We start from the raw sequence: 576,716 nt of genomic DNA on the forward strand, positions 1-576,716 counted from the left end.
GTGCAACTCAGGCTGTGGACCTTCCGTTTAGCCAACACTGCACTCCATTGTAGTTGCGGCACAGTGCACCCTCTATCAAACTCTAAATCTAGCCCTCTCTCATCCCACTACATTGTGCCAGAGAGACAATGACATGTTACACACTGAATTCTATGGAGAAAAAGCCACCACACTGAACCTCATACTGAGAACACTAACCCACCAAAAAATTCTACAATCACCAATGAATCACACTATACTGCATCTCAAGGACACCAATCCACCACAGTGACAATAACAAATTACACCACATTGCATCTTGGACACCCCAACCCACGACATTCTCCCCTAAAGGGCCTAATTCACAACCCTACACTTCCTGTATATACTATACAATACGCTTCCTATTTGCCTGAAGTTAGTTTAACTACGGCTAGCTCAGAGCTGGCTTCAGCTCAACAGGTCCAAGACTACAGTTATTCTATTTGGTGCCTGTTCAATGTTCAATAGGCAGTTAATATCAACACAATACCAAATTTACTTGGCTATACCTTGAAGTGGCTACTAAAGTGATAAAACTGGGGAGTTAATTTTGAAATACACAATTTCCATGACTTAATGTACACTATGCTTCGAACAACAAAATGTTTTATCCTTCATGTCTAAAAACTCTTACATGTTGAATTTTAGAGCAATTGTCAACATTATGCTGGTTTATGCAAATGATTTTGTTTTGCAGTCACCACTTTGCAAATGTTAATTAAATACCTGAAATTCCTGAATATAGCAGTTATCAGAAGCAGATACATATTCTCCTGGCTTCCCATCTTGCCCAGGTACCCTGGGTTAAGTTTATATAATGAACAATATATAATGGACATAAATTAAACATTTTGCAATATTCTTGTGCCAATCTATATTCAAAGTAAAATTATCAATTGCCTCTGCTGCTTCAATAGCACAAGATAATTGTTCCCCACTGTTGCCTTTCCATCTACGTTCTATGGAGGTTGGGAAGTTTATAGCTTAGGGAGCCTGCGCTAGACCTCCCGCCTGTTGATTTGCATTCAAGAGTCTCCTTCAGGAGTCTCCATTATAATTTTCTAATCAATACGTAAGACTTAAGGCACATTTCCTAATTGGTATTTGATCCAAGGAGGACCTCTCTGTAATATCAATATCCAGTTGTAGCTTTAGACATTTAGTGGCAAATTACGATGTAGCTACGGAGCCGCATCATAATGTGTCCCTCAGTTTACTTTCTGACTGCTTAGTTAGGATATAGGCAATCGGAAAGTAAACTGTCCGGTCATTCCGGCTGACTTTTGACGTGCTTGGAGAGCCCGTCGGGCAGGTGGAATCCAGCCAGTAATCTCAAGGGAGGGCATTTCCACCCTTGATATTACAATGCACGGTTTCTAACATGGCTCCATGCCGGCCTATCCGGCATGGAATCATGTTGCATTCCGTAAATTTTGGAAATTCTAACTAAACACCTCTCCTGCATCCTACAGATAGCAACCCACCTCACTGCAAGCTAGCATGATTGCGGGCCTTAAGCTAAGAGTCGAGATATTTAATACTAATGTGAAAGTTGTTTCTCTGCATGTTTTTCTCCTCTGCAGGTGCAGACCAAAGGCATTCAGTTAATGAAAAGTATATTGTATTTCAAGGATAGTGAGGTGAGGAAGACCTGGCAAGGTCAAATAATTGTAATAAAGAACAAAGGGAGTGTTACCAGTTGGTGCTATCAGACGAAGGGAGGAATCCAAGGATGCCTTGTAAGCAGAGACTGGAATATGGGAGTAGCAATGAAGGCCCAAGGTTCTTTCTTGAGAAGTGAAAAAGTATTATGATGTGCATGAGGTCATATTTCTTGAATGTTCTTTGTGCATTTTAAATAGTGAACCCATCTTGGGGTTGGTCAGATTCCCTTTAGACCTGGAGAGGTACAGACATCTCGGGTTATCTGTGATTGTGAGGTTTCCCTATCCTTAGCTTAGTGTAGGGTTTAGTATATGTTGTGAATCTTTCCCAAGTATGGAGAGAAGAAACAAAACCAGTTGTCTAGTCAGAAATTCTTTTCCTTATGTTTTGCATTGCTGCCACTAAAATTCTTATATGCTCCTTTCTGTTGAGGACCAATATTGTATGTCGCTTTGGTCTTCCTTTGTAAGCCTGTACTTTTATAGTATGTTTGATTTATATTAGTCTGGCTTTGAGTTTGTAGTAAACCTTTTAATTTCAAGCTACTGACTCAGACTTTTATTCTGTGGTCCTAATGATCAAACTGTATCTTAAGATTCAAAATGATTGACCAGCGTTAAATTGGAAGACCCAGAGCGTTCTCAGGACACAACCGCTACACTGCACTGACCTAATGCCTTATCTAAACATACCCCTTTACAGCCTTCAGACACTGCAGAAACTATCACATTGTATTACATTTTATGAAGATTAACTAAACAAACTGCACAGCTTCTAAGAATATTAATGAAATTCCCTGCACAACATCCTAAGGATGGTAATCACCATAATGCACCACATTTTAAGACACTAATCCACTACTGTACACCCAGTGAGCAATAACAACCTGCACATGATTCTTGGGACAATAACCAATTACACATTACTGTTTCCGAAGAGCACTAACCAGCCCCTCTGAACTGCTTTCTGTAGGGGCACTTACTAGCCACATGACACTCTATACTAAGGACAGCAAATTGGTCAGTTTCCTGGGAATTCAAGCCCTTCCCTGTGCACTGCATCCTATGGATACTAGCTCATTCATTTATAGTGAATCTGAGGGACTCACACACACTATGGTGCATCATAGGGACAGAAAACCAGAGCACTGCAGTTGGGGAACACTGGCGCACTACTTATCCTCTACATTATTCCACCTCATAACACTGCATCTTAGGTACACCCAGGAATCTTTTCAAGTGGCAGTTTGGTGCATATTGCCATGATCAGGCCATTAAAAAGTACTAATGCGGGGTGTGGCTTGGTGCTGATGGGAATGGCTGCCTCTCTGTAGAGATCCGCAGCGGGCTGGGAGAGTCGAGCCCCTTCTGACCGGACGTTTCCATCCGGCTCCACTCTACTTAGCCTTAGGCGGGCATGAAGTCACCCGCTTCTGTTTGCAGCTGCTGAAATCTTTCCTGGCACTAGTGGTGAGCAGTATTTTTCTTTCTTTTTAGGGTTGGCGCATTTCCTCACAGGACTCATGCCCGCCATTTTGTTTTTTACTGAAGTAATGATTTCCCTCTACTAAGCGGGAGGGATGATTTTTCCACTCATTATTTTCAATGTCTTCTGCTCACAAGTGGAGGAGTGTGGCTCAATGGTTAGAGCGGCAGACCCTGATGCAGAGGTCTAGCCCGGGACCAGGGTTCAATTCCCGCCTCGGTGGGTCTTGGGCTCAATTTCCTCGGACCTGTTAATTCTCGCCTCAGTGCCTATTCTAATCATGGGTCCCACGCTGCAACTCTGGGCAATAGCTTGCTTAGCCTCCACACCGGCCCGAACAGCGCTAAGGATGCCTGGCTTCACCCTGGGGGTGCCCAGGAGTGGACACTTCACAGGGAAAGCCAGGAGGGGTTCCACAGCGGTATGAGAATCAGCGCCAGGAAGCCAAATAGGCGACACCGGAAGGTGACCGTATGGTGACAGTGCGCTCTATAAGTACCATGACATTTACATTTACAACAATGTTCTTTATCACACCTGAAGCTAATCATTAAAAATGACTGCCAGAATTTTCATCTAGTGGATTCCTGTATCAATTTTTTCCTCAAAGGCATTTCTGTTCCTGTTTGGGAGCCCCTAAGGTCCTACTTCCTTACATTTTTGCTGCATCTGTGTTACTTCTAATAATTTTCCTTTGAACATCATTTTGTTGAAGAAGAAGAAGGAACATTATTTACTTTATAATCTGATTTTTCAAGGCACATCTCTCTAGTATATAGAGCTTGTTACTTCTTTAGCTCCTCTGTGTATGGGGAGAACAAAATCTGTCCGTCGTGCTGGTAAAACCTCTGGTGCCCCTCTATCAGTGGTGGATTATAATGTATCAAAGCATTTCCTAAAGAGAGGAGGTCGGGGACTATGAGATGGATGAGAGGTCCAGTGCCCGGGATCCTTGGTTTATGTCACAAACAAAAATTAGGTTTACTGTACCTAAAGAGAAAGAGGAGATATCGACAGGTTGTGCAGGACTCGGGGATATGCACCGTGGCATTCAGCAGGACTGTTTCATGTTTTACTGTCTCCTTCCGAAGACAACAAGGATGCTACATTATGCAAAAAGTATAGCCCTGATTTCCTTAATTAATTTAGATTATAAGATATTTGCAAAAAATTGTACTCTACACATAGATGCTACCTTACCTCATCTAATTCGGAAAGAACAGTGTGGTTTCATTAAAGGTCAGCATCTTTCTGACAACACTAGATTATTTTTTAATGTTCTTAGTAAGTCTAAATCATATAAATCTCCTTTATCAGCAATATATTTGGATGCGGAAATGGCTTTTGATCAAGTCAGTTGGCCTTTTATTTTTTCCACACTTTCCTGGTTTGGTTTTAGTTCTAAATTCATTAGTTATGTCTCTTTGCTGTATTCTACTTCTAAATTTTCTATTTCAGCTAATGGTCTTATGTCTCCACTTTTTCCCTCTTTATAGAGGTGTTCGAAAAGGTTGCCCTCTTTCTCCTGTATTATTTATTCTGCTTTAGGACCTTTTTTTATTAAAATGTGTTCCAATATAGATATTACGGGTTTTGTTTATGGTGATAACCAGCTCAAACTTTCTGTCTACCCTGATGATATTTTACTTTTTATTTCTCATCCACAAACATCTTTTTCAGCTTTTCTTTTAAACGTGAAAAATGTTGCAATTGTTTCAGGATATAAGTTAAATGCTGATAAATGTGAAATTCTTTCCTTAAATAGACTATGTTTTCATGCAGATTTGGTTCCTCTTCTTTTCGCTGGAAATTGGAAAAAATTAAATATCTTGGACTGTGTTTACTGATTCCATTAAAGATACTGTCTCTTTAAATAGTAGAGCATTACTTACTGCATTAAATACATGTTGCTCTCGCTGGAATCCTTTATTTTGTTGTCTTGCTGAGGTCGCTTGGACACTATAAAAATGATGTTAGTTCATATAATATTATTTTATCTCTCAAATATGCTGATGAATATTCCCCACTCTCACTATAAAAGAATTACCTCCATCCCATCTAAATTGTTATGTTACAGCAAAAAACTTCAGATGTCTCTTCAAAAAACGAGAGACTTAAACATTCAGGGGGGTTAACTTTCCGGATTTCCATACATATCATTTAGATTTTTTTCCTTAAACAAACTTCCATTCTATTACAAGAGGAAGATTCTTTACAATCTCCCTTATGGATTGATCTTGAAAAACTTTCTTTCATCCTTTGTCACCTATGGAAGTTTTGTCTTTTACGTGCAGGCCTTCATCCTTAGCTCTTACAATTTTTTAAAATATATGAAAAATATTTTAACCTATTTTTATCTCTTATAGAACTCCTAAATAATTGTTTTTACAATCATCAATTTGGCATAATATTCTTGTCAAGTTGAATAATAAAACCATTTTTTGGAAAGATTGGTATGCTAAAGTCTTCAAATGGATTTACGAGTTTTCCAGAACAATGTTTGTATCCCTTTTTTAGTAGCTCAGTCTCGCTTTTCCTTGCCACTATCATATCAAACCAAATACATATTCTTAATTTCTGTAATTCAATCCTCATATTATAATCTTCTTCATATTTCTAATTCTTCGCCTCCAATATCCAGTCTGAATAAACTTTTGTATACATCCCCTTCCGCATCTCGATTATATAAACATTTGACCGCTCTCCCGGATGGTAGGGATACAACAGAGGTGAAGTGTTTTTGGAAAACTGACTTGCAAACTGCCTTTTCAATTTTGATTTGGAACAAAATTTGAAATAAAATAAGGGAATCTTCTGGAGCAGCTAACATTACCCAAACCTTAATTTTTATGTACAATAACCTCTTAATCACTCCTGCTGCACTGCATAGGATAAGCCCAGCTATCCCATTTACATGTTGGTCATGCTCCGTTGCTCCAGCAGATCTTAAACATATCCTATTTGAATGCCCTCATGTTGATCAATTTTGGTTACAAACTTGGAAACAGATCAAAACTATTTTTCACACATACATTTCGTTCAATTCTATTAATATGCTTTTAGGAAGCGTTTCAGAGGATTGGGACACTCAGTCTAAATCTGTTAGTATAATTGATTTACTTCTTGCGGTTGCCTTTCAACAAATTATAAAATCATGCAAAGATGCTTCGAAAGCATCTTTTCAGGCATGGTGGTATGAAGTCTGTTATAATGGCGGACTAAACAGAGCATATGTTTACCAAATTACTCTTGCTATTAAAAGAGATCTCTTATGGTTACCCAAAACACCTTTTTTGAACTGCTCTGATCGAAGATCATATTTCTCTAATCCTCAGATTGAAGTCCCTAAACCTTCATGAATTTTTTTTATCTTATTGTTATTGCCAAAAATTGTTGTTGCCTCTGATTATTCATAGGTTTTTACATTAAGGTTCTGTAATTATTAACTTTTTCACGATGGTATATGAGTATTTAATCCTTTTTTTTCTTTTTCCCCCTTTCTTGTCTTCTATATATTTAAATATTTATTTTTCTATGCATAATGACTATCTTTTGTATTATTTTCTATAGTCAATGCAGTTTTGTCTCAATAAATTATATTTTTTTATACTTAAGAAAAGCATTAATGCATGAATAGAGCAAACACACTTTGTGAATTCTTTTATTTTTTTAAGTAGAGATAAGAACATTTAACCTAGCATCAGATGTGAGACACCAGAGCAATGAACTTTTCATTTCTGGTGCAAATACAATAGTAAATATTTTGCACTTCAAAAAGTGAATTCTCCACCTTTTAAATGTGGGCACTCGGGCATTTTACAGACGATGTGAACAGAATGCTGCCTCTTGTTAATGACTAACAAGCTTGATTGTGTTAGACTGTGCTAATAATAGTCTCCGCACTTCCTTCCTGACAAACCTGATAAACATGTCTTAGAACTGGCGAAAGCCGAACAAACTTTTAAGAATTAATTTTGCTTTCTTTTAAAAATATGTGATCCCTGTAACAAAAAGAGCAAGAGATCTAAGTTTTTCTTAGTAGTCTATTACAAGCACCGCCAAATGTTTGGGAAAGGTAATACCAAGGTTGTCTCCTTTTTATTCCACTTTACGCCACTTTCTTCACCTTCCACTTCATCAATATTTATCTCAGGTTTGCAGGGTCTTTTTCACAAGCACTTTCTTTCTTTTATACTTCCTTAATAGCTTTCTCCTCCTCCTTTCTTTCTTGTTTTTGCTCAACGTCTGATGCTGAAAATGACGTCCCAATTCCCAAAAATGAGATCCAATGCCGCGCACCTGCAACGACCTACATAAATTAAGTAGTCTCTTAAATTGCCTCCTTGGCACCTGTTGAAATTTGAGAACAGGTGTTGCTTGCACTGCAGCATTGTTGAATAGCTGGAAAAGACTTAAAGTAAGAAGTGGATACATTTTAATGACACCAGCATAATTTACAAAATGTTGGTAATTTCATTTAATGAAATTGACTTTAAATTACGAAGATTAAGCCATTACGTGATGTTGCACAATGGGACACATGTTCAGGGAGAAATTGCAATGCTAGTGTTTTGAGTGTGAGCGTCACTTCATTTACCATGGACATTTAACAAACATTTCAGGTGGGTTTTTTACCCAAGTGTCTTGTTCAGGTGAAGATTGAGCGTGAAACTACTAATCCGAAGGGAGTGGCAGTTTTTTTAATGAGAATGGCAGTTCCTTTAATGCAGGTAGGCAACACACGTTTCATGTAGATTTTCACCCAGGCAGACTGTTTAGGTAATTTGTGAGTGCAAAAGTACAAATCTGATTGCAAACGTCAGAGTCTGAAATGGGAGCTACGAGAAATTTAATTTTTTAGTTGAATTTTTACCTGAACAGATCGTTTAGGTAATTTCTGAGTGTGAGATCCATTCACAAAATTATGCAGTAATTTTTCATAACTACACTACAGCAAATTATGCAAGATAAGTTCACCTCTATTCACAACTAGCATTGGCAAAGCCAAAAGGCTCCATCTTTAAAAAGCCAAGCATTTGGTTTTGACAATGCACGTTTGCATTAGCAAGAAAATGCATGCGTAACAATGCATGCAAATGCATCTTCAGAAATCTTAGAATGGGTTCCTCCCAGCAAAGGAAACGCATTCCAAGATGGCTGCCTTCCATCATATTATGGCATAACGATGCATAAGCAGAGATGTGTCATGAGCCATGCATGTCTATGCATCATAACGTGTCTATTCGCAACTGCTTATGAATCATGATGCAGCAGCCATTTTGATCCATTTTTTTATATACCAGAAATCCATCTGGGAGCGGTACTTTAAAAAAAATTTATTACAGAAGTGTGAAAGTGCATTTTGACTAAGGACTCAGAGCTGCTCAGCAGTTTCTGTATACTTAAAAAAAAGTATTAAGCAAAAGAATACAAAGTTCCCCAAGGACAACTAAAGAGGTATGTGTGTGTAAATATGGAATTGGAGCAGAAGCAGGGAACGGGGTGTTCCCTTGTTGGAACTAGAAGACCTCACACACCCTGGAACCTAGGTGTCATGCTTCATCATTGGTCTCCTGCTCCTCGTCAGACTGGCGCTGCAATGTCCGACGGGCGCCGTAGGCGCTCTTTGTTGGAGATCTTTTGTTCCAGCCAATGGTTTGAGTGCGTGTAAGGGGTCTGGTGAAGGTGTAGTTGTGAGGGAATAGTGAGATTAAAAGAAGGTGAGCCAGTCCACAAGGGACTTTATTCACATGGCTGACTCCCTTTGTTAAAATGGTGGGAGGGGAGGAAGGAACCGTGAGGTGCACAGTGGGCTAACTCAACCCTCTGAATAGGTCGACATGTTTCTTGCCTAACTGGCAATTCTTCAGGACCTCGGGTGCTAGGTACTACACAGTGAGAGAAATATATACAATAATATTAAAATAAATGAGATAGATACAACCTCACTGGGTCAATCAGGGAGCAGGCCAAGTGGTCCTGCTCTAGAGGGGAGACCTAAAAGAAATGTGTAGAAGTAAGCCAGGTGCATTGACAGTGGCATTATCTCAACAGTAGTAGGTCACCACAGTACTCCATAGAACACACATACACATAACATTGAGACAAGAATATGTCCAGGATTATACATAGTGGGCGATTAAAAGTAGTATGTCCACAGCTAAAGCATTAGTAGTGTAATAGTGAATCAAAACATTTTTATCTTTTCACATGATTGAATGAAGAGGTAGTCACAAAGTAACAGATGATTGGACTAGCGCTTACCCTAAGAGTAACCCTAAAGGGCCCCGCAGTCTGTTCCCGTGGGGCTGCTCGTTAAGGTGAGGTACAGGCACACAGACAGTGTACTGAGTGTAAAGTATGGCATGTAAAGGGGACAAGAAAAGAGGCCAAAGTATTAAGAGGACCAAAGGCGAGGCTGATAGGGAATGAACAAGCCTCTGAATAATAGGCCCAGAGCGGCTCATTGTTGTTCCCGCCTCCACGTCGCAGGCAACTGCAAGTTGTTGATATGTCTCAGAGAGAACCCCATTTAGATGGTGTGCATTCCCTATCAGCCTCAAGCGCTAGTCCAATCATCCGTTACTTTGTGACTACCTCTTCATTCAATCATGTGAAAAGATAAAAATGTTTTGATTCACTATTACACTACTAATGCTTTAGCTGTGGATGTACTACTTTTAATCGCCCACAATGTATAATCCTGGACATATTCTTGTCTCAATGTTATGTGTATGTGTGTTCTATGGAGTACTGTGGTGACCTACTACTGTTGAGATAATGCCACTGTCAATGCACCTGGCTTACTTCTACACATTTCTTTTAGGTCTCCCCTCTAGAGCAGGACCACTTGGCCTGCTCCCTGATTGACCCAGTGAGGTTGTATCTATCTCATTTATTTTAATATTATTGTATATATTTCTCTCACTGTGTAGTACCTAGCACCCGAGGTCCTGAAGAATTGCCAGTTAGGCAAGAAACATGTCGACCTATTCAGAGGGTTGAGTTAGCCCACTGTGCACCTCACGGTTCCTTCCTCCCCTCCCACCATTTTAACTAAGGGAGTCAGCCACGTGAATAAAGTCCCTTGTGGACTGGCTCACCTTCTTTTAATCTCACTATTCCCTCACGACTACACCTTCACCAGACCCCTTACACGCACTCATTGGCTGGAACAAAAGATCTCCAACAAAGAGCGCCTACGGCGCCCGTCGGACATTGCAGCGCCAGTCTGACGAGGAGCAGGAGACCAATGATGAAGCATGACACCTAGGTTCCTGGGTGTGTGAGGTCTTCAAGTTCCAACAAGGGAACACCCCGTTCCCTGCTTCTGCTCCAATTCCATATTTACACACACATACCTCTTTAGTTGTCCTTGGGGAACTTTGTATTCTTTTGCTTAATAATTGACTGGACAAGTACACTGGACCCCGTTAAACATTGTCCACATTTGGTTCCTATTTTTTGTACTGAAGTACTTAAAAAAAGCCAACAAAAATGGATGCTGTGATAGAGCAGGCATGGGTAGGTAGAAGTAAACTGAGCTATTCAACAAGTGCAACTGGGAGCACAACAGATGTTTTATATATATTTTTTAAATTAATCAAGAAGTAATAAAACAATAGAACACAAGACTGTTAGGGCACAGAAAGCAATGTTTGGAGGGGGTCAGTAAGGAAGATGCAGCACACTGGATCAAGCAAGAAAGATCCATGTGAGCTAGACCAGTAAAGCATGTGCACTTCCATGGAGTGCTGAAAATAAATACAAAATATAGAGGCTTATAATATTAGTGATGAAGCAAGGTTTCATACGTAAAGAGACTTGCTCGGATTTAATCCTCTCGAAGTTATATGTAACCTAATAATCAACATGTTCTGTATTACTAATAATTGTACCACACAACATTTATAGTATCTAGGGTGACCTAATATTGCCGGCGTAAACGTGGGAACTCTTCTGCGCATGCGTCTGCCACATCCACGTGGTGTGACGTATCTATGCTTTGGTGGGAATTTCTTGCAGCTGCGCACTAGTATTAAAGATGGCCGCTTCATGTCTCACATACTAAAGCACCTGCTCCTGCTTTAACTAAACTTTGTTCGTTCGGCTCAACTATTAATGCTATAGTTAAAATAAAGTAAAGAAAATAGAGTAGAGATTAGTGGTATACAGTGCATTCATTTATTTTCACATTCTAATGTGTCTCTCTTTGACTTTATTATTAGCTCGTATTTAGGCCTGAAAGATGATCCTAAACTCCATTTTGGAAAGGCTGCGTCTGCGCACTGAAACTCATAAATCCTTGAAAACGCTGACATTGACAAGCAGCCAAGTCCTGACTTACGTGTAATATTCCTGGGAAGATGACCGCCTGACCTCTCAAAAGGAAGAAAATATGAACTGATAGAATACATTGTATACAATATTGAAACATGTATTGCTGGGTGGAACAAAAGTACCTGGGAAAGTAAAATTGTGGGTGGGAACATTGATCTAAATTATTGAATGGAAATGATCTCATTCTGCTATGGTGTGATGACCTCTCCTCGCCTTTTTGACCAATCAAATCAAGGGAATATAAGAATTTGCAACACTGGGGGGTGGTACATTGCCCTAGAAATGGTATAACTAAGGTAGGCTTAGCCAATTAGATGGTCCGACTTGTCACAGACCCAACGTATGCTGAAGGAGATCGAGAGCAGAGGTGCTAGTCGAGCACTCTGTCAGAAGAATCGGGAATTGCTGAGGGAGAAGAGTCGATGACCCAGTCGGGGTCCAAGTCTTAGCCGCAGAGAGAGAGGGGTGTGACACTGGCGTTGCACTTAGCTGAGGTCCTGTCCTGAACTGCACCTGTCCTGTCCTAATCTGCACCTGTCCTGGTCTGTTGGCATCAGATTTATCGGGAGCCCTGTTTCTTTGCCCAGCCCGAGGCCAGGGTTGGTCTTCACACCATTCTAGGTAAATATAATCTGTGTGGTATGTCATTGTATTGTTTCCCTTTCTCACTCTTCCCAGGTATCAATGCCTAAAAGAAATCTAGTAATATTTCTACACATCATTGCATTAGTTATTATTTTCCTAATTGAAAAGGCTTTAACTGCTCTTGCATGGACTCTGGCTTTCAAGGCTTTGCATAGATAGAGTGTTTTAATCTTTCCCAAGTCTGTGATTATTTATGAAGGTAAATGGTATTATCTACCTATTATGCTAACTCCCTTTTCGATCACTTATGACTTTAAATACAGGTGACAAGGATTGGTAAGTCAACGTGTACAGGTTTAAGTCCTAAAGTGAATAAAAATCCTGATAGGCAGTAAAATAAAGCAGGATTACCCGTGCCAGGTGAGTATGGCAATTGAGCAGGTAACTTCACGCGCCATCAGTATTTCTTTGGTAGCAGAGTCGTGGTTAGGGTTTAGTTAAGATAGGTAGTTAGTTGTGCATTGATTATTGATTTTGGATTGATTTCATGTATTAACCAAAACCTCTTCATATTGTTAAGTATTTTATGGAAGCCCCGGGGATATGGAATAGCGGGTGGTAAATGGAAGCCACACTGCAGTGAGGTTACTTTCCGGATGAAGTAAGTGCCTTAAGTTAGGTAGAACTTGAAGCACTAAATAGGGATTTCTAGTATAAAAGTGTGAATAAGTGACAGCAAAAGAGTTCGCTGAAACTTTGGCCTTACATCACATTGAAAGGGTAAGCCTGAAGGAGTAACAGCTTCTAAAATGCTTGTGTGAAGAGTACGTGGAAGAGATTTACTCGTAGTGAGTGTAGGGTAAACGGAAAGGATTTACTCGCAGTAAAAGAAATTGTCTTTCCTTTGAATTTAGTCAATCAGGCACAGTAGCAATTGTTTTATGTTGTTAATTAATGGATTTTTGTATTCAAAAGTGAAAAAAAAATAAAGTTTTTGTATTACAGTGCAAAGGAGGGAGTCAGTCGCGGTGCTGCGCTGACATCACAGGGAGCCGCGCTGGTATTGATTAAGACAGCGGGTGTGTAGCTGAGGTAAATTTGTAAAGGAGGGGTGAGTGCAGGAGCGTGAGAATGCATCTCACAGGAAAAGCTGCACAACTATTGGTTAAATTTATTTGAAATCTAATTGTTGATTGATTATTGAAAATAAGAGACACGCTGGTATTGGAAAAGCATTTAAGTAAACAATTGAGTATAACTGAAAATTAAATGTATCGGTTCAAATTATATGTGGCATTTAGATCCAGCAGTTATAGGAAATCGACCCAATAGGAGGTACTTAGGGTTTGCACAAGAACAGTACATAAGAGGAAGACCTTGTATCATGTACGGAGAAAAGAGAAAAATCTTGTTTTTCCAGAAAATAAAGAATTATTTCAAAAAAGATAAAGCCATTAAGACAAGAGAAGGGATTATTATTCCACCACTAAATACACCCACGTCATACATGATGATAGAAAGGGGCTACCACACCTGTGTGTGGTTAGAAAACGGGATAGAGTACACTAAGGAAGACGATATATTGGCATTTCCAGAAAATGGTACCTTTAATGGTGGGATTTTGTACAATTTAAGAACTCGCATGAATGAATTAGATCCCAGACCTAGACTAACACAGTACTAAGCATTAGAAGAATGGGAAACTGAAGCTTTTGAGCGAGATAGACCCAGAAGTGACAGAAATTGGAGTAAATTCTATCCCAGATTTCCCCAAGAGATAAGCAAATGAAATAGTTAAAATAAAGTAAAGAGAATAGAGTAGAGATAAGTGGTATACAGTGCATTCATTTATTTTCACATTCTAATGTGTCTCTCTTTGACTTTATTATTAGCTCGTATTTAGGACTGAAAAATGATCCTAAACTCCATTTTGGAAAGGCTGCGTCTGCGCACTGAAACTCATAAATCCTTGAAAACGCTGACGTTGACAAGCAGCCAAGTCCTGACTTACGTGTAATATTCCTGGGAAGATGACCGCCTAACCTCTCAAAAGGAAGAAAATATGAACTGATAGAATACATTGTATACAATATTGAAACCTGTATTGCTGGGTGGAGAAAAAGTACCTGGGAAAGTAAAATTGTGGGTGGGAACATTGATCTAAATTATTGAATGGAAATGATCTCATTCTGCTATGGTGTGATGACCTCTCCTCACCTTTTTGACCAATCAAATCAAGGGAATATAAGAATTTGCAACACTGGGGGGTGGTACATTTCCCTAGAAATGGTATAACTAAGGTAGGCTTAGCCAATTAGATTGTCCGACTTGTCACAAACTTGTCACTGACCCAACGTATGCTGAAGGAGATCGAGAGCAGAGGTGCTAGTCGAGCACTCTGTCAGAAGAATCGGGAATTGCTGAGGGAGAAGAGTCGATGACCCAGTCGGGGTCCAAGTCTTAGCCGCAGAGAGAGTGGGGTGTGACACTGGCGTTGCACTTAGCTGAGGTCCTGTCCTGAACTGCACCTGTCCTGTCCTAATCTGCACCTGTCCTGTCCTGTTGGCATCAGATTTATCGGGAGCCCTGTTTCTTTGCCCGGCCCGAGGCCAGGGTTGGTCTTCACACCATTCTAGGTAAATATAATCTGTGTGGTATGTCATTGTATTGTTTCCCTTTCTCACTCTTCCCAGGTATCAATGCCTAAAAGAAATCTAGTAATATTTCTACACATCATTGCATTAGTTAATATTTTCCTAATTGAAAAGGCTTTAACTGCTCTTGCATGGACTCTGGCTTTCAAGGCTTTGCATAGATAGAGTGTTTTAATCTTTCCCAAGTCTGTGATTATTCATGAAGGTAAATGGTATTATCTACCTATTATGCTAACTCCCTTTTCGATCACTTAGGACTTTAAATACAGGTGACAAGGATTGGTAAGTCAACGTGTACAGGTTTAAGTCCTAAAGTGAATAAAAATCCTGATAGGCAGTAAAGTAAAGCAGGATTACCCGTTCAAAGTGTGTATGTTTATGGGCCCAGGTGAGTATGGCAATTGAGCAGGTAACTTCACGCGCCATCAGTATTTCTTTGGTAGCAGAGTAGTGGTTAGGGTTTAGTTAAGATAGGTAGTTAGTTGTGCATTGATTATTGATTTTGTATTGATTTCATGTATTAACCAAAACCTCTTCATATTGTTAAGTGTTTTATGGAAGCCCTGGGGATATGAAATAGTGGGTGGTAAATGGAAGCCACACTGCAGTGAGGTTACTTTCCGGATGAAGTAAGTACGTTAAGTTAGGTAGAACTTGAAGCACTAAATAGGGATTTCTAGTATAAAAGTGTGAATAAGTGACAGCAAAAGAGTTCGCTGAAACTTTGGCCTTACATCACATTGAAAGGGTAAGCCTGAAGGAGTAACAGCTTCTAAAATGCTTGTGTGAAGAGTAAGTGGAAGAGATTTACTCGTAGTGAGTGTAGGGTAAACGGAAGGGATTTACTCGCAGTAAAAGAAATTGTCTTTCCTTTGAATTTAGTCAATCATGCACAGTAGCAATTGTTTTATGTTGCTAATTAATGGATTTTTGTATTAAAAAGTGAAAAAATAAAGTTTTCGTATTACAGTGCAAAGGAGGGAGTCAGTCGCGGTGCTGTGCTGACCTCACAGGGAGCCGCGCTGGTATTGGTTAAGACAGCGGGTGTGTAGCTGAGGTAAATTTGTAAAGGAGGGGTAAGTGCAGGAGCGTGAGAACACATCTCACAGGAAAAGCTGCACAACTATTGGTTGAATTTATTTGAAATCTAATTGTTGATTGATTATTGAAAATAAGAGACACGCTGGTATTGGAAAAGCATTTAAGTAAACAATTGAGTATAACTGAAAATCAAATGTATCGGTTCAAATTATATGTGGCATTTAGATCCAGCAGTTAGAGGAAATCGACCAAATAGGAGGTACTTAGGGTTTGCACAAGAACAGTACATAAGAGGAAGACCTTGTATCATGTACGGAGAAAAGAGAAAAATTTTGTTTTTTCAGAAAATAAAGAATTATTTCAAAAAAGATAAAGCCATTAAGATAAGAGAAGGGATTATTATTCCACCACCAAATACACCCACATCATACATCATGATAGAAAGGGGCTACCACACCTGTGTGTGGTTAGAAAACGGGATAGAGTACACTAAGGAAGACGATATATTGGCATTTCCAGAAAATGGTACCTTTAATGGTGGGATTTTGTACAATTTAAGAACTCGCATGAATGAATTAGATCCCAGACCTAGACTAACACAGTACTAAGCATTAGAAGAATGGGAAACTGAAGCTTTTGAGCGAGATAGACCCAGAAGTGACAGAAATTGGAATAAATTCTATCCCAGATTTCCCCGAGAGATAAGCAAATGAAAAAATGGAGACAATCCATGCTAGTGGAGGGATTATATCCTGTATTGACCTTAGAAGAGCCATCAGGAAGTAAAAGTACATAGAAAACGAAAAATGTAATGACTAGTGGAGTTTCAGAAGATGATTACCTTGAGAATGTGTTAATGAAAAATCTGCCACCTTATCATGAAGAAACAAATAGAATTAACCCTAGTGCCCCGTTCTTGAAACCACCTTTGATTCCGCAGATTGTACATGAAACCTCATTAGAAAAAGTATTACAGGAAAAAGAAAGAGAAGCAATAAATAAATAGAGAAGTGAGTTAATTCAGAAAATCACCCAACTGACTGTAAGTACCGAAGCCCTAATGATACCAGTAACTATAGGCCCTGTTGTTCCCTTGTATGGAGATAAACAGCCCTGTCCCAAAACTCCCGTTCTGACAACACCTGTAGTGCAACCAAGGAAGGAAAATTTTATAATAGATGACCAGGCAAGTGAGTGTGAGTCAGTGATTTCCCTGATGGATTTACCTATAAGAGAACCTGTGGGTGGTTCAAACAGGAAAAGCACTGCTCCGGGCTCTAGAGCAGTACAGATGGAAACCTCCACGGGAACGAGAAGTGCCACTGTAGTGACCCCAGAAGAAATAGAAAGGTGGTACCGAGAAGTAAAAAAGTCGAAATCACAGCCAAAAGTATTGGACATTTTTAAATTAAGAGTTGAATTAGAAGAAATGATTGCTGAAAATATGCGATTAGAAAGGTTAAATACATTCAGTGTAGAAGAGTTGTTATTCATATGCAGGAGTATTACTCGAAATACAAAAACATTTCATGAGAAATTAATGAATTTGGCTGCTGACATGGGAATTGACATAGATAAATCTAAAGTGTTACAGAAACCTTACCAAGCTGAATATTCTGACAAAAATTTAGAAAACATGAATGCGTCAGGATGAAAATTACAAATAAAATACCAATAATTATTGTCGTTGCTGCAAAAATGGACTTAGACTTAGACAGATGGAAAGGTAGATGGATAAAGAAAAAGGAGGAAGCGCAGACAAATTGAACTGCATCAGAGTATTTAATGAAAGAACCAGAGAAGGTGGAAAGGTTGTACCCAATGAGAAAAGTGCCAGGAGGAGGGTATGTACATGTCCCATGGCCCCAACAGGATATTTTATCATTCACAAATGACTTCACAAAGCTTCGAGAGAAACCTGTAGAATGGTACAGGCAAGTTGAAAGATTTGTAGAGGTTTCAAAGGCATTTTAAAAGATTTAGATTTTTTTTTTACATTATTGTTCCAGAATGTAAAATTACAGTAGATTGGCCCAATGACGAGTACCCTAGGGACCCAAAGACAGGAGCCCCGTCAGATGATGTCATGAAAAATTACCATCAAGTAATACCTTATTTGAAAGGAAAGGTACCCCCAAAAGAGACAGATTGGATGAGAACAGACAGAACTTACCAAAATAAGGATGAATCAGTGCATGCATATTATGAATGCCTTTTACAGGTATTCAAACAGTACAGTGGGTTAGAAAACATTGATACCAAAGACATGACACATTTTATTCATCATTTTGTGTCAGGTTTGAGACTAGAAATTTCGCAAATGTTTAAAGATCATCAAATCTGCTGGCAGGCAAAGCCTGTTGACGAAATTTTCAAGTATGCAAAATATTGTGGGAACGAAATTGACAATAGACGAAGGAACTTCAAAGAAAAGGTAATGTGGGCGCAGCTAAAATTAGCAGAGCAACAGGAACTTCAGTTGAGTCAGCAGAAAAAGAATCAAGGGAAAGGAGAAGATCAAGGAGACCGAAATGGGGGTAGACCAAGGGGAAGAATGAACAGGGAAGAGGCCAAGAAAAAGTTTCCCTGCTACGGGTGCGGAAAATTGGGGCATTGGAAGAACGAGTGTAAGGCTGTACAAAGTAATAATGTCCAAAATGAAAATTTAAATCCACAGACGCAGTATGAGGTGACAGGAAAACAGCAGCAACAGGTAATACAAACTCAGTTACCCCTTGCCAGATTTCGGGAGTCAAGTTACATACAGTGTGGATACCACAAATTGGGAGGGAAGTGGCAAGAAAAACATGGTGACACCACAATTTATTTTGCAAGACACATTTTTTGAAGAAGATAGTTATTGACGGTGCCTGAGAGGGGAAAGAGGAATGCGTACTTGGTCAGGTCCATACATTGAGGAAAAAGTTGAGGGAGATGATGTTTCTTTTTTGTTGGACACAGGTGCTACCCGTTCTACTGTGAGAACAGCAGACGTTCCAAACCTACCCCTCTCAGGAGAAGCTATCCAAGTAGTGGGCTTTTCTAATAAACAAATTAGGACCCCTGTTACAGAACCCATGGAAGTACAAAATGGAAACTTTAAAGAAATGCATAAGTTTGTTGTATGTGACTCAAGTTCACTAAACGTATTAGGTAGGGACTTGTTGTGCAAAAGGAACTGCACAATCTTTTGCACCCCTACTGGTGTTGAAATTCAGACCCCAGACGAGGATGGAATCTATAAATTAATGTTAGCTAAACAGAAAGCTGAAATTAAAAAGATTACCATAAAAGATTGACCAGAAGAGCTGCAGAATACCGTAAATCTTGATGTGTGGGATTTTAAGGGAAAAAAAGTAGGATTAATGGCAAATGTTAACCCGATAAAAGTGACAGTGAAAGAAGGTGCAGTCTATCCGAATAGTTGACAGTACAAAATGAGCCCAGAAATAAAAGCAGGTGTTGCAGCAGAAATAGAGTGTTTGGTTAAGCAAGGCATTCTAAAAGAAATAATGAGCAGTCCATGTAATTCACCTATAACTGGCATAAAGAAACCCTGCGCAAAATATAGGGTCATGCAAGACGTTCGTACAATTAATAACATTGTTGTCCCATGTTGTCCAGTTGTGCCAAATCCTGCAGTGATTCTGTATCAGATACGATGGGGAGCAGGATGGTTTACTGTAATTGATTTATGCCATGCGTTTTCTCCATTCCATTGCATCCAGACAGTACATTTTTATTCTCGTTCAAGTTTGACAAACATGTCTATGTCTGGAATCGTGTTCCTCAAGGGTACACTGAAAGTCCATCGATTTTTAATCAAATTCTGAAAAAATTTCTTGAATCTTTGGTGCTGCCCGGACAGTCTGTTCTGGTGCAGTATATCGACGACCTATTAGTCGCGTCCAAAATACGAGATGACTGCATTGTTGACACAACTGCATTACTGAATCATTTGGCTGAAGGAGGAAATAAAGTGTCACATGAAAAGCTACAATTTTGCACCACATCGGTGAAATATCCTGGGGCACCAGATAGTGAGAGGTGTCGGAAGAGTAACTTCAGAAAGAATTAAAATAATTAGAAACATGAATCTGCCTCAAACACAAAAGGAAATTATAATGTTTTAGGTTACTGCAGACAGTGGATTGTGGAATTTGCGGTCCTAGCTAAGCCATTGATACAAATGACAAAGAAAAGAGCGAGAGACCCAGTAGAATGAGATTAAGAGAGCATGACTGCTTTTCTAAAATTACGAAGCTGCTTATGTTCAGCTCCAGCATTAGGGATGCCTGATTATTCAAAATAATTTGCATTGTTCTGCGATGCACAAGACAATTGTGCACTTTCAGTTCTGACCCAAACTCATGGTCTAATGCGATGTCCTGTGGCATATTTTTCAGCTACACTGGATCCCGTGGCATCTGCTTTGCCGGTATGCCTGAAAGCGGTAGCCGCAACCTGCATGAGTTTAGAACAAAGTGAGTCTATCATAATGGGACATCCTGTAACCATGTATGTTCCACATGCAGTTGTGAAATTATTGACAAGAACATGCACTCAGTACCTGACACCTAGTCGGCTGACTAAGTACAAATTAGTCATTCTAGGTGCAGAAAATGTAACAATTGCCAGATGTACTTTCCTGAACCCAGCAACACTATTACCTAATTCACATTTTGAAGAGATAAGGGAAAAAGTCGAACATGATTGTGTCGACCTAACAGAATACTGTACTAAACCACACTCAGACATACAGGAAGAGCCATTAAAGGATTCAGAGTATGAGCTATTTGTAGATGGCTCATGCATGCAACATGAGGAAGGAGGATTGAGTGCTGCTTATGCTGTGTGCACATTGGGTGGTATAGTCGAAGCAGCCTATTTACCCGGAGTCAAGTCTGCACAAGTAGCTGAATTGATCGCTTTAATAAAAGCTTGCAAAATTGGGAAAAATTGGAAAGTGACCATATATACTGATAGTCATTATGGTTATGGGGTTGTGCATGACTTTGGCCAACTTTGGATGCAAAGGGAGTTCATGACCTCTTCAGGTACTCCTATTACAAATGGTCATTTTGTGAAGAATTGCTTGAAGCAATTAAATTGCCAAAAGAAGTGGCTGTGGCCAAGTGTGCTGCTCACCAATCTGGAAATGACAAAGTGACAGCAGGTAACCGTTATGCTCACCAGGTAGCCCAACATTGTACCAAATTCCAAATGGCAGTAAACAAGACCCATGGTCTGATGAGAAGTCCTGTGGCATATTTTTCTTCTACTCTGGATCCAGTGGCAGCTGCATTGCCAGGATGTCTGAAAGCAGTAGCAGCAACTTGCATGAGTCTTGAGCAAAGTGAGTCCATTATTATGGGACATCCAGTAACCGTATATGTCCCACATGCAGTTGTGATTTTGTTGACCAGAACTAAAACTCAGTACCTAACTCCTAGTCGGCTGACTAAGTATGAACAAATTCTTGTAGGTGCAGAAAACATGACTATTGCTAGGTGTAATATTCTGAACCCAGGAACGGTATTGCCTGATGCACAGTTTGCAGAAGTAAAAAATGAAGTTGAACATAATTTTATTGATCTTACAGAATACTGTACTAAACCTCACCAAGATATAAGAGAGGAGCCATTAATAAACTCAGAACATGAGCTATTTGTAGATGGTTCATGCATGCGACATGAGGAAGGAGTTTTGAGTGCTGCTTATGCTGTGTGTACTTCATGGGGTCCCGTTGAAGCATCCTATTAGCCTGGAGTCAAATCTGCACAAGTAGCTCAATTAATTGCATTGACAAAGGCTTGCAAAATTGGAAAACATTTAAAAGTGACCATTTATAATGATAGCCAGAATGGCTATGGAGTGGTGCATGATTTTGCCCAACTCTGGATGCAGAGGGAGTTTCTGACTTCATCAGGCACTCCTGTTAAAAATGGAAATTATGTGAGAGATTTGCTGAAAGCAATCCAATTACCAGAAACAGTGGATGTGGTCAAGTGTGCTGCTCACCAATCTGGCAATGACAGAGTGACAGCATGTAACCGATATGCTGACCAATTAGTTCAATATTATGCAAAAAAAAAATGTCAATACACAAGAAAATTGAAACAAATGGAAACAGCTGCCAACTTATGTTGCTTGAAGGTGTAAGAACGTGGGAGGAAGTGAGAGACTTACAAAATCAAGCAGAACAAAAAGAAAAGGAAGAGTGGGAGAAAATAGGTTGTCAGAGAAGGGCTGAAGATGGCGTTATTGTTTACTTGGATGGGATACCTGTATTACCAGACTGTATGCTTGCTCCTATGGCTAGGATGTATCACGGGGAAACATGCAATGATAAGGTTGTTCAGACAAACTTGGTTCAATGCGAAGTTCAGAAATGTAGCAGAGAGTCTTTGCCAACGGTGCTTAATTTGTCAACAAATGAATCCTGGTAGGAAAACTATAGTTTGCCCCCCCAGGAAGATTGGAAAGGCAGAAGGCCTGTTTATGAGACTACAAATTGATTTCATTCAACTACCTCCTTGTTGAGGATTGAAATATGTCCTTGTCATTGTCTGCCTATTTTCACAATGGGTGGAAGCCTACCCCACCCGGAGGAATGATAGCTTAACTGTAGCCAAGCTCCTATTGAGAGAGCTCATTCCTCGTTTTGGTTTTCCAGTAACAATTGATTCAGACTGAGGGTCTCATTTTAATAACAAAATAATTTGTCTAATCTGTGAAGCATTCCAAATTACCGCCCAGAGGCTTCTGGAGTGGTAGAACAACTGAACGGCACAATCAAGTCAAGATTGGGAAAGATGTTTGAATCTACCCGATTGGAGTGGCCTGATGCTTTACTTCTTGTTCTGATGGGACTCAGAAGCATTCCACACAAGAACACAGGCTTGAGTCCCCATGAGATACTCATGGGAAGAGCAATGAGGCAAGCGTGGTTACCAGGACACAAGCTGATAAATAAAACTGATGATTTAGTACTAGAGTACTGCAAAGAACTGGCTGATCAAGTGCATTCTATCTCTCACCAGTTTGGGGAAGACGCTGTGGCCTGACAATCAACTCCAGCACATGACCAGGTGACTGGGTAGTGATAAAGGAACACACCCGAGAATCTTGCCTAGTACCACGGTGGGGAGAGCCACACCAAGTAATATTGGTTACCACCACAGCTGTAAAGTGCAAGGGAATTCCAAACTGAATCCACGCCAGTCACACTAAAAGAGTGACAGAACCTGATGAAGGAGAAGCTGAAGGTTGTACAGCTGAAGGGTTCGAAGAAATAGATCCTGAAGTAGCTGATGAGGAACAACAGAGCACCAGTCAGGATGAATGGATTCTAGTAGTCGACATACCTGAAGAGATTGTAAGAACCAGAAGTCAAACCTATCTAGATAGACAGGGTGATAGTGAGAACAAGACAGGAATAGAAGAACACACTCAGATTATAGAAATCAAAGCCAACAGTATCTCTGAGGAGGATCAGATAGGGAAAGATCAATGTACTCAGATATCTGAAACACCCACCAGTACTCCTGAGTATGAGGAGGGACAGACAGGTATTAGAGCAAAAGTTCAGGCGGAAGACAAATCAAGAGATTAAAAGACCTGAGCAGGACCAGATGGGTGTAGAAAATCGTGTTCAGGAAGAAGGCGTCGAATAACGTCAAAGTCAAAATCAAATTCAGCAAACTCCTGAACAAGGTCAGATTAATCTAGAAGAACGCATCCAGGCAGAACTGACAACAATAAGCCCTGGACAAGGTCAGATAGAGAGGAATTCAGAAGACAGCCAAGAACAAATTGTGCTGCAACTGAATAAAAATAAAAGAGCATCTGAAGAAAATCAAAGCACAGTGCCAGCTAAAAAACTCAGAAAGGGAGAAAAGTGGCCTGGGTTTATCAAAAGACTAAAGTTTTGCCTTCAAATAATAAATGAAGAACCAGAACAAGTAAATGAAATAACAAGCCAAGCTGGACCATCCACAGAAAAACCAAAAAGGAGGAGTCCACGAATGAAAAGACTGAATAATAAATTCAAAGGCCCTGAATGGACCTATGTCATCCTTGAAGACTTTGAAAACTTAGAAATAAGTGATGAAACTGATGACAAATTAATTGCTGATCAGATTGATGATGAAGTGAGACCAACCTGAAGGAAAGTCACAGGTTATAGTCTATCTAAAGCTACAAAGAGGGGTTAAAGGTCCTTAGTCAGAAGTGGATGATTATAATGTTGTTGGAAAACCGAAAAGAAATTGTATAAGAACATGCTGTAGAATATGCACATGTAGTATATTGATGGTACTCATAGCATGGCTAGGACTGACAGTAGCTATACCATATATAATGAGTGAAGATAGACAAAATGACACTAGCACACATGGAAAAGTGGATAAAATTAAACCAAAAAGTATATAATTAGAAACACCAGAAGAGGTAGAACTACATTATAGTAGAGCTAAAAACAAAACAGATCTAAATGTATTTTCTAATTTGCTAGTACACTATGTAGAAGCTTTGGAAGTCAGTGATTGTTATGTGTGCATGAAATTGCCCACATCAGTAGCAGAAGGGGTTACCTATCATCATTTACCCCTGACATATGGTATCTCATGTAGTATTTTAGCTAGTCTATTTACAGAACTGGAAAGTTGCAGTATTATTATTCTAATTTTGATGTAGTTTTTTTCTGAAGTTCCCCTACGTAGAAATATGAACCCTGTCCTTAGTACTAGAGACTCAACACATTTTATGGGCGAATATTTTCTAACAATGAAAGCAATATATATAGCAGAAGCGCACAAAGACAATTTAACATGTAAGCTACATTGAAAAAGAGAAAGTATTTTTAAATCTAGTAGAAACAAGGAGACAGGATTTCCATAGAAAAGCCGCTGGATCGAAACGTAAGATGCCTAATTGGGCTGAAAGTAATGCATTTACCGCAAATGTCATGACTCATGCTGCTATGTTACTGGACTTCGAAAAGAAAGGGAAAATCTGTCTCCATAGAGAGAAAACTGACTATTATAATAATATATTCATTGGTTCCAGTGAATGTGAACACAATTTTAAAGTAATTGGAAGTTGGGGTTTTAAAGACGGAACTGAACCAGTATTTTCTGGAATGTATTATATTTGTGAGAACAAGGCGTATATTAAACTGCCTGATCACTGGTACGGGAGTTGCTATTTCGGAATAGTATTCCCAAAGGTATATCATGTAAAAAGAATCACTGGAAGCAATGGAGAAAATAAGGGACTAACACGAAATAAAAGAGCTAGTTTTGCTTTAATTGCAGGTGATATATTTAGTGCATTGATACCTTCAGTGGGAGTGGTTCTGAATACACAAAGAATTTGAAAATTGTCAACAGTAGTGGATCGCTTATCGACTGACCCTGCTGAAGGATTTTTGATGATCAATACCGAATTTGTCACGGTAAGGTCAATGATTTTACAAAATCGACTTGCTCTTGATATATTATTGGCAAAAGAGGGCGGAGTCTGCAGAATGCTGAAAATGCAACATTGTTGCATGTACATTCCAGATGAAAGTGTTGAAATTGGGAACTGTGCTGGAAATATTACACATTTGAAAGAAGAATTGAAACTACTGGAGGTTGATAGTGCATGGAAGAGGCTGATTAATGGTCTGTCTTCTGTAGTTAGTTGGTTTTCTAACGTAGGGAAAAGTATTGTAGGTAGAATACTGGTCCCAATAATGGGAATAGCCCTACTGATTTTAGGAATAATGATTTGGTGCAAGTGCTGCAGAAACAAAAAGTCATATACAGTAAACAAGAAAGGAAAGAATAGGGATTTTGAAGAAATTGAGCTTGAAGAATTGAATGGGAATTTTTATAAGAAAATGAAAAATTTCCAAATGACTAATGAAAAGAGACCCAATAGAATAATTGAAGAAATAGAATTGGGAAAATGTTAAAGTTGGCATCTGGTTCTGTAATTAGTAATGGTATAGAATACCATCAAAGAGGGGATTGATGGAGCAAGGTTTCATACGTAAAGAGACTTGCTCAGATTCAATCATCTTGAAATAATATTTAACCTATTAATCAACATGTTTTGTATTACTAATAATTCTACCACACAACATTTATAGTATCAAGGGGAAGTTCGCCAATGTGCTTTTTACTGACAGTAACATCGAGTGACCTAATATTGCCGCCGTAAACGCGGGAACTCTTCTGCGCTTGCGTCTTCCACATCCACATGGTGTGACGTATCTATGCTTTGGTGAGAATTTCTTGCACCTGCGCACTAGTATTAAAGATGGGCGCTTCAAGTCTCACATACTAAAGCACATGCTGCTGCTTTAAATAAACTCTGTTCGTTCTGCTTTACTCTTATTGCTATAGTTAAAATAAAGTAATGGGAATAGAGTAGAGATAAGTGGTATACAGTGCATTAATTTATTTTCACATTCTAATGTGTATCTCTTTGACTTTATTATTAGCTTGTATTTGGGCCTGAAAGATGATCCCAAACTCCATTCTGGAAAGGCTGCGTCTGCACACTGAAACTCATAAATCCTTGAAGACGCTGACATTGACAAGCAGCCAAGTCCTGACTTACTTGTAATATTCCTGGGAAGGTGACCGCCTGTCCTCTCAAAAAGGAAGAAAATATGAACTGACAGAATACATTGTATACGATATTGAAACATTTATTGCTGGGTGGAATAAATGTATATGGGAAAGTAAATTTATGGGCGGGAACATTTATCTAAATTATTTAATGGAAATGATCTCATACTGGTATGGTGTGGTGACCTCTCCTCGCCTTTTTGTCCAATCAAATCAAGGGATTATATGAATTTGCAACACTGGGGGTTGGTACATTCCCCTTGAAGTGGTATAACTAAGGTAGGCTTAGCCAGTTAGATTGTCCGACTTGTCACAGACCTGTCACTGACTCAATGTATGCTGAAGGACATCGAGAGCAGAGGTGCTAGTCGAGCACTCTGTCAGAAGAATCTGGAATTGCTGAGGGAGAAGAATCGATGAACCAGTCTGGGTCCAAGTGTTAGCCACAGAGAGAGAGGAGTGTGACACTGTCATTGCACTTAGCTGAGGTCCTGTCCTGAACTGCACCAGTCCTGTCATAATCTGTACCTGTCCTGTCCTGTTGGCATCAGATTTGTGAGGAGCCCTGTTTCTTTGCCCAGCCCGTGGCCAGGGTTGGTCTTCACACCATTCTAGGTAAGTATAATGTGTGTGGTATGTCATTGTATTGATTCCCTTTCTCAACCTTCCCAGGTATCAATGTCTAAAAGAAATGTAGTAATATTTCTATACATCATTGCATTAGTTATTATTTTCCAAATTGAAAAGGCTTTAACTGCTCTTGTATGGACTGTGATATTCAGGATTTTGCATAGATAAAGTGTTTTAAACTTTCCCGAGTCTGTGATTATTTACGAAGGTAAATGTAACTATCTACCTATTATGCTAGTTCCCTTTTCCATCCCATAGGACTTTAAAATCAGGTGACAAGGATTGGTAAATCAATGTGTACAGGTATAAGTCCTAAAGTGAATAAAAATCCTGATAGGAAGTAAAGTAAAGTAGGATTACCTGTTCAAAGTGTGTATGTTATGGGCCCAGGTGAGTATGGTAATTGAGCAGGCAACTCTGCGCGCCATCAGTATTTCTTTTGTAGCAGAAAAGTGGTTAGGGTTTAGTTAAGATAGTGAAGGGACCGCCACCGCCAGCCGTGCAGTGGCGGGCCCTCCGCCATCTGGCAGCAATGTTCCCTGCACCAGATTATGATGGGATTACGATATGCCTTTCGGCCTGTCTTTTTGGGGCGGACATCTCACCGCAAAAGGACAGACGGAAAGGGATTCGGGGGCCCGTAGTTGGACCCCTTGTTGTGGGGGGGTGTTGCTGCACTTGGGGGTACCCATGGTGCCTGCCAGGCAGTACAGAGAAATGGAGTGCATGGCATTTTAACATTGAGTACGGTGCTGCAGCCAGCAGCACCGTCCGCAATGTTAAAGGCCCTGGATGTTCCCGCCAGTGTAGCGCGGGCATCCGAATTGCAGTGGTGGGACCGCTGCATGCCCGCCCGCCATCGTAATGAGCCTCATAGTTCCCTGAATGCAAGCAATGTCAGCACTGCAAGAGCACAAAAAAAAACAATCAGAACAGGGGTTAGCTACACATTTAATCTTAAGGTACAGGGCGACCATTAGCACCACACAATAAAAGTCTGAGTCAATACCTTGAAGTCAGAAGATTTATTACATACTAATTAAACAAATTAACTAATAAAACCTAATTTAAACATGATAGCAAGGGAAGCAGAAGTGACTTCATCCATGACTGCATCCCCTTCCCTCAAAGGAAACATTGCAATTGATACCACAAGATATAAGCCCACAGTCTTTGACTGATAAACTCACAGGGACACTCACCATCTAAGAATAAGTTTCAATTTATCGAATAACTTCAAAATCTCACAAGAAGCCAGAAGTGACAGGCATAGGAGCTGCAGTGGCATAGTTCATAAACAAACATGCCCAATATGCCAGGCTATTGTTTATTTGCCAGGTCTTAGGAATGGAGAAAGGCACATGACATCTTCTGCGACTCTGTATCTGAGTGTTCGGGTTTGATAGGATGCTCATCCGAAGGTCAAACATTCTTAGGGAATAAGGATCACTGTGATATTTATAGGGGTATCAAACCCAACCTTTCTTCAGTCTAAATATTGTCTCTGTGTTCCAGCTATTTAGAGTAATTTCCCTTCACGATGCCTTGAGAATTCGTACCAAAGAGGCATGACTGGCATATGGACTTCTACATGAGGTAGGAGACTTTGAATTGTGCATGAAAATACCGTGGCAACCATTTCAAATTATTTAGCTCCGGTTTAATAAGGTCACTCACCAACCCGACTGCACAATGCTACATTGTCCACATAAAGGCCAGGCACAAATAGTATATTAATGCCAGGACTGAGCTCCCACATTCAAGCCTGAATAGCAAAAGAAACTGGGAAACGGATCGAAAAGCCTGAGGATAGATATGATATACATCTACATGTACTATCTGTTACAGCAAGGTTTTTGGCGTGGATGGTCAGGCATCTATGTATCAAGCACGCTCCACTAGGTATTTCCTAACAAGAAAGTATCAGTTGGAAGTTCTAATATCTTCCTAGCACTCATGAGGAACTCAGACATAGCAGAGTTACTCTTTAAAAATTGATTGGTCCATACCACAAACTTCAAGAGACAATGGCAAAGATGTATGCTTTCATTGAAAGTTGCATAGCATCACTATGTTGATGAATAGGAACACTTTGTGCAATCAGATCTCCCACCGGGACAAGATTAGGCCCAGGGAAAATGTATATTACATCAGTGGCTTTTTTGAAAATTTCGTATTTGCTGTGCCACAAAAAATTCCCATAAATGACTCAATAATTACAGTGAACGTTCTTAAATAATGTGAATGGCTAAACAGCATCAAGCTGTTGCTTTTGTGTTTTTCACACTATTATTTTACTATGAAATACATCCACATTTCAAAATATGAAAAGAGGATGCATTTCCTGCTTAAATATATACCTAATTGACAGATTAGAAAGGGGACGCTGTGCAGTTTAGCCGCTGGGGACTATCTTGACCACAAGTCTCTGTTTCCTGAGTCCTCCCAGGAGGGAGGAGCTCTACCTGCTGTCCGCGCTCAAAAGCGCCTGTCATCAACGCGGCACGGGACGCTGTGCAGTTTAGCTGCTGGGGACTACCTTGACCACAAGTCTCTGTTTCCTGAGTCCTCCCAGGAGGGAGGAGCTCTACCTGCTGTCCGCACTCAAAAGCGCCTGTCACCACCGTGGCGTGGGACGCTGTGCAGTTTAACCGCTGGGGACTACCTCGACCACAAGTGTCTGTTTCCTGAGTCCTCACAGGAGGGAGAAGCTCTACCTGCTGTCTGTGCTCGAAAGCGCCTGTCGCCACCGCGGCGTGGGACGCGCCCGGGCCAAGGGCGGGCCTGTCTTTGCCCGTCATCGCCAGGGAGAGGCAGGACTACCCCCTAAAGTCGATTGTAGACCCGGGCTGTTAATAAGGTACTCTTACGCTTATCAGGACAACCTGGGCTAGTCATCTGTGAGTCCTTCTATGGCCAGGTCACCACCAGTAACTGAGTTTTGTCCTGTGGGGTAGATTGTGTTTAATGAAAGTCTGTGCATACATTTGGTTGGGAACAAACCTTTCCCCACTGTGTCCAAATTGATATTATAATCTCTAGTAACTATTTGTTATTTGCCATATATCTTAGTCAGGCATGGGCAAAAGGAAGGTGATAGAGGCTACTGGGGGAGGAGTAGTGGGGAAGCGCAAGTAAATCAAAAGAACGTCCAAACATTCTATGCCCATGAACAGCAATTGTGTTATGACACGTATTGAGAGTATTATTAGTGATTGCGAGGAGATTTTATCTAATCCATTGGGCACTAAGCATGGTTTACTGGGAGCACACTCGGTTGGGCCCTCTGACATGTCTGAGGCAACAAAATCTATCCCAGTAATGTTTAAGAAACAGACACACAAAAAATCCTTACCCCAAACCCAGGTGCGGGAGACCCCGATAGAGCACACTGTTATACCATCATTGATAATGCTCCCAAACAACTCCAACACGGTTGACTCTAATGAGGGATTTGTGATTGAGTGTAACAACCAATTTGCCCCGCTTATGGCCACAGCTGAGCCAATTCGGCTTATCGAACCTACAACACAAAAAGATCTTATAGGTGCAAATGAGGCTTCCAATATGGAGGCCGTGGATAATGGTTGTAGTTGCTTACACACATGTCACCCTTTAGATAGCTTAAAAACACACATCAGCTTGCTCATGGAACTTGCTAGCTCCTTGAAGAAACAGGTTGTGAGGCTAACAGATACACTCCAAACAACAGTGCACAATGTAGATCGAGAATCCCTAAGACCAGTACAACCAAGACGACTCACTGATAGTGTACCACCATTGACTCCATTTGGAGGCATGCGCTCAATGAACGTTTCATCCACAGAAACAAAATCCAATGCCAATAAAATGTCACAGTCTAACACCGGTAGATCACATTATGAAAACCGATTGAAACCCAAATTGGCTGGCCCAAGTGAGAATAGTTATCACAGCTTCGCTCACACCCTAGTACATCAAGGAATCAAGGCATGCTGTTATCTAAGGATCAGGGTCTTTCAACCTCATATCCGAGTCGCTTCGCCACAGCTCAAGTTTTCCTAATTAATGTTCTCAAAATAATATCAAAATATTCACGTGAAAATGAGCAGGATCTGATAAACAAAAGTATCCACTGGTTACGGTATGTGTCAAGATGCCAAGATATTCCACAGGAGTCGATGCTGAATCCCAACGCCCCACCCCCTCAGTAGTCGCCCGATAATAAATATCGTGGCAACCCCTAAAGCAGGGGGGAAAGGGGAGGTGGAAGAAAAAGAGAGACAGCCTTTGAGGTTGATGTTAATACTTCTGTCGGTTCCGCTGGGCTCTTGAGCTAACGCCCTGCAGGGAAAAAACACAATGTACAACACCAAAACTATTTGCTTTCAATATTTCTTACTTGAAGCTAAAGATGAACTCTTACCCTGAAACCTTTAGGCTATTGCTGCTCTCTCTTGGGAATTTTGAAGTTTAAGCATTCAAGAATCTGTTGTGCTGCATTAAACATAATACAATTAGTAATTTCCCTATTATATTCACATTAACTAACTCTATGTGAAAATTTAGGTTCCTAGCGTACCTGTCACAGATTCGGTAACTCATATATTTCTCCAACTGTTTGCAACCCGAAATACATTTCCAAAATTATAACGTGGCCTCAGCGTTTGATGTGAGCCCTAACTATGAGTAAACTATTCACAGCTTTTTATTAGGAGTCTAAATGAGGTTCTGGGATTATCAGGATTAAATGACGTGGAAAATAAATTGCCAGAGCTTGGAAGCGAGATGCCAGTACACCCCTTTTAGGTCAGGAGCAAGAATTCACAGATATCACTGGCCGCACTTGAAATGAGTCTCAAAAGTAGCAAACGCTACTGAATTTTTTCAGTCACAAATTGAAAACAAATCGGCCACGGGTTGCTGTCATACTACGGAGCTTGGAGCTTTTATGTTAGCAGCTTATCAAGGTTTGCGCATACGCTCATTACCAAAACTATAATATTATTGAAATTACGGCCCTGGTTACCAGTGTGAAACATTTTAAAGCCCGAGATGCATATTTTCATCTTTGTCCTGGTACAATAATTTGAAACTGGACACGTTACAAAACATTACCTTCTTGACTCTTGATGAGATTTACCTTGAAGCCCGTGACGCTGTTTTCATCTTTTGCTCTGATACGGGAACCTTGATACTGGAACTTCTTGCTGCTGGATTTTGACTAGTGTTCGTGTCCATAATATTGCGCCGTATCAGGACTAATCCAGATCTTTGCCCTGACGAAGCTCCCAAGGTTGGGGAGCGAAACGCGTTGGCTGTCTTAAGAATGAAAAAATAAAGAAAAACACAATTTTTTGATACAACGTGGCTCTGTCTTACTTCACATCTGGTGCTGCCTCCATTCTCTTCTCAAAGTCTTCATCTGGTTTTCCAGTGGGACCAAACCACAGCGGGTCCTGGAGGTTGTCAGCACAGAAAAATTGAACACTCTGAGGGACATTGAAATATAGAGGTGCTGGTTGCTTGATCAGCTGTGGAATACTCTTTTTTGGACAAATTGAAAACAAAAAGTGTCTCTTACTGGAATCCCACGATGCGCATGCGGTAGGAAAATACTTGCAGAAACTCTGGTAGAACTGTAGCGTCGATGAAGAACACAGGAAACAAGCTGGTACTCGCTGGGAAGTCACAGTTGAAGTGCGCAGTTTGTAATTTGCACGCGCACCACATTCAGCTGTCAACCGCGAGTCAACAAACACTAGAGCGGCAACCTTTGAGTTTACCGCGGAGCAAGACTCTCTCCATTTTCTGACCAAAAGCGCGTAACTTCATTAAACACAGTCTTAGGAACAAAGCTGACACCACATGATGTCTTTTCCAGCGTAGGTATTTGAACGATGTTTTCTTTAGGAGCATTTTCTTGGGTTGTTGCTCATGTGTTCGAACTGCTGCCAGAGAGGTTGTGACAGTACCTCCCTCCAAACAGGGTTCCCCCAATTTGGGTTTCATTGGATATGCCTTGTGAAAATTCTTGATCAGTCTTCAGGCATGTACATTTGTGGACGGTTGCCATGATCTTTCTTCTGGGCCAAAACCTTTCTATTCCACCAAATAATATAGCTTCTTTCTTACAACTTTTGAGTCTAGAATCCTGCTGACTTCAAATTCTTCGCCTGACTCCACATGAATGGGTGAAGGAGTTTCCTTGAGTCTGGCATTCTCAGGATTCTTTTTTAGAAGTGATACATGGAAAGTTGAGTGGACCTTTAAAGATTTAGGAAGTTTCAGTTTTACTACCACAGGATTTATGAGTTTTGATACCTGGAAGGGCCCTATGAATCTGGGCTGGAACTTTCTATTGCCTTTTAATCTTAAATGTTTGGTAGACAACCATACTTGATCACCCACTACAAAGCTTGATCCTACTCTCCTTTTTTTATCAGCCTGTTTTTTGTACGACTCTTTAGCTTTAAGCAAATTCTTTTGAGCCTTATTGTAGGATACCCTTAATTCGGTCATGGTTTTAATGATTGAAGGTACTGTTTCCTCAGATCTACCCACAACTAAATTTGGATGTCTACCTGAATTGAGATAAAAGGGCGAGTACCCAGTGGAATCATGTACAGCATTATTATAAGCAAATTCTGCTGTCCACAGCAATTCAGAACAGTTGCCCTCCTGTTCCAACAGATAGAGTCTGAGATATTGTTCAAATTCTTGGTTAATTCTCTCTGTTTGGCCATCAGTTTCAGGATGGAAACTGGTTGGATATCGTGTGTCAACTCCTAGATTGTGCATGAATTGTTTCCCAAATTTTGATATGAATTGTGACCCTCTGTCTGAAATAATGACCTTAGGAATTCCATGAACACGAACTATGTGTTGATTAAATATCTGCACTAACTGAGGGGCTGTGGGTATGGACTTTAGTGGAATGAAGTGTCCCATTTTAGAAAACGAGTCAACCAACACTAATATGACTGTGTTACCCAAACTGGCAGGAAGATCAACTATTAGGTCTAATGTCACTGTGTGCCAGGGATATGGTGCATTAGGCAGGGGTTACAGCAATCCCTGAGGGGCTCTTCGACTTGGTTTCCCCTTAATGCACAATTCACAGGTCGAAACATACTGTCCTATTTGAGCCGCCATGCCAGGCCACCAAAAATACCTCTTGATCAACTCGGTAGTTTTCTTAACTCCTCTACGACCAGCTAGACGATCATCATGACAACTTCTCATTGCCTTTTCTTGCATCTCTTTACTAGGGAGGTACAGTTTACCCTCATAATAGGGTAGGCCATCTTTAACAGTTTTCTTATCATCAGAATCTGCCCAACCTTTCAATTCCTCGGAGTGATTTTTCTGGATGTTGTCAGAAAATTCCTGTAGATGGATAGTTCCTACGATTTTACTCAAGGGAATAATTGGTTCCGGAAGTGAAGTTTTGGTTTCCTCAGAAGAATTCATTCTGGAAAGAGCGTCAGCCTTACCATTTTTTGCACCTGGTTTGTAAGTGATCACAAAATCAAACTCAGAGAAATACAGGGACCACCTTAGCTGTCGTGGAGTGAGCGTTTTTGCCGATTTTAAGAATTGTAGATTTCTATGGTCGGTGAACACAGTTACGCAATGTTTAGCTCCTAATAGATAATGACGCCAATCCTGGAATGCCTCCTTGATTGCCAACAATTCTTTGTCTGCTATGGAGTAATTACATTCAGGCCCTGATAGCTTCCTGGATCGATAGGCTACTGGGTGGAGTTGTCCTGTGTGCTTATCTCTCTGAGATAAAATTCCTCCGGTGGCAAAGTCTGAGGCATCAGTTTCCACATAGAATTCTTTCTCTGGATCTGGGTGCATCAAAACTGGGGCGGTCACAAAAGCCTTTTTTAAAGTCTGAAAGGCCATCTCTGCTTCATTGGACCATTCAAATTTCTTCCCTTTTTTCAACAGCTGGGTTATGGGCGAGACCTTGTCGTAGAAATTAGGTATAAATCTACGATAAAAATTAGCGAATCCGATGAAGCTTTGTATTTCTTTCACGTTTTTAGGGGAAGCACAATCTTGGATCACTTGAACCTTTGAATTGTCCATCTCCACTCCATCAGCTGGAAATTCCACTCGTTCCGCATGAAATGAGCATTTCTCAAGCTTTACAAACAGATGATTCTCTAATAATTTTTTCAAAACGGCTCTCACATGATTAACATGTTTCTCAATGCTGTCTGAGAAAATCAAGATGTCATCAATATATACAACTGCCACTCGATCCAGAAATTCTCGTAGGACATCGTTGACCAAATGCTGAAAGGCAGCGGGAGCATTGCTCAACCCGTAAGGCATCACCAGATATTCGAACAGCCCATATTTGGTCCGAAAAGCTGTCTTCCATTCGTCACCTTCGGCGACTCTCACCAGATGATACGCTCCACGTAAATCGAGTTTGGTATAGATTTTAGCCCCTTTCACTTGATCCAAAAGCTGAGAAATAAGTGAAAGTGGGTATCTATTCTTTACTGTGACTTGGTTCAGGGCTCTGTAATAGATGTAAGTTCGAAGAGTCCCATCCTTTTTCGGCCGAAAGAACAAAGGTGAGGACACTGGCGATTGGGACGGCCTGATAAATCCAATTTTTAAATATTCATCCAAATATTCTTTTAGATATAGGTTCTCATCTTCTGTTAATGCATAGATACGACTGCACGGTAGTATCGCCCCCGGTTCAAGTTAAATTTTGCAGTCATATTCTCTGTGAGGTGGTAATCTCTCGGCATTCTTTTTATCAAAGACATCAGCGAGATCATGATATTCCTTTGGTATTGATTGCGTTTCCACCACGCCAATACTAGAAGTGAGAAGAGCAAGGGTGGTAGCTGGGCATTCCTCAACCTTGCATTTATCCCTGACAAAACAGTTGGATTGACAATGTTCTGAGTTAATCTTCACGGTTCTCCGCTCCCAATCAATAGTTGGATTGTGCTCAGACAACCATGGTAATCCCAGTATTAGTTGAAATTGCGGGGCATCAATAAGTTTAAATCTTATAAATTCCCGATGCCCCTGTAACCCCGTCAACTCCAAGGTCTCAGTTTCTTCTACAATGGGACCAGAGGTGAGATTAGAACCATCAACCGCCTTTACCACTTCAGGATGCTTCTTCTTGATAGCGTTGATACCTATTTCTTTTGCATACTTCAAGTCACAGAAATTCCCTGTAGCACCAGAGTCAATCATTACAGAGACTTCTTTAATCTGGTGCAGACCAAATTTTACAGAGAAAGAGACAGTAAGATGTGGAGCCGACGACTGTAACGTGTTTACCAATTGCTGATGTTCTAGAGTTGACTCGTTGCAAGATCCCACCAGGGCAACTCCCTCTACTGATGGGATTTGTCTTTTAACCCTTGATTGATTTTTGGTTTTTTAGGGCACTCTTTCACAAAGTGCCCAGAGGCCCCACAATATAGAAATAAATTATTATTTCGCCGCTTCTCTTTCTCATCCTTGGACAGTGGTCCTCTTATCGATCCTATTTGCATAGGCTCTTCACCAATATTAGCATCCGTTTTGCTGCCTTCAGTTTTTATGCGATCTAAACGGGGAACAAAAGATTTAAACTCTTTTCTCTTCTCAGATCGTCTTTCAAAGAGTTGATGGTCAATCTGCAGCACTAAATCAATTAATTCTGAAATCTCTTGAGGTCTCTTTGGAATCTGTGCTAGAGCATCTTTTAAATCGTCCTTGAGACCGCGATAAAATATAGCTGCACGCTTCTCATTAGGCCAGTCTGTCTCCACAATCAATCTGTTAAATTGAGCGATATAAGCTATTAGATCGCGGTTCCCTTGTTTTATATCCAACAGTTCGTTGTCTGTAGCTTGGTTGGCGGTTCTTCTGTCAAAGATTCTTAAAAACTCCTTTTTAAAAAGCTCAAAATTGTACAAGGCTGGGTCATTACGAGTGATCAATGGCATGGACCAGGCTGCGGCGTCACCACTCAAATACGACAGCATGAAAGCGACTTTAACTTGGTCTTCCTTAAACACCACTGACCTGCACAAAAAATGTAGGGAACATTGGGTAAGAAAAATTTGGGCCTCGTTAGGGTCCCCACAGAACCTCTCGGGATTTGCCAAGGGAACTACGGGCGCCACAGAATGTATCACCTGCATGGCCGCTTCCGCAGCTGAACTGCTAATAGGGTTTAATCTAGGCAGAGGAGTAGACTCTGCCAAAAACTTTTCCATTTGCAATTTTACTTGCTGTGTTTCTTGCTGGGAACGTTTTATTTGATCTCTAAGAGCTCTGTTCTCCTCAGCTGATTGAGACAGCTGGTTCTGTAATCCCTCTAAGATCCCTGCCAAAGACTTTAAATCCAACCCCTCAGCCATATCGACTCAGGTGGAGAAAATGGCACTTCAATCTGTCAAGATGCCAAGATATTCCACAGGAGTCGATGCTGAATCCCAACGCCCCACCACCTCAGTAGTCGCCCGATAATAAATATCGTGGCAACCCCTAAAGCAGGGGGGAAAGGGGAATGGGAAGAAAAAGAGAGACAGCCTTTGAGGTTGATGTTAATACTTCTGTCGGTTCCGCTGGGCTCTTGAGCTGACGCCCTGCAGGGAAAAAACACAATGTACAACACCAAAACTATTTGCTTTCAATATTTCTTACTTGAAGCTAAAGATGAACTCTTACCCTGAAACCTTTAGGCTATTGCTGCTCTCTCTTGGGAATTTTGAAGTTTAAGCATTCAAGAATCTGTTGTGCTGCATTAAACATAATACAATTAGTAATTTCCCTGTTATATTCACATTAACTAACTCTATGTGAAAATTTAGGTTCCTAGCGTACCTGTCACAGATTCTGTAACTCATATAATTCTCCAACTGTTTGCAACCCGAAATACATTTCCAAAATTATAACGTGGCCTCAGCGTTTGATGTGAGCCCTAACTATGAGTAAACTATTCACAGCTTTTTATTAGGAGTCTAAATGAGGTTCTGGGATTATCAGGATTAAATGACGTGGAAAATAAATTGCCAGAGCTTGGAAGTGAGATGCCAGTACACCCCTTTTAGGTCAGGAGCAAGAATTCACAGATATCACTGGCCGCACTTGAAATGAGTCTCAAAAGTAGCAAACGCTACTGAATTTTTTCAGTCACGAATTGAAAACAAAAAGTGTCTCTTACTGGAATCCCACGTTGCGCATGCGATAGGAAAATACTTGCAGAAACTCTGGTAGAACTGTAGCGTCGACGAAGAACACAGGAAACAAGCTGTTACTCGCTGGGAAGTCACAGTTGAAGTGCGCAGTTTGTCATTTGCACGCACACCACATTCAGCTGTGAACCGCGAGTCAACAAACACTAGAGCGGCAACCTTTGAGTTTACCGCGGAGCAAGACTCTCTCCATTTTATGACCAAAAGCGCGTAACTTCATTAAACACAGTCTTAGGAACAAAGCTGACACCACATGATGTCTTTTCCAGCGTAGGTATTTGAACGATGTTTTTATTAGGAGGATTTTCTTGGGTTGTTGCTCATGTGTTCGAACTGCTGCCAGAGAGGTCGTGACAGTATGTGAGGAACTATAGATCAGTTAGAAGAGAGGACATATATTCTGCGACAAAATATGTGATACATGGCTCAAGCACCGATTATGTGAGTCTTGGGCTTCACACCACTGCTCTTGTAGATAACTTAGTATATTTTGACCTTAGAACATCTCATTTGGCCTCTTCTAATTTGAGAATAAATTATATCCCCCCTCTACCTCAAAGTAGAACTGATATACAGTCTAAACTCCCCACAAACAAAGAGGGCTCTATCCTGGATAGGGTAGATGGATGCCTAAAGAATGGTCCTATAACTTTGCAGTATGAAGCTGTGCTTGATACATGGGGGGAACACAATGACCACCAAAATGTGCACGTCACTTCCATAGAGGATTATAGTACTATCACCAATCCCAGTATTACTAAACAGACGTTTTCTCTAGCTTCCTGGAATATAGCTGGATTGAAATGTAAGATAGCATCAGCCGACTGGTCAACATTCATTGCGAACCAGGATATCTGGACTTTTCAGGAAACCTGGACAACAGCCCCGACCTTTAGCCCTGCATATTTAAACTTTTTCAAACTAGCCAATGCCGGCCAAAAGGGAAGGTGGGCTTACTACATGGGTTAGGCAACATCCAGGCTACAGGGTCGAGGAGATCTACATTGATACTCCCGACGTTCTGGCCATTTTTATACACCCCAACCAAGGCTTTGGTTTGTTAATTGTTAATATTTATGCCAGAGGGATGGCTGGAGGATAAACTCTCCAACACAGTTTCCCTGTTAGATACCTTTTTAGATGAACAGAGATGAGACAACTCTGTAAAATGCACGGGCCCCTGAAAAAAGGATAAAACCCTAACTTTGGCACCGGGCTCAGTGCTGATTTACTGTAGAAGGGCGTAAAAACTCTAGACACACAAAAACATAATACACATTATAACAAATGACATAGAAAAATATTTTGTTTTTATTGATTTTCTTTTTGTTTCTTTTTATAGATAGAAAAAATATATAAATATAAATAAATTCAATTCATAGATGATTGACTTCAAAGCATAAATAAATATACATTACAAAACAATTTACACAGATTGGAACCACATATTGATGAACATTTAAGTGTAACCTGGAAGAAGTATGTGTTCAATACAAATAGAATACACCAACTTATATGTAATAGATAATCAAACAGTGTATTATTTTCATCATAATCTGTATTGTTATTACACAACTTGACAATGGATTAAGGCTGTATATGCTGGCACTGGTAATGATTTGTAGAATACCAACGTGTTTCGGCAGATACCTTCTTCAGGATTTTCTTACCAGTGGTTACTAAAGTAAAAAATATATAAACAACCATTGTGATCCAGAGATTAAACACACTATTTAAATCTACTCTTTATATACAGCCATTAAAAACATGACAGATAATCCTGGAAAACCGGTCTGAGAAGACTGAAATTGAACAATACTCTGAAATACCAAGGTTAAGTGAATAACAATACACTCTCTCTTACCCAAGTGACATAGTGTTGTTCATTCTTCTATAATCAATTCAATGAAAAGTGAATAAGAAAAGGGTTAAAAACTTACATAAATCATGCAAGTGTTGCCTAAAGAGTAATCCTTGACCATTATAGCTGGACTTACTAAACGTAATTGTGCTGACAAGAAGGGATCTAACCAATCTATCTTGGGGTTCAAAAAGCTAATTAAGATCTACATTACAAGATTACAGTATAGATGTAGTTTACCTGTGCTGAATTCTTCAATGATATTGACAGAAACCGCCCTTCATCATTTGAGGTAGGAAGCTATAATTGGCAGCACTGCTCAGCACTAAACCAAAAAACAGGGGGAAAAAGTTTTTTTGTGTATACTTGAGTACCTTGTTATTCTACCATAGTATTCTAAGTCTGTCTGGTCCATACTATGTATAGTTGTCCATATATCTACATAAATTAGTCTATTAGGTACCTTCATTTAAGCGAGCACATATCTTCAACTTTAAAATAGTGTCCAAGATGCATTGGTAGGCACGACGAATTTGTCCTGTCTGAAAACACAAATTATAAATTATAAGATTACACTGTTTGCTAAAGACCGGTTGCTCTACAGTCTAAGGTTCCTGATACTTCTATTTGATGTTACTTACCTTTTATCTTCTATTTTATCCCTTTGTGCCTCTGACTCTGTTTCCTAGCTATTTCTATTGGTCGGAGGTCTGTTGAATATATATGTGTTCTGAAACAATAATGGGTTAACAATTAGCCCACTGATCTCTAATTTATCTTCACACCTATTCAATCACCATCTGTATACAAGTTTGCATATACTGACCTAAAAATCAGAGCAACATATCAGAAGTGGCGTGTTCCTATTTTCATAGTCCCCCAACAGGATAATGCAGGGCGATAAAGTCCTAGGATCCTACACAAAAAGAGGAAAACACGGGGAAGACCAAATTATTCTATGCAGGACCCAAAATGTCTGTGATTCATCGAACATTTAATACGGTTCAATATTACCTTAAGATTACATAAACGTCACTTATCTGCGATCCTAAATGCTCCAAGGAGGATGTTAGCCAGAATTGGAGCCTAAACGGGACCCTAAGTTTGTGGAAGTACAACTATAGATAGTCTATGGAGAATGATACTCAACTAAAGTCATATGTCGAGTGATTGAACATAACTCCTAATCAGTCTGTCCTTAACTTACGAAGGCTAAATTCCAACTTGCGCCTTCCCAGAACTGCCCAAGTTTATAGCAATTTATAGATTTAAACAAGGATATCTAGGTGGGCCATGTAGTTAGCAAAGAATATAAAAGGGCTAAGGCAAGTAAATTAAAACGGTATGCTGCTATGCGTCACTGCCGTGTATTAAAAAACTAACTGATCATGTTTATTATGAACCCAAAAGGTTACCACACGATTCATCTCTACTTTATATCAAGCAAGCAAGAACGTCTAAATGGGCTGTATCATTACCAAAAGATGAAACAAACTGGTTCAACTGAATAAAAAGATAGAAAAAAATCTGTGCAATACTATGCGGGTCTGCCATATATTGCAAGACTAACTACTCGTGTTTAAAAATCAATGTGATTACTACACGATTTTACAACAATCTGTTACCAATCTATAGACAGTGTTTACTATTTTGTCATGCCGCCTGTAGTTTAAACTCCATGATTGAATACTAATACATAGCACTTGATATGCTTAGCGGCTGTAGTTAGACGCTAAAGTCTTTCTATGTTATAGCGCGGCAGTGCAAACTTACCGATATGCCGGTGTCATCATATGTCCCTGCCTCCGACCAGCTGCCTGACAAATGAGATGTGTAGCTTTTACTTCCGGCTTAAATATACTAACGCGACCTACGCCTCTAGTAACCTGACGGCATTACTATGCACAGCACAATATTGAGGAATTCTGTTAGCCTGTTCGTCATGATAGACTGTCTGTTATTCTAAAGGACTTTAAGAGTTGTTCGGTATATAAAGACACACCGGGCCTCTTTGTATATTCGCTTTTACAATTATTTACCCTAATACACCTATGTGGATCCTCCCTCGCGCAAGAGGATTTGCACAGTCTATCTAAACCTGGTATAAGATAAACCTCTTATTGTGTCCCCATGATGTCGATATTGCGCCAGACGAAAAGTCAATTAGTCAAGTGAGTTGCCTATAGATAATACCCCAATTCTGAAGTACTACAAATATATACTTTTAATGATTGAGACAGTTTCTCCATAGTTCAATTTAGTGAAACTCTCCAGCACAGTTTCCCTGTTGGAAACCTTGTTTTTTTAGCATTAGGTACTCAACAAGGACAAGAAATTTCTCTCAAGATGAATCTTGATGTATGTAAGATCCTGTCAATTAATGCTAATGGTATGTTGAACAAACAAAAGTATGGGGCTCTCTTGAAGTGGGTAATCTCACTGAATCCTCAAGTGGTCTACTTTCAAGAGGCACATCTGAAAACGAACGACCCTAATTTGTTTATTCCGAGATATTTTAGTCAAGGTGTTTTTTCATCTGCAGGGGTTGCCCAGAGAGGGGTAGCAATTTATTTCTCTAGGAATCTACCCTGGGAGTTTATCCAGATCAAAAGGGACTCCAAAGGGAGGTGGCTTTGGGTTTCAGTTAAACTTCATGGGAAAGCTCTAAATTTTGTGAACTATTACGGCCCTATTCTTGATGATGTTTCTGCTCTGAAAGAAATTCATGAGGCTTTAAGAGGTGTCCCAGGACAGATTATTTGTGGAGGGGATTTTAATGTTATCCAAGATCTGAAAAGGGACACTTCAAATAAAAATAAAACACAGTTGAAGCCCAGAACTAAAGGCTCTCTCGAAGCATTCGTATGTGAATACCAACTACGGCATCCTTGGCGCTCCAGGGATGTAGAGAGGGAGCTGTTTACATATCCAGAATAGATTTTTTCTTGATATCAAGATCTCTGCAGATCTCAAAAAATCAGATTGGATGCAATCCTTTTTCCGATCATGGCAGAATCGAATTAGAACTTGTTTTGGGAGGGGTCGATAGGGAGCGCCCAAGATGGCAGCTGGATCGTACTTTGCTTCAAGATCAAACCTGGGTATCAGGATTTAGATCATGGATTGTGGAATATTTTGAAATAAATGAAGATTCAGCTGAACCCTTTCTCAGTCTGGGGCGCTTTTAAAGCAGCAGCACGGGGCAAGATAATTGCTTTCACAAGCGCCCAGGCGAAGGAGAGGAAGCTAAAAATAGCTAAATTACAATCTGCTGTCGAGGAGCAGTATGTATTACAGCTTCAGTTTCAGCCAAATCAATTGGAACAAGCAAAAGCATGTTTAAGGGATTTTTTTGTTCTCGAAGAAATAAATAGTTCGAAAACTTTCCAGCAGAAAATTTACGAAGACAGTCAGTTGGTTGGGAAATTACTTGCCAACTCTGCAAGAAAAAAACAGGAATCTTCACATATAGTGAAAATTCAGGACCCTCTGAGTGGGATTGAAGAGGTAGAAAGTGAGAAGATCTCCGGGATTTTCCTGGACCACTTTAAGAGAATCTATTCCACTAACTATCAGGTAGAGGAAGAAAGGATTCACAAGTATTTCGCGAATATAGAGATTCCTAAAATCTCAGAACTTCGGAAGACTCAAATAGGTAGTGAATTAACTGTTTCTGAAATTCGTAAAAGCGTCAAGGCAACTGCTGGGGCCAAGGCCTGTGGCCAGGACGGGTACCCTATTGAATTTTATAAGGTATTTCTTGCAGAATTAGAACAACCCCTAAAAAAATTATTTTATCATATTAAGTTAGGTGGCCACGTTCCTGGGGTTTTCAAAGAATCAACAATTATATGCTTTATAAAAAAAGATAAAAATAAGGATGATGTAAATTCATACAGGCCAATCAGCCTTTTGAACTCAGACTACAAAATTTTCATGAAGATATGGGCAGAAAGATTTGTTCTGGCAGCCCAGGAAGTAATCCATCATGATCAGACTGGGTTTATTGCAGGACGCTATATGGCCACAAATACGGAATATCTAATTCAGGCATTGGACTATCTGAATGCCAATTTGGTGCCATCTTGCATTTTAATGGTCGATACCAAAAAGGCATTCGACTTGGTGAATTGGGAAGCCCTTTTCTATTCTCTCGGCCAATTTGGATTCCCGGCGCAAATAGTTAAGATGCTACATAATATATATACTGGAGCATCTGCTCAGGTAATAATTAATGCGAAACAGGCCGGGAGGATTAATGTAACCAGGGGCACTAGGCAGGGCTGTCCCCTATCTCCCTTGCTTTTTACCTTTTTTATTGAGCCCTTGGTGGCAAGGATTAGGGATAATGCAGCTATTTTGCCCCCTATCATCGGCATGTCTAAACTAAAATTATTTGCCGACGACATTATCCTTTATCTAGCTCACGAAAAGAAGGTAGTTGAGAATTTATTGAAAGAGTTTAAAGCTTATGAAAAGATCGGGGGATATAAGATAAATGCTAAAAAAAACTGAAGTCCTTGCTTTAAATACAGATATAGGGTTTCTCCCTAGTTTCTTGCAAGTCCAAGCTGCAAGAAGAGACCCAATAAGATATCAGGGTATTTTTGTAACTGCAGAGTATGATAGGCTTTTTGACCTGAACTACATCAGAATGAAAAATAAAATCAAGCACCTGTTAGATAAATGGTTTTTGCTCCCATTGTCAGTGATTGGTAGGGTGTCAATGGTTAAAATGTCAGTTCTGCCTTTACTTATATTTTTGTTTACTAATGTACCGATAAAAATTAATTTGTATTTTTTTAAAGAATTAGAAACAATGTTAAGAGGATTTATCGGGGGCAATAAAACTCCTAGAATTAAGCTCCCGGCGGTACAACTCTCAATAGATCAGGGAGGGTTAGCGTTACCCCACCTAAAAACATATTACGAAGCTGCTTTTTTTTATATAGTGGCAGGTCTTTTGAGGGTTTATCAGACAAGAGATACATTTTTTTTGGAGAAAATGGTACAAGAAGCAGGTTCCCAAATCCCAATTTTTTTAAAGACCGCAAAGCTTCCTAAAAAATCGAGGTATAAGACGTTGAAAGAATATACAACGCGCTTGCTGCTGCTTTTTAAAAAACATGGTTCTGATGGTTCCCAGTATCTAAGTTTGTCCGAATGTAGTAAAATAGGCCTTCCATTAAGTTTGTCTAAGATTAAAAAATGGGAATTGTGTGGGTTTCGGGAGTTGAGAGACTTGCTAGTCCAAAATAGGGTTATTAGCTGGCAAGAGGTGATAACTAGACCGAACATTCTAAGGCGACCGTCTTTTTTTGAATATCTACAGGTTATTTATTTAATTAAAAAGGATGTAAGTGGCCTGTTGAATGCCCCTAATAACTTACTAAATACCCTTTACGGAAGGAAGAGCAGCGGGATAGGGCAGTGGTATAAATTGCTCCACTGCTCGGGTCAATCCCCACTGATCGATAAACATTTGAATAAAGTAAGTCTCTCGACCCAGTGCTTTTTCTCCTTGAAAGATTGGGAGGCTCTCTGTTTACTGGGAAACAAATCTTTGCGCGCTGCCAACTATAAAAGGATGGCCTTCTTGTCCCGTTGGCTAGCTTATTATACGCCTGAGGCTATGGAAAGAATGTTTCCTGGAACAGAAAATAATTGTTTTAGATGCCTAGCACATGGTCAGGGAGGATGGTATCATATCTTTTTTGCCTGCCCGATGTTGGAGTCTTTCTGGAAAGAGATATTTGCGGAAATTGAATTGGCTATTGGAAAATCATTTTCGCCTATGGTAGAAGCGGCCTTGTTTGGCATAAGCAAGGATAGGAGTAGGTTTAACAAATCTGAAGAGGTATTTATATTTATATCATGTGCGGTCGCTCGCTCTTTAATACTACAAAATTGGAAATCAAGGGAAATTCCATCACTGATAAAATGGTTCAACAAGATGAGGAGAACCTGTCTCTTTGAAAAAGCATACGCGGGAAGAGTAGGTTCTATTAGGAGGTTTGAAAGGAATTGGAAGTATTTTGGGGATTTGGAACAATTAAAGGAGGGATGAGCTGAAAAAGAAGGATGGAGATAAGGAAAGGGTTTATACATTCGACTGCACTAGCACTTTTCTAGATTTCACTTTATTATAGCTTTTTGCACTTGCAGTAGCACTTTATTGCAGGTTTTTGCACTTTTTTGCAGTGTCACTTTATAGATTGCGGATTTTGCACAGACCCTTCTTGATACAATTGTTGTTTGTACTCCCTTTCTGTGCTTGATGAATTTCTTCGCCTCTTCCGAATCTTTGTGTCCCATGTCTGATATATATATATATTTCTTTTTTTTTTCTCAAGCCTTTTTAACTATTGAAATGATTATTGAAAATGAAAAATGAAAAGATGTTCTGTACCATTGATTATCCATTGCTATGTTCAATAAAAATTTGTATTAAAAAAAAATATATATATATACTTTTAATGATTGAGACAGTTTCTCCATAGTTCAATTTAGTGAAACTCTCCAGCACAGTTTCCCTGTTGGAGACCTTTTTAGATGAACAGAGAAGAGACTACAACATGGTGATAATGGGTGATTTCAACTGTACCTTCGAGCCCCTAACACACGAAGAAGGTGGTAATGGTAATGAAGAGGATGTACAGTGGGGCATTCCATCCTTAACCATCCAGCCAATAAAGAAATGGACCGCGGCGGTCCTCCAAATGAATAGCCTGTGTTTTGAGAAGGAATTAAAGTCAGTAAATGGCAGGTGTTTAGCTGATTGCTGTGGATCACCTACATACTGCAATGTTATAATAAGTAGTCGGATTGACTATATTCTTATCAACATGGAGATGTGGTCATGTGTTATAGATATGGAGGTCTCAAAAAGAAGTGAAAGTGATCAAGATCCACGTTTGCTAAAATTACAGGTTCCGGGGATAGGTTTACAGCCTCAGATAATTGAAAAGGTGATAGCAGATGTCTTCCTTGATAATAATATGAGAAGGGTGAAGTGGGCAACAATATTAGAGAATGATAAATCCCTAGAGCACATGGAGAATTCAATAGAGCACACTCTGAAGACTCTTTCTGCTTTCGAAACTCAGGCTGATATTAATGCAGCGATTACGAAGGTGCATGAAGAACTATTTATAGAGCTCAAGAGTTTTTTATCAAGGCACACAAACCCAGTAACACAGTCATTGCAAAACCTGGAAAAAATAAAACTTGCCAGGGTAAACTTCAAGAAAATACAACAGAGAGCCAAGAAGGAGTTTGATGAAAAACTATGAGAGGAACTCCTGCACGCAAGTAGAGAAAAAAGGATGCAGAATTTTTGGCAAACAGTAAAATGGGATAGTGGGGAGCATAAACAAGTCCCTGTCAATTATGTGGCACCAGATCAGTGGATTTCACATTATCAAGCCCAATTTGCTGCTGCAACTGATAGTACGAGTCAATGTCCAATTCTAAGATCTGATAAAATTGTAACCTTTGATTTAGGGGAGGTAGAAAGAGCTCTAGACGCAATACCCAAAGGTCGAGCAGCAGGCCTGGATTGTATCCCGGCCGACTTGTTTCGGCATGACAGAGATAACTGGCTAAAATATATTTATATTCTTGCTAATGCAATTGCCAGTGGGGCTGCAATCCCAGAATCATGGCGTGGGGTGGAAATTTTGCAATATATAAAAAGGGGGATCGCACATGCCCGGGTAAATATAGGCCTATAAGTCTAATCGACTCCTTTCAGAAGATTATGGCCATGCTTGTGTTGAGTAGGATCCAATCATGGGAAGGTGAAAACAATGTTTTATCCCCACTTCAGGCTTGTTTTCGCCAAAAAGTGAGCACAATAGATCAGGTCTATAGGTTTATGATGGTGTACTGGCGCACAGCAGTGATTGGGGGGGGAACCTTTTTGTGGCTTTTATAGATCTCAAATCCACGTTTGACTTGGTGCCGCGCAACAAACTATGGGAAGTACTTAAAGTTGAAATTTTTGCATTGATCATCAAGCTTCATGAGTCTAACTTTGCGCAGGTATGCTGGTGGTCGCAGGGCAAGGTCACAGACAGGTTTAAGGTATCAAAAAGGGTTTGGCAGGGATGCGATTTGGCCCCTACATTCTTTTCCTTGTTCATTAATAGGGTTGTACATTACTTCTCGTCACATCCAACAGATGCCCCCTCTCTCGCGGGTGTGAAAATACAGCTACTGATGTTTGCGGATGACACCCTTATCCTATCTAAGACACAAGTTGGGTTGCAGTGTGCTCTGAATAGATTTGAGATCTTCTGTAGGGACCATGAGCTGGTGGTCAATGTTGATAAAACTAAATTTAGGACATTTCACAAACACAAAATGGTACAAGGGAGAGTATTCATGAATAACATTCAGTTGGAACAAACAGATGTGTTTATTTACCTGGGGTGACCCTGGCCAATAAAGTTAAGTTGGAAACCTCAGATAGATCTAATGACTCTTAAGCATGTCCAACTAGCAGGGGCCCTATTGAAAGAACATAGACTGTCCCAAACGAAGCCATTAAGCCCAGCACTAACAATTTATAATGCAAAGGTTTGGGCCTCTATCCTATATGGAGCGGAGTTATGGGGCTTCGAAAATGTTTCCTCTCTAAATGTAGAGCAGAATACGTTTTTGGGGACTCTAACAGGCCTCCCCAATCTTCCCCCCTCAAACCCCTGTATCAAGACCTAGGTTGTTGCTCCCTTGAGGACATAGCCCGATTCAGGCCACTAGCATACTGGAGAAGGATCTGGACCACTCCGGAGCTGGTTTATTATGCTGATGCTCTGAAAGATGTAAGAGGAGCAGATACTTCAAACAGTATTACATGATTACTAAAAATTAAGTGCACCCTGGTAGAAATGGGGTATAGACATCTGTGGGAGAATACCAAAAGAAATGTATTTCCATCTAAAAAAATTATTTAAGGAAGCCTTTTGGGCGTTGGTAAAAACAAGGTCCATGTTATGCACCAATAACTCTTCACTTTCCGGTGTTTTTATGGAACATAAACAAGATACTAAGCTTAAGAGTTATTGAGACTTTATACTAAAACCCATAGACAGAAAATTGTACCACCAATTTAGGGTTGGGTCTCTTCAGTTAAAATCATTTATGCAAAAATGGCGAAGTCCGTCGTCCACCAGATGCGATTCCTGTTTAAAGCAGGATGAAACAGTTCTCCACATCCTGTTCGTATGTCCAGCCTACAAGCGCCACAGGAATGAATGGCTCAGGCCCATTTGCATTGATATGGGCACAAGATCAAGTATTGTTGCATATTGTATACTGAAAACCAATACACATGAACCCATAACAGTGGCAACAGCAAAATTCCTGAGCTTGATGTGGGGAATAAGAGCTAAGTGCCTGGAGAAATAAAGGAACATCAAGAGGCTCTTCAGGAGCCAGACGGGTGGTTGAGCCCACATAATTGCTCGCCCACTAGGGTTTAGTGTTCATTAGCATTTGTAGATAGCTCTAAGATGGTTTGAATTAACACCATCAATGCTACAGGATTTCCCCCTAGGTGCTGGCTCTCTTTTTTTCCCATTGTTCATAACGAGCTCAGCTCGTCAGGAGCACACGAGCAGTGTACTGCATGACGAGCTGAGCTCGTCATGAGCATGGAAGGGGTTAAGAGGTGTTTTTATGACCAAGCACATATGAGATAGTTAGATCATGAGATGTGAAATTGATCATTGTATTTTATAGTTTTATTGTTTTTAATACTAACTTATTCAATAATCTCTTATGGATTTTTTCCTTTATGAGTCACAGTCTTTATGAAATCGATGTATTTTTGCATGAATCTTTTAATTGTTGTGTTGTTATTATATGTGTCTTTAATGATTGTATGAATCGAAATAAAGACTAAATTGATTGACAGATTTGCATATTACATAATTACCTGTAATTTCACCTAATTTTTCTGAAATACCTTGTAATTATGCGAAAACAAAAAAAACCTGGAATTTTCCTACTAAACAAAGAACAGTTTAAGAAATGTAAGCAAAGTTATTCCTCACAGCTGTGACCTTAAAAGCATTGGGAGAGTTGCCGACCAGTCCAAAACCCAATATTTCAATGACGATTTGACAGATGCAAATACAGTGCCAGCCCCCCGTACCTGCACCCCACACACTAAGGGGTCCATTAGGATGTCGGACGGTGGCACCACCGCGGTGCTGGCGGGGCGGAAAAACGCCTTTTTCCGCCCGCGAACAGCGGAACTCACGCCCGCCATATTAGTATAGTAAAACATAGCTCATTTCCGGTCCGCCACGGAGCGACGCGCACCACCATCAAAGTGCGCCCGCCACCGCAGCGGTGGGAGCCAATCGAGACTCACCGCCATGCGGAATGACGTCCGCACCGCTCCACAAATTAGGATGGCCCAAACAGGCAGACGCACCACAGCGGAGACACCGGATAACCAGAGCCGGTGGAAAGTCGATAGCGGAGCGTGATCGCCTACACCCGGCCATGAACGCCATGGACCCAGCCCTCCACATGCATCCGGTCATGTACCTGCTACTGCACTACCATCAACAAGGCCGCCGCGGACGACGACGCAGGTACGCAAAAACACCAATACAACACATAAAACACAGCCCGACACAGGGTCCAAGTCCACCACAGACACCCTGCTGGGGGTCACAACACATCGACAAGGGCACCCCTATATTACCCACCTGCCAACAAGTCACCCCTCTGCATCCGGGACACACATCAACCGTGAACTAGCAGCAACATCCCGCTCCCAGTCACGTCACCGCCGCGGTCAACACATGCGCACAATGCAGAAGTCAGGGCCAGTCCAAGGCATGGGCAGGGCACTGATACCACAGGGACACGTCACCCCCAACTACACATCAACACACACCATCAAGTCACATGCCATGTGCCCATCCTGTACACCCCCATGCACATCAACAAGTACAGGTACAAGCAAGCACAATACACACCATGCACCACACAACAGACAACCAGGGAGACAGCCACTGCAGGAGTAGCACACTACACCAGTGCCACACACACTCAAGGCTGACAATACTTCCCAGCACATACACACAACCTTGGTGTAACCACAAACAGAACACACACACAGGGTAGCCTGAACAGATGCCTGCCCAAAACTACACACAAACACTACAGGATGGGGGATGCACATCAGGCAATGCCAAGCACACAGACACACAACACTGTATGCACAATAGGCAGTGTGTGCACAACAAGCGCAACAGATACACACAGACATGACTGGCACAACCACAACACACAGCACAAAGCAGCACAGCACAACAACAACAACACACCCAGGAAGTGAAGCTACACCACAGCCAACACACAGACACCCAACACAACAACAACAGGATGCACTACTCTGGGATACAACAGCACACCCAGCAATACCAGAGCACTGGGCAGCACACACAGCTCAAGTGCACAAGGACAAGCAACACTGATGAATACCACAAGAACATCACACATAAAACAATGGACGCATGTCCAGAGTGGAACAGCACACTTGGCCCAAAAACTCCACCACAAGGCACAGTCTCACAAATGAAGGGATGGGGAGGCACATACACATGGAAACAAAGGGGAGAGCAGGCATCAAAATCAACTGATTTGCCTGGCAGTATCAGACATGTGAGGTGTGTCCAATACACAAATAGGGTGAATGCAGACCCACAATGTCTACGCACAAGTGGCACACATAGGGGATGGCATCACACCACACACCATGCCTTACAGGAGGAGAAAAGGCACCATGTACCTGCAGGGCTAGAGAAAGTCACACACAATGCCAGTGATGACCAGCAGGGTCACACAGTCCACACAAACACACACAACACACATGGATGATCAAACAAACACAACACTGATGTGCAAGTCACACACTTTGCACACACATAAGTGACAAATACAACAAGGAGGAGTCACACAGAACTGCATGGACACACCAACACACTGCACAGTGTACAACAGACAACTCACACAAAAGCATCAAATCAGGTACACAGGGCAGGACAATCAAAACCCCAGGCACACAACTCCTGGCTGACACATGTGTGTCTAACACAATCCAGGGGCACACACACATACACAACTACAAAATCACACCCTTCACACTGCACACCTCCTCACCACCCAAGAGCATACATCACATGTATGCCAGGGGACCAGGACTACGGGTCAACACAGGATGTCCATACACATACACAGCTGGGCATATATACAGGAATAACACACATACATCATGACAGTGCGCAGCCAGCATGCCATCACATCCTGTGCTGGCAGTGTACCCCAAACTGACATGGCAACCACGTAGCCAACAACACAAAACCACTCAAAACATAACAGCCTGACAGCTAAACGATCCAACACAGGTAACACAAGTATCAGTGTCAGAATGGACTGAAGCCCCTGTCACCCCTGTCAATAAATGTGATGCGGACAAAGAGCTTTGCAATGTCGAAGTGATACATAGAGCATGGGGCCTAGTCAACTAAATGCACACTCAAAAAGAACTTTAATCAGCAAGGACACCGACAAAAGACACAACAGGAGTAACTGTATTTATTCACATATTGCACAGATGTGAAAGTATAACAACTGTACATAACATCAAGGTACAAAAAGCAGATCAAAAGCAAGATATCCTGCACAGGCAAAGTACAAACAGGAAGGCCAGTGTCCATGGCACAGGTGAGACTCCAACACAACAGAGCAACAGGGTCAGTGTCCAGGGCACAGGTGAGAGTACAACACAGCAGAGCAACAGGGTCAGTGTTCATGGCACAGGTGAGAGTACAACACAGCAGAGCAACAGGGCCAGTGTCCATGGCACAGGGGAGACTCCAACACAGCAGAGCAACATGGCCAGTGTCAATGGCACAGGGGAGACTCCAACACAGCAGAGCAAAAGGGTCAGTGTCCATGGCACAGGTGAGACCACAACACAGCAGAGCAACAGGGCCAGTGTCCAGGGCAGGTGGCCCAGCAAGTACATGAGATGCTGCATAGGGGAGACTCCAACACAGCAGAGCAACAGGGTCAGTGTCCATGGCACAGGTCAGAGGACAACACAGCAAAGCAACAGGGCCAGTGTACAGGGCAGGTGGCCCATCAAGTACATGAGTGGCTGCACAGGGGAGACTCCAACACAGCAGAGCAACAGGGCCAGTGTCCAGGGCACAGGTGAGAGTAAAACACAGCAGAGCAACAGGGCCAGTGTCCAGGACACAGGTGAGAGTACAACACAGCAGAGCAAGAGGGTCAATGTCCATGGCACAGGTGAGAGTACAATACATGCAGAGCAACAAGGCCAGTGTCCAGGGCACAGGTGAGAGTACAACACAGCAGAGCAACAGGGCCAGTTCCCAGGGCAGGTGGCCCGGCAAGTACATGAGAGGCTGCACAGGCAAGGCCAGAACAGCACTGAACGACAAGGCCAGTGGGCAGGGACAAGTGCAGAGTCAGGGCATGAGAAGCTGCACAGTGAGTGTGTAGGACTGTACCATTTCATGGCCAGCAACACAACCAGGTGGCAAACGATGGTCAGGACTAGCACACCTCTATGAGAGACAGGTGTATGAGGGAGATTAACACTCACATCTGGATGTCAGGTTGACTTGGAGCTGGCTGTGTTTCGGCTCAGCAGCAACACCTGACTGGGGAGACAGAGAAGCAGGTGATGTAGGGCTATCATTCGTCTGGCAAGCTGGAGGGCTGTTTGGACCAGGTGGTATAGTGGGAGGTGGAGTCATGCAGACCTGGGCACAGTGTGGGTGGGAAAGGTTGGAGGGGTGCCATTCCACTTTTTGGGAATACGAAATGGCTTCCCTGCTTGCCAGGTGTTCCACTTACAGTGTCCTTCTTTGCTTGTCTGCTAGGTGTCCCACTTACAGTGTCCTCCTTTGCTTGTCTGCTAGGTCTCAAGTTCAAGTTCAAGTTCAGGAATTTATATAGCGCACTACTCACCCAGAGGGTCTCAAGGCGCTTGGGGGGGGGGAATGTTAATTATCGAATAACCAGGTTTTAAGTTCTTTTCTGAAGGAGATGTGGTTCTGTGTAAGGCGGAGGTGAGTGGGGAGTGAGTTCCAGGTCTTGGCCGCCAAGTAGGAGAAGGATCTACCTCCCATTGTGGATCTTTGGATACGCGGGACTGCGGCGAGGCCTTGATTGGAGGATCTTAGTTGGCGGGTGGGTGTGTAGAAGGAAAGTCGAGTGTTGAGGCATTCGGGCCCTAGTTTGTAGAGGACCTTGTGTGCGTGGGTGAGGAGACGGAATGTTATTCTCTTGTTGACGGGAAGCCAGTGGAGGTCTTTCAGGTGGCCGGTAATGTGATCTTGGTGAGGGATGTCCAAAATAAGTCTCGCTGATGCGTTTTGGATGCGTTGGAGTTTTTTCTGTAGTTTGGCTGTAATTCCGGCGTAGAGGGTGTTTCCGTAGTCTAGTCGACTCGTAACCAGTGCGTGGGTGACAGTCTTTCTTGTTTCGGCGGGGATCCAATGGAAGATTTTTTTGAGCATACGAAGTACGTTGAAGCAGGAGGATGAGACGGCGTTGACTTGTTTGGTCATCGAGAGTGAGGAGTCTAGGATGAAACCAAGGTTACGTGCGTGGTCTGTGGGTATGGGTGCTGAGCCCAGATCCGAAGGCCACCATGAGTCGTCCCAGGCAGATGGGGATGAACCTAGGATGAGCACTTCCGTTTTGTCTGAGTTAAGTTTTAGGCGGCTGTTTTTCATCCATACGGCTACTTCTTTCATGCCTTCGTGAAGATTCTTTTTGGCGGTGTTGGGGTCTTTGGTGAGGGAAAGGATCAGCTGGGTGTCGTCAGCGTAGGAGATGATGTTGAGGTTGTGTTGACGTGCGATGGAAGCGAGTGGACTCATGTAAACGTTGAAGAGGGTGGGGCTGAGTGATGAACCTTGTGGTACACCACAAATGACTTTGGTGGCTTCTGATTTGAACGGGGGAAATCGGACTCTCTGAGTTCTCCCAGCTAGGAACGAGATGATCCAGTCTAAGGCTTTTTCTTTTATGCCGATGTTGCTGAGGCGTTGTATGAGGGTGCTGTGACAGACAGTGTCGAAGGCGGCGGAGAGGTCGAGTAGAATGAGGGCCACTGTTTCTCCGTTGTCCAGTAGTGTTCGGATGTCGTCTGTTGCTGCGATGAGGGCGGTTTCGGTGCTGTGTTTGGCTCGAAAGCCGGACTGTGAGGGATCGAGGGAGTTGTTGGATTCGAGTCAGGCGGCGAGCTGGCTATTGACGGCTTTCTCAATGACTTTGGCCGGGAATGGGAGGAGGGATATGGGGCGGTAGTTTTTAAGTTCAGAGGGGTCTGCAGTGGGTTTCTTCAGGAGGGCGCTGACTTCGGCATGTTTCCAGCTTTCTGGGAAGGTAGCGGAGTTGAAGGAGCAGTTGATGACATCACGGAGATGGGGTGCGATGATGGAGTCAGCTTTGTTGAAGATGTGGTGGGGGCATGGGTCTGTTGGCGAGCCAGAATGCATGGAGTTCATTAGGCGGATGGTGTCTTCAGTGGTGATTGGGTTCCAGGCGCTGAGGTTGTTAGAGGGTGGTTTGGGTTCTGAGGGGGGTGGAGAGGATTGTTCGTTGGAGCTGTTTTCGAAGCTGTTATGTATGTCTGCAATTTTGTTGTAGAAGAAGGAGGATAGCGAGTCGCAGAGGTCTTGGGAGGGAGTGATGTCGTTTGAGGCTGCGGTGGGGTTGGTGAATTCTTTGACGATGTTGAATAGTTCCTTGCTGTTATGGGCGTTGTTGTCGAGTCGATTCTTGAATGCTGATTTCTTGGTGGATCGAATCAGCTGGTGGTGTTTGTGGGGGGCTGCCTTGAAGGTGGTCATGTTGTCGGTGGTTGGGTTTTTTCTCCAGGTTTTCTCGAGAGTACGGCATAGCTTCTTGGATTTCTTAAGGTCATCGTTGAACCAGGGGGCCTTTTTGCTGTCTTGTTTGGTGTGATGGTTTTTCAAGGGTGCTAATTCGTCAGCGCTGTGGGTGATCCATTGTTTGAATTTGATGGCCGCTTGGTTTGGGTCCGAAGAGAGGGCGGGTGGGTTTAGGTTGAGCGATGTGAGGAGTTGGTCGGTGGTGACTTTGTTCCATTTTCTTCGTGGAATAGGTTGTGGGGGGTTGTGGGTCGAGGTGGTTTTGTAGCTGAAGTGAACACAACTGTGGTCTGTCCAATGGAGAGCTGTGGTATGATCAAAGGAGATGTGTTTGCTGGAGGTGAAGATTGGGTCGAGCGTATGTCCGGCTACATGGGTGGGGGTGTCAACAAGTTGTTTGAGGCCGAGATTGGCCAGGTTGTCAAGAAGGGTGGTGGTGTTGTTGTCGTTTTTCTTTTCCAGGTGGAAGTTGAGGTCTCCCAGTAGAATGTAGTTCTCGGAGGCGAGGGCATGTGGAGTGATGAAGTCGGTGATGGATTCGCTGAATTGATTACGGGTTCCTGGAGGCCTGTAGATGAGGGTGCCTCTGAGTGTGGTCCTAGGGTCGGTGTGGATCTGGAAGTGAAGGTGTTCGGCGGTTGTAAGGATATCATCGGTGCTGGTCGTGATTTTGATGGTGTTCTTATGGACGATGGCGATGCCTCCTCCTGTTTGGATGGTGCGGTCTTTTCGGATGATCTTGTAGTTGTCCGGGATGGCTATGGCGATGTCGGGTGTTGATGATGCGTTCATCCAGGTTTCAGTGAGGAAGGCGACGTCCGGTGATGTAGTGTCCAGTAGATCCCAGAGTTCAGAGGCGTGTCTGTGTACCGAGCGGGTGTTTAGCAGGATGCACTTCAGGTGGTTAGAGTCGGAGCTGTTTTTGGGGTTGGTGGATGTGGTATGGGTCTTGATGCTGGTAAATATGCAGGAGTGGCAGGTGAAGGGACCGTGGGTACGTCCCGGGGCAGCTTCGTAGCATTGCGTTGTGCGTCCGGGGTTAAGGGCTAGAAGGGTGGCGGCGTCATACGTTATGCGGGTGGAGTGGGGTTTGCGTGGACCAGGGGGTCTGGCGCTGGGCGCGGTCCAGGCGCGGACGGGCGTAGACGGGCTTACCTTTGGTGCACCTTCGGCGCGCATGGGGCGCGATCGCTGCGCGTGACCGCTGCGCGCGTAGGCATCTGTCATATGTGGATGGTAGAGGGGGAGGGGCGAGGGCGGGGCAGCTGGGAGGCGGGAGCGGGGTCGAGGGCCGGTCTGGGAGGCACAACAAACAAACAAACAACAAGATGGCTGCAAGCCACGAGAGGGAACAGGACGAGATTGGGCATGAACTAGCAGGCAATCTACTGGGCAGCACAATCACAGCAAAATAATAGGCACAATATAAAGTAAATGACGGTCTGTTCAACAAGCGCTGCGGCGATTCAGTGCGCTCAGTTCTAGTGAATTGCAAAGCGAGTGTCACAGCAAAATAATAAGGCACAATACACAGTAAATGGCGGTCTGTTTAACAAGCGCTGCGGCGATTCAGTGCGCTCGGTTCTAGTAATAAGCGTTGCTATGGCAGTGCAGGGTAGGCGCTACGATACCACGTGTGGGGGGGAGCAGGGAGCAGCGAGGGAGCGACCGCTTCAGAGAGCCTCCGGACGGTCACAGCGCTGAAGCTGCGGAGGTAGAGCCTACACTCTCTGTGGGAGGGCGGGGCAGCTGGGAGGCGGGAGCGGGGTCGAGGGCCGGTCTGGGAGGCACAACAAACAAACAAACAACAAGATGGCTGCAAGCCACGAGAGGGAACAGGACGAGATTGGGCACGAACTAGCAGGCAATCTACTGGGCAGCACAATCACAGCAAAATAATAGGCACAATATAAAGTAAATGACGGTCTGTTCAACAAGCGCTGCGGCGATTCAGTGCGCTCAGTTCTAGTGAATTGCAAAGCGAGTGTCACAGCAAAATAATAAGGCACAATACACAGTAAATGGCGGTCTGTTTAACAAGCGCTGCGGCGATTCAGTGCGCTCGGTTCTAGTAATAAGCGTTGCTATGGCAGTGCAGGGTAGGCGCTACGATACCACGTGTGGGGGGGAGCAGGGAGCAGCGAGGGAGCGACCGCTTCAGAGAGCCTCCGGACGGTCACCACTTACAGTGCCCTCCTTTGCTTGTCTGTTAGGTGTCCCACTTACAGTGCCCTCCTTTGCATGTCTGCTAGGTGTCCCACTTACAGTGCCCTCCTTTGCGTGTCTGCTAGGTGTCCCACTTACAGTGTCCTCCTTTGCTTGTCTGCTAGGTGTCCCACTTACAGTGCCTCCTTTGCTTGTCTGTTAGGTGTCCCACTTACAGTGCCCTCCTTTGCGTGTCTGCTAGGTGTCCCACTTACAGTGCCCTCCTTTGTTTGTCTGCTAGGTGTCCCTCTTACAGTGCCCTCCTTTGCCTCTTTGCCTGGGGTGGCACCTACAGTGCCCTCCTCCACCTGCTTCACTGGGCTTGGAATTGGAGTTGATGTGGTGGGGTAACTGGGCCTGCGCCCTTCCTAGGTGTACCCTTTCTATGCAACACCTCCTCAGTGGACACAGACACTGCTCGCCTAGCTCTACGTGAAGTTTTAGGGACAGGAGAGTCCTTTGCTGGAGATGCTTCAGAGGTTTGTGAGGCTGATGTCTGCCTCATTGCTTTTTCAGCCTTGCTCTTCCCTGACGGGCTCTTGTCTATGCATTCTGGGCTGGCAGTGCTCTTCTGGGGGGATTTCAGGGCTGATGCTTTCAAACACACACAGGAGCAGACTGACGCCTAGTCCCAACTCCCCACTCAAGACTCATCCGCAAGGAACTAGATTCTCAGTTGCAGGTAAGTACCAAGGGGGGAAAGGGGAATGAGATAAAAGAAAAGACTGCCCTTTAGTCTTCTTGGTTCACTGTCTCTCTCGTCTTTATCTTCTTCTTAAGAGCTGTAACAAATGTACATCAGTTACCTTATACTTTTATTCTTACAGTAATATACATTTTCTACTTAACAACTGTATTATCTCTTACCAGGAACCTTATTAGGGCTTGCCTCTCTTCTGTTATGTTGACTGACGTTTTTTCTTTTAGCGTCTAGGTTCGCTAGAAGTTCAATTCTATTTATCTTGAAGAGGAAAATGACGTGGTAAGTTTTCTTCTCTATATCTACTATGTTCTTATATTATCATGTATGTATCTCTCCTTACTTACTATTTTGATCTCCTGCTTCCTCTTATAAATCTCTCTTGGTATTTTCAATTAAGTATTATTATGACTGGCTTGTGATTCTTGGCACCGATAACTCTGTGGCTACCTTATTAGCAATAACTCAAGTCACAACAATAATTTCTGTCTGCATCCGAAACATCTAAATTCTCATCTCTCAACTGGCCAATAAACTAAGGAGGTATGCTAACTCAGCCAAGTTATGCTTCTATCTAATATCAAACATAACATAATCTCTGAACTCAAGGTATTAGTTAAATTCACCTATGTCAACTGCAGATACTCGAAACTCTCTCTCTCTAGTAAAAAAAAAAACTGTCAACACCGTAGTTTCTTGCAAAATGTAGTTTTTTCACTGAGACGCTTCTCTTGGGACATGCGCATTCAGTATTTTAGCCGACTAAATTTATTCGCACTGCGCAGACTCATTCATAACTGCTTTTCCTCGGGACCTGCGCACTAACAAATACCTCAGGTAACATGCGCTAAGACCCAAACACTAACCTGTGGAGTACTTCCCTAAACCCGACCCGACGTTGAAGTCACGACGACTTAGACGGAGGCCCTAGCTGACTAAACACGACGTTCCAGAAGTAGGTCTTCTCCATGGAATCTGCTCGGTGAACTGCGCCGAGAAATGTTAACGCGCGCACTTCACCTGTGTTCAGAGAACGAGGGCTGAAGACTAGACCGCTAAACAGCGGGTGTGCTGGCGGCCATCTTAGATGTCCAATGTCGCCAGCACACTTGCCAACTCCAGGCATGATGGGCCCTGGGATAGTGAAACCGGGAAGAAGAGGCTGATATCAGAGCCACAATAGGGCTTACGAGGAGGAAACCTCCCGTGAGCCCAGACAGGGGATGGTGTCTGTGGGCGGGACCGCTTGGCTTGAGTCTGCTTTGTGCTCCTTGTGCTGCATCCTCTCTGTGATGTATGTGGACCGTGGTCATTGTCCTCTGATGTGGCCACTGACTAGGGGGTGGACAAAGGCACCTGAACAGGAATTTGAGGATGTGCTTGTTGAAGGGCAGACGTCACTGCGGCTGACAAACCCTGGACTGTACGGTGGAGCCCACCCACACCAGAGTGTATGCCCTTCATGTAGGCAACCACCTGCCCCATTGTTTTGTCATGGTCGCTGAAGGCATTGAGAAGGACGGGCTGGCCCACACAAAGCTGGCGCAGGAGCTCTACACACTCAGCATTGAGGGCAGCAGGGGGGACAGGTGCAGGCTCAGCGGTGCCAGGTGTGAGTGTAACACGTCCCCTCTTACAGACACGTGCAGCACCAGAGGAAGTGGATTGGAGGCTGGGCACTGGCTGTTGAGTGGCAGATGATGTAGCAGACTCTCCATCCCCTGTGCCTGACAACATGGATACATCACCACTCGCATCAGATGATGAAGTACTCTGTGTCTCTGCCATGGATTCCTCCTGCATACTCCTGTCCCCTTCAGATGGTCTGGTGAGCTCTGTGTCACTGGCCTCCCATGCAGCTGTAGTGCTACTCTCCCCTCCACTGGTTTCCGGCTCCGGTTCCTCCGTGCACACTGGCGATTCTGCATGTGAGACAGATGCAGAGTTGTATAAATGACTTCATCAGGACAAAGCTAATTAAACCATGCATACAGGGGATGCACAAATCAACATGCTGACCACCACACCCTGCATAAACATTGCAGCAACACACTACATACACTACAACAGTGCATGCAACACTGACTACCTGCCATGACTGAGCCATGTTCAGGCCACACAGCACAACACCTTGCCGATGGATGAAGTGTACCACACACAACTTCACATGCCCACAACTATCATGCCCCAAAACTCAGTGACATTGACATGCTTCCAGGGAACCTGATGGGAGAACACACACACCTATTAGGACATGACAGTCCACAATGCCAAGAAGGCCATACTAAGCAACATGTGCTACTCAGGAGCACCTTGTAGTCAGACGTGTGACCCTCAACAATCATGGTGCATGAAACGTAGGAATACATGAACTCACACTCAGATAGTGGACCCTTCTGTTCACCCCCTAATACATTTCCACACTATCACAATGCAGAATGACCATGTGTATCCCAACACACCTGGCTATGATAAAGCACAGCATGGATGATCAACCTTTTCATGAGCTGTTAGGCACAATGCCTGACACTAGCACACATCCCTGCAGCCACTCACATGACACATCACTGCACTACACCGCAAACATTAAATGGCTCACCGCTGCAACTGGCTCTGAACACATGCATTGGCTCCCCGGCAAAGTCACCCTCACCAAATACTCACCCCTGCCTTGCTGCCCATGCTCCTTCAGATGTGCATCCAACTCCGGATTAGTCACTGCCAATATGCGGTACATCAGTGGTGGTAAGTTTCGCCGTGCCAGACGCCCAGTGCGTGGTAGCAGCCCCAAGGTCATCTCGGCCATGTTTTTTGCCAGCCGGCTGATGTCGTCCCACCTCTTGTGGCCGTGGGTGTGTCGTCTATTGGATACCCCCAGAGCCCGTACCTTGGCAGCAATGGCCCTCCACACGGTCTTATGCTGGTGTATCTTGAGCTGCAGGTATGGGAGAAATGTAGGGTAAGGTACCAGTTGCACAGTGTCATGTTCCCACATCTATCACTACAGTAGCATTATGCAGAGTCTTGACCTATTGGAATCCCACAAATACCCAAACTGGGGGACACCGCACAAGGGCACTCTGCATGGGCCAAATAGTCATCATAGCATGCAAACATGAGGGCGTAATGGCTACATGCCAAACACACACACACATGCAGGATGACTGCAATGAAAGCCCTCTGTGTATCGCACACATCACCAGTCCCATGCATGTATGAGCTCCCCTGCCCAACAGCACACTCAATGATAACTTACCACTACATTGGGGCCACCATACTGATTCGGGTACTATGCCAGCACCTCGTCCACTAGCACCTCCAACACCTCGCTTGTGAATGGGCTGGCACGGATCTTCTCTGTTATTACCATCCCTGTGGACATGTGACACCTGTGGTTGAAGTGAGTGTTGATGAGTCCCAGGCGGCAGGCACTTCAGGCAGCAGCAGGAGACGGTCCCAGACAGCAGCAGGAGTGGGTCCCAGGCAGCAGCTGGAGAGGGTCCCAGGCAGCAGGCACTTCAGGCAGCAGCAGGAGAGGGTCCAAGGCAGCAGCAGGGGAGGGTCCCAGGCAGCAGCAGGAGAGGGTCCCCGGCAGCAAGCACTTCAGGCAGCAGCAGGAGAGGGTCCCAGGCAGCAGGCTCTGTGAGCAGTGGAAATGTTGGGCTCACTCCCACAGATTTATAGCCCCATGGGCTCGTTTGTGAGGTGCCAAGCTGCAATTATTGGTTGTCCACGTCTGCCTCATTCAAAAACATCCAATGACCGGCTCCGCGGTGGCGGATCACGCCTTCCGCGATTTTCAAACCTGCATCATGCCACCGCAATCGTCACTCCCATTGGCTGTAGGCTATCCCCCATGGCGGTGATGCACCACAGGGGCCCGGGGTGCGCTACCGCAATGGTGCATCTTTCAAACCCATCCAATGACCGGCTCGGCGGTGGCGGAGCACGCCTTCGGCGATTTTCAAATCTGCACTATGCCACCACAATCATCACTCCCATTGGCTGTAGGCTATGTCCCATGGCGGTGATGCACCGCCGTGGACAGGCGGTAGCAGCCATATGTGTGGCGCAGCATGCCCAATGCCAGCAACCAATGTCAATAGCTACCGCACTTGTGGACGGGATGGTGCTGGTGTCACATTGCCGTGGACAGGCGGTATTAACCGCCATATGTGTGGCACAGCATGCCCACCGCCAGCAACCCATGCCAATGCCTACTGCACTTGTGGACGGGGGTGGTGCTGGCGTCACACTGCCGTGGACAGGCGCTATCAACCACCATATGTGTGGCGCAGCATGCCCACCACCAGCAACCCATACCTCCATGCCAATGTCTTCCGCATTTGTGATGCGCCGCCGCAGACAGGCGGTAGTAGCCATATGTGTGGCGCAGCATGCCCAACGCCAGCAACCCATGCTAATAGCTACCGCACTTGTGGACGGGGGTGGTGCTGGTGTCACACCACCATGGACAGGCGGTATTAACCGCCATATGTGTGGCACAGCATGCCCACCGCCAGCAACCCATGCCAATGTCTACTACACTTGTGGACGGGGGGGTGCAGGCGTCACACCGCCGTGGACAGGCGGTATCAACCGCCATATGTGTGGTGCAGCATGCCCTTTGCCAGCAACCCATGCCGATGTCTACCGCACTTGTGGACGGGGGTGGTGCTGGCGTCACACTGCCGTGGACAGGCACTATCAACCGCCATATGTGTGGCGCAGCATGCCCACTGCCAGCAACCCATACCTCAATGCCAATGTCTACCGCACTTGTGGACCAGGGTGGTGCTGGCGTCACACCACCGTGGACAGGCGGTAGCTAGACACCAGCACCACCCCGTCCACAAGTGCGATAGACATTGGCTTGGAGGTATGGGTTGCTGGCGGTGGGCATGCTGCGCCACACATATGGCGGTTGATACCGCCTGTCCACGGCGGTGTGATGCCAGCCCCACCCCCGTCCACAAGTGCAGTAGCTATTGGCATGGGTTGCTGGCGGTGGGCATGCTGCGCCACACATATGGCGGTTGATACCGCCTGTCCACGGTGGTGTGACGCCAGCACCACCCCCGTCCACAAGTGCGGTAGACATTGGCATGGAGGTATGGGTTGCTGGCGGTGGGCATGTTGCGCCACACATATGGCGGTTGATACCGCCTGTCCACGGCGGGGTGACGCCAGCACCACCCCCGTCCACAAGTGTGGTAGCTATTGGCATGGGTTGTTGGCGGTGGTCATGCTGCGCCACACATATGGCGGTTGATACCGCCTGTTCACGGTGGTGTGACGCCAGCACCATCCCCGTCCACAAGTGCGGTAGCTATTGGCATGGGTTGCTGGCGTTGGGCATGCTGCACAACACATATGGCGGTTGATACCGCCATATGTGTGGCGCAGCATGCCCACCGCCAGCAACCCATGCCAATAGCTACCGCACTTGTGGACGGGGGTGCCCGTCCACAAGTGCGGTAGCTATTGGCATGGGTTGCTGGCGGTGGGCATGCTGCGCCGCACATATGGTGGTTGATACCGCCATATGTGTGGCGCAGCATGCCCACCGCCAGCAACCCATGCCAATAGCTACCGCACTTGTGGACGGGGTGGTGCTGGTGTCACACCGCCGCAGACAGGCGGTAGTTTGCGCAAATTTAGTCACATGCAATGGGAATTTGAACCGTGCATCAGTACACAGCAGCAACAGTTTTAATGGCACATCATTGTACACACAATTGCATCTCTTGGTATCAGGCACAGGTGGTTGCATGCTATGTGTGATGCACATTGCTCTTTGTTCCTGCATTGTCACTGATGCATTTGATGGTAGATGATGACTGACAGTGTTAAGCTGGTCTTAATTATGTGTAACCAAGCACTGTGCTGTGGGTCTCTGCTGACCTTGGCAAGGCTTGTCTTACTGTATGGTGTTGTTCCATACTTGTGCTACCATATCAGCCCATGCACACAAGTTTGACATCTACTGTGATCATTGTGCTCTTGATGTGCGCCAGCTTCACATGATGCATTGAGGTGTGACAGGTAAAGCAGATGTGTGTGAGGCATTCATGGTCATCTCACACACTTTTGTGGATGTTACTGGATGAGTTGTGCACATGTGGAATGTCCAGTTCAGGAACTGTGCTATTTACATTGATATTCTGTTATGTCTGTGGGACATGTTTTAGGTAAATGGATTGGTGTGTCCCCAATTTATACACATGTAACCTTGTGTGTCACGCATCTCACATGGAATTTATAATGTTTTGCGTAACATGATCCATGGTATATGCCAGGTCAACTTCTTGATGGTTGTCATTGACATGTGTCCATGTACATCACACCTAGGAGGAGGCCAAATCTCATACGCCACCTGACAGTGCTGGGAGACATGGGGATGTTGCGATAATCCGAAAATTCCGCCTCGACAGGGCGAGCCTCAAGACCCTTTGTGACCAGTTGGAGCCGCACCTGCTGCCTCGTCGCCACTACCCAACTGCCTTCACACCCACATACAAGGTGATGGCAGCCCTCTACTTTTTTGCTACTGGTTCCTTCCAGGAGACTGTGGCCGCCACTGCAGGGATGTCCCAACCCATGTTCAGCATGGTGCTGAGGGATGTTCTTGCAGCCATGATGTTATATAAAGATCAAAACATACATTTCCCCAGGGATGAAGGGTGACTTCTATGCCCTTGGGCACATACCACATGTTGTAGGTGCCATTGATTGCACCCATGTAGGTCTGGTGGGGCCACACGCCACTGAGCATATTGTTAGGAATCGGAAACATTATCATTCTATAAATGTGCAGGTGGTGTGCCTTTCGGACATGACGATTTTGCATGTGTGTGTACAATTCCCCGGCTCTGCACATGATTCCTACGTCATGAGGAACAGCATGTTGCCCCTTATGATGGCTAACCTGCATCCCGATCGTGCTTGCATTGTGGGTAAGTATGCCCTGTGATATGGCGTGAGGTGTGTTTGTGACCTGCTGAACTCAGCCTGTGCGACATTGCAATGTGCGTTTTTAATTCCTAGGTGATTCAGCATATCCCAGTCGACCCTGGCTGCTGAGTCCAGTGCGAAATCCCAGGACCCCGGCTGACGTCAGGTACAATGAGGCACATGGCAGGACCCGACGTGTCATTGAGTGGAATTTTGGGCTACTCAAGTCAAGATTCCTCTGCTTTGACTGGACTGAAGGAGCACTGGCATACTCGCCTGGGAATGTTTGCAAGATCGTTGTGGCATGCTGTATGCTGCACAATGCAAGAGTAGACACCACATGGATGTGGTGACCCAGTCCAACAGACAAGTGCCATTGCCAAGGAAATGTGGGGAAAGACAGTCCAAACAGTCAATGCAGTGGGGAAGAGGGTTGCCATCAGTGTTGGCTCCATGACTGGCGTGTGGCAGGTGCTTTGCCTATGGAGACTCCCAGGCTCTTCTTTGGACGCCCCCTTGATCTTTTTGGTGGTGGGGGGCCTGCTGACTGGCCAGCGGTGTCAGAGGACTCACCCCGCTCTGTTGGCGCAGGGGAGGATGGTGCACTGTCATCCTGCGGCACTACAGGAGGGGCAGAGGTGTTGGTTGGAACACAGGCCTGTCCCTTTGCAACGCCACTTGCTGGGCCATGAGGTCCACCATTCGACCTATACGTCTGTTGATGGACCTCATCAGCAGGATGAGCTCACTTAAAAGTTCGTCCGACCGGCCACTTTGTCCCTGGACCTGTTCATATGCACCGATGACTCGGTGAAGTGGTCCAGGGATGGTGTGCCAACCTTCTGATGTCTGGAGGGACCCTGGCCCTCCCACCTGCCCTGCTGCTACGGACCTGTTGCCTAACCACGGTGGCTCCTCGCACACTCTCCCTGCCCTCCACAGTTGGTGGTGTGTCCTGGTCGTCCCCTTGGACAGGGAGGGTGCTGGTGGTGGTGGTGGTGGTGGAGGTGGCCGAGGTGGCAGCGGTGGAGGCACAGGCTATGACTGTGGGAGGATGGGGTCCTGGGCCCGGTTGGGCCTTGGCACACCAGATGGGCCGGACTCAAGATCATCATCCAAACTGTTCTGGGAGTCTACATCCGAGAGTCCATGTACCGGGGATGAAGACTGGCTCTGCTGGTTGATGTTGTCCGCAGCAGCAAGATCTTCATCACCTGTGGATTATATGGAAAATGGTCAATGTTGGGCGATGTGCAGGGATTCTGTTTGCTGCATGTCATCTGCTGTCTGTACACTACACAATTGAGACAACTTTTGTATTCTTGTTACAGGCAATACTGGCTGTTATTATATGATGTATGCCAACATCATGAACTCATACATGTCTTGTGTCAATGCATTGCATGCAATGGTGCCGTGTGTAGTGTGGTAGGTGTCCCAGACAGAAACAGCTAGAGCTGTGAGGATGGCTACGTACCTGTGAGTCTGTTTGATAAACAGTACAATGGCTGACACATGCTCCAGGGTGGGGGAGGCCTCCATGCTGCTGAAATGTGGGACAGGGGGCATGCTGGAAGTAGTGATACAGTCCTCCCACCCCCAAGCAGTCATCCAATACAAGATGGCTACCTACCTGTGAGTCTGTTTGATAAACAGTGCAATGGCTGACACATGTTCCAGGGTGGGGGAGGCCTCCATGCTGCTGGAGTGTGGGACAGGGGGCATGCTGGGAGTAGTGATACAGTCCTCCCACCCCCAAGCAGTCCTCCAATACAAGATGGCTACCTACCTGTGAGTCTGTTTGATAAACAGTGCAATGGCTGACACATGCTCCAGGATGGGGGAGGCCTTCATGCTGCTGGAGTGTGGGACAGGGGGCATGCAGGGAGTAGTGATACAGTCCTCCCACCCCCAAGCAGTCCTCCAATACTAGATGGCTACCTACCTGTTAGGTGAGGGTGAATAGTGCAATGGCTGACACATGCTCCAGGGTGGGGGAGGCCTCCATGCTGCTGGAGTGTGGGACAGGGGGCATGCTGGGAGTAGTGATACAGTCCAACCACCCCCAAGCAGTCCTCCAATACAAGGTGACTACCTAGCTGTGAGTCTGTTTGATAAACAGTGCAATGGCTGTCACATGCTCTAGGGTGGGGGAGGCCTCCATGCTGCTGGAGTGTGGGAGAGGGGGCATGCTGGGAGTAGTGATACAGTCCTCCCACCCCAAGCAGTCGTCCAATACAAGATGGCGACCTCCCTGTGAGTCTGTTTGATGAACAGTGCAATCGCTGACACATGCTCCAGGGTGGGGAGGCCTCCATGCTGCTGGAGTGTGGGGCAGGGGCATGCTGGGAGTAGTGATATAGTCCTCCCACCCCCAAACAGTCCTCCAATACAGGATGGCTACCTACCTGTGAGTCTGTTTGATAAACAGTGCAATGGCTTACACATGCTCCAGGGTGGGGGAGGCCTCCATGCAACTGGAGTGTGGGACTGGGGGCATGCTGGGAGTAGTGATACAGTCCTCCCAGCCCCAAGCAGTCCTCCAATACAAGATGGTTACCTACCTGTTAAGTGAGGGTGAACAGTGCAATGGCTGACACATGCTCCAGCATGGGGGAGGCCTCCATGCTGCTGGAGTGTGGGACGGGGGCCAGCTGGGAGTAGTGATTCAGTTCAACCACCCTCAAGCAGTCTTCCAATACAAGATGGCTACCTACCTGTGAGTCTGTTTGATAAACAGTGCAATGGCTGACACATGCTCCAGGGTGGGGGAGGCCTCCATCCTGCTGGAGTGTGGGACAGGGGGCATGCTGGGAGTAGTGATACAGTTCTCCCACCTCCAAGCAGTCCTCCAATACAAGATGGCTACCTACCTGTGAGTCTGTTTGATAAACAGTGCAATGGCTGACACATGTTCCAGGGTGGGGGAGGCCTCCATGCTGCTGGAGTGTGGGACAGGTGCCATGCTGGGAGTAGTGATACAGTACTCCCACCCCCAAGTAGTCCTGCAATACAAGATGGCTACCTACCTGTGAGTCTGTTTGATAAACAGTGCAATGGCTGACACATGTTCCAGGGTGGGGGAGGCCTCCATGCTGCTGGAGTGTGGGACAGGGGGCATGCTGGGAGTAGTGATACAGTCCTCCCACCCCCAAGCAGTTCCCAATACAAGATGGCTACCTACCTGTTAGGTGAGGGTGAACAGTGCAATGTCTGACACATGCTCCAAGGTGGGGGAGGCCTCCATGCTGCTGGAGTGTGGGACAGGGGGCATGCTGGGAGTAGTGATACAGTCCAACCACCCCCAAGCAGTCCTCCAATACAAGATGACTACCTACCTGTGAGTCTGTTTGATAAACAGTGCAATGGCTGACACATACTCCAGGGTGGAGGAGTCCTCCATGCTGCTGGAGTGTGGGAGAGGGGGCATGCTGGGAGTAGTGATACAGTCCTCCCACCCCCAAGCAGTCCTCCAATACAAGATGGCTACCTATCTGTGAGTCTGTTTGATGAACAGTGCAATCGCTGACACATGCTCCAGGGTGGGGAGGCCTCCATTCTGCTGGAGTGTAGGACAGGGGGCATGCTGGGAGTAGTGATACAGTCCTCCAACCCCAAGCAGTCCTCAAATACAAGATGGCTACCTACCTGTGAGTCTGTTTGATAAACAGTGCAATGGCTGACACATGCTCCAGGGTGGGGGAGGCCTCCACGCAACTGGAGTGTGGGACAGGGGGCATGCTTGGAGTAGTGATACAGTCCTCCCACCCCCAAGCAGTCCTCCAATACAAGATGGTTACCTACCTGTTAAGTGAGGGTGAACATTGCAATAGCTGACACATGCTCCAGGGTGGGGGAGGCCTCCATGCTGCTGGAGTGTGGGACAGGGGGCATGCTGGGAGTAGTGATACAATTCAACCACCCCCAAGCAGTCCTCCAATACAAGATGGCTACCTACCTGTGAGTCTGTTTGATAAACAGTGCAATGGCTGACACATGCTCCAGGGCGGGGGAGGCCTCCATGCTGCTGGAGTGTGGGACAGGGGACATGCTAGGAGTAGTGATACAGTTCTCCAACCCCCAAGCAGTCATCCAATACAAAATGGCTACCTACCTGTGATTCTGTTTGATAAACAGTGCAATGGCTGACACATGCTCCTGGGTGGGAGAGGCCTCCATGCTGCTGGAGTGTGGGACAGGTGCCATGCTGGGAGTAGTGATACAGAACTCCCACCCCCAAGTAGTCCTCCAATACAATATGGCTACCTACCTGTTAGGTGAGGGTGAACAGTGCAATGACTGACACATGCTCCAGGGTGGGGGAGGCCTCCATGCTGCTGGAGTGTGGGAGAGGGGGCATGTTGGGAGTAGTGATACAGTCCTCCCACCCCCAAGCAGTCCTCCAATACAAGATGGCTACCTACCTGTGAGTCTGTTTGATAAACAGTGCAATCGCTGACACATGCTCCAGGGTGGGAGAGGCCTCCATGCTGCTGGAGTGTGGGAGAAGGGGCATGCTGGGAGTAGTGATACAGTTCTCCATCCCCCAAGCAGTCCTCCAATACAAGATGGCTACCTACCTGTGAGTCTGTTTGATAAACAGTGCAATGGCTGACACATGCTCCAGGGTGGGGGGGCCTCCATGCAACTGGAGTGTGGGACAGGGGACATGCTGGGAGTAGTGATACGGTCCTTCCACCCCCAAGTAGTCCTCCAATACAAGATGGTTACCTACCTGTTAAGTGAGGGTGAACATTGCAATGGCTGACACATGCTCCAGGGTGGGGGAGGCCTCCATGCTGCTGGAGTGTGGGACAGGGGGCATGCTGGGAGTAATGATACAGTCCAACCACCCCCAAGCACTCCTCCAATACTAGATGGCTACCTACCTGTGAGTCTGTTTGATATACAGTGCAATGGCTGACACATGCTTCAGGGTGGGGGAGGCCTCCATGCTGCTGGAGTGTGGGACAGGGGGCATGCTGCGAGTAGTGATACAGTCCTCCCACCCCCAAGCAGTCCTCCAGTACAAGATGGCTACCTACCTGTGAGTCTGTTTGATAAACAGTGCAATGGCTGACACATGCTCCAGGGTGGGGGAGGCCTCCATGCTGCTGGAGTGTGGGAGAGGGGGCATGCTGGGAGTAGTGTTACAGTCCTCCCCCCCCCAAGCAGTCCTCCAATACAAGATGGCTACCTACCTGTGAGTCTGTTTGATGAACAGTGCAATCGCTGACACATGCTCCAGGGTGGGGAGGCCTCCATGCTGCTGGAGTGTGGGATAGGGGGCATGCTGGGAGTAGTGATACAGTCCTCCCACCCCCAAGCAGTACTCCAATACAAGATGGCTACCTACCTGTTAGGTGAGGGTGAACAGTGCAATGGCTGACCAATGCTTCAGGGTGGGGGAGGCTCCATGCTGCTGGAGTGTGGGACAGGGGGCATGCTGGGAGTAATGATACAGTCCAACCACCCCCAAGCACTCCTCCAATACTAGATGGCTACCTACCTGTGAGTCTGTTTGATATACAGTGCAATGGCTGACACATGCTCCAGGGTGGGGGAGGCCTCCATGCTGCTGGAGTGTGGGACAGGGGGCATGCTGGGAGTAGTGATACAGTCCTCCCACCCCCAAGCAGTCCTCCAGTACAAGATGTCTACCTACCTGTGAGTCTGTTTGATAAACAGTGCAATGGCTGACACATGCTCCAGGGTGGGGGAGGCCTCCATGCTGCTGGAGTGTGGGAGAGGGGGCATGCTGGGAGTAGTGATACAGTCCTCCCACCCCCAAGCAGTCCTCCAATACATGATGGCTACCTACCTGTGAGTCTGTTTGATGAACAGTGCAATCGCTGACACATGCTCCAGGGTGGGGAGGCCTCCATGCTGCTGGAGTGTGGGATAGGGGGCATGCTGGGAGTAGTGATACAGTCCTCCCACCCCCAAGCAGTACTCCAATACAAGATGGCTACCTACCTGTTAGGTGAGGGTGAACAGTGCAATGGCTGACCGATGCTTCAGGGTGGGGGAGGCCTCCATGCTGCTGGAGTGTGGGACAGGGGACATGCTGGGAGTAGTGATACAGTCCTCCCACCCCCAAGCAGTCCTCCAATACAAGATGGCTACCTACCTGTGAGTCTGTTTGATAAACAGTGCAATGGCTGACATGCTCCAGGGTGGGGGAGGCCTCCATGCTGCTGGAGTGTGGGACAGGGGGCATGCTGGGAGTAGTGATACAGTCCTCCCACCCCCAAGCAGTCCTCCAATACAGGATGGCTACCTACCTGTGAGTCTGTTTGATAAACAGTGCAATGGCTTACACATGCTTCAGGGTGGGGGAGGCCTCCATGCTGCTGGAGTGTGGGACAGTGGGCATACTGGGAGTAGTGATACAGTCCTCCCACCCCCAAGCAGTCCTCCAATACAAGATGGCTACCTACCTGTTAGTTGAGGATGAACAATGCAATGGCTGACACATGGTCCAGGGTGGGGGAGGCCTCCATGCTGCTGGAGTGTGGGACAGGCGGCATGCTGGGAGTAGTGATACAGTCCGCCCACCCCGAAGCAGCCCTCCAATACAAGATGGATAACTACCTGTGAGTCTGTTTGATAAACAGTGCAATGGCTGGCACATGCTCCAAGGTAGGGGAGGCCTCCATGCTGCTGGATTGTGAATAAGGGGCATGCTGGGAGTGGTAGTGCTGTCCTCCCTCCCCCAAACAGGCCTCACAGTGAAGATGGCTGGCTACCTGTTAGGTGAGGCTGAACAGTGCAATGGTGTTTGGGTTGTGAAAGGAAGTACTTATCAGTGTGTTGGTTGGCATTTGTTTCTACTTACCAGCCTCCGTTCCCCCGGATACTCCGGTGAGACTCTCAGGTTGCAGTATGGCAAGCACCCTCTCCTCCCATGGTGTGAATGTTTTCTGTGGGATGGGAGGGCCACTGCCAGTAACGTTCGCCAGCTCCCAGTTCTGATCCTCTTCTCCTTGACAACCCTCTTGAGATCATGCCACCGCTTCATGATCTCCTTCTTGGATCGCGGGGTGGTCCGTACTGCATTGACCCTTTGGACTATCCTTTCCCACATTTGTGTCCTTGTGGCTAATGGTGTCTGTTGGACCAGGCTACCAAACAGTTGTGGTTCCACTCTCACTATCTCATTGACCATGACTGTCAACTCACCCTCTGTGAATTTTGGCATTTTCTCTGCTGCCATGGTGGTTGGTGTTTGCAGTGTTTGTGGGTGCAGGGGTCTGTGTGGTGGGTGTGGTGTTGGGGTGTGAGATGTGTTGTGTGCTGGGGAGTTTTTGGTGCTGGTGTGATGGTGGTAGTGGTGATGTGTGTGTGCTGTGTTATTTTGCCTCTCCTCTCAGATCTGGGGAATGCCCTTCTCTTCTGGAGTGTTGCAAAGAATTGTGGTCAGTGAAGGACCTGTATTTATACTCAGCTATGTGGGTGTGTCCAATTGGGCCTTTGCTGTGAGGTGTATTGTGGGTGTTGTCCTGGGAGAAGGTTTTTTTTTTTTTTACATTGATATGTGTTTTGCGTAATTTGCGGGGCATGGCTACTTTGATTTGTGCTCAGTTAGGCATTGTTGCGGTGTTTTAGCTTTGTCCGCCATGTTTATCATGTACCGTCCGTGGCGGTGGCTATGCTGCAGCTCTTCCGCTGTCTCTCCCATTCACTGCAGTGTGCAACTGTGGCGGTCAGAAACAGCAGTTCGTACCGCGGGACCATCGGGGAAATACTAATTTCCTGTGCGGTGTCTCCGCTATGCTTGCGACGGGATGTAGCTTTTCCCGTGCTTTTCTGACCGCAGCGGTCAGTTTTTAGACGTCACCGCACGCGTCTAGAGATACCTTGTACCAAGCACCTGCTTGCACCAACCTTGATGTAATACTTACGAACATTGTCCTGAATCGTATGAACTGCATATACCAGAATGCAAAGGGGCGACCCGGCTAAGAGGTCAGGAGTGTGCTCCCTCCCTGTTTCCTGTTTTAGGGCTCACGTGAGCCTCCATAGCTGACGAGCTATAGGCGAAGCACCTCCGCGCCCAAGAGGCAACGAAGCCTGGATTGTTTGGCAGCCTCTTAGCCACCCTGAACTGATCTCTACTGATGAAGGATACTATCCTGAAACACGAGCCATGTCTCGTGTCTAGAGATACCTTGCACCAAGCACCTGCTTGCACCAACCTTGGTGTAATACTTACGAATATTGTCCTGAATCGTATGAACTGCATATACCAGAATACGAAGGGGCGACCCACTGAGAGGTCAGGAGTGTGCTCCCTCCCTGTTTCCTGTTTCAGGGCTCCCGTGAGCCTCCATAGCTGATGAGCTGTAGGCGAAGCACCTCCGCGCCCGAGAGGCAACGAAGCCTGGATTGTTTAGCAGCCTCTTAGCCACCCCGAACTGATCTCTACTGATGAAGGATATTATCCTGAAACACGAGCCAGGTATCATGTCTAGAGATACTTTGTACCAAGCACCTGCTTGCACCAACCTTGGTGTAATACTTACGAACATTGTCCTGAATCGTATGAACTGCATATACCAGAATGCGAAGGGGTGACCAGGCTGAGAGGTCAGGAGTGTGCTCCCTCCCTGTTTCCTGTTTTAGGGCTCCCGTGAGCCTCCATAGGTGACGAGCTATAGGCGAAGCACCTCCGCGCCCGAGAGGCAACGAAGTCTGGATTGTTTGGCAGCCTCTTAGCCACCCCGAACTGATCTCTACTGATGAAGGATACTATCCTGAAACACGAGCCATGTCTTGTGTCTAGAGATACCTTGTACCAAGCACCTGCTTGCACCAACCTTGGTGTAATACTTACGAACATTGTCCTGAATCGTATGAACTGCATATACCAGAATGCGAAGGGGCGACCCGGCTGAGAGGTCAGGAGTGTGCTCCCTCGCTGTTTCCTGTTTTAGGGCTCCCGTGAGCCTCCATAGCTGACGAGCTATAGGCGAAGCACCTCCGCGCCTGAGAGGCAACGAAGCCTGGATTGTTTGGCAGCCTCTTAGCCACCCCAAACTGATCTCTACTGATGAAGGATACTATCCTGAAACACGAGCCATGGCTCGTGTCTAGAGATACCTTGTACCAAGCACCTGCTTGCACCAACCTTGGTGTAATACTTACGAACATTGTCCTGAATCGTATGAACTGCATATACCAGAATGCGAAGGGGAGACCCGGCTGAGAGGTCAGGAGTGCGCTCCCTCCCTGTTTCCTGTTTTAGGGCTCCTGTGTGCCTCCATAGCTGACGAGCTATAGGCGAAGCACCTCGGCGCCCAAGAGGCAACGAAGCCTGGATTGTTTGGCAGCCTCTTAGCCACCCCGAACTGATCTCTACTGATGAAGGATACTATCCTGAAACACCATGTCTCGTGTCTAGAGATACCTTGTACCAAGCACCTGCTTGCACCAACCTTGGTGTAATACTTACGAACATTGTCCTGAATCGTATGAACTGCATATACCAGAATGCAAAAGGGCTACCCGGCTGAGAGGTCCCTCCCTGTTTCCGGTTGATCCTAATTTGACCGCTGGTTTATCCGCGGTCCCGGCGGATGGTTGTTTTCCGCCTTCAAGGCGGTCGGGGTGATTTTCCGCCCGCTATCCTAATGACCCCCTAAATACCTGCAGTTTCACTCTATTAGCAGTACGAACCAGGACACAATTATATTTTATTTTATTTGGAGTATATATAAAACGTGAACGAGCCCCAAGTAGAAGCAGCATGTTTTGTATAACAACAGGAAATAAGACATCAGGTATGATGACAGGTACTGAGGACAGTACATGTCTGAATGTATACTGTAAGACAAAATATGGTAAATAACATTGCTGCAAAAACGTCCCTGTAACAAAATAGGCAGAAAACCGGCCCTGGCAAAGAGCTTGGCGGCACCCCCCCTCCCACCCCCCACCACCCCTACAGGGGAGGGGGGCAGCACTTTGCCAGGGCTGGTTTTGGTTCCCAGTCCGGCCCTGCTGACATCCTCCTCCTGCTTCGATGGCACAACCCCCTTGCATCAAACATTTGTGCCGCCATTTTCCACAGATCCACAAGTATGTTGCTGAAAAGTAGAATACCTACTACAATCATCAGTCTACTCATCAGAACACTTTGATATCAACGTAAAGAACCATGTCGACAAAATAGTAATCTAATGATGGGCACACATGAAGCGTTGGAAGATAATATAATTCCTATGGCAACCACAACAAATTTTGCTTCAGGGATGGTTGTAAATTACAGGAAGAGAGTAAGCATGTCCAGACAAGAATAATCAGAAGATGAGACATTTTTACGAGGTATGAAACAAAAATTGGGAGACATTCGTAATCAAGGGTAAATATCCAAATGTTTGCAGGTGAAACCATTGTGTACAAGAAGTGCAAAACTAAAATGTTAAATTCCAAAGTCAAATAGCATAAATCATCGCAGAGCGTGTCACATAAGAGAACATGTACAATATCTATTAACAAATTAATCAATAAAGAACAGATTTACGTTCTTAAAGTAAAAAAGAAGTAAAAAAGAGAGTAGGGAGAAACCATATATCAGATGAACAAAACAGAAAAAGTTTTTAGAAAAATATCACAAAACTATTATAAATACAAAATTAATAAAAAGCACGCTCAGAAAAATACTTGCTGATATACAAACAATACATCACACAAACCAGACAGGTGGCGGACATACCATATGTTACAATGAAGAAACAACATATACAAAAATTATGTGTCCTCTGGAAATTATTGGCCACATAAGCGTCGACGGCGTTTCGACCACTGTTGCATGACGCGGTCATCATCAGGACGAAAGTGTTTGCTGAACGTCAAAAGTTCTGCAAATGAGAATGCATATGCCACAAATTGCATTGGGTTTTGAACTCCCTCGAAGGAAAAGACTCAGTTAAGGAGAGAAGAGGAATAACAAAAAGAAAAAAGAACAAGGAAAGAACTTAAAGTGAAAGAAATTGGAATTGGTTTAAAAATAAACCCAAAGATTTAAAAAAGGAAAAATCTCTTTCACACATCCAGTGAGCCAAATAGAATAGCCACCACCAATCACAGGTCTCTAAAAAAATCATATTTCACCTGTTATAAAAATTCTTCCACGAGCATTCACACTACGTTATTGAGCTCGCAGGGAATTTGTATCCAAAATATACTGTAAGAGAAAACTCAAGTGAGAAACCAATCTGATATTCTCCATAATGTTCAGCCGTCTGCAAGCCAAATGCGATATCCACTTTCTTAAAAAGAGGTAATCATTACCAAGGTACAAGGCTTCAACATGTATGCTTGTTATTTATGCAATTAAGGAGGGATGGAATGAATGAATCATCAAAAATTTGCGTCACCCAGCAATAAGCTTAAAAAGCAATAAGAAAATGCTGCATCCGTACACCACAACATCAACAACGTTTTTTCAAATGCACCTAGAAACTTTATTTAAGTTACAGGTAATGAACCTGTATTGAACTAACAAAGGTCTCATCCATTGGGAGCCCTGTGTCTCGATATTAAAAATACCATACACATAGAACTAGCCACTTATTTTAACCGTAAAACAATTTGGAAAAAAGGGGGGCCGACCTCTGTTACCTCCTCACAGCCATTGTATTAAATAGCTGCGTCCGCGTGCGAGTGCCCATGCAGCTCAATTAGTGGCATCCAAGTGCTCAAGCAAGCCTTTAAACTCTAAAGACTCGCGTTTCAAAAATGTTAAGTAAACTCACGCTTAAAAAATTCCATGACACATAGAACTGGCCACTTATTTAGGCCGAAAAACTATTTCGAAAAATGAGCCTCTGCTACCGCATTGCAGCCGTTGTGTTAAATGGCTGCATCCTCATGCAAGAGCCTATACAGCTCAATTAGTGTCATACAAGCGCTCAAGCAAGCATTTAGACTATAAGCACTCGTGTTTCAGAAATATTAAGTAAAATCACGTTTAGAAGATTCAATGAGTGCCTATTTCACATCCAGCACCAATACATTATCGGTAACATTAAACTAAAAAGCTGAAAGACAGCTCGTAGTAAAGGCCGCTATTCACACATGCGCTTGCTGCATACCGAAATTGTTAAATTGCAAGCAGCGTGATTGTACTGAATTGAATGGAGAAGCACACCTATATTTGTTAATCTTAGATACCACTATCTTGGTTATAAGTATTCTTATTTATTTACAAGCGTGCTGCTGAGGTGGCACGTTTGTTCGCACTCCGTGCCTCACAATGTACTACCTAACTTGAGTGGACTAGCCACACTACCTCTGCGCACTGTTGCTCTGAGTGAGCTGTTCACAACTATTTTAACTGCTAAATTATTAAAAATGTTTTTGCAAACTATTCAATCTTGAACATAAAACACAGACAGACAGTTTGTTTTAAGAGCTAGGTTTCAGTCCAGGTCAAGATGGCGGAACGTGACATTGGCGAAGTCCGTTCTTTATTTTTGTTGCGGAAGTAATCGCGGATTGTGCGCAATGGAGGCTGAAATAGCTGGGAATGTTTCCAAGAGTTTTTGTGACGAACAGCACGGTAGTCAGAAGGAGAAAAAGTGAGCACGGGTGTGGCGTCCATAAGGTAACACGCATAAACATGGGCAGAGTAAAGCTCAGGGGTTCAAAGGAGATCGTGCAGTTAACACAATGTGTTCCGTTGTTTAGGAGTTGGAAGCTTTGTCGTTTTGAAAGTAGAGGCTCACAGACTGGGATATAGCCGAAATCGATTTAAAGACCGAGGTAAGACGCGGTCTGGTCAGGACTAGTGTTAAAACGTTTGTAATAGAGTGGGGACTTTAGTTTTGATTTTGTTCGTACTTTTGATAGGTGGAGTTCTGTTTGGAGAGTGAGTACATTTAAGTATTGCTTCTCACTGCTTGAGGTGAGGTGGTGGAATTTGCACTTTTTTGCTTGCATTTTTTTGCTTGAATTTTCATTTAAATTTACTAAAGTACACTTTCGTATTGCCTGCTACTATCAGAATGTTGTAAATATAATGGTTTACTTATGTTATGTATATATTCAGTTCTAGGCCCCTGAGGAAGAGTCTGTCTAGACTCGAAATGCATCGGGCTTCGTCAGCATGTCATATTTTCATGAAATGGAAAATTGTTTATAAACTGTATGAAACAAATTGAAATGCACAACTGCTTTCCCTTGAGTTGATGATTACAATCAAAATAAAAATTATGTTTGAAATGTACAATACTTGTTTTATGTTCAAGATTGAATAGTTTGCAAAAACATTTTTAATAACATGATTTAGCAGTTAAAATAGTTGTGAACAGCTCACTCCGAGCAACAGTGCGCAGAGGTTGTGTGGCTAGTCCACTCAAGTTAGGTAAAGCAGCGTGCTTGTACCTATGCTAAGGGCATTTAGTAAAAAAACACTAGTACTGTTTAAAACGCCACATAGAGCCTTACTGTTCAGTCAATATTGCCCCGTTGAATTCAAGAGAGTAACCCGGCCTTCCTCTTCCTCCCATAAATACCCATTTATACATTAAACAAAACCAATGAGGGACTATCAACTCCGGGCAAAGCCCGGGCGCCATTTTGGAATAGTCAACGGTACAGACTGCGCTGCACCTCTATCCATTACTGACCACAATGTTCAAGTGCAACTTGTGCGCCATGTTAGAGCAGGTAATCCTCTACTCGCGTGCGAATGGGCCATTAGTTAAGGTTTGAATAAGTCGAAAAGGAAGATTTTCGGAAACGAAAAGAGAAAGAAAGGGATAGCGTTTTCCCACAAGGTAGTCCAATAACAAGTGATATTACAAAAAAGAGGTAGACCATAAGGCACTAAGAATTCATTCACAGATTCTTATACAATATTCAAAGCATACGTATATGGTTACAAAAATTAAACATATGCAACAAAATATGTATCAATTCAGACAGAAAAAATATATATATTGTGCAATCATATACACAAAGAATTATGCATCAAGCAATATTTTCAAAATAGGCAATTAAGTTCATAGTGAAGGAATGTTTACAGTAATTAACTTCTTTATCATATGAGCACATTGTTATTACCAGTGTTTTAACCATAGGTTATGGAATGACACTCTTCCATTGAATTTAAACCATAGTTAATTCTATTGCATCGAAGCATCCAGCGGCATTCGGCTTTATTCAAAATACTGGCAATACTGCCACCTTTAGCAGGGATATGCACCACCTCAATAACCTGCCAGCGCATTTGTGAAGAGGCATGTTTGTGTTCCAAATAATGGGTCACAGGTGGGGCATTTTCAGTTTCGCAACGAATACGACTCTTATGTTGTGCCAAGCGTGTCTTAATTTTTTGAGTCGTCTGACCCACATAAATAAGTTGACATGGGCACCAAATCGCTTATACAACATTTTGTGTGTTGCAATTAGAGTAATCTCTTAAATCATGGACAATACTGCCGTGTACAAATTGTTTCGTGTTTAAACTTGAATCACACATGAGGCAGCCGCCACATTTGTAGTGTCCAAGCAATTTGTTCAGACCCCAAAGTGTTGTTAAACTGGGGGTCTCTGCTCTAGGTAAAGCGACCCTAACCAGATGGTCTTGAAGGTTTTTTCCTCTTTTATAGGAAAATAGAGGTTGTTCCTGTGTAATGCCTGTTGCCACTACCAGTGGCCAATGTTTTCTAATAATCCCTGAGATTTTATTACTCTGTGTTCCAAATGTGGTTACACATGGAATTCGATTGGTTTGCTTTCTGTTCTTAGGAGTTAATAAAAACTCACAATGGTTGTACCATGCTCTCTTCATGGATCTTTTGATTGTCTCAGTTTCGCTGACAAAATTTCAGCCTCGTGGAAATAATTTTCTTTAAAAAAAAAAATCTGCGTATACGCAGAAACTGCCCAAAGGGCAAGCCATCCCGCAGCCCTCTGGGATGGTTACTTGAATATTCCAAAAGTGTATTCCGAGCTGTCAATTTTGTAAACAATTTGGTGGATAACTTCCCATCATGTGGGAAGATAGTCAAATCCAGGAAGTCAACATGGGAGTTACTGTAATTAGAAGGAAACTTCAAATCAGGGGAACACGAATTGAGCCAGCATAAAAACAAATCAGACTATGTGCCAGTCCAAATGAAAAAAATATCGTCAATGTAACGTCGCCAATGACGTATATGCTCAAAGTAAGGATTATTAACGGAGTCATAAATAAACCTCTGTTCAAAATTATCAACAAACAATATAGCAAAATTGGGGGCATATGAAGCCCCCATAGAAGTACCTTTTACCTGTAAATAATAATGTCCGTCAAACTCAAAATAGTTACGTGTCAAAGAAATAGTCAAAAGTTCAACAATAAAGTCAGTCGGGACTGGCACAGGCGCCGGCCGAGTATCCAAAATGGTTCAAATAGCTTCAATGTCCTCTAGTTGTGGACTGTTGGTGTATAAAGATTCCAAATCCAAACACACCAACAATTCTGAGGCCGGACAAAATTGCATCACTTCCAGCTGAGAGATAATGTCTCCACTATCACGCACATAACTGCGGGTACAAGTGGCAAAATCTTTAATGAAGATGTCAATATATTTGCAAAGTGTTCCAGGATCGACCCACAACCAGAGACTATGGGTCGGCCTGGAGGATTGTCAAGGTCCTTATGCACTTTGGGAAGCGTATACAGGACAGGAGTCCTTGGAGATTTACAATTGAGATAAGAAAATTCCTTTTCGCTTAAGTAACCAGCAGATTTTGCAATAGATGTCACAGTTGTGATTAGTTTTTGAATTTCTGGAAGGGGATTAGTTCTCAGCATCAAGTAATGGTTAGCATTATGTAATTGTCGTTTTACTTCAGTTTTGTAGTTGTCCATAGATTGTACCACTATCCCCCCACCCTTATCCGCAGGTTTTATAATTACTTCTTGATTTTGCTTAAGGTTCTGCAGAGCCTTCCGCTCAGTAAGGGAGATATTATAGCGGATATATTCAAAATCTTTGTGTAAAACTGAGACTTCTTTTAGGACCAAAGATTCAAATGCCAGTAATTCAATAGGCATCCTACTCGTAGGTGGATTAAACACGGAAGGTGGACGGAGTCCAGAGAGATTCAGACTTGTAGACATGGTGTTATTCTGAAAGAAAGCTTTCAGACGCAACTTACGGAAAAATTGTAATAATTCCAACGGTATCTCAAACAGACATGTTTTCTCAGTCGGTACATTAAAGCTCTATGTGGCGTTTTACTAGTGGTTTTTTACTAAATGCCCTTAGCATAGGTACAATCACGCTGCTTGCAATTTAATAATTTTGGTATGCAGCAAACGCATGTGTGAATAGCAGTCTTTACTACGAGTCGTCTTTCAGCTTTTTAGTTAAATGTTACCGCTAATGTATTGGTGCTGGATGTGAAATAGGCACTTAAGGAATCTTCTAAACGTGATTTTACTTAATATTTCTGAAACACAAGTGTTTATAGTCTAAATGCTTGCCCGAGCGCTTGTACGCCACTAATTGAGCTGTATAGGCTCTCGCACGCGGATGCAGCCATTTAACACAACGGCTGCAATGCGGTAGCTGAGGCTCATTTTTCGAAATAGTTTTTCGGCCTAAATAAGTGGCCAGTTCTATGTGTCATGGAATGTTTTAAGCATGAGTTTACTTAACATTTTTGTAACGCGAGTCTTTAGAGTTTAAAGGCTTGCTTGAGGGCTTGGATGCCACTAATTGAACTGCATTGGCACTCGCACGCTGACGCAGCTGTTTAATACAATGGCTGTGACGCGGTAACAGAGGTCCCCCCCTTTTTTCCAAATTGTTTTACGGTTAAAATAAGTGGCTAGTTCTAGGTGTATGGTATTTTTAATATCGAGACACGGGGCTCCCAAAGGATGAGACCTCTGTTTGTTCAATACAGGTTCATTACCTGTAACTGAAATAAAGTTTCTAGGTGCATTTAAAAAAATGTTGTTGATGTTGTGGTGTACTGATGCAGCATGTTCTTATTGCTTTTTAAGCTTATTGCTGGGTGACGCAAATTGTTGATGATTCATTCATCCGATTCCTCCTTAATCGCATTAATAAAAAGCATACATGTTGAAGCCTTGTACCTTGGGAATGGTTACCTCATTTTAAGTAAGTGGATATCGCATTTGGCTTGCAGACAGCTTAACATTATGGAGAATATCAGATTGGTTTCTCACTTGAGTTTTCTCTTACAGTATATTTTGGATACAAATTCCCTGCAAGCTCAATACCGTAGTGTGAATGCTCGTGGAAGAATTTTTAATAGAGGTGAATTATGATTTTTTAGAGACCTGTGATTGGTCGTGTCTATTCTATTTGTCTCACTGGATGTGTGAAAGGGATTTTCCCTTTTTTAAATCTTTGGGTTAATTTTTAAACCAATTCCAATTTGTTTCACTTTGAGTTCTTTCCTTGTTCTTTTTTTCTTTTTCTTATTCCTCTTCTCTCTTTAACTGAGTCTTTTCCTTCGAGGGAGTTCAAAACCCAATGCAATTTGTGACATATGCTTTCTCATTTGCAGAACTTTTGACGCTCAGCGAACACGTTCGTCCTGATGATGACTGCGTAATGCAACAGTGGTCGAAACGCCGCCGACGCTTATGTGGCCAATAATTTCCATAGGACACATAATTTTTGTATATGTTGTTTCTTCATTGTAACATATTGTATGTCCGCCACCTGTCTGGTTTGTGTGATGTATTGTTTGTATACTAGCAAGTATTTTTCTGAGCGTGCTTTTTCTTAATTTTGTATTTATAATAATTTTGTGATATTTTTCTAAACACTTTTTCTGTTTTGTTCATCTGATATATGGTTTCTCCCTACTCTCTTTTTTCCTTCTTTTTTTCTTTATGAACGTAAATCTGTTTTTTATTGATTAATTTGTGAGTAGATGTTGCAAGTTAATTGTCTCCTGAACTGTTGTTAGGAATATACACTGACTGCCCCTGGTTCAGGTTGGTTGGGCTGCCCCTGTGGTTGTTCATGACATAACAGAACACAGCACTAACACCAGCTCACAGGCTCGGAAAATATCTACAATTCTCTCAGAGCTAACTGAAGGATCCAACTGTTAGAAATTGTGTCTCTAGTTGGCGGAGTTTGCACCTGACCAAGCAGGGACCACACTCCTAGTCAGGGTAAGTTAGATACACACTTTAAATTAACCTGTGCTCACCCTCTGGTAGCTTGACACAGAGCAGGAAGGATTAATTTAAGAGCCAATGTGCAAAGTATTTGTGCAACACACACATACAGTAGCACAATGAAAACACCACAAAAAGACTTCACCTAGGTTTAGAGTGATAGGGAATATGTATCTAATTACATTAAGACAGAAATGACAAAATTCCAATCAGTCAAGGTCAAGATATACATTTTTAAGGAATAAATGCAAATATAGTGCTTAGAAGACACTAGCAATCAAAAGGTTACTTAAGGTGGCGAGGGGCTACTTCAAATAGAAAAAACATATCATAACTGCATCCTCGTCGAGTCACACCCAGTATCATCATCACGCCACACAGGCTGTGGGATCACTGTGGTCACATAGCCTCTTTAATGTCAATCCGTCGATTGCGTCAAGCACAGTGGTGATGATGCGTCAGTTTTGTAGCCTAACAGGTATCAAACCCACTTTTGAGGCCCAGGACTGGAGGGGGCACGTCAGGCAAGGGTAGGACTCACAGATGGGACAGTCCAGAAGCAACAGCAGGATTGCAGGAACTCTTTGGTGTTCCTGAGATTTTAGAAAGCAGGAGGTAAGACAGCCAGCAAACCCTTGGAGTCACTCTGGGTTTTCAGCTGACATGAGCCCAATCCATGTCCTCAGCAAGGCAGAGATCAGCAGCTAACAGGGCAGCTCAGTAAAGCAGAGAAGCAGTTCCTCAGAACAGCCAGTCAAAGCAAAGTGGCAAACCTTACAGCACAGAACTCTTTACTCCAGCAGAATTCTTCCCTGGTTAAGTAGTGTACTGATTTGGTACGGTTAGAGCCACAATACTTATACCCAAAAGTGCCTTTGGTGTAGGCGGTGACTTTAAACAACTCTCTGAAGCGGTCTAGGATCCCTTTCAACCCAGGTTTGTCTGCCAGGCTGTCTGTGGGAGGTCAATCAGTACTTTGTGAGCGGTCATGATAACACAAATTGAAGTTTAAGTGTCAGCCCCCCCTCCCATTCCTCCCTGCCCAGTAATACTCATCAGAACGCAGATGAATGCAGATGAGTGCTCTGAATGCTCAGAAGGCAGATGAGCCTCGCCTTCCTGTGTTTATGGATGTCTAGAGGAAATGCTCAAAGTACAGCTGTCACCTAGCCCAGACATGTATTGAAGATAGGCTGCGGACACTCATAGCAAAGTTTAGACCAGAGAAATGTCAACTTTCTAAAAGTGGAAATTTTTAAAATAGCAATGTCAAATTCAATTTTACCACTAAAGAGGATTTATCATTACCATCCCAAAGATATGAAACATGATTTATTTAGCTAATCCTTTCTAATCAGGAATTACTGCTTAAAAGAGTTTTAAAGAAATCCCACTGCTAGCCTATGAGAGGAGTATGCCTCAAACTAGTGAAAAACAAATGTAGCTGTTTGTCACTACCAGGACATGTAAAATGTAAAAGTACATGTCATACCTTATACTTACACAGAAACCTACATTTAGAGCTACCTAGGGCCTACCAAAGAGGTGACCTAGGTGTAATAAAAGGGAAGTTTAAGGCTTGACAAGTAGTTGTAAATGCCAACAAGAAGTGGTATAAACTGCACATACAGGATTTACAATGGAAGGCCTGAGACACCTTTGAAAGTCTAGTTGTGTGGGTGGCACAATCAGTGCTGCAGGCCCACTAGTAGCATTTAGATTACAGGCCCTGGGTATATGGTATACCATTTTACAAGGGACTTATAAATAAACAAAATATTCCAATGAGGCATGTACCTATATCACCATGTTTAGGAGAGAGACACATGCATTTTAGCACTGGTTAGCAATGGTAGAGTCCTAAGGCAAACAAAATGATACAGCTAAACGTGGAAGTAAGCAGGCAAAAAGTTGAGGGAAGACCCCCCTAAGGATGACAGCTCTAACACCAACCATTCTTTAACGTTCAGGATTCCAAAAAGAAACACTGCCTATTGGGTGACCTTCAACATGCCTGAATTATAATCTATCATGCTTATTATATAATTGACCAGCCTTTCAGCATAATTGAATGACTCACCCTTCATGGACCTCAGCGCAGCCTTTGATAGAGTTAATCGCAATAAGCTGGGGTCGATGATGGCTCAGATGTGTGTAGAACCTGCATTAGTTCACTTTTCGCACAATTTGCACAAGGATCTTTCGGTATCTGTTAGATATGGCGAACATGGGGAATGCACATCTCACTTTAAATTGAAGCATGGCGTTTGCCAGGGTTGCATACTAGTGCACTATTTCTTTATTTTTTTCTATCTATCGACTGGATTCAGTTTTGGCGGGATTCCCCCTGGATGTCCCTAAAGTTGGAGTTTGACCAATCCCTGCTCTGATTTATGCAAATGATACTGTTTTAATTGCAAGGACACCTTTTTAGATCTTTTTATTGATTTTATGAATAGCCTTGACTTGTCCACCAATTTCTCCAAATCGCATGTGATGAAGTTCAGCCGACCTGAGATTAATCCATGAAATATGTAGTAGAGGGTCTCCATATTAGCCAGGTTGATAAGTTTTAATATTTGGGTGTTTAATTGGACTCTTACCTTAACTGGCATTCATTGATACATTATAATGTAATGCTTTCAACAGGGCTATGTATAGCATAGGAGACTTCTCTCGTCATTTAGGGCACACCCACAAAACAACAGTTTTGGATATTTTTAAGGCCAAATGCCTCCCGATAGTCAGCTTTGGTTGTGGTAGTTGGGGGTATGGGCCTTTTGCCCAAATTCAAATAGCTGCAAAAAAATTCCTCAGGAGGCTCTTAGAAATTCAACAAAGTACATATTCTGAGATTTTTCATGAAGAGTTGGGCATGGGTCATGTTATAAAGTATGTTCGTCTTTGCCTTTTTTTGCTTTGGCTCTCGGTTTGGACGAAGGACTGATTGTCAAAATTGCATGAATCTGGACAGCTCCTTTCAAATCCTTTGGATGTCCTATGTTTTTTCCAATATTAAAACTTTAGGGAGACGTGACCTTTATACAGATCCAAGTTATGTTGTAAAAACTAAGCATATATGGGTTAAGCAGGTGTTTAGAGCTAAGACGGCATCAGAACGAGAGGCAATAACATAGAATAAGCATTCAGTATGCCATGTGATATTGGTGAAAACTGAGTGGCTTGGAGGCTTATCTTACTTTAGACATGTCCAGCTTCCATTGAAGAATATTGACTCTTTAGATTCAATTTATTTCTGCGGCTTTTGCCGTCTAATCGTGGTTGCTATAAAGATTCCATGTTGTCCTTATGTGAATGTGGCAATGTCTCTATTAGTGACACTTTGCATATAGTTATGATTTGCCCAAGATATAATAATTTGCGCTATAAATTTATGCATCCACTTTTGCTACCCATGAATTTTAATCAAGTGAGACCAGTGTAATTGTTTTTACAGTTTTTAACTAGCCCTACAGTATGTCATTTTTTATTAAGTTATCTCTGTTTTAAAGCACGTTAAAATTAAATTTGTGTTGATGTTCTCATGTATGTAATGCATCACATTGTATTGGACTTTTACAATTGTATTTTTATAAAGTATATATTGATTGATTGGACTCTGCTCTGGCATTGGTGCTAAAAAACTTGGTTTGTGATGACATAGACCTCTTGACTGCCACTTTAGAACAATGAGGTCCAGCCCGAACTGCCAAGCCATGTCTTCCCTGCACCAGAAACAAGCATTCTTGCTCACTTGGCCACTGGATTCAAGATAGCCTGCTGATGAGGATTATGAATCCGAAACCGGTCCCAGGATGCTTGTTTCCGGTCCAGGGAAGACATGGCTTGGCAGTTCGGCTGGACTGTTCCCATATTGCCATGTCTGAACTGGGGTGGCTGAGTGAGCTAAAGAATGGTGATGGATTAAACCCAGATTAAACCCAGATCAGTTGACTGGGGGTGAGTGTTTGATTTGCTCAAACGCTCCGTCCATCATCCCCCTTTTGTATCGCTGTAAACTTAACACAAATATTATGTGTTAACATAACAACTTTTGCGAATCAAAGGGTAGTTAATGAAATGACTTATCTAGGGATCAAACTGCGGGCCTGCCTATATGGATACACATCATGTGATGCTGTGAAACAGTACAACATGGCATGTGAATAACATACATTTACTACAATCATCACAGGCATGAGCATGTTCATTATCTTTGGAATGGAGTGACAGTCAGAATTCACATCAAAAGTACTGCTCTGACTCCGGATTGGGGGTTTGAGAGACACGCAAGTATGTTCAGGGAGTCAACCTTAGCAAAAGCTGAGGCAGCACCCTGTTTGGCTATAGCCCCTGTGGCTCCCTATGTCACAGTGGAATTCAAACATGTATCTGACATAAGCGCTGACATCCCATCAGCATCCTTTAAATTCTAAAACGGTAACTTCTGCTAGTTGGGTCATGAACTTTTCTCCATCCAAGATGGCACTGGTACATTCAACAGTGCACTTCCAGGTTGAGGCAAGCAGGAGTTTTTGAACAACTTTTGCCCACTTGCAAATTGTCGAGCAATTTTGTGTTTTGGTGGGCTTCCTTGCTCTATGCACTGGATTTTACTCTGATTCCTCTCTGAAAAGCACCATTTTTTATCTTTTGACACTCCTCCTGAGTTTCCAAATGCCATATAGGGGCACCGACATCCTGAAGGTCATCCAAAGACCTTTGTTACTCTGTCTTTCTTGTTGTATATAGATTTAGATACCCAAGTACTGAGCACTGTAGACTCTAGACAAGCAGTGAAACTGACTGCTGGATCTACCTTAGTACCTTGATCATGACAGAATGGTTGTTTGTATATTGGTATCTGAAAAAAAGGGCAGGACCACATAGTAGCCATGTACAGCTCCTGGCACTTGTATAAGAACACCCTAAAGAGAGTACAATACACGTGTTGGAATTTTGAGTATGTATCTAGGAAACTTTGGACTCATGATTTGTAGATGTGTAATGAAATAAAAACAGCCATCGCTGACATTTTAAATTAATGAATTTGCTCAATGATTTTTTCTATTTTGACACCATAATCAAAATCTTAACATCAATATCATAAATATTGACTTCCACCTACAGTCCATCATGCGGAATGCTGCAAGGGTTTACCTTCCATTTTAGTGTATTCTACAGGAGACTATGTACATGTAGATGTTGTCAGTACAACAACCACATTTTTTGTACTATTTACCTATTTATAATATATGCATAGTGCAATTAAGACCCTTAAGGGTATCAGAGCGCTTTACAATGTTGAAGGTGACACATATAAAAATAACATCATCATCAAGGATGGGACATGGAATGGGTGAATCCCCTGAAGTGAACACCTAAGGTCCCAGACATGCAACAACCTAAAAGATAAGTACAAAGTCTGAGAAAAATAAGGATGCAAGCGATTATAGGGTAAATCTTGTTCAATGTGTTCATTAGTACCCTTTTGACATCTTTCTTGAATGACATAGTTTATTTATTTATTTTGGAGATTTTATAAAGCGCTAACATGACCCTTGCGGGTATCAGAGCGCTTTACATGGGTCGAAAGTAGGAAGTAAAAATAACACAGGATTACATACTTAAATGTTATAATACAAACATCAGTTTAGGGCCATATGTACAATGTTTCATGAGAATTTCCTTAAAAGTAAGGATTTAACTTCTTTTTTATCAGAGGTAAAAGAAGGATTATGTCTGGTTTCCGGGGGCAGTGCATTCCAAATCTTAGGAGCGATTCTAGAGAAGGCACATTGTATGTTTTCTTTTTGGCAAAGCGTTGTGGTTTCAGAAGAAGATTGCTGGTACTTCTGGAGGATCTATTGCAACTGGAGAGCACCAATTTCTGGGCCAAGTAGCTCGGAGTATATTGATGTAGGGCTGTGTGAGTTATGCAGCCGATTTTTTTGTTGAATTCTGGCTTCAAAAGGTAGCCAGTTAAGAGCTCTAAGGTAGGGGGTATTATGACAATTTCTTTTTGAGCCCATGATGAGCGAAGCCGTTGAGTTGGGAGAGGCTCTTAGAGGGGCCGTTGATGTTCTTGGAAGACCGCAAAGTGTTGCACTCCCATAGTCTAGTCTTGGGATTACTAATGCTTGAACTGCCAGTTTGAAGTAATTTGCGGGAACAAATAGTTTTAATTTTCTCAAGCTGTTCATCTGAATGTTTGCACCTTTTGTTGCAGCACTAATATGTTTCTGCATGTTTAGATTTCTGTCAAGTGTTAATCCCAGCAATTTTGCTGAGTCAACAATATAAGGTTGGCAGTTGAGTGCTGTTAGTTGTTTAAGCCATTCTTCGATGTTGGTAGTTTGGTTGGGAGGAGCTATTAGGAGGGATTCAGTCTTGAGGGTGTTTAATTTCAAGTGGTTGTCTGTCAGTCTAGTCTGGGTTTTTTTAAGAGTTGCATTGAGAGTTATGATATTGTCCAGCGAGGTGATCTATAAGTATAGTTGTGTATCGCCAACATACATATAATAGAGGATGTTGAAATGAGAATTTTGGTGACTGGTTCCATGAAAAGGGTGAAAAGTGTGGGCGAGAGGGATGAACCCTGCGGTACTCCTAAAGTGACTGGGATGGCCATAGACAAGGATTAATTGATCTTGAATCTTTGAGATCTATTTTGGAGGAAAGAGGTGAATCAATTTAGAACTGATCCTGATAGGCCCATTCTATATTTCAGAAAGTCCAGAAGATTGTCATGTTTGACAGTGTCGAATGCTGAAGAGAGATCAAGAAGGATTAGCAGACAGGCTTCGTTTTGATCAAGGATTTTTAGTGCTTCTTCCATTATGTGAGTCATGGCCTATTCAGTACTCTGCCCAGCGCGAAAGCTGGATTGGTATTGGTTGAGCAGGTTGAAATGGTCAATGTGGTTTCCCAGCTGACTGTGTAGACTTCTTTCTAGGAGTTTGGCCAGAGTTGGGATATTAGAGATCGAGCTGTAGTTAATTAGGTCTATATGTTCTGCTGTTGGTTTCTTTAGGATGGGTGAATCCTGCCCAGATCTAAGGCTTTCAGGAATGATTCCTTGAAACAGAGAGGTATTGATAATCCTGGTCCATAGAGGCATAAGCAGCAGTATGAACTCTTTTAGGTAGTTGGCAGGAAGAGGATTGGTGAAGTGGTAGAGGGGTTGAGTGACATGAGTACTTTTAATGTTGCATCTTTTGTGTAAAGATTGAAGGAAGACCATTCTGCATTATTTTAGAGGGCAAACTTTGGAGTGAGTGGGCTGGGGGATGTTTGAGAGAGAGTTGGGGTACTATTGGAAGTGCCATTGAGAGTTACTAGGGCCTTAAGTAGGTCTGTTTTTATGTTTTGTCTTTTAGTAAAGAATGAGGCAAAATCTTCACAGCTTGGGTTGAGTGCTAGGACCAAAGTGTGGGAGGTAAGGTAAGCCTTTAGATTGTGCTTTAATTAGTTCAAATAGTTTTTTGAGTCTATTTTTGGCTTGGTCTAATTGGTTCCTAAAAAAGATTGCTTTAGATCTTCTGATATTTCTGTAATAGGAGTTTCTAGTAGCTCTTAGCAGCTTAAGGTGGTCAGGGGATGGAGATGATCTACATTGGTGCTCAATTAGTCTTAGGGAGCATCTGTCCTTATTGAGTCTGCCATCATAACATGGTTTGGAACCTTTTGTGGATACTCTCTTCAACTGTAGTGTGGCAACAGTGTCTATTACTGTGGTCATAGAGGTAAAGTAGTGGTTTGTCAGTGCTTGGACATCTGATAGGGGGCAGCAAGAGGCTGGCATTAGAGAATAAAAGTAGGTTTGTCCTGGAACTTTTTAGGTTTATTTTCAATATTTTGGTTTTTGTGGGTTGGGCTGAAAGTATTTTTACTGATTCTTTAATGAAGAATGTGATGCAATGGTGGTCGGACCAATCACAGCGGAGGATGTTGTTCAGTTGAATGGAGTTGGCATTGGAAATGACCATGTCTAGGATGGAGCCCTTGTCATGTGTGGGGCTGTTGCAGATTTGTGTGAGGTCTAGGTCTGTGAGGAAGTCTTTGAGGCTATTGACTATGGGGTCATTGGGGTCATTCCAGTGAAGACTGAGATCTCCGAGGAATATTTGGGCACTCTGTAGTTCAGTGTTTGTAGTCCATGAATTGTTCAACGAAGATGAGATTGTCGCCTAGTTGAGAGCTTAATTCTAATTACAGGGGGTAGTGCATTCCAGATTCTCAGGGCAATACTAGAGAAGGCTTTATGGGTTATACAGGCAATTATCAAATGAGGCCTTGCCTCATGTGGAAGCCAGTTTAGAGATTTAAGATTAGGAATGATGTGAATATTTCTTTTCGATCCAGTATTGAGTCTACCAGCAGAGTTAGGAGAGGCTCTAAGTGCTGTCAACTTAGCTCTGGGTAGACCGGAAAGGGTTCCACTCCCATAGTCCAACCTGGGAATCACTAGGGCTTGAACAGCTGACTTGAAGTCATCCGGGGGTAGAAAAGGCCTTATTTTTCTTAAGATGTTCATGTGAAAATTTGATTCCTTGGTGGCAGAGCTGATGTGCTCCTGTATGCTCAGATTCTTGCCCAGCGTTATTCCTAGAGATCTTGTTGACTCTATAAAGTGTAGTACGCAGTTCAGCACCGTTAGTTGTTGTATCCAATCTGTGATGTCCTATGAATGATTAGGTCGTTTTTAGAGTGCTTAGTTTGAGGTGGTTACCAGTCAACCAGTTTAATGATTTTTGTAAGGCTGAGTTTAGAGAATTTGGTTAGAGGTTCCATAAATAAGTTAAAGAGGTTGGGTGAGGTCCAAGACCCCTTGAGGGACCCCTAAAGTGACCTGCTTGGGGTTGGATAGGGACATATTGACCGTGATTATTTGAGTTCTGGTTCTGTTGTAGAGAAAAGAGGCAAAACAGTAAAGAGCTGACCCCTTTAGTCCCATCCTATGTTTGAGTAGGTCTAGGAGGTTTTCATTTTTGAAAGTATCGAAGGCTGATAAGAGGTCAAGGAGGATAAGAAGAAGGCAGGATTCATTCTAATCCAACATTCTTAACCACATCGCTGCTAGAGCAATTCCCCTGCTGTGCTGGACAGCAATAAAAACGGGTGTGGTCATGACGAGCTCAGCTCGTCATGAGCACAGGAGCACTGTACTGCATGATGAGCTGAGGTGAGCATGGAAGGGGTTAAGGCATCATCAACTATGTGTGTGAGCGTTGATTCAGTGCTGTGGCCATAGTGGAAGCCAGATTAGAATTTATCTAAGAGATTGAATTCATCTATGTTATTGCACAGTTGTATATGTACACAGTTTTCAAGGAGCTGTGCTGTGCAAGAATGGGCGGAAGTTGTTTACGTCTGAGAGGTCCACCATTGTTTATTTTTTTAAAAGGGCGTTACCTGCCCAGTTTTAAGGCAATCATGGATTGATCCTTAAAGTAGTGAGGCATAAACTATGTTAGTCCAGAGAGGGAGTAAGGACGTTTTGATCTCTCTAAAGACTTGACATTGGTAAAGGGTCGCTAAAGTGGTTTGAGGGTTTTAGTGCTGTAGTATTTTAAGAATGGTGCATTCCTCAAAGGATTTGATGGGTTCCACAAAGCATTGTTTTTTGGCATTTGAGCTGAGAGACATTCTGCATCAGCAGTCTGGTGTGCTACAATTAGGAGTGAAAGGAAGGTGCTCCGTAGCTGGCCGCAGGTCATTTTGTATCTTGCTTGTCTTCCCATGAAGAAGGAAGCAAAATCCTCACAATTGGCTGTGGATTAGATCCTGTGTGGGACGTGTTGGGTTGCTTATTGCACTGTAGCTTGACCAGTTCAAACTGTTTATTGGACAATTTCTAGCTTTATCTAATTGGCTTCTAAACAACTTCCATTTCAAGGTTCTGATACGTTTGTTCTAGGTGTTCCTCATGCATTTTAGGATTTTAAGGTTTTCGAGGGACGGTGAGGATCTCCATGCTCGCTTAGCTAATCTAAGCTTATGACTTTCTGCATTAAGACTGCCTTTTGACCAAGGTTTGGAGTCTTTGGTGGATATTCTTTTTAGCTGAAAGGGTGCTATTGAGTCCAACATGTTTATCATGAGTTGTTGTAGTAGTTTATGAGGTCATAGACATCTGCCATATCCAAGGGAGGAGTCAAGATATTATTGCTGAGGGATGTCAGATCGTTCCAGCTAATACTCTGTATGCTTCTGTTCCATTGTGTGGGTTTCTTTAGTTGAGCCTTTCTTGTCTTTACTCTTTCTGTGATGAGGAAAATGATGTGGTGATGATCTGTCCAGTCACAAGGGATGATAGTTTCAATTTGGATGATATTACTCTAGGCAATTATCAGGTCCAAGGTCGCAACCAAGTTATGTGTAGGACTGTGGCAGAATTGAGCCAGGTTCAGATTCTCTAGGAAGTATTTAAGGCCGTTGACTTCTGGGTCATTAGGGTAATTCCAGTGGAGGATGAAATCTCAGTGGAAGATGTGGGTGCCATGTTGCCATGCGTTGCTTGAGATGGTTTCCATAATTTGTTTTATAAATAGGATGTTATCATCTGGTGGTTGGTAGGTTGTGTGCAATTTGCATACTGGACTGTTGTTGCTCAAAATGTCAATCCAAAGTATTCCCATGAGAATATGTACATCTTAAGTGACTGTTTTATTTTGAAATTGTTTCTGTGTATGCAAGCGATTTCTCTGCCAGGTTTAATTGTTTTTTCTAATCTACTGTTGTTGTGATTAGGTGGCACTAGTAGGTCCAGAGTAGTAGTGGAGGCATCATATAGCCAAGTTTCAGTCAGGATTAGTATGTCTATGACGTGTGTAAAGAGGATTTCCACAATGTCCCCAGCATGTTTCACTGCTGATCTCCAAGCATGCATTTCAGGTGTGGTTTGGTGTCAGCAAAAGATGACTGAGTGATGGGCTCTTGTTTACGGCTCTGTGTGGGTTAGTAGGAACTGTTTGGATTTGGGCCGCATCACTACTGTTTATGGAGTAAGTACAGTTATATGAGAACAGTAGGGAGTGAATGTCCTTATTGGAAAGGGGATCCTTCAGTCTAAGGGGCCAAGAATAGGCATTGGGGTAGGGTATTGTTTGCCATCTCAGGTGGGAATCCGAGACAGTATATATCCCATTGTCTGTAGGGTGTGATTTATGTCTCGTGTTGTAATTAATATCTAGGGTGTGGTTGAGTCTATTCCTCTTAAATGTTATGTTGTTTCCCTGTTGTGTTGCTTATAAGGCTTTATAGATCTGACTTAAGCAGTTGTAGGTTGTGTGCCATAACGTTAAGTCTCGCTTCTAGAGATGTGTGAGAACAGGTGGGTGAGGATTGCATCCATAGGCTATGAGGGGGGTGCTCATGCCTATGTTGTTAGAGTGCATCTGGCCTGGGAGAATCAGATGTGGGGAGTTGAAGTGGAGAGCAGGTGAGCTGGTTAGGTTGGAGGGCTTGGGTCTTCTGGTGTATTATATTGTTCACGATAGGGTTTTCAGGCATGGCAGAGGCAATCAATTGGCCTACTTGTGGTGCCCTGAGCGCACTTGAAGTATCCACAAGTGTGTGTTCAGATGACATGGGGTTAATTGTAGTGAGGTTGTTGTTTTCATGGTTGTGAGTCTCTGCGATCGCTCCTCTAGATGTGTTATAAGGGCTTCTTCTATATTGTTGATTCATGAATGAAGTCTCAGGTTTCCCATGTGCAGATGAAGTGTTGAAGTTGCATGAGTTTTACACCCTGGGGAAACTGTGGGTGAAAGGGGGACTTGGTCTGGCTAGTACATGAGGGACAGTATTGGTTTATTCTGAGGGACATCTGAAGAGACAAGACAGCTTTGGTCGGTTGCCTGATCATTATTAGTTACAGGGTTATTGGTGATGAGAAAGGTTTAATCAAAAAATGTTTAGGTGGCGATCTGACGCTTGTATGAGGATAATCACATTAGTGTATAAATTGATGGTGGCATCAGCTCTGTAAGCTTGAGAGACCAAGAACCAAGAGAGCAAGGCTTTTCTCCATTGTGCTCTTCTTTTCGTGTAAAATATAAGATCGCTAATTATAGCACCTTTTTGGTGCAGACATAAGGACCCAAAATCAGCATTTCTGGTTGAGATTTGAGAAATCTGTGTTTTTGTGTTTTGGATGAGTTTTTAGATAGATTAGGAGGATGTATAAGTTTAAAGGCACTGAAGCCTGTCTGTTCCAAAAATACTGTCAGGAGCTCTGGTGGGTTACTCTCCATGTCTAAGTGACCAAATTGAGAAACCACTTAATGGACAGGGTCAATTGTAATCGAGTTCTAAATGTCAGTGTAGTGTTCAGCTTTTCTTGTGCCTAAGTCGCGTCCACCTGGTTTCGGGTTGATGATGGTTCTGCTGCATAATAGTCTCAGCCACCAAAGGTGTCCTGAATATTGGGTTAACAATGGTCCTGAAGGGTGAAAACCACCATCGCCCCAGGCAGCAGGAAAAGCAGATAAAAGCTAATCAAATATTATGATGTGTGTAATGGGGGGAAGGATAAAGAAGTACTGTCCAATTTCTCCTAGGAGCTCAGGCCCTCGGGAAATGCATCTAGATGTTCAACAGAAAGATATGGGGCCTCATTTATGAAAAGTGACGCATCGCTGCGTGAAAACAGCGATGCGTCACTTTTCACTGCGCTCTCCCTGCGACATGATTGATGCGTCATATTTATAAAATGACGCATCATGGCGCAAGGAGTTACAGATACGTCAGTATTTCTGACGTATCTGTAGGTGCAAAAGTGACGCATTGGTGGAGTGTGTCACAAAAGTGACGCAACTCCAGCAATGCTTCCTTTCACATGGGGAAAGCCCCATGTGAAAGGGCTTGCGTCAGTCTTACGCCTGCTGTGAGGCAGGCGCAAGATTTTGACGCAACAGCATCCTAAAAGTGACGCAGTGAAATCTCATAGATTTCACTGCGTCACTATTACGAGGCTTTTTGCGGGTCAACGCCCCCTCTGCATACATTATACCTGTCGCAGGTATAATGTAGCGCAGGGGTTTACAAAGTGGCGCATCTGCTTAGATGCGTCACTTTGTAAATAGTGCGCATCAGGAGGCATGTTTTACGCCGCCGATGTGTCACAAAAAGTGACGCATCGGAAGCGCAAAACTCACGCAAGGCCTCATAAATGAGGCCCATGGTATGTGTAATGGGGATGTGGAAAATATCGTTTTTGCAGATCACAAATTTGAACAGGAAGAACTTTCTACTTTGTATCACGTTTAGCAAAAAATGTGGTTGCCATGTCATCCTCTAGAATGGGCATGTATGCATAAGTTCAAGATACTGTCTGGTTCTGTATCATCCATGAGATTTTCTTTCTATGTTATATTTGACATTGATATGGACACATGCATATTGCCTGAATGTTGACTATACACAAAGCAGATGTACAATAACAGTGACTTTGTTTACAAAACAATTGTGTCCCAGTTCCTTACATGAATTAAGTTGAAGATTCACTGACAATGAAATAGAGGTCATGTAGGATGCTAATGTGAGAGTGGATACCAAGCTTCTTGGTTTAGAGTTACAGATCGCCAGCCTCCATGAACACTGTTGAGGACTCAATTTGCAGGCAGAGTGATTATTAATTTCACATTCATTGAGACACAGGATGTAATTGGAAATTAATGTTTCTTCTAATAGGATCAGCTTGCCAGTGGACTCTGCAAGTGTTCAATTTTGTGGCAGAATATTCCTTGAGTAGAAGAAATGAGGGAACAACAGCTGTGAAAGCCAGACTTGTGTCAGAGGAGGATGGAAGAGGTAGCTTGGATTTACCTTTTCTCTGTATGATTGCAGGGTTAGCCTGGACAATGATGATGCCACAGAATAGAAATATGCAGTCATGTCCACCACAGCCTCTAACCATTATAAGATAGTGAGCATCAGCATCTCACTCTCCAACATATCAATTTATTGCACTTCCTTTGAGCTCAGCATTTGTTACTAAAACAGCATTTGTGTACTCTGCAGTTCCCTGTTATCTACAAAAAACCCTACTTGGAGGACCAGTAGTTACCGCTACTCCAAGCACACTTTGGCAATAGATTAATTTCCCACCTCAGACACTTGTAACATGCCAGGCTGACATATTGATACTTGCCCATGGTCTTGTGGGGTTGCTGCCATGTATTAAGGTACAGCGTACCTGGATTTATCAGCTGTGGTAAGTATTGTGATGTTGGTAATGGCAGCTACCTCTACACTGATCACACGTCTATGCAAATAACTATATCTATGTTTCTTGTTTTCTTGTTGGCAACATGATGCCCTCTATGGCTGACTAGAGGCACAGCTAGGTCCACCCTGTTTTGTACTTATGCTTTTTCAGATTGTCAAATAGACATATATGTGCAATGAAAATAATGATATGGCTATCAGTCATGGTCTCTGTACTAGGATATGTATAGCATAGTGAAGATAATGGGCAACTTCAGAACTCTAGATGCATGCTTTCTGAAGAATTTTTATATTTTGTCAGAGTGTTGCTTAGACACTGATGTGCAGGATCACAGTTCTGGAGGGGGTGAAGCATTCTTGTATATTTAAAGGTGTCAGTAACTTCATAGTGTTGTAGCGGTCAGTAAGCATGCAATTATTTGTATTTGGCTACAATGGACAACCCATTACAGCCACAGAAATGTGATACATCATTACCATATGTACCACATTTCTAATTTTGCAGCTCACTAAACACCCATTGGTTGTCCTTTATTCTTTGTGATATGCACTACTCACATCATGTGTAATACACTTTACGCACATATGCATATGTTAGTATTTCTATGATCTGACGCAGACAATAGTCATTTACAAGGGCCATGCCAAAGAGTCAGATCTTACATGAAATACTGAAATATTTAAGTTGCGAAAGCAAAGTTACGAACATGTTGACTGTAGGAAAGTAGGATCTACTTCTATGGTTACCCCCACTTTTTGCCTGGTGCTAAGCTGTATTTGGCTAGTCTGGGTGGAATCCTACTAAGCAGGACCCCAGTATATCTGCCTTTGCCATAAATTGTTGCTTTGAGTACTTAGGTACCTTCCAGATTGTGTACTGGGGTACCCTTATCAGTGCGTAGTATATGGTACTAAGGTACCCAGGGCATAGGTACCCCAGGGGTCTCTCTTGGGCGGAAGCATGCATTATGCCATCGATGGGAGACCATGCAAAATGGATCCACAAGCCTGCCATTGCAGCCTGTGTAAGCTGGTGCGCGCAACACTTACGTAAGAAATAGGTTTCCTATATCTAAAGGTCACTGCACTTAAAACCTATAAGTCACCCCTATATTAGGCCTTTGAAATCCTGAAGGCAGGGTGTTTGGTTCTAAGTGAGAGGGTGCCCCCGCATGAGCAGGACACCCCTGCAGCCTACGGAATCCATTCTCCTGGGTTGTCAGTGAAGTACCCATATACAATATAGTGTGGTACTGAAAATTCTGGACTTGTGGTACTGAAAATTCTGGACTCGTGTAATAAACTTTGTCGTAGCATGACGATTTTGGTATCAAAAGACCGAGAATGGCTAGTACACTATGTACAAGCATTTTCGTCATATTCCAGTAATGATTTCACCTCGAAATCGTCATTTTCGTCCTGGTACCCTTGGCTTCCATTTTGTGAACGCCAGCCATTTTGTGGATTGCCCTTACAGTAGGCCCTCACTGTGGCAGAACAAGTATTTAAGGACATAACCTTAGCATGGGTTTGTGCTGACTCCTGCATGACCTGGCGAAAGCTGACTCCCTTGCCCGAGGCTGACCTCTTTGAGCCAGTTCCTTGTTAGGCAGCTGGTCAGATAGAGATCAAAGAGCAGGACATTGCAATGTTTATTATACACGCACACACCCCTTTATCTTGCTCCTATCTGTTTCTGTTCCTTCTTTATGGTCTATTTATGATGTGGGATGCGGGCCTTTTCATTATGGGTCTTGTCCAGCTTGTCTAAAGAAGAATGTTTATTATGGGTTTGTTTGATGATTAATTTTGGGCTGGACAAGCTGAAAAGTGGGTTTGTCATCATACAGTGCTTTGTGTGCACGTCCTGGGAGTGACCAACAATAATGTACTTCAAAGAGAAAATGTGTGCCTAGGGCATAATAAATGGTATAAAAGGTCTGTGCTGAGACCATTCAGCAGACTGCCTCATTCAATTGCTAAGGCAGTTGTGTGACGTAGCCTCACTTAATTGTTTTTAATAAAGATGTCTTTTTCATATTTTCAGAGTCTTGTGCCAAGTTCTTGTTATATTAGTAAGTATTCCCTGAGCAAAATTACCAAGTTCTTCAGTTGGCGCCCTAACGCGGGGATCATCAGAGAAGTGACTTTCTGTGGGAGTGATTGTGCCAGAAGACTGAAATAAACTGAGGAGGACAGAACAAGATTCTACTAAGAAGGTACTCTGTGCACGGGGATTCTAGAGATTCTTTGATTCTGCGGCTCAGTATATTTCTGACCTTCCTGATTTTTGATCCTCCACATGATGTCACTCCTGACTGATAACCTTTTTGGCGTGAGTATTCTTAAAAAGACCATTAGGTCATGTAGCACTTGACAGTTAGAATCTGGATAATATTTTGATTAGTAAAAGTAAGAGTTAAGTATAAGTGGGTCGCTCCCAGTCCTTTGTTCTTTGATTATTTGATTTTGATTGGTTCTTAGTTTGATTTGTCCTTAGTTTTATTTGAATATTGCAATTTTCAAAAACCGAGGGGCTTGTATATTTACGAGTGTATCGATAGAGATAGCCCCTTGAAGTTTGAAGCTAGATTAGTGAGCTATAAGATGCCTGATCTTAGCGAATTTGGAGATTTGTGTTGGCCAACTTTGTATACGTTTGGATTAGCCGGCTTTCCCCTAAAGGGGATATCTAAATAGGCTTAGATTTAAAAAACATATTTCTTCCTTTGTGATTTTGTATCCCCAGGGAATTTAAATATGACATAATACAAAACAAGGATCCTTTTTTCTGCGCAGTTTTATGAATGGAGATATGCAGCACAATTTTTGGTGTTCTGCCAGCCAAAGCTAGTGAATTAAGTGTATTGTGACTTCCTGCACATACAGCAGTCTGTTTGGCTGTGTTTTTGCAGTCTTTTGGAATACTATTGAGACGTGTTTCTTGTAAATATGACTTAGCTAGCATTTACAAATGGCTTTGTTTTCGTCCAAAGTGTCGATTTGTGGGTTCAATGTGTGTCTCAATGTCTATGTGGTTTTCTCATTAGTGTAACTTCAGTAATAGCTTACAGCGCTGTATTGTGTGTCCTGAGTGTTTGAATACTTTCTCTTTATGTCTGCAATGAGATCTCAATGTGTGTTTGTGGGTTACTTGATGTTTTCAGTCTGTTAAGTAAAATGTCAGATTATTTAATATTAAGTAGAAATTAAATAACACTCCAGCAATTTACTATGTCACATGCTAAAATCGCTATGTGTTGCTATTTAATTTACAGACAAGCAAAAACGCATATGTGCAAACTGTTAAATGCTTAAAATAGATAAGTTAAAATTCACATTCACTAGGAATATGAAGGCCTCAAAAATAATTGTGTCTTTTGTAGCAAAACGAATTTGTAGGTTTTTTTTTAACTTACATGCATTGTGTACATGTAAAAGGCAAACACTTTAAAAAAAAAGTGAATTTTTTCTTGCTAGATTTAAATGCATCTTTTTGCACGCGCATTTTAAAAAAACTTGAAATGTCTGTTTTCAGTAAGACTGAAAGCGTGCCCAGGTTTCAGTTTCAGCCCTGTGCAGGGCGTTTCCTGCCGTTAAGGCAGCAGATGTTGTTTTTCAAAGGCCATGAATAATATTGGAATGTTTATTTAGCCCAGGACTTAGCCGTTAGTTAATCACAGTTGGATCTTTTTCATTTCAGAATAGTGTTTTAGAGGGTTTCAAAAATAAGGTTCATCACTTTGTATCACTGGAAGACATTCCAAATACAGTTTTCCTCTCTTAAACATCTTTTTCAAAGTATATTTTTGGTACTGTTGAAAATACTGATTGCCCTTTAAACATGGCGCGAAAAATGTCATGTTTTAAGTTAGGCTTTTTGTGCGTAGGCGCATAAATGAATGCATCTAAAAATGATAGGAAGGGGATGCAGCTTACCTTTATATGTGGAGTTATCATAAAAACAGATAATTGGTTTCATTGAACGAAAAATTAATCATTATGGAAAAATTATTTGAAAAAAAAATAAGTGCTTTTTAAATTCGTTTTTTGATATTTATAAGGCTTAATACTCATACTATGACCTCCCAGTATTAAAATTTGATTTAAGTTATGTGTTACGGTGTAATTAGGTCATTTGCATGTTGCTTTTCACTTGGCGCAGGCGTAAAAAGCTCATTTTTCCAAGGATTTACATGAGATATGACTAATGTCTAATATCTGTAACGTGTAAAGAACATCCTGAGGATGATTAATATGTAAAACAATTATAGGATATTTATTTTTAAGTGCCCCAAAGATAAAAGTCAAAATTGAGTTAAATGGTTTTTTTTTAACACAGATTCTTGTAATTTACCATAGCTTGAAAATGTCTCTGGCTTCAGTAAATGCATACATTTGTGCATAATACAAACTTGTGGCTTGTTATTGAGGTTGTTTTTCATAGCTCGGTGAGCCAATGTGCCCGGTGCAGAACTTTGTGTTTAATATCAGGATTGAAGGTTCTAACTTTAGTGGGGCCCATTTAGACGTTAGGTGTTTAAAATGAGTACCATTGTATAGGGTGGTAGCAAGCATCTGTTCTAAAAACTGGTATGTGTGACCCCTCACAGTAAATGTAGTAGGCCTCCAGTCTCTGTCATGTTGGCATTGTGACCTTTTAAATTCGAGCCTTGTCTCTGTGAAATGCAGAATAACATTGCGAAACAGGCCTCTGAAAGGTGGAATTTCTGGTTTAAAGTTAAAGACTTAATTCCAAAGGGAAATATAAAAAAGGTTTCTTGAAAGGTTTCTTTAAAAGTCCCAACATCATGACATTTGTATTTCTGCTCTAAAAAATAATGTCTGCTAGTCGTTTTTATTTTGACAGAAAACGAAGTGTTGCATTACATCTTAGACAAAAAAAAGGATGCAGCCTTTTACTAAAATTTTGAAGCCTACATGAATAAGAAAGAACGATTTGCCAATTAAGACGTTTTTTTTATCATGGAGATTGTGGCACAAGGCTAATTTTAGGTGTCAGAGAAAGGATTTTACCTTTGGGAAAGTCAAAAGGGCTTCATGTTGCAAGGTGACTGACAAGATGGTAACAGTTAAGTAATGGAAATTTATTTTTGTGTTTCTTAATGTGTATCATGTTTTGTCTTCTGATTAAAAGTTATAATTGAAATTCGCTTGTTGTCAGAAATGTCACTCTTGTGTGTTGTGTATGTTTTTTTGTTGCTTCTGCCTACAGACCATTCATGGATTGTTCTGGGTGATTTAAAGCAGACAAGACACGTGAGTTTGGTTGGTTAGACGAAGATGTGTTTTTGCGTAACTACTTTGGAAAGAAATGTTCATGTTGTTGTTATGTTTGTGTATTTTGTTCTATCATGAATTGTTCTTCCCCGTTCTGTGTGTCCGAAAGTTGTATTTGACAGCAGATACCCACTATTGGTGATCTACTGTCAAACAGGAGGGTATCCTTACGCGGTATTATGCGTCACCGCTCATTTGTATATGCTATCGTCTTACAGCGAGTATATCTGATGGCTTGACGTCCGTTTTGTGCGTTTTTGCATGTTTTATGTTGTATGTTGCCGCTTAAGAAATTATTACAAATTCACCCGTGTTGTTGTGAGGGACATGTATGACGATATGTGTCGCTGTCAACAGTTGGGTAAAATTTTCGCTGATACTAAAATTCACAGATATGATTTCTTTACATATTGTGAACCAGACAGACAACACTTCACCAGTGTATGTCAAATTTGGCTATAAGTATTGAAGAAAAATAAACAGCAAATTTTGTCATTTGTAGTCACGATACTGCCCTTTTCTGTAAGGAACAGGCAGCCCTAAAATTATATATCCTGATTGGACGTAAGGATAAATTATAAATTTGTGACTCTTGTCCATGGTGACCTAATTTCTATATCACATTAGTCACTTTTATTCTGCTTCCTAAGTGGCCTTCCTATGGCTCTGGACCATAAAAGAAACCAGGTTTCATTTTTTGTCACATGCCTGACTATCACCCAAGCACATCAGGCCTAGTTATTGGGGATTTTAGCTGTGTCCTATTCTCTTTTCCATATTCCTTTCACCAGTCAACTTTTATTTATTATTAGTGTGTTCAGGTTCGCACTTTCAGATTGCAGTAATGTACCATGGACCCCCATTTTATGTATAATTCCCTGTTGCATAACTAGACTGGTTTCTAAGAATTTTCTTTAGGCCTATTCTGATGTTTTTCCAGTCTAACTGTTAGGACTGTTAGGACTGATTAACTGACTCAAATACTATAGTAAGATAAGCTTTCCACCTCAATACGTTTTTTTAATATGACAAATTCAATGCCTATTCTAATTTGGTTTTTAGTTCCTTTTTCTGCTGCTTTAATTTTAATGGACCAGATGTATTTTAAATAATGGAAATACCAGGACTCTCTAGTTCTTGTCTTTTGTTCCCACATCTTGATCATTAGCTTTTGCATTGCATAGTCCCACCTGATGCACAATTATTATGATAACATGTATGTGATCCCGCTTTTGAGATGTTCTAGATGAGGAATTTAGGAACACTATGTGTATCATTGAGATAAAATGTGTTTGCCCCTTTAGACGTGCCACTATGTGTGAGGACATCCATTCAGATAGAATTCCCATGTCGCTATGATGATGCTCTCACACGGAAACCCAATTGAAGAGACTAGAGGCACTGTTTTGCCTATTGCCTTTGTTTTTGTATTGCCTTTGAATGACAGTGTATTCAATGCAGATTTGTCCCATGGCTGTGGCCACCCCTTTGAAGATCGCAGGCCACCTGTTTGCAGTCCTCTTGTTGTACAGTGAAATGTTTAAAGCATCGAACTTGCTTCATCAGAAGGCGTTCAACATCAGAAAAGAAGAAGGAGCTGGTTTTGTCACAGTCCCTTGAGATTTCAGTACAAAAGAGCGCCTGTTATGTGCTGGTTAACCTCTGACAGTGTGCAGTCCCTTGAGATTTCAGTGCAAAAGAGCGCCTGTTATGTGCTGGTTAACCTCTGACAGTGTGCAGTCCCTTGAGCCCCTTGGCCTGAGTTTTGGCCACGCACCCCTTTTTTCCTTGTTTCAACGGAAGTGCAGTGCACCGGAGGATCCAAGAGTGGCAAAAGGCACTCCATTCTGGTGCCCATGAAAGAGCGGCCTGAGCGTCCTCTGACACTGAATGATGAGTGTTGGAGTCTGAGAATGGTCCCGGGTCTGCACGAGAAGAGCACAATATCTGTAATGTCTGCCGCAGAGGAGAGATACGGTGCACTGCCTTGAGACATTGAGACTTTTTGAATGAGCTATGAGTGTTTGCCAGGAGGGCACTCCAACAGATACTGAGCATCAGAGCATGGGAGGCCTGAATCCAAAGGCCCATGCAACAACGGGAGCAGACTTGATTGGACAATAGAAGCCTGCCAGAGAGGCTTTTTGAAAAGACTCTGGGCATAGTTGGTTTCACAAGAGGTTTCCGTGTGATTGTATGACTAAGTGTTAGGAGAATGATTTTATTGTTCAACTGGCATTATTTTTAAGTAGATTCTGTTTAGTAAAAGCAGAATAAAGTCAATTTCCTGTGGAAGAGTATCCCCTTTTCACCTCAGAGCATTAATGAGGGTCACCATTGTTTCACTTGAACATATAATAAATTACAGAAAATGCATATGTTACTAGATAATTTTAGGATTTACCTTTTGCTTAGGGTTTTGAAAAATTATGATTTCATTTGTAATAGCGGTCACTACTTTGTCTATATGTTCTTAATGACGTGTTTTCTAGTGTTTTTTAAACATGGCATTGTCTTTTATGGGTGGGATTGTTTTTGCTGCCCAATTCACATCTGTACCCACCTCCCAACCTATGTCTCTTCCTACTTCTACTTCTTTGCATTCTTTCCAGATTTTACCTGAACATGGACTAGTTAGGAGGTCAGAGTTTACTGATAATTCCTTTTGAACAGTTTCTGCATCGACACCAGTTAGTAGTGAACATCACTAATTGTTGGTCCTGCCATATATGGCCTTTGTGCTACTGCGTGTGTAAGGAGACCTGTCCCGAGAGAGTCACTAAGTAATAGGATTATGCTTCAGCAACATCTTGATGATTTGATAAATATAGATCTGGACTCAGACTAGCGTGATTATAGGTTATTGCCTATGTAAGGGCAAAAGGAGCGTCTGTGGTACTGAAAAATTCTGGACTTGTGGTACTGAAAATTCTGGACTCGTGTAATAAACTTTGTCGTAGCATGACAATTTTGGTATCAAAAGACCGAGAATGGCTAGTACACTATGTACAAGCATTTTCGTCATTTTCCAGTAACGATTTTACCTCGAAATCGTCATTTTCGTCCTGGTACCCTTGGCTTCCATTTTGTGAACGGCAGCCATTTTGTGGATTGCCCTTACAGTAGGCCCTCACTGTGGCAGAACAAGTATTTAAGGACATAACCTTAGCATGGGTTTGTGCTGACTCCTGCATGACCTGGCGAAAGCTGACTCCCTTGCCCGAGGCTGACCTCGTTGAGCCAGTTCCTTGTTAGGCAGCTGGTCAGATAGAGGTCAAAGAGCAGGACATTGCAATGTTTATTATACACGCACACACCCCTTTATCTTGCTCCTAACTGTTTCTGTTCCTTCTTTATGGTCTATTTATGATGTGGGCTGCGGGCCTTTTCATTATGGGTCTTGTCCAGCTTGTCTAAAGATGAATGTTTATTATGGGTTTGTTTGATGATTAATTTTGAGCTGGACAAGCTGAAAAGTGGGTTTGTCATCATACAGTGCTTTGTGTGCACGTCCTGGGAGTGACCAACAATAATGTACTTCAAAGAGAAAATGTGTGCCTAGGGCATAATAAATGGTATAAAAGGTCTGTGCTGAGACCATTCAGCAGACTGCCTCATTCAATTGCTAAGGCAGTTGGGTGACGTAGCCTCACTTAATTGTTTTTAATAAAGATGTCTTTTTCATATTTTCAGAGTCTTGTGCCAAGTTCTTGTTATATTAGTAAGTATTCCCTGAGCGAAAATTACCAAGTTCTTCAATAGAGGGGCACCGCATAATTACGTAATGAACATATCAAAAACGGCTGCAACGAATCCTATCATGTTTGGTATCAAACATGTTGGAATCGTACCCCCACACCGTAAACAGTGTGAGAGGTATGATTCCAAGCAGAGAGGTATGATTCCAAGCACTCGAAGAGCCCTCTGTTAGGCTCTCAGTGTTTCCGATACCAGCCTTTTAGACCCGGACAGCAAAACATGGTTGCTGCCGACCAGAGAAACATTTCTGCCCTCCTGTTGCTGAGCTAAGCTCTAGCAGAGGAAGATGGAATAATAAGATTTAGTGTATTGGGACTGGGTGGGTGCTCTTGCCAGCACAAGTAAGTCTGATTGAGGGGCACACTTGGTGTCCCTGTTCATAGCCCAGTTCAAACCAGTTCTGGGAGCCGTTGGCTCCTGCTCTGTTGCAAAACTGGACAAAGGACATGAGAGTAACCTCCCCCTCATCCAGACCCTCCCCTGGGAGGGAACCCTGAATCTCCCCAACCCTTTCCCTAGGGTACTTAAGGGCTTACCTGGGTGTAGGTCCCTGGATTCATCGTGGGATAAGATTCAGAGCAGACACCGTCTGGGCACTCTGGACTTCGCAGGACTTGGTTTGGGCCTGACTGCTTCTCTCTTGCAGTCTGCTGCATCGTCTGTGCCTGTGGATCACACAGGAACCTTCCAAGGCCTGTGAAGCATCAAAGACACCTGTATAAATCTCCCTTGGAGTGAAGGAGTCACTCCCCTCCATTTGCAGGCACTGCAACAAAGTCAATCAGTCTGTATATCCTGAGGTCCTCTGGACTCTCTGGGATCTGCAACATAGGTGGTGGTTTTCCACAGCTCCTGAGGCCTGCCCTGTCCCCTCACCAACTTTGAGGCCAGTATCCCTTATGGAGGTTGCAATAACTGGACCCATGTGCACTGCATCCAACTTGCAGTTGCAAAGGCTTCTTGGGTTCTTTGCAAGAAGATCTTTGGGCTCCAAATAGCCCCAACCTCCAGTGATCAGAATCTTCAGCCACACCGCATTGTGTGCATCGTGGCCTGTATCTTTTGATGAGCTGCTTGAGGTCCTCTCACGACACTAGTTCCTCTGGCCTGTGGGTCCACTTGAAGGTCTTTCTTTTGGGCTCCTTTGCTTGCTCAGGCCTGCCCTGAATGGCCTGCTGTTGGTGAGTCCCCAGTACCTTGCTGGTCCAGATGTTGTTCCTTAATTCCTGCATTGCTTGCATTTGCCAAGGCTTGTTGGTGATCTCGCCGGACACCGACCCCTCAGCACTTCACATCCTTCAAGGAACAGCCTGTGTGCAGCTCTTGATCCTCCTAAGCATCGCTTGGTCCTCACAGTTGCAGAGTCAAGGTCATAGTCACCCATCCTGCAACATCCGACATCGGAGGGCCTTCGTCTTCCAACTTTCCTGGTCACCCATGAGTGACATAGATTCTGTCCCCTCTCCTTGCAGGTACCTCTCATCAAGAATCCATCCTTGGATTCCACCGGACACTTCTTCCTTCTTCCACAGCGGCACTTTCCTGAAGTCCTCCATTTGGCTCGACGGCGGTTTCCGACACCACCTCACACGTATGCACCTGGCTTCCCTGGTGTAGGTAATGTGGGTACTACGCTATCCACGGGTGGGGTGGCTCTCAAATGTTCTGTCTTCCACAGGGTTTCTTCAGGGTCCTCTGGGAAGGGTCCTTAATCTTTAAAATTCCAACCACGACTTGCACATAGAGTTGTACAGAGCATGCGGTCGTGTTCCACACTGCACACGCTCTCCGTCGGGTCTCTTTCTACTAACCTTGGGAAGGGTCCTTTGGGCCCCAGAACTTCTACCTCCTCTCGACACTGCCTTGAATTGAGTTGTGGTTCTTATACCACTTTCCTAGTATATGATTTGGTCCCCCCCCTGGGGCCACTGTGAGTTTCGTGCTATTTACTGTGTTTCTCTGCTACAGTATTGTGTGAATTGTGTTTATCTCTGTGTTGGAGATATTGTAACGTACTAGAGAGCATTATATAAAAAATGCATATTTTTATAAATACTAGGTGTGGTTCTTTTTCACTTAATCTGTACTATAAGATTGCATTCTGGTAAAATAAGCCGCTTTACGCTCCTTCTGAACTAAGCCTGAATGCTGCTCTACTCAGCTACCACTTAGAGAGCTTTCTAAGGTCATCTAAGACCTCTTAAATCCCCATAGTTTTGTTTAGACTGGTGCAAGGTACCCATTTACATAAGTGGACATCATATACCAGGCCAGCTTCGCACATTGCCTCTTTAACAGGTGCCACATGACAGGCATGTGAGCGCATCTGTTGGACACACCAAATTTAAATTAACTAAATGTTGCTATGGCGAGGCTGTAAAATGTACATAATATGCTTGCCTGACAATTTAGGGGTTGCATATTCGTACTGCATTTGAAAACTGTGTATTGACTGGAATTTACATGAAAAATAGAGCATGTCACACAATGATATGCTTGCAAGAGATTTTATTCATTTCTTTGTGTCCATCCACTCCAACAGCCTTTTATTTACATCAGTTATATGATGCTTATGGTGGATGACATAGGCCATGATGACTAGGTGCTAGTGGATGGCATTGATCATGATGTCTAGCTGCTAGCCAAGGTGGAGAGTCCCTGAAAACAGGCCGTCATGTTCGCCCATTGTTAGTATGGAGGACATGGAGTCATGCCAGACAGAAAGACATTGCGTACGCAAATGGCAGAAATCACACAGTGGATCACACCCATAATTTGGTGATATCCTCTGAAATGTCCATCCATGTAAAAAGAGAGGTGAGCTAAGCATGTATGATATTCACGTCACTGTTGGAGTGTTTGAAGGTGGGATGAGATATGCCGTGAGATATGCCTGTAAGATAAATATTTTCTTTCTGGGGTGGTGGTTGTGATTTTGTTGTCAAGCATGGGGTGCGTTGGTCATAGTAAACATTTGAGGTGTCGACCTACTGATCATTATTATCCAATCCACCATCACTGCCAACTGTATTTACCATCCTCCTGATGCCTGTGACCTTGTCCTTCAAAGACATCAAAATGAGGTGCCCTCTATTTAATTGTGCTCTAGAGCGCTACAACTCGGATGCTCTGGCTCTTAAACTCATGCTAGTAGCGGCAAGGAAGTGAGTGCCTTTCACAGTTCTGTGCAACATGGACTGTTCATTGGTTGGTTGAAATTATTTGTGGGTGATGCAGCAGATACCGTTCATTCTTGATGCTATGCAAGTGTGTGTCATGGCAGAAAATTCTAATGCAGATGCCAGTAACCGTGTAGTGGTTTTTCCACTCATATGTTGTCTGGTCTGACAGGGCTTTCATCAAGCCACGGTGGAGGGAATTTTAATATACAGGACATATGCTCCACAATAAAAGTTGGGATGGAGGCTGATGATGGCAGATTTGCTGCTTGTTGGTAAGTTGGCCATCGTGAATATCCTTCAAATGAGGGACACATTGATGTGTCTCCTAAAAGATTGGAGTCACACCTGGCAAAGGGCCCAATTTAGCATTTGGTGGATGGAATATTCATTTGTAAACATGACATATAGTCCGTCCAGCTTATTACAAGTGTCTTAGGATATAATCAGTGCCACTGAAACTATGCAGCAGGGAAAAGCCATATTATGCAGGAGCATTGACTAAATTATGCCGCAAAAAAAGTCACATGATGTGGCAAAATGTGGCACATTTTGTGATAGTATTGCTTCATATTTCTTAAGGTTTACACATGCTATCACTACCTATGGAAAGGTTTTACAAATTCCACACCCAAATATTGCAATGAGCAGCAGAAAGTTGATACTCAACCTTTACTAAGCGCATTCCAAAACATGTCACATGCATTTTTAGTAACTTTTGATCGGTTTGAGCTAGAAATATTTTTTTTGTTAAAATCTGCGGATTATGCAGGAGATGATGGATTATGTGGCACATTGATATTTATACAGAAAATGTTGCTTCACCTGCGTCACCTAGGATACCACCCACACCTCTCCAATCCGCCACTCAACTCCAAAATCATTATACTGCTTGTTGGAACAACCAGGTTTTCAGTTGTTTCCTAAAAGCCAGTATATTCATGGCTTGCCTGAGCGAGAGAGGCAGCTTGTTCCAGAATCTAGTCACTTGCACTTGGAATGAACGTCCGCCCCGTCGAACTCTACGACACTTTGGAATGACAATTAGGTGTTTGTGTGCTGACCTAAGGGGTCTGCCAGGTACGTAATATGAAACTCTTCTGCGGATGTAATGCATCCCCATGCCATGCAGAGCTTTGAATGCCAGGACCAGTGCTTTGCTATTTTACAAAAAATGTATATTTATGTTTTATTCTCTTACAAATAAATAACAATTGTTGCCATATATATTATTAACCCACAGCCACATGTCAGAAGCCTTTTTGAGTTTTCAAAAGGGGTGATTCACAGAATTGTCCATTTATAAACGCAAAAAGGCATTTTGACATGCACCGAACGCAAATAGTTATTCGGTAACCTGTTACAGAATCGCAATTTGGGTATGCAATATGGTATTAGGAAGGGGGCGTGTTGACGGCGTCCATGCCTAATACCAAATCACAGTGGTATGTTTGAATGTTTTGAGACGGAAATGTTGTCACAAAACATTCACATTTTTCCACTAAATTCAATTTAGTGGTAACCCATTAGCAAATTGGAAGGGGTCCCCTTCCCCTTAGTGAATATTTGTAAAAGCATTTTTTAAGAGCAGGCAATGGTCCCGTAACACTGCCTACTTCCTAATCTTACATTTTTTTATTTAAATGATTCATTTTTGTTTTTGAAATGCAGCCCGTTTTCATTTAAGGAAAATGGGCTGCTTTAAAAAAATTTAAAAAAGCAAGATTGCTTTATTTCAAGGAAATCATTGACATGGTGGCCCCAGCAGGCCACCATTCCTGTGATTTTAGCGATTACCAATGTATTGGAAACTGAGAATTAGCTCATTAATTTTCATGAGGTAGGCCTATTTGAGACCCACTGGAAATCGCACATGAAACTCAAAAGAGTTTCATACATTTGAAATAGCGATTTCCTAATTGAGATTCGCAGGAAATCGCAATTAGGAACTTACTATTTCAAATTTTCATACTTGTGGCCCTTAGATGCAAGTTTGAATTAAAGGGTGGACCCATAATATTCCTAATCATATCTAACTAACTAGTTTAATCTCTGCCTATGTTATATTTATTTGATTTACAGCATAGTTTTGTTTAGAAAATGTATGCAGAGCCATGTGCAGAACCACATGCCTTTGTGCCATAGAGACTAAAGTTAAAGATTTGGGGCCAGGTGTAGGTGAGGGACATTTACCGACTCATAAATACCGAATTTTACCGATTCGGTATTTATGAATCGGTAAATATGAAGGAGGGAGATGTAGCTAATTTTTAAATTAGAAATACCGAATCGGTAACATTTGGTAATACCGAATCGGTATTTCCTATTGATTCCTATGGGCTGTGAAGCCCATAGGAATCAATGGGAAATACCGAATCGGTATTTACCGAATCGGTAAATACCGAATATTGCAAGGGTGCAGGGGGTGTCACTTTGACACCCTCTAGCACCCGAAGTAAAGGCATGTGTGACATGTGGCACACATACATGCCCTAAGGGCATGTCTGTGTGTCACATTGCACAGTGTGCATGCACAGATGTGCATGCACACCTGGATTCGGTATTTTACCACACAATAGGATTGTGTGGTAAAATACCAACTCTTCAGGGCCTGTGACACTCTCAGGAGTGTCACCTACATTTGAATTTACCGAATCGGTAAAATTACCGATTCTGTAAAATAATGGCCCCTACATCTGAAAACCCAAATACCTGTTTATCAGGATCCCTCTAGCAACTGGTCAATGTATATTGGACCACCCCAATTATCACCAGAATCTTTTATAACTTTTTCTTACCTGGTAGTCTATGGATCAAAGAGGGTTTTGCCAAAGCTCGGCTCGCGTTTCTATTATACTGATTTCAGGAGGCACCTAGAAGCTGGTACACTTGTATCCTTAGTTCCACTGGTACAAAACTATGAAAGGTTGTTTATCTTTAAAGAGTAGATCCACAGCTACCTCAATAGTAAGCTGATGTAGAGAGTGGAAAAATCATGACAAATGAGCAAAAATTACTTAAAGGACTAAGAGGCCCACATTAACTACTGTCATGCACTAAAATTAATTGTACTCACAAAAGCCACATGAGCATGCAGCAAGGCCTGCACTGTATGTAACATCACATCAATATTTAGCAAAAGCTATGCCACACAAGTCAACATAGCAGTAACACAGCAAAGAGCCAGCTCTGTTGGTGGAATTCTCACTGACTCAATATGTCAAGCAATGATCTACAATTCTAGCAGAGGTGCTCATTACACCATTGTAGTAGTACCATTGGCCCTCTTCCAAATTCAGAATGAAGGTCCAAGTCATTTAAAAATGCTTTGACTGGACATTGAGTTTATTGCTTATAATCACTTTCTTTTGTTTTAACATATTTGAGGTCCAAACACTCTACCACCTCCTGGAGCAAAATGTAATTCCACACTCTTGCTTCCTCTCAAGAGACAAGCATACAAAAAAGAAAGATGATTATCCAATAGCATTAAAGTCCTACCTGAGACCTGTGACACCAGTGGCAAATGATAATACAAGGCATTAAGTGGCCTTAAGGGGTTTCTGCAGCATACTCACTGCGTTTCTTTCTCGCTGCACTTGCTAGCAAAATTGATTTTACTGTGTGTCAGAAATTAATGTGGAATCGAATTTTAACATAGCTTTTATTTTGTCATTTTGGTCGAAATTGCAAAATTGTAAAAGTTACCTGTGAGGCTGCTCTGCTTTGTTGAGCCAGAACTCTCACTAAATCGATAGCAGGAACTTTACAGGTGCGGGTGGCAGCAATTTCCGGGTTCTCCAACTTGCCTTCTAGAGCCGCCATCTTGGGAAAGGGCGCGCTCTAGTCTTTAGGGCTGTTGAACTATTTGAAAATGCGCGCAGCGCGCTGCCATGCGCCTTAAGGTGTTTCTGCAGGACACTCACTGCGTTTCTTTCGGAGTCTCTCTGCACTTGTCATTTTGGTCGAAATTGCAACACTGTAAAATTTACCTGTGAGGATTCTCTGCTTTGTTAAGCCAGAACTCTCTCTCTAAATCGATAGCAGCAATTTCCGGGTTCTCCAACTTGCCTTCTAGAGCCGCCATCTTGGGAAAGGGCGCACTTTAGTCTTTAGGGCTGTTGAACTGTTTAAAAATGGACAAGCGCATGCATGCAGCGGACGTGCCTAAGGCAAGCACGTCTGCGCCCGTCCGCGTCCCGGTTGCAGCCAGCGCCAGCCATGCTGCCGGTTGGGGGGATGGCCGCAAGGGTAGGTTGAGCTACACGGGTAGTACCTTGTGAAGTATTGATATTTATAGCTGTCTCTGTATAGGTAACTGGGATGTTTTGGCTAGTCGGGACAAGGTATGTCTGACTTGTGGGTTAAGGCTGACTTCAGACATCATTACTTCAGCTCATATCAACACCCTCTCCCATGAGTTCATGAGGGTTCCCTCCATCACAGCTGCTCTGATTAACGTTAGATCCCTCAGGAAACACCACTCAAAGTCTTGGATCTCCTCGATGTCAGTTCTCCCTATCTTTTGTTCATCACGGAGTCCTGTCTGGATGCCTTGTCTGACCCCATTCTCACTCTTGCTACACCTGTGGGTTATAAGATCATTAGAACGGATCGCCCAGAAGGTAGGAGTGTGGGTTTAGCCATCTTTTACAAAGATAAGAGGGAGCTGCCGAGGGAGGATGTCACTGCATGGGGGGCCTGTGAAGTCCTGGATTTCAGTATTCGATTTTCGGATCACTTCACGTTGGGGGGCTCACTTATTTATAGTCCCCCAGGACAGGCGGGTTCATTCCTGCTGGCGTGTAGAGAGGCTATTACATCTAGAGCACAACGATTCTCCAATTATTCTATGCTGGGTGACCTAAACATCCATTTCAATCAGGCTCAAGCTACAGACACGTCAGACTTTTTGAAAACTTTGCAATTAGCACAACTAATCCAGCAGGTCGGGCTCCCTACTCATCTGGCTGCGCACATTTTGGATCCAATCTGCACCAACTTCCCCATTGTGATCAGGAACCCGTGTCAGGTCTCCTGGTCCGATCACTTTCTGAGATATTTTTCTTGGGAGGTGCGTGCTGCTAAGCCTCCAGTGTGCTCTATCCGTAAACCAACCTTTGGGAAAATTGCCCCTGGTGCTTTTATTCATACTTTGGAATCATCTAGACCCACTCTCTCAGGTGACCTGGAGAGCCGACTAGATGAGTTCACCAGCTGGGTTTCAAAGGCTGTCAGTTCTCTTGCCCCATTGAGTTCAATGAGGCCTGCCAGGGGTTCTCCTTCTAAACCCTGGTACAACTTAGCACTTTGAGAACTGAAACATGAATGCAAGATTCTGGAGCGAGCATGGCGCCACAGTGACTACTGCCTGGCTGCCAAGCTGAAGCTCAGAGCCAAGCAAAAAATCTATTATGAGGCCATAGCTCAGGCAAAGAGGAAATTCTTCACGGTACGCATTGACCCTGCAAAAAACAATGCTAAAGACATTTTTTCGATAGTACAGAGCTGTACGTCGCCCTTAGCCCAGGGGAGGCCATCTCCTTCTTCAGTCGCCTGGTGCGAGATTCTGTCTACGTTTATTTGGGACAAAATCCACACGATTCAGACAGCTTTCTTACCAGGTGCTAACGAGACCGAGGCTCTGCCCCCAACTCTTCTGTTGGACATTATACATGGCCTGAATGCCTTTATTCCACTCACTTAAAATCCTCAAGAGTCTAAAGTCGGGCTCTCCATCTGACCCTTGTCCGGTCAGGCTGCTAGCAGCAGCTGCAGAGACTATTAATGCAGAGGTTAATAGTATTGTCAGTCTGTCCCTCGGTACAGCTAACGTCCCTGTGTCCTGGAAACAGGCCAAGATCCTACCACTCCCAAAAAAGCCATCTCTAGACACGCGCAGACCAGGTAATTACAGGCCTATCTCTCTTCTACCTGGTCTGGCCAAGGTGTGTGAGAAGGTTGTCACCAAACAACTTACGAAGTTTGTCGAAAGAGAGGGTCTGCTGCATCCCGCTCAGTCCGGGTTCCGTGCAGTTCATAGCACGGAATCTGTGCTGGTGGAGGTTGTGAAGGCCATTCTGGAGTGTTTGGACGCCAGCGGGAGGGCTGCATTGATTCTGCTTGACCTCTCGGCTGTGTTCGATATGGTCCCCCATTCTTCTTCTTTCACGTCTGGCCAGGATAGGTGCGGCGGGTCGGCCTGGAATTGGCTCAGGTCCTTTTCTTGACGGTCGGGCCCAGCAGATCTGGCTGCCTCCGTCGGCCTCCCTCCATCAGGCTGTTACAACAGGAGTCCCTCAGGGGTCCTCTCTCAGTCCCCTTCTTTTTATTATCTACGTGAGCCCCCCTGGTTTATTTGGCTGAGATCTTGTGAGCTAAGGTGAAGGCTTACGCCGATGATACGCAGTTACTCTTCACATGGGACAAGGATGATAATTCGGTCACTGTAGTCCATCATTGTCTCGATTCCATTTTTAGGTGGCTCTCGGGAGCGCAGTTAAAATGCAATGAGGAGAAATCAGAGATTTTGCTGTTTGGCAAATTCCCTCCTATGTTTAGGGAAACTCTGTGGCCTCCGGACTTCCCCGTGCCATCCTCTGACGGGAAGCCGGAAAAGAACTTGGGCGTCTGGTTTGACGAGAGTCTTTCCTTTTCCGTCCACATCTCGAAGCTGGCTGGTACTTGCTCTGGCCTTCTCAAGACTTTGAGAAAATTCTTTCCTCTCTTGCCTCAAGCAGCAAGTGAAACGTTTACTCACGCCCTTATCCTGTCTCGGCTGGACAATGCCAATGCACTTTACATTTGTATCCCTGGCTACCTGATTAAAAAGTTGCAGGTTGTCCAGAACTCGGCAGCCAGACTTTTGCTGGGCTTCTCCTCCAGACATAGCATGCAACACCATCTGCGCTCACTGCATTGGCTTCCCATAGCAGAGCGGGTTAAGTTCAAATCGCTGGTCCTAGCTTCATGGCATTGGTCCATCCTATTTGCAAAAGCGTTTGTATTCTACATGCCCTCAAGACTGTTGCGATCGGCATCTCTTCGATTAGCAACGGTTCCCCGAGGAATTTCAGAGGATGGGTGGCAGGTCTGTGACTTGGAGGCCGTCAGTAGCGTGGAATGCCCTTCCCCTGGCTCTCCACACGATTGAAGACCTGGCTCCTTTTAAGAAAAATCTCAAAACGTATCTTTTCAACTGCTAGTTTTCTGCTCCCCTTAAGTCGGCGCACAGGGACACTCATAAGTAGCCGTGCACGGTACAAGTACAATTAACATAACATAACATATAGGAATTGATTAAACTTTCCTGCTCATTACCTCTCGTGCAACGCACATGAACATCTTTTGGGAGAATCCAGGAGTCGCAGCTCCAACCTTTAACTTGCTCTCTGCCACTCCTGGCACTTCCTTTGCGACCTCTGGCCTTGGAGGAGCCAAAACATTTGTCAAGGTGTAGTAGGGAGCAATTTATAGAGAAGCTGCGACCTCTACCTACTCCCAAATGACACCCATGGCAACGCAGCGCAGCAACTTTAGGTGTTGCGCTGCATAGTGTGAACATTTTGTTAATCTGGGCCCAAGACTGTATGGCCCAGATTAACAAACATTTTGCATTTTGATTATTGTCACAAAGGTGACACAAACCTGTGCAAAATGTATTTTTTTTATTTACTTTCCAGCGCAAACTTGTTTATCCCTGGAAAGTTGCCCTAAAGTAACGCAAATCAGCACAAAGTGCTGCTTTCATTACTCTGCGTTAGAAATTGGATCTCTGGTTGGCTAAGGCTTGCGCCAAAGCCAGGCAAAGACCACCACTCTAGTCAGAGCAAGGAAGTTACACGCCAAGGATAACCCCTGCTCACCCCCTTGGTAGCTTGGCATGAGCAGTCAGGCTTATCCCGGAGGTCATGTGTAAAGCATTTGTGCACGCACACAGCCACAACATCCCAGGCACACTATAAAAGGAACTCCACACAAGGTTATATCAAAAATAGCCTTTGTATTCTCAAAACACACTGGAATAGTAAACACATAATATACATGGTGCCATCTGGCACTGGGTCATATCTACTAGGGATTATTTACACCTGACAGGGCCCAATGGGCCACTGTCAGAACCATCACAAAGTGAACTTAGTAAAAGTAATACAGGTCCTAAAAGTACAACCAGTAACCACTGCTAATCATTGTACTTAGCATTAGCCTGTAACATAAACTACATTATGCACAGTATCACATCAGGCGCAAATTACATTCTGCGCCAAGCTCACCAGCATAAACACATTATGCAATCATCTCACAAGTCTAAACGCAATAGACCATAACCTCCTAAGTATAACTCACATTAGGAAATAATCACACAGTGGAACATAATCTCACTAGCATTAACCATAATATGCAAAACAACCTCATAATCATAAAAACACAGATAGAGTTATCAAACAGGGTGCATAAAACATAGTACATACATTACATTTCCAAGCACCCTATAAATCACATCAGGGCCTGGCGCCCTATCAACCTAACAGTCCCCCTGGAAAACTGGCAATCTCAGAAAGGGGCTCAAATGCCCTGTGCCCAGAATGTCAGAACTGCTGCCAGCAGCTGAATCCAATTGCGTCATTGCGCATCTCACTCCTACCGTAAAAGACATGTCCCCCCAAAAAGCCCAGTGGTGCCCATAAGGCCTGGCACCACTATGCCTTCTGGAACAATTTGCCAACACTGCAGCTGCCCGCGCTGTTGTGGCGCAGCTGTGAGTAGAGAAAGGGGCTCTGGCACCACGGTGCCTTCTGAGCCTCGCTGGGGCTCTCAACAAATATGCCCCCCCAAAGACGTTGCACCTGCCCTCTAGCTAAACGGGGCAGCTGTTGAAAAATGGCCAGAAATTCCCCCAAACACTGTGGTCCTCAGGGGCCCTCTCAGGGGCCCGAAACTATTGTGTCCTCGTTGGAGCGCGCTGGCTCCTAAAACAAGATATACCCGACGAAGGAACCACACAGGCTCTAAAACAACACAGGCCCACGAGGTGCAGCTGCCCTCTGTGACCGGAGCAGCTGGGAGAAATGCGGCTATGGGGCCTGGGCACCTCTGTGCCCTCATGTTGGAGCGCACAAGCTCTACAACAACCCATGCCCATATTGGAGCGGCCCACTGTCAAGCGGGGCCACTCAGCAGATCAGCATGTCTCTTCTCTTGCCTCCCTTAGAGCCCTCACTCACCGGGCTTCACTGGCGCCGATCGAGGTCTCCGTCCTCCTCGTTGGGACTTCACATGAAGCCTGTGAGGCTCTGGACGTCTGGGGGAACACTCCGTTTCTCCTCTTCGTGGCGCAGTCACGCCCCGGGCTCAGTCTCCTACACAGGAGCCTCGCCAGGATTCTCTCCGTGTTTCAATGTCCAGCAAGGGTTGGGCTCCCGCCTGGATTCTTTGGTTCCTTCACCAGGGCCATCCTGCGGCGGCATTTATGAATGGCATTTCTCCACCAGTCACCATAAATCTTAGGTATTAATTCTCTCACAACTTCTTGAAGGGACAGGCTTCTTTGTTCATTGACTCCAGCACCGAGATGCCTTTGGGGTGATTGTTGCGCTTTATAATGCCACATTCGTAAATTCAGTCATTCATGGCTGTTCTTGAATGGCAAATCTAGTAGGGGTTGGTGGAATTCACAGAATTGGATTCAGCGTAGTCACGTGGAATTACATCAAAATGCAGCCAGATTCCGCAATGGCCAGACTAAGCATTTGGCACTATTTTCTTAGTACAAAATGCACTCTAACGTCCAAAAATGAATGTGAGGATGCATATTGTCTAACAAAATAGCACAACCAAATACCAGTCGGTGCCCTTGCATGCTCTGCAGTGATTAAAGAATTTAATCACTGCAGAATATGCTAGGGCTCCGAGTGGTGTGCAGTGGATTATAACTTTAGAATCCACTGTATCATTTTTAATTCCGCCGGCAGAGTGGCAGAAGTTTAATTTATCAATAATTTAGCATTACAGAGTAACACAGAATTACTAAAATTCCTCTGGTTCTGGTGACAGAATTGAAGATTTTGCCCAGACCGAAAGACTACTTACCCCAGAGAAAAGGAGCAGGTAGACGGAGTTCTCAGGCTAAGCTAGTGCTCCACTGTGAGTCAGTGATCCAACACCTAGAAATCTTAGAGAAGTATTAAAAATTTGCTAACATTCGTGCCAAGAATTTTCAATTCTATTAAGGACAGGAGTCGAGGATTATGCTTTCTCAATTTCTTTACTGAAAAACACAGCAGCCAATCAGTACGCAGTAAAGAAATAACAAACTACATTACCCATAAACCCTGGGTAACCATAGAGTATGTGAGAGTATATATAGGGTCATAGAGGTGAACACTTCCTCTTTTTTTGTCCATAGTCAATTAGCAAAAGATCAAACGGAAAATCCTAACAATCCATCAATGGCGTCCCCCGGAGAGGTCAGCATCCGGCTGAAGAGGGGAAGGAACCTCCCAGAGCCACAGGAACAACAACAGACCAACCATGACAAGGAAGTCGCGGCACACTTCATTTAAGGTCGGAGCCTGGAAGAAGTGAAAACAGAAGCCGTAAAAACTGTTCCCCAAAGAGTTGAACACAGAATTCAGGATAGGGTGGGAAACATTTCATAAACAGTAAACAGTATGGTACAGCATAAATGCAGTAAGCATAATATAAATACAATAGATGAAAAAGGGTGGGATAATCCTCGCCTCCTGTCCGTAATAGAATTGAAAATTCTTGGCACGAATGTTAGCAAATTTTTAATTCTATGGCAGGACGGAGGCTCCGATTATGCTTGTTTATAGCTTAGCCACCACTACAGATGCAACATCTACAATTGGTTTAAAATAAAATGTTTTGAAAACAGACTCAGATGGCCAATCCGCAGCCTTCATGATATCATGAAGACTAGCACCCATGGAAAAAGCCTTGGAAGCCATAGCTCCTCTTGCAGAATGGGCCCCAAAGAGGGAGATATCAATGCCCGCTTCCTGCATGAGCCAACGTAACCAACGTGCCAACGTAGCTGGAGAAACAGGCTTGAAAGGCTTTTGTAAAGCGATAAGCAATTGACCTTGTGAATCAGAGCGAAAAGGTGCAGTGCTTATCTCATAATCCTTTAGACATTGGACTACACACAACTGAGGGTTGTGAGGAAAGCAAGTATAAGAAACCGCAGCTGTATTACATTTTGTTCGCATTGAAATGACAAAAGAGACACCCTCAGGCGAGAAGGTACGACCAGCAAGATCCAAAGCCCGCACATCAGACACTCTTTTACAAGAGACCAAACACAGGAGCATAGTTAGCTTAGCTGAGAGTTTTTTGCGGGATAAGAGATTATTGGAAGGCCAATCAGACAGAAAACGCAAAACAATAGAAACATCCTAAAGGGCAACATACTTGGGGCAAGGAGGTTTTACCATCCGGATTCCCCGCAACAATTTCGAGATTAAGGGATGTTCTCCCGCTGGTTTACCATCCACAGGAATGTGACCTGCAGAAATCGCAGAACGAAAGTTATTAACTGTTCTGTAAGCTAGCCCAGAAGATGCCATAGAAGCCAAAAAGTTAATGATCAAAGTGAGATCCGCTGATACGGGATCCACCGACCGCTGTGAGCACCAATCACACCAACGCTTCCAACTTGATTTATAGCGCTTATGTGTGTTGGGGGCCCAAGCCTCATTGATGAATCTTGTAGCGTCTCCCGATAAGCCTTGGATTTTCCAGCGTTCCCCGAAATTCTCCACGCTACTAGCAGGAGCTGGCCCAATATTACGAGAGGATGAGGGTTCCGTAGAGGGTCCAGCAACAGGTTCCATACATGTGGATGGAGGAGCGGCGTCGAGCAACTCATCTCCAGAAGAACTGGAAACCACGCTTGAGCCCTCCAAAGAGGGGTTATTAGAATGAGCTCCGAAGAGAATAGACGGGCCCGGGCTAGAACTCGGGAAATCATGAGGAACGGTGGAAATGCATAGCATAGCAGAGGAGGCCAGACCTGTAGAAATGCATCCGTGGCTAGAGCTTCCGGATCTGGCCTCCAACTGTAGAACTGGGGAACCTGGGTGTTGAGACGGGAGGCAACGAGGTCCAGATGACAAATCCCCCAAAATTGGGACAACCTGCGAAATACCCGAGGATGAAGCCTCCAATCGCTGTAATCTCGCAGATGGCGAGAGTTCCAGTCCGCAATCAGATTGCGAGAGCCCGGTAGGTATTCGGCAATAACAGTGATCTTGCGGTCCAAGCAAAGGTGCCAGAAATCCTTCGCAATTTCTGAGAGTAGTCTGGATCTGGTACCCCCCAGTTTGTTCACATAACGAACTGCCGAGACTTGTCCATTCTGAGAAGAATGCAACAATTCGTCTGGATAGGAGAGAGACATCGAATCGTGAAAGAGCCCGCCAGGAGCTCCAGGCAAATGATGTGGAGAGACAATTCCTCCGGAGCCCAACGACCCCCTGTTGACACTGAACTGCAGCGGGCTCCCCAACCCCAGAGGCTGGCATCTGACTCTATCACAACATCGGGAGTCCTCCCGAAGAGCGCACGGCGGTTCCAGGATTCCATGTGGCCCAGCCACCACATCATCTCTGTCCGGGCTTCCTCTGAAAGAGGGACGTGATCTGAGTACCGAAGACCCTTCTGGATATGACGGATTTTGAGGCGCTGAAGCGCACGATAATGTAATGGACCCGGAAATATCGCTTGGATGGAGGATGAAAGAAGACCCACAATCCGAGCCACTGAGCGCAAAGAGACTGTCTCTTGAGCAAGAAGTAACCTCAAGTCCCTCTTGATGGATCTGATCTTCTGACCTGGCAGAAGTAACTGACATGAGATTGAATCTATTTGAAAGCCCAGAAAATCCATAGTTTGAGATAGAGAAAAATTTGACTTTAGGGGATTCACTAGAAAACCCAAAGACTGTAGAAGATCCACTGACCATTGCAAATGTGATTGAAGAAGAACAGGACACTGAGCCAAGAGGAGAATATCGTCTAGGTAGACAATTAACCGAACTCCGCGTGATCTCAAAGATTCCATCACAGGACGAAGGAGCTTCGTGAAGCACCACGGAGCGGAAGAATGGCCGAAAGGAAGGACCTTGTACTCGTACCAACTGCCCATCCATTGGAACTGAAGGTAGCGACGATGAGGAGCATAAACTGGAACTGAGAGATAGGCATCCTTTAGATCCAGTCGAACCATCCAATCTGCCTCCTGAAGAAGGTCTCTGAGAAGATGGATGCCCTCCATATTGAAATGACGATAGACAACGCCACCGTCGAAGTCTTTTAAGTTGAGCACTAAACGAGACCCTGCCCCATTTTTCTCCACGAGAAAAACATTGCTTACGAAGCCCTGGGGATGAGGAGACGTCGGAACGATGGCCCCTTTGGCCAACAGGGAAGAGATTTCTGTGGAGATAACCTCCTGATCTTGTCGGGATAAAACAAGAGGGCGTGGCCGGAGATGTTGGTGAGGGCGAGAGTAAAATTCTATCTTGTACCCTTGCACCGTCTCCAGCACCCAGGCATCGTTTGAGATCAAACGCCAATTGTGCAGAAAAAACTGAATTCTTCCCCCCAAAATCACATTGGAAGCGAGAATCAAGCTCACCTGATGCGAAAGAATCTGGACCTCCTCCTTGGTTACCGTTGTAACTGCCTTTGCCATACTGCCCTCGGCCTTTTCTTGAAGGGTAGAACGAAGATTTGTTGGAGGAGTAGCCTTGACCTCCTCTGTGGGACTTATTCCCCCGTTGAGCGGGCTGGTCTGACCCACGGCCGGACGAACGTCCCCTTCGTCCGGCCCTGCCGAAAACCGGGCGGAAGGCCCGTCTCATGTTCACTTGAGCTTTATCGAGCCCGCTGAAGGTTGAAAAAACTTTGTAAGTTCTTTGAGAAAAGGAGCTCCGAAGAGCAAACCTTGAGCCTGGGGGCCAGATTCCGAAGTTGCTAAATCAGTGAGGCGTGGATCAAGCTTCATCAAGATGGAGCGACGGCGCTCCGCCGACAAGGCACAATTAGCATTACCCAGAAAACAGACAGCCCGCTGGGACCAACCAATTAACTCATCTGGGTCCATCAGAATGCCAGACTCCTTTGCCCTGTAACCCAAGTCCAGTACCTTTGTGAGTGGGCCCAACAAATCAAGAAGTTTGTCCTGGCACGAACGCCACGACCTATCCAAACCCTTAGTAGGGTCCTTAGAATACTTGCGCATGTATGTGACCATGGTAGGGTCTACATCAGGCGTGGAAGCTAGCTTGTCTGTAAGGTCAGGGCGAGGGCATTCCGAGCGCAAACGAGCTCGCACATCCTTTTCAAAAGGGGTACGGATGTGGGACTGGACATATTCCGCCACCTCGGGCGATGGCAACCAAGCAGAGGAATTGGGATGAATTATGTCTGCAGGATTAAATGTCAATACCTTAGGTGAAGATGGCGCATCTACAAAGCGCTCCTTCCGAGATTTCTTGGAAGGGGGAGGCTTAGCAGGCTCAGAGGACGTCGTAGAAGAAGAAGATGACCCATCATCTGAGTCGGACTGTGGGTCCGAACGGGTAGGTACGGCACGTTTCCTCGAGGAAGGAGCAGAGAGGGTTTTGGCCAATTTAGCAAATTTGGATTTGTGAGGGTTCTTTGGCGATTTTTTGCTACGTCCAGGGGAAGAAGGCACCCAACCTTATTGGGCTGCATAATCAGAAAGATGCCTTTTCAGTGGCGCAATTGCCTGAAACAATGCCTGGCCCATATAGTCATCAAGGGACGTAGAAGGCTCATCCTCCTCATAATAATCCTCACCTTCCTCATCATAATAATCCGCCATGGTGACAAGACCACCAAATAATGCCCACAGGAAGGTAAAGAGACAAGTTTTTTAGAAACTTATACGTGGCCAAGCCAAATTGGGGAAGTGGTACCCCTAGTGCAAGTCAAACGCAGGAAAACCTGACCAAAAAATTCGATAAATAGTGGAGGGAGGACTCGCACAGAACAACAACAAGATTCTCCCACTCTAGGCAAAGCCTATGCAAAATTTTGTACAACCCTCAGGTAATTGAAGAGGGCGTCTAGGAGCTCAAGCGGCAGCACTGACAGGGCTGGCTTCGATAGAAAAGCTGATATTTCCTCCGTCTGAGGCAAGCTGACGGCTGAGGAAGAAAGACACGCCTTCGTCGGGCGTGTAAACAAAACTTTCGTGCATGCGCAAAAGCCGCTGCCGAATAGGGAGAGACGCGCGAGGAAGCGCGTCTCAGCCAGCTCCAACTCCCGCTCCACACCGGCAAAGACAACGCGGAACACGCGTTGAAACAATACATGAGGTGACCCACGCTCCAGTAAGCGCACAATGGCAAATGAGGTCAGCGACCTCGAACAAACACGCCGAGCGCGAGAGAAGAGCGCACACAGCGTGAAAACAGATACAAGTCAGAGACAAGTAAGCGTTAGAAATATCAAGTAGCACAATGCATAAACAGTAAGGTAATAAGAAAAAGGCACTTAACTGGCTGCGAAGCAGCTAAGAAAGAGGAAGTGTTCACCTCTATGACCCTATATATACTCTCACATACTCTATGGTTACCCAGGGTTTATGGGTAATGTAGTTTGTTATTTCTTTACTGCGTACTGATTGGCTGCTGTGTTTTTCAGTAAAGAAATTGAGAAAGCATAATCGGAGCCTCCATCCTCCCAAAGAATTAACAGTCACTACAGATTCAAGATGGTAGTTCTGAAGGCGTTTGATAGGTATTTTGTTAATGAATTATCAGGCAGTGAGTTGATGGAAGAAAAACAAGCATAGTTTCTAAATGAGATCTGGACCAGTGAAAAGTTGTGGTTGGATACTGGCTTTCATTTGCTTGGGGTGAAAATAAATTAATATAACTGAGTTCCGCTTGTTACTGCAGTCTTGCAATTCTGAAGCACTATTCACATCAGGTGCTACTTTGACATAATTCATTGGTACTCAATTCACTGACCTCAGAAGGATTAAATGCAGATTTAGGCACATTATGATTTGAAATGTAAACTGCAAATTACACAAACTTTCAGCAGTCAGCTATCATTCCACTGAACTTTATTTCCTGTCAGCGTTTTCAGCGTTTTAATGTGCACGTGTGTGAAGTACATGCAAGTTGAATTCTACTGCTTCAAGCTCTCCCTTACTGGATGGCTAGTGGGTGCTAGCAGAGCTATTTCACGGGATGAAATCCCTGATTAGGAGGAGTTGCATGGATCTAATGGTGTGAAAGGCTATGAAATAATAGGTGTGCTTACTTCACACCAGTTCTGTAAGGGAAGTTTTGGAGGGAGGTCGGAACCAGGCTCTGCTGACCAAACTAAAAAAAAACAGGTGAGGAGTAACTTTGAAGCGTTCTTATGTCCAGACAGATTTACTAAGTCAAGTACCATTATATTTTGTGTTAAATACCTAAAATCGCTGTGAACCCCTCAGCCTATATTTATTTGTAACACGTTATTGGACAAACAATTTGATTAAATTGGGCGGCCATTTTGGTTTCATGGGGTGTACTGAAAGCTCATATCTCACGTTGTTCTTGTTGCAATTTCGCTCTGGAGTCCGGAACAAGGTACATATATGAGGATTCAGGGCACCCTCACATTCTCTTCTAAACATGGGAGTGTGCCTGATATTTTTGTATACATGCAGGTTAATTTGTTGTTTTCCATGGTTGTTGGCAGGAGAAGGGGCATGGGATGGAGTGGATATGTTTCCATGTATTGTGCGTATTTCAGCCCTTGGTTCTAATAAAAAAAACGGAAGGAAAAAAAACTAGGCAAACTCCCAACCCGGACTTTCTGCAATTGATATACGTGTCCAATAAAATATAGATTGCAAATGTGTCCAACCCTAAGCAAACCAAGTGTCTCAGCACTGTCTGAAGCTCAGTGTGTTGTAGTTACAACTGTATTTATCTTTCCAGCTGTGAGGACACGCTTGATGTTTTCCAGCCCTTTCCGAACAAGGGCGAAGCTCAGCACACATAGGCAGGACTGCTACACGGAACAATTCACAGAAGGATGAGGTGAACCAGGGTGTTCAGAGCCAGAGGAGTCAACACGCCTGATCACATGGCTTTTTCACAGGTTTGTTTGCTGTCAAACATTTCACGCCGTAATAAACGTTGTGCTTTTTAAACATTCTTTCTGTATGCCTATCTGGTAATGTTTGTAGGGTCTCACAGCTTTTCTGTCAAGTGTTCACTGAACTAACAGAACATATTCTATATATTTACTGTTCTGTTGTAAACTTTGAAGGACTGCATTATATTCATAATCAAGGCTGAAGATTGAGTCACACCAAACAGGAAAAGCAAGGTACAGTTATTAATGAAGTTCTTTCCAGGGAATTGCATTTTGATACCATTTGCATAAATCTGCTGTGAGTTGTTTGGTTTGCACTTGATTGTGACGCCATTTTGTTTTTGACCAGCGATGATGTGATGCACTTGCTCTTCGTCTGAGTTAGCGTGAAGTATAACATCTTTTTTTACAAACTTATTTATTTAAAACATAACTCTTTTGTGGGTCATTATGTTTGTGTAGAGTGTCATTGTGATATTGTTCGTTGATTCGCAAAAAAAATACATTGTCATTTATTAACTCCAAGGGATATTTATTGTGACCGCATGAAGCTGGCGTTCACGTTTATTGGCATTACATCAGGCAATTGTTGGACTCTGTTACTTTATATTATACTATGCTATGTTATGTTATAATACGTTTTGTTCTGATGATTTGTATAGCTCACTAATCACGTAAGAGCGAATCCAGGCTGGACTCCTTTCTTACACAGTTGGGTTTCAGGTGACCTATATCGACAGTAGAATATCTTGTTTAGTCAAGGCACAGATTGCTGTACACTGAAAAGAACTACAGAGGGTAGCTCCAATTCTTGAATATAATATTTTTAACAGCATCATTTGTTAATATTCCAAATTCTTCATTGTGTTTTAGGGATATTGTGTATTTTTTAACATCATACATTTTGGTTGTATTCTTCTGAGCATTAATAGTAAAAACATATTTCCTTTGAGAATGTGTGACATTTGCACACATTCCTTTTCACACGTTTATGCAAAAGTTCTGAAAAAATATGCAAAATGATGTCTATCATTTAGAGCTATATTTTAGTATCAAATGTATCCTCCCATTATATTTTTTGTTGCAAGTACACATTTTGTGAGAAAAAAAATAGCAGGAAAAACTGAAGTGGTGCGAGAAGTCATTATTCCTGTGAGCTCGCTGTAAAACTTTACCACAAACATTGTTTAGTTATGAGATATGGCGTAATGGTTTAAATTTGGGAATTTCAAGTAACAAGCGTAACACGAAATTCCCCAAATTACTTGAATTGTCCTAGAGTAATTTAACTTTCTCCTGGGCCTAATTGCTGTGCTTTTTTTTTAAACAAAGAGTGAAAGATATTGATTTCTATTTCCAAATCACAAACATATCTCTTGAAACCAGCATAACATATTGTTTTGTGTAATACCATTAATCAAGCATTCAGTGCTGCATACCATCTTGCTTAATCACTTGTTCATATAATTATTGTGACAGCAAAGTGAATTAAGTTTAGTGAATTATATCTAAAAGATGCATGACAAAACACATTATGCAATACTTACCTGTGATTTTGAGAGCTTTATATGAATTTCAACACTGTATCGGCATCCTCAAAAAGCTTTCCAAAGGCACTCTACAGGATATTGAAACAGAACACCTGAAATCATTGACAAATTAGGATTGTTGGAAGAGGGGGTCTTTATCGCTTACTGCTGTCACCAAATGCTGGAGGCGAGCGTTTCCGACCCCTCACTCCAACGTTAGGCTAGGTATGGACACTGTCTGAGAGTGCCCTGCTCACCCCCTTAGTAGCTTGGCATGAGCAGCCAGGCTTATCTCCAAGGCACGATTGTTCATCATGTGCACCCAGGCTCACAGCAACCCCAAGATGTCACCACAAATAGACTCCACACGAGTTTTGATAAAATTAGTAGATCAGATCAGCTTTATTCGATTTTAGTTTTAAAAATCATAAAAGCATCAACAATACTTGCATAAAAAAAAAATCATAACATTTCATGGACATCGTAAAAGATCATTACAAAAATGATAAAACAAGATTAAATAAGTATAACGAATCAGCTAATGGATATACAAGGGTTTCAAAATCAATGAAGCAACTCTAAAATAATATACTTAACAGTTGCATCCTACCCTATCAGTTTGGCTCTAACTTATAGGTGGCCTTTGAAAATACAATTTGTAGACAAAAGTTCAAAACCCTTACGGCCTAGGAAATTGGTTCTAAGTAATATGTGGAGAAGTCGGGTAAAAATCATACAAGTCCCATATGCGGATAGTCCTATGTCTTGCTTTGGGGGGGCAAAAACGTAAATAAGGAACAACGTTTCTGTTTTTGAATTTAATTAATACCAAATCCCCAGGAATGTTTTTGGGCAGCGTGCCTATCCATCCCACCCTCCTGACACTCAGGATGCCACCATCTAACTCGGATGGCAAGGGTCTATTATGTTGTAGCCAGAAAATGACCTTATTTAATAGGTCCTGCTGGGATTCATGTTTTCCCTGGGTGAGGGGAGGGACACCAGAGAGGACAGACACATATGGGGCGGCTTCAGGGGGTAGGTTGATTCGTGGAGTGGGTCTAGCCACTTGATGAGTTTTTGATAAAATTAGTACAATCTTTATATAAGCAATTATACAATACAACACACAATACAAAATGAACATATAAGAATGGGTAGTATTCTTTCCTGTGGGTTAGTAGGTTCTAATCCCAACCACCACTTCTAACCAACAGTTAAGCTCACTTCTAACTGTTTCTAACAGGTTAAGCCAGTCGTATTGTTGGAATCACACACGTTGCAAAAGGAAACAAATACTGTAATTCGTAACAACATTCTCTTATGCTGTGCAACAGAGAAACAATGCCATACGTAGCACCACAGTCAGGTACTTGGCGAAAAAAGGAATACTGCAATGCGTATCACCACCAGCATGCCCTGTACCAGGAGAAAACAAGCAATGCGTCACGCTACAATCCTGTACGGTGCAATGAAGAAATAATACACTGCGTCACGTTATACTCAGATACTGTGCACTGAGAAAATAATGCAATACACCACGTTTCAATCGGGTAATATGCAAGAGAAAAATAACGCAGTGCGTAGCGCACCAAGCATGTAGTTCGTCAGGCACAAATGAGGTCAGGCGTCATATGACAGTTCGATATTTTGTTAGCAGCAATAACGCAAAGTGTAATACAGCAGTTTTATGTGCTCTGTTACCAGTGCTCCCATTATGGATCAAATGATGACACAAAAGTACTGCTTCCCACTCCGCCCCAGCGCTACCCCTCCTTGGGTCATCACGGGCCGGGATCCGAGCCGAAGCAACGTCTCGCTCAGGGGCCTGAAACGGGAGGACGAGAGAGTGTCCATCCAGGCCCGCACCCCACCCCAGGTGTTGATCCACGTTACCTGGGGGGGCGCAACCCCACTCTCCTCCCCGACATCAGCGACTTGGGCCTTGATCCAGAACTCCGTCACGTGGTGCAGCGCACTCGGGCTGGTGGCTCAGCTCTTCTGTAGCTTCCGGTCCGGTCCGCTGCGGTTGAGTCAGAGGGCCCATTGGCTTGGCTCTCCTTCCAGCAGTCTCAGTCCACACCGAGATCTGCCCTCAGCACTGTGGAGACTTGACTTCCAATTTAGTGCACCCCCTACTCAGGCACCCCTCACCAGCACCTCAGGTTGCACTTGGACATGCACACCGCACGTCCCAGACTTACCTCTTCTATGGTGCTTACGACGATACGGCACTCTTCACCAATGCTCCCCTATCCCTTCAACACACACCCTGCTCATTCGAGTCTCTCCTCTTCTCCCGGTGCACACGATGTCCAGGCGCTCTTCACCAATGCCCTGGCTGCACCACAACACACACTCCGTGCGCCTGAGTCTCACCTCTTCTCCTGGTGCACACGATGTCCAGGCGCTCCTCACCATTGCCTTTGCTGCAACACGACACACATCCAGCACGTCCGAGACTCACTTCTTCTTTTAATGCCTATGTGGCCCAAGCGCTCCTCACCAACACCCGGGCTGCATCACGACACGCACCCAGTGCGTCTGAGACTCACTTCTGTTGATGCACACGATGTCCAGGTGCTCCTCACCAACGTCCTGGCTGCACCACGACAGGCACCCAGCGCTTCCGAGTCTCACTTCTTCCTTTGCTGCATACAAGGTCCAGGCACTCTTCACCAACACCCGGGCTGCACCACGACACGCACACTGCACATTCGAGCCTCAGCTTGTTTCTCCATGAACACCACGACCAGGCGCTCCTCACCAACGTTTTGGCCTGCACTACAACACGCGTACCGCGCGTCCGAGTTGTAGCTTATTCCTGCGTGTCCATGATCACAAAGCACAACTTCTGAGGGTCTCAAGCTGCAACAGCACGCTCACACCGCGTTGCATGGGACTTCTCCAGAAACTCTTATGATCCTGTATTTCCAAACAGGGAGCCAACTCACCCGGGCCTTCGGGGTTACTAGACACAGCACAAAGCACAGTCTTCTTCCAGGAGGGGGACCCAGCACCTCCAAGCACAGTCCCAACAGCCTCTCCCTTAGTTAGAACAGCAAACTGCAGACCAGCCCCAGATCATGAAGCAAGGATTGGTCTGTCACAGCAGTCTCTTCAGTTGCTCCTTCTTTAGAAGAGCTTCATCTGGACCACAGAATGGGTCCAAGCCTTTACAGTCTCAATCTATATCTGTTTCATTCCCACTTTCAGGGGTTTCAACTCTCCTAGTTATACCACTCAATGTCTTTGAAGTTCGTATGTGCTCAGGGGTCCCTGACCCCTCCCTATATCAGTTCTGGGTGTCTCTCTCCCAGTGTCACCTCTCTCCCTTCGATACTGGGGGTCTGGATCCTTTATCACACAGCAGGAGATGGGTCAATTGGTTTATAGCACCAGCCCAGGCCTTTTCACCTCCCAGGCTTCCCCTCCCCCTACTCTCCAGATGCAGGGCAGACTGGTGCCTTCTCAACCCCTCTCTGGGACAATACCTCCCCCAGCTCCTCTCACCTTTCAGTTCCCGGACAGACAAACCACATTTCAGAGACCACAGAAATGCTCAGAGCACAAAACTCATCCACTTTCTGAAAGAGTGGTTTATGAACACACAGTGACAAAACCACCTTCACTGAAAGATGTGTCATGACACTGTGAGTTCATACATACTAAACTTCACCTCTCCATTATAAACTGAAAGGAAACTAGGCTAACAAACACAACACCCAGCCTTCCCCTTTCTTTCATATGGGCAGGAAATAGAGAGTTTTTCACTGTCAGAACATTGCACACACCTCAGTATATGTTCTGCCTTTTACCTACACTGCACCCTGCCCAAGGGTTACCTGGGACCTACCACAGGAGTGCCCAATGTGTATGTAGAAGAGAAAGTCAGGCATGACAAGTAGTTGCACTTGTCAGGACAACATGCTAACTTTGCATTCTGCGTGCAGGCCCTACACTGAATGCCTGAGTTCCCTTCTCTATGCGCCCTTGCATTATTAGCCCTTGCCCACAAAGTGCACATCACTAGGGACTTTTGCTAGTAAGGCAAACATACCAATCATGGCCAACCAATCACCATTGCAATTTAAACAGGGAACTCTGGTACTTTGTCACTGGTCAGCAGTGGCAGAGTACCCCCAGCATACAAAAGCAAAGGTGGTGGAGGCAAACGAGTCAGGGGTAATCACACCAAGATATGCCAGGTCTAACAAGGATATTCTCAGAGATCTCTCCTTAAGGACATTGGTTGTGCTTAAAAGCTTTGTTTTAAGTCTCATTGTACCTAATAAAATATACGATTTCAATTTAGCTTGTGCTGGAGTTTATTGATATTTTGACTCTGAGTAGAATTTTTTAGTAAGTAATACCTTCGGACCACTATGGTCAAATTTACAAGTTTGAAGACAATACAGATTTAGGTCTGAAAATATTGTTATACCATATGCAGTATTATACTGGATTTTATGCTGTATGAATGCGGCTGTATTTTCTGAGGAAAATGTCACTAGGTAAAACCTGGCAAAACGTATTTTTGAAAAATGATACAGATTTTCTTAGGTGTGGAAATAGGTGCCCTAATACTGATTTTCAGGGTAATTCCCCATTCCATAGGGGAAACTCTGAATTCTGATTCCAGGAATACTGATCGCTGTGATATTTCTGGATATGGAATTATTTCATCAGTATTCCCTCTAAACCTGTACTGGTGACTGTGTCTAAATTTGTAGCATTAATATATTTTAGTACTTGACATTCAGGTCATCTGATGCTCCCACAACTTCAATCAATCATTGTTGGAGTCATTTTGGAATTTGAATCCAGACATTGTTTGGCAAATGCAGAAACTGCTATCCTATAATTGATTTTCCCCACACCGCTGTACATGCCCAAGACCAGAAGGTGATCCTAATAGTGGTGTAGTGGCTGATTCAGATACAGTGCCACTAAGCTGTATTAGTTTCCAGGACAGGAAAACCCGTAAAACACTTGCAATTCATACCAATCATTTACTTGTCCCATGTCCTCTGGCTACTCTGAATGCCTAAAAGGGATCAAAACCAGACCCTCCAATTGCCAAGTGACCCTAAAAAACAATGGAGGAAAACAATAAGCCATGTATACACCTCAGCTACAAATACAGCAATAAAAAGTGAGAGCTGGAAGTCTGCCTGTCAACAGAACCAATCAGCATTCATTGGGCTACCTTTGCTAAACTTTTTTTAAGCGAGGTTTTAGTCAACCTTTCCATCTAGAGGTCAAAAGAGGGAAAGGTGAATTGTTGTTGCATAAGCAACTACCCAAGTGGTGATTCCCATTTTTCCATTTCATGAATAATATACCTACACAGAGCGCTTCCAATTTAAAGTAAATGTGAAAAAAACCTCATAGAGGGACAATATATTAGCTACTTCAGGCTCATTCTGAGAGGCCCAATGTCTTTGTCAAATGAATTTTATTGTGTTCAATCACAAATGCAGTACATATGAACATTTGGAGTGTGCACGACGTATAAGAATTGACTAATGTTACAAAAACAAATAAAACTAATCATGCACAGTATAACGATGTCTCAAACACAGAGAAGGTGATGAGAGTATACGTGCAATAAGTCTAACCGCTGGCAATAGCTCGAGGTAGCATTCCAACCCATCATTATTTTGCCCACCATGCCACCTCAAGTTAGGCCCAGCCATATTCAAATCAGTCTTGACCCTGCTCCAATAAGAGCAGTTCAGCCCAAACTGCCAAGCCAGGTCCTCACTGAACCGGAGCACAAGCAACCCATTACCAGTTTTCCCTGATTGGGGCTCTTCAGTCAGGTGCAGCTTGGTTCCAGAGGCACAGAGAGCAAGGGTCCCAGCTCTGAGTATACCATTGTCCACTTATGGTGGTACATCAAACAGACAGAAGGTGATGGGAGGATGTTTGAAATAAGTCTAACCACTAGCAGTAATAATGATGAACATAGAGACAGATGTTTGTAAATGGTAATGTAGGTAGACAATGGGCAGAGTTTTCTAGATTTACGGCAATGTAATTTCAGCAATATCTACAGTTACAATGAATGAATATAGTATTAGGTAATGGGTAACAACAGAGCCAGGTGATGACCACTTTTTTGCTTCTTGAGTAAGGAGCACATTGAGGACTGTTTAGAATTGTTGGACTGAGACACATGCTTGGTTTACTTGTTAAATTGAATTCTAGTTCTGGGATTCTACACAATGAAATTATCTGAATCTAGATACAGGGCATGGTGAGTGACTTTGGTGATGTGACAAGGAAGGATTTGGTTGATTGATTGTTGTTTATGAGTAGGAATGTAGTAGGTAATGGATTTGCAAGTGTATTCATCTGGTTCTTAATAGCCTGGAGTTTTTAGTAGGCCCTCTTTTTGATAGAAAACAAGCTTCCAAAATGGCAAAAAGCAGAGGTAGGTGTGTGCTTTGGGAGGCAGTGAACTGACCTGGTTACCTTTATGGAGTGGGAGGATGGAATATTGTGGGAGGCGCCACCCGGGCGGTGAGAACTCGAAAGGCCGCGGACTCGCGCTGGACAGACAGAGCGCGCGAATGACTGCCACAGTTCCTTCTCTAGCTGAGCCCTATTATAGCGCGACAACCTGTGGTGGAGAGTGCATATCTCTAAAGCGCACTTGCTGCGATCATCACGCCAAGCTGCCCTGGACCGATTTTGGGTGACCAGAGTACAAGGAGCTGAGTAAATAATTGTGTACACAAAAGCCATTGAGTCACTACCGCTGGATGTGCAGCGATGATCACTAGAGGCGCACTGTAGCCAGAGAAAAACCGAGTGAGTCTCGTGAAAGTGCTCCGAGGGACAAGATGGCGGGCGAATTTGCGATGAGCGCCCATCACTGACGAGCCGACAGCGGCGCTAGCAGATGAGCGCTGGGAGGCCTGGCCGTGCTCGGCGCCACAGTTAATTCATTTGGAGATGTGGTGTGGTGACAGCGGGAATGCTGACCGAGCTGCCGATCGCACTGAAGTAGAGATGTGAGGGCAGATCCTTAGAAGAATGCTGGGGTCTCAAGAAGATGCCTCTCCCTGCTGCGGACCGGTAAGCCAGATCTGACTCCAGAGGGTGGATGCGCTGGATCCCAATATAGCCATATTGCTAGAAATGTGGCATTTTCTGAATGGTGTCCATTTAAGCAGGGTCAACCCTGGTCATTTGGTGCCTGCCTGATCCTAAGATGGCCGCCGTCAGGGACAACTAACAGGTGGAGCTGCTCCCTGACGAATCCCTGAGCAATACAACAGGCAATCAACTGAGCAGATAACAAGAAGAACCCTGAAAGGCTCAGTAATTGGACAAGCTCTATCCTGAACAGACCCCTTAAAGACATACAGACCCTGGCACTGCTCATCATGCCGATCCTATGCTTAGTTTGCACCCCTTTTCATCCGTATTATAGAAAATTAGAGGAACCCTCGGAATTTGTATATCAAGGACTCACCCCACCCTGCCTGTCCTCAAGACGGTCGCCCCAGTCATTGACTCCATGAACCCTCCATCGACAGGTGAGACCCAGCCTTTTTGACTGACGCCTGGTGGAGCTTCCTCGCGAGCTAATTACGACAGAAACAATTGCAATAAGAAGCGCTTAAGAAGCAAGACAACGTCTAAAATGACGGCCGCAACAAACCTTCCTGCATCTCTCCTGACCTTATCTCCCTCCTCCCCCTACCCGCTACCCCCCTCCGCTCTGCGCTTCTCCACTTTCATGCTACCAACCTTTGCCCTCACCTGTCCTGGGCCTTAGTCCCCACCCTGTTTATCTGTGAATTTTCCAACATCAATTGAGATCTAGATATTTTGTCCGATGCCCGATGGAGCTACCTGGTTTAGCTATAGGGGAGATAGGCCGGGGATTCCCTCCTTGGACGTCACCTACCCAGTCGGTCTTTAGACAAACTTCCTTTTGTCTCTCCTGTCGTCTCTTCCCGCATCCTCCCCTATTTATGTCTTTCCTTCTCTTCTCTCTCAATGTACTGAAACTGAACTATTTTGTCTGATGCCCGTTGGAGCTACCTGGTTTATCTATAGGGGAGATGGGCCGTGGATTCCCTCCTTGGTCGTCACCTACCCAGTCGGTCTTTAGACAGACTTCCTTTCGTCTCTCCTTGTTGTCTCCTCCCTTATTCTCCCTTTCTCACCTCCCCTGCCCCCTCCACTACTTTTGTCTCTCCTTTCTCTCCTCTCCCAATGTATTGCCTATATTTTGATGTATTATGTAATTGTTGACCTTTTTCTGTTACATTGTTGATTCTCTTGTAAAGCGCTCTGATACTTTCGGGTCTAGCCAGCGCCATATAAAACTCTTTAAATAAATAAATAAATAAATAAAAAAACAATAATCTAGATTAATGAGTAATCGTAAGTTGATCAGTGTTCATGCTGTATAGAAAGGAATGAAGGGGTGAATCCCTCATATATTTAGAACGTGGCAAGGTGCTGCATTGGCTGTGATGGTGAAAAATGGTCATTGAATTTCTGCGTCCAAAACCTGTTACATTATAACTTTCGGTTTAACTGTAATGCTATCAGGAGTGAACCAAGGAAAAGGTTAACATAATAGGTAGTAGGGGTTCTTACTGTTGCTGAGACAAAGAGGTTGCAAAAAGAACAATTGATGGACAGGATGCAGAACAATGTCATACATTGACTCCAGTACAGAGATCTGGGTATAAATCCATTGTTTTTTTGCTCGCCATGCCAATCCAGTTTGGACCCAGCCATATGCAAATCAGTCTTGACCCTGCGCCCAATGGGAACAGTCCAGCCCGAACTGCCAGGTCAGGTCCTCCCAGGACAGCAAAAAAGCATCCTTAGACCGGTTTCAGGCTTTCAGCCCTCATCAGCCAGTATAGCTTGACTTCAGTGACATGGAGAGTATGGGACCAACGTCTGGGCATACCCGGCCCACTAGGGGTGACTAATGCAAAAAGAACAATTGATGGACAGAATGCAGAACAATGTCATACACTCACTCCAGTACAGAGATCTGGGCCTAAATCCATTGTTTTTCTGCTCAATATGCCATTTCAGTTTGGACCCAGCCATATGCAAATCAGTCATGACCCTACGCCCAATAGGAACAGCCCAGCCCAAACTGCCAGGCCAGGTCCTCCCTGGACTTGAAACAAGCATCCTAGGTCTGGTTTCAGGTTTTCAGCCTCATCAGCCAGGATAGCTTGACTCCAGTGGCATGGATGGACAGCACGGGACTCATATCTGGTCATACCCGTCCCACAGTTGATGGACAGAATGCAGAACAATGTCATACATTCACCCCAGTACAGAGATCTGGGCCTAAATCCATAGTTTTAACCCAGATCTCTTGACTGGGGAAGAATGTATGATTTATTCAGCATTCGGTCCTTCATTTGTTTGCGTCACACTTTTCACCCTAAGTGGGATAGGTATGCCCAGACGTGGCGCCCTTGCTTACTGTGCCACTGGATTCAAGCTAGACTGGCTGATGAAGGGTAATACCTAGAAACCGGTCCCAGGTTTATTGTTTCCGGTCGAGGGAGGACCTGGCTTGGCAGTTCGGTCTGCACTGTTCCCAAGAGGTACAGGGTCAAGACTGATTCGCCTATGGCTGGGTCTAAACTGGGGTGGCATGGTGAGCAACAGAACGACGGATTTGACCCAGATCTTTTGACTGGGGGTGAATGTATGGTTTTATCAGCATTCTGTCCATCATTTGTTTGCGTAGCATTTTTCACCCTAAGTGGGATGGGTATGCCCAAATGTGGGTCCCTTGCTCACTGCGCCACTGGATTCAAGCTAGCCTGTCTGAAGAAGGGTAATACCAAGAAAATGGTCCCAGAATGCTAGTTTATGGTCCAGCGAGGACCTGGCTTTGCAGTTCAGTTTGGACTGTTCCCATGATTCACAGGTCAAGACTGATTTGCATATGGCTGGGTCTAAACTCGGGTGGCATGGTGAGCAAAAGAACAATGGATTTAACCCAGATCTCTTGACTGGGGGTGAATGTATGATTTTTTCAGCATTCAGTCCATCATTTGTTTGTGTAGCACTTTTCACCCTAAGTGGGATGGGTATGCCCAGACATGGGTTCCTTGCTCAAAGTGCCACTGGATTCAAGCTAGCCTGGCTGATGAAGGATTAAACCCAGAAACCAGTCCCAGGATGCCTGTTTCCGGTCCAGGGAGGACCTGCCTTGGCAATTCAGTCTGGACTGTTCCCATGAAGCACGAGGTCAATGCTGATTTGCATAAGGCTGGCTCTAAACTGGGGTGGCATGGTAAGCAAAAGAACAATGGATTTAACCCAGATCTCCTGACTGGGTGTGAATGTATGATTTATTCAGCATTCTGTCCATCATTTGTTTACGTAGCACTATTCACCATAAGTGGGATGGATATGCCCAGATGTGGGTCCCTTGCTCCCTGTGCCACTGGATTTAAGCTAGCCTGGCTACAGAAGGGTAATACCCAAAAACCGGTCCCAAGATGCTTCTTTCCGGTCCAGGGAGGACCTGGCTTGGCAGTTTGGTCTGGACAGTTCCTATGAGCAGGGTCGGACTGGCTACCGGTTGTTTTGGCATGCTGCCGAGCAGGGGGCTGATGTCACTGCTGTTGCTAATTTTGTTGATGGAGACCTGCGTGTGCTTTGACATAAACAAAGCAAAACGAATTTTGTTCAGTACACGCAGGTCCCCATCAAAGAAATCAGCCCCCAGCTCGGCAGCATGCCAAAACGCCCGGTAGCCAGACTGGCCCTGCCCATGAGGCACAGGGTCAAGACTGATTTGCATATGGCTGGGTCTAAACTGGGGTGGCTTGGTGAGCAAAAGAACAATGGATTTAACCCAGATATCTTGACTGGGTGTGAATGTATGATTTATTCAGCATTCCGTCCATCATTTGTTTGCGTAGCACTATTCACCCTAAGTGGGATGGCTATGACCAGATGTGGGTCCCTTGCTCACTTATAATGGAAGGGAGTTAGCCCTTCATGCAATCTCTTGTAGAGTAGCCTTCAAGATAAAGGACTGGTTGGGAGTTGAATTAAAGATGATTTGAGCAGAACATATACCTATGTGCTTAGCTTAGTGAGGTTTCCAACCTCCACAGATTTGCCACATAAGGAGCACAGACTGAATTGCCAGCATATACAAGCAAAGCTGCAGAGAATGCAAAGCCTGCAAATTCTTCTTGAAGCTCTGAATGTCTGAAGAGACAGGATTGAGGGTGTTCTATGGGCTTTTCATTGTCCCCCTGAGAAACAATGTATACCCAAATAAAAAACAGACAAATGTGCTTTAATAGTTTCTGATCTAAGCCAATTGTTTTCTTTAGTGTTTAATATTGCTTACAGCAATGATCCTACACCTATTAGCATTGATGACAGATTTTACTCTCTCTGTAGAATGCCTTAATACCCATTCAAAGGTGCCAAATATTATTTTCAGTCCGGGACAAGGAACATAATTGTACACAGAGAATTAGTGGGATCAGAAATCCAACCATTAGGGGAACAAACACTCATAGAGGTTTTAATTTAGGAGTTAATTTGTCAATACTAATATTAATAAGGTGCGCCCCTAATGGAAGCCAAACGTTACCCCTTTACCTATTTGGCTGTCTACTGTCCCTGCTCCGTCCTACACCATTAGACTTTACTCATGATCTTCACAAAGAAGAACTTATCTCATTCACACTAGTAGAATGCCGAGATCAAATATTGCTTGAAGCAGTTTTCATCTTTCCGCCTTATCAAAGGCATTCTTAAGTCGCAAAATGTCAGCCTTAATAAATTAGGTTATTGGTTGAGGGAGGTGGAAGCCTCAATCGCTGTCAGGGTGAACCACAAAACTCAGTAAATTAACCTGTGCTTATCTCTATGGTAGATTGGCACCAAAACAGGCAGGCTTAACTTAGAGTCAGTGTGTAAAGTATTTATGCAGCACACAAACAATAATAAAGTGAAAAGACAACACAAGAAAAGTCCCAAACCAATTTAAAACAATGGAGTAAAATTAAAAAAATAAGACGATGCCAGAACAACAAAAATCCAATCTGTAGAACCAGACATATTCAATTTTAGAATTGTTGTTGAAAACAGCACCTAAAAGCACAAAGCGCCACTTAATGGTCATCTGCTCATGCTAGACTGGGGAAAGTCAAAGGTTAAGGCCTACTGGGAAGGAGGGAGGGTCGGATAAAGGGACTAAGTTAGTCCCGCTGAAAGTTACCTTTAAAGTCTTGCACCAAGAGTTCTGTTTGTGGTAGAGGAGGCCTCATGGAGGAGGCTGAGCATCACAGATGGCTATCACTGTAGTGGCAAGAGCCCGTAAAGTGTTGTGGATGTTGATTGATCGAGATTTGCATTGGGGTCTTCACATGCTGTTACTGCTGTAGCTCAAAGGGCAGGTCTTTCATTTCCGGTCATCACTGATGATTGCTGTTGGTGCCAAGAGCAAGCCTCACCTGAACTTCACGCTGGTAGTTGCAATGGGTGGCAGAGCCTTAATGCAAAAAGACCCATTTGCATTCATGAGGAGACCAAACTTTTCATCTTTCCTTTAGGTGAAGTACACTCTGATACCATCCAAAAGGCCAGAAACTGGGGAAACACATCTGAGAGATAAGGAACTCACTCCAGCAGAGGCCGACTTGGATAGGCAGATCCAGTTACAGGTCCAAGCAGGTCTAGTTGCAACATATTAGATGGGTAGTTGCAGGATGCCTCTAAAGCTTGTAGTGTCCCTGTAGTTCACACAGTAGGTCACACAACTGACCTTCTGAGTAACTTTAGTTAACTTGGGATGAAGGCAAATAGGTCCAGTCTCTCTTCTCAGACGGCAAGGCAGTCCTTTAAGCTTCATGGTAGTCCACAGGCAGCAAGGCAGTCCTTTTTCTGTAAATTCTACAGGTTCCAGGACTGTTCTTAAGAGTGGCTCTGGAGGTCCAATATTTATACTTGGTTCCAGCCTTTGTGTCTGGGGACTCCCTGTCCCATCCCAACATCTGGTTCTGGAGAGTTCTTCTTTTTCTGATGCTAAGTCTCCAAACTGTCTGGGGGAGACAAAGGGCAGGGCCGGTATGCTGTTATGTTCCTTTGTGTGTGTGCAGGAGGCAATCCCCTTTGAAGTGTAAGGGGAGCAGAAAACAGTCCCTCCACTGTCATCTTGCCAGGAAGCCTGATCCTGTCCACATCTAAGTCTCATTTGTGTAATTGTCTGGAGCAAAACAAATATCCCAACAGAAGAGCCACCCACAGTCATGTGACTCAGGACACTGGTAGAAGGCACTGTTGGTCTAGATAAAAAAATTGCCAACTTTCTAAAAGTGGCCTTTTCAGCATTCTTACTTAAAAACTGATGTTACCATTAAAGGGGGTTGTAAATTGCAATTCATTTATAGTGTAAATAGCATATCTCTATCTGCTTCCAATCTAAAGTTAGCACTTATTACATTGAATCAGGTAGCCCAGTGTTAGTTATCAATGAAGAACAAATTCGGGAGTTTTTCACTGCTAGAAGAGGTCAAAATTAAGTACATACTTCTTAAATACAATGCACCTTGCACCATAAGCCTTTTATGCGTACCATAGGGGTGATGTATACATAGTAAAAAGAAAGGTTTAGGCCTGGGAAATGGTTAGAAATTGCACTGCAGCCTGCAGTGGCAGGCCTGAGACATGTTTTGCAGTGCTATTTCAGAGGGTACAATAAGTGTAGCCCTGGGTATATGTAGTACCATTTTCTAAGGACTTATATGTATATTAAATACACCATTCAGGTAGATGCCAATTGAACCATATTTTAGGAAAAGAACATAATCATTTTACTACTGGTTAGCAAGGAAAAGGTTGAAGAGTCCTAATGCTGCAAAGATGGGTTCAGCAACAGAAAGCACATAAAAACTGGGGTTAACCCTGCAAAAAAGGCCACCTCCACCACTAGCTAATGAAGGGCCTTCTTCAAGTGATCAAAATTCATCATCAGCATATAAAGTCTGAAAGCTTGAGCCATCTATGGTGCTAGGACCTTTTAGAAAGCCCAACTGAAAATCACTCAAGACCTAATGTATGGATAGACAATATTATATTCTTGCCAAGAACAGCTTATGAAAAATGTATCGAGTGTTTAAAAGGAAAATTGGACAACAGTGCTATAGAACATTTCCTTCTTGTGTACAGCATACTTTCCAAAGAAGAGAATATGTCTTGTAAAAGAAACAACAATGAGCAACCACACCAAATGTTTCTACAAATTCAGGTCACCTGCATCGAAGTCCAAGGATCGAGTCTTGCTCCCCATTGCAGTGAAGATTGGCAATGAGGACATCATCCTTTGTTTATAGTTCAGCCTTGTGTAGGAGTGCCAACTCAGAAGCTTATCCAATCCTAACATCTAATGGAAGATTTGAGAAGCTAGAAGAATGCATGCAAACACTTTACAGAAACCAGGGCATTCAGGGTAGGACCCAAAGTTCTGCTTTTCTATGCCACTAAGTTCCAAAAGTGAAAGCCAGTATGATTGTTACGGGCTGCATGAAGATGATCTCAGTTAGATGGATCAAAGTCTTTAATTTCCAATTAATAAGCTTTTTTCTCAGGCCTAGCAGCTATTTGATTGTTTAGGAATTTTTCTTGACCCTGCCCATAAACACAGATTTTGAACATTAGAATTCCCAATCATACCAGAGGGTCATGTCCTTGGTATTGACAGTTAACATTTGCTTGACCTCACTTAAAGTGGCTCCCCCATGCCCTATCATAGCAAGGCTCCTTTTCATTCTTAAAAAAAAACTTTATTTCTATATTTTGCAACAAAAACACATCATATAAGACGTAGGAGTTACATCTCAGCATCACAGAGATCATAAGCAATGGTAGGCAAACAGGTGTTCAGACAGATATAGACAGCGGTGCAGATTCACTATAAATATGCAAATTGACTAGTGAGGTACATTAAACAATACAGTTGGGCCTCATTTTATTATTAGATTGTGGGAAATAACCTGGTGTGATTACAGGAGGTTAGTTCCCCCCTACTTGATATCTGCAGCACATGCAGCTCCAGCCCACTCTTGTGTAGGGGTGGAGCAGGGGGTCTCTACGAGTAACCCAAGGAGCCAGTAAAGCTGAGCTAGGGCCCAGGTGAAGGTGGGGTGGTGTTATTGAGGTTTGTGAGTCCGGGCTCGTGAGTTGTAGGGGTCAGTGGCACGTTGCGTGCAGCTGCCCATATGACAAACGGATCCCAGATATCCTTGGGTCTAGACGCCGTGGGCACTAACTCCCAATATGCCGCCAGCATCTCCTGGCAGTAAGAGAAATCCTGTATCCACCTGTTTACGTTATGCGCGCCTTGTGTTGCCCAGTGTATCGCAATGTGCCGCTTGGCCAGGAGGAGCATCATGGCCGTCAGGCAGTCCGTGCCTGGAGGCGCCTCCTACACGTGACCCATGAAAGCTGTGAGGGGAGTGCGGCTAAGTTAAAATTCTGTCACTTCTTAAATATTATCAAAACCCTTGTACCAGAATTGTGAGATGGGCCGGCATGTCCATGCTAAATGGAGTAAGGAGGCCTGCAGTGTAGAGCATCTCCAACATATGTCATCAGGTCTCAGCCCCATTTTGTGTAGTTGTATGAGCGTGCGATACAGCCTATGTATGTATTTGAAGTGAATGAGTCTTAGCTTATAGTTGGGTGAGAGACGTCGGAGCTGGGCGCAGCAATAGGCCCATAGTTTCTCAGTAGGGGGTGGGGTTAATTCTCTGCTCCATTGTTCCAATGCTGAGGGTGTTGTGACTGGTAAGGTGTGCTGTGTCGCGTTGTATATAAGGGTAATGAGTTTCTTAGGTGACGGCTGAGTTAAGATGTTTTCTAGCTCTTTCAGTTGTGCCGGCACACATGGGAAGGTGGAGTGAAGTCGGCTGCAATAAGCTCTAAGTTGGTAATATAAGAAGAGTTCCAGAACTGTACGGATTATCCAGGAATTTGTTGTCTGGGTAGAGGTCATTAAACATGTCTAGTTCCATCTGACAGGCGCAATGAATAGAGCTAGTGTCTTGCATAACAAGAATGCAGGAGTGGTGTGCGAGCTGTATCGATGGAGCATATAGTAATGGCAGCTTTGTGCGGCATCGAAGACCCTCCCAAGCCCAACGCAACATCTCTACTATGTTGATTTCTTCCCTCGGTCTTTTGTATGTAGAATAAAGTGCTGCTGGTAATGGGACAGGGAGGCAAAGTCTTTTTCGATTGCAACATGAGGCTGGAATGGAGTGCTGTGTGACCAGAAGTGTAGGTACTATCCCTTTGCGCTTAGCACATAGAGCTCAATGTCCGGTGCTCCAAGACCCCCCTGTTCGAGCGGTAGTGTCAGCACCACCCATGCAATGCGAGGCTGTTTCCCAGCCCAAGTGTGATTTATAAGGAGAGAGCGCAGTTGTCAGAAAAAGGCTTGTGTAAGTATGAGGAGTATATTAACAAACAAATACAGGAGTTTGGGCAACATGATCATTCTGCCAGCCAGGGACACCGGCATCTTAGCCCAGATGGCTATTTTGGTCTTGAGCCAAGTGATAAACCTGCCATAGTTCAGGTGCCATATTTCTTGTAGGTCCCTACTGAGCCATATTCCCAGATACATTACTGCACCATCTGCCCAGGTCAAGGGGAAGTCCAGTGCAAGCGTTATAGGGGCTAGCGTTAGGGCAAGGAGCGTTAATTTGGCCCAGTTTACCTTTATGCGCGACATGTCACCGAACAGTAGCATCTCCCGCAGCATCGGGTTAAGGTTTGATTCCGGGTCCCGTATATAGATTGTGATGTCATCGGCATACATCGATATTATCAGGCCCCTGTTCGAAAACCCCAGTCCCCTAGCTGTGTGATGTTGTCTCAGCGGAGCTGCTAGAGGCTCCATCGCTATTGCGAATAGCAGGGGCAAAAGAGGACACCCCTGCCTAATGCCACGGGACACAGGGAACGGTCTGATATTAGATTGTTTACCTTGAGTCTGGCTGTAGGGCGCGAGTAAAGTAGTTGGATAGGTTTGTGCTTAAGCCAATTCTAGGTAGTATGGTAAAGAGAAACAGGCATTCCAGGGAATCAAACACTTTGGTAGAGTCCAGAAAAGCCACCAAGGCAGGTAGTTCTGGGTCAATTTTGTGGACGGCTGAGAAGAAAGTTAGCAAAATATGTGAGGTAGAGCGCCCAGGTATAAACCTTGATTGGTCCGGTCTGGCCACAGTCGGGAGAAGCAGCTGGAATCTGTCTGCAAGCAGTTTAGCAAGTATATTTGTGTCAATGTTTATCAGTGATAAAGGACGGTAAGCGTAACACATATTGGCTTGTTTGTCCGGTTTTAGAATTCTAATTATCCAAGCCTCACGCATTGTAGGAGGGAGGGAGCCGTTTTCAAGTGATTCCCGATAAACTTCTAAAAAGTGAGGGGCCAGGTCTTCTTTGTAAGTTTTATAGAAGGAGGGTGTCAGCCCATCAAGACCAGGAGCTTTGTCACCAGGCAAACCTCTGATCTCCCGAATAATGTCTTCTACTGAGAAGGGTTCATCAAGGTATTCGCGGTGAGCATCACTCAACCAAAAAAGCTCGAAGGAGTCCAGGTACTCCTGTAGTTCAGGGTTCGAAGCAGAGTGCGTGGCAGTGTAGAGAGTTGTAAAAAAATCCTACTTTCTTCCTAGAATAGCGGACTGTTCCTGAATTGGGTTGGAGTCTGCATCTAGCAGTTCAGCTATGCATGAGGAAGCATATTGCGGTTTAAGTGAGCACGCTAGGGCCCTACCCGAGGGTCCCCCTCCCCGTATCTGCGGGCGCTGGCAATATTGCCCAGGATCACGAACCGCCTCCGCTTCATACTCATATAGCTTTTTCCAGATAGTGGCTAAATGTGCAGGGATATCGTTGTGATAGTATATAGTATTCTTTTTGGTGTATCTCTTCTTCCAGTTTCTCCAAGGTGGACCTGATAGATTGTAAGACCCCAGACTGTTTAGCTTTACAAGTTCCTTTTATGAAAACTTTAAAGGCTTCCCAAAGTGTGGAGGGTGAGTCTACTGATTTTATTTTAGTAGCAAAGTACTACTGGAGTACTTCGCGTACCTCTTCTCTAAAATCCGTGTCCGGTAAGGCGTGCAGTCGTAGATGCCAGCTACAAGCATGTGGTAGTGACAGCGGTATAGTCCAGGTGAACAACACCGGGCGTGATTGGACAGGGGGCATGGTAAGTGTTTGATGGCAGTAGTCCAAGTGGCTGCATTCTTAGATAATAACCAGTAGTCTAGTCTGGGTCATGCACCGTTTAAGGCGGTAATGCAGGTGCCTTCTCTGGCATGTAGGTGCCAGGAGCGGCAGACATCTATGAAATCGTGTTTACCTTAATTATTGTAGTGAGTATGCTGTTTGCTTTCGGGTGCGGTTCTCGGGTGCTTCCTACCCTATCTACAGAGTCTTGCAAAAAGAAGTTGAAGTCTCCCCCCCATATAATCAACTCTTCTCCCAATAATATAATTTTAGACCAGATAGTCTAAATTAGGGCTGGGTTGTTAGTTTTGGGGCCATATACAGCAGCCAGGGTTACGGGTGTAGTGTGCAAGGTGCCTTTCAGTAAGACGTAACGTCCTTCAGGGTCCATATTCAAGCTATTAGTGGTCCAGCCAATGTTGCGTCTTATCAGGATTGCTCTCCCCCTCGCATAGTTTGAATATACAGTTGAGTGCACCTACCCCCAGTATCTCTTATGGAGTTTGGGGTCGTTGGCACTTTGGAGATGTGTTTCTTGCAGGAAACATATGTCAATCTTATGCCTGATCAAGTAGGCTTGACCCAGCCTGGCCTTTCAATGGTCATTAAGGCCGCGTATGTTCCATGCGGTGCATGCAGCTGTCATCCTTGAGTATTGTCAATAATGAGGCTGACGTGTCTCAAACACCTCAACTTGCGTGTGTCTGCAGGTTTGCATGTGGTATATGTGCAAGAGTGCAATGTGCGATGTAAACAACTGTTAGGCTCATATTTGTGCATGATGGAACATATGTAGCCGATGTCCTAGTGATGAGATCCAAATTACCATTTAACTTGTAAAACCCTGTGTCCATCCCCCTTCCACACCAACCCCTCAAACATCAACACACCACAACAATCCCGCAAATGAAACTGCGGGGGCATGAGTCACCGGCGAACTACTCTGCTAATGAGGCAGGGTGGCTGGGCTGATCTGTAGGCTCAGGGAGCATATGCAGGATAGTCAGGTGAGCCATAGATGCGGGTGTGTAAAAGAACAGTGCCTAAGAGCGATGTATATTACTAATCACAGGATCAGTTCGGGCAGGGTGGCGCATTGAATTGCAGCATGGTACCAGTTTGGCATCAGTCATTGTCGCTAAGTCCTGCTTCTTTTTTGGCGGTTAGTGATGGGCGAGGTGAGTGTTGCCCAGAGGAAATATGTTTGGCGTATTTAAGGGCGTATTTGGCATCGGTGAAGAAGTGGGCCTGGCCATCGTATGAGATTGGCTGGATAGAGCATTGCGTATAGAATATCGGCACGCTGCAAGAGGCATTTAGTAGGGAGGAATTCTTTGCATGCTGCCTGAACCAAGGGGGTAAAATTAGGAAAGATGGAAATATTATTGCCCTAGTGATTGATGGGGCCATGGTCTCTAGCTGCTTTTAAGACGAGTCCCTGTCTCGTTATTTCAAGAGACGCTCTATTGAGGGCCTGGGCATACTGCCAACTGGTGGTCTAGGACCCAATTTTCTGTGTGCACGTTCAACCACGAAAACGGAAACAGTTCATGCAGCAGAGATTCGATGTACGGCTCCATTTTGGGTATGGCTGTGGTTTCCAGTATTCCAGCTATCCGAAGGTTGTTGTACCTAGAGCGCGCTTCCAAGTCCTTGTTCTTCACTTGGATTATGGACAGGACTTTTTCCATGTTGAGAAAAGTGTTTCTTGGACTCAACTTGGATTCATGAGCTTCTGTCGCATGTTTTTCTAACATGTCTAATTTGGTGTAGTGCGAATCTACTTGATGCTTCACTGAGTCGAAACTGCAGGTGAGCCCGTTTAGCTTAGTATCAAGAGATTTTAGATTTGTGAGCATTTCTAACATGATTGTGTGTAAGTCTTCCTCTTGTGGGTCTCCGCTAGGCTGAGATTCAAGTTCAAGCTCAGAGATAGAGTTCACAGTGTGGGTGTGACGCTTATTCTCAAATGTGAGTTTGGGTTGTTTTTCCCCATGTTGTATGCCGGCATTGATGTGTACGACTATGAACCTTGTCCTAACGCCGTGAGGTGCCTCTATTAAGCAGGGCCCCAAGTGGGCAAACACCAGTGCCAGGCTATTAGTCAGCATGTGATACGGTGGCATTCAGGCCCCAGCCTCAGCGGGGATCGTGAGTGCTCAGGAACCTGTTGCACCGCACATGCAGCGCCCAGACCCAACACCTGCCTCCACCCCCTCCAGTGTCCAGCAGTAGCCCCAGGTACACAGGGCTCACAGCCCAGCGTGCAACGCGCAGTGCCCTCAGCTTTCAGGGAAGGACACCAGCCCAGAGCCCCAATGTAGCTAAAGGACCGGCCCTCATACACACAGGCTTAATAGGTACTCACTTTTGGCCAGGGAGGTCTCTTGCCAAGCGTCTGAGATGATCTCTGGTAATGACACCACTCCTCAGTGATCCGCCTCACCGCCATGCAGGTACGGAGGTCAGGTCCAGTATCCGGTGAATAAGCTGCAGCACCTCACTCCTTAGGCATACACAGCTTCTGTCAGGATGCACTTTGCCGGCCAGCAGGGCCCCCCCAGGCAGGCCTCAGACGCATTCCCAGTCGCCTGGGTCTGCAGCAGCAGCACAGAGCAGCGCCCCCAGCCAGAATCTCTGCCTCAGCATCTCAGGTCGTTGTGACCTCTCCTCAGGATGTTTGGTGCAGATAACTGCTCAGATTTATCAGAGCCGGCACAGGCAGCACAGCACGATGATGTCGCGGACGCAGCTGCAGATCCTCCGCAGTCCCGTTAGGGCCACCGCTATTGAGCCACGTGGCACCCCCTCCCCGACAACCTTGGCGCACCACTCCTGGCCACGTCCTTCTCCTTTCAGGCCAGTCGATGCACGCCTCAGCTCATAGTAGGAGCATGGATCTTTGGGCACAAGCAAGGACTAACTATATGATGAATCGATCATTGTTGCCGGTAATGCGCATTTTGAATCCAAGGCTCATATGATGGACCAGTGCTCAATTTCCCAAGTAAGTAACTAAACACGGTCTCATAACCCCAAGTAAGTAACTAAACACGGTCTCATAACCCAGTGTCTTATGCACTTTTCTAGCAGGTATGTCAAGGAAAAATTTCTATTTCCATTCGGTGAAGTAACAAAACATAATAGTCCCCTGTTCCAATTTGCTTATCAAATTATAAGGATTTTGCATGTATCAATAAGACACCATAAGAAAAATTACAGTGGTTATATTCCACTTTAGTGTGGTTTTTCAATTGCACATTGAAATCCTACACTTTGATTGTAATTGGTCTTTTTTATGAACTAAGAAAATGCGGTGAAGAAATAAATACTGGTAACCTTTACAAATCCTTCCTCTTCTTCCTTATGGTTCCACGATGATGTATATCATACAGGTAGAACCAAGTATTGAACAAATGCATCTTGGGAGCATAACAATTCATTGGCTGGTATAACATATTCTACTTTTCACTCTTAAAATTTATAGAAATTAGATTATCAACCGACAGATGAGCAATTGTCCATAGATTTGGTGGCAGGTTCAAAGTAGAAGGAGTATTTATACTTATCGACAGGATCCATGGATAAGGGGCCATATGTGCTAAGATGCACTTGAAAACGAGGATGCTCACTATGCAAACCAGTTCGTAATTTGAAAAGTGACCTAAGAGATCGCAGTGCAAATTGCACATTCAAAGGAGGTTGCAAAACAAACTGCCTAATGATTATTATTTAGGAGAGTCACAATTTCACCCCTCTGAAAATGGCTGTGAATGGATAGATTGTGGACTGTAATGGGCAGAAGACCATCTTCCATTTACTTGCGCTCCAAAAGGGACTTAAAAAAAAAAGTAGTGCCATTTAAATGGAAATAAGATGCTTTCAACAAAATGTTTCCTATTTTGGAAAGCATTGGCAGAAGTTGCTCCCTCTCTAATCGGACTGATATGATCAGTGTCCACCACATTTGAGGTTTTGGTGACATTTTCAAATTGCAATTGCAGTAGTAAACTATTGAGACATGCCACTCGGAATTTCAGTTTAGGGAAAGGCCATGTCCTGGTTCCTTACAACGTGATTATTTGTAACGATTAGCAAAACCCCTTTGGCAAGTCATAAATGAAGTACAATACATGGCTGTACACTATTTTGCAACCATCTATGATTATGTACATTACAGCATTTTCAACTACAAACTGGTTGAGCACATAGGGCGAAGGTTTTATGGAAGGTAATTATGTGAAAATTGCATAGAAAACTGTGGAAGCCTAGATCTCCCATTTTAGAACACACCCCCACAATATGGGAGTTATTAATTGAAAGAGGATTTTGAGGGAGTTCCTAAATGTAAGTTTCATCTTGGTCTGGTGACTTTTATTCAGGATATTAGTAGTTGATGGATGCCGATAGGTCTCCCCTACTCTAACATTTCTGTCACTGGGTGTGAAGGGGAGGCCTAATGTGTGTCAAAAATGTATGAAATAGTAAACATTGATCTCACAAAGGAACCGTGGGGCAACAATGATGCCTTTGGATAAACTCCCTAGAGTGTGATGGATGACATTAACTATAGTAAGGTAAGCTAACTCTTAATTCTTTAATTGAACACACATATTAGTAGAAGGACAATTTCTTATTTTCAGGTTAGGTATCCTCTATTACCCTGTGTGACTCAGTGTCTGGCACTCCTTGGAGCGGTTGAAAGATTCTTATAGGATGCTAAGGCCCTTGAATGAGAAAAAGGGATAGGCAATTTAGGCTCAAATGTAGTCATAATTATATCAACTGGTTGCAATAATATACCTGGCACACATTCCTCTACGTAGTCAATATAGAGCACAGTGCACCCTCAATTGTATCTGTACAAGATTTGAGGGAAGAAGTTTCCCCTGCCAATTCTTGGCAGGCACAGAGTTGTGTATCAGATGGTTCTAGCTTGCCAGTTGAGAAACTCCCTCTGTCTTCCCCTCTCTGGGGCAACTGCCCCAGAACCACATATGTGATGCTGAGGTTGATAGTGAATCCATGGACGGAATTGCTCAAGTTAATAGTAGGACCTGAATCCTTTGCCAACTTCATATTGGAGACACTTGATCAAAACACACATGAGACTAAACTGCAACAAAGGAAAGTGTGGTTTGTGCTTTACTATGCTGGCTTATTTCAGCTGTCTTGGCAGTAAATGTCAGAGATTTTTGTGGGACTGCCTCATCTAGCAAGTTCCATTTTAACGTTGACAAGACACTTTTTGAGGGATTTAGCTCCAAAATGTAACATTGATCATTAAAAGGTCCACTTCGCAAAGTAACCTATTATCTAAGACATATTATTAATGTTTTTGACAGTGGCCAACTTTGACACCACCAGGGAGGACAGCAAAACTTTGGCTTTGTGTTGAGTCATTATTGTTTCTAAAATGGTCACAAATGTATTAAGTGTGCTTACAAAGGAAAAAATGGTAAAAAAGCCCACAAACCAGAATGACATGTTAAAATGGTAAATAACTCATGAACATGAGCTCTGGAACTGCCAGGCCTACTTTGGACTCTGATGGTAAAGTTGGGCAGAGCCTATTGAGCATCTGCACTAGGCATGGTTATAACTCCTTTATGAAGAAAGCTCTGACTCTGGTTGGAATCAAGAGCAGACTCAAATGGGCTGTGACTGTCCTCAAGGCATCCTGGCCCGAAAGCTTTGCCACATGCAGGCATCAGAGAAAGAGGAAGTTATTGAATGGTTCACCTGCAGATCACCATTAAAACGTGTTTGTGCCCAATAGCCTGTCTATGAGAATGTAACGCATAAATCATATGTGGGATTGTCTCTAGAGACACAAGGTAGATAATTAATCCTCCCAATGTTTCTCTTTTGTCTATGCATTTCTTAAACATTTTCATACAAAGCTGAATACTTCTGTGATTTTTTGGTTTTAATTCTCTTATATAGCCATTCAAGAGCTAATTCCCAATGACAATGAAGCTGCAGTTATAATTAATTTAGACTTTCAAGGATGGAGTAATGTCCATCGGGATGGGGGAATAGATTACATCTGCCATTCCTATGGTAATCCAGCCATTAAATTTAGAGATGCCCTCCAGCCCAGGGGTCGGTTAAGTGACACAATGGGGCATATTACCAACCAATAGAGATAATTTTTGTCTCTAACTTGTTTAGAAACAAAAATTATCGCCGCATATCGGCGATTTTTATCGCAGATAAACCTTGCTATTAGCAAGGTTTATCGCAAAGGCGATAAAAAACGGCCGCAATGCATGAATATCGCTGAAAAGTCAGCGATATTCATGCATTATCGAGCAAATGCTCTTAGCCATGTTATCCACCTCCCATTGGTTAACATGGCTAAGAACTGCTCAGGGCAGGTGTTAGCTTTTGGAGATATTCGCGCTTAGCGCGAATATCTCCAAAAGTTGGTAATAGGAGATAGCGATGTTAGCGACTGTTTCCAGTCGCTAACATCTTGGCACGCCCACTTTGCATGTCATTAGTGATAAATATCACTGACATGCAAAGCGGGGCCCAAGATGGTCGCTATCTCCTATTAGCTGTCGCTAACTGGTGTTAGCGACAGCTTGGTAATAGGGAGATAATTTTATCTCCGCTTTCTTGGCTTTTAAAGCCAAAAAAGCGGAGATAAACCCCCTTGATAATATGCCCCAATATTTCTCGAAACGATAATATCGTAAATGTAATATCGAGAACAAAAAAATCAACTCCATTTACATAACTAAAAAATCACTAATATGGAGCACACAAATATTGTTAAAAAAATATTGCTTTTTACATATATCAATAACAAAAATATCGTAACCACAAATATCATTACTATAAATAAACATATCCAATTTCAAACGTGTTGAGTACCACAATATTGACTACAAATGTATTGTCAACATAACTAATAAATGCAATATAAAAACACCAAAAAGCCAGTTTTCACATAAACCAATCCATTCAAATAAACCTGAAACTTACAATAAACATCTTTAATTAATTTAAAATATGGCATCACCCAAAAATAAAACATTCACCCATAAAAATAGTATGCCTATAAAATGTACGATAAATGCATCTAAAATATTATTTACTGAAAATATTTAAATACAAATTACAATGTAAAATATATCAAAACAAATAAATTCATAGCTAAATACAATTATATATAGTATTGCTAGAAGAAAACCTAAAGTAACGTTTACCAAACAAACATCAAACTGATCAAAAAAATTGAAATGCCACTAAACCAACTAACAAAATCACGCTATAAAAAAACTTAAACCAAATATATACTAAAAATACTCAAACAACTAAACAAACACTGTAAAAAGGCACTCTAATTAAAGTAAATAATTACTCAAACAACGACAAACACTGCAAGAGGGAACTGGCGGATTTTCACTACAAAAGCTTATACATCCACATATACAGCTTTACAACTACATATTCAAGTATGTAATACTTATATTGAAACTAAAACTTAAAAATGATCCTAAATTTTGAAAATGATTAGTTAACATGTAAATAGTAACACAGCCTTTAATTTATAGCATTTTAGACAGACTAACTGAAATAAAGAAATACAACTTGCAGCCCAACAAACTGCTAGAAAACCTCATCGACAACAACACACCAAAAATATAAAATATAGTAAGTATCTATAATTAATAAATTAGAAACTCGCACAAACAGTGACCAAAACAGACATAACTCCTAAAATCTTGACAAACACGAACAAAATGTCAAATTAAATTAATCTAACTTTATTTCCACTTTCAAAAGAAAATGAGCATCTGCTCCACATTTAAACAAGCTGAAAGGAAAAGCTGCAAAACCATGTAAAACACCTCAAAAAACATACAAGTAAGTCAAAAGAAAGAAAAGCAACTGCATTTATACATATACAAATAACGAACATGCAAAATGAAAATTTAATATATATTTATATAATCAAACTGCTTAAAGATATAATGACAGATGGTGCAAAATGAATCACTGCACAAAATGGAAAACAGTTATTAAGTCAATGGGCAACACCTATAGCCAAGAAAGTGCATGGACAGAAACTATAAACTAAAAATGTACTATTATTCTAATGTATGCTATGGAAGTGCAACGTCAAAATAACTATTCTAGTTAATGTAAAAGATCATAACTACCTCCCAAAAGTTACAGAGATAGAAGTTAGAGAAATTTTACAATAGATAGGAGAGGCAAGTACTAGTTCTCAGGAACCCAGAGCCCAAATCCTTAACAACATACTACCCAAAGTCCCTGAAAATATAACAGGCCAACTACCATCTATCGCCACTTTAAAAAATCTAATTACACATGCTAAAAAAACACCAATGATACCCCACCTGCTTCTAGAAGATGCAAGGTCCTAGACATACCAGAGCATTTAACAATAACAAATAAAGATTAACCCTTCCTCCTACATGGGCATAAAGATCAAAATAATGAAAAACTAATCCTAATCTTCTCCACTGCAAACAACTTAATGAACCTTACCTAGTGTAAAACCTGAACGATGGATGCGACATTGAAAATGTGTCCCAAAACATTCACTCAAATATACACCATGCATGGTGAATTTCAAAACACTTATATCCGTTTCATATATGACCTACTCTCTAATAAAGAATACAGTGCACTCCTTGAACTCCTAAACTATATAAAACAACAAACAAATAACAACTATCCCAAAAAATAATCATAGACATCGAACAAGCTATGATTCAAACAATCCTAAAAATATATCCCCACACAGCCATATAAGGCTTTTATTATCACTTTAATCAAGTATATGCGACACCTCCAAAAATCTATACTAAAGGGCTGATTCCGAGATCGGCGGTCCAACCGATGGACTGCTGCTGCGTCGTTCAGGTGAATGTTGCCAAGCCTACAGTATCCTGACATCCATATTTTTACACTACCAGTGGGCTGGCAGTATGCCGTTGGCAGTGGAACTGCAGCAGCATGCTTTGGCTCATAAAGAGAGTGTGAAGCACATGCTGTTGCACTGCAACACCACATACACTTCGGGTGCACTGTGTACCATGCACCATGGTGTGTATGGCACACAGTGCATGCACAGCAGTGCAAGCATGTTGTGCCCACATGCACAGTCCCCACTTTATGAAATTACCCTGGGGCCTTGTTTGTGGCCCCTTCAATGTCTTTCCGTTGATCTTCTCTTAGTGGGGTCCCGCCATGAAACAGAGGAAAGGCAAGTTGTAATTGCGATGGCGGTGCCTGCATTGGCACTGCCTCTAGAGGCCGGCGCTGTTCTGACTGCTGTGGGATCCAAGATTCTGGCAGTTGCAGTGGTTTTCTGGGGGTCTGACCACCCTACCCGTAATCCAGGGAGTCGGACCGCCAACAAATGTACAGCGGTCTCAACACCGCCATACCCATAATCAGACTCTCAGTGTAGAATACTTAACTAACAGCCACTTCGCCTTTGAGGTCAAAAAAATTACAGCAGTAGCCTACGTCCCTGTCAGAGAGGTAGTCAATCACTATAATATTCTAATAGAAATCCCTTCCTATCAACAAAATGTTTGTTTTTTTTACAAATTTTTAAACATACAGAACAATTTCATTTGAAAAAATTATTGAATTTCACTGAAAATGTTAAATATAAACAAATCTAATATATATAAATAAAAATGTAAATGTTTATTTCTTCAAAATTGCAAATCCTCGAAAGTTCTTCACCGATTGCTTTGAAATGTTGACACAACGTTGGATTCGTATAGGGGGGTGTTTTTATATACACAACTTTGGATTCCAATACGTGCGTGTCGAATACGGGCGTGTTTTTAATCGAAAGCCCGAACAGACACATAAAAATGTCAATGTTCCTTTGTTCAAAATCTTAAATCTCCGAAAGTTCTTCACCGATTGATTTTAAATGTTGACACAACCCTGGATTCGATTAATCGTGTGTTTATATACACACAACATGGGATTAGAATATGCGTGTGTCCAATACATGCATGTTTTTAATCGGAAAGCCGAACAGATCCTATCGATTTGGTTACTGCGCAAAAACTACAAGGAACGCATAGAGACAATAGTCTACATATATTCGGATGGACAGTTGGTGTCAGTATGGCAGACCGGTAAGTGGGTGGAGGGAGGAGTTGGTTCACTTTGCAACATTAGCGCGTGTTTATATATACACAGCGTTGGATTCGAATACGCGCGTGTCCAATACGCGCGTGTTTTTAATCGAAAGGCCGAACAGACCCTATCGATTTGGTTGCTGAGCAACAATTACAAGGGACGTATAGAGACAATAGTCTACACATATTAGGATGGACAGTTGGTGTCAGGATGGCAGACCGGGAAGTGGGTGGAGGGAGGGGGGATGAGTTGGTCCACTTCGTAAAATTAAAAAAGGACGCATAGAGACAATAGTCTACATATATTAGGATGAACATTTGGTGTCAGGATGGCAGACGGGGAAGTGGGTGGGGGGAGCGGGGAGGAGTTGGTTCACTTTGCAACATTAGCGCGTATTTATATATACACAACGTGACAATAGTCACATAAACATATTGTGTGCACACAAGCATTGTGAAATTAAACATATTAGAAACGTACGCTTACTCTTTTCTTTGTCTTCCATTTAACCAGACTGAGCCACAGCAACGCATGGCAGGGTACAGCTAGTATTGTATAAAATTGCCTACATTATTTTTACTAATTTAAAATATTTAATATTTTATTTAAAAAAACATTTTAAAATACCGTATTTCACAGTAATTTGTTTTACAAAAAAATTGAATACAAAATAATTTTAAATTAATGAAACAATTTATATAACAAAATTAAGTAACTTAGAATGAAAAATTAGAATACCAATTTGTTTTTAAAATCTCCTCACCCTAATCCCCATTAAGCCAATATCTTGCCACTAAAAAAATCTATGCTTAAAAAACATTAAAACAATTAAAAATGTAAATGATTTAATAAACAAAACAACATCCTAAAATTAAAACATTAAAAATATGTAAACACATAGCATAAAAAATATATTACATATATTTTACTCTAAAAAACGATATTATGTCCAACGACATTTACTATACCAATATTTAATACAACACTTAAAACAATATTGTTGACATCAATATCCCTGTCTGCAATATATATGAAATCTCGATATTCTTTACATGATATTTATGCAATACGATATTTTTTCTCCAATATTTTGTCCAAATTCACAGTGGTCATCTCTGTACCTTGTAAGAAATTGCTATCACAGTGATTTTCATCAAGGTACACAAAAGTTAGTGGGTAGTTGCCATGTGCTTTGACGGACATTTATCAAACTTTTAAACTTGTTGGCCTGGGGTCATTACTGTTTTTTTCTGCAGCCCACTGCCAGGTTTAACTGGCTGGGAGGTCAGAAAAAGGGCATTGCACCATCCACCTAAAATAAGGCTGGCATTGTAATGCTCTCCCTCCGACTGTCAGTGGAAGCTTTACATTGTTGTAGTCCATAGCGTCTTCGTCAACGGAAAACTTACCGTTTGGCGGTCTCTCAATGAGTTGCTGGAACAAGAGTTTGGCAGACAGGGTACTCTGTTAGTCACTACAGTCTTTTTTTGTAATATTCTTTATTACAAATTTTCTTAAATACATATCACAGTCCAGAAAGGTTACATTTCCCTGTCATCCCAGCTCCTCCACATTTGATCCAATCGTCAGATATGTTACCTCTTTTAAAAGGTATACCATAGGTGAAAAATAAAAATAAAAAAAGAAGAAAGATGAGAAAAAAAAGAAGGAAAATAGGTACAACAAAGAGAGAAAAAAGACAGAGAAAAAAACCTAGGCACATAAATAGCCCTATGTATGCAGGATCAAATTCAAGGCTTTACAATTTCCCCCCTTGCTTATGATCAAACACACTCTCCAATCCCCCTGCTCTCTTAGTCCTGAGGACACCCTCCTGCCCTAATTCAGTAAATCCCTACTCTTCAAACCTTTTGATCCACCGGCTGATTGAATCCCAAATTTCCAAGCCCCTTTTCTGAGCGCTATGTCCCCTCCGTTCATATGCCTCTATTGTTGCCCAGATGGTAGTTCAGGGTCCAGCCAGTATGTGGCCAAACAGAGTCTTAGCAGAGTCATAGTAATAAATAAGAATGTCAGGGCACGCCATAAGACTTCCAGATTGCTCACCCCTAAGACCATTACCTGGGAAGATAGAACTACGCGGAATTCCAACAGTGCTTCCAGCAGCTTACCAACATCTCTTTTCAGAATACCGAGCTTTGGGCAATTCGCAAGCATGTGAGCAAGATCAGCAGCAAAGCAGCCACATCGGGAACACGGTATACCAACAGATACACCCCACTTAAAGATCTTAACTGGGTTGATATAGAGGTTAAACCAGGTTTTATAACACTGCATCTGTAAATTGGCAGCAATAAATGATGTCTGAGCTAAAGATAGAGAGTCTTCGCATTCCCCAGTCTCAACTTGCAAAAGTTCTGACCAGCAAGCCATATGCTTAGTGAGATTATCCACCATTTCTTTATTTAATAATTTATATAGAGTAGCTAATGAAGGTGGAGATTGCAGCACTATGTCAACTAGTGCCACCCGAGAGAAACCAGACCTTCCTCCTGACCTTTCAACTAAAGAATCTCTTACATGTAAATACAGCCCTGGTGGAGTGGGCGCTCCTCTGAACACTCGTTGTGGGGGGAAGAATACTCGTTTTGGGGGGAGAATCACCCCTACCTGCTCACTCCTGCTCACTGCTCCCCACAGGACATTTTGGGATTCTCGGTGTTTCCCCCCGCTGCCGCTGAACTACAGGATAGCGGCCGCCGTGGGGTGGGGAAACTACATCCCCCAGACTCCTCTGCTGCTACTTCCGCGCCCGGAGGGGATAGAAAATGGAGGACAGCCCTCGTGTCGCCGGCTCGCGCGCAGGATAAGCCCGGGCAAAGGGCGGGCCCTCTGTGGCCCTCAGAGGCCTGAGGAGGATGGGATGGGCCACGCCCCTTGCCCCTCCAAGAGGAGGTAAATCTACCGAATGACTTTTATGTACTGGACAGTAGTATTTGCTTAATAAACTCTCAATAATTTGATCACATCCAAGCCATACCATGACCCGCAATGGGGTTGCCACTAAAATAGCCCTTTGGTCGGATTCTCGCCCCAGGATGCAAGACAAGCACATAAATAGTGCATTCTTATCTACGCGTACAAATGTTGATAAAAATATTTCTATCCAGCTCATAGACAGCACAACTAGTAACCAATCCCATTCACATATAACCAGTGCAGCGTGTAGCCTCTCACTGTTGGAGGAATTAAATAGTCTGTATAAGACCAGGTATGCCCCAGTAGGATTACCCTCCCCGATAAATAACATTATCCCGTTAGCTCCTAATGAGAGTGTGCTGGAACCTTTTTCCATTTTCACTAAAGCCAATACCCAAAGTATAGTACCCGTTCGGGCTACATCTGCCAAAAGGAAGCATGACGGGGATAAATATAATGGGAGCCAATCTAAATTACAAAAACTACAAAATGGGTCCCAAAGTCCCACTTTGCCCCCTATCAATTACCCCCCAACTCCAGAGGCGGATGAAAAATTAGACGACCTAGCACCCTCTTCCCAGATGGCTTTATTGTCCATGATCGAACAACTGATCAAATCTATTATACACCCCCTGATTGGCAAGATTAACACCTTGGGGGATAGATTGACAGAGATTGAGGAAACAATCAAACTTAATTTGTTACCTCCTACCCATGCTACAACATCTAATCATCCCTTGTCAACTGCTCGTCCTAATGTGCCTAAACTAACCACACAAAACAAAGTTGCCCAAACCCAAGAACTAGTTCCCACCTCTTTGCCCTCAAATATTTCTAAAGCCCCTCTTAAACCCACTACAGCACACAATATTGTTCCCAGAGTAGAGCGCAACAGGGTTTCTCGAATTCAACTACCTCCAGAGGCCGCTCCATTCGTGTGCGTCCTCTCGGGAGTCCCGCAACTCAAACAGGGAAAATCAGAGAGACAACATGACTTGTTAAATAAGGTCAAGTTTTGGCTATCAAAAAATAGACCCCTGCCCCATGATCTTGACGGCAGGATTATGAGTGTGAGGAGAGTGGGCTGGCTAGGTCCCCTCCCAAAAGACATCACTGGTGACTTGGTACTAATAAGATTTAGGAGTAGACAAATTGTTCCATACCTCCAAACTTGTCCACCCAAAGAAGGTGATGGCCCCATATCTACCTGGGATCTACACGATTTCTACCCAAATACCTCATATATCTCTGCTCCCAGACTAACGGTTGAGGATAATACCAGGCTGGGTAGAGGAGTTTGCTTACCGTACTGCTGTAGTATCCCTGTGCTTAGCAGATTTGATTTACCGCATAATAGTCTTAAGCACTGCAACCCCTATCGGCTTTCATTCTGATGTGATGGAAGACCTGTTAATACGCGTCCTGTAAAGTATGTTGTTACCAAGATAGTTATATTCACAGGGATGCAAATGTTTTTAATTTTTAATCCGTAGATAATTTGTGCCTTCATATGTATGTTCTATTTAATCATGATTGTATTTTAACTTTATGCTTTTATGATTTTAAACAAAAATCGAATAAAGCAACTTGAGTATCAAATACTTAAAGAATTGGGTATTCCCGATCCCGGACTTATCCTTAATTGTATTGAATGATAAAATCCCTACTTCGTCTACAAGGCCCCCAATATTCCTCAACCCCATCTGGTCCCAATATTTCATATATCCCTCTTTAAAGATGTCTGGGAGTAAATCATTGTCATACATAGGGGTGTAACTATTCACCCGGCCTAGTTCAAGTTGTTTCTGGACAGTTGTCCATACCTTAAATGCACCCATCAAGATTTTGAATCTGACCCTTTTAAAATAGCTAAATTCTATATGGCGCAGAAGACATCCTATAGCTTCCATATCCAGTACTAATTCATAAATAGAAATTGCGGGCTCCCCCTCTAAACCAACTCTGTCCCTTGTTAATAGATCTGCCATCTGTTACAGCATTGATGGCCAATAGTACAATTGAAAGTTGGGAACGACCCACCCACCTCGGCCTCTCGGAAGAGTCAACATTTTCAAAGCCCTCTGGGGGTGTTGACCAGCCCATAACAATCGAGACATCATCTGGTTTAAAGATTTAAACTAAAAATGTTCTACCTCTAAAGGGATGGCCTTAAAAAAATACAACTTTTAGGAAGAAATATCATTTTGATTGCATTGCTTCTCCCAATCAATGTAAGCTTCAAGTTGCTTATTCAAGCAAAGTCGGCTTTAAACTTCCGCAGTAATGGGCCCAGGTTTATATGTACAATTTTCTCCACATCCGCCGTGATATCTACCCCAAGGTACATTGCATTCAAAGCTTCCCGATAGTCGTTGAGCTGCGCCGTACTATTCATCACAATTTGGGTTTTACTTTGGTTGAGTTGATACTCTGAGATATGCCCAAAGCAGGTGGCTTCCCTTTCAATTTCCACAAGGTCATCCGCAGGGTTGGGAGAGGTGATCGCAAGGTCGTCAGCATATGTTAAAATCTTCATATCCTTGCCCTTATTATGCATAGATAATATCCCATTATTCCTCTTGATCTTCCTGATTAAACGGTCAATGCACAGGGCAACCAACAAGGGAGAGCAAGGGCATCCTTGTCGTGTTCCCTGATGGATCGTGATTGGGTCGGACATACCTCCCATTGATACAACCTTAGTGACTGGATTATGATACACCGTCTGGATAACCTTAATAAAGCCCCTTCCCAAGCCATTCCTATCTGGTATAGCCCATAAAAAAGGCCAGGAGACCCTATTGAAGGCTTTCTCTGCATCCAGCAGAATTAACGTCATAGGGTCTCTGGCATTCTTTGAGGCATTAAATAATGCAATCTTCCGCCGGATATGGTCGGCCATACTGCGACCGGGGATGAAGCCGTGCTGAACGGGCGAGACCAATCTCTTAATCACCCTTCCCAGTCGGCTGGCTAGAATTTTGGTGTCGATCTTAATATCGCTCTTGATCAACGTAATTGAACAATAGGATCCCAGCTCATTGATGGGTTTAGCGTTCTTTGGAAATACCACTATATTGTCTAACCTCCATGAGTCAGGGGCCAAGCCCCCCGATTGAGGGCTAAAAAATAGCTCCTTCATAAACTCATACAGCCAGGGGGAATTTTTTAAATATAATTCTCCTGGGATTGAGTCAGTTCCAACTGATTTCCCTGACGGGAATGATTTAATTGCCCCCTTTACTTCATTTTCAGCGCCTAGAAGCTCTTTCTCCTCCGAAGATAACAGGCTGGCCCATTAGATATTCCTCTAGTTCTTTGTCCTCATAGAGGGTGTCCTCCATGCAATGTTCCCTCTATTTTTTTTCCTCTGTGTGCGGCAATTTAGGGTCTCTGTGCGCTGCAGCCATAGCTATGTGCGCCAGAAACCAGACCGCGCGTGTGTGCAGCGCCAAATATCCCCCAAACTTTTGTTAAAAAAACTGAAAATACCGGGCTTTTACACACACACGGCGCCACATTAAGGGTCTTAAGGCAGATTTGCAATTTGGATACACAGAGGCTTATGCTTGTTTAAATCTGCTGAGTAACGTTAACCATGGTTATAGAATGAGGCTATGTCATCTAGAAGTGCGTTCATACTTTGGTTTTCTTTCGAGGCAGCTATCATTTTGCCCGGCTGTTGCTCAGCTGCTTTTATACGTCGGTGTGGTTATGTCTTTCTGGGTCCCTTGATTTCTGGCCGTGCACCGGCGCTGAAATGTTGCTCATGCACATTCGGTATAGCTGCGGTTTCTCTCCTTTGAAACAACAGCTGTCGCCACAGCAGGGATGAGAAATCCCAGCCTGTGGTTGGCTAGGGCGGTGGGTGGCGCATGAAGTGAAGGCCGAGAGAGAGGAGTTACAGTGTCACTGGTCCGAGCACAAGGAGCTGGTGTTGGTGGATATCTATGGTCTGCCAGCTGCTGTGAGGCATACTGTGGGAGGGGTGGCACCATGCCACCAGAGCTCAGCTACTACCGACAACGGCACAGTTCCTCTTCGTCCCACCTTCACCCTCCACCCTGGTTCTCTTTTTGGTACTTATTCCCTAATCGGCCTGCCTCCGCCCTGTCTTCTGTCTCATTGTCACCTGTCCCACAGTTCTCTCTGATGCCCAACCTCTTCTGGTGTGCTAATAATAATAGCAGGAACAATAATGTGCTTTTGTATGGCCCTTTATATACCACGCCTCATTTATAAGGACTGGAATAGCAAGCAATATTATGCAATCATATAAACTCCAAATGGACTTGGAAGAGGGCAGTGAGCATTTTATTAACTTCCGGGTGATGCATGGCTACATTGTTCCAGGCCCTCCGTGCCCCATCATCACAGCTATTCCAAGATATCAGCATACTCTTTCTTTCACATAAAGAAAACTCTGACATTCTAAAAGTATTACTTCTTGTATGTGTGCAAATTTCTGAATATTAAAACAGATATTATATACAGTATTTTATATCGGAGAGATCCCCCTGGGGCCACATTCTGAAACATTTTCAGGCCCACAGGAGTACAGGGGCCGCATTGACTCCCGCAAGACTCCAGCAGGATGGGAAAAACATTATAAAACAAGAATTTGCATTGCAATAGGTCACACATTTACGACGAGTTTGAGCTACTGGTATTGTAAATGACAATGCCTTTTATTATGTGCTGACTTTAAAAAAGTAAATAAAAGGCATTGTCATTTTACAATGCTCATAGCTGAAACTCTCGGATATACGAGACCTATTGCATTGCAAATGCTTTATTAATCTGCTTGACCCACACAAAATAAAGGACTCACGAGCCACAATTTGGAGGGAGAAGTCAGCAAGGAGACACCAGAGCCCTCTTTCGCCCTGTAACAAAGTGCCTAGTCCTGGAGCAAGTACGGGGGGAGAAGAGACCGAACTATAGAGAGTGGGGCAAACCTACAAATGGAATGGAGCATGGTTTTCCGTCTTGTCCTCAAAGTTAATTTCTTGATGTCGCTCGCTGTCACCAACTATTCTTCAGAATCTCTATATTCCTTTGAAGGACATGTCAATTCCTATCCTCTCGATTCTCTTGATCCTTCACTTTTTATCTAATTTCTTCCTCAGGCCTTCATACTACTCCTAATATTTTCGAATCTCTTCCTTTCTATTTCTCATCTCTGTCTTCTTAACACGTTTCTCATTACATCTCGTCTCTATATGTATCCCTCTCTCATGTTTACACTTGTGCCTTTATTCCCCACTCCTCTCTCTTGCAGTCTTAATGTTTGGCTATCCCTCCGTCCATGAGCTCTAATGTAACTTCAGGGCTTTTAATCAGATACATTTTCCTCATAGTCACACGCATTTCCACTTTATAAATCTATTAATGTACTGATGCTCATGGACTGTATGGAGCACACATGCATGTTTAGCTGATGCCTCGCATTTTCATTTATATAACCCAATCCTGGAGGCATTATCCAACCATATGACCATCTGCAACATCTGCATTATAAGACACAAGGGATTGCAAAAGCACTTGTGCCTTCCTTCGCTGCCTTCGATTTGGGGTACTTGCGGCCTGTGGACCCAGACTTCCTTGGGCAAGAGCAAGCGAGCAGAGCACCGCCGAGGGCCACCAGCAACGACCCTGCCCAGCCAATGAAGATTGCAGATCCAAACTCATATTTGGTGTTGACCGGGGTGAAGGAGTTGTAGTCCTGCACAATCGTGTTGCCGTACCATGAACATGCAACCAGAGCAGCCAGACCTCCCAGCAGGAAGACGATGCCCCCGGTCATGGCGATGCGTGCCTTCTTCACCTTATCGTCTTCACCACACTTGGTACATTTCATGCTCACAGCGGACACCACAATGAAACCACCATCAGCGCTCGCGTGGCCTGTAGAGAACCGGACAGCGCCAGGATGCTGTCTTACACCTTGCACTGCATCTGGCCCGTGCTCTGGATGGCGCAGCTCATCCACAGCCCCTGGTTGACGGCGATGGTCGTGATGATGCTGTCCCCGGTGTAGGAGCTCATCTGCCACTGGGGCAGGATGGTGGGCACGATCAGCCCAATCCAGCCCAGCTGCGCCAGTACGAAGCCCATCATCTGCAGTCCCGAGTTCGCCATGATTGATCCTGGCCTCTGCAGCACCTCCCCTCCAGTCCTGTCAAGTATCACGCATCAGGCGTGACGCTAACGCATTTCAGTGTGGTGTTACCGCATGACCGCACTGAAATGCATTGTCACGCATTTTTTGCCACTCTGCTGACAGCACTGAAACAGCGCCTCTGACACCTCTGTGCCATGCGCCCGGCCCGGCTGCAGCAGACTTCACTTGCCAGGCTTGGACTGTAACACTAAAGAGTTAACAGATTGTGCGCTCACTCGTGCCCTGCTACAATGTTACAATCTGCCCGGCAGCTCTGTGGCACCGCGGGGTAGATAATGTAACCTCACGCCCTGGAACAGGAAACGAGGCGGGGCCCGGGTTGGGTTAAGACTAGACTGGACTTGATTTTGTAAGGGGCTGGCTATGCAGTAGGTGCCAAATTCAATCATGGCGTGGCCCGCAGCATCGCGCTGCCTGCTGCAGCTCACAAGGCATGCATGGGCCAAATTCAGCGTGCTGTCAGCTCCTCAGAACGGATCAACTAATAATTGCCATAGCCAGCCAAGGAAGACAGAGAGGAGTGAGTGACACAGGGTGCAGAGGCTGCCTGGACAGCCTTTCACTGGACGGCCCCGCCGAACTGCCCTATAGCCCTGATACGTACCACGGTCGTCGCCGGTAATGCTAATTTTGCCTATACAGTACTGGATTATAAACACCCAGGAGGAGCTGAAGGAGATCAAAATCTGCAGCGGCCTGGGGGAGCAGCTGAGTGCCCAGCTGGCTGAGGTAGATCATAAATGGGTGTCTGCATCATGTCCACGGCCGCTCACTTTTCTTCAGGCATTTGCCAGTTGTCTGGTGCTCATTGGATGCTGGGCAGGAGGTGTGTATTCAAGCTGGTGTGCTAATAAGAAAGATAACACGGGCATCTGGGTATTGCAAGGTGTCCTGCTAATTGCACAGTGTGTGATATGGCTTCTGTCTCAGTGATCGCGGCGTGGCTATGGCTACCTGTGAGTGGGGGAACTCACTGTCCATCCTTAAAAACACTGGAGGCGGGCTGGAGCCACCGGGAGGTAAACTCCTATTCCAGTGGCCCACAGTGGTTCATGCCCTGATCTTGCCAGTGCCTGCCGCCTCCTGGCTGGCCTTGGCAGAGTCTGTATCGCTGCCGCCAATGGCAATGGAGAGGCATAACCACCGCAATCGGACTCCCATCTGCAGCTGAAATATGTTAAATTTACCAGCCTGTGTCTCGCACCGCGCGATCAGGTGCTAGCTGGTAGTAATGCTCAGAAGGTGTAATAGGTGGCCAGACCGGCGCCGTGTGAGGTATCTAACTGCATGTTTCATGTTGTAGGGCCTCTCTGACATCGGTTCCCTCTTGGGCCGGGTCACTCACGTGATGTCAGAGAGAGGCCCAGACCCTATGTTTTCCTGATTTTATGGGAAGGAGGGGCCCACGACAAAGGCTGGCAATCTGTGTTTGGCAAAGGCTGGTAGCAAAAGCCTCCAAACAACGTACAACCGAAAAAACCAGCTCCTAGGCTAATGTACAGAGTCTTGATTTAATATATTGCAAATGAGGTTTCTGATATTGGTATGACTCCAAGTGTATGACTTGGACATGAGTAGCACGCAGTCTGTGTAAGTAGGCGCTTGGGTACCCCACATTGGGGGCTGAGGGGGACTAAGTGCTATACAAATACTACAGTGCAATGCGAAATCCCATATGCAAATAGCATAATTATTTTTAGAATTTAACATCTTCTGATTGCATGCTCTCAAAAGGCCTCCTCTGTATTCCTAAAACTATGCATCCCTATAGCTTTTACCGAGGGGCAGCGGTAGTACTAGTACGTCACGTCCTGCTGGCTGACACTGCCAGAGCGGGTAGTTTGGTTGCGAGGAACTTAGGCCATCCAGAATCATGCTGCAGCTCGGTCTAAAATGCTACTGTTTCCACATGACCAGCCATGCCGCCGGTGCTCTGCTCTATTTATGATCAGTGGCATTCAATTATAATTTCCGAGCCGGCCGAGGACAGCCAGCAACCTGGACCAAAGTCTAAGAACAGGGCAGATTTCCGCGGCCTGAGTACACAGCTGCATTGTTGCAGTGTGACTCGCTGACAGGCCAATCTGACTAAAGATCCGTAAGTAGACCATGTTTTACCAGTTGCCAGCCCTGAGTTTTTGTCATTGTTAACACAAATGTAGTGAGAGGTCAGGGTCTGGAATCTGAGGTCCTCGTGCTGGTGCTGGGTCCCTTACCATTATATTTGCCTGCAGTGTTTGCCCGGATCCAACAGCAACTCCAGAGCTGAGCCGGAGGTCACTGTCAGAAGCGCCTGTAGCTCAGTGTCAGGCTGCCTGCAGCAGCTGACGTGATCTGGTGCCTGCTGCTGGGCAGGTAGGGGCACCGCTCACCTATTGGGGTCCGCCACCTAGCTCGGGGTAATGATTTTTATTGGGATTGAGGCTCCTAAACTAGTCTTTACATAATGAAATACAGCCTGTTATCTGTGCGTGCCTCAGCCTCACTCTCCGTTGTAATTTCTAATATTTTAATGTTTCCCTTGTTTTCATTGCTTGATTTTCCTCACGATAAATTGTCACTCATAGTCCTTGAAATAGCACTCATAATTGCCCTGAAATTATGAAACTGTCACACATGGCAATCTTAAACCTTGGCAGCTATGCCCCTCTCGCTCCGGCCTCTCTTCCCCTGCTCGGATCCCCCGCCCTCTTCCTCTCCGAGCCTCTGTCCGACAGGCGCCTCCTCCCTTTCTCTTCAGCATCTGTATTCATATTAATTGCAGCGCATACGGGCTGCAATTAATATGAATACTACCTCAATGGCCCTCAATCAGGCCCGCATCTGTGCACTGTTCAGAAAAGAAAATCACAGTGTCAAACACCGCGTGTGCCAGTGGCGTCACCAGGCGCTTTACAAATGCGAAAAAAACAAAAAAAAACCAAATAAAGCACACGTCGTGTTTGAAACTCAGTTTTTCTTTTCTTAACAGTGCACCGCTGCGGGGCTGATTGAGGGCCATTGAGGTAGTATTCATATTAATTGCAGCCCGTGTGCGCTGCAATTAATATGAATACTAACTCAATGGCCCACAATCAGCCCCGCAGCGGTGCACAGGCAGGAAAGGAATAGAGCAAGTGCCAGGGCCATTTGCACTTGAACGCGAACAGAAAATGATGGGTTTTCGCGCCGCTCGCATGTTAAAAGCGGCGGCGCGAACAGTCTCAGAATGTGCGCGCTAAGTAATGGGCACTGCGCGCTTGGGGGTCCCTTCAATGCGCGCGAGCGCAGGCGCGCAGGTTATTGGGAACAGTGCCTCCATGTATAACTACTGGTAAAACCTGTGAAATGAGGAGCGCAAAGCCTTTGGTTCAGAGATTAGGCCAACAATAGGATCCCTAATTTCTGAGATAACCCCCTGAACAATCCTCTCCCTTGTTGTGCGTCAAGCTAGTAACTGTCCCAGCCTTTCATTGTTTTCATATACTTTTCTGCACCGGGCCATATATTTCCCAGCTGATTTTTTAGCCGAGAGATCAGTTATCGCTGATTTCCCCACTGCGACTCTTGATTTCGCTTTATCGAGGTCTCCTCCTGCTACAATTGTCTCAATCAGTTGATTTTCTCCTCAGCGAATTCCTCATACAAATCTTGTATAAGTATATTCTCCTTCCTCTGAGCTGCCCAGCCATATCTAGATGTCTCCACCCTTATCCCAGCTTTGAGGGTATCCCAAACTATATCGAGCCAGGCACTCCCTTTGTTCTCCGCTATAAAGCTAGGAATCCAGATCTTCATATGTTGGATATATCCTTCATCACAAATTAATGCCCTATCAAAGGACCAACGTGCCATCGAGGGGGATTAGCTTGTATAGCTACTTCCTAACCAGTGGATTGTGATCAGACATGACTCTAGGATATTTGTATATATGACAGATCTGTGCTATTACGGGGGAGATGTAAAAATAATCAAGCCTAGCATGAACTTGATGTGGGGCAGAGAATAAAGTATAGCCAGGGTCTCCTGGTTTTTGTGTAGCCCATACATCCGATAACAAATGCAACGCACATAAATGTGTTAAAGATTTAAAGACCTGGAGTTTGCAGGCTTGGTATGATATTTCCCCTAGCTTGCCCCCTTGAGATTTTATATTTATATTAAAATATCCACAAAATATTAGGGAGAGTGGCCACCCAACTAGCTTGGTGTTCAGCCACTCAAACCGAGCCGAATAATCCAGTATTGAGTCATACCCCAAGCACAAAGTGAACAAGCAATTATTCATACAGCATTAGTTAATAACCCATCTACTCTTTTTGTCTGAGCTTGACTGTGGGATCCTGGCTCTCCCCTTACGAACCATAATGGCCACCCCCGTGTTCGTGTCCCATGTGATGTGCTGTCAACTGGTTGATAGCCGGCCAGCCCTGCAACCTCCTGCCTGCTTGCCTCAACGTGTATCTCCTGGAGGCACACAATATCGGCCTTCAAATATTGGCTATCCTCATTAACTCTGGCTGTTTTCTGGCGGTTATTTGAACCGCAGATATTAATAGAGGCTATCCTTACCTTACCCATTCACCCAAGTGCTCAATTCCATTGTACCCATTCCCCACATTCAACATTGCCTTCACCCATAGAGAATTTTTTGGATCAAACCCACCCTTCCCATCCCCACCCCCCTTAACTGGGCAAAAGAGGTCCAAAGACCCTTACGATGCCTCCTTCATCCTGCTGTCACCCTTTGACGCCCCTCCCTTTCTACTTGAAAAGAAGAAAAATAGAAAACTTAAATGAAAATCGGAACCACGGGGAATTGGTAGAGATAGTGCAGCTTCCTACTAAACCTTAGTTCAGGGGAACTTTAGATTCTTTCTGTCCCAATCTCTATTTCCCCCCACCCAATATTTCCTGCAGATACTATTGAGCCTGGATTTCTGAGGAGAACACCCTGGGAGTCCCCTTATAGATACTCTTAAGGCGAGCACAGCTCATTAAATATGCTTCACATCCTAGTTTCTGGAAAGGAGTGATCAATTGTCAGAGCCGCCACCTTCTCTCCACTGTTGTATGGGAGAAGTCCAGCCAAACAAAGAAGGTATGTCCCTCAGCTGAGTGCCTAGTTTCGGGTCTGGCCTCATGAAAAAGTGCCTGCCTCGAAAGGAAGTTGCCAAAAAAAATCAGAAAGGCCCTGGGTTTCTCAGTTTGAAAACTCTGAACTTTTTTTACTTTAATATAAGTGGAAATTGGTGCACTCTCTGCACTTCTGAGTCCCAGTCCCAATGTGCCAGTTCCAGAAAGGCCCCCTTCAGCAGCCGTAAGACGAACCCTCAAATGTCTTTCCCTCCCACGTTTTCTGCTATGCCTAGCAGCCTTAGGTTGTTCCGTCTATGGCGGTTCTCAAAATCCTCCATCTTCCACATGACGTACGTCATTCTGGCCTCATGCGCGGTTGCTTGTTGTCCCATAGTCTCGGCCCCTGCCTCGAGTACCACTATCCGTTCTTCTGGCGCTGTAGTGGGTTCTGCGATCTCAGTGCATGCCTTATTCACTTTCCTTATGGCTTCTTTCAGTTTCTTCGTTGCCAAATGAGCCCTTTTATGTTCTTGCCACACTTCTACCTGCAACTGCTTAAGGGTAGAGTAAATCAGTCCCATTGAGGGGGAGGATTCGATGACAGCATTGGTTTCTGGGAATAACTTAACCGCTTCAAACTGAATCCCATCTTCTCCCAGCTCTTTAGCCTCTGGCCATAAGTGAGTAGCTGAGCAATCCCACTTCATCTGGCTAGATCTGCTATAGTCCGATTCCGAGCCCTTTACTTCAAGACTTCTCCCCCCAATGTTCTTCCTCTTTTTCAAAACAGATGCACAATTCTGCGTAGGTGGTTCAACCATGGAGCTGTCCCTGTCCCCTTCAGAATTATCCAGATCAGTGTTGCATATTTCTCTACCATTAGTAGTTTCTGAATCATCGGTGAGGGAGTAAAGCATATTCCCTTCCAGAGTTCCAAATGTTTTTGGATATATCGGTGCATTACTAAAATCCATTGAACCTTGTATTCCCCATATCTAGGTTCTCCCCATACCTCCCCGAAATCAGTTGCTCTGGCCGAAACTCATCTGCCCCCCTTTCAGCCCAGTCATCCTGCGGCAAACTCAAAGCATTTGTCTCGCTGTTAGCCCGCTTTGCATGCACTTCTGACTGTGTCTCTATACTCATGCTTTGCAGCAGAGTGTGGTCGCCAGTACAAGATTATTCTTTCTGCAGTTTGGCATTTGTCCCTTCTCTGTCAGTTGATTTCTTGGTGCCCTCTGGTCAGCATCCGGAAAACATCCCAGGGACCGTCGAGTGCTTTGGCTTTACCACTGTCTACCCGAGATGCTGCTCTCTAACTTTCAGTTTAGCGCTTATCTCCTCCTCCTTCATGCCACCCGTAGAGGGAGCAGCCTTCACTCTTACTGACAGCATTTTATGGTCAGGAAGCGGACCACATGATTCCCCGGCTGCTCCAGCTTCAATCCATTATTTGGGAAGTTTGGGTTGCTTGGGAGGCATACTGTGCTTTTGTACGTAGCACCCCCACTCATGCGACCACCGAGGAGTTCGGGAATGATGCGGGCCAGCAGGTACGTAATTTGCTGCATTCCAATAGAGACCCATCTCGTAGTGCAGACACAGAGTGCACCAATTCTGTTTTCTTGACTCATTCATGTAGTTTCCTTAAATCATATTTTAGCCTGAAGGGAGAGAGAGTGTCACCCAGAGCAGTCACACAGCCGCCATCTTGCCTCATAACAAAACAAAATGAAAAAACTTGAGTGAGTGTTAGTCACTCCAGTCTTGTTGCCATTTTGATTTTGCCTTTTCCCTAAACTTATTTTTTCCTGTTTTGTTTCTTTTGTTGTTTCCTCTCTTTTGAATGATCCTCAGGCATTCCTTTGTCCTTGTTTTACTTTGTTTAGTAATAGTTTTTCTTTATAGCATCAGCAATGCAAGCTGTCTTGCTCCTGCAAGAATACTGTCTCTGAACGTTTGACTTTCGATATTTTTAAGTGTTGTAGGTGTCTGATCATCTACTAGTGAGTGTGGTCAATTTCTGTGGGTTGACCCTTAAGTTCCTTTAGAGGAAAGACTCGATGAACAGTTAAACCAAGAGCCTTCATTGTTTATTTTCACAGTTTAGTGGAATTAGGAAAGAACACTCTGTTTATGAGAGTTTGATTTTAATCATCAGATCTGTGTAGGGAAACTAATAATAGGCGAGTAATAAAAAAATATATTGGAAATGTTCAAACATGTGGGACCAGTTTTTCTCCTCGAACAGCTAAAGGTAAAACTATTTCTGGGCAGTAAAACATAATATAATCATAATCCTTATGTTCAACTTCTTGGTGGCTATGGCACAGAGTAGAGGGTAATGTGCAACATATTTATGTAGTGCCAAAAGAGTCATTATGTCCAAATGTCAAACAATAAAAATCCCAATTCAAGTTAGAAAAATAGACTAAAATATATACAAAATGGCACCAAAGAGACAAAAATCCAATAAGGGGATTAGGAGATATGAGTCTTTAAAGATTTGAGGAAAACTAGTGCCAAAAAGCACCAAGCGCCAATTTTAGTCAATAGTTGCGGTAGACTGGGACCTAGTCACAATTTGAGGTCAACGGCAATGGAGCATGGATCGGATACCCCAACCACGTTCATTCTGGTCAAAGTTTTTGCCTTTTGACTATGGGCCTGATTTAGATTTTTACAGATGGGTTACTCTGTCATGAAAGTGACGGATATTCCTTCAGCCGACATATAAATGCCATAGGATATTATGGGATTTATGTTTCAGTCAGCGGGATATCCAACACTCATGTGACAAAATAACTCATCCACCAAAATTGAAATCAGGCCAATTCATTTTTTAAGTCCCAATGAACCCCAGGAGTTCACTTCAAGGGTCCCCAGAATATCATGGGAGGCACTTAGATACTCACAGAGTGACGACTTTGGCTACAAGGCGGGAGCGGTTCATATGCAGAACAAATAATACATGGACTGAAAGACCCATGTTCACACAGATATAGCTGATTTTGGAACAGTACATTAAGAAGCCATTCAACAAGCGACCTGACCTTGTTGGTGGAACTAAGATTAAGAGCCCTGAAAAAGACCTTTGAGGTCGAGGTCAACACGCGTTGGCTACAGTCGTTTTCATGAAGAATTTGGTCAATACAGAACTAAAGAAACTGAAACCTGCTGAATTGATGTGCTTCTCTGTACTTTGTTTGAACTTGTGAAAAATATCAAATATTACACATGTTGGAGCGCTGAATCATTGTTGATGTCACTCAGAGTGTCAATCAGAGACCAACAGTGGGGTTCAGTCCAGGTCCTGTATCCACTGGTCTGCTAGGTACTTCCACTAAAAAGCAACTTGACACCTGTTGTATCCCTTAAGCCAAACAAGACGTCTGCCAACTGATCCATGGAGTCCACTTCTTTATCCTGGGTACAAGATGTTGTAGGTTTTTAGGGCTCCTCTCAGGTTACAGACAGCATGTCTGGCCCACTTCTTATGTTCCGTAGGTGCAATTAGTATTTCTGAAGTGGGTGCCTGGAGATGTCACATTTATGCCTGGAAACAGCTAAGTAGGTGGGGCGACTCCTGTGCATTCCCTAATGTCAGAGTCCAGCATAAAGAATAGCTCTTAAAAAAGGTCAGGGGAGCTTCTACTATTCCCACACTTCCATAGTCACTTTTATGGCACCAATGTCCAGAAATGTGCAGTAAACATTTAATCATGGTCACAGATTGTTAATTATTAATAAGAACATTTTCATTATCATGGGGTGCCGCTCGCAGCCGTTTGGAGGTGATTATAGTTTCCCGAGTGGAAGAGGAGAAAGGCTTTTCTGTGACCAGCGAGGATTTCAACCGGGCGTATGCCATTGGGGATTGACTGACTTTGCCATTCACTGCCCATAGGGTGCGGGACTGCGAGTCCCAGCAGGCGGAGCGTGAACACCACCAGGCGCACCTGGGACTCTTCCCGCCCCCCTCCCCCCTGCAGCTGATAACGGCTCGTGGCCCCCGCTATGCGGGAGCCGCTCGCAGCCATTTGGAGGTGATTATAGTTTCCCGAGTGGAAAAGGAGAAAGACTTTTCTGTGACCAGCGAGGATTTCAACCGGGCGTATGCCATTGGGGATTGACTGACTTTGCCATTCACTGCCCAGAGGGTGCGGGACTGCGAGTCCCAGCAGGCGGAGCGTGAACACCACCAGGCGCACCTGGGACTCTTCCCGCCCCCCTCCCCCCTGCAGCTGATAACGGCTCGTGGCCCCCGCTATGCGGGAGCCGCTCGCAGCCATTTGGAGGTGATTATAGTTTCCCGAGTGGAAAAGGAGAAAGACTTTTCTGTGACCAGCGAGGATTTCAACCGGGCGTATGCCATTGGGGATTGACTGACTTTGCCATTCACTGCCCAGAGGGTGCGGGACTGCGAGTCCCAGCAGGCGGAGCGCGAACACCACCAGGCGCACCTGCGACTCTTCCCGCCCCCCTCCCCCTGCAGCTGATAACGGCTCGCGGCCCCCGCTACGCGGGAGCCGCTCGCAGCCGTTTGGAGGTGATTATAGTTTCCCGAGTGGAAGAGGAGAAAGGCTTTTCTGTGACCAGCGAGGATTTCAACCGTTCGTATGCCATCGGGGATTGACTGACTTTGCCATTCACTGCCCAGAGGGTGCGGGACTGCGAGTCCCAGCAGGCGGAGTGCGAACACCACCAGGCGCACCTGCGACTCTTCCCGCCCCCCTACCTCCTGCATATAGGAGTGCCTCTAGCCGCGCACGCGGGACGCGCGCGGGACAGAGCACGGGGCGAAGCCCGGGCAAAGGGCGGGCTGTTTGAGGCCGTTTGAGACCGGTCGGGACCAGGTCGGGCCACCCACCTTTCAGCCGTCTCCCTGGTATATACTGATTCCAACTTTGACTAACGATGAAAACGATGGAAACAAGGAGTAAAAGCACGCAGGCGGCAACTGGAGCTGCTAAAGGTACTCTGGATAATTACTTTGTAAAAGCTGGGTCATTATTGATCGATGAAATCACAATCCTGGAGAGGCGTATTTCCCAAGAAATTGACTGGGTGAGAAGATCCTCTATGGGCCCCTTGGCACAGGCCAAGAGCCCAACCAATAGACCTAACTGTACTGAGCATATTGAATCTAGCAACGGGGTAACTAGTGCCAGCGAGCACTTAGTGAATTTAGATTTGACCAACTCCAGCTCGCACACTAGCGCGAAGGATCAAAGCGACTTTAACGATCTGAGTCTATTAAATCTCCCATTGGTCCAACCCCACCCTGCCCTATTCCCCAATCCTGACCACATTTCAGATATGGTCACTTCTAATGACAGAGTCACATTGCAGGGGACAAGGGAAGGAGCAGTCCCCAAAGTGAAAAGTGGGGCACATAAAAGAGGCGGGAGGAAGGCAAAAACCCCAAAGTCCAATCCTACTTTGAAGGCCAACAGCTATGGACTAAGCACAGTGGGGAACTCGCCTATTGATGGAGCTGAGGCTATACTAACAGTGATTCAGCCTGTAGCGACATTGGAACACACCAGCAACAATTCCCTTGAGACTTCTGGCGAAGACATTACCCTAGCCGATATAGGATCACTTTTGAGAACCCTATTAAGTCCTCTAGAATCAGGGTTACTTAAGATGGAAGCCAGGCTAGTGAATATAGAGAAATTCACGGCCCAAATAGCCGACAACCTCAAAATAGAGAGCAAAATAGATAACAAGGGCGGCAGAGGGGGGGCAGAGACAAAGAACAAGAGGGGCGCCCCAGCTAATACTAAGGTGGGTAATAGTGCAGTATCCTTAGTAGACCAGGACAAACCAACCGCCTCTCAAGTTATAACCACGCAGCCCGGGACTAACACTGCTATTTCCAACCAGCCACAAGCACTCCCTCCCCAAACTATGCCCAAATAGCCTAAGGTTAACACTCCTGCCCTTAGCCATCCTCCAAAAGTAGTAGCACCAACAGATGAGACACTTGGAAATACCAAAAAGCCAAGAGTAGTGAACTTGTCGCCGGAGGCAAGTCCGTATACAGTAATCCTAGCCGGGGTGCCAGAGCTAAAAACCACTCTGATCGAATCTACCGCCTCTCTTAAGAACAAGGTGATGGATTGGTTATCAATGTATAGACCTCTACTGCAAGGTATAACAAGCGACGTCCTTATGGTAAGAAGGGTCCCGTGGGTGGGTAGTTCAAGAAAAACCATCAAAGGAGACTGTGTCCTGATTAGTTTTAGAGATCCCATGACCGTCTCCCACATTTGTGGATGGTTCCATGATGATCAAGGGACCAATATTCAGCCCCTACCCCTCTCCCTCTTCTACCCGCGGCTGACACACGCATATGAGGAGGATGGATGGGGTAGCCTTCCTGAGAGGGCAGGAGGGAGAGGAGACTTTCACTACCCAAGTCGTCACCAACCAGTGTATTATACACCAAACACTGAAGAGGAAGGCTGGGAAATTTGTCACAGGAGGGGAGGTGGCTGGAGGGTTAGAGAGATAGGTGATTATCGCCGTCCCAGACTTCAACATCCTACATATTTTCCCTTGTCTAATAGGTATAGCCATTTGGACATGGTAGATTAACAGTCCAGGTATAACGTCAGTGGGCACAATTCGTACCCCAGGGAGGGTGTGGAGGCAGATTTCATATCCCCTGGACCCACAATGGATCTAATGGTAGAGTCTGGGCAGCCTGATGTTCCATTACACAGCAAAGAGAAAATCCAAACCACTGTGGACTTTCCCCTTATAAACACGGAGCCAGGGGAACCTTTGGGAGATTTGACTCCCGAGGCAAGACCCCCGGACAATGTAATTGACATCGTTCCCTCCCCAATAGTGGCCGCGAGTCCAAGGCCTCCATCCCTGAAGATAATTTCGTGGAATGTGGCTGGCTTGGGCAACAAGCTGGATCTACAGGAATGGACTGTCTTTGTGGATTCCGGGGATGTTTGCATGTTTCAGGAAACCTGGGCGAGGGAAGAATACTCTCATCGGGGTTTCCTGGCATTTTCCATTCCCGCGAAGTGGGGGGGGGTAGGGGCCGTCCCTCTGGAGGCCTTTCAACGTAGGTGGCGACCCATTTGGGTTGCCAGGCGGTACGTCTTCCACTGGCTTCTGAGGACATATTAGTGGTTCTGCTTGAATGGCCAAACTCTTCCAGACTTGCTGTGATAAATGTATATTCAAGGCCGGTAAATCTAACACGTGAATCACCTACTATTGAGGAATTATCAGCTTTCCTCAGTGAAATTCCCAAGGGCACCCCATTTCTGGTTGGTGGGGACCTGAATTCACACTTTGAACCCCTAGCAGGCGGCAGATCTTTTTACCGAAGGTCAAAGCAGAGGGGGCGGGGCACATCGCAAATCATGGTATAACGCTGCATGCCGCAAGGCGAAGGGAGATCTCCCCTCATGCATTTGGGAGGGTAAAAGCAGATTGGAGATACAGGCCAGAAGACGGGAATACAAGAAATTGGTCACCCAGGCCAAGGTTGAATGGGAGCAGGACAAGTGGGAGGAACTTTCTAGTTCTCTAGCCACTAGGGACTACTGCAAGTTCTGGCGAATTGTTAATGCGGGATCCGAGCATTTAGTATCGGCAGTAGAACCGAATATTGCACCAGGGGTATGGCAGGAGCACTTTCAGTCCCTCTATACTTCGGAAGTAGGGGCCTCATGCAATCCATCGCCAACTACAGTTAGCCATTCTAAGGGCGACCTGTTCACAGAAAAGGAGGTGCAAGCCGCTATTGCGGGACTGTCATCAGGCAAGGCTCCTCGGTTGGACGGCCTCCCAGGTGACCTGTTTAAACAAGAGCCTGATGTATGGAATCCCTACTTGCTGACAATATTTAATGCTGTTTTGTTGGGCATGGAGGTCCCCAGTACTTGGATGGGGGCAGAGGTAGTTCCTATATTTAAGAAGGGCTCGCCTCTGCTCCCAGCTAACTACAGGCCCATCAGCCTAATAGACGTGTCCCAGAAGCTTTTTGGTAGGCTTATATTAGATCGTCTTCAGATCTGGCTAGAGGAAACTGCTATCCTGAGTCCATACCAGGCGGGATTTAGAAGGGGAGTGTCCACAACCGATCAGATTTTCCGCCTAAACCTCATCTATTGGAGGACCGCACTAATCGAAGGGGGTAGCCTGTACACGGTTTTCGTGGACTTTCGAGCCGCCTTCGATTTAGTGCCAAGATCCAGATCATGGAGCGCGCTCGCTGAGATGGGGGTTCCAGCCGAAATTCTTGCGATTCTAATGAGATTGCACCGGAATAATTTTGCACGTGTCAGGTGTGGCAGAAATGGTAAATTAACGGAAAGATTCCCCGCTGACAGAGGGGTGAGACAGGGCTGTGTGCTTGCAACAACCCTGTTCTGCCTCTTTGTCAACGGGGTAATCGCCCGCCTGAACAGGATTGATGACACAGATGCTCCCAAATTGAATGGCAGCAGGGTGCCCGCCATTATGTTTGGGGACGACACCCTGCTGCTGTCTAAAACCCCCATGGAAATTCAGCGGATACTTGACGGTTTTCTAATATTCTGCACGGAGAGGGGCCTAGAGATCAATGCCCTTAAAACAAAATATATGATCCTAAATCCCACCCCGTCGACACGTCCTAATCCCTTGCTTGGTTCATCGCGATTAGAGAGGGTCGCCACATTTAAATATTTAGGAGTAACCTTAAATGAGAACATGACATGGGGGACACACCAGATCAAGGCAAACATGAAATTGGTGCAGATCGTGGGTGGCATTTCAAGGATGATGATCAAATCAACATATCGTCCACTTGGTACTGTCATCCAGATCTATAAATCTCAGGCACGGGGGGCTGTCACCTACGGGGCTGAATTGTGGGGTCACACTTCTGCCCAAAACATGATGATAACGGAAAATAAATTCATCAGACAATTGGTTGCTCTTCCATCAAGCACGCCGCTACTCCCTCTGAGACTAGATCTGGGGGTTATACCAATCGTAGAAGAATTGGGACTTAAACCTTTAACATTCTGGCGAAGATTATGGAGCAGCCAAGAACTTATTAACTATAGGACTGAGCTCGAGGAGTTTTTAACCCTACCAAAAGCCACCCACATTCCTTGGCTAAACTACATAAAAAGGTCATGTGAGAGTCTGGGCCTCTCAGAACTGTGAACTGACCCAGCAAATGCATCTGGCAGGATACCGCGCAAAGTTCTGTCAAAAGCTTACTAGGACCTAAAGCTCACTATTGCTTTGGACAGCAAGCGCGAGGGTTCCCTGACGAACTTATTTACTCAAAGCAAAGACTTCTATTTCCTGGAACGTGTATTGGATGGTATGACCCCTGTGCTAACTAGGAAGTTATTTCTCCAGTGGAGATATGGCACATTACTTTTTAGGTCTTTCACTAGCTCTTGGTCATCGCCACCAACCACTGAGCAATGCCCGGCATGTGCACATTCTCAAGAAAATGATCTACATGTGGTTTTATTCTGCAAAGCCTATCAAAGCTTTAGAAAACATTGGCTCGTCCCCCTTCTCAAAGACTTGGGTTTCAGACAGTTCTTCCCTGTGTATAGAATTCTAAAGACTGATGTGTCACCTCCAATTGTCTTTGCACTGGCAAAATATCTCAAAGCAATGTGGTTCATTCGCACCCGCATCTTGAAGGCGGAGGCGGACTCATAATAATTTTATCTTACTAATGATTTTTAGTTTCCTGTTGATGAATTGGTTTTACACATTGCCAGTCGAATTTTTATAATTAATGCTTTTATTGATTTTCACAAAGTATAATGACTGTGCTTATCTGTATATCTTTGATGATCTAACAGATCGAAATAAAGATTGAATTGTAATAAGAACATTTTCATTATTATGATAAAAAAACAGACGCAACTATTGAGTGGGAAACCTCCTCTGAAGGACGAGAGTAAGTGCTGCTAAGCATACATTCTTGCCCCATCAAACCCTCTGAGAACAGAAATTCTCGGATGAGTAAAAATCTCTGAGGCCATATTTATGCTGCATCTATGAACACTGTGCCTGTTAGACTTGCGATACTTCACACTGAGCATCTGACTGGGCAGCATTGGCTCTTCTGCCCTGCTCCTGTGGGAATCATCGAACCTCCTGCAACACTCGTCTATATATGCAATGCTCCCGGATGTGATCATATTTTCATACTTTGAGATTGCGCACTTTTGAGATAAGCACTGCCATGAATGAACACTAAGGGCCCAATGGACCAAGAAATATCTAGAATGTAGTTTAACATAGCATGTTAATATAATACCTCTTTTAGGTGTGAATTGCATGTGTCATTTGAAGACATTGGTTATTACCTTATTACAGAGGCCGTAAGACAAACCCTGAGGTAAAGGCTGGCCCTAGTTACAGTTTGTTTGGCAATAAGATTATGAAAACTCCTAGCTCCTAAGCCTTTTTGAGGTAAGGAAGGCACTCATCTGAGATCTGAGTAAGTGGTTCTCCAAGAGAATGGACTTATATTTCCCTCATTTGTTCTCAAGATAACTCAAGAAACACTTGAAATTCAGAGCCCAGACTCCCTTAATGTATGATGAAAATGTAAGTGACACTTGGAAAGGATCCAGGTGACTTCCATTCCATACATAATACAACATAAATAACTTCCACTGGCAATTTTCTGCAACCTATAGCTCAAGGACTAGAGCTTGATCTGAGCCCCTTTTCTACAGCTTGTCAGGTAAACAAGCAGCTTATCTCTCTCGTTTTACCTTAACATTTTAATTAATTGTGTTACCTAGAGCCCCCCCACCCCGGGCTCTACTCATCCCCGAAACATTGATATACCGGTGGAGCTTGTCTGGGCTTGACAGTCAGTTGGGTCCATGCTGCCCTTGCAATCCTAGTAAAAGACAACCGGGTTGTCAAGGGAAAATCATCGAATCTAACAGCTAAGCAAAGGGGTAAAAGGTCTTGTGGCAATTCTACTTCTTTTTAGTTTTTACAGTTTGCTGCATTCAGGCCCAAAATGCCATGAGTGAGGCTTTTTTAAGATGGGCGAATTCTTCAGTCTCACTAAATTAGACCGCTGTGGTCTGGGTGTGGGAGTTTGAAGTGTACTCTGTTAATCCTTATGTCCTGTGTCTTTCCACTCTAACACTAAAACCCAGTTTGAGCCAGGCATTGTACCCACAACAAACCAGAGACAAAAGTCTGGTAGGACAAAAGCAGGGGTTTTCAGCAACGAGACAGGGAATCTACAAGAATTGTCTTGGCATCCTGTTTAGACCCTTGCAAGTATACTCCAAGTATTACATGTGGCTCAAAAGACCTATCAAGAAGGATTTGACACCTTAGTGACACAGAGTAGGCTCACATTCACCACCCTGCATATTCTGTGGAGTTCAGACAAGCCATTTCTACCCATTCACTGTAAGGACATGTTAACTTTAAATTTCTACATGTCCTACTTTTACATACCATGCAAAATGCCATGTGGGCTACCAGGTCTGAATAGAGGTGATAGTATGTTTGAAAGTATGGTTTTTACTTTCAGGGAGCAGCCGTACATGTGAAGGCTCTGAGATATGGGAGTCTCAGGGAACAGTGATCACAACATTCAGCAGGTGGGGGGAATATTGTGCCTTGTGCCATTGCTGAGGGCTCATGTGTCAAAGTGGAGAATAGGATAAAATCAGGACCTCAAAAAGAAAAGAAATAGAAAGAAGCTTTAAGCAATCCTAGTCTGGGCTGAAGTGTGCAGGGAATCCAAATGTGTCCCAATTCCAACTCATAAATAAGCATAAAGCATCTGGTTACATTGCCTATCACAGAAGGTTGGGGACACCTATGTCCTTCACCATGGCAAATGAGAACCCCTATCACAGCTGATGATCAAGAAAGGCGTTTCGCTCACCCCAAAGTACTAAGGAGCCAATCTTCAATACCCTTTCTTTTCACAGCTACTACTCTGCAAATACAGGGGCATATTATCAAGAATGGGCGTTACATTATCGCCGCTTTTATCGGCAGGAAACTGCCGATAAAGCGGCGATAATGGGCTTGATAATATGCTCTATGAATTCCAATCGAAGCCCATGTTAGATGTCTTTACATCTAACATGGGCTTCGATTGGAATTCATAGAGCATATTATCAAGGCCATTATCGCCGCTTTATCGGCGGTTTCCTGCCAATAAAAGCGGCGATAATGTAAGGCCCTTTCTTGATAATATGCCCCACAATCTCTTATTGGAAATGTACTGATGAGGACACACCAGAGGGTATAGATCGGGGGGCTATCAACAATGCAGCAGGTGTATTGGCACCAGGACCTTTGGAGAGGAGAAGCTACTTCATCCCAATTAATAAGTGTTTTTTTAACTAAAAAACAAGTAGAGGAGTTCCCAAATTATTTGCTTGCATTAGTGCCCACAGCTGCCTCTTCATGTCACTGCTGCAGTTGGTTTATTGTGGGTGAAAGGAAATGTTCTTTTTTAAGTAGACTTCCCACCAATCAGAGTCAGAAATAATTGATGCTGGCTGATGGAGAAAACACTGTGAGGCAGAGTTCAGTGTTTCCCACAAAGAGGCTCATACCTATCCTTCATAGTATCCTTCATAGTTAGTTGTGAGACAAAGGAGACACCGAGCCAACACCACAGAGAGCTGCAATAGTGTTCAAGATTTTGATACACTGTTTATTCCAAGGTTACTTTCCATAACTGACTAAACCTGTGAGCCATAATTCACTTATATATGAATGAGCACTCCAGAAAACAGTTTGTTGCCAAGGTTGTAAGGAACGGCCTGGCTATCTCAAAAGGGAACTACCACATACACCCCCGGCATAGTGTGAGTCACTAACAGTTTTTCTTCATTGTCCAGGCCCTTAGCTTATGCACAGAGATGAATGTCTACCTTATTACTACTCCCCAGTTGAAGCCGCAGCTTGCTATATGTCTTGAGCTCATAAAATAGTCTAGCCAGCTAAGTGGGGGTCTAATGCTTGAGTTCGCTGTTAACATAAACATTATTTTTCAGGAACCATGTTCACTTGTTCTTTACCAATAGCCACCTGTGGTTCTTTATAACGATTGTTTAGTTTAGACTTAAGCCCTCACGGTTTTCCACACAGACCAGGCACATCTAAAGAAGACACTTTTAGTGTGTGTAGTATACATTTGCTTCTGCAAAGAGCACTACTGCTGTACTTCACATAGAACTAACACTGTATCCAAGCTCCATTATTCTCATTTTTACTACTGCTGTGCAAGGTGGCAGGAGGTTTCTCAGTTTCATTCTTAGTTCTCTGAATCACTGCTAGTCCAGAACTGCCACACAAGATGGTTGTATGCCACACAGAATGATTGTCTGTCTGAGAATTCATCACTTACTTCTTTGTATTTGTGACTTCCTGCAAGTGTCAGTCTTGACAGTGGCAGCCATACATTCTCCAGTATTTATGTTTTAAGTCAGCAAACTCTGGGTCCTGTGGCTTCTGTTCTGTAACTTACATTTCCAGATGCTACATCTCTGCAACTCATTTTCCCATAGCACTTTATATTAGAGATGTTTCCATTTATCATCACAATAAGTAATGGTTGCTACTACTATTCAATTATGCCGCTTTGTCGTGGGAGACTTGCCTGTTTGTTGCTGCTGACTCGAGAACGGACTCCAGGTCCCAGGAGCCCCATGCCCTCCGCACCTGAGGTGCCTCAGCCCCTCCTGCTGCCACTACATTGCAGCTCGTGGCACACGCGCAGCGGGTGCTACTTTGTCGTGGGAGACTTACCTGTTTGTTGCTGCTCACTCGAGAACGGACTTCAGGTCCCAGGAACCCCATGCTCTCCGCACCTGAGGCGCATCAGCCCCTCCTGCTGCCACTACATAACTCCTTGCGTCATTCGGGGAGACTTGCCTGTTTGTTGCTGCTGACTCGAGAATGGACTCCAGGTCCCAGGAGCCCCACGCCCTCTGCACCTGAGGCGCATCAGCCCCTCCTGCTGCCACTACATAACTCCTCGCGGCACCCACTGCGCAGGTGCTGCTTCGCTGGGGGAGCCTTGCCTGTTTGTTGCTACTGACTCGAGAACGGACTCCAGGTCCCAGGTGACCCACGCCCTCCCCACCTGAGGCGCATCAGCCCCTCCTGCTGCCACTACATAACTCCTTGCGTCGTTGGGGGAGACTTGCCTGTTTGTTGCTGCTGACTCGAGAATGGACTCCAGGTCCCAGGAGCCCCACGCCCTCTGCACCTGAGGCGCATCAGCCCCTCCTGCTGCCACTACATAACTCCTCGCGGCACCCACGCGCAGGTGCTGCTTCGCTGGGGGAGCCTTGCCTGTTTGTTGCTACTGACTCGAGAACGGACTCCAGGTCCCAGGAGCCCCACGCCCTCCGCACCTGAGGCGCATCAGCCCCTCCTGCTGCCACTGCATAACTCCTCACGGTACCCGCTGAGCGGGCGCCGCTTCACCGTGGGAGACTTGCCTGTTTGTTGCTGCTGACTCGAGAACGGACTCCAGGTCCGAGGAACCCCACGCTCTCTGCACCTGAGGCGCATCAGCCCCTCCTGCTGCCACTACATAACTCCTCACGGCACCCCCTGCGTGGGTGCCGCTTCGCCGTGGGAGACTTGCCTGTTTGTTGCTGCTGACTCGAGAACGGACTCCAGGTCCCAGGAGCCCCACGCCCTCCGCACCTGAGGCACATCAGCCCCTCCTGCTGCCACTACATAACTCCTCGTGGCACCAGCTGGGCGGGACGTGCGCGGTCGCTCGCCAAACAAAGCCCGAGCCAAGTGCGGGCCCGTTTGAGCCCTTTGGAGACCGGAGGAGGTCGGGCCGGGCGCCCCTCTAACATTTCTTGTTTTAAAGGTTGGCTATTTTGTTTTTACGTATCCGCAAAGTGTCGCTACCCTGTGCCAATTTATAGTGTCCTATCAAGTCTGTCATGCCTGGACGTGAAGGGAAGGGGAGGAAAGCGGCGACGGGTGGGTGCGTAGCCGGGACACTTGATCAGTTCATAACAAGGGCTGAGTCAGTGTTGGCGCATGATATAGCAATCACCGAGCGCCGTCTTTCACAGGAACCGGTATTTGCTAAACGCTCTTCATTGGGGGGTCTGATGAAGGCACGCACACCGGAGCAGCACATACATGCAGATTTTGATCTTGGGACTTTGAGACAGAGTAGCAGTCAAATGCTCCAGGAAATAGGGAATACATCCTTTGCTAGAGAGTCTTGTCATTCTGTACCATCTACACACAACTCCCCTTTAAATTCTGATAGTGGTACAGTTACTTGCGCTGGGGCTGCTCCCAAAGTCCTTTCCCAACCATCAGAGCATACATTGGGAGCGGCTCCTAGGAGTAAGCGAGGAGGGGCCTTGCAGAGGGGAAAAACCCAAAGATGCCTAAATTGAACAAGACTGGTGATTTGGTGAACACAGCGTCCATAAGTACCGAAGCACCCCAGGTGATCACTCCTGATCAAATATCTTGTCCACGGTCCCCACTGAGTATTTATCGCCGCAGTTGGAAGAGGGATTCTGATCAAAAGTAGGAGGCCTTATTACACCCTCTATACAGCCCCTACTTGAAAGGTTGTTGGCAATCGAGGATAGTCGAAGGTGGTGCCGAGGCACAGTGAAAAACGGGTGCTACCAGGATGAAAGAGCAGTACAACAATTGTCTGGAGGAGCGTCTGATGCAAAAATTAAATGGAGGCTCGAAGGGAAAATATAATGGCAATGAACCTAAGAACACTCTGCCTCACGTTGATTTACCCCCTGACTCCTCACCTTATGTTGTTGTTTTGGCCGGGGTCCCTGGACTAGAAACAGGTTGAATCCTACATCGAATTAAAAAATAAAATGATTCACTGGCTGAACAATATTAGACCCCTTCCGCCAAACGTGCAAAGCCAAATTTTGTTTGCTCGCAGAGCAAGTTGGGTAGGATGCAGACCGAAAGATCTAGCGGGTGATTGCTTAGTTATCAATTTCAGAGATAGTCGGGTGGTCCAACATGTTTGCGAAGGGTTTTACAAAAATATGAGATCTAGCATCCAGACCTTTGATTTAAGTTACTTTTATTCTCCCCCAAATCATTTGGTTAGATTTGAATATCAAGGAATGAACTGGGATAGGCGTGTCCTGCCTGGTACTGTTAGTAACAGAGAAGGGATGGATAGTATTTCTTTTGCACCTAGTTTCCCTCTCAGTAACAGATTCAGTGTGTTAGATTTGGTGGATTGACTGATCCTAACTGACTCCTGCCCACCGATATTGGCTAAACAGTTGTGCGATAGTACTTTGGGTTTGGGGGCTGGGGTAATAACCCAACAGCTTGCACCAAGTGATGTGTAGGGGACCAATGAAATTTGTAAAGTTTCTATAGTTAGTGCTTGTGAGGAGATGGGTAAATCTATAGATGTTACTGAAATCAATTCTTCCTCCCGTGACGTTGGATTATATCTACAAATATTAGCTCCCCCCAACATTAACTATGAGACCCCTGAAGCCATAGAAAGTCGAGAATTGGAGGTAACTGTTGAGAGTGGGTTGGAAGCGAGATTAATGGCCCTAGGATTCTGTCATGGAATATTGCGGCCTAATGGCTAAACTAGATTTGCCCGATTGGGATGACTTCATAGACTCTCACGAGATCTGCTTATTTCAAGAAACCTGGGCACTAAGTTCACTATATAGAGTAGGCTTTGCTGCGTACTGTGAAGTAGCAGTGAAGGGCCCTAGGGGTAGTCCTTCGGGGTCTATGTATGTGGGTGGGAATTCATCTAGGATGCACGGTGAAGAGAATAGAAATCCATTCACCGGATATTTTATGCATTTTCCTCACCCACAGAAATCTCCCAAAGTTGGCCATTAACAATGTTTACTCTCGGCCAGTACAGTATGGGGGAACATCCTCAACGTTAGACTGTTTGGCTATCCTCCTTAATTCTCTTTCGGGAAAAGAGTATTTTTTAATTGGCGGGGATTTTAACTGCCACTTTGAACCCCTTAATGGTTTGACAACACCCATTACCAGGGATGAGGATTTAATATGGTCAATCCCTGTGCCTAACGCGTATCCGATAAGGGGTGGACCCCACTTGTTCTACAACTGACCTCTCTTACCCTCACTCATTCCTTGAGAGCCTGTAATGGTCGGTTCCCTGATGATAACCCTGGGTATTCCACCTTTGAGAGATTTGGTCGGCATCAATAATCGATTATATTTTATTAATCGTTGAAATATGGGACAATGTTGCGAAGTTTGAGTCTTCTCAGAAGTCGGTCCTGCTGAAACTGCCCTTTTCAGGTTCCAAGGTGTTCGGTCCTCAGCTGGAGGAGATGGTGAAACAGTCGGCAGAGAACCGCAAGCTGGTGGCTCCGGTCCGCCCTCCTTCTCGGGGGCTTGGTTTTGGCTACCGACGTGCCTTTGGGCCTTCTGCTCGGGGTGCGTTGGAGCCCTTTCGTGGCAGGGGTTGTGGCCGGGGGGCCCCTGGATGTGCCAAGCCCCGGACCCCTACCAGTGTTGCTGCCACCATTTCTTCCTCTTCACAATGACTGTCTGCCTCTGCTGTTTGGGGTCGCCTTCGATCTTTTCTGCACCAGTGGCTGTCAGTTCCAGATGCCTAGGTGGTTAAGACCATATCGGAAGGTTATTCTCCTCTCCTCCCCCTCCGGTCTTCCTTGCGACTCCACTGCCATGTGTTCCTCTGCAGTATAGGGACTCCATGTGTTCCTCTGCAGTATCGCAAGGAAGAGTCCTAGGCCTTAATCTAACAAGATACAAATCAAAATTCCTATTTGGTATACTAATAGATTCATGGGCTGCTGAACAACAACTTGTGGGCTCACTGTATTCAATACATTATTCAACACATAAACGAAAAAGTGCAACACAACATGACCTTATCTACTATGCATTTTATTTTCATGTTAAGTGGAGATAGAGGGTCAAAGAACTTTCTGACAATATGAATTCAAGGAAAAGAAGGTTGCTCCAAAGGAGAACGTGCGTGAAATAAAGGGTGCTCAAGTGAGTAGGAAGTAAAAAGAATTCAGTTGAGTGATGTGGGAAGCTTTATACATTTAAAATCTGGACTGGTTGTAAGTCACCGACATTCAAGGCCTGGCCACAATAACAGTGAATGCATTCATTTTTTGAACAGTTTTAAGTTACATAGAGTATTATTCTCATGTGGTACAATGGGGATATGGGGTCCAGGCCCATTCAGGGGAGTCGAGGTTTCGACCCAACTAATGGCCGTGTGGGTAGTTGAAGTCTCGGCTACGCGGGTCTTCTTCAGGACTGGGGTGGCTGAGGGGGGGAAGGGGCAACCTGGGTTGGTTTGCGGCCTTTGCACTGTCAGGAGGATATTGTTCTCCCTGTTTTCTTTCCTGATCCTGTATCCCTGGATGAGTTTGTCCTCCATTCTTTGGATGTGCTGAGGGCCCTCTGCATTTACTTAGATCGGACCTCTGGTTTCCGTAAGGTTGATTCGTTATTTGTCACCTACGGCATGTCGGGGCGGGGTCTTCATCGGTCTTTGTCTACCTTGAAACGTTGAGTCAAGGGTGCTGTGGTTTCGGCTTACTAGGCGGCCCAGTGTCCTCTCCCATCTTCGGTGTAGGGTCGTTCCACCAGGGGCGTTTCCTCCTCCTGGGCCCTGTTTAATGGGGCCTCCTTGCAAGACATTTGTAATGCTGCTATGTGGGCTTCTCCCCATACGTTTGTTTTCCATTATCATCTGCAGTTGGGGGTGGCGGCTTCGGCTGCCTTTGGCTCACATGTGTTGTCTGCTGTACAGGGCTTGTAATTTGTACTGCTTTCTGTTCATTAAATGGACCTGTTTATCACACTTTTTGGGTCTATTTTCTCACAATCACTGTGTGCTCGGGTATGGGCTCACTTGTAAGAAATGGGACGGGAAGACAGGACGAGGAGGTAATGCCCGGTTACTCACTGGTAATATTCATTACTCCAAGTCCTGGTCTTCCCATCCCATTCCTGATCCCTGCCCTCCCTCCCTTTGTTGTTTTTTTTTGGGTGATTGTTATGTTTCTTTCTGGGTTTTCTTAGGTATTCTCAGGATGTGACTATGACGCACTTCCCCCTTTATGGTCACCTGATGGTGGCGCCATACTGGGTGTGGTGCAAAAAGCATGACTAGGTAGTAGGTTTTTGTGGAGCAGACTAGCTGCTCACTTGTAAGGAATGGGACGGGAAGACCAGGACTCGGAGTAATGAATATTACCGTGAGTAACCGGGCATGAGTATTATATGTTTTCTGTCTGGTACAAAGGAACTCAATTTGAGAGCATTTTTATGCAACATGTTACATCTTGAAATTCCTTTTCACACTTGTCATCGCAATCGAAGCATGCTCTGGTTTTTATTCGTCTTCTCATTTTAAATGTCTTACTGACAAAAACCTTTAGGATTTTGCTGTAGAATTCAGTCATTGCAAGGAATGAATTAACTTCTGCTTTGTTCTTAGGATATGCTAGTTTCAAAATAATGTTTACAAATTGGTCTTTGAGCTGTATACCTTTGGTGTTGGTTTTGTGCCCCAGATATGTTATTTCATGGCACCACAACATGCACTTGTCAGCTTTTATTGACAATTAGAATTCTTTGAACTCTTCTTGTACCTTCTCAACTTTTCCAAAGTGCTCTGCTTTCCTTGGCACCGCATACCAGTACACTTTCTTGGTAGTAAAAGACTCCTGGAATGTTGTGTAACATGGATGACATGGCTCTTTGAAACACTGAGGAAGCAAACACTAGTCTAAAGTGTATGCGTTTGAATTTATAAATGACAAGCGGTGTAATAAAGGTGGTGAGGTCCTGTAGCTTGGGATGCAGACATTCTTGGTAATCGGCTCATTGCTAAGTCTAGAGTTGAGAATATTTGGGTCCCCTTTACAGCTGTGAACTTTGCAGAAATTCTGGGCAAGGGAACTTGATAAACCACTACCTCTTTATTTAGGGCCCTGAGATCCACATATGGCCTCTCTTTATCAGCTTTACATTCTACCAAGATGGATGCCAGCCACTCCGTGGCTTCTGCTGGTTCAATATCAGCTTGTTTGCATACGTTTTCTAACTCTCTTTTCACAGCATCTTGGACATTCACCAGAAGCCTACCGACCTTGGATACCACTGGAGTAGTATTATTTTTCAATTTTATTTTGTCAATGCATGTTTTAAGACACCCTAACTTCTAAATGGAAACTTCTAGGAACATGTTCACAAAGCCATTTTCTTGGATTGTTTGTATTTGTATTTGAATTTGAGGACAGGCTTTTGGGTCTAGATCTATTCCTAAGCTCTTTTGGACAGGCCAACCTTAAACATTGACACTCTTCTCAAATATATATACTTTTGTTTGGACTTCTCTTCCCTGCTACCGAATTCTTTCTATGAAGTATGGGGATGTTTATAGGTTGGCGCCCATACCCACCAATCTGTATGTTCCTTCTGTTTAGTGGGGTTCTATTTACTTTTCCTGAAAGAGCCTTTTCAGAAATGGTAGTTAGCCTAGAACAGGACTCAAACATTGTCTCTATGTTTATTTCTTCTATTTTCACAATATCTTTGGGATTCCCCTCATCTGTGTCACCCATCTGCAATTCTATTTTATCACCTAATTCTGATACCTTGGAGCTGTTTTCCCATACTTCTTTCTTTCATAACATGTAATAAAGTGTCCCTTCTTGCTCCAAAACCTGCATGCAACCCTCCACGCAGGAGATTCTCTCTAATTAGCCATATGGCCTGTCATTCCACATCTGCAGCATTGCCCTTTAAATATCTTGTAGTTTGCTTTAAACTACTCTCTCTGTTTCTGTTTCACAGCATTTACCTCCCCCTTTTCTTCACCTGTGTTACATTTAGCCTAAACAGTTCTTTTACATGGGATAACGTGTTCTACGTGCTTCGAAACAATGAGAACTCAATTCAAGGGAAGGCATCTTTGAGCCATAATACTAATTTTACTCTATCGATGTTGCATGCTACCAAGAATTGGTCATGAATACGTGTATCTAATATTCTCAGATCAGATACAAACTCCTCTATATTTTCACCTTCCTTCTATTTTCTTTTCCCAAAATAATATCTCTCCGGGATGGCGCTTATTCTGGGTAAACAAATTGGTTATCTAGTTTCTTTAAGCATATTTCAAAACACTTTAAATCATTTGCATAATCCTCAAGTAGCTCAGACAAGTGTCCTAAGGTTTCTTGCCCCACTGCACCTAAACAATAATGCCACTTTTCTTTAAATACTCACACTAGGACCACAAACCATGAGATAGTTATTGAAAACGTTCTTACATTTATTTGAGATCATTTGTGGTTCCCTAGGAGTAGTCATAAAGAGGAGTGGTAATGTAATGCTTTTCATGGTGTGAGAGTTCTCTCATGGTATTATATGCTAAATCCACACCAATAATTATTAACAACATATTACTAATCACATTTCCACTAAGATCAGTAACATGATTAAATGGCACAAGGTGTCCAGCGATCTATATCCCTCTGGCAAAAATGTTTGTGGGTCACTGGTTCAGCTTTGTGATTCACTGAAAGTGTGTGAATTACTGATTGGTAATCCACTGGAAGTGTGTGGATCACTGATTGACTTTACTTAATAACTAGGGCATGGGTACTCACAAACTTTCTCTCGGGGGCCAAATTTACAGTGTGGTTTGTGGCCTAGGGCCGCACCGGTGGAGGCGGGGTCAGTGGGGGAGGGGGAAGGGGCTAGAAAGAAAAAAACTGTGACCATGAAGTTGAACACAGGCCCCTACAGCTGACGCGTTCATCCACTGAGCCAACAGACCAGCATACACACACATCTCTCTTTCTCTTGCTCTCCCTCCTTCTATCTCTCCCTCCCTCTGTCTCTCTCCTTCTATCTCTCTCTCTCTCGCTACCTCCTTCCCTCTCTGTCTCCCTCTGTCTCTCTCCCTCTGTCTAACTCTGTCTTACCTCTCTTTCTCTCTCTGTCTTCCTACCTCTCTTTCCTTCCCTCTCTCCGTCTCCCTCCGTCTGTCTCCCTCTATCTGTGTCCCACTGTCCATCTCCCTCTGCCTCCCTCTCTCTCTCCGTTTGCCCTCTGCATGTCTCCCTCCCTCTGTGAGTCTCCATCCCTCCCTCTGTCTCCCTCCCTCTGTTTCCCTCCCTCCCTCCCTCTGTCTCCCTTCCTCCTCTGTCTGTCTCCCTCCCTCCCTCTGTCTGTCTCCCTCCCTCTGTCTGTCTCACTCTGTCTTTCTGTCTACCTCCCTCTGTCTGTCTCCCTCCCTCCCTCTGACTCCCTCCCTCCCTCTGTTTGTCTGTCTCCCTCTGTCTTTCTGTCTCCCTCCCTGTCTGTCTGTCTCCCTCTGTCTGTCTGTCTGTCTGTGTCTGTCTCCCTGTCTGTCTCCCTCCCTCTCTCCCTCTGTCTGTCTCCCTGTCTGTCTCTCCCTGTCTTCCTCCCTCTCTCCCTCTGTCTCCCTCCCTCTATCTATCTCCCTCTGTCTGTCTCCCTCTATCCCTCTGCCTCCCTCTGCCTCCCTCCCTCTGTCTCCCTCCCTCCCTCCCTCTGTCTCCCTCCCTCTCTCCCTCTGTCTGTCTCCCTATCTGTCTCTCTCTGTCTTCCTCCCTCTATCCCTCTGCCTCCCTCTGCCTCCCTCCCTCTGTCTCCCTCCCTCCCTCCCTCCCTCTGTCTCCCTCACTCCCTCCCTCTGTCTGTCTGTCTCCCTCTGTCTGTCTCCCTCTCTCCGTCGGTCTGTCTCCCTCTGTCTGTCTGTCTCCCTCCCTCTGTCTGTCTGTCTCCTTCCCTCTGTCTGTCTGTCTCCCTCCCTCTGTCTGTCTGTCTCCCTCCCTCTGTCTGTCTGTCTCCCTCCCTCTGTCGGTCTCCCTCTGTCTGTCTGTCTCCCTCCGTCTGTCTGTCTCCCTCCCTCTGTCTGTCTCCCTCCCTCCCTCCCTCTGACTCCCTCTGTCTGTCTCCCTCTGCCTCCCTCCCTCTGTCTGCCTACCTCTGCCTGTCTCCATCCCTCCCTCCGTCTGTCTCCCTCTGTCTGTCTCCCTCCCTCTGTCTTTCTGTCTCCCTCCCTCTGTCTGTCTGTCTCCCTCCCTCTGTCTGTCTGTCTCCCTCCCTCTGTCTGTCTGTCTCCCTCCCTCTGTCGGTCTCCCTCTGTCTGTCTGTCTCCCTCCCTCTGTCTGTCTGTCTGTCTCCCTCCCTCTGTCTCCCTCCCTCCCTCCCTCCCTCTGACTCCTCTGTCTGTCTCCCTCTGCCTCCCTCCCTCTGTCTGCCTACCTCTGCCTGTCTCCATCCCTCCCTCCGTCTGTCTCCCTCTGTCTATCTCCCTCTGTCGTCTCCCTCTCTCCCTCTGTCTGTCTCTCTCAGTCTGTCTCCATCCCTTCCTATGTCTGTCTCCCTCTCTCCCTGTCTCTCTCTGCCTGTCTCTCTCTCTGTCTGTCTCTCTCTCTGTCTGTCTCTCTGTCTCTATCGCTGTCTGTCTCTATCGCTGTCTGTCTCTACCTCTATCTGTCTCTGTCTGTCCCTGTCTCTGACCCTATCCGGCTCTCATTCCCTGCTGCCCTCTGTCACCTCACCCGGCTCTCACTCCCTGCTCTGTCCTCCCACCTCCCACACACGGGCACTCACTCCATGCTCTGCCCTCCCACCTCCCACACCCGGGCTCTCACTCCCTGCTCTGCCCTCCCACCTCATCTGGCTCTGACTCCCTGCTGCCCTCCCACCTCCCTCACCCAGGCTCTGACCCCCTGCTGCCCTCCACCTTCCTCACCCGGGCTCTCACTCCCTGCTCTGCCCTCCACCTCCCTCACCTGGGTTCTCACTCCCTGTTGCCCTCCACCTCCCTCACCCAGGCTCTCACTCCCTGCTCTGGCCTCCACCTCCCTCACCCAGGCCCTCACTCCCTGCTGCCCTCCACCTCCCTCACCTGGGCTCTCACTCCCTGTTGCCCTCCACCTCCCTCACCCGGGCTCTCACTCCCTGTTGCCCTCCACCTCCCTCACCCAGTCTCTCACTCCCTGCTCTGCCCTCCACCTCCCTCACCCGGCTCTCACTCCCTGTTGCCCTCCACCTCCCTCGCCCGGGCTCTCACTCCCTGCTCTGCCCTCCACCTCCCTCACCTGGGCTCTCACTCACTGCTCTGCCCTCCACCTCCCTCACCTGGGCTCTCACTCACTGCTCTGCCCTCCACCTCCCTCACCCAGCCTCTCACTCCCTGCTCTGCCCTCCCACCTCACAGGGCTCTCACTCCCTGTTGCCCTCCACCCCCTCACCCAGGCTCTCACTCCATGCTGTCCTCCCCCCTCCCACCCCCTCTCCCCTGTGCGTCAGCCTGGCTGACACAGCCTCCCGGGCACCCCAGTACTTCACAGGTCTTTAAACGACCATTAGTTTGTTAATGAGGCTTTGTTCGCCCCTTAGCGCCCCTGCAGCTCCACTCTTGACTGTGGCTGGAATCGCCCGGGCCCCCACAGAGCAGTGTCTCTGACTCGCACTGCTGCTCCCCGAGGTGTTTGCTGTAGTTAAAAAAAACAGCACACACACAGGTGCGACGTCTCAAGCTCCGCGGGCCGCCACTGAAGGCTTGCCGGGCCGCTACTGGCCCGCGGGCCGTACTTTGAGTACCCCTGAACTAGGGTATAGTAGTGTGTTAATCACTGGTTTCAATAGGTGATACACGGTCAGTGTGTAGATTAAAGAGGAAGCAAAATCATATCTTCACGTAAGCACAGAGATGGTACAAAGCAGTGCTTCAGATGATATTTTTCAAATATCCAGTAGGTGGTACAATAGTTATATGCTGAAACAGAATTTTCCCTGAGGTGCCAGGAAGAGGAAACGTTCACAACGGGAGGTGGGAAAGGCAGGGCACAACAATATCAAATCCCCTCAAACCAGAGGAAGTGAATTCTATCTTTTTGATAAATTGTGTTCCAACTGCAATCATATGCTCGTATTGCTCCTCCTAACCAAGCTCATGTAGCCTCCGACAATGGCGAGTGCAAAAGTTTGCACTGCTAAGGTGAATGAGTTAACCAGATTGAACGTGGAAATTCTCGTTAAGAGATGACCTCGGTGTTCTTCTGAAGCAAGGTCAAATCTGGTGAAGAGATGGGCACGACATTCCTTTAAATTGTTGAATCTTGTGGAGAGATGAGCATGCTGTTCTTTTGAAGCGACGAAGAGGATGTCGGCCACAATATTCCCACTGTACAATTCTCACAAGGCTAATGGGCTGAATAATTCACTAAGAGCCATTTATTCAAAAGTTCACGCATCCCCTTATCTAGTCTATGATAGAGCAGACAGGAGCCGGTTAACTATTCCTGCACAGATTCTCAAACAGGCAGGATCACATGGTAATAAAAGACAGACTCCTCAAGAGTGTTACTTTCTTTTAAACTTATATGACAGTCTAGAAAGACACAAAGATACTGTTTCACCAGTGTAGTTCAGCTTTAAGTCGTCTCACAAGTTTTCCTTAGCCCAGCTCAATGTGCAAGAGTGAAGTATAGCCCCTCCAATCAGAAGGAGTGCTCTGACTGCACCAGCGTGTTGCAGAGTTGGCCATCAGCAATGCCATCCTCATTGCCAGTGTGGTAAAGCGAGATGGTATCATCACAAGGAGCCCAACGTAGTGAAGACATATGTGTTTTGCCAGACACCCCAGCCACAGCTAAGAGAACCAGATCTGAATCACGTTTAGCCGCTGATGGAAACCTGGTTAGGGAACATTCCATTGTAAATGAAGGGGTTAAGAAACAGGGGAGGAGACACTTGGGAGAGACCATAGTCAGCCAAGCCTCTTCTGGATGAACAGAGGTAAGCATCGGCTTGCCCTTGGCCTGGGCCTTGCTCTGGCACTTCCCACACAGTAAAAAATGGAAGGGAGATTCACAGCAATGATGCCAGGTCCACCACGTGTCCCCTCCAGCTGAAATGTGGGGAGAACTACCCTCCCTCTTGGGAGTTCTCTTCACTAAGGCGGAAAAATCCGGACAGACCATCAGCATTGGCGTGCTCTGTCCCAGGGCAGTGTTCCACCGTAAAGTCCATCCCTTATAGGGAAAAGGACCACCTCAACAACTTTGGGTTCTCGCCCCTCATTTGCATTAACCATCTGAGGGGCCTGTGGTCGGTCTGAACCAGGAAGTGAGTCCCAAACAAGTATCGTCTCAACTTATTCAGTGCTCACACCACAGCAAATGCCTCACGCTCAATTGCACTCCACCTCTGTTCCTGTGGAAGTAATCTCCTACTGGTAAAGGCTATAAGTTGGTCTAGGCCCTCCTAATTAATCTGTGATAGAACAGCCCCCACATCATGCTCTGATGCGTCCGTTTGAACAATGAATTATTTTGAGAAGTTGGGCGCCTGATGCATGGGTGCTGTGCACATGGCAGTCTTCAGGGCGTCAAAAGCTTTCTGACAGGTGTCAGTCCAGTTCACTTTCTTGGGCTGCTTCCTGGAAGTCAGCTCAGTCAAGGGTGCAACAATGTTGCCATACCCCTTGACAAACCTCCTGTAATATTCCGTGAGTCCTAAAGAGCCTCTCACCTGTGTCTGAGTCTTTGGGGGTTCCATGCAGGTTGGTATCAATCTTGGGTTCCAGGGACGCCACCTGGCCGCTCCCTACCTGGTGCCCTAAGTACACCACGGAACACTGCCCGATCTGGCACTTACTCGCCTTGATTGTGAGGCCTACCTTTCGCAGTTCCATCAACACTTCCCAGAGGTGGCGCAGGTGTTCTTCCCAACTGGACCTGAACACTGCAATGTCGTCCAGGTAGGCTGCACTGAAATCTTCCAGTCCAGTCAATACCTGGTTGATCAACCTCTGAAAGGTGGCGGGCCACTTGTCATCCCAAAGGGCATAACCCGGAATTGGTAGTTCACATCTGGTGTGGAGAATGCTGACCTCTCTTTGGCCCCATCAGTCAAGGCGATCTGCCATTACTTAGACTTCAAATCAAATGTGATGAGGTACAGTGCAGCCCCTAACCGATCAATGAGCTCATCAACTCTGGGGATGGGGTGCTCTTCAGTCCTGGTGACTGAATTGTGTCCTCGGTAGTCCACACAGAACCGGAGTTTGTGTGTGGCACCAGGCGCAGCAACCTTTGGGACCAAAACCACTGGGCTGGCCCATGGACTGCTAGAGGACTCAATCACCCCTAAGGCAAACATTTTGGAGACTTCCTCCTTCATGTAAGGTCTGACATTTTTAGTCACTCTGTAAGCTTTGTGCTTCACAGGAGGACTGTCCCCGGTGTTCACATCATGGACGCACCACTCTGTGATACCAGGAATCAAGGAAAACAAATCAGAGAATTGCCTCAACAGTTGGCGACAATCTTGCTGCTGATCAGGGGTCAGTGTGGCAGAGAGGCTGACACCACCCACTGACCCATCTTGCTCTGTTGCAGACAGGAGGTCAGGGAGAGGCTCGGTCTCCTCCTCCATTCCATCAGCTATCACTAGGAGCATGCCCACTACGGACCTTTCTAAGTGGGGCTTCAGGTGGTTAACATGTAGGACCCTCAAAGGGTTGCTAGGAAACTGCAAGTTCACCAAGTAGGTTACATCATTTTGGCGCTCCACCACCTCAAATGTTCCGGTCGACCTGTCCTGGAGCGCACAAGGCTCTACAGGGGCCATGACCCAAACTTTCTGTCTAGGCTGAAGCTCAATCAGAGTGGCATTCTGATCGTACCACCACTTCATATCCTCCTGGCTGGCTTCCAGATTCCCCTGAGCGAGTTGTCTGAATCGCCGAGTCTGGTTTCTGAAGGCCAGCATGTAACTGTATACATCCTGGGGTGGTTTCCTAGGAGATTGCTCCTAGCCTCCCTTGACCAGACTCAAAGGTCCTCTTACCGGGTGTCCATACAACAGTTCAAAGGGGCTGAACCCTAGGGACTTTTGTGGCACCTCACGGTAAGCAAAAAGAAGGCATGGCAAGAGGATGTCCCACTTACGCATCATAAGTTCCTCAAGACCTATAATCATGCCCTTAAGGGTCCAGTTGAATCTCTCAACCAGCCTATTACCTTGTGGGTGGGAAGGAGTGGTGAACTTATAGGTAACACCTAAGCATGGGCGGATCTAGCGGATCTCGCGTACGCGAATTTGCGAATTTACGGATTCGCAATCCGCAAAAATACGCGAACTATCGCGGATTTGCGGATTTTTACGTTTTTTGTGTTGGCGAGCGTTCGCGAGGATTTGTGGACTATTTCGCAATTGCGAACTTACTTTTCGGCTCGCAACGGCCGCGACTATGTTGTTTCTACGTCTGGTTTATGATCACAGGTTCACATCACCCTCTGTTTCACCACTGCCACCCTCTGGTACACCCATGCCACCCTCTGGTACATCCTCACTGCCACCCATTAGGTTTGTTTATCACTGTAGATTATGGGGGTGAAAAAAAGCAAGCACACCTGCCCTGATTCAACTGCCATGAATTAATTTGGGGTTGATTAATGTGTCAGTGATTTTGAAAATTCCAGTCTGGCTGGCACCTGCTTCCTTCCTTATCTGTAATTTGCTTTCTGTTGCAGTGAAAGCAAGCACACCTGCCCTTCTTCAACTGCCATGAATTAACTTGGGGGTGATTAATGTGTCAGTAATTTTGAAACTTCCAGTCTGGCTGGCACCTGCTTCCTTCCTTATCTGTAATTTGCTTTCAGTTGCAGTGCAATTTTTTTTCACAGGACCTTTATGGTCTACTTGTAGCTTTTCTATGAGCCTGCTGTTTGGGTCATAGCAGGGTCATGGAATAGTTGCAAATAGGCAACTGAACTCTGGAGGGGCCCCTCAGGAAGCACTAGAGGGAATGGTTACTAATGTTAAGTTTGAACTTTTGCACCTGCTGATTGCTTTCAGTTTAGCAAAAATTGTTTTTCAGCAATTTCGCGCGATTTGCGGGGCGCGAATCCGTGCGAATACAATTTTTTTTGCGGCGTGTATGTTCGCGTGATTTTTTGCGTGTTCGCAAGGCGCTTGTAGCTATACGTTTGCGAAGTTACCCTAGCGGTCGTACACGGGCGCGGCCATCTTGTTTGCGTGACGTAATTCCGTTTCCGGCCGCTATGTGTAATCTCGCTAAGTGTGCTGCTCGCTAGTACAATTTCGCGCGTGATCGCGAGGAAAATCTCGCGCGAACATACCCACGCGGTTGTGAATGGGCGCGGCCATCTTGTTTCCCAATCATTGCTATGGTTCTGGGCATGCTTTCTGTATCCTCTCTGAATCTCTGCCATCCTTTGCTTTTTTGAAGTTTATTTGATCTATTTTACTTATTATCTATCCCTCTATTTTTCTAGCTCTATATTTTTGTGTTTTCTGCTACTTTTTGTTAATTTTAAACTACTTTTTTAAACTCTTTTATTTTCTTCTTCCCTATTCTATTTCTTCTTTATTATTTAACTAATTTCTGCCCAGACCATGGTAAAGGGAGCCGGGAAGCACCCTGAGAAGGGGAAGAGTCCCGCACCCCGTGCCCGGCTCCCGTGCAGGCGTTTGAGGGGGGAGCAAGTGATGCCACGGGAGATCTTTAGCGCGGAGGAGGTGGCCGCACTCATCTTCCACGTCCAGCGCCGCCTCCCCAAGACGATCCTGGGAGGCGGCAAGATCGCAACCGGCTATGGCATCCGGGAGCGCCGGAAGCGGTGGGAGAAGGTGTGCCGGGCTATGTTTAAGCTCTCTGGGGTCCGGCGCACCTATAACCAGGCCACCCACCGCTGGACGGATGTCATGGACCGGGAACGGGACTTGCTGGATGCGCTCGGCGTAGAGGTCCCCGGGCTTGGTGAGTAGTAGTAGCCATTTCTAGCTATTTCATCACTAATCTGTTTTATCCGGCTCTGTTATTTGCAAATCTTTGTTCTTTACCAAGAGCAATAATGCTGCCGATTACATTAGGTAAATTATATTTCAAAATCTTCTATGCATTTCAGGTGCACTGCTCTCCTTCTCAGTAGCCTTGCTTGCTACTATGCCTATTTGTTTTGTATTTTGTGTTCATTTCATTGGCCTGAGAAATTATGTATGAGTGTAGTGTAAAGAACTGCGTAATGCTAGACACTAAGGGTCATATTTTCAATTACCGGCGCATCCCTGCAAAGTAGCAGGGATGCGGCAGTAATTGTGCGCCATGCCACCACCACCCATTGGCCCAAAACGTCACAGAAGCCTTACGCATCTGTGGCGTAAAGGCGGCGCATTGCTGGAGTTGCGTGCCAACGATGGCGCAGCTCCAGCAATGCTCTGGGGTGCCCTATCTCCCCAATGCTGCATCAAGCCGTACGTCGGCTTCAAGCAGGCGCAGGGTTTGAGTCACGCATCATTGTCCTAAAAGTGACTGATTGACATCTTGTAGATTTCCCTCAACCACTTTTAGGATTCGTTCCTGCGCAGGAACGCCCTCCCTTGCGCCGGAACGCCCCCTGATGGTGCAGGGCTTTACAACGTGATGCATCTCCCATATGCTTTTTTTAAAAATATATACGTCGCACCATGGCGACTCTTTTGTTCTGCCGCTGCGTCACAAAAGTCACGCAACAATGGAGGAAAATGAGCCGCAAGGGACTTCTAAATCAGCCCCAACAGACTGAAGTCCAGTCCTTCCTTTAGACACATGGCTATAAGAAGAAATAGTGGTGGTGGTCGGTGGATTGATAGTTTGAGTATTCACTGATCTGCAAGCAGGGTGGACTTTGTCTGTCACTTTGCGTGCTGCGTACTTCTGCCTGCCAGGCCTAGGCAAACCTTTTTAGTAGTCTGTTTATTGAGTTACATAGGAACTTTGAAAGTCAACGGTCCGCAAATCAGGCAATACGAATAACGTAGTATACCACATGAGATAGGTCAATATATCCCGTGGAATAGATGTCTATCTATTTGCTATTTCTCCAAAATATTTTGTTATAGTTCTTTTGAAATGTTTGATTTGGTTGACAAATCTCATCCATGTTTTCTGGTCTTTCTTTCTTTCATGTTGTACATCAGCTCCCCCAAGGGCAAGAGGACACAGGAGGAGGGTGCTGTTCAGGAGGATGCAGGCCAGGATCGGGCAGGCGAGGGCTCCTTTGCTGGCCCCAGTAAGTTTTAATTTTAATAAAGAGTACCTATTTTTTCCTAGCGTTCCTCATTCGATTTTTTCTAAATCGTCTTTGATCTTCTTGTAGACTGGATCTAAATTCTTATCCTGCCTCGACTATGACTCCCTGTGGTATTACTAGATTATTCTTATTAGTCTGTGCCTGTGCGGGTTGACACGGTGGTGGTGGGCACAGGTAAGCTATATATTCGAAAAGCGAAAGAAGGGTGTAAGTAAGTGTGGAAGGACGAGAAATTTTATGATGGCTGGCAAAGAAGAATGATATGTGTTTGCTTGGCCCCCGAGGTGGCTGGGAAGGAAAGAATATGGTATGGTGCATGGCTGGGTCAATGATGAAGCAAGGATGGGTGGAAGGACAACAGCCTGGGTGGGTGAAACATAAACTGTATGTGTGCATATACTTTGAATGGATGGATGCCTGGAGCATGGTATTATGGTTATCTGACTCTTAGATAGCACATGTGTATCTAGAGAGAGTAGATGGTCACTGGATGAACTAAGTGTTACCTTGAAGAGCATGTAACACCGCACCCGCACGTCCGTTCCAGTCCGTTCCAGTGTAGGGAAGGCAAGGAAAAGAAATTGTAAATTTGTCCAATACTACCATGAATAGTAGCAATAGTTTGTATTGCAACTGCAAGCACAGCATATATCCGTTTATTACGGTGGACACTCCGTACCTCTCTTAATAACTTTCGTTTAGTAGTAGTACGTCATTCATGTGTGGGTGTATCACTGTTCACTCAATAATAAGCAAAGCACCTAAAGTCATCCCATATGTCATCAAATACATCCCATGTGAAGTGATAGATAATCTAATTATTTAGCTTCTTCATTTTCCTTTTCTAGTACTCATTTGCACTGTAGGGTGAAAGGTAAATTAATTAAGCAGTAGCCCTTGTAACCGAGTATTCTCAGTGCCACCCGTAATAGAAAAGTAATAGCTTCACCACCTGCATGTACTGGACCGGTACAGTAACGCAAGTCTGTCTCACTCATCATGGTGTGCGTCTGTTTTTCTCGGGTGCAAGTTCACTGCGCTGGCATTCTGCCGGCTTGCACAAGATAACGTACCAATTTTCCGAAACAAGAGAGAAGAAGAAGAATAAGACTGGTGTACTGTCATAGTCGACTGTAATGGAAGTCCATAGTGGTCGTAGAATTTGTTCATTAAACTACCACTAATGTTAGAGCAAGGATGCAGAAGTGGGAGGTTAGATAGATACTGTCCTCAATAGTTATGTACTGTGCTTTCAATTTGCTACTTGTACTGTGACACAACTTTCGGCTCAATCACTTTGTGTTATTAATGTTAAGGAGCATTGGTTACAGACTATGTCTTTCTTTCTTCATATAGTTGTTCCTTCCAAATCGACATCACTGAGGGAGCAGGCTCGAATGGCCCGGCAACGGAGGCTGGATGCCACTGTCGCGGAATATCGGCGGCTGGTGGCCCCGGAGGAGTCGGAGGACACGCAGTCGACCGGTGCAACCACAACATCCTCGACTGGGACAGCTGCATCCTCCTCCGTGACCCCACGGGCTGCCAGCCAGCGCAGTGCTCCAGCGGTACGGAGCCGGGCTAACAAAGCCAACCGCCACCGCCAAGCAGCAAAAAGACCAGCTGCCCCCCACAGGAGCTGCAAGGCACGCCAGCGCCGCCTAGGAGTGAGAATGTCCTACCTGGAGCAGGAGGTCCTTAGGTACAAGAACTTGGCGGAGGGCCTCCGCTTCGAGCATGCCACCCTCCGCAAGGAGTATGATGCCCTGGCCGCAAAATTCACCAGCACCCTTCAGTAGTGGAGTGTCCCTTGCCCTTTTTTTAGAGACTTTTGGGGGGTGGGATTTGGGAGTTGGTTGCTTTTTGGGACTTTTCAAAGACAATCGTTGGGGTTAGGGAGGGTCTTGAGGGAGATTATTTTGTTAGGGCTACATAAATATACTTTTTTAAACTTTATCTGACCATACCTGTTTTTTACTGCTTTTCAGTCTGGTGGGTGGGGGTGTAACAGTAAGTTTGTTTTCCTGAAGAGTCCTAGGACTTTAGTAGTACTACCGTCAATCTCTCGTCTAGTCCTAATACTCCATTATACTACCTCCCACCAAACGCTTATCTTACCTGTAATTTGTGTTAGAAATTAGGGCTAGGCCCAGGGCTGGCTCTACGTGAAATGGGGATTAAGGTTGGCAATCCTGGGCGGATGAAATTTCCTCATTGCGGTGGTACTAGTGGTGTGACACAGTGGCAGTTGCATGCCTATGGAAAAAAAGAAAACGAAACCTGGTTTGTCCTTACTGTAGCATTACAACGGTTACGGTACGCACGAGAATATAGCAGGTGACAGTACACTAGAACAGTGCCACAATGTAGCCTAACAAATGGTAAAGTATTGCAAGTATAACTAGTACTTGCGTTGAATTTATTTGACATTGGCTCCTACTACTACAAGAAATAGTACTGAAGCTGAGTAAGTCTAGAATATATCCTCGTATTCCTTCACCAGCCTGTTGCTATGACCTTATCCTCCCCAGCAAGTGTGTGGAATTATTGATGTCATTTAGTCAGACATCAAGCAAAACCACACAGCCCGGGGGAAGAGGGTTAGGGTTTGGAAAATGGATGGGAATGGGGGTTTCTTTTTGGGTAGGTTTTGTTGAGAGAAGAAAAAAAAAGCACAGCATGGACAAACAATAATTGAAGATAAAGAAATCTTTGGGTACAAACTAAAGCTAACCACATGCAGTCACACTCATAGAAGAAAACAATGGATACTGTATCTGTATTCTGTATGTTGTTGGAGTTGTCCTGTTGAATTTGGTAAGTAAGTTGCATGCAGCAAACAATTCCTCTTATTAGCGGCACTCCTCCATTCTAGCTGACGCTTCGTCCATCAATGTTGGTGACCACTGACAGAAGACACCCTGTCCACTGCCTGCCTGGCGGATGTTGACTGAAACCCGGCCTGTAATTATTGAACGGAAAACAGGAAGTGCTATTACAATACCACTGATAAATAAATATAAGGTATGTACACTGTGTGGTGCAAAAATTCACACTTTGATTTCCCTAATAGACAGTACAATATTTTTGAAATTGCGTACTCTGTCTGAGTCACCTTCTTAAGGATAAATAAGTATGGCCAAAATATTATAGCGGATCTTTCCCCTCAAGGTAGGTGTACTGTAAACTGTGTTTTAGAACAAAATTTGACCTTCCCAGCAATGCTCCCACCAAGACCCTTACTAAAGCCAGTCGCAAATGTAGAAGACCCCCAATCAGATCTCAAAAAACGAGACCTAGCAGAAAAATGGTGACAAAACGTACTTTAAAAGTAAAAGTAGGCCCAAATACACCCTTACCCACCGTGGATTGTATTCAAACCACTTGCAAGCAAGCAAAAGTATCCATAGCCAGCATCGCTCCAAGAGTGCTCTAAAACCCCAGAACTGAGTTGCAATAGAACACCCCGAAACACATGCAATCCTGCTGCTAGGGCTAACCCTAACGAACCCTAAGTAAAAACACTTCTATTCGGTATTAGACCTTCCCAGGAATGCCCCAAGACCCGCCAACCCACCCGCAAAAAAGCACGCGACAACACCCCCAATCAGCAAAAAAGCAAAATCTCATACTTACAATATCTCTCGGCCTTCGGTCCAAACGCGCTGTGCAGCTAGGTCATCATCATAACTCCTGTTTTCCACCACGGATTTCCTGAAAAGCAAATGCAATCAAGATTAGACTGTCGCAGCAGTGCTTCGACAGAGACCCCGCAACCCACCCACAAACACCAGGAAGCCCCCCAAAACGCTACATTGAGCAAGATGTCAGAAGAAATAGCAAAAAAAAGGCTTTTCCTTATGGATTTTGTCCAAAACACTTCTATCCGGTATTAGACCTTCCCAGGAATGCCCCAAGACCCACCAACCCACCCGCAAAAAAGCACGCGACAACACCCCCAAACAGCAAAAAAGCAAAATCTCATACTTACAATATCTCTCGGCCTTCGGTCCAAACGCGCTGTGCAGCTAGGTCATCATCATAACTCCTGTTTTCCACCACGGATTTCCTGAAAAGCAAATGCAATCAAGATTAGACTGTCGCAGCAGTGCTTCGACAGAGACCCCGCAACCCACCCACAAACACCAGGAAGCCCCCCAAAACGCTACATTGAGCAAGATGTCAGAAGAAATAGCAAAAAAAAGGCTTTTCCTTATGGATTTTGTCCAAAACACTTCTATCCGGTATTAGACCTTCCCAGGAATGCCCCAAGACCCGCCAACCCACCCGCAAAAAAGCACGCGACAACATCCCCAAACAGCAAAAAAGCAAAATCTCATACTTACAATATCTCTCGGCCTTCGGTCCAAACGCGCTGTGCAGCTAGGTCATCATCATAACTCCTGTTTTCCACCACGGATTTCCTGAAAAGCAAATGCAATCAAGATTAGACTGTCGCAGCAGTGCTTCGACAGAGACCCCGCAACCCACCCACAAACACCAGGAAGCCCCCCAAAACGCTACATTAAGCAAGATGTCAGAAGAAATAGCAAAAAAAAGGCTTTTCCTTATGGATTTTGTCCAAAACACTTCTATCCGGTATTAGACATTCCCAGGAATGCCCCAAGACCCGCCAACCCACCCGCAAAAAAGCACACGACAACACCCCCAAACAGCAAAAAAGCAAAATCTCATACTTACAATATCTCTCGGCCTTCGGTCCAAACGCGCTGTGCAGCTAGGTCATCATCATAACTCCTGTTTTCCACCATGGATTTCCTGAAAAGCAAATGCAATCAACATTAGACTGTTGCAGCAGTGCTCCCAGACCCCAAAACTCACCCACAAACACCCGGAACCCCGCCAAAGAGCACCTCAAAGGCAAGCAAGTCAGCAAAAACGGCAAGAAATTTCCGCCTCATATTTGGTCCAAAACACTTTTATCCGTTATTAGAGCTTCACAGCAATGGGCCCAGAGCCGTCAACTCACCCGCAAAGAAGTAGAACACCCCCACAAGTGCTGAGTCTTTCTTCATTGGGCGTAATCCAGCCCTCTGCTTTGAGGGAAATCGGAGTCTGGAGGAGGAGGATAGAGGAGCATGTTCTTCAGAACTTGTGAACATGAGGAATGTAGACTGCGGCACCTTCAAATCAATAAGCAAACAAGTGAAGACAGTTCTGCTGATGGGCTTGTTTTTGGGATTAGGTGATTAAAGTTTGAATTAAATTAACTGTGAAAAACAAAGAAAGACAGACACACAGGAATAAAAGTGAATAAGGACGAAAAAGAAAGTTATTGATTCATTGTCTCATTTTCAGGGCTCGGTGTCAGGGAATAAGAAGAAGATTTCGTCATCATACTCTGCGAATTCAGGCAGGATGAGGTCAGTGTCACTGAACAGAGAACAAATCCCCTCATCTACGTTGCCGTCCTCCTCGTCTTCATGCGGCGTGCTTTCTCGTACTTTGTAATCTGGTGGTATGAGGTGCTTATTCATCTTGATCATTGTCAGCCGCTCCACATTTTTGGGCGAGAGGCGGCTCCATTTGGGAGTTACAATGCCACCAGCAGCACTGAAAACACGTTCAGAAGACACACTTGCGAGTGGGCAAGACAAATAGTTTATAGCCAGGTTGGAGAGCTGTGGCCACAATTGTTTTTTCCCATGCCAATACTGCAATGGCTCATCATTAAGAAAGACCTCTGTTGAGTCATTCAGATAGTCCTGCACCATCGACTCAAGGTCCTCAACGGTTCCTCCACTTTGCTTACTTTTTGCTGTGCCTGTGACATTTTTTCGAGAACCATACCCAAGCAAAGTTAGCCAATCCTCTACAGCAGCCACTGTTACTGTTGTGTGTGGTGCAGATGATCCGGTTGCCGGTGTCTTGAACGGCTGAGAGGTCACTTGTGCCACAGCCACAGGTGCAGAAGTGGATTTTTTTGACTGGGGATGGCCTGCTGATGCTGATGTACTGCCTTCTCCTTCAATATCCTGCCGTTCTTTTTCAAACCTCTTGGCTGACCAGGCTAGCCAACGTTTGTACTTTTTAACATCTTCATCAGCAAAAGGAAAGAATGCTTGGCCTGCCAGCGCCTTTTTGTAGCGTGGATCCAGAATAGAAGCACAAATGTAATGCTGTTCTGAGTTGATCTTTTTAAGACGTTCATCACCACGTAGGCGCTCTAATAATTTCTCCGACAAAATAAAAGGGTCTTTTTTTTTCATCTTTTTCAAACTCAGAAGACACTGCCTTCAGTTTGTGCTCCAGCATGCACAACAATGGGATAGCTTTTCCCAAATTACAGTCCTCCTGGCTGACTGCACGCGTGAAGAACTCAAAAGGACGAAGCATGTCTGTCAGGCTTTTAACTATGTCCCATTGCGCCGCACCCATCCGCAGGTCCTTCTGAGCTGTACCCTCTGTTAAGAAATAGTGATCGAGTACCGTATACTGCTCATACAGACGCTCAAGCATGTAGAAGGTTGAGTTCCAACGTGTTGCCACCTCCTGGATGAGTGCTTTCACTGGCATTCGACGTTCAAGTAGCAGGCTCCTCAAATGCTTCCGGGCCTTAAAAGAATGGCTGAAATGGTTGCACATTTTGCGGCAGGTGGCCATTACCTCGAACGCTGTACTGTCTCTATCACTCAAGAATTTTTGAACTACCAGGTTGATACAGTGCGCCAAACACGGCACTCTGAAATATGCACCCAGCGCCATGGCCTTAACTACATTGGCGCCATTATCCGTGGAAACATAACCAATCTGGCGTTTTTTTGGGGACAGCCAGTGAAAGACCTTTTTGTTAAACTCGTCCAAAATGTTTTCTGCTGTGTGACTTTTCTCCAAGCCAAACATGGCTAGTGTTGCATGTTTCGGAGCAGCTTTAAAAACTTGGTCTGGGTCAACACCTGCGTTTAGCTTTGCTTTAACACCTGAAAAAGAGACCCAGTGTGCAGTGATGCACATGTAATCAGCGCCTGCGCCACTGGTCCACATGTCTGTTGTCAGATGTATAGTGTGAACAGCACTCTTCTGCAAAGCTGCCCCAATCGCCTCCAGCACATCTTCATGTAGTGCTGGAACCGCAACTCTGGCAAAATAGAACCGGCTAGGAACCTTCCATTTAGGGCAGAGCGTTGCCACTAATTCTAGAAAACCTACCGCTTCTACAAAAGAAAAAGGGAGAAGGTCCACAGCTAGCATTTTAGCCATCTTAGTGTTATACAGACACGTCAGTGGGTGGTTGCGTTCATATGGCGCGTCTGATGAAAACATGGTTCTAATGTTGCCCTGGACCAAGCATTTACGGTATGATAATGACTTCGTTGACCCAATTATGCTCGCTGGTGAACTATTGCGCGTTGGTGTCTCACTCGCTCCAACACTCTTAGTGTGCCTCACACGGGGTGTGCTGCTCACAGGGGTACTGGGTGTAAGTGAAGTGTTTGACACGTCTTCTTCCTCCTCGTCATCATCAGATGCAACATCAACGTTTTCTTGACTTCCAATTCGGGCTTCCTTGATCGCATCTAGGTGCGCAAACCATTGGACAGTGTGCTGTCTCTCAAGATGACCTCTCTGGCCTCCGGTACCATAGTTGGTACCTGACTTACCACGACTAACTGCAAGCTTACAAAGGGTACACATGGCAAACTTTTCCCTTTTTGGGCAAACAGTAAAGAAGTCCCAAACTGGGGACTTGAAGTGTCTGTGGGGCCTGGAGGAGGCGGCGATACTGGTGGTGGTGGTGGTCATGCTGCTAATGCCAGATGAAGTGGAGGATCTGGATTGCCCAACTTTTGTACGTTGTGCACTTTTACCGCCACTAATTAAGGTCGAGGTGGATGGAGGTCCCTTCTTGCCAGAAAGAAATATGGAAGCGGTACGAGTTGGTGTACTACTTAACTCCAATGATTGTGGTGGTGTTTCCACTGCCTCCTCGTCGACAACATCATCATCATCACGCTCAGCAGCTTTTCGGGCTAGGGTCAAAATGTCTGTTTGCTGCATGCCCGCTGGGGCTGCAGTGACCTTTATGATGACTGGGTCGTCGTTGTCAGAGTCTTCATCAGCAGCAGTATCCGCCACTTCTTGTTGAGCCTCATCATCACACTCCATAAGTCTGAGACTTTGGACGAGCTTCCTTTTACGCTTAACTACCTTTGTCAGATCATGGTGTGCCTCACTCTCAGACGGCTGTGGTACTGGTTCCCAATTTTGATCCGTATCATCAGAAGGAGGTGTGCTTGAAGAAGATGTAGACACCACCCTTGATCTCTTCCTTGCTAGGGGTGTGGAAGACAATGAATGATCATCAGGAGGAGTGTCTTCCTCAAATGATACCTCGCCTTGATTGTCGATTTCCTGATGTGCCCCTACTTCGGGAGGAACAACTATTGTGGGCACTTGTGACCCTCCATGCACCTCTGCTTGCGCATCTCCTTGCGCTGCCTCTCCTTCAACATGTACTTGGGCTTGTACTTGCACATGTGATAGTTGTTGCGGCTGTGGTTGTTCAACACTCGTCAGATGAGCTACAACAACCTGTGTTGATTGAGGGACATTGCTGCTGCTTTCTTGCGATGAGCCAACATCACTGGTCGATGGTGATTGAACAACTATACTGGCTGCCTCTGCAGCACTCAAGGGCTTGGACTTAAGTTGGCGTGGTGGTGGTGGTGGCAATGAGCCCAATGGAGCGGGGGTGCTGCTCCCAGCTTGGTCCCCAGCAGATCCCGCTGCTGCTGCAGGCATACTTTTTTTTTTACTCCCAAAAAAAGGGGCGGCCGGCACACCAGTCTCCTTGGTAACTTGCTTCTTCTGCTCCTTACTGGCACCTTTCTTGCTAGAGGAGCTACGGGTAACTTTTTTGGGGCCATCTTCTTCAGAGCAGGTCAGAACAGCAGGCAGCAGTTGCACGAGTTGCAGAGTTGTCTGTGTCCAGACGTGACGTCGCGTGACGTTATGCTGCACACACACACCGCTGCAGGACTTCTTCCTGGCACTGGTGGTTCTCTTGAGTCTTGTGCACCTAAAAGCAATGGAAGACAGAGGAACATCAGTTCAGTTATACACCCCAAAAAATCGACAAAACACAGACAAATCAGCACAATCCCATGCCATCCATGATGTTTACATTGAAGACACCCCACAGAAAGACTAGGGCCATGCAAGTATGCAACACTCACTACCCCTGGGCATAATGGATGAAAAGTAGGCAAAATAAGTGCAGGCCTCAGACACTGCCTCTCTTCAAAATGGCCCCTTACACCCCAAGCCAGTCCACATCAACAGTACACCCAAAAAAAAACAGAAAAACAGCCACAAATCACCACAATCCAATGCCATCCAGGATGTTTACATTAAAGAGAGTGAGACCCCACAGGCACACTCAGTCCATGCATCACTACCCCTTGGCAAAAGGCCACACCAGCAGCCCCAAAAAAACGACAAAAAACAGCACAATCCCAGCCCATCCATGGCCTCAATGGTGTTTAACTTCAAGAGGACACCCCGCAGAAAGACTAGGCCCATGCAACACTCACCACCCCTGGGCAAAGGGCCCCACCAGCAGCCCCAAAAAAACGACAAAAACAACAAAAATCAGCACAATCCCAGCCCATCCATGGCCTCAATGGTGTTTAAATTCAACAAAACAGTTGTATCATGCACCCATAACCAACCCTGGTCCTACTGGATACTGTGGCTACCCACAATATAATTTATTTAATGTTCTGAAAAAGTTCCAAAATTGTAGTTGCAGCAACTGTAATGCCCCAAACAAACTTACTTGTGAAAGTTTATTTCTAATCCAAAAGTGATCCAAAGAAAGTCAAAAAGGCCTCAAATCCAAATATCCAGCAGCACCCACAAAAAGTAATCCTTCCAGCTCCAGATCCAAATGAAAGTGACCAGGAGATGGACAAAGCACTGGGAGGAGCCTGCTGGACAGGAACAGGAAGTTGGAGACTGTGGGGCACTTCCTTCCCTCCCCCCCCCCAAAAATGGACTCCTTGCAAAAAAAAAGGTCATGCAAATGTCAACTTGAGGAGTGATTCTGATAAAAATCATCATTTTCTGAAGGTTTATCCTGTTTGCTGGTGGATTTCTTGTGCAGAATTGCAAAATCTCTATTTCGCGAGTGCGAGATTGTTCCTTTCTGCCGCAACTACGTGTTCGCAATTGCGAACTCTCGCGAGGTGTGCTGTGCAAGGTGGAAGCCGCGATTACGTATTCGCGGGCGCCAAACTCCCGCGGGATCACGCAGCAAGATTCAAAATGGCGCGGCACTTGCAAAATATGATCGAGAAAAAGAACTCGGCAAACGCTTAATGACGGAAAGTGAAAGCCGTACACCACGCCGCGCGCCGCAACCAAGCAAAAAATCCGCCGCAAGCGGATTCACGGATTTTCAACAAATTCGCGAGAGTTCGCGGATTGCGAATTTGCCGAAAATCCGAAAAATACGCGAGCGGAGCGGATTTTACGCCCATGCTTAGTAACACCACACTCCTTCCACAGAGACTTCATATAACTCTAAATTAAGTTTGTACCTCGGTCAGACGCCACCTCTCTGGTGAACCCCACACTGGAGAAAATCCCCATCAGTGCACGTCCCACCACGGGGCCTGTCACTGACCTGAGAGGGATGGCTTCCGGGTACCGGGTAGCATGATACACTAAGACCAGGATAAACCTGTTGCCCATGGCTGTCTTGGGGTCCAGTGGCCCCACAATGTCAATGCCTACCCGTTCAAAGGGGGTACTGACTACAGGGAAAGGTTGGAGAGGAGCCTGTGCTTCCTTCCACTTTTCCCACTTGCCTGGCAAGTTTGACAAGTCCTACAATTAGTATCTGAATTCTTCCGCATATGGGGCCAATAAAAGTGGGTTACAAACTGTAAACTGTAAACTTGCAGATTTGTAGAGCGCAAATTGTTGCCCGGAGGCGTCCAAGCGCTAGGATAACCATGACCTACTGAAAACAGAGGGAGGGACCGGCAGTTAATAGGCGGATGCAAATAAGTAGGTCTTTAATTGCTTGCGGAACACAGTGAGGTTCGGGAAGGCTCTGTGATGGAGTGGCAGAGTGTTCCAAGTCTTGGACGCGTTGTATGTGAACGTCCTTCCGCCTGCTCTAGATCTTTTTATTCTTGGAACCACTGCCAGGAGAGTCTGGCTGGAGCGAAGACTTCGGTTTGGAGTGTAGTGGGTAACCAGATCACGGGTGATGTTGGGTCCCGTGTCCCAGAAGGCTTGATGGGCTATGCATAGCGCCTTAAACAAAACTCTCTGCTGAACCGGTAGCCAGTGAAGGCTAGTCAGTCCGGCCCTCACTGAGTGTCTACGGGGGATTTTGAGCAGAAGGCGTGCTGCGCAGTTCTGTACGATCTGCAGCCTGCGTAGGGTGTATTCTGGGGCGCCAAGGTAGAGTACGTTGTTAAAATCAAGGCGTGAATGAATGAGGCCTTGAATGGCTGCCTGTTTGTCTTCCATGGGAAGGAGGGGAAATATTTTATTTAGCACTCTCATAATGTCAAAACAGGTTGCTGAAAGTTTTGTGGCTTGGACATTGAAAGATAGGGAACTGTCCAGCCACACTCTGAGGCTTTTGGTGTTATTTTTAGGGGTTGGGGGGACCTAGGCATGGGGGCCATAGAGAGGGAGGAAGGACCGGATCTGAAGGTCCTAAGAGCATCAGCTCAGTTTTGTCCCCGTTCAGCTTCAGGGATGATGATGACATCCAGTTCCTCACTTCCTCCAGGCATTCTCTAAGCCCGCCTGGCGCAATTCGGTTTGCCTCCTGCGCCAGTGAGACCACCAGCTGCGTGTCGTCCGCATATGAAATGATCTTGACTCCAAATGGGCGGACGAAATTGGCCAGCGGTCTCATGTATAGATTGAAAAGTGCAGGGCTTAGAGAGGAGCCCTGAGGAACACCACACTTTAAAGGTCTGCTGGAGGATACGGATTCGCCATCAAAAACCCTGAAGGATCTATTCTCCAAGAAAGATTTAAACAATGCCCAGGCTTTATCCTTAATCCCCGCACAGGACAGACGGTTCAGTAAGATGTCATGACTGACCGTATCAAATGCCGCACTTAGATCAAGGAGGATCACTGCCACTGATCCTCCTTGATCCAGGATTTTTCTCGTTTCCTCCGTAACCATGAGGAGAGCGGTCTCAGTCCCGTGCTTTGGTCTGAAACCCGTCTGAGTAGGATCTAGTATGTGGTGATCTTCTACAAAGTTCACTAGCTGTTGGTTGATATATTTCTCAAGAACCTTGCTCACCCAAGGGAGCAAAGAGATAGTTAGCCAAGTCAGACGGGTCCAGATTAGGTTTCTTGATTAACGACCTGACCATGGCTTGTTTCCAGGCAGTTGGTACAGTGCTGGAGGAGATGGAAGTGTTTAGTACCTCCCTGATGACGGGCAGGGTGATCCGGGATGCTGCCATTAAGATGTCAGGAGGGGCGGGATCGTCCGGAGAGCCTGATTTGACACTGAGAGCTAGTGATTCCAGGGTGGAAAGATTCAGTGGGGAAAAGTGGGTTAAGCTGTGTTGAGCAGAGGGATGTGACGGGCTAGGGGGAACATTAGGTTGGTTAAATGAGTTGATGTTTGGGGAAGGAAACGCTGAGTAAATCTTGTTGATTTTCTGATAAAAGAATTCGGCAATTTTATTGCACTGGGTGACAGATTTCTCGACATGCACCGCGGGGGATGGGCTTGTTAACTTTTTAATAATCTGAAAGATCTCTCTGGGTTTAGATTTAGCCTTCAAAATTTTATCGGCAAAGTACGTGGACTGAGCTGCTTTTATTTGCGTTTTATACTCGCTAATAGTTTCGCGGTATCGGGTTTTGTTGTCTGCTGATTTATCTAGACGCCAGCGTCTTTCCGCCCTTCTACAAAGACGCTTTTTGTCCCTAAGAGACTGCGTATACCAGGGGGCAGTTTTGTAGGGCCGCTTCAGTACGGTCTTGCTCATTGGGAGAGTGGTGTCAAGAATGTGAGTGATCCAGTTGATATATGCCTGATTTGCTAGGGCAGGATCCTTCTGTATCTCTGGTTGTAAGCTGGCAAGTTTAATGCACCAGTTGTCGACCTCGAGGCGCGACCAGGCTCGCCTGAGCCTAGTGGTGGGGCCAGGTGGTGAGAGTTTAAGCAAGGTCCACTTGAAGGGGATCAGAAGGTGGTCTGTCCAGGGTAGGGGAAGGCCTGAGTTCACTGTGATGTCAGGACAGTTAGTAAAAATTGGGTCCAGTAAGTGGCCTTTTGCATGAGTAGGGGAGGTGACACGTTGGGTGAGTTGTAAATCTGCTAGATCCTCTAATAAGATGGTAGCAGTGTGGTCCAAGGGGGAGTCAAAATGGAAATTCAAGTCACCTAGCACGGTGAAGTTAGAGAAGGTGCTGGCTCTATTGGCCACACTAGATGGCAATGTTTCAGGAAACTGCTTCGGGGGGTCGGGCGGGCGGTAGATGAGGATGCCCGAAAAGCAGGTATTGGGTGAGAGGTCTATGTTAAAACCGATGCTCTCGCAATCCGAGATGGTCTCAGAGGAGACTCGGCAGTGATATTGTTCCTTATGGATAATGGCCAGGCCTCCTCCTCTCCCTTTAGGCCGATCTTGTCGTGTGATTTGGAAGCCAGTAGGGAGGGCCTCTACTATCGCAGGGTCGGAATCAGTAGTGAGCCAGGTTTCCGTAAGGAACAATACGTCTGGGGTATATTCCTCTATCAACAGGGCTATTTCGGCGCTATGCTTGGGCAGTGAGCGGCAGTTTAGTAGGAACATGTAGAATTCATGTGTGGGCGTCGAACAGGGTGTAGGTTTGAGAGGTGGGGAGCAGGTAGGCCAGATTGGCGGTAGGTCCACGGCTTGAAGGGTATGCCGAGTGCAAGTGTTGGCGGAGGGCCTTAATCTAAGGTGGGTTGCCGGGGTGTAGCATCTGCGCATTGATGGCTGAGATGCAGGAGGGGTGGCCCAAGGCCCGGACTCGGCACGGACGAGCGCAGACAAGCTTGCCTTATGCGCGCCTTCGGCGCGCAATCGATGCGCCCGCTGCGCTCGTCCGCTGCGCTTCCTGTGCATGCACATCTTTATAGGCTGGGGATCCTAGAGGGGCGTGGCCTCGGAGTGGGCGTGTCCTGCTCCGGGCGAGGATAATGGCGTTACAAACTTGCCGATTTTAGCCTTCCCAGCGCTCGTTTGGCCGGAGGAACAAGTGCCTGCACACAGCAATCGTGTGACAGGTAACAGGGGTGAGTGCGTTTAAAAATCAATTTTTCAGTTTAAAAACAATCAAGAAATGCGCAAACAATGACTCCCGGCTGTGCCTCAGGAGGAAATGTTATCAGCGTGCTATCGGGTCAGCGCGCTTTAAGTACTGTCTGAGAAGGAGGCGTGGCCTCGGAGTGGGCGTGTCCTGCTCCGGGCGAGGATAATGGCGTTACAAACTTGCCGATTTTAGCCTTCCCAGCGCTCGTTTGGCCGGAGGAACAAGTGCCTGCACACAGCAATTGTGTGACAGGTAACAGGGGTGAGTGCGTTTAAAAATCAATTTTTCAGTTTAAAAACAATCAAGAAATGCGCAAACAATGACTCCTGGCTGTGCCTCAGGAGGAAATGTTATCAGCGTGCTATCGGGTCAGCGCGCTTTAAGTACTGTCTGAGAAGGGGGCGTGGCCTCGGAGTGGGCGTGTCCTGCTCCGGGTGAGGATAATGGCGTTACAAACTTGCCGATTTTAGCCTTCCCAGCGCTCGTTTGGCCGGAGGAACAAGTGCCTGCACACAGCAATCGTGTGACAGGTAACAGGGGTGAGTGCGTTTAAAAATCAATTTTTCAGTTTAAAAACAATCAAGAAATGCGCAAACAATGACTCCGGGCTGTGCCTCAGGAGGAAATGTTATCAGCGTGCTATCGGGTCAGCGCGCTTTAAGTACTGTCTGAGAAGGGGGCGTGGCCTCGGAGTGGGCGTGTCCTGCTCCGGGCGAGGATAATGGCGTTACAAACTTGCCGATTTTAGCCTTCCCAGCGCTCGTTTGGCCGGAGGAACAAGTGCCTGCACACAGCAATCGTGTGACAGGTAACAGGGGTGAGTGCGTTTAAAAATCAATTTTTCAGTTTAAAAACAATCAAGAAATGCGCAAACAATGACTCCTGGCTGTGCCTCAGGAGGAAATGTTATCAGCGTGCTATCGGGTCAGCGCGCTTTAAGTACTGTCTGAGAAGGGGGCGTGGCCTCGGAGTGGGCGTGTCCTGCTCCGGGCGAGGATAATGGCGTTACAAACTTGCCGATTTTAGCCTTCCCAGCGCTCGTTTGGCCGGAGGAACAAGTGCCTGCACACAGCAATCGTGTGACAGGTAACAGGGGTGAGTGCGTTTAAAAATCAATTTTTCAGTTTAAAAACAATCAAGAAATGCGCAAACAATGACTCCGGGCTGTGCCTCAGGAGGAAATGTTATCAGCGTGCTATCGGGTCAGCGCGCTTTAAGTACTGTCTGAGAAGGGGGCGTGGCCTCGGAGTGGGCGTGTCCTGCTCCGGGCGAGGATAATGGCGTTACAAACTTGCCGATTTTAGCCTTCCCAGCGCTCGTTTGGCCGGAGGAACAAGTGCCTGCACACAGCAATCGTGTGACAGGTAACAGGGGTGAGTGCGTTTAAAAATCAATTTTTCAGTTTAAAAACAATCAAGAAATGCGCAAACAATGACTCCTGGCTGTGCCTCAGGAGGAAAGGTTACAAGCCTTTCAAAGGTCTTGTCCTGCCCCAGATGTCCAGCTAAAGGCATGTCATGAGACAACCCCAGTAGGAAGGCTCTGAAGCACTGGGGCACCACCAGCACACTGGCTGACCCAGGCTCAGCAACCTTAGGTTCTCTATACAGGAGGTCGTTCTCTCAGTAGATCCAATGTGATCCAGACTGATCACCTGCTGCCTGGTTTGCGGCCTGTTGCCTGAAACCCACAAGAGAAGGGCACTTCTTATGTTCTGCACAAAATTCCTCCCTGGAGGGCCCTCCTTCTTGCTGCCAATGGGTTAGCTCAGGTAGGTCCCCCAGTTCAGCAATTTGCTCCCCTGTAGGTTCCAGGGTATCCCCCTCAAGATCTGCCTCCTCCTGGACCGTGCAAACAATGGGGGTTGATTTCGTGCGCCCCCTAAATCTTTAAGGCAGGTTCCTGGGCCATGCTTTCAGGCTCCAGGATCTCTTGAACACCCTTTGCCGCCATAGACCGAGTGGTCACACACGCCCACTCAGGCAGACCCAACATCTCTAAATGAGCCTTCTTCTCCACCTTAGCCCAATGGAAGCTTTCCAAATCATTGCCCAACAGACAATCAACAGGCATAGCTGGCCTCACAGTTACTTGAGGAGTACCAGAGACCCCCTCACTCAAAGGGAACCTGAGCCACCTTGCAATGGCTCTCTGTATTGTCAGCAGCAACAACTGGGAAGAATGCATTGGGGACCACCTGCTCTTCAGACACCAAGTGACAATTGACAGCTGTCACACTGGCTCCGGTGTCTCTAAGAGCCTCCACTCTATGGCCATTGATGGTCACCCACTGCCTGTACTTTTTAGTGTTATCAGGCAGATGAGTCTTAGCGACCAGCTCAAAGTATCCTAATGAGACAAGGGACCCCACCCACCTTGGGTGCCCATCTGCTCCCCACCCAGGGCTACACTGGCCATCTGATGGGGTGGTGCACGGGGTGGCACATATTGACCCTTTTGGGGACACTGGGGATCATACCATCGGTGTCCCACCTGCTTACACTGGAAGCAGGTAGCTGGCCCCCTGTGAACAGGTTTACCCAGGAGGGGCTCTGACTTCTTCTCAGGAGGAGGCTGGGAACTCTTCCCTTGGTTCCCTTGGGAATTACTTGGGGGCCCTTTATGGAACTCCCTCAGTTACCCTTGCCCCCCCACTCTTCTGCTGGGGACCTTGCCCACCTTTTGGGGAGTCTCCCACATGACCCTTGTGGACCCTGGTACTGACCCAGCGGTCCCCCTCCTCAGCAAGCTTCCTAGGGTTAGTCAACTTGCTATCAATAAGGTGCTGGCGTAGCTCTGGAAAACAATTAGCAGACAAGTGCTCCCTTGCAGTTAAATCTTAGAGCGCTTCAAAAGTATCCACTTTGCTACCCTTCCCCCAACCATCCATAGCTCTTCAAAAGAAAGATACATATTCTACCCAAGTGGTTCCCTCCAGCTTCTTACAATTCTTGAACCTCTGTCTATAGAGTTCTGGGGTCAAACCATACCTTGTCATCAGGGTTTCGTTCATATGGGCATAAGACATCCTATTTTCACTGGGTAGGTCTAACAAAGTATCCCTCCTCTCACTCACAATGCGGCCCCACAACCCCAGTCCCCAATCTTTCTCAGGGACCTGGTGGGTCAACATTGCTATTTCATAGGCTGCAAACCACTGCCCAATATCTTCATGCGTATGGAAATCTTTGATGACATCCTTGGGGATATATACCCTGCTTTCTGAAGGCACAGATGGTGCACTGCTACCAGAGGGATTGATCTCTAAGCCCTTTGCCTTGATCACTAACTCCCTCAACATCCTCTCATGTTCCATTCTCATTCTCTCTCTCTCCAAGGACAATCTGTTATTCTCTACTTCCCTCTGACCCTCCATCTTAAGCTTAGCCATCTTCAGCTTGTATGCCCTATTTCTCTTCCTGTCTTCCAGCTCTCTGAGGGACAGGTCTTTGGAAGAGATACTACTGCCAGGTGCGGACGGTACCCCTCTCCTGGCTGGAAACACTGGCCTATCCAGTTGCCCATCTGCATCCCCCAGCTGGATCCACCACCAATTCAGGGGCATTTCTTGCTTCTACCCATGCCCTCAGCACCTTTTGGTAGTCATCCTTTTTAGAAATGCCTGGTGTAGCAACCTTCAATGTCTTGCAGAGATGCTCGAGCTGCTTCAAAGTGTAGGTTTCCAACCTTTCTTCCTCAAAATCAAGATCCATATGTGCAACAGATGCTGGTCTACTCATGGTAGTAAGAATTGGAAGTTTTCAGGAAAAATAATAGTCCAAGGAAAAAAATCTTTGACCAAATAGGGACCCTTGCTTCTAAGTCAGGATAAGGGGATAACACTCCTAGATAACCCCTGCTCACCCCTTGCTTGCTTGGCACAAGCAGACAGGCTTATCTCAGAGGCAGTGTGTTAATGTTAAGCATTTGTGAACACATACAGTAATACAGTGAAAACACTACAGATGGACACCACACATGTTTTATAAAAAAAACCCTATTCTTTATATAGACTTAACAGAAGACCACAAACACAAAAATCCACATTACTGTACTTAAAGTTGACTTAAAGATGGTAGAAGTTGCTTAATTCAAGTTGGTGATAAATGCGACACAGTTCTCAAAAAAGTACCTGGATGCGTAACGCAAAACAAACAAACAAAAGGCTCGCAGAGTGGGGGATGCGTCCGTTCCATGCTTCGGGGAGACAATGCGTCACGCCTCAATGCTTGCGCAGAGTAGCTGTTGCGTCTTGATCCTTACCGGAGAGGAGGTGATGCGTAGATTATCGTCCTGCGGCACGGTTGCGATGCACAAGAAGGCGCCTAGATGCAATGCGGTGATCTGGTGCGATGCGATAAGATTGCGCCCTTGAGGTGATGATTTGAAGACAATGAGTGCACGCCCTGACAGCTTTGTGGTGAACTCTGTACTTTGGAGCCAAGACAGGCCCTGCGACGTGCTTCTCCGGTGATGCGACGGCGACCCTCATGGTAACTACATGCTTCTCCGGTGATGCGCCGGCAAACAGCTGCGACGAAGACACGCTTCTCGTGAGATGCGGCGGCGGCATGCTTCTCCGGCGATGTGACGACAACAGCTGCGGTAACAACACTCTTCTTCTCATTGCATCGCGCTTCCATCTCCCAGCGACACCCAGGATTCTGCAGATATAATTCCCAGCAAGGAAATTCAGGGGGGAGCTGGTAGAGAAGTCTTGTAGCCATGAGACTTCAGCAGGAGGCAAGCACAAGTTCAAGCCCTTGGAGTAATATTCTGCAGGATGATGAAAGTTCTGTAAAAATTCCTTCTTCTTTCCTTGGCAATAAAGAAACCACTGCAGGCCAACCCAGCAAAAAACACACTGGCAGAGGGGCAGTCCAAACTCCTGCAGCTTCCTTGGTTCTTCTCCTTGGCAAAAGGTTGGTCTTGTTCCCAGAAGTGATCTAAAGTTCTTGGGTCTGGGTCCGAATATTTATACTACTTTTCTCTTTTCTCTGAAGTCAAAGAGACATCTGCCTACTCCAAACCAGTTCGGGTCAGTCCTGGAGCACTTTTTGACAAGACTCCTTCTTTCCTTTCCCAGTGTAGGCCAGGGACATCAGACACACCACAGGAGGTGGAGCCAGCAATGTGGAGGGAAGGCACAGCCCTATTCAGGTCCCAGGTTCAATTCCTCCCTCCCATCTGCATGCAGATCTCTCTATTCAGCACTGTGCTGACGCACCCTGTCTCCTGGAATCCCACAGCCCCTGTCACTCAAACTCCAGACAAGGATTACACAACCTAGCAGAGGCAGGCTTTATAGTTAGACAAGAAAATACCTACTTTCTAAAAGTGGTATTTTCAAATACAGAATGTTAAAACCAACTTCACTAAAAGATGTATTTTATCATTCTGAGTTCAGGCATACTAAATTCGAATTTCTACCATGTCCCTGAGTCAGTTAGGATTATAACATGTAATAATCAAAATGCCTATTCTCTTCTATGGAGAATAGGTAGCCTTGCAATAGTGAAAAACGAAAATGGCTGTAATTCACTATTAGGTCATGCCACACACACACCAGGGTGTGCCCTACCTTATACTTACAATGCACCCTGCACTTGGTCCTACTTTAGGGGTGCCTGACATGAAGAAAAGGGAAGGTTTAGGGACTGGCAAGTGGGTTCACTTGCCAATTCAACATGGCATTCACAGACTGCACACAAGCCTTGCAATGGCATTCCTGAGACACACTTTACAAACTGATTCTGTGGGTGGCACAACCAGTGCTGCAAGCCCACCAGCAGCATTTGATTTACAAGCGCTGGGCACACATGGTGCACTGTACCAGGGTCTGACAAGTAAATCAAATAATCCAATCATGGAGTCACTGATCAATACATCAATTTAATATAAGGAGCACTTGCACTGTGGCACTGAATAGCAGTGGCACAGTGCCCAAAGCATATAACCAGCAAAACAGATCAAAAACAGAGGAGGCAATCAGTAAAAAAATGAAAGGGAGACTCACGCCAATGATTCCAGGTCTAACAGAGTCCCTGTGCAGAATGTCAGTGTCCCATATGGTGGGAGAAAAGACAGTGCTTTATAATGCCGGCACGGTTATGGATCCACTTCTCTAATTCCATGCAGTGTTTCCTGGGCTTGGAGTCCCCAAACAGTGTCTGTGTCCTCATGCTCCTGTAATTTGGCATGGTCTTTCAGGGAAAGCAAGAGGGGTTCAGCAGTCTCTGCCCAAGTGGGTTGACCTTCCTCTTTCCTTGATTCTGCCATGCTAGGGACCGTTTTTTCTGCACAAAGGTATCCTTACTCCATTTCAACCACAGAAATACTTTTACAAAAAGGCTGGTAAATGAGGATTACCACCTGTGCAATCAAAGCAATTCTCAAACCTGTGTAATCCTCAACGTGCTGAGGATTACACATTAATTGCGTGCTTAAATCAAAATGACTGCTCCATGAGAGTGTGGCTGAATGTTCACCTTGCCTCTGATTTATCAGACAGGATCCCAACCTGGCTGGTGCTTTGATTGCACAGGTGGTATTTCTCTTACGACCACCCTTAAAACTTTGGAATATAATTAATACAACCATCACAGGCCCTCAAACCTGATGAATGTTTCTGGCTATATGCCATCCACCACTACTGCAATTCAGATGAGTGTGGATTTTTATATCTTCTTTATCTTGGCTGCCAACTACTGCTTTAAGTCTTGAGGATGAACCGCTGTGACGCATTTCAGTTGCACAAACCAAAGGGTCGAAACGTCGACAGTTATTCCCGCTCATGCCCCACAATTCACTCAGCCTCAAGAAAAGCATGTAATAAAGGGACTGAGAAAAATGTTAGAAAATGTAATAGGGCGGATCTCGCTTTTTTAGTCCTCAATTTTTGTATATTTCATGTACACTTTATGTAATATATCACAGTGTCACTGATATCACCTTGTTCACTTCATTCACTTTATTTACATGTCACTTGTGTATTGAGATTTATAAAAAAATGACAGCCATGAAATGAACTAGTAATTACTACGCATTGAAAAAACTTTTTGGGGCTGCACATCAAGGTACTACTTCCGGGGTAATGGTGAGATACCAGTCGCTCCTGAGCTGCCAGTTGAAGACCCCTGATTTAAAGAACTTCTTTTGAAATATAAATTAGACTAATATCTACGTTGGCTGAAGCCCCATATGAAAATACAGTGTTTATTCCTCGTAAAAAGTATTTAAGGCATACACATTCCGGGAGGAGATTACCCAAAGTGGAGGGAGATTTTATAACATTTCCATGTTACTAGATCAAGATTGGAAGATGATTCAAATTCTACGCAACTTCCCCTTCTCCGAGCCCTGTTTACAGATGCAGAAAAAGAAGCTAAAAGTTACCTAACCAGCTGTCTCTAGTATACAGTTATTGCTCTGGACCAGCTGGCATCTTGCCTAGTATCACTATTTTGCTTTCAGTCATCAGGACTGATTACAATGTGTGCTTTGTTTCAGTATGTTACGCCTTATCTAGGATAAGACTTTCAGATAAATGTTCCAAATGGAGAGTAAATGGAAGAGTCAATTTAATGAATTCCCGTTCAGCAATTCTCCTCACGAAACAGTCTTTTGTCAAATTACACAGGCTATATCACCTGACCTGGCACAGTGATCATTGTGGAGCCCTAGTAGGCTGCGGTTGATTTCCCTGGTGTTTATTAGGCCCGGGTGAAATTTCCTTTATGCTTTAGTAATATTGCATAATTTACCATTATGATTGTTAAGAGATATTTCTGAAAATAGTTAAATCTTTACGCCACATCATGTAATAACATGCTGTTTACAGCAAAAAGTTTGGTTAAGCGCCTTGGAACAACGTACACAACCAGTACACGAGCCGTTGCTGTTTTGTGCTATATTTGTAGATACGTACTTGTGTCCAGATTAGATACATGTGAATGTTTTTTAGTAAAATGTTGTATCACATGTATGTTTTGCATTTCACATAATCCATGTCGTTTTGCATAATTTTGCAAAAATGTCATGCAATTGCCTGATGGTAAGTATGTACATTTTGCACGCCCCTACCATTTCTTAAGGAAATTATGTATGAAATTGCTACAGGTGCCTTAGCTCATAAGCCCAGGTAGAACACAGTTAATTTCTTTCGTTTTCATTTTTCAGGGAAACGATGCCTTATCGTCTGACGCAAGCCCAATATCTTTTGGGGCCAGGCTCATGAGGCTGAGCAGTCTGCGGTTAATTCTTAACATAGAACCCGGGGTCTATAGGAAGTTGAATGGTACTAAGAGGGTGTTCCTTTTAAATGACGGTTTCACTCACCCACCCGAAGGTGGTATGCTTCATCATCTTCGCATTGTGAATCTAGTCATAATGCGGGCTATAGCCCCCTCTCTAACATGGACAAGCTCAGGGATGTCTTCTTTGGTAAAAAGAGGGATACTAAATCATGTGTGAGCAGGGCCTGCTGATGAGTGAAAAGGAAAAGTGCAAAATGTGATATAAAAGTACCTCCAGGGTGCGCAATAAATGTTATTGAGGTGCCCCTGGGACAAAATTAAAGTAAGACTATTATAGAGGAGATTTATTCTTTCACAGAGGAGTGACATGTTTCAGCCTCATACCCTCAGCAGAGGTGTGGCAGCTTTCATCTGGACCTTATGTGTGTAATGTTATGTATATAACCAAATGCAATGTAAAGTAAGCAAAACATAATAGTAGTAATATACAGGACCTGTGGTTGGAGTAGGGGGCTACTCAATCAAGATGCCACTGGTGTTTAGCCTGCTAAAGTCAGGTAACAAACCTCCGCTTAACCTTGGCACAAAATCGGGGGAGCGTCGAGTTCTGTAGTCCTCAATCCCTGATGGCGCAGCTTGCGCCCAGTACTTTTCCTTTTTCTTTTCAGTCCTCACCATGCCCTGCTCACGCAAGGTTTAGTATACCTCTCTTTACCAAATAGAACATCCCTGCGATCCTTCCTCTTAGAGACTGGGTTGTAGCCAGCATTGTGACTAGGTTCAGAATGTGAGGAGATTACCCTATGGTGAAGCATGCCATCTTTAGGTGGGTGAGGGAAATCGTCCTTTAAAAGGGGCATCCCCTTAGTACCATTACACTTCCTAGAGACCCTGGGGTCCCTTTTGAGTTGTTGGTTCTAGATTAGAGGAGGTGACCCCTGCAGGTCTCTAATTCTCCTCCTGCCCCTTTTTGTGTTTTGCTGGTAATTCCTGTCACACTCACCTTGTGTCAAAGTGGGGGCCTAGATCCTAGTCTGACGGCCAATCTGAAATGAAAAAAACATGAAATCAGTTGTCACCTTCACTTTCTTTTGGTCTGTTTAAGGAATAAGGATGTAATGTGCGATAATCGGCAGGGAACTATGGTGGCATATTCAGTTCTGAACCCTTCTTCTTGTGTGGCCATGAGAATGTTGTCTCCTACTACCAATTTTGGAAAAGTTGATGAATTATTGTGGGAATATTTTCCCACTATCGCCCATATGTTTGTTAGATTTCTAGCCATTAGGACTATCTCCAAAGACATTCCCTTTTTCAGTCTTTTGAAGTACGTGCTTTAGGGCTTTTTGATGCTGGATTTACAAGTGTCATTACTGAAGGTGTCCAGTGTCATCAATAAACCTTGCGTCCTTAATCTTTGCCTCTCTATATGTAGTTTCCTGTCCTGGGGTGTAGTCTGTGGTGCTTCTGGACAATAACAGCCAGAGCTTCTTTTTGCACCTGTATTTGATCATGTCCAATATTTGCACCAAGGGTGTTACTGTGTGTTTTCTTTCTTGCTGAGTATTTACTGTACTGCTGCTTCTTGCTACTGATTTGCATTATTACGTTTTCCAACACTGTCAGCGACTATAGTGGCTTTGGTGCCTTTAGCTTCCTCTTTTACCCTGGCTGCATTTCCTATTTAACTAGGACTTTGTGGAGAATTATTAATTAGGCTTTGTCCTTTGATGTTTATTTACTCTTTCCTATGCAGCAACTTTAATGCCTCGAGTACTTGCTCAACTCTTAGATTATTTAGGGCCTGATTATGATGGCGTTCAGAATTTTGTCCGACCACCATCCTGGTGGGGAATAGGATCACCCGACTAGATGTCGGTGGTCCTGCCATAGGAATTACGATGCGAACGCCTTCAAGGCTCTATTGCGGCATGTGCTGCAGGCTGTAAGTACACGCTGCTGTGCAAAAATTACACATTTTGCACATCCCTGCACTATGTAGCAGGCATCATGCGGTTCCTTTCCACATAGTGTAGGGATATGTAGGAGGGCACCCATATCAGAGGTCCGAGGGTGAAGGGGGCACACAAGGAGCCCCCAAAATACGATGGTGGTAGGAGCGCCTCTAACGGACTGACAGTAGCCGTCCCATAGCCATCATAAATAGGCCCTGAATTACTGGCTTCAGTAGCTGGTGTTTTGTTTTCATAGTTTTCTTTTAGTTGGCATTCCTCAGCCTTGGAACTTCATTTTAACTTTGCTGTAAATCTTAACATAGTGCCATAACAGTAAAACCTGTGTGCTCGGTGATGGGCATTGTGTTTCAGTTTAGTATTACATGTATCTATATGGACTATCTGTTCTCTCTCTGTGAGGTATGTCCACATCTTATTAAGTCACTCCAAGTCTTCTGTTTGATTATAGTTACAACTTTAACTTGCAAGTTTTTGCCTTGCTGGTCTTGTCTGGCTCGCTGAAAGTATGTTGAGTACCACGTACGTTTCCTACCTTTCTACCATTTCTTTAGTAGGTTCATTACAATCTCAGGGCTAACTCCATGTGGGTGGAAACGGCTATTTGCACCAGAAACAGAATCCAAGGAGGGTGGTATTTGACCTTTGCTCTACTTTTACTTGTGTTATTTTCACACGTGCAACTGCAAGTTATGTATTTGGGGGGCCGATTACGATGTCAGGCAGAACGTTTCCGCCCAACTGCTTCTCGGAATCGGTTCAGAACGACTCAAGATCGGTGGTTCTGCATGATCGATTACAATGCTTCCGAACACTGTTCAGTCGGACTCCCGTTAGACTCCTATGGGAGCCCATGCTCCACACGGGCTAATATGGGGAAAATGGTAAACAACATTAATAACAAAACTTTTTTCCCTCATGAAATCACAACGCGATTGGTACAATGACCGCATTGTGATTCCTCATACCATTACTCTGCAAGTCAGAACAATGACTTGCGGAGGGGGGGGTGTTGGATTTAAAATACAACACCTTCTCTATTGTCCGCACAGACTGGAGTTGGAATAGTAAATTATACTATTCCAACATCCAGCACCCCCCCTCCGCAAGTCGTTGTTCCGACTTGCGGAGTAATGGTATGCGACCGCGTTGTGATTCCATGCGGGGAAAAAAACTGCGGACTAAGACATATTTGGGGAAAATGGTTATCTGTGGAAAGCCTTGCACCCTGTCTCGGGCACCCCATGATGTCTGCCACACGGTGCATCGTTTTAAAGCGGGGGCCCTTTGGGCATCCCCACAGCCACAAACAGGAGGCCTCAGGATGAAGGGGGGCCTGCTAGGGGCCCCAAAGTGAGTTTTCGACAGCCGTTTCAAGTCGGACAGACTAAGGGGCATATGTACAAGCCCCTATCGCCACCACAACGTCACCTATACTGATGTTGTGGTGGCGATAGGGGCTTCGCTTATGTACAAGGCAGCGTTAAGCCACTCAACGTGGTTTAACGCCTCCTTGCACATAAGCCCCGCTTTCATGCTATGTTTAGTGTGAAAAGGGTGGGCAGTGGGTGTTGCGGTGGACGTTCCACCGCAACACCCATTCATTTTGGCACTGCCCGCTATGTACAAGAGTGGCGTACATAGGAGGCAGCGCCAAAATTAAAACCAGGTAAAAACTGGTCTTAAGATGGCAAAAGGAGGAGAAATGCATTTCCTTGTTGTAGCTTTTTCCATGTGGGCTGCCTTGTGCAGCACACATGGAAAAAGCAAAATTCCATTGTGTCCCTTCCTGTACATAAACAAACTTTAAAAGAAATTACATTTTGTCACTTTCATGTGTGCTGCATTAAGCAGCATGCATGAAAGTGACAGGATGGCATTTCTAGGATTGTTCATGTGTAGGAAGGGACACCTTCCTACGCATAAACAGTCCTCCCCTGCATGCAGACACCCTTGCACTCTGGGGCAAGGGAGCCTGCGTTAGCGCTTAGTTGCTAAACTTAGCGCCATTGCAGGGGGAAACGCAAGGCTGTACCACATTCTTGTAAATATTGTGCAGCTTTGCGTTTCAGAAGTGGAGGAGAGAGGCGTTATGCCAGGAAGACTAACGCCTCTCTCCTCCAGTTCCTTGTACATTTTCCCCTGAGTTGGAAATGCTGTGGGAATCTGACATCGAAATCGGTCCGTCGGAAAAGCTGTCCGTAGAGCTGTAAGATTTACCTCTGACCGACACAGATTCTCCGAGAGACGGTCGGACCTAATTTGGAATGTCCAAATGGTTTCCCTTCCGGCCGCGAACATTGTAATCGGTTGGGAGGATTGGATTCCGACCGAGTCGGGCGGATAGGTTCCGACATGGTCTAGGAGAATCTGACTGTCTGTCAGAAGCTTTTCCCCCAACATCGTAATTTGTGGAGAAATAGAGTGAACTTCTTATTTACACACTCTGGAATGCATTCCAGGGTACCCAAATTGGAATTTCACACTCTTTGTCAAAAAGATTCTCACCAGGTCTTATCTTCTATAAATATGTTGGCAAATAGAACATTATACTTATTTTGTTCATGGACAAAAAAGCACAAACAGGACTACTCGTGAGCAAATACCAACCTAATTGGAATTCTGTTTTAGGTGCAAACAGCAATTCTCACCTGAAAAGGAATTCGCACTGTAGTAATTATGGCCTTTTGATTTCTTGGTCCTCCTCTGGATATACGTTTCCATGTCTTTGTGCCCATTATGACGTGTGTGCCAATTTGGCCCTGTCTGTTAGTTTATCCATGCTTTGTGCATGTGGTGTAAGGCTTATCTAGACCAGTATCAAACGTTCATGTCATGTGGCTGCATTTAATGTCAATGACAGGCAACCAGGTTTTTCAAGTTGTGCAATGATGGTGTCTCTAAGCATAATGAGGGATTCAATACCCTTTAATGAGAATTGTGACAAGTGAAGATTTAGAAGGAGATATTCCCAGCAGTGTTTGTGACTCGTTTCATGGATTTTATGATTGCTGTACATGAAACGATAAAAACATATTGAGCTAATTTCACACGAAGACACTAGAAAGATGACTATTTTTAATTATAGACCTTGGCTTACTTTATGGTACTGCATTTGTCACACAATACAACACTGCTGCATAATATGCACATTTTAACCAAATAAATTAGTTTCTAGCTCAAACAGTTCAAAAGTTACTAAAAACATTGCAACATGTGATGCAGGGAAATCCCTCTGCAAACGTTGAATGCTCGCCTTTCAGGTGCAGATTGCTGTATTTGGTGGTTAAACTGGTACTATTGAATTAAAACTCTTTGCCTAAAAAAAGCTAACATGAATAAAATGACAAACAAATTAAGAAATACTATCGCAACATGTGCCGCATAATGCTGCACAATTTGGCTTCTCTTGATGCATAATTTAGTCAGCCGAGTAGCATATTTTGTCCTAGCCTGCCTCAACTCCAAGGACCCTGTTTTAATTCATACCACAAGGATTTTCAATTCTCCAACTCACTCTTTAAAGGATCTTTCATCCTAAACACTGTCACAATTTTATCTCTCAAATTACCTCTCGCATTGCATACTTTGCCCACTCTTGGTGCTTCTCTATGAAATCTACACCACTGTAATTAAGACAAAACATCCACAATACTATTACTCACACCAGGAATATGTCTAGCTCCAAGTATGATGTTAAAGGTCTGGCATTCCAGTATAGGTCCTATCAGAAACCAGAGCACCTATTCATTGTTTTACTTCTATAAGTCATGCAATGCCACAAGTGTTTCATTACCACATTCGAGGTTACTTTTTTGTTTTCCAATTCCTTTCCTAGCAACTCCATTGCAATCTTTAGTGACAAATGGCCTGATTCAAATGTTGGCAAAGAGGGAGCTCTGTCCTAATGGCGACCATGTTCCCACCCCACCAACATAATGTCTGCCTGCTCAATTTTGATTCAAACAGACCATAGTCTGATGATAGCAGAGAGTATTCCATCTCCTCCATGGTCAAACTACAAAGGTCCAACGGAGTAATGCCCACCAGAGTTTTGACTGTATATCTGCCCCTCCTAATTTAGATGGGTGGACATACAACCATTTTTCAATGCCCCTGCCAGCATGACAGACTAATTTACTCCTCCCCCATGTTGGAGCTAACCTTGTCTGCCAAACTATAAATTAGGCCCAAAAACTCTAGATGTTTCTGCCCTTCTGATCTCATCTATCTTGTCTATGTTCTTCACATCATCAACACTGCCAGGACACATTAAAACCTCCAGAGGTCTAATGCGTGAGAGCTGATTGGACCCTCCTATTCATTTTCACATCATCACTCAATAAAATATTCTTAAAGTGCCTACCCATACATGCACATTTGCCTTTACTCCTCTTTTAGTCTTACCCATTCATGCAACCCAACCACTTCTACCACTGAAAAGTCTGGCATGCAAATTTGAGAAGCCACAGCACACCAGTATTTTATTCAACTTCGATTGTTCAGCCACCAGTGACTCCTCCAACAATCCATTGAGAACTGCACCTTCACACTTGGGAACTGTGCCTCATCTTCGCACATTCAGTTCAATTCCAAGAAATGTCAATCTTTTTCAGGATCCACACGTTTTCTCAAGGGCCACTGCCACACTAAACTCCACCATAAAGCTTTGGAAATCTTCCATTGCCCTTCCACCAGTAGTGACTCCCACAGGTGAGAGTAGTGGGGCAGTGCGCTTTTACACGTGCTTGCCAAGAAGAAGAAAGTATTCAAGTAATGCAAGAGTCCTCTCATTCCAGTGTCCGCACTGAAAGCCCACTGTATTCAGAAAGAACTTGAACAAAGCAGATGATATGAACAACCCATAAGCAATATCTCAGCCACATAAATGTGTCCCTCATGCTGCAAACGCAGTGATGTAATAATACACCTGACATTTAAGGGCCAATTACGATGTCTGGTGGAAACTTTCCGCCCAACAATGACTCGGAATCGGGAGCGACCGACTCATGGTCGGTGGTTCCACCAGCCCGATTACGATGTGACTGAACACTGTTCAGTCGGATTCCCATTGTTTCCTATTGGAGCTTGTGTTCCACCCAACAGCCGGCTGTAACACAGTCTCCTATGGGGAAATGGGGGGTATGCGCTAAACCCTGCATCCTGTCGAAGGCCCCCGATGGTGCCTGCATACAGTGCAGAGTTTGACGTGGGTTCCCTTAGGTACCCCCCTCCCGACCCCCAACAGGAGGCTGCAGGATGAAGGGGGTCCTGACAGGGGCCCCTAAAGTCACTTTCTGACAGCCATTTGTGTCAGACAGACTGACGCAGAAATGCTGTTGGAAATTGACTGTCCATAGGGGTATACGATGCAGTTCCGACCAACACAAATCCTCCGAGAGCAGGTCAGAATCGATTCGTAATGACCGCGTGGCTTACTTTCCAACTGCAAACATTGTAATCGGTCAGACGGATTGTAAACCGACCAAGTCGGTCGGAAGGACTTCGACATGGTCGAGGAGAATCCGACTGTCGGGAGGAGGCTTTCCGACTGTACTCGTAATAGGCCCATTAGTTGTTAGCACAAGCATATGAAGCAGTTTCTGTCCATGCACGGCAGAAAAAACTGAATTCTGGATGAAAATGTCAAATTGGAATTTGGACCCTAGACATGAATTTACTAAATGAAAAGCTAATATTTGGGGTAATAATATTTTGTTTGGGGAATATGTACTTATTAAGCCAAAATTAAAATATGGTGTTGAGCACTAAGCAATTATCCTCATTAGGATGAAGGTCAGCAAAATTATTGCATGTTCTCTAATGCATTTAATGCTGACATTTGGGTGAAAAATTAAACTTAGTAGTAGAAATACTTTGCTATTTTTTTCTTGGTATTAAGGGGTGTTGCTGAAACAACAGTTATTGCCGGTTAGTGAGGTATTAACTAGTAAAGTGCATAATGTGTATAATTGGCTTTTGTGTAATTATGCCAAATTTCTGAAAATTATTTGATATTACACAAAATGCAAGAATGGCATTCGAAGCTATATTTCAGAGCAAAATATGCCCTTGTGTTACTTTTTGATGTGAGAACACATTTTGTGCTAAAGTGAGAGTGTAAAAAACAAACACTGCAAAGATCTGGCACTCACGCTCTGATTGTGTTGTTCACACGCATTCACGCTGTATTGTAGCCACCAACAGCATGTAATTCCGCGACATGGCGTAATAGCCTCAATTCACATAACAAGTCCAGAGCAAAATTTCTAAATGTATGCAATACTTTGCAGGAATAATGGAAATCTCACTGGGGCCTACTATTAACTGAGCTTCATATGGATTATGTCTAACTTCCATTTTCTGATTCTGCAACCTTCAAGTAGATTCTCAGATAGTTGAATGGTAGAGACAGGAGGAAAAAATTAAATGAGGTGGAAAGAAACAAATCTCGAACAATTACGTTCACATCTTGACATATGACAGAAGGCCATATGAAATTTCATATCGTGATTATTGCACTAATAATCTAGAATTGATTACTCTAATTTTGCAAATCTTGGGATGCCAGTTTATCAAATTCAGAGATTATAGTTGATTCAGAATGTTACTGCTACATTAGACTCTGTACCTTCATTCTATTGGCATATTTCTTCAGCCCTGACTGTGCCACATTGGCTTTCTTTTAAAGAGAACATTTTTTTCAAATCAATGTGATGCTGCATAAGGCTGTCTACTCCTGTCAGTCATTGAGTTGATTGAGCAGGGTTTTTACAAAAAGAAACCTGCTCAAATTAACTCCCCCATAATACATACTAACAGTGTGCGGTAAAGACTAACACACAAAAACACAATGAAACACATGGGAAACTGCTTTGCGCATGTATGCACTAACATTAAATTATGCATGAAAGAACTAAACCGGATTTACATTGTGCTTTGAGAGAAATGAGAAATAATGTATGACTAGGCCGCATCTTGCATCTTGCTATAAAATAAGAATTAATGCCGCTTTTGCTTTAACCCCTTGCATGCACTCATGGCCGTCATGAGCATGCAAGGGGTTAAGCTTCTGCTAGGAAAACATTAACATGGGATAGTGCAAAGGTGGGTGGTAATCAGTGAAAAGTATATTTCTGTGTAATTAATAAATGCCTGTATTTTGTTCGTCATAGTTAGGTGAATGGGCCTGGAAAAATGCTTAAATTGACATGATAGTTGAGCAGGAGACAAAACCTGAAATTATAAATAAAATAGACAGCAAAGGCTGAGCACAGCAGAAGAGGCACAAAGGTCCAAGATCGATATGCTGAGAAAGACATTGTTTGCCTGCCAAAAGGATGAGACTGGCTGTGGGATTCAAGACTTCTTCCACTTATGTGGCTGTGAGACCTTGAGAAAATGTATGAAATAGATACATGTATTAAATAAATGAATGAGTCAAAGCTTATGTCATGAGAAGGGAAGTGGAACAATAGTCTATAGTAATTTATGGACATGTAGGTTTTAGGGTACAACTGAGGTGCCTTTGGGGTGTGGTTTAGCTAGATCATCGATAGGAGAGAAGAGAGTAGAGAGGGGTGATGCGTCGCTGTTTGTCGGTTTGCCTAGAGGCCTAGCTATTCCTGTCCTTGACTGGTTTGCTGTCCCTGAAGTATGTTCTCTGATTCTATTTCAGGGCACCCCCACTATTTCCTTGGCCAGGGGGTGGTATTCTACTGATTCTTTGGGTTAGTATTATCCTTCTGACTCGTACTTTGCATAATCATTTGCAAATGTATTTTTGTCTCTGAAACTTATGTCTCTTCATCTATCCTCTCCGTCATATGTTTACTGTTTCACATTATTTTGCTGAAACTGATGTCTCTTAATCTATCCACTCCTTCATATGCATATCGTATATTGACGATGAATATGACACTTTGCATTTTGCTGATGTTTTTCTCTCCCTCTCGCAAATTTTATTGATTGCCTTTGTAACCGTATACAATGAGCATTTTATTATTCATTTGAGATAAACTTTATTAATGTTATCGAGAGTCTGTGATTATTTAGGTAACTAAATAGTTAGTTTGATAATACTTTCATTACCATCAACCTCTCAACTAATTGGTCCATCGACCAAGAGGAAGGAGAGCTGATATAAAGGTATAGTTATTTATTTAGAGATGTTAAAGGTGAGTCTGTGAGGGGAACTAATTTGATGTCATTAAAATTTTACCCCCAGCACATCAGGGATTTGGGTGAATGAGTATGGGCAATTTGTATGTTATCGAGTATTGATCCCTGATTAGGTGTCATGCTGGATCAGTGTCACCAGTTCCAATGGTATCGTCTCAATCGATCACTCAAGTCGAAAATGTATTTTCTCTTGGCCGTTCCCAATTTTGTTTGGAAAATCAATTTTTGCTGGTCTTTTTACACTGTTGCAGCTCAAAAATCTCCATTACATTTCCGTCAAATAACAAATCTAATGAATTGTCTCTTTCTATGGCAGACTCTGTCCTTCTTGTGATACTTTTATTGGTTTGACCAGCACAAAGGTACCCTAATTTGGTAATCATTATACTTTAGAACTTCAAAATACAAATCTTTATAAAAAGTTTGTTGGGGCTCCCAATTGCCCTTGGTGGAAGTTGGGCTTTGCTTACTCACTCGTTAAGTTTCTCATTTGGAATCCCGGTTCTGTGAGTAAAGACAGCGCCGGAACGACTTTGAGAAATTAGCTGGAGTGATCAGGCAGTGAGATAAAAGTACCTCCAGGGTGAGCAATACATTTTATTGAGGTGCCCCTGGGACAAACTTAAAGTAAGACTATGATAGAGGAGATTTATTCTTTCACAGAGGAGTGAAATTGCTTGAAATGTTTCAGCCTCATACCCTCAGCAGAGGTGTGGCAGCTTTCATCAGGACCTTATATGTGTAATGTAATGTATATGACCAAATGCAATGTAAAGTAAGATTAGAGGAGGTGACCCCTGCAGGTCTCTAAATCTCCTCCTGTCCCTTTTTGTGTTTTGCTATTAATTCCTGTCAAACTCACCTTGTGTAAAAGGGGAGGTCTAGATCCTAGTCTGACGGCCAATCTGAAATAAAAAAATATGAAATTATGTGCCACCTTCACTTTCTTTTGGTCGGTTTATAGATTTGATGTGCGATAATCAGACAGGTATCTATTGTGGAGTATTCACTTCTGAATGCCTTCTTCTTGTGTGGCCATGAGAATGTTGTCTCCTACTACCAATTTTTTGAAAAGGTGAAGATTTATTGTGGGAATATTTTCCCACTATCGCCCAAGTGTTTGTTAGATTTCTAGTCATCAGGACTATCTCTAGCTTTTTGATTACATTTATTCCCATATCTGCTGGCATGGGATCCTGACCAAAGACATTCCCTTTTTCAGTCCTTTGAAGTTCGGGCTTTTAGGGCTTTTTGATGCTGGATTTACAAGCGTCATTACTGAAGCTGTCCAGTGCCATCAATAAACCTTGCGTCCTTAATCTTTGCCTCTCTATATGTAGCTTCCTGTCCTTGCGGTGTAGTCTGTGGTGCTTCTGGACAATAATAGCCAGAGCCTCTTTTTGCAAGTGTATTTGATCATGTCCAATATTTGCACCAAGGGTGTTACTGTGTGTTTTCTTTCTTGCTGAGTATTTACAGTACTGTTGCTTCTTGCTACTGATTTGCATTCTTACGTTTTCCAACACTGTCAGCGACTATAATGGCTTTCGTACCTTGAGCTTCCTCTTTTACCGTGGCTGCATTCCCTATTTAACCTTTACCATGCTCATGACGAGCTGAGCTCGTCATGAGCCGTGGAACGCTCAGGTGCGGGGAGAAATCCCCTGCTGTGCTGATCATTCCACGGGAGCCGGTGCAACTGTGACGAGCTCAGCTCGTCATGAGCACAGGAGCGCCGTGCCTCATGACTAGCTGAGCTCATCATGAGCATGCAGGTGCTGTGCGCGCCCCCCACCCTCAGCACAGCGGGGGAATTACCCCCGCAGTGAAGGGGTTAACTAGGACTCTGAGGAGAATTATTAATTAGGCTTTGTCCTTTGATGTTTGCTTACTCTTTCCTATGCAGCAACTTTAAAGCCTCGAGTACTTGCTCAACTCTTAGAATATTTAGGGCCTGATTACGATGTCGTTCAGAATTTTGTCCGACCACCATCCTGGTGTGGAATGGGATCACCCGACTAGATGTCGGTGGTCCTGCCATAGGAATTATGATGCGAACGCCTTCAAGGATGTCGCAATGTGTATGTTATGTATTGCAGCATGTGCTACAGGCTGTAAGTACACGCTGCAGTACAAAAATTACACATTTTGCATATCCCTGCACTATGTAACAGGCATCATGCTGTTCCTTGCCACATAGTGCAGGGATATTTAGGGGGGCACCCATATCAGAGGTCCAGGGGTGAAAGGGGCACACAAGGGGCCCCCAAAATCCCTTTCTGCCATCCTTCTCATGGCGGGTTAACTGCCATGAAACGGCCGGCAGACAGGGACATTATAATCCTTACGGCGGTGCCTGAGCAGGCACCACCAGTATTGTAGGGATACAACTCCCTCTGATGAGCCCGTCGGATGCCTGGCGGTTGGTCTTTCCAACTGCTAACCACCCGCCCGCCATTGTAATGTGGCAGGCGGACCTCCACGGTCCAATGGCGGTAGGAGCACCTCTAACGGACTGACATTAGAAGTCCCATAGCCATCATAAATAGGCCCTGAATTACTGGCTTCAGAAGCTGGTGTTTTACTTTCATAGTTTTCTTTTAGTTGGCATTCCTCAGCCTTAGACCTTCATTTTAACTTTGCTGTAAATCTTAACATAGTGCCATAACAGTAAAACCTGTGTGCTCAGTGATGGGCATTTTGTGTCAGTTTAGTATTACATATATCCATATGGACTGTCTGTTCTCTCTCTGTGAGGTATGTCCACATCTTATCAAGTCACTCCAAGTCTTCTGTTTGATTATCGTTACAACTTTAACCTCAGTGTCCTGCCTGCAAATTTTTGCCTTGCTGGTCTTGTCTGGTTCGCTGAAAGTTTGTTGAGTACCACATCAGTTTCCTACCTTTCTACCATTTCATTAGTAGGTTCATTACAATCTCAGGGCCAACTCCATGTGGGTGGAAACGGCTATTTGTACCAGAAACAGAATCCAAGGAGGGTGGTATTTGACCTTTGCACGCATTTTGCAGGTGTTATTTAAAAGGCGTATCCAAATTTAATTCTGGTCTTTCTTCAGCGATTGATCTTATTGCCCCGTTGGTACCTCTTACTTCTTTAAGATCTAAGCCTTCGGCCCCGTGGTTCTCGCCGGAACTGCAAGAGGAAAGAAGTAGGTGCAAGAAATTGGAACGCATTTGGCGACGGTCATATGATCCGGTCGCTAAAACTACTTATAGAACTGCCCTCAAGCATTTTCATAGACTCAAACATTCTATCATGAAGGACCATTTTGTAGAGAAAATCAAGGCTCCTGAGAATTCATACAAGACCCTATTTAACATCATTAAAGAATTCTCTAATCCCCCTGCCGTGGCCTGTCCGATTGTTGCTAGTCAGACCCTTTGTGATGGTCTTTCAGAATTTTTCCACAATAAAATTATCAAGATTACGGACACATTTCATCAGACTAGGATTTCCGTACCATCCGTTCCCAAAACTACTCATAAGGACACTTTTGTTTCTTTTAAACCCCTAACAGCGGAATATGCACAGACTCTGTTACATCGATGTAAATCAGGTTCTCCTTTTGACCCTGCCCCTGCACAAGTACTAAGCAATCTGGCTCCCCTGCTGCTTAATCCACTCCTTGAGATTTGGAATCTCTCATTAGCCTGCGGCCTATTCCCCTCCCTTTGGAAACAGTCCATGTTGATTCCTATCCTGAAAAAGGCTGATGCCGACCCAACTCTCTTTAGTAATTATCGACCTATCTCACTCCTCCCCAAGCCTGTGAAAATCTTGGAAAAAGTGGTGCAGGAGCAGCTTGCGGATCATCTGGAATCAAATCAACTTCTTCATGATTCCCAGTCGGGCTTTAGGCCCGGCTTTAGCACTGAGTCTGCACTTCTGGAGGTGTCGGAGGCTATTCGAGAGTGCGTGGATGCGGGCAAGGAGGCCATGTTGGTCCTCCTCGACCTATCCGCGGCCTTCGATACTGTCTCACACGACATCCTGTTAGATCGCCTCCGAGATACTGGCATGGGGGGGACTCCTTTGGCGTGGGTGAGATCCTTCCTTAGAGACAGAACTCAGCAGGTCTTCCTCCGGCCCTATGCTTCTGCAGAGAAACCTCTGTTATGTTGCGTTCCGCAGGGCTCGGCACTTAGCCCCCTGTTTTTTAACGTCTACCTTTCACCGTTGGCGGATGTGGTTGAATCCTGGGGAGTCAGAGTGATCTCTTATGCTGACAACACTCAGCTTGTGTTTTCATTTAGAGATCACTCTGAAGGCAACTTGTCCAATTTTCGACAATGCCTGGTCAACATCTCCTCCTGGATGACTACCAACAATCTGAAACTTAATGCGGATAAGACTGAGGTCCTATTCTTTAATCAAAAATCGCCTCTCCCGGCTAGAGTATGGTGGCCTGCCGAATTGGACCCTGCTCCAGTTCCTGTCTTATCCGCACGAAATTTGGTCTTTCAATTTGATAATGTCTTCTCCTGTAAGACCCAAGTTAATAAAGTTTCAGCAGCATGCTTTGGTAAACTGCGCATGATTAAAAAAATCTTCCCTTTTCTTCCGCTTGACTCACGGAGAACTGTGGTTCATGCATTAATCACGTCCCATCTGGAATATGCGAACAGTCTGTATGTTGGAGCACCGGCCTATCTGATTAAGCGACTGCAGACCGTACAGAACGCCGCGGCCAGGCTGATCTGTAACATCCCATATCGCCACTCCATTACTCCATATTTGGCTAAACTTCATTGGCTCATCAAAAACCACAAGTCCTAGTTTTCATGGCAACATTTAACTACTGATCTGTGAACATCACTGGTTTAGGCATTAATCACCCCAGGACAACTCTTACTCTAGAGATTGTTAAGATGTCTCAGTCTATTGCCCTAATAAAAAGCAACCAAGCTCTGATCTACACATTTAGGACAACACAGGACCAACACTCACCTTGGAAGACAACAAAAAAATGTGTGAAGAGCGAGATGGAACCTCACGGGCGCACCACCAATGGGACCCCTGGTTGGTACTCACCAGGATGGCCCTGTTCTCATCATTGGTGCCATCAGGCTTTAACGTAAACGTGTCTCAGACCCAAAGTAAAAGGACAGTGAATGGTGCAGTGGACACAACTTATATGTGACAAAAACTAACAACATTCAACATTTAACATACAAGTTACTGCGCAATCAGGACAATATACTTTTACTCATGTTCCTTTCTTTATTGCAAACAGTAAACACATAAACATAAAAAAGGAAGATGTGAATACTACCTATCGATTCACACCCTACTTACAGCCGACATGTTTCATTGCCTTGGTTTTTATCAGGCAATTTCCTCAGGGCAAATCAATTAAATGCCACTGCCAAAGACACTGTGCTTTGAGTGCTGTAATATAAACAAACATAAATGAGGTTACCTGCTGTCCACCCATGTGTGGTGCACATAAATCATTGAAGCATTGTCAAACAACCATGCTGTTTAGGATAATAATTACCCTTTAGGTGGCTTTGCCTCTCATACCATCCAAGAGGACAACATTAAAAACCGGAAAGCAGCCCCCATCGGTGAGCGTGATCCTATCTCCCTTAAGTTCTGTTACTAGGAGAAAATGCCAGACAAGCAATGGTTAAATATTCAGAGCACATACTATTACCTTGCTTGTTTTACATAAAACGACCAAGTAGGCCCATCAAGGAGTTACCGGTGGAGAATAGTCGTTCGGCGTCTTCTCAGCACTGGAACGCCGAACGAGTGTTTTTCCGATCTATTTACATTTTCAAGTGCCGATTTTCGAGGGTCCTGATTGGCTGCGGCAGTCATGTGACTATCGCGGCCATTTACAAACGGAATCCAACCCTTGAAAAATCCATAATCTGTGTGGCTATGGAACCCTTCTCCTGATTTTCCTTCGGAACCGGCCAGTTCAAAAGCTTAACTCTCAAAAATATGTGTGTAATTTATGGTTTTTTTTTCCGCAATATTATCATGTCATATTTTTGATTCGAGAAATTATCGAGAATTTTTCGAGAATTTTATATGTCCGATGGAATGGACTATATTATCATCCATATTTAATCTCAATACATTGCATCCATTCCATAGTTGAAACGGCTCTAAGTAGTTGTCTAGATCTTATTTTCGAGCGTGGGAGTGGTATGCCAGTAGCAGCCATCTTGGGGCGGTGAAATGGCAATGTTAGTAATATCAATACACTTACTCATACCTGCATTCCAGTGAATGGTATAGGTAGCTAGTAAATGGACTCAAGTAAAACAAAACCTATAGCAAGCTCATATATTTTCTTTTCTCTATCTGGAAGGTATATGGGAGCAGGAGAAGTTATTAAAATATACGTATGTTCAAAATATTTCCCTCTATCTACGAGAGGAACCGTAAAGGCTTTAATTCACAGTGGCTTTAATTCATACCCATTATTCAGTACGTTATATGGCAAAACATACAATGGGTGGACAGGGTGGGCACAAAGAAAAACAGGTCCTATTTCAATGGTACCAAGTACTATTTCAATGATGTATCATGTGTTACTTATCCAAACTATTCAGAGGTGGAAAGCAACTAAGTTGTACTAGACAAGAAAAAGTACCTGTCAAGTTAGGACAGTAGATTACTACACATCAGAGCATCCACACGTATATTTTAACGTAACTTGTTCCACTCCAAAAGTTCATTCACTCCCTTCTGTTCACTTCGTTCTTGATATATCCATCGTGCTTCTTTAGTGATTAAACGTCTCTCTACAGTCTGGACATCGCCCCTCACTCTATCCAGGACCACCCACGCGAAGGAATGTTTATTGCGATGGCAATGTTGCACTAATTTGGTAGTCAGTTTCCCAATCCTTATCGTGCTCACATGCTCCTGGATGCGGAGTTTGATCTTTCATGTGGTAAGTCCAATATATTCCAGCCCACACTCACATTTTAATCTGTACACCACGTTGGTGGTGTTACAGTTACTGAAATGATTCAGTGACCACTTCTTTCCAGATTGTAAGGTTACTGTTGTAGTTTTATTTGTAAGGGGGCACACTGAACAATTTCCGCATGGAAAGTGTCCTTTGGGGACGGTGGTTGTCTCTGCTTCCGGTTTTTCATTCATCCTGGTGTGTACTAATTTATCTTTGAGATTGTAAGCCCTCCGAAAAGCAAAGCGTGGCGGAGGCATCTTAAAATCCATTGTGGACAATAGAGACCAGTGTTTTCTAATGGACTGACGGATCTTCGTGGCCATAGGGTCATAGGTCATCACCACTGGTAGGCAGTCTGTCTTCTCCTTTGTTTGTGACTCTAACAAAACCGATCTAGGTGTATTCAAGGCCCTCTTCTTGGCCTTTCTGATCACTCTGCGTGGATAATCTCGAGCCTCCAGCTTTCTACTGAGTCCCTCCGCTTGTTCTTTGTACATTCCAGTAGAAGAACAATTTGGCCTGTATCGCATGAATTGCCCCACAGGGAGGTTGTCCCTTAATGCTCTCGGGTGGTATGATTGGTAGGAAAGCAAAGAATTTCTATCAGTGGGCTTTTGATGTACACTAGTGGAAAACTTTCCCTCCACTGCTTCAATGTCTAGGTCAAGGTAGACCGCACTGGTATGGTGATACTTCCATGTAAAACGAAGACTCATGTCCTGAGTATCCAACCAGTTAAGAAACTGAAGGAGAGAAGATTCTTCTCCTGACCAAATGAGGAGCACATCATCAATATATCGCCTCCAAAGGCGCATGTGGCCCTTGAAGGGATTGTTGTCAGATTCGATGACGTGCTCCTCAAATTGGCCTACATAGATACAGGCCAAGCTGGGTGCCATCGTGGCACCCATTGATGTGCCCGTCACTTGAAGAAATAGGTCGTTCTTGTAGCAGAAGAAGTTCCTTGTGAGTGCTAATTCAACACACTGTAAAACGAAGCTCTGGGGAGCATCATAAAACCACTCCTGTGTTGCTAGTGCTCTCGCTGTAGCCACCAACCCGGCATCCTGAGGGATACACGAGTACAAGGACTCGATGTCAATTGTCACAATGTACTCATTATCAGGGTCGAATGTCATCATGTCAAGGACGTTTAAGATGTCCGTAGTGTCCTTGACGAAGGATTTCTGGGTTATCACTGATTCGCGGAGATAATAATCGGCGAACTGGGATAGTGGTTCCAATATTGATTGGATTCCAGATACAATTGGCCGGCCCAGCGGGGGCCGGGCTGGTTTGTGTATCTTTGGGAGGATATAAAATGCCGGAGTCCTCGGGTTGGTATTAATGAGGAACTCCGCCTCCTTTGCACTTATCCATTTCTTCTCTTTCGCACCCCCAATAAGTTCTGTTATTATTTTCTTTAGTTCCGGGGTAGGGTCTTTTGTTAAGGGTTGATAATTAGCTCTTACATCCAGTAATCGTCGTACTTCAGCCTCGTAATCACAGATATTTAATATGACGACAGCGCCGCCTTTATCGGCGCTCTTTATTATTATGTTGTCATTGTTCTGGAGGGACCTCATGGCTTCCCAATCTCCTTTCGTCATATTTTTGAATCCACCTTTTGTTGTTGCTTTCTATCTTCCCAATTTCTTCCAGAACTTTGGCCTCAAATACTGCCACCTCAGGACCAATCGCCCCACTTGGCGGACAGAAAGTGAAAGGTTTTCTCAGGTTGGTGTTAAACCCTTTGCTCTCCTCAAATGGTTGTTTTGCGAAACATTTCTTCAATTTGATTTTCCGCATAGTCTCATGAAACTCAGTGCGACATTTGAAAGCATCATGGTTGGGAGTAGGAACAAAGCCCAACCCTTTATTGAGCACCCTTTCTTCCTCCGATGTTAACTGATGGTCAGATAAATTGACCACAATACTCTTCAGACTGGTCTCTTTCCCCTGCTCCGTGTCAGTCGTGGGGAGAATGTTTGCCATTGTTGTTGGGGTCGATTGCCCCGTCCTCTTCCTCTGCCTTGTTGTCCCGGGCCCTTGTTGGTTGCTTGTCCCTGTTCTAAAAAATTCCGCAAGAGTGTACTCAGGTCAGTGTTGGAAGCCTCAGGTTGGTTAAATCTCACTCTATTGGTACTTGGTCCTGGTTCAGGTTCCTCTTCACTGGACGTGTTATCAAATGTCCAGTTTGATGGTGTTCATCGTTGTTGCTGAAACCTGGCTCCTCTACCTCTTCTGCCCCCTCCAAATTGTTGTTGTTGTTCTTGGGCAGACTGGTAGTATGAATCGTTGATATAGGGGAAAGCCCACTTGTGTGTGTAGCGTTGCAAATTGCGCTGTAACCCCCTGATTTTCTGTGTTACCATGTATTGCTTATATTCTTCGAGATCTTCCTTGATTTTTTGTAGATGCTCTTTTGCGTCAGCAAAGCTACTGTCCCGACTTATGGTTTCCTCAAGCTCAACGATTTCTTTTAATACCTCTTCACTCAGCCGCTGGGCTGTACTAATTATGAGAATCAACCAGTCTCTGGTGCATTTATTTGCAATGTAGCTCCAATCACATCGGAACTGTTTGTCATCTAGGAAGATACGCGGTTCGATCCTGACTATTAAACTTGCAGGTGAGGCTCCAGCCTGGTAGTACTCAGACATTAGAGCCCCATGCAAGGCAATTCTTATATGTTTCTTTTTTAAATTGCTCAATTTCTCCCATTCTTCCCTTACTTTATTATTGCCGGTTAGGGGGTTATCTTCAAACAGGGACGGACCTGCTAAGATAGCTGCAATTTGTGCGTCCGTAAAAGCAAGACAATTTTTATCCATTCTAAAATTACAGACTTACTGGAAGTTTGACTATGCTAAAATTACAGACTTACTGGAAGTTTGACTATGCACTGAATGGTGGAAACAGGATTTACTAACCTCATTTACAGAACTCGTTTAAAAATCAGAGTTTAAAAATAAGGCTGCTTGAGAATACTCTCACGGCTGCGCCGCCGTACACGAGGCGCAAACAAAATAGGAGTCTAGAGGGAAAGACAAAACTAGGACGCCCTCCACCCAATACGTCATCAAAAACCACAAGTCCTAGTTTTCATGGCAACATTTAGCTACTGATCTGTGAACATCACTGGTTTAGGCACTAATCACCCCAGGACAACTCTTAAACTAGAGATTGTTAAGATGTCTCAGGCTTCCAACACTGACCTGATTACACTCTTGCTGAATTTTTTAGAACAGGGACAAGCAACCAACAAGGGCCCGGGACAACAAGGCAGAGGAAGAGGACGGGGCAATCGACCCCAACAACAATGGCAAACATTCTCCCCACGACTGACACGGAGCAGGGGAAAGAGACCAGTCTGAAGAGTATTGTGGTCAATTTATCTGACCATCAGTTAACATCAGAGGAAGAAAGGGTGCTCAATAAAGGGTTGGGCTTTGTTCCTACTCCCAACCATGATGCTTTCAAATGTCGCACTGAGTTTCATGAGACTATGCGGGAAATCAAATTGAAGAAATTTTTCGCAAAACAACCATTTGAGGAGAGCAAAGGGTTTAACACCAACCTGAGAAAACCTTCCACTTTCTGTCCGCCAAGTGGGGCGATTGGTCCTGAGGTGGCAGTATTTGAGGCCAAAGTTCTGGAAGAAATTGGGAAGATAGAAAGCAACAACAAAACAAGCGGATTCAAAAATATGACGAAAGGAGATTGGGAAGCCATGAGGTCCCTCCAGAACAATGACAACATAATAATAAAGAGCGCCGATAAAGGCGGCGCTGTCGTCATATTAAATATCTGTGATTACGAGGCTGAAGTACGACGATTACTGGATGTGAGAGCTAATTATCAACCCTTAACAAAAGACCCTACCCCGGAACTAAAGAAAATAATAACAGAACTTATTGGGGGTGCGAAAGAGAAGAAATGGATAAGTGCAAAGGAGGCGGAGTTCCTCATTAATACCAACCCGAGGACTCCGGCATTTTATATCCTCCCAAAGATACACAAACCAGCCCGGCCCCCGCCGGGCCGGCCAATTGTATCTGGAATCCAATCAATATTGGAACCACTATACCAGTTCGCAGATTATTATCTCCGCGAATCAGTGATAACCCAGAAATCCTTCGTCAAGGACACTACGGACATCTTAAACGTCCTTGACATGATGACTAAGCATGGGCGTAAAATCCGTTCTGCTCGCGGATTTTGCGGATTTTCGGTAAATTCGCAATCCGCGCACTCTCGCGAACTTACCGAAAATTCGTAAATCCGTGCGAAGCGGATTTTTTTGCTTGGTCGCACTTGCCAACTAGCATACTATACAATTTCGCGGGAGTAAACACTTGCGAAAACGTAGATGCGGCGGGCAGCGACAATCTCGCAATTGGGAGATTGCAAAATTTCCAATTTCGCACAAGAAATCCACCAGCAGGCAGCATAAACCTTGAAAATTATGATTTTTATCAGAATAACTCCTCAGGTTGACATTTGCTTGCACTTTTTTTTTGCAAGGAGTCCATTTTGGGGGGGGTGGGAGGAAGGAAGTGCCCCACAGTCTCCAACTTCCTGTTCCTGTCCAGCAGGCTCCTCTCAGTGCTTTCTTCATGTGCTGGTCACTTTGATTTGGATCTTGACCTGGAAGCACTCAGCAGGTGCAAAAGTTCAATCTTATCATTAGTAACCATTCCCTGTAGTCCCTGGAAGGATTACTTTTTGTGGATGCTGCTGGATATTTGGATTTTAGCAAAACTGAAAGCACTCAGCAGGTGCAAAAGTTCAATCTTATCATTAGTAACCATTCCCTGTAGTGCTTCCTGAGGGGCCCCTTCAGAGTTCAGTTGCCTACTTGCAACTATTCTATGACCCTGCTCTGACCCTCACAGCAGGCTCAGAAAAAGCAATTACAGATAAGGAAGCAGGTTCCAGCCAGGAAGTTCAAATTCAGAAACACATTAATCAGCCCCTAATTCATTTATGTCAGTTGAGGCAGGGCAGGTGTGCTTTTCCACCCATAATCTACAGTGATGAACTAGAGGGTGGCATGGGTGAGCCAGAGGGTGGCATGGGTGAGCCAGAGGGTGGCAGTGGTGAAACAGAGGGTGGCAGTGGTGAAACAGAGGGTGCTGTGATGAACCAGATGTAGAAACAACATGTTCGCGACCGTTGCTACCCGAAAATTAATTTCGCGTTTGCGAACTGGTACAAAATCCTCGCGAACTGGCAGAAATCCTTGCGAACACAAAAAAAATTAAACATCCGCAAATTCGCGAGAGTTCGCGGATTTTGCGGATTGCGAATCCGTAAATACGCAATTTCGCGGATTGCCAATTCGCAAAATCCGCCCATGCTTAATGATGACATTCGACCCTGATAATGAGTACATTGTGACAATTGACATCGAGTCCTTGTACTCGTGTATCCCTCAGGATGCCGCGTTGGTGGCTACAGCGAGAGCACTAGCAACACAGGAGTGATTTTATGATGCTCCCCAGAGCTTCGTTTTACAGTGTGTTGAATTAGCACTCACAAGGAACTTCTTCTGCTACAAGAACGACCTATTTCTTGAAGTGACGGGCACATCAATGGGTGCCACGATGGCACCCAGCTTGTCCTGTATCTATGTAGGCCAATTTGAGGAGCACGTCATCGAATCTGACAACAATCCCTTCAAGGGCCACATGCGCCTTTGGAGGCGATATATTGATGATGTGCTCCTCATTTGGTCAGGAGAAGAATCTTCTCTCCTTCAGTTTCTTAACTGGTTGAATACTCAGGACATGAGTCTTCGTTTTACATGGAAGTATCACCATACCAGTGCGGTCTACCTTGACCTAGACATTGAAGCAGTGGAGGGAAAGTTTTCCACTAGTGTACATCAAAAGCCCACTGATAGAAATTCTTTGTTTTCCTACCAATCATACCACCCGAGAGCATTAAGGGACAACCTCCCTGTGGGGCAATTCATGCGATACAGGCGAAATTGTTCTTCTACTGGAATGTACAAAGAACAAGCGGAGGAACTCAGTAGAAAGCTGGAGGCTCGAGATTATCCACGCAGAGTGATCAGACAGGCCAAGAAGAGGGCCTTGAATACACCTAGATCGGTTTTGTTAGAGTCACAAACAAAGGAGAAGACAGACTGCCTACCAGTGGTGATGACCCATGACCCTATGGCCATGAAGATCCGTCAGTCCATTAGAAAAAACTGGTCTCTATTGTCCACAATGGATTTTAAGATGCCTCCGCCACGCTTTGCTTTTCGGAGGGCTTACAATCTCAAAGATAAATTAGTACACACCAGGATGAATGAAAAACCAGAAGCAGAGACAACCACCGTCCCCAAAGGACACTTTCCATGCGGAAATTGTTCAGTGTGCCCCCTTACAAATAAAACTACAACAGTAACCTTACAATCTGGAAAGAAGTGGTCACTGAATCATTTCAGTAACTGTAACACCACCAACGTGGTGTACAGATTAAAATGTGAGTGTGGGCTGGAATATATTGGACTTACCACACGAAAGATCAAACTCCGCATCCAGGAGCATGTGAGCACGATAAGGATTGGGAAACTGACTACCAAATTAGTGCAACATTGCCATCGCAATAAACATTCCTTCACGTGGGTGGTCCTGGATAGAGTGAGGGGCGATGTCCAGACTGTAGAGAGACGTTTAATCCCTAAAGAAGCACGATGGATATATCAAGAACGAAGTGAACAGAAGGGACTGAATGAACTTTTGGAGTGGAACAAGTTACGTTGAAATATACGTGTGGATGCTCTGATGTGTAGTAATCTACTGTCCTAACTTGACAGGTACTTTTTCTTGTCTAGTACAACTTAGTTGCTTTCCACCTCTGAATAGTTTGGATAAGTAACACATGATACATCATTGAAATAGTACTTGGTACCATTGAAATAGGACCTGTTTTTCTTTGTGCCCACCCTGTCCACCCATTGTATGTTTTGCCATATAACGTACTGAATAATGGGTATGAATTAAAGCCACTGTGAATTAAAGCCTTTACGGTTCCCCTCGTAGATAGAGGGAAATATTTTGAACATACGTATATTTTAATAACTTCTCCTGCTCCCATATACCTTCCAGATAGAGAAAAGAAAATATATGAGCTTGCTATAGGTTTTGTTTTACTTGAGTCCATTTACTAGCTACCTATACCATTCACTGGAATGCAGGTATGAGTAAGTGTATTCATATTACTAACATTGCCATTTCACCGCCCCAAGATGGCTGCTACTGGCATACCACTCCCACGCTCGAAAATAAGATCTAGACAACTACTTAGAGCCGTTTCAACTATGGAATGGATGCAATGTATTGAGATTATAATATGGATGATAATATAGTCCATTCCATCGGACATATAAAATTCTAGAAAAATTCTCGATAATTTCTCGAATCAAAAATGTGACATGATAATATTGCGGAAAACCCCCCCATAAATTACACACATATTTTTGAGAGTTAAGCTTTTGAACTGGCCGGTTCCGAAGGAAATTCAGGAGAAGGGTTCCATAGCCACACAGATTACGGATTTTTCAAGGGTTGGATACCGTTTGTAAATGGGTGCGATAGTCACATGACTGCCGCAGCGAATCAGGACCCTCGAAAATTGGCACTTGAAAATGTAAATATATCGGAAAAACACTCGTTCGGCGTTCCAGTGCTGAGAAGACGCAGAACGACTATTCTCCACCGGTAACTCCTTGATGGGCCTACTTGGTCGTTTTATGTAAAACAAGCAAGGTAATAGTATGTGCTCTGAATATTTAACCGTTGCTTGTCTGGCATTTTCTCCTAGTAACAGAACTTAAGGGAGATAGGATCACGCTCACCGAAGGGGGCTGCTTTCCGGTTTTTAATGTTGTCCTCTTGGATGGTATGAGAGGCAAAGCCACCTAAAGGGTAATTATTATCCTAAACAGCATGGTTGTTTGACAATGCTTCAATGATTTATGTGCACCACACATGGGTGGACAGCAGGTAACCTCATTTATGTTTGTTTATATTACAGCACTCAAAGCACAGTGTCTTTGGCAGTGGCATTTAATTGATTTGCCCTGAGGAAATTGCCTGATAAAAACCAAGGCAATGAAACATGTCGGCTGTAAGTAGGGTGTGAATCGATAGGTAGTATTCACATCTTCCTTTTTTATGTTTATGTGTTTACTGTTTGCAATAAAGAAAGGAACATGAGTAAAAGTATAGTGTCCTGATTGCGCAGTAACTTGTATGTTAAATGTTGAATGTTGTTAGTTTTTGTCACATATAAGTTGTGTCCACTGCACCATTCACTGTCCTTTTACTTTGGGTCTGAGACACGTTTACGTTAAAGCCTGATGGCACCAATGATGAGAACAGGGCCATCCTGGTGAGTACCAACCAGGAGTCCCATTGGTGGTGCGCCCGTGAGGTGCCAACTCGCTCTTCACACATTTTTTTGTTGTCTTCCAAGGTGAGTGTTGGTCCTGTGTTGTCCTAAATGTGCAGATCAGAGCTTGGTTGCTTTTTATTAGGGCAATAGACTGAGACATCTTAACAATCTCTAGAGTAAGAGTTGTCCTGGGGTGATTAATGCCTAAACCAGTGATGTTCACAGATCAGTAGCTAAATGTTGCCATGAAAACTAGGACTTGTGTTTTTTGATGACGTATTGAGTGGAGGCCGTCCTAGTTTTGTCTTTCCCTCTAGACTCCTATTTTGTTTGCTAAACTTCATTGGCTGCCTGTGTCCTATCGTATCCAATTCAAAGCATTGGTCATTGCGTTTAGGGCACTTAATGGTCTGGGCCCTGCCTATTTGAGACACAGGCTGAAACCTGTCCATTCGGTGCGTGTTCTCAGATCTAATCATCTTCGCCTACTACAAGCCCCCTGTTTCCGTCTTTCTAGAACGGGAGGTCGGGCTTTTGCTGTGGTCACTGCAAAACTCTGGAATCATCTTCCTTTGGACCTGAGGTTTATGACATCAGAGTCATTATTCCGGAGTAGACTTAAAACCTGGTTGTTTTCTAATGTCTAGATTCCGCTGTGCCCCTTATGGTTGACTGCTGTCCGCAGCGCTGGGACACCCCCGCTGGGGGTAGCCGTGCGCTTTATAAGCTTCAAAATAAATAAAAATAAAATATTTTCACACGTGCAACTGCAAGTTATGTACTGTGGGGCATATTACGATGTCAGGCAGAAAGTTTCCGCCCGACTGCTTCTCGGAATCGATTCAGACTGACTCAAGATCGGTGGTTCTGCATGACCGATTACAATGTTTCCGAACACCGTTCGGTCGGACTCCCGTTGACTCCTACGGGAGCCCGTGTTCCACACTGGCTAAATGGGGAAAATGGTAAACAACGTCAATAATGAAACTTTTTTCCCGCAGGGAATCACAACACGGTTGTTACAACGACCGCGATGTGATTCTGCATACCATTACTCCGCAAGCCGGAACAACGACTTGCGGAGTAATTGTATTGTCCGCACAGACTGGAGTTGGAATAGAAAATTATACTATTCCAATATCCAGCGCCCCCCTTCGCAAGTCGTTGTTCCGACTTGTGATTCCATGCGGAAAAAAACCTGCGGGACAAAGCCATATATTCGGGGAAAATGGGTGTCTGTGGAAAAACTTGCACCCTGTTTCGGGCACCCCATGATGTCTGCCACACAGTGCATAGTTTTAAAACGGGGGCCCTTTGGGCATCCCACAGCCCCAAACCGGAGGCCTCAGGATGAAGGGGGCATGCTAGGGGCCCCAAAGTGAGTTTTCAACAGCCTTTCCAAGTCAGACAGACTAAGGGGCATATGTACAAGCCCCTATCGCCACCACAACATTACCTATATTTATGTTGTGGTGGCGATAGGGGCTGCAAGTTATGTACAAGGCAGCGGTAAGCCACTTAACGTGGCTTAACGCCTCCTTGTACATAAGCCCCACTTTCATGCCATGTTTAGTGTGAAAGGGGTGGGCGGTGGGTGTTGCGGTGGACGTTCCACCGCAACACCCATTTATTTTGACACTGCCCGCTATGTACAAGGGTGGCGTACATAGGAGGCAGCGCCAAAATTAAAACCAGGTAAAAACTGGTCTTAAGATGGCAAAACAAGGAGAAATGCATTTGCTTGTTTTAGCTTTTCCATGTGCGCTGCCTTGTGCAGCAGACATTGAAAAAGCAAAACGCCATTGTGTCCCTTCTTGTACATAAACAAACTTTAAAAGAAATTGCATTTTGACACTTTCATGTGTGCTGCATTAAGCAGCATGCATGAAAGTGACAGGATGGCATTTTTAAGGATTGTTCATGTGCAGGAAGGGACACCTTCCTACACATAAACAATCCTCCCCTGCATGCAGACACCCTTGCACTCTGGGGCAAGGGAGCCTGCGTTAGCGCTAGGTTGCTAAACTTAGCGCCATCGCAGGGGGGAAACGCAAGGCTGTACCACATTCTTGTGACTATGGTGCAGCTTTGCATTTCAGAAGTGGAGGAGAGAGGTGTTATGCCAGGAAGCCTAACGCCTCTCTCCTCAAGTTTCTTGTACATATCCCCCTGAGTTGGAAGTGCTGTGGAAATCTGAGATCGAAATCGGTCGGTCGGAAACGCTGTCCGTAGAGCTGTACGATTTACCTCCTACCGACATAGATTCTCAGAGAGACAGTCGGACCCAATTCGAATGTCCAAATGGTTTCCCTTCCGACCTCGAACATTGTAATCGGTCGGGTGGATTGGTTTCCGACCGAGTCGGGCAGATAGGTTCCGACATGGTCTAGGAGAATCTGACTGTCATTCAGAAGCTTTTCGCCCGACATCGTAATCAGCCCCTTTGCTCAATTTGCATGGCAAAGAATTTGTGCAAAAATAGAGTGAACTTCTTATTTACACACTCTGGAATGCATTCCAGGGTACCCAAATTGGAATTTCACACTCTTTGTCAAAAAAGGTTCTCACCAGGTTTTACCTTCCATAAATGTGTTGGCATATAGAACATGATACTTAATTTGTAAATGGACAAAAAGCACAAACATGACTACTCCTGAGCAAATACCAACCTACTTGGAATTCTGTTTTAGGTGCAAACAGCAATTCTCACCTGAAAAGGAATTCGCTCTGTAGTAATTATGGCCTTCTGATTTCTTGGTGCTCCTCTGGATATACGTTTCCATGTCTTTGTGCCCATTATGACGTGTGTGCCAATTTGGCCCTGTCTGTTAGTTTATCCATGCTTTGTGCATGTGGTGTAAGGCTTATCTAGACCAGTATCAAACTTTCATGTCATGTGGCTGCATTGTAATCTCAATGACAGGCAACCAAGTTTTTCAAGTTGTGTAATGATGGTGCCGCTAAGCAAAATGAGGGATTCAATACCCTTTAATGTGAATTGTGACAAGTGAAGTTTTGGAAGGAGATATTCCCAGCAGTGTTTGTGACTCGGTTAATTGATTTTATGATTGCTGTACGTGAAACGATAAAAACATATTGAGATAATTTCACACGAAGATACTAGAAAGATGACTTTTTTTTTTTTTTTTTTAAATCTTAAAGATGACTATTTTTTATTATAGACCTTGGTTTACTTTATGGTACTGCATTTGTCACATAATACAACACTGCTGCATAATATGCACATTTTAACCAAATAAATTAGTTTCTAGCTTAAACAGTTCAAAAGTTACTAAAAACGTTGCAACATGTGTTCTACTGAAATCCCTCTGCAAACGTTGAATGGTCGCCTTTCAGGTGCAGATTGCTGTATTTGGTGGCTAAACTGGTACTATCGAAGTAAACTCTTTGCCAAAAAAAAGCTACCATGAATAAAATGACAAAAAAATTAAGAAATACTATTGCAACATGTGCCGCATAATGCTGCACAATTTGGCTTCTCCTGATGCATAATTTAGTCAGCCGAGTGTCATATTTTGTCCTAGCCTGCCACAACTCCAGGGTACCTGTTTTAATTCATACCACAAGGATTTTCAATTCTCCAACTCACTCTTTAAAGGATCTTTTATCCTAAACACTGTCACAATTATTTTATCTCTCAAATTACCTCTCGCATTGCATCCTTTGCCCAGTCTTGGTGCCTCTCTATGAAATCTACACCACTGTAATTAAGACAAAACATCCACAATACTATTACTCACACCAGGAATATGTCTAGCTCCATGTATGATGTTAAAGGTCAGGTATTCCAGTATAGGTCCTCTCAGAAACCAGAGCACCTATTCATTGTTTTACTTCTATAAGTCATGCAATGCCACAAGTGTTTCATTACCACATTCGAGGTTACTTTTTTGTTTTCCAATTCCTTTCCTAGTAACTCCATTGCAATCTTTAGTGACAAATGGCCTGATTCAAATGTTCAGTACAAAGTGGGTGGTCTGCACACCGATTGTCGAAGTTCAGCCATCGTCCACCTATTACGTTTTGCGTGCAACCTAGGTAGTGCTTGCCCTAATGCACTCATTAAATACATCATAGTGGGGAGCGTAAACGTTACGCTCCACTCCCAGATGCACAGCATGACAGGATATTTTATCCAAACATTTTTATACTCCTTCCTCTTTCTCTCAAGTTTCGTCCCTGTTTTTACAGCAATATTTATTATTCTTCATAATTTCCACAAACGTAGCCCATTTGCATCTTTGGAAGCTTCACATATTTCCGCATGCCCATCCAGACTTTCATCAAAAATACGCTCCAAGTGCAACAAAAAGTTCCGAGCAGCATGATTTTATTTGAAGCCCAATGCATTTCTGGCTGGGTCACCAGCCCTTCGTCAGGGGTAGCTACAAATTAACCAATAGAGGAGAACCTATCAGTCATGAATATTACAACGAATACAATACATCATTCATTTTATATGTGTCAACATTCAATTAAAGTGCAAAAAAAGTCAATTTATTAAAGTGCAAAAGTTGCAAAAATTAACATCCTCTACTCGCAACAGCTCTTTACTTTATTTTACAAACCCCATCTCCCTAGTGTCTTGCAAATCACGCTAGCTGCTCTTTGAACATCCCTCTGTGTAATCACGTTTGTTTCTCTAACTTCTCACCACCCTCCCAACTAACATCAACAATCAACCTAGTTATTACACACTAACGAACATTCAAAGATCCTCACACTTTCCGCCTTCCAGATGCCGTGAATGGTCTACCTCGTTACTACAAGCTAACTGGCATTTGAAAACGTTCCTACTCATTCTTTTAAGCTTAATTTTTGTCATACCTGCTCATTACATTTTCTGTGTGCCGCGCGGCATCCGCCATCAACGGCCGAAGTAATCTCCCGTATCCAGGCCCTTTCCAACAACCTTCATTTAAGACTAGCGTGCTCCGCCCCCTAGTGCGTCATCCTCACTCTATTCCCTGTTATTTGTCTGTGCACTACATATTCCAGCATTCAGTTGAGGATTCACCATAAATTATCGTGCAATTTAACATATTCAACTTTCTACTATGTATTTAATTTCTCTTGGCCGTTCCCAATTTTGTTCGGAAAACAATTGGTTGCAGGGTTTTTTACATTGTTGCAGCTAAAAAATTTCCATTACATTTCCGTCAAAAGTCAAATCTAATGAAATTTCATAAAGTATTCAAGACTTGGCTGTTTCCATTTATCTAGGATTGAGGTAGGTTTTTTACATTTATTGTCTCTTTCCATGATAGACTGAGTCCTTGTGATACTTTTATTGGTTTGACTAGAACGAAGGTACCCTCATTTGGTAGACATTGTACTTTAGAAATTCAAAATACAAATCTTTATAAAAAGTAATTTGGGGCTCCCAATTGCCCTTTGTGGACGTTGGACTTTGCTTGCTCACTCGTTAAATTTCTCATTTGGAATCCCGGTTCTGAGAGTAAAGACAGCGCCGGACCGACTTTGAGATATTAGCTGGAGTGATTAGACAGCATTAATGCGCTTGATGTGATATGTGCATGAACTAATGGTCGATGCACTTCGGAATACTACATTGAATGCCTGTTTAATATTGCAGATTCGTTGGCTCTCTGAGCTTCACAGCCGGAGGTAGTTCCTCCTTAAAATTGAGTTTGGAAGAAAGAAGAATATGGTAGTTTGCTGTGCACCATTTTTGTGGACATTAAGTTTTTTCTAATTCGTGATTGAAGTCCAACATATTCCTTAAAAAGATCCTTTATAACGAGTCTACAGTGATTATCAACACGGCATCACACACTCGCTTCTAAGTCCTGATGAAGACCCCATAGCGATGATCTAACTACTTTGCACTATAAATAGGGGGTCGAAACGTCAACATACTTAAAAATCAAACGTCTTAGTGCCTGCTGAACGCTAAATGTCTCATAAAAGGTAGAGGTTTAGCATAGGACAACTATTATATGAATTTGACATTGATACTGTGAATACTGAGCTTTTGTTGATTGGATTATCTTTGTGCTATGTGTATGTAATTATTTGTACTGTTCGCCACATTCTCACTATCCATTGTTTTGTTGTCTGTGGAATAATATTGTGTGTGTATATATATGCCATGCCTTTGTAAATTGATATATTGAATTATTTTCACCTCACTCTTTTGTCAGTGTCCTTCGTAATTTTTGAAAGATTGGGAGTATTGCTTTTCTATTTCATTAATTGAATAACCTTCCCACTAGGCGGGTGGCCAAATATAAGTTATTAATTATTGATTTCTGATAATATGTTATAGCAGAACCATCGTTCGTTTATTGCTCTCGTTGAATTGGGCTGTGTCTGTCCTCAACTAAATTTCTAAATGTTAACCCTGAAAACTTCAAAACCTAGAGACACATTACAAGGCTACCTGTCTTGACCAAATTCAAAGTGATGGTACTAAATTGTTTCAAAGCATATTCATCTAACAAAGTGCAATGGAATGCATTAAAATTGTAACTACTTGTTGACACTGTTCCTTTTGGAGCACCACATGATCCATCTTCGCCCCTTACTCGTCGACCTGCATGTTAAACCTTTGTACTGAGATCTCCTCTAAAGCAAGTATCAACTTCTACCAGTACGTGGCAGTAGACAGTTCATTTACCAGATATTCTGAACCCTCAAGACCATTGTCTGTCTGACATTAGCTCATTGATGTTGTGGATAAAACAAACTTAAATCATTAGAGAAGGAGTTTCTTCTACTATCATCAAATAGCTCCGAGGCCCTCTCTCCAGATTGCATTGCTTAGTTATAGGCCTTGTAAATCTTGTGCTACTGAAATCAGCCACCATAACGTTAGATAGGTCTCTAAATCTTGACCTTAATAAGTAACTCGGAAATCCTTCTGGAATTCAGCTTACACTCCCCTGTAATATCAGGCATTTCATTTCCCAAAATTACTTTATATCCCCAGAATAGGCATTGGTGATGTGCTGCTCAGAATACGTGAACGTTCTACTAAACAGACTACCAAATTCGAGCCTTACCCCGATCAAAGCTATCCTTCATTCTGCTGCTGGGCTAATCACCCATAAGAGTTAAATTGACAGAATCATTCCATCTAGAGGTCCCTAAATCTGCTAATTCTTCTATTTTTCTCTACGTCTAGGTGGTAACATTCAAGATCATAGACATAGGGCAATAGGTATCAAGGAACCATTTTGCGATTCTGTAATAGCGATTTTTAAGAAATCGCTATTTCAGAATTGCAAAATGGTATGTATCAAGAAAAATGCAATTTTTTAGCGATTTCTTGATATTCCTTAATTGCGAATTCGCAAATTGCGAATTCGCAATTAAGGAATACTTTCCCATTCATTTCTATGGGCCAGGAGGCCCATAGGAAGGAATGGGAATTTTCTCCCAATTTGCGATTTGCAATTTGCTAATCGCAAATTGAGAATAATTTCAAGGGTGCAGGGGTGCACCCCTGAAATAAGCATAGGTGCACATGTGGTGGACATACATGCCCTAAGGGCATGTATGTGCTTCACATGGCACTTTGAAAAATGCAAAAATTTGCATTTTTCAAGGAATTCGCAACTTATCACCAACTAGAAGTTGGTGGTAATTTGCGATTCCTTAAGGCCATTTACCAAATTTTTTTGCCTTCTTACATTGTATTTAAGGAATCGCAAAATTTGCAATTCCTTAAATGCAGTCGCAAAATAAGGAATCGCAAATTTTGCAATTCCTTATTTTGCATTGGGATTTCCTTCATACATATCATTTTGCGAATTTCGGCCTTTGCGAATGCGAATTTCAATGATACATATGGCCCTTAATTCCTACCCTCCACCCCTATCCTCCACAAAACTTGGAATAGTCCAGTAATCTCAGAACAGTACTTATTTTGTAAAGGAAGAAAATCAAAGGACCATGTGTTTACTCAGACGTTCACAGCCCGCGAGTGTGCGAAATACCAAGGATGTACAATGTTGATTCCACATGATACCTCTTTATACCACCACCAGGCACCCTGTGCCCCTTTATTTCCCTCTTGCAGATCCCTGATTTCTCCCTTTGTCATGGTTTCTCTGTTTTTGTCTGTCTCCTTCTTGCGCTCTTTTGAGTTTTTCTCTCTTTTGCTCCGGGTCAAATTCTGATGAGTCAAACAAGTGCCAAGTCCCCAACATTTGTGCCGGTGGACTCAACCTACAACCACCAGCTCAAAACAAGCACTGGCTCCGAACCATAACATGTTAGTCTACTCTATTTTCCCAAATCCTCACTAAAAACTTATACTGTCAAGCAGACTGATCCTGAGAGAATGAACCTAATATTTGGTTTGGCCCCTTCATTGACAAGATTTTCCCGTAATTCAAACTTAAAGAACTATCAATAACCCATGATCTAACATCATGGGACATTCTGACTTGGTGCAAACATATTCTCACTATGGAGTAGAAAGACTACATGCTTTACTGTTGCATTGTATATATATATATTTTCATTTCCACTGCTGCTACACACAAGATGTCAAACCACTGCTAATTATAGCTAAATGCGTATCTTACTATTGTATAAATTATGCACTATTTCTGCCACCTTTCAGATGTTGGGCACATTTTATGATCCTCACAATGAACCTCTGTTGTAAAGCGCCTTGTCACTCTTTAGGGTTTCGCAGCGTTATATCAAAAGTACTAAAGAAATCGATAAAGTAATAAATATATACCCAGTGAAGGATGGATACCGCCCAATGAATGAAACCGATAGTTGATGGAGAAAGAAAGTGAGAAATAAAAAATGCAAAAGAACTTCGCGGAAATTATAAAGATACTTCTAGATAACCGAATCTCTCTGTATTGTGTCACTTTGAATGTAATGGAAAATGTAGTGTTTGGTTTTCATGAACCACACAGATATAAAAGGATATAACTCCTAATTACACCACCTGGAGACTCTCCAAGGCAGAAACTAAAAATAAGTTAGAACCACCCAGCTGGAGTGTGGCAGGGTATTAAACTAAATGAATGATCATCATAAAAGACTGAATACATAAAAGGCATAAGCATACCAGCACAAAACACATTGTTATATAAAAGTGTCTGCTCTAGCAACAAACTATGAACTCAGCATGTGGCTTTTCCTTTAGACTTGTGTTATAGATGATCTAAACGGTGTGATAGTGGAATCAGATATGTGATATAATTGACGTGATAGTGGGACCCGACATATTAAAATAGGATCCAGTGATGCAGAAACGTATACACAGCACTTTTCATAGCCTCATTCAATAATAAATTAAATTCTACAGTAATAAAAATAATATCGCCATCCTGTCTAAACGAGAAACAGGCAGCACAAAAAAAGTACATTTTGAGAATAATTTTACATACGAGTTGTAAATCAGTGATGTAAATGTATGCAGAATTGTCACTTTTAGTTACAGGGCAAGTCTTAAGTTGGTGCAGGGAACCATTCTATTTGATTGTTGCGCCTTTGACCCCTTATAGGTTCCAATGACAGCTGCCTTGTCAGTGTCGCTTGCCATATTATTATGTGTCAACAGCTCACATAAATCCGAGGACATTGAAAAAGGATCAGAGGTTAGAGGCTGTTTAAGTATATGTATCACACCTTCCTTTGGTGCGATCAAGCACAGAAACCCAGTTCTTTCCCTATCCGCGCCTCATTTTTAATAGAATAAGTGGTGGGGCCAAACGTTTTGCTCAGAATCCCACGGCCAGTTCTACAGAATGTCGGTGTTGCCGAATTTCTCGGCTATATAGTCTAGATTCCACCTCATTCACCATCAGGTACTTTTAAAGCCTGCTTTCTGGGTTTATCACTTTTGTCGGGTTTTCACTTCTTCCTCCTTTCCTTGTTGTGTTTTTCATTCTATTGCTTTGGGTCACTCTAGGTCAAACAAAGCCGGATATCGAAAAATTATTTTATGTCCCCAAAATTAAACGCTGGCGAACTCCACCAGCAGGCTTTTCTAAGCCCTAACACGATCTCCATTTCAAATACCTTCCTCTCCAGCCGCCTATGAATTCAAGCTGTAGTTCGCTTGTGCTGGTGGGTGCCAGTATGCCCTCCTGTCACTTATTTATGGGATTGGGACTGTTTGCTCCCCTCCCAGAGGCAGGGGTCTCGCTTGCCTTCTTGGTTGCACTGCATGCACCTTATCACCCCCTCCTTGTCCATGTCCAGACAGACTTAGACTTCATTGCCTACGTTGGTGCCTGATACCCCTATTCACTCCTTCGAGTTCCATAAGCTTGTAAATGAAGTCGTCCTTCGACCTCGTTCCTCTCTATGGATTCGGAACTCCTTGGTAACAGGCAGTAGCCATGTATTAGCCTTATAATGTATAAGATACTTTACATCGCCATCCTATGGTGACATGTGTAAAGATTAATCTTTTGGATACACACTTTACGATATCAGGAGAACTCCTAGATGGTTGTAGTGGACCTTATTACAATCAGTGTTTCCCAAACTGCGGGTGGCCAGCCAATTTCTGATGGGTCACAAAACAGCATTAAATAAAGATGCCTTGATATTTTGTATTTATCTTGTCACATATTCTATTCCTGAAAGACAGAGTCCAAATGTCAAGCTGTGTCTTCTGACTGATTGCTGCCTATTTTATAACTTGGCGATTGGTACTTACTTTTTTTTCTCTGCCTACAAAATGAGAAGAGCTTTTAAAGTGAACTACATAACATTCTTGCTGGGTATTGGGAACATGAAAGGAAAGGCTGTAGTTTTGAAAATACACAACAAAATCTAGATACCTGTAAGTGGACTGGGCACATATTTGAGAATACATCAGCAGTTAGGAAAGCAAAAATAAAACACGTTTTTGGTAATTCTGAATTGTGATGGAAACACATATTTTAATAGGATCAAAACAAATCAAGACACTTTTACTTGGTGATATACAAATGCTAAATAGTCATTGAAGACCGATTTCCAAACATTATCATTTGTGTGAAGTACAGTTTTACAGTTCTACTGAAACTGTAGGTGTGTGAATTTAGTGGCCATTTCAATGGAGAATGTGCAGTCTGTAAATGACTGTGCTCTGCTATATGATGCTTTAGTAATATATTTGAAAAGTTGTGCTTTAAAATGTACCACCAGTACATACTACACCCTTACCACTCTCCTGCTGAACACATTTGCTACACTTTGCGTGAAACTGGGATTTTTCACAAGTCTTACGACTTCAGTGATGTAATATTAATGTAGGCACTAGACGGATAGTAAGCTGGATGAGTGCAGTGGGCTGGGGGCAACAGGCGATGACCGTACACCGGAGGCACTGCAGAATATTAGATCGGAAGGTGCCGGGGTGCACATGAGGGGATCGTCTGATCCCACACTATTGGCCTCTCCTGAGTAAATTCAAAAGGGGGTGGTGATGGACAGAGTATCTGAGTTAATCAGAACACTCCTACCCAGTCAACAGATCAGGGCTTGATCCATCACCGTTTTTTAGCTCACTGCACCATCCCAGTTCAGAACCTGGCTATATGCAAATTAGTCTGTCCCTGGCCCAGTGCATCATGGGAACAGGGCAGACCAAACTACCAAGCCAATTCTTCACTGGAAAGGAAACAAGCTTCCGGGGACCGGTTTCTGGCATTACAGCCGTCTTCGGCCCGGCTTGCTTGAATCATGATGGTGCAGTGAGCAAGGGACTCATGTCTGAGCATACCCTTCCACACTTATGGTGGCCAAAATAATTTCAAAAAGGGGGTGGTGATGGACAGAGTATCTGAGTTAATCAGAACACTCCTACCCAGTCAACAGATCAGGGCATGATCCATCACCGTTTTTTAGCTCACTGCACCATCCCAGTTCAGAACCTGGCTATATGCAAATTAGTCTGTCCCTGGCCCTGTGCATCATGGGAACAGGGCAGACCAAACTACCAAGCCAATTCTTCACTGGAAAGGAAACAAGCTTCCGGGGACCGGTTTCTGGCATTACAGCCGAATTCGGCCCGGCTTGCTTGAATCCTGATGGTGCAGTGAGCAAGGGACTCATGTCTGAGCATACCCTTCCACACTTATGGTGGCCAAAATAATTTCAAAAAGGGGGTTGTGATGGACAGAGTATCTGAGTTAATCAGAACACTCCTACCCAGTCAACAGATCAGGGCTTGATCCATCACCGTTTTTTAGCTCACTGCACCATCCCAGTTCAGAACCTGGCTATATGCAAATTAGTCTGTCCCTGGCCCAGTGCATCATGGGAACAGGGCAGACCAAACTACCAAGCCAATTCTTCACTGGAAAGGAAACAAGCTTCCGGGGACCGGTTTCTGGCATTACAGTCGTCTTCCGCCCGGCTTGCTTGAATCCTGATGGTGCAGTGAGCAAGGGACTCATGTCTGAGCATACCCTTCCACACTTATGGTGGCCAAAATAATTTCAAAAAGGGGGTGGTGATGGACAGAGTATCTGAGTTAATCAGAACACTCCTACCCAGTCAACAGATCAGGGCTTGATCCATCACCGTTTTTTAGCTCACTGCACCATCCCAGTTCAGAACCTGGCTATATGCAAATTAGTCTGTCCCTGGCCCAGTGCATCATGGGAACAGGGCAGACCAAACTACCAAGCCAATTCTTCACTGGAAAGGAAACAAGCTTCCGGGGACCGGTTTCTGGCATTACAGCCGTCTTCGGCCCGGCTTGCTTGAATCCTGATGGTGCAGTGAGCAAGGGACTCATGTCTGAGCATACCCTTCCACACTTATGGTGGCCAAAATAATTTCAAAAAGGGGGTGGTGATGAACAGAGTATCTGAGTTAATCAGAACACTCCTACCCAGTCAACAGATCAGGGCTTGATCCATCACCGTTTTTTAGCTCACTGCACCATCCCAGTTCAGAACCTGGCTATATGCAAATTAGTCTGTCCCTGGCCCAGTGCATCATGGAAACAGGGCAGACCAAACTACCAAGCCAATTCTTCACTGGAAAGGAAACAAGCTTCCGGGGACCGGTTTCTGATGCTTTAGTAATATATTTGAAAAGTTGTGCTTTAAAATGTACCACCAGTACATACTACACCCTTACCACTCTCCTGCTGAAGACATTTGCTACACTTTGCGTGAAACTGGGATTTTTCACAAGTCTTACGACTTCAGTGATGTAATATTAATGTAGGCACTAGACGGATAGTAAGCTGGATGAGTGCAGTGGGCTGGGGGCAACAGGCGATGACCGTACACCGGAGGCACTGCAGAATATTAGATCGGAAGGTGCCGGGGTGCACATGAGGGGATCGTCTGATCCCACACTATTGGCCTCTCCTGAGTAAAGCTTCCAGTAAAGGTGTGGGTGCGAGGGTACCAGACAGCCATCCTACGATTCCATCGAGGGACTAGCACACTACAGGCCCCAGGTGGGAATATAGCACAATGTCATCTACTTAAGGTGCTATCCTGGAATCTTGCTGGGCTCAAAAGTAAACTTGCTTGCCCAGACTGGGGGCTTTTTATGGATAGACAGGAAATGTGTATGTACCTGGAAACCTGGGCTAGGGAAGACCATCAGAGGGTAGGCTTTGCCAAGTTTAATATCCCATCTAGCTCAGGTGGGAGGGGTAGACCATCAGGGGGCCTATCTATCTGGGTAGCCACTCACTTGGGCTGCAGAGCTGAACAGCTGCCCACCCCTACGAGCGACGTCCATTGTGTTGTACTTACCTCCCCCTCAAATATAAGAATCGCCCCTATCAATGTTTATTTGTGACCTGTTGCCAATAGCTAAGAATCTGCCACTGTAGACCAATTGGCTCTTTTTATCCCCACAATTGACCCAGCTATATGGTTGATTATAGGGGGTGATTTCAATTGTCAATTTGAACCCCTTATTGATCTAAGTAACACCATTTCCTATGAAGAAGATATTAAAAACTTTTTTGCTAGAATTTACCTGTGAGTGCACTCGTTTTGGCTGAACGATAACTGTTCGCCCTTGTGGATATATATATATATATATATATATATATATTACCTACTGGCGGTCGCCAGTAGGTATATATAGTTAGGATTTTTTCCCTATGGGATTTTTTAAAATTCTATGTCTAATAACTTTGGCGTTTGTGGACGGAATTGGCTGAAATTTTCTGGAAAATGGAACATTATGTTTCTGAGCAGCCCCTGGAAATTTGGGGGGGGTTCGTCAAGGGGGGGCCGAGAAAAAAGGGGGGTCCCAAAACGTGTTTTTAACATTGAGTTTTCCATAGGGCGGTTGGCCTCACTTTTAGCCCGAACGGCTGAATGGATTTCCACAAAACTTGGCAAAATTGTAGGGACTGGTAGCCCGATGTGCCTTTGCTAGGTCTCAATATATGTGCTTCAGTGGATTTTGAGAAATTAACGTTCAAAAAAAGATATATATCTGTAACAGCGGACCGGGCAGCGCTCCGGTTCGCGGACTTTACGCGTAACGGAACTTCGCGTAGCGAAGCTGATTGGCTCTCCGGTGTCTGTCAACATTCTAAACAGTCCGGAGCGGCCGCCATCTTGTCTCTCGGTAGGATTGAGAGACAAGAGGAGGCCAAAACAAAGGGGGAAATGACCATAAGGGGGCATAGTAGATCCTCCCTGACCCCCTAGGTTTAATGTGGAGGCTTTAAAAGGGCCCCGCGGGGCAAAAAAAAAAAATATATATATATTTTTTTTGCGTGGGTAGCGCCCGGTTCGCGAACCGGGAAGCGTTCTGGGCAGCGTACTATAAGGAAAAAAGAATGATAGACTTTTCAAATACTGTATGTTAATTGATTGTTGGTTTTGTTGATTATTTTTTAATTTTTTTATTTTTTAAGCAATTATTTATTATTGTGATTGTGTTTGAAAATTTTATAACATTTCTAACATTTAACTAGTTTATGAATTGCATATAAAAATGATTAAAGACTCAAACAATTTTTTAATATTACATACAATTTTATTTTTCGGATTGTTTTTCAAAATTTAATAGAACGTCTAGCATTTGACTGTCCGATATGTCCTCTTGTTGAGTGAACATAAGTTCCCACATTTGACCGTCGTCATAATGAAGTAAATGATCCACAGATTCTACACATTGAACTAATTCATGGTCCCGTGATTCATCCATGAAATCTGAGTCATCATTGTCCTCAATATCTTTTTCTGTGTTGTTCTCCAGAACAATTTCGAAGGAAACATTCTGCTCACCTTCCATTTTATTTATTGCTGTAATTTGCATAAAAAATAAATATATCAGTAGAGATAGGGCACTGTTGGGTTTAAGTTCAGACAGGTACTTGTGAGTTTATAACAGAGAAGTAATCTATGGGCACTGTATGGTTTCAGGCGTGAAGTAGTACTATTAAAAAGTGCCTGTGAAGAAGCCTAAGTAAATTCATAATTATACCACAGAAACCTAAATCAATCCATAATTATAATAAAGAAGCCTTTCTCAATGTCTAACGCTTACAGAGGGATAGTATATAACTATCTGAAAATGTTTTCAAATTTATAAAATAATATCTCACCTTCTAAAAACAAGTTTAAGTTGTGAGTGAAAATGATCTTGCAATGTTGTTCAGGAAGTAGTAGTCAAAATGGCTGTGTTTCTCTCTCTTCCTTTATATATATTCAGGTACATAGCCAATCAAATGTCAGGTAAAAAAAGTAGAAAATGAAAGTAATATTTTAATTGGTTGTCAATTCCAACACTTCAGATGTGTTTTGTGAAGTAATTTACCTCAGGGTATTTAGAGAGGTCTACAGGCTAAATGGTTAAATGGAATTTCAATCAAATTTGTGAAAATGGTAGGCATTGGTATGTAGTATGAGCTAATCTATATTTGGTGAAATTGTCTCCAGTCGCTTTTCTGTAAACTACTTTCCCACCTTTTTTGATGGTGCGCTTCCCAGGGAGCGACCCGGTACGCGAACTGGCGAGCGCCCCGGTTCGCGAACCTTAAGCGTTACGGGAGTCCACCATTTTGTGTTTCGGTCGAATTAAGATACAAGATGGAGGGCAAATAATGTTCAGAATGGGTAGAAGGGGGCACGGTAGACTTATCTTGACCCCCTAGGTTTTCTGAGGGTGGCTGAGGAGGCCCATATGTGCGGAAAAAAAACATTTTTTTAAAAATTTAGCGAGGTTAGCTCCCGGTTCGTGTACCGGGTAGCGCCCCAGGGAGCGTACTTTGTTGAAAATTAGTGAAAAATGTTAGAGTAAAATAATAATTGTGAGTGATCAGATGTAGGGTAGCTCTGAGAAGAGCTTTTGGGTTTATGGTACATTTAGGTACTTCTAAGTAGGTACCAATGCACAGTCTTAAATTCAGAATGAAAATTCTGTTGCCCTCATCTGAGAAGTGAACTCCATCTCCTCTGTAGATATCTTGCATGTAGTAACGCAAGTTATTGTTGTACAGGGAGCCCATTCCATGGTCTCTCATGTAAGCTGAAACAGATTTGTTTACATGCTTCCTCGACTTCTCAATTTGTGGACAAAATTGGTTTGACCACCTCCATTTCTGTCTTTGGCATATATTTGAATATACCAAGGCAGTCTGAGGAAAAAGTGCCATCAATTGCTCAAAGGTGTCCTTTAAAAGCATTTCCAGACCTACCCCAGTCAAAGTGCCCAAATCATTACCTCCACAGTGCACAATTAACAGGTCAGGTTTTGGCAAATGCATAAAGGTTTTCACCAATGGTATCAATTGGTGACATTTTAATCCTCTGTGGCCAAACCACTTAATTTCCACATCTTGTAAATTGAGGTTAGGTAAATTCCTGTTCTCAGCATACCTCTGAGCCCAATAGATGTAACTATGTCCAACAATCCAGACAGAAAACATGGTGAGAGAAGGTTCTCCTGCAGTCAGATGAAGTGTGGCAATGAAATGGCAGTTGAAAAAATAAGAGTTTAAAATGAAAAAAACTGTGGAGTTTCTGTGTTAATGAAGCAGTAACAGTGATTGGTGGATTTTGATTGCTGAAAACAGAAAGTTAGGGTGCATGGATGAGTTGTTTGAAAGATGTATTTTGAGTGGTCAAGAAAAAATCATTAAATGAAAGAATGCACTGGATATGAGGTGCACTGAGAGTTCAGAGTTCAATTGCAACATTGTTGTGTGAACTTGCAAACACCAGAGGTCTTCCAAGACGTGGTTGCCGTGCAAAAAAGGCAGAAAGGGCAGAGGGGGGAAGGGTTTTCATTTGAAAAAAAGTGAGGGAAGAGTTTTGATTGGGTGACATGAGAGATATGTGTGAAGAATTACAGCATTTCTGTGCTTTTGATAGCTGCAGACTCTGGAGTGCATACCTTTTGCTCTGCTGAAGACAAATTGGTGTGTTTCTGAGACTGTTTTGAAACTCAAAGTATTTGCTAAAGTGAGAAAAGATTTCTTTAATTTAGATAGAGAATAGTGTGCTTTAAGGAGAAAATTATGAAGAAAGTTGTGTTCTTCAAATGTTGCTTTGTCTCAAGTGTTTTACAAATAGATTTTGTTTCTTTGAGAAAATGTAATTGGAGAAAATGTGAAGTATTAGTACTGACAGGGTGTTATTGTGCATAGGAGCTGTGGAGTCTTTTCAAATTATGACTTGAAAATCGTTTTTGAGGAAAATGAATGGTTATAATATTTATGACAAGGACATAATGGTGTATGCTTCATTATAAGGCAATTGAGTGTCTCTGATGTTATTTTTCCCATTTTAATGTAAGACCTTTCTCTGTGGAGCAAATTGCTTGTAAATATGCTCCCACCTGTGCATGGCAAATTTAGATTTTGAATGTTTGCGTTACATAGCCATGTTAAAAGTGACACAAACATGCTGCAAAGGCAATCAAAAAACGCTTTTATGTGTCTTAAGGACATTTTAAGTCATTTCTCCATGTGCAGTGTTTTGAAATTATGATTTGAAAATCGTTTTTGGGGAAAAGGAATGGTTTTTAAATTTATGACAAGGACATAATGGTGTATGCTTCTTTATAAGGCATTTCAGTGTCTCTGATGTCATTTTTCCCATATTACATTAAAAGACCTTTCCCCGTGGGGCACATTCCTTGTAAATATGCTCCCACCTGTGCATGGCAAATTTAGATTTTGAATGTTTGTGTTACATAGCCATGTTAAAAGTGACCCAACCATGCTGGAAAGGCAATCAAAAAACGCTTTTATGTGTCTTAAGGACATTTTAAGTCATTTCTCCATGTGCAGTGTTTTGAAATTATGATTTGAAAATCGTTTTTGGGGAAAAGGAATGGTTTGTAAATTTATGACAAGGATATAATGGTGTATGCTTCTTTATAAGGCATTTCAGTGTCTCTGATGTCATTTTTCCCATATTACATAAAAAGACCTTTCCCCGTGGGGCACATTCCTTGTAAATATGGTCCCACCTGTGCATGGTAAATTTAGATTTTGACTGTTTGAGTTACATAGCCATGTTAAAAGTGACCCAAAAACTTGCAAAGGCTTTAAAAAAACACTTTCATGTGTCTTAAGGACATTTTAAGTCATTTCCCCGTGGGCAGTGTTTTCAAATTATGACTTGAAAATCGTTTTTGAGGTAAAGGAATGTTGTTAAAATTTATGTGTGCCATATGCCCCCAAATTTCTTTTTCAGGGGTGCAGCAGGATGTTCTTGAGACACCCCTGCACCTTTGGAAAAAGTCCTAATTTGCGATGAGCTAATTGCTAATCGCAAATTGCACCTTCATTCCTATGGGCCTCCTGGCCCATGGAAATGAATGGGTAATTTGCAATTAGCAATTTGCTCATCGCAAATTAGGAATGGTAAAGAATCGCTATTTATTCCTTAAAATTCGCTATTTTGGAAATGCAAAATAGTTTGATGATACATATGGCGGTTCATCTCTAACAAGATAAGAAGCTTAGGGATACATTTATGATGACTGGCGCAATGAAGTGGACATCACTTACTTCATTGGTAGAGCTTTACATGTATTATCTCCTCTGTATTCTTCATCAAGCGTAACTTTCATCTGCAATCCTGAGTAGGCCTCACCTTAAACAAACCTCTGGATAGGCCACACCTTATCGTCATCCTGAATTAATCATTTAAAATGCTAGGGACAGATTTATGATAGGTGTATGCCTCTTTTGCGCCACTGTGCGTCACTTTTGTGATGCAGCGGCGGTGCAAAAGATTTGCTATGAGGCGACAAAATTACAAATTGATGCATTTAGGCAGATGTGTCATGGTATAAAAAACACCGTGCCACATGAAACTGATGCAGCAGCGATGCAAAAGATGCACCATGTTGCAAGACAGGCCTCACTTGGGGCCATATGTATGAAGCTAATTAGCATTTGCAAAGGCCGAAGTTCTGTGAATTTCGGCCTTTGCGAATGCTAATTAGACAAATGGTATGTATCAAACAAGTTTGATGCAAAATAAGGAATAGCAAAATTTGCTATTCTTTATTTTGCGATTGCACTGAAGGATTTGCAAATTTTGAGATTTCTTAAATGCAATGTATCAAACAAAAAATATGCAAAAAATGCCATTAAGGATTTGCAAATTACCACCAACTTCTAGTTGGTGGTAATTTGCGAATTCTTTTCAAAAAGCTTTTTTTCCAAAAAACAAAAGGTGCCATATGACGCCCATACATGCCCTTAGGGCATGTATGTGCGCCATATGCCCCCAAATTTCTTTTTCAGGGGGTGCAGCAGGGTGTTCTTGAGACACCCATGCACCCTTGGAAAAATTCCTAATTTGCGATGAGCTAATTGCTAATCGCAAAATGCACCTTCATTCCTATGGGCCTCCTGGCCCATGGAAATGAATGAGTAATTTGCAATTAGCAATTTGTTCATCGCAAATTAGGAATGGTAAAGAATCGCTATTTATTCCTTAAAATTCGCTATTTAGGAAATGCAAAATAGTTTGATGATACATATGGCAGTTCATCTCTAACAAGATAAGAAGCATAGGGATAGATTTATGATGACTGGCACAATGAAGTGGACATAACTTACTTCATTGGTAGGCCTTTACATGTATTATCTCCTCTGTATTGTTCATCAAGTGTAACTTTGATCTGCAATCCTGAGTAGGCCTCACCTTAAACAAACCTCTGGATAGGCCACACCTTATCGTCATCCTGAATTAATCATTTAAAATGCTAGGGACAGATTTATGATAGGTGTATGCCTCTTTTGCGCCACTGTGCGTCACTTTTCTGATGCAGCGGCGGTGCAAAAGATTTGCTATGATGCGACAAAATTACAAATTGATGCATTTAGGCAGATGTGTCATGGTGTAAAAAAAACGTGCCACATGAAACCGATGCAGCAGTGATGCAAAAGATGCACCATGTTGCAAGACAGGCCTCACTTGGGGCCATATGTATCAAGCTAATTAGCATTCGCAAAGGCCAAAATTCTGTGAATTTCAGCCTTTGCGAATGCTAATTAGACAAATGGTATGTATCAAACAAGTTTGATGCAAAATAAGGAATAGCAACATTTGCTATTCCTTATTTTGCGATTGCACTGAAGGATTTGCAAATTTTGCGATTCCTTAAATGCAATGTATCAAACAAAAAATATGCAAAAAATGCCATTAAGGATTTGCAAATTACCACCAACTTCTAGTTGGTGGTAATTTGCGAATTCTTTTCAAAAAGCTTTTTTTCCAAAAAACAAAAGGTGCCATATGACGCCCATACATGCCCTTAGGGCATGTATGTGCGCCATATGCCCCCAAATTTCTTTTTCAGGGGCTGCAGCAGGGTGTTCTTGAGACACCCCTGCACCCTTGGAAAAATTCCTAATTTGCGATGAGCTAATTGCTAATCGCAAATTGCACCTTCATTCCTATGGGCCTCCTGGCCCATGGAAATGAATGGGTAATTTGCAATTAGCAATTTGCTCATTGCAAATTAGGAATGGTAAAGAATCGCTATTTATTCCTTAAAATTCGCTATTTAGGAAATGCAAAATAGTTTGATGATACATATGGCGGTTCATCTGTAACAAGATAAGAAGCTTAGGGATACATTTATGATGACTGGCGCAATAAAGTGGACATTACTTACTTCATTGGTAGGCCTTTACATGTATTATCTCCTCTGTATTCTTCATCAAGCGTAACTTTAATCTGCAATCCTGAGTAGGCCTCACCTTAAACAAACCTCTGGATAGGCCACACCTTATCGTCATCCTGATTTAATCATTTAAAAAGCTAGGGACAGATTTATGATAGGTGTATGCCTCTTTTGCGCCACTGTGCGTCACTTTTCTGATGCAGCGGTGGTGCAAAAGATTTGCTATGAGGCGACAAAATTACAAATTGATGCATTTAGGCAGATGTGTCATGGTGTAAAAAAACACGTGCCACATGAAACCGATGCAGCAGTGATGCAAAAGATGCACCATGTTGCAAGACAGGCCTCACTTGGGGCCATATGTATCAAGCTAATTAGCATTCGCAAAGGTCAAAATTCTGCGAATTTCGGCCTTTGCGAATGCTAATTAGACAAATGGTATGTATCAAACAAGTTTGATGCAAAATAAGGAATAGCAAAATTTGCTATTCCTTATTTTGCGATTGTACTGAAGGATTTGCAAATTTTGCGATTCCTTAAATGCAATGTATCAAACAAAAAATATGCAAAAAATGCCATTAAGGATTTGCAAACTACCACCAACTTCTAGTTGGTGGTAATTTGCGAATTCTTTTCAAAAAGCTTTTTTTCCAAAAAACAAAAGGTGCCATATGACGCCCATACATGCCCTTAGGGCATGTATGTGCGCCATATGCCCCCAAATTTCTTTTTCAGGGGGTGCAGCAAGGTGTTCTTGAGACACCCATGCACCCTTGGAAAAATTCCTAATTTGCGATGAGCTAATTGCTAATCGCAAATTGCACCTTCATTCCTATGGGCCTCCTGGCCCATGGAAATGAATGAGTAATTTGCAATTAGCAATTTGTTCATCGCAAATTAGGAATGGTAAAGAATCGCTATTTATTCCTTAAAATTCGCTATTTAGGAAATGCACAATAGTTTGATGATACATATGGCAGTTCATCTCTAACAAGATAAGAAGCATAGGGATAGATTTATGATGACTGGCACAATGAAGTGGACATAACTTACTTCATTGGTAGGCCTTTACATGTATTATCTCCTCTGTATTGTTCATCAAGTGTAACTTTGATCTGCAATCCTGAGTAGGCCTCACCTTAAACAAACCTCTGGATAGGCCACACCTTGTCGTCATCCTGAATTAATCATTTAAAATGCTAGGGACAGATTTATGATAGGTGTATGCCTCTTTTGCGCCACTGTGCGTCACTTTTCTGATGCAGCGGCGGTGCAAAAGATTTGCTATGATGCGACAAAATTACAAATTGATGCATTTAGGCAGATGTGTCATGGTGTAAAAAAACCGTGCCACATGAAACCGATGCAGCAGTGATGCAAAAGATGCACCATGTTGCAAGACAGGCCTCACTTGGGGCCATATGTATCAAGCTAATTAGCATTCGCAAAGGCCAAAATTCTGTGAATTTCAGCCTTTGCGAATGCTAATTAGACAAATGGTATGTATCAAACAAGTTTGATGCAAAATAAGGAATAGCAAAATTTGCTATTCCTTATTTTGCGATTGCACTGAAGGATTTGCAAATTTTGCGATTCCTTAAATGCAATGTATCAAACAAAAAATATGCAAAAAATGCCATTAAGGATTTGCAAATTACCACCAACTTCTAGTTGGTGGTAATTTGCGAATTCTTTTCAAAAAGCTTTTTTTCCAAAAAACAAAAGGTGCCATATGACGCCCATACATGCCCTTAGGGCATGTATGTGCGCCATATGCCCCCAAATTTCTTTTTCAGGGGCTGCAGCAGGGTGTTCTTGAGACACCCCTGCACCCTTGGAAAAATTCCTAATTTGCGATGAGCTAATTGCTAATCGCAAATTGCACCTTCATTCCTATGGGCCTCCTGGCCCATGGAAATGAATGGGTAATTTGCAATTAGCAATTTGCTCATTGCAAATTAGGAATGGTAAAGAATCGCTATTTATTCCTTAAAATTCGCTATTTAGGAAATGCAAAATAGTTTGATGATACATATGGCGGTTCATCTGTAACAAGATAAGAAGCTTAGGGATACATTTATGATGACTGGCGCAATAAAGTGGACATTACTTACTTCATTGGTAGGCCTTTACATGTATTATCTCCTCTGTATTCTTCATCAAGCGTAACTTTAATCTGCAATCCTGAGTAGGCCTCACCTTAAACAAACCTCTGGATAGGCCACACCTTATCGTCATCCTGAATTAATCATTTAAAATGCTAGGGACAGATTTATGATAGGTGTATGCCTCTTTTGCGCCACGGTGCGTCACTTTTCTGATGCAGCGGCGGTGCAAAAGATTTGCTATGAGGCGACAAAATTACAAATTGATGCATTTAGGCAGATGTGTCATGGTGTAAAAAAAACGTGCCACATGAGCAGTGATGCAAAAGATGCACCATGTTGCAAGACAGGCCTCACTTGGGGCCATATGTATCAAGCTAATTAGCATTCGCAAAGGTCAAAATTCTGCGAATTTCGGCCTTTGCGAATGCTAATTAGACAAATGGTATGTATCAAACAAGTTTGATGCAAAATAAGGAATAGCAAAATTTGCTATTCCTTATTTTGCGATTGTACTGAAGGATTTGCAAATTTTGCGATTCCTTAAATGCAATGTATCAAACAAAAAATATGCAAAAAATGCCATTAAGGATTTGCAAACTACCACCAACTTCATTTGCGAATTCTTTTCAAAAAGCTTTTTTTCCAAAAAACAAAAGGTGCCATATGACGCCCATGTATGTGCGCCATATGCCCCCAAATTTCTTTTTCAGGGGTGCAGCAGGGTGTTCTTGAGACACCCCTGCACCTTTGGAAAAATTCCTAATTTGCGATGAGCTAATTGCTAATCGCAAATTGCACCTTCATTCCTATGGGCCTCCTGGCCCATGGAAATGAATGGGTAATTTGCAATTAGCAATTTGCTCATCGCAAATTAGGAATGGTAAAGAATTGCTATTTATCCCTTAAAATTCGCTATTTAGGAAATGCAAAATAGTTTGATGATACATATGGCGGTTCATCTCTAACAAGATAAGAAGCTTAGGGATAGATTTATGATGACTGGCGCATCACCAGGGATGTGCCAGTCATCCTGCGCTGCTGTTCCGCCACCCATGGTGTGCTGCATTTACAATGCGGCGCAGCATGGGGCAAAAATGGCACAGATGCGTGACGCATCTGTGCCGTAAAGGTGGCGCATTGCTGGAGTTGTATCGCAAGTGTGATGCAGCTCCAGCAAGGCTCAGGGGTGCCCCATCTCCACAATGTTGCGTCAAGACCTATGCCTGCGTCAAGCAGGCGCAGGGTTTTGACGTAGCTTTCTCCTATCTGATTGTAAATGCGGCACACCATGAGTGGCAGAGCAGCGGTGCACGTTAACTGGTGCATGCCTGGGGATGTGCCATTTAACATAAATCTGCCCCTTTACATTTAAGTATGTGCAGGGGACACAGAGTCGGTGAGGCTTATCCAAGGTTAAGAAGAGATGAGTCCTGTTCACTGAAAAATTAGACATAGGCTTCACCTGCTCAGCATCGTTGGACATGGCTATATAATAGCTGCAAAATGTTACTCTTGTTAAACAATTTTACTATTATAATCTCTGAGATTTGTCTCTTACTCTGCAACATCTCATTGTTGTTATCTTTCTTTAAAGATAAAGACAACATCAACATGAGCGACAATCAGCAATCAGTTGATTTTGACCTCATCATTGAACTCGTAATTGAAACATCAGTGGATGTTGATCCCTTGGATGATTTAAATCCTGAGGATGAAGAAGAACGTGATGAGGATGCAGATTTGTCCGAATTATATGACATAGGATGGGAAGCTGACGTGCTTGAGCCTATGGAACTATAAACATTTATTTTAAAAATTTATAATAAATAAAAAGTAAAAATGTAAACCGTTTAATTTAAAAATAAAGACACCTTCAAAAACAGGTTATGTGTAGTGTCTTCAATAAAATATTAAAATATGCTCATAAAATTAGATCAGATTCACATATAAAATAGCACAGGTAACATGAATATAAATTCCATTTCTTTTCTGCTATTTCTGTATTCTAAATTTGCCAAGCACTAAAAAATCTTCTATGTAAAAATGTCAAGTAGTGTTTTAAGTTTTTGATTACTGTTATTGATTTACTGTTGGGTAATAGTGGTTAATAACATTTTTTATTATATTTTACCACAGATTCAACTGCAGATCATTTCAAGATTTCAGCATGCCAACCAAAGAAAGAGTGAGAAAGGCTGCAAAACGTCAAAGACAGCAGGTTAATGAAAAAAAGCAGCAGTCCTCTAACAAAAAGATTTGTCAAGTCACCAAGAAAGCACCGGGTAAGAGTCCAAAAACATTCATAAGAAATATCTGTAGTAAAAAAAATATTACTACAGAAAATGTTTCAGTCCAGAAAAAGAGAAGCAATTCAAACGGAAAGGAAAGGCCAATGAAAAATGTTACTGCTAGAGCAAGAGATAACTCTGTGCATGATAGTAGAAGGAAACAACAGTTTAGGGACATTCGTAAACGAATGTTCCGCAACAGGATAATTGGCAATTTGTTAAAAAATATTAAGAAAGGTCAACAGAAAGTGGTTTTTTATAAGAGAAAAAAAAAGTTGAGAAAGTTATTGATCAGGCATTTGAAATTAAACGTAAGTTATTTATTTTGATAATCAATAGAATTAGGAAGCTAAACAAGGCAATTTATGATTTCAAAAGAAATAGTAGATGGAAGAGAATAGTTAATCGTAGTAATTTTTGTGAAGTTTTTTCAGGAGAATGGATGCATAGTTCAAGCTGTGAGGCATTTTTTAATGAGGAGAGTTATTTCCAGGATAATGATTTGGTGCATGCAGTTGACACCAGTGGTCGTGATTATGAAGTGAAAGATGGTTGTCCAGTTGAAAAAGAAAAACTTGTGACAACAGAGGCAGAAGAGGTGTTAGGTAATGAGGTTTTAGGAAGACGTGCTAAGGGTCCTGTGTACACCTGGAAGTGTAGTAGTATTTGCAGTGTGCGACAGGATTCCATCAATTTGCTTTGTGATTTTGTACGGTCATTTAATAAGAAAAGTTTGAAGCAGAAAATGAGGTTGTTGCAAGAATTAGATCCTTGCAGAGTGAGAGAAGTGACAGGTTTGCATGGTCATTCACTGGCTTGTCTTTCCAGGAGAGTATGCCAGAGTGTTTTTCATCATTTCAGGATGCTAGCAGTGCATCATAATAAAGTGAGGAAATTAGTTAGAATGTTGTATTATGCTAAGAGTCCAGCAATTATGCTTAAACAATTATGCGCTGCTCTTTTGCATGGTTCTAAAATAGATGTGAAGAATATATGTGAAGAAATTGAGTTTTGTTACTTTGGAAGTAAAGAGGAGAATGTTGAAATTGACCAAGAAGAAGCGGGTAATGTGGAAGATAGTGTACAGGTTTCCAGTACAGATAATTTCCAGAGGGAAATTGCGACGTTTCAGGTCAAATCAAGTGAGAGGCCAAATTTCACTTGTGTGTGTTGTCGACGCACTTATTATAAGAATCAGACTAAGTTAGTGGATTTATATGCAAAAAGTGAAAGGGAAAATAATAGTGAATGGAAGGATTTCGCAACATACTTGATGGCAGAAAATTGTTTTGATTTGGGATTGGATCAACGTGTGTGTACTTATTGTTGTTGCAAATTAAATCAAAACCAGATGCCTGCTAGAGCAGTTCATAATAATCTGGAATTGGTTGAGATTCCTTCTGAATTGAAGGATTTAAATACTTATGAATCTATTTTGATTCAAAGTATCCATCCCTTTCAGGCTATTGTAAGAATGGAGCCAAAGACAGGGAAATTGCCTCCATCAGATTTACAGAGAGGATTAAAGGGAAGAGTTGTTTATTTGCCTCTAGATTTGAAGAAAAACATTAACACAATTGGAGTAGAAAAAGTGGAAGAGGAACCTCTGGTTATCTTAGTTAATGGGGTTCCGACAAAGAATAAGAAAATATGGCAAGATTTAGTGGATGTTAGGAAAGTTAAAAAGGCAACATTGTATTTGAAAAAAATAATAAATACTATAAGAATGTATATGTTGCAGAAGAGGAAGTAAGTGAGGAAGAGGATAGCGATTTGTGTGCTGGTCAAATTGAGAAAGTAGAACCCTCTACTAGTGAAGAAATATATGAACATTATAGTGTTCATCCTTTGCATTCCAAGGAAGTCATGGGGAATGCTATTGAGTTGTTTCAAATGAAACAAGCCAAAGGGAGTCCCATTAGTGTTTGGGAGGAAAGTTTGGAAGCTCGGTGTTTCCCACAGCTTTTTCCAACAGGTCAGGGAGGAAGATATGATGAGCGACCTCATCAAATTCCTGCTTCTGAATACCGGACTTTGCGATTGTATGCAGGAGATGCTAGGTTTCGACAATGCATTCCTTATTTGTTTCATCTCCTGTTTGAAAGCGATCTGTCTGGACTGTCATATGCAGTGAACCACATCTTGAAAAGTGGTATACACATGCAAAACATCTCGGCAAGTGACTTTATGGATAAAGTCAATGTCCAAGACAGTATTTTGGATTCTCACCTGATTAATCTCATGGCGTGTCAGCGTGGTACTAATGAGTACTGGTACCGTCCTCATGGTGATTTAAAATGTATGCTGAGGAACTTAGGAACTCCCACATGGTTCCTCACTCTGAGCTGTGCCGAGTATGGCTGGGAAGACTTACTTGAATTTCTACGAGAGGCAAATGCTAACGTAGAAAACATCGAATTCAAGACACCCGGAGAACTGTGCTCTTAGGATCCAGTCAATGTATGTAGGTACTTCAATCATAGATTTGAAGCTATGATGTCTTTCATCATGAATAAGAAGAATCCACCTCTTAGAGAGGTGTTGGATTTATTCTGGAGAAAGGAGTACCAAGCAAGAGGTGCTCCTCATATACATATGTTGCTGTGGATCAAGGATGCACCTAAATTTGGAACGGATCCAGAAGACTCAGTGATGAGTTTTATACAACAGTATTCTACATGTGCTGTTCCAAACGCAAAGGAGAAGAAAAGCCTAAGAGAAAAAGTTCTGCGTTTCCAAAGCCATCGATGTGGAAAGTACTGTCGTCGTAAATTCCGAAACAAGGACAAGTTCTACACCAAATGTCGTTTCGGCTTTCCACGACCGGTGATTTCTAAAGGAAGAGTAAACAGTTTGATGTCTTCGCTGCGACATAATGTGATGAAGAAATCACCTAAAAACACATACAATTTGAAGAGGAACGAAGAGTCCAAGTACATCAACGACTACAACCCGGTGATTTTGTCCATGTGGAATGCTAACATGGATATACAGTTTGTGGCTGATAACTGTATGGCTGTGGCTCGGTATGTGACGTCTTACATCACCAAAAAAGAGAAGACAGAATTGAAGGATATGTGGGAGGACATTTCCCATGAAAAGAGCCTCAGCAAGAAGTTGTACAGTTTCAGTCTGAAGATGTTGTCGCATCGAGAAATTGGAGCGTACGAATGTTCTGACCGGTTGTCTTCAGCAAGTCTCTATGCCAAGTCCAGGAGTATCGTTTGGGCGAGTCTTGGTCTTGCTGCAACGCGTAATCGAGTTCTCAAACCTGTGCGGGAAATTGAGTATTTGGCGGAAAAGGAGCCAAACAGTACCGACATTTTGAAGACCAACATGTTGGATACATATTATCCAAATCGAAGCATTCACCTCGAGAGTGTTTGTCTGCATGAGGTTCTTCAAAATTACATATTCAAGAGGAACATCAAAGAAGATACTGAAAAAGTAGTGTATGCTGTAATAGGAAGTGAGGGATGTCTGGTCAAGCAAAGAAAATGCCACTTGGTAAACCATCGAAAATTGAGTGGCGAATCTCCTGAAAAAAAGGAGTTTTTCTATTTAGCACTTTTGCAACTTTTCAAGCCTTGGCATGCAGAAGAGGAACTGCTTGGAGATTTTCTCTGTTACGAAGACTCTTTCAATGCCGCCAAGGAGACCATAGAATGTCCTGCTTTTCCCAAATATGTAGAAATGTTGAATGCGGAAATTGAGCAGGAAGCAATGATTGCAGCCGAGATTGCCAGAGACAGTTCTCAGGACAGTCAGAGTTCTGCTTCATTGAGTCAGGATCCACTAGGAGGACCTGTTATCGAAAATGAAGCTGCCACTGCTATGAATGAAGTGGAAAGAGCCATGGCACATGCTCAGGAGGATGCGGTTAACTTAGAAGAGTTGGAAAGACAACTCAACGTTGAGCAGAGGAAAATATATGACGAAGTTACCATGCAAATTGATCATGGATTAAGTCATGACAAGAAAGAGTGCTCATGTACGTCGTTGAAGCCTGTCCGACTGTACGTGAGTGGAGAAGCGGGAACTGGAAAAAGTTTCCTTATTAAAGCAATTTCATGTTATTTGCAGGAAAGGACAGAGTCATCGCTGTCTTGTGTTGTCACCGCTCCAACTGGACTGGCAGCACATAACATTAAAGGGATTACTTTACATCGTTTACTGATGCTGCCAGTGGAGCATGACAACAAATTACAATATCACAAGCTATCTGGAGATGCTTGTTTTGAAGTTTCAAGAATCTTGAGGAAAATGAAACTTCTTATCATTGACGAAGTAAGCATGGTTTCCAATGTCATGCTTGCCTTTGTGCATTTGAGAATGCAAGAAGTTCTCAAAACAGAGTATGATGTGTTATTTGGTGGCAAACACATCATTGTTTTCGGAGATCTTCTGCAGCTGACACCAGTGAAAGGGCAACCTGTGTTCAAAATGCTCACGCATGAATATATGGTTAAACTTCAATTATGCTGAACTGCATGAAAATATGCGTCAGGCGAAGGATGAAGTTTACAAGACTATTCTACAAGATGTTAGAATTGGAAAAGTGACCGAGCATGGGAAAGAAGCTTTACATGCACGATTACTGTCAAATTTATATCCAGAACAAGATGTTGTGCCTGAGAATATTTTTCAGAAAATTACTGAGAAGAAATCTGGAATATGTTTGATGCCAACTCTTGCAGAATGTGCCAAATTCAACAACAAAATGTTGCATTTAGAAAAGCAAGAGATTGTGAAACTGGAAGCTATTGACAGAGTAGAGCATATGGGATCAACAATTATTTTGTCTGAGAATCTGAAAACAAAATTGGATTCATTAGAGAAGAGTATATCTAAAACTGCAGGTTTTGAAAAGACTCTGAATGTGTGCTTGAACTGCCGTATAATTTTAAGAAGGAATTTACATGTTGAAAGAGGTCTGGTAAATGGATCAATGGGTAATGTTGTTGATTTTGTAAAATACAGAAATAGAGATGGAATTGAATTTTTAAAAATTAAATTTGATGGCATTGAGGAAGTACAGCTAATTGGTCGTTGTTCTGCTAGATTTTTGCTTGTAAAAGACTTATATGTTCGCCGTAAGCAGTTTCCTGTTTGCTTGGCATATGCGGTGACAATCCATAAATCGCAAGGTTTAAGTGTAGACAGTGCATTGGTGAATATTGGCAGTTCTGTGTTCAAGGAGGGTATGGCATATGTGGCATTGTCACGAGTTCGAACTTTATCGGGATTGTACTTGATTGAGTGCGATGTCACAAGCATTTGTGCGGATCTAGATTGTGTTAAGGAATACAATAGGTTAAGAAGAGAGTATGCGCCACATTTGCCTCAATATCCTTTGTTTGAGAAACGTGTGGTAGGCCGGAAACGAAGAAATGTGACCAATACTGGAGAGGTTGTAGCAAAAAGACGAAAAGTCGATGAACCTGAAATTATAAGCAGAAACAAAAAGGATTCTGTTGAAGATGTTGTTGGTTTTCAATTTGAAAACAGTTCTGGTGTCAACTGCTATGCTAATGTAGTGGTTAATGTTTTGTTTTCTCTAGAAAATGTAAAAGAAGAGATTGTGGTCAATTCTGATCAAAGATTTTGCAGTTTGTTAAATTCTGTCTTAGAAAAATGTAGCACTGATAGAACAAACATAGAAAGTGTGTCTGAAATTCGAAATCTGTTAGACAGATGTTCAGGCCAAACACAATTCTCTCAAAATATTCAGCAAGATTGTCAGGAGTTTTTAATGTATATGCTTGATGTATTGCATGCTGAAGGTGTAGATGTAGATCAGCTGTTTGGGCTTTCTTATCAATGGCAGCATGACTGCGAGAACTGTAGGGTATCAAGTACTACTAGTGTAGACTCAGAAAGATTTATATATTTAACTTTGCCAGACAGTAAATCAGTCTCCTTTAATAAGCTAGTAAAAGCAGCTGATCACAACATGGAGTGTAGCCAATGTAAATCTGAAATGATGTCCACATTATTTATACAAACATATGGCCAGTATGTAATTTTAATGTTCCAACGATGTAGGCCTGATGGAACAAAATTGACAACTTTAATTAAAAAATTTGTGGCTTCGCAGTTGTCAATATCAGGAAGGACTTTTGTAACTGCAGCAATTATATATCATGACGGTCCTTCAACAACATCAGGACATTACACAGCTTATTTAAAGTCTAGAAATGGCTGGTCATTCTGCAATGATTCTGTTTTAATTTTAAAAAAAAATTGCCGTATGACCTTAAAAACTCTTACCTGGTGTTTTTAAAACCAAAATTTTAGGGAAAGAATCCCGGGATGTGCTCTGAGGAATTTCAAGAAGTTCTAATGGCTCCTACACGATTTGGCCTTGAGGATAAGTGTAGTTCAGAGACATAACTTCTAACCATAAGACTGGACGTCATGGAGAAATAAGTGCACTTTGAATGAGTTCAGAAAAACTATTTCTTTTATAAGCTAATTGAAGCAGCCAATCAAAACATAGAGTAGAGGGAATGTAAGTCTGCAATGCTGTCTACTGTTTTACATTGCTTTGTGATTAAAAGTGATGTAGAGAATTAAATAATTGTAGTAGTCATAGAGGTAGTGTAAGTCTGCTTCATAGTAAGCAGTATCAGTGTCATAGGAAATGTAGAACATGACTAAGAAAGAAGGGGAAGATATTACTAGTCCAGGATTGTGAAAATGATCTTCAACATTTTAATTCTGAAAGTTGCGGAAATGCCAAATGACGGGATTGGCTTACAAGAAATCAAAGAGTTATAAATGGCTCTGACAAGATTTGGCCTTGTGGAAACTTGTGGTAGAGAGCAAGAAGTCATTTATTGTATGTAACATGTTTTTCAAAACGATGGAGGTTTTCTTTCAGAAAGTGGCGGGCTGAAAGTAATAACAGCACAACAGAGTGTAAGCTGTTCATAGGACATCCTTTGACGTCATGGAAAGTAAGTTAACTTTAAGGAGTTCTGAATTCTGATTTGTTATGTTGTATGGGTTTTTTAAACACAATCATTTTGATTGTGGTTTTTTTTCCCCGCTGTTATATGATGAATACCTTCAAGTCACTGTTTTTAGTGAAATTTGATACATTCTGAGAACAGCAAAAATAAACCATTTAACATGTATAATTAATTCTGTACTGTTTCCATTTATGATGTACATTTAGAACTGTGTAGGAGGCATGGAGAAGGAGAGGCTTCTGTAAGTGTCAAAGTTCTTGCATACAGTGCTCATATTCTACGTAGTCTTTCATATGATAGACTACATTTCCACAATGAGATACCTAAGCAAAGGAAACACAGGTCATATGATTGTGGAATGAGCAAAAAAATGTGCATGTTTTTCAATTATATTACCTGTGTTTCCTAACATTACACACCACATTGTGTAGATGAGGTTTAGGCCTGTTCCTGGAGACAGAGGAGGTCTGACATTTGTTCAAGAGTGCAGTGGACAGTAGTCACTTCGTTGGTAGGCCTCCACATGTATTATCTTCTCTGTATTCTTCAACAAACCTAAATTCCATCTGCAACCCTGAGTAGGACTTACCTGAAACAAATCTGTGGATAGGTTACACCTTATTGGCATCTTGAAACAATCATTTAAAATGTTAGGGTCAGATTTATGGTGGCCGTGCGCCTCTTTTGCTCCATTGTGGGTCACTTTTGTGTAAAAGATGCACCATGTTGCAAGATAGGTTTCAGTTCATCTCCAGCAAGATACCATCAGTTTAAAATGTATATAATTAGCATTGTGTAGGGGGCATGCAGAAGCAAAAGCTTTTATAAGTGTCAAAGTTGTTGCATGCAGTGCTGCACTTCTAGGTACTGTTTAATATGCTGGACTACATCTGCACTATGAGATACCTAAGCAAAGGCAACACAGGTGATGTGATTGTGAAATGAGGAAAAGAAACTCCACATTTTTCAATTACATCACCTGTGTTTCCTAAGTTTATGAATGACATTGTGCAGATGAAGTTTAGGTCTGTCCACGGACACAGAAGAGGTCTGGCCTTTGTTCAAGAGTGAAGTGGACATGACTTACTTCATTGGTAGGCCTTCACATGTATTATGTCCTCTGTTCTCTTCAAACAACTCGAAATTTCATTTGGAACCCTGAGTAGGTCTCACCTCAAACAAACCTCTGGATAGGACACATCTTATTGGCATCCTGAAGCAATCATTTAAAATGTTAGTGTCTTGCGACACTTTTCTGAGACAACAGCAGTGCAAAAGATGCACCATGTTTTAAGATAGGCCTCACTTCATCTGCATCAAGATACTGTTAGTTTAAAATGTATATCTTTAGGACTGTGTAGGGGGCCTGGAGAAGCAGAAGCTTCTGTCAGTGTCAAAGTTGTTGAAAAACTGTTTGTCCTTCAATCTTTTCCCTTGTCTTTTGTAATTTTTAAATACATGTTTTAATATTTTTCAAATGTTTGTTCTCTCTTTCACAGATTGAAAGTATAAAAACAAAAAGTGAGTAATTTAACGACAATTATAAGGTAAATGTTTTGTATTCTTTTCGTTACATTTCTATCACATTCACCTACTATTAGTTCCACAGCTTCATTTCTTTAACCCTCAGTTTCCTGCCTTTGCTACTTTCCTCATTCCTTTCTCTATTACCTACTTACTCAACTCCTTCCACTCTTTTTCTCAGTCCCTCTCTTCTCATAGTTCCTCACTCTTGTTCACTCACTCCGTCTCTATTACTCTTAGTGTCTTTGACTGATCACTTTTTCACTACTTGTTCATAATGCTTTCTCTGTGTAGTTGAAGCACACTAAGGGGCATATTATAAACACAGCCAATAAAATTATTGCTGTTTTTATTGGCAGAAAACTGGTGCAAAAGTGGTTTTAGCGGCAGTTTTCTGCCGCAAAAGCGGCTTTGGTGACATATTTCTGCCGATAAAAGCTGCAAAACTTTTATTGCCTATGTTGATGGTATGGCTCTATGTTATTTACATTTCTTTGCTGTTTCAATTAATCTTTTTCTGTTATTTTTTGTTTTCTGTTTTCTATTTTTTCTCTCTGTTATTCCCCATGTTTTAATCTTATTTTGAACATTCACTCACATTCTCCAAGAAACTCTTCTTTGTTATTGTTCTACTCTCTTTTTTTTCTTTCACTTCCTTATCTATTTTGTTTTCCACAATTATACCCTCTTCCGTCTTTTCTTCGGTAAATAGATCTATTAAACAGTATCTCTGGTTTACTCCCTATAGCTGTCTTTCTTTTAACATCACTCTCTGTTTACTTTCCTTATACTTACTCTTCTTTTTTTTTTCTTTTTTTATTTTTGGGTTCGCTCCCGGTTCGCGAACCGGGAAGCGAACTGGGAAGCGAACTAAAAGAAATAGAGCTTGCCAGAGTGCTAAACATTCTAGCAATTTTTTTTGAAAGGGGAGGTAGTTCTGAAAAGAACTTTTTTTTTAATGTTTTTGTTGTTTTATATTTTTTTTTATTTTTTTTTATTTTTTGTTTTTTTTGTATTTTTTGAACAATTTTATATTTTTTTGGGTTTTTTTGGGGGGGAAACAACAAAAAACAGGCATTGAAAAGGGCTCAACAGGATCAAAAAAAAATTACTGTCTGGGGCGGTTAGGGCAATTATGATTGTTATAAGCTAGGTTGATGGAATTAATACTCATGTTACCACATGATATCAATGCACCGCAGTGCAGACAAGTATATTTCATATGCCCAAAATTCTCCTGGATGTTTGGCACGGTTTCCCGTGCCTCTGCTGCTGTCAATGATATTAACGATGTTGACCTGGCCACAGGAGTTGCTGTTGGGTTTTGTTCCATGTCACGTATTTCCGCCCGGCTGTAATTCAGTGGATGCCACCTGTTCATGTGCCTATGCATGGTATAGTTCCCATAGCTATACTTTTTATCAGTCCCTCTTGATAATTTCTCTTTGCAAATGAGGCAGGTGACATACCTCGCATTTACTTTCTTCTGCCCTGGAGGGATTGAAAAAAACTGCCAAATGAAACTGGCTTTCCTATGGCAAACCCGGGGCACCTCTTCCAAGAACTGTGGTCCTTCTCTCTCCTCTTCCTCTAGTTCTTCCTCTTCCTCCTCTGTGTTGGTGATGACCTGGGGAGGTGGTCCTCTCTTCCCATGAGGAGGTGGAGGTGGTGGTGGGGGTGCACCAGCTGAAGCAACTACTGAAGCCATTGCTCTACTATGAATAAAGGTCTTCCTCTCACAATGATGAAAGTCAGAGTGAGGAAAGAAGGAGGGGTTTTCATCATTTGGGAAAAACAATAGTTCTAAACCAATGAAAAGTGTTATTTTTAGGTCACCTGACCTAGCCTTACATGATTATGAAACCAAAAGTTAAATGAACCAATGAAAAGTTTTATTAACAAGTCACATGACCTCTCACGCTTATGTTACGTGCTGCGGAACGCGCCCCGGATCGCTTCCGGGTCGCTGCGCTTCGCGCCTCGGTTCTCGCTCCGGAGCACTTCCGGGTGCGCTAACGCGGCACGTCATAAGACGCATTACGCGGCAACGCGATACGTCGCGCTTTCGCGAAGCGCCGCGGATCGGTTCCGGGGAGCTGCGCTTCGCGTCTCGGTTCGCGTACCGGAGCACTTCCGGGTGCGCTAACGCAGCGCGTCATAAGACGCATTACGCGACAACGTGATACGTCGCGCTTCCGCGACGCGTCACGATGTTGATTTCTAACGCGGCAGTTGCGCTAACGGAACGTTTACCGGTTCGCGGACCGGGTCGCGGCATCAAATTGAGCTAACGGAAAGCTTCCCGGTTCGCGAACCGGTAGCGAAACAAAAAAAATATTTTAAAAAAAAATTATTAATAAACATATAAAATATATTTTGGGATTTAAAGAAGAATACATTTTACAGCTATAGATATTAGCTTTTAAAAAACCAATGAAATTCACTGAAAAAACCATAGGTTATAGACAATATATAGTTAGGAATTAGCATTTACAAAACCTTGAAAATTCACTGAAAAAACCATAGGTTATAGACCATATATAGTTAGGAATTAGCATTTAAAAAACCTTATTTTACTCACACAAAACCATTGAAATTCCATATATAGTTAGTTGTACTAACTATATATCGCGCACCCGCAATCCACTGCTGATCATGTCACATATTACATCATTCATGACATGGTCAGTGACATCACTGATGACATCACTGATGACATCTCAAATGACATCACTGATGACATCACTGATGACATCTCAAATGACATCACTGATGACATCACTGATGACATCTCAAATGACATCACTGATGACATCACTGATGACATCTCATTTGACATTACTGATCACATCACTGATGACATCATTCATGTGATAATACAATGAACCTCTTCAGACTCTAATATAACCTTAGATACACTCAGTGTAAACATACACTCACAGACTGTCACTCATCCATGGAGTTACTCAGACACCTAGTCAGTCATGCAAAGAATCAATCACACCTCCATTTTCTCAACTATACAGTTATACACACCTTACTTATTCAAACATATACTAAACATATTTACTCTCTTATACAATCCTGGATACAAGTTCACAATGATGCATACAGCCACTCACACATTCACTGGCTCCTATGCACAGTTATTTATATATGTCAACTCTCACATGTACTGTATTTTACATATGTACTTACTTTGACATGTAGCACTGAGATATCCATTCACTCACCAATACACTCATGCACACAGTCAACCGCCCATACAGCTGTTTCCACATGCACTTTTGAACCCATACATCTAGTGAATCAACTGCTCACACATATATGCACAGAGTCATACACCTCCCAGCCACCCACACACACACTCAGTCTCCCATACAAATGCTTGGGCAACCAATCAATAACCCATATAGTTACTCATATAGCTACTGATCAACACATGCAGCAGTTTACAGAACAACAGACATAATGATGCACAAATTAAGACAGTTTAGTCACTAACCCATGCATTCAGTGAGACACATTTAATCACTCACTCATACAGTCAGTCACGCACCTACTAAATCCTTCATCCAGACACTTCTACATCTACTCATTCTTCAATATGTAAAACATATTTAAACTTTACAGAAACACACAGTCACTGGATGATGTCATCAGTGATGTCATCAGTGATGTCATTTGAGATGTCATCAGTGATGTCATCAGTGATGTCATTTGAGATGTCATCAGTGATGTCACTGACCATGTCATGAATGATGTAATATGTGACATGATCAGCAGTGGATTGCGGGTGCGCGATATATAGTTAGTACAACTAACTATATATGGAATTTCAATGGTTTTGTGTGAGCAAAATAAGGTTTTTTAAATGCTAATTCCTAACTATATATGGTCTATTACCTATGGTTTTTTCAGTGAATATATATATATATATATATATATATATATATATATATATATATATTCACTGAAAAAACCATAGGTTTCACACCAGTTATAGTTAGCTGAACATTTTACTCATACAAAACCATTGAAATTCCCACGTTATAGTTAGTTGGACTCACTATAACTCGCGCCCCCGCAATCCACTGCTGATGATGTCACATATTACATCATTCATGACATGGTCAGTGACATCACTGATGACATCTCAAATGACATCACTGATGACATCTCAAATGACATCACTGATGACATCACTGAGGACATCATCCATGTGATAATACAATACACCTCCTCACACTCTAATCTAACCTATGATACACCCAGTGTTAAATACAAACTACCATTCCTGAAACCATTGACACAGTAAAACCACTTACCACATACGCACTCACTGATTTCTAGGTCTACACACACATCCACTCATTCACCCATACAATCGTTCATACATACAGTCACTCATCAATACAAGACAAACATATGCACTCATACACCTATACAGAGACTCACACACTGCCACTCATCCATGGAGTTACTCACACACCTAGTCAGTCATGTAAAGAATCAATCACACTCCCATTTCCACAACTATACAGTTATACACACAAAACCTTGCTTATTTAAACATAGACTAAAACATACTTACTGTCTTATACAATCACTGATACAAGTACATATTGATAGATACAGTCACTTATGCAATCACAGGCTCTTATATATAGTCATTTATATATGACAACTCTCACATGCACTGTGTTTTACATATGTACTTACTTGGACATGTAGCACTGAGATATCCATTCAGTCACCATCACACCCATGCACACAGTAAACCGCCTATACAGCTGTTTCCTCATGCACTCTTGAACCCACACACCAAGTGAATCAACTGCTCACACATCTATCCACAGAGTCACACACCTCCCAGCCACCTCCACTCACACTCACCCTAACATACAAATACTTGGGTTACCAATCATTAACCCATATAGCCAGTCATATAGCTACTAATCAATACATGCAGCAGGTTACACAACAACAGACATAATGATGCACACATTCTAACAGTTTAGTCACTAACCCATGCATTCAGTAAGACACATTTAATCTCCCACTCATACAGTCAGTCACGGACCTACTAAATCCAGTATCCAAACACTCATACATACACTCATTCTACAATATGTTAAACACATTTTTAATTTTTAATTTACAGGAACACACATTTACTGGATGATGTCATCAGTGATGTCATCAGTGATGTCATCAGTGATGTCATCAGTGATGTCACTGACCATGTCATGAATGATGTAATATGTGACATCATCAGCAGTGGATTGCGGGCGCGCGGGTTATAGTGAGTCCAACTAACTATAACGTGGGAATTTCAATGGTTTTGTATGAGTAAAATGTTCAGCTAACTATAACTGGTGTGAAACCTATGGTTTTTTCAGTGGATTTCAAAGGTTTTTTAAATGCTAATTCCTAACTATAATGATTATGAAACCTATGTTTTTTTTGTGAATTTCAAAGGTTTTTTAAATGCTAATTCCTAACTATAACGATTGTGAAACCTATGGTTTTTTCAGTGAATTTCAAAGGTTTTTTAAAAACGAATTCCTTTATATATCGAGTTTGTAACCTACGATTTTTAAACTGTTTTTTTTTATTGGCTGTTTTTTATAACTATTAATTATTATTATTTTTTTTTTTTGATTATATTTTCAATGTATTTTTCATGTTTTTTTTTATCATTTTGTCCTGGGGCGCTCAGGGTGCGCACACCGGTAAGCTCTGCCGAGAGCGCAGCGAGAGCACTATTTCTGCGTTCGTAAAAAAAAAATAGGTATGAAAACTAAATAATAATGCAAGACATTCAGTACCATACTTATAAAAGTAGTATTTTTGATTTTCCGAATGAAAATGATTTTGCATTTCCGTAAAGCTACCAAAACATCATTCAGGCGCACCGCGTAAGCTCCCCCGGAAGCGCCTACGTTCGCGCTGCGTGAGCGCCCCCGGAAGCGCTCCGGTGCGCGCTGCGTAAGCGCGTCAAGTCATGTGACCTTAAAATAACTCTTTTCATTGGTTGTTAACAGTTTTTTTTACAACTAATGAAAACCCCACCCATTTCCTTCATCTCTTCTTTCACTTTGGAGACAGCAAGACCTGTTTTTTTCTGTCCTACCATTTTGTGTAAAGAATGGCTGCCAGAGCACCCAGCAGCAGTGAGGAGTCAGATGGCTTCATTGATGAACAGTCTCCTCAGCCCAAGGTCAAGGAGCATTTTATTTGGAAGTTTTTTTCAATACCTGAGGATTAAAAAAGGTGAATGCTCCCAAAGTAGAATGCAAAATCTGCAAAACTGTGCTTTCCCGAGGAGACCCAAGAAGGAAGTACAGTTTTGGAAATTCTACAATGATTCGCCACGTCCAACGGAGGCACCTCCAGAACTATGCCCGGGAGAGTGTCCGAGACCTGGCACGTAATCCCCCCAAGGGATGGTGCCTCTACATCTACAGGAAGGAGAGGACGTGCAGCGGAATTGGAGATGATTCCGAACATTCGAACTGTTTTTACAGACATTACTATAAAGTGCAAGCAATGCGATGAAATGCTTTGCTATGGTGAGCAGAGCATCAATCTCATTGCACGCAGGAGGCAAGAACACCGCTGCCCTCCCCAGCCCTAATTTTCCCCCTTTTTTTTGCTCCTGTTGAGCAGTTTTGCATTCCCTGTTTTTGTTTTTGTTCACAAAAAAAGAAGAAAAAAAACAGTTCTTTTTAGAACTACCTCCAATTCTCAAAAAAGAACTGTATTCTTAACAAATTCAAAAGAAGTAACTGAAGTGGAGTGCAGTGAGAGAGGAAAGGAAAATGAGTGAGAAAGCAAAGAAAGTGACGAGAGGGGAAGGGAAGTGATGTAGGGGGACTGAAAGAAGGTGAGTGTGGGAGGTGAGTGAGGAGAAGGGGAGTGAACAAGGGGAATAAGGATAAGTGAAGAAAATGTAGTAAAGGAACGGGGGTGTGGAAGGGTAAGAATAGAGCAGTGATGTTGAGGAAAGAGTGGTGATACAGACTGGATAAAGGCAAGTGAGTGTGAGACAAGGGGAGTAAGGGAGTGAAGAGAGAGAGAAAGTGAAATAAAAAGTGAGAGTAGAGGACTGAGTGAGGGAGGAAAGAAACATAAGTGAGGGAGTGTGGCTGAGTTATAGGGAGAGAGCGTGATAGAAGAGGAGTGACAGACTAAGGGGTTGGAGAGAATGAGGCTAAAAGAGAGAGAATGAGGGAAGAAGAATGTAGATGAAAGAGTATACATGGAGTTTGAGAAAGAGTTAGTAAAGTGGAGTAAGGAGAGTAAGGAAAGGGAAAAGAGTAAAAGAGCGAAACAAGGGAAGAGAGAGGAAGGAAAGTAAAGGAGAAGGTCTGTAAGAAGGTGAGTGTGGGAGAATTGCTGTGTTTTAGGGAGTGAGCGTGATAGAAGAGGAGTGAGAGACTAAAGGGACGGAGAGAATGAGGGTAACAGAGAGAGAATGAGGGAAGGGGAGTGTAGAAGTAAGAGGACAGAGGGAGTAAGAGAAGGAGTTAGTGAAGTGGAGTAAGGAGAGTAAGGGAAGGGAAAAGTGTGAAGGAGCGAAAGAAGGGAAGAGACACGAAGGAAAGTAAAGGAGAAGGTTTGAAAGAAGGTGAGTGTGGGAGTGTAGCTGAGTTATAGGGAGTGTCTGTGACAGAAGAGGTGTGAGAGACCAAGGGAATGGAGAGAATGAGGCTAACAGAGAGAGAATGAGGGAAGAGGAATGTAGATGAAAGAGGATACAGGGAGTTTGATAAAGAGTTAGTGAAGTGCAGTAAGGAGAGTAAGGGAAGGGAAAAGAGTAAAGGAATGAAAGAAATGGCAGAGACACACATATTGTTGGCAGAGACAGGCATGGTACATTATATCTAACTTTCTGATCATGTGCCTAAGATCACACTGTGAGTGAAGCTTGATTCACCCATCTGTGTGATCTTAGGCAGAGACACACATACTGTTGGCAGAGACGGACATGGTAAATTATATCTAACTTTCTGATCATGTGCCTAAGATCACACTGTGAGTGATGCTTTATTCACCCATCAGTGTGATCTTAGGCAGAGACACACATACTGTTGGCAGAGACAGACATGGTACATTATATCTAACTTTCTGATCATGTGCCTAAGATCACACTGTGAGTGAAGCTTGATTCACCCATCAGTGTGATCCTAGGCAGAGACACACATACTGTTGGCAGAAACAGACATGGTACATTATATGTAACATTCTGATCATGTGCCTAAGATCACACTGTGAGTGAAGCTTGATTCACCCATCAGTGTTATCTTAGGCAGAGACACACATACTGTTGGCAGAGACAGACATGTTACATTATATGTAACATTCTGATCATGTGCCTAAGATCACACTGTGAGTGAAGCTTGATTCACCCATCAGTGTGATCTTAGGCAGAGACACACATACTGCTTCTTAATCTTCCCCATAGTGCATACAGCACTCTATCTTTTTTAAAAGAATCATAACTCACCTTTAAAAATGCTTTGGAAGATATAGAACAGTGTCAGTCACACTCAACAGATTTTCTTAAGCAGAATCTTTGAATAATGCTTCTTTCACTTGAGCCTCAGAATAATGGCACAGATTCTTTCTCATGTCAGACCCATATTCTTGTACATAACCAATGAAAATTCTTCCCACACAAATTCAAAACCAAACTGCTCAGTTTAATTGGTTGTACATTTGAACACTTTGAAACTCACATAACATTCAACCATCCCCCCAGTGCTCATTCCCCTGTAACCATGGTAACTCCCTCCTAACCAAGCACACAGTTCAGAAGTTCATCATACTATGTTGCAAAAGAATCCATCAAGGGTGTTTGACCTCTCAATGTACTAGCTAATCAAATGCAATGTTTCTTTAAATGACTTTTTCTCAACCATTGAAATGACTTCTTTAAAAAAAAAGCATGCATCCTAATTTTCAGTGGAGATTTTTAAGAAAGCACCAATCATTTCTGGTTTTTCAAGTGCACTGAATCTCAACCACTTTTTATCGTAATAAAACTGCCATTTCATTCCCACAACTCATCTGAATACAAGCACATCTACCTTCAAGATGCCAAAAGTCTGGTTTGTGGGTCATAGCTTTGTCTTCTGGAGTGAAAAATGTGCAAGCAACAGAGGAATTTGCAACCTTGATTTACCAAATGTGGACATTGAGTGGATTGGACAGAGAGCATTAAGATGCCACCAATTGATACCATTGATAAAATCCTTTATGCATCTTCCACACCCTGACCTTATAATTGTGCACTGTGGTGGAAATGACCTAGGCACTTTGACTGGGGTAGGTCTGGAAATGCTTTTAAAGGACATCTTTGGGCAGTTGATGTCACTTTTTCCAAAAACTGCCTTGGTATTTTCTAATATATGCCAAAGGCAAAAATAGAACTGGTCCAACCAATTTTGTCCACAGATTGAGAAAGCAAGGAAACATGTAAATAAACCTGTTTCTGCTTTCCTCAGAGACTATGGTATGTGTTCCATTTACCACAACAACTTGCGTTACAACATGCAAGGCATCTATAGGAGAGATGGTGTACATTTTACAGATGAGGAGAATAGAGTTTTCCTCTTGAATATGAGACTCTGCATTGGTACCTACTTGTAGGTACAAAAAACACCCACATAACACAACAGCTCTTTTCAGAGCTATCTTACTTCTAAGCACTCAAAATTATTTTTTTACTCTATTTTCTTGCACTATTTTTCCCTGTGGTGCGCTCAGGGTGCGCGTACCGGAGAGCGCACCTGGGAACGCACCCAGCGCTTACCCCGCGAAAATTTTAAAAAAATAAATAGTTTTTTTGCCCTTCAGGGTCCTTCTAGGCCCCCCTCAGAAAACCTAGGGGGTCAAGGGGTGTCTACCCTGCCCCCTTTTAATTATTTCCCCCTTATTTTTTTCACCTCTTGTGTCTCGATTCTACCAAGACACAAGATGGCGGACTCTCCGGACTGTTTAGAATGTTGAAAGACATCCGACAGCCAATCAGCTTTCCGCTCGCGCACTCCCGTAGCGCGCCGGGTGCGCTCCCCGGTATGCGTACCGGTGAGCGCTCGTAGCGCGCCTATAGATATATATGTGTTTTTTAAGTTAATTTAAAAAAAAAACACTGGAGCAATTTTCACCAAATATAGCAAAGGCACATCTGCGTACCAGTCCCTAAAATGTTGCCAAATTTCTCGTAATTCCGTTCAGCCGTTCGGGCTGTAGACTTGTCAGACCATCCTATGGAAATTAACATGGGGAAAACACGTTTTGGGAACCCCTTTTTTCTCAGCCCCCACTTCACGAATCCCCCCAAGATTTTCAGAGCGGAGCTGGCCAAAATTTTGGAAAATTACACGCAAATTCCCCAACCGGCGCCAAAGTTATACCCAATAGAATGTTGCGGATTTCCTATGGTAGCTAGGTCCTAACTATAACTACCTACTGGCGACCGCCAGTAGGTAATATATATATACCGCCAGTAGGTAATATATATATATATATATATATATATATATATTAATTACCTACTGGCGGTCGCCAGTAGGTAGTTATAGTTAGGATCGTTTTCCATAGGAAATCCGCAACATTCTATTGGGAATAACTTTGGCGCCGAATGAGGGATCTGCCTGTAATTTTCCTTAACTTTGCCTCGCTGCGCTCCGCTCTTTCCCTGAAAGTTTCGGGGGGATCCACCAAGCCGGGGCCGAGATAAAAGGGGAGTCCCAAAACGTGTTTTCCCCATGTTAATTTCCATAGGGCGGTTGGACTCACTTTTAGCCCGAACGGCTGAATGGATTTCCACCAAACTTGGCAAAATTGTAGGGACTGGTACCCCGATGTGCCTTTGCTATGTCTCAAGATATATGCTCCAGTGGTTTTTACGAAAATTAACTTTGAAAAAATATATATTGGGCTACATTGGGCTATATATATGTTAGAGCCCAAATGTAGCCCAATGTAGCCCAAAGACGGCCACCAGAGACAAAAGAGCCCAAATGTAGCCCAAATATCAGCCAGATGTAGCCCAACTATAGCCCAATGACAGAATGTCCCAGAGTGTTCTAAAGAACAACTAGAGCGCTAACAGTCTTACTTATGACAAAAGTATGGCACACCTGAAGTCATCTTGATTGGAATAAAGGGATAACACTTAAAACATTTAATTTGCAAAGGAACAAAATGAGGGGGTTCATTTTGCCATAGAAATTATGATTAGTGCTGAAGAAAGAAAAATTAGGGCACATTTTGAGTGACTTCCCAAATCCTCTTATATTTCATTAAAAAAATTCTGATATGCAGTCTCCCAAGATGGCCACCAGAGACAAAAGAGCCCAAATGTAGCCCAAATATCAGCCAGATGTAGCTCAACTATAGCCCAATGACAGAATGTCCCAGAGTGTTCTAAAGAACAACTAGAACGCTAACAGTCTTACTTATGACAAAAGTATGGCACACCTGAAGTCATCTTGATTGGAATAAAGTGGTAACACTTAATACATTTAATTTGAAAAAGAACAAAATGAGGGGTTTCATTTTGACATAGAAATGTTATATATATATATATATATATATATATATATATATATATATATATATATATATATATATATATATATATTCACTGAAAAAACCATAGGTTATAGACCATATATAGTTAGGAATTAGCATTTACAAAACCTTGAAAATTCACTGAAAAAACCATAGGTTATAGACCATATATAGTTAGGAATTAGCATTTAAAAAACCTTATTTTACTCACACAAAACCATTGAAATTCCATATATAGTTAGTTGTACTAACTATATATCACGCACCCGCAATCCACTGCTGATGATGTCACATATTACATCATTCATGACATGGTCAGTGACATCACTGATGACATCACTGATGACATCTCAAATGACATCACTGATGACATCTCAAATGACATTACTGATGACATCACTGATGATATCTCAAATGACATCACTGATGACATCACTGATGACATCTCAAATGACATCACTGATGACATCTCAAATGACATCACTGATGACATCACTGATGACATCTCATTTGACATTACTGATCACATCATTGATGACATCATTCATGTGATAATACGATGAACCTGTTCAGACTCTAATATAACCTCAGATACACTCAGTGTAAACAGACACTCATAGACTGTCACTCATCCATGGAGTTACTCAGACACTTAGTCAGTCATGCAAAGAATCAATCACACCTCCATTTCCTCAACTATACAGTTATACACACCTTACTTATTCAAACATATACTAAAACATATTTACTCACTTATACAATCCTGGATACAAGTTCACAATGATCCATACAGCCACTCACACATTCACTGGCTCTTATGCACAGTTATTTATATATGTCAACTCTCACATGTACTGTATTTTACATATGTACTTACTTTAACATGTAGCACTGAGATATCCATTCACTCACCAATACACTCATGCACACAGTCAACTGCCCATACAGCTGTTTCCACATGCACTTTTGAACCCATACATCTAGTCAATCAACTGCTCACACATCTATGCAGAGAGTCATACACCTCCCAGCAACCCACACACACACTCAGTCTCCCATACAAATGCTTGGGCAACCAATCAATAACCCATATAGTTAATCATATAGCTACTGATCAACACATGCAGCAGTTTACAGAACAACAGACATAATGATGCACAAATTAAGACAGTTTAGTCACTAACCCATGCACTCAGTGAGACACATTTAATCAGTCACTCATACAGTCAGTCATGCCCCTACTAAATCCTTCATCAAAACACTTATACATCCACTCATTCTTCAATATGTAAGACATATTTTAACTTTACAGAATTATACAGTCACTGGATGTAGTCATCAGTGATGTCATCAGTGATGTCATTTGAGATGTCATCAGTGATGTCATCAGTGATGTCATTTGAGATGTCATCAGTGATGTCATCAGTGATGTCACTGACCATGTCATGAATGATGTAATATGTGACATCATCAGCAGTGGATTGCGGGTGCGCGATATATAGTTAGTACAACTAACTATATATGGAATTTCAATGGTTTTGTGTGAGTAAAATAAGGTTTTTTAAATGCTAATTCCTAACTATATATGGTCTATAACCTATGGTTTTTTCAGTGAATTTTCAAGGTTTTGTAAATGCTAATTCCTAACTATATATGGTCTATAACCTATGGTTTTTTCAGTGAATTTCATTGGTTTTTTAAAAGCTAATATCTGTAGCTGTAAAATGTATTCTTCTTTAAATCCAAAAATATATTTTATATGTTTATTAATAATTTTTTTTTAAATACTTTTTTTTGTTCGCTCCCGGTACGCGAACCGGGAAGCTTCCCGTTAGCTCATCTTGATGCCGCGACCCAGTCCGCGAACCGGTAAACGTTCCGTTAGCGCAACTGCCGCGTTAGAAATGAACAACGTGACGCGTCGCGGAAGCGCGACGTATCACGTTGTCGCGTAATGCGTCTTATGACGCGCCGCGTTAGCGCACCCGGAAGTGCTCCGGTACGCGAACTGAGACGCGAAGCGCAGCTCCCCGGAAGCGATCCGCGTCGCGTCGCGAAACCGCGACGTATCGCGTTGCCGCGTAATGCGTCTTATGACGCGCCGCATTAGCGCACCCGAAAGTGCTCCGGAGCGCGAACCGAGGCGCGAAGCGCAGCGACCCGGAAGCGATCCGGGGCGCGTTCCGCAGCGCGTAACTTAAGCGTAAGAGGTCATGTGACTTGTTAATAAAACTTTTCATTGGTTCATTTCACTTTTGGTTTCATAATGATGTAAGGCTAGGTCAGGTGACCTAAAAATAACACTTTTCATTGGTTTAGAACTATTGTTTTTCCCAAATGATGAAAACCCCTCCTTCTTTCCTCACTCTGACTTTCATCTTTGTGAGAGGAAGACCATTTTTGATAGTTGAGCAATGGCTTCATTAGTTGCTTCTGCTGGTGCACCCCCACCACCACCTCCACCTCCTCATGGGAAGAGAGGACCACCTCCCCAGTTCCTCAGCAACACGGAGGAGGAAGAGGATGAACTAGAGGAAGAGGAGACAGAAGGTCCACAGTTCTTAGAAGAGGTGCCCCGGTTTTCCCGTCGGAAAGCCAGCTTTATTTGGCAGTTTTTTTCACTTCCTCGAGGGCAGAAGAAAGTAAATGCTAGGTATGTCACCTGCCTCATTTGCAAAGACCGGTTATCTAGAGGCACTGATAAAAAGTATAGCTTCGGTAACTATACAATGCATCGTCACATGACCAGGTGGCATCCATTGAACTACAGCCACACAGAGATACGTGACATGCAAGATAACCCTACAACAACTCCTGTGGCCAGGTCAACATCACTGATATCGTTGACAGGAGCAGAGGCACGGGAAACCGTGCCAAACATACAGGAGAACTTTGCTCATATGAAATTTACCTGCATGTATTGCGGTGCATTGTTGTCATGTGGTAACATGAGCATTACGTTGATCAACCTAGCTTATGTAAATCACAATTGCCCTAACCGCCCCAGACAGTAATTTTTTTTTTGCTCCTGTTGAGCCCTTTTCAATACCTGTTTTTTGTTGTTTCCCCTCCATCAAAAACAAAAAAAACATAAAACTGTTCAAAAAATACAAAAAAAACAAAAAATGTTCAAAAAAAAAATATATATATAAAACAACAAAAACATTAAAAAAAAGTTCTTTTCAGAACTACCTCCCCTTTCAAAAAAAAATTGCTAGAATGTTTAGCACTCTGGCAAGCTCTATTTCTTTTAGTTCGCTTCCCCGTTCGCTTCCCGGTTCGCGAACCGGGAGCGAAGCCAAAAAAAAAAAAAAAAAAAAAGAAGAGTAAGTATAAGGGAAGTAAACAGAGAGTAATGTTAAAAGAAAGACAGCTATAGGGAGTAAACCAGAGATACTGTTTAATAGATCTATTTACCGAAGAAAAGATGGAAGAGGGTATAATTGTGAAAAACAAAATAGATAAGGAAGTGAAAGAAAAAAAAGAGAGTAGAACAATAACAAAGAAGAGTTTCTTGGAGAATGTGAGTGAATGTTCAAAATCAGATTAAAACATGTGGAATAACAGAGAGAAAAAATTGAAAACAGAAAAGAAAAAATAACAGGAAAAGATTAATTGAAACAGCAAAGAAATGTAAATAACATAAAGCCATATCATCAACATAGGCAATAAAAGTTTTGCAGCTTTTATCGGCAGAAATGTGTCGCTAAAGCAGCTTTTGCAGCGGAAAACTGCCGCTAAAACCACTTTTGCAACAGTTTTCTGCCAATAAAAACAGCAATAATTTTATTGGCTGTGTTCATAATATGCCCCTAAGTGTGCTTCAACTACACAGAAGAAGCATAATGAACAAGTAGTGAAAGAGTGATCAGTCAAAGACACTAAGAGTAATAGAGACGGAGTGAGTGAACAAGAGTGAGGAACTATGAGAAGAGAGGGACTGAGAAAAGGAGTGGAAGGAGTAGAGTAAGTAGGTAATAGAGAAAGGAATGAGGGAAGTAGCAAAGGCAGGAAACTGAGGGTTAAAGAAATGAAGCTGTCGAACTACTAGTAGGTGAATGTGATAGAAATGTAACAAAAAGAGTACAAAACATTTACCTTATAATTGTCGTTAACTTACTCATTTTTTGTTTTTATACTTTCAATCTGTGAAAGAGAGAACAAACATTTGAAAAATATTAAAACATGTATTTAAAAATTAGAAAAGACAAGGGAAAAGATTGAAGGACAAACAGTTTTTCAACAACTTTGACACTTACAGAAGACTTAGCTTCTTATCTTGTTGGAGATGAAGTCAGGCCTGTCTTGCAACATGGTGCATCTTTTGCATCACTGCTGCATCGGTTTCATGTGGCACGGGTTTTTACAGCATGACACATCTGCCTAGATGCATCAATTTGTAATTTTGTCGCCTCATAGCAAATCTTTTGCACCGCCGCTGCATCACAAAAGTGACGCACAGTGTCGCAAAAGAGGCATACACCGATCATAAATCTGTCCCTAACATTTGAAATGATTGATTCAGGATGACGATAAGGTGTGGCCTCTCCAGAGGTTTGTTTAAGGTGAGGCCTACTCAGGATTGCATATCAAATTTATGCTTGTTGAAGAATACAGAGGAGATAATACATGTGAAGGCCTACCAATGAAGTAAGTCATGTCCACTTCACTCTTGAACAAAGGCCAGACCTCTTCTGTGTCCGTGGACAGACCTAAACTTCATCTGCACAATGTCATTCGTAAACTTAGGAAACACAGGTGATGTAATTGAAAAATGTGGAGTTTCTTTTCCTCATTTCACAATCACATCATCTGTGTTGCCTAGGCTTAGGTATCTCATAGTGCAGATGTAGTGCAGCATATTAAACAGTACCCAGAAGTGCAGCACTGCATGCATCAACTTTGACACTTACAAAAGCTTCAGCTTCTGCATGCCCCCTACACAGTGCTAATTATATACATTTCAAACTGATGGTATCTTGCTGGAGATGAACTGAAACCTATCTTGCAACATGGTGCATCTTTTACACAAAAGTGACCCACAGCGGAGCAAAAGAGGCGCACGGCCATCATAAATCTGACCCTAACATTTGAAATCATTGTTTCAAGATGCCGATAAGCTGTAACCTATTCACAGATTTGTTTCAGGTAAGTCCTACTCAGAGTTGCAGATGAAATTTAGGTTTGTGGAAGAATACAGAGGAGAAAATACATGTGCAGGCCTACCAACCAAGTGTGTCATGTCCACTGCACTCTTGAACAAATGTCAGACCTCCTCTGTCTCCAGGAACAGGCCTAAACCTCATCTACACAATGTGATGTGTAATGTTAGGAAACACAGGTAATATAATTGAAAAACGTGCAATTTGTTTTGCTCATTCCACAATCATATCACCTGTGTTTCCTTTGCTTAGGTATCTCATTGTGGAAATGTAGTCTATCATATGAAAGACTACGTAGAATATGAGCACTGTATGCAACAACTTTGACACTTACAGAAGCCTCACCTTCTCCATGCCTCCTACACAGTTCTACATGTACATCATAAATGCAAACAGTACAGAATTAATTATACATGTTAAATGGTTTATTTTTGCTGTTCTCAGAATGTATCAAATTTCACTAAAAACAGTGACTTGAAGGTATTCATCATATAACAGCGTGGGAAAAAAAACACAATCAAAATGATTGTGTTTAAAAAACCCATACAACATAACAAATCAGAATTCAGAACTCCTTAAAGTTAACTTACTTTCCATGACGTCGAAGGATGTCCTATGAACAGCTTACACTCTGTTGTGCTGTTATTACTTTCAGCCCGTCACTTTCTGAAAGAAAACCTCCATCGTTTTAAAAAACATGTTACATACAATAAATGACTTCTCGCTCTCTACCACACGTTTCCACAAGGCCAAATCGTGTCAGAGCCATTTATAACTCTTGGAATTCTTGTAAGCCAATCCCGTCATGTTGTATTTCCGCAACTTTCAGAATTAAAATGTTGAAGATCATTTTCACAATCCTGGATTACTAATATCTTACCTTTCTTGCTCACTCATGTTCTACATTTCCTATGACACTGAAGCAGACTTACACTATCTCTATGACTACTACAATTATTTATTTCTCTACATCACTTTTAATCACAAAGCAATATAAAACAGTAGACAGCATTGCAGACTTACATTCCCTCTACTCCATGTTTTGATTGGCTGCTTAAATTTGCTTATAAAAAGAAACAGTTTTTCTGAATTCATTCAAAGTGCAGTTATTTCTCCATGACGTCCAGTGTTATGGTAAGAAGTTATGTCTCTGTACTACACTTATCCTCAAGGCCAAATCGTGTAGGAGCCATTAGAACTTCTTGAAATTCCTCAGAGCACATCCCGAGATTCTTTCCCTAAAATGTTGGTTTTAAAAACACCAGGTAAGAGTTTTTAAGGTCATACGGCAATTTTTTTTTGAAAATTAAAACAGAATCATTGCAGAATGACCAGCCATTTCTAGACTTTAAATAAGCTGTGTAATGTCCTGATGTTATTGAAGGACCGTCATGATATATAATTGCTGCAGTTACAAAAGTCCTTCCTGATATTGACAACTGTGAAGCCACAACATTTTTCATTAAAGTTGTCAATTTTGTTCCATCAGGCCTACATCGTTGGAACATTAAAATAACATACTGGCCATATGTTCATATAAATAATGTGGACATCATTTCAGATTTACATTGGCTACACTCCATGTTGTGATCAGCTGCTTTTACTAGTTTATTAAAAGAGACTGATTTACTGTCTGGCAAAGTTAAATATATCAATCTTTCTGAGTCTACACTAGTAGTACTTGATACCCTACAGTTCTCGCAGTCATGCTGCCATTGATAAGAAAGCCCAAACAGGTGATCTACATCTACACCTTCAGCATGCAATACATCAAGCATATACATTAAAAACTCCTGACAATCTTGCTGAATATTTTGAGAGAATTGTGTTTGGCCTGAACATCTGTCTAACAGATTTCGAATTTCAGACACACTTTCTATTTTTGTTCTATCAGTGCTACATTTCTCTAACACAGAATTTAACAAACTGCAAAATCTTTGATCAGAATTGACCACAATCTCTTCTTTTACATTTTCTAGAGAAAACAAAACATTAACCACTACATTAGCATAGCAGTTGACACCAGAACTGTTTTCAAATTGAAAACCAACAACATCTTCAACAGAATCCTTTTTGTTTCTGCTTATAGTTTCAGGTTCATCGACTTTTCGTCTTTTTGCTACAACCTCCCCAGTATTGGTCACATTTCTTCGTTTCCGGCCTACCACACGTTTCTCAAACAAAGGATATTGAGGCAAATGTGGCGCATACTCTCTTCTTAACCTATTGTATTCCTTAACACAATCTAGATCCGCACAAATGTTTGTGACATCACACTCAATCAAGTACAATCCCGATAAAGTTCTAACTCGTGACAATGCCACATATGCCATACCCTCCTTGAACACAGAACTGCCAATATTCACCAATGCACTGTCTACACTTAAACCTTGCGATTTATGGATTGTCACCGCATATGCCAAGCAAACAGGAAACTGCTTACGGCGAACATATAAGTCTTTTACAAGCAAAAATCTAGCAGAACAACGACCAATTAGCTGTACTTCCTCAATGCCATCAAATTTAATTTTTAAAAATTCAATTCCATCTCTATTTCTGTATTTTACAAAATCAACAACATTACCCATTGATCCATTTACCAGACCTCTTTCAACATGTAAATACCTTCTTAAAATTATACGGCAGTTCAAGCACACATTCAGAGTCTTTTCAAAACCTGCAGTTTTAGATATAGTCTTCTCTAATGAATCCAATTTTGTTTTCAAATTCTCAGACAAAATAATTGTTGATCCCATATGCTCTACTCTGTCAATAGCTTCCAGTTTCACAATCTCTTGCTTTTCCAAATGCAACATTTTGTTGTTGAATTTGGCACATTCTGCAAGAGTTGGCATCAAACATATTCCAGATTTCTTCTCAGTAATTTTCTGAAAAATATTCTCAGGCACAACATCTTGTTCTGGATATAAATTTGACAGTAATCGTGCATGTAAAGCTTCTTTCCCATGCTCGGTCACTTTTCCAATTCTAACATCTTGTAGAATAGTCTTGTAAACGTCATCCTTCGCCTGACGCATATTTTCATGCAGTTCAGCATAATTGAAGTTTAACCATATATTGACGTTGCCAATGCTCCCTAGGCACTTCCTGGTATCTTCATGCGTGATCATTTTGAACACAGGTTGCCCTTTCACTGGTGTCAGCTGCAGAAGATCTCCGAAAACAATGATGTGTTTGCCACCAAATAACACATCATACTCTGTTTTGAGAACTTCTTGCATTCTCAAATGCACAAAGGCAAGCATGACATTGGAAACCATGCTTACTTCGTCAATGATAAGAAGTTTCATTTTCCTCAAGATTCTTGAAACTTCACAACAAGCATCTCCAGATAGCTTGTGATATTGTAATTTGTTGTCATGCTCCACTGGCAGCATCAGTAAACGATGTAAAGTAATCCCTTTAATGTTATGTGCTGCCAGTCCAGTTGGAGCGGTGACAACACAAGCCAGCGATGACTCTGTCCTTTCATGCAAATAACATGAAATTGCTTTAATAAGGAAACTTTTTCCAGTTCCCGCTTCTCCACTCACGTACAGTCGGACAGGCTTCAACGACGTACATGAGCACTCTTTCTTGTCATGACTTAATCCATGATCAATTTGCATGGTAACTTCGTCATATATTTTCCTCTGCTCAACGTTGAGTTGTCTTTCCAACTCTTCTAAGTTAACCGCATCCTCCTGAGCATGTGCCATGGCTCTTTCCACTTCATTCATAGGAGTGCAGCTTCATTTTCGATAACAGGTCCTCCTAGTGGATCCTGACTCAATGAAGCAGAACTCTGACTGTCCTGAGAACTGTCTCTGGCAATCTCGGCTGCAATCGTTGCTTCCTGCTCAATTTCCGCATTCAACATTTCTACATATTTGGGAAAAGCAGGACATTCTATGGTCTCCTTGGCAGCATTGAAAGAGTCTTCGTAACAGAGGAAATCTCCAAGCAGTTCCTCTTCTGCACGCCAAGGCTTGAAAAGTTGCAAAAGTGCTAAATAGAAAAACTCCTTTTTTTCAGGAGATTCGCCACTCAATTTTCGATGGTTTACCAAGTGGCATTTTCTTTGCTTGACCAGACATCCCTCACTTCCTATTACAGCATACACTCCTTTCTCAGTATCTTCTTTGATGTTCCTCTTGAATATGTAATTTTGAAGAACCTCATACAGACAAACATTCTCGAGGTGACTGCTTCGATTTGGATAATATGTATCCAACATGTTGGTCTTCAAAATGTCGGTACTGTTTGGCTCCTTTTCCGCCAAATACTCAATTTCCCGCACAGGTTTCAGAACTCGATTACGCGTTGCAGCAAGACCAAGACTCGCCCAAACGATACTCCTGGACTTGGCATAGAGACTTGCTGAAGACAACCGGTCAGAACATTCGTAAGCTCCGATTTCTCGATGCGACAACATCTTCAGACTGAAACTGTACAACTTCTTGCTGAGGCTCTTTTCATGGGAAATGTCCTCCCACATATCCTTCAATTCTGTCTTCTCTTTTTTGGTGATGTAAGATGTCACATACCGAGCCACAGCCATACAGTTATCAGCCACAAACTGTATATCCATGTTAGCATTCCACATAGACAAAATCACCGGGTTGTAGTCGTTGATGTACTTAGACTCTTCGTTCCTCTTCAAATTGTATGTGTTTTTAGGTGATTTCTTCATCACATTATGTCGCAGCGAAGACATCAAACTGTTTACTCTTCCTTTAGAAATCACCGGTCGTGGAAAGCCGAAACGACATTTGGTGTAGAACTTGTCCTTGTTTCGGAATTTACGACGACAGTACTTTCCACATCGATGGCTTTGGAAACGTAGAACTTTTTCTCTTAGGCTTTTCTTCTCCTTTGCATTTGGAACAGCACACGTAGAATACTGTTGTATGAAACTCATCACTGAGTGTTCTGGATCCGTTCCAAATTTAGGTGCATCCTTGATCCACAGCAGCATATGTATATGAGGAGCACCTCTTGCTTGGTACTCCTTTCTCCAGAAGAAATCCAACACCTCTCCAAGAGGTGGATTCTTCTTATTCATGATGAAAGACATCATAGCTTCAAATCTATGATTGAAGTACCTGCATACATTGACTGGATCCAAAGAGCACAGTTCTCCGGGTGTCTTGAATTCGATGTTTTCGATGTTTGCATTTGCCTCTCGTAGAAATTCAAGTAAGTCTTCCCAGCCATACTCGGCACAGCTCAGAGTGAGGAACCATGTGGGAGTTCCTAAGTTCCTCAGCATACATTTTAAATCACCATGACGACGGTACCAGTACTCATTAGTACCACGCTGACACGCCATGAGATTAATCAGGTGAGAATCCAAAATACTGTCTTGGACATTGACTTTATCCATAAAGTCACTTGCCGAGATGTTTTGCATGTGTATACCACTTTTCAAGATGTGGTTCACTGCATATGACAGTCCAGACAGATCGCTTTCAAACAGGAGATGAAACAAGTAGGGAATGCATTGTCGAAACCTAGCATCTCCTGCATACAATCGCAAAGTCCGGTATTCAGAAGCAGGAATTTGATGAGGTCGCTCATCATATCTTCCTCCCTGACCTGTTGGAAAAAGCTGTGGGAAACACCGAGCTTCCAAACTTTCCTCCCAAACACTAATGGGACTCCCTTTGGCTTGTTTCATTTGAAACAACTCAATAGCATTCCCCATGACTTCCTTGGAATGCAAAGGATGAACACTATAATGTTCATATATTTCTTCACTAGTACAGGGTTCTACTTTCTCAATTTGACCAGCACACAAATCGCTATCCTCTTCCTCACTTACTTCCTCTTCTGCAACATATACATTCTTATAGTATTTATTATTTTTTTTCAAATACAATGTTGCCTTTTTAACTTTCCTAACATCCACTAAATCTTGCCATATTTTCTTATTCTTTGTCGGAACCCCATTAACTAAGATAACCAGAGGTTCCTCTTCCACTTTTTCTACTCCAATTGTGTTAATGTTTTTCTTCAAATCTAGAGGCAAATAAACAACTCTTCCCTTTAATCCTCTCTGTAAATCTGATGGAGGCAATTTCCCTGTCTTTGGCTCCATTCTTACAATAGCCTGAAAGGGATGGATACTTTGAATCAAAATAGATTCATAAGTATTTAAATCCTTCAATTCAGAAGGAATCTCAACCAATTCCAGATTATTATGAACTGCTCTAGCAGGCATCTGGTTTTGATTTAATTTGTTACAACAATAAGTACACACACGTTGATCCAATCCCAAATCAAAACAATTTTCTACCATCAAGTATGTTGTGAAATCCTTCCATTCACTATTATTTTCCCTTTCACTTTTTGCATATAAATCCACTAACTTAGTCTGATTCTTATAATAAGTGCGTCGACAACACACACAAGTGAAATTTGGCCTCTCACTTGATTTCACCTCAAACGTCGCAATTTCCCTCTGGAAATGATCTGTACTGGAAACCTGTACACTGTCCTCCACATTACCCTGTTCTTCTGGGTCAATTTCAACATTCTCCTCTTTACTTCCAAAGTAACAAAACTCAATTTCTTCACATATATTCTTCACATCTATTTCAGAACCATGCAAAAGAGCAGCGCATAATTGTTTAAGCATAATTGCTGGACTCTTAGCATAATACAACATTCTAACTAATTTCCTCACTTTATTATGATGCACTGCTAGCATCCTGAAATGATGAAAAACACTCTGGCATACTCTCCTGGAAAGACAAGCCAGTGAATGACCATGCAAACCTGTCACTTCTCTCACTCTGCAAGGATCTAATTCTTGCAACAACTTCATTTTCTGCTTCAAACTTTTCTTATTAAATGACCGTACAAAATCACAAAGCAAATTGATGGAATCCTGTCGCACACTGCAAATACTACTACACTTCCAGGTGTACACAGGACCCTTAGGACGTCTTCCTAAAACCTCATTACCTAACACCTCTTCTATCTCTGTTGTCACAAGTTTTTCTTTTTCAACTGGACAACCATCTTTCACTTCATAAGCTCGACCACTGGTGTCAACTGCATGCACCAAATCATTATCCTGGAAATAACTCTCCTCATTAAAAAATGCCTCACAGCTTGAACTATGCATCCATTCTCCAGAAAAAACTTCACAAAAATTACTACGATTAACTATTCTCTTCCATCTACTATTTCTTTTGAAATCATAAATTGCCTTGTTTAGCTTCCTAATTCTATTGATTATCAAAATAAATAACTTACGTTTAATTTCAAATGCCTGATCAATAACTTTCTCAACTATTTTTTTTCTCTTATAAAAAACCATTTTCTGTTGACCTTTCTTAATATTTTTTAACAAATTGCCAATTATCCTGTTGCGGAACATTCGTTTACGAATGTCCCTAAACTGTTGTTTCCTTCTACTATCATGCACAGAGTTATCTCTTGCTCTAGCAGTAACATTTTTCATTGGCCTTTCCTTTCCGTTTGAATTGCTTCTCTTTTTCTGGACTGAAACATTTTCTGTAGTGATATTTTTTTTACTACAGATATTTCTTATGAATGTTTTTGTACTCTTACCCGGTGCTTTCTTGGTGACTTGACAAATCTTTTTGTTAGAGGACTGCTGCTTTTTTTCATTGACCTGCTGTCTTTGACGTTTTGCAGCCTTTCTCAGTCTTTCTTTGGTTGGCATGCTGAAATCTTGAAATGATCTGCAGTTGAATCTGTGGTAAAATATAATAAAAAATGTTATTAACCACTATTACCCAACAGTAAATCAATAACAGTCATCAAAAACCTTAACACACTACTTGACATTTTTACATAGAAGATTTTTTAGTGCTTGGCAAATTTAGAATACAGAAATAGCAGAAAAGAAATGGAATTTATATTCATTTTACCTGTGCTGTTTTATATGTGAATCTGATCTAATTTTATGAGCATATTTTAATATTTTATTGAAGACACTACACATAACCTGTTTTTGAAGGTGTCTTTATTTTTAAATTAAACGGTTTACATTTTTACTTTTTATTTATTATAAATTTTTTAAATAAATGTTTATAGTTCCATAGGCTCAAGCACGTCAGCTTCCCATCCTATGTCATACAATTCTGACAAATCTGCATCCTCATCACGTTCTTCTTCATCCTCAGGATTTAAATCATCCAAGGGATCAACATCCACTGATGTTTCAATTACGAGTTCAATGATGAGGTCGAAATCAACTGATTGCTGATTGTCGCTCATGTTGATGTTGTCTTTATCTTTAAAGAAAGATAACAACAATGAGATGTTGCAGAGTAAGAGACAAATCTCAGAGATTATAATAGTAAAATTGTTTAACAAGAGTAACATTTTGCAGCTATTATTTAGCCATGTCCAGCGATGCTGAGGAGGTGAAGCCTATGTCCAATTTTTCAGTGAACAGGACTCATCTCTTCTTAACCTTGGATAAGCCTCACCGACTCTGTGTCCCCTGCACATACTTAAATGTAAAGGGGCAGATTTATGTTAACTGGCACATCCCCAGGGATGCACCAGTTAACGTGCACCGCTGCTCTGCCACCCATGGTGTGCCGCATTTACAATCAGATAGGACAAAGCTGCGTCAAAACCCTGCGCCTGCTTGAAGCAGGCATAGGTCTTCACGCAGCATTGTGGAGATGGGGCACCCCTGAGCCTTGCTGGAGCTGCATCACACTTGCGATACAACTCCAGCAATGCGCCACCTTTACGGCACAGATGCGTCACGCATCTGTGCTGTTTTTGCCCCATGGTGCGCCGCATTGTAAATGCAGCACACCATGGGTGGCGGAACAGTGGCGCAGGATGACTGGCACATCCCTGGTGATGCGCCAGTCATCATAAATCTATCCCTAAGCTTCTTATCTTGTTAGAGATGAACCGCCATATGTATCATCAAACTATTTTGCATTTCCTAAATAGCGAATTTTAAGGAATAAATAGCGATTCTTTACCATTCCTAATTTGCGATGAGCAAATTGCTAATTGCAAATTACCCATTCATTTCCATGGGCCAGGAGGCCCATAGGAATGAAGGTGCAATTTGCGATTAGCAATTAGCTCATCGCAAATTAGGAATTTTTCCAAGGGTGCAGGGGTGTCTCAAGAACACCCTGCTGCACCCCTGAAAAAGAAATTTGGGGGCATATGGCGCACATATATGCCCTAAGGGCATGTATGGGCGTCATATGGCACCTTATGTTTTTTGGAAAAAAAGCTTTTTGAAAAGAATTCGCAAATTACCACCAACTAGAAGTTGGTGGTAATTTGCAAATCCTTAATGGCATTTTTTGTATATTTTTTGTTTGATACATTGCATTTAAGGAATCGCAAAATTTGCAAATCCTTAAGTGCAATCGCAAAATAAGGAATAGCAAATTTTGCTATTCCTTATTTTGCATCAAACTTGTTTGATACATACCATTTGTCTAATTAGCATTCGCAAAGGCCAAAATTCGCAGAATTTCGGCCTTTGCGAATGCTAATTAGCTTGATACATATGGCCCCAAGTGAGGCCTGTCTTGCAACATGGTGCATCTTTTGCATCACTGCTGCATCGGTTTCATGTGGCACGTTTTTTTTACAGCATGACACATCTGCGTAAATGCATCAATTTGTAATTTTGTCGCCTCATAGCAAATCTTTTGCACCGCCGCTGCATCAGAAAAGTGACGCACAGTGGCGCAAAAGAGGCATACACCTATCATAAATCTGTCCCTAGCATTTTAAATGATTAATTCAGGATGACGATAAGGTGTGGCCTATCCAGAGGTTTGTTTAAGGTGAGGCCTACTCAGGGTTGCAGATCAAAGTTACGCTTGTTGAAGAATACAGAGGAGATAATACATGTAAAGGCCTACCAATGAAGTAAGTGATGTCCACCTCATTGCGCCAGTCATCATAAATCTATCCCTAAGCTTCTTATCTTGTTAGAGATGAACCGCCATATGTATCATCAAACTATTTTGCATTTCCTAAATAGCGAATTTTAAGGAATAAATAGCGATTCTTTACCATTCCTAATTTGCGATGAGCAAATTGCTAATTGCAAATTACCCATTCATTTCCATGGGCCAGCAGGCCCATAGCAATGAAGGTGCAATTTGCGATTAGCAATTAGCTCATCGCAAATTAGGAATTTTTCCAAGGGTGCAGGGGTGTCTCAAGAACACCCTGCTGCACCCCTGAAAAAGAAATTTGGGGGCATATGGCGTACATAAATTTTAAAAACATTCCTTTACCTCAAAAACGATTTTCAAGTCATAATTTGAAAACACTGCCCACGGGGAAATGACTTAAAATGTCCTTAAGACACATGAAAGTGTTTTTTTTAAAGCCTTTGCAACTTTTTGGGTCACTTTTAACATGGCTATGTAACTCAAACAGTCAAAATCTAAATTTCCCATGCACAGGTGGGAGCATATTTACAAGGAATTTGCTCCACGGGGAAAGGTCTTTTAATTTAATATGGGAAAAATAACACCAGAGACACTGAAATGCCTTATAAAGAAGCATACACCATTATGTCCTTGTCATACATTTTAAAACCATTCCTTTTCCCCAAAAACGATTTTCAAGTCATAATTTGAAAACACTCCACATGGGGAAATGACTTAAAATGTCCTTAAGACACATGAAAGCGTTTTTTGATTGCCTTTGCAGCATGTTTGGGTCACTTTTTACATGGCTATGTAATGCAAACAATCAAAATCTAAATTTGCCATGCACAGGTGGGAGCATATTTACAAGGAATTTGCTCCACGGGGAAAAGTCTTTTAATTTAATATGGGAAAAATAACATCAGAAACACTGAAATGCCTTAAAGAAGCATACACCATTATGTCCTTGTCATAAATTTTAAAACCATTCCTTTTCCTCAAAAACGATTTTCAAGTCATAATTTGAAAACACTCCACATGGGGGAATGACTTAAAATGTCCTTAAGACACATGAAAGCGTTTTTTGATTGCCTTTGCAGCATGTTTGGGTCACTTTTTACATGGCTATGTAATGCAAGCAATCAAAATCTAAATTTGCCATGCACAGGTGGGAGCATATTTACAAGCAATTTGCTCCACAGGGAAAGGTCTTACATTAAAATGGGAAAAATAACATCAGAGACACTGAAATGCCTTATAAAGAAGCATACACCATTATGTGTCTTGTCATAAATTTTAAAACCATTCCTTTTCCTCAAAAACGATTTTCAAGTCATAATTTGAAAACACTCCACAGCTCCTATGCACAAAAACACCCTGTCAGTACTAATACTTCACATTTTCTCCAATTACATTTTCTCAAAGAAACAAAATCTATTTGTAAAACACTTGAGGCAAAGCAACATTTTAAAAACACAACTTTCTTCATAATTTTCTCCTTAAAGCACACTATTCTCTATCTAAATTAAATAAATCTTTTCTCACCTTAGCAAATACTTTATGAGTTTCAAAACAGTCTCAGAAACACACCACTTTGTCTTTAGCAGAGCAAAAGGTATGCACTCCAGAGTCTGCAGCTATCAAAAGCACAGAAATGCTGTAATTCTTCACACATATCTCTCATGTCACCCAATCAAAACTCTTCCCTCACTTTTTTCAAATCAAAACCCTTCCCCCCTCTGCCCTCTCTGCCTTTTTTGCATAGCAACCACCTCTTGGAAGACCTCTGGTGTTTGCAAGTTCACACAACAATGTTTCAATTGAACTCTGAACTCTCAGTGCACCTGCATATCCAGTGCAATCTTTCATTTAAGGATTTTTTTATTGACCACTCAAAATACATCTTTCAAAGAACTCATCCATGCACCCTAACTTTCTGTTTTCAGCAATCAAAATCCACCAATCAATGTTACTGCTTCATTAACACAGAAACTCCACAGTTTTTTTCATTTTAAACTCTTATTTTTTCAACTGCCATTTCATTGCCACACTTCATCTGACTGCAGGAGAACCTTCTCTCACCATGTTTTCTGTCTGGATTGTTGGACATAGTTACATCTACTGGGCTCAGAGGTATGCTTATAACAGAAATTTACCTAACCTCAATTTACAAGATGTGGAAATTAAGTGGTTTGGCCACAGAGGATTAAAATGTCACCAATTGATACCATTGGTGAAAACCTTTATGCATTTGCCAAAACCTGACCTGTTAATTGTGCACTGTGGAGGTAATGACTTGGGCACTTTGACTGGGGTAGGTCTGGAAATGCTTTTAAAGGACACCTTTGAGCAATTAATGGCATTTTTGTCCTCAGACTGCCTTGGTATATTCAAATATATGCCAAAGACAGAAATGGAGGTGGTCGAACCAATTTTGTCCACAAATTGAGAAGTCGAGGAAGCATGTAAACAAATCTGTTTCAGCTTACATGAGAGACCATGGAATGGGCTCCGTGTACAACAATAACTTGTGTTACTACATGCAAGATATCTACAGAGGAGATGGAGTTCACTTCTCAGATGAGGGCAACAGAATTTTCATTCTGAATTTAAGACTGTGCATTGGTACCTACTTATAAGTACCTAAATGTACCATAAACCCAAAAGCTCTTCTCAGAGCTACCCTACATCTGATCACTCACAATTATTATTTTACTCTAACTTTTTTCACTAATTTTCAACAAAGTACGCTCCCCGGGGCGCTACCCGGTACGCGAACCGGAAGCTAACCTCGCGAAATTTTTAAAAAAAATGTGTTTTTTTCGCACATATGGGCCTCCTCAGCCACCCTCACAAAACCTAGGGGGTCAAGATAAGTCTACCGTGCCCCCTTCTACCCATTCTAAACATTAGTTGCCCTCCATCTTGTATCTTAATTCGACCGAAACACAAAATGGTGGACTCCCGTAACGCTTCAGGTTCGCGTACCGGGGCGCTCGCCAGTTCGCGTACCGGTTCGCTCCCCGGGAAGCGCTCCATCAAAAAAGGTGGGAAAGTAATTTACAGAAAAACGACTGGAGACACTTTCACCAAATATAGATTACCTCATACTACATACCAATCCCTATCATTTTCAAAAATTTGATTGAAATTCCATTTAGCCATTTAGCCTGTAGACCTCTCTAAATACCGTGAGGTAAATTACTTCACACAACACATCTGAAGTGTTGGAATTGACAACCAATGAAAATGTTACTTTCATTTTCTACTTTTTTTACCTGACATTTGATTGGTTATATACCTGAATATATATAAAGGAAGAGAATGAAACACAGCCATTTTGACTACTACTTCCTGGTGTACATTTCAATTGGATTTTCACTAATCACTTCAACTTCTTTGTAAAGGTAAGTTGTTATTTTAAAAACTGAAGTATATTGTGCACCATCAGTTAATATGGTAAACTTTTTCTGATAGTTATATACTATCCCTCTGTAGTAGTTATAGATTTAGATAGACTTCTCTGTTATAGTTATGGATGGAGTTAGGCTTCTCTTGTATAATTATGAAATTACTTACGTTAAATGACATACACTTTTTTATATTCCTACTTCCACTCTGATACTATACACTGCCCAAAGATAAATTCACTGATAAAAACTGCCTATCTAAAATTAATCCCAACAGTGCCCTATCTCTACTAATATATATTTTTTTATCCAAATTTCAGGCAAAATGGAAGGCGAACACAAAGTTTCATTTCAAATTGTCCTGCAAGAGAGCAGCCAAGAAATAATTGATCCAAATTATATAGAATTTATGGATGAAACTTGGGACCAAGAACTACTGCAATCTGTGCAAGCAGTAGATGACCTCCTTCAAAATGAGGACATTTTACACCCTCAGTGATTACAAACTATGTTCAATGAAAATAATGACATTTCAGACAGTGAAATGTTAGAAAGTTTATTAAATTTTGAAACACAATCACAATAATAAATAATTACTTAAAAAATAAAGAAATTAAAAAATAATCAACAAAACCAACAATCAATTAACATACAGTATTTGAAAAGTCTATCATTCTTTTTTCCTTATAGTACGCTCCCCAGAACGCTTCCCGGTTCGCGAACCGGGCGCTGCCCACGCAAAAAAACAAAAACAAATTATTTATTTTTTGCCCTGCGGGGCCCTTTTAAAGCCTCCACATCAAACCTAGGGGGTCAGGGAGGATCTACTATGCCCACTTATGGTCAATTCCCCCTTTGTTTTGGCCTCCTCTTGTCTCTCGATCCTACCGAGAGACAAGATGGCGGCCGCTCCGGACTGTTTAGAATGTTGACAGACACCGGAGAGCCAATCAGCTTCGCTTCGCGAAGTTCCGTTACGCGTAAAGTACGCGAACCGGAGCGCTGCCCAGAGCGCGCTTACAGATATATATCTTTTTTTGAACGTTAATTTCTCAAAATCCACTGGAGCACATATATTGAGACCTAGCAAAGGCACATCGGGCTAACAGTCCCTACAATTTTGCCAAGTTTCGTGCAAATCCATTCAGCCGTTCGGGCTAAAAGTGAGGCCAACCGCCCTATGGAAATTAACATTGGAAAAACACGTTTTGGGACCCCCCTTTTTTCTCGGCCCCCCCTTCACGACCCCCCCCCCAAATTTTCAGGGGCTGCTCAGAAACAAAATGTTCCATTTTCCTGAAAATATCAGCCAATTCCGTCCACAAACGCCAAAGTTATTAAACATAGAATTTTCAAAAATCCCATAGAGAAAAAATCCTAACTATATATACCTACTGGCGACCGCCAGTAGGTAATATATATATATATATATATATATATATATATATATATATATATATATATATATATATATATATATATATATATATATATATATATATATATATATATATATATATATATATATATATATTCACTGAAAAAACCATAGGTTATAGACCATATATAGTTAGGAATTAGCATTTACAAAACCTTGAAAATTCACTGAAAAAACCATAGGTTATAGACCATATATAGTTAGGAATTAGCATTTACTAAACCTTATTTTACTCACACAAAACCATTGAAATTCCATATATAGTTAGTTGCACTAACTATATATCGCGCACCCGCAATCCACTGCTGATGATGTCACATATTACATCATTCATGACATGGTCAGTGACATCACTGATGACATCACTGATGACATCTCAAATGACATCACTGATGACATCACTGATGACATCTCAAATGACATCACTGATGACATCATGACACACCAATACCAGTTACTACATACGCACTCACTGATTCCTACGTCTACACACACATTCACTCATTCACCCATACAATAACTCATACATACAGTCACTTATTATTACAACACTATCATATGCACTCATACACCTATGCAGACAGTCACACACTGCCACTCATCCATGGAGTTACTCACACACCAAGTCAGTCCTGTAAAGAATCAATCACACTTCCATTTCTTCATCTATACAGTTAAACACAGAACACCATACTTCAGTGACATCACTGATGACATCACTAATGACATCTGAAATGACATCACTGATGACATCTCAAATGACATCACTGATGACATCATGACACACCAATACCAGTTACTACATACGCACTCACTGATTCGTACGTCTACACACACATTCACTCATTCACCCATACAATTACTCATACATACAGTCAGTTATTATTAGAACACTATCATATGCACTCATACACCTAGTCAGTCCTGTGAAGAATCAATCACACTTCGATTTCCTCATCTATAGTTAAACACAGAACACCATACTTTTCACACATATACTAACACATACTTACTCTCTTATACAATCACTGATACAAGTACACATTGATATGCACAGAGTCACACACCTCCCAGCCAGCCACACACACACTCAGTCTTCCATACATCCAGTCATTCTTCAATATGTAAAACGTATTTAAACTTTACAAAAACACACAGACACTAGATGATGTCATCAGTGATGTCATTTGAGATGTCATCAGTGATGTCACTGACCATGTCATGAATGATGTAATATGTGACATCATCAGCAGTGGATTGCGGGTGCGCGATATATAGTTAGTGCAACTAACTATATATGGAATTTCAATGGTTTTGTGTGAGTAAAATAAGGTTTAGTAAATGCTAATTCCTAACTATATATGGTCTATAACCTATGGTTTTTTCAGTGAATTTTCAAGGTTTTGTAAATGCTAATTCCTAACTATATATGGTCTATAACCTATGGTTTTTTCAGTGAATTTCATTGGTTTTTTAACAGCTAATATCTGTAGCTGTAAAATTTATTCTTCTTTAAATCCAAAAATATATTTTATATGTTTATGAATAATTATTTTTTTAAATATTTTTTTTTCTTCGTTCCCGCTTCGCGAATCGGGAACCTTACAGTAAAAAAATGTTCAGCAAAATAAAAAAAAAAGTTCTTTTCAGAACTACCTCCCCGTTATTAAAAAATTGGTACAATATTTGGAACTGTGCCAACCTCTATTTCTCTTAGTTCGCTTCCTAGTTCGCTCGCTGGTACGCGAACTGGAAGCGAACCAAAAACAGTAAGTATAAGGGAAGGAAACACACACTTATGTTAAAAGAAAGACAGCTATAGGGGAGTAAACTAGAGATACTATTACCCATAATCCACTACTGATGATGTCACATATTACATCATTCATGACATGCTCAGTGACATCATCAGCAGAGGATTGCGGGTTTTTTGGCAACATGCCTTATCGACGGTTTAATAACGCTGCCTTTTGCTTTATATAAGTTTTCAAATTGTATGAAATATATACCAATAGGTCTTTATGAACCTTTAGGTAGTGCTTTTGTTCATGAGGTCTGGTCGCTTCCATACACATACAGATGTTTCAAAGATGATCAAGAAGTTTATCTGAATGGAGAGGAATGCACTGAGACGCCAGATCATTCACTAATGTGTAGGCACATACAGTTACACGATTCATGCAACAAACAGCGACCAAATATGGCTTGCGTGATGCAAGGCACGCCAGTTCCTGCTATCATCCCCACGTTCAAGTTGTTGGAAAATGGTAGTTATTTGATGCTCAATAATGAAGATTGTTCTGAGTTAATTAAAAGTATTCCTTTTATCGTAACAGTAAGTGAACGGGTTATTTGCTGCAGAAATGTTCTATTTCCTCCCACACATGAACATAGGGAGTTTTCAATCTGGCCACAAATACCAACCTTGGGACACGTTTCAACAGCATGACAAGAATAAGAGCTCTTTTGTCTCAGAGAGAGGTGGCCTTGAGTTCGGCCCGTGAAACTTTCGTACTTCACATAGCGAACACCCGTACACAGGTTTGCCTTTCAATTTCAGCAACATGTTTCCGACTATCTTTAACGCATCCTCCACAAAATCCCTGGCACACTTTTTTAAAGTTGTTACCAGTGGTCTCGTGACTTCATTTGAGAAAATCTTTGGAGTCATCCCTACTCCCTTTCATTCCATTTTCTCCACTCTGGTTCGTGGATTGCATTTTTACTTGCATTACCAGCGGACGCTCTTGTACTTTTTTACATTTTTAAATATGGATGTCCCTCCTATGCAACCTCCGACCCTGCAGCTGCTGACACTGTTCCGCAATCGCATGCTAGAATATTATGGCACAATGCCGTTGGCGATATTAAGCACGGCATATGGATTATCTTTTCGGTTCTCCTACTTCACCTGTGTCCAGCCTGTATTTCACTGCCTGACCTGTGATTTCGATTGGGCCATTGATTTGTGTCTCTGCGGACCGGTTTCTCCTGACGTCGACTTTAATCAGCTGATGACTCCTATCATTACTCACGAGTTGATTTGTCCTGGCGAAAGGATTATGGCTGTGGCATTGATGCATGGACTACTTGGTCCCTGGAATTTACTGGCGGCAGCACAGTCTTTCTTGGAACACAGCTTTCTTGAAAACCCACCGAGCTGTCCTCTGATGGTGATAGAGGATCCGGTGCTGGGAGAGCACGTATGTTCTTTTCCGCTTTTAAATTGGATGGCTGAACTGTTTTCGGATGAAGACGGTGACTTCCTGTTGGAGGCTGTTGCAGCTTATTTTGCATACACAGTTATGTCATAGACCTTTTTCATGTTTCATATGCTGAGTACTAGCATTTCATTGACAATTCATTGACTTAATTGTCAAGTTTTTATTATTTACCTTGCCTATTGGCTTAAGACTCGATAAAGTACTTGGCTGTTTTATTTTTCTTTAGCATTGAATTTTCCTAGTTTTTAATGCTTTACCTTGCGGACCGTCCACATATAAACTTGCAATCTGCTCTCATGAGATGGCACTTCTATTATCTTATTCAGTTCGTTTCCGGATCATGAGGAGGTGTCATCTAGGTCCTGGATATCTTTACACCGTGTTAAGTTAGCATGGGCTCATTACCGGTTTAAACGCCATTTTTCCTTTTTTGCAACTTCTGCACACGACATTTAGTTGTTGCTTTAGCTTTCCACCTAGTAGTTCATCGTGGTTTACATGAGAATAATATGTTATTGCTCTACTATCTGCTTTGCTTGTTAAACTATATCTGTACAGCGAGTGCTAAAGTTTCAAGAACAACACGATACAGAATTGTTATGAGGTCTGATCTCCACGACTTCATACTCATAACATAAGTGCAACTTCTGCCAATTCTGGGCATGAGGCGGGTTTTATATTGCTTTGCCGAACACACATACACAACAGTTGATGCGGTTCACATGAAGAGAGAGCTGGTGTATGCTGATGTGATTCCTTCAAATCTAAGACACTAAAGTATGGGCACGCCCTAAACCAACACAAAGAGACCTTCTTAGCAAATAATATAATATGTGTATTAGGGAGGGTGAGATATAAGCAGCCGCGGGCCGTGGAGGGAGTTACGGTGAGGCAGGGAGGCGGGGAGGGGGAGAAGCAGGGTGGAGCCCTCTCTACCTTGCCCCTCCCCCTCCCCGCCTCCCTGCCCCACCGTAACTCCCTCCACGGCCCGCGGCTGCTTATAAGTGTTGCTAACTCTTATTCATTTACAGCATGTTAACATACTGTCACCATTCGCTTTTTATGTACTAGTAACTATGCTGGTAATTTTGCTACTGATAATATGTGTACTTGTATTCTCCACCCTGCTTCTCCCCCTCCCCGCCTCCATGCCTCACCGTAACTCCCTCCACGGCCCGCGGCTGCTTATAAGTGTTGCTAACTCTTATTCATTTACAGCATGTTAACATACTATCACCATTCACTTTTTATGTACTAGTAACTATGCTGGTAATTTTGCTACTGATAATATGTGTACTTTTATTATCTAAGGTACTACGCCTGAGAAGACGGCATTAGTAAATAAACATTTCAAATACACATGTGTTCTTCTTAACTCCATGTTCTGGTTTCTAAGAAATATATAACGACCGACTGTTCATGAGTTCCACGTATCCTGAGGTACTATAAGTTCATATTCTGGATTGTCTAAACATTGAGAGTTTGTTATATCCAATGTGACACTGTACCTAGCTTGCTAAATAGTTTTTGATTACTAACGTGAGTTTTGGGACACCCTAATTCGCCGAGGTTCCAATCCTCTGTCCACAGTTCTGTGTGAGAACAGAAACCCTGCGACAGGGGCACCCCCGACCCTTCCTGGAGCTTCATCACACTTGCGATACAACTCCAGCAATGCGCCACCTTTACGGCACAGATACATCACGCATCTGTGCTGTTTTTGCCCCGTGATGCGCCGCATTGTAAATGCAGCACACCATAGGTGACGGAACAGCGGCACAGAATGACTAACACATCCCTGGTGATGCGCCAGTCATCATAAATCTATCCCTATGCTTCTTATCTTGTTAGAGATGAACCGCCATATGTATCATCAAAGTTATTTGCATTTCCTAAATAGCGAACTTTAAGGAATAAATAGCGATTCTTTACCATTCCTAGTTTGCGATGAGCTATTTGCTAATTAGCCGAATGTAGCCCAATGAAGCCCAATGTAGCCCAATGTAGCCCAAAGATGGCCGCCAGACACACAAAAAAACAAATGTAGCCCAAATATCAGCCAGATGTAGCCCAACTATAGCCCAGTGACAGAATGACCAATCAGCTTCGCAAACCTCCGTTACGCGAAGCGGAGCGCTGTTACAGATATATATCTTTTTTTGAACGTTAATTTCTCAAAATCCACTGGAGCACATATATTGAGACCTAGCAAAGGCACATCGGGCTACCAGTCCCTAATATTTTGCCAAGTTTCGTGCAAATCCATTCAGCCGTTCAATTATTATTTTTATTATTTTTTTTTGCCCCGCGGGGCCCTTTTAAAACCTCCACATCAAACCTAGGGGGTCAGCGAGGATCTACTATGCCCCCTTATAGTTATTTCCCCCTTTGTTTTGACCTCCTCTTGTCTCTCGATCCTACCGAGAGACAAGATGGCGGCCGCTACGGACTGTTTGGAATGTTGACAGACGCCGGAGAACCAATCAGCTTCGCTTCACAAAGCTCCGTTGCGCGAAAAGTCCGCGAACCAGAGCGCTAACCGGTCCGCTGTTACAGATATATATCTTTTTTTAAACGTTAATTTCTCAAAATCCACTGGAGCACATATATTGAGACCTACAAAAGGCACATCGGGCTACCAGTCCCTACAATTTTGCCAAGTTTCGTGCAAATCCATTCAGCCGTTCGGGCTAAAAGTGAGGCCAACCGCCCTATGGAAAACTCAATGTTAAAAACACGTTTTGGGACCCCCCTTTTTTCTCGGCCCCCCCTTGACGAACCCCCCCCAAATTTTCGAGGGCTGCTCAGAAACAAAATGTGCCATTTTCCTGAAAATTTCAGCCAATTCCGTCCACAAACGCCAAAGTTATTAGACATAGAATTTTCAAAAAACCCATAGAGAAAAAATCCTAACTATATATACCTACTGGCGACCGCCAGTAGGTAATATATATATATATATATATATATATATATATATATTTTTTTTTTTTCACTGAAAAAAGCATAGGTTTCACACCAGTTATAGTTAGGAATTAGCATTTAAAAAACCTATTAAATTCACTGAAAAAAACATAGGTTTCACACCAGTTATAGTTAGGTGGAAATTTTACTCGCATAAAACCATTGAAATTCCCACGTTATAGTTAGTTGCACTCACTATAACTTGCGCGTGCAATGCACTGCTGATGACGTCACATATTACATCACTCATGACATGGTCAGTGACATCACTCATGACATCACTGATGACATCTCAAATGACATCACTGATGACATCATCCAGTGAATGTGTATCTTTCTGAAAAATAAATATTTTTTATATATGTATATCTAAAGGTTGATGGAAGAATAAATGGGTAAATAAATGTCTAAATGGATGTTTTTTTTGTGTAAAATTGATTGGTTAACTGACTTATTAAATGTATCTTAGTGAATACATATATTAGCGAGTAATGTTTAAATATTTAAATATCTGTATCTGTGTCTCACTTTGTGTATAAGTAGCTGCATGGGTTGGTGAGTAGCTACATGAGTGTGTATATGGGTTATTAGTTGTTTTTTTGAGTATCAGTATCAGTGTCTGTATGGTTCAATGGGGGATATTACTTAGAGCACAGATGCATGAATGAGTGACTCACTATGTGTATGTATTTTGAAGACAGCATGTGTTGAAGACTGTATGGGTGGATGATTGTGTGTATGGGTGGGTTAGTGAGTATGTGTTTTTATAATTGATTGTTTAAGAGAGTAAATATGTTTCAGTTTCTGTAGAAGTATGTGTAGTGGTGTGTATATAGCAGTATAATCAAGTAAATGGTTTTTTGATAGTTTATCTGCATGTGTGAATTTGTGTGTGAGTAACTATATGGATGAGTATTAGTGTGTAACAGGATGTATAGGTGTATGAGTACATATGATGAGTAAGTACATGCATGAGTGACTATATATAACTGTTGGTGAATGAGTGGATGTGTATGTAGATGTTGGAATTACCTAATAAGTTGTTGTAATTGGTATTGGTTTCTCCTTTTTTAAGAAAATGTTAGTTTCTATTTTTGAATGTCAGAGTAAAGCGGAATTGACCTGCCTCTGTACTCCGAGCAGTGTGTAGTGGGAGGCTTACCGAATTGCTCCTGCGGCGTCCCGGCGTTTGTGGGGCGTTCTCTGTGGCAGAGCGCTCGAGGAGGAGCTGTCAGAGTTTGTTTGACACGGCGCCGAGGTGCGCTTCGGAAAATTTCCCCGTCTTGGATTCACAGCAGCTGAAGGCACTTTTTGCTCGAGGAGGAGTTGTCAGAGTTTGTTTGACTCGGCGCCGAGGTGCGCTTCGGAAAATTTCCCCGTCTTGGATTTACAGCAGCTGAAGGCGCTTTTTGCAAGGAGCTAGCTAATTGCTATCGGCGTGAAGGACGGACAGAATGCGATACGGCAAATGACTGTTTCATCTTAACTTTCCCCTGCGGTCTCTGATGCCCTCGCAATTTACATTCTGCAGTCCACCGCTAAGTCAAAGGTTTAGCATCTGAAGTTATTAGAAGCTATTAGAGACCTGACTATTTTTTCTTTGTCACTCGGGTGCAGGGCGGCTGGAGTGAGTGGCAATAGGGGAAAAAAACGGACTGATACAGAGTTGTAGTAACGGCGAGGGGGAGAGGAGGATCGAAAAAACAAGGGGGAGCTCCCCCTATGGAGTCAACCGAAACTATGGTGCCTGTCACTACAATAATTTCTGATGTGGATACAGCGGCTAATAATGTGGCAACTGTTGCAAGTGCGAGTAATACTAATATTGTGTCAAGCACTCGTGGAAAAGGCTTGAGTAAAGGCAACCAAGTTAACAGCCAGGCAAAGGATAAAGCTATCAGTAATGGGAATGGCTCTGCTATGGATTTTGAGGCCAGTAATATCCAGCATGGGCTAGCAGTGGTTACAAAGAAGCAAAATGGCTCTCATACTCAGTCAATGCGTGTAAGTCAAGATACCCCTGCTAAGTCACGCGCTGTTCACTCAATATTTATTAAAATGCAGGGCGCAAAGGCAAAAACGAATGCGGACTCTGGGTCTATGAGGGACGATCGTCCAGTTTCCAGTACACAGCATGAGCATGAGCTCCGGTCGGCCGGGGGCACCATGAGTATTTCTATTGGAGCTTCACCAATTTTGTTACCTGCAAATCTTCCAAGGAATGACAATGAACCGACAACGTCTGCTACATTAGATACTAGGTTGCTACCCGGCCCTGGCCTATGTTCAATCATGGAGCTGACTTCTGATACTATTACTGATATTACTACTGGACTAATGGATAAAGGCAATGAGTCAGAATATGCAGGTTCGGATGGTAAATTTTACTCTATGTCCGATTTAATGGTAGCGTCAGATAAAGAGCATGATGCTGATGAAGATAGCTCTAGCAACCCTGGTGACTGGGGGGATTTACCCGCGATGAGGAAAGGGAGGAGTATGAGCAATCTTCTCCCCATAAAACCGTAAAAAAGGTGGTTTGTGAAGGGTCAGAGCATGATCGGATTCTTCCTCTAACTCAGCTTAATTTAGAGGGAGATTTGGAAGAGAACTCAATCACCCTTAGTTGTATATACAAAAGTATAATGGCACACCGTAATGAGACCAAGGCTGAGGGGTTACGTACACAAGGGGCTGTTAGGAAGCTCCAGAATACAGTACGACGATTGGTCAAGACATGCGCTGAAGTCACTACCCGGGTGGTAGAGGTAGAGGAAAGGGTCTCCTCAGCTGAAGACAGTTTGGCCAAGCAACAAACGGCTATCGAGACTTTACAAAAATCTAAATCGGATGTGGAGTGGAATCTTACGGATTTACAGAACCGGGCAGGCCGTAACAATTTACGTGTGTTAGGCATACCCGAGACAAAGGAAGGATCAGACCCACGGAAATTTATTGTTCAGTTATTTAAGGAAGCCTTCCCAGAACTTAATGCCTGGGATTGGGAGACGGAAGTGATTCGGGCACATAGGTTCCCTTTTGTGCTACGACAACGCGGAAAGGAGAGACAAGCGGATGCAAACTCATACCCCAGGGCAATTCTAATTTGCTTGAACAATTACTTACTCCGGGAAGCATTGTATGACTTGGCACGACCTGAGAAAAAGCGGTCCAGTATGGGGTGTGAGTTCTTTGTGCGCCCTGATTTATGTCCGGCAACTGTGCATGAACGATGGCAACTCAGGAAATTAATTACCCCTTTCCAAGCTAAAGGGGCTCAAGCTTTTTTGCTCAACCCCGCTAAATTAGAGATTATCTTTAGAGGCCAAACAAGATACTTTATGTCAGCGACTTCAGCACAAGAATACATGAATGACATGGATAAGAATTCGAAACGCTAAATGACAATAAGATTATCACATCGGTTTAATACGTTTAATACGTTTTTTCTTTTGTGCGGTGACAGTTGTATGTGACAGTAGTACGTATAACAGCTGCATCTAGGAGTGAAATGTGTAATTCTGGTTTATGTCGTTATAGGCTAGAGGTTATTGTGGCTCTCTCTTCATCATTTACTGATATAGATCGATTATGTGTTTTTATCTGGTTTTCTTGCTCCAGTTGATGTTGATTTATTTTTAGGTAGCCCCCTATATTAGGGGTCAACTTATATATGCTTTTTTGAAATTTGAGTGAAAAAGTTGTAATTAGGACTTTAGTGCAAGGGGACATAGATATTCGCACTAGTTAGCTTTAACTGGAGCTGTGTCAAGTGATATCAAGTGATATCTAAGCCAAATAGTAGGCTTTATGATTTAAGTGGGAGAGAGAGAAATAATGGGTGGTGGCAGGGGAGTCAACTGGGGGGGCACGTAGGACAAAGCACTTCTACATCGACGAGGACATGTTCCTTAAGCCTCGTTGTGGGTGGTGGGGGGATGGGTGGGGATGGGGTGCGGGGTGGGGTGGGAGGTGTGGTAAAAAACAAAAAATAATACATGAGTACAATAGGGAAGTGAGTTTTTCTGTGATAGGGTCTGTTTTTTTTCAGTTAGTTTGTGGAGTTAAACGATTGAGATATGATGCAAGTAAATGGCGGGTAGGGGTATTCGGATAGGTATATTGAATGTGAGGGGGCTGAATTCATTGGAAAAAAGACGCCGTGTGGCGCTAGAATTGCGTGCCTTATATTGTGATATAATTTGTCTCCAAGAGACTCATATGGTTTGGGCGAAGCGTCATCTACTTATGGAGTTAGGATTTAATCTTGTAGCCTCCACTAAATTTTCAGGGTCGGCTAGAGGAGTTGCAATTTTGGGTAAACAGCACATAGGCAATACAGGTAGAGTTTTAACTGATGGACTGGGCAGGTGGGTAATCATAGAATGCATTGTAGGTCACACAATTTTTACGATCTGCTCAGTATATGGGGCAAATTTAGATGAGGCAGATACTCTAGAGTTTCTAAATTTGGAATTGGCATCTTGGCCCACACCAGTGATCCTATGTGGGGACTTAAATATAAATTTGACACCTAATATTATATGCAATGAGAAGGCGAAATATACCGGTAGGAAACCACGTGTATTCAAGGCGTTACAGGCAATATTGATAGCCCAGGGGTTGGTGGACGTGTGGGCTTATTTAAGAGGGCCGGCTCCAGGATATACTTTGTTTTCCTTTCCACATCGTACGTTAGTACGGCTCGATTATTTGTTTGTTGCAAAATCATTATTAAATCAAACAGAGATCCAGGTGTATCCAAGAATTACATCTGATCATGGGCCGGTAGTCCTATCTATACCTGGCATAACACCAGTTATAAAACCCAGAGGTTTTTCTCTTGACCGTAAGCTTCTATTAGAGCAGCAATTTATTGAAAACATGCTGCAATGGATCACTAATTTTTTTTTACGAACCTCGCGGCACTAGCAGTGTGGGATATGTGTGGGACAGTTTCAAGGCGGCGTTTAGGGGAGAAGTTTTGAGCTTCGGTATATATAATCAAAAAAAAAAGGTAGCTAAGTTTCAAGAGCTATACCAAGGATTGATTAAGGCTGAGGAGTTACTCGTTCAGGGAATTCAGACTGGTGAGGATATAACTGAATCAATTACGTCAGTGGCTCAGTGTAAAGCAAGATTAAATCTTTACTCGTCCAAGGAAACAGCAAAAAAGTTTTTTTATTAAACAGCAACTACATTATGAATACGGCGAGGCAAGTGGCAGATGCCTCGCCCAAAGGTTAAGAGTTAAGGAAGTATCTCAAAGGGTAGATAACATTCTGGATTCTAATGGTAACTCTGTTGAAAATGGTACCGGCATTTTAGAGGTGTTTAGGCAATACTATGAGAAATTATACTCTAGGGATGAGTGTGATAGTGATGCGGCCGCCACTCTGATAAATCAGTATTGCACGTCTGATCTCTCTATAGAGGAGTCAGCCGCTTTAGAGGCCCCTATTACTTTAGTAGAGTTGGAGTTAGCAGTATATGGACTGGCAAGTGGTAAAGCGGCAGGACCAGATAAACTTCTGGTCGAAATATACAAAACTTTTTTTCTGTTTTAAAGGAAGATCTCCTCATAAAAATCCGTATGGCCCAGAAAGGGGCCCCCCCTAAGAGTTGGAGTGAAGCTTGTATAGTTGTATTTCATAAAAAAGGTAAGCCGGTGAATATGCCTGGTTCTTTTCGTCCCATTTCGCTTTTAAATGCGGATGGGAAGATCTATTCTAAGATCTTAGCCAATAGGTTATCATCTGTTATCACTCCTTTAGTTTCTACTATACAGCACGGGTTTATCCCACATCGAGGTACGGTGAACCATGTTCGGCGTGTGATAACTATGTTTGATTATGTTAATGTAACCCGGGATCCAGTAAGTTTAATTTTGTTAGATGCAGAGAAGGCCTTTGACCGGGTCTCATGCTGCTTTTTATGGGAGGTTATGAGGCGTCCTGGATTTGGTCAAGAATTTATAACATCCTTGCAAACATTGTATCACCAACCTACCGCCCGCATCAGCACCATGGGACTCGTGTCAGAGGTGGTTCAAATACAAAGGGGAACTAGGCATGGTTGCCCTTGCTCCCCTCTTTTATTTTCATTATATATTGAGCCGTTTTTACGAATGTTAGCAGTTAGTACTAAGATTCAACCGGTTATGATACAAACCCATCAATTTAAGGTCCTTGCTTACGCGGACGATGTTGCCGTTATTACATCGTCTCCAATTGCAGCGATGCAGGAGATTGAAGATTTAGCCTTCCATTTTGGTTTGGTCTCTGGCTATAAGTTGAATGCTGCTAAGACCCAACTGTTATGTGCTAATATGCCGAAGTATTCGGACCGAAGAGTATGCCAGGAGGTTATCTATTTGGGGATTAAGTTAAGGGTTTCTACAACTGCCTTGGTCAAATCTAATTGGGAGGGGCTTATTTCGGGGGTAAAGAAACGACTAGATCAGGCAGAATGTCTGCATCTCTCCTTGGTGGGGCGATGCAATCTATTAAAAATGATGATACTCCCGAAAATGCTTTATTTTTTTAGATGTGTTCTCCTTGAAATCCCCAGGGCAACTTTGATACAGCTCCAAACTATCTGTATGCGTTTTATGTGGGCTGGTGGCAAGGCCCGCAGGGCGGTACGATACATGATCCTATCAAGAAAATTAGGTGGCTGGTCTGTACCAGACTTTACGTTATAATATTACGCTTGTATGCTACAAGGAATGAATGTTTTGCTAACTGGGGCTCCTCCTTTGGATATCGCTGAATGCCAAGATATATATCAGATGCTTCTAGGGGTGAATGCGAGAAACTGTTTGTTCCTGCATCATGAGTGGAGCTATTACAAACGCACGAGATTTAAGGCTTTGGCAGCAGTTTATAAAATTTGGCGGGTTGTACGGATTATGTTTGGTTTTGGGAAAATTTCGTGGTATACTGCCCTGGTCTCCTCGATATTTTTGCCTTTGGACTTATGGGATCGGGTGGTTTACCACTGGAGGGGAAAAGGTATAAGGGTGGTGGGGGATTTATATGGTGATGGATGTTTGAAATCTTTCGAACAATTGAGGGAACAATATCAACTCCCTAGAGATCAGTTTGCTAAGTATTTACAAATTAAAAAACATTTGGAGAAGTGTGGTGGTATTTATCAAGCTAACGATTTGATAGAAGATATTGGGAAAAATGCAAGGATTGGCGTATTATATGGTCATATGTTAAGTATGAAGGTGAATGACATTGCGCATCAGTGATGTCATGAGTGATGTCACTGACCATGTCATGAGTGATGTAATATGTGATGTCATCAGCAGTGCATTGCACGCGCAAGTTATAGTGAGTCCAACTAACTATAACGTGGGAATTTCAATGGTTTTATGCGAGTAAAATTTCCACCTAACTAGAACTTATTACATCACTCATGACATGGTCAGTGACATCACTCATGACATCACTGATGACATCTCAAATGACATTACTGATGACAACATCCTTGTGCCAAAGTGGCAGACCTCCTATCAGCATAAAATAACCTTTGACACAAACATTCAAAAATAGAAACTAACATTTTCTTAAAAAAGGAGAAACTAATACCAATTACAACAACTTATTAGGTAATTCCAACATCTACATACACATCCACTCATTCACCAACAGTTCTATATAGTCACTCAGGCATGTACTTACTCATCATATGTACTCATACACCTACACATCCTGTTACACACTAATACTCATCCATATAGTTACTCACACACAAATTCACACATGCAGATAAACTATCAAAAAACCATTTACTTGATTATACTGCTATATACACACCACTACACATACTTCTACAGAAACGGAAACATATTTACTCTCTTAAACAATCAATTATAAAAACACATACTCACTAACCCACCCATACACACAATCATCCACCCATACAGTCTTGCACACATGCTGTCTTCAAAATACATACAAATAGTGAGTCACTCATTCATGCATCTGTGCTCTAAGTAATCCCACATCGAGGTATGGTGAACCATACAGACACTGATACTGATACTCAAAAAAACAACTAATAACCCATATACACACTCATGTAGCTACTCACCAACCCATGCAGCCACTTATACACAAAGTGAGACACAGATACAGATATTTAAATATTTAAACATTACTCGCTAATATATGTATTCACTAAGATACATTTAATAAGTCAGTTAACCAATCAATTTTACACAAAAAAACATCCATTTAGACATTTATTTACCCATTTATTCTTCCATCAACCTTTAGATATACATATATAAAAAATATTTATTTTTCAGAAAGATACACATTCACTGGATGATGTCATCAGTGATGTCATTTGAGATGTCATCAGTGATGTCATGAGTGATGTAATATGTGACGTCATCAACAGTGCATTGCACCCGCAAGTTATAGTGAGTCCAACTAACTATAACGTGGGAATTTAAATGGTTTGATGCGAGTAAAATTTCCACCTAACTATAACTGGTGTGAAACCTATGGTTTTTTCAGTGAATTGAATAAGTTTTTTAAATGCTAATTCCTAACTATAACTGGTGTGAAACCTATGGTTTTTTCAGTGAATATATATATATATATATATATATATATATATATTCACTGAAAAAACCATAGGTTATAGACCATATATAGTTAGGAATTAGCATTTAGAAAACCTTATTTTACTCACACAAAACCATTGAAATTCCATATATAGTTAGTTGCACTAACTATATATCGCGCACCCGCAATCCACTGCTGATGATGTCACATATTACATCATTCATGACATGGTCAGTGACATCACTGATGACATCACTGATGACATCTCAAATGACATCACTGATGACATCACTGATAACAACATCCAGTGATTTTTTGTTTCTATAAAGTTTAAATATGTCTTACATATTGAAGAATGAGTGGATGTGTAAGTGTCTGGACGAAGGATTTAGTAGGTGCATGACTGACTGTATGAGTGAGTGATTAAATGTGTCTCACTGACTGCATGGGTTAGTGACTAAACTGTCTTAATTTGTGCATCATTATGTCTGTTGTTCTGTAAACTGCTGCATGTGTTGATCAGTAGCTATATGAGTAACTATATGGGTTATTGATTGATTGCCCAAGTATTTGTATGGGAGACTGAGTGTGTGTGTGGCTAGCTGGGAGGTGTGTGACTCTGTGCAGATCAATCTGTACTTGTATCAATGATTGTATAAGAAGGTAAGTATGTGTTAGTATATGTTTGAAAATGTAAGGTGCTCTATGTTTAACTGTATAGACAAGAAAATGGAAGTGTCATTGATTCTTTACAGGACTGACTAGGTGTGTGAGTAACTCCATGGATGAGTGGCAGACTGTGAGTGTCTGTATAGGTGTATGAGTGCATATGATAGTGTTGTAAAGATGAGTGATTGTATGTATGAATGATTGTATGGGTGAATGAGTGAAGGTGTGTGTAGACGTAGCAATCAGTGAGATGCGTATGTAGTAACTAGTATTGGTGTGTCAATGGTTTCAAAAATTATACTCTCTTTTTAACACTGGGTGAAACAGAGGTTATATTAAAATGTGAGGAGATGCATTGTATTGTCACATGAATGATATCATCAGTGATGTGGTCATTGATGTCAAATGAGATGTCATCAGTGATGTCATCAGTGATGTCATTTGAGATGTCATCAGTGATGTCATCAGTGATGTCACTGACCATGTCATGAATGATGTAATATGTGACATCATCAGCAGTGGATTGCGGGTGCGCGATATATAGTTAGTGCAACTAACTATATATGGAATTTCAATGGTTTTGTGTGAGTAAAATAAGGTTTTCTAAATGCTAATTCCTAACTATATATGGTCTATAACCTATGGTTTTTTCAGTGAATTTTCAAGGTTTTGTAAATGCTAATTCCTAACTATATATGGTCTATAACCTATGGTTTTTTCTGTGAATTTCATTGGTTTTTTAACAGCTAATATCTGTAGCTGTAAAATGTATTCTTCTTTAAATCCAAAAATATATTTTATATGTTTATGAATAATTTTTTTTTTAAATATTTTTTTTTCTTCGTTCCCGCTTCGCGAATCGGGAAGCTTCCCGTTAGCTGACCTTGATGCTGCGAAATAGACCGCGAGCCGGTAAACGTTTCTTTACCGCAAGTGCCGCGTTAGAAAACAACATCGTGACGCCTCCCGTCCGCATGACGTTTCACGTTGTCGCGTGATACGTCATATGACGTGCTACGTTAGCGAACTAGTACGCGAAGCGAGTCGCAAAGCGCAGGTTTCTGGAAGCAAACCGGGAGGCCCTGCAAAGCGCTTAACGTAAACACAGCAAGTCATGTGACTTGGTAATAACACTTTTCATTGGTTCATTTCACTTTTGGTTTCCTAATGATGTAAGACTAGGTCATATAATCTAAAATGAACACTTTTGATTGGTTGAGAACTCTTGTTTTTCCCAAATGATGAAAATCCCTCCTTCTTTCCTCACTCTGACTTTCATCATTGTGAGAGAAAGACCCTTTGTGATCACTGAGCAATGGCTTCTTTAGTAGCTTCAGCTGGTGCTTCCCCACCACCTCCACCACATCCAAGGAAGAGTGGACCACCTGCTCAAGTTATAATTCAACAAGAAGAAGAAGAAGAGGAACAGGACGACGAGCACGAAGAGAGGCAGTTTTTGCCTGAGCAGCCCAGGACGTCTCACCGGAAAGAAAACTTCATTTGGCAATTTTTTAAAATTCCCAAAGGTCAGAAAAAAGTAAATGCAAGATACGTAACTTGCCTTATATGTCAAGATAGACTGTCCAGAGGAACCGAGAAAAAATACAGTTTCGGAAACTACACAATGCATCGCCATATGACTAGGTGGCATCCTAACAACTACAGTGCTGCACAGTTTCGGAACGACCTAGATAATCTCCCTATTATGGCCAGAAGATCTGTTGTACCGGAAGTAACGGGACCAGAGGGCAGGGAGATGGTGCCAAATATACAAATGAAATTTGGTGAAGTAAAACACATCTGCGTATTTTGCGATGGATTCATTTCCTACGGAGAAAAAAGCATCACTCTGATCAACAGAGCTATTGACTATCATATGCAAGTTTGTACGAAACGCCCAAAATAATAAATACTTCTTTTTTTGTTTTGTTGCTCCTGTTGAGCCCTTTACAATGAATCGTTTTCATTGCCCCCTCCAAGAAAAACCCAAAAAAATATAAAACTGTTCAGAAAAATTCAAAAAAAGTAAAAAAATGTTCCGAAAAATAATAAAAAAAATATAAAACAACAAAAACAATAAAAAAAAAGTTCTTTTCAGAACTACCTCCCCGTTATTAAAAAATTGGTACAATATTTGGAACTGTGCCAACCTCTATTTCTCTTAGTTCGCTTCCCAGTTCGCTCGCCGGTACGCGAACCAGAAGCGAACCAAAAACAGTAAGTATAAGGGGAGGAAACAGACACTTATGTTAAAAGAAAGACAGCTATAGGGGAGTAAACTAGAGATACTATTACCCGTAATCCACTGCTGATGATGTCACATATTACATCATTCATGACATGCTCAGTGACATCATCAGCAGAGGATTGCGGGTTTTTTGGCAACGTGCCTTATCCACGGTTTAATAACGCTGCCTTTTGCTTTATATAAGTTTTCAAATTGTATGAAATATATACCAATAGGTCGTTATGAACCTTTAGGTAGTGCTTTTCTTCATGAGGTCTGGTCGCTTCCATACACATACAGATGTTTCAAAGATGATCAAGAAGTTTATCTGAATGGAGAGGAATGCACTGAGACGCCAGATCATTCACTAATGTGTAGGCACATACAGTTACACGGTTCATGCAACAAACACCGACCAAATATGGCTTGCGTGTTGCAAGGCACGCCAGTTCCTGCTATCATCCCCACGTTCAAGTTGTTGGAAAATGGTAGTTATTTGATGCTCAATAATGAAGATTGTTCTGAGTTAATTAAAAGTATTCCTTTTATCGTAACAGTAAGTGAACGGGTTATTTGCTGCAGAAATGTTCTATTTCCTCCCACACATGAACATAGGGAGTTTTCAATCTGGCCACAAATACCAACCTTGGGACAGATTTCAACGGCATGGCAAGAATAAGAGCTCTTTTGTCTCAGAGAGAGGTGGCCTTGAGTTCGGCCCGTGAAACTTTCGTGCTTCACATAGCGAACACCCGTACAGAGGTGCAGACCCTTTTCAATTCAGATTTGCCTTTCAATTTCAGCAAGATGGTTCCGACTATCTTTAACGCATCCTCCACAAAGACCCTGGCGCACTTTTTTAAAGTTGTTACCAGTGGTCTCGTGACTTCATTTGAGAAAATCTTTGGAGTCATCCCTGCTTCCTTTCATTCTATTTTCTCCACTCTGGTTCGTGGATTGGCATTTTTACTTGCATTACCAGCGGACGCTCTTGTGCTTTTTTACATTTTTAAATATGGATGTCCCTCCTATGCAACCTCCCACCCTGCAGCTGCTGACACTGTTCCGCAATCGCATGCTAGAATATTATGGCACAATGCCGTTGGCGATATTAAGCACGGCATATGGATTATCTTTTCGATTCTCCTACTTCACCTGTGTCCAGCCTGTATTTCACTGCCTGACCTGTGATTTCGATTGGGCCATTGATTTGTGTCTCTGCGGACCGGTTTCTCCTGACGTCGACTTTAATCAGCTGATGACTCCTATCATTACTCACGAGTTGGTTTGTCCTGGCGAAAGGATTATGGCTGTGGCATTGATGCATGGACTACTTGGTCCCTGGAATTTACTGGCGGCAGCACAGTCTTTCTTGGAACAGAGCTTTCTTGAAAACCCACCGAGCTGTCCTCTGATGGTGATAGAGGATCCGGTGCTGGGAGAGCACGTATGTTCTTTTCCGCTTTTAAATTGGATGGCTGAACTGTTTTCGGATGAAGACGGTGACTTCCTATTGGAGGCTGTTGCAGCTTATTTTGCATACACAGTTATGTCATAGACCTTTTTCATGTTTGATATGCTGAGTACTAGCATTTCATTGACAATTCATTGACTTATTTGTCAAGTTTTTATTATTTACCTTGCCTATTGGCTTAAGACTCGATAAAGTACTTGGCTGTTTTATTTTTCTTTAGCATTAAATTTTCCTAGTTTTTAATGCTTTACCTTGCGGACCGTCCACATATAAACTTGCAATCTGCTCTCATGAGATGGCACTTCTATTATCTTATTCAGTTCCTTTCCGGATCATGGGGAGGTGTCATCTAGGTCCTGGATATCTTTACACCGTGTTAAGTTAGCATGGGCTCATTACCGGTTTAAACGCCATTTTTCCTTTTTTGCAACTTCTGCACACGACACTTAGTTGTTGCTTTAGCTTTCCACCTAGTAGTTCATTGTGGTTTACATGAGAATAATATGTTATTGCTCTACTATCTGCTTTGCTTGTTAAACTATATCTGTACAGCGAGTGCTAAAGTTTCAAGAACAACACGATACAGAATTGTTATGAGGTCTGATCTCCACGACTTCATACTCATAACATAAGTGCAACTTCTGCCAATTCTGGGCATGAGGCGGGTTTTATATTGCTTTGCCGAACACACATACACAACAGTTGATGCGGTTCACATGAAGAGAGAGCTGGTGTATGCTGATGTGATTCCTTCAAATCTAAGACACTAAAGTATGGGCACGCCCTAAACCAACACAAAGAGACCTTCTTAGCAAATAATATAATATGTGTATTAGGGAGGGTGAGATATAAGCAGCCGCGGGCCGTGGAGGGAGTTACGGTGAGGCAGGGAGGCGGGGAGGGGGAGAAGCAGGGTGGAGCCCTCTCTACCTTGCCCCTCCCCCTCCCCGCCTCCCTGCCCCACCGTAACTCCCTCCACGGCCCGCGGCTGCTTATAAGTGTTGCTAACTCTTATTCATTTACAGCATGTTAACATACTGTCACCATTCGCTTTTTATGTACTAGTAACTATGCTGGTAATTTTGCTACTGATAATATGTGTACTTGTATTCTCCACCCTGCTTCTCCCCCTCCCCGCCTCCCTGCCTCACCGTAACTCCCTCCACGGCCCGCGGCTGCTTATAAGTGTTGCTAACTCTTATTCATTTACAGCATGTTAACATACTATCACCATTCGCTTTTTATGTACTAGTAACTATGCTGGTAATTTTGCTACTGATAATATGTGTACTTGTATTATCTAAGATACTACGCCTGAGAAGACGGCATTAGTAAATAAACATTTCAAATACACATGTGTTCTTCTTAACTCCATGTTCTGGTTTCTAAGAAATATATAACGACCGACTGTTCATGAGTTCCACGTATCCTGAGGTACTATAAGTTCATATTCTGGATTGTCTAAACATTGAGAGTTTGTTATATCCAATGTGACACTGTACCTAGCTTGCTAAGGAGTTTTTGATTACTAACGTGAGTTTTGGGACACCCTAATTCGCCGAGGTTCCAATCCTCTGTCCACAGTTCTGTGTGAGAACAGAAACCCTGCGACAGGGGCACCCCCGACCCTTGCTGGAGCTTCATCACACTTGCGATACAACTCCAGCAATGCGCCACCTTTACGGCACAGATACATCACGCATCTGTGCTGTTTTTGCCCCATGATGCGCCGCATTGTAAATGCAGCACACCATAGGTGACGGAACAGCGGCACAGAATGACTAACACATCCCTGGTGATGCGCCAGTCATCATAAATGTATCCCTATGCTTCTTATCTTGTTAGAGATGAACCGCCATATGTATCATCAAAGTTTTTTGCATTTCCTAAATAGCGAACTTTAAGGAATAAATAGCGATTCTTTACCATTCCTAGTTTGCGATTAGCTATTTGCTAATTACAAATTACCCATTCATTTCCTTCATTTCCATAGGGCGGTTGGACTCACTTTTAGCTCGAACGGCTGAATGGATTTCCACGAAACTTGGCAAAATTGTAGGGACTGGTAGCCCGATGTGCCTTTGCTATGTCTCAAGATATATGCTCCAGTGGTTTTTACGAAAATTAACTTTGAAAAATATATATTGGGCTACATTGGCCTATATATATGTTGGAGCCCAAATGTAGCCCAATGTAGCCCAATGAAGCCCAATGTAGCCCAATGTAGCCCAAAGATGGCCGCCAGACACACAAAAAAACAAATGTAGCCCAAATATCAGCCAGATGTAGCCCAACTATAGCCCAGTGACAGAATGACCAATCAGCTTCGCAAACCTCCGTTACGCGAAGCGGAGCGCTGTTACAGATATATATCTTTTTTTGAACGTTAATTTCTCAAAATCCACTGGAGCACATATATTGAGACCTAGCAAAGGCACATCGGGCTACCAGTCCCTAATATTTTGCCAAGTTTCGTGCAAATCCATTCAGCCGTTCGATTATTATTATTATTATTTTTTTTTGCCCCGCGGGGCCCTTTTAAAACCTCCACATCAAACCTAGGGGGTCAGCGAGGATCTACTATGCCCCCTTATAGTTATTTCCCCCTTTGTTTTGACCTCCTCTTGTCTCTCGATCCTACCGAGAGACAAGATGGCGGCCGCTACGGACTTTTTGGAATGTTGACAGACGCCGGAGAACCAATCAGCTTCGCTTCACAAAGCTCCGTTGCGCATAAAGTACGCGTCCTGGGACGCTGCCAGGTCCGCTGTTACAGATATATATCTTTTTTTAAACGTTAATTTCTCAAAATCCACTGGAGCACATATATTGAGACCTACAAAAGGCACATCGGGCTACCAGTCCCTACAATTTTGCCAAGTTTCGTGCAAATCCATTCAGCCGTTCGGGCTAAAAGTGAGGCCAACCGCCCTATGGAAAACTCAATGTTAAAAACACGTTTTGGGACCCCCCTTTTTTCTCGGCCCCCCCTTGACGAACCCCCCCCAAATTTTCAAGGGCTGCTCAGAAACAAAATGTGCCATTTTCCTGAAAATTTCAGCCAATTCCGTCCACAAACGCCAAAGTTATTAGACATAGAATTTTCAAAAATCCCATAGAGAAAAAATCCTAACTATATATACCTACTGGCGACCGCCAGTAGGTAATATACATATATATATATATATATATATATATATTCACTGAAAAAACCATAGGTTATAGACCATATATAGTTAGGAATTAGCATTTACAAAACCTTGAAAATTCACTGAAAAAACCATAGGTTATAGACCATATATAGTTAGGAATTAGCATTTAAAAAACCTTATTTTACTCACACAAAACCATTGAAATTCCATATATAGTTAGTTGCACTAACTATATATCGCGCACCTGCAATCCACTGCTGATCATGTCACATATTACATCATTCATGACATGGTCAGTGACATCACTGATGACATCACTGATGACATCTCAAATGACATCACTGATGACATCACTGATGACAACATCCAGTGACTGTATGTTTCTGTAAAGTTAAAATATATCTTACATATTGAAGAATGAGTGGATGTATAAGTGTCTGGATGAAGGATTTAGTAGGTGCGTGACTGACTGTATGAGTGAGTGATTAAATGTGTCTCACTGAATGCATGGGTTAGTGACTAAACTGTCTTAATTTGTGCATCATTATGTCTGTTGTTCTGTAAACTGCTGCATGTGTTGATCATTAGCTATACGAGAGGCTATATGTGTTATTAATTGCTTGCCCAAGTATTTCTATGGGAGATTGAGTTTGTGTGGGGGTGGCTGAAAGATGTGTGACTCTATGCATAGATGTGTGAACAGTTTATTCACTAGGTGTATGAGTTCAAGAGTGCATGTGGAAACAGCTACATGGGCAGTTGACTGTGTGCATGAGTGTATTGATGAGTGAATGGATATCTCAATGCTACATGTCATAGTAAGTACATATGTAAAACACAGTACATGTGAGAGTTGGCATATATAAATAACTGTGCATGAGAGCCACTGAATGAGTGAGTGGTTGTATCGATCATTGTGAACTTGTATCAGGGATTGTATAAGAGAGTAAATATGTGTTAGTATATGTTTCAATAAGTAAGGTGTGTTTAACTGTATAGTTGAAGAAATGGAGATGAGATTGTTTCTTTGCATGACTGACTGGGTGTGTGAGTAACTCCATGGATGAGTGGAAGTGTGTGAGTGTCTGTATACACTGAGTGTATCTAAGGTTATATTAGAGTCTGAAGAGGTTTATCGTATTAGCACAAGAATGATGTCAAATGAGATGTCATCAGTGATGTCATCAGTGATGTCATTTGAGATGTCATCAGTGATGTCATCAGTGATGTCACTGACCATGTCATGAATGATGTAATATGTGACATGATCAGCAGTGGATTGCAGGTGCGCGATATATAGTTAGTGCAACTAACTATATATGGAATTTCAATGGTTTTGTGTGAGTAAAATAAGGTTTTTTAAATGCTAATTCCTAACTATATATGGTCTATAACCTATGGTTTTTTCAGTGAATTTTCAAGGTTTTGTAAATGCTAATTCCTAACTATATATGGTCTATAACCTATGGTTTTTTCAGTGAATTTCCATGGTTTTTTAATAGCAAATATCATAAGCTGTCGAATGTCAAGTACGTGGTAAGTGAAAACATTTTCGTGTTTATGCACACTGATCTGCTTTGAATGGTGCCCCCCCCCCCTCATTTCTATTAGGAGTACTCTCTCTTTGCAGATAGTGAAAGGTAGTTAACGCAGGTCTTTGCCCCCATTGTAATCCGTCGTGCCTGCTTCTCTCTCCATTTGATTCATTGTTATCCAAGTATTTACTGTTTTAGAATTAGTTCTCTTTGGTTCATTCTCTATTTACAAACAAACACAGAGTCGCAATACTCTGTTTAGTCTTTGCAGATAACGAAAAATCGTGTAAAAAAAAAAGAAAAGGAATCGAGCAAAATCAGTAGGCCACTAATGGGATCTCTTTTTGACCTCGCTAAAATAGAAACATTAGGAACAACCCCTCATGACAAATACAAAACTAGTGAGATGAACTGAACTCCACACAATGATGGCTGCAAAACAGCTCGGCTCCGCCACCCACCCCGCCCAAAATAACAATAAAGAACGGCTGCCATGATTGGTTGCGGAATGACCACGACGGAGCTACGAAATGGTGCTGCTCTCATGCTAACCCCAGCTTCAGTCTGAAACATCCAGAAACACTGTAGACTACCAATTCGATCAGTTCCGGTAGCGCCCCAATGTAACCCGGTAGAGAAGAACCAGCTCTCCCCTCTTTGACTGATGGTTCTTGTTGCCTGTCCCTTCTGTTGTCATTTAACAGAACTATTTAGCCTGCTGAAAGGGGTTGTGTTCCGACCGCTGGTTGGTGGAGACATTTTGACTATATTCTGTACCTGCGTTGTCGCGTAATGCGTCATATGACGCGCCGCGTTAGCTAATCCGGAAGTCATCCGGGGCGCGCAGCGCGTAACGTAAGCATAACAAGTCATGTGACTTGTTAATAAAACTTTTCATTGGTTCATTTTACTTTTCTTATTGTAATGATGAAAGGCTTGGTCATATGACCTAAAAATTACGCTTTTCATTACTTCCGAACATTATTTTTTCTTAAATATATGTTATAATGTTCCAGGCTAATGTACTTTCCCGGAAATTTTACAACTGTCCTGCAAGTAAAATATATTCTTTTTTCGAGAAAAAGAGCGTTTCTTCATCCCATGACGGAGCCGTTGAGCAAAAGAGGGTCGACCTGCTGTCTTAGTCGCCGATACGCCTGAATATGAGATTCTTATCGATCACTTTATGTTGCAGGAATAGAAAACACAACAGCCCTTGACCATTTATCTTTACTGCGTTCCTTCGTATTATACCTTTTACCCTTCATGTAATTGGTCTGCTTTATTTCACTTGCCTTTTAATGATTCTAAAACAGTCACTATTATTAAAAACTTTACCAATGTATATACTACTACCATGTTTTCTTTTAAAAACCTTTATTGAGAAAATTTCATTATACAAATACGAGCCTATAACCACGTGGGCCGGCCACGGAGCAAACTGTAATCGTATATGATGAATAGACATTTACACTGTAGAGGAACGTAACGGGCGGGCCATTAGGTTGCAAGAACTAAGGTGTCTAACAGTTACGGAATCGGTGGACGTACATTTTATAATTAAAATACGACAGGGCCAGTTACAATAAAATTATCTAGATATACATTTGCGGGCAAGTACCATGGGTGACGTTAATTCGAACTTTCAACAGTACAGTAATCAATAACACATCAGAACTTAACATCAATAGGGATGTCGAAATATTCAATCAATTCTCGTCCCCGCCCGCCATGTGCTTCAAAACTGCATACGTATCTCGTGATTTCAAGGTTCTGCAACCAGTACACAACAAGGAGTTACGAGTCCCATTTATTCTGGCGCCATTTTGGGCGAGGACGGGCAGGTCCAGGATATAGTCAAAATGTCTCTACCAACCATCGACTATGATGATGTTCATATGCTGTATTTATTAGAGTAACACTCATCTGTCCACATGAAATTAATTTGCCACAATCTAAACATGTCATTTTAATCTTTCCAAAGTTCTTCTAAATATTTGGGACCGTTTCCCTTGCCTCTGAAGCTCTCAGTGCCACTTCTTTGATGAATGTACTAGCAGGTCAGGGGTTCTCCTCCAAATCTCTCTTTTATGCAGCACTATAATTAATTGGTGCCACCTCTCCATATGACGATGCATGGTATAGTTACCACAACTATATTTTTTTTCGGTTCCTCTGGAGAGTTCATCGTGGCAGATGAAGCGTGTAACGTACCGGGCATTTACCTTTTTTTGCATGTACAGGAAAGGAAAAAAAAATCGAGCGTCCGAGTTCTAAGGTGTCCCAGGGCCATTTTGGTGGACCAGGCCCAAATCCAAAGAACAGCTATCTCACAGGCTAATGGGGCGACCCACGCCGAGTTTCAGCATTGTAGGATGACCACACAAGTACAGCAACTTGCTAGACATCACCTCGGTGCCATCCGGATCTCGGCGCCCCACTGCAGATGAAGTGCCTCTCAACTATGAAACCACCACGGTGACATCCGGATCTTGGCGCGTTGTGCTGCCTTCGGCCTATTCGCACATCGGTCCGCTACTGACGCCATCTCACAGGCTAATGGGGCGACCCACGCCGAGTTTCAGCATTGTAGGATGACCACACCAGTACAGCAACTTGCTAGACATCACCTCGGTGCCATCCGGATCTCGGCGCCCCACTGCAGATGAAGTGCCTCTCAACTATGAAACCACCACGGTGACATCCGGATCTTGGCGCGTTGTGCTGCCTTCGGCCTATTCGCACATCGGTCCGCTACTGACGCCATCTCACAGGCTAATGGGGCGACCCACGCCGAGTTTCAGCATTGTAGGATGACCACACCAGTACAGCAACTTGCTAGACATCACCTCGGTGCCATCCGGATCTCGGCGCCCCACTGCAGATGAAGTGCCTCTCAACTATGAAACCACCACGGTGACATCCGGATCTTGGCGCGTTGTGCTGCCTTCGGCCTATTCGCACATCGGTCCGCTACTGACGCCATCTCACAGGCTAATGGGGCGACCCACGCCGAGTTTCAGCATTGTAGGATGACCACACCAACTTGCTAGACATCACCTCAGTGCCATCCGAATCTTGGCATCTCAACGCCTAGTGGTATCTTCCATACAAAAAATATTGTTACGCTGCCTTTGGCCCCATTCGCACATCAGTCCGCAACTTAGACATCACCTCGGTGCCATCCGGATCTTGGCATCTCAGCGCCTTGTGGTGTCAGTCAGAAAATATTGTTGTGCTGCCTTCGGCCTATTCGCACATCGGTCCGCTACTGACGCCATCTCACAGGCCAACGGGGCGCCCCACGCCGACTTTCAGCATTGTAGGATGGCCACACCAGTGCGGCAACTTGCTACACACCACCTCGGTGCCATCCGGATCTTGGCATCTCAGCGCCTTGTGGTGTCTTCTACTCCGGAAATATAGTAGAAAATATTGTTGCGCTGCCTTTGGCCCCATTCACACATCAGTCCGCTACTGACACCATCTCACAGGCCAACGGGGCGCCCCACGCCGACTTTCAACATTGTAGGATGGCCACAGAAGTGCGACAACTTACTAGACACCACCTCGGTGCCATCCGGATCTTGGCGCGTTGTGCTGCCTTCGGCCTATTCGCACATCGGTCCGCTACTGACGCAAACTCACAGGCCAACGGGGCGCCCCACGCCGACTTTCAGCATTGTAGGATGGCCACACCAGTGCGGCAACTTCCTACACACCACCTCGGTGCCATCCGGATCTTGGCGCGTAGTGAAGCTGCAGCAGCTGCAAATAAGCTTCAGACAGTGTTACAACCGCTGCTCAGAACTCTCAACTATGACACCACCTCGGTGCCATCCGGATCTTGGCGCGTTGTATTGCCTTCGGCCTATTCGCACATCGGTCCGCTACTGACGCCGCCTCACGTGCCAACGTATTTTCTCCGCATTTTATACCCTATGCCGCATAACAGGTCATGTGACTTGTTTATAAAACTTTTCATTGGTTCATTTTACTTTTGGTTTCCTAATGATGGAAGGCTTGATCATATGACCTAAAAACAACACTTTTCATTGGATGAAAACTTTTTTTTTCCCCCAAACGATGAAAGCCCCACCTTGTTTCTGGATGTTTCAGACTAAACTGGCGTCACCATGAGAGCACCACCATCTCGTAGCTCCGTCGTGGTCATTCCGCGAGCAATCATGGCAGCCGCTCCCCACCAGAAGCCTGCAGGAGTCGGGGCCCCCAAAACTTTTGATGAATTCTCAAGGCGGAGGGGACGCTTTCGAGAATGGGGTCCAAGACCTAGCAGACAAGCGTCCGATTTCCAAGGTGTCCCAGGGCCATTTCAGTGGACCACGCCCAAAAAGGAAAGAGCCTGCCGCCATTTTGAGAGTCCTGTGGCAGCCGCCTATCGCTGCACCGCAAGAGTGGGCGCAACTCAGCTGAATGGCGGATTTTGACACAGTGGACCAAAAGCGGACGGAATGGCAACTGAAACGGTAAAGGGGCGCCCCACTAAAACAGATGAGACTCCACCTGGAGAGGCCCGTTCACGCCGCCTCCCCCGGGGCGCTCCACGCCGTTATTCGGAGCAGCATTGTAGGATACCAAAACCAGTGCGGCAACTTACTGGACATCACCTTGGTGCCATCGTTCTGCTGCCTTGGAACTATTCGCACAACAGTTTGCTACTGATGACCCACCCCCCGCGACGCCCCACGCCGTTATTTGCTGGGTGGCAACTTACTAGACATCACTTTCGTGTCATCTAGATTTCGGCGCGTTCTGCTGCCTTGGAACTATTCGCACAACAGTTTGCTACTGATGACCCACCCCCCGCGACGCCCCACGCCGGAAATCTGGACGTTGTGCTGCGTTGGGACTATTCGCACAGCCGACCGCTACTTCGTTGTTTTTCTCTAAAAATGTTTATATGTTATTACTATTTTTGTTTTCTTGTATATATTTATAAATTATTAAAGTTTTATAATCTTACTACTTTGTCGGAGTGCTATATATTTTTAATGTGACACATAATTGTAAAAACTTTGATGTACAAAGAGTCATCCCTGGAATCTTCCGCTTCACGCTCGGTCCCCTCCCCAATCACAATACAGGATGGTTTTCAGATAATAGCAACGCTTCTGCTGTGACGGATCTCATCGAGTGTGGGCCTTGATCTACTATAACTCCTTTGAAGAGGGGTGATTCTTTACAGCTGTGGCCATAAACTACATCTGCAGGGCTAGCTGATAGCCTAGGACCGGCCTGGACAATCGGACACAGAGGAAAAGGAGTGTCAGAGGGTGCGGTAGTGAATAGGGCGAAAGGGAGGTGTCGGGCGGGCACAGGGTGTGATTCTCAGGGAAGAACAGCGCAGATGGGGGGAGGTTTATTACCCATGCATAAGACAGAGAGCGGGGGTGACCACTGCCTGGGGGAGATGCTTGCGAGGGTGGGGAGCCATGCTAAGGATCGACAGCGTGCACAGAGTGGGTCTGGTCAAGGCATCTAAAATGGCTGCCGTGCACGACAAAAGTGTGGCATTTGAAAAAAGACAAGATGGCGCACACAATGTTTTTCAACAATTCCTGATTTCCTTCGAATCGAACGTTAACAGACGTTGGGGCATATTACCAAAGTTAAGCGATATTTATCCCTAACGATGCATTGCAAAGATTTTTTTACCGTCAGAAATTATCGCAGATAAACCTTGCTATTATCAAGGTTTATCGCAAATACGATAAAAAACGAGCGCAATGCATTAATATCGCTGAAAACTCCGCGATATTCATGCATTACCGAGCTAATGCTCTTAGCCATGTTATCCACCTCCCATTGGATAACATGGCTAAGAACTGCTCAGGGCAGCTGTTACTTTTTGGAGATATTCGCGCTTATCTCGAATATTTCCAAAAGTTGATAATAGGAGATAGCGATGTTAGCGACTGTTTCCAGTCGCTAACATCTTGGCATGCCCACTTTGCATGTCATTAGTGATAAATATCACTCACATGCAAAGTGGGACCCAAGATGGTCGCTATCTCCTACTAGCCGTCGCTAACTGGTGTTAGCAACAGCTAGGTAATACAGATATAATTTTATCTCCGCGAAGCGGAGCGCTGTTACAGATATATATCTTGTTTTTGAACGTTAATTTCTCAAAATGCACTGAAGCACATATATTGAGACATAGCAAAGGCACATCGGGCTACCAGTCCCTAATATTTTACCAAGTTTCGTGCAAATCCATTCAGCCGTTCGATTATTATTATTATTATTTTTTTTGCCCCGCGGGGCCCTTTTAAAACCTCCACTTCAAACCTAGGGGGTCAGCGAGGATCTACTATGCCCCCTTATGGTCATCAGCCGTTCGATTATTATTATTATTTTTTTTTTTTGCCCCGCGGGGCCCTTTTAAAACCTCCACATCAAACCTAGTGGGTCAGCGAGGATCTACTATGCCCCCTTATGGTCATTTGCCCCTTCGCTTTGGCCTCCTCTTGTCTCTCGATCCTACCGAGAGACAAGATGGCGGCCGCTACGTACTGTTTGGAATGTTTACAGACACCGGAGAGCCAATCAGCTTCGCTTCGCAAAGCTCCGTAACGCGAAAAGTACGCGAAGCGGTGCGCTGTTACAGATATATATCTTTTTTTGAACGTTAATTTCTCAAAATCCACTGAAGCACATATATTGAGACCTAGCAAAGGCACATCGGGCTACCAGTCCCTACAATTTTGCCAAGTTTCGTGCAAATCCATTCAGCCGTTCGATTATTATTATTATTATTTTTTTTTGCCCCGCGGGGCCCTTTTAAAACCTCCACATCAAACCTAGGGGGTCAGCGAGGATCTACTATGCCCCCTTATAGTTATTTCCCCCTTTGTTTTGACCTCCTCTTGTCTCTCGATCCTACCGAGAGACAAGATGGCGGCCGCTACGGACTGTTTGGAATGTTGACAGACGCCGGAGAACCAATCAGCTTCGCTTCACAAAGCTCCGTTGCGCGAAAAGTCCGCGAACCAGAGCGCTGCCTGGTCCGCGCTTACAGATATATATCTTTTTTTAAACGTTAATTTCTCAAAATCCACTGGAGCACATATATTGAGACCTACAAAAGGCACATCGGGCTACCAGTCCCTACAATTTTGCCAAGTTTCGTGCAAATCCATTCAGCCGTTCGGGCTAAAAGTGAGGCCAACCGCCCTATGGAAAACTCAATGTTAAAAACACGTTTTGGGACCCCCCTTTTTTCTCGGCCCCCACTGGACGAACCCCCCCCAAATTTTCAAGGGCTGCTCAGAAACAAAATGTGCCATTTTCCTGAAAATTTCAGCCAATTCCGTCCACAAACGCCAAAGTTATTAGACATAGAATTTTCAAAAAACCCATAGAGAAAAAATCCTAACTATATATACCTACTGGCGACCGCCAGTAGGTAATATATATATATATATATATATATATTACCTACTGGCGGTCGCCAGTAGGTATATATAGTTAGGATTTTTTCTCTATGGGTTTTTTGAAAATTCTATGTCTAATAACTTTGGCGTTTGTGGACGGAATTGGCTGAAATTTTGTTTCTGAGCAGCCCTTGAAAATTTGGGGGGGGGGTTCGTCAAGGGGTGGCCGAGAAAAAAGGGGGGTCCCAAAACGTGTTTTTAACATTGAGTTTTCCATAGGGCGGTTGGCCTCACTTTTAGCCCGAACGGCTGAATGGATTTGCACGAAACTTGGCAAAATTGTAGGGACTGGTAGCCCGATGTGCCTTTGCTAGGTCTCAATATATGTGCTCCAGTGGATTTTGAGAAATTAACGTTCAAAAAAAGATATATATCTGTAACAGCGCTCCGCTTCGCGTAACGGAGGTTTGCGAAGCTGATTGGTTCTCCGGCGTCTGTAAACATTGCAAACAGTCCGTAGCGGCCGCCATCTTGTCTCTCGGTAGGATCGAGAGACAAGAGGAGGCCAAAGCGAAGGGGCAAATGACCATAAGGGGGCATAGTAGATCCTCCTTGACCTCTTAGGTTTGATGTGGAGGTTTTAAAAGGGCCCCGCGGGGCAAAAAAAAAAATAATAATAATAATCGAACGGCTGAATGGATTTGCACGAAACTTGGCAAAATTGTAGGGACTGGTAGCTCGACGTGCCTTTGCTAGGTCTCAATATATGTGCTTCAGTGGATTTTGAGAAATTAACGTTCAAAAACAAGATATATATCTGTAACAGCGCTCCGCTTCGCGGAGATAAAATTATATCTGTATTACCTAGCTGTTGCTAACACCAGTTAGCGACGGCTAGTAGGAGATAGCGACCATCTTGGGCCCCACTTTGCATGTGAGTGATATTTATCACTAATGACATGCAAAGTGGGCATGCCAAGATGTTAGCGACTGGAAACAGTCGCTAACATCGCTATCTCCTATTATCAACTTTTGGAAATATTCGCGATAAGCGCGAATATCTCCAAAAGCTAGCACCTGCCCTGAGCAGTTCTTAGCCATGTTATCCAATGGGAGGTGGATAACATGGCTAAGAGCATTAGCTCGGTAATGCATGAATATCGCTGAGTTTTCAGCGATATTAGTGCATTGCGGTCGTTTTTTATCGTATTTGCGATAAACCTTGATAATAGCAAGGTTTATCTGCGATAATTTCTGACGATGCTTAGCGGTAAAAAAATCGTTGCTAAGCATCGTTAGGGATAAATATCGCTTAACTTTGGTAATATGCCCCAACGTCTGTTAACGTTCGATTCGAAGGAAATCAGGAAGTGTTGAAAAACATTGTCTGCGCCATCTTGCCTTTTTTCAAATGCCACACTTTTGTCGTGCACGGCAGTCATTTTAGATGCCTTGACCAGACCCACTCTGTGCACGCTGTCGATCCTTAGCATGGCTCCCCACCCTCGCAAGCATCTCCCCCAGGCAGTGGTCACCCCCGCTCTCTGTCTTATGCATGGGTAATAAACCACCCCCCATCTGCGCTGCTCTTCCCTGAGAATCACACCCTGTGCCCGCCCGACACCTCCCTTTCGCCCTATTCACTACCGCACCCTCTGACACTCCTTTTTCTCTGTGTCCGATTGTCCAGGCCGGTCCTAGGGTATCAGCTAGCCCTGCAGATGTAGTTTATGGCCCCAGCTGTAAAGAATCACCCCTCTTCAAAGGAGTTATAGTAGATCAAGGCCCACACTCGATGAGATCCGTCACAGCAGACGCGTTCCTATTATCTGAAAACCATCCTGTATTGTGATTGGGGAGGGGACCGAGCCTGAAGCGGAAGATTCCAGGGATGACTCTTTGTACATCAAAGTTTTTACAATTATGTGTCACATTAAAAATATATAGCACTCCAACAAAGTAGTAAGATTATAAAACTTTAATAACTTATAAATATATACAAGAAAACAAAAACAGTAATAACATATAAACATTTTTAGGGAAAAACAACGAAGTAGCGGTCGGCTGTGCGAATAGTCCCAACGCAGCACAACGTCCAGATTTCTGGTGTGGGGCGTCGCGGGGGGTGGGTCATCAGTAGCAAACTGTTGTGCGAATAGTTCCAAGGCAGCAGAACGATGGCACCAAGGTGATGTCCAGTAAGTTGCCGCACTGGTTTTGGTATCCTACAATGCTGCTCCGAATAACGGCGTGGGGCGCCCCGGGGGAGGCGGCGTGAACGGGCCTCTCCAGGTGGAGTCTCGTCTGTTGTAGTGGGGCGCCCCTTTACCGTTTCAGTTGCCATTCCGTCCGCTTTTGGTCCACTGTGTCAAAAGCCGCAATTCAGCTGAGTTGCGCCCACTCTTGCGGTGCAGCAATAGGCGGCTGTCACAGGACTCTCAAAATGGAGGCAGGCTGTTTCCTTTTTGGGCCTGGTCCACTGAAATGGCCCTGGGACACCTTGGAAATCGGACGCTTGTCTGCTAGGTCTTGGACCCCATTCTCGAAAGCGTCCCCTCCGCCTTGAGGATTCATCAAAAGTTTTGGGGGCCCCGACTCCTGTAGGCTTCTGGTGGGGAGCGGCTGCCATGATTGCTCACGGAATGACCACGACGGAGCTACGACATGGTGGTGCTCTCATGCTGACGCCAGCTTCAGTCTGAAACATCCAGAAACAAGGTGCGGCTTTCATCGTTTGGGAAAAAAAAAAGTTTTCATCCAATGAAAAGTGTTGTTTTTAGGTCATATGATCAAGCCTTCCATCATTAGGAAACCAAAAGTAAAATGAACCAATGAAAAGTTTTATAAACAAGTCACATGACCTGTTATGCGGCATATGGTATAAAATGCGGAGAAAATACGTTGGCACGTGAGGCGGCGTCAGTAGCGGACCGATGTGCGAATAGGCCGAAGGCAACACAACGCGCCAAGATCCGGATGGCACCGAGGTGGTGTCCAGCAAGTTGCAGCACTGGTGTGGCCATCCTACAATGCTGAAAGTCGGCGTGGGGCGCCCCGTTGGCCTGTGAGTTTGCGTCAGTAGCGGACCGATGTGCGAATAGGCCGAAGGCAGCACAACGCGCCAAGATCCGGATGGCACCGAGGTGGTGTCTAGTAAGTTGCCGCACTGGTGTGGCCATCCTACAATGTTGAAAGTCGGCGTGGGGCGCCCCGTTGGCCTGTGAGATGGCGTCAGTAGCAGACCGATGTGCGAATGGGGCCAAAGGCAGCGCAACAATATTTTCTGACTAGAAGACACCACAAGGCGCTGAGATGCCAAGATTCGGATGGCACCGAGGTGGTGTCTAGCAAGTTGTGGTACAGGTGTGGCCATCCTACAATGGTAAAAGTCGGCGTGGGGCGCCCTGTTGGCCTGTGAGATGGTGTCAGTTGCGGACCGATGTGCGAATGGGGCCAAAGGCAGCGCAACAATATTTTCTGTATGGAAGATACCACTAGGCGTTGAGATGCCAAGATCCGGATGGCACCGAGGTGATGTCTAGCAAGTTGCTGTACTGGTGTGGTCATCCTACAATGCTGAAACTCGGCGTGGGGCGCCCCATTAGCCTGTGAGATGGCGTCAGTAGCGGACCGATGTGTGAATAGGCCGGAACCAGCACAAGGCGCCAAGATCCGGATGTCACCGTGGTGGTTTCATAGTTGAGAGGCACTTCATCTGCAGTGGGGCGCCGAGATCCGGATGGCACCGAGGTGATGTCTAGCAAGTTGCTGTACTGGTGTGGTCATCCTACCATGCTGAAACTCGGCGTGGGGCGCCCCATTAGCCTGTGAGATGGCGTCAGTAGCGGACCGATGTGTGAATGGGGCAAAGGTAGCGCAAGAATATTTTCTGAATAGAAGACACCACAAGGCGCTGAGATGCCAAGATCCGGATGGCACCGAGGTGGTGTCTAGCAAGTTGTGGCACTGGTGTGGCCATCCTACAATGGTAAAAGTCGGCGTGGGGCGCCCTGTTGGCCTGTGAGATGGTGTCAGTAGCGGACCGATGTGCGAATGGGGCCAAAGGCAGCGCAACAATATTTTCTGACTAGAAGACACCACAAGGCGCTGAGATGCCAAGATCCGGATGGCACCGAGGTGATGTCTAGCAAGTTGCTGTACTGGTGTGGCCATCCTACAATGCTGAAACTCGGCGTGGGGCGCTCCATTAGCCTGTGAGATGGCGTCAGTAGCGGACCGATGTGCGAATGGGGCCAAAGGCAGCGCAACAATATTTTCTGAATAGAAGACAGCACAAGGCGCTGAGATGCCAAGATCCGGATGGCACCGAGGTGGTGTCTAGTAAGGTGTACTGGTGTGGCCATCCTACAATGCTGAAAGTCGGCGTGGGGCGCCCCGTTGGCCTGTGAGATGGCGGCAGTAGCGGACCGATGTGCGAATGGGGCCAAAGGCAGCGCAACAATATTTTTGGAATAGAAGAGACCACAAGGCGCTGAGATTCGGTTAGCACCGAGGTGGTGTCTAGCAAGCTATGCAGCTGAGTTGCGTGCGCACTTGCGGCGAATAGGTCGAAGGCAGCACAACAATGTTTTCTGAATAGAAGACACCACAAGGCGCTGAGATTCGGTTACCACCGAGGTGATGTCTAGCAAGTTGCCGCACTGGTGTGGCCATCCTACAATACTGCTCCGAATAACGGCGTGGGGTGCCCGAAGGGGGGGGGGAGGCGGCGTGAACGGGCCTTCCTAGGTGGAGGCTCGTCTGCTGTAGTGGGGCGCCCCTTTACCGTTTCAGTTGCCATTCAGCTGAGTTTCGGCTGCTCTTGATGCTACAGCGACAGGCGGCTGCAACAGGACTCTCAAAATGGCGGCCTGTTCTTTGGATTTGGGCCTGGTCCACTAAAATGGCCCTGGGACACCTTAGAACTCGGACGCTCAATTTTTTTTCCTTTTCTGTACATGCAAAAAAAGGTAAATGCCCGGTACGTTACACGCTTCATCTGCCACGATGAACTCTCCAGAGGAACCGAAAAAAAATATAGTTATGGTAACTATACCATGCATCGTCATATGGAGAGGTGGCACCAATTAATTATAGTGCTGCATAAAAGAGAGATTTGGAGGAGAACCCCTGACCTGCTAGTACATTCATCAAAGAAGTGGCACTGACAGCATCAGAGGCAAGGGAAACGGTCCCAAATATTTAGAAGAACTTTGGAAAGATTAAAATGACATGTTTAGATTGTGGCAAATTAATTTCATGTGGACAGATGAGTGTTACTCTAATAAATACAGCATATGAACATCATCATAGTCGATGGTTGGTAGAGACATTTTGACTATATCCTGGACCTGCCCGTCCTCGCCCAAAATGGCGCCGGAATAAATGGGACTCGTAACTCCTTGTTGTGTACTGGTTGCAGAACCTTGAAATCACGAGATACGTATGCAGTTTTGAAGCACATGGCGGGCGGGGACGAGAATTGATTGAATATTTCGACATCCCTATTGATATTAAGTTCTGATGTGTTATTGATTACTGTACTATTGAAAGTTCGAATTAACGTCACCCATGGTACTTGCCCGCAAATGTATATCTAGATAATTTTATTGTAACTGGCCCTGTCGTATTTTAATTATAAAATGTACGTCCACCGATTCCGTAACTGTTAGACACCTTAGTTCTTGCAACCTAATGGCCCGCCCGTTACGTTCCTCTACAGTGTAAATGTCTACTCATCATATACGATTACAGTTTGCTCCGTGGCCGGCCCACGTGGTTATAGGCTCGTATTTGTATAATGAAATTTTCACAATAAAGGTTTTTAAAAGAAAACATGGTAGTAGTATATACATTGGTAAAGTTTTTAATAATAGTCACTGTTTTAGAATCATTAAAAGGCAAGTGAAATAAAGCAGACCAATTACATGAAGGGTAAAAGGTATAATACGAAGGAACGCAGTAAAGATAAATGGTCAAGGGCTGTTGTGTTTTCTACTCCTGCAACATAAAGTGATCGATAAGAATCTCATATTCAGGCATATCGGCGACTAAGACAGCAGGTCGACCCTCTTTTGCTCAACGGCTCCGTCATGGGACGAAGAAACGCTCTTTTTCTCGAAAAAAGAATATATTTTACTTGCAGGACAGTTGTAAATTTTCCGGGAAAGTACATTAGCCTGGAACATTATAACATATATTTAAGAAAAAATAATGTTCGGAAGTAATAAAAAGCGTAATTTTTAGGTCATATGACCAAGCCTTTCATCATTAGAATAAGAAAAGTAAAATGAACCAATGAAAAGTTTTATTAACAAGTCACATGACTTGTTATGCTTACGTTACGCGCTGCGCGCCCCGGATGACTTCCGGATGCGCTAACGCGGCGCGTCATATGACGCATTACGCGACAACGCAGGTCCAGAATATAGTCAAAATGTCTCCACCAACCAGCGGTCGGAACACAACCCCTTTCAGCAGGCTAAATAGTTCTGTTAAATGACAACAGAAGGGACAGGCAACAAGAACCATCAGTCAAAGAGGGGAGGGCTAGTTCTTCTCTACCGGGTTACATTGGGGCGCTACCGGAACTGATCGAATTGGTAGTCTACAGTGTTTCTGGATGTTTCAGACTGAAGCTGGGGTTAGCATGAGAGCAGCACCATTTCGTAGCTCCGTCGTGGCCATTCCGCAACCAATCATGGCAGCCGCTCTTTATCGTTATTTTGGGCGGGGTGGGTGGCGGAGCCGAGCTGTTTTGCAGCCATCATTGTGTGGAGTTCAGTTCATCTCACTAGTTTTGTATTTGTCATGAGGGGTTGTTCCTAATGTTTCTATTTTAGCGAGGTCAAAAAGAGATCCCATTAGTGGCCTACTGATTTTGCTCGATTCCTTTTCTTTTTTTTTTTTCACACGATTTTTCGTTATCTGCAAAGACTAAACAGAGTATTGCGACTCTGTGTTTGTTTGTAAATAGAGAATGAACCAAAGAGAACCAATTCTAAAACAGTAAATACTTGGATAACAATCAATCAAATGGAGAGAGAAGCAGGCACGATGTATTACAACGGGGGCAAAGGCCTGCGTTAACTACCCTTCACTATGTGCAAAGAGAGAGTACTCCTAATAGAAATGAGGGGGGGGGCACCATTCAAAGCAGATCAGTGTGCATAAACACGAAAATGTTTTCACTTACCACGTACTTGACATTCGACAGCTTATGATATTTGCTATTAAAAAACCATTGAAATTCACTGAAAAAACCATAGGTTATAGACCATATATAGTTAGGAATTAGCATTTACAAAACCTTGAAAATTCACTGAAAAAACCATAGGTTATAGACCATATATAGTTAGGAATTAGCATTTAAAAAACCTTATTTTACTCACACAAAACCATTGAAATTCCATATATAGTTAGTTGCACTAACTATATATCGCGCACCCGCAATCCACTGCTGATGATGTCACATATTACATCATTCATGACATGGTCAGTGACATCACTGATGACATCACTGATGACATCTCAAATGACATCACTGATGACATCACTGATGACATCTCAAATGACATCACTGATAACATCTCAAATGACATCACTGATGACATCTCAAATGACATCACTGATGACATCACTGATGACATCTCATTTGACATCAATGACCACATCACTGATGATATCATTCATGTGACAATACAATGCATCTCCTCACACTTTAATATAACCTCTGTTACACCCAGTGTTAAATACAGAGTATAATTTTTGAAACCATTGACACACCAATACTAGTTACTACATGCGCACTCAGTGATTCCTATGTTTACACACACATTCACTCATTTACCCATACAATCATTCATACATACAATCACTCATCTTTACAACACTATCATATGCACTCATACACCTATACAGACTCTCACACTCTGTCACTCATCCATGGAGTTACTCACACACCTAGTCAGTCCTGTAAATAATCAATCACACTTCCATTTTCTAATCTATACAGTTAAACATAGAGCACCTTACATTTTGAAACATATACTAACACATACTTACTCTCTTATACAATCATTGATACAAGTACAGATTGATCTGCACAGAGTCACACACCTCCCAGCCAGCCACACACACACTCAGTCTCCCATACAAATACTTGGGCAATCAATCAATAACCCATATAGTTACTCATATAGCTACTGACCAACACATGCAGCAGTTTACAGAACAACAGACATAATGATGCACAAATTAAGACAGTTTAGTCACTAACCCATGCACTGAGTGAGACACATTTAATCACTCACTCATACAGTCAGTCACACACCTACTAAATCCTTCATCCAGACACTTCTACATCTACTCATTCTTCAATATGTAAAACATATTTAAACTTTTCAGAAACACACAGTCACTGGATGATGTCATCAGTGATGTCATTTGAGATGTCATCAGTGATGTCATCAGTGATGTCACTGACCATGTCATGAATGATGTAATATGTGACATCATCAGCAGTGGATTGCGGGTGCGCGATATATAGTTAGTGCAACTAACTATATATGGAATTTCAATGGTTTTGTGTGAGTAAAATAAGGTTTTTTAAATGCTAATTCCTAGCTATATATGGTCTATAACCTATGGTTTTTTCAGTGAATTTTCAAGGTTTTGTAAATGCTAATTCCTAACTATATATGGTCTATAACCTATGGTTTTTTCAGTGAATATATATATATATATATAAAATTTCTATGGCAAAATGAAACCCCTCATTTTGTTCCTTTTCAAATTAAATGTATTAAGTGTTACCACTTTATTCCAATCAAGATGACTTCAGGTGTGCCATACTTTTGTCATAAGTAAGACTGTTAGCGTTCTAGTTGTTCTTTAGAACACTCTGGGACATTCTGTCATTGGGCTATAGTTGGGCTACATCTGGCTGATATTTGGGCTACATTTGGGCTCTTTTGTCTCTGGTGGCCATCTTGGGAGACTGCATATCAGAATTTTTTAATGAAATATAAGAGGATTTGAGAAGTCACTCAAAATGTGCCCTAATTTTTCTTTCTTCAGCACTAATCATAATTTCTATGGCAAAATGAACCCCCTCATTTTGTTCCTTTGCAAATTAAATGTTTAAAGTGTTAACACTTTATTCCAATCAAGATGACTTCAGGTGTGCCATACTTTTGTCATAAGTAAGACTGTTAGGGCTCTAGTTGTTCTTTAGAACACTCTGGGACATTCTGTCATTGGGCTATAGTTGGGCTACATCTGGCTGATATTTGGGCTACATTTGTTTTTTTTGTCTCTGGTGGCCATCTTTGGGCTACATTGGGCTACATTGGGCTACATTGGGCTACATTTGGGCTCTAACATATATATAGCCCAATGTAGCCCAATATATATTTTTTCAAAGTTAATGTTCGTAATAACCACTGGAGCATATATCTTGAGACATAGCAAAGGCACATCGGGGTACCAGTCCCTACAATTTTGCCAAGTTTGGTGGAAATCCATTCAGCCGTTCGGGCTAAAAGTGAGTCCAACCGCCCTATGGAAATTAACATGGGGAAAACACTTTTTGGGACCCCCCTTTTATCTCGGCCCCCGCTTGACGGATCCCCCCGAAACTTTCAGGGAAGGAGCGGAGTGCAGCGAGGCAAAGTTAATAAAAATTACAGGCAGATCCCTCATTCGGCGCCAAAGTTATTCCAAATAGAATGTTGCGGATTTCCTATGGAAAACGATCCTAACTATAACTACCTACTGGCGACCGCCAGTAGGTAATATATATATATATATATATATATTCACTGAAAAAACCATAGGTTATAGACCATATATAGTTAGGAATTAGCATTTAAAAAACCTTATTTTACTCACACAAAACCATTGAAATTCCATATATAGTTAGTTGCACTAACTATATATCGCGCACCCGCAATCCACTGCTGATCATGTCACATATTACATCATTCATGACATGGTCAGTGACATCACTGATGACATCACTGATGACATCTCAAATGACATCACTGATGACATCACTGATGACAACATCCAGTGACTGTATTTTTCTGTAAAGTTAAAATATGTCTTGAGTGGATGTATAAGTGTCTGGATGAAGGATTTAGTAGGTGCATGACTGACTGTATGAGTGAGTGATTAAATGTGTCTCACTGAATGCATGGGTTAGTGACTAAACTGTCTTAATTTGTGCATCATTATGTCTGTTGTTCTGTAAACTGCTGCATGTGTTGATCATTAGCTATACGAGAGGCTATATGTGTTATTAATTGGTTGCCCAAGTATTTCTATGGGAGATTGAGTTTGTGTGGGGGTGGCTGGAAGGTGTGAGACTCTATGCATAGATGTGTGAGCAGTTTATTCACTAGGTGTATGAGTTCAAGAGTGCATGTGGAAACAGCTACATGGGCAGTTGACTGTGTGCATGAGTGTATTGATGAGTGAATGGATATCTCAATGCTACATGTCATAGTAAGTACATATGTAAAACACAGTACATATGAGAGTTGGCATATATAAATAACTGTGCATGAGAGCCACTGAATGAGTGAGTGGTTGTATCGATCATTGTGAACTTGTATCAGGGATTGTATAAGAGAGTAAATATGTGTTAGTATATGTTTCAATAAGTAAGGTGTGTTTAACTGTATAGTTGAAGAAATGGAGGTGAGATTGTTTCTTTGCATGACTGACTGGGTGTGTGAGTAACTCCATGGATGAGTGGCAGTGTGTGAGTGTCTGTATACACTGAGTGTATCTAAGGTTATATTAGAGTCTGAAGAGGTTTATCGTATTAGCACAAGAATGATGTCAAATGAGATGTCATCAGTGATGTCATCAGTGATGTCATTTGAGATGTCATCAGTGATGTCATCAGTGATGTCACTGACCATGTCATGAATGATGTAATATGTGACATGATCAGCAGTGGATTGCGGGTGCGCGATATATAGTTAGTGCAACTAACTATATATGGAATTTCAATGGTTTTGTGTGAGTAAAATAAGGTTTTTTAAATGCTAATTCCTAACTATATATGGTCTATAACCTATGGTTTTTTCAGTGAATTTTCAAGGTTTTGTAAATGCTAATTCCTAACTATATATGGTCTATAACCTATGGTTTTTTCAGTGAATTTCAATGGTTTTTTAATAGCAAATATCATAAGCTGTCGAATGTCAAGTACGTGGTAAGTAAAAACATTTTCGTGTTTATGCACACTGATCTGCTTTGAATGCTGCCCCCCACCCCTCATTTCTATTAGGAGTACTCTCTCTTTGCAGATAGTGAAGGGTAGTTAACGCAGCCCTTTGCCCCCTTTGTAATCCGTCGTGCCTGCTTCTCTCTCCATTTGATTGATTGTTCTCTTTGGTTCATTCTCTATTTACAAACAAGCACAGAGTCGCAATACTCTGTTTAGTCTTTGCAGATAGCGAAAAATCGTGTAAAAAAACAAAAGGAATCGAGCAAAATCAGTAGGCCACTAATGGGATCTCTTTTTGACCTCGCTAAAATAGAAACATTAGGAACAACCTGTTGAAAATAGCAATGCGTATGTACATAAGCGGCGTTCATTTGTGTTCACAGTACCCCTTGTTGATTGTTTCAATCGAGCATTGAATTGTTCGAAGTTAATTCTCTTAAGGATCTTCTCTACCTGCAAACGAGGAAGAATAGGAATATTCTCTCTCCCTTTGCAGATAGTGAAGGGTAGGTAACGCAAGCCTTTAACCTATTTCATTCCTCATTGATTGATTGATTGTCCGAACATTGACTGTTTGGGAATTAGTTCTTTTTGGAGGTATTCCCTGTTTGCAAATAAACGTAGGAAAATCTTTGCAAGTAGTGAAAGGGTACGTAATGCGGACCTTTCTCCCCCGTTGTAATCTGTCATGCCTATCTACTCCCCACTGATTGATGCACCTTTTTCACCCGGACCATTTACTAGAGATACGTCATCTGGCCCGACCAGAGAGCACCCCTAGTGAAAAGGACATATGCAATAATAACGAAGTGATCACTGTATCCTGTTAACAGAAACTTTACCATGAAACAACCTGGAAAGAAAAAAATAGGAAAACGAAAATCAGTAGGCCACTGATGAACATGAACTTTTATTAAACAACGAACAAAGAAACGATAACATAACGTAATGATAAAACCTATTAATGTCCTGGAAACAAGAAAACGTTAAAATATGCCAGTGGTGAGAGACCAGAAAAACAGTAAGAGAAACCAAATCACCCCTCGCTGTCCCACCGCCTGCCACGCCAAAAAAATCGATAGACTAGGGAAAATGCAAGTCAGTAGAACATCCGCCCCCACTCTGGAAACTTCCAAGGTGGGGCAGGGTTCCAGCTACGCCCAGCCGGGAGCAGCCCATATAAGGCAGGTCCTGCTGCCACGCCTCGGCCAGGAGATCCTAACGTAGGGTGTAGCCGGAGGAGAGGCCGAGGCCAGCGGGACCCGGCCAGGGGATTGCCTTTACAACGCTGAACAGTTGCAGGGGGGGGGAATGTCTCCTCGACCCTCCCCTCTCTCTCCCAGTCCGGCCGCGGTGGCCCTTGAGAGTTGCAGGTAGTCCCGCCACATGCTCTTCCGGTCCGGCCACCAACGGTCGGGGGGCCGAGGCCGACGGGATCCGGCTGCAGCCGATAAACCAAGAAACCCGTTCATGGGGCCAGAGCCAGGGGCGTCCGGCCGACATCCACCGGAAGCCCGGCCCGAAGACGGACGGGACACTTCTTTCTTTTATAATGGCTGCGACAACACTGGGGGGGGATGTCTTGCACATGCCTCCGACCCCCCCCCCCTCGTCCTCATCGCCTGGTCCGGCCATAACAAATCTCAAGCGAGACGCCGTGGGGTGCACTGGGAGGGAGAGACGGTGCGAACAGGCCTCTCCTGCCTCCCCAGGTGGAGGCTTCCCAGCTGCACCCTCAGCGCTCCAGGCGCCCGGAAAAGGGTTCTTCCACTGTGGCCATGCTGCAACGTCTCGCCCGGCAGGGTGGAGCCCGTCCGCTCATGTGACCCCGCGATCGCCGGTAGCTGCCGAACTCTCAAAATGGCGGTCGACCTGGCAAGAGCGGGCCCAGCATAAAGAAATGGCCCGGTCACTGGTTGACTCCACCACCGTAGTCCTCCACGACCTTGAAAATTCTAGAGGAGCCACGGGAGTCTCCGACCCCCGATGGGGAATGACTGCCATGATCGCCCGTGGAGTGACGAAACTGTATCCGCGGGACGTCGGCGCTCCCATGCTGGCGCCAGCCTCACTTTGAATTACTAGAATCCTGCAGACCTCACTTCCGGTGAAAGCACAGTGTGACCCGGTAGGAAAAATTATTGCACCCCCTCCCCTTTTTGACTGATAGTTCAAACCACCGATCCTTTCCTTTGCCCTTTTAACTGAACTTTGGACTGCCTCCCCCTCTTTTACATTTTCTAGAGAAAACAAAACATTAACCACTACATTAGCATAGCAGTTGACACCAGAACTGTTTTCAAATTGAAAACCAACAACATCTTCAACAGAATCCTTTTTGTTTCTGCTGTGACCCTGCTACAGCACAGGCATTGTCCCCAGCAGTAATTCTGCAATGCCGGTAAGAATAGCTGTGGTGCCTACTGGACTCACTCACCCCCGCGGCGCCCCACGCCGTTTTTTGCTGGGCGGCAACTTACTAGACATCACTTTCGTGCCATCTAGATTTCAGCGCGTTCTGCTGCCTTGGAACTATTCGCACAACAGACCGCTACTGACAAGAATATTTCATTATTGGTGCTGTCAATTTCAATAAATCTATTGGATAATTCAAAAGAAATTGCCACGGTCTCTTCGTTGTTTAAATGTTTTTACTGTTTTTGTTTTCTTGTATATATTTATATGTTATTAAAGTTTTATATTCCTACTACTTTGTTGGAGTGCTATATATTTTTAATGTGACACATAATTGTAAAAACTTTGATGTACAAAGAGTCATTCCTGGAATCTTCCGCTTCAGGCTCGGTCCCCTCCCCAATCACAATACAGGATGGTTTTCAGATAGTAGGAACACGTGTGGTGTGACGGATCTCATCGGGTGTGGGCCTTGATCTACTATAACTCCTTTGAAGAGGGGTGATTCTTTACAGCTGGGGCCATAAACTACATCTGCAGGGCTAGCTGATAGCCTGGACAATCGGACACAGAGAAAGAGGAGTGTCAGAGGGTGCGGTAGTGAATAGGGCGAAAGGGAGGTGTCGGGCGGGCACAGAGTGTGATTCTCAGGGAAGAGCAGCGCAGATGGGGGGAGGTTTATTGCCCATGCATAAGACAGAGAGCGGTGGTGACCAGTGCCTAGGGAAGATGCTTGCGTGGGTGAGGAGCCATGCTACGAATCGACAGCGTGCAGAGAGTGGGTCTGGTCAAGACATCTAAAATGGCTGCCGTGCACGACAAAAGTGTGGCATTTCAAAAAAGGCAAGATGGCGCAGACAATGTTTTTCAACACTTCCTCATTTCCTTCGAATCGAACGTTAACAGACGTTGGGGCATATTACCAAAGTTAAGCGATATTTATCGCTAACGATGCTTACCAACCAATTTTTTACCACTAAGCATCGTCAGAAATTATCGAAGATAAACCTTGCTATTATCAAGGTTTATCGCAAATGCGATAATAAACGGCCGCAATGCATGAATATCGCTAAAAACTCAGCGATATTCATGCATTACCGAGCTAATGCTCTTAGCCATGTTATCCACCTCCCATTGGATAACATGGCTAAGAACTGCTCAGGGCAGGTGTTACTTTTTGGAGATATTCGCGCTTAGCGCGAATATCTCCAAAAGTTGGTAATAGGAGATAGATATCTTGCATGTTGTAATGCAAGTTATTGTGGTATATGGAACTCATACCATAATCTCTCAGGAAAGCAGAAACTGATCCTTTTGGGACCGCCTAAAAAGGCCTAGGGGGTGAGGAGTACTCTACTTTGCCCCCTTTTCACGTTCCGAACTATTTTATTTTACTCTCTTCTGTAATTACACAAAATAACAGCGATAAGATGCATCGGAGACACACAGTGAGAGAAAGGAGGCCGGAGATGAAGAAGAGATGTCAAATACACATTGGAGATAATATAGTGGCAGAAGGCAAGTAAATATGAGTAAACTTACCATGTAACATAAAAATGTTGCACTCTATACTATAAGTCTCATTTTATACTACAATCACTTCGCTACAACCTCATAAATTAAAAATAAAAATGAATAATGTCTCAAACAATTTTTGATTTCTAAATATAAATTTATTCTTCAGAATTTTCTAAATTTGAAAGAACTAGTAACATGTCCTCATCAGCAATGTCCTCATTAAAAGTCTCCAATGATGATTCTTGTAACTCTATGGTCTCCAAACACTCGATAAATTCGCCATCAAGAGATTGATCAAAAAAATCATTCAAGTCATCTCCTCCTTGTGACAATATTTCATTATTGGTGCTGTCAATTTCAATCAATGTAGTGGAATCATTCAAGTCATCTTCTCGTGACAATATTTCATTATTGGTGCTCTCAATTTCAATCAATGTAGTGGAATCATTCAAGTCATCTCCTCCTTGTGACAATATTTCATTATTGGTGCTGTCCATTTCAATCAATCTAATGGAATCATACAAGTCATCTCCTCCTTGTGACAATATTTCATTATTGGTGCTCTCAATTTCAATCAATGTAGTGGAATCATTCAAGTCATCTCCTTGTGACAATATTTCATTCTTGGTGCTGTCCATTTCAATCAATCTAATGGAATCATACAAGTCATGTCCTCCTTGTGACAATATTTCATTATTGGTGCTCTCAATTTCAATCAATGTAGTGGACAATTCAAAAGAAATTGCCACGGTCTCTTCATTGTGAGCCATTTTATTTTGAAATTGCTTGCTGTAAATTGCAGAAAAAAATAATCACTTTCATTTATCGTTTTTAGTAATACATAATATAAAACTAACTTCATCAAGTATTTAGTATAACAGAAGGACTGCAAATAAATAACAGAAAACATTTTTCAAATTATCTTCAAGTGTACAACATAGTTCCCGTTACAAATTAACAACTCACCTTTTTAAAAGTAGCAGAAGTGTTAGTACTGTGTAAATCAAACACCAGAAATTCACCACCAAAAATTCCTCACAAATGTACCTCAGACAGTAGTATCACAAAATGGCTGTGGTTTCCTCTCATTTGACATATATACATAACCAATTAACTTTCATCACACACAAATACAAAACCAAAGTAACATTTTAATTGGTTCTAAATTTCAAAACTTTCAAATGTGTTTTCCCCATGCAATTTTCCATAGGACATTTACATACGTCTACAGCCTGAATGGCTGAACGGAATTACACCAAACTTGACAAAATGGTACATCAAACCTAAGAGGTCAGGAAGGATCTACTATGCCCCCTTATGGTCATTTCCCCCTTCGCTTTGGCCTCCTCTTGTCTCTCAATCCTACCGAGAGACAAGATGGCGGCCGCTACGGACTGTTTGGAATGTTGACAGACGCCGGAGAACCAATCAGCTTCGCAAAGCTCCGTAACGCGAAAAGTACGCGAAGCGGAGCGCTGTTACAGATATATATCTTTTTTTGAACGTTAATTTCTCAAAATCCACTGGAGCACATATATTGAGACCTAGCAAAGGCACATCGGGCTACCAGTCCCTAATATTTTGCCAAGTTTCGTGCAAATCCATTCAGCCGTTCGATTATTATTATTTTTTTTTTAACATTTTAATTGGTTCTAAATTTCAACACTTTCAAATGTGTTTTCCCCATGCAATTTTCCATAGGACATTTACATACGTCTACAGCCTGAATGGCTGAACGGAATTACACCAAACTTGACAAAATGGTACATCAAACCTAAGAGGTCAGGAAGGATCTACTATGCCCCCTTATGGTCATTTCCCCCTTCGCTTTGGCCTCCTCTTGTCTCTCAATCCTACCGAGAGACAAGATGGCGGCCGCTACGGACTGTTTGGAATGTTGACAGACGCCGGAGAACCAATCAGCTTCGCAAAGCTCCGTAACGCGAAAAGTACGCGAAGCGGAGCGCTGTTACAGATATATATCTTTTTTTGAACGTTAATTTCTCAAAATCCACTGGAGCACATATATTGAGACCTAGCAAAGGCACATCGGGCTACCAGTCCCTAATATTTTGCCAAGTTTCGTGCAAATCCATTCAGCCGTTCGATTATTATTATTATTTTTTTTTTTTGCCCCGCGGAGCCCTTTTAAAACCTCCACATCAAACGTAGGGGGTCAGCGAGGATCTACTATTCCCCCTTATGGTCATTTGCCCCTTCGCTTTGGCCTCCTCTTGTCTCTCGATCCTACCGAGAGACAAGATGGCGGCCGCTACGGACTGTTTGGAATGTTGACAGACGCCGGAGAACCAATCAGCTTCGCTTCACAAAGCTCCGTTGCGCGAAAAGTCCGCGAACCAGAGCGCTGCCCGGTCCGCTGTTACAGATATATATCTTTTTTTAAACGTTAATTTCTCAAAATCCACTGTAGCACATATATTGAGACCTACAAAAGGCACATCGGGCTACCAGTCCCTACAATTTTGCCAAGTTTCATGCAAATCCATTCAGCCATTCGGGCTAAAAGTGAGGCCAACCGCCCTATGGAAAACTCAATGTTAAAAACACGTTTTGGGACCCCCCTTTTTTCTCAGCCCCCCCTTGACGAACACCCCCCAAATTTTCAAGGACTGCTCAGAAACAAAATGTTCCATTTTCCTGAAAATTTCAGCCAATTCCGTCCACAAACGCCAAAGTTATTAGACATAGAATTTTCAAAAATCCCATAGAGAAAAAATCCTAACTATATATACCTACTGGCGACCGCCAGTAGGTAATATATATATATATATATATATATATATATATATATATATATATATATATATATATATATATATACATAGATATATTTATATATATATATATATCGATCGAACAAGTACTCCAACCACTTCCACCAAAGCCTCGGCGGCGAAGAAGGAGAAGCGAACCTCTTTTATGCAGGCAAGATGTTTTTTATTCAACCATATCCACAGCAGCAATCGACAGATGACGCGTTTCGGGCTCGAGAGCCCTTGATCACATAAAGACTTTTTTAGGTTTGTAGCCATTTTAAATGATATGCCCTTCCTACTCGAGTCACATGATCAGCAAGTTTAACATGAAGCTAGAAAACAGACTTTACCAATGTTCACAGTTGCAGATAGACAATTTATACATTTTATAATGACATATAGACATCGTTTACTGCAATCATTTTAAATATTCAAACATTTAGCGCGGGCTCAATTTGTACAAGTGTTATAAACATTAATAACATTGGCATTGCTACCCGCTGAAAACGACATCATTCCTTTTGTGCATATAAAGCAAAAAAAAGGCCATTCATTCATTACAGATGTCATGATCAAAATTCAGTTTGAATAATTATCTACAACCGGTTCATCGTAAAGTCTAGTTTTAAGTTCATATATATACATATATATATATATATTCCAGCTCCAACCGTCCCTGAATCCAAGGAAACGATCACGCACTCACGGGGGTATAGTTCTCAGTTGATTTTATTACCGGCTTTCTCCAACAAACAGACAAACGCGTTTCGGACTGTAAGTCCTTCGTCAGTGTCAATGCATGCAATGTTATCCAGCACATTATAAGCAGACCTCACTTCCTGTCACATGTGAGGGGAAAAACAGACACCATTACGTACGGTGTAAATGGAGCGGCCATTTATAAGTGGGTACTTCTCGTGCATGGTTCTATTAACACCATGCAAGTTTGACCCCGGATTTATACTGATTCCTACATTCACTTAAATGGCAGTGAATACAATAATCTTGCCGTGGATCGGCAAATCACGGAATCCAGCAGATCCTATTTACAAAGTATTTACAAATTCCAACATACCAAATCAATTTATGATCACAGTCCCATTGTGCCGTGGGTTGTTTGTGAATCATCATTATTTGCATTTCATACAAAAACAAACCCAAGTCGGTGGTAAATCACAAAAATCTCGCCGTGTATCGGCATGTCACCGACTTTGGCAAAGCCAAAACTTCAGAAAATCTTAAACAAGCCAGATTAGCACTATGTACAATATATACAGTATATACAGTATAACCAAGTTCATCCCTTGTAGTCATCATTACATATTGCAACTTTTTATGCCATTTAAAGGGGAACAAAGGAAATTGGAAAAATATGGGGGAAGAGGGATAAAACGGTGGGGGGAGAAAAAGAATTAGAATTAATTAATAGATTAAGCAAGTGGGAGAAAAGAAACACAAGAAGAGATTGAGAAATAATTCATATTCATGTTCGAAGTACACAAAGAAACAATCTGACTAGCGCTGCAGGTGACACATGTCTGATGCATGTGTAAGAAAGACAACATGGAGCAAGTAATCATCAGCAAATGTAACTGCAGGTTCCAAAGTTCACATTTCATCCTAGACCTTCTGCATGTATACACTGGCTATGCTCCATAAGAAGGGGGGGAGGGCCTAGAGTCTAAGACTTAAGGCTATTTACCCAGATGGACACCTAATTCCTCTCCAATGTTCAAGCCCCCAGGCTGTTTCGTCTGCATGTCAATTATATGACGTGATTCCAATCTGCGTAGACGCGTAAGTCTATCCCCACCTCTAGGGTTCAGGGGGACATGATCTATTCCAAAATATTGGAGAAGTTCACGGTTGCTCTGGTGTGATTGGGCGAAATGTCTCGCCACCGGGTATGTTATGTCCTTATTCATAATGGCCCGTTGGTGTTCTAAGACCTATATATATATATATATCTCCGCTTCCAAACACCAGCCAGATGCACACGTGAGCGGGTGCACACAGAACGGGGGTGTGCCCGTTAAAATAATCCAAGCTCCGAACATCCATGCTATATTTGCAAGCCTTACAGCGGCCACTTACATATAAGATACCTGGGTTGGCGAATCCTAAACGGATCATGAAATTCTTGACATGTTGTACGCCTTATGCTATTTACTGCCTTACCTGCCCGTGTGGCTTGAATTACATTGGCAGCACTACCAACGCAGTTAAGCTGAGAATTTTAGAGCATATGTATGCCATTGCCAAGAAAGACGAATCCTACCCTGTAGCAAGGCATTTTGAAAGGATGCATAGAAGTAACAGGGACCTGTTATCCTATGTTTGCCTTGATAGTGTACCGGCCAACATCAGGGGGGGTGACCACCTTTTAAAACTTAGACGGTTGGAATCCAGGTACATTATAGATTTACAAAGTAAAAATCCCAACGGTCTCAACATGCATGAAGAGTTATCAGTACATTTAGGCTGAGGGCAGTTGACATCGCCTTATGCGACATATATTTTCTGTAATTAGCACATTCATTGACTGTACCTTTAATTTTCTTCCCTGCGTGACCATCCCGGATGATAATATGATTGTTATGTAAGAATTTTAAATGAATTGATGTCATTTTATTTATATATGAAATGTAATTTTGAATATGTGATTTCTGATTTGCCCATCCAGGGCGAGATTGATACTTCTGATATGACGACTTTGCCTTAGACATGCCCATTATGGGCGTGATGAGTATCATGTGCAATTATTTGGACTGTATTAGCCCATTTTGGGCGCAATGATTATTTTATTTATTATAATCGTTATTGCATGTACGTATATTTGTATTTAGCCATGCAAACTATTCTGGGTATTGATACCTGAATCGCTTTTGTGATATCTATTTAGTTAATCACTCCGTGATAAGATGGCGGCCTCTTTTTCAGATTTGTATCATAGTCCTTCTTTGCATTTGATGAAATGTATGACGTCTTTTAAGGCAGACGGGCGCCTCGGCTTTCTGCACAATTTGACAAAGCCCTATGGCGAAACGCGTCGTTGCTGTAAAGTTCCCGTAATAAATCTTTGTTGGAACTACCCCCTGTGAGTGCTACATTCTTTATGGAGTAAGGATCCTTGGATGTTCGGAGCTTGGATATATATATATATATATATATATATATATATATATATATATATATATATATATATATAAGTCCGCAAACTGGTATGATCCTTTTTGAAGAAACCAGAGTCGAGGCCCAAATATATTCTCAGTGCTCAAGGTTTATTTGGCGGAAAAATTAAACAGCCCCAACGCGTTTCGAGGTACGCCTACCTCTTGGTCACGGGTGGAGTAACATCAGTTCGCCATTCTTTTAAAGTAAACAACGAGATGCATTCCGTCATGCATCACGTGCACATAGACATTGAAGACACACTACGATTAGGCTACAATGTATCAGTGAATTCACTTTCACTATAATTTCGTTTGATTGCATCTTTCTCAACAAAATAAACGACATGCATATTGGCTTCACAGCTGCATATGCAGGCAACTACTTACATCGTGTGTCACATTTATCAAATTAACAAATAAATGTCAGAAAGTACATAAATGCCTGTTATGTGTGAGCCGTCTAGAACAAATCTCTGCCCAAGTGGGCTTTTGACCTTCAATATATTGTTCATAATGTCGAGTCATGGTTCAAGTCCTGCCCCAGTGGGCATGAAGTCTTTCCCCTGAAACAAAAAACACGAAACAATCCTATTTTAGCCTGTGTGCTCCCAGTAATCACTATGCCAATAAATTCACAAGTGCTATTTAAAAATCACATTTCTTTAAAAGTTTGCACATTACTACAGAGACGCGACAACAATTAATTAATTTTTTCAAATTACACCAGTTACTCATACAGGTGTACTGCTAGCTCTTCTCCAAGGTTGTGCCCAATCGGTTGGATGGTGTTATATTTAATTATATATTTGGACTCTAGTTTTCGTAAATCTAGCCATCTGTTCCCACCTCTCTCTTTATTTTCAACACAGTCTAGCACCGTAAATGTCAGCAGATTGGGGTTCTGATTGTGTACTGCCGCAAAGTGCCTTGCTACTGGGTATTGGTGGTTCAGGTTTTTTATGGCTCTTAAGTGTTCTAACACTCTGAGTTTAGCCTGTTTTGTGGTGCACCCAATGTAAAATTTGTCACATGGACAGTGTAATGCATAAATAGCATAGTCAGTCGTGCAGCTAAGGTGTTTGGTGATCTTGTGTGCCTCTTGATCTTTAGAAATCTTTATTGATTTACAATTTCTGCTGGTCTTGCATGCTTTGCACCGTTTACAAGGAAAAAATCCTTGTATAGCATTTGCTTTGGGACATTCTCTGATTAATGTAGTGCTCAGGGTGTCCTTTAGTGATTTTGCCTTCATGTAAGTCAATGATGGTGCCTCATGTATGGCCTCACATAAATCTTTATCCAATTTCAGGATATCCCAAAACTTCCGTGAACTCCGTCTCACTTCCCAGTACTGACTGTCATACCGGGTTATGAATCGAATTTTATCATCCACAGGACGTTCTTTAGGGATCAGAAGTTCTTTTCTATCTTTTTGATCTACCTTTCTTTCTGCCTGTTTAATGATTTCTTTGGAATATCCCCTTTCACGAAATCTTGCTATCATGAGTTCTTTTTCCTTTTCATAGTGCAGCTCTGTGCTGCAATTTCGTTTGGCCCTGGTCAACTCTCCCAGAGGTATGCTTCTTATAAGTGTAACAGGGTGACAACTTTCAGCGTGTAGGAGACTATTCCCAGCTGTTTTTTTGCGGAATAAGGAGCTGGTTAGAACTCCATCCCTCACCACAAGATTGACATCCAAAAATTCCAGCTGTGTCTTACTCATGTAGCTCGTGAACTTTAGGTTAAGACCATTATTATTGATGATCGTTTCAAATTCATGAGCTTGTTCACGGGTGCCCTTCCAGACACAGAAGATGTCATCTATATAACGCAGCCAGAGGACGGCGTGGGTACTAAAGTGGGAGATGTTCCTCACCACTTGCTCCTCCCACCAGCCCATGAAAAGACCGGCAAAGCTGGGGGCAAAGCAAGTACCCATCGCCGTCCCCCGTATCTGTCTGTAATAATAATGGTCTTAACCTAAAGTTCACGAGCTACATGAGTAAGACACAGCTGGAATTTTTGGATGTCAATCTTGTGGTGAGGGATGGAGTTCTAACCAGCTCCTTATTCCGCAAAAAAACAGCTGGGAATAGTCTCCTACACGCTGAAAGTTGTCACCCTGTTACACTTATAAGAAGCATACCTCTGGGAGAGTTGACCAGGGCCAAACGAAATTGCAGCACAGAGCTGCACTATGAAAAGGAAAAAGAACTCATGATAGCAAGATTTCGTGAAAGGGGATATTCCAATGAAATCATTAAACAGGCAGAAAGAAAGGTAGATCAAAAAGATAGAAAAGAACTTCTGATCCCTAAAGAACGTCCTGTGGATGATAAAATTCGATTCATAACCCGGTATGACAGTCAGTCCTGGGAAGTGAGACGGAGTTTACGGAAGTTTTGGGATATCCTGAAATTGGATAAAGATTTATGTGAGGCCATACATGAGGCACCATCATTGACTTACATGAAGGCAAAATCACTAAAGGACACCCTGAGCACTACATTAATCAGAGAATGTCCCAAAGCAAATGCTATACAAGGATTTTTTCCTTGTAAACGGTGCAAAGCATGCAAGACCAGCAGAAATTGTGAATCAATAAAGATTTCTAAAGATCAAGAGGCACACAAGATCACCAAACACCTTAGCTGCACGACTGACTATGCTATTTATGCATTACACTGTCCATGTGACAAATTTTACATTGGGTGCACCACAAAACAGGCTAAACTCAGAGTGTTAGAACACTTAAGAGCCATAAAAAACCTGAACCACCAATACCCAGTAGCAAGGCACTTTGCGGCAGTACACAATCAGAACCCCAATCTGCTGACATTTACGGTGCTAGACTGTGTTGAAAATAAAGAGAGAGGTGGGAACAGATGGCTAGATTTACGAAAACTAGAGTCCAAATATATAATTAAATATAACACCATCCAACCGATTGGGCACAACCTTGGAGAAGAGCTAGCAGTACACCTGTATGAGTAACTGGTGTAATTTGAAAAAATTAATTAATTGTTGTCGCGTCTCTGTAGTAATGTGCAAACTTTTAAAGAAATGTGATTTTTAAATAGCACTTGTGAATTTATTGGCATAGTGATTACTGGGAGCACACAGGCTAAAATAGGATTGTTTCGTGTTTTTTGTTTCAGGGGAAAGACTTCATGCCCACTGGGGCAGGACTTGAACCATGACTCGACATTATGAACAATATATTGAAGGTCAAAAGCCCACTTGGGCAGAGATTTGTTCTAGACGGCTCACACATAACAGGCATTTATGTACTTTCTGACATTTATTTGTTAATTTGATAAATGTGACACACGATGTAAGTAGTTGCCTGCATATGCAGCTGTGAAGCCAATATGCATGTTGTTTATTTTGTTGAGAAAGATGCAATCAAACGAAATTATAGTGAAAGTGAATTCACTGATACATTGTAGCCTAATCGTAGTGTGTCTTCAATGTCTATGTGCACGTGATGCATGACGGAATGCATCTCGTTGTTTACTTTAAAAGAATGGCGAACTGATGTTACTCCACCCGTGACCAAGAGGTAGGCGTACCTCGAAACGCGTTGGGGCTGTTTAATTTTTCCGCCAAATAAACCTTGAGCACTGAGAATATATTTGGGCCTCGACTCTGGTTTCTTCAAAAAGGATCATACCAGTTTGCGGACTTATTTAAAGGATCGGCGATCCTGTTGAGCGCCCGCCGTGCAAGCGGCAGAAGCACGCCGCTTTTTCGTGTTGTATATATATATATATATATATATATATATATATATATATATATATATATATATATAATGGCGAACAGAGGGATGCACTAAATAAAATTCAGCAAATTCACCTGAATGGGTCCGGTTCGTTCTTTGTGTCCGGTGATAATGGATTTTTAGACGAAGTTCCTGGAAAATACATATATATATATATATATATATATATATATATATATATATATATGTGTGTGTGTAAAGAAGGATTGCTTCCGCAAGAAGAAACCAGAGGGGCACAGCAGGGGAGTCAAGAAGATTCATTTATTTGCTGCAGGATCGGCATGACGCGTTTCGGCGGTGTGCCTTAATCATATGCCAGTTACGAATCAGTAGAATGCACCAATTACTATTTGAATGTTCCATCTCACTCCCAATTGGCGGGAGTCCAACTTGGTTGAGTTAATGCTGAGCACGTCACTGCAGCCTTCCTCCACAGACTACAGTACCCAGAAGACACCATCTCGGGAAGGTAGGTAAGTTGCTCATGTCGACATTGAAATCTCGTAGTGAGTGCTGGGAAAGTTCAACACAGTGCAAAATGGATGCATCTCAAAATATCCTGATCTTCCTGCCTCAAAAATCTCTTCTCCTTGGTCTCCAGATGCCTTAACCACACAGACCAATTTCAGCAGTACCAGAGACTCCAGTACATCGTCCGTGTAGTCACGGACCGTGAACGCACTGCGGTGCTTTGCTGTCCTTGGAACTAGTGGGCCGGTGTCAATCCAATACCTCGGAACCACACAACGAGAGACAAGCTCTTGCCCATGAAACACCAGCCACTTGCCAAGTTGCTCATGTCGACCTTGAAATATATATATATATATATTCCAAATAGCACCAATCGGCCTCATTGTACCAAAGAAATTAACATGATTCCTTACCTCTTACTCTGGCTGCAGAAGGGGTTTTTCAAAATTGTTAAAATCGCCAGTACCAACACAAAGGTTTTTCAAAAGCCCTATGACTTTAATTAGCAGATGCCACAGGTCAACACTCTGCTCTGAAAAGTGTTCAAGCTCTAGTGCAATTCAGACTCTGATGGCAGATCAGTTACACAAACAATGCAGACACCTGTACATTGATATATATGTGCATATAGCATTTATAAGGATTACACTGTTTGTACAAAAGTGCAGAGCTATATTGAACTTGTGTTGCAGAGATGTATTCAGTTCTAGAATATGTTAAGCACTAAGGCCCTGATGTACAACGTTATTTTGTATTTGCAAAGTGTGCAATTCACAAAATCAGATAGATTGCAACTGTAAAAGTCCATTCTATTATTTAAAAAATCTCTTTTACGAGTTAAAAATGTCATAAAAGGGCTTTTACTACCCTGTTCAGATCACAGATAACAAGGGCTGTGAAAGGGGTGGCCCTTCCTATTTGTGATTTGGAAAGGAATGCATCAATGGTCTATAGCCACAAGTACAGTAACAAACCATTGATCGGTTACTGACAGCTCACAGGGGTGGTATCTGCCTCCCAAGGGAAGATGTCCCATGGGGCATCTTTGCCTTTTGGAGTGGTGACGGTGGCCTCGAGGGATCAGACGGTGGTCCAGAGTATCGCTACCTCCACCCCCAATGTCTTCAAGTACACAAGTTGTTTGAAAAACAAATGTTCCCTTTTGGGGAATGCAAAGGACTGAGGTCAACTTTAATCCGCAGGCCTCCATTTCTGTATTTTCTTCCAATCAGAATGGATTGCAAACTGACCTGCCTATATAATATTCATCTGCAGGTGGTTTTGCGACCCCCTTCGAATATGCAATTTGCAATGCAACTTATTAGTGCATAGGTCACATTGCAAATTGCATTCTTGTTCACTAACCAGTTCCAGTGGAAACTGCATATGGTTCGTGAGTGAGAGTAGCACATTAAGCCTTTAATTTTCACTTCGCTTTTGGAATCTCAACAATATTTTCAGTCAAAAGAGCTATTAAGCTTTCTTTAAAAAAAATAAAAAACTTAACATAAACTACCATGAATTAAATCATATTCACGTAGGACCTTGAACTGAATGGAAACTAGCTCAATATCCGCTCACAGATTCACTGAACGGGGTGGCCTGTTGTGCTCTCACTGTTCGACGAAAACATTTGTTAGAATGTTTCAGGTACTTGTCAGGGAGTGCTCACTTCTAATATTGTGCTCTCAAGGGAGCAGAATTGCACCATGTATGTCGTGATCATGCGTTCCACTTCTCCTCAGTTTCACTTCTAGAAAGAGTATTTCACAACAACCGCTCCGGTCTGACTGCGGTCCAGCTGTACACGCGCTCAAGGGAATGAAAGCCACGCGCACTACTAGGGTTAATGCAAGAAAGTCTGACCATTGACGAATACAGCTGCTCCTAAGGTGACGACCCCATCAGTGTCATCAGATAAGGGTGCACCGTCATCGCATACATTTACTTATTCTGTAGGCCCCGTTATGAGTGTCGCAATGTTTATGGGCATTTAAGGCAAGCGTCTTCCTTCTGTTTAATACATGCGTCATTTCCGTCTGGTGCTTTGCAGAAACTTTCAGCCTTTGGGCCCCGTCTTCTTCATCCCTCCGTGATATCCTTGTCTGTTCGTGATACACACCAGGAGGGTTCTCAGCACCTTGAAATACACCAGAATATCAGCTCTTCAATATTCTAAGCCCTGGGCCATTCCGGGATCAGGGTCCTTCTAGCTCTGTTCTGCCCACGCTTTATAGTGCTACACATAATAGAGTATGTGAATATCAAGAGGACAGGCACAGACATTCAGGTGCAGAGACCTCTCGCGGTAGTTAAGTCAAAGGAAGATTGGTGAAACCATGGGTATACAGGTGCAGACCTTAATGTGGCACCAACCCCACCAGGCATGGAAACTGAGAGAGGACTGTTACCACCACTAGAAAACAGGCACACACCTTCATGTGACTCAGGCACCCTTGGATATGTATGCCTAAAGAGACTACTGCACTGATAGGAAAACAGTAACATACCCTGATGGAGTGTACGGATCTCTTTACATATAAACCCAGCCTGGAAGGTTATGTCCACATTAAGATACACAGATCTTCCTGGGTTATAGGTTCCTCTGGATTGGTAAGCCGTAGAGGCCTGGTAGACACACTGAGAAGAGTGCCAGATTAAACCCTGTGGAGGCCCCTAGGCAGTTGAAATTTCGCGCCCCCCCCCCCGCAAATTATCTCCTAATACCCAATACACCGGATTTTTTTTACAAACTAACAGATGCCAGAAGATGAGCTTTTAAGAGACAAACTGTTATGTGAATCTGATGTCTCCGGTTTATGTACTTTTAGTCGTTAATGGGTACATTACATTAATACATTATTTTTTCTATAGAGTCTTAAATGTAAAATGTTAGTTTCTTTGAGTTGATTCATTTTTTCAATCTTTTGGAAACAATATTTAAGAAAGCTTGCGTGTAATTTTCTTTCAAGTTCAAAGCAATATGATTTTGGTCCGTTGTTGAAGGCCCCTAAAAGGAGTGGGGCACATAGGCCGGTGCCTACTTTGCCCTTTTGGTCATCCAGAACTGTTACAGACCATAATGAGGCACAGTCACTCTTTTATTCCCAGAGAGGGACTGGTACATCCAGCATGACACTCTCACAGGCCATCATGGACCACAGGTCCATCAACATATGAAAGCACCAGAGGACTGGTACACCCATGTAAAGCAGTCTCAGACCATGGTGTGGTGTATTTGGGCGTGTAAGCCAACAGGAAACAGTTGCAATCATATCAACAAACTCCCAGGCCTTTATGGGAGTACAAGTTATTTTGGGTCAGTGAGTCTTGCGAAGACTGTCACATTTAAGAGAAAATAGCCCCAGAATGTCACTGGGCAGAGATCCGGTGTAGTATGGAAGCACAGAGATGAGTGGTACAGTAACGAGAAGATAGTCACGTACCTTGATGGCCTAGGTTGGTTTGTGTGAGGCTAAAAACCAAAAGAGGACTGGTACAGGCCCTGAAAACATAAGACACAAGGTCTCTGATTATGAGTGAGTCAATGTTTTACGACCACCTGTGCAAACCACTGTTTGTGCAGAATTGGAATTCCGAGTTCTTTGTTATTTAATGGACCCGGTTTTTACCAGATCCATTAAAAACCTCACCTTTTGATAAATGTTGCTGTGGTAAGTCCCAAAATCCACATGCTATTCCCCAAAATCTCAAACAGGAAAAATAGCATACCCCACCAAACATCTGGCCACTCATAATGAGGGTGAAAGACATGAGAATCCCAGATAAGTATAGCCGTTGATGTGGTCAAAAACAGGTAAATACCAATCTATTGTCTTTTAAACGTGAAACAATGTGAAGACGACCACTGGTGAGATGTGATTACCTGCGTTCACCTTTAACTCTTAACCCCCTGGATCAACACATCACAAATACATTTTTCACCTAGTACTATCTTTAAACAGTCATAAGAGGATGTTTACTGCTCCAAGAATGCATGAACGAGATGTTAGCGGCATAGGAATGATGAGTCTTGTATGGTTAACAGAGTACTACTTTTGTCATCCAGACATCTGGAACCGTAGCTATTCAGAGGTGAAATGCAAATACATGTCTGAATTCTGAAGCGCTCAAGCAGATACATGTAGACAGGCATCAGGTTAGACAGCCTCACTGTGAAGACCCCAAGCCAGCCCTCAGCACGTATGGAGTGCTCATAGTGGAAGAGTGTGTTGTCGGCCACCTTACCCTGTTGAGCTCACATTTCTTTCCCACGGGGCATAGCTCCAGTCAGGGTTAGACAGCCCCACCTCCAAAGATAACTTTTGAATTGTGTGAGAGCAGCAGCAGTTATTTCACTATGAGTGGAATGAGGTCACTGCATTGGCAGAATGTATTATGCTTAGAATGTCGCATTATTGGTCCAGAATTTGGAACTTTTTTTCAAGGTAAACCCACGACAATTCCAATAGAGCCACACAAAGTACGAATCAAGAAAGAAGGCACATTTCTTTATGGAGTAATGCTTCTTGAGAACTGGAGAAGAAACATCAGTCATCCTTTAACTTGAACGACCAATTAACGTACAAAGGAACTAACCAGTTGTGCATTTCACCGACTTGGGCAGCGATTATGAGTGGTCTGGAATGGGGAGGGGTATTTCTCACAACTGGTCAGTTTCATTAACCTGTGGTGAGCTACTTACTACATTTGGTAGTACCTCCTTTTCTGAGCATTCTCCTGAAAACTGAGAATTACATGCAGAATTGGCGAGATCCGCACCAAATTCTGCAAGTCTCAAAATGTACCCCAAATTTTTACGCAGGTAAATTAGGCAGGTTTGACTTGTCGAAATTTATCTGGGCAAAATTGAGAAGGGGCGAGGTGTTTGCAGCTGAACTTACAATCCTGATAAGTGTAGTAATAAGAGTTATATCATATATTGGAATTCATCCCCATATTTGTATTTGTGGCTTTAGTACATATGCTTCGGGGGCTTGTTGATGCAAAAGGGATCTCAACCCTGCCACCATAGAGTGATACGTTTTTAATTCAGCTTCAATCAGAAAACGGAGGTCCCGATTTCGAGGCTGGCGGTCAGACTTGCGGTGGCGGTCTGCGTCCAACCTATTTCTAGGTGTTTTTAGGACCGGCCACAGCTGCACCAAGGAACAGCCTTTCCCTGTTGGTGTTGCTGCACAGAGGCTTATATAATATGCAAGGCTGGACCGCCGCGTTCTGACGAGCATATTATGAGTTTCCCCTCCGCCAGCCATTTCATGACGGGCTTACTGCCTTGAAAAGGATGAGGGAGGGAAAACAGAGGGGGATGTTTGCCCCTCTGTTTGAATGCACCCCAAGTTCCAGAACGACTGTGAAGTCCATACCGTTCTAGAACTTCTTTTGCTTTCCCATTGAGGTGCCTGTTTTCGGGGCACCCCGTGGGAACGGCAACAGAAAAGACAGGAAAAGTCCACCAGACACGAGTTCAACTCATAAAATGGCGGGCGCCCCTTAGTTATCACACAACTCGAGTGATTGTTTGCCTACTGGTTGTGGTCCAGTTCGCACACAATAGAGGGCTCTAGTTTGCGGTCACGGGTTGAGAAACGTTACTGTCAGGAAGTGCAGCCCCACTGTCAAGAAGGCGTTTGATCCCAATCGCCACCAGGCATCGCCCTCATTGGCCTAGCTAGAAAGTCATGCACAAGCACCTCCCATGAAATGTCTTCTCTGAAGATTGGGGGCCGAGTCTTCGGCTGAAACTTGTCGCAGATGATGTTGGAAAATATTTCCATGCCAGCACCATCATCTGATGCAACAACGATCATTTTCATCGAGTGATGTAGGTCTGCCTTCCACTGCTTCCTCTCTCTGAGATAGTACTCGATGGCGTCAGGATAAGGAGCCCTGTTTATCTGCGGGTTGCGTCAGAGGCCAAAGGATGTACTTTTCTGTTGTAACCACAATAGCCATTTGCATATGTATATATGCAAGACTTGACAGTCTAGGGAGGGAAGTGTGTGCGTGTGCTTTGGTAGGCACAGACAGGACTGGTCGGGTGTGAATGCAGAAGCAACTCTTGGTGTTGGAAAGGTTGTTACCATAAAATGAAGATTCGCGACTCAGGGAGGTGAACAAACAGAAGGAACAACTGCAAAGGCGGAAAGACCACGGACAAGCAGTGAGTACGAGGCGGGCGGGTCCAGTTGAGAAATACATTGCACGTCGATAGTTCCCTAAACAGCACAAAGCAAAGGACAATGGGTAACCTAAAAAAAAGAAATAACGAAAATAAAAGAAGCACAGACGTTTTTAAGTCTGCCAAGGAAAATTAGATTTATTCGATAAAAAATCGAAATTATTTTTAGAGGACTGAAAGTTTTCCAGCCGCAAAGCAGGATGGAATGATAAGAAAATGTTATGCTCTCCGGTTTTTGCTGTTTTTATTGTCGACGCACTTGGGGTCATTGGAGTTGATTTTTTTTAATTGAAAGGGGTCTGAATGGAAGAAGCAGCTGATATAAGCGTGTGAAGGGGCTTGAATTAGTGAGATTTTGCTGAAGGGTCTGGAATCTGTTGCGGTGGGTCGTTTGCAGCACAGAGAGAACTGCGCATAATTGCGGTTTGTTGGGTGTGTGTGTGTTTTTTCAAGCCTAACACTCCCATGTGAGATACATTCTTTAACCATGCGGACGTTGCGCATTTACTAGATGCAGCCTTCAAAAATACCAAGGGGCAGATTTATGAAGGCCTTGCGCCGCCGGTGCGTCATTTTTAACATGGGAAAAAGTGACGCACCGGCGGCGCAAGGCCTTCATAAATCTGCCTCTAAGGGGCTTATTTACAAGCCCCTTGCGTCCCTATTGCGTCACTTTTCCCAGTTTAAAAATAACGCAAGGGGCTTGTAAATCTGCCCCCAAATGTGTAGAAACCGGCAAACGTCTCAAGCCTCACACTCCACCTTCCTGAAGTCGTGGCAGCCTGGCAACGTTTATCAAACTGCACATTTTATTTACGAGAAACACATTGTGCAGAATCCAAAGTTCTCTTGGTAGCTGAATATTTGTTTCCTGGGAAAAGTTTTGCTTCGATAACATTTTCATATAACTTTTTTTACCACAATGCCATTTATTCTACAAAAGATGTACGTGTGTGCTAAAAACCCTTTTTGCTTAAATAACAGTCATTTATAGCTGCTCCAAAGTTAAGTGGGAGACATTGGATTAAACCTCAGTTCCAGGTAGAAAATGTTGCCAGTGGAAAAAGGTGCACATGACGCTGTGTTTAGTCAACTAAAAACGCCTCCACACCTCAACAACGCGACAATAACTCTCTTGTCTCAAAATCTCCATGAGCCATGATCATGCGTGAAGGTTTAATCTCTCTTTGAACAAATTGTCTCATGATGAACTTTGTTGGCAGAAACTTGAACATAATATAAAGGAACAATTTCCGAATCCCTTGAAGGCCACGGGATTCTGTGTGTTTTCAGTGGTGGCTGGTGACTTTTGAAAGTGGTGAGGCGTAAAAGTTGGGGATGAGTTTTAAGTAGCGGCCAACCACTGTAATTCCATTTACTTTCACTTTGTCATAATTTTGCAAAATCTGTACCCCCATGATGGGGCCCCACTGCACCCATTTGGCTTAGAATCACAATTACAACTCAAATACTTGACCACTGTCCTGTGCACTCTGCGGAGAGGCCAATGATTGGATGGCCATGTATTTTGAACACCTTTTTCATCCCCATACAAACCGTCTGAGAAACTCACAGAGACTTCAACCCTCACCGCTTTCAAATGCCACCAGCCACCTTTGCTCGCTGCAGCCTCCTCTCTACAAAGAGGTCCCTGACGGCAATCTGAGCTACGAGCATCCAGGGGCCTGCCTCGCCCAGCTCCTCGTGTAGCCTGGAGAGCATGATTCTGAGCAGTTGTGGCAGCATCTGAAGCAGCTTTGGAACGTTCTCCACCTTCTCCTTAAGAAAACTCACACCCCAGTGGTGCAGGCCCTTGTTCTACCTCGACTGACAGAAAGAGTGCATTATACCTAGGGCTACCCCAAAAGACTGTCCAGACTACAACTGGCCCAGAACTGGGCAGCAAATCTGTGAATGAGTAGAACGAAATTCAATTCAGCATCCTCAGCTCTAATCTGTCCCACAGCTCCTGACAGCACAATGACACCCAGCTGGGCATTTGTTGCCCTTTCTATAAAGCATTTAATCAGCATCATCAGTGAGAAAGAATACATTGGAACAACGTTTTCCTGTTTCCACTGCCGATAAAGAAGGCTCTTTTCTACAACAGAGGCAGGAAATCAGAAGGAGGGGCCTATTGATAGCCCTGACAATAAAACATCTGGCAGCTCGACTGATGGGTCCGACACTTACCCCGTTCCCGAAGGTAATCCAGGCAAAACTGCTTTCATCGATTACATACGGCAGTGAGGCAATGCGGGGAAGGGATTCCAAGGACCTGGACAGCATACAGGTCAAGGCCTATAGAACAATGTTCTCACTCCCGACTTACACATCTCAAGCACAAATAAGATTGGAGTTCGGCCTCCGAAAACAATACCTAGCCAGGCACGGAGCGTCCATCATCTGTTGCCACAAACTAAGAAGTGCGACTCCAAAAACACTAAATTCTCTGCTATGGAGGGACATACAAAGCAGGGACACTTCAGAGGCAAAAAAATACCTCCAGTTAGCCTTGGAAGTCACCAAACTCTCAGAGCTCTGGGACAAACAACTTGGGCATGGCAAATTAAAAATATAGTCTGGAAAAACGTCAAATTACTCTCCTTATTGGAGGACAAGGCTTTATTTGTAAAAAGATCACATGCATGGATGACTCTCAATTCCTACAAATCATTAACACCACAAATGTACTTTAATCAGGGGTACCCAAAGCTATGAAAATGAACTTTTTAAAGTACTGATTAGGGATATTGCCATGCACAGGGCACTTTCCACCATGGCTGAGGAAAGACGGCGACGAGACCTGCAGGTTATGCAATGCCAGCAAGGGTGACATCCTTCACGTAATTTGTCTATGCGAAGAACTGCAACAGGCACGCGAACTGCTTCTCAAGGACCAATTTAAGCGAAGAGGGATTGGCACCAGAAGGCAAGCAGTGCTTGCCTGCCTGAATCCATCAAACACGCAACTGAATTGTAGATTCTTGAAGTTCTTGAGAGTGGCTGAACAGAAAATGTCAAAACTGGTAGAAATCATCAAAGACGCAGGCCGAACAGCAGATGGACAATAGGACAAAATGACACCTTATGGAACATAACGTCCTAACACCAGTGCGACATCACTCAGAAAGAGAGAGATCAAGGTCGAGCACACAGGGTAAACACGGCATATGGCTGAACAGGATGAGAGCTATTACAGAGAGACCGGCGCTCCCAACTATGTGTTTTATCCTGTATTGCTGAGTTTCTCCTTTTATGACATTTTTTTAGAGTGTTTTACAATAGATGTTTTAAGAGCTTTATGTTTCCACTGCCGACAGGCCTTCCTCTTCACCAGGCTGCCATGTCCGATTGATGAAACAACTCCCGGGCTATGGTAAAGCATCTTCCAGGCGCTGGGCCATGAGCAGAAAAGTCTCACAATTAGAGTTATTTGCTTTCACACTCGATTTAAAAATATCTCTGTATCTCCGACAGAAACACTCTCCACAGCCTCAAAACCTAACTTGAAAGCGCCTCAGTATTCCTTTTGTTCACTTCATAACCCCCCACCCCCTCGGTGATTGGTGACAAGCAGCCCTGCTCAGATGTCCCACAATCCAATCAGTCTGAGTTTGATAATTTCCCTGCTGCTTCCCAGTGCTTTGGCGAGGACTTGCAGTGCCAGCACACGCAGAACAAAATAGTGATGACTTGTGAGGATTTAAAGCCCCACCCTAAGTATAGTGACACACACAGTTGCCCTTGTAACCACTACAGTATTCACGGATTTCAACAGCAAACACATTAACCTGCTAAGCTATTTTATTGGAATTTGAGTCTGAACGGAGTGTACAAAGACCTCTGCAGATGGCATACATATTACCAGCTTAAGGGCCTTGGTGGGATAACACCAGTGACCTGCAGGTGTCTTTCTCTAATCTCCCCCTCCCCCACCAACAGTCTCTAGCAAGCGCATAATTCTGCTTGGCTGCCTTGGCGAGACCAGGTGAAATGCATATTAAGGGCATTACTTTACGTGACGTGGCCCTGTATAAAGGAATGTTTCTTTAGGGACTGCCGCTGAAATAAGAAGTTTTCTCTGAGTGTAAATCTGCACTGAGGCTCATGTGCACATGCACTCACAGTCATGCGATACAAAGACATACAGCCATGCACAAACACGCAGTCATGCACGCACACACACACTCTATTATAATAAGAATGTTACCTTGGGACATTTGACCTCTGCACCATCCTTCCTTGGAGATTCTGTCTCCCACGGAACTCCGCAATGTACAAGTACAAGCAATCACGACCGGCATACGGGCGGGTGGGGGGTGGAAATGTGGTGGCCGGCGGGAGGGGTTTAATTAAATAAAAAGGGGTTTAATTAAATGAAAATATAAAATTAAACTTACTTAGCTTCTGGATGGGTCCGACTTCCGCTGTCCTGTGCCAACTCCTGCAGCTCTCTTTGTCATCTGTAAAGCAGCCTCCTCCCTCCCCTCTGCCAATCACAATGCTGCAATGGCAGTTGTGATTATCACAAAATAAGCTCAACGCAACTCTTCACATCGCAGTCCATCGTAGGAAAATAATGCTGTGTTAACGTTGTATTCTCACCACGGAGGTACCATGCGATAGTCACACAATAACGCATCAAATGACCACGTTAACATCAATACGACGCCGCACAAATGTGAAACACGAACAAAGCGGCAATATCCCAAACCGCGATACAAAAATCAGCGATAGCCAGCGACTGCCCTGCAATTCCCACGTGTCATGTGGGAAAATGCACCATAAAAGCAGAGAAAAAAAATGGTGAGATGACACTGTACGAGTACAACCCACATCTGTGATGTAGCACAAATGTCAATTGTCACACATCAAATAGGCATCTCCTCACAAACAGTCACAATGTACATTGACATGCAGTCTGCGGAAACATACATGGAGCACACTGTGAAACCGCATCTCCCCTTCACTTTGCCGAGGGACAATCAACACATCCTGTACACAGGAGTGTCATGTCTATGACCAATCAAGTATCAAAGCATGGATTAATGTAGGGGCAGTGACTCCTCCTTACGTACATGTTGCTCATGTTGTGGGACTTGAGACACAGGGTGCATCCCTGCATCATGGTCGTACATATTTGACCCCAAAAGAAGGCCTGTTGTCACTAGTAGGTCACAAATGACAGCCTATATGTAATGATCTGGGACACATGTGAAACGCGGAAGATTGGGATTCCGTACTATCTGTGACACACAGAACTGGCCTTTCGAATACATGACATCCTAAACAGCCTCTCTGTACAGAAATGACACACCCACCATCTATTACCAAATTATGACATTGTTAGTGCTACATGTCGCACTCACACTTGTCTGAGTGATGTGCTTGTATATATGAGTGACATGCACTTAGGGAATGTGTCTTGGAATGCATTTATTTGCAGTGCATGAGGTCATTTTGTACTGTCCCATGATTGCTAAGGACTGTCACAATGTGATGTGCTCATATGAAGTCATTGTCAATGATGGTGTTCCTACGGACTATTCCTCCTGCGGCTGCAGTGGGGTGTGGTCCACCTGCCTCATCCTCCTCATCATCGTCCAGTGCATCTGGCACCTGTATCCATGGGGCACATATGTTGTGCAACACACAACATGCACATGATGTCTGGGCGGTACAGGAGCCTTCCACCTGTGATGTCCAGGCACCTGAAACGTGACTTCAACACGCCAAATGTGCATTCCACAATGCCCTTGGTGCGTTTGTGGGCCACATTGTACTGCCTCTGGGCCTGTGTGTTCGTGGCTCGGAGGGGTGTCATCGTCCAAGTGCAGAGTGCATTTCCTTGATCTCTTGTGACAGTGCAGAGAGACATGAGACATGAGTCATTAGTTGGTTCTGCAGGCTCACTGGTACATTGGTGTGTGACATGTGTGACTTAGTGATTACTGTTTGTCATGTACTGCTTGCAGCAAATGATCAGCATCAATTTGTACTACGTAGCCTCATTGCTTTGCCTCAGTCCCCCCTGGCCTATTAACTAGTGTGCATAGCACGATTGCATCACTTGCACTACCACGGCATACCATTGTCATGCCTGTCTGCGCGTATCCACAAGCCTGACAACGACAGTGTGATGTTGTGCACTGAAGGTGGGCGGCCACATGTGTGTAGGCCTATGGTAAGAATAGGGGGGACACAGATGTAGAGTTCATGGCTGGCTGAACTCGCCATGCGGTTGAGGGTAGACCTTTGGCTTATTCTGCGGTAATAGCGACACACACAACAGTTTGCATGTATGATCCCTGACCCATAGCGGGCTTGCGCTCTCTCATTTACCCCTTCAGCCGAGCCCGCACTCCGGGGGCATGCTACATAGCAACATTGTCCATTGTGGGATGGGTGGCGCTGACACTACAATATAGGCACACGCATTAGTTACTTCCTTGGCAAGTCCTAGGCTGAACCACACCCCTATGCTGGACTGTCATACGCAAGCCCACTCCGCCTACGCTCACAGCGGGGTACGACACAGCTACATGGCCCAGGCCTACCCCACTGCCTGAGGTGACAGGGTTGCGTCTGCTGTACACAGCACAATGTAATGTGGTAGGGCTCGGGCCCTCATGCATACATAATGACCACACAGACACGCTTAGATAGTTTGTGGGATTGGCTAAGGGCACATGCGCCCGGCCCCTTTTATTGCCAGGGTTACATGTACAGTGACACCTGTGCTGGATGGGTGTGGGGTGACTGTAAGCCACCCCTCAGGGGTTGGTTGGTGCTGGCAACAACTACAACAGTGATCAGATAATCTGAAGTTCAAAGTTCAAACAGCAAGGGTCCATGACTTGAGCTGCACAGAGTTAGTGCCCCTGGATGCATTGCAGCCAGCACATGCACACCGCCGCGGTACGGTGACTTGCGGTGAACAAAGGTAAGGCCACGTGAGCTGAGCGGGTCTTCATCGATGTTGAAGGTGAATGTTGCTGAAGGTAGTGGGGGACAGTGGAAGGAGTCCTTCCAGGGCATGATGCAGAGGGCAGAAGCCAGCAGTAACAGGCAAATGGAGAAGTGGAATGATACAGCCTCATTTTTACCACCAAGTCAGTATCACCTACATGATGATGAAGAAAACCCCCAGGCCATAGACTCAGATGCCACCAAAGTTCAACCAGAGAGTGTCCATGAATGTCGGGGCACAGACTTAGTGGCACCAGAGCTGAAAGGGTATGCAGTCTGGGATGAGGCCTGTACAATTATATAAACTCTGCCATGAATAAATCAAGACTCAGTTCCAAATGTGTGACCTACTTGACCGCCTTGTAGACTGGAGGCAGCTGTCAGCTGGGGCCCACAGCCACGTGTCGTTAGCTCATGATGCTCAGAGTTAGTGACACCAGAGCAGTTCTTGGTAGTGTTCGATCACCTCCGAAACGATGATACTTTTTCCGTGGACTGAAACGCGTCTCCCTCTTACTCCTCTCCTTGCGTACAATGATATGAACTCAGCCATTAAGAAATCAAGATTCAGTTCCAAATGTGTGACCCACTGGATCGCAGTGTGTGCCAAAGGCAGTAGTCAGCAAGGGACCACAGACACGTGTGGTTGGAATGCTATGCACAGAGTTGGTGGCACCACATCAAAGGGAGTATAGTGATATAAATGTGGCCATTGACATATGAACTTGGCCATCATGAAATCAAGACTCAGTTCCAAATGTGTGACCTACTGGACCGCAGTATAGGCCGGAGGCAGCGGTGGAGTATGTCAAAGAGAAAGGAGTACTGCGGGCATGTGTTGCGGAGGCCGTGATGGTCAGAGGAGAGTGCCAAGGTTGTGGGCCTCGGGCTTGGAGCTTGCACAGGCATGTGGTGGGCCCTCTTTGACACATGCCGGTGTTGGAAGGTGAGCAGTCAGGCCTGGGTGTGCTGGGGCAGGCAAGACGAGTCTGGAGACCAGAGGCCTGTGGTGCAGCATGCATACAGGAGCGCAGGCAACACCACTCATGGCATTGACTCATGGCGGGGTGAGAGGCGCCGCCCTGGCAGACATGTTGGCCATTCCGGAAGAGAACCATGCCCAGAGCCACATGCTTTTTATTCATACCCCTACGCTAGCCTGGCGTACGCCAGGCCAGCTCACTCCACTCACGCTTACAAGGGGAGACATAACAAACTACTTTTCCGCGATCTTCCCCACTGCCTGGGGTAACATGGTTGCGTCCAATGTCCACTACACTCTAAACACCAGCAGTATATGTTGACATGGACATGTCTGTGGTCTGCATACTGCAGTCTGGCCAGCACATCCATGCCACACTTGGCATTGTGTACATTCTCATTCATGGGTCACATGCCTCCGTCGCACATGCCTGGTTTCCACCTCTCCTCACAATCCGCCATGCCGTTGAAGGCTCATGTACATGACTAGCCCAGGTTACCACAGTAAGTTGTGCTGTTGTGTCTGGTGTGTGGGCATGTTGTATGTGATTTTGTAACATGTGCATTAACAGAGATGTGAGTTGCATGATTGTGGAGTTGGGGTGTGTTCATTTGGTACTTACCAATGAGCAGTGCATTTCCGTAGGTGCCATCCTGGAAGCGCCAGTTGATGATGGACTGTCATAAGATGTAGAAATCATGCACACTGCCTGGGTAGTTGGCGATGACATTGGTGAAGAGTCCCCGGTGGTCCACTATTGCCTACACATTGATGGAATGCGTGTGCTTTCTGTTGAAGTAATTGTGTGCAGTGTCCGCAGGGGACACAAGTAGGACATGTGTGCAGTCAATTGCCCCAACATATGTGGGTAGCCAACTATGGTGTAGAAGCCTTCCTTGATCTCCAGTTGTTCCAACGCAGTGTGGGGGAAGTGCAGGTGCTGGGGTACCAAGCTGATGACTGCATCCAAGACAGCTGTGAAGAACTTTGATAGGGCTGGCTGTGAGACTCCTCCGACTCTGGCAGTTGTTGGTTGGAAGGTACCAGAGGCCAACAGGTGCAGCACAGCCAACAGCTTTGTCTGCGGAGGGATGTTGGTTGTCCGCTGTGTTGGTACCGTCAGCCTGTGAGCAATGATGGTCAGGATGCGGAGGATGTTTGTCCCTTTGAGCCTGTAGTGGGCAATGACATCCTCTGGTGTTAGGTCTGTGAGGTCGGTGACTTTTCTGAAGGTCCGCTGTCTTTGTCTGCCTGCCTCTGTGGTGGTCCATGGGTTGGTGCGGGGTGGTCTGGGGGGGTTTGCGGGCCTGGATGTGCTGGCGGTGGGTGTTGTGGCCCTCTTGGGGCTCCGAGCTGCATGATCAGTAGCTCCATGGCATCTGTTGTTCTTCTGGTGTGGCTCTGGGCTGGGCTCTCTTTTATGGTGCAGGTTGTCGTCCGACTTTACACCAGGTAAGAGCAGGTGTTAAATCCCTGCTGCTAACGTGCCTTATTACCTGTTTTGGGATCTTATCACCGATCTGGCTGGTCATTGAGAATGTTGCGAAGTGGTGTTTTCGCGGCTTTTTGCACAGGAACGCCTACTCTGCATCTCATTAGCGTTAGTTGCCGGGGTCATCTGTGGCAATGTTGTTTGTGGCCACTATCACAGGTAAATTGGTGATATCGGTTGTTAGCACCAGCTTGTGAATAGGGCAATATATTTATTGCCACTTTGGCTGCGATAAAGTGTCAATAACTCAGCGATAAGTCCTTGAGAATATGCCCCATGGTGTATTTTGTTAAAGATGATTTTTTGATTATGAAACAAAAATATTTGCTGCAAGTAATGGGTCACAGTAAAGTTCAACAGAAGGGAGTTAAATTGAAGCTCAAGTGCTCATTGAAAATAATTACCCTGGATTGGAAGCAAAAACAACACAGCTACCATCGTTTTAGTTTCTAATAGGGCTAAGGTGTCTCAGCGAGTTCAAATCTGGTTGCTGAAATATGCAGTGATCTCAAGGTCAAACCCAAGCAAGGCTGACTCAGCCTTCCATTCTTCTGAGGTCAGCAAATTTTGGACCATTAAATTTGGTGATAGTTGCAACTATTGTTTACAGAGCTTACAAATGGCGGGAGCTCTAAATAAGATGATTTGTTTTTAATGATACCTAGTGAAATGTACCTGTTGTAAAATCTCTCGAAACATTTTAATTGCATTTTATCATATGCTTCAGTACTGAACTTGTATGGGACATGCTAAACTGTTTGTATGTACATCAGCACAGACAAGAACCCTTTTTTATCTACCAATTGCCTCTGTTGTATAGGAAAGTGTGGATTCTAGAGCATGTGTTGCAAAAAAGCATGGCTCCCAGCGTGAGCACATTCAGTGAGGTGAATTTGTGCATGTAGGGGTAATTTAAGCAGTCACAAGCATGGTAAAAATGCACAAAAACAGATTTCCAAATGATTTTCTGTTTGGATGGATCTGAAGTTTACCAGTTAAAACCTGAAGTCTTAATTAATTTTTCTCAGAGACGCTACAAAACTGCGTGCCAGTACAGAGGAAGTGCCACCATTAACGCCAAAACCTTACACCTCCCTATAGCAGATGTAACAAGGAGAAATGTACAAAAACAATCCTGCAGACAACGGAGAAACCCTTGCAGTCTGGTGCAAGGGTGCCTGCGTTGGCGCTAGGCACCAAATTTTGCACTGGTTAAAATGACTGGAATGGACCTTATCTCGTAAATACGGTGCATTCCCGCCCTTTCAAATTGGCGTGGGGCAGCGCAGCAATAAGACTTGTAGCACTGTCCTATGCCAATTTTTTGTAAATGAGTTTCTGAGTGTTATGGTCGGAATACTATCTCCAACTAAAAACATGTGCAAGCAATGTTCAAAAGTTAACATTTTTTAATACGCGATACATGTGAAAAAAATATACTTAGTACCTGATGCACCTTAAGGCAGTGATCTACATGAAGATAATTGCACTGGAGTTATGCCTTGAGTGCAAACGTAAGACAAGATTCCACTTGATAGCCTTTACATAGTGGCACAATGCTAAATCGCATCACGCGGCATGATCCTACATGTGTTTTTATTGCCCTCGCTGCTTGATGTGCGGTAAATGTGTCATTGTGCTAAATTAGCCCTTTGAACCACAAAAGTCTGTCTGTATCCACACAAATATTAGCAAAGCTGCACATGCATTTCACATTGTCCCATGAGTTTGGAAATTGGCGCTCCAATACTCTTTAGGTTGCAGGTGGTAGACCTCTATTGCTAATGGAAGGAGTTGCCCTGTTCTCCTTCTCGGGTGTTGGAAATCTTGGGCCAGATTTACATGAAAGTGCAGCAGCGCAGCACCGCAAGCCTTTTGGCTGCGCCACGCTGTGGCACTTTCAAAGCACAGGATTGCCACATATTTAAAATAATGTATCGCATTCCTGTACTCTCCCCTGTGCTGGCGCACAAACAGCTGCCATGCGCCGGCGCAGGCACCTTTGCACCATGGTGCAAGAATGGCTGCGTCATGGGAAGATTGTTTTTATGCGGGAAGGGTACCTTCTTGCACAAAAACAATCACTAGAGGCGTTTTCCTCTTGTTGCATCTCGCTACACCATCCCTAGGGTGGTGTAGCATTCTGACTCATTTCCAGGTTTACGATAATCTGGAAATGTTTCAGGTTCCATGGGTGTTGCCTGGGAACAACCACAGCAACACCCATGGAATGCCCCTTTCATTCTAAGTATTGCATGTATAGGGGCCATATTTACAAGGACAGGAAAAGTCACACAGGGTGGCTCTTCCTGTCCTTGTAAATATGTGACAGTGAAATGCTCGACGCACTGGTGGTACAAAAGGCTTGTAAATCTGCCCCCTAGTCCTCACTCTAAACCCCATTTTATTGGTTCAACGAGAATGACAGGATTCTGCTGCTTTTTATTTCAGTGTGATAACACAATCAGATTCGATGAGCGAACACCGGAAATAAACGTAACAGTTGTGTGTGATGATCATGTGCAAATGATGACGCTTCCAGTGAATGACTTCTGAACATGTTCCCTTAGAGACAAAATAGGCGGCGGGTTTACCATCCAGCACTCACACCTCCTGGTCCACCCATTTTTATCTTGAATAAACACATTTACTGCAGCAAAATGCAAAGCAAATCTCGACCGTCTCGCATTACTGACCACATTTCACATCTATTTTTAAAAAAACTGCTTCAGAGGAACACGTCTCTCGTGTACACGTTGGCAAAGAAAAAGCAACATTTCTAGTCCTTACTCTATTAAAAAAGGTTTGCAAAATATCAAGCTACTTATCTTGATTCCACCTCAAACTTATTTCTTCCACTACCGTTATGTTCTTCTCTGTATCTCCTATGTTCTTGTGTCTTTATCTCACATTTGCATATTATTTTTCGTCACTGTTTTCTGCCTGAATTAGCGTTCTCCTATCTTTATTTTCCGCTCGTCTTCTAACTTGCTCTCTCTCTTGTGCTGGGTTCAACGCTGATGATGACAAATACGTTCTGTTACCTGAAATAAGTGCCGATACCCACTACTGAGGAATAATACCGGCACAAATTAGGCACGGGACTTATTCTGTTTGTGCATTTGAGGCCCATTTTAGTCTGACCTCTGTTTCTCCTGTGTCCGACCATTTGAGTGTCTAGATATCCGTGCTTTACACGTATTTATCAGGATGGTAATCACTGTTTCTTGAGACTGAGTCCATTGGAAGGTATCTGATATAAGCATCGTTTGGTTTTAATGAGCTATTCTTTTAGCCCTTCTTACGCCTCTAACGAGATTCATTTTCTTATTTTAGGAAAATGAGTCCAAAGATTTGCTGGCTCTGTAAATTATCACAGGACGGGTCTACTGGGGTCACATCAAAGTAAGTCGCAAAAAACAATCCTCAAAAATGTACATTGGTTTTGTGGAAGACCACTAATAATGTTGTATGCTTCTTTGTGTGGTCAGGAGGAAGAGGAGTAACTTTTGTTATAGAATGTCCTATTTGCTTACATTATAAGTAGCATATAGGACGTGTAAGGTATTTGAAACAAGATTCTGTTATCATATTAATAACAATATCATCAAGGGGTCTGCTTGCAAAAAAAAAAAAAAAGTTTTTGGAGCACAATTTAAAGAAAATAAGTCAACTTTTTGGGAAATGCAGCACCGTTTCTTTTGAAGAAAATGATCTTCATTAAAAAAAGACAAACATTTACTTAATTTAAAAGTAATTACAGGCCTGCTGGTCTGGTGACTCTAGCAGGCCACCATTCCAGTGATGTATCAAGTGAGTCACAAATTGTTACCTACCTCATATATAGTATGAGGTAGGTCAGATCAAGACACACTCCTCATAATTTTATGAACCAACCTACTAGTACATCAGTAGGTTTGTAATATTCTATATTGGCCGCCAAAATGCTGTCCACAAATTGCAACCAGTATTTAGGATATCTGGGCCTAAATTGCTTTGTAATGCTGCACTGTTTAACCCCTCCGCCGCGGGGGTAATTCCCCGCGGTACGGGGGGGAGGGGCCGCGTGCGGCGCCGCGCTGCTCGTGACGAGCCCAGCTCGTCATGAGGCACAGTGGAGCTGTACTCATGATGAGCTGGGCTCGTCACAACTCGGCCCACTCATTGATTCACAGGCGGGGAATCAATTTTGCGTGGGCGGGCCGCGGCCGTTATGACGAGCCCAGCTCCACTGTGCCTCATGACGAGCTGGGCTCATCATTTAAAGAAGTTTTGTTATTCATTCTCATGCTTAAAATGTATTTTTCTCCCTCTTGTAATCCTCAGGCACCCTTGAGTCTGAAGGGGAGAAATTGTGGCAAATTCAAAGTGATCCACAAAAATCTCATTATACATACCTGCTAGAAATTGTGTCTCTACATGGCAAAGGTGTGCACCAGGTCCAATTCGGGACCACAAAACTAGTCAGGGTTAGCTAGATACATACAAATATATAACCTGTGCTCAATCTCTGATAGCTTGTCACAGAGCAGTCAGGTTTACCTAAAGAAGCAATGTATAAAGTATTTTGTGCAACACACACACACCCAGGCATACACATGCACACACACAGACACACACAATGAACACATCAGAAAAAAACTCCAAACAGGTTTAGTAGAATAGTGAATATATCTCTGAGTAAATCAAAACCTAAACAACAAAAAGCTAATTAGTTGAAAATTGGAGATACACATTTTTAAAAAATAAAGCAAAAATTGTGTTTTTTAAGTCAATATCGCTAAACGGTTACTTTAGGCTGCATTAGAACAGGATAAAACCAAAGTTCGGATAGACCACAAAGGAGGGCAGACCAGCTACAGGACTCAAACAGGTCTCACTGACAAAGTACTTTGGATGGAGCAAAGCATTGACATCGAGAGTACGATGCATTGGTTCCAAATCACACAGGTAGATTGATGCATCAAAGTCGAACCTGGCAGTAGAGACCTGGGATCAGCGATGCGTCAGAGTCGAACCTTGCAGTCTGGACCTGGGATCGGTGATGGATTGTCATTGAGCCATGCAAGGATGTAGTCAAATTGGAACTGCATCAATTTCAAAGGGCACTGCATCAGTTCTGATCAGTGCAGTGGTTTCAATGTGTCAGTTTTGTAAAAAACAGCTTTCAGAACCTACTTCGGAGGCCTAGGACTGGATAGGGCACCTCAGGCATGGGTAGGACACACAGAAGGCAGAGTCAAGAGGCACCAGTAGAGTTTCAAGAAGTCTTCTACATCCCTGAGAAATCAGAAAACAGGAGGAATGCCAGTAAGCACTTGGAGTCTCTCCGGGTTCCAGGGAGATGGGTCCAATCCTTATCTTCAGCAGGGAAGAGATCAGAAGGGCAGCTCAGCAAATCAATGAAGCAGTTCCTTAGAACAGTCAGGCAATCAGTGTGGCAATCCTTGTAGCACAGCAGTACTTAGTCCTGGCAGCGTTCTATCAAAAGTAGTTAGAAGTCAATAGCGCGATAAGGTTTCTTGAGGTCAACCTAGTCTGGGGTAAATCCAAGATTCGGGCTGACTACTATGGAGGCAGGCTGGCTGCAGGACTCAACAGGTTCCACTCACAAAGTGCCTTGGATGGAGCAAAGCATTGTCTGACAGCACAATGCATCAGTTCCGATTCATGCAGTCGGGTCGATGCGTCGAGGTCGAGCCTCGCATTTGAATAGGCACTGCGTCCTCGAGCTGTGCAACGATGTCTTCAGAATGGCACTGTGTTGATGTCAAAGGACACATCAGTTCAGATCGATGCAGTGGTGACGATGCATCGGTTTTGCAGCAAAGGAGTGGAAGAATCCACTTCTGAGGCCTAGGACTGGCATGTAAGTCAAGGGTAGGACTCACAGATGGCAGAGTCTAGCAGCACCAGTAGAGTTTCAAAAAGTATTTTATGACCCTGGGACTTCAGAAAACAGGAAGCAAATCAGCAAGCCCTTGGAGTCACTCTTGGTTCAAGTGAGATGAGTCCAGTCCTTATCTTCAGCAGGGCAGAGACCAGCAGGCAGTAGGGCAGCTCATCAAAGCAATGAATCAGTTCCTTAGAACAGTCAGACAAGCAGAGTGAGAATCCTTGTAGCACAGCAGTCCTTACTCCTGGCAGAGTTCTTCACAGGTCCATAGTGTGTACTGTCTTGCTAGAGTTAGAGCCCCAGTACTTACAGCCAAATGAGGTTTTGAAGGGGAGGTAATTTCAAAGCAGCTCCTTGAAATACACAGGCCCCCTTTCATCTAAGTCCTGTCCACCAGGCTACCTGTGGGGGTAATCAGACCTTTGTGTGGGGACAGGACACAGCCTATTCAGATGTGTCAGCTTCCTTTCCCTCTTCCTGCCCAGGAAGGCTAACAGAATGCAGATTAATACAGATGAGCCCTTTGTCACACACAGCCCTTCCTGTTTTTGTGGCTGTGTAGTAGGAATGCACAAAGTGTAGCTGTCACCCAGTCCAGACATGTACTAGAGATAGGCTGCCGGTACACAGAGTAAAGTTAAGAGCCGAGAAATGCCCACTTTCTAAAAGTGGCATATCTAAAATAGCAATATTAAACCCAACTTTATCCCTAAAGAGGATTTATCATTACCATTCCAAAGATATGAAACATGATTTATCCACTCTTCTCAAATTAAGAATTGTAGCTTACAAGTATTTTAAGGAAATCCCAATGCTAGCCTATGACGGACCACAGCTGCGTCCACTTCAGCTTCAGAAAGAACACGATCCACCACCACCAGCAACAGGTTGCACGCAGAAGCTGGAACAAGATCACAGCCGACCAGCTCACCGCATCCCTGAGCCAGGACCCCCCCGCCAGCTCAGCGAACCCCAGCCAGGCCGCCAACAACCTCACGAAGTGGATCACCAACTGCGCTGATGACCTCGCCCCTCTGAGGACCCCGCCCAGCAGACCCGGCAGTAAGAAAGCACCATGGTTCACCGACGAACTCAAGAGCTCCAAGAAAAACTGCCGAGCCCTCGAGAAAGCCTGGCGCAGAGACCCTACACCAGACAACATGACCACCCTCAAGCTCGCCACTCGTAAACACCACCAACTGATCCACACCACCAAGAAAACCGCATACCTTCCCTGAGAGCTGGAAGCACGCCGAACTCAGCGCCCTACTGAAGAAACCATCAGCGGACCCCACCGAACTCAAAAACTACCGCCCCATCTCGCTCCTCCCGTTCCCGGCCAAAGTCATCGAGAAGACCGTCAACAAGCAGCTGACAGCCTTCCTCCTGACGAACGGATCCCTCAACCTCTCGCAGTCCGGCTTCCGGGCCAACCACAGCACAGAGACCGCCCTCATCGCAGCCACCGATGACATCCGAGCCCTGCTCGACAACGGGGAAACTGCGGCCCTCATCCTCCTGGACCTCTCCTCGGCATTCGACACTATCTGCCACCGCACCCTAGTGCAGCGCCTCAGCAACGTCGTAATCCAAGAGAAGGCACTAGAATGGATCACCTCCTTCCTCGCCGGAAGAACACAGAGAGTCCGCCTCCCCCCGTTCAGATCAGAAGCCACAGAAGTCATCTGCGGCGTTCCCCAGGGCTCCTCGCTCAGCCCCACCCTCTTCAATATCTACATGAGCCCCCTTGCGGCCATCGCACGCCAGCACAACCTCAACATCATCTCTTACGCCGACGACACCCAGCTGATCCTCTCCCTCACCAACGACCCCGCCACCGCCAGAGCCAACCTACGCGAAGGGATGACAGACATAGCCAAGTGGATGATGAACAGCCGCCTGAAACTGAACTCAGACAAGACGGAAGTCCTCATCCTGGGCTCTTCACCCTCTGCCTGGGACGACTCCTGGTGGCCCCCCGCCCTGGGCAGCACACCCAAGCCAACAGACCACGCACGCAACCTGGGCTTCATCCTGGACTCCTCCCTCTCCATGACCAGACAAGTCAACGCCATCTCCTCATCGTGCTTCAACATCCTGCGCATGCTACGTAAGATCTTCCGGTGGATCCCCACCGAGACCAGGAAGACGGTCACCCAGGCCCTCGTCACCAGCCGCCTGGACTACGGCAACTCCCTCTACGCCGGATCCACTGCCAGACTCCAGAGGAAACTCCAGCGGATCCAGAACGCCTCAGCGAGACTCATCCTCGACATCCCCCGACACAGCCATATCTCCGGACACCTGAGAGACCTGCACTGGCTCCCGGTCAACAAGAGAATCACCTTCCGTCTCCTCACCCACGCACACAAAGCCCTACACAACCAAGGCCCAAGATACCTCAACAGCCGCCTCAACTTCCACGCTCCCACACGCCAGCTTCGATCGACCAGCCTCGCCCTCGCCGCCGTCCCCCGCATCCGAAGAGCCACCACAGGAGGAAGGTCCTTCTCCTACCTGGCCGCCAAGACTTGGAACGCCCTCCCGACCCACCTCCGCCTGCCCCAAGACCACCTTGCCTTCAGGAGGCAGCTCAAGACCTGGCTGTTCGAGCAGTAGCGGACCCCCCCCCCCCTCCTCAAGCACCTTGAGACCATCCGGGTGAGTAGTGCGCGATATAAATGCATTGATTGATTGATTATGAGAGGAGTAATCCTCACAATAGTGAAAAACGAATGTAGCTGTTTGTCGCTATCAGGACATGTAAGACTTAAGAGTATATGCACTACCTTTTATTACACAGCACCCTGCCCTTGGGGCTACCTAGTGCCTACCTACCTTACGTGTGACTTATGTGTAACAAAATGGGAATGTAAGGCTTGGCAAATGGTTTTAAATTCCAAGTCAAAGTGGTGCTACACTGAAACACACAGGCTTGGCAATGGCAGGCCTGAAACAGATTTGAAAGGCTACTTTTGCGGGTGGCGCAACCAGTGCTGCAGGCCCATAAGTAGCATTTTGTGTACAGAACCTGGGTATATGATATACCACTTTACAAGGGACCTAATGTAACCTAAATAAGCCAATCAGGTATAAACAAATGTCACCATGTTTAGGGGAGAAGCACATGCACCTTAGCCCCTGTTAACTGTGGCAAAGTGCCCAGGGTTCGAAGGCCAACAAAAAGATACAGCAAAAAGTTGTGTAATCATGCAAAAAGTTGGGGGAAGACCACCCTAAGGATGACAGGTCTAACAATACCTACTTGAACTAATTGGTCGATTAGCATCTTGGAATACAGAGTGACTCCACCGAAGCTTCTGGGAATTCACATGGACCAGCTGGGAGTTCTGTTCTGTGCCTGATGGCCATAAATTCAGACGGGTTTCTATTTGGTGTGCTTTCAGTACACCCCACAAGCCACATGTTTGTGCATGTGGGCATTTGAGTTAATCTCGCCTACTGTAGTGCAATCAGCCTTCATCAATCTGAGGTCTCTTTGGTTATCAGCAGCCAGGCAACTAGGACTGAAAAATGAAGTAGAAGCAGCTGTGGAAGAGATGTGTGCTGATTATTTCAATTAGCAAACAGTTTTCGTCTGGCAGTGCAAAAACAATTAAAATATTTTTGTTAAGGAAGTCAGGAAGCAAATTTAGAGATCACTGGTCTATGTTGGTAATCATTTAGCAATCAGAAGAAATCAATTGCTACCTAGAAATATTAGCAATTGAGGAGGGCGAATAACTGGCTATACATCTGAAAATGATATCCAGGAGAAAATTGTGTTACATTATAGTAATTCATTAAGCTAATTTTGTGTTACTCTTCTTATGCGGAATTCCCAAAATGATGCTAGTATGCCAAATCCCATATTATCGTACTGTTGCGCCGTTCATGTATATAATTTACAGCGAACGCATGGGAACAATATAAACAACAATATGTGAGGGGCTGTTGTTAGAGGTGCTTTGCTATTTTACACTATTATTTGAATTTGAATGCTTCCTCACATCTAAAGTGAACAGAACATTTTAAGCTAGTATACAGTGCCAAATGTGAACTTAATTCTACTTTATTTTTCTGAAATGTTGTTTAACTATTCCACATCAAATTATGTGAATTACACTCACCCCTATCGAAATGGTCTCCCTAAGGGTATACAACCGTTACAACGCAACTATTACAATGGACTACTTTTACAACGCAACTTTTACAACGCAGGATCCCTTACAACGAACTACCATTACAACGCATGTTTTTACATCGCAGATGCCTTTACAACGCATGCCATTACAACGTAAGTATTGGTAAGTATATAATTTTATTAAAAATGTTATAGGTTTGGGTTTTTGGGTACAGGGGTATTTTTAGGGTTCAGGGATAGGTTTGGGTTTTGGGGTACAGGGGTATTTTTAGGGTTCAGGGCTAGGTTTGGGGTACAGGGGTATTTTTAGGGTTCAGGGATAGGTTTGGGTTTTGGAGTACAGGGGTATTTTTAGGGTTCAGGGCTAGGTTTGGGTTTTTGGGTACAGGGGTATTTTTAGGGTTCAGGGCTAGGTTTGGGTTTTTGGGTACAGGGGTATTTTTAGGGTTCAGGGATAGGTTTGGGTTTTGGGGTACAGGGGTATTTTTAGGGTTTAGGGCTAGGCTTTGGTTTTGGGGTACAGGGGTATTTTAGGGTTCAGGGCTAGGTTTGGGTTTTTGGTTACAGGGGTATTTTAGGGTTCAGGGCTAGGTTTGGGTTTTGGGGTACAGGGGTACAGGGTAAAAATAAAGTACAATTAAAATTAAATTAAATTAAATTATATTAATTTTAATTAATTACATTTTTAAAAATATTATATACTTACGTTGTAATGGCATGCGTTGTAAAGGCATCTGCAATGTAAAACATGCGTTGTAATGGTAGTTCGTTGTAATGGATCCTGCGTTGTAAAAATTGCGTTGTAAAGGTAGGCGTTGTAAAAGTATGCGTTGTAACGTCATACATCCCTCTCTAAGTATTCACATGCAAAATTTTCTAGGACCTGTCAGTTGCCCTTTAGCTACATTCTCCCAAGTAGTTCTTAACTAGGGGGAGTCTGAAGGACCCATCAATACCTAACTGGGATTGCTAACTAATATTGGAATTGTAAATCAGATATTACCTTTTCTGATGAAGTTCACAGAATTGTGTATTAGATGGTGTGTTTTTAGGGAACTATTTAGGTGAAAGATTACAAGACGCATACCTGTTGGATAGTGTTCTGGTGATAAGGTTTATTGAAATGCATTATGGAGAGTGCATGAATTAGAGGGGAACGAAAGAAGCATATAGAAAGTGTTAGATTTGGGGGTCTCTATTTGGCACAGGTAGGTACTTGTGACAAATAGGGACACTTGCCTCTAGTCATGGTAAGGGTGTACACTCCTAAAATAACCCCTGCTCACCCCCTTGATAGCTTGGCACGAGCAGACAGGCTTATCTCAGAGGCAGTGTGGAAAGCATTTGTGACCACATACAGTAACCCAGTGACAACACTACAGATGCAAACCACACAGTTGTATATTAAAAAAAAGGTATTTTTTATATCGACTTAACACAAGACCACAAATGAAAAAAATTCACAATACTACACTTAAGAAGGTAGTTTTAGCTTACTTCTGCTTAGTTCTTAAGATGCGATACTTTGCGTCAATGTACCTTACGATGCGTTGTGCTTTCACAACAGAAATGTTGCAGAGATGGAAATGTGGCAAAAGTTCCGGTGCAAAGAAATAAAGTAGGCGCTCTCTCCTTGATGCGACATGCTTCCCGGTGATGCTGCGGCGTCTACTGCGACATCGGTCCTCTCGTCCGGCGATGCGAGATGCATTACACAATGCGAGCGGTGACAGGCCCAGTGACAAGCTTCCCAGTGATGGCGCGGTGTCTGCAGTGACGTCGATCCTCTCTCCTGGACAAGCAAATTGCTTCCACAATGATGCGAGCGACGACAGGCCCTGCGACACTCTTCCCGGTGATGCGGCGGCGTCTGCTGCGACGTCGATCCTCTTCTCCGGTGATGAGCCTCGACAGGCCCTGCGACGCGCTTCTCAGAGATGTGGTGACTTCGATCCTTCTCTCCTGCGACACGCTTCCCGGTGATGCGTCAGCGTCTGCTGCGACGTCAATTCTCTTCTCCGGTGATGCGGGGCGCTTCATGTTGTGAAGCGGCAGCGGCAGTGGCAGTTCGACGACATGCTTCATGATCTTGAGTCGCGCTTCTAGCTCCTTGCGACACGCAAATCCCCCCACAAAGTCCAGCACAGCTGCAGGCACTTCAGGAAGACTCTTGGGGAGCTGGTGGGTGAAATCTGTTGTCCCTGAGACTTCAGCAGGAGGCAAGCTCTGTTCCAAGCCCTTGGAGATCCTTCACAAGTTGAAAATAAAGCACACAACATTCTTTCTCCTTTCTTTGGCAGTCAGACAACAACTGCAGGCCAATCCCCCAAGCAGCACTTCAGCTAAGGGATAGTCTCTCCTCAGTTTCTTCAGGTTCTTCTCCTAAGCAAAGGTTTCTTCTTGTTGTCCAAAACTGATCTAATTTCTTGGGATCAGGGTCCCAATATTTATACCCCAAAATCCTTTGTCCTCTGAGAGCAGAGGGGCCTTTGCCCAGCCCAAATCAGTTCTGAAGCACTCTGTTTATAGGAATTTCTACCATGTTCCCTGAGTCAGTTAGGATTATAAGAATGTAACAATCTAACTGCCTATTCTGGCCTATGGAGAACAGAGAGCCTTGCAATAGCGAAAAACACAAATGGCTGTAATTCACTATTAGGACATGCCACACACACCAGGGCTTGTCCTACCTTATACTTACAATGCACCCTGCCCTTGGGCCTACCGTAGGGGTGTCTGGTATGAAGAAAAGGGAAGGTTTAGGGACTGGCAAGTGGGTGCACTTGCCCAGTCAGCGTGACAGTACCAGACTGCACATAGGCTCTGCAATGGCAGACCGTAGACACATTTACAAGGCTGCTTCTGTGGGTGGCACAACCAGTGCACTATACTAGGGTCTGACAAGTAAACCAAATCAGTCAATCAAGGAACCACTAATCAACATATTAATGTACAGTAGGGAGCACTTGCACTGTGGCACTGGACAGCAGTGGCATAGTGCCCAAAGCATCTAACACCAGCAAAAACACATGAGGCAACAGCAAAAATGGAAGGGAGATCCATGCCAATGGTGCCAGGTCTAACAGAAAGGGTGATGACAATTTTAATCACGCTATAAATCATTTGTTAGTTGACCTATACTAATTTTAGGAACTGTGGTGAGTTCTAAGGTTATTTTAACATGTGGAATCTGCTGATCCTCTGCTGGTATTTGATGAACCACGTTTGAGAAAAAACTGTTTTGTCTCCGGATTTACTCATGGAAATTATAGCAGCTGCTCCAAAAGCTTTTTTGAAGGCATCCTTCCTATAAAATCAGACATATCTTCCCTGTCAATGTGAGATAAATGCCTGACATGCTGAATAAAACATACTTCCAACAGCAGTAACCGTCTGTCTGTTGATTCTCCATTGTTCTACTACAGCATCACCATTTTCTTCTAATGAACAACTAGAGTGCTAACATTGCATATTGCAGACAAAAATAAGACACTTTTTTTTTCAATGCATTTTGCAGTAATGGGAGCTGTTGAATTTAAATGTGTTCCTATGGAGCAGGCACGTAAATGAGCTTTGAAGTGTAAATACAGATATGAAACCAAGTGTTTTAAAACATGTGGGGAAATAGTTAATAAAAGCTATCCATATTGAAGTCCAGCAAACCACTTTCCACATCAGTTTGCTCAGGTTATAAAACTGTAAAACAATTTGGTAGACATCAAGGATCTTTTCAATCTTCCAGTTAAATATATGGGAGCAGTTTTTGAGTGTTGCAAGAAGCTATTTTAAACAAAAAGGTTTCTGTTTCAATCTGTAAATACCCTTAGAAAGAATTGTGTTTGGACATTTAATAGTGTTTTCCTTTAATGTTTTCCTACTCCCTTGCATCAGTATTGCATGTAACTACAGAATGTTCTATGGCTGCAAAATATTTTTATTGCGAGTTGTTAATAAGGAAATTATAGTACCTCACAAACCCTCCCCCCTTCAACCGAGGTCTGCGAACGCATCAGCACTTTCTTCTTGGATAAAATTAATAAAATATACTCCACGTTCACCCCGTCACATACCTCCACTCTATCCGACAACCCTGACGAGAACTCACTAACATCAGACAATGGCTATTCCCAACAAGACACAGGCAATTCCCCATGTCTAACGAGTTTTCAACCACTCTCCGAAAACGAGGTACTATCGGTACTAAAAACAATTAAATCGGGCTCTCCTGCGGACCCATGCCCCCATTTTGTGTTTTCCAAAATTGCACCAACACTCTGCCCTTCCATCACCAAACTTTTTAACCAATCACTCACCCCTGCGTCTTTTCCAGAAGCCTGGAAACACGCATCCGTGACCCCCCTTCTGAAGAAAGCCGGATCCGACATCACCAACCCAGAGAATTACAGGCCAATCTCCCAGCTCCCCTACCTCTCCGAGGCTTTGGAAAAACTGGTTAACATACAACTGTCCCGATACCTGGAAGACAACTCACTCCTGGACTCCACCCAGACCGGCTTTAGAGCCAACAATAGCACCGAGGCAACGCTGCTGGCAGTGTCGGACGGTGTGAGATGCATCACAGATCAAGGGGGATCTGTGGCCCTGATACTGCTCGACCTGTCAGCGGTGTTTGACACGGTGTCACACGATTGCCTTTTAAACATCCTCCTAAGTAAAGGAGTGCAAGATACAGCATTAAGCTGGATTAAATCATTTCTTAGCAATCGTAGCCAAGCAGTTCACATGGGCCAATTCCACTCAAAACCCTACCCCATCGGCTGTGGAGTCCCACAAGGGGCTTCATTGAGCCCCACTCTCTTCAATGTCTATGTTTCATCCCTGGCAAACATTGGAAGAAAGAGGGGCATCAGCATATGTTCTTATGCCGACGATACACAGCTGATGGTGAAAATGGATGAGGGATCAGAGACAGCAAAAGAAAAGCTACACGGCTGTCTCTCCGAAATGGCAGACTGGATGCGCAACCATTTCTTAAAGCTAAACGCCGGCAAATCGGAGATACTTCTGTTCGGAGGAGCTAAACTCACATGGAACGCCACATGGTGGCCACCATCACTGGGGTCAGCCCCCCATCCCGAAAGCAAGCCGGGCCGAAGACGGCTGTAATGCCAGAAACCGGTCCCCGGAAGCTTGTTTCCTTCCCAGTGTAAGAATTGGCTTTTGTAGTCTGGTCTGCCCTGTTCCCATGATGCACTGGGCCAGGGACAGACTAATTTGCATACAGCCAGGTTCTGAAACTGGGATGGTGCAATGAGCTAAAAAATGGTGTTGGATCTAGCCCAGATCTCTTGACTGGGTGAGAGTATTCTGCTTAATTCAGAGACTCTGTCCCTCACCACCCCTTGTTGTAAATATTTTTGTCCACCCTAAGCGTGGAAGGGTATACTCAGACATGAGTCCCTTGCTCATTGCACCATCAGGATTCAAGCAAGCCGGGCCGAAGACGGCTGTAATGCCAGAAACCGGTCCCCGGAAGCTTGTTTCCTTCCCAGTGTAAGAATTGGCTTTTGTAGTCTGGTCTGCCCTGTTCCCATGATGCACTGGGCCAGGGACAGACTAATTTGCATACAGCCAGGTTCTGAAACTGGGATGGTGCAATGAGCTAAAAAACGGTATTGGATCTAGCCCAGATCTCTTGACTGGGTGAGAGTATTCTGCTTAATTCAGAGACTCTGTCCCTCACCACCCCTTGTTGTAAATATTTTTGTCCACCCTAAGCGTGGAAGGGTATACTCAGACATGAGTCCCTTGCTCATTGCACCATCAGGATTCAAGCAAGCCGGGCCGAAGACGGCTGTAATGCCAGAAACCGGTCCCCGGAAGCTTGTTTCCTTCCCAGTGTAAGAATTGGCTTTTGTAGTCTGGTCTGCCCTGTTCCCATGATGCACTGGGCCAGGGACAGACTAATTTGCATACAGCCAGGTTCTGAAACTGGGATGGTGCAATGAGCTAAAAAACGGTGTTGGATCTAGCCCAGATCTCTTGACTGGGTGAGAGTATTCTGCTTAATTCAGAGACTCTGTCCCTCACCACCCCTTGTTGTAAATATTTTTGTCCACCCTAAGCGTGGAAGGGTATACTCAGACATGAGTCCCTTGCTCATTGCACCATCAGGATTCAAGCAAGCCGGGCCGAAGACGGCTGTAATGCCAGAAACCGGTCCCCGGAAGCTTGTTTCCTTCCCAGTGTAAGAATTGGCTTTTGTAGTCTGGTCTGCCCTGTTCCCATGATGCACTGGGCCAGGGACAGACTAATTTGCATACAGCCAGGTTCTGAAACTGGGATGGTGCAATGAGCTAAAAAACGGTGTTGGATCTAGCCCAGATCTCTTGACTGGGTGAGAGTATTCTGCTTAATTCAGAGACTCTGTCCCTCACCACCCCTTGTTGTAAATATTTTTGTCCACCCTAAGCGTGGAAGGGTATACTCAGACATGAGTCCCTTGCTCATTGCACCATCAGGATTCAAGCAAGCCGGGCCGAAGACGGCTGTAATGCCAGAAACCGGTCCCCGGAAGCTTGTTTCCTTCCCAGTGTAAGAATTGGCTTTTGTAGTCTGGTCTGCCCTGTTCCCATGATGCACTGGGCCAGGGACAGACTAATTTGCATACAGCCAGGTTCTGAAACTGGGATGGTGCAATGAGCTAAAAAACGGTGTTGGATCTAGCCCAGATCTCTTGACTGGGTGAGAGTATTCTGCTTAATTCAGAGACTCTGTCCCTCACCACCCCTTGTTGTAAATATTTTTGTCCACCCTAAGCGTGGAAGGGTATACTCAGACATGAGTCCCTTGCTCATTGCACCATCAGGATTCAAGCAAGCCGGGCCGAAGACGGCTGTAATGCCAGAAACCGGCCCCCGGAAGCTTGTTTCCTTCCCAGTGTAAGAATTGGCTTTTGTAGTCTGGTCTGCCCTGTTCCCATGATGCACTGGGCCAGGGACAGACTAATTTGCATACAGCCAGGTTCTGAAACTGGGATGGTGCAATGAGCTAAAAAACGGTGTTGGATCTAGCCCAGATCTCTTGACTGGGTGAGAGTATTCTGCTTAATTCAGAGACTCTGTCCCTCACCACCCCTTGTTGTAAATATTTTTGTCCACCCTAAGCGTGGAAGGGTATACTCAGACATGAGTCCCTTGCTCATTGCACCATCAGGATTCAAGCAAGCCGGGCCGAAGACGGCTGTAATGCCAGAAACCGGTCCCCGGAAGCTTGTTTCCTTCCCAGTGTAAGAATTGGCTTTTGTAGTCTGGTCTGCCCTGTTCCCATGATGCACTGGGCCAGGGACAAACTAATTTGCATACAGCCAGGTTCTGAAACTGGGATGGTGCAATGAGCTAAAAAAACGGTGTTGGATCTAGCCCAGATCTCTTGACTGGGTGAGAGTATTCTGCTTAATTCAGAGACTCTGTCCCTCACCACCCCTTGTTGTAAATATTTTTGTCCACCCTAAGCGTGGAAGGGTATACTCAGACATGAGTCCCTTGCTCATTGCACCATCAGGATTCAAGCAAGCCGGGCCGAAGACGGCTGTAATGCCAGAAACCGGTCCCCGGAAGCTTGTTTCCTTCCCAGTGTAAGAATTGGCTTTTGTAGTCTGGTCTGCCCTGTTCCCATGATGCACTGGGCCAGGGACAGACTAATTTGCATACAGCCAGGTTCTGAAACTGGGATGGTGCAATGAGCTAAAAAACGGTGTTGGATCTAGCCCAGATCTCTTGACTGGGTGAGAGTATTCTGCTTAATTCAGAGACTCTGTCCCTCACCACCCCTTGTTGTAAATATTTTTGTCCACCCTAAGCGTGGAAGGGTATACTCAGACATGAGTCCCTTGCTCATTGCACCATCAGGATTCAAGCAAGCCGGGCCGAAGACGGCTGTAATGCCAGAAACCGGTCCCCGGAAGCTTGTTTCCTTCCCAGTGTAAGAATTGGCTTTTGTAGTCTGGTCTGCCCTGTTCCCATGATGCACTGGGCCAGGGACAGACTAATTTGCATACAGCCAGGTTCTGAAACTGGGATGGTGCAATGAGCTAAAAAACGGTGTTGGATCTAGCCCAGATCTCTTGACTGGGTGAGAGTATTCTGCTTAATTCAGAGACTCTGTCCCTCACCACCCCTTGTTGTAAATATTTCTGTCCACCCTAAGCGTGGAAGGGTATACTCAGACATGAGTCCCTTGCTCATTGCACCATCAGGATTCAAGCAAGCCGGGCCGAAGACGGCTGTAATGCCAGAAACCGGTCCCCGGAAGCTTGTTTCCTTCCCAGTGTAAGAATTGGCTTTTGTAGTCTGGTCTGCCCTGTTCCCATGATGCACTGGGCCAGGGACAGACTAATTTGCATACAGCCAGGTTCTGAAACTGGGATGGTGCAATGAGCTAAAAAACGGTGTTGGATCTAGCCCAGATCTCTTGACTGGGTGAGAGTATTCTGCTTAATTCAGAGACTCTGTCCCTCACCACCCCTTGTTGTAAATATTTTTGTCCACCCTAAGCGTGGAAGGGTATACTCAGACATGAGTCCCTTGCTCATTGCACCATCAGGATTCAAGCAAGCCGGGCCGAAGACGGCTGTAATGCCAGAAACCGGTCCCCGGAAGCTTGTTTCCTTCCCAGTGTAAGAATTGGCTTTTGTAGTCTGGTCTGCCCTGTTCCCATGATGCACTGGGCCAGGGACAGACTAATTTGCATACAGCCAAGGTCTGAAACTGGGATGGTGCAATGAGCTAAAAAACGGTGTTGGATCTAGCCCAGATCTCTTGACTGGGTGAGAGTATTCTGCTTAATTTAGAGACTCTGTCCCTCACCACCCCTTGTTGTAAATATTTTTGTCCACCCTAAGCGTGGAAGGGTATACTCAGACATGAGTCCCTTGCTCATTGCACCATCAGGATTCAAGCAAGCCGGGCCGAAGACGGCTGTAATGCCAGAAACTGGTCCCCGGAAGCTTGTTTCCTTCCCAGTGTAAGAATTGGCTTTTGTAGTCTGGTCTGCCCTGTTCCCATGATGCACTGGGCCAGGGACAGACTAATTTGCATACAGCCAGGTTCTGAAACTGGGATGGTGCAATGAACTAAAAAACGGTGTTGGATCTAGCCCAGATCTCTTGACTGGGTGAGAGTATTCTGCTTAATTCAGAGACTCTGTCCCTCACCACCCCTTGTTGTAAATATTTTTGTCCACCCTAAGCGTGGAAGGGTATACTCAGACATGAGTCCCTTGCTCATTGCACCATCAGGATTCAAGCAAGCCGGGCCGAAGACGGCTGTAATGCCAGAAACCGGTCCCCGGAAGCTTGTTTCCTTCCCAGTGTAAGAATTGGCTTTTGTAGTCTGGTCTGCCCTGTTCCCATGATGCACTGGGCCAGGGACAGACTAATTTGCATACAGCCAGGTTCTGAAACTGGGATGGTGCAATGAGCTAAAAAACGGTGTTGGATCTAGCCCAGATCTCTTGACTGGGTGAGAGTACTCTGCTTAATTCAGAGACTCTGTCCCTCACCACCCCTTGTTGTAAATATTCCCATCCCGAAACAGCATGCCAGAAATCTTGGTATCATCATGGACGACGCCCTGTCCATGAAGGACCATATACGATCACTCTGGGGTAAAGGATACGCAATACTCAAACTTCTGGCAAAAATTTTCTCCTGGATACCTATAGACTGTCGACGTACAGTCACTCAAGCCCTCCTAGTCAGCCGCCTGGATTATGGCAATGCCCATTTTGAAAGGATGAACGAACAACTGTTCTCCCGCCTACAGGTCCTTCAAAACCAGGCAGCTAAACTGGTATGCAACAAAGGCAGGCGAGATTCGGCATCCGCATGCCTCAAAAAACTTCACTGGCTACCAATGTGCCAGAGGGCCACTTTCAAACTACTCTGTCACGCACACAGAGCCCTTCATAAAACAGGCCCCACCATTCTCCAAGGAAAAATTGAGTTCTATATCCCCAACAGGAACCTAAGATCGAATCACCTGGCCCTGGCTAAATCTAAGCGTATTTACAAGGCAAGGACAGGTGGACGCGCTTTCTCATACCTGGCTGCCAAAAGGTGGAATGAGTTACCTGTAGATCTCAGACACACCATAAACTACCTTCAATTCCGCCAAAAATTAAAAACTCACCTCTTTCCTAAAAACTAATTCCCCAGCACAGTCCTCAGTAGTCTCCTTTTGATTCACAGCGCCATGATATCCCATGGGATGAGTGTCGCGCTTTACAAAAACCAGAAATAAGAAATTAAACACATTTAAAACTATATATTTATTTGCTATATATTGCATATAATGCATTTTATATTGCCCTGTATAATTTAAAGATGACTGCTTTTGAGATTAATTAATTAAAACATATTTTAAAATAAGCACCATTGAAATTAGGCAGATAATTGAGGAACCTATTTTAAAACAAGGTGAAAACTGTCCTAGACTACACAATTTTCAGAGAGTCTAAACAATTTATATATAATACACACAAATGGAGAGAAATGTTTTCGTTGTCATGTTTTTTCCACGAACTTGTAGCAGCAGAAACATTTCTTTGTACATATTCATCCTTCTGTGCACTAAAGTGAATGATTCAAAAGCTGTCTTCTACTGCAGCATGTTTGCCAGTGCAGACACATTCTGTATGTATGGTAGATGAACATTCTATTTTATTATTAATATACTTTTGATGTTCACAATCAGCTGTTATGGGAGGAAGGCATGTAAACTGTAGGCTGCAATTGTAATGAGGCTTCTCTCAGGTATTAACTATGAATCTCCTGGATAGATATCTATTGGCTAGTTGCTAATCAAAATAGAACATTTTTGGTAGTCTGCTGCTTTCCAATTCTCAGTTTTGAATGTCTTGAATACAGAATGTTCATATTTTGATAGGGTTGTAATAGATGATTCCTTGTCCGTATCTCACGTATACAGAAGCCATCACGAGGGCATGTGTTGCATACTGTCAAGCGATAAAGGGTCTATAGATTTGAAAATGGATCCGAAATGAAGAGAATTGTGTTTTCATTCTGTCTCAGAATTTTAAATCATCTAATCAGTACCTTGGATTGATAAAGTGGAAGACATTCTCTAGTAACATCTGATCTTCCAGCAGGATGTTCGATCTTTGTTGTGGCTTGTTAGCATTTGGGAATATAAAATGCTCTTTCCTGAGTATGATATAACTGTTCTTGTCCAACAATGACACAATTCAAAAGAGATATTTTGATATTATATTTCATTGTGGGGTCGTTTTGCTGCGAAAACTGCTTGTTTTGTTTTTGTTTGTCATCAGTCATAATTATAATTGCTTTATAAATGTTCAGTGGATATCTTCCACAGTTAACCTTTTGGTGTATAGATGTATGCTCAAGTTGTGGATACCCGGAAGCCACATGATCCTGAGATTTGGCTTGTCAACCTGTATCCACTTGTATAGTTTATTAAAATCATTCTATAGAAGGGTGGTGCATCTTTACACATATGTTGCAATATAGGATGCTTTTTCAGAAATATATGCATAAGCTAATATTACTCAACAATATGTTTGAAGCCAATTTCATTTATTTTATCTGTTTTTTCCCACTTTGCTCAGTATGGATACATAGGCTCCTCTGTTTTGTCACCTGTATGAATTATCTTTTAGCTATAAATTCAACATGCCTTTTTGCTGTGTTTGATTGTGCTACAAAAGTAAGCTGTAGCCTATGTGCTTTTCTCACTTTTTATTTGTTGTGACACTGTGTCTGTGTTTTGTGCATCAGGGATACTTACATTGGAAACTTCTGTTGGAGCATCATATCCATAAATGTTAAATCAACTATATACCATCACACTATAGTACATATCGTGATGCCCTCCCTTTCCATACTTGGCGGCTAGCACATCCAGCAACACCAGTCACAAAGACATGCCACACTGACACACTACTGACTAGATTGAAAAGAATATATTACTTACACCCAACACAGTATGGATGCACCATATATTCACAAGTTTCTTCACTTCAAATAGTATTAGTGAACAGGACATACGACAAAGACACACCACAAAAATGATTGGCATGACGTCTCACAAACATCCAACAGGGAACAGCTTTGATTTGCGCTCAGCTCGCACCTACATTATGCCACAGTTCGAATAAATGCCCAACACAGCTCAGAAATGCCACATAGATAGAGGCACTATCCACTGACTAACTCTAACCATCAAGAGGCAGCAAACCAACAAGCCAAAAAGATTAGTAATCAAATGGCCATGGTCTCTGGCCACACATCTCCCACAGCATAGTCGCACACCACCTCTGAATCCAATATCTTTAATAAGCCACTTAACACAACCATTTATGATCCTGCTACAATGAAACTCATGTTTCTTTTTCTGATCACACAACTGATATAAGGCCATGTTGGATCCTTAGGGTGTCTTCCACCAACATTTTGCCTGCTTACCTCCGCAATTTGCTGTATTTGTTTGTCCGTTTTAGAACTCTGAGCACTTTACCCCTAATAACCAGGGCTAAAGTAAACTTGCTTCTCCCCTAAAACATGTTGGCATTGGTGAATACCTGATTGGCATATGTAGTTTACCTGTTAGTCCCTTGTAAAAAGGTATACCATGTACCCAGGGCGCATAACCTAAATGCGTCTAGTGGACCTGCAGCACTAGTTGGGCCACCCACACAAGTAGCTTTTCAAGCCTGTCCCAGGCCTGCCATTGCAAGGTCTGTATGTGCAGTTCACTGCCCCTTTGACTTGGCATTTAAAACCATTGCCAAGACTTAACTCCCCTTTATTACATATAACTCACCCTACGGCAGACCCTATATGATCCTTAAGGTAGGGTGCTGTGTAACTACAAGGCAGGACATGCCAAGTCAAGTTTCAAGTCAAAATTCAGCTTTATTCGGTTAAAAGTTTTAAAACCATCAAAGCATACACAGTAAATTCCTTTTCACAGTTTACTGTATCATTGGGTCCTAATTACACAGCAAAGTATATTACAAAATAAATTGGTGAATACATATAAACAGTAAAAAAGTTTGTCCCGAACAGAAAACTAACAATATTTAAAATTCAAACACCAACATTTTTCACATACAATTTTAAAAACTATCTAATAAATTACTTGCAAAGAGTGCAAAAAATGGGGATAATTATGGTAGCAGCATTTTCTTACGACATCTCACAGCCCCTGTGATGTAACTCGCCACCCTGAAACATATCACAACAGATCCTAGCATTTGCAGATAAACAGAGCTGGTCGGGCCTGTTCAAAATTGCACCCTCTTAGTAATGGGAGGATGAATTTCTTTCGCTGCAAAGCATAACATTTGCAAAAAAAGGTCATATGAAGGGCATCTTGTTCTGACTTATTATCACACGGGCATGGCCCCAACATCCCACTTTTAGCGAATTCCATAGGGAAAGATAACAGCCAAGCGAACAAACCATGTTTAAATCTTAGTAAAACAAACAGGTGGCATGGCTTATTTATGTATGTCAAGTACGGCTGGATCTCTCTCCCCGTGCTTAACATAACAAACTTTCTCACCGAGGGTTTAACCAATTCCACTTCTTCCCTCCGTACCTTCAACCTATTTAGATATTGGGATTACACTGCCTTAATCATGATTTTACTTAAGGCCTTAGGGTTTGTATACAGGTCGGGGCTACCCATTAAGTCTGCTTTCGTTTTGATATATTGGAACCATGGATACACGGAAGATAAATCCTTTGTTCCACTGTAGAGGCCTCCATAATGCTCCACCCACTTATCTGGAGGGATATGGCAATCCTGATTTAAGTTTTCTGTCTCATTAAACAAAGGGCTATTTATTACCTTCCACAATTTAATGCTACTTTTCAGTACACTCACTTTGGTCAGTTCCTCCCATGCCATGTCTTTCAACTCCAATTTCCTTCCCTTAATTGCTTTTTTATATGCCCTTCTAGCATCCGCAACCTTCTGTGCATCCTTACCAGGCTCTTTAAGAACCTCTAAGAGTGCCGTGTGGGAGTCGCTACAGGCTTCATTAAACCAGTTCTTCAATTTCTTGGGCCTTATTGTTCTTTTCCTAGTCAGATTAACTGCTACCTGTGATGTTATACGGTTAAAAGCTAAGAGGATCTCCGCAGGATCTGATTTACCTCCTAGGCAGGTAGTCAGATCCTCAATGCTACTACTATACAGGTTTTCCAGAAAATCGCTAGGGGTGACCGCCTCCCACCGTACCCTGCGGCCTTGAGATTTGGGGGCTATATTAGAGTTTGAGATGCTAGATGAGACAGATTCAGTATTAAGTGCCTTAATATTAATAATCAACGTGAGTGGATTATGATCACTACAGCCTCTCTGTGAGACACTAAAGGGACCTAGTGAATCCCTCAATAAGCATGACACAAAAATATAATCAATAGTAGATTCTTTACCTTGGCCATTAAATGTCGTAACAGGGTCTTGATTTTCCCCCTGTGTTAAGGTGATCAAATAATATAATGATAGAAAACTCTCTAGATAGACCCCACTCCTGGTGTGCTCAAAATGAGTGACCTCAAAGGGGTCTTCCTCAGAGTACAAATTCTGTAAACATTTGGTGGAACAAACCTGAATATTAAAATCACCAAGCACTATCAAATAATAAAAAGTATTATTGCTATCATCATAATCATCCAGGACATGCATTTTTAAGTTTTACTTGTCCTGGAAGTGATACACAGGAAAATTCGTTTTTTGCTATTGTTAGGCCTACTCCTATAGTAGGTTGGCATTGAAGATTTCTTGAAGTGGTGTCCTTCCCTCGGGAAAGGATATCCCCGTAGACTCTCACTAAGTGAAAGAAACGCTTTTCCACGATGTGTTCCAATTGATTTTAATAAATTCAAAATTAATTCTCCAAGAGTATTCTTTTGTCAAAAGTGCAATAACTTATTCTTCAACAATCATTATTGTATTTGTATTCCATTTTTCAAAAAGTTCATCAATCCAATAAATACAAACATCCTGTTAATTCTTCACAGGGTTGCATATTACCCCTATGCATTTTGGGACCAGCCCTTTGTCAGGGGGTTTTCCCTAGACAAAAGTAAAAGACTTGAGTGTAACACGAGTGCGACGGAGCTACCTATCATATTGAAGATTTCTTAAAATACCTTTTAAGCTGTAATTTTTGGTGTGAAAGAAGTAGCTTCATATTAAATATCTTTGGAATTGTGGTGATAAATTGTCTTTAACAGTAGAGTTGGATTTGATATTACCATTTTAGAATTGCCACTTTCAGAAAAAGGGCATTTCTCTGCTCTTTGTTTTGGTGCCTATAGCCTGTCTCCAATACACGTCTAGTCTGGGTGACAGCTACACTTTGTGCATTCCTTTTAGACAGCCACAACACAACCCTCTCGTGCGCCCTCTCACCCTCCCCTTTCCTCTGCCTCCTCGAGTGATCTCCCCAGCAAGTGCCGATGCACTTTCAGAATTCAAGCCCACTAAATCCTCCCTTCACCACTGTCACCACTTTTACCGCTCGATCGTTTCTTGTTCTGATGTCTGTGATGTCTGCGTTGACATCGCTGCTGGGCTCGGGGCTGCTTTTCCTCCAGAATCTCTCCCTCCTCACACTGATCTGGCTGTGCCTGGGACGCTACTATGGAGCCGTACCGCCCAAGCAGAACACCTCGTGTACGACGGCCTCTCCTGAGCTCCAGGGCAGCCAGCGACCAAATCCACACCCCCGCTGGAAAACGCGGAGATACCTGCCCCGACTGTTCTGCTGTTACGAGGTACAGAGGCTCCTGCACAGCGGCCGGTGAGAGCGCTGCTGCAGACGCTGCGAACTCCGTGATCTCCGCTGCTGCAGGCGGTGTGGTAGTCTCCTCCCCATGACACATGGGAGGCAGGGGTATGGCGACAGGACGCTGCCGTTACCGAGGGAGAGCTGAAACTTCGCTAAGCTTCGAATTTTGTGGATAGAATTGGTGAAAAAGTTATGCGCCGTCCCGCAATGGAAGCATACGGGATAATACCTAAAAGAGGTAGCTTAAAACCCCCGTTTTCCCAAGACTGCAGGAGCCCATAAGCGGAGTGCTGCCGCGGCTCAACCAGCCGCCGCCATGTTTCCCCCAAGTCTCTGCATACTTAGAAAAAAGGATTCTTACTAGTAAGTGAGCTTATGCGTTACATATCGTAGTTGCTACTTTCGGTCATCTGAGTCTTCAGCTACTATAACAGGAAGCACATGAGAAATTTTGGGACTCCAATTTCTAATAATGGATTTGAAAAACATAAGGTACTTAGCGTTTATGACTTGCTTTTATAATACAACAACACGATGTATACGCATAAACAATACGTTTTTACAACGTATAATATGCATAAAGGAGACGGCACTGTACTTTTACATTTCCATGTCTTTATAGAAAGTCTTCACTTTGATACAGTGGCAATCTCAAAATCGACTTAAATTATGAACCACTTTATTCAATGCTCATTGGTGGATAATGATATAATACCAACAACCTTACATTTGAAAATAAGTAAGTTGCCCTTATATATCACCATCTATACAAAAATGAAGTCTGATAAGCAAGGACTTAGAATATATTATATTAAAATGTGGACCTATTCAAATATAAAATGGAGACATCAATACCTATCCCTCTATGTATACATTTTTTAAAATACCCTTTTTTTTAAAGAAACATATGATAATCACATAAGCTATAAATTATATTGATCCAGGTGTAAGTGAGACTATGCAGACATATATGTAATTGTACAATTTTGATGTAGGCAATCTTTTGAAGTTGAAAATTACTGATGAATTGAATTTTGATTTGACAATACTGTTGTTTTTTTCTTATAAGGCCAGCATTGATTGTTATGGCCTTACAAATGATTTAGTTAGCTAATTGTGTCTGATTTATTAATGACAATGTTTCATGTTTAATTCTTTACTTAAAATAGTTTAATTATACAAGACCAGCAGGATAAAAGCAAATTACTATCCATAAAGTGTACTTATATCACTATACAAATCATGTCTATTTTATATATACGCTTTTATCAACGCTGCTGTTAAGGTTGGCAAGAAGTTCAATCCAATATCAACAGCAGACACACACTTTGAAAAAGGTTTGAAAGAGAGCACACATGTACAAATATCTTTGAGAGAATATAAACATGTTAGAGTTTGATTAGTGACCAGTGACCAATGTTGACTGAACTTAACTCTGCTTATATAAGTACAAAGAATATATGTGATGTACAAGATGATGTTGCTAGTTTTGAAGACTATGTAGGATCTATGATAATGGATTTTGTAATGATTAGCCATGCTCCCTCCCTTGTCCATAGAATTGTGATGTAACTAATATGTGAGATCTTGAATAGCTTCCCAGTGTTTTTAATTGTTATATGATAAGAGTGATGTTAAAAAATTATGACGACCAACAGTAATAAGATGCTAGTTTATTATTGAATTATACCGGATTGTATATGTGTTGTATATTGTATGTTTTATTGTGTATATATTGTAAATAGTGTTTTGTAATTGCTTTTAGTCCTGAAGAAGTCCCAAGAGGGATGAAACGCTTTGGCAAGCAATTGTGCGATGTTCTTAAAAGAACAAATGATTCTCAATAAAAAGGACTCTATTTAACTACAATCATGATATAAGATTCTGTGATAATTTTCTCTGGGAAGCTATTCTGTTTTCAAAATATTGTGTTATTGTCTATATGTCATACACTAGGATAATCACATAACACGAATACCTAAGCCTTTTGGTTGTATGGTCAATTTGTAAAAGCTGCATTTTCATAACTATATAAAAAATGTGTCTAAAAAGTCAATAACACCAAACCTTGGAATACCTTCAGGTAAAAGAATGGCGAAATAGTTATGTGATACTATATTATGAAAGCCATATTTCTTATGGCACCATTTTTAATTAAACAACAAATGTCCCATGAATACCATAACATATTTTTTTCTGTGTAGATGAGACGTATATAGATTTGCTTAATTTATTAGCAGACAGCTAACGATGATCATTGAAGCCATTTATGATACTTTCAAAACAAAGTCACCATCACATGGTTTAAAGTAGTTGTCAATAATAACAGCACACAATTGTCCTACTGAAGAATAATAACTTACTGACTAGAGATCCACACAATGTCTGAATAAGTCTTAAAATACAATAACATGACATGACTTCAAAGGGCCTTCAGCTCTGTTTATACTGGGAATGCTCCATTATAAAATGTTATGTTAATAGCAAAGTTACACAAGTTCATGATTATGGAAATTGCAGGTATATGCTCCTTCACTGTATTTCTGCTTGACATAACTCAAAGCTTGAATCCAGGTTGGATTCTAAACCGTATCTGCACTGTGCCTCTCATATCACAACTCTTAAATGAATATCAAATCTTCAGCCATGAAAATTATAAAATCAATTTCTTATCCAAGTTAAGGTCACACTTTGAAGGAGTGTGACAATAATGTGGGTGCTGCCTATTTATTTTGAAGCATTATTTGCAACTCAAATAAAGGCACGGATGTAATTTGAATTGTTATTCTGTGGAAGTTTGGGTTGTATGCTTGTTTTTTATATATATATATATATATATTTTTTATACAAGGTGCAGCTTGGCAACTAAAGGCCCTCTACATTTCTAAACAAGTATTTTATGGACCAAATTCTTGAAATTCCCAAATATTTCTGCTGAACTGGATCTACACTGTAGAATATACAAGGGGTTTTCAATGGCTACATGATTACATTTCAAGGGCCAACCAACTGCTTGCACTTTAGATATAACCTACATGAAGTCATTAAAATATGTTTCCTTACTGCCAAATAATTAGATCACCTGGCAGTGGTAAGAATATAATTGATTATGTAGAAATCTTTATCAAGAAAATTGTATATCTACAGATATGAACAGAATAAGTCTAGACAGAGTTGATGAAATTGTTTTCTCACTTGCAAATGCAAAAAATACCTCATAAGTTTTTCTTTAGAAAAGTACATTTAAAAATTAAAATCACAAATCGCAGCCTGTTATATTCGGTGAGTCTAGGGGACTCAATAGACATACAGCAAAAGAGTCCTGTATGAAAAGATATGTAAAATATTTACTCTCACTCCTCCAGTTTCCCTAAGATTGTGCTGCGCATGACCAACGGCCGACGCAGCCCCGCCCACTGCGTGAAACGCCCTTAGTTCTTTATAAAGCACTTCTGCCATTCCCAAGCATGTCATACACATTTGTGTGTGAGTGAGGGCAGTTTTCTATTACACGATTTGTGCCATTGCATGCCTATCACATAAGTTTCCTCTCTACCCCTCTTGGTGTTAGCATGAGTTTTGAGTGCCAAGTATGTTAAGGAACTCATAAGGCCATAATGAAGAGTATCGCTAAGATAACACTCTTTGCACTCACAGAGGTGGATATAACACACAACAGAAGAGCATATACTCACGATTCCCTTTTGAAATGACAGCCTTTAAAAAAACAGGCATTATAGCTACATAGGGGGCGAAACACATGTTGGCCCAGACTGAATGTACCTGATTTAATCTGAATACGTTTTGAACCAACATTAAAGTACATTTTGGAATAAGTCATTAAATCAACATTGTTCAATATAAGTGATGTAACTTATAAGAGTACCTAAGGAGAATAAAAGAAATCTTATTAAAAAGGAAAAGGCTAATTAAAAGAATTCCTTACGTGACTGCACAGGATTGTAATGAGACTTTTAATTTTGGGTCTGTGAACTTGGAAAATTGAAGAGGTATAGTTGGCCCTAATTTCCAGACAAAGGGTATCACTTCACAGGACAGGAGTGTCTTCGACCATCCCTCTTGCTCAACAAATCTAATAGGAGTGAACCTCTTTTTAACATTAGTGTGCCATATCCTATTGGAGTGTCAAATCCTGCTTGATAGGCCTGCTGGAGTTTTACATATAACAGTTGGGGCACATTTCAAAAGGCAAGAACAGAATGCCAAAACAATTCTTGTGTATCCACTATATTGTTGCTGAAAAACCCTTCTTTGTTTCTGAGTTCATTGTGTTTCTGGTGTTATTGTGAGTAAAGTGGCTGGCCCAAACTGTATTATAGTGTTAAATGTGGGAGGACACTAGGATTAATATATTACAAATCCACCTCACAGCCCAACCCTCAGAGCTCAAGTTTAGTGTGGCCTAAGTCTTATGCCTTTTTGAAAATGACCTAAGAAGGTAGTGTTGGTCTAGGAATTTTTACCTGGTTGGTGTATATGCCCAGGGGTCCTTCCCGCCCAGTATCTCCTGCTAGGCATAAACTTGGGATCTTCAAAATACTCCTGGACCTGACGAAAATCAGAAGAAGACTGAGCCTACTGTCTGTGACCTAAGAAGAGCCCTGATAGGACTGGACCTGCTCTTTCTTGTACACAAGACAAAGAAGTGGAATCTGTACTGTCTTGTGAGTTAGAGATTATAGAAACCTTTTGGTTCCTAGGACTCCGCAGACCAGTGACATAGCAATTCAAAACTTTATTCGGAAACATGTAAATCATGTCCATAAAAGTACATACATACAATACATATTAAAAGAAAAATACACTTGACGATCGCAATCCGCTAAAATACAGTATGATACATATAACAAATCAGGTAACACACTTAAAAAGATTTCCAATAGATAAAATGTTTTAAGAAATTATTATATTTGTTTTTAAAAAATCATGCTTTTCCTATAGCTAATGGCCCTAAGTAAATAACTAGCCGTGTAAAAACAGATGTCAGGATGATGCAAGTTAAAAAGTAATTTCATTGCCGCTTTAACAGTTCTTGCTCCAAATTTAATAAATAAAGGTTTTAAAAAGAATTTACGACATTCACTATACAGGTTACATATGAGTAGAAAGTGCTCTGTGCTTTGTTCTGAAATGTTGTCGCACCGACATGGACCTGTAGGGCGCATCTTAATCTCAGGAAATGCAACCAATAGGTGGACCGTACCCATCCTCATCCTGGTAAGAACAAACCGATGTTGCCCTTTAGTTACCTGGAGGAGGTAAGGGTGTAGGCCCACCAATTCGTTCAAATGGTTATAACGTATACAGGTGGAAAGTTTAAGATCATCCGTGGCTCGTCTTTCTGCACAATGATTTAAGAAAATTGATTTCAGACTCTCTTTAGAGAGATCCGAAGCAGAACAGTGATCTAATGTAACGTTAAACCCAAACACACTAGAGAAGGATTCAATTGTGTATTTAATCCATGGGATTTTGAGAAAATAGTCTAGACGTAAACAATCCTCAATGATGGCCCTATTAAATGAGGTTTCGTCTTTCATCCAGACTGAACGCCACAACATCAGAGGTCTCAATAATAATAAATCATTTAGATGATGTAGTCCTAATTCTTTATGGACCAAGCTATTAGCAGTGGAGGTCGGGAGACACAGTAATTTTTTCAGAAATGTATTCTCTTCTACCTGTAGAGATTCTACCCTGGATACCCCCCATACCCCTGCTCCGTAGAGGGCAGCCGATAGACACCTAGCTTCAAAGATCTTAAGCATTACTTTAGGCCTTCTACTACCTAATTTACTTGCAGACCAGTGACATAAGTGCTTGGGTACGGTTGATAGAATTCATGATGTAGAATGTTCAGTTAAAGGTTACATGATGAGGAATAAAGACATGTAATACCAAGCTCTGTGTGTGGCATAATCTTTTACATGCTCTGGGGCTGGACAGGATGCTGCAACTAGTGACAAGATAGGGATATGTGACCCAAAGAACTGACAATGCTTTTCCAGAGAGCTTGCCATGGTCCAGCAAACTGCTCATATGTGCCACACGTGCCTCAGTCAAAGTGAAGATTGACAGTTGATGTATGTGGAGTCAAAGTGTTACTCCAGCCAGTGTAGAGATTTCCAAGAAGATGAAGGCCTTACAGAAAAATGCGTGTATTATCGGCCTGAAATCTGCTGGTGAGGCTGTGAAAAAGGTACTCCGCCACAGTGCAACACAGCGCCATAAGCCATATGGAACAATAACACTAAAGTCAGTGACAACCAGTTACAGAGAAACGCCATGGCAGTGACAACCAGGTACAAAGAAGCACTAAAAGAAAGAATAGTCAAATACTGAGAGTATAACTATACTTATCAGAACCAGAGTAAAGAGAGCCATCCGACTTCAGCAGTGGGTGAAGCCACCCAAGTGAAAGCACAGGGGTTGTACTTACAGAGCAGTTGGTCCTCGAAATGACCATCACAGAAGACGCTGGGTATGTATGGCCGAACCTGAAGGTCACATAGAAGCTAGAGGCTCCAAATGGACACACAACATCAAATCGGCTGTGAAGACAAAAAGTCAGCTCACAGCTAGTGTTTGATGAAAGTGCCGGCCCAAGTAGACAGCCATCATAGCCAGAGCAGGCTCTGCTCTCAACAGCAGGAAGTTCCACAGGTTATGATGCTGCCTTCCTGAAACCACTGCTTCCCTTTGATACCACCAAAAGGCAAAATATTGGTGCCAGATGGACTGCATGGATTGAAACTTTTGATAAACTCATCGATGCATTAGAAGAAGCAGATAACAAAAAGATCACTGAATATCTCAAGAATCTTGCAGGTGAAGGAATAAAGGAAGGAATAAAGAAAATACCACACCCTGATAAATTTTCATACTGTCAAATCAAAGAAGCGCTAAATATCAAGTTTGATCCAATGGCTAATGTAGATTACAAAAGATCCATTTTCAACCAGGAGAAACCTAACGCTGGTGAAACAATTGACGCGTGTGTTGAAAGACATGGTACACTCATAAAAGATTGTAAATTCAACGAATTCAATGATGAAGAAGCCATACGTCTCCAAGTCATAGATGGTTGCCTTTTTGATTAATGCAGACGATGAATGCTGAGAGTAACGTGCTATCTAGAGCGAGTACTCATGACTGCAAGAGCCAAGAAAAGTTCAGAATGACAAGCTGCTGACATAGAGGCTGGATGAGCTCAGAGTGAGTCAGCATTGAACATAAAGAGTAAAGCATAGACACAAGTTCGAGGGCCAGAAAGTTATGTCTCCAAAGAACAAGAAACTGTGCTTCAGATGCAGATTTTCTGTCCCACATGAAGGTAAATGTCCTGAAAAAGGACAAATATGCAACAGGTGTGGGTAAGAGAACCATTTTGTGACAGTTTATAAAGCAAAGGAAAAACTGAGTGTGTCATGTCTAGAAAACTAAATAGACGCCCAAACTTCACACAAGTTACATTCTACTCACGCCCACAAGGCCAAGAGACCACTTCAGTTGAGGCAAATGGAAACTAAACAAAGTTGATCATCAACTAAATCTTTGTCCAAAAGTTCCTCAACATCTTTGTTAAGCAACAGTGAAGAAGATGAATGTGCATTGTCAATGTCAACTACAGAGCAACATGCGCATGTCAGATTGGCTGAATGCAAGGAAGAATACAACTTGAAGAAAGATCAACCAGGGAAATCACAAAATTCATCTAGACACTGTCCTAAAATCCCACTAAAGGTTAATTGCTGTTCCATACCTTTTATCATAGACAGCGGTACATCGATAAACATCATGCCTGAGGAGAAGTACAACAAACTGTCTCCAGTGACCCGTCTCACACCGTTGAAGACTAAGATGCATACATGAGATTAACACCAATAAAAAGCCATGGTTCATTTGTAGCAACCATGCAGCACACAAAGATAGATGAAAGTAAAAGCACTACTTCATGTACTTCAAGGTACTTATATCTGTAAATTACAATATAAATGGTCATCACGAAATAGTAAGTCAGTTTCCCTCATTATTTCATGGAATAGGAAAACTTAAGACAAGGAAAGTGCAACTGAATTTTAATGAGGACATTAGTCCTGTTGCTTAGCGACATAATCAAATTGTATTTAATTTACAGGAAACTGTGGAAAAAGAACTTGAGACATTACTAAAGCATGATATCATTGAGCAATCTACTTGTCCGATACCACTGGTTTCTCCCATAGTGGTAGTGACTAAAAAGAACAGTGAAGGAGCTGTATGTATCTGTGTTGATATGGTGAAGCTAACAAGGCAATTAAAAGAAAACTACATCCAGGTCCAAACATTGCAGATATGATCACACAGCTGAATGGTGCCAAAGTCTTCTATTGCCTTGATCTGAATAAAGAGTATCCTCAATTGGAACGAGAAGAAAATTGTAAGTAGATAAGCAGCTTCTTAAACTGAGAATGAGAGTGTTGGCGTTTTCAGAGGAGGAGGAGTTTTCCCACTTTCCTGCGGCTGGCTGTCAGCAGCACCAGCGTAGCAGTGTGGAGCTGTGGTTGGGACCGGACTGGATCCAGGCAAGAGCCGGTGGCCAAAGGTATTGGGGACCAGCTGAGACAAGTCGGGTTGAGCGGGTTGAGTGGCGGTGGTTCATTCTCCAGCCCCCCCACTCCCTGCTCCGACTTTCCTGCACTAAGTGGCGAGCCAAGCGATGAGTCGAGCTGGGCAAGCCAACCTAGCCAAAATGTATAGAGTGTGCAGAGTGTGGAGTGCGTAGTCGGCGAATGGAACCCCTCCCACCCTCTCCTTTAACTTTGTTTCTTCGTCTTCATCACTCCAGATGCAAGGGGGCAGCAATTGATGCGGAATTTGCTGCAGATAAAGTGGCGGATAATACCCCGGGAATCCTGACCAAGGCCACCTGCACGCCACCACCGCCTTCACTGCTTGTTACTGCCTGTTATCACCTGTTACTGCCTGTTATCACCACTTGGAGGGTAGACCAGAGGCAGGCAATGTGCCCGGGGGCAAGGCACTGCGTATTAAACATTAAACACTTAATGCACAGGTAAACAGGCACGCACCACAAAGTTTTTCTGCAGGGCTATAAAGAAGTGCGAGTGAGAGTGAAGTTCTGGTTCCGGTCGTGTGTCGCGTTGGAGTTGCCTGCCTGCCTGTGCGATCTGAGCAGCTGTAAGCCGAAAGCAGGTTGAATGGCTTTGTGCCCAAGCCGAGCAGGGTGAGAAACGAGAAGGGAGAGTCGCTTGGAGTTACTCGCGACTCGCTCGCGACCTGTGCCTTGAACTCTGAACCCTGAGCTCTGTGTCCGTCGAATCAGGTTGAGCGGCGTTTGTGTTGCGCCAAGTAGGCGAGAACGGGAGCTGCCTTGAGTCACTCGTGACTTGTTCACGACCTTTGCCCTGAACTCTGTGCCCACGTGCCCAAGCGCATGCCTGTGCCCGCATCAGGATTAACTGTGTGACCTCTACGGCCCCCCACCTGCAGCATGAGGTAGCAGGTGGCGGTGGAGGCGGCAGACGGTTGAGGTCAGCAGCGGCCAAAGCATTGGAGTGCCAGAGCACCGGAGCAAGCTGCTTCATGTCCTGTCTGTCTGTTTGTGCTGTGTGACCTGTGCTCCGTGACCGAGAGGATCAACTGTGCGATCTAGTGACCTTGCATCCCATACGGCCCCACACGGCCCCGCTCGCAGCAGGAGGCGTAGGCTGAGGTTGAGGTCAGTGGGGGTTAAAGGCAGCGGTCAGTGGCGGTGGTGGCAGCGGCGGCGCACATAATGAAACACCCTTGAAACCTGAAGCTGTGGTTCTCTGTTGATTCGTGTGGGCCTATGGCCTGGTGTACCTCTGGACTTGTGGACCTGGGCTACTCGTACTTTCCAGCACTTCCCAGTAAAGGTCAGTATAGGTCAGTTGGGAGTTGAAAGCACTGACTTATCCACTCCCATTTCCCTCACGCAGCCCAGTAAGTTATAGTAACTTACACAGGGCACAGTTAATGACTGTGGACGAGGTGGTGGGAGCTGGTGAAAGTGGAGTCATTGTAGAAAAGCAAAGAACTGGACTTCTTATTCTTCACGCTTCCTGCCCGATGTGATTTCAGTGGATTATCGTAAGACCATAATAAAATGTAATTAAGTATCTTAGAATGCCATCCAGCGTATCAGAAAAAACAGCAACAGGCCAGTTGGGCCATCAGCCAGCTCAGTAAGTTGTTATTCGAGCCATAGTGGTCCCCTTATACTCCAAAAAACCATCCGGTGCAGGAGAAATAGGGTTCACTCTTCTGATCTTAAAACGTATCCATCGGTGATGTCAATGTTTACAAAAGGTGTAAGGTGCTCCAAGCGTGATAAGGGGACAAAGGAAGAGAAAAAGGAGGTCCAGGAAGATGTAGCGATGGACACTCATGTAACATTAGAGAACGGGGAGGGCATTCAGTCCACTAATATAGAAGTTAAATTAGCCCTTTACCCCGCCATAATTATTCAACAGAACAATAATGGTGAAAATACTCAGTTGTTGTCATCTGCGCAGCCACCAGGTGAAATTGTTGTTTTACAAACAGGAGGGGAAGATAGCAAGATGGAAATGGATCTGGGGGTAGGCAAAGAAGAATGCTCGTCAAAAGAGAACTTAAAAAGAAAGGGAATTAGACCATTATCACCACTGGCATGGTTGGTATCTCTGTTCGATAATTCTCAAGTCAATACAAGAAGTAGGAACGGATTTAAGTTAGGTCTCTCTCCGTCTAAATTGGGTGTACTGTTGCTAAAGGTGCCACCGTGTGCAGACCTTAGCTCTAGCTCTGAACTGGCAAAAATGGAGAACCACACTCTACGGGATATTGCTAAAGAAATGGAAAAGAATGAAGCACTGATGGCGCATATGGAAATAAACAGGCGCCATGGAGATGGATCCGGAATTGGGAGTGTCTCCGGTTTTATTAGCCGGTCAATCGCATATGCCTGCTCTGTATAGTAGTACCCCAACTAGTTCATCCCATGTTAATTTATTAGAATTTTCTGATGAAGGGACAGCAGGAGTATTACTGTATAAGGGGGAAGAGAACATCATGAACTCATTTGAGAATGTAAGGAGGGGGGGAACCTTGGAGATTTTCTATGCATTGGAGAGAATTCTCTCCTCAATTGTATCTTTGTTAGAAAAAAGTATAGTAAATTCTGATCATATATTGGAAGTCCTCCCTTCCATACTAATAGGGGTCCAAGAGCTCAATCAGATCAATAAAGCCATAAATAAATTGGTAAAGGTCCCTGAGGTACCCAGTCGCTCATGTCAGATATGTAACGGGATGCCAAAAAGTGGTATTAAATTCGTGGAATTGGAAACGAAGGAAACTAATGAGGGTGCTAAAAGTGTCCCGGCTCAGAGGTAGCCCAATTGTAAAGTTTATCCTCAGTTAAGCAACACCTTGAGAGTGCCCAGCATACTAGCCAAGGGGTAAACTTACATTTAAAAGTATCCCCGGTAACACCCCATTACGGGTCTACCCTATTTTTTTTAAAAGTAGCCCAAATAATCCACGTTAAAAGTTAATTGAAGAATCAGCAAACACTTTAGATATTGTACCCTTAGGGGAGGCCCCCGTATTGAGAGAAAGTAATATTAGACGAACAGGATTCAACGTATCCCAAAACGGAAACAGAAAAAATTGTGGTTCCCTCCCGTTTGTTGTCCAGTTGGAGATAGCGCTGAATCTGAAAGACAAACAATCACCTCTAACACAGTGCGAATGGAACCAGGCTTTTGTTATATAAACTGCTTCTGAGCCAAGCCCTTCCATGGAGTATCCTGGAACGTTCGTCCATGTCTGGGAGGCAGCCCTGCTGACTCCATACTGGCCGATGGAATAACGCAATCAAAACAAGAAGGCTACTGTTTTGCAAATCGATAATGTCTCTAAAAATTTTTAGTAAAAGAATGGGTAGAAAACCTATTGGGGAGATGCTTACAGTGTATAGAGTGACCTGCGTAGCGATTGTTACATATGGTGCTGGATTGTGGGGATACGCTAATGTGAGATCATTAAAGGTGGTGGAAAACTCCTTCATGAAATATCTTTTAGCTGTTCCGGAAAGTGTATCTACATATGTTTGCCATACTGAACTTGGGGAACCATATTTAGAAGATACAATAAAGGTTGCACCGGTCCTGTTATGGCATAGGGTCTGGACCACCGAAGAATGTAAATTAAAATGCTCCATCTTGAATGATGTGATGAGGTTAGATAACGGTGGCAGGGTTAGATGGCTTAGTTATGTAAGGAAGTTTCTCACCGACCTAGGTTTGGAAAATAATTTTCTTGAACCTTTATCTATGTGTAATATTTCCAGAAATGCACTGAAGGAAAAGTGCATGAGTTATCTGGAAAAGCGTAGAACAACCAACGAGATGTTGAAACAAACGGTGGTTGCTCATCAGTTGATAATAATTACCCCAAAAATGCAGCCATATGTAAAACTGCAAATGAGTGATTACGAGAGGTTTCTTCTAACTCGTTTTAGATTAAATATTATATTCAGGTCGCTTAGCTTCCCCAACATGAATGATTGGACAAAAGGTTTACCTAAATGCCCATGTGACGAAACTTCTGAACAATCAGACATTCATATCCTTTTCTTTTGTAAATTTTATTTGATTCCAAAAAGAAGAAGGATTGTTCCGTTGTTGAAGACTATGGAAATAAATCGCTGTCGTCCTGCTTTTTTAGCTGTTCAATGTTTGGATAATATTTTAACTGTCGCATCTATTTCAGCGTTTTAAAAAAATGTTTTTAGATCACGGAAATCTATTATATCCTGATTGGTGATGAATTACTTGTATCTAAAGATGAGATTCTGTAAATTGTGATTTTATTGTACTTTTATGGTTGTTCTCTTTTAATAACCGAATAAAGATTTTGATGATGATGACTCCAATCCCTATCCTGCAAAGGATGGCGGACTGTTCTGCAGCACACTGGCTTCTTGATACATTTTTCACAGGTATGGGGAGATAGGTTGCTCCAAGCGATCTGGCAGAACACATTCTCACTGTGCTTTCTATAGTATAGGTAGTGCTAGATAGAAGTATCAGTATGATATATATTCATGTATTAATATAATTGCTGCAAAGTTATAATGATTGATTGTTTATCATTTTCACCTTTATTGTAAAGCTGACAACAATGCTTTGTTTCATTCTCCTAATAATTGCAGCTCATATTGTTACACAAGAATCCAATTGCTTCAATAAATGATTAAAATGCCAGTTTGTGCATTTCGTGTGTCTCCCTTTGGGCATGCCTAAGTAATGACAAAAAGGTAGATCTGTTTCCACAATTTCTTTGGGGGAATTAGAATGGTCATATTCTGAGGTAGCAGACACCATTGGGTACACTGTCAGGTTTGGGCTACAGAGGGCTCACAGTGAGCTATGCAGGAATTGGGACAGCATACTCTGATAATATGAGAGGGCTCAGTCCCCATATTCTGATGATTATGTTGTCCAGATTCACAGTCCTACTTAATTAGTAGAAACCGTACAGCAGGGAGTGCTCCTCAGCGTATTCAAAGGACTTCTGTGCAACCAGGACAGGTGTCTGACTTACAGCCAGTTTCCCAGAGTTTTGGGGACATCACCTAAAATCTGGGCTTTATGCTGAAAAAGCTGTGGACCTACTCATAAGCACTCAGAAACCTATCTGCCTGCTTAGAGATGGAAGGAGCCTGCCTGGCCTTGTTGGAGGAAGGAATATCCAGGTGGAACAAGTTACAGTGCATCATTAGTGGTGGATGAACATCCAGCAAGAACCGGACTGCTTTAGAGTGATCTAGGGAGCACCCAAATGCCTGTGGCCCCACTTAGTCTATTATCCAGTTAGTCTCCGGAACCGCAACACTGGGCTTCTCATCCTCCTGATCAGGGCTGCATCTGCCAGTGGGCCAGAGACCTGGATGGGGTTGGTATGTGCTGGAGTACCAAATGCCTGGACAAGAGCTACATCTACCAGGTTGCCCTATGCCCAGTGAGCTGTACCTGCCTGACTGCCATAGACCTGCATGTTGGCTGCATCTGTCTGACTGACATGGACCCACCCTGGGCAACACCTACTTCCAGTCTACCCAGGGCTACAACTAACCCAGACTGCAGTCCCCCAACTAGTCAGCCGATTCTTCTCAAAGGCTGCCGAATTGCTGAAAGACTGCTACCGCCAAATCATTTATAAAACTGATCAAGGCCCAGTGCCACGAGCTCTGCTGGAAGGGCTGGACAAGAGCATTGCCAGATGCCACCTATTACTGACTATGTTGCACACATAAAAGACTTGCCAGCTGCCCAGGGATCCTACCAATGTGTGTGGGAGGGAAGAATAGGTACATAACAGCATTTGAATGTGTGCCCAGCAGGGCTAATATACCTCAAAATGTTGAGCACAATCGAAATTTGGATACATGAGCCTAATTCACTTAGTTCTGAATAACAGTGAGATGGGGAACCCTGAGCTGGAGGTAATCCTTGGGTGGAACCAGAGCTGGAGTGAGCAAGTGCATAGCCTACAAGGGAGATTACATAGGGTCACTGTCCTGTATATTTCTTGACATGATTAGTATTGAGTACAACTGTGATTAAAGTACTTTGGAGCCCATTTAGGTTTGGTGGAAAGGGTATTCAACTGCAACAGTGGTGGAGTACCCTCTCCACTAAACTGAAGGTCTGCTGACTCATTTAGAGGCCAACAGACTTTCATTATGTTGATGGTGGAGGCTAATTCATCTCAGCCACTGACATAATCTTCCGACAGCCCAATGGAGTATGGGTAATCAGAGGTTTGGTCATGTGTCCTCCCACCTTATTTAGAGTTGGTGAACACAATGGCGAGCTTCCACTGCCTTTCACTGCCAGGCAAAACATGGTGGTAAGGGGCAGCAAAAAGTGTAAAATGAGAGAAAAAGACCATTGGCAGGGGGGGGCATTGTTTTCCAAAGCAAAAACCCAGTTCTAAATAAAAAGCATTTGTAAGTTTCTGTGAGGCTCTGTCATGTTGAGGGAACAGTCCATCAAACTAACAATGCATTGGCAGGATCTGCAGTGACAGCGGTTCCTGCAATTGTCAGTAGGAAACTCCATCAGGGTGACTGAGTATTTTACTCCATCGCCCTGACAGAGTAATACCCAATCTGCCAAAGTCTAGCGTATCCCATGTGTTTCTTGTAAAGACAAGCTCTAGGCTGGACATTAATATTATTGTATCTTTTGGATGACTGTTGAGTGCTGAGTCTCTCACTACCATCTAGAGATGCATGTGAATGCTTGCCCAGACTACCCTGAGAGTCAAGTGCGAAAAGGATTGCATTTGTCCTAGTTTGCAGAAATGTATCAGGAAGGGTAATAGGGAATTAATCATGCAAGCAGATAGAAGACTGCGAGGCCATGTTAAAGCACATTAAATTAATGTTATCCCCTATGGCATATAATAGGGCACCACAGAAAAATATAGGTGTTGAATTAGGATAGGTATTGCCAATGAGTCAGTATGCTGAGGACTTGAGTGTATTTGGCGAGCTTTTGCCAGCCACGGCCGGTGGTGGTAGTACCTGCGGGCGTTGACGTGGGGAGGGGGAGGGGCAGGGTGGGGGGTACTAATGTATGGATTACGGAGTTTAACAGGTAAGTAAACATATAAATAACTAAAACGAAATTTGTTGCGCGCACTGCATCGCATTTGGTGATGGAGTGCATGCAACGAAATTCGTTTTATTTATATATATATGTTAACTTACCTGTTAAGGTCCGTAATTCATACATTACTATCCCCCACCCTGCCACTCCCCCTCCCCCTCCCCACGTCACCGCCCGTAGGTACTCCCACCACAGGCCGCGGATGGCTTTTGCTCAGAGAAGGTATGCACATGCATGTGACATTATGAAAGCAGACAATTCATTTCGATCATATTCAACTATGATAACATAAAAACTCAAAAGAAACTACTTTTGTTGCTAAAAAGCAAAATCCTGTGTTTGGTACCCACAGAAGAACCTTGCATGAGCTAAGTTAGGAATGTTAGACTGACACTGTGGAAATGGTGGATCTCCCAAGATATAATATGTAAGCTCCCCTGCAGTGTCTCAAAAGACAAAAAAAGAAGAAAAAAAAAAGACTTGTTCTATCTCTTGGATCATTCATATGCAAATACCTTAAATCCGAAATTACAGATTTAGAAACATACAAAGAGCACTTGGGTGTTACAGACGCCATCATCTTCAAAACAAACTTCCCTAACTTAGCAAACACTCACAAAAATTATCTGACCATTCAGATACTATAATAAATTACTACAGGAGGACAAGCTCAACAATGAACCAAGATACTGGAAGACTAAGATCTCTCCTTTGCTCTGCATACCTCCATTTGTCCTTCTTTACTGTTCTGGAGTAGCAGAGTTGTGAGTGGGACCCAAAACCTCTCCTCTACTCCCTCACATCCCTCCTGTGTCAAGAATGGCCAGTAGTCCACTCTGTATATATTTGTATATTTTTGTATATTTATACAGCGCAAACAATCGCTCCGAAAGGAGCATCCTGGCGCTAACTACAAAGTGATGCAAAAGATCAGAAACAGGAAAAGGACCTAAATGAAGGACATTACACAGTCGTCAGAGAGGGAATAAATCCATGTTTTGAGTTGTTTTCTAAATTGATTTTCATGGGTTATAAATCTAAGGTGGCCAGGAATAGAATTCCACGCTTTCCCAGATAGAAAAGACAAACACTTGCCTCCTTTGGTCTTGAGTTTGAATTTTAGTGGCTTGATCAGGTTCTGACTTGAGGATCTTAAGGACCTTACAGGATTGTAGTGAGGAAATCGTTTGATAAGATAATTCGGGCCAATGCCATTGAATGCACGGAATGCTATTATTAAGATTTTAAACAATATTCTTTTAGGGAGTGGTAACCAGTGAAGGGTTTTAAGAGCTGCTGAGGCAGATGATCTCCTGGGTAGCTTGAGAACAAGTCTGGCCGCTGCGTGTTGCACGCCTTGGAGTTTTCTGAGTGTGTTTTTCTTTTTAACTCCTGCCATCAGACCGTTACAATAGTCAAGACGTGCAAGAATTAAGGCCACTGCCACTGCCTTTCTTGAGTCTGTAGGAAGAAAGTCAAAGAACTTTTTAAGTGACTTAATGATATTAAAGCAGCTTCCTGCAACATTCCTGACATGTTGGTCAAAAGATAATTCGGCGTCGAAAAGAACGCCGAGATTCCCCGCTGATGTAACTGCTTGTGGTGGCGCAGGGATGTTCTCGGGCCACCATTTGATGGGACAGAATTGGGAATTACTACCCATGGGTAGAATTTCCGTCTTACTGGTGTTACATTTAAGGTGGTTTTGCTCCATCCAGCCGAAGACATCTTTTAAACACTTCTTAAAATTCGACTCAGCATTAGCAGAATTGTTCTCCAAGGGAACAATCAACTGAGTGTCATCAGCATATGATGTTACTAATATGCCGTATGACTCAATTAAAGAGATGAGAGGGACCATATATATATTGAACAATAAAGGGCTCAATATTGAACCCTGGGGGACTCCAGACTGTACCTTCTTCTCTTTAGAAAGAAAAGTGCCCAGGGAGATGGTCTGGGACCGGTCTGTCAGGAAGGAAATTATCCAATCCAATGCAACATCCGTGATTACTATATCCCTAAGTCTATTGATCAATATGGAATGGGAGATGGTATCGAACGCCGCCGTAAGATCTAGTAGGATTAGGACGGCGTTCTTTCCCTGATCTTGCAATAGCTTTATTGAATCAGTGAGTTCAATCAGGGCAGATTCCGTTGAATGGTATGAACGGAAGCCCGATTGCTGAGGATGAAGAATGTGATGTGAGTCGACATCATTTTTTAATTCTTTATGGACCATATGTTCAGTGATCTTGCCCAGGACAGGAAGGAGTGAAATCGGGCGTAGATTAGCAAGGTCTGTAGGGGATTTGTTTGATTTTTTCATGAGAGGTCTCACGATAGCATGCTTCCATTCGCCCGGCACAACACCTGTGCTCAGGGAAGCATTAACAATCTCATTTATGATCGGGTTAACAACCTCAATTAATTGGTGGAGGATTCTGGGTGGACATGAATCCGAGGGGGCACCCGATTTACATGACATCATTGCCTCCCGGGTCTGAAGGAGCGTGACCGGGGTGAAAATTCTAAGATTGGCCTTCAGTTTCTTTCCACAATCCGATGGAGTGGCAGACAAGACATGGCAGGGAGCTTGGAAGTCCTTTTTTATCAGTAAGATTTTTTCTTCAAAGAAGTCCACAATCTGATTGCAGAATTCTAGGGAGGGAGGGATTTCTGCTTGTAGAGCTCTAGGATGAGTGAAAGACTTGACAATGGCGAATAACTTTTTTTGCTTTTGCTTGGCTGTATTAATAGCATTGGTATAATAGGTCTTTTTGGCTAATTTGATCGCCGTGAGGTAAATTTTTCTCTGCTGAATATACAAGCTTCTATCTGTCGAGTCATAGGTTATTCGCCAGATGCGTTCCTTTTTTCTGCACAATAGATGAGCTTTTGCTAGTTCAGCTGTGAACCAAGGGGCATTAATCTTCCCTTTTTTCCCTTTGCCTTGAGGGTGATTCTGTCGAACTCTATCCTTGATCTCCTGACGCATCCATGTATGAAAGTGTTTGGAGCCCTGGGTAGCATCACCAGGCATGGTGGGACTAGGTGTAGTAACAATGGGATTAAGCTTCAAGTTAGCCTCAACTCGCGTCCAATTTACATGGTTTCCTGAATTATGAGTCAGTTTGGCTAGGGATTGAGGTTGTGTGATCTTAATAAGAAATGGGACCAAAAAGTGGTCTGACCAAATCTGTGGGACAGGGGGCTGCGTCTCTAAGAGGGGAAAATTAGTGCATATTCCGTCCAAAGTGTGACCTGCTTGATGGGTGGGCAGTGTAACTATTTGGAGAAGGTCGAAAATCTCCAAGGTTTGGAGGAAATTCAGTGCTTGTGCATCAGATGTGGATTCTAGATGTAAATTAAAATCACCCAAAAGTGAGAAGTGTGGATAGCGGATTAAAAATTGTCCCAAAGAGTCACTTAGTGAGTCTAAAAATGCTGAGGGGCTACCTGGAGGGCGATAAATCAGTCCGCCAGAGAAGGAAGATGAATCATTTAGCTTGATGGAAAAACCCAAACCTTCCATGCCTTTTAGGGGACCTAAAGTAAAGGTGTGGCATTTTATATGGCTTTTAAGCACAATCGCTACTCCTCCTCCTTTACCTTTCATTCTATCCTGTCGGAAGATAGTGTACCCAGGTGGAAGGGCAGTAACTACATCTGGATTGCTGGACTCTGTCAGCCAGGTCTCTGTTATAAAGAGACAATCTAAATTTGATTGTATGATAAGATAATTTAGATCTTGACTGTGACAGCCCATGGAGCGGGAATTAATTAGCCCCCCTTTAAAATGTGATATAGTTGGGGGGATGTTATTTAGAGGGGACTGTGTTTTAATAGAAGACCAGGGTGAGGACCACTGACAGAATCTACACAAGAATGGTCCTCTGATTTTCGCCATATCTATCGTGCACAGACAACCTATAGGCATAGTGGAGTTGGTAAGCTCGCTTACCTGGTGTGGAAAGGCAAAATGCGATTTCCCAGCCCCTCCTGCGCCTGTCGCGGACTTGGCGCGGACGGGCGCAAACGGGCTTTCCTTTGGCGCGCCTTCGTCGCACCCGCTGCGCCCGCCCGCTGCGCGGATGGGACCTGTTATTATTCATATACTGGTGGAGGAGGGCGGTAGGCGCCGCAAGACTGGAACGCTACCCCTGTTCCAACCAACCCAAGATGGCGGCCGTCCCTGTGTCCAATCGCGTCAGCTGTTAATCGCTGCGCGTGGACCAGGGGTTCTAGTTGCTGCGAGGGCAGAAAGGAATATCAGTAAAAAGGGAATTTAAATCTTCCCTGAAGTAGAGAACGTAAGTAAATACAATAATACAGTTTTAAAACAATCAGGCTAACCCCCCGGCTTTCCGCCTCAGGGGAGAAATCTGAGCACACTGAGTATGTGTGCGCGAGGAGAAAACACCTGTTTTTGTACCTGGGAGAGCGGTAGGCGTCGCAAGACTGGAACGCTACCCCTGTTCCAACCAACCCAAGATGGCGGCCGTCCCTGTGTCCAATTGCGTCAGCTGTTAATCGCTGCGTTTGGACCAGGGGTTCTAGTTGCTGCGAGGGCAGAAAGGAATATCAGTAAAAAGGGAATTTAAATCTTCCCTGAAGTCTGTGCTAATAGGAGGAGTGTCTTGCTCTAACTACCAACAATAATTCCACCATCCTATGCTTATTGTGTTAGACAACCTCACACATGTCTTTTTTCCATCAGTGGTCCTTGCCAGGAACTCAAGCAGATTGTCATCTCTCACGACCAAATAGTCCATAGATATATCTAATTGGGGCACCTCTATCCACCATCCTATTTTCTATCTAAGATCTCTAAGTGTGAGCATTAAAAGTACTTGATCAATGCTTGAAAATGTGCTATTTCCTGGGCCTAAATTCACTTCCTTCTCTGCACATGCCCTCTTCCTCCAAATAGCGGCCCAAATCAATAGACCACTTAACTCCCTTGCAAACCCAGGCTTGCAGAATGGTGAAAGTCTTTTTCACCCATTGCCCCCCATATACAGTCCTGGAATTTCAACTGACTGCCAACAATGATGACCATTGCACATTATAACACCAGAGACAACGCACTATCCTTAGGTTTCTAGGCCTCAGTCTCCTTTTATGACGTTCTTATATATTTGACACAATATCATTTCTACCCACTGGTAGTTTCTACCTTTTTTTTCTCACAGCTCCATTATCTGTGTTTTTCTTTAATCATGCACTGAAAAGGTGTTTCCTAATTTCCTAGTGTCTCTTCCAGGGTTCCACGGTATGAACATTCAACTGTGTGGTACCACTAATCTCTAGACTTCTCTCCTAGGGATTTCCCATTTGCCTGCTCTCATCCTATATTTCAGATGTCTGGCACACAAGACCAGCTGTTCCAGACTTACTTGTTTCCTGTAGCACATATCAAAATATTCCTAGCAAGTCATCAATTCACTGAATGCTCTCTACAATAAGACTAATCCTTGAACAAACCAATTGCACCATGCACTAGGATGAGAGACCCAAGAGAACAATGCCAAATGCTTACTGAGCTTTTAAGGCAGATGAAGCTTAGTAGATTATGAATGTGAAACATTTTCCCTAACATTTGATTACTTTGGATATGTGTAGGCTTGTTTTCATCCATGATGCACTTGATGTTAATGTATTGTTTACTCCTCCAATGTTGAGGTCAATCAGTAGTCTGATAAGTTCTCATTTCTTCTTCTCTCAAAAGGCTTTCCTCACAAGAAGTGGCCCAATGGTCCCAGTCTTTCCAGAGTCTGATGACTACCAAATGTAAGTTGACTCTAATATAAGCTACAATATGGGTTTCCATCCTGACATTAGTCTTCTGAACATACTGCTGAAATATATCGATCTTTTAGCACTATCTTGCTATGGATGCTGTACATGGATTTCTTATTCTGCTTGTTATTTACTGCATAGCTCACAATATTATAGCGTCAACTACATTGTCCTTTAAAAAGCTATGGTCATGTTTGTGTACTACTTCCTTTCTAATGCAAAAAGGTTATTGAAATATTTTATATTAAATGAAAAATATACAAAGTCTGCATATATTTTTTAACTTAACATTATATTTTTTATATTCTTAACTAATTTAAAGAATTTAAGTTAACCTTATTTCCTATGGGGTTAACATGTACTTCCTTCCTTTATTATTTTCAAGGGTACACTATTGCAGTACCAGTGGTTGGCCATTTGTGGTGTTGGACTTACTACTGTTTTTTGAGTGGTAGCTTACACTCATACATTTGGCACCATGCTTTTTTCAGGGGCTAGAAACATGTAAGTTTCACTTTTGAATAACTTTACACTTGGATTTTGTGAAAAGCCAAAAATCGTGAAGTTACTTAAAGCTGTATGAGTAACGTCACATGTGTGTGTAAATTGCTCACAACTGTAACTTACTTTTGGGAATAGTCCACCCATATGTTTTTGATGTGTTTAATTTTGCATTACAGGTCCACCTTTTATTCTTCATGCCTGCAACCATGCTATCTCTTTCATATAAAAAGCAGGACACCAAGGGTCCGATTCTTAAAGGTAACTTACACTTTGATGTAAGTTAACTATTTTTTGCTACTCACAAACTACGAGTTAACAGTAAGCTTACGACTATGGAAGCTCCACTGACCATAAGAGAACTTTGCACAGAAAATGATAGAATGGGCCTATCCTTTTATGTGCGGAGTTCTCTTCCTCGACTGTGAAGTCTTTGTAGTTGTAAACTTGCCATTAACTGATAGTTTGTGAGCAACAAAACAATAGGAAACTTACACACAGGTGTGCGTTTACCGTTATGAATCAGGGCCCAAGGATTTAAGCAGTTGTATGATGAAGGTGTGATCACATATTATAATCAATAAAAAATCCTCTGCCATAAGTTAAGAGGATATTGCAAGTCACATCTGACTATCATGACCTTCAATTGGAACCCGACCTTTGGTCTTGTTTCTCTATTTGATCACAGAATTCCTTAATGAGTTACAGTATGCTTAAATTATATGGAAGGAGATACTTTATCCCATATATAAGAACATTCCACCCACTGACAGTATAATGTTTTAAATTTAAAAAACAGAAAGACTGACATCGGAATGTTGAAGCATAAGGTCATTATTGGCGTTGCACCACTTTATAGTTTTCATTGGGTGTCTATACCCTTTTTTCTGAAGAAACCCATGACTTTGAGGGTCTCTCCTTAAGAATTCCATAAGTGATGATAATTATGTGATAGTGGTATGCAATGGCAGGCCTACCATCAAGTGTTTTTTTCCCTCCAAGCAACTCGCACCATGTACGTGGCCTTAGATTTAGGGGAAAATTGTATGCTAACACTGTTACTAGATTTAAATAAGGTAGAAAATTGAGTCTGGATGGGGAGACAGCTCCTCAGACAGACCAACTGAATGGGGTTTGGCTAATTTAAAATGATCCCTTTAGATACAAGCATGAGTTGTTTATAATAGAATTCCTGACTTAAGGGCCCAACCTCTGAGCCAATGCCGGCTGCGTATTTAAAAATGAAATCACCTGAAATTGGTTAATTAACAATACCTCTAAGACATAGTTAATGATGGGAATCTTTTCCTTTGTGCTTGCAGACGGACCAATGGTGTACAAAGCCTACTTAAAGACTGAGTACAGTGAGGAAAACCTGGAGTTTTGGACTGCCTGTGAAAAGTACAAAAGGATAACATGCAGATGGAAAAGGAATGCAAGGGCAAGAAAACTTTTCAAACTCTACATTCAGCCGAACTCGCCTAGAGAGGTACTCATAAGTGAATGAATACACCCAGTAAGGATGAACATTTAGTGTTGTATTTCAGACCTGCTGGCGGTTTAGGATACAAAGACATCGAAGCATCATGCTGGTTATTCCCTCTTGGTAAATATCAATCCATGCTTCATGTTACTTCAACCTGTTGGCTCATGCTAGCTGCCTGATTCCCCCATACCTTCAAAGAACAAACCTACTAAATGATGGACTCCCAATGATACTTAACCTAGGGATGTAATTACTGTGTTCTGGCTCCTTGAGGTTTGAGTCTGGGTTACTATCACTCGATTTCAAGGATATGTTTATTTCTGCCCTAAAATCTTAGGGCCTCTTTCTTACAAACCTTAATAGTTTTCAAACTTCTGTGTTTTTCTTTTATGCAGTTTCAAGAAGAGAGCAGGATGGTCTTTCCTAAATAAACATCATACCCCCAGATTCATCAAGAACACATTTTGCTACTCCTTAATAGCGAAAAATACCGATTCGCTATTAAGGAATAGCAAAATGCTATGCATTAAGAAATCACTACAAAAATAGCAATTTCTAATAATTCTGTAATTGCGACTCGCAAATTGCAAGTCGCAATTAAGGAATATCTCCCCATTCATTCCTATGGGCCTAAAGGCCCATAGGAATGAATGGGAAGACAATCTCAATTTGCTAATCGCAATTAGCGATTTGCAAATTGAGATTGCGATTTCAAGGGTGCAGGGGTGTCCAAAGGACACCCTGTTGCACCCCTGAAATTGATGTGTGCACATATATTGCGCATGCACATGCCCTTAGGGCATGTGTGTGCGCAACATGAAAAATGCACTTTAGTGCATTTTTCAAAGTTTTTGCAAATTACCACGAAGATGTACTTCATGGTAATTTGCGTACCCTAATAGCGAATTCGCAATTTTTTTCACTTTCATGCATTGCATTTAAGGAATCTCAATTTGAGATCCTTAAATGCAAATAATCTCAATTCAGCGAATTCTTAATTAGCGATTTTTGCATTTGGGATGATGCATCCCAAATGCAAAAATACCGCTCGCAAAGGGCCAGATTCTCAGAATCTGTCCCTTCGCGAGCGGATTTAAGCTTGATGAATCTGGCTGATAATTCCCTTCTGCCTTGGGGTCCTTGAGTATGTGATGTGCAGTGGCAAGGATAAACAGACTTTACAATACTGGAGTCAGTGAGGAAGTTCGGTGGTGGAGCAGACTTCAAATTTACGAATGCTGCACTGATGTAGCTAGGATGCCGTGGGCCCTACTGTAATAAAGGAACATGAGCCCTAAACCCACTGATACATAGTGAAAGACATCCATAAGTCATTTCCAGCACTGCCCCCGCACCACTGGGCCCTGCTGCAACTGCACCTGCTGCACTATTGATAGTTATGCCCCACAAATACTGACCTGACCAATGTCTGAGGTGCCTCTCCCAAGTAAGATTGGCATGTAAAGTACGTAATTCCTCATAAAACTGCAGACAAGTAAGTGTGCCTGATATGCTGGGGAAACATCCCAGCCTGTCAGGGATATAGGTAATAATGTGAGACTGATATTGCACCTTCATTTTTGGGATATGGTCCTTGATCCTATTTGTTGTGGTGCCAATTTCATTAAGGTTAGATTGCCGCCACAGAATATTTCCCCAAAGGCGGCTCCATATATGCCTTTGGAAAGACACTAAGAAGAAAAACAACTGCTTCCATGGCAAACAAGCATTTGCAATGCAATCGGTCTCATCTTTGGGACCTTGGTTGCATTTACCTATGGAGCACATTATTGTGCGTGCAGTAACATGTACTGTTGAGAATCCCACTTTTTGTGACGGAGAAATATACTATGAGGTGTAGCCATCACAGTTGTAATGCAAAGGGCATATGGCAGCAATGCTTAAGTAAAAACAGTGACGAACACGTCCTAATGTTTGAGTCAGTTTCACACAGGTCTTGAAGTGTAATGGAAGAAGTCGGAGGTTTTTAAAAAGGGCAGTTAAAATGCTGAGTAGTCACACATTTCTACCGGTCTCTCTCATGGCATCACGGAGCAGACATAACAACTGCTTTACAGACTAGCCTTGCGGGAAAACAATATTACATGCAGGAGGGATTCATCCACTGTGGAGTGTTTAGGTACTTGAATACGGCTCACCAGCATGTTAGCCAGGCCTGGCACCAGAGCTGGAGGGTGGCTAACCGACAGCTGATTAAAGGGACAGCAAAGAGTGCAGTGTATGTTGGCACTGTGTTTGCAGAGTGGGGTAGAAGCAGATATTATTCACTAAAATGAACAGCATTGCCAATTCCTTACAGTTCACATGTGGATACGCCTGCCACACTAAGCCGTACAGGCAGTTCATCCCAATTTATGTTCATTTTTGAGTCATGTGATCCAGACTCCACCAAAACATTTTTGAATCCAGATCCTATGATCCATCACTGACCTCTGAGAGCTTCTCTCTACCGCGACTCGTGCTTTTACCTCAGGTACTTTACTTCTGCTCTTTCACTCACCAGTGTTTCGCATGCTGTCATGTTTGGGCCTCTATTTATAGTATTAAAATAGAACCCCCAAGTCCCAGAATGCAAGCTGCTCTTGGCTAAAATGCCAGAGCTGATTGAAGGCGTCACACGCATGATAAAGGTCGCGCGTTCCCCCTGGAATAAAGGCACTTACAAGACCCAAGTGTTGCACTGTGGCGTGTGTGTTCTATGTCGTTTGCATGGAGAAACAAGAAGTTTTAAACAAGCATTGGCGTAGCCAATAGGTCTCGCCTTTGGGACCTTATAAGTGTTTAGTTATCCAGCAGAATATCCTTGGTGGAACAGCATCAAGTGTTGCATGGCTAAACACTTATAAGGTCCCAAAGGTGAGACCTATTGGCTATGCCAATGCTTGTTTCACAGTGGAAGCATCATCTGGTGAGCAATTCAAACAGGGAACAGAGCTCCTCCTGCAGGCAGGTGAAGTGAATGACTGCGTCCACTTGAAGGGGGATGTTTGGCGAACCCACTGGATGCCCTTTCAGAGGGAGGCACAGTAAAGTGTGCCTCCTGATAACCCATAGTACTTGTAACTCTGGGAACCTAATGAGTTGCTTTATTTTACGGCCTCCCATCTTCTCTTCATCTGTAATTTAGCCCACGTGTCTTCCTTCCTCCCTTGACCTTTACATTTTAAAATTCAAACTAGTGGTCCATATTTGGCAAAGCTTGAAACCTCTCCTTTCTGTTTTTTGTAGGAAGAAAAGCAGTTTGAAACATAAAGCTAGCGCATGCGCTGCCTAGGCGAAACCTAAAAAGGAACACTTCTTTAGATTGTACTATAACCATATTATTTCATGCTGAACACTGTACAATTTAGGGTGTTCCTTTTCTCTTTTTGCTTATAAAAAAGTTAAATAAAGTATTTGAAACAAGCTACTAATGTATGCTTTTGTTATTTTTTCATGTATGAGAAATCTTTGGGCAAGGCCAATTGCTGGTCCTTCTTGGAGAACATGAGGAGGAAGCATGCCTCAAAAATCTGCAATGTGAAAGGAGTCCTAAAGATGTCTCAGATTGTGGAACTACACATTGCAGTTTTTTTTACTTCAATTATTCTCTATACACTTGTTAATGTTCACACATCATTTAAGATCTATTTCATGTTAATCAGTTTTTTCAGTATTTTGCCAGAGAAAGTCACCATATTTCAAAACAAAAAGCCTTCCATTAATAGCTTGCACCTCCAATGAAGGAAAGATCCAAGGAGCATGGTATAGTGATGCAAGCTGCTAGGCCTCTTTTGAACAACTCGATGTTTGAATACAGAATATTGACAGTTTTGCCAGTAACTTATTTTATTGCAGATGCCTTTTATAACAGTGTCTGACATGTTGCATCCCACCACAAATTCATTTTTGGCATGGAGCCAGTAACCTACCTAGTATTTGCTTACCAGCAATTGTGGGTTTAAAATTTTGTTTGAGGAACCATGAGTAGAAAGTAACATTTGCCGAGTGTGTTCTTGTATAACACAAACTTCAAAAAGTAAATCAACCCTATGCTGCAATTTAATCTTTTAGAGTAGCCCAACAACTCATGGAGTAATCTACACTTACTGTGCAGCTGATACAAGATCATCCTAAGCAATGTAACCTCATCTTGAAGAGGTCATGAGATCATACTAAAGTAATCCAAACTCATTTAAAAGTTGTCTTAAAAACATCCGGACCTAATAAGTTATCATGAAATCATTCTAGAGTAATCCTCGCTCATCCTAAAGTTGACCTGGAATCATCCAGGTGTAATCCTCTCTCATCCAGAAGTTGTCACTTAGTATTCTTGGGGTGGTGGGAGACCATCACTCACATTCAATTTAAGTCATCAGAGCATCATCCTGGGGTAGTTTTAGTGAGGCCTCTAGAGTCAACTCATTTACATATTTCACCCGATACACATACTTCAGGGTGGCTTTGAATGACTTTACCAGATCATGACAGGAATATTCCAGCTGAAGTCATTGGATTACTTCATAATGACTGCAGGATGAACTTCCTTTTTGACTTGGGAGACTCATGACCACAAAGCGTGCCAACAAAGAGTCCCTACATCATGCCTTTCCAGAATTGGTCATGAGCCCAAAGTGCCCTTGAAGCCCAGGTGAGTCAAATAAGATAAGATGAGAAAAGATGCAGGAAGCCACAACAACCTGTCATTGGTGGATATCTAACAATAATGTGTTTGATAATACACTATCATCATGCTTAATTCCTTACAAGGGAGTTGGAAGAGTAAACACAAGCTTGCTCACTGGCACTCCAATTGTGATACAGAGAAAACATCCTTCTGTGATGGCCAAGAAGAGTGAAATGCTCACTGGGAAAGTTGGCATTTATATATTGATTTATTGGTGCGTGCTTGCAGTGTGCATACCTCTCTTATCAGATTCAGGAAGGACTTTAAAACCTGACTTTTTAGGCAAGGCTAATTTCTTGGACTTTTTTTGTATCTCTGTTTTGTGGCTGGTGCAGAGACGAGACGCCTCTAAGCATTTGTTTGTGCTTTTTTATAAAAATTTAAATAAAATAAAAAATTCACATGGTGCTATGCTGTGCACATTGACTCAGAATTTTCCCACAAGACAAGCCGATTCATCCCTTCCCACGGGCTGCCTTCTCTTTCCAAAATGTCTACAGCAGAACAGAAGGGCACCCCAATCCCAGCCCTATGACTTGGAACTCAATTTACACTTGATTGCCAGCAGGGAGTTCACCTGAGTGTAGCTAGAGTATCAATCATGGTTCCATTAGCCAGTGCTTGTGGAGTCAGGATACAGGGCCCCACATGAATTATCAAAGACAAGAACTTTCAAGGAAAAAGATACGGATGTCAAAGCTGCACAGTTTGTTGGGGATATTCGTCCTTGCAGCGAGATCACAGAGTAAGTACATTGCTTCAGACAACAAAACATGTTGCACTATAGTCAGTTATCAGAATTACTCCGAATCCTGTCTGCTGTAGAAACATATAATCTGAAAGTCCCTGATTCTAATGTTGACAAGGCCAACTCCGCATCTAACCGTTCTAAGGATGACAAAAGAAGCACAGAGTTGCTTAACCGCATGCGTGCGGGCGGAATTCCGCTCGTACGCGGAGATTTTTAAAAGCGCACTTTACGTGACGAGCTGGGCTCGTCATCAGCGTGCGAGGAGGCTACCTCATGACGAGCCCAGCTTGTCATCAGCGTGGAAGGGGTTAAACGCGGCTTACTATTCGCAAATACCTATAAAATGCATCTCACTGGCTTCTATAACAGGGCCACATTGGCTGCTATAAAACTGCAATAAGTGCTGTTTTAAGAGCGGTAAGTTCTTTATCATATTTAAAAAAAAATTTTTTAGAAATGGTTAATGTCCGCATATTGTAACTACCTTGCCTATATAACGCTTTTCTTTGTCTGTATATATGTACATACTTCAATCAAACGACCTCGCATTATATGTAAAGCGCTCTAATACCTTTGGGTCTAGCTAGCGCTATATAAAACCTATAAATACATGAATAAATATGGGACGGTTACGTTTAATTCGAAACAGCAGATAAAGAGAGATATTTAACTAAACGTTAATTACAAATTAATTGGTAGAGGGTGGCTCTACTCAGTGTGCTAACTCTTAGCGCTTCAGTAAAGAAGGAGATAAGTAGGCTTTTAAAAAAAAACGCGACGCGAGTTGACCTCTGTACTTTACAAAGGTTGCAGTCTAGTTTTGGAAGAATGAGACTTGGCTCTTATGACCTCATCCCAAGTGTGGGATAATCCTGGGAGGTGATACTAATAACTCAATCAGAGATAGGTGTTGTTTATCCCTTTGTACCCTCAATTACGCGAGTTCTGCAGGTATTAGCGGAGGCAACGTCGTAAGACTGGATGTTTGCCTCAGTTCCGAGCTACAAACCTCAGAACCAAGCATGTTCTCATTCGCATATATTTTTGCAGATATAACTACGATTAATTTACCTGCCATATGGTATGCCGAGAAAGACTCATCATTGGAAATTATGCGAATGACATATGATGCCGATTTAGGCGCAAAAAGGATTTCTGGCCAAAGTACCTGTTTTGGGTGGAATGTGTAAAAGTGCATTAGCAACACAAACAATTAAAGAGCTGTACATAAATGTCTCAATGCCATAACAGTGAACGTCAAGGAGAACACACTTCAAATTAGATTGCAGTTCAAATTAGATCGCACCTTTTCCATGGCCCCTGACAAATGAAAGGTTGAGTCAGTCCACTCAAACTTGGAAGGACAGGAAGCTCTGCTACAGCAGGCATGTTAACCTCACGAGATGCCTCGCTGACGCCTTGGTGATGCAATAGGTATAAAATGAGCTATGTTGCTAAATACATCAAGTGTTCACTTCAAGCACGTACGGCAAATGTTGATCACATCACTCGGCGGAACAGGTCAGATTTTCAGGGTATTTTTTGTATTCAGTTTTAAACTGTCATAGTATAACAAGCATTGGCTGCGCGGCTGTGAAAGCGACGCGGCCCCGACAGCGACCCGGCCGCAAAAGAAGCAGCAGCTGTTTGCGCGTGTGCGCGCGCGCGCAGTCTGCTCTTTTTCAAAGCACATACTCGTGCTTGTGGCATGCTCCTGCTCACTCCTGCAAGGTGAATGCCGCCACAAGCATGAGTATGTGCTTCGAAAAAGAGCAGAACAACAGCTAAAGGTCTCCTATGCAGCACATGCGCATTGCGTAGGCGATACCTAAAAACTCTTGACGCCATCTTTATTGAGTGCAGAGATACAGATAACGGTGAGAAGAGGTGCTTAATTTGTTAGATGCCCAAAGTTCTGCTCAGATGCCCACAGATAATTACATTAAACATCTGCACTCCAAACTACAAACATGATAGTCGCAAACCGATTACCCCAAGATTGTCTGATACTTTTTGTCTCTTTGATCCATTCACTGACACTCACCCTTTATCAAACTTTTGCAGGTTCCAGCATTGTCACTTTTCGGCGACTTGTCCATGTTTGCCTTCCTCCGTCTTTCAGATCTGTTTGGTTTTTTCCCCCTCTTTTGCACTCACTTAGTACCTGATGAGGAAATTCTGTGCCAGTGCCCCCTACCAGCTAAAATTAATCACGTGTTAGAAGACTGCTTGCCTGTCTATGCGCTTCTCTGCATTAGGAGCAGCACTGCAGCTTTGTATTTTACTTGTCTGCTCTTAACCAGCGATCAGCATTATCGAATGTAACAATGCATAGAAACAGTCCCAGCTTTTCAGCAATATTATTGTGTACATTGGTACTTACCGGGCTGGCTGGTGACACAATGTAACAACTGAGACTGGACATAATGCAAAGAGATGAATCGTCCATGGGTTGCGGTAAAAGGTTTGCAACTTTATCTTATGCAGGCGGGCAACTAGAGCCAAATTTCGGGGGGGGGGGCTGAAAAATATTTCGGGGGGGGCTAATTCTTCCAAACATAGACAGAGTGGCTGTAAGAAGGGGCGAACACGCAACAAAAGCCTCATGTACCCGTAATTGGCTTTTAAATACCTGTTAAGTACTCGGGTGCGGCTGCAATTAAATGCTCGCCAGCCCGCGAAGCTGTCTCCGGCCGGGCTGACACACACGACGGGGGGGGGGGGGGCTGAAGCCCCGTGAGCCCAATGGGTGTTGCGCGCCTGATCTTGTGCATGATTTAAACTCATCCCAGCCTAAACACAAGAGCGGAGTGCGGTGGGCTGCACCACCACTAGGACAGAGTGTACCCCGGCAGTCGGATGTCGAGGTCAACTAGAAAAAGAGAAATAAATTAACCAGATGGGAGAAGAGCGTTCCACCGACGGTAGGAGTGGAGAGTGGTGCTCGCTCCGTGAGGGTGGCGTGTTCTGCCCAACAGATTTGATCCCGTGGAGAGGGCTGCAACAGTTTAGTGCAAAACACAGCAGAAATTATTCCCCAAATCATGACTGTTTTGCTGCAGCTAGCTTACAGACTTGGGAGAACAAAAGCCCTACGTGAACGCATACAGGATCTTGTGCTGCCGTGCCATGAAAGCACCCTGTTGGCGATTCAAAATATAACAAGGAATGAAAACAAGGAGGAGGGGCCATCACACTCTATAGAGTGTGATGGCCAAACAAAACATTCTCTGAGTGAAATCGCCAGGGACGGAACTAAGCAGTTAAAGGAGGGGCCTTTATATAAATGCACCAATAACAAGCCAGTATTTCTGAATGCCACAGATAGTAACCAATGGCAATCGGTGCATTTGACAAACACCACAGAGCATATATAACAGGTCGATCGAACCTTGACCTAAAAAGTATTATAACATTTTAAGTGTGTTGCATAATATGATAAGTATTTAATATACAGAACTGAATGCAGTAGGATCCATTGGAAAACCAGGAATGGATGGAATTACATTTTGAAGATCAGAAAACCAGCGCAGGGGGAAATCTACTTACCATCAAAAGTAGAATAGATCATTAGAGGGCCGTTTAATGGAATGGCATAGGACAGGACAAAATAAAATAATTCTAATCAAGTGAAATAAACCATAACAGAGAGAGCTCAAGAGATGAAACATGACAAAAAAGTCAAACATAAATAAATAGTAGGAAAATATATTAAGCATAATCTGTAGTTCTTCGCTTATTTTGAGTGCTGAAGCAGTAGTAAAGTTACAAGTGCAGAGTCCCCACACGCATAGTGGAATATCCCCATTCGAGGCAGATTCTCTGCACTACAGTGGTCAATGCAGAGATTTTGCCACGAATGCGGAGATTCTGCACTCGTAACTTTACAAGTCGTAAGTTCCTTTGTGAATCGGGCCCATTGTATTTTTAGACTTTCAGAAAGCAGAGCAAAATGTAATCAGCACATACAAAACTAAACAGGACATGTCGTTATTCCCAGGGACCGGGGACTGTTATTAGTCTGTATCCTCAGCCTCAAATGCAAAGGTTTCACACCAGGGCCCGTATTACAGAAGAATCCCTGGGGCGCAATGGGTGTTTGCTTCTGCTTTGTAAATGTGAGAAAAACAAGGACCCCCTGGGTAGTGATCGTAAAGAACTCCTAGGGCAGGGAAAAACAAATGTGTGCAAAAATCCTAGGCAGACTTAATCATAGACAACAAGTTATGGTACCCACTAATGACTAGGAACAGGCTTGCAAAAAATACATAATCATACGTAAAATACAAACATGTTTTTATTAACCATAATAAAATTCATATATAAAAGAGACTAACATTATACAAATCATGTGACAATACAAAATTAAAAATATTATATACAATTGTTGTACATAATAACAAACAATACACTATAGCATGATTGATTAAAAAAGACACCACAATTGATTGCTGCGAGGGTCCACGAACAAATGAAGAAGAAAATACTCGACGCGCGTTTCGGCGAAAACGCCTTCTTCAGGAGTCACAAATAACCATCTGCAATTACATATTAAAAAGTTATTACATATATTATAATTCTGGAATGACTAACATCTATAAATAATACTATTAGAATGACAAACATGTAAACCGACAAAATTAACATAATATATTTCATGTGACTTTGCCGCCAACCTAACAATAGAGGGACCAACATTTCTACTTTGTGTCTAGTTACTCATATGATACACATGTTTCAGAAAAAAGATTGTAAAGTACTCAAAATGTAAATGTAATGTCTTTCTTTAACCTATTGAAGACTCTTTACTTGATCAGAGAGACAACTTCTGGCATATAGATATTAACATAAATTAATGGAAACTTACAAGATGTAACAGAAACAACCTTCAATTTTGTAGTGCTACCACGTGAAGCGATGGTCAAACAAATATCTGAAAGAACATATATATAGAAGCAACATATGTATTAAAATACAGCAATCAAGTGGTTTGATGCAAAAACTGCAATAAATCAATTGAACACAACAGTGCCATGCAAATGCAAAGGAAACTAAAGTTTCGTCTTTTAAACTATATGTCTCAGTCATGGTAAGACCAATTCTATATATTCAAGATGACTGCAGGTGTGACGATCACATCTAGATGTTAAGAAGGAAGTCCTAGATAAAAAAGATTCAGCAAAAATAGTTCATGGTACCTGTTAAAAGGATATATTGAATCTTTGATGACCGTCGATTCAATTTTCACAAATATCTTTAATGGGTCACATTACTGTGTGTCACTAACTGAAAAACACAATAGTAGTAATCCTTATCAATTAATTCATAAAACCTAGAAATGTGACGCTGAACATTCTGAATCTAATGGAAATAAGGTAAAGAATAGGTGGGCATTTACCTTAAGATTCTAAAATATCCATGTATTCGATGTCCATGGATACAGGACTGATTGGAAAGTTGGATTTAGTAAAATCGTTGGTTCTAGGAGGAAGAAAATATAGAAATTAATTTCTAGCGTTTCGAGGAACGGCCTGATAATTGAAACGATAAATAAATAAATTACCTGAAAAAATGAACGTAGTATATATTATCGTTCATAGAGGTACACTCAGTAAACGGTCCACATAAGGTTCCAGTCGTTTTTGTCTATATTTTGCAGGGTAATGACTGTAAATTTAAAAAGGACAGTCGCATTATATGCGGAGACAGTTGTGATTAAATATAAGTCTCATATTTATGTTTTAGGATATATCCTGTCAGGATACGTTCATTTTTTCAGGTAATTTATTTATTTATCGTTTCAATTATCAGGCCGTTCCTCGAAACGCTAGAAATTCATTTCTATATTTTCTTCCTCCTAGAACCAACGATTTTACTAAATCCAACTTTCCAATCAGTCCTGTATCCATGGACATCGAATACATGGATATTTTAGAATCTTAAGGTAAATGCCCACCTATTCTTTACCTTATTTCCATTAGATTCAGAATGTTCAGCCTCACATTTCTAGGTTTTATAAATTAATTGATAAGGATTACTACTATTGTGTTTTTCAGTTAGTGACACACAGTAATGTGACCCATTACAGATATTTGTGAAAATTGAATCGACGGTCATCAAAGAATCAATATATCCTTTTAACAGGTACCATGAACTATTTTTGCTGAATCTTTTTTATCTAGGACTTCCTTCTTAACATCTAGATGTGATCGTCACACCTGCAGTCATCTTGCATATATAGAATTGGTCTTACCATGACTGAGACATATAGTTTAAAAGACGAAACTTTAGTTTCCTTTGCATTTGCATGGCACTGTTGTGTTCAATTGATTTATTGCAGTTTTTGCATCAAACCACTTTATTGCTGTATTTTAATACATATGTTGCTTCTATATATATGTTCTTTCAGATATTTGTTTGACCATCGCTTCACGTGGTAGCACTACAAAATTGAAGGTTGTTTCTGTTACATCTTGTAAGTTTCCATTAATTTATGTTAATATCTATATGCCAGAAGTTGTCTCTCTGATCAAGTAAAGAGTCTTCAATAGGTTAAAGAAAGACATTACATTTACATTTTGCGTACTATACAATCTTTTTTTCTGAAACATGTGTATCATATGAGTAACTAGACACAAATTAGAAATGTTGGTCCCTCTATTGTTAGGTTGGCGGCAAAGTCACATGAAATATATTATGTTAATTTTGTAGGTTTACATGCTTGTCATTCTAATAGTATTATTTATAGATGTTAGTCAGTCCAGAATTATAATATATATAATAACTTTTTAATATGTAATTGCAGATGGTTATTTGTGACTCCTGAAGAAGGCGTTTTCGCCGAAACGCGCGTCGAGTATTTTCTTCTTCATTTGTTCGTGGACACATCGCAGCAATCAATTGTGGTGTCTTTTTTAATCAATCATGCTATAGTGTATTGTTTGTTATTATGTACAACAATTGTATATAATATTTTTTTTTTGTATTGTCACATGATTTGTATAATGTTAGTCTCTTTTATATATGAATTTTATTATGGTTATTAAAAACATGTTTGTATTTTACGTATGATTATGTATTTTTTGCACGCCTGTTCCTAGTCATTAGTGGGTAATATAACTTGTTGTCTATGATTAAGTCTGCTTCTGCTTTGTGCCACACTGGGACACTGTGGTATTACGGAAGGAGTGGTAAATGCTTGTGCGGCCCCTTCTGTAATACAGATAGTGCTGGCACACATATAGCGCCAGCACTATCAAGAGAGTGCATTTGGGCGAGGCCTCATAAAAATGAGAGAATCTCTTAATCTCTGTCCCCATGCCCTATTACTGACGTAGGGCAGAGGAAAACATGCCTTTAGGAGGCGCACTGAAAGTGCACCACAACGAGGTAACACACTTTCAGTGCGCCTCCTAATGGAAGTCCTCCGGAACGGAGAAAAGTTGTCCCATGGACCCTCCAGACATCCTCTTGCAGATGGGTGCAGTCACTCATTTCATCTTCTTGCAAGGGGATTTCTCTCCCCTCTGAAAGTGCAGGCAGACTGCTGCCTGCACAGAGAAACATGGAGCAGCTTTTAAACAGCTGCTCCGTATTTCTCTTAACTGTGCTATCCTGGGGGCAGTGCAGGTTTGCAGCTGTCCTGAGGGCAGCACATTCTTCCTAATAGGAAACATTGTCCCTGTTTGCACCCAGTGCACCTGCCTCAAGGTGCGCCATTGCGTAAACAGGAAAGTATGCCTTTACGCCTACTGCCTGGTTCATGCCGGCTATATAGGATTGTGTGCACTATGTTGGTTTGTACACAATAGCATTAGTTTGTGGTACGACGTGATGCCTTAATCATGCATAAATTGCAACACAATGACTTTTCCACAATTTGCCTTTACTAGACCTGGCCGTAAAATTCCGCTCTGCTCGCGGAATTTGCAGAATTCATGAACTTTGAGAGATCTGCAGAGAATGCGGAGTTCACAATAAATTCCGCCTTGTAGTGGAATTTATTTCCGGTTGGCACCCTCGAGCCAGGTTTTTGCAGTGCTGGAGAACACAATGGGTCTTGCCAAGTGCTTGCAAGTGCCAATGAGATTTGCCGGCCGCCCACAAGCGCCAACGAGGTTTGCTGACTACCCATGAGCGCTCAGGAGACTTGCCGACTGCTAGCATGGGTCTTTGGCCATGTCTGTGACATCTGGCACCTGTTTTCTGAAGACAGCAAGCACAAGAAAATGTCAGTGACCGCAGCTACATCCACAAACAGATTTTCTCCTTTTGGTGAAATTTCAAGCTCGAGAACGTGCGGCATGTTTCTGAACATCAAAAACGAAGCACAAACAGGTGCATTGAGCATCTCTCCCAGCTAGCGGAATCCCGCTGAGTCTCACAGATATTTTGAGACACTCCAGGGAATTTCCTGAGCAGAACTAAGTGAGCTTCGCCCAGGCCTAGCCCTTACCACACATGTTTTACCATGCATAGGCCTTGATCACTTTACCCGTGGCTAAGGAAATAGGGTGGTAATGGGTTTAGGGGTGGGTAAGGGTATAAGTTGGTAAGTGTGCTTTTTAGGATTTAGTAGTGGGTAAAGGAATTGGGTGGTAAGGGTGTAGGATGGCAAGGGTGCTTTTTGTATTCAGGGGTGAGTAAGGGAATAGGGTAGTAAGGTTTTTTAGGGTTTAGGGATAGGTAAGAGAATTGGGTGTTAAGGGTGTTTTTAGGGTTTAGAGGTGGGTAAGAAAGTTGGGTTCCTCCAATTAAAAAAAAGTAATATATTTATATAGACATACATATATGTATATATATATATATATCAAAACAAAACCCTTTCAGGCATAGAGTGACGCATAAATTATGCAAAAAAGAAGGAGAGAACTTTTATTCATTTCAGGTTGGCTTGAGTTGGTATTTTACCAATTCAAAGCTGTAATATTGTGCCTGGAGTGATAAATGGCTTTTGTTATTTGACAGCTCGGCAAGGACTGCACTGTACTAGTCCTATGCTTAAAGACTTTGCTGTTTAAATGGCGAAAGACTTTGTCATTTTCTATCTCGGCATGGATAGCACTGTCTAATCCTATGCTTAAAAACTTTGATAGAAAAACAGACATTTGAGGTGAGCAGATCTAGAGTGTCGCTGGTGTTGAGAGTGCTCTAACAGGAGCTGCTTTCCACCTAAACTGAGACCTACCCAGAGTTCTCTCCTTCTTTTTTGCATAATTTATGCGTCACTCTATGCCTGAAAGGGTTTTGTTTTGACTTAATACTGGGTGCTCCCTTGTGTCTGGACAAAGCTATACCTCTCTGAAGAGCTCTAATTAGAGCGAAACACTGTGTCAGGGGTTGCTTTTATTCATTTCAGGTTGGCTTGAGTTGGTATTTTACCAATTCAAAGCTGTAATATTGTGCCTGGAGTGATAAATGGCTTTTGTTATTTGACAGCTCGGCAAGGACTGCACTGTACTAGTCCTATGCTTAAAGACTTTGCTGTTTAAATGGCGAAAGACTTTGTCATTTTCTATCTCGGCATGGATAGCACTGTCTAATCCTATGCTTAAAAACTTTGATAGAAAAACAGACATTTGAGGTGAGCAGATCTAGAGTGTCGCTGGTGTTGAGAGTGCTCTAACAGGAGCTGCTTTCCACCTAAACTGAGACCTACCCAGAGTTCTCTCCTTCTTTTTTGCATAATTTATGCGTCACTCTATGCCTGAAAGGGTTTTGTTTTGACTTAATACTGGGTGCTCCCTTGTGTCTGGACAAAGCTATACCTCTCTGAAGAGCTCTAATTAGAGCGAAACACTGTGTCAGGGGTTGCTTTTATTCATTTCAGGTTGGCTTGAGTTGGTATTTTACCAATTCAAAGCTGTAATATTGTGCCTGGAGTGATAAATGGCTTTTGTTATTTGACAGCTCGGCAAGGACTGCACTGTACTAGTCCTATGCTTAAAGACTTTGCTGTTTAAATGGCGAAAGACTTTGTCATTTTCTATCTCGGCATGGATAGCACTGTCTAATCCTATGCTTAAAAACTTTGATAGAAAAACAGACATTTGAGGTGAGCAGATCTAGAGTGTCGCTGGTGTTGAGAGTGCTCTAACAGGAGCTGCTTTCCACCTAAACTGAGACCTACCCAGAGTTCTCTCCTTCTTTTTTGCATAATTTATGCGTCACTCTATGCCTGAAAGGGTTTTGTTTTGACTTAATACTGGGTGCTCCCTTGTGTCTGGACAAAGCTATACCTCTCTGAAGAGCTCTAATTAGAGCGAAACACTGTGTCAGGGGTTGCTTTTATTCATTTCAGGTTGGCTTGAGTTGGTATTTTACCAATTCAAAGCTGTAATATTGTGCCTGGAGTGATAAATGGCTTTTGTTATTTGACAGCTCGGCAAGGACTGCACTGTACTAGTCCTATGCTTAAAGACTTTGCTGTTTAAATGGCGAAAGACTTTGTCATTTTCTATCTCGGCATGGATAGCACTGTCTAATCCTATGCTTAAAAACTTTGATAGAAAAACAGACATTTGAGGTGAGCAGATCTAGAGTGTCGCTGGTGTTGAGAGTGCTCTAACAGGAGCTGCTTTCCACCTAAACTGAGACCTACCCAGAGTTCTCTCCTTCTTTTTTGCATAATTTATGCGTCACTCTATGCCTGAAAGGGTTTTGTTTTGACTTAATACTGGGTGCTCCCTTGTGTCTGGACAAAGCTATACCTCTCTGAAGAGCTCTAATTAGAGCGAAACACTGTGTCAGGGGTTGCTTTTATTCATTTCAGGTTGGCTTGAGTTGGTATTTTACCAATTCAAAGCTGTAATATTGTGCCTGGAGTGATAAATGGCTTTTGTTATTTGACAGCTCGGCAAGGACTGCACTGTACTAGTCCTATGCTTAAAGACTTTGCTGTTTAAATGGCGAAAGACTTTGTCATTTTCTATCTCGGCATGGATAGCACTGTCTAATCCTATGCTTAAAAACTTTGATAGAAAAACAGACATTTGAGGTGAGCAGATCTAGAGTGTCGCTGGTGTTGAGAGTGCTCTAACAGGAGCTGCTTTCCACCTAAACTGAGACCTACCCAGAGTTCTCTCCTTCTTTTTTGCATAATTTATGCGTCACTCTATGCCTGAAAGGGTTTTGTTTTGACTTAATACTGGGTGCTCCCTTGTGTCTGGACAAAGCTATACCTCTCTGAAGAGCTCTAATTAGAGCGAAACACTGTGTCAGGGGTTGCTTTTATTCATTTCAGGTTGGCTTGAGTTGGTATTTTACCAATTCAAAGCTGTAATATTGTGCCTGGAGTGATAAATGGCTTTTGTTATTTGACAGCTCGGCAAGGACTGCACTGTACTAGTCCTATGCTTAAAGACTTTGCTGTTTAAATGGCGAAAGACTTTGTCATTTTCTATCTCGGCATGGATAGCACTGTCTAATCCTATGCTTAAAAACTTTGATAGAAAAACAGACATTTGAGGTGAGCAGATCTAGAGTGTCGCTGGTGTTGAGAGTGCTCTAACAGGAGCTGCTTTCCACCTAAACTGAGACCTACCCAGAGTTCTCTCCTTCTTTTTTGCATAATTTATGCGTCACTCTATGCCTGAAAGGGTTTTGTTTTGACTTAATACTGGGTGCTCCCTTGTGTCTGGACAAAGCTATACCTCTCTGAAGAGCTCTAATTAGAGCGAAACACTGTGTCAGGGGTTGCTTTTATTCATTTCAGGTTGGCTTGAGTTGGTATTTTACCAATTCAAAGCTGTAATATTGTGCCTGGAGTGATAAATGGCTTTTGTTATTTGACAGCTCGGCAAGGACTGCACTGTACTAGTCCTATGCTTAAAGACTTTGCTGTTTAAATGGCGAAAGACTTTGTCATTTTCTATCTCGGCATGGATAGCACTGTCTAATCCTATGCTTAAAAACTTTGATAGAAAAACAGACATTTGAGGTGAGCAGATCTAGAGTGTCGCTGGTGTTGAGAGTGCTCTAACAGGAGCTGCTTTCCACCTAAACTGAGACCTACCCAGAGTTCTCTCCTTCTTTTTTGCATAATTTATGCGTCACTCTATGCCTGAAAGGGTTTTGTTTTGACTTAATACTGGGTGCTCCCTTGTGTCTGGACAAAGCTATACCTCTCTGAAGAGCTCTAATTAGAGCGAAACACTGTGTCAGGGGTTGCTTTTATTCATTTCAGGTTGGCTTGAGTTGGTATTTTACCAATTCAAAGCTGTAATATTGTGCCTGGAGTGATAAATGGCTTTTGTTATTTGACAGCTCGGCAAGGACTGCACTGTACTAGTCCTATGCTTAAAGACTTTGCTGTTTAAATGGCGAAAGACTTTGTCATTTTCTATCTCGGCATGGATAGCACTGTCTAATCCTATGCTTAAAAACTTTGATAGAAAAACAGACATTTGAGGTGAGCAGATCTAGAGTGTCGCTGGTGTTGAGAGTGCTCTAACAGGAGCTGCTTTCCACCTAAACTGAGACCTACCCAGAGTTCTCTCCTTCTTTTTTGCATAATTTATGCGTCACTCTATGCCTGAAAGGGTTTTGTTTTGACTTAATACTGGGTGCTCCCTTGTGTCTGGACAAAGCTATACCTCTCTGAAGAGCTCTAATTAGAGCGAAACACTGTGTCAGGGGTTGCTTTTATTCATTTCAGGTTGGCTTGAGTTGGTATTTTACCAATTCAAAGCTGTAATATTGTGCCTGGAGTGATAAATGGCTTTTGTTATTTGACAGCTCGGCAAGGACTGCACTGTACTAGTCCTATGCTTAAAGACTTTGCTGTTTAAATGGCGAAAGACTTTGTCATTTTCTATCTCGGCATGGATAGCACTGTCTAATCCTATGCTTAAAAACTTTGATAGAAAAACAGACATTTGAGGTGAGCAGATCTAGAGTGTCGCTGGTGTTGAGAGTGCTCTAACAGGAGCTGCTTTCCACCTAAACTGAGACCTACCCAGAGTTCTCTCCTTCTTTTTTGCATATATATATATATATCAAAGCTCCAGTTTGCCCGCAGGTAAGGACGCACTTCGACAGCAGTTCGCTTCGAGCCTTTCATTAGGTAGGACTGTTTCTGCATACTGATACATTTCCAGCATTGTTGATGTTAGCCTGACGCGTTTCTGAGCTTACTGCTCTCTTCAGAGGCTCGACATATTTACGTGCTGCATCTGACACGCCCTCTTGAGTCATTAATTAACAGCCCTCCAATGGCTTACTTGAATAAGTATGATGCTTTCTGGGCCGTGTAGTTCATGTCAAATATTTTACATTCAAAGCCCTCCGATGGGCCTCAGAATGCATGGCAGTCTTAAATCCTATGAACTGTTATCTCACACGACATGCTCCTCATGATTCGAAGCCCTGTGACCCCCTATGTTCCCGGGGTGGTGCAATCCTTCGCGGCCGGGCGGCCGCGTGTAACATCAAAGCTCCAGTTTGCCCGCAGGTAAGGACGCACTTCGACAGCAGTTCGCTTCGAGCCTTTCATTAGGTAGGACTGTTTCTGCATACTGATACATTTCTAGCATTGTCGATGTTATCCTGACGCGTTTCTGAGCTTACTGCTCTCTTCAGAGGCTCGACATATTTACGTGCTGCATCTGACACGCCCTCTTGAGTCATTAATTAACAGCCCTCCAATGGCTTACTTGAATAAGTATGATGCTTTCTGGGCCGTGTAGTTCATGTCAAATGTTTTACATTCAAATGTTAAATATATATATATTCTAACCAGTAGGTAGTTTTAGTTAGGGCTTAGTTTCCATAAATGAAGCAATTTTTCTTTTGCTAATAACTTTGGCGCCGTTTGACCAATCTTCACGAAAGTTTCAAAAGTAGTGTACTGGTCACTTCAGCTGCTGTCTGGAAAGTTTCGGGTGATCTGTGAAATGGGGGCCAAGAAAAAGCGGGAGTTCTTTAGGGGATTTGACATGACTACAGCCCAAACCGCTAAGCAGAATACACCAAATTTGGCAGAAAGTTTGCTCTTGGTCCAGAAAGAGCACTTTTTGTAATTTAATAGTTTTGGAATTATTAAAGAATAAAGAAATGTGTATATTTAGGGACGTCATGATCTGACAGACCTCATGGTGATATCTGATTGGCAGCCAATACTTTAAACAGGAAGTGTTGGCAGCCATTGTGGGACTCGGACTCAGCCGAGTCCAAAGAGAAAAGTTAAAAAAAGAAAAAAGAACTGGGCAGGGCAGGAACACCCTGACTCCTTTGACCTGGTTGTGGGGCCCCATAGGAACCCCACTGGACCCCCAAACTTTTTTCCCTTAATTTTGCGATCTCATGCACTTGTTTTTTTAATTTGCACCCCAGGTGGGTCATTTCCCAGGGAAATAACTTTCATAAAATAGGGAAGAGAGCGCATGTGACCCCCCTTCCCAGACCAATTACAGCCCTGGAGAATACCACCCCTCAGGGCCAAATCAATAGTAAACAATGGAAGACAGGGCCATGTAGCGTCCGTCCCGGGTGGATTTTGGCCCCAGTGACCCCATCCCCCTGGGCCCAACCAAAATGTAATAAGGGAAGGGAGACTGAAAGGATCCCCTCTAGGGCCATTTTTGGAACCGCCCCCATCCCCAGCCAATGTGCTTAATAGTGAGGGGGCTGAGAAAAAAAGGGGGGTCCCTCAAAGTGTTTTCTCCATGTTAATTTCCATAGGAAACTTTAGCCAAGGCTACAGCCCGAACTGCAGAACGGAATTACTCCAAATTTGGCAAAAAGGTAGCGCTTGGTTCAGAAAGCGATTTATTTTAAATGGTGTAAATCCGTTCAGTAGTTGTTGAGAAATTAAAAAAAAAAAGTCTGAAAATCAATTTCCCATAGGAAACTTTAGCCAAGGCTACAGCCCGAACTGCTAAACAAAATTACAGCAAAATTGGCAAAAAAGGTAGTTCTTGGTTCAAAAAAGCGACCTTTTTATTAAATGGTGTATATTTGTTCAGTAGTTGCTGAGACAATCAAAAAATTTAAATAACAATATCAATGGCTACGGTGGGTTCACAACCCCTCCAGACCACGAGCGTCTCTGTGATTGGCTACCACGACCTCAAGCTTGAGTGTGATTGGCTGCCAATACTCCAAACCAGGAAGTGTTGGCAGCCATCTTGTGACTCGGCATAACCGAGTCACAAGAAAACAGTAAATCAAAGTTAAAAGTGAAGAAAAGTGGGCAGGGTAGAAACACCCTGACCCCCTATGCCTGCTCAGGGGGTCCCACAAGGACACCCCAAGGTATTATTTTTTTTTAAACGCCCAAATGTGCGCTCTTAGGTGCGGGAGGGCACATGGCCCTCCCGCAGCCCCGGGGACCATCACCGGGTGTTTGATGACCTGGGGACCGCCAGCCCCAGGGATGGCTCCTGCAATGTCACAGGGTGTACACCGCCAGGACATTGCCGTTTGCTATGACGAGGCGGGAGCATGGTTTCCACCCTGTGATAGCAAACCCTGGTTTGCTTTGTTGAAGTGAGAGGAGGAAAACCTCCTCTCGCTTCAATAAAGGAAAGGAGATTTGCTTTTGGGCAAGGGAAGCTGCATGATAGCAGCTCCGGTTGCCCAAAAGTAATGCCAGCTCCAGCAGGAGACGGGGAGCCGGCGGGACTGTGGGGGCATTGGGGCTGCCTCCACGGTCCCCAACAGAGAGGCCAGGCCCCAGGGGATGGGATCCAAGGGGCCAGAAGTGGCCTGGGAGGGGGGCCACGTGGCCCCGCTCCCCTTAAGAAAAAGAAATGTAGATGTGGTAATGCCTCGGGGGATGGGTTCCCCAAGGGGAATGTAAATATTAAAAGTGAACAGTTTTTTTCCCCAAAACGTTTGGAGTCGCGATCCCAGCGCAGCTTTCAGCATGACACCCTAGTGTGAACATGAAGGGTGCGTGGCTCTCAGCGCTGCCTCCTTGCATAAACGTGCTGGGTGTGCGGCTCTCTGTGCGGCACTTGAGTACTTCTCAGTTCTTTAAAACTCTGAGGGGCATATTCTCCGGGACACATCGACGAGTTAACAGCACTTTATCGCAGCCAAAATGGTGATAAATTTAACGCACCATTCACAAGCTAGTACAAACAGCCCATATCACCAGTTTACCAGGGATAGTAGCCTCAAAAAACATCGTCACGGATGACCCCGGCAAATATCGCTAATGAGATACAGAGTAGGCTTTCCCGTGCAAAAAGCAGCGAACACATCACTTCGTAACATTCTCAATGACCAGTAAGATCAGCACAGAGAACACAAATCAGGCGATAAGGTGCGTTAGCACCAGGAAGATTACACTTGCTCTGACCTGGTGAAAAGTAGGACTACAACCTGCAACATGAAAGGGAGCCCAGCCCACAGCCACACCTGAATGACAACAGATTCCATGGAGCCAATGATCATGCAGCTCGGACACCCAAGAGTGCCCCGACACGCCCCGCCTCCACCCCCTTGTCCGCCATCCTCCCCTGAACCCCCGACAAACAGATGTGACAGCAACCTTCCGAAATCTGGAACATAACAAATCGGCTGATGTCGCACAATTATAACAATCAAGATGCATGTGAGGTTGGACAATGAGAATCACAGTGGATTTACATATAAAACATTTTATTTATAGAAAACAACAAAATAAAAGTAGGTACAGAAGCATTCAGCGTGCGCGCAGCCATCGAAGATGCGTGGTATCGGCGGGCCACACTGGGAGCAATGTCTGTTGCCTACTGGACTGCGTCATCTGCAATCACGACTCAATCTGATTTGTGAGCCCTGCTAACCTCAGTGTAGGCCGGAGGCAGAAGTCAGCAAAGTGCCCACAGCCACGTGGCATTGACTTGAGCTGCACAGAGTTAGTGGCACCTGAATCACTCAGCGTGTGCGCAGCCAGCAATGATGGGTCATGCAGGCGGGCCGCAGTGGATGCAATGTCTTTTGCACACTGGGCTCTGCAATTAATAAATCAAGAATTAATTTGAATTTTGAGCTCTGCTGACTGCAGTGTAGGCGTATGGAACAAAAGTTGAAATATATATGGAATACATTGTCAAAATATGTATTTTTCAGGGACGTTATAGTTAGTTGTCTGCTGGACTCTGAAATTTATTAATCAAGACTCAATTTTAACTGTGAGACCTGTTGACCGCAGTGTAGGCCGTTTGCGCAGCCTGCGATGATGCGCGCTATGGGCGAGCCGCACTGAGAACAATGTCTCTAATCTACTGGACTGTGTCATCTGCAATCGCGTCTCAATCTGAATTGTGAGCCCTGCTGTCCGCAGTGTACATCAAAGGCAGTAGTCTGTACAGACATAAGTCTGTGGTGCTGTGCCGCTGGGTTCGCAGAGGGCCTTTGTCGAGGAGGCCGGCAGTCACAGCGGCAGCCGCGTGGCAGGGTGAGGGCCGCCACTCTGGCAGATGTGTTTGCCTTCCAGAAGTGAACCATGCCCAGAACCACGACTTATTTATTCACACTTCTACATTAGAGTGGCATATGTTGGACCAGCCCACTCCGCTTCCGGTTCCGCTTACAGGGTGTGTCGACACACCTACATGATCGAGATCTTCGTCACTGCCTGAGGTAACACGGTTGCGTCCACTGTCCACAACAGTACAAGCACCAGCATCGTATGTACACATGGAGAGGTCTGTGCTCTGCATAGTGAGGTCTGTCTAGCACATCACCGCTACATTTGGCATTGTGTGCATTGTTATTGATGGGTGACTTGCCTCCTTCACACATACTTGGTTCTCACGTCTCCCAACATTCAGCTATTGGGTGGCTGAGGAGCCATGCCGTTTTGGGAAGGTCCACTGTTCTGTTCTGCGCAGCCTCGGTGGTAGTAGCGGGGGTATGGGGGAGGCCCCGGGGGTGGTGGCGGTGGATGTTGTGGCCTTCTTGGGTTTCAGAGTTGCATGATTAGTAGCTCTATAACATGTGTTGGTCTTCAGATGTGGTTCTAGCCTGGGCTCCCTTTCATACCTTAGGTAGTCATTCTGCTTTACACCAGTAGAACGATTCAGAAAAGGGGGTGGTGATGAACAGAGTGTCTGAATTAAGCAGACCACTCTTACCCAGTCCAAAGATCAGGGCTTGATCCATCACCGTTATTTATCTCACTGCCCCATCCCAGCTCAGAACCTGGCTATATGCAAATTAGTCTGTCCCTGGCCCAGTGCATCATGGGAACAGGGCAGACCAAACTACCAAGCCAATTCTTCACCAGAAAGGAGACAAGCTACCGGGGACCGGTTTCTGGCATTTCAGCCTCTTCGGCCCGGCTTGCTTGAATCCTGATGGAGCAGTGAGAAAGGGACTCATGTCTGAGTATACCCTGCCACACCTATAGTGGCCAAAAACGATTCAGAAAAGGGGGTGGTGATGAACAGAGTGTCTGAATTAAGCAGACCACTCTTACCCAGTCCAAAGATCAGGGCTTGATCCATCACCGTTATTTATCTCACTGCCCCATCCCAGCTCAGAACCTGGCTATATGCAAATTAGTCTGTCCCTGGCCCAGTGCATCATGGGAACAGGGCAGACCAAACTACCAAGCCAATTCTTCACCAGAAAGGAGACAAGCTACCGGGGACCGGTTTCTGGCATTTCAGCCTCTTCGGCCCGGCTTGCTTGAATCCTGATGGAGCAGTGAGAAAGGGACTCATGTCTGAGTATACCCTGCCACACCTATAGTGGCCAAAAACGATTCAGAAAAGGGGGTGGTGATGAACAGAGTGTCTGAATTAAGCAGACCACTCTTACCCAGTCCAAAGATCAGGGCTTGATCCATCACCGTTATTTATCTCACTGCCCCATCCCAGCTCAGAACCTGGCTATATGCAAATTAGTCTGTCCCTGGCCCAGTGCATCATGGGAACAGGGCAGACCAAACTACCAAGCCAATTCTTCACCAGAAAGGAGACAAGCTACCGGGGACCGGTTTCTGGCATTTCAGCCTCTTCGGCCCGGCTTGCTTGAATCCTGATGGAGCAGTGAGAAAGGGACTCATGTCTGAGTATACCCTGCCACACCTATAGTGGCCAAAAACGATTCAGAAAAGGGGGTGGTGATGAACAGAGTGTCTGAATTAAGCAGACCACTCTTACCCAGTCCAAAGATCAGGGCTTGATCCATCACCGTTATTTATCTCACTGCCCCATCCCAGCTCAGAACCTGGCTATATGCAAATTAGTCTGTCCCTGGCCCAGTGCATCATGGGAACAGGGCAGACCAAACTACCAAGCCAATTCTTCACCAGAAAGGAGACAAGCTACCGGGGACCGGTTTCTGGCATTTCAGCCTCTTCGGCCCGGCTTGCTTGAATCCTGATGGAGCAGTGAGAAAGGGACTCATGTCTGAGTATACCCTGCCACACCTATAGTGGCCAAAAACGATTCAGAAAAGGGGGTGGTGATGAACAGAGTGTCTGAATTAAGCAGACCACTCTTACCCAGTCCAAAGATCAGGGCTTGATCCATCACCGTTATTTATCTCACTGCCCCATCCCAGCTCAGAACCTGGCTATATGCAAATTAGTCTGTCCCTGGCCCAGTGCATCATGGGAACAGGGCAGACCAAACTACCAAGCCAATTCTTCACCAGAAAGGAGACAAGCTACCGGGGACCGGTTTCTGGCATTTCAGCCTCTTCGGCCCGGCTTGCTTGAATCCTGATGGAGCAGTGAGAAAGGGACTCATGTCTGAGTATACCCTGCCACACCTATAGTGGCCAAAAACGATTCAGAAAAGGGGGTGGTGATGAACAGAGTGTCTGAATTAAGCAGACCACTCTTACCCAGTCCAAAGATCAGGGCTTGATCCATCACCGTTATTTATCTCACTGCCCCATCCCAGCTCAGAACCTGGCTATATGCAAATTAGTCTGTCCCTGGCCCAGTGCATCATGGGAACAGGGCAGACCAAACTACCAAGCCAATTCTTCACCAGAAAGGAGACAAGCTACCGGGGACCGGTTTCTGGCATTTCAGCCTCTTCGGCCCGGCTTGCTTGAATCCTGATGGAGCAGTGAGAAAGGGACTCATGTCTGAGTATACCCTGCCACACCTATAGTGGCCAAAAACGATTCAGAAAAGGGGGTGGTGATGAACAGAGTGTCTGAATTAAGCAGACCTCTCTTACCCAGTCCAAAGATCAGGGCTTGATCCATCACCGTTATTTATCTCACTGCCCCATCCCAGCTCAGAACCTGGCTATATGCAAATTAGTCTGTCCCTGGCCCAGTGCATCATGGGAACAGGGCAGACCAAACTACCAAGCCAATTCTTCACCAGAAAGGAGACAAGCTACCGGGGACCGGTTTCTGGCATTTCAGCCTCTTCGGCCCGGCTTGCTTGAATCCTGATGGAGCAGTGAGAAAGGGACTCATGTCTGAGTATACCCTGCCACACCTATAGTGGCCAAAAACGATTCAGAAAAGGGGGTGGTGATGAACAGAGTGTCTGAATTAAGCAGACCACTCTTACCCAGTCCAAAGATCAGGGCTTGATCCATCACCGTTATTTATCTCACTGCCCCATCCCAGCTCAGAACCTGGCTATATGCAAATTAGTCTGTCCCTGGCCCAGTGCATCATGGGAACAGGGCAGACCAAACTACCAAGCCAATTCTTCACCAGAAAGGAGACAAGCTACCGGGGACCGGTTTCTGGCATTTCAGCCTCTTCGGCCCGGCTTGCTTGAATCCTGATGGAGCAGTGAGAAAGGGACTCATGTCTGAGTATACCCTGGCACACCTATAGTGGCCAAAAACGATTCAGAAAAGGGGGTGGTGATGAACAGAGTGTCTGAATTAAGCAGACCACTCTTACCCAGTCCAAAGATCAGGGCTTGATCCATCACCGTTATTTATCTCACTGCCCCATCCCAGCTCAGAACCTGGCTATATGCAAATTAGTCTGTCCCTGGCCCAGTGCATCATGGGAACAGGGCAGACCAAACTACCAAGCCAATTCTTCACCAGAAAGGAGACAAGCTACCGGGGACCGGTTTCTGGCATTTCAGCCTCTTCGGCCCGGCTTGCTTGAATCCTGATGGAGCAGTGAGAAAGGGACTCATGTCTGAGTATACCCTGCCACACCTATAGTGGCCAAAAACGATTCAGAAAAGGGGGTGGTGATGAACAGAGTGTCTGAATTAAGCAGACCACTCTTACCCAGTCCAAAGATCAGGGCTTGATCCATCACCGTTATTTATCTCACTGCCCCATCCCAGCTCAGAACCTGGCTATATGCAAATTAGTCTGTCCCTGGCCCAGTGCATCATGGGAACAGGGCAGACCAAACTACCAAGCCAATTCTTCACCAGAAAGGAGACAAGCTACCGGGGACCGGTTTCTGGCATTTCAGCCTCTTCGGCCCGGCTTGCTTGAATCCTGATGGAGCAGTGAGAAAGGGACTCATGTCTGAGTATACCCTGCCACACCTATAGTGGCCAAAAAACGATTCAGAAAAGGGGGTGGTGATGAACAGAGTGTCTGAATTAAGCAGACCACTCTTACCCAGTCCAAAGATCAGGGCTTGATCCATCACCGTTATTTATCTCACTGCCCCATCCCAGCTCAGAACCTGGCTATATGCAAATTAGTCTGTCCCTGGCCCAGTGCATCATGGGAACAGGGCAGACCAAACTACCAAGCCAATTCTTCACCAGAAAGGAGACAAGCTACCGGGGACCGGTTTCTGGCATTTCAGCCTCTTCGGCCCGGCTTGCTTGAATCCTGATGGAGCAGTGAGAAAGGGACTCATGTCTGAGTATACCCTGCCACACCTATAGTGGCCAAAAACGATTCAGAAAAGGGGGTGGTGATGAACAGAGTGTCTGAATTAAGCAGACCACTCTTACCCAGTCCAAAGATCAGGGCTTGATCCATCACCGTTATTTATCTCACTGCCCCATCCCAGCTCAGAACCTGGCTATATGCAAATTAGTCTGTCCCTGGCCCAGTGCATCATGGGAACAGGGCAGACCAAACTACCAAGCCAATTCTTCACCAGAAAGGAGACAAGCTACCGGGGACCGGTTTCTGGCATTTCAGCCTCTTCGGCCCGGCTTGCTTGAATCCTGATGGAGCAGTGAGAAAGGGACTCATGTCTGAGTATACCCTGCCACACCTATAGTGGCCAAAAACGATTCAGAAAAGGGGGTGGTGATGAACAGAGTGTCTGAATTAAGCAGACCACTCTTACCCAGTCCAAAGATCAGGGCTTGATCCATCACCGTCCCTTGCTCATTGCACCATCAGGATTCAAGCAAGCCGGGCCGAAGACGCCTGAAATGGCAGAAACCGGTCCCCGGAAGCTTGTTTCCTTCCCAGTACAAGAATTGGCTTGGTAGTTTAGTTTGCCCTGTTCCCATCATGCACTGGGACAGGTACAGACTAATTTGCATATAGCCAAGTTCTGAGCTGGGATGGTGCAGTGAGCTAAAAAACGGTGATGGATCAAGCCCTGATCTTTGGACTGGGTAAGAGTGGTCTGCTTAATTCAGGCACTCTGTTCATCACCACCCCCTTTTCTGAATCAATTTGTCCACCATAAGCGTGGAAGGGTATACTCAGATGTGAGTCCCTTGCTCATTGCACCATCAGGATTCAAGCAAGCCGGGCCGAAGACGCCTGAAATGGCAGAAACCGGTCCCCGGAAGCTTGTTTCCTTCCCAGTACAAGAATTGGCTTGGTAGTTTAGTTTGCCCTGTTCCCATCATGCACTGGGACAGGTACAGACTAATTTGCATATAGCCAAGTTCTGAGCTGGGATGGTGCAGTGAGCTAAAAAACGGTGATGGATCAAGCCCTGATCTTTGGACTGGGTAAGAGTGGTCTGCTTAATTCAGGCACTCTGTTCATCACCACCCCCTTTTCTGAATCAATTTGTCCACCATAAGCGTGGAAGGGTATACTCAGATGTGAGTCCCTTGCTCATTGCACCATCAGGATTCAAGCAAGCCGGGCCGAAGACGCCTGAAATGGCAGAAACCGGTCCCCGGAAGCTTGTTTCCTTCCCAGTACAAGAATTGGCTTGGTAGTTTAGTTTGCCCTGTTCCCATCATGCACTGGGACAGGTACAGACTAATTTGCATATAGCCAAGTTCTGAGCTGGGATGGTGCAGTGAGCTAAAAAACGGTGATGGATCAAGCCCTGATCTTTGGACTGGGTAAGAGTGGTCTGCTTAATTCAGGCACTCTGTTCATCACCACCCCCTTTTCTGAATCAATTTGTCCACCATAAGCGTGGAAGGGTATACTCAGATGTGAGTCCCTTGCTCATTGCACCATCAGGATTCAAGCAAGCCGGGCCGAAGACGCCTGAAATGGCAGAAACCGGTCCCCGGAAGCTTGTTTCCTTCCCAGTACAAGAATTGGCTTGGTAGTTTAGTTTGCCCTGTTCCCATCATGCACTGGGACAGGTACAGACTAATTTGCATATAGCCAAGTTCTGAGCTGGGATGGTGCAGTGAGCTAAAAAACGGTGATGGATCAAGCCCTGATCTTTGGACTGGGTAAGAGTGGTCTGCTTAATTCAGGCACTCTGTTCATCACCACCCCCTTTTCTGAATCAATTTGTCCACCATAAGCATGGAAGGGTATACTCAGATGTGAGTCCCTTGCTCATTGCACCATCAGGATTCAAGCAAGCCGGGCCGAAGACGCCTGAAATGGCAGAAACCGGTCCCCGGAAGCTTGTTTCCTTCCCAGTACAAGAATTGGCTTGGTAGTTTAGTTTGCCCTGTTCCCATCATGCACTGGGACAGGTACAGACTAATTTGCATATAGCCAAGTTCTGAGCTGGGATGGTGCAGTGAGCTAAAAAACGGTGATGGATCAAGCCCTGATCTTTGGACTGGGTAAGAGTGGTCTGCTTAATTCAGGCACTCTGTTCATCACCACCCCCTTTTCTGAATCAATTTGTCCACCATAAGCGTGGAAGGGTATACTCAGATGTGAGTCCCTTGCTCATTGCACCATCAGGATTCAAGCAAGCCGGGCCGAAGACGCCTGAAATGGCAGAAACCGGTCCCCGGAAGCTTGTTTCCTTCCCAGTACAAGAATTGGCTTGGTAGTTTAGTTTGCCCTGTTCCCATCATGCACTGGGACAGGTACAGACTAATTTGCATATAGCCAAGTTCTGAGCTGGGATGGTGCAGTGAGCTAAAAAACGGTGATGGATCAAGCCCTGATCTTTGGACTGGGTAAGAGTGGTCTGCTTAATTCAGGCACTCTGTTCATCACCACCCCCTTTTCTGAATCAATTTGTCCACCATAAGCGTGGAAGGGTATACTCAGATGTGAGTCCCTTGCTCATTGCACCATCAGGATTCAAGCAAGCCGGGCCGAAGACGCCTGAAATGGCAGAAACCGGTCCCCGGAAGCTTGTTTCCTTCCCAGTACAAGAATTGGCTTGGTAGTTTAGTTTGCCCTGTTCCCATCATGCACTGGGACAGGTACAGACTAATTTGCATATAGCCAAGTTCTGAGCTGGGATGGTGCAGTGAGCTAAAAAACGGTGATGGATCAAGCCCTGATCTTTGGACTGGGTAAGAGTGGTCTGCTTAATTCAGGCACTCTGTTCATCACCACCCCCTTTTTTGAATCAATTTGTCCACCATAAGCGTGGAAGGGTATACTCAGATGTGAGTCCCTTGCTCATTGCACCATCAGGATTCAAGCAAGCCGGGCCGAAGACGCCTGAAATGGCAGAAACCGGTCCCCGGAAGCTTGTTTCCTTCCCAGTACAAGAATTGGCTTGGTAGTTTAGTTTGCCCTGTTCCCATCATGCACTGGGACAGGTACAGACTAATTTGCATATAGCCAAGTTCTGAGCTGGGATGGTGCAGTGAGCTAAAAAACGGTGATGGATCAAGCCCTGATCTTTGGACTGGGTAAGAGTGGTCTGCTTAATTCAGGCACTCTGTTCATCACCACCCCCTTTTCTGAATCAATTTGTCCACCATAAGCGTGGAAGGGTATACTCAGATGTGAGTCCCTTGCTCATTGCACCATCAGGATTCAAGCAAGCCGGGCCGAAGACGCCTGAAATGGCAGAAACCGGTCCCCGGAAGCTTGTTTCCTTCCCAGTACAAGAATTGGCTTGGTAGTTTAGTTTGCCCTGTTCCCATCATGCACTGGGACAGGTACAGACTAATTTGCATATAGCCAAGTTCTGAGCTGGGATGGTGCAGTGAGCTAAAAAACGGTGATGGATCAAGCCCTGATCTTTGGACTGGGTAAGAGTGGTCTGCTTAATTCAGGCACTCTGTTCATCACCACCCCCTTTTCTGAATCAATTTGTCCACCATAAGCGTGGAAGGGTATACTCAGATGTGAGTCCCTTGCTCATTGCACCATCAGGATTCAAGCAAGCCGGGCCGAAGACGCCTGAAATGGCAGAAACCGGTCCCCGGAAGCTTGTTTCCTTCCCAGTACAAGAATTGGCTTGGTAGTTTAGTTTGCCCTGTTCCCATCATGCACTGGGACAGGTACAGACTAATTTGCATATAGCCAAGTTCTGAGCTGGGATGGTGCAGTGAGCTAAAAAACGGTGATGGATCAAGCCCTGATCTTTGGACTGGGTAAGAGTGGTCTGCTTAATTTAGGCACTCTGTTCATCACCACCCCCTTTTCTGAATCAATTTGTCCACCATAAGCGTGGAAGGGTATACTCAGATGTGAGTCCCTTGCTCATTGCACCATCAGGATTCAAGCAAGCCGGGCCGAAGACGCCTGAAATGGCAGAAACCGGTCCCCGGAAGCTTGTTTCCTTCCCAGTACAAGAATTGGCTTGGTAGTTTAGTTTGCCCTGTTCCCATCATGCACTGGGACAGGTACAGACTAATTTGCATATAGCCAAGTTCTGAGCTGGGATGGTGCAGTGAGCTAAAAAACGGTGATGGATCAAGCCCTGATCTTTGGACTGGGTAAGAGTGGTCTGCTTAATTCAGGCACTCTGTTCATCACCACCCCCTTTTCCGAATCACCAGTAGAAGGCAGATGTTAAATTCCTACTGCTAACACGGCTTATCCCATGTTTTTAGATCGTATCGCAGATTTCGCTGGTTGTTGAAAATATCGGAAAGTGGTGTTTTCATGTTTTTTTTTTGTGCTGGAACGCCTATTTTGCATATCATTAGTAGCAATGTTGTTTGAGGAAGCTATAGCTGGAACACTGGCGATATCGGCAGTTTTCACCAGGTTAAGAATGGGATGATAATTATTTTGCTGCTGTGAAGTGCCGATAACTCTGCGATAAGTTTCTGAGAAAACACCCCATCGTATTTTTGAATTTTTTCATCCAGATTTGTGCACCCAGCCGCTTTAAATAAAAAAGCAATACTTTTTTTGCCCTGGGGCTTTTTGTGGGATCCCCAGAGTCGGCCTAGGGGGGTCAGAGTGTCTATACCCTGCCCACTTAAGTTGATTTTTCATCCTTTTTATTGTGATTTGCATGTAGCTACAACAAAGTCCTAATAAACACAAGGGCTCATTTTAGAGTAATTCTATAATCCAACAGTTGGGACTTATCGTAGCGTTGTCGGCAGTTTAGTGCAGCAAACGTGGCAGAAGAATTATCGCCCCATTCTGAAGTTGGTGCACACTGCCACATTGCCCACAGGCTGATGGTACCAACACAGTGGACAATCAACATCGTTACGCAGACAAAGATGCTGGCTGTGCTGCACCTGTTGGCCTCTGGTATCTTCAAACTAACAACTGCGAGAATCGGAGGAGTCTCACAGCCAGCCCTATTAAACTTCCTCACACGTCTTGGATGCATGTCTACAAAAGCATGCTAGGGCCCCTGCATCCCCACCACCCGCTCATCCCAATACGTAGTATTTCTTCACAATCAACCTCAGCCCCAGGAATTGCTTGAAGCCTCTGTGCTCCAGATCCAAGATTATAGTAACTGAAATGGGGGTGCACCAGGTCATGAAGTCTAGTAGTCAACAGTAGAGGATAAACAGTACTTTATTAGACAAACATAAATTAACAACACAAAAACATCAAACAACGAGTGACATTGCCCACGGGGAACATCAACTTGTGGATCGAAATAACTGTAGATCATCCTGAAAATCTCAAAACTCCGTATTCAGAGACCTGTTGGATAAATGAAGATAATGATCAAGCGTTAGTATGGTCACAAACGTAATATGGTTAAATGTATTTCTCTTGGACAAACTGGAATGCTTACAGGTATGATCAATCCTGCACAAAATGACCGTAACACAAGCTTGTGTGGTTGTAACCCTCGTAGGACAGAAAAGGAACGTTACAACCACACAAACATTTGTTATGGTCTCATTATGCAGAATTTATCAGACCTGTAAGCGTCAGGGTTCATTTCAGCTTGATACTCCTGCATGTTCACTTCCCCTACACTGCGCAGAAACAACTGGAGACCAAGCAAGGAAACCATGCCATAGCAGCCTTCCTGCACTTGTTGGGGCAACTGACTACACATGTACTACTTTTTCCCTGTGCCGACACTGAACACAATCACCGCAACAGAAACCACACACATTCCAACAATGTGCAGGCAAAACTGGACCACCGGGGCCTGTAAACTAATGTCGTCGCAAACTTCTCAGGAAGTGTGCATGATTCTTACATCTTTTGCAAGCATCCCAGCCCTGGTCCCTAGACAAGTCCGCCGCTCAGCGATGAGTGCCCAACCCTACGCACCCAGACCTCAATGCTCACCTGCCGCCACCGGCATGTGCCCAAGAGGGCCCATCACGTGCTGGAGCAACCTCCTCAGCTATCGCTGGATTCCGCAACAGAGGCCCCAGCACACCCTGCTGCACCACGCCGAGGAGTCTGTACAGCCAGCTGCCTTTGGCGTATATGCTGTCCAGCGAGCTCACAATTCAAATCGGGTATTGATTGCCAGGATAGCGTATCGAGGCCACGCATCATCGCAGGCTGCACACCCGCTCAGCTCTGGTGGCACTAACTCATTGCAGTACAAGTCTTCGCCACATGGTGGGAGGCCTGTGTTGGCCATAATGCCTCAGCTGTCACCAACTCTGTGCACCTCAAGTGATTATCACGTGGCAGGAGGCCAGTGTCCGGCAAAGATCTTTGGCTGCCACCATCTCTGTGCACCTCAAATTATTGCGACATTGTGGGAGGCCCGTGTTGCTCAAAGTTCCTCGGCTGCCACCAACATAATAAGCACATGGATACACCCTGATAGAGAGTAGAAATGGCGTCGAGCACCTGCGCCCAGCCCTTTTTATTGGCAGGATCACATGTCCTGTGATGCCTGTGCTGCATGGGTGTAAAGCAGCAGTGAGGGAGTGGCTGTGGCAAGCTGAGAACTAGTCCTGTGATCAGCAGATCACTACATGGAAGACATGGGACATGTAGCGTTGTACTTCCCTTCCTGTAAGCGTAAGCAGAGTGGGCTGGCTGAAACGTGCTTCCTTCGCGACTTTACCAATATGGCGGTTTGAATCCGCACATCCACCGAGATAGGTACAACAACAGACAGAGGGAAATGTCCAACTAACTATTACGTCCCTGAAACCTATGGTTTTTTCAGTAAATATATATGAACATATATATATATATATATATATACATATATATATGTGTGTGTGTGTGTGTGTGTAGGGGTTTCCCTTATCTTCTGTTGTAATGGCATAAGTGGTAAAGGTATAAGCCTGGTAAAGGCTTGCATGGTTAAGGCACTGCGTAGTAAAGACATTACATTGTAATTGATGTATGGTGAAGGCATGTGTTGTAAACGCATGCATACTAATGCTAATGTCATACATACCTATGTGTGAAAAATCACCTGGGCTAAGATGTGCAGTTTATAGGCACACTCCAATATATTGGATTGTATCAATAAAACACTGCTGTTTCTGTATCTGTTTAATACATTTGTGTGTAAAGTAAATATTGGTCTGTTTGTGTAACATACTGAAGTGTATGGCCAATATGTTGATTTATAGATATTTTATTTTAGCTCATCCTCATAATGTACAAATTCACAGGCATAAAATTGTGGTTTGCATGCATACCCTACTGTTTTGCATCCACAGCACTCGGTTCATATGCGTAACATAATGGTTTAGATACATAATAGATTGGTTTCCACTTCTATTGGCTGATATGTACGTGGCTATTTTTTGTTAGACATGGCACAGTGGTCATAAAATTAAGGGCTCAAACGCAGGCCTGGGTAATTATCAATGGCTGATACTATTGCAACCATTATCCCCATGGCTGTTTTTTTTCTAGCATAGCAGTACAATACCATCCAATGCAAAATACTTTATTGACATATGTTAGAAAAGATTTACCAAGAGGAAATATAGGGGGTCACACATGCGAAACTGCTGTATGTTGTGTTTCCAGGATGTCTCATCAAAAGTCCATTATGACCATATAAATGTGCTACTGTATCCAATGTTGTCCACACCCACCACAGACCCTACACATACCCTCCTCCTTCATATAGACATACATAAGCTAGGTAGCTAGAGCCACAACTCACCTCCACTTTTTCCCAGAGCTACACTTAGTTGGTGCTAGGGTGTCTCTTCACTGGCTGTGATCGGTCAGTATGACCCCTGACTTTAGTGACTTGTGTCTTGACCTGACGGTTCCTCGTGAATAGGATTCAAACACCAGACCACTTTCATACCTCAGAATTATTATAGTCAGAATATAGTCTGGCACAAATATTGTGTGCTAAGTATTGTTTACAAGAATCGTATCTCACTGGCTAGGGAATTTCTACTATGAATTCCAATAGGGGGATATTTTTAGAAACAATATTTAGCACATGATATCTGAGTCAGAAAATATTTTGATTACCTGTTGGACCTGGGACTTTTTGCAGGGTTATGGGCAAACTTTTTGCCTTCTTCTTCCTATTTTTACTGACCTGTCTTGTTGGCTTTGGGACTCTGGGCTCTTTACCACTGCTAACCAGTGCTAAAGTGCATTTGCACTATGTCTAAATTGTATTGGTCATTGGTTTATCCATGATTAGTATATTTGATTTAGTTGTTAATCCCTAGTAAAGTGCACAGGGTGTGGCAGGGCCTGTAAATCAAATGTTGTTAATGGGTTTGCAGCACTGTTTGTTTCACCCACATGAGTAATGAGTAGACCTGCAAACATTTCTCAGACCTGCTACTGCTGTGTCTGTGTGTGTAGATTTAACCTGTCATTTCGTCCTGGCAAGTGGCCCAAACCTTTACCTTTCACTACATGTAAGTCACCCCTAAGGTAGGCCCAAGGCAGCCTCATGGGCAGGATGCTGCGTATTTAACAGGTAGGACATGCACTGGTATGGACTCCTTTTGAGATTACCTTGACAGCTAATGCCAAGCTAACAAGGGGTGAGCAGGAATTATCCTAGCTGTGTGACTCCTTCACCCTGACTAGAGTGAGTGTCCCTCCTTGGACAGGGTGCAACCCACTGCCAACCAGAGACCCCATTTCGAACATTACCATATTCTGGTACCATGCAATAGGGCACACAACATGATAGCAGAAGGCTGGTTTTACAGAGGCTTTTTGGGGGATCAGATAGTATATTCGCCAGGAAGATAAGTTGTGTTTAACAAATTCTTTGACGGAGTTTCCAAAGCTGGGATGCATTCTCAGAGCCCATGTTTATTTGCACCTATATAACAGGTCTTAAACCCCACCGTATTTGTCAGCGGACAAGGAACACTACCACCTGCCACTTCTTTGGAGTCCTATGGTGGTTTCAGGTAGTTTACTAGTATGCAGATCTTTCTATAAGGAACAGTAATAGTGCATTTGGTAACTTTGTGAGCAGCCACGCAAAGCAAGAAAGTGGTAACGATGCAGGAAAAATTCACCCTCCTGACTTTTCAAATGGGCAATGATTGCATATTGTTTGAAGTAATGTAGGGATGATTGCCTTTCACTATCTGAGATAGCCAATGGGTGTATTCAGGAGAGATAGTATCTCTCCTGAATACACCCATTGGCATACAGGCTTCGGCTTTACCAGTATTTACTACCCTAGACCAATCTATACCTTTCCACAAACAACAGTAAATCAAGACTATCTGTAATACCAATTCTCCTTTTTTCAGATTAACATAGACAGCCCGACGAGGGAAGATATCATCAAGGAGCTGCAGCACTCCAGTCCGTACTGTTTTGAAGACGCCCAGAAGATTGTTTACCGCCACATGGAGAGAGACTCATACCCCAGATTCCTGCAATCATCAATTTATCAGAATTTCCTCAGCAACTACAGCCAGCACACATGACAAGCATGTCTGACAATCTTCTGATGGTCTTTAGAAAATGACCCTTCAAATCACTAATATATGTATAATGTCTCAAATTTTGAAGCATTGAAAAGATAATTTGATGCTGGAGCTGTACTAAAAACCATTGCCTTTGGTATGGCTGAACATCAAACACAGTGACCAAGACTTGATGACTCTATTTTACTGATGGATCAGGCGAATGAAAAGTTTAATCAAGTCACTAAAGGAAAAAGGAGGTTGATGGAGAATCACTTGGCACTATCTCCTAACCATGGCTGGAAACACACTCAAGAATGGTTGTGGTCCAAACAGGCAAAATGACATCCAGAGAACAATATTTTTAGAAATCTAATTGTGGATGGCCAAGTAGTGCCTTTTAAAGAAAGAAAGTTTCAACAGATTTTACAATTTAGAACGTTTTGCTGATTTTGGAGTCACAACCCCAACATCTAACATGGAGATAGGAAAATTAATTTGTGACCGCCTATATGAAGATGGCTGCTGCCTTTTTTCTCCAGTGCCCACCGTGTCCTATACTTCGTGCTTCTGAGCCAGAAAATGAACTATGGGTAAACCTATATCTTATGCAATGGCCTAATGATTCAGGCTTCAACTGTGTAGCCTATGCAGTTTTTGAGTTGCCACCGTAAAGAACATGGAGACAAGAACAGTGTCCTTCCGCTTTGTATGCAAATCTGGCTGAAACCCTTGGTCCCCTCTGCCCCCTAGTGTTCCTAAAGCCCAGGAATCCATTTGAGATGCACTGGGACTGAACCAACACCCCATGTAATGACTGGCTGATCCATGCCTCATCGTTGGTAGCTGCTCTCAGGATTCCTCTGCAGAACACAGGATTATCATAGCTGACACTGCAGTACACCCTTGACCTCATATGAGTTTCATGAGCTCCGATCATGTTACTTTCCATAAAATATATATTCTTTTAGGGATAAGCACCAGTAAGGGTTTTGATTGGTAGAATAAATATTGGTAAGTAAATGATGCAAAACACAGTCGTAAAAGCTAGAGCTATTTGTGTCCCCTGATTGATTCTTCGCTCATGCCCATCTCCCTTATTTCCTTGCTGAAGACTGAAGACTGGTTGCAATTGCTGGTATTTGCTACTGTATTTCCGAAATACAGGGTTAACCCTAAAAGAAGCAAAGCCAAATATCTTGTACAAAAGTAAGTGTGTCCATATATAGGAGAATTAATCTCTTGTTTGGTCTTTAACCCAGTACTCTGCATTCAGATAGATTACACGTGTGCACTTTTTGTTTTATGTAAAACATTGTCCCCTTCTCAATTTTGACTCTAATTGTTTTTTTCTATGTTTTGTCAGACACAGAAAAAAAAGCTGTATGGTTTATCCCAGTAATGGTAGAAGACTGGCACTTTATGGATCTTTAAGAAGCTTGATTGACCTTCTTTTTCCCTAGAATATTACACGATAAAGCATAAAGGAAAGGTGTATAGAATTAAAAACAGTAAAGGTTCAAACTAAGTCAGGAAGTATGAACATGTATAGAGTTTCAAAATAAAGTACATTACGAAGTTCATCTTTCAATACGTGTCAAAAACACCCGGTATGTGTACCTCTCTAAAGAAAAGGGCATCAAGGGGCATATTTACAACAGAATGGAGAAGCAAGGAGTTAAGCAAACATTGCTAACGCCATTCTTCTTCATTCTGCAAACGCAGGGATGTGCCATATTCAACATAGTGCAAGTCTGTCTGCTTTGGAGGAAATTATTGTTTATGTATAGGAAGGCCTACCTTACTGCACATAAACAATCATAGGCAATTTGCTGTTTCTCTGTGTGCTGTACAAGGCAGCACACATGGAAACAGCAACAACAGGGAGAAATAAAGCATTTCTCCTCGTTTTGCCTATTTAAGACCAAGTTTTCCCTTGTCTTAATTTTTGCCCTGCCACCTATTTACGCCACCCTTGTAAATAGGCGGTAGCATCAAAATCAATGGGTGTTGCGGCGGAACACCCAGTGCAACACCAATTGCCCTCCCCTTTCACGCTAAATAAAGCATGATAGGGGGCCTTATTTACAAGGCAGAGTTAAGCCACGTTAAGTGGCTTATTGCTGCTTTGTAAATAAGGCTAAGCCTCTATGACCAACACAACGCCACTTTTAGTGACTTTGTGTTGGCGATAAGTGCTTGTAAATATGCCCCTAAGTTTGCACATCTGTGAACAAAAAGGATACAAAATGTAACTCTAAAGACAATTCATACAGCTTGCACCTATGTGAACTAAGTGGATACAGGGTGTACATCTGTAAAAGAAAAACATTCAATGTGCATATCAGTAAACTAAAGGGATACCAGGTGCAACACTGCAACGAAAATGCTTCTAGTTTGCACATGTGTAAATTAAAAGGGAATATGGTGTAACTCTCTAAAGAAACGGCATAAAGTTTTCACATCTATGATCTGATCTAAAGGAATACAGGGTGTACCTCTGTAAAGAAAAGACGGTTTGCACATCTGTAAACTAAAGGGATATATGATGTATCTGTATAGAAAGCCATTCTGTGTTTATATTTGCAAACTAAAGGGTTACAGTTTGTAACTCGGTAAATAAAAGCAATAACGTTTGTACATCTGTAAAGTAAATGCATGTAAATCTCTAAAGACACTGCATACATTTTGATCTGCAGCTCTGCAAAGCAAATAGTAACATCATACACACCTGTAAAGTATATATGTAAAGTTAAGGTATACAATATCATGTCTGCAATGTCAAGGGATATGGCATGTCTAAATGTCTAGAATTAAAGCCATACCATATTTAAATTAGTGAAGGTGTAAAGTTCTAGGTGTATAGTATGTACATAGGTAGGAAGGTTAAGTTAAGGCATTGACTCACCTACATCTGAGAAGTACAGAGATACAGTTTGTACATTTGTCAAGTCGAAAGGTTAAGACCGATCCTCATGTACTTTTAAGAGGTCAAATATTCTGGATATACAACATGAGCATCTGTAAAAGCATAAAATAAATTCATTAAGGTTAGTAAATACAATTTGAAAATCTATAAATATTTCATGGTAAGACATACAATAAGAACACCATTTAATATATGAAAGCTCACATTATTTTGATTTGTGTAAGTGTAAAGCTATGACTCTGTAGTATGTAACTCGATAAGAGTCCAAGTAAGAAACACAGTGTTTAAGGTACACAGTATGCACACTTATAAAATTGGAAAGCTAAGATTCTAGGGCTTCATTTATTAGGCTGTGCGTCACTTTTACGCCACGGGTCCATCACTTTTTGTGACGTACCAATGGCGTAAAAAATGCCCCTTGTTGCACCATATTTACAAAGTGACGCATCTAGGTAGATGCGTCACTTTGTAAACTCCTGCGCCACATTATACCTGCACCAGGTATAATGTATGCAAGGGGGGAGTTTTGACGCAAGAAAGGGTCATGGAAGTGACGCAGTGAAATCTATAAGATTTCACTGCGCCATTTCTTGGCCGCTAATGCGTCAAAATCTTATGCCTGCTTCATGGCAGGCGTAAGACTGACGCAGGCACTAACAACATGGGGCTTGCCCATGTGAAAGTACACATTGCTGGAGTTGCGTCACTTTTGTGACACACTCCAGCAATGCGTCACTTTTTTCGCCTACAGATACTTCAGAAATACTGACGTATCTGTAACTCCTTGCGACATGATGCGTCATATTATAAATATGACGCATCAATCATGACGCAAGGAGTGCGCACTGAGAAGTGACGCATTGCTGCTTTCACGCAGCGATGCATCATTTCTCATAAATGAGGCCCCTAGTGTGTAGATTTCAAAATGTTTAAGTAACAGCGCACCTTCTGTATATCTAGAGAGATGTAATATTACTGCTTACAGTATGTACACACATATACCAGTGAAATATGTAGCACAGAGTGTATCCTCAGCCAAGGAGGAAAGTAAAATCATATGGTGCCAAGGAGATCCAGGCCTTTTTTTCTATTCAAAAGGAAATATCTCCAGCAGTAGCACTCTCCAGCATGGAAATTGTGAACTATGCAATGTGTTTGTAGCAGGTTTGGGTAACCTACTGTTAAAGAAGTTCTCCTTGAGCCCCAAGAATTTACAGATTAGTTATAAGTAATAGTTGGAACCTTCTTCCTTGTTTAATCATGGAGAAGTTGATAGCAGTCTCTTCCCATTTGCAGACACACCCTCATTGGAATGCTAAGACAGCCTCGCTAGATGTTAGGAAGAGGTTGATGGAGCAGGCAGAAGCATTCTTCGTAGTTCTCAAGGCCCCGGAGGCTTTTGATGCCATCAAAAATGCAGTCCTCCTAATTGGGCTGCAAGGGTCGCTAGAATCTCTTTAGTAATTAGGGCACTTTTGACAGGTAGGGCCTCCCAAGTGGTGGAAAAAGTTGCCAGAACACTAACTATAATATTTTGCTATTGAGTACCACAGGAATCTCCTCTTTTCCACATGCTTACAATTGAACAATTTACTGGCATCATGGGTGCCAGTTTTCACATCCATGTGGATGATAGATTACTGGTGCTCCATCTATTTGGTATTTTTGCCCCTGATTCAAGATCTCTAACTAAAATGAGGAGATTAAAATGTGGATCCAAGAGAGCTGGTTCGCACTGAACACAAGCCAAAGAGAATTGGTGCTTATGGATTCCAAGATGGCTGTAACAACATGGTTAAACCTCTTAAGAATTTTGAAGGTTAGGAATGTCTAAGTCCTACTCTCTTGCAGGTTTTGGACTCTGGGCTGTTTGAAGCCACCTTTGATAGGCCAACCAGTTAATGCAGAGCTGCACCACTCAAAACCTTTCTATCAGAAAGTAACTGAGCTGCGATTACCATTTTCAATGGGACTACAAAAAGGCCATGCATCATTTGCACATATTACAGGATGCTGCAGCTTGGATGGTGACTAATCTGTACTATCATGAACATGTCAGTGTAACAATTTAAAGCTCCTCCTGGCTCACAATGGAAAACCATGTGACATTTCACGTTTTCAGTATGTTACATAGTAACCTAGATTAGGGAGGCCCCCTATGATTTTGATGGGGTATGCTAAGGCCTTACGTTCTAGGCTGTGTGCTGAAATTACAAGATAGGCACTTGTGTGGTAGTTTTAAGTCCAGGAAGAAACCCCCAGGAGGGTATATGATATAGCCTCATGCAATCTGTGTACAATGAGATCTCAAGTGAGCCACAACAGGAAAGGTATCTAACTATGTTCAAAAAGCACCTCGAACCCCATCTTTTCTAGTGCAGCTCAAAAAGGTTCCTTTGTGGTACTTGCTAGTAACTAGATACCTCAGGGTAAAATTACCATATACTTTTCAATTACTTATTCTTCTTCTAACTATTTATATAGGTGATGTGGAATGGTATTTGGCATTACAGGTGTAAATGAGTGTTAGTACAACATGACTAATCTCATTTTTCAGGCAATAAACCACAACCATTCACACATACATTTCTCCCCACACGTCATTACATATTTAGACAAGGCATACATTACATATGTATTTGTTTTGCATTTTCGCTTACTTTGTTTGTAAAGTGCACACTAGACCCAGGAGCATCAGAGTGCTACACATAGACAAAAAGGAAAACAGTAGCTTATAAGAGCACAACAAATAGCAATAAAGGAATGTGTTCAACAGTATCGGACTTTGGAAGTACACAAATACAAATACACGCAAATAAAATCAATTGTAAACAAGTCATAATAAAATGGATGAACTAAACAGTTCTGTTCTGGTGGTAAAGTCACTATACAGACCATTAACCAAACCTTTGTGTCTGCATTAGTCAAACAGGACAAGAAAGCCAGCAAACATCAAAGAAATCAAGACTTAAGGCCATATGTAGGTAATCTCTATTTACCGATTCTTAAATACCGCATTTTACCGATTTGGTATTTAAGAATCGGTAACTAGTATGTAGGTAATAATTTGGTAAATTTTACCAAATCGGCAATATTCGGTATTGAAGAATCGGTATTTACCGATTCGGTAATTCCCATTCATTCCTATGGGCCTGGAGGCACATAGGAAAGAATGGGAAGCCATTCACCCTTACCGATTTGGTAAATACCGATTCGGTAATAGGGGTACATATTCAAGGGTGGCAGGGTGTCACATTGACATCCTTTTGCAACCCTGAATCGTGCATGTGTGCACATGTGGCACACATACATGCCCTAAGGGCATGTATGTCTGCCACATGGCACTGAAAAAAAAGCAAAAAATGGCTTTTTTAAAGGTATTCGGTATTTACCACCAACTTATAGTTGGTGGTAAATAACGAATCCTGATTTACAGATTCAGTATTTTAAGAATTCGGTAATTTACCGATTCCTTAAATTACCAATTCAGTAGATTACAGAATCCTTTAAACCTGCCTCCTACATCTCAAATCCCTAAATACCGGTCGGTAATGGTGAAATCTACCAAATTTCACCGTTACCGACCGGTATTGCCTCACCTACATATGGCCCTTAGTGTGGAATTACTGATCAAGGAGAAACCATGAATTTCTTGTTTAAAGGATAGAAAGGATGTTATACTTGGTTTAGGAGGTGGGATAGCAACCAGAGAATGATTGGTTCAGAGTATGCTCCTTGTGAAAGACAGGAATTTCCAGATGTGGGATTCATAGCTGCTGAGGTGTAGGTGTCCCTAGAGATTTTCAGTTTCAGAGCCTGATTGTGAGGGTGGTCAGAGTTAAGGAGTTGGAGTACCAATCAACAAAGTTTATATATCGTCCTGCTATCCAACAGAAGACAGCATAAAGAGAACAGAATAGAGGAAATGTATTTGGAGTATTCAATACCAAAGATCAAATGAGCTTCTGAAATGTGTTTTGGAGTATCCGATCCCAAAGATCAAAAGAGCTTCTGCATGTAACGAAGCTTTAGTCGTAAGAGTATTCAGAATGGCAGCAAGAATGGTGTTTCCATAAATGAGGTGAGAGAACCAATGCTTCAGTCACATTTTTAGATTTTCTTTGTGATCTTTATGATCTTGAGAGCTTATTGGGTGGGACTTGGTGTCCCAGAGTGCAACGCCGCTAATCGCCCACAGCTGCTGAGGGCGGAGGCGTTCCCATTGCGCTACAAAGCTCTGCCTCGTGCCCCGCAGTGCGGGGTCTGTCTGTTCGTGTTTGGCTGTGGGTAGGCTGTTTGCTGCAACATCGGGGACCTTTAAACTCTCACCTTCACAGGAGAAGCCCCAGAGTTTCACTGCACCGTCTGCTGCTGCTGATGGTGCAGGCGCCCTGAAAGCTACGCTCTGGTGGGACTCGGTGTCCCAAAGTGCAATGCCTAATCACCCGCAGCTGCTGAGGGTGGAGGCATTCCCATTGCGCTACAAAGCGGGACGTGCCGGGCGAAGCCCGGGCCAAGGGCGGGCCCATCTGAGCCCGTCCGAGACTGAGCGAGGGTGGGCTGGGCCACCCCTCTTGGCTTCCCTTTAGACATATTTTTCTTGCCCACTCGTATTGAGACAACTGCTACAAGATAGCAAATCGGGGGGTCCTAAATCTGCAAATCCAAAAGCTGGTGGAGCCTCAAGTGTCCAGTGTTTACGGCACTACAGAAGGTAACAACATCAAAATTATTGCCGAGGATTGATGAGGGTTGACTATTAGGTAGCCATGGGCAAACACTCCCCCCTGTCGATAAGGCCAATCACCAGGCAGAAAGCTTATTTGCCAACTCCCACTGCTCAACCGACCGCAATTGATAAAATGCTTCAGCGAGCCATAGGAGCAGTGTCTAGTGAAATTGAGCGCACTGAGAGAAGAATCTCTAACACCGATCATCCCCCATGGCTCATCACCACGGAGCCAGAGACTTCCCATCTATCCCAAATACCGAATGTGCTCTTAATTCTGGAGTCCCCAGGCTCTCTAGAAACCATAGCCTCTAGAAACACCACTAAATCTACTGTGAGAGGTGGGGCAAAAAAGAAGGGTGGAAAGCGAAAACAAGCAACACACAAGGGAGGAAGACAGGTGAAACAAACCCAATGGTATCAAATCCGCCTCCAGGGGGACAAGCCACTGATGACAGCTGGCAGAAAACTTCGGGCCTCCCACCTTGGGCAACTCAATTGCTAATGGAACTTAAAGCACATTTTGCCTTGTCTATAAAATCAGAACTTGATGCTGTAACAAGATGCATTGACAACTTATCAACATTGTTGGACTCGTGGGGGAGCAAAGTAGATACTATTTTTAAGACAATTGAACCTATTAAATCTTCAATCTCAAAGTTGGCTTAGCAATTAAATCAGGTAACCCCACTCGCTCCCAATGTGCAACCCCCTTCCTTAGGGCACAATCCAATTGTACAAAAAAATACATCTACCACGATCAAACCATTAGCCCCACAAAAGCAGGACCTAGTTAATCCCCAACAGAGGTCCTTGTCTCACACTGATACCGCACATGACATCAGGCATACAGAAACAACATTAGGCCCAATAAATAAACATCAAATACAAAGTAACCAAGAGGTCGACACCAGGGTCACAGCACTCCCTAAACTAAGGGAAACAAAATCCTCACTCCCCTGTATAGCTCTGCCCCCAGCCTCCATTCCCCATGTTGTTATCCTAGCTGGCGTACCAGAGCTGGACACAAGTCGAGGGGAGATACACTCCGAGCTAAAAAACTAAAATCATTTTTTGGCTAAATAAATATAGGCCTCTCCCCTATCAGGAACACAGCGAAATTCTATTCACACGCAGGGTTAGTTGGTTGGGGTGGAGATGTAAGGATATTGTGGGGGACTGGGTAGTGATTAATTTTAGAGATACCTGGATGGTCCAACACATTTTGGATTGTGGTTACTCAAGGGAGTCAGGGGGTATCATGTCTTTGGGATATTTCTACCCTTAGGGCCTATGCAGGATAAAGAGGGAAACGTGTACAAGAACTGGGGATTAAGGGATCAGTATGATGCCATGTCAAACATGGTCTGGGAATGCCAAAAAACAATGGCATACAACATCCCTGTAAAGAACAAATTTAGCTGTCTGTCTGGTAGACTGAATAAATCCTAATAGCAGAAGGCTCATTTCTACTGAAAATATTGAGGATAAACAAGGAAATATACCACAAGTTGAGTCCCAAATGAATGGAGAGATGATGGAGGGAAACAAAGCCTCTGATAAGATCTGAGAGACTACCATCATAACCCGCATTCCCAGCCCTCTGAGTAAGACATATTGGGCTGACAAATGTAGTCCTGGGGAGGTGCCAGGGAATTATGATATGGACAGGCAGCAATCCCCATTTCAGGAAAGCTGTACCCCCCAGACACTTTGCCAATTATCACAGACGAACCACAGAACTCACAGATTCTATCCTGGGATATAGCAGGCCTTAGCTCAAAATTGGACCTCCCAGAATGGGGAGAATATATAGATAAACATGAGCTATGCCTGTTCCAGGAAACATGGTCAAGGACAGAATTACACAGAGTGGGCTATACCATATATAGTATTCCAGCCGTCCAGGGGGCTGGGGGAGACCATCTGGGGGCTTATGTACTTGGGTCAGCGTACACATGGGATGCAACGTTAAAATCCTAGAGACGTCTTCCCCTGACATCTTGTGCATTCTTCTTTCTTTTTATAACTCTTTGAAGATTGTACTAATTAACATTTACTCACGACCAGTGAGGCAGGTGCACACCTCCCACACGCTTGATTGCCTTGCTACATTTCTCCACACTCTACCAGAGAATAGTCAAGTAATTATTGGTGGAGATCTTAACTGCCAATTTGAGCTCCTCAATGGCATCACTACACCTATTACAAGTGAGAAAGACTCGGTATGGATGATCTCAGAAACTAACATCCAGCTAATAAGGGCATGGACTCCCCTAGTCTTACAGATGAACTCAGTTATACTTAGCCATTCACTAAGCACCTGCAATGGCCGATTCCCCTCCGACAGTCCGGGGAATTCCAGGCATTTATAATAGATTATATCTTGGTAGATGTACAATTATGGCATAAGACTAGAGATTTTAGGGTCAATTCCCGATATGAAAGCGATCACAACCCGCTGGCCCTAGAAATAGCCCTCCCAGTGCTCAAGTACCATCAAAGTACATCCCCACACCCCACCCCAAACTTAGTATTGATTGAAGGAGGTAGGAGGGTACGTTGGGAGGCTTTTGTACTATCAACAGAAAAAGTGGCCACCTTGTATCAGCAAATTGCTCCTTTTCTAGAAGCTGCTTTCTAACTGTCTGTAAATAGTTGGGGCTCGGCATTGCAATTAGCGATGGAAAAAACCACCAGGACTTGCTATCCACACTGGCACTGTTTTTTTATAATAGTGATAAGACTAGGCAGAATCCCAAAACCGAGCATCCATGGTACAATGAATCATGCAGGGAAGCCAAGCAGGCCCTAGTAGCTTGTATTAAAAAAATGATAAACCGCGAACAAAAGAAGCCAGGGTCCAATATAAAAAAACATAACTGGAGCAAAAACCAGTTGGGAAACTGACAAATGGGAAGCTACTAAAACAGCCTTAGATAACCATGATATGCGAGGCTTCTGGAACTTAGTCAAGACAGGGAAACCTGAAGGCCAATCGGCCATTGGACCAAATTTGGAGGAAGAAGTCTGGAGATCCCACTTTAAAACCCTATATTCGAGGTCTGCAGGAGGAGCAGAAGACCCTAGCGAAGTATCAGCCACTGTAGAAGTAAATTCCCCAAACTCGAATGCACCTCCCTGCACAATGAAGGAGATTACAGTGGCTTTGGGCAATCTACTTCCAGCCAAGGCACCTGGGCTAGATAATATCCCTGGTGATCTATTTCGATATGAACTAGCAGTTTGGGTACCATATTTATGGTCATTATTCAATGCCATCCTATCAGGCATGGCGCTGTCCCCTACCTGGGCAGGGGCAGAAATTATTCCCATTTATAAAAATGGTACACCATTCAATCCAGCAAACTACAGCCCAATTAGCCTAATAGATTTTACACAAAAAATCTTCGCCCATGTACTTCTGGGCCGTCTGCAATGCTGGTTAGAAGAAAAAACTTAGTAACACCCTTACAGGCCGGATTCAGGGCCAAGACCTCAACCATTGACCAGATCTTTAGATTGCAATTTATCCATTGGAAAACTGTGGTCTTAGAGGGTGGCAGCCTCTATCTCACATTTGTGGATCTTAAATCCGCATTTGATATGGTGCAGCAAGATCAGCTATGGGGTATATTCCTTGATATGGGAGTACCAGATTATCTTTGTCATCAGCTGAAACGTCTACACCAAGATAATTATGCAAGAATATGATATGGCAAAAAAGGTGAACTGACCGCTCCCTTTCCCGTAGAGAAAGGGGTGAGACAGGGATGCATTCTAGCCCCTACATTGTTCTCCCTCTTTTTAAATGTTTAATTGAAACTTTACTAGTAGGGAAATACATAAACGCACCGAGGTTGGCGAACCACAAAATTCCAGCACTTACGTCTGCGTACAACACGCTGCTACTCTCTAAATCACCTATGGGTATGCAGAGTGTACTTGAAGAATTTAGCGCTTTCTGCAGGAAGAGGGGTCTGGAGATAAACCTCCAAAAAACAAAAGATATGGTTTTCCATGCTAATACCACCAATTGCCCACATTCTCAACTGGAAGGCAAGGCCCTGGAGAGGGTGTCTGTTTGTGATTACTTGGGGCTTACACTTAATGACAAGATGAATTGGGAAACACAAGTAAAGAAAGCTAACCTAAAACTGACTCACTCTACAGGGGGTATTCTGAAAATACATAACAAATTTCTCCCAGAGAGTGATAGGCCCAGCAGCAGAAATATATAAAATACAGGCCAGGGGAGATTTTTTATGGGGCAGAACCCTGGGGTTACTGCCCATCAAATTTGCTATCCATGACAGAGAATCTATTTCTAAGGCAATTGTTGGGCCTCCCTAAGAGTACTCCATTACCACCACTTAGGATGGACCTGGGATTGGCCCCATAGCCGATGTAGGTGCCTCTCGACCACTCCTATATTGGTGCCGTCTCTGGAGCACACCAGAGCTAGTCAACTACAGGGAGGAACTGAAGGACGTCATGACCCTTCTGGGTGCAGGGAACCTACCATGGCTAGCACATATAAGAAACGCCTGCCAGGCATTGGGGAGGGCAAACATGTGGCTAACACCTGAAGAGATCTGCCCCACAATCCCCAAAAAGGCTTTACTTGCCTCTTATAGAGAACACAAAGTGGTCCAACTATGCCAGACTACCAACTCCAGTATCTTGACCTCCAGGTTTCTGGATGTCAAACAGCAATACATGATGGAGCTGGTACTTGAGAGCATAGAACCACTACTTGCAAAGAAACTGCTCCTAGGAGTTAGGACAATCTACTGCTGAATTGATAACAGGGCAGCATAACTCCCCAAGGGGCCCTGAAACCCAACCGCCAAGGGGAGGGGAAGCAAGGCTGTTGGTCCCTTCCAGCACAGAGCTCCCAGTTATAGATCTCCCACCGCCATGTTGTCCATACACAGAGGTATTGACAGGTGTCCCCAGGCGTGACAACACCCATGAGGAGACCACCCCCCAGTTGATTAACAAAGTGGCGCACTGGATATGCAAGTATGCTGGATTTAACATCAAAGAGCATCGCCATATCCTCATGGCTAGGCGAGTCGCCTGGATAGGGAAATCAAGGAAGGCATTCCCGGGAGATTGTGTTATTATCACATTCAGATATCCAAGACTGGCAAAGAGTATCCTCCTGTATTCATCCAGTATATTTGCCTTAGAGTCCACCATTAAACCTATGTCCCTGGGATACTTTCATAGACCAGGGCCTAGTATAAATTATGCTCAATCCCAAGTGGGAAACGAACAGGGACCCGATCGGGCTATGGGGTGGGGGGTATCCTCCAATGTGTTTGTCGCACTGAGGGATTTGAATGACATTGATTGACTGCCATACAGGAAGGGTCAGAGGGGAGTCAGAGAGAGGCAGTTGGTAAACTGCGGGGTGGCAGAGAGGAGATCGAAATCCACCATAGAGATAATCCTGCCACACTCACCAGCATCCAGTGAACTGATTAATGGTGAGACAAATCGTGTGGAGGTTCTTGTAAGACCGCAGAGTAGCAGTGGTGATGAGCAGTGGCTCACCTTTGTGAGGAAGTTCCATATAATATGTCTACAGGAGATATGGGAGATAAGTAAGAACTTTTTTATTGAAGGTTATAAATCCTTCTTTTGCCCGGCAGTTAGATCAGTGTCGGGAAGAGCCAAGGGGGGCTTGATTATATTTGTAGATCTGAGACTACAAGGCAAATTGAAGAATCTGGCCTGGGAATCAAAGGTCGTTCAAGCTTTAAAATTCACTAATAACTCTGTCAGACCAATTCTAATACATTTTTTACAACACAACATCAAACCCACAGGGTGGGGGCAGTCTTCGTGAATTAAACACATGGCTAGACAAGACACGAGGGAAGGGGATGGCTCAGTCTCAACTGTTATTAGCTGGGGATTTTAATTGCCATCTCTGCCCTCAATTGAGGGTGGCACAGGAGGATTGGCTATCTTGCCTATTGAAGAAAGGCCCTCATATGGAGCACACCCAGGTGGGAAGAGAACTCTCTGACACACTACACTCATTTTGCTTAACTCACACGATGGATATGTATCTTAACAACAAGAATAGTCTGATCCCCCCACATATAAAGGGAGAGGTTGTCATTCTTTCACTAATTTTATTTTTGTTACGCCCCTATTAAGGAGGGATATATTGAGATTTGATATTGAACGTAGTATCTACAGTGATCATAACCCACTTACCCTAGTGCTCTGGACACAGTCACAGCTATCAGTATTGGATAAACAGGCGGGGTTCATGGAAGTTGTTGCCACGGACCAATGTAGAAGGCTTAGATGGGCTTAGGTTGACACAGGCTCTTTTAATGCCTCTCTATTTCACAAAGGACAGCAGGATATATTGAAGTGCCTAGATCTAGGGGTGAATAGTGAGGAAATAATAAAGGCCTTCAAGAACATAGCACATCTAGAAGCAAACTTACGGAAGGCACCGTTAAAGGGACCCAGCGGGGACGCACCAAGGTGGTTTGACAGTCAATGTTCAGGGGCCCTGAGAAAACTGAAAGGAGCACTTAAACAGAAACCCAGAGATAGGGCTCTGGTGGCTGCTTGTCACGCAAACTACAAGGTAGCGGTTAAAGGAATAAAGAGGGAATTACAACGCGCTACATGGGAAGAACTCTCAGAAGAGGCAGTATCTAAGAACTCTGCCCGCCTATGGAATGTAATCAATAATCCCTGTTTCTCTGATCCAAACAAGCCGGGGCTAGGCAATAACATTCTCCCAGATCAATGGCGAGAGCACTTTCAGGGACTGTATAACCACCTTGCCATCCAGAATCATCAGCAAACCAGAAATATACCACTAGGTTGCACTCCTGTTTTCTTCACGTTGGAAGAAGTAACATCAGGTATAGAGGGTCTTACGAGGAATAAGGCTTCGCGGCTGGACGGGATCCCACCCGACCTTTTTAGGTCCAATATTGAGTTCTGGGCCCCTCTCTTAACATGGGTATTGCATGCAGCAGTAAACACAAATATCTCAGATTCTTGGTCCTCTGCTATTATCGTCCCGATTTTCAAGAAGGGGGATAGGGATAGCCCACAGTGTTATCGGCCAATATCGCTGATAGATGTTGCAGCTAAGGTCCTGGGGCATGTCCTTTTAAATAGGTTGATGGATTGGGCAGAGGAGACACACATTATCACGAATGTGCAATATGGGTTTCGCCCTGGAAAATCCACCATAGATCAGTGTCTTAACCTGTATCTTATTACTGCTAAATATACTATACCTAGCCTTTATGGACCTCCCTGCAGCTTTTGATTGCGTGAATCACAGCAAGTTGTGGGCTCTAATGAGGGACCTTGGGGTAGATATAGCTATATTAAATATCCTACACTCATTGCATTCCAACACGACAGAAGCTGTAAGATACACAAAGGAGGGGGAAGTTACAGGGCTTTTTAATTGTTCTAGTGGGGTGAGACAAGGAGGCATCTTAGCTCCATTCTTGTTTACCATCTATATTAATGTGCTCGATGCTACCCTGCAGAACATTGAGGCTGATATACCTAGAATAGGGGGTAGAACAGTCCCTGTGCTGCTGTACGCAGACACCGCGGTGCTTCTGGCCCGCACCCCACACAGCTTACTGCACATAATAGAGGGCTTTGTAAAATTCATGGAACACCTGGACATGTCCTCGAATCTTGCAAAATCATACGTTATGGAGATGGGAAAGAAGCCCAGCAAAAAATATAATTATTCTATAGGCTCATACACCATGGGTAAAGTCCCAGCCTTCGCCTATTTGGGTGTGTTTTTTGACAACCACCTGAATTCAAAACATCTTATAGAGGATAAGTGTATGACTTTGAATCGATCCAAGGGCTCAATTGCAAACTATGCCCAGAAGCTGGGGTACTGGACTCCCGGTGTGATTTTAAAATTGTATAAAGCAGTTTGCTGTGCCAAAGTCCTGGAGGGCAGTGAGATTTTTGGATTTGTTAAACCTACTACCCTGCAAATGGTCGAGAACAAATATCTAAGGCGGATGCTGAAAGTCCCACAGACCACACCAGCATATTGTATACATGAGGAGCTGGGTGTTAGTTAAATCGGAGACAGCATAGGAGTGAAGCCTTTAGTAGGTTGGTTGAAGATTTGGACCAACTAAGAAGTGGGTCTGACAAGGTTGGTAGTACGGGATTGTCTCACCCTGGAACATGCGTGGAAAATCCCATGGCTGAAATATGTCAGGGACTCCTTTGTCAACCTAGGGCGCGTAGACTTATTTGACAAACCTGAGACAATAAAGTTAAAAGACATAAGTGATATTAAAATACAGTTCCCAATGTTTGCGATGGCACAGCGCGAAACTGTTGAACTGAGGAAACACTCTGTGAGAGATTATATTTTGGATAAAACATCACAGGGCATAGAACCTTATCTTACATTTATGATTAATGCCCATGATAGTTTTTTGGTAACCCGTTTTAGACTAAATTATATCCACCACTTATTGGCAGTACCAGCAGGTTTTATTATAAATTCAGAAGAGAGAGGGCCCTGCAGCTGCGACATGAAGTCTCCGTAGGACACACTTCACCTAGTTTTATTATGCCCGTACTATGTCCACCCCAAAAAACAGTTTCTGAAAGAGCTGTTAAGACGAGTTAGATTAAGGCAGGCTCAGGTAGCTTTGCTGTTTTAAAAAATGTCAACTGATTGTAAGGAGACGGACTCTCTGGACACGCAATCAGGACACTTTCCTCCTCATTGTTCTCCCCCTCTATATTTGCAGAACGTCCCAGCGGAGTACGTTCCCTTTAACTCTTATGCCTGGCCCGTCATGTGACAGAGTCACATGGTTCAAGGATCCTGAAAACGGAAGACGCCTCGGAAGAAGTTGGTTCGTCAGGACCAGCACAGGAGGAGGAACGGACGCTGGTAACAACCTTCAAGGTGCTGCCTAGGAGCAACGCGACATCACCCCGAGAGGAGGAAGGTCCCGCAACGAGGAAAGAAGACTCCCTGCTGGAAGGAGCAGCAGGAGCAGATGAGCGGAGAGAAGGGCAGCCAGACCCTAGCTGGCAACGCGCAGACGCCAGCCACGGCCCAGGAGGAGGGTCGTGGCTCGCCAAGGTGCGGGGGCTCCTTGGGCTGCCGCTGGGAGGGGAACGAGTTACATCAAAGGGAGGGGATGGTAACAGGGCGGAAGCCGGAACCGCGTTAGCATTCAGAGCACTGTTGACGGTAGTGGTGGCTTTCCCTTCACTTCCCGCAATCCCGCGACGTTATTAAGGAAGGAGAACCCCTTCCTGATTATATCTTTCTTTTCCTCGTTTGCATATGCTCCGACGTTCTATACCACGGAAATCCAATTACTTTGGGAGACCTGTAAAGCACAAAGACGCCTAACAGCGAAGGAGCGGACTACACCTCCCATAATTCCTTACAAACTTAGTTTTTCTGTCCCCCCCCCCCCCTCCCCCCCGATTCCACTGGAAGGACTATTACCTGTTTTGCCTTAATTTTCTGGCCTATCCTAAATAAAACCCCGAACAGTGTCTACCTTGCCCTGGTCTACTTCTTGCCCACGTGACACGTGGTGTCAGAAGTGGGATTCTGGTTCGCCTCACCATGGAAAACCTCATTCAGCAGTTGATCCGTTGGCAAGAAAAGCTGGAGTGGGCAGTAGAAAAACATATGACCTCTGCCCAAGCAGACCGAAAACTCATGAGAGACAGTTTAGCTAATCATGCAGATCAGATGCAGAAAGTGGCAGACGACCAGAGGGAGTTAACAACACAACTCCAGATAAGGGCAGGACACGGGCCAAACGTCTCCCTCCAAAAATATGTAACAGGGGAAGACCCTGATGCCTTCCTCCTTAACTTTGAAAAACCGGCAAGGGCATCGGGATGGCCTGAAGCCAAATGGCCTTTTTTTTCCTAGCCCCTCTTTTTACCGGAGAAGCACAAGCTGCTTACCAAGTGGCTAATCCCAATGGCATAACTCCCTATGCAGAAATAAAGAACTAGATATTGGACCATATGGGCATGGATGCAGAGGCATACAGGGTCAGGTTCAGAAAAGAACGCGGCACCAGCTCAGACAACCCTAAGACTCTGTATTTCAAGTTAAAGGCAGCAGCCGATAAGTGGTTAAGACCCCACTCCCAAACAAAGGATGAAATCATCGATATGCTTTATTTAGAACAGTTCTTAGAGGCCCTACCGTACCCCATTCAAAGATGGCTGAAACAACATAAACATCTCAGTCCCGAACAGGCAGTAGAAATGGCCACTACCTTTAATAGGGCACAACCTAGGGCCTTACCTTGGGACTCTGACAAATCCACGAAACCAGTGGGAGCGGCAGTAAAACCAGAAAAGAAACCCCTAAAATCTTCACTGGAAATAATAAAGCCAAAACCACCTCATCTAGAACCACCTCCCCTACGTAATCCCCAGTGTTTTGAAAGTGGAGATTGGGGTCATATAGCGCAAAACTGTCCCCGGAAGAAACCACCTGATGAGCCGATGGACATTGGATGTATCCCTCGTTCCATTTTATATTCTGCGGAGCTAGGACCCAGTTTTCATAAGTGTCCAGATAAAAGGGGTGCAGGTGAGGGCATTACTAGACTCGGGCTGTAAACAGACAGTCATTCTCCGATCCATTGTGTCTCCTCTCCCTGATAGGTTCAATGACTATGTACCGATTAGGTGTGTACACGGGGACGTTAAAATATACCCAGTCATACAAATCACTGTGTCTCTTCCCCAGGGTCAGACCCTAAAAGTCAGACTTGGGGTTGTTCCTAGTTTACCCGAGCAAATTATAATAGGACAAGACAATCCATCATTTCTCAACATGTTGAAAAGCAAACTGCAGAGAGACATGCCCATGTCCGAAACCCCACCTACCCTTCTAACCCAAGCTCCCTGGATCATAGACAGGAGCTTCAGGTATGCCCAGAAAAACGACCCGACCCTACAATCTGCCTGGGCTCAAGTTCAACAAACACCCCTTAGTTACCCTTCTTTTCAAACAAAAAACGGCCTGTTGTATCGCATAGGGAAACCAGGGGATGATCCTCAGTTGTTGGTGCCTCAAGCATTTTGGGAGCAGGTTCTTTTTTTTGCTCATTCGCATCTGTTAGCAGGACACAGAGGGGCCCAAAAGACCATACAGATGTTGTTACAACATTTGTATTGGCCCGGCATATTTTCACAAGTCACTCGCTTCTGCCAGGAATGCGAGATTTGTCAGAAAAAGAATCCGTACATGCCACGAACGTTTCCCTTACAACCCTTCGAAAGGGTCGGTGTGAACCTCATTGGTCCCTTGCCACATACCAAGAAGGGTCACATTTATGATTTTGTCGTGGTTGACTATTCCACAAGATATCCAGAAGCCTTCCCTTTGCGCACCCCCACAACTTGCAATATTTCTGAGAAACTCATAGAGCTCTTCTCTCGGGTTGGTTTCCCTCAGGAAATATTGACAGATCAAGGGACTCCCTTTGTCTCTAAACTGATGGGACAAATCTGTACCTCTTTGGATATTTCTCACATTAAAACGTCTGTATACCAATCCCAGATGGATGGACTCTGTGAGCGTTACAACGCCACTTTGAAGTTAACGTTGAAAAAGCTTCTAAGCGTTGAGGGTAAAGAGTGGGACCTACTGCTCCCTCAAGCCTTATATATGGTCCGGAGCCAGGTGCAAACCAGTTTGGGGTGTTCCCCGTTCCAACTTCTATATGGGAGGGAACCTCGGAGCCTTTTAGAGATCACTAAGGAGGTATGGGAACAAGAGAGAGAAGAGGATACTAAAAGTTTTCTTGAGTATACACAGAACCTACATTCACGACTACATAAACTAAGGGAATTTGCTGATTCCAATTTAGAGAAAGCTCAAATACAACAACAAACTATATATAACAAGGGAAAGAAATGGCGCCATCTTAATGTAGCTGATTGGGTGCTGGTCCTTCTACCTTCCACGATCAGGGTGGGAGAGCCCATCTAAAGTCACAGAAAAAGTGGGTTTAACGTCTTACAAAATACATATCAAACCAAAGAAAACCCAACTATACCATATAAATCTGCTCAAAAAGTGGTTAGGCCCTCCCCATCAAGATGTACACAACATGGACAGTCTATCACAGAACGAAACCACGCTGAAGGAGTTGGTTCTCAACCCTAAGTTGACTAGGGACCAAGATAAACCATTCAGGATACCCTGAGTCCCTTTTCCCATCTTTTTTCAAACAGACCGGGAAAAACCCTGTTAGCTGAACATGCCATAGAAACACAAGAAGGGAAAATTGTAAAACAAAAGCCCTATCGAATACCCGCTGCCAGAAGACAAGCCATAGAAGAGGAGGTTAAAAACATGCTAGACCTGGGCGTCATAAGGGCATCCAAAAGCGACTGGTCTTCCCCCATAGTACTCATGCCAAAGTTGGATGGCTCAGTACGCTTTTGCATTGACTTCCGTGCTGTAAACTCTATTTCCAAGTGTGACTCTTATCCCATACCTAGGGTCGATGAGCTAATAGAGAAACTGGGGAAAGATCAATACATCACAACCCTGGACCTCACAAAAGGTTATTGGCAGGTGCCTCTCAAAGCAGAAGATCAGGAAAAAACTGCCTTTGTTACTCCATCAGGGCTGTACGAATTTACTGTCTTACCCTTTGGGTTACATGGGGCGCCTGCCACATTCCAACGCCTCATGAACAAGGTATTACAAGAACATCAGGAGTACTCATCACCATACCTTGATGACATCGTTATATTCAGTCCTGATTGGGAAACCCGTCTGCAGCACTTCACCCAGGTCCTTGAATCCCTTCAGGAGGCAGGTTTGCATATCAATGCAAAAAAATCCAGAGCTGGGTTTAGGAAAGTGAAATACCTTGGGTTCTTTTTAGGAAACGGTGTTATCGAAACTCAATCTGAAAAAGTAAAAGCAATAGTGGATGCCCCTTTTCCATCAACCAAGAAAGAAGTTAGGGCATTCCTGGGGTTCCTTGGTTATTACCGGCGATTCATCCCACAGTATTCTGAACTCGCTGCCCCTCTGACCGATCTACTACAGAAAAACGTTAAGAGTAAGGATCTCCAACACCCCAGTGTGAGTGCAGAAACATCTTTGGTAAACCTAAAAACGGCCATAACCACTGCCCCAGTTCTGAGGTCTCCTGATTTCTCGAAACCCTTCCTGTTACACACAGACGCATCCGAACATGGGTTAGGGGCAGTATTATCCCAATCTTCATCTGACAGTGTAGAAAATCAGATCCTTTTTATTAGCAGAAAACTATTTCCCCGTGAGCAGAAGTATCCAATCATAGAAAAGGAATGCCTAGCTATTAAGTGGGCGATTGAGAAATTAGGATACTATTTGGAGGGGGCCCATTTCCTTCTATATACGGACCATGCTCCCTTACATTGGATGAGCCGCAACAAGGGAAACAATCCAAGAATATTTCGATGGTTCCTTTCCCTCCAGCCCTTTTCCTTTGAAGTCGTTCATCGGAAAGGAACCGACATTGGAAACACTGACTTTCTGTCCCGCCTTCCTTTGTTCCCAGAACGTGAACAAACTGGGGTTGGGGTGTGTGAGGAGACGGACTCTCTGGACACGCAATCAGGACACTTTCCTCCTCATTGCTCTCCCCTTCTATATTTGCAGAACGTCCCAGCGGAGTACGTTCCCTTTAACTCCTATGCCTGGCCCCGTCATGTGACAGAGTCACATGGTTCAAGGATCCTGAAAACGGAAGACACCGCGGAAAAAGTTGGTTCGTCAGGACCAGCACAGGAGGAGGAACGGACGCTGGTGACAACCTTCGAGGTGCTGCCTTGGAGCAACGCGGCATCACCCCGAGAGGAGGAAGGTCATGCGACGAGGAAAGAAGACTCCCCACTGAAAGGAGCAGCAGGAGCAGACGAGCGGAGAGAAGGGCAGCCAGACCCTAGCTGGCATCGCGCAGACACCAGCCACGGCCCAGGAGGAGGGTCGTGGCTCGCCAAGGTACAGGTACGCCTTGGTCTGCCGCTGGGAGGGGAACAAGTTACATCAAAGGGAGGGGGTTGTAACAGGGAGTAAGCCGGTACCGCGTTAGCATTCAGAGCACTGGTGACGGTAGTGATGGCTTTCCCTTCACTTCCCTGGCAATCCTGCGACGTTATTAAGGAAGGAGAACCCCTTCCTGATTATTTCTTTCTTTTCCTCTTTTGCATATGCTCCAACGTTCCATACCACGGAAATCCAATTACTTTGGGAGACCTGTAAAGCACGAAGACGCCTAACAGAGAAGGAGCGGACTACACCTCCCATAATTCCTTACGAACTTGGTTTTTCTGTTCCCCCCCTACGATTCCACTGGAAGGACTATTCCCTGTTTTGCCTTAATTTTCTGGCCTATCCTAAATAAAACCCCGAACAGTGTCTACCTTGCCCTGGTCTACTTCTTGCCCACGTGACACGTGGTGTCAGAAGTGGGATTCTGGTTCGCCTCACCATGGAAAACCTCATTCAGCAGTTGATCCGTGGGCAAGAAAAGCTGGAGTGGGCAGTAGAAAAACATATGACCTCTGCCCAAGCAGACCGAGAACTCATGAGAGAAAGTTTAGCTAATCATGCAGACCAGATGCAGAAAGTGGCAGACGACCAGAGGGAGTTAACAACACAACTCCAGATAAGGGCAGGACACGGGCCAAACGTCTCCCTCCAAAAATATGTAACAGGGGAAGACCCTGATGCCTTCCTCCTTAACTTTGAAAAACCGGCAAGGGCATTGGGATGGCCTGAAGCCAAATGGCCTTTTTTTTCCTAGCCCCTCTTCTTACCGGAGAAGCACAAGCTGCTTACCAAGTGGCTAATCCCAATGGCATAACTCCCTATGCAGAAATAAAGAACTTGATATTGGACCATATGGGCATGGATGCAGAGGCATACAGGGTCAGGTTCAGAAAAGAACGCGGCACCAGCTCAGACAACCCTAAGACTCTGTATTTCAAGTTAAAGGCAGCAGCCGATAAGTGGTTAAGACCCCATTCTCAAACAAAGGATGAAATCATCGATATGATTTATTTAGAACAGTTCTTAGAGGCCCTACCGTACCCCATTCAAAGATGGCTGAAACCACATAAACATCTCAGTCCCGAACAGGCAGTAGAAATGGCCACTACCTTTAATAGGCACAACCTAGGGTCTTACCTTGGGACTCTGACAAATCCACGAAACCAGTGGGAGCGGCAGTAAAACCAGAAAAGAAACCCGTAAAATCTTCACTGGAAATAATAAAGCCAAAACCACCTCGTCTGGAACCACCTCCCCTACGTAATCCCCAGTGTTTTGAAAGTGGAGATTGGGGTCATATAGCGCAAAACTGTCCCCGGAAGAAACCACCTGACGAGCCGATGGATATTGGATGTATCCCTCGTTCCATTTTATATTCTGCGGAGCTAGGACCCAGTTTTCATGTAAGTGTCCAGATAAAAGGGGTGCAGGTGAGGGCATTATTAGACTTGGGCTGTAAACAGACAGTCATTCTCCGATCCATTGTGTCTCCTCTCCCTGATAAGTTCAATGACTATGTACCGATTAGGTGTGTACACGGGGACGTTAAAATATACCCAGTCATACAAATCCCTGTGTCTCTTCCCCAGGGTCAGACCCTAAATGTCAGACTTGGGGTTGTTCCTAGTTTACCCGAGCAAATGATAATAGGACAAGACAATCCCTCATTCCTCAACATGTTGAAAAGCAAACTGCAGAGAGACATGCCCATGTCCGAAACCCCACCTACCCTTCTAACCCTAGCACCCTGGATCATAGACAGGAGCTTCAGGTATGCCCAGAAAAACGACCCGACCCTACAATCTGCCTGGGCTCAAGTTCAACAAACACCCCTTAGTTACACTTCTTTTCAAACAAAAAACGACCTGTTGTATCGCATAGGGAAACCAGGGGATGATCCTCAGTTGTTGGTGCCTCAAGCATTTCGGGAGCAGGTTCTTTTTTTTGCTCATTCACATCTGTTAGCAGAACACAGAGGGGCCCAAAAGACCATACAGATGTTGTTACAACATTTGTATTGGCCCGGCATATTTTCACAAGTCACTCGCTTCTGCCAGGAATGCGAGATTTGTCAGAAAAAGAATCCGTACAAGCCACCAACGGTTCCCTTACAACCCTTCGAAAGGGTCGGTGTGAACCTCATTGGTCCCTTGCCACATACCAATAAAGGTCACATTTATGATTTCGTCGTGGTTGACTATTCCACAAGATATCCAGAAGCCTTCCCTTTGCGCACCCCCACAACTTGCAATATTTCGGAGAAACTCATAGAGCTCTTCTCTCGGGTTGGTTTCCCTCATGAAATATTGACAGATCAAGGGACTCCCTTTATCTCTAAACTGATGGGACAAATCTGTACCTCTTTGGATATTTCTCACATTAAAACGTCTGTATACCAATCCCAGATGGATGGACTCTGTGAGCGTTACAACGCCACTTTGAAGTTAACGTTGAAAAAGCTTCTAACCGTTGAGGGTAAAGAGTGGGAACTACTGCTCCCTCTAGCCTTATATGTGGTCCGGAGCCAGGTGCAAACCAGTTTGGGGTGTTCCCCGTTCCAACTTCTATATGGGAGGGAACCTCAGAGCCTTTTAGAGATCACTAAGGAGGTATGGGAACAAGAGAGAGAAGAGGATACTAAAAGTTTTCTTGAGTATACACAGAACCTACATTCACGACTACATAAACTAAGGGAATTTGCAGATTCCAATTTAGATAAAGCTCAAATACAACAACAAACTATATATAACAAGGGAAAGAAATGGCGCCATCTTAATGTAGCGGATTGGGTGCTGGTCCTTCTACCTTCCACGATCAGGGTGGGAGAGCCCATATAAAGTCACAGAAAAAGTGGGTTTAACGTCTTACAAAATACATATCAAACCAAAGAAAACCCAACTATACCATATAAATCTGCTCAAAAAGTAGTTAGGCCCTCCCCATCAAGATGTACACAACATGGACAGTCTATCACAGAACGAAACCACGCTGAAGGAGTTGGTTGTCAACCCTGAGTTGACTAGGGACCAAGATAAAACCATTCAGGATACCCTGAGTCCCTTTTCCCATCTTTTTTCAAACAGACCGGGAAAAACCCTGTTAGCTGAACATGCCATAGAAACACAAGAAGGGAAAATTGTAAAACAAAAGCCCTATCGAATACCCGCTGCCTGAAGACAAGCCATAGAAGAAGAGGTTAAAAACATGCTAGACCTGGGCGTCATAAGGGCATCCAAAAGCGACTGGTCTTCCCCCATAGTACTCATGCCAAAGCCGGATGGCTCAGTACGCTTTTGCATTGACTTCCGTGCTGTAAACTCTATTTCCAAGTGTGACTCTTATCCCATACCTAGGGTCGATGAGCTAATAGAGAAACTGGGGAAAGATCAATACATCACAACCCTGGACCTCACAAAAGATTATTGGCAGGTGCCTCTCAAAGCAGAAGATCAGGAAAAAACTGCCTTTGTTACTCCATCACTGCTGTACGAATTTACTGTCTTACCCTTTGGGTTACATGGGGCGCCTGCCACCTTCCAACGCCTCATGAACAAGGTATTACAAGAACATCAGGAGTACTCATCACCATACCTTGATGACATCGTTATATTCAGTCCTGATTGGGAAACCCATCTGCAGCACTTCACCCAGGTCCTTGAATCCCTTCAGGAGGCAGGTTTGCATATCAATGCAAAAAAACTCCAGAGCCGGGTTTAGGAAAGTGAAATACCTTGGGTTCTTTTTAGGAAACGGTGTTATCGAACCTCAATCTGAAAAAGTAAAAGCAATAGTGGATGCCCCTTTTCCATCAACCAAGAAAGAAGTTAGGGCATTCCTGGGGCTCCTTGGTTATTACCGGCGATTCATCCCACAGTATTCTGAACTCGCTGCCCCTCTGACCGATCTACTACAGAAAAACGTTACGAGTAAGGATCTCCAACACCCCAGTGTGAGTGCCGAAACATCTTTGGTAAACCTAAAAACGGCCATAACCACTGCCCCAGTTCTGAGGTCTCCTGATTTCTCGAAACCCTTCCTGTTACACACAGACGCATCCGAACATGGGTTAGGGGCAGTATTATCCCAATCTTCATCTGACAGTGTAGAAAATCAGGTCCTTTTTATTAGCAGAAAACTATTTCCCCACGAGCAGAAGTATCCAATCATAGAAAAGGAATGCCTAGCTATTAAGTGGGCGATTGAGAAATTAAGATACTATTTTGAGGGGGCCCATTTCCTTCTATATATGGACCATGGTCCCTTACATTGGATGAGCCGCAACAAGGGAAACAATCCAAGAATATTGCGATGGTTCCTTTCCCTCCAGCCCTTTTCCTTTGAAGTCGTTCATCGGAAAGGAACCGACAATGGAAACACTGACTTTCTGTCCCGCCTTCCTTTGTTCCCAGAACGTGAACAAAGTGGGGTTGGGGTGTGTGAGGAGACAGACTCTCTGGACACGCAATCAGGACACTTTCCTCCTCATTGCTTTCCCCTTCTATATTTGCAGAATGTCCCAGCGGAGTACGTTCCCTTTAACTCCTATGCCTGGCCCTGTCATGTGACAGAGTCACATGGTTCAAGGATCCTGAAAACGGAAGACACCGCGGAAGAAGTTGGTTCGTCAGGACCAGCACAGGAGGAGGAACGGAGGCTGGTGACAACCTTCGAGGTGCTGCCTTGGAGCAACGCGGCATCACCCCGAGAGGAGGAAGGTCATGCGACGAGGAAAGAAGACTCCCCACTGAAAGGAGCAGCAGGAGCAGACGAGCGGAGAGAAGGGCAGCCAGACCCTAGCTGGCATCGCGCAGACACCAGCCACGGCCCAGGAGGAGGGTCGTGGCTCGCCAAGGTACAGGTACGCCTTGGTCTGCCGCTGGGAGGGGAACAAGTTACATCAAAGTGAGGGGGTTGTAACAGGGAGTAAGCCGGTACCGCGTTAGCATTCAGAGCACTGGTGACGGTAGTGGTGGCTTTCCCTTCACTTCCCTGGCAATCCTGCAACGTTATTAAGGAAGGAGAACCCCTTCCTGATTATTTCTTTCTTTTCCTCTTTTGCATATGCTCCAACGTTCCATACCACGGAAATCCAATTACTTTGGGAGTCCTGTAAAGCACGAAGACGCCTAACAGCGAAGGAGCGGACTACACCTCCCATAATTCCTTACGAACTTGGTTTTTCTGTTCCCCTCTACGATTCCACTGGAAGGACTATTCCCTGTTTTGCCTTAATTTTCTGGACTATCCTAAATAAAACCCTGAACAGTGTCTACCTTGCCCTGGTCTGCTTCTTGCCCATGTGACACTGATGTTTTTACCCTTTATTGTGTGATAAACTTTTTAAAGGGCACTTTAAAACTGCAAATAACTAGGGGGGACTGAGTACATCGATGAGGATATGCATAGTAGGTTAAGGACTTTTCACGGATGATATTATATTTTAGCCCATTTTAGCAAAACTGTATTTCTGTGAATCATTTTTTAATGACTGTTATATATATGCTTTTCTGGTTTGTTTATCAAATCAAATAAAGATGATTATATAACTGTTCCTTCAATTTAGACACGGTGTGCTTCGAGCATTCAGGGTGTGACACAGTTTAAGAATCAGATCTTCATGTTGTTCTCTTTTGTTCTGCCTATAGAAGGCCATGGTCCAAGTGAGTCCTTCAGCTCAGTAGAAATCTAGGGATTAGACATCACATCGAGGCCTTTAGACTCCTCAAACACAAAAGGGATCCATTAGTCGTATTTGCCACTTCCAGGTTTCTATTTTCGATGTGGCGCATCCGTTGGGGCATCTTAAAGAAAAAGAATCTTAAACCCTTAATTGAACACGTACTAAATCGGCTTTCTTGCCACCTTTTATATCCCCATAGCTTGAATATTGCCTCGTAAACTTCTAGTTCTTTCTGGGACTTTTTGCATATCCACCTTTTTTTAAAATATTTTATACTTTAAACGTTTCTAATGTGTCTTTTAAAAATATGCCCTTGGGCCATCAGTCAATGATAGAATTTTATTATATAATAATTAATAGGGAGGGATATTGCAATTGTCTTCACCATGATGTAAAATACATATTCAATGTTGAATAATGCTTGCACTATTTCACTATTGAAAATTGACAAGAGGGAGCGCAGTTATTGCTGAATTACAAACTCTGTATAAATTGCATCTGCACTCCCGGTCCTATGATGTTATTTTAGTATAACATTTGTAATTTGTTGCTTTCTCTTTAGTATCGTTTGTATCAAATGTATCTGTAATATTTGTATGCGCTTTTATGGCCGTACGGCCAAAATAAAGCTTTCTTTGACTTGACTTGATAGGACTACTTTGATTTCATGGCTCAATTGAAGTTGCTACCCATGCTGTGAATATGTTTTAGATCCTAAAGCAAGAGTTCAAAATAAAAGTAGGGACTTGACATCATCAATGATGGATAGAGAACACCCAAAAATGCTGATATAGAAAATCCAGTCTTGAAAGGAGATACAAAGAAAGTCAGTCTTATTGGCAAATTTGAAATTAGCAGTTGTCATCCGGGTTTGAATACTGTCATTTGTTTATGCGACTAAGGTGATATCTGAGGAGACCTTCAAAATGAGCTTGATGTCATCACTGCTTTGGTGCCAAGAAATCTCAGACTATCCGATCATTTCAGACATGGGTTCCAGATGAAGGCTGAAAAGGGATGGGGCTAGCATAAACCCACATGGAGCACCCTGAGGCAGGTGAATGAAATAGGAGTAAAGAGTTGTCAAATTTGATCATTTAGGATTGGTTAGTAAGATGTGCTGTGAACCAGTCAAGAGCTTTATCGCTAAAGCCTAGGTGTTATTTCACAATAAAAATGAGGATATTATAATTTACAGTGCCAAATGCTACAGACAGCTCTCATATGGTTAGGAGGTAGGAGTCACCATTGTCCAGAGTGCACATAGCATCATCAATAATTTCTAAGAGAACAGTTCCTGTACTGTACCTAGTGTTGAACTCAGATTGGTCTTTTTCCAATGACAACCCCACTTTATGGAACCATTCTTTTTTATTGAGAGGTCCATGAAATTAACACAGCAGTACACCTACTACCCTGGGGCCGGCTGCATCTCTACTTTTACTGAAATACACAGCTTTAATGCCAACAACCCAGTGGGCAGGCAGTGATCGTAATACACATAGGACCAAAATGACAAGCAAGAAAAGCAAACTCAGGAAAACCCCTTCAGGTGTGGATTAAGAACAGAGAACAGAAAGAAAAAGGAATGAACACCCTCCCTCCACCCCCCCATCCCTTCCCCCTCACCTAACTTCTTTACAGCAGTGTAGCACTGGTCCATCAGTAAGTTTATCTGTGACCCATAGCCTATGGAGGCCTGATACCCAATCGAATTACTTGACTCTTGAATCAATAGTGCCAGTTAGTCTGGGATACGTCTCAATATCTTTAGGTATTGAGGACAGGTGGCCTCCCTCATTTCAACTGAGAGTATCTGGACAAATGGGGCCCATAGTTTGCTGTAGGTTTCCGCATTGTGGTCCGCCACCAATGACAGATGCTCCATCGCCAAAGTAAGCTATAGTTTATGTAGCCAGTGTGTATGCTCCGGTACGTGCGCAGTTCCCCATCTTATTTATTTATTTATTTTATTTATAAAATTTTTAATGCGCAAACAAATACCATCTAGCTAAGAGCACCTGGCGCGCCGCTAATAGCACAAGTGCAATTTGACGCTCTCTCAAGGAGCGTAAGGGGAATGTAAGTGGATTCGGTAGTTCTAAGAGCGTGTAAGCTGGGAAGCGTGATATGGTGGTGCTAAAGGCTTTGTCGATATCATCTAAAACTGTTGTCCAAAAGCGTTCCATCCTAGGGCAATGCCGGAGAAAGTGTTTGAGGGGGCCAATCTGGCCGCAGCTTCGCCAGCATTTTTTGGACCTACTCGTGTCCCAGCTGTGTGTGCGCGCTGGCGTGAGTTACCAATATGAGAGTACTTTGTAAGCAGATTCTGCCCCTGATGTGCTGTGCGCTATATGGGTGGCTCTATAGTGGATTTTGTCCCATTCCCGCCCAAGTTCCTCCTCCCACCTGTGCTGGCCTTTAGTTTGTCCCCCTCCCACCCGTTTCGTAAACGTCGAGTAAAGTTCAGAAATGAGGTGCTTATCGTCTGTTTTACAGACCAGCCATTTTTCAAAAAAACTTCAGCTTTCACAACACTGGCTCTCGGTAAACAGGCTCCGAAACCCAGTGACACACCTGCCGGTATTGGAAGGCATCTGCCTGGGAGAGCCCGTATTCTTGTTTCAATTGGTTGAAGGGGATCATGCAGTTCAGATCAAAGAGCGACCCGATCCGTTTACAGCCCAGCTCTCAACATTTATCAAAATCCACAGAGTTGTTGCCTGGCGGAAAATCAGAGTTCCCTGTGATTGGGGACATTGGTGAGCAAAATGTGGTCAGGGATTTGACCCCGCCACAGCATCCCAGATTTTCATCGTGTGGGACATCACTGGGGAGGAGTACAGCCCCCATGCCCTATGCTTGCGGGGGAGCCAGATTTCCCTCCAGATGTTGACCCCTGCTATAGTCTGGTCCATAAATATCCAGTATTTTTCAGAGAAGGGTCTATTCCATTCTAGTATGTACCTAAGGTAAGATGCCTGGAGGTATCTATGAATCAGTGGGAGACCCACCCCTCCTTCCCTTTTGTGTTGTGTCAGCTGTGCATTGGAAAGACATGCCGTCTTACTGTCCCACACAAAATTATTAATGGCTAACTGTAGCAAGCGGATATCTTTAGGGGGAGGTGCTGCCGGGATGGTCTGGAAGATATCTAGGATGCACGGCAAGATTGTCATCTTAACCGCAAACACCCGACCAAACCAGGAGAGGCCCAGTCAGCTCCATTTGTTCAGTGCCACGACGTTTGCACTGCCAGAGCTGAGTAATTCATTTGCAACGTCTTTGGAACAGTGGTGGCAAGTGAGATACCCAGATAAGTGATAGACTGATCTGGGAGAATATCTTTCAAGGAGGTCTCTGAGGGTGGGGGCCACAGAAAGGTTTAAGATCTGGGATTTGCTCAGGTTTACTTTGAATCCCGAGACCTTGCCAAAGTGGTCAATTTCCATGAGCAAGGCTGGTAGTGAAGTCTGTAGCTGCGCCAGCAAGACAATCACGTTGTCTGCGTATAAGCTGATGGTATGTATGTCCGCCCCAAATTTAATGCAACTAATCTGAGGGTTGTCCCACACCTTCTGTGCAAAAGGCTCCATAAAGACAGCAAAAAGAAGTAGGGACAAGGGACATCCTTGTCAGGTGCCTCTGGCTATGGGGAACCGGGTGGACGACTAGCTCTAGGGACACCATAAATACAAGAAATCCATTGGATAAAACCCTCCCCAAAACCAAAATGTGCAGTGTAGGAAACAGTAGGAGTGGGCAGAATTGGCGTAATCACGTTACGCAAATCTCCGCGAAACGGTAAAATTCCTTGTTCGCAATGCTTTTTTACTGTTCGCAATCGCTGTGTGTGTGCCCGGGGGGAAATATCTTGCCAACACGCATTTGAGAACGCGAACAAGCAAAACATTTAGCAAAGTTACAGAACGCAGAATTTTGAGCAATTTCGCGTTCTCCGTGGAACGCAAAATTACCTAAATTCCGCAAATTCCGCGAACGGAACAGAATTTACCACCCAGGCCTAGGAAACAGATAGGACCACCTTACACGGCCAAACGCTTCTTCAGCATCGATGGCAAGGAAGGCCGCCTCCCTGCCTGATCTGTTAATAAAAAACATTAGGTGAAGCAACGTTTACGTGTTTTCTCCGCTCTGTCGGGTGGGTATGAATCACGATTGGTCCAGGTCAATCAGCCCAGCCATCAGCAGGTTGAGTCGGCCCACTAGTATGCCGGTGAAGATTTTCGTGTCAATGTTTAATAAGGAGATCGGGTGGCAGGAGGCACACTCGCTCGGGTCCTTCATTGGTTTCCGGATAACTGATAACGAAGCTTCCAGCATCAAATCTGTCAGACATCCCGTTCCCAAAAATAGTTAAATACTTCGGTCAGAAGCGGAGTCAGTTCTGGGCAGACTAATTTATAAAATTGGGTCATGAACCCGGCCAGGGCCGGCGCCTTGTTTCTTTGGGGGTGTGCAATGGCTGTGATCACCTCGTCTGGACGAATAGGTTGGTCCAACTGTTCACCAATGGCTTTCATCAATCTGGTGACCGGAACATCCTGCAGGAATAAGTGAGGGGACACTCGGGATGTGTCATCCTCTGCAGATAGCTATTGATAGATAGATTGAAATTCTCTGGCTATATCTTTATCTGTCTGTACCAATGCCCCAGATGGTGTTCTGATGGAACGAATCACGGTTGACATTGTTTTGGCCCGTAATCTTTGCGCTAGCATTTTGCCGTATTTGTCCCTGCTAACAAAGAATGTGTGTAGAAGTCGTAGAAGTGCATACTCTGCCCTATTAAGGTCTAGACGGGATAACAGGAGACGTTTCCTTTCTAACTCCCTCCACACCCGCGGCACCCCAATCCTTTTATGGATTGCCTCTAGCTCACTTACTTCCTGCTGAATGCTTTGCCTCTTCTCCTTGGGCTCTCTGTTCTCTCTGGCAGAGATAGCTATGCATTCCCCTCTAACAACTAATTTTAGAGCTTCCCATTATGCTGCTAGGGGAATGGCAAAAATAAGAACTAGGGGCACCCTACTCACTAGGAACCAGGGTATGTTATTTGTAACAGAAACAACGGTTCCAGTGGAAAGTTAGCTAGGGGAGTGGCCCCGGTGTCATTAATCTACAGATAGTCTGTGATACGGGCGCAGACCGCCTTGACCACCTGTCGGGATTGTAGTAGGGTATCCCTTAGTCTCCATGTGGAGCATGTGTCCTCTGCCGCAGAGTACCCATGATCATGGGATGGTCTGTCAAAGAGCGGGGTTCGATGATGGGGTCGAATGCGATCGAAGCCAGTGCGGAGGAGGCCAGGAAGTGGTCTATGCGTGCATAGGTTTTTGTGTGCTGCTGAGTAATATGTATAGTCCCTATCCTCTGGGTGATGGGTATGCCATACATCTAGGAACTTGTCTTCCCCCAACCAGTGTGTCCCCTCGTCGGACAAGGAGCACGTCTGTGTGTGCCGCTGTCCAGAACAATCCAAAGTTGTGTTCTTTACCAGGTTAAGGTCACCACCCACCAAGATTTCTATGTCAGCATACACCAAGACCTCATCCAGGGCCTTGCGAATCAATTGTTCTTGCTGTGTATTCGGGCAGTAAATGTTAGCAAGCGTAAATTGCAGAGCTTCCCACTAAATCCGGACCACTAAGAGCCTCCCCTTTATTTCTGCAGTGGTGGCCAACAGCTTGCCACTGAATTTCGAACTGAAGAGGATTGCTGCCCTGTTGGTCTTTTGGCCCGTGTTGGACGACAGACCTGGAGGGGGAAACACCAGGAGCGCCTGCTGCAAGAGGTGAGTTTCCTGCAAGAGAAAAATATCCCCTTGAGAGCTTTCGGGCAGGGACAGAATCGCAGATCTTTTCACAGGATGATTCAGAACTGGACATTTAGGCTTCATATTTTTAAAGCTTTACCCATCATCAGGAGGAGTGTGGGGGGGCCTATCCATGTGTCTGCATCCATAGGTGTGCCTAGGCCGCCTGACCCACAGGTCCTTTTGCTCATGTAAGACAGGGACTTTGTCAAATAATGGTGAGGAAAAGGGATATACTGATAGGGTCAACCAGTCTAACAATTTAAGCCCAAACAGTACCCAAAAATCTCCCCCCCCATAAAAACATAGAAAATTAGATCAATCTCAACAGGAGACAACAGTTCATCTGAGAAATAGTATGAGAAGCGTGTTCCGGACGTTCCAGGTGGATCTTCAGTTGGAGAGAGGTGGAGTCCCACGACTGACACTCAGAAGGGAGTAGTCTGATGGTCAGGAGTTCTCTGGTGCCAACTGAGAGCAAGCCGCCCGAGGCCCTCAGCACCTTTCAAGGGAAGACAGTGCTTTCAGGTGAGTTGGCCAGGGCACTGATGACAGCCAATAGCTGAGTTTGCATGGTGAGCAGATCCTCATGGAAGGACGAGAAGAGTTTAGACTTGAAGGCTTGATTTGCAGGGGCTTCCTGGGCTTCTAGGTCCCCTTTCGGCCCTTCGCCGTCCACTGGTGCACTCGTTGTTGAGGATGTGGTGGGTTTTTTCAGCAACATTTCTTTAACAGACCTGTCTTTCTTAATCCTGGCAGAGGCCATTGTGTCCCAGAAGAGTAGCAGTTGTGTGAAAGGCAATAGCGGTTTGTGCTGAATGTTCTGGGTGGGGAACCCTCTCCCAGCTTCTCAGTGTGTTGTCGACAGGCAAGGTGTCCCAGTCAAATCTAGCCCTCCCAGATTCAGATTTTGTCCCCTCACTTAGGTAGTACAGGTCATTAGTGTGGCCAAGGCGACTGCCGCAATGCGAACTGCAGGTAAGAGCTGCTACAGGGGTCTCCCCCACATTGTCATCCCGGGCACCGCATGTTCACTCCGAGGGCACCACCAAGGATCGCCAGCGGGGAAAGGGGAGGGCGTTTTGCGCAGCCTGCACTGTTCGACGTTCCCGTTCTCCGCTTCTCAAAGTGCCGTTGGTGCACTGTTTATTGCGACCAGACCCAGGCCTCAAAGATTTCGGCCCTGCCTAACCCTGTGGGTAGTACAAGCTGATTGTGAGGGGAAGGCTTCTACTCCGGTGCCAACTTTGGGATAGAGCTGCCTCTGGGGGCCCTCCACAGCGCTGACCTGGGCTATTCAAGTAAAATCAGGTAGGGACACCAAGCACCGCAGGCGAGGCTCACAGATAGTGTCCTCCTCTGGAAATGACTCACCGGCCCAAGTGTATTGTGCCTCTATCAATAGCTCGCCCCAGCCTTAGGTCTAAGGCCCTGTGGTGCGTCGGGGGCTTGCCATCCAGAGGGGCCCTGGCTATTCAATCAATGCAGGCTTCCACATGTGCACTTACCAGCCTGGATGTTAGCAGCAGGGCCCACAGTCGTCCTCTCTGTTGGGGTACCCAGCAAATCCTCTATATCAAGGGGGGCACGCCGAGCCTCCTCATCAAAGGGGTCTTGCCCGGTCCTGCACCCTCCTCAGGATCGCTGAATCTCAAGGGCCGCAGTGCCCGGCATCCGTCTACCCCCGCAGGACTCTGATCTGTGCTAAGGGTCCATCCAAAGATCCGCGCCAGTTGCGTGGTTTCACTACATGCCAGGCATATGGCCAGCTCCGTCAGGCATTCACTGCAGCTGATGTCCCTGGCACTCTGCGCAGTGCCGACAGCCAGGCCGCAGCGTGAATCCCGCTTTCTGCTTTGCTACCGGGAGACCCGGCGGGGAATTTCACAAGGCCTCCAGCGCTGCCGGTCCCCCCCACACTCGCAGCGTCCGGGCTCTTCTCGCTACTCTGAGCCCATCGGGCATTAACCACTCCACGCATGACTTTAGCGTAAAAAGGCCATTTATTAGGACAGGTATGACAACCAAATTTCAACATAACCTCAATTACCGTTAACAATCCCCCCAACATCCTGACCTCTAAACATCATCCTTTCACATACTCCACTACTCACTCCAATACACACCACGACCTCTTCATGCATACTAATCACTTTCTCCTTTCACCTTCATACTCCTCCAGCATCTCCCGCCATCTCACCTCCGTCTACCACACCCCCCATCCTGCCCCTGTAACCCCCTTCCCGGAAGGGTGATTCTGCCCGTCATGGACTCCCCACCCCTCCCAAGTCCTGCCACCCAGGGAACCCCCGGAGGGCGGTTACCTGCCCCACCACTTGTGCACCTTTCGCACTCAATCTCGCCTACACCAGATATCCCGCATCTCCATTAGATAGTAAGCATTTCCCATGTGCGAAAGATGCACACCGTCGTCGCGGAAGAGAAGGGTCTCCTCCAGCCGGAGCCCCATGTGCGCCAGCACTTTGATTCCGTGGGCATCACAAAAGAGTCTCATCGCCCTGTTCAATTTCCGCCTCGCCCTTTCAATGGCCGCAGGCTTAAGTGCCCCCCTCCAGATTCTCCGTGGTACAAACTCTGTCCAAACAATACAGGCGCCAGCCAGATTGCTCCTCATTGCCTCCAGATCCCTCTGCATCAAATGTAACAAGGACACTCCTGATAGTCTAATCAAGTCATTTTCTCCCAGGTGTATAACCAGCATGTCCGGGCAACCCAGCTGAGACACCTTCTTCGTCAGCCAAGGCAACAGATCGCCCCAGCGCATTCCGCTCTTACCCCACCAATGGACCTCGTGATGACTGCTCCGCAGGCCCAGGCTACGACCGTACACCTGCCTGTCCGCATATTTTGATGCCCAGTGTACAAAGGAGTGTCCAACAATCCAGGTGACCGTCTTGGCCCCTGGCCCCCGAACGCAACCTACGAAGAGAAAGAGATTAACACCACAGTAAAATACAGATCGTCACCCAACCACAGCAGTCCCCTTTTCTACCCTTACTCTGACCCCCCTTCATTTGCGCACATAGCGTTCGCAGCAGCGGGACCTCCAGCGCCCAATTCTTCGAATCTCCTCCCATGACCAACCCAAACCGGCCGCCGCTCTAGCCGCCCCAATCTGAAACGAGTGAGTGCCAAACCGGACTGTATCCCTGCCAATCCTCCTCAAAGCCATTCGCAACACCGCCAACAACTGAAAGGATGTCAAGCGCCTCAAAGAAGAATGCACAAAAATCTCTCCATCCGACTCACGCACCGGACAAACGCCCACACACCCACTCTCCCTCAGCCATACCCATTTGCCTCGACCCGTCTGGTCCGTCTTTGAACGACACAACCATATACCCAGCCGGGCCCCATCCACCCTCACATCCTCAAACAATCGTCCCAGAGCACCTCGCGCTCCCAACAATTCCGACACCGGAAATGCTCTTAAGAACGTCCAGACCATGCACAATCGGAACAACGCCACCTCCCCTTCGTCATAACAGCAATGAGGCAATTCCCCCAGCACTTTTGTCAACAACTCAAACGTGATCGCCTCACGCGGCAACTCCCCCCTCCCCCTTCTGAACTCATTCCTCCCCAACCTTTCCACATTCGATCCAAAAAAACGCCCTGGCTGGATCAAAACCCAAGTAAACCATGCTATAAAATGAGATACCAGCCAGCTTGCCAGCTATCGTAGTCGGCGACAAACCTCTGTCCATGCAGTCCAGAACAAAACGCACCATCCCCGCTCACAGTCACTCTGGGCATCCCCCACGCAGCCTTGCTCCAACCCAAAAAGGCACCAAACTCAGACCACGCCAACCTGTACGATCGCCTCGTGGATTCAGCTATAGATCTCTCCACCAAACCCACCACTCTCACTCCCCCCAGGCCCAGATACCCTCCGGCACCTTGGTCTTGCACGCCTCTGCTCCCGGCGCCAGCCTCCTGAAACGCTGCCACTGCGAACGAGATAACGCATCCGCAATTTCAATACTCGCCCCAGGCACATGTTGCGCGCGGAAAGGCACATTAAAACGCAAGCAGAGCAGCATGAAACTTTGCAGCAGGCGCAGCACTTGCAGGTCCTTCGCTTTCTGATTGTTCACCAGGTCCACCACCGTCATGTTGTCCACATGGAACAAAACTGACCTGTTCCGGAATTCCGGCCCCCACACCAACAACGCCACCAACAAGGGGAAGAACTCAAGAAAAGCAATGCTCCTGCCCTGACGCAACCAATGAGACGGCCACTGCTCTGCACACCAACGCCCGTCCCAGAAAACTCCGAAACCTGCTGCACCCGCCGCGTCAGAGTAAAGCTGCACCTGCCAAACCATCTTGTCATGTGCAAAATCCAGGGACACTCCATTGAGTTCTTCCAGGAACACCAGCCACATACGCAAGTCCGACCGGACTCCCAACGTGACCCTGACCCTGTGGTGAGGGAGTACCGCCCCCGACATGGCCATGCCGAGGCGCCTACAGAAAGGTCTCCCTGCCCTCACCACCCGGCACGCAAAAGTCAGCAAACCGTGAAGGCGCTGCACAGACCTCAAATCAATCTTGCGGACACCGATCACCTGCGTAAGAACAGCCTGAATCTCTGCCACCTTCGGCGCCGGCAACCGCGCCTGCCAAGCCACCGAATCCAACTCAATGCCCAAAAACGTCAAACAACAACTAGGTCCCGCCGTCTTTTCCGGTGCCAATGGAACTCCAAACTCCTGCGCCAACAACTGGAACTGCCCCAGAGCCACACCACACTCTCCCGTCAGCCCTTTCCCGACGAACAAGAAATCATCCTCCTTTCCACGAAAGCCCACTGCAAGAATGAACTGAAGGTCTCAAAAAGCGCACAAGAAATCGCACAGCCCATCGGCAGCACCATATCCACAAAGATGGCCCCTTCGAACTGCATGCCCAACAAGGAAAAATCTGCCGGATGAATGGGGAGGAGGCGAAAGGCCGACTTGATATCACATTTGGCCAACTCTGCCCCCTCCTGCAAGCCCTCACCAAACCAACGGCATCATCCACCAACGCATACAACACCCTGGAATCCTCCTCCGCGATGAAGTCATTCACCGAACTTCCTTACGGCCACGACAAATGGTGGATCAGTCTGAACTCCCCTTGCTCCTTTTTGGGAACCAACCCCAGTGGTGAGATGATAAGGTCCGACATCGGCCACGTGTCAAATGGACCAGCAATCCAACCCTCCAACACTTCCTTTTGCAACTTGCTCCCCACCACCTCCGGCAACTCCTTCACCGAACGCAGGTTCTCCGCCCAACACCTATCCCGGGGACCCTGATAGCCAATCCGAAATCCTTCCACAAACCCTCAGTGAATTTTCAAAGCAGCCTCTCTATCAGGGTACCTGGAGAGCCATGGACCCATGGCCTCCACCTTAACCGGAGTAGGGGCCCTTTGGCCCAGATTGTCCCCTACCTTTATTGATTTTCCACTGTTCTGAAGGTGTGGCGAGCGTAAGGCATTGTGTGACCGGGTGACGTCCCCCGCACTTGTAACACTCGTGTTTAAACTTACATGGGTGTCTCGTGCAGAAACCTTTGTTAAAGTTCCAGCAGGCCCCAGTGCTTCCAGGTTTGTACTGCTGACCAGCTGCACCCGTCCACGTTCCTTGACTCCCTGACCCCCCAGATATTCCCTGACCCCCCGCCCCAGACTGGGCGGGACGCGACTGAAAAGGCCAGCAAGCAACGGGAGCCCACTCGCCGTATGAGTAGAAGCCGCCGCCTGCGTAGAGGACATCCATTGCACCCAAATCTCCTGATCGATGTCACCCCAAGGCTTATCCGGGTTTACACTAATCCTGGCTCTGAACTCCTCATCATAGCTCAACCAGGCAAAACCCCCAAAGTGCAATTGGGCCTTCCGTATCACATCCATGTACTTAAACAACGGTATCGCCCTGTCCGCATGCTTTTCGCAATAGATATTCGCATATATCAAGAACGCCGACGTCCAGTTTTCCATTGTCACGGGCACCCTCGGCCGGCTGGTCAATTCCCACTCTTCCTCCTTTGACCCCTCCTTCACCTGAATCTCTCTATGAAAAAGTTTGAAAACATCCACATACTCATGCTCCAATATCCTGGCCTTTGTCTTGTCTGACAAATGCGACCCAAGTGGCATAGCCAAGCCCATGTAAGGCAACTTCTTCCTCAACTTGTCCACTCCGTCCTCCTTCCCACCCTGATCCTCCGTCGCGTCGGTCTGCGCGCTGGCCGTCATGACCTGCTTCTTACCATCCTTTGGAACAGGCCCGTCCAACCAAGGGGCCCCCATCCCGCACCGATCTATCCCCTACACCCACCGACCGGCAGGCCTTCTTGCGCCCCCTTATGGGACCATCGTCCCAAGCATCCCACCATGCACCCTCACCTGCCAAAGTCGCTGGAGCTCCCCGCTCCGTCCTCTGGGCATCCGCCGGCTTCTGACTCCCTCTGGTCGGCCGACCAGCTCCGTCCTGTGCCGCCTGGAAAACACCAAAACTGCCTGTTGCCGCTCCGCCCTTCCCCCAACTCTCATCGTCACGCACCTCACCTTCTTCCAACTCCTCATCCTCATCCTCATAGTCCAAACGTTCCTCATCCACTTCCACAGGTGCCACTCTCCGCACCTCACTCACCACTCTTTTCGCACCTTTCCCTCTCACACAGGTACAAACTCACACTCCAACATTGCAGTTGTGCGCTCCCTCTGTGGAGGGCAGGCCGCCGCGGACCCCCCTGCTGCTTCGTCCTGGCGTTTGGAGGCCATTTTGCACCCCGCCGGCCCACCCTTGCCTCTGCCAGCGCTTGCAGCTGGCCTGCTCCCGCCCCCCCGAGCCGTCTGCGCCCGGGGAGGCCCCAGTGGCAACAGGTCTCTGTGCCGCCAAAGCAGTCCCTGGCCCCGCTACCCAAACCCATTCGCCACGTGACCCGGGGCCCCCCCGCCACGGCCCCTACCAGATCCTGCGCCACGCGCAGGTGCCGGGGCCCCTTTGCCCCCGTGCACCCCACCCGCCTGCACCTCCCTGGCCGCGCACGTCCGCTGCCACGCCTGCTCTGTCTCCTCAATGATGCGACGCTGGTCGCGAATCCTCTCCTCCTCCGACATGTGCGCCCAGCTGGCAAACCATGCTTCCTGCCCAGGTGGCTCCCCTACAATCGCCTTCCCCCGAGGCAGGGCCGGGGGGCCCCCAGTGGGTGGTCCCTCCCTTTCTGGCGATGCTGCGCTTTAGCCGGGCCCTTCCCCTTGGGACAAGACATCCTCACTACCCCTTTCCTGCCACTGGACAAATCCACTGGCTGCTCCCCCGACGGGCCACCCCCCTCTTTGAGCCCAGACTCCCCGTCCGACAGCACCAGGGTGAACTCCTCCCCCACCAACACCTCGGAGCCAACCTCATCGTCCTCCCCACTGGCCTCACTGTCCTCTCTTAAGGCCTCTCCGCTGGCCCCCTGTTCTGGCTCATCTCCTTCCGGCTCCGCGTGCACTCCGCTGCCCACGTGCATGACTGGTGGCAACCGGCCGTGGCCCCTCCCCCCGGCGCAATCTCAAGGCCCCCCCCTGGCCCTACAGACACCTCTACAAACTGCGCGGGGAGGCTCTGACGCCGTCCTCCACACTTCTGCGCCTCCGGCTGCCTCTTACCCCTGCCCCTCCCAGATACACCAGAACGGGCCGGCGGTGGCTCGTCCATGCAAGCCGCCACTACCGCAGCCACACCCGGCATCCGGGTCATGCCGATCCACGCCTGGTCCAGGACACCTGGCTGCAAGAGGTCCGTCCTACCAGCCCCCCCAACACTATCAGCACCTCCCGCACTGCCTCAGAGTCCGGTGTCGCCATGGCCTCCCTTCCTGAAGCACCTCACACCCTGCAAGGACCCCAGGAGCCCCACCAGCCGCGAGATGCCGGTAATTCGGCCGCCCGGTCGCGCCCGCGAGATGCGTGAGGTTTTGCAGCCTAAACACGCCCGCGAGATGCGTGTACTCCGGGCACCTGTACGCGCCCGCCGGCACTCCGGGACCCTGCGAAGGACAAAACACAGCCGCGGCCCACTGCTCCCACCCGCTCAATCTGAGCAAGACCACACCGGGGCACCAGTGCAACCAGCCCTAATCCCCAGCCTCACTAACCCACGCTCCGACCACTGCCAAAAGGCCCTGACCCGCTGACCTGCAACAACTAACTTTTCCCTGCAGCACCGGGGACAGAAACGAGGAAGGACTTCCTCCCCTCTCCCCTTAAGTACCCTCCCTATCTCCCAACCCCTAAGCCCACCCCCCAGCCTATCCCAGCCTGCCTGTCCCTGGCCTCGCACGAACACCCCAGGGGAAGACTGGTCTGTCGACCTCACTTCCCCTGGGGGCCGCAGTTTCACCGTCCCTCTTCAGCCCTCAGCAGTGGCCCCCGCTCTACTCGGGCCAGTTGCACACCCGGGCCACGCTTTAAGCTAGGCCTCCGTCTCTGTCAGGCCTCCGCTACATGCCCTTCTCACCTTCTTACAGGGAATCAACGCTCTCCAGGTAGCAGCCCGATTCATTTTCCTTCCGCTGCTACTCTGGACCCAGGCAGTGAATCTCCCACAAGGCTGACCTGCCAGGCGAGTCCGCCGCTCTCCATCAGTGTCTTCAGTACCAATCGCCCTGAACATCCGCCGCAGCTGAGCCGTGAATCCTGCTAGAGGCTCACGGGATCATGCTCTCATACATATATCTCGTCTCCCTTCATTGCAGGTATCGGCGTTGGGCTGCTAAATGTATGCTTTGTGTCGGTGGGGCTGAAGAGACTCACAGAAGCGTCTCACTGGGCCGCCATCTTTGCCACGCCCCCGACAACCCAATTTCAAACAATCTGGAAACACACCTTGGTAAAAAAAGAGATTGATCAGATTCACCCACTAATGATTCAGGCTGAATCTCTTTTCTTTAGTGAGGTGGGCTGGTATGAGATTGTAACCTGATTCAAGGATTACATTTGCAATGATTAATAGGATTTCAGGCTGAGAAATTTTTGAAACTTACATGAAGCATTGATCCTGTAAGGGGTGGGAGAGAGTCTTTCATGACTATGACCTTTGAAATAAAGAACCAACTGTTTTTTTCTAATTTTTCTTTTGGATTAGTAGTGGCTAAAGGGGACCATAAATTGATGAAAGGGTTTACAATCTCAAAAACTGTTTTGCTCAAATTGGTGTCGATTCAATTCCATCTTCAATCGAAATAGATTTGCGTTGAAAACCATGCTTTGTGAAACCCATGATTTTCAGGATGACAATCTTGCAGAGCAAAGTAGATCAAGGTTAACTGTGGACAGATTAACATGCCGGGATCATTAAATTAATCTGGGCATTTTTTTTATGAATAACTAGATCCCTAGAATACCAGGGAACAGACTTCTTTCTTTCTTTCTTTCTTTCTTTCTTTCTTTCTTTCTTTCTTTCTAGTTGTTGTGAGCCACATTCACATCATGCTTAGCTGGGATACATTAAACAATTTAGAAGCAAGGTTAATAGTATCAATGTTGCTCACACATCGGATTAGTCTTTTCTGATGCCTAATTTGACCAACAATGGTCGTTCTAAGAAAGGACAAACAGGAGGGACGCTGGTAAAGATTTGAAAAGATTTAGGCTTGTAGTATGGTTTGTGTAGCAGTGACAACTAGCAAACTTCAGAGGGTTATATGGTTTGAATTAGAACAACATCGTTGATATAGATGTGTTCTTTGATTGAATTACTTATGTTTTTCCCATGTGAATGTTACATGTTACAGTTTATACTACCTGAACTTTAATTTTATTTTAACTGTGTTTTTTCAGTGAATTTCTGATTTTTTGTAGGAGCGGCATTAGTAGTTGAACCAGGACCTATTGCCAGGGCTTGTGCTTAGGCACTAGTGTGCTTAACTCCTATCACCCATGGCTGTCTGCCATGCCTGGTGATGATTGGATACAGGCATCAGGTCCTGTGCACAACCACCCATATATCCCAGCATTTGCATGCATGGCCTGGCACGTAATCCTACAGTGTGTAGAACAGCATGTGCATCCTATTAAGTCCTGCGTCTAGCACAGGCCATAAGATTTAATATCTTTTTTTAAATTATTGTTTTAATTTGTGAATTTCTTGAAACTTTTATCTCTTAGCTCGCAAATGTTTATTTATTCATGAGTTCATTCTATATATAAAGGTTTTTAGTGTACCTAAGTGAATGACCTGTGCCTTTGCTCATTCACACTCACTCTCCCTGTCTTTAAATCTTGCTTAAAGAGGTGGCTTATGTGTATTCATTTTTGTTTCTATATTCCACAAGGTCAATGTTGGAAATGTGCCCTTCCTGAAGGGGTACAAGGATGTACTTGTCTTTTTACTGAATCCTACTTTTGTTGGCTGTAGAGCTCCATATCCCTGCAAAACATTAGTAAAGTGCTTGCGCTCTCCCTTTGCAACCTGTTAAAATTGGCATACTCCTAATTGTCACATTTAATTTACTTTTACATTCCTGGTATATGGTACCACCTCTATCCAGGGCCTGGATGTGCTGTTTAAAACTGTAATTTCAACCTGGCAAGACAAAACGTTTGCCAAGCCCTAAACCTTCCTTTTTAATACATATAAGTCACCCAGAATGTAGACCTAGACACCTCATATATCATTGTAATTAAAATGTAGGGAGAGTATATGTGATGTGTTACACATCCTAGCATTGAAAAATGTCCAAAGGCATTTTTCACTCTTGCAAGTCTGGCTCTCCCAAAGGTAAACCAGTGGTTTACACTATTAAGTTTAATGAGTGCTAAATTCAGTTTGGGAATAGATAGAAATTAATGAATAACTCATTTTAATAGACATTTAAAGTACAACTTAATGGCTAAGTTGGATTTTATATTACTATTTTAGATAGTACACTTTTTGAAAGTTATCATTTTTCTGACTAAAACCAAAAAGTCTGCCTTGACAGTGTTCAGCTATCACCTGACCCCTGATGGTTTCCTGTTGTGTAGTTCCTATAAAACCTATACAGGATCTTCGCGTTTGGACGACATACACTGTAGGATTGGCGTCAGACTGATTCTAAACACTCCCACAGGGTATGTTGGTCTTCTGTTTCAGCTAGCTCACAGTGCCACTAGAATCTCCTCTTACCAAGGAGAGAATAGTTCTTCGCAACCTTCAAACATGACAACCCTGATCCCTGAGGACCGTGGAAACAGTGTACTACTTTTCGCTCATTCACTCGTGCTCACTTAGTCTCAGAGAGATACACAAAATAAACGGTCTGGATGTTTTTCAATAAGCATTTATTGAACAGTCATTATTCTAGTGTAAAATAGATAAGCTGCAACAACCACTAGACGGTAACAGATATAAACGATTAGAAGCACTATGAAAGTAAAAGGATGATAGACTTCTAGCTATTTTGCAAGAATCATGAATACATACGAGTATATAAAATACATGATAATAAAAGTGCGTACTCCTACGATGCCTCCCTAAGTAGATGTACCTAAGTATACCTAGCATGTGTGTAGGTGTTAAGCCAAGAATCCCTCTAGGATAAAGTCAATCCCATTACCTGGATTAAGAGACAATGGGACGCCGTCCTGGTCTCGGTTTGGACACCCTGCAAGCGTCTTTGGTCAGTCTGTCGGCCGGGAAGTCCTGATCTCCTCTGCCTGTGTTAGCAAGATGTGATGTATATACACCCATAGGTCTCCAACCGGCGTTTTACCTTGCTGTATTACTTTGTCGGACTTAGGATGACGTCGGGAATGAACTTTGTACATAGATATTATGCAGGAGATGGTAGTTCTGCTGTGTTTCCAAGAATTCTCATGCCTTATGTATGAGGCTTTTACAAGGGAAATTCCAGCGTTCTGTGTGCAGTGTAGTATCTAGGTAAATGTTCAGTCCCTAGGAATCGTTATGTATGTAATGTAGGGTAGAATATAGGTGAAGGGTTATGATGTTATCTGAGCCTATATTTGGGTACCTATATGGAATATAACACCCACTCCTCATTTGACTGGACATCTAAACATACTACTAGGCTGACTAGGCACTGGTATGCAAATAACTATAGTAAAACAACTAGTCGTGCGAATAAAACATTTAAAAATTCTAACAAATCTTTAAAAAATGGAAAAAGGAAAATGTCACTCAAGCCATAGCTCCAATATAGCTCTAATATGTACGTATGTATAGTTCAAACTACTACACGCGTCTCAAAGCCATGCATGTCCATAAAAGGTGTCAATTTGTTTTTGAGTTCCAATTTTAGTTTATTTTTAAAAAAGCAGAATTTCTTCCAGCACACAATGAGCCAATTGTTTATGTGTCCTGGTTTTAGATGCAGCATTACTGTTGCCTGCCTTTTCAGACGATGATCCTTGTAACACCTCACAGATTATGTCAACTGAGCACAGATGATCTTCTGTAGTGCCTGCAGCTGATGCTGGGGCAGTCTGTGCGCCGTCCAAAGCCTGGGTACCAGTTGAGGAGTCGATATCCATCTCGACAGCAGCTGTGACTACCTGTGGTGGCTCTAGGAATGGCGCTATCAACATTGGAATAAACTGGGGACACTGCAGAACATGGGCCGTTATTGGGTCCAGTAAAGCATCAACGTCCGGTTGCGCTTTTCATGGCAGTGTCAGACAAAGATCCAACACTCATTCTTCTCCGCAAAACAGTAATTGGAGGACAGGTAAGATGCAGTCCATCCAGACTGGTTTAAATGACAAGAACCAAGATGCACTTAGGGGTTCATTATGATGGCAGAAGGACTGCCACCGCCGGTCCTGCGGTGGTGGTCCTTCCGCCATCATACTGTAAATTCCCACCGCCAAATTAGGATGGCGGTGGGAATCACAATGCTTCCGTGGTGAAGGTAAAGTCCATCTGACATGGTTCCTCAAGGCGGTTCTTTTCCTCTCACCTTGCGGAACCCGGAACCAGGGCAACTTTGTGGTGGTGCCGTACAGGCACCGCCATGGTAATTACGTTATGCCCTTCTGCCTGTCTTTTTGCAGCGGATATTCCGCTGCAAAAAGACAGGTGGAGACTGGCTTTGGGGGCCCGTTGTGGGCCCCCACTGTGTGTGGGGGTGCACTGGGGGGTACCCATGGTACCCCCCCTGCAGTTCCATGCACCAAGTGGCAGGTACTACATGGTGCCTGCCACGTGTTGCAGGAAAATGCTGTGCATGCTCTTTTGACATTGTGGATGGTGCTGCAGCCAGCAGCACCTTCTGCAATGTTAAAAGGCCAGGATGCGCCGGCCAGTATGGCAGGCTAATCCCAATTGCATGGTGGGACCGCCACATGTCTGGCGGGCGGTCCCAGCACCATTATGATGGTGGGCAGACATCAGTCTGCCCACTATCATAATGAGCCTCTTAGTTCTCTCAGAAGAGGTGTGCCCAGATGTTGTACCATGCAAACACGGTATTTACGCTCACGGAGTGCTTTTTCCATCTCCTTGGTGACTGGGACCTCCATTGCGTAGCAGTAAAATGCCAATCAGGATACCTGATATTAGAAACAGGATTAGGGGAAGTCCTCCAAAAATGCTTCCGAATAAAGAGTGTATAAAGTTTGGTATAACTCCGAGAACCGTCTGAAAGGTGCTTAACAGTCCTGAGCCCTATGTTCTTAAATAGGTGGACAATACCCGTCATACCAGAAATGCTAAAGATACGATTTACCATTTCTGCGTAATAGAAGGGGCAGTACGTATTGCAGGAATGCTTGTGTTTTTAGACTTGGGTCGTACTGGTATTCTACGTCTGTTGCAGTGAGAGAATTCACCCATTGTATCCATCTCGGTTGTAAGGCTTTTGCATTAGGAACACTTGCCTTTGTCACAGCCACTAATGCCGGTACTGGAGTCATGACAATTAATTGTTTCTCCTGAACCAGTGCTCTTTCTCTCACTACAGCAGTCTGCAAAACACATCTCAGCATTTGTGTACAAATGTGACGTGTATGCTATTGGTACTGTTTCACCTTCATTGCATGTTAGGTAGGTGTACCCTGATTGACCCGCAACTATACAGATTACCAGGTTGTGGCTATTCATGCGTGTGTTCCTGTGTCCATTGCCTAACTAAAAAATCAGGTCTTAGTAGATTGGTTTAACCCTTTCTGCATAATCCAAAATGTATGTTCTGCCAAAATTCAGGAATCGCAGGATTAATTGTAAATTTTTCAACTATTTTGGAGGTTGGAGCAGCGCACACTTTGCTAAGAAGTTAGTAGCTGAGCTTTTTCCTTCACTTGAGAGTTCATATCACAGAAATAGGACATTGAGGTGGGCTATCTTTGATTTCTTAAAATTCTATTGATAGCCTTCAGAGGTGAATCCCAATATTATAGTATTCACTCTGGTCAAGTGTTCCTCTAGGTCATCATCCATTAGAAAAATATCATCTACCTAGGACAATGCCTCTTCATCTAGATTTTAAAGTAATTCAGTTACTCTGACTGAGAACATCCCTGGGCTGTTCTTATATACCTGGGGGAGTCGACAAAATTGACCCTGGGAGCCTAACGCGGAGAATACCGTTAAATACCTGCTTTCAGGTGCTATATTTTGGCAGAAGAATCCATTAGAAATCTCTAGTATAGTTTTATATTTTAACTGCACAATGTTATTTATTGTTGTGGCACTTTGTGCATTTTTTACTGCCAATGTTTTTGTAAAAGTGTTTAAATGTCTGTAATCCAAAACTAGACGCTATGAGTTGTCAGGTTTCATTATGGGTAAAAAAGGATTATTCATTTGAGAGCTACAAGTTTCAATTATCCCTTGGTATTGAAGTTGATCTAAGATCTCCCTGACCTGCTTTTTAGCTGCTTGCCTTGTTGGATACTGCCTCTGTGGAGTTGGAGTAGTTTTCAATGGTAATATGTGGTGGGTTGAATCTTCATCCCATCCAACATGGTTTCGATATAATGCAGGGGCTAGGGCTGCTGCCCACTCCCGTGCGTATGTGTATTTTAGATACTTGGGAACAGGGTCAGAAAAGGCTGGCAAAGTTACTGTTTCTCCCCTAGGGCAATCCATAACAAATGCTGGCGGCCAATCTTGTTCAGCTAAAAGAACGCCATAGCCAAACTTCAAGTTCTCCTAAAAGAGGCTACTAACTTTCCTGAGCTTGTCCCCTCCCATCTGGAGTGTTATTTCATATAACTTATGTGGGACGCTTACCCCAGTATCAGGTGTTTTCACCGTGATATAATCATTCAAGTACTGTGTCACCAGAAATTCCATCAGGTTCTGTCAAGCTATTGTTTATTTATTTGTAAATTTTATATAGCGCGAACAAGATGCTTGCGGGTATCAGAGCGCTTTACATGTCAGATGTAGAAAACAAGAGTAGACATAGCAAACAGAGTTACAAGTGAATCAGATTTACAATACTCATAAAGGTAAAAAAAAATAGCGAAAAAAAACCCAGTATGGAGGACAGAAACAGAACTAGTAATAAAATACAGTAATAAGTCAGTAAATTCATGTGAATTTAGCCATGAAGATTGCTTTCACTTTTTTTTTGAAGGAGACAGTGGAAGGGTTCAATCTTGTTCCAATGGGCAAAGCGTTCCAGATCCTAGGAGCCATACCAGAGAAGGATCAGTTATAGGTTTTTTTCTTCGCAAATCGTTGTGGTTTCAGTAGAAGAGTCTTGGCACTCCTGGAGGCTCTCATGCCCGCAGAGAGCACCAGTTTCTGAACCAGGTAGTGCCGGGAATTGTGGTGTGGGGCCTTGTGTGTCATACAAGCGATTTTCAGATGAATTCTAGCTTCAAACGTAGCCAGTTGAGGGCTCTACGGTCTGGGGAGATGTGTAAAGTTCTCTTTGAGCCTGTGATGAGTCTCATAGCTGAGTTGATAGCGGCTCTTAGCGGGGCTGTCAACGACCTTGGGAGGCTGCATAAGGTTACAGCCCCATATTCCACTCTAGGGATTACTAGGGCTTGAACTGCTTGTTTGAAATCGTAGGCTGTCAGAAAGGGTTTCAGTTTTCACAGGGTCTTCATGTGGAAGTTAGCTCCTTTTGTGGAACCGCTGATATGCTTCTGCATCTTTAGGTTACTGCTCAGAGTTACACCTAGCGATTTCGCTGATTAGACGATGAGAGGTCCTTTGAGAGCTGTTAAGTGCTTCAGCCAGTCCAGGATAGTGGGTGTTCAGTTAGGGGAAGTGATTAAGAGGAACTCTGTTTTGAGCGAGTTTAGTTTCAAATGGTTTTTGGCCAGCCATGTTTGGGTTTTTTGTAGTGTGGTGTTGAGCGATTTGATGTCTTCAAGTGAGTGGATCTTTTTTTTTTTTTTTTTTTTTTTATTGAAATCCTTTATTACAGCATTCAACAACATTACAAACATGGCCCACTGCCGCGGAAGTTGGCCGCACCACAAGGATATGATTCAATATATAACGTTTGTACACAGCTATTCAGCCGACATCTACAAGGCCCGGCAGCGAATCAGAATAAACATATGTTGATCGAGCAGTTACAGAACAGGATGAAATGAGGGTTTCATTTTGTAATTAACGGACACACGTCTAATGCCCTATAATAAAACAGAGCAATACTTTGGGTAGGTAATGTGGCAGGAGAAGCACTGCAGGAACATCCATGAGGACGATACCAACAAAATGTGGACAGAACAGGACATACCGACATTCTAGCATGTTTCCTACGTTGATAGTCAATTCACAGAGCTTACCCATCCAAAATCGTAAAAATACAGACGCGTAAGCCCACCATATTGAGTCACAATAACGTCAGGATGACCAGCCAATCGTACACGTATCCAGTGTCATACGACAGAACAGAATGATATTTCGGGCACGCAATGAGACAGGGTAAGCAATATGGGAACTTCCATGAGGCAGACACAAACACAAATGTGACTAGTACAGGTTATACAAGCAATACAACATGCCGTCTACGTTGTCATTCCATCCACAGTGCTTGCCCATCCAAAATCTTAATAAGACAATAGCATATGTCCTTTGTATCGAATTACAGTAACAATCAGGATGCCCATCTAAGTATACTAATCGAAGAGAAAGAAAAACAAGAAAGAAAAAAGGCCATAGAAACAAATGAAAACAAAACAATCCCCTCCCCCTAACCCCCACCCCGCACCCCTGCAGATGGCTACAGCCTAACCCCTCTAGCAGCGTGCCTGTCGCCCTAAATAACTAAAACCCCAAAGAAGGAGAAAGAAATATTGAGGGGGTCCCCAGGTCAGGCCCCCGCCCCCCCCCCCACATCCACTGAGCATCCCCTGTCTGCACAAGTTATTTAAAATTTAGCAGAATCCTACAACTGGATAAGGTATTATTCGTCAGACCCGCACCCAGTATCCCACGGCATAGATGTAAAACCGCACAGCCACCAAAAGAAACGGACTGCTATCGATCAACCCAGGCCCACCCGATCTTGAACGTGAATACCTCCCCACCCGATTGTTGCTGGCGCAGAGGGGCCAAAGTACCAAATCAATGCCAGCGGAGCAGTCCGGAGGACGATTAGAAACATCACAGCACTCTGGAAACCGCAATTCCCAACAGGTCCAAAAGCCATCCAGAGACTTCGTTGCCGTTGTATAATCGATAGAGCAAAATCCGGGTCAGAGAAGTGAAGCGGTCGGCCATATCTGGGTTGCATCATAGTACCAGCTACAGGAGGAATGACGTGAGATAAGGCACTAAACAGCTGCCCCCCCAAGCGACTCTCCGACTCATCCATGCGTACCGGGCCTCGGGCACCATCAGGGCATATTTTGTTATGATGATCAGAGAGTCCTTCTATCACAAGCTCTCGTGTCTCTGGCACCAAGCAGTTCCCATCGGTACACCATAGCTGCATCTCACCGGAAGCTGTATAAGGATTTACACAGGAGAAGTCTCTCATAGATCTTGCCAGCGTTGAACTCATTCCACACTCCATATTTCCCGGGTTCTGATCCATATACCAGCGTGTCGGCCCCTCCTGAGCGACGAGACCCTCTGCCATGAACTTTCGCTTCTCCAGCACGAAGGGGTGTTCGCCTTCCACAAGCCGATTCTTGGTGCACACTATTACCGTCGTGTTCGCATCCATCATAGCGAGATCCGCACCTCCCAGCGTGAGCGCATCCAGGGTACACTCCAGGGCAGTCAGTCCCTGGCGCAATGAGGAGTGGAATCCCATCAGTGCCTCCATGATTTTGCGCAGTGTAGGTGCCGTCTCCACACCTTCATGGCGGGCCACATTCGCGGCTGTCGGAGCCCCAGGGAGCCGATTATCTCTGTTCGGAGCGCCCCTCTGAAAGTGAGTGGATCTTGATGTGGATTTGGGTGTCGTCTGCACACATATGAAAGTGAATCTTGGCGAGGCTGAGAAGTTCGGTGAGTGGTTCCATGATAAGGTTGAGAAGGGTAGGTGAGAGGGAGGAGCCTTGCGGAACTCCTAACATGACTGGCAAGGAATTGGACAGGGATTGATTGACCATGAATCTTTGGGATCTATTTTGGAGGAAAGCGGTGAACCAGTTAAATACAGCTTCAGACAGTCCCATTCTGTGTTTCAGGAGTTCTAGCAAGTTGCCGGGTTTGACGGTGTCAAAGGCTGATGACAGGTTGAGTAAAATTAGTAACCAGGCTTCATTTTGGTCCAGGATTTTCAGAGCGTCGTCAATTACATGTGTCATGGCTGATTCGGTACTGTGACTTGCTCGGAAGCCTGATTGAAATTAGTTAAGCAGGCTGAATAGGACGCCCTCCTACAGCATTGTGTTGCGTTGTCCTTACCACCCAGCTGCTGCTCTTGACCCTGCCCGGGGGAGACTCCTGCTTGCCATGACTGCATAAGCGCCCTGCATAGCTCCTGCCAGAACTGCGGAACGCGCGCTGTCCGGACTACACCACCCATAGGGAAGCGCGGTCTTGCGTGAGGCGGGGAGCTTCCTGTTTCCGATCAGAGGGCATTTATTCCAGGGCGGGCTCCCGTGGCGCGGGACGCCCTCCTACAGCATTGTGTTGCATTATCCTTACCGCCCAGCTGCCGCTCTTGACCCTGCCCGGGGTAGACTCCTTCTTGCCTTGACTGCATCAGCTCCCTGCATAGCTCCCGCCGGAACCTTGGGCCACGCGCTGCCCGGACTACAACACCCATAGGGCAGCGCGGTCTCACGTGAGGCGGGGAGCTTCCTGTTTCCGATTAAGGGGCTTTTATTCCAGGGTGGGCTCCCACGGCACGGGACGCCCTCCTACAGCATTGTGTTGCGTTGTCCTTACCGCCCAGCTGCCGCGCTTGACCCTGCCCGGGGTAGACTCCTTCTTGCCTTGACTGCATCAGCTCCCTGCATAGCTCCCGCCGGAATCGCGGACCACGCGCTGCCCGGACTACATCACCCTTAGGGTAGCGTGGTCTCGCGTGAGGCGGGGAGCTTCCTGTTTCCGATCAAGGGGCTTTTATTCCAGGGCAGGCTCCCGCGGCGCTGGGCCCTCCTACAGCATTTTGTTGCGTTGTCCTTACTGCCCAGCTACCGCTCTTGACCCTGCCCGGGGGAGACTCCTTCTTGCCTTGACTGCATCAGCACCCTGCATAGCTCCCGCCGGAACCGCGGACCGCGCGCTGCCCGGACTACACCACCCTTAGGGCAGCGCGGTCTCGCTTGAGGCGGGGAGATTCCTGTTTCCGATCAAGGGGCATTTATTCGAGGGCGGGCTCCCGCGGTGCCGGACGCGTGCGGGCCAATGGCGGGCCCCTCCTTGCCCGTCTGTGACTGACTGAGGCCAGGCTGGGCCTACTCCCTTAGATCCACACTCACAGCTAGGACATAGGAGTAGTAAGCTTCAAATTACACTTTCTGAGTACATCTATGATCTTTAAATACTTTTTATTTGCAGAGTGCATGTAACAGCTGTTTTACTTAATCCAGGAGGGTGTTTTGAAAGTCAGAAAGTCTGTGTTTTACTTATTTTATTCATTATTAGTAGCTAAGGACAGCAGTGATTTTGGCAAATATGGGGAAAAGAAAGTTGCCCGGTCCAAAACCCATTACAAAACGGAAAACCAGCACAGATTCCCAGCAAACTCTGTTAAGTTATCTAGTAGGTGCGGTGGGGGCACTAGATAAGCAGATAATCTCAGTGGAGAAATCCCTCGAAGCTAGTCTATCACGATCCAACCCGGAGTTTATCCACTCAGAAGCTCCGGAGAGCCCAAGACAAGATCTATCTAAAAAAAACGCCCCAATGGCTGCCTCCAGTACACCTCAGATAGAGTCACTTTAAGTGACTCAGACTCTTTCTCACAACCGCCCCAAAAGTAACACAAAACTTTGATTTCTGCCAAAAACACAGTTCCTGAAAATAGCACCACCAAGACAGTAAAAAATACCCAACTAGACATCGAGGCAGATACGGTAAATGTAATATCGAAACACATCCAACAAGGCAAAAGGAAAGTGGGCCCACGAAAAACCTCTCCAAAAGTTAAAATTGGGAATGGCAGAAATTTGGAGCACCCTAATTATGATATCAAAAACCTTACTTCATTGGTGGAAAGGTTAGACATGTATCTGCGACTCAGACTGGATCAAATGGAGTCCAGACTGACCCATATAGAACAATTTATATCCACCAATTCTAGGCAATTGGGACAGGAGACTCAGTCATTCGCCAGCAAATATGAAGGGTCCACCGTGGGCAGAAATTTGAACAAAGGGCACATAAAAACAAAGCCAATAGTTCCCTTGACGGCCATTATTTTGAGCCCAAATCCCGTTTCAATTTTAACTTTGGGTGAGGGACACGGGCCCAAAAAGAGGATTTTAGATCCTTTGGGAGTTGACCCTTCCTCCAACCCCACCCAGGCACACCCACACCCAATCACTAACCCTGATAGTCAAATTTGGACAAAATCAGGATTCGGTCAACATCTCGACCTTCCACCTGCCGCCACTCCTTATAATATTGTGTTAGCAAATGTTCCAAAAAAGCCTCCTTTAGAATTAAAGGGGTGGGAAACATTAAGAAACAAGTCACTAGGCTAGGTCAAAAAACAGGCTTAACCGATCATCTCTTTAGGGAATTCAAGATGGCTAAAAGGGTCCAGTGGGTGGGAAATCGTGGGAAAAATTTCCGGGGATATTGCATCGTACTCACCTTTAGATTTCCTGGGCTGGTCAAGTAAATATTGTGGGAAATGGGAAACAACTACTTAGAAAGGGGCGAGATCAACAAACTACCATTAGGGTTTTTTTATCCCTTCACGAATCCTTTGCAAAGCGCCCTTAATCCCGATAACACAAAAAGTCAGGACATATACCACAAGATACCAACTTCAAATAGATTTAACCCGCTTTCAGGTTTGGAAAAATTAGATTGACTGGTTACGCTAACCCCCAATCCTTTGGAGGTACAGGAACAACCTATAACACTAGACCAAATTGTTAATGAGGAACTGTCAATTTTAAATCGTTCCGATTCACATAGCGGGTTTACTTCCCAAATTGTTCATGGACCAGTCCATTTAGGAAAATCTGTTCTTAGCATACTTTTTTGGAACATCGCAGGTTTGCGTTCCAAACTTACTAACGATATTCGTACTAATTTTATACAAAAATTCAATATTCTCTGCCTACAGGAGACATGGGCCACATGTGCAATACATATAGAGGGCTATAAAACCTTTTTTTCCCAAGCACTTCCCTCATCATCAGGGAGAGCTAGGGGAGGACTGTCTATTTTTATTTCTAATCTTGTCAAATTCGAGAAAATCGTCCAAGTTAAAACAGAGGCAAACTATCAGATCACTATGTTGAAGGTGGAAAAAAGTAACCCCTTTGTGTTGGTTAATTTTTATAATAATTTAAAACAGGGTGAAACAGTCAGAGTAGTAAAAGAAATTCACTTATGCTTGCAGGATCTAAGGAGCAACGTAACCAAGGACCTGGTAATCATATGGGGGTGATTTTAACCAATCCGTATGCGGGTATAATTCCAATCTAACCTGTGGTCTTTGTGTCGAAAATAACATTCCATTAACTCACTTCCCCCATACCATCACAGGGAACTGTCTAAATGAGATATTATTCGGGTTGGAGTTGGGTTTGGCCAACGACGTGATTAACCCTCCAATCCCCCTTACCAGCTCTTTTAATGGCAGAGATTTAGTACTATTGATTTTATTTTCATTTCTAGTGACTTTTCTTCCCAAATTCGCAATTTTTTAACGCATGACATTGCAATAAGCGATCACTATCCCAATAGCGTTACCTTATCGCTACTACATCAAGTAGACAGAGGCAACTCCTTGAGGACTCTTGGGCAGGCGGTTTTATCCCTCAACAGATTAAATGGTGTTATGTTGAAGTGGGCCAAAGTAGATCCAGCAGAGATTACCAAGAAGGTAGTAAAAACTTCATTATCAGCAACTGAAAAATGCCTTGATCTCTCTACTGGACATGAGGAGGTCCTGAGTAACTTTGTGGCCATAACTAAAACATTAAAAGAAGACCTCTGTGTTAACTTAAAAAACAGGCCCTCTAAATTTAAAGGCTGGACATGTACCAAAACCTATTGTAAACTGAAAATAGCCCTCCACTCAAAAAAAAGGGACAAAAAGAAAATAGCCAACCTTAGAAGAGAGTACAAAAAGGCAATAGAACTAAGGAAAAAGGACCCCAAAAAATGAAATATGGGCCCAACTCCATAAAAGTTGTGTCATGAAAGACAATATCGCCTTTTCGGCAATAGTAAAATCCCCTTTTTAACGGACAATAATGAAAAACCTAAAATTGATGTGGCTATTGACGAGCAAACATGGGTCGGTCATTTTGCACAGATATTTGGTCTGCCACCTGACGATGATCAGGTGACAGACGAGAGGGATGGAACAAATGCGGAAAACAAAACAGCGTCTTTTCCTATCGATCTCGACATAACTTTTGGCGACGTAGAGCTAGCTCTTCTCGCCAGCAAGAGTGGGAAGGCTCCAGGCCCCGACGGGGTCCCAGTTGATTTTTACAATTATAACCCAGAACTGTGGACCCCTATTTTAACCAGAGTCTTGGAAGCGTCATGTGTGGTGGGGTTGGTGGACTCATGGTCCAAAAGTATTTTGGTTCTTAAGAAGGGGGACCGACAATCCCCCGCCCAATATCGCTTCTGGACTCTCTGGGTAAGGTGGCTGGAAGAATCATCCTCGAGCGCCTTCAGCTCTGGGCTGACGAGAACAAGATCCTATGAGACCTTCAATTTGGATTCCGCGAGGGTCTTGGTACCAGAGAACAAGTTCTCAACTTGACTCTTTTGATAGGCAAATACGTATTTGCAAAGGGCGGGGCCCTCCATATGGCATATATCGACCTATCAGCAGCTTTTGACTGCGTTAGCCATAGCAAACTATGGTCCATTTTACTGGATATGGGGGTAGAATTGCCTCTAGTAAAATTTCTACGTGAATTATATTCAGGAGCAAAGGCACGAGTGAGATATGGTCTTGGGGAGCAACTAACGGCGCCATTCGACGTGGAGCGGGGAGTAAGGCAGGGCTGTGTCCTGGCGCCCTTTCTCTTCACACTTTATACCAACGGCCTCGAACAGGATATGGTGAAGGGGTGCCAGGACCTACCATCAATCAATAAACGCCCTATTCCTGTCCTGCTCTACGCCGATGACACCGTGATTTTAGCTCGTACACCCCTAGAATTGCAGCGTGCCCTCCTAAGATACCATACTTTCATGGCCAATCTAGATTTGAAAATTAATATTAAAAAAATGTATGTTATGACATTGGGCTCCAAAATACAGAGACCGAAGTCAATTTTTATACACAACACAAAACTCGAAAGTACAAAGACATACCCATATTTAGGAATTGTAATAGATATCAAGCATACTTGTAAACAAGCAATCGAAATCAGAAAACTGCTGTTTATGAGGGCAACAGCCGCATTAGTCAGTTTTTCGCGAAGATTAGGGAAACGACCCCCTACTGAACTTATTCAAATCTACCAGTCGAAATGTGTAAGTACAGCAATTTACGGTGCCGGGGTGTGGGGTTATGGAAAGGTGGATTACATCCAAAATGTGGAAAATTGGTTTCTAAGGTACCGCCTTGCCTTACAGCAGGGCACTGCAACTTATTCGTGCTACATAGAACTGGGTCTGTCATATTTGACAGATACAATTAAAATTCAACCACTTCTTTTATGGCACCGCATATGGACATCCACCAAAACAACTCTGTGCCAAGATCTCATTCAGGATTGTCTTTTGTTAGACAATGCTTACAAGATAGGGTGGATCGCATATGTTAAAAACTTCCTATTCGACCTAGGAAAGGCAGAATATTTCCATACACCTCCAGCAATTGCTGAACTTTCTAGAAAATTATTTAAAGCAATCTGCATGACCCACCTTGAGCAGCTGCGGCTGAGTAATGAGGTTACCAAAATAACTGTACAACACATGCTAACAGTCCAAACTACTTTGACCATCCAACCATACCTAGCTTTTAATTTAACCAGCTATGAGAGGTTATTACTAACAAGGTTTAGGATGAACATTTTCCATCGTTTTGTCACCTTCCCACGAACTAATGATTAGGCACAGTCTCTACCAGTTTGTCCCTGCGACGGAATCTCTAGCCAAACTACAATGCACACTGTTTTGCTCTATAAGTTCTACACTGTCCCAAGAAAGCGTTGATTAATTCCTATTTTCAAAATCATGAGCCTTCGAAGATGCCGACCAGCATTTATTCGTCTACAAATTTTAGAGGAAGAACATACTGCGAAAGAAGTCACCAGATTTCTGAAGTTTGTACTTAGACATCGGACAAACCTAGAGTAAATATGAAATTTATAATCCGAGTATGTCTACCTTTCGGTCCATTTTTCATCTTTCAGACCTTGACTTTTTAAATGATAAGTGCTCTGAGGCGAACTTGCTGAATCATTTGGGGGCCAAAATACCGGATTGCTGTTGTTTCCTGAGGGTCCCCTGCTACCCTGCCCTGCTGCCGGTCTTACGAGTCTTCCCCTGCCACTGCTGCAACTCTCACCAACACGACGTGGCCAAGGGGAAAGGACTACAGTACCCAGGAGCCCTAGCGGAAGCCGCCACCACCCACATCGCGCCCGGAGGAGCTTAAATTTGAACCGAGCCCCCGCGTCGCGGAATTGCGCGCGGGTCGTGCCGGGTTAAGCCCAGGACAAGGGCAGGACCGTCCAAGGCCATCATAGGCCAGAGTAGGCCAGGCTGGGCTACCCCTCTTATGTGTTCCACACCCAGGCAAGATTTCTTCCAGGTGACCAAGACTGCTAACTTTGTTTACTGTACTATTATTGTGGACACTGGTGTTTGCCCTGCCCCTATTGTGTAAGTTTTAGCAGGCGATCATGGCCCTTCTATCTGGGAAGGTGAGGAAGATGGCGTCCAACACAATAGGGGGCAGCGTTGCAGGGACACTAGACAATTTCATTACCAGAGCAGCAGTTGTGTTAGAGCGTGAGATAGCCCTTACAGAGAAGCAGCTATCCCTGGAATTGTTGGGCTCAAAGCGGTCTTCTCTGGGCAAAATTAAAAATGCCGTAACGCCAGACCATACTGACACCCAGAGACATAATGGGACTAGCCCGAGAAATCTAAGTATAGGATCAGACGGTTGTAACACAATCACCTCTATGAGCACCTCACTAGAGAGCATTTCTTTACTCGAGGAAAGTCAGCCCATTATAACAAATACTAAGAAGGCCAATGCTGTTGATACCCAGAAAATAATAGCCTTGTGCCCCAAACCAACGGGGAAAAGGAAAAGGGGTGCGGGTCGACAAATGGGTAGAAGATCAAAAGTACCCAAGACTATAAACAAAACTGTAAAACTATTTCCCGCCAAAGACCCCACACCAGCTACCACACATAATTTTCCTACGACAGTATTGCCACAAATCACATCTACTGCTACACCTCAGCCTATCACACACGTCACCCCTGTTCCTATTGACGTTGTAGGTTTTATAGCCCAAGTGGAATAGCTGTTAAAATCATTTTATGCTCCCACTTATAGAAAGGCTGAAAATAATAAACCAGAACATGGGAAAGTTACAACAGGCAACTTCCAAAAATACTCAAATGCTGGAAAGTCTATCAGCAAGTTTCCAGGTGGGCGGTCCCTTGATACACCCCAGTAAACGCCTATAAATCTACCACCAATGCCTCGACCAGCCCCAACCACTGTAGATGATGAGCGAAAGAACACAATCAATAAGGAGTATGGGACTGAGGAAGGAAGAATCAATTCATTGAGGGTCACAGACAAAATAGATGCAGTAGTTGATAACAGCAAGTATCACAAACATAATACTCCACCATTAACACAGGCTGAGGGAAATAGAAATACTGATAAATCACCCAGAAATGTGGACAATCTCTCTGTCATTGACCTACCCCCACAATCAACACCACTGGTGTTAGTTTTGGGTAACGTACCACCCCTCCCTGAGGGAACTAAATAGGAATACAGCCAACTGAAAAACAAGGTTACCCATTGGCTGTCTTGTAACACCTTGGAGGGTCAAACGGTAGGACATAATGTAATTATGGTCCGACGTGTGTCCTGGATAGGTAGTTCAAGAAAATTTAGAAATGGTGACTGCATCGTGGTACATTTTGACAGCCCAACAATAGTAGAAAGAATATTCAGGGATGTGGAGCATGGGGGGAGTCCAGGGGTCAGGGCATAGAGATACTGCCTTTAGGCTTCTTCTATAGGTCATAGACCCGAGTCCGATCTGATATCCCGAATGGGGGATATTACGACAGGACACCCTAAACAGAGGTCAACAGGGATTGGGTCCAACACCTTTGAAGTCATCATGGGAACCCATTTGGGGTGGATACAGGCCTCCCCCGTCTTTTGTGGGATTAAACCAATACGCAGCTCTTTCCGGTCTTAATGGCTGTGACTGACTGTGTGGGAAACACTTAACCCCAAATTTCCCCATCAGTAACACTACTCTTAAAACTAGCCTCCCCCTAGCAGACAGCTTAGGGCTTGAACACGTATTAGTGGTGGCCAAACCAAACAAATCTGGGTCTATCCTAGTTGATGGGCTCCATGAAGAAAACCCCTCTGTATCAACACGGCCTGACCCCCACGGGAGATCACTGTAGGTACCAAGGAGTATCAGCAGGATCACAATGTACTCTCATGGAACATCGCGCGACTGGCAGGAAAGGTCACAGACCCCTTATGGGTGCAGTTTGTCAGCAACTATTCGCGTATCTGTATCCAAGAGACGTGGCTTGTCAACTGTAATACTGTGCTGGAGGGGTATCGAGCCTTCTTTGTCCCAGCTATCAGAGCAACTAGTGGTAGAGCCATGGGAGGTCTGGCGATTTTTGTATCAGTGGCCCTAAGATGTTGCATTAGGGCTATCCCCTCAGATAACAGAAATATACAGGCTATCTCCCTGGGCCAAAAAGATAGCACCCTCCATGTGATAAACTTCTATAATGCTAAGTACAAAGAAGATGGCTGTGGGATTGCTGAGTTAAATAATTATGTTAAACAGAGCTGTGGTTCCCCCATGAAGAATCTGCTCATTGTAGGAGATTTCAGTGTCCACCCATGTGGCGACCCCAAATTAAATGCCTTGGAGACATTGGGTTGCTCGTTGATACCGGGACTCCACTTTGAACATACCAAACAGGGCAACGCACTTAATGATATGCTTGATGAGCAAGACTTAACCTCTGCACTGAGTTTTGCCCCGCCACTTAGTAAACAAAGGGAACCCACGTTTAAGGGCAGAGGCACTCGGTCCTTCATAGATCAATAATTATTAACCAGAACTAGCCTAGTTCTTCTTCAGGGTTTCTCCATAATTCCAAGCGCACACAGTGATCATAACCCTATCTGTGTGACTATAGGAACTCTCCCGGCTCAGACCCCCACCCAAGAGACCTGCGATGCTCTCAATCTTTTCTTTATCGAGAAAATCAATAAAATCAAGGACTCAATCCCCCCTCCCTCAGATACCCCCCAGACACCCCTCCGAACAACTTACTGACCTTCACCCACTTCCCCACCCTGAACCCCAACTCACTAGCTGAACTTGCGACCCGAACGACTGCTGCCCTCCTTCGGTCCTACGTGACGTCTGTCTCAAACTACCCGACTGCATTTTACCCCTGCTGAATGGCTCTCTCAGCACCGGCATTGTCCCCAGCACCTTCAAGGAGGCCATTTTAGTGCCGCTCCTGAAGAAACCTGGTGCGGACCCGGCGGAACTCTCTAACTACCGTCCCATATCGCTCTTGCCCTACTTTTCCAAGCTAATGGAGGCCCACGTCACCCGGTGTCTCTCCAACTTCATCGAGACCTCCGGCCACCTGGAGCCTAACCAGGCCGGCTTCAGGCCAGCCCATTCCACTGAGGCTGTCATCCTAGCAGTCTTGGACACATTGAGGAGGAACGCTGACACAGGGATTCCCCAGGCCTTCGTACTCCTGGACCTGTCGGCCGCGTTCGACACGGTTGACCACAACATCCTTCTTCACCGTGTCGAGCGGGCAGGCATCCAGGGTCCTGTCCTCAAATGGACCCAGTCCTTTCTGACCGGCAGAACACAAGCCGTCCGCTTGGGCCCCTACACAGCGTCCAAAACCCCCACGACTTGTGGAGTCCCTCAGGGTTCTTCCCTGTCACCCCTATTATTCAACCTCTACCTCCGACCCCTGATTCACTCGCTTCAGAGCTGGGACATCACAGTGTACAACTACGCTGACGACCTGCAGATCATCTTCCCACTCAACTCCTCGGATGCCGTGAACAACTTCCATTCCGCCATGATACACATCCAGCAGTGGATGAACTACAACCAACTAAAATTAAATCCTGGGAAAACTGAGCTCCTCCTCCCCGGCTCCAGCCCTTCCCACTGGGGTCCGCAGTTCTGGCCTAACGAATTAGGCCCCTCCCCGGTCCCTGTGAAATCAGTAAAAAGTCTTGGTGTGACCATCGATGCCGAACTCTCCCGAAGATCTCAAGTGGGCGCTGTGATCTCCTCATGCACGTTCCAGCTTAGAAAAATCCGTAAAGTCAGTCCCCTTCTACTACCAGCCGCTCTGGTCCAGGTTATCATCTCCCTGGTACTATCCTGTTTGGACTTCTGTATCACGGACTCCCACAATCACTGCTGCATCGCCTCCAGGTCGTGCAGAATCAAGCAGCCCGTCTCATCTACAAAACTCCTAAATGGCAGTCGGCCAAACCTCTGCTACACAAACTGCACTGGCTACCTATAGAACAAAGGGCGGCCTTCAAGCTGGGTTGCCTCACGTTCAAATCCCTCCACTGCTCCAGCCCGGCCTTCCTGACAACACTTATCAACCCACACCGTCCAACGCGCAATCTCCGTTCAGCTCACCTCAACCTGCTTGTTGCCCCCAAAACCCAAACCAACAAAGTCGGTGGCCGTCGGTTTGCCCACATAGCCCCCACATTTTGGAATCCTCTTCCCCTGTCCATCAAATCCAGTAGCTCCCTTCTTCATTTCAGAAAACTGCTCAAAACCTTCCTTTTTCCCCCACCCGGCTAAACTCCGCCTCCTCAGACCCCACACTCACCTCTGTCTTACAGCGCAAGGAAACCCACGGTGTCAGTGCGCTCTACAAATTTCATCTAACATAACATAACATAACATAACATATAGGAGGGAGTATCATGAATAAAAAGGGCAAAGAACAAGGCAGTAATAATCTACAACCCATTAACGGAGGGCGGCGGATTAAATGGAGTCAAGTAATCCCGTCCCTCTTCCAAGATACTCTTAAAGTCGCTTGTGAGGCAGAAATTTCCTGTTGCCTTAATGAAGAATCTTTAGCCACAGGAATTTTAAAATCCTTTGAAGGGATTGCATCTAAAGTGGGGGGTATGTTACTTGTCAGAGGGAGATTTAATATGTCCAGTGATCCCAAAGCTGCAAGAGAACTCAAGGCAGGCCTGAAATCAATACCTAGGGACAGATTCTTGATTAGCAATCTTCGAAAAAATTACAAAATTGTCCTGGCTAAACGCAAGGCGGAAATGAAAGAAGCATTATGGAGGGAGCTTTTGGATCCCATGACTTTATCCAGCAGCTCTAGATTTTGGAGCACCATCAATCGATCACCTTTTTTAGCGGAAGGGGTCAGAGAAGTGGGCTCCAACATCACAGAGGATGAATGGGTGTCCCATTTTATCAGTATATTTCAAAAGGGGTCCATCTTGTCAATTCTACCTGATAAGATTGTAGATAAAGAAGTAGTGGTGTTTTCTGTCAATGAAATAGATGAGGGTATTAACAACCTTACTAATAAAAAGGCCCCAGGCCCGGATGGTATTCCTCCGGACCTTTTTAAATCACACCCCTCATTCTGGGCTCGGATCCTTACTGCAGTAGGTAACGCTGCGACTAAGGACGGAAGCCCAGCATCATGGGGAGTCTCAACTATCGTACCAGTCCATAAAAAAGGGGATCGTAACTGTACGATGAATTACAGGCCAATCTCTTTGATTGACTCCGTTGTAAAGGTTATTGGGGGAGTCATTTTAAAGAGGCTGTGTACCTGGGCGGAGGAGAATAAGATCATCTCGGACATCCAGTATGGGTTCCGCCCAGGCCACTCGACCATGGCTCAGTGCCTAAACCTTTACCTGATCTTGGGAAAGTACACCATCGCTCGCCCCGGGACGATCTATATGGCCTTCATGGACCTTTCGTCCGCTTTCAACTGCGCCAACCGGGGAAAGTTGTGGCAGTCCATGGAGGCCATGGGAGTAGAACGATCTCTGGTTGACCTTCTGAAAGATCTCCACAGAGATACTAAGGCCAATATTAGATATTCCACCGATTTGAAGGTCTCCAGGAAGTTTGACATAGAAAGGGGGGTTCAGCAGGGGTGCATACTAGCCCCCTTCCTTTTTAACCTTTATATTAACGATCTAGAAGGATCATTGCTAGATACAGGGGCCGATTTTCCATATGTGGGACGGCGAGGACTGCCCGTCCTGCTATATTCGGACGACGCAGTCCTCTTGGCCCGCACCCCAAAAGGGCTACAAACCCTACTTGACGCATTTCATGGTTTTATGACTAAGCAGGACCTGTCTATAAACAATACTAAATCTTATGTGTTGCATGTGTGGCCGCGTCCGAAAAGACAGTACCCTTTTATGGTGAATGGAGTCAGGGTGCCAAACTGTATAACTTTTTCCTACTTGGGTGTCCTACTAGATCATCGGCTCAACTGGGTTGCACTTTAAAAAAAAAAGGGGTGAGGTCATTAGGGCAAATACCGCATTATTTAGTTTTGCAGCCAAAATGGGCAATCGACCTGTGGCAGCTATGTTAAAAATCTATCGGGCCAAAAGCTTATCTATAGCAAGCTATGGGAGTCACATATGGGGATACTCTGGCCTCGAGGGATACTCTGGCCTCGATGGTCTCCAGGTGACAGAAAATCATTTTTTAAAACAATTATTGAGGGTGCCAAAGGGGACTGCGAACCTGTCAATACATAAAAAGGCATACCAGTTTCTTCAAGTGACATCTTGGCCTTGCGTCCCCTTACATTTTGGTTATAATGTTGGCTCAACAAGGATTTAGGTCTCACACATAACATCTTAAAAGAGGTTCTGAGTTTAGACCACATGATAAACATCCCTTGGATTCAATATTTAAAAACTTGTTTTAATGAGATGGGACGTTTGGACTTGTTTTTAAAACCTGAAGGGATCACCAAAAAGGATCTTGCGCTCGTAAGGCACTCCTTCACTCTGATTAAAACGATGGAAAGAGAGGAGAAAGAGCTGCTGAAGCCTAGTGTGAGGTCACATCTGATGCTTAAAACCTCCCTAGACATGGAACCATACTTATCATGGCCGCTACCAGCATACAAGCGATTTTTATTAATCAGGTTTAGATTGAACCTTTTTCACATTCTAATAGCTGTACCAAGGGGCAGTTACAAAGGGAAAGTGTTAGCACCCTGTGGCTGCGACAATACATCTCCTCAGGATCTGCTTCACTTTACGTTCTTCTGTAAATACTATGAAATGCCCAGGACTTTTTATTTAAATCCTATTTTAAAAAAGTTAAACTTTGTGCAAGTTCGTCCCGCTCTCTTTTACTTGCAACTATTAAAACCTGACTGTATCCCTTTTGTGGCCGGATTTCTAAAATGTGCAATGAAATATAGAAAATGTCTGGATTTTTAATTGGTCATAGTGTTTTTATGGTTTTTATCTTTCATTTTATATCTTTTTAACAGCTTTTAAGATTCCCTCTTCCTTATGATAACATCGTTACAAAATCACCACTACTGTCTTTTTACCAGGGCATTGTGTACGTTGTGTTTTTATCCAGTGATTGTGTTGTATTTCGTATTGTGTAACTTTTATGGTTTCTCATCAGTAAACCGAATAAAGTATTTTGAAATTAAATGATAAGTGATTACTCGTATTTTATAAGATGTTAAAATTGTATCAATTTTATCCCGGGTATAGAAACATTTTAAGTATTTTATGGTATAATTAATGTTGTGTAAATGTACTTTTATGGTTTTTCAAACACATGAAAACCGAATAAAGGATTTTTGATTTGATTTGATTTGATGAATAGTTCAATGTGTCTGTTCAGCTGCACTTTAACACATTTTTCCAAGAGTTTGGCTAGCGTAGGTATGTTAGAAATCGGACGATAGTTATTTAGATCCGAAGGGTCAGATGTTGGTTTCTTTAGGATAGGGGATACCTGACCTGTTTTCACGATGTCTGGAATGGATCCTTGAAGGAGGGAAGTATTTATGATCTTGGTCCAGAGAGGTAGTAACATGGGAATGGAGTCTTTTAAGAAGTTGGCCGGAAGCAGGTCTGTGAAATGATTGGAAGGTTTCCGAGCAGTTAGCGTCTTTAGTATGGTATCTTCACTGTAAGTGTTGAAGTAGGACCAAGTTGCGTTGTTTTTTAGGTTGAATTTTGAGAGGTCGTTAGCTTGGGCACCTGCAGGGGCCAGTGATGAATTATTTTGCATTTCTGAGAGGGATACGAGGTCCTTGAGTAGGTCTGATTTTATGGATTCTGTTTTTGAAGCGAAGAAGGAGCAAATCCATCACAATTGGGTAGAGTGTCTGGGATAGCTTTAAGGATAATGGGTGTGCTCTTGGTTTGAGCTTTGATAAGATAGAATAGCTTTTTGGGGTGGTTCTTGGCTTGGTCTAGGTGAATCCTAAAGAAGTCGAATTTAGATTTTCTGATCTTAGTAAAGTAGGAGTTTCTGGAGGTTCTTAGTAGTTTGAGGTGGTCAGCTGAGGATGCGGATCTGCAAACGTCGTTCAATTACTCTAAGTGAGTGTCTTTCTTTATTTAGCCTCCCATCATACCAAGGTTTTGAGTCTTTTGTGTAAGTTCATTTCATTTGAAGAGGGGTTATTTTGTCTAGTAGGTTGTTCATGGACTGAAAGTAGTGATTGGTCAACCCCTGGACATCGGCTAGGTCTTCCGGGGGACAAAGTAGGTTTGAATTAGAGGATGCTAGAAGGTCAGAGCTGACTTTTTTCAGTTTTTTCTTCCAGATTTTAGTTCTCAGGGGTTGTGTTGGAAGTCGTTTCACTGATTCCATGACTTGGAATGTAATGATGCGATGGTCAGACCAATCGCAGGGGAGGATTGAGTCGAGCTGTGTGGAGTCCACTTTAGAGATTTCTAGGTCGAGATTTGCACCTTTGTCGTGTGTTCGGCTGTTACATATTTGGTTAAGATTAACGTCTGCGAGGAAAGCATTGAGGCTGTTTACCCCTGGGTCGTTCTGGTTATCCCAGTGAAGGTTGAAGTCCCCCAGGAATATTTGATTATTTTGTTGGCTGTCATTTGACACTAGAATATCCTTGAGGTGTTCTATGAATGTGAAGTTATCTCTAGGAGGGTGGTAGAATGTGTGTAAAGTACATATTTGTTTGTATTTAATAGAAATGTTTACGCAGAGGTATTCAAATAAGGATAAAGCGGGGGCATTGGAGTTGGTCACTGTTAGACTGTTCTGATGTATGCAGGCTATACCACCGCCTGGCCTATCCGTTCTGTCTAGTCTGGTGATGTCATAGATAGGGGTAAGAAAATGTCTATGGTGGGAGAAGATGCTTCATTTAGCCATGTTTCCTTCAGGATTAGAATGTCTGGTTCGTTGGTGAGTAGCAGGTCAGCTATATCGGCTGCATGTCTAGATGCGGATCTGCAGTTTAGGAGAATACAATTTAGCTGCGTCTTGTTGGATACTGTGGTGGGTTATATTGTGAGGGGGATTCTCGTGAGGTTATTTTCAACTATGCCTCTGGAGTTGTATCTAGTGGCTCTGTGTGTGTTGATCGGTATAGCTTGTATTAGGGAGTCTGTATGAAAGTTAACTGGATGCACAATGTTATGTGGAGGGTGAGATGGCTCGTAAGACCGAAAAAGGGCCCCTAATTCTTTAGCAGATAAAGGGTCTATCATCCTGATTGGGTGGGACATGGCATTAGGGTGAAGCACTGGGCTCCAAAGTGGGGACCCATGATCCTGGGAGCTTACAAGTAGATGTTGGGTGCGACTAGAGTTCTTCGAGTGTGGGAAAGATCTGTATTCCTGTTTAGTGCGTGTGAACTTGGGTTGCTGTAAAATCAGGTTGTGTAGGGTTTGGATGTCCGTTTTGACTTGCTGAAGGGCTGATAATATCAAGTCAAGTCTGGGGTCAGGTGTGAGAATGTCCTTTTTAGATGGATGGACTGTGGGAGTAGGCGGAGTAGTTGCATCTTTAGTGCCGTTTAAGGGGGAGTCGGGTCGGGATCAATACGAAGAACTTGCAATTTATGGTCAAGCACCTGCTTACATTAAAGAACGCCTTGGAGTCTATAAACCTACACGATCACTAAGGTCTTCGAACACTCAACTGCTGTCCTGCCCCCACTATAAATTAGCAACGAAGGGCGGCAGATCCTTCTCAGTGGTAGTTCCACAGGTTTGGAATAGACTCCCTGAGTCTCTTCGTAAGGAACCCAACCTGTTGCAGTTTAGGAAATCGCTAAAAACACTCTTGTTTAGGGAGGCCCTAAACTCTTCTTAGTGCCAGGGCTTTAGGTATCTGCTTTTTTGTTAGCATAGCTTTCTTCTGTCAATAGCGCCTTGAGACCTGACGGTGATTAGGCGCAATATAAGCTGTAGTTAACAATAACAATAACTCTTTCTGTGAGTATGTCAATGGAGGGGGGAGTGAAGAAGTAGGATGAATAAAAGTCGGCTATGTCAGGATCCGTATTCTTACTTCTGCCGCACTGTCTAGCATCGTCAGAGCCCATTCCCTGTTCAGTAGTCGAGTCCTCAGAATTCTGGGCATGTCTGATCATTAGACTTGCAACTTTCTTCTTTTTTAATTGAGGGGGGTCTCACCTGTTCTGCCGACCGGCCGCCGAGGGGTCTCGCTGCTCCAGTCACCTGACGCCGAGCTGCCCTGACACTGCTGGGTCCCTGACGTTGTGGCCGCGGAGAGGAGCGGACCACAACTCCCAGCTTGCCTGGTCCACTGCCACTGCACCGCCCACTTCCTGTGGTCAGCGCCTGGAGGCGCACAAAAGGAGACGGCTCCCGGAGCAGAGCGGGGGTCTCACCTGTTCTGCCGACCGGCCGCCGAGGGGTCTCGCTGCTCCAGTCACCTGACGCCGAGCTGCCCTGACACTGCTGGGTCCCTGACGTTGTGGCCGCGGAGAGGAGCGGACCAAAACTCCCAGCTTGCCTGGTCCACTGCCACTGCACCGCCCACTTCCTGTGGTCAGCGCCTGGAGGCGCACAAAAGGAGACGGCTACCTCCGCCTCGCGGACGCGCGCGGGCGTCGCCGGGCGGAGCCCGGGCAGAGGGCGGGCCGTCTAAGGCCGTCCAAGGACGACCAGGGACGGGACGGGCCACAGCTCTATCATCATGGGTAAGCGCAAATTATTAACTCCAGTGCTGGGCGAAGCTAAGGCCAAGGTGCCCAAGTACACTACAAGCATAATTACATACTTGACTTCCAAAGTTGACGAACTATCCTCCCAAATTAAGGTCTCTGAACGGGCGTTGGGTCTGGAAACTACATCAGCAGACTCATGCTCTACGAATACCCTGCCTTCCACTTGTGTTCCACTGGAGCCGAGGATAATTATTGACTCATGTTATCTTAATGTGGCGCAGTCCCCCACAAGATTACCTTCCCCGGAGTTCCCAGTTACTGTTGTACCTGTTATAGACATGGGTCCTACTGAAAATATGGTTGTTTCCCAGTCCAGGGATCAGAATGCTATCTACATTACTGAGGAGGGCCTTTCGTCTCTTCTGGAAAAACTTTTCTCAGAAAGACTTGAATCTGCTTTAATCCAGATTGCAACAGATATAACTGAGACTCTGAAGGACTGTGTTAACACTTTGCTCAACAAATGTGAACGCATTAATGAGTTCTTAGATAGACAGCCCCCTGTAATGCCATCACAAACTTTGACTTGCATCCAGGTTCCACAGGTTTCTACCCCTATAGAAATAGACCCGCCTATTGTCCCCGTTATAAAGACACCTGTTGTAGACCTTGTGTCAAGCACTGGGAAAGTTGTAAATGGTAGATATATGCCTCTGCCGCAAACAGCGCCAAACCGTGTCTTATTGGAAAACCCACGACATATCCCGGGAGAACGGATGGGTAGAGTACCTCCAGTGCATCTGCCCCCCGATGCGACTCCCTTCGTAGCGGTATTGGTAAATGTGCCCAAATTAGATGTAGGGGAGGTGGAACAATATGAAACGCTGTTTGATCACACAAAAAGATGGTGTAATGCGAATTGTTCGGGGGAAGGTAACATCGCTGCTAATATCTTGATGTGTAGAAGGGTCAATTGGGTGGGGAAAACAAAGAAATGTGTGGCAGGAGACTGTGTCATAGTCAATTTTAAATCCCGTGATGTTGTTAGTCGTCTTTTTTGGGATGCATCCTCGTTGGATCCATTAGGTAAGGGTGTGCGCGCCATGCCCCTGGGTTTCTTTTATCCACCCGTTCTTCTGACAGCGGGAGGAGGGTCCAGTAGGCCGCTGCAAAATAACAACTGTGGGGTGGAGAGTAGACAACTTTCTCCACTCCAAGGGAATGAATGGGTGACTAGGAAACCAAGGGTTGCTGGCGTAGTTACTTCTACTACGAATGCGCACATAGATAACTTTCCCCTTACAAATAGATTTGCGGTTCTCGCTAACCAGGCAAATATGGACTGACTAGAGCCCCATCAGACGAATCTGTTAGCTAATGCCCTGGTAGACAATGCTATTACTATTACCCCAGGTTTTATTACATCGAATGAAGGGGAAGTTACAACAGAGTTAGGTAATAGAAAAATTAAGATCTACTAATTAAGATAATACTTTCTGGCTGGATGGTTATTCGTCTTTTTTTGTCAAAGCTCAGTGTACCACAGTGGGAAGGGACAAAGGCGGCCTGATGTTACTGGTTTCACTTAATATAGCTGGAAGTGTGAGGGAACTGACTAGTTCGTCACATCATTTCCAGTCTTTAGAAATTCGTCAGCCAGACAAAAATAAGCTTGTTTTAATTAATTGTTATATTTCCTTGCTGGGTGGACCCCCAAATTTTGTTTTAGAAAGTTTAAATACGTTTTTAGCTGAGTACTTGTCAAAACAAACCACTTTTGTTCAAATTATTTTAATGGGCGATTTTAACGTTCATTTATGTAGTTTGCATTGTCAGATCAAAGACTTTAATGGGCCTGATCTTACGAGTCCCCCTCATTTTGAGCATAACTTGAAGGGATCAGCTTTGGAATATCTTTTATCTGTAAATGATTTATATGAACCGGGTTTTTCAGATTTGAAACTGATCCATTATTGATTATATTTTTCTATCCCCAGGACTCCTCCATTATGTTCATTTCTATAATGCAATTGAAAGTGGTTTTAGTGACCACAACCCGGTGTGTTTAACTCTGGATGGGTCGCTTGGACTGCTCAAAAGGGCTGTGTTGGTTACTTCTGTGAAGAATGTTAAGAGCAAAGATCAAGGGAGGCGACTAAAATGGTGTAAAGTTTGCCCAAATGATTTCTTAAATCTTATCGAACAAGACATGACGGTGGAACTACAGACCTGTAGAGACCCGGAAAGGGGGGGTAAAGAGATAATCGCCGCCTTTGAGGCTATCTGTGCCAAGGTGGAAGAAGAACTTACACTTAGTCCAAAGAGGGGACCTGCACCAGTCTCTGGTTGGTTCGACCATGCTTGCTCGAAAGCCCATTCTGCCTTGCTGGCAGCGCTCAAACATTCTCCTAGAAATAAGCTAGAGGTAGCAAAGTTAAGGAAAAAATATTCCGAGGCGGTAAAAACACGTAAAAAAGCCGTAAAAGAAGAAGCCTGGGAAGCTTTAATGGACTCAACTACCCTTAAAAATAGCTCCAAATTCTGGTCTATAATAAATAATCCCTTATTTGCTCAATCATGCAATTTAGATCTTGAGGTAAATATACCAGAATTAGAGTGGCTTAAACATTTCTCAGCCATTTATGGGAGTAACCAAGCCTATGAAACATTCCATATACCCTGTTATTCTGACATGCAACTAAATCTAGATTTTAATGATATTGAAGTCAAGACTGCGATAATTGGCTCTGCCAAGAGTAAAGCCCCGGGACCCGATGGTGTTCCTCTAGATTTTTATAAATCAAACCCGGATATGTGGGCCACGATATTAAGGAATGTGTTTAATCATGTACTTGTAGGGGGTTTCCCTAATACCTGGACATGCTCAATCATTGTCCCAATTTTCAAAAAAGGTTCAAGAAGTGACCCCAAATGTTACCGCCCTATTTCCTTGTTGGATTCTTCTATGAAAATCCTGGGTAAAGTATTGTTGGCTAAAATTGATAAATGGACATTAGATAATGACATTTTGTCCAACGCCCAGTATGGTTTCCGGAAAGGAAGAGGGACTGAGGACCAATGCCTAAATTTGCACATGTTAATTTCCAAATATACAAAGGCAAAAAGGGGACAATCTTTGTTGCTTACATGGATTTATCCACAGCTTTTGACTTAGTAAACAGAGCGAAGCTGTGGGCCATGTTATTAAAAATGGGTCTGGATCCCCCTTTGGTTTATTTCTTAGCTGAATTGCACAAGGACTTAAAGGCCTCCATTAGAATGGACCAAGAGGGACATCGTACAGCCTGGTTTAAATCAGGAAGGGGTGTGCGGCAAGGCTGCATTCTCGCCCCTATGCTGTTCACTTTGTATATAAATTCTCTGGAAAAGAATCTTTTGGCTGCCTGTGTGGATACACCACGTGCAGGAGACATTAACATTCCAGTGCTCCTGTACGCAGATGATGCCGCCTTAATAGCCAGAACACATCTTGGCCTCCAGAGACTTTTAGATGCATTTAGTGACTTTATGTCTTCTCTTGAACTTGTGGTCAATAATTCTAAATCCCATGTCATGGTTTTTGGGGCTGCTAAAAACAATACTAAACCTTTTTATTGTAAGGAGGAAGTGATCACTAATGTTAAAGTTTTCACCTACCTCGGCATAATTTTCGACAATAAGGGCTGTTGGTCTCCTCAGATAATATCAAAAACTAAAGCAGTGAGGAGCTCCGTTAATGCCATCTTGAGCTTCTCAAGGAGACTTGGAGGGAAGCCAAGTGGTGCATTATTAGCTTTGTATAGGGCGAAATCATTGTCAATAGCTAGGTACGGAGCAGGTGTTTGGGGCTATGTAAAAACTGATACCATCCAAACAGAGGTTAATAAGTTTTTTTGTTCTGTGTTAGGACTTCCTCTGTCAACAGCCACTTTTTCTGTCCATCAGGAGCTTGGAGTAAGGTACATCACTGATATCCTTTCCATGGCACCCATTCTTTTGTGGATTAGGGTCTGGATTAATAACAACCTAGGTCTTAACCACAAAATTCTGATGGATTGTTTAAAACTTGACAAACACAAAGATATTGCCTGGCTGTCATATATCAAAAAGTGCTCAACAGAACTTGGACGCCCGGAGATTTTCTCCTCCCCGTTGGATCTAAAAAAAGGTGACTTAGCCTGGGTTAAGGAAAACTTTTACAAGCTTAAGATGCTGGAGCGAGAGCAACTCCAGTTAATAAAACCTACGGTTAGAGCACATTATATGACAATTATTTGTCCGGCAATTCAACCATATCTTAGCCTAGTTAACATTCCGTTTCACAGGTGGCTCCTAGTCAAGTTTCGTTTTAACCAGATTTACTTGGTACTCTGTGACAGACAGGGCTGGTTTAAGCCGGAGGATGCACCTGTATGTAAATGTGACAATTTTTCTATTCAAGATAATATGCACCATATGCTGTTCTGTCCCCTCTATAATGTCCCAAGGCAGAAGTATTTGATACCTCTGTTGAAAGAGAAAGCTTTTATGCAAGCGAAACCAGCTTTACTGTACTTGCAAATGCTAGATACGCCCTTGGTGATGTTCAGCGTAGCAAATTACCTTGTTGCTGCTGTACGAATCAGGAAGAGGAAATTGTGATTTATCCTTTGGTAACTTTGACGGACGTGGTATATTTCGCTTTCTTGTACATGATGACCTTCTTTACAATTCGGACCCCTTTTAGATGAAATTATGAGCCATATTATGGGGACTATGAGGAATGTGGTACTTTTTGCTTTTTTGCACATGTTGACTTCTTTTAACCTGAACCTTTTTACTGTTTTTATATATTGTACTGTATGTAAATTTTAACATGTATTCGATCTGTTTATTTGCTGTAGTATGCTTTTATGATTTTTAACTAAATCGAATAAAGTGGTTTTTGACTTGACTTGACTTGACTAATTGAGGTTTTGTTTTTGGTTTGTCTTCTTTTTTGGAAGTATACTCTGGATTTTGTACGCTCTTCTTGTCTGTCTGACCGTCCTTCCCTCTCTGAGTTTTTTGTTGACCCTGAAAGGAATGAGAGGAGCGTGTATCAGTATCCTGATACCTGTCAGGTTTTCTAATATTGTCCCTTCTCCTAAGGTTATACTTCCTTTCGGAGAGCTCCTGTGGAGGATTGAGATCTAGTCTCTTTATTCTTTTGCTTTTTAGGTTTCGCCTAAGTGAAAGCCTGCGCACTGCGCAGGCTTTTCACGCAGGTGAAAACCTAATGAGAACAGTAGAGTGGCTTTGGAATCCGCCCTCTGTTCCATTGGCTAGCTCCATAAATGGAGGCTAGCCATTGGAACAGAGATCTGTCCGTCATGGCCGGACCAGATTCGTGGGCGTTCCCGCGATTTCTTCCCTCTCCACATCGCATCGTCATCGTGGCGGTGGGCGTGTGTTTTTTTTTTTTTTTCGTGTCGGCCTGTTTTGTTCTTTTTAGAAGTGTCTGTTGCTGGAGTTGGCTGCAAGATTTAAGTTCCCACGAAGCGTTCGGGTAAGGAAGGTTTTCCCGGCCTATTTGCAGGTAAGCGGCATTTTTAAATATTTATTTTTATCCAGTTTTCACCCCCACCTCCCGCTGTCGTGTGCCCGTTCCCACCACCCTCCCCCCTCCCGTTGTCTGTTGCACTTTATCGTCTTGGGGCGCCTTGCAAGTGGCACTAGCACGCGCTATCACCACCCGTGGAAGAACTGCTTTTACCCATGTTATGTGGGTCGCACTGGATACGGCGTGGGCCACCCAGAAAGGAGGCTAGGTATGTGACGGGCTGCCACCGCGCGCGCTCTTTCACCATCACGTCACCTGCATGTGTTTGTGGTGCTCTTCGAAACATGGTATTTAACGAACATGTTGTTCATGTACAAGTTTAAACGCCACCGATTTGTCGTTTGATAGTTCTACAGGCAACAGGTGGGAACTATTAGGCCACTAAATAATGTTCATATCATCGGCCTCAGAGGGATGAAAATCTGAGACGGGCCTGAAGGGAATGGAATCTGTAGCCCAGTGAATACATCATGCGCTGGGGGAGGGGCGAGGGTGGCACAGGAGGGGTGGTGGAGGTAGGCGGCCATGCACTAACGATACTCCTACGTGTTGTTTGAATGCAGGGACATTATTCCATTCTTGCTTCTGTTGAGAGAGGACTCGGAGTAGCTGCCAGTGACGTAATGCACCGCTTGGCGTATCTTTGATGCTTACTATGATATCCCACTGCACACAGTTGCAGCTTTTTACTGATTCGGAAGAAATTAATAACACGCAGTTGATGAGTGGGTGCAGCGCCTGCTGCAGAGATCCGGGACCTTGTCCGTCACATGTTCGTACAGCCGCCGGGTAAAGTCTGGCTCTCATCTTTTCTAGGTCGGTAAAAATGTGCAGTGGGTCAATTCAGGGCGGGGGAAGATGCAGAATAATAAACAGCCAACTGACAGGTGTGTGGGTGGGGCTCTGTTGGTGTGTGTGGGTCTGTGTGTGGGTCTGTGTGTGTGGGGGGGTCTGTGTGTTTTTGTGTGGCATTTGCCAGAGATTAAATTATTGACATTGTAAATGACAATGCCATTTATTTATCTGTTTTCAAAACCAACACATAAATACAAATGTTGTCATTTACAATGCCAATAGCTCAAACTTTTCAAAAGGCGAAACCATTGCATTGTAAATGCTTGTTGTTATTGTCCCACTACTTCTTCGAAGAAGCAGGTGCCTGCTTGAAGGTGTCCTTTTCTGGACCACCCATCAGCTGAGGGTTTACTGCTTTTCCCCCCAAACTGTCTGGTATTACTGCTAACAACAGGATACCATGAGTTCTGGTATATATGGCAGCGAATACTGTACCCCCAAGAGGTACAATCCTCTATTTGTGGTGTTATCCCTCTGATCAAACATATTGTTAGCATTCTGTGTTTTTCAAATTGGCTTGTGTTCAGGAGTACTGCTTCTAGCTGTGCTATTTTTTGAGCTACCCAGAATGGCATTTGTTCACGTTTTGCAGGTATTTTACCCATTACTGCATTTAACATTTGTGGTGTTATTTTAGTTGTTGAACTCTGAATTGGACCTGTTATTTTAGCCATTGCTGGCTGAACCCTGAGTGTCCTCAATCACAAACTTTGTCATATTTCTGTCCAGTTATATTCGTTATTTAGTAGTGTGAGTAAGTCTCCTCCTGGCATTGTTTCAATGTCAGGATGTGGTGTGTAGGCTGCTAATACTGGCCATGTTGCTCCCTCTCTTCCGAGTGGGCCAAGTCTTACTCTATTCCATGTATGGGGAGGGCGCCTTTAAACCAGTATAAGTGTTCCTGGTAAGTTAGTGGAACTTCAATGTCCACATAGGGACAATATTCATCCGGAATTTCATCTTCTGTGTAGTAATGAAATGTCTTTGTTATTGCATTCGCAACTGGGAATGTAACCCGTTACTAGAATACCTCTTTTCTATGTGATTTGTGTGCCTCAATCACAAATGTTACTTTTCCACCCCTGGCTGTTAAACCATGTGCACCTAGTTTTATGGTAATGCCATTCCTAACATTTTCTGCAATGTGAATTGAATCTGCATCTTCTTCTCCGGCTGAGAGGTGTAGATCTCGTACTATGTTATCTACTGGCTCAGTCACTGTTTTAGTAAAGAAGAGCTTTCCAAGGGAACTAAGATAATGTGTTATGCACAATTTAGTATTAAATCTTTTTATTGAAAAGTAGGCTCTTTCACAAAGCAGAAAATTCCCAACGTACAAAGCATAAACAATGTTGTCAAGGTTTTGAGCGGAACGATCAGGACACATCCACATAGGAAGCCCACCCGGCCCATAAGGCTCCTGATATACTCAGTACCGCTGCTGGGCCAGGCCCACTATCCAAAGAGCCAAAACAAGAAACAACCTCACCCCCAACCCCCCCTTTCCCAAACCACCCCCTGCCTACCCACCCCCCACCCCCGTTCCAGGTCCAGAGTCCCACACCATCCATGCATCCAATCATACCAATCTGAATTAGGCATCAGTTTGCGATAAGCGAAGCAACCGCAGGTATCGGGGGCATGTCACCTCCCTGAATTCTGTGGCCAACAGGGACAAGAAGGGCTGCCACAACTCTGCGTACTTAGGCCCTTCCCCCGCTTTAACCAAGGACAGTTTTTCCATACCCAGGACTGACCAGAGACGACACAACCAGCCCTGAAAAGTAGGGACATGTGAGGTGCGCCACAAAGCCAGTATGTTCTGAATGGCAGAGCCCAGTGCTATTGCAATTAGTCGGCCCCTGCGTGCTCTCAAAGGGAAGGTGATAGCATTGGGGAGCCCTAAAAGAACATAGGCCGGGAATCTTGGGATGTCTGTGTCGAAGTGTGCAGCTATCTCATTGAGGATCTTCTTCCAGTAACCCTGAATGTGTGTACAGTCCCACAGGAGATGTGTCAATGTGCCCCTCTCCCCGCAGCCCCGCCAGCAGGATGCGACCCTGGTGTGATCCATCTCATCCAACCGTTCAGGCGTGTAATACCAGTACGTCACCAGCTTAGTGAAAGTGTCCGTCAACCCCATGTGATAAGCAGAGTGTCGGGCACGGTAGCAGATGTCCTCCCATTCCTTATTGCTCAGGCCCCGTCCCAGCTCTCTCTCCCACCGCGACCTCCCCGCATTATAGACGTGGGAATACCGATCCAATAACATACGATATAGGTCCGAAATGAGCCGTCTGTCTGCTGTCCGTGTAATGAGCCAGTACTCATACCAGCTGAGCTTCCGATCTGCCCCCTCCCGGACCTGGGGATTGAGTGTCCAATGACGCACCTGTATATAACGGAGTAGCTCTGTTTCCTGCAGACCATAGTCCCGTCGCAAGCACTCGAAGGGTGTTGCCCCCTCTTCGAAGTAGAGGTGGAATAAAGATATGCAGCCTGCAGGGTGCCAATGAGCGAAAGCCCAGACATCTCTACCCGGTCCAAAGTCCGGGTTCTCCAACAGGGGTGTGAGCGGAGATGGATACGTCGTTAAGTCGTGCCAGACGCTAGTCTGATCCCACACCTCAAGTGGGACTCTTGTAATATAAGAAGCGTACAAGTTAGGGGGCCGGTGCTGTCTACTGAGGAAGGGGACTTCCTGAAGCGGGCAGCCTGCCACCGCCTGATCCTGGAAAAGCCAGTGCCTTTCCGACTCCCATTTACTCCATTCCACCAGGGTCCGAAGTTGAGTCGCCTGGTAGTACAGCAGCAAGTCAGGCAGCCCCAGTCCACCCTTCTCAGGGGGGAGCATCGGCAGCCGCAGCTTCATCCTGGGCCGCCTCCCATTCCAGATAAACTGCGCAAGTTCTTACTGAGTTTGGTGGATCCAGCCCTCGGGGGGGCGAAGCGGAATGGCTCGGAAGATATACAAGATCTGGGGAAGGATGGTCATCTTCACCGCGGCCACCCGCCCCAGCCAGGAAAGTGGGAGATGTCGCCAGCGCCCCAGTTCTGTGCGAAGGGTTTGGCGGAGGTTGGCGTAGTTGATACGCACCGTATCATGCATAGTCGCCGCCAACTGTATCCCCAAATATGGGATGGCCTCTAGTGACCAGCGGAAGGGGAAGTGCTCTTCCAAAGAGGCACGAGTCTTCTTCTCCAGGGAAAGGTCAAGAGCCAGCGATTTTGCCATATTAACTTTAAAGCCTGATGCCCCCGCGAACGCGTCTAAGATCTCAATGCTGGCCGGCAGGGAATCCGCAGGAGTGACCAAGGAGAGGAGGACGTCGTCAGCATATAAGCTGATTGTATGGACGTACGCCCCAAATTTGATCCCCTTCACTCTCGGGTCCGTCCGCAAAGCCTGCGCCAGTGGTTCCATATACAGCGTAAAGAGTAGAGGGGAAAGCGGGCACCCCTGCCGGGTCCCGCGCTCGATGGGAAAGCGAGGCGACGAACACCCGTTAACGCGCACCGTCGCCGTTGGGAAAGTGTAACAATTCAAAACCCCCGTGCGAAATTTTACTCCCAATCCCACTTTTATCAGCACTTGTTCCAGATACGGCCAGTGGACCCGGTCAAACGCCATCTCGGCGTCAACCACCAGCATCATGTACTCTCCTGGCAATCTCGTGGTCCGTTCAACCAGGTGTAACGCTCTTTTAGTATTGTCGGCAGTCTGTCGCTCGGGGTAAATCCCGCCTGGTCCAGGTCGACCAATCCCTGCATGAGCGGTGCCAGCCGTGCCGAGAGGATACTGGTGTAAAGTTTAAGAGTTTAAGGTCCACATTAAGGAGGGATATGGGCCGGTAGGCTCTGCACTGCGCCCGGTCCTTCCCTGGCTTAGGCATGACAGATATAGTGGCGTCCATTAGATCTCTCGGGATAGCTCCGGGATCGGAGAACGAATTAAAAAGAGCGGTCAACAACGGGGCTATCTGGGGACAAAAGGTTTTGTAAGAAATTGCGGTAAAAGCGTCCGGGCCCGGTGCCTTTGCCAATCTGAGGCGCGAGATCGCTGATATCAGGACGATCGCACCGTCCAGCAACTCCGACAGGTCTGCCGACAAGGTTGGAAGAGCAACAGACTCTAAAAAGGCCTCACCATCCGCGGGGTCAAGCCGGGCCCCGGCATACAGGGAGGTGTAAAAATCGCTAAAAGCTTTCGCTATGTCCCCGTCCTCGGTCACTCTACACCCCTCCTGTGTGATTATCTCCTGCACCGTGTGCCGCTGTTGCAATTCTCTAAGCGCTCGCCCTAGCAGGCGCCCGCACCTGTCCCCCCGTGTAATACATGTGCTGCACCCTCAGGGCCGCATATTCAGCCCGGTCCTGGTCTAAAGCCGGCAGTTGCTGACGCGCCAGGCGCAGCTGCCTCCAAACCCGAGGAGCCCCTGTCTGCTGATGTATCTGTTCCAATTCGCGGGTTTGGGACGTTAGCTCCTCTCTCTTGCGCGCCCGTTCTGCATTTTCCGCTGCCGAAAACGCTATAAACTCGGCCCGCAGTACCGCCTTAAGAGCCGCCCAGTGTGTTGCCCGTGAAGTGTCTGCAGGCTGATTGTGTGCTAGATAGTCTGTTATGGCCCCTTTGACTATGTCCACTACGTCCTTCCGATGAAGTAGCGTATCGGGCAGTCTCCAGCAGCGCTCAGTGCGGGTGAGGGGTGGGAAGGAAAACACTACAGAGAGCGGCGCGTGGTCTGAAAGCGCTGCTGCCCCTATTTCTACCTGAGACGCCAGCGCCGTGAGTGAAGTAGAAGCCAATAGGTAGTCTAGTCGTGCATACGTCTTGTGGGCATTAGAATAGTATGTGTAGTCCCTGACTCCTGGATGAAAGCTCCGCCAAAGGTCAATCTTCCCCAGCTCTTTCAGTCTGCATCGCCCACCCTCCGAAGGGGTGCCTGATTGCGAGGAGCGCTGCCCCGACCTATCCAGAAGGTTATCAAAGACCAAGTTGAAGTCGCCCCCAACTAAGATATGTCTATCGGGCGACGCAGCTGCCTCGCTGAGCGCTTGGTGAAAAAACTTCTTCTGCCCCTCATTAGGTGCGTAGACTGAGCTGACTGTGAAGGTGTCATCTCCTAGCGAGAACCTGTAAGAAAGCAATCTCTCTTTAATTTCAGCTCGCTTCTGCAGGACCTTACCCTTAAAATGTTGGGCCACCAGTATTGCAATCCCTGCTGTCTTCGTGGGGGCAGAGGAAAAAAATTGTGTCGGAAAATGGCGTGATTTCAGCCTATGACAATCTTTGGGCAACTGATGTGTCTCCTGGAGAAGGCAGATATCCGCTCTCGAATTCTCCAGGAGCGACAAGACCGCCCTGCGCTTTACGGGATTGTTAAGGCCCCGCACATTCAATGTGAGGAGGCGCAGTTCAGTCGCCGGCATAGGTAACCATCAACCCCCCACGCTCTGCAACACCCTTCACCGCCATACCCGCGGTCTGCCCCACCCCCCTGTAACAGACCGAGCCACCACCGCCTGCCCCACCAAAGCCCACTGCTAGCCTCCTGGGGCTCCACACTTTCACACACACCCAACCATACTCGGACCTGGAGCCCCCCACCCCAACAATGCTACACCTGAAAACTTGCATCGTCCCCTGGACCCCAACTCCCGCCACCCACCCTGTACCCACCCTAACCCGAACCCTAACCCCAAACGTTCAGCATAGTCCAGGACCAGTCACTACCTTATTCAGGCCCGTTGTAGAATTTAGCAGAGGGATGCGTGGCACTGGCGACCCCAGCAGCCCCCACCCAGCCCCCATCTGACCCGTATGGTGATAGTGCAAAAAGGAGAAAGACCCCCCCCTTTGATGGAACGCTTCAGTCTGATGTTGCTGTGTCCTTGGACACCTCTTGGATGGCCGCCGCCTGTTCCTGTGCCATCTTCGTCGGGTCCGGCCTGAGTGACACCCTGGGCGAGCGTCTGCGTCTCACTCGCTGCCATCCATCTCCTGAGGAACGTGGTGACCTCTCCTGCGGGGGACCTCCCGCTTCGTCGTCTCTCTTCGGATTCTCGGCTAGTTCAATGCCCAACAAAGCACATGTGTCCCTTAATGACCTGAGCTGTTGCAAGGCTCCATTCCATTTGAAGACAAGCCGGAAGGGGTGGCCCCAAGAATAAGGAATCCCGTGTACAATGATGATCCTGATATTGCAATAAAAATATAAAAAAAAAAAAAAAAAAAGAATAAGAAATCCCCTCGTCGTGCAGGAATGTAGTGGCAATTTTGAAGGCCTTCCTCTTTTGTAAGGGGATGGCCGAGAGATCTTGAAATAACGCCACCGGGTGTCCTTGGTATCGGAGAGGTAGTTTCAGGCGTGCCTCCTTCATGATGCGCTCCTTTAAAGGAAAGTCAGGCAGGAACGCTAGGATATCCGGGGGGCGCGGGCGATGATCCTGATATTGCAATAAAAATATTTTTTTTAAAAAGAATAAGGAATCCCCTTGTCGTGCAGGAATGTAGTGGCAATTTTGAAGGCCTTCCTCTTTTGTTAGGTGATGGCCGAGAGATCTTGAAATAACGTCACCGGGTGTCGTTGGTATCGGAGAGGCAGTTTCAGGCGTGCCTCCTTCATGATGCGCTCCTTTAAAGGAAAGTCAGGCAGGAACGCTAGGATATCCGGGGGGGGGAGCGGGCGCTCTGCGTGCCAGTCCTACCCTGTGCGCCCTGTCGATGCGGATTTCGAAGTCCTCTCCTTCCCCCAGGAAATCCCTAAATAGACCCTGTAGAAAGAGAGTAACACTATTCCCCTCCGCTTTGGATGGCACACCGCGGACTCTTATGTTATTTCTTCGGGAACGGTTTTCAAGGTCCTCTGCGTGTGCCTGCAGATCCACCTGTTGCTCCTGGAGGGGTATAACTTCCTGCCGTAAGTGTTCCACCTCCTCACTTCTGGTCTGATCCATGTTCTCCACCGCGGCCACTCGTTCCCTCAAGCCGTCCACCTCACGGTGGAGCTCGCGGTATGTCCTGCTTCAGTGTTTGGAAATCCTCCCGCAAGGAGTTGAATAAGGATTCCAAGAATGCTTTGGTTATGGGGGCCCCCTCATCTTCCCGCCCTGGGGTGTCTTTAGCCGCTGCCGGGGCCGACGGGCTCTTCTCTCCTTTAGGGGCACCTTTCGTCAGCATGTCCGTTATCGTGCGGCCACCCCTGCGTGGCCCCGTCGACATGGAGGTCCAAGCACTTTGTCCCTGGGGGGTCCCACGGTTAATTAGCTCCGGAAGAGGTGTAGTCTCCCACCAGCCTGTGGCCTCACGGATCCTCACACGGCCTCGGGGGCCAGCCTCCGCCACAAGCGCCGCACACCCCTGCGCAGCGCCGAGCGGTACAAACCTCAGTCTTGGCTGTCTAGGCCTCGGCTCGGGTAGGCCCTCATGGAGCCCTACCACCCCAGATCTCTCCCTCCTCGCGCGTTGGGGCTTCCAAGGGTGTCGGTTGCCTGAACTCCGTGGCTCTTTGCACCCAGGTAAGTGATCTCCTGCACTGCATGGTCTCTGATGGCCTGCGGCTGTGCTCCCTTGCCTCACCAGGCCGAGACAAACCGGTGGCCACTCTCAAGAAGGGCTCCCCGTGCTAGGCCCCAAAGCCCGGGCCTCGGGTTTCCTGTAGGCCCCCCAGTCTTGGCCGGACTCCCTCTGCACTTGGTACTGGGTGCTCTGGGTACACCTCAGTCGCTGTGGTCTGCTTCCCGCCAGTCCTGGGTGGCCACTGTGGGCATGGGAAGTACCCTCAGCTGCACTGCACTGGGCTTCAGGGCGCTAGGTGCAGCGGCTGTGCTCCGACCCCCAGGTGCAGGCCCCAAAACCTGGGCCTCGAGTATCGTGGAGGCCCACCGGTCCCGGCTGGACTCGCTCCGCAGTTGGCGCCCACTGTTTTCTGTTCCCCGCTGGCCCCCGCTGGCTACTGTGGGCGTGGGAGGCTCCTGTAACTGCTCTGGGACGGACCCCAGGGTGCTGGGCCCATCCGCTGCCGTCTGGCTCACCAGCTGCAGGCCCCGAAGCAAGGGGCTCAATTTTTGCGCCCCGCGGTCAGCTCCGACTCTGACCGCGAGCACCCGCTCCGCCGCTCAACTTGTCTCCTGGAGCAGCCGACCTGCGCTCTTGGCTGGCCACCTCACTCCGGGTCCACGCAGCCCCCGCGTTCTCCGCTCCCACCGGCCGATGGGAGCTAGCGCTGTTCTCCTCGGGCCGGGCTGCCCAAGCACCGTGGTGTGCAACCAGGACTCGCTTCCGCAGAGGGCAGAGCGTCGGGCCGGGTCAACTGTAGCGGGTCTCCCTGCTCGAGCGAGTCGGGCTCCGTGGCTCTCATGGTCGGGGCCCCGAGGGTCGTTGTCTGGGGGGTGTAAGTGCTGATAATGGGTCAAAACGGGGGCCCGGGCCGGAAGCCTCATAGACTCACGTCCGCCACAATCGCCATTTTGGCCACGCCCTTATGCACAATTTAGGAACAATGTGTCCTTTAAGCTTGATTAACCAACAGCCAATAAATAGGATTTTTCCTACTCAGCTGGGGCGGATTTTGTACCCTCCCCCTCCAGACGTCTCTGGGGAAATGTGAGTAGGGGTCTCTGAGAATAGCCTGACTGAACTACTCAGTTTTGACTGTTAGAAAAGTACCCAACCAACATTGGTGGCGCCATTTCGTGTAGTTCTTATAAAACCTATACTGCATATGCGTGTTCGGACGACATACACTGTAGGATTGGTGTCAGACTGATTCTAAACACTCCCACCGGATATGTTGTGTTTCTGTATCAGCTAGCTCTCAATGCCACTAGAATCTCCTCTTACCAAGGAGAGAATAGTTTTTGGCTGCCATTGAACATGATAACCCTGATCCATCAGGACCGGGGAAATAGTGTACTACTTTTCACTCAGTCACTCATACTCAATTAGTCTCAGAGAGATACACGGAATAAACGGTCTGGACGTTTTTAATAAGCATTTATTGAAAAGTCCTTATTCTAGTGTAAAGAGAGGGACTTGTGGAGTCTTGCGCTGACTTTCCATGTTAGTGGCGCAGTTCCAGTGCAAACACTCCTGCTCATGGCTGTGAAGAGCCCAAAAGCTTGAATTTAAGAGCTTGAAAGGCACATCAAGGGCCCAGGACCTGAGAGGCACCTCTTGAGGATCAGGAATTTGCTAAAGATGGATCCAGGAGCTGGTTGGGAGCCTGTTGTGTCCCTGAGGCTCAGATCAGTTTGCCTTGAGACTACCCCTTTGTGTCACTCTGGGGTCCTGGGTTCAAGATGGAGTTGCAGGTACAGTTCTTCCCAGAGCAGGCAGTAGGTCAGCAATGCAAGGCAGCATTACCTTCAGTCAGGCAGAGTAACAGCCCTTTCAGCAACACAGAAGTCCTTCTTCCTGGCAGGGTTTCCACAGATCCTGAAGTGTACCGAAGTGGTAGTGTCTGAGGTCCTTCTTTTATATGCAGTTATGCCTTTGAAGTGGGGAGAAGCTTCTAGAGGCATGCCTTTGAACTGTACGGATGTCCTACCTTCCCTGCCCTGGCTTCGGACTAACTACAGGAGGTAGTGGGGCCAGGACAAAGCCATTTAGGTGGAAGTGAGGTTGGGCCCAGTTCTTCCCTCCCATCCTGCCAGTGATCGCCCACTCAGATTTATTATTTATTTGTTTGATGAATTAAAATCTTTCAAAAAGTAGCTAAAATATCAACAATTTTAAAATGATAAAACAATCCATAAATTCAGTTAATTTCCTAAGGCTTGATTATGTATCATACACATTAGGTTATAAAATAATCAATCATTTGTGATTATTGCAAAGACTTGATTATATAATATACATATTAACCAGTCCGTTAGTTAATCAAGCAAGAACCTCCAACTTTTTTTGTACAGCACAAAGAAATTTGACAAATGCTGAATTCATTGATAGATCTTCTGAGTTTAAACATGCAATCGGGGCTTGTCTACATGTCCTTACACCATGTATGTTAAACAGACTCTTAAGTATACTTTTTCTTTCGATTTCCAGATCCGGACAGAGACACCGTCAGTGTATAATGTTTTTTTGTCCTGACTTACAAAGCCTGCATAGTTTGTCTTCTTTTGATCTTTTCCATGGTGGAAGGTGACATAATCCTGGCAAATAGCCAAATAGCCAAATCTAGCGTTAATAAAGATTTGTTTATTTTTGTTGGACCATGATGTTTCCAGGTAGTTTTGCACCTTTTTTTCCTTAAATCCGTTAACTATTGGCCATGCATGATTTCGTTTTACAAAGATATCTTTATCCTTTATCAAGGAAAGATGGTTGGTGAGTTTATTTATTGTTTTTTTGAAGCTCTTCTGTGCGATACTGGTGTTCCAAATGGGTGTTATACCAAATTCTTCAATTGCTCTATTTAAGTAGGAGCAGACATGTAATTTACTGTTATTTTTTACTTCTTGCCACCGTAAACGGGACAGTTCATTGTCCTGATCATTTTTTATTCTATTCCATATTTTCAGTATATACCCTTTCCTTGCATACCATTGGTTGTTTAACCCAAACTCCAACCTCAACTGGGCTTGTGAGGCATTATTTGGGAGAGAGAATACGATTCTGTACGTTTTGGCAACGATCTCGATGTCTTTCCCATTGAGTGCCTCGCTACCATATTTTAAAGTAGGCAGTAGTTTTGCAGCAATTATTTTTAATAAAGGGTGATAAGACAGGTCTCCTATGGTTTTCTGAATAGTTCTAGATGCCCCGACAAGGGAGTTTGCTTTCCTTGTAATATCCAGTTTTTGTGTCTGGAAGTTGCCATTATCGTTAAAAGTGACACCCAAGTATTTGTAGACAGCTAATTGCTAAAATTTTTTGTCATAAAAAAACCATTTGTGTTTAAATTTAAGTCGCATGTTTTTTGTGATTACCATTACCTTCGTTTTAGCTTCATTTATTTGCATACCGTTTTCCTTTGAACGCTTAAAAGTGCCGTCAATTAGGATATCTGTTTATGTGCTAACCTTGGAGATAGTGCATTGATTTCATTTAACTCCGTAGAAAGATCAGCTAAAAATAAATGAAAAGGAAAGGGGGCCAAGACACACCCTTGTTTAAGACCACTAGATGTAGGAATTTCATTGGTTAGTGTTTTTCCCTCACCAATTCTCACCCTTACCCAAGTTTCGGAGTGCAGAAGCCTTATCATCTTTAACAAAGTATCCGGGATTCCTTGATTGTTTAGTTTTTCCCACAAAAGTTCTCTGTCAACACAGTCAAAAGCAGATTTAAAATCTATGAAACACAGGTATAAGGGTTGTTTAGATAAAATTGCCTTATCAAATAATACCGATAATGTTAAAATATTTGTAGATGTACCAAGGCCTTTGATAAAGCCTGTTTGGTTCGGGGGCAATACCTGTTTCTCCTTTGCCCAATCCGTTAAGGTCATCAATAGAATCCCAGCAAACAATTTTGCATCCTTATCCTGCAAGGTGATTAAGCGATAGTTTTCCGGCAAATGCCAATTAACTTTCTTATAGATAGGTGTTATTAGTGATCCTTTCCATGACTTTGTGATTTGTCCACTCTGGACCACTTCTCTAAAGATATTGGTTAGATAGGCAGACCAAAAAATCGGGTGTTTCCTTGTATAATGTAAAAGGGATACCATTGGGACCGGGGGGCCTGTCCTTTTGTTTCTTTATCAGTTTGGCCACTTGAGTTTTGATTATAAAGATTTCACAATCACCTTCTAGGTCAACTATTGTATTGGTTTCATGATTAATGCATTGCTTATATACTGTGGGTTCAGGATTTAGATGTTTTTTAGGAAATGTCACCCATTCTTCTTCAGATAAACTAGATCCTATAGATTTATTTGGTCTGGCTAGGCCATTAATTAATCTCCAGAACTCCTGCAAGTTTGTTAATGTGCTTGCATGAAAAGATTTTGGCCCCAGCTCTTGTCTGGCTTTGTTTTTTTCATTCCAAATTAATTTTCTTAAAGTATAGTTTGTGTTTCTTAATAATGCCACTATTTCCTCTTTGAGTGGAGACTTGGTTAGCTGTTTCCTAAGTCTATTTCGCCTACATCTAATTTTCCTTACAGTATACGGAAGAAAGATGTTAGATTTGCTTGTTTCACGCTGGGTAATTTTTTTCCTTTGTACACTAGTTGTTTTTGTATTGTATATCACTACTTTCTGTGTAAATTTTTCCCATTGGTCCATGACGGTTGTCGTCCTTGTTTCTTAAAAGCATTCCTTAACTAGATTTGTTGCCTTTGCCGTAATCTCATCCGCATTTTCAGGTTTCCATATAAGTTTCCTGTAGTTGATGGTGCAGATCTAGCCTTGGATTGTCAAATAGTTTTCAGATTTTGGGCAGGATAGCTTTATCTCAGTAATTTGTTGACTATGGTCGCTGTACGAAACTTTATACAAGTGATAGGATGTCACTTTGTTGAAGGTACACAATGATGTTAATGTGTAAACAATGCGTGAATTACCGTTACTTGAGTAAAAAGAACAAGCAGGTGACAGTCCGTTGTGAATCTACCATTTAGTATCCTGAGACCCATCGCTTCCATGTCCATTACCAAATTTCTCCCTATTCTATTTTGTTTATTAGATGTTCTAGGTTCCATTATTGGTTCTGGGATTTCCCATTGTTGATTTTGGGACTGGATGAAGTCATCCCGCACAAAGGGTATTAAAAGTTTATATTAAAGTCACCTGTTACAATATAGTCAGCCAACGGCTCTTTCAAGATTTGCTCCAATAGTAAATTGTTTATGGCAGTAGTCATCTCTTTCTTTGCAGTCTGTTTTGGAGGTATGTATATATTGACTAAAATTAGAATTTCATATGACCTACTTTTACAAAATTTATATCGTAATTTTACTGCGAGAAGATTTGGGTTGTTCGTCTGTATTTGCCCATGTTTAGCATCTAGTTCAATTGATACGAATGTTGCTAGACCTCCACAAGGACAACCACATTTCTGATATTTAATTGCAGATTCGAAATATCCCTTGTGGTGTTTTACCATAAATGGGTCCATTGCCCATATTTCCTGCAATAATACTATTTGATTCTGATTCGATAATCCTTGTATTTGGGCATCAAATATTTTTTTACAAATCACGTTTATGTTCCATGAGCATATCTTTATTGTAGAAGTGGCCATACTCTGTTCTTGTAGTTGTGCTTGTAATGAAGTTTGTCAATACTCATTATTACCATGCAAGGATGTCATGATCCATTTTTCATTAACCTCATTTCTATCCTCTCTCTTTAGTATAGTGGACCATTTTTTATCTTCAAAGTTTGTTTTGCCAAGAGGATTTTTTAGTATGAAAAAGACAGTGTCGATTTTTTCGGGCTGTTTTTAGTATGGAAAAGACAGTGTTGATTTTTTCAAAATCGCCCACTCAGCCACACCTAAGCCCCGATTGTGTGTGGCTGTCTAGGAGGAATACACAAAAACAACTGCCAACTACACTCAGTCATTTGACCAGAGGCCAAATGACTGGCTGTAGGCACCTGTAATGGCACTTTCTAAAAGTGGCATTTTCGGAATTGCAATTTAAAATTTGACTTCACCATAATTTAGGATTTTGTAGTGTGATTCCAGTGACAGCAAACTTAAAGGGGCTGTTATTTCTTCCCATTTGGAAATTACACTTCTAAAATATTATAAGGTAACTCCAAAGTTATCCTGTTGGAGAGATAGACCCTGCAGTAGCGAAAATGAATGTAAAACTTTTTCACAACCAGGACATGTAAAACTTAAAAGTACCTTTCCAACTTTTGAAATACACTGCACCCTGCCTTTGGAGTTGTCTATGGCAGGGGTGACATATATGTATGAAAAAGGAGGTTTTGTGCCTGCAAAATAGGTTTATGTTGCCATGTCCAAATGGCAGTGTGAACTGCACACACTGGCTCTGCAGTGGTATGCCTGAGACATGTGTAACCGCATGCGCGCTAGCGGAATTCTGCTCGAGTGCTGAGATTTTTAAAAACGCATGTTTCATGACGAGCTGGGCTCGTCATGAGCGTGCGAGGAGGCTACCTCATGACGAGCCCAGCTCGTCATGAGCGTCGAAGGGGTTAAAGGGCTACTTAAGTGGGTGGCACAATCAGTGCTGTAAGTTGAATTTAATTTTCAGGCCCTGGGCACATGTGGTGTACTTTACAAGAGACTTATAAGTACATTCTAGTTGGGTATAAACCAGTTCTATCATGTTATTAGGAGAGAGCACAAGCACTTTAGCACTGGTTAGCAGTAGCAAAGTGCACAGAACACTAAAGCAAAAAAACGAAATCAGTAAAAAAGGGGAGGAAGAAAGCAAAACGTTTAGTGGTGACCCTGCAGGTGGGCCCATTTTCAGCAACTCCATTTTTTTTAACTTTGTGTCTTTTCTGAAACATTGGCTGGATGTCTTCCTTCTCTTAAGGTATTCATTGTTAAACTGACATAACAAAACTAGTCATGTCTATATAGACACTTACGGCCACATGCATCATTGTAGGATTTTGCATTTCCTAAATTGCGAAAATTAAGGAATCGCAATTTAGGAATTGCAAAATCCTATGCATCAACAAATCCTACGTTTTTTTTAGGATTTCTTAATTTTCGGAATTTGCGATTCCTTAATTGCGAATCTCAATTAAGGAATGGCATTACATTGATTCCTATGGGCCTAGAGGCCCATAGGAATCAATGCCGTTTTGCATTTTTTTTTTTGCAATTCGCAATTTGTTGATGCATTGCAAGGGTGCAGAGGGGGGTCCAAAGGACCCCCCCTGCACCCCTGAAATGTATTTTAAAGTGCATGTTTCACACACACATGTCCTAAGGACATGTGTGTCTGTAACATGAAAGTTTAAAAAATGCATTTTTGAGCATTTCCATAACTTTTCGCAAATTACCACGAGGTTCAACCTCGTGGTAATTTGCACCCCCTAATTACTAATTCGCAATTTGAAAAACAATCATGCATTGCTTTTAAGGAATCGCAAATTTGCGATTCCTTAAAAGCAATTGCATTTTTGGAAATCGTTAAAAATAGCGATTTTCACAAAAATGTATGATGCATCCCAAAAACTTATTTAGGAATCGCAAACGGCCGAATTTACCGATTCGCACCGTTTGCACTTCCTAAATAGGTTGATGCATGTGGCCGTTATACCTTAAAGTTGAATTTGCCCTTATTTGACTGCTTCCATGTTCCTTTTGCCAGAGTCTCTCATTGACTTGTTTGCTCAAAGTGAAAACGTTTCTTGGTAAAAAAATATAATTACTCGACTTTGCCACATCAGATTTCGATGAACAGACCTATTTTAGTCAATTCTTTATTTCCTTTTGTGCGCACTCTGGCGGCATTTGATCGCAATGTACCACTGTGCTATTTCCATGAAACGAGCGCCATAAATTTCCCTGCGCCAGCAGCATCAGCTGCTCCCGGCCTGATGGCAGGTTCTCAGGCATTTCACAGGCCTGGTGCTGTGCGGCTCCCATTTTATGTAGTAAAATAAAAACCAGTGATGAAGTGATTGTCCATGTCCAACGCCATTTTAAACAACCATAAGTCAACAGATCTCTTCTAGGAAAGATGTGGGAGGGTGGCGGTTATGTTTATGTGTGCCAACCCCTGTCAAGTCCTCTCCCCCTCAGATTTTATTCCTTGTCACATTTTGATTTAAGTCACATAATTGCTCATTCATCAAGAAAAACGCTTTCAATTGGAACAGAACAGGACTTTATCCCAGATAAATGCTTTAATACATTTTGGGTTTGGCTAGTTTTGTTTCGGGTGGTTTCTGATTTCTGTGTGAAAATCATATTGCTATTCTTTGAAGGGTCACTTTACATAGAAATGGGAGGCATTTCCAAAAGTTATGAGGATCCCAAAAGTCACATCTTGTACTAGCACTGATTTTATGAAAATGTGGCAGAGAAGTGTACTCGCCAATGGGTGTGTTGGTAAAGATGCCACGAAGTGCTTAATTTGTAAAGTGGAGAGGGTCAATATTTTTCTAGGGAGTCTGCTTCTGGTGCTGCTGATAACCGGGTAGTCGAATGCCAAGGGTGCCTAGTACTGATTGCACCTCATGCCTCTTTTTTCCACCCCATACTCTGACTCTCTTTATCTTAAACATGCAGGTTTTTTTTAATGCCTGCTTTCTTCCTTTACGTTTTTTCGTATTCTTCTCAGCCTCATTTTTTCTCCCTTCACAGCGTTTCTCTTTCTTGCTCTGAGTCGAATAGTGAGGAGTCCCAAAAGACATTAACCCCTTACATACAGGGCTAATTCCCCCGCTGTGTTGGGGGGCGCGCACAGCGCCCTGGTGCTCATGACGAGCCTAGCTCGTCATGAGCCATGGTGGCCGTGTGCTCATGACAAGCTGGGCTCGTCATGGCCACACCCGTTTCTTCAGAACGTTCAGCACAGCGGGGGGTTTAGCCCCGCGTGCGAGCGTTCTGACCGTTATGACGAGCTGAGCTCGTCATGAGCATGGGAGGGGTTAAACTTTGTGACCTAGACAGGGCTTTAATTGGGCCGGGTCTCACCGGTCCTGAGCACCAGCAGTTTTTTAACCCCTTCGGTGCTCATGACGGAGCGGTTCCGTCATGAGCGTCGGTTGAGCTGTGCTCATGACGGAACCGTTCCGTCATGACCACACCCGTTTTTTAGAACGTTCAGCACAGCGCGAAAATTCGCGCCGCGCTGAACGGGTTAAAGGGAGCCTCGAAACGTGTCTCTATCAGGCTCTGTTTTGTGCTCTGGCACAGGCGGTCTGTCTTTTTGCAGACTGCAGTGGCAGCAGGTACATCAATGTGCGCTGCTCACACTGCTCACTTCTCACTAGTGGAGAAGTTACAGCATAACGTCATGACAGGTGAGCGTTGTCGGGCAAGGGAAATCCTTTAAAGAGAGTCATTTTCTCTCTGGATTTCCAGTCTCTTTTTGAAACTCAGGAGCAGCAACATTGTCGTGGTGTCACCAGGGATTTAAGTGGAAACTTCTTCAACATTATATACAAGCCATAGTTGTTGCTTATTTATCATATGCAACTAACAACCACTGACAAAGTCAATAGTCCTGACTTGTTGTAGGTACAATGTTACTTGTTGTATCATATATCTGGATGCAATGACAGAAACAGCAAAATACAAGTCGGCGGCACACTATGCTAAGCACATATTTTTAGCTTACATGTTTTTAAGCCACACCCTTAATTATATTGGCCACTCCCCTTTGAGTGAAACCCCCCAGTTTTGTCTTCCCACTTAAAGCCTTGGACATAGAGAACCAACTCCTTCAAAGGCCTACATTGTTATGCGTATCCCCTACAAGCCTACAATAGAACTGACCAGCCTATAATTCTCATGATTTTCCTACGGGCAAAGGTCTCCCCTCATTCCATCCTCCACGCAGCACCAAGAGGAGAAGCACAGACTCCAGTGGACCCAAACGCTTTCTAACAGCATTCTTAGCAACTCACTTATTTCAAGGGATCACAGTGAGGCAAGGTGGCCTAGTGGCTGGATCTGATTTTGGAAAGCGGGAGCCAGGTTTGACTCCTGGCTTAGGGTCAACATCCTGCGATTCTAGGCAAATCACTTTGAGCCTGTTTAGACTTTGCCAGAAGGGTTACCCCTTCACAAATGTGACACATATCCTGTCTGCCTTATTACAAATTCTATAGTGCAACACGCACTTGTAATAAAGTGGATGGAATATCTGTTGCATTTATGATAGTGTAACCCATCTGCTAAACTCAAATCAGAACCTTCTTCTCCCTCCACCTAATAGAAAGGCAAATAAAGGTGTGGTTTTCTGATTCTGTTGTGAAGTGCTTTAACACCCTTGGAACAGGTTCACACTCTAAAAAACAAAACAATACAGTACATGGGATAGCGCCTGGTTGGTTGCAAGGTATAATAGGATTTCTTCAGTCTCAACGAGTTAAGAAAACCTAGAGCCAATCCACCCAAAACATTTGTGAGGAATCAATGTGCATTTTCTTTAAGGGTAGGATTTGCTGCAACAGTGTCAAAATGCTCATGGGTACTATGAACCACGCTACATTAGTGGACTATTGCATAAGTTTATTTTCCCAAATATCTTTGAAATGTATGACAAGTTAGCCATGACATGTGGCACAGAATCATAATTGTGATGTAAAGAATTTTCAGTATGAAGGCTTTCTAACGTAAAAATAAAAGTGGTCTGTTCTCAGCAAAACATGCCCAAAATACTACAAAAATACTCCCAGAGCTGACATTGTATTTCTTTGTTCTGAATTTCTGGACCATGCACAAAAAGTGAGCACTGGGAGTGACTAACTAATATTCAAGGCCTAATTGAGATCTTGGCAGACAGGTAACTCCATCACAATGGTGACGGATATCCTGCCTCCGAAATATAAATCCTATTACATTCTCCTGGATTTATACGTTGTGACAGAGTAACTCGTCCTCCAAGATCTATATCAGGCTCTCAGTCTAAATCATATTTTTTGGCTGAATGGTGTCTTAAGTAGTTGAGGAGCTGCAATAGCACTATGTTACCACCTTAGACAGTGGTAAATGGTTGCTTGTCAAAGGAAATTTCAAGGATTCACTGACAAAATATTGACACCTAAAATAGCCCCGTACCACAATATTGAGTTATAAATGTAGATGTAAAAAATATCAACATCCTATATTTATAATGGTAAGTACAAAAATATTGATGTCGAAAAACTAGTTGTACAAAAGATAATTTTTTATATATAAAATAAAATAATAAAAATGAAATATATTAAATATTTAAATTAATTTAAAAAAAATTAGATGTAATATACATTTGAACAAATATAATAAATACACTCAATTAAAAAAGTTAAGCACACGTATATAATGTATATATATATATATATATATATTTTGTTAAAAAAAATGTGGAACTATTAATTTGAATTTATTTTTTAATTTTAAAATTATATAAAAAAATTAACAAATAAATATATATATATAGTTATACCAATAACATAAAATATATTTCAAAAACATTATATTATAAATTAAATCACTAAACTATTTAAAAATCTTTAAACTTACGTTTTCCACTCAAAGCAATGCAAAAGTAAGGAAACTGTTGGATAACTGAGAGCAATGTAGATGAGGTTAAACCTACTAGCAAAATAAGGAATCGCAACATTTTCTATTCTTTATTTTTCTCTTGCATTTAAGGAATCGCTAATTGCGATTCCTTAAATGGAATGTAGGTAGCAAAAACGAAAGTGCACTTTAGGCTTAAGGAATCACTAATTACCACCAACTTCAAGCGGGTGGTAATTAGCGATTTCCTATAAAAAGCATTTTTTTGCTTTTTTTAAAGTGCCATGTGGCACACATTCATGCCCTTAGGGCATGTATGGTCGCCACATGTGCACACATGCACATTTCAGGGGTGCAACAGGGTGTCCTTTTGACACCCTGGCACCTTTGAAATAGCTCCTTATATTTGCGATTCTTTAATACTGAATCACAATTAGTGAATGTCTTCCCATTCATTCCTATGGGCCTCCTAGCCCATAGGAATGAATGGGTAGGTATTCCTTATTAACGAATCTCGATTTGCGATTCGTTATTAAGGAATTTTAAGGAATCGCTAATATTTTGGCAATTCCTACCTACATTCAATTTAGCGAGTACTTAATAGCGATTCGGTAAAAATCGCTATTAAGGACTCGCTAAATTGAATTTACCTACATCTGGCCCAAACTAAATAAAAAGAATGCTACAAATGTAAATATAAATATATGTAATATAACACATTTAAATAAAACATATTATAATGTTAAATACATATCATAAATATCTGCAAATATTAGATTTAAATAAAATAAAAAATACATTTAAAAAATATATATTTTTTTTGAAATTATTGATGAACAAAAACATTATTTATACATGAATTTTGTTTATTTACTTCCTACCCTATAACACCACAAAATCCACAATCTACATCTAAATTAAAAAAGTGTACTTCCATAATTAACATTCTCAATGATCAATTAAATAAATATTATTAATTAAAAAGCAAATTAAAACACATAAACAAATCATTACCTTTCCACCCTTTACCCCTATAATCCACACAACCCACACCTAAAACGAAACTGTAAAAAAAATATCACACAATTAAAATTGTTTTACAATTAGAAAACTAATAGCATTTAACAACTAATTATTAAGTAAGTAAAATTAATGTACTCCACATCCTTTACCACTATAAAACCCAAACCTACATTCAATTTTTATTTTAACAATTACCCTAATTAATTATCAATTCAATAATTATTATTCAATTCAATTCCTTTATTAGGATAAAAACATGTCCATAAAAGAGAGATTTGCATACAGCACATAAAAATACACAAATTCATAATAATCATGAAGCCAATATAAAAGACCGATACAATAAAGTATTTTTCATACAGTGCACATCCTGTTGCGGGCATGAACAGCAATTTTCAGGAAAGTGCCCACACGGTGTACCAGTTCATCATCTTCCACATTAAGGATAGTCCTATATGCTGCTTCAAAGTGAGCAAGTCAATATTTTTAGGAAAAAGGTGTGAAAAACCATTTGGTATACTGTATATAGAACTTACAAAAGAATAAAAAAAATGTAGTGTAGTTTGCCCACTTTAGCCGTCACACGGGCATATCCAGGAATCTAGATTAGCATGAAAACGAAGAGGGAAACAAAGTAGAAATGTCACTGTGCCAGCCCTTAGACAGAAAAGGAGTCCCCGTTCCCAATGGCCTGTAGGTAAATATTTTTATTATCAACTAAATATTAACTAATCAAAAATAAATTACTTCTCACCCTTTACCCTTATAAACCCCACAACTGGCACCTAAAATAAATGACACAATTTACATATTTAATTAATTATTAGTTAATAAATAATTATTAATTCGTTGAAAATAAATAGCTTCACGCTTTTTACCTTTATAAAACCAAAACCCACACCCCCAAAAAATTATTAAACAATTAGCAAAATTAATTATCAATTATTTATTATCCTCTAATTATTACTTACTTAAAAATAAATTACTTCCCACCCTTTACCCCAATAAACCCCACATCCCACACCTAAAATGTTTTACACAATTACCATACTAAGGGTCTCATTACAATGGCGGAGGGACCGCCACTGACATGCTATCAGTGGCAGTCCATCCGCCAACGCAATGCAGTTTTCTCCCTGCCATATTATGATGGCGGGAGAAGCGTGGCAGTCAGAAAGACAGACCTCTATGGTCCAGATGGGCGGATCAAATTCGACCTCCTGTTGGACCAACTGCTAATGCAAAAACCACAGTTGATGGACAGAATGCAGAGCAATGACATACATTCACCCCAGTACAGAGATCTGGGCCTAAATCCATCGTTTTTTTGCACTCCACACCACCCCAGTTCGGACATGGCCATATGCAAATCAGCCTTGACCCTGTGCCTCATGGGAACAGTCCAGCCCGAACTGCCAAGCCATGTCTTTCCTGGACCGGAATCGAGCATCCACGGACCGGTTTCTGGCTATCAGCCGTCTTCAGCCTGGATAGCTTGACTCCAGTGGTGTGGAGAGCATGGGACTCACGTCTGAGCATACCCATCCCACTCGGGGTGACAAATGCAAAAACAACAGTTGATGGACAGAATGCAGAACAATGTCATACATTCACCCCAGTACAGAGATCTGGGCCTAAATCCATTGTTTTTTTGCACTCCACACCACCCCAGTTCAAACATGGCCATATGCAAATCAGCCTTGACCCTGTGCCTCATGGGAACAGTCCAGCCCGAACTGCCAAGCCATGTCTTTCCTGGACCGGAATCAAGCATCCAAGGATCGGTTTCTGGCTATCAAACGTCTTCAGCCTGGGTAGCTTGACTCCAGTGGTGTGGAGAGCATGGGACTCACATCTGAGCATACCCATCCCACTCGGGGTGACAAATGCAAAAACAACAGTTGATGGACAGAATGCAGAACAATGTCATACATTCACCCCAGTACAGAGATCTGGGCCTAAATCCATCGTTTTTTTGCACTCCACACCACCCCAGTTCAGACACGGCCATATGCAAATCAGCCTTGACCCTGTGCCTCATGGGAACAGTCCAGCCGAACTGCCAAGCCATGTCTTTCCTGGACCGGAATCAAGCATCCAAGGACCGGTTTCTGGCTATCAGCTGTCTTCAGCCTGGATAGCTTGACTCCAGTGTTGTGGAGAGCATGGGACTCACGTCTGAGCATACCCATCCCAGTCGGGGTGACAAATGCAAAAACAACAGTTGATGGACAGAATGCAGAACAATGTCATACATTCACCCCAGTACAGAGATCTGGGCCTAAATCCTTCGTTTTTTTTGCACTCCACACCACCCCAGTTCAGACATGGCCATACGCTAATGCCTGCATTGCGGCAGTGCCTGCAATGCCATAGAGATTATGATACCCCTTTTGCCCGGGTGTTCTGCGCTGGCCAACCCGCCGCAAAAAGGCTGACAGAAATGGATTTGGGGGCCCACAGCGGGCCCCTCTTAATCCCTTGGGCAGGGACGTGTACCCTGGGGGGGCACCTATGGTGCCTTCCTACATATCCCTGCACCGTTTTGCAGGCACGGCATGGTGTCTACCACGTACTGCAGGGATATGTCTGCACCCTATTTTTTGTATTACGGCAGGGGCTGCTGACCGCATCACCGCCACAATAAAAAATATAGGTAATGAGACCATCACAGTGGCGATCTCATCATAATTCGGAAGGTGGGTAGACCACCTAGTAGGCGGCCGGTCTCAAATCTGATACGATGGCGGACAGACTGAAGTCCGTCCACCATCGTAATGACCCCCTTAATTACATATTAAATAATTAATTAACATTAATTAACAACCCATTAATAATTAATAAAAAATAAATTACTTCATACCTTATACCCCTTTGAACCTCACAACCCACACATAAAATTACAAAGAAAATAAAAACGCAATTAACAGTATAAAATCTCAATTAAATAAATATGAATAAATACAAAATAATCATTAATTTATTATAATTAAATTACTTCCCACCCTATTCCCCTATAAACCCACAACCCGCTACAGAACTAAAGAACACAAAATTAAATAAAATAAAATTGATAACTACTAAACATTTAACACGTATATTAAAAAACATAAACAATACTTCTACAAAATAAATACATCACATACTTTTAAAATATATACTAAAATACATAATACGAATTTACAAAATCGATATTATAAATAAGGATATTTTTGCAAACAACATAAATGACTTCTATGTTTTTTAGAATGATGTTCCTTACCTTATTTTTCTTTTTTTCTGAAGTTTTCCGTAGTGTAAACTTGACCCGAAGGTATCAGAGCGCTTTACATGAACTCCAATTGTGTTACAGGCCGACACATTCAGGGAGAGACCAAGGGGCATATTATCAAGGAACTGAGTTAAAATTATCGCCGCTTTAGCGGCAGAAAACTGCAGTTAAAGCGGTGATAATGGTCTTGATGATACGCCCTTGAGAATTCCAATAAAAGCCCATGTTCACAGCAGAACATAGGCTTCTATTGGAACTTTAAAGGGCGCATTATCAAGCCCATTATAGTTGCTTGCGGCAGTTTTCTGCCGCTAAAGCAGCGATAATTGTAACGCCGTTCCTTGATATTATGTGAATTGCCCAGAATCAGAGTATGTTGAGAGTCCATGCCGAGACTCAAACCCAGTACCCGAGCATCGAGGTCAACAGCTCTAGCCATAAGGCCACATCCTCCCCCCATTCTTGACCATGATATTCTTGCTGTTGATATTTCTGTGTCACGATATTTACGACTCGATATTTGTATAGGTCGACATTTGCTACGCGACATTTTGTCCAAATACCCATTTCAAAGCAAGTGCTGCTTTTTTATGTAAATGTACAAGCATTGGTTGACAGGTTTGTTTTCATAATTTAGTGGTAAAGGTGTTTACAGATTGACAGATTTAAAGAGAACAACAGAACATAACGCTATATAATGCACAAAGCAACATGACAACACATTTAAAGAATAACAATGCATATTACAGGAAAAGAGTAAAAACAGAACACAACACAAGAACTGCAGTACAGCACTAGAAAAACAATGCAGCACAAGAAAAACAATGCAGCACAAAACCACACCGCACTGAAAATAACAGAACTCATCAGCACCACAACAAAACGGCCCTACCATTCTTGTCACACATTGCCACCTGAACTAAATGCCCCAAACATTCTTTTTTTTATTGAGTTTTCGTGAAATATTGCAATACATGAATAACAAACATTACCAGCATGTCTATCATTGCACATTAAGTGATACAGTCTGCAGCACACTACATTTCCCAAGATCATATAACCATGTTGTGTGGGGATATCATGTGTACAGTTTATACATCAGTTGTTAACAAATCAGGGTGCTATTAAGGTAGTTTGTGAGAGGTTCCCTAAAGTTAGCGGGTTTCGATGAGGTGGGTAGTTTCTCTGCATATAATAGAAAATTGTCCTGGCAGTATACAAAGTCCATTATTCATTGCCCTGGAGTAGGTAATTTTTTGCTGTCCTAATGGATCGCCGCTCTGCGTTTCGCGAGGAGCAGTGCTATGGGCGCAAATTTTTATTTGCAGATTTCAATGGTAAGACGTAACTCAACAGACATAACTGCGGTGTACATATCAGTTTACAGTTCAAAATCTTACCCAGCAGATCTATCACCTGTGCCCAAAATGTTTGCATCTCTGCACATCCCCAGGCCCGGTCAACAAAGTCAGCCTGGTCCTGTTTGCGTCGTTTACAATTTACGTTATCTCCTAAACCATATTTGTAAAAATGTTTTGGGGTGTGATAGGCTTGATGTAGGCACTTGTAATGGATAAGGCGTAAATTCCCGTTGGGAGTGAGTAACTCTGGTAATGCACAGCATGCCTGCCAGTCCTCTTTAGTAAGTGGAGTATCCAACAATGAGTTCCATTTTTCACGTGCTGTTACCATGCCCTCCCTAATTTCTAATTGCATAGCCCTGTACAGTTTAGTCACCATATGGTGTATAGTTGGACTGGTTATGAGTAGTTGCAGTGAATCTAGTGCAGGGGGTTCTGCGGGGTACAAAGGGTACAACTTCTTCATCGCATCTCGTAATCTATGGTAGGTGAATTTCAATAACATGGATTGATTATTTACATATGCCAGATCCGCAGCAGTTATGAATGACCCATTAACATAAAGGTCGCCCATCAAGGTAATGCCCACTTGCTCCCAGTAGCCCCATGCTACCTCTATCTTGAGTGACCGACTGGGAGGGATGTTGTGCCAATCGCATATTTGGGACATAAAGGGGAAGTTTCTTTGCCATTTGGCCAAGTTTTAGCCATGCGTGTGATGTAGTGCAAATTGTGTTAATCTCCTGTCTGGTTAAGTGTGGTGATTGTGCGTCAGAATGGCAGCAAGGTTAATAGGGTTGGTGTCTCCATCTTCTACCGCTATGTGCTGCATGTATTTGATTTGATTATACCAATAATGGGCGTATTGGGCTTGTGCACATAAATAATATAAAAACGAGTGAGGGACCACAAATCTGCCCAATGCATATGGCAATGACAGTGTGGGTAGGCTTATTCGCACTTGTTTGCCTGCCCATATTAATTTCTTCAGAAGCGCCCTTAGTTTGCTAAATATTGGGGCAGGTGGAGGTATTGGAATGTTCGTGAATAGATAAAGTAATTTGGGGAGGAATACCAATTTTATCAGGGCTATTCGGTCCGCCAGTGAGAGAGGGAGTGTGATCCATCTGCTTATTTGAGTATCGATTCTATCAATAGCAGTGCCATAATTTGTTCTTAGTACAATTTCTGGGTCACGGTGGATCCAAATGCCCAGATATTTAATGGGGTCTGTCTCTCAAACCAATGGAAATTCCAGTGGGTGAGGACGGGTGGTCTTTGTTAGTAGCAGTATAGCAGATTTATCCCAATTTATTTGCAGGCCGGAATGACTACCAAATTGAATGTATTCTCTGAGAACAGGGTTCAGATTCAT

At 43.8% G+C, this 576,716-nt stretch overlaps 1 protein-coding gene and 1 pseudogene across 2 annotated transcripts; one reads left to right on the forward strand and one right to left on the reverse strand.

Annotated features, from left to right (window-relative positions):
• Nucleotides 1-127,661: 127,661 nt before the first annotated feature.
• On the forward strand, nt 127,662-476,351 carry RGS13 (regulator of G protein signaling 13). Of its 2 annotated transcripts, none has more exons than XM_078658602.1 (5): nt 127,662-127,719; nt 392,170-392,238; nt 436,119-436,180; nt 438,013-438,179; nt 474,708-476,351. In XM_078658602.1, the coding sequence occupies exons 2-5, from the start codon at nt 392,174-392,176 to the stop codon at nt 474,885-474,887; spliced, it is 474 nt and encodes a 157-aa protein (XP_078514728.1). In that variant the 5' UTR covers nt 127,662-127,719; nt 392,170-392,173; the 3' UTR covers nt 474,888-476,351. The 2 variants fall into 2 exon arrangements, with proteins under 2 accessions (XP_078514728.1, XP_078514718.1); XM_078658592.1 differs by lacking the exon at nt 127,662-127,719 and adding an exon at nt 379,250-379,369.
• On the reverse strand, nt 166,126-166,751 carry LOC144764634 (claudin-7 pseudogene; annotated as a pseudogene).
• Nucleotides 476,352-576,716: the final 100,365 nt, after the last annotated feature.

The sequence above is a fragment of the Lissotriton helveticus genome, chromosome 1_1 (assembly GCF_964261635.1).
Source record: "Lissotriton helveticus chromosome 1_1, aLisHel1.1, whole genome shotgun sequence".
Classification (NCBI taxonomy): Eukaryota; Metazoa; Chordata; class Amphibia; order Caudata; family Salamandridae; genus Lissotriton; species Lissotriton helveticus.

Excerpts from the sequence above, each read along its gene's own strand:
- RGS13 (XM_078658602.1), top strand. The coding sequence starts at position 392,174 with ATGAGTCCAAAGATTTGCTGGCTCTGTAAATTATCACAGGACGGGTCT. Across the intron at positions 392,239-436,118 it reads TCTACTGGGGTCACATCAAA|GCTTTCCTCACAAGAAGTGG; the intron begins GTAAGTCGCAAA and ends TTCTCTCAAAAG. Across the intron at positions 436,181-438,012 it reads GAGTCTGATGACTACCAAAT|ACGGACCAATGGTGTACAAA; the intron begins GTAAGTTGACTC and ends TTGTGCTTGCAG.